This window comes from Xiphophorus couchianus, chromosome 19 (genome assembly GCF_001444195.1).
Source record: "Xiphophorus couchianus chromosome 19, X_couchianus-1.0, whole genome shotgun sequence".
In the NCBI taxonomy this organism is placed as follows: domain Eukaryota; kingdom Metazoa; phylum Chordata; class Actinopteri; order Cyprinodontiformes; family Poeciliidae; genus Xiphophorus; species Xiphophorus couchianus.
In genome coordinates this window covers 2051932-2622235 of record NC_040246.1, presented here as the reverse complement: position 1 = coordinate 2622235, position 570304 = coordinate 2051932, and the positions used below count along the sequence as shown (strand labels likewise).

Sequence of the window (570304 nt, the reverse complement as noted above, 5' to 3'; positions counted from 1 at the left end):
GGAAACACATGGGAGGCAGCAACAGACTCGGGTTTTCTCTGACATCTGTTGTCTAATTATACTCCTATTACTAAAAGCTGCCACAAAATCTCTCTCCAAATTCACTGCCACCTTATTAAGTTTATATGTGCAGAACATTTCAGCAGCATAGCAGGTCAAAGTGCTTTACATCATAAAAACATCATATAGTAAAAAGAATTTTGTAAAACAACCAATACATGTTACATTTTTGTCAGGTGCTATCATCAAATTCATTAAATTACAGATTATATTGCAAAATATCATTTTTGCTAAAATACCATGCAAAATAATTCATCGCCCTTTAAACTTTTTGTCACATTATGCGACTTTAATATGAAGTGTAACGTTTGTAAAACATGCACAGTATTAACAAAAATCTTTTCTCTTTTTTTTTTTTGGACTGGCTCAGCTGCTCTGATCAGATGAAATAAAATTTGATCTTTACTTCACATACAAACCCCCAATATATGACAGAAACTAACCGAAATGTTTTCTTCCACAGGGACAGGAAGGCTGGTTTAAAAATGTTACAGAGCGCAAAAGCGTTGAGAAAAGGGGCTGGACTTTAAAACAACAATATTTATGTGTTTGAATTTCCCAGTCAAAGTCCAAGTTCGACCTAAATGAGAACTGATGTTTACAGATTCCCAATCACACACGGTAAAAACAGCTCACCAACCGTCTCCGAGAAAAACGGGTTAAAGTTACAGTAGGTGTAAAGAAACAGACCCAAGACGCCTTGCAGCTGCGATTACAGGAAAAGGTGGAGCTGCAAACCGTCAGCTCAGGGGAAGATGGATGCTAATTGGGTTTTTTGTATTAAATCATATTTTATTTTTCTTTCTATTTCACTGTAATGTCCCATTTTGTGTCGGCCGGTTGCATAAAATCCTGTAAAATACATACAAAAAAAAATCTAATGGTTTTAATATTTCTGCAAGGCAGTATAGATAATAATTATAAATCATTATGTAGTTTGATAAACATCATTATGCATCAAAAAAACATTTTTTCACCATGTAACTAACATACATTTTAAATAGTTACCAGCTGGAGTCACTGAGCTCTCATTACATTACTGCTGTCTGTCACATCTGCATAAAATTAATACAGTTTATACAGTTTATATAGTTATATAGTTAAGAGTTTAATCAATCCCAAGACTACACAACAGATTGAAATTTTAATAGGACCACTTAAACTAACGCTGAGGAATTTTGAATTAAATTTCCCTTTGGGATCAATAAAGTGTTTTTGAATTTGAACCTTGCTGTAGCTTCATAAATGAGACATTTCGCATGTCGAACATGGAGCAAACTAAATAAATCATGTAAATTTGGTTAAACTAATGCCGATTTGTTAAAAACACGTCACTGATAATAAAAATTTTTTTTTTTTAAAACAGCATTTAGAGTCTTATGAAACATAGGCGTGGTTTAAATAAATTCACTTACTAACAGCTCAGAAATATTACATTTGTTTCATAAATCTATTTTTAATGAAGTTGCATGAAAAATGTTTTAGCCGTGGCAACAAGCATGTGATACATTCCCTCCTAATGGGTTAACATGATATATAAACAGCAAATCCATCAGTTTGAGCATCAACCAGGTGACACATTATAATAAAAATACAGGACCAATCTTTAAAGATACCATTAAATCTCACTTTTGTAGCTGTTAATGAAGATGTTTAGAACGGCACTTTAACTGGACAGATGTGGCAACTACTGTTGACGTTTGCATGTGTAAAATAATCAGATCAGCTTTCAGGAAGAAAAAAAAAACAGGAAATAAAGTGAACTGTTGTCCCATGTATTCTGGTTTTATATTTTTCTCTGCTTCCTACACGACATGAACAGCGTCGTGGGCGCCCTCTGCTGGACAGCCTGCAACACTGCCGTCAATCAGAGCAACAAATCTCTGAACTTGAACAGATTTTAGGTGAAGCTTATTTGATTTAGACATGAACAAACTCACAAGAAGGAAATTCAATTCATCAGAGTGAGATGCATAATAATAATAAAGTATCTGCAAGCATTTAAAATTACATATTTTATGTAATTGTTTACCAACTAAAGCTCTGCTGCTTTCTATCACGTGTTTTTATTTCTGCGGTATTCAACCTTTAAGTCCAAACTAAAAATAGTCTAATCTGGTCAGGAATCAATATATTACAATGCTAACTGCTCAACAGTCTAGGGCCAAAAGTGCTTTTTGTTAGCTTCAACATTATTCTTAGATGTTTCGTACACTTTAATTGTACAGATCTACGAAAACACAAATTTTGGCAAAATATTTTAAAACTTAAGACATTTTTCCCTTGTTATGGGGGAAAAATCTGCCAGTGTTTTTCTAAAAAATCATTATTAAGGAATTATTCACTTAAATTAAGCTTCTATATCTTGCTGATAAATTCCTTGTAGATTAATTGTGTCTTATTTCAAGTGTATTGATATCTGCATTAGAATAAAGGGGGGAAATACTTGGTGAGTTTTTGTTTCTTAAGTTTGCATCCCTGTAACGTAATTTCTTGTCTTAAAGTTCTCGATGACCAGGAAACACTCACTGAATCTGTCAGAGTGACAGCTTTTATTTAGATGAAAACTTGCTATAATTGATGCCTTGGAAATTCTTTGGTACTCTACTCCTGACAGATACCTTTTTGCCAATTCTGGAAGCAAAGGCAGCAAATCCTACCTGCCCTTTGACCTCTCTGGGAAAAAAAGTACTCTTTTGAAATACGTGGAGGGAGTTTAACATCGTATAGCCAAATGTAGCAGTCTGGATTCTGGACAAGCCTATGTTACCAGAGCAGCCCTCCCATGCCACTCCCCCACTCGGCTCCTTCAGACTAGCCAGAAGCAATTAGCAAACACTTGCTTCCTTGCTGGAACTGAGAATCAGCTGAGCTCATTAGAGGAGTTATTTCTCAATGAAATGCTGGTATAAATGCTGTTAAAGGGTTAATAGAGGAGCCATGACTTCCTGAAGGCGGAGCTTCAGAAAGAGAGGGAGCTTCTTAAAGAGACAGATGCCCAATTTCTTTGAAGTCATATTTGTTCAGCAAACTGAAGCGTCACAATAGACCACAGATCCACATCACACAGAGCTACAAGGTGAATGCCTCGGGATTCTCCTCCCTGTAGCTCATAACAGCAGCTCCACACAATGATCAGGCAGCAAAACATCCACGTCTCGTTTTCCATCTTTCTCCTGTGGACATCAGGTGATTAAAAAGATAAGTAGATTAAAAATAAAGTATGTTTTGATCAACATTTTTGCGAGATGTTTCTGTTCTGTTCAACCCAGGTTGTGTCGGTGGGAGCGATGTTTCCCAAACCCCGATGGTGTGGAAGTCTGTGGGTCAAGATGCAACGATGGAGTGCAGCCATACCAAGGGTGCTGCCTATTACCAGATGTACTGGTACCGGCAGCTGCCTGGAGAAACAATGAAACTCGTCGTGTTCACGTCGACGGCTTCAAAAGACCATGACTTTGGGGATTTCAGTAAAGAGAAATTCTCAGCGTCCAAGACTGAACCTGAGAGAGGATCGTTCACAGTGAAGAACCTGGAGGCAGAAGACAAAGGCTTGTACTTCTGCGCTGTGAGTCAACACAGTGATGAAACCACATGGGAGAGATGAACAAAAACCTCCCAGCACTTCTCACCTCAGCTGCAACCACACAGCCTCGGCGACACACTCCCGTATCCGACGGTTCACATCTCTAGTGATGAACTCGCATCTCACTCCGAGTTTAACTCACCGTAAAGGAGTCATCTGGTTTTTGTTTTTTACTCATACTGTCTCTGTCTAACTGGAAATGTCTGCTAAATGTCTGATGTTTCTTTTGTTATTATTATTATTACTCCTATAGACTCACTCAGTGAACAAAGTGAATTTGGTAAGAAATCCAGAAAAACAAGAGCTTCGATGTTGAATTGTTTTTTGAAGTGCTGAAATTTACATAATCACTAAATGGATATAAATACGGAAATAGGAGGTTATGGGATTATCAATGAAGAGTTGATTTTATATTTAGACAATATTATTAAAAACAAACAAAACACATCAAAGTCAAGTCTGATTCTGAACGTATCAAACATGCAAATACACAATTTCAAGTATTAATAATAATAATACTTCTTTCATAGGATCTTACTCTGTTTGATCTGAACACACTTCAAGTCTCTATACTTACTTTAAACATAATTGGGTAAACATTAACACACGGGATAAAAATAAACTAACTTGGAGGTCATCTGTTTGGAGAAGTAAAAATGAGTCAAACAATGGAGCCTTATGCTTATATTATGTTAAATGGGCAGTATTATGTATTTTCTATCCACATGCTACCATTTTATAGCACTATCAAGTAACTATGTTACCTTAATTTATTATAAAAATGCCATTATATAAAACATGACAAAAAAATATTATCTTGCCAATTAACGCTTTGAAATTGGGCCTCTGTCTCTTTAAGAAGCTCCTGTTCTTTCTGAAACTCCGCCTTCATCACACCATCCAATCACAACCTGTAAAATCTGTTGAGAATGTCAGTCCCTGTAGAGACAAACAGGAAGCAGTAGACACCATGACGAGAAACCTCAGCAGCATCGCTCTGCTGCTGCTGTAGGTTGGACTCCAAACGTTTTATCGATAAGTATATTTCCACATCCATCTTTCTTAATTTTATTTTTTTATTTTTTCCTTTCAACACAGATTGTTCTTTGACCAATGATGTCCAGCAGGATCCACCAGCAATATTAGGAACTCTTCAGGGTCCTGCAACAATCACCTGCAGCCACTCAGTCAGCACATTTAACGTGATTCTGTGGTACCAGAAGCCGACCGGCGGCTCCGCTCTCCAGTTAGTCGGTCATACTTTGTATGAAAATCCAACAGTGGAGCCTGAATTCAATGGTCGCTTCAGTATAAAAGGAGACGGCTCAAAGAAATCTGAGCTCCGTGTGGAGAAGCTGCAGCCTGAAGACAGCAGCATATATTACTGTGCAGCTAGTAGCACAGTGACTCAGTTCATGTTTCCCCCTCTACAAAAAGTCGGCGTGATGCAACCTTCTCCGTTACAGAGGGAACCATCGTTCACCTGCTGATAATAACATGATAATCAACAAAACCACAGGGGAGGAGGGGCTGATCACAATATGAGACTTGGAATATTATTTTGTCCGCTAGGGGGTGGTGTTTTCTCAAAGATACTGCTGTGAGGAATTTTTTTAAATTTTGGTTACAGTTTAATAAAAAAATTTTAACTCATCACCAAAGTATGCTATTTCTTTTACATAATAGATATTTGGGCTGAGTGTATGGTTAGAAAGTAGTATGGTTGAGAAAAATGACCAAAAATCATTAGAAAAATTAATTGTTACACTTCTTTCAATAATAGCTGTACGTTAAAAATATTTTATAGTTGAAATGACTTGTTAAGCATATTACTACAGAAACTTGGTGTCCAGGAAGGATTCATTTGAATAATTTCAGCTTCTTAAACATTTAGCTGTTTGTATTAATCTGTTGAGGCTACTTGTGAACAATAAAAAGGTTCTCTCTAGCCAGAACTTTTTATATCTCACAAGAATTGTAGGCAAATCAAACAAAGGTTGTTGAAAACCCACACAATGTAAAAGTTCGACGTAGAAGAACTTCAAACCTGGAGCTTTTTGCAGTCCTGAGAAATTGCTCTGTTCTCACAGAAAGTATAAAGTTCTTTATTCCGTTTATTTTAGTTGTGTGCTGATAAAAATCAAGTACATGTTAATCTGTGTGATTAACAATCTGTGTTGTTAATCTGTGTCATAAATAACATCAATTCAGTAAAGGCTAAGAACTTTAATACTGTTTAGGTTGAGAATGTCTGTCTTAGAAAAACAGTGCAGGTTTGGAAACAGCGTTAGCTAGTTTAGCGAGAGCGCTAATGCTAAAGTCAAACAAGCTAGCTAGCTGAGTTTCATACCAGACCGGGAAAGGTTCACATGCCACCTTGTTAAACAGATTTAAAAACTGTATTACTATTTCTGTCACATTTTGTTTCTGAATAAGTTAGTATTTATGTTCCCTTTAAACAGGGAACATAAAGTAGGTGAATTCATTAGCTAAACATTTCTCTCTGGCTATGCCGGTGTTCTGTCAGATCAGCACACGCTGTCAGATTGTCATACGCTTAGTACGAACGGACGGCTATATCTATCAGACAAGCATACACTGTCATTACCATATGATTTTATTTAATCGGCAACATAGAATCATGACGTAGATCGTCATACTCTTTGCTATTAACAGCTGTATGACATCCTGACTTAGCGGTTAAGAAGGTTAATGAGTTTTACATGGGCGTGTGTTGTAATTGACTGCAGGTGCAGCTAGATCCTGCTTTAAATACACTTTGAAACCACGACAATGCATGTATATCTATCTAGTTATCATTGAAAACAATTTAATGACTTATTTTCGTCACAACTTGTCGCGTATGCTGAACTGACAGTTCTTCTGACGGTCAGACTTCTTAATGCATGTTTGCTATTCTGATCTGACAGCGTATAATAATCTGATGGGACACCGGCTTCCTTCCACAGTTCAGAAACGTTACTTGGTTACTCTAAATTGCCCTGAGGTACGAGTCTGGGTGCTGAGTGTCTTTGAGACGATGGATCCATGGAGATGACCACCAGAAGCTGGTGACCCAGCAAGGACAAGCAGGCACAAACAATGGACGGCTGGATTTAAGCAAGATGATTTTAAGAACAAGAATTTCACCTTTTTTGAGTAAAATTTAAAATAAAAATTGGTTGAAATGTAACACATTTTGTAGTATTTTTATATCGTAAATGTTTATAAATCAAATATATGCAAACTACTACAAACAGTGTAGATAACAGTTCAGTTTGGTAATTTTTGCTTTGCTCTATTCAAATGATTTAATATAGGCATTAATAATGATCTACAAAACAGCATAAAAATGACTTGGACATTATCTTAGGAAAGTGACAATTTGAAATGATGTGTCTGTTCGATTATGACCAAATAATATGCGGTATATTTTTTGTAGTTTGGTGCAGGGTTTCCCCCAGTGTATTATAAGCCTGGCATCCCACCAGGCTTAGCATTGTCTTGTTAAAAAGTTTGCATTTTTTCAGACTTTCCTGTTGGTGTTCAGGTATTAATCTCCCAATCTTTCAAACACATAATCATCAAGTGATATTTTCAAATTTCTTGTCAACATTTTTTAACTCAAAAACACGACGGGCCGCTGGATGAATGACTGGGCCATAGCGCCCAACCACCAGGCTTAGCAAGTTTTCTGGGGGAAACCTGGTTGGTATTTGTTTTTTTCTCGTTTTCTGTGGAATCCAATTCTGAATCTGGTAAGTTCAAGATTATTATGAATGTGAAAATGCAAAATCAGAGCAGTTTGACTTTTGGAAAGAGGAGGAGGCATGGAGGCTCCTCCCATTTTAGTTTAGTTCTGCGATTACAACAACACTTCAGGCCAAACTGGCCCCAACCAGAACCAGCAATGTTCCTCCTCTGCTGCATAAGCCTGCAGGCCGTACTGGTTTCAGGTAAACTGCTGATTTTGAGGATGAATTTTGATTTTGTTTTTCTTAAAAAAAAAAAAATAAGAATAAAATTTTTTTTTATTTGAACTCGCGCTTCCTAGTCATTTCTTGTTTTTCGTCCACAGGTTCCTCTCTGAGCGAGAAAATCGTCCAAGTTCCCGACCGCGCTTTCAGAGGCCGTGGCGACCCACTCGCCATCAGCTGTTCCCACAGCATTCAGAGCTACGATCAAATCCTCTGGTACAGACGGACGGACGACCGCGAGCTGCAGCTGCTGGGATACACGTACGGAACCGCTTCATTCCCAGAGAAGGAGCTGAACGTGACAATAGACGGGGACGCCAACAAAGACAAAACGTGCACCATAACCATTACAGGACTCAGCCCAGGCAGCAGCGCGGTTTACTTCTGTGCCGCCCGCTACCACAGTGCTGCATATCTCTGCTCCTCAGTGCATAAACCTCCTCACACTCCCACGCAGCTGTTTTACCTCCTTTGATGAGGCGAGGCCACGCGTCATGACTAATGTGATAATATTCAGGTCTAGTCTAACCACGCCCACCTAGCAGATTAAAATATTTTTTTTTTGCTATAGCCTCAATGGAAAAGACGCGGAGCAACTTGCTGGGCTGCTGAGAACGTCGCAGAATAATAATCAACAGAATGAGAGCCAAACTCTTGATAATCGCTTTCAACGCCGTGCTGTTTTCAGGTGATCACAGCTTTCAGTGCAGAGGTACACTGTTGATGTTTTAGTTGAACATCTTGACTGTAATTTGAGGCTTCTTTTTTTTCTTCTCTCTTTCTACAGGTGCTTCTCTCGGCGATCAGGTCCGCCAGACTCCCTTCGACATTCTGGCGAAGCGAGGAGAAGCAGCCAGCATCAGCTGCTCTCACAGTATCCAGAACTACAACGTAATCCTCTGGTACAAGAGACTAGAGGACACACAGCTGCAGCTGCTGGGGTATCGGTTTTTGGGCGAAAGCTTTATAGAAACTGGAGTGGATGTGGAGATGCAAGGGAGTGCTGACAGAGACCAGACCTGCACTTTGATGATCAAGGAGCTGATTGAGAGCAGCAGTGGAGTTTACTTCTGTGCTGCCAGCTACCACAGTGCTGCACAGCCACGGCACTTCAGTACAAAAACCTCACCCGGCAAACCGTCCTGCAAATTAGTGAAATTTCCATGGATGGGTTTTAATTTATACTGTATGTAGGTTCAGTGGTGCACAACTATCTGGGTCGCGATACAGAACATTTATGAGTAAAAGGTTTACTTTGCTGCTCAGTTCGTGTTTGACAGATGTCCACCAGGATCGACTCGGTTTCGATCAAGCTCCTGTTCTCCTCTCTAAAAAAGGGGAGGAGCTTCTGTGAAGTGACGCGCTATTTATCCTCCCAGAAATATTCAGCACATCTTTGTTGGACCACAGAAAATTTCAAATTACAACGATGTTGCAAATTCTCGTCATACTTCTACTCTCTCCACTGAGGATTCAAGGTAAATTAAGAAGTACTGAATTGATTTTGTTAGAATTTAGTCTTTCAATAAAGAAATTTAGTGTAAATTAACTTGATTTTATTTTAAATAAAAGATTTTCTTTCCTTCTTTTCAGTTTACTGCCAGGATGTCATCCAGGATCCCGTCATCAGTTGGAAGCTGAAGACCGAATCAGCTGAGATGAAATGCAGCCACAAAAAAGACATTTCTCATACCCAGATGTACTGGTACCGACAGTGACCGGGGGAGACCATGACCCTCGTTGTGTACACGGTGTACGGTGGGCAGCCAGACTACGGAGAGAACCTGCAGAGCAAATACTCAGCAGTCAAAGACACCATAGAGACCGGAGCTCTGACTGTGAAGGACCTGCAGCCTGATGACAGCGGCGTTTATTTCTGTGCCGTCAGCAAACACAGTGATGTGAGGAAACACAACAGCTGAACAAAAACCGACTGCCAATAAAACAGAGTAAATCAGAAACCCACCTCTGCACTCGTAAAAGTCTCCACTAGGGGGAGCTGGGAATCAAAAAATGATTTGTGATTCAACGTCTCTAAAGTTTGATCACAGTTTCCCGGGAACCGCAGGAGCGTCGACCCCAGCTGGAGGTTGAATTGAGCTTCAAGTAGAAACAGAAACCAGTGGTGAAAAAGGCTGGGATGATTTCTCCAGTTATTCAGTAGGTTTTACAAAATATATAACATGATCTGATTGCTTTTACTTCAAACAGAAAAGCAACTGTTCGTCCTACTGCTGCTCAGATGATGATTATTAAGATGCACAATAGCTTATGGTTTTGCAAATTTGCTCTTTAAAGAGCAAATGGACAAACAATTTATAGCCTTTTAGCAGCTGGTTAATCTGCTCTGCTAGCCAGCCTGCTGCTTTACTGTGGTTGATGCACGTACGGGTGTTGACCAGTTAGTCTTACTCAGTGCTGCACATTTAGCAGATTTTCTTTATTGGTGATTGTGGCGCCCCCTAGTGGAAGACCACCCAGGGCAGGGAGCCATGTTACCCACTAAGCCCAATGATTTACACAGGAAGTCAGAAATGTTTTCATCTTCAGTTTTAGTCGGACACAAACACACTGTGATCCATCGCTGTAGGAAACCTTAATTTAAAAATTTTATTTCTATTTTATTTTTAAACAAATTTCTTAATAAATTATTTAAAACATTTTATTTTCCTTTCGGAATAATAAAGTGTTTTTGAATTTAATGAAATTAATAGGGATCGATGCAATAAACACTAAGTGATATGATGCAAAAATTTTATGGCTTTAAAAAAATGTACATATAAAAATCTGAAAAGTGTGGCTTGCATTTGTAATCAGGTAATGAATTAAGGGAACGCTACTTGCTGCAAAAACAGTGACAAGCTTCACACATATAGAGACTTCACTTGTTTTCACTTTACAAATCAGCTCCAAGGTTGTTCACATCTCAGCTCATTTTAGGTCAGGACTTTGACTAGGTCATACTAACACTTGAACATGTTTTGATCCAAATCGTCTCATTGTGGCTCAGTAGCTACATCTGAGGTTGGAAGGTGAACCTTTGCTTTAGTTTCAAGTCTTTTGACGTCTCTAGGCTGTTTTCTTCCAGGAAAGTCACCAGCTGTTCACACAGACAAAAGAAGGCATGATGCAGCCACTGCCATGTTTTACCATGGGGACGGTTTGATCAGGGTGATGCTGTGGTTAGTTTTCTGCCATCCATGTACTTGCAATCTAAAAAGTTCAGTTAGGGTCTCACCTGACCAGATTATTTTCATTTATATTTAATTTTGTCCCCCACATGGTTTTTGGTGAACTTTAAGTTGAATGTCCAGTGGCTTTTTTTCCATCCTTCAGTATTACTTTCTGTTGTTCCGTCATAAAGTCACAATTTCAAACATTGAAATTTGCCATTGTAATGTGACAAAATGTGGAAAAAATAAATAAATAAAGGCTAAATATGAACTTTTTGAACAGAAAGCAGCTGAGCCTCAAGTGAATCTTTGACTTCAGCCGTCTGCGTTGAGGGTTTGTGTTTCTTCGTCACTTCCCTTTCCTCTGCAGGGTTCAGTTAAATCCTCGTCACTATCAGCAGCAATTTCACTTTCATCGCTGGTTAGATTCCAGCTGCCAAACACCTAAACGCTGTCTGTCTGCCTTATGGTGGATTGTTAGCTAATGCTTAACTTAGAGGTAAAATGAATCCTATCTTCATCCTTTCTTACCTTGCAGGTAAACAAAAATTATTACAATGTAGATAAGTTAACATTTTATGCCTTTTTACAATCAATGTCTAAGCATTGTCTCTAACTTTAGGTGTCAGTCTGTGTGTTGAGGTCAATCAGTCTCCCTCCGATCTCATCACACACCCCGGTGCTAAAGTTCAGATTTTCTGCACCTATGATAAAACCGACTACAGGGTGACGCTCTGGTATCAGCGCCCGGCCGGAGACTCGGCCATGAACCTGCTGGGGTATCTGAGCTACAAAGACGCCACCATGGAAGAGACGTATAAGAAGGACTTCAACATCTCCGGAGATCTGAGTGTGAACACGTTGAAAAACGCCTCTCTTACAATCAGTGCTGCAGAGAAGCACAGTGCTTTCTACTTCTGTGCAGCAAGTAAAGCACAACGACAAAAACGCACCTCTGAACGTTACAAAAACTGTTCAATGGCTTTATCATCCGTGGTTTCCAGTCTTCCGTGCAGCCTGCTTGTGGTCGACTTGTGCATGAGGGTGTTTTCTAAGGCAACTTTTTTTTTTTTCAGCATTTGGTCCTATTTAAATAATCAGGAAGACAACCAGGCAGAGGTCCTTCAGTGATTTTCATTTACAAAGTTTTATGAAAGCTTCCGTCCTAGAAACAAAGGCACGTCTTCATCATCTCACTCTATAAATGCAGTAAAAATAAAAAATAGAATATTCATAATAAAGAAGTGGATGAATTTACAAAATCTTGGGATTGTGTGCCTATTACTCAGTCTCACTACCCTGGAAAGCTATACAAAAAAAAAAAAAACATACATCCCAAAAAAATCATTGAGTGCAATTACAGCACTCAACAGCAGAGGGATTTCTATGACTTGTTTTTGATTTTTATCTTGTGCATATCTCTATTGAATGTCTTAGAACCCTGTCACAGACAAACATCTGTTAATTTTGTTATCACAGAAGCAAAATTTTCCATCTCTGTCAGTCTAGACACTAGTAAATTGGAAATCTAGACAGCTATCTAGCTAATTATCTCTAGACCTAGATAGATATTTAGCTAGGTAGCTAATTATCTTAGCTAGATAATAGCTAGCTAGTTAATAATCTATCTAGCCAGATAATAAGTTTGCTAGTTAATTATCTATCTACTTAGATAATTAGTTAGCTAATTATCTAGTTAGCTAATACTGGATAGTTAGCTAACTAATTATCTATCTATTTTACCATCTATAATTCTCTAACTATCTAGCTAATTATCAATCTAGACAGACTGTTAGCCTAGCTAGCTAGTATGTCTGTACATCTGTCAAAATTTATTTTTTAAAATTAAATACTTTTATCAATTAATTTATTCATAAGTTATTTTATAAAGAACTTATAAAAGAACTTTTATAAAGAACTTATAAGTGCTTGATGGCCTTCAATTCTCTGGATTTTCTGGAAGCAGAAACTGTAGAATTTGGAAATAGCATGTTTAATAATCATTGCTCATTATTATTATAAATATGAATACATGAAGTACATATTAAGTCAATAAGTATCTAGTTTTTTATTTTATTTTAAGGCTTTTTGCAGGTCATTGGATGAAAAGATTCATCAGCAAAGAAACCGACAGGCCACATTATCTTCCACCATTTATGAAGCTTAATGAACCAAAAAAGGCTCAAATGACCTCATGGTTATATTTCTTTGCTGCTGATAGGAGGGAGTGAACATCAAGAAGCAGCTTTCAGCCAGCTGCTCGTCTTTTACCACGTGACTGACATCACTTCCTCATTCGTCTGCTTGTTTTTTTTTTTGAGTTCACCACACTCATCGCCTTCATCATTATCACTCTAACAAAACGCCATCAAAGTAACAAAATGATTGCCATTTTAATTTTCTGTTGCCTTACAGGTAATGTCAATTACTTGTTCAGCTACATGTATTTAATTAGCTGTTCTAACAGTTTTCTCTTTTTTTCTGGTTTTCGCAGGTTTTTCTCTGGGGATCGACATCCACCAGTTTCCCTCGAATATCGTCAGCAACACCAGTGAAGATGTTCAACTTTTCTGCTCACACAACCAGTCATCGTACAGAGTCGTACTCTGGTACCAGAAGACTCCTGGAGACCAGGCTCTGAACCTCATCGGATATGGATACGGACAGATCAGCAACGACAGCGTGGAGGAAAAGTTCAGGAAACATTTTAGGTTAGGTGGAGATTTAGCGGCAGCCAAGAAGAACCTCTCTCTTTCCATCGCCGGTCTGAAAGCCGAACACACGGCGACGTACTTCTGTGCTGCAAGGGAAGCACACTGCGCCAAACATCCAGCAGCCCTGAACAAAAACCTCCAACCTACGGCCTCATGTTATCTCCTCTCTGAATCTAGACGGAGCCCAGCAGCCATCACTGTCAAGACGACTAGCTCAGCACATTTCAGCAACAACGCAGTTCAAAGGGCTTTATACCATACATTCAATTATGAAACGAGCAATAAACCTTAAATTTTGACAAATGCAATCATCCAAATCATCGCACCAACACACATCAAATGTATTGATCAACGTTTCACTTAACGATAATCAAAGGCAGCGCTAAGTAGGTGGGTTTTTAGCCTTTACTTAAAGGAACTCAGTATTTCGGCTGTTTTCCGGGTTTCTAAAGGTTTGTTCCAGATTCCAGGTGCATAAAAGCTGAACGCTGCTTCTCCATGTTTGGTTCTGGTTCTGGGAACGCAGAGCAGAGCAGAACCAGAAGATTTGAGAGGTCTGGAAGGTTGATACACAGCAGCAGGTCTTTAATGTACTTTAGTGTCAGGAGGTTCAGTGACTTATAAACTAACACAAGTGTCTTAAAGTCTACAGGGAGCCAGTGGAAGGCCAGTAGAAGTGGGCCGATGCGTTCTGCGTCACCTGCAGCTGTCTGATCAAAATGTTTCAAAGCTTTATATTCCCTGTGTTAAAAAAAACAACAAAAGCATGCGAGTTTAGCACATGAGACTTCAAGTAATTGGAGATTTTGTGAAGGAATATTTCACATCCTGTAGACAGGTGGTCATGTGACTTCCTGGTTTGTTTCTCATAATCAGCGTCGTTTCATCGCCTCCTCCATTCAGCTGCAGCCAGATCGTTGCCGACATGTTTGTGACCGTCTTTTATCTGTCACTTTTGACGCACTCAGGTAGATTTCTGAAAAATGTGCAAGCGGCCAGAATTGCTCAGATCCAAACATTTATTTTGCCTACGAGTTTGTTTACGTTGGTTTGTCTGTGAGTAGAACAATCTGAAACTTTACTCTTCACATCCTGCAGGTTTCTCTATTGTAATTCTTCAGTCTCAACATCAAATCTCTTCCCCCGGAGACAGCGTGACGTTTGAGTGCAGGTTGGGAACAGGCCAAGGCATGGGCAGCCAAACCATGCTCTGGTACCGGCAGAGGAGCCACGGGGCCCAAATGGAGTTCATCCTCAAAGAATACGAAGAAACTGTTGGACGTTACCGGTCTCAGATCGATCCGTCGCAAAATCTGTTCTCTCTTCAAATCCCAAAGTTGTTTCCGAATGACAGCAGCACCTACTATTGTGCCGCTAGTCACAGTGATGCATGCAGATCAGACAGTCATACAAATAACGAGACCATCTGTGGTGTGCAGGCAGGAAGGAGCCGTGGCTTGTCTGACTATCAGAGAAAGTGACAAAAATGGTGAAAATGGCTAATTTTACATGAATGGAACTGCAGTTCCACATGGACTTTAGATATTTATATAAACAGGAAGAAGGCTTTTTGCTGTTGCAAATGAATATGTGCGTTTGGGTGATACATTCTTATTATGAGTGCAGGAATAGAAAAAAAATCAGTGTGATTCTCACGACAGTGTTGTAGTCAAGACCATCGAACCCGAGACCAAGTCAAGACCCAGACCAGCACTACATGACAATAAAATATGAAATCTGATCAAAATTAATTCTCAAATTGATCTGAAAGATCCACATTCCCATAAAAACAGCCAAATATTAAGCACAGTAAATTTAACCAATATCATTATCAACTCAAACTCTTCTATGTTCTGCTTTGCTTCCACCTCAATTAAACAGTGCCGTTTGACAGCCAATAGGAATACAGAGACCTGTTGAGGAAAGCTGTTACCGTGGAAACGGATTTAAATAATAAATTATTCAGCTCCCATCAGTCTCCTACAGTCTGGTAGTATTGATGGGACTTTATGGCTCTTTGAAAGAAATCTACAAGGTTCTGTTCACTTCAACAGATCCAGTTCTGAAAATATACATTTCTGACAGAACAAGCTCTTTTAATTCCAAAGAGAGATTTTAAAATGTTTTTGTGGTAGAAGTTCACAAAAACAAGTTAAATTATCTGTAATTAAAGCAAAAAAAAACCTGTATATGTTCTTGCCGATAAAAATTATGTACCTATGGGCCTCCTGTCATGACCAGTTTTGCTTTTGTCCCCAAGGTTATTGGGATAAAATATTGTTCTTCTCAAACCATTTTCAAGTAACACGATGGTAATTGTATAATAACGCAAGAAAACATTCCCAAAACTTAATATACTTTAAATTCTAACGAACATTTAACACCAATGCAGTGTTTTTACAGTGTTGTGTGTATTGATCTGCAACATAGCAGCAAAATAAAAAAGGAAAATGTAACAAATAGTAGAAAAAAGTGAACCCGAGTTAAATATAACAATTAAGGCAACGTGAGACTACTAGCACAAATTGGCTGGACCTCTGTTCAATTAAGTCTGTGGGTATTTTTTATTCTTTATTTTATGTTAAATGTTTTAATTTGTAGAAATCAATTTTTAATTTGACATTAAAGACATATTCTAGGTTTCCGGTGACGTCAACCTCCGAGATGGCAGCTTGAGCCGACTGCTCCTCCGGTAAATCTTAATTTAACCCCCATTAATTGCCAAATATAACGAAAATTGAGTAAAATGGAGTCTTTAAGGGGGTCTAGAACGGGGAAAAGGGACGGGAATAAGAAAACCACGAATGAAGAATTGGTACAAGAAAGAAAGACGGCAGGTAGCTCACCAACACATCAGCGCCTCGGCGAAGCTAATGCTAATCAGCTTTCCACTGACTCGACTGCACTAGCGCAAATCCTGGGGGAGTTACGGGATTTCCGAAAAGACATGAAACAACAGCTTGATGATATTAAGTCAGAACTCACCAACGTACACCAAAAAATTAAGGAGACGGAGGACCGGGTTGATGCAGTGGAGGAGCCGGCACAGAACATGGAACAGATATTGAGCAAGATGGCCGAACTGATAAACCAACAACAAGAAAACTGCTTGACCAAGAAGGGAGATCACGAAGAGAAAACATCCGGATATATAACGTGCCAGAGGGTGCGGAAGGATCATCGATGAGAGATTTTGTGGATAAATTGCTTAAGGACACGCTGGAGATCGCACCAGACATGGAACTAGACATTGAGAGGGCACACCGAGCGCTGGCTCCGCCACCCGCTGGGGACAGAAACAACAGGCCGCGATCCATTGTGGTTAAATTTCTCCGCAGCAGAACCAAGGAAGAGATTTTACGAAAAGCATGGGGGAAGAAAGGCGTGCTTCTACACGGCAAACCGATATATTTTGATCATGATTATCCTCCCACGGTGCTGCAGAAACGCAGAGAATACTCGGAAGCTAAACGGGTCCTTAAGCAGAGAAAGATTCGCTTCCAATCTCCTTTCCCCGCTAAACTACGAGTGTTTTATGAGGGGGAAACACGGCTTTACCAGACAGCGGCAGAGGCGACGAAAGACATGAAGGAGCGTGGTTTGCCTGTCCCCCTGATCAAGCCAAAGGAGAGCCTGGCCAAACAACTCTCCCGTACCGCTTGGAAGAAGATTGGCTCGAAACAACAATCGCCAGGAGAGGAGCGAGAGATGAACATCAGAGAAAGACTGAGTGAGTTCAGAAGAGAAACCAGTTCTCTTCGAGAGGAGCTCTGAAGAGATACAATAATGATTGGTAAGCTAAATAACTACTGAGTAATCAATAGGATATAAAGTAAAAGGACAATGTATCTCAGTTAGTTGGATTGCTCTGTAGTATGGACATTATCGCGGTGATATCGGATATATTCCCTAGCCCCAACCTAGACGAAAAAATAAAAAATGTACAGAGGAGGAATGTGCACAAAATGGACAAAGACAGCTTAAGCGGAGTTGGGGGCCCTCCCCTCTTTTCCAAGGGAGGACTTCCCCCAGGGCTAGACGGTTTTCCTAGCCAAGTTCAGGGTCTTTTGTTCAGGACCCCAACCTTGGAATCTCAAGTTTATTTTTTTTTCTTTATGGTTAAGTTACAGTTTACATTTGCTCGGAGAGTGGATTTGTTAAGATTTGCTATCAGATATCTAAAAATGATTAAAAAGACAGACAGACATGGCTAACAATAAGATAAATATAATTACTTTTAATGTTAATGGTCTACTCAACCCAATTAAACGAAGTAAAATCCTATCAAAAATGAAGAAGGAACATGCTCACATAGTGTACTTACAAGAAACCCACCTAAACAAAAGTGAACATGAAAAACTAAGAAGAATGAGTTTCAACCAATTGTTCTTTTCTTCATACAAATCAGGACATAGGAGGGGCGTAGCTACCCTTATCTCAAACAAGATACATTTTGAAAAATTATACGAACTGACAGACAAGGAAGGCAGGTTTGTGCTTGTGAGGGGCAATGTAGAGGGAAACCCTATTACATTATTTAACATATATGCTCCTCCGGGGAGCGATATTGATTTTTTTAAGAAAATAACTAACATATTAGTAAAAGAAACACAAGGTGTCCTGATTTGTGGAGGGGACTTAAACATTCGTTTGCAACCTAAGATGGATTCTTCCAGGGAGAAAACCTACCAGAAAGAACAACAATATAAAACAATAAATATACTTTTTAAGGAAGTTGGCCTGATAGACATATGGAGAGACTTTCACCCCAGTAAAAAGGACTATACACACTATTCAGCCACTCATTCAGTATACACAAGAATTGATTATTTTCTGACATTTACAAAAGACAGGGACAAGATGGACAGATGTGAGATTGGAACAATAGATGTGAGTGACCACTCACCTGTATATTTAACAGTGTACCTTGGCTTACAAAAAAGAAATAATATATGGAAACTAAATTCAAGTTTGCTTAATAACCAGTGGTTCAAGCAGGAAATACGGAAGGAAATTAGTTCTTTTTTAGATCTCAATGACAATGGCGAAGTATCTCCTCCGATATTATGGGACACGCTTAAAGCGGTTCTGAGGGGGAAAATTATAGCAATGTCATCTCACTTGAAAAAATTAAGAAATAAAAGATCAGAGGAATTGCATAAAAAATTGGAAGATCTGGAACAAAAACACAAACAAAAATATACACCAGATATACTGGAAGATTTAAAGAGAATTAGAAATGAAATTAATGATATGGCAACACAGGAAACTATGAAAAACCTCATGTTTCTTAAACAAAGACACTATGAAGGCGGATCAAAATCTATGAGGGTACTAGCATGGAAACTAAAAAAGAAAACTGCAGAAAATACAATCCATAGAATTAGAAACCCTAAATCAAAATTGTTAAAGAACAAATTGAATGACATCCAGGAAGCTTTTGAAATATTTTACAAAACCTTATACTCAAAAATCTCTGGAGGAACTATAGAACAAATTGATGAATATTTGAACTCACTAGAACTACCTTATATGAACGAAGAACAGAATAGAAAAATGACATCAGACATTACAGAAAAAGAATTAAAAAACGCAATAAGTAGATTAAAACCGTGTAAATCGCCTGGGTCAGATGGATACACAGCAGAATTTTATAAGGAATTTCAGAAAGAGTTGATTCCAATCCTCCTCCCTTCATTAAATTGGATTCTGAAAAAAGCTCAAACACCACTGAGCTGGAAGGAGGCAATAATCTCAGTAATACATAAAGAAGGTAAAGATAAACTGGATTGCGGATCATACCGACCAATATCTGTTTTAAATATTGATTATCGACTTTTTACTTCTATAATGGCCAGACGACTGGAAGAATTTCTCCCTTCCCTAATACATAACGATCAAACTGGTTTCATACGACAACGTCAAACACAGGATAATATAAGAAGGACACTACATATTATAGATCACATACAAAAAAGTAAACTTGAAGCTATTGTTATCAGTATAGATGCGGAAAAAGCATTCGATTCAGTTGACTGGAATTTTCTCTTCAGGGTTTTACATAAATTTGGACTACATAATACAATAATAAAAACAATACAGGCGCTATATAATAATCCCACAGCGAGAATTAAAGTTAATGGACATTTATCAGACAGAATTACTTTAGAAAGAGGGTCTAGACAAGGGTGTGCGTGGTCACCGTTACTTTTTGCACTATATTTAGAACCACTAGCCCAATCGATAAGACAAAATAAGGATATTAAAGGAATAATTATGAAAGGGATAGAACATAAATTGGCTTGTTATGCAGACGATATATTAATTTATGTGGAACAACCAACTCACTCTCTCCCAGTTTTGCTGAAATTATTCAAACAATTCGGTCAATTATCAGGGTACAAAATTAATATTAACAAAACTCAGATGCTGGCCTATAACTATACTCCACCGCAGGAAATCCAAAACAGGTACCCCTTAATTTGGCACACTGACCATCTTAAATATCTAGGCATCACTATACCAAAGGACCTCGAAAAACTATTTGAATATAATTATGTTCCCATGCAAAAAAGAATTAAAGAGGATATCACAAAATGGAATCTCACTCCTTTTCTAAGTTTTAGCTCAAGAATTGATTCAATTAAGATGAACATATTACCAAGACTGTTATATTTATTCCAAACTTTACCAATTGAAATAAATCAAAAAAATTTTAATGAATGGGACAAACTAATATCAAGATACATTTGGCAAGGTAAAAGACCTAGAATTGGATATAAGGTCTTACAACTGGAAAAGAAAATGGGAGGTTGGGGGTTACCTTCCCTCAAAGATTATTATTTAGCAGCACAAGCAAGAACACTGATATACTGGTGCGACCCAACATATAATGCTCAATGGAAAACAATTGAAACAAAGGCGACACCCATTCCTGTACAGGCAATTCTGGCTGATGCAAATTTACAAAGTTTTATAAATAATATAGACAACCAGTGGATGAAAACAACCCTTAGAGTGTGGAAAACTATTGTTAAAAAAAATGCACTAGAGAACGACCTGGCAATAATAAAATGGATTGCATATGACTCAGACTTTCCACCAAACAAACTGGACACCAGGTTTAAGGACTGGACATCCAAGGGAATCACTGCTCTGTGCACAATAATGAACAACAATATCTTAAGTGATTTTGAAACACTCAAGGGAAAATATTCATTGAACAAACAGGACTTTTATCGATATTTACAAATAAGAAATTTTGTTAACTCAAAAATTAGGCCAATTACCGACAAGAATATAAACCTAATGGAAATATTTATAAATGCCTATAAATCAAAAATTAAAGGGAAAATAATTTCACTTATCTATAAAAACCTAATAGATCTCAAAAGCAATTCAACCCTACATATCAAAGCAAGATGGGAAAAAGAGGGCAATTTAACAATAACGGAGGAGGAATGGACAATAATGTGGAGATACCAATGGACATATAATAAATCTCTACAATGGCAAGAATTTGGATGGAAAAATCTGATAAGATTCTTTACCACACCTGCTCAGAAACGCCACTATGATGGAAATCCTCCTGCATGTTGGAGAAAATGTAGAAATCAAAACGCAAACCATTATCATGTCTTCTGGGACTGCCCAATCATAAAAGATTACTGGAAAGAGATAAATAATGCCTTACAAGACATTTTCAAGCAGAACATTCCTTTTGAGATCAAGCTTATGTATTTTGGCATAATTCCTCAAGAAGCTTCAAAAAGAAATAAATATTTAATGACTATTTTATTAATAGCAAGTAAGAAAAACATTACAAGAAAATGGTTATCACAAGACAAACCAATTTTAGACGACTGGATTGACATAACATTTAACATATATAAAATGGAAAAAATAACAGCCTCTCTCAATCACAGGACTGAACAATTCGGTCAGCGGTGGCAGATTTGGGTAGACTATGTAAAACTTAAAAGATCTGATTTCACTTTTTAGAGACCAAACTAAATTAAATCCCCTTGACAATCCACTCTCCTATGACAACCATACTTCATAATTATTTTATATTATGTTTTTCATTTGGTTTTTTTTTTTGTTGTTGTTTTTTTTGTTTTTTTTTGTTTGTTTTTTTTTTCAGATTTGCTCTTTACATTTCTGACTTGATTCTTTTCTCTCTTTTTGGTCTCTTCTTCCACACTCTTTATTTCTTGCTTTATAATCTTTCTCAAGGAAGTGAGGTTGCATTTATGTTTTGTCTGTTATTATGCAATGGTCTACATGTCTACCTTATTACAAATGTTAATGGTAATCCTGTGATGTAGAGACCTAAGTTTCTGTAAGTGATACTTTCTTGAGAATCAATAAAGTTAAAATTAAAAAAAAAAAAAAAAAAGACATATTCTAGTATTTTTGTAAAAAATAAATAAAAATATAAGATTTAATGATTATTGATTTGTAAAAGCAATAAAGAGGGGGTGGACACGTTTTTATTGGCACTGCACAACTTTCATTTTGCTAACTTTTTAATAGAACCTCACTTCAAAAATCTCAGTACTGTCTCTTTAAGACGGCGACTAGCAGCTACAGAGAGAAACTCATTCAGATCTGTAAGAAGAGAGGAGGAGGGTCAGATCATCTTCTGTTACCTTTTCATTTCACAAGTTAAAGCAGCAAAATTATTCCAGAAATGAACTTGGTTTTGATTGCAGTTTTATTCTTGCCTGGTAAGAAAATCACTCCAGGAGAAAGGAACCGCATTTTCTTTTTTTAATTTAAAAACATTTTATCGTGTTTTTTACTTTGCTTTCTAGATTTCTCCATTTCCGCTGTGAACTTCCAGCAGCTCCCATCTGTGTTCGTCAGAGACGGCGATCAGAGCGTGACCCTGCGGTGCGATCAGGACAATAATCAGCATTACTACATGTTCTGGTACAGACACCCGGCAGGCAGTGGGAAAATGGAGCTGGTCGCATATTCTGCAGGTCAAGACACCACGTCTGTTGAAGCTCCTTTCAGCAAGACTAAATACACCATGACCCGTCCAGAAGTGCTCAGAACCTCCCTGCAGATCCACTCTCCTGAGGCTGCAGACTCTGCTGTGTACTACTGCGCTTCCAGTCTAGCACAGTGCTTCAGGCTGCCTCAGCCGCCTAACAACAACCTCAGGAGGAGGAAACAATGAGACCAGGGAGGGAAAACACTGAAAAACGTCAACATAACAGAGTGACATGAGGTATATTTTGAAGAATATTGGCCTGAAACAAAGCAAACTTTTAGAAACTCATAGGATTGTGTATGGGTGTTGCACTCTTTTGTGGTGAGACGGTTAACGTCCTCAGTTTTCATCAAATCTTGCTGTCCTTTGTGTCACTGGTATGAAACCGGCGCCGAAAGTGATGTGAACGAAAATACCTTTATGAACGAACATTAATTTGTGGTGTTGAGTGTTTGTATCCTTATACTGGATCTCTGAATTTACATCTGTGGTTAATATTCACACAAGACTGCTGCGTGGAAACTGCCTGTAGGGAAAAGTTTCACATTTAAACAGTACAGGTGTAACGCTGTAGTTGTCACGCCCGGCCACTAGATGACACTGTGACTGTAGCGTGTCATCGAAGGCTTTGCTTCCGCCTCATTATAAACAGTAACCCGTCTCCGTCTCCCATGAACAAAGTGCTCATCTAACACATATATACCCCATCAGAAATTGTGCTAAAATTAGCTGGTTAATTAGCACAAAACTATCTGCCATAATGTATGCGTAGAATAAACCCTACAGCCGTGTGTGAGTGTGCGCCTTCACACCTCCACTCCGATGTTCCTCCTCCTCACATCTGGAACGCCAAGAAGGCCAAAAAGATGTGAAATTTTTCATACGCAAAGAACATTACTAACTAGAAAGCAATTGCAATGGAAGTTTTCATCCAATCAGCATATTCCTTAGATGAAAAAGAACCAATCACAGCCAACAAGTCAGAATATTCCAGGAAATAAGAGTAATTACAAAATTATACGACAGGGAGGTCCCAAGTGGGTAGCAAATTTGCGATTAATTATAGATTTTCTTTTCATACCAAATCTTCTTAAAACATATTTATTTAGGTACAAGAGAAAGTGTTTTTGTTTAATTACCAAAGGTGAAAAAAATTAAAACAGCAACTGTCCAAGACCCTGTTCATATTTGTTACATCAGCAATGATTTACAGATTCATTTTCTACAAAAAAAAATACTACTTTATTAAAATATTGTCTATTTAGATTATTAAATTTATTTAGATTGTCTGTTTATTCATTAATCCATAATAACTCTTGACTCCTCTCAATTTGACATTTTTGGCCCTAATAGGAAAAACTTTGGACACCACTGCAGCAGGATTGAAGAAAACACAAGAAAACATATTACTTCACTTTTGTAGCCTAATAGTATGTAGATGAGTTTTCAAAAAACGGAGTTTCAGGTAATTTATCTACATGTCTTGAGCTGGTATGTGATGTGATCCTTCACCACAAACCCTTCCCAGTCAGCTCATGTTCCTGCACTTTTGAAAAGTTCACTACGTCACTGGGATCACAGAATGAAAACTCCTTCTGTCTCATTTACTCAAAGCCACAGACTGATCAGAGTGCAGTTTTCCCACTCTGTAATAAGATCCTGAATCACTCCTCATGTCTGCCTCTCGTCTCCAAGTTCGGATTTTCCCTTAATCCTATATTCCCATTGAGATTAGGAAATTTAAGTTAAAATTCTCATCTTATACTGACCTCTACTGGCCATGTGGGAAAAATACAAGTGAATCAATTCACAAAACTCAACTGTAACCTCCAACTATCATACAAAGGAGTTAGATTTTCAACATCTACAGAAAAATGGATTCTATCATGATAAATAAAGTTAAATATGCAAAATGTATTCAGATTTTTGTCCTCAGTCTTTAGCAATTCTGGACGTCTTGTTTATTTAACACACTCTGAAAAGTTCAAATAAAATGATGGCAACAAAGTAACAGTTAATATTACTGAACAGATTTTAAGAAATTCAACATTCAGTAAAAACACAACTCAGATGGGAGAATCTGTTGCTATGGCAACTGTCCACTCCACAAATAAGGCCTTTACAGAAGAATGGCAATAAAATAAAATAAAAACACATATAAAGTTTTGTATCCATTTTGCCACAAGTTATTTATTAGAGAGGACAAATATAAGAAGGACATACTTTGGTCTTAAAAGACCAAAACTTCACTTCAAATGATTCATACAAAACGTTACATGTGGCACCGAACAACATTCTGTGACGAATGATAGAGGCTTCACAGAATCAGTTATAAATAATGGTGATACTTAACCAAATGCAAGTGAAGCATACTTTGGAAAAGGAACCAAACTCGTAGTTTCAGGTAAATGGAACTTCTCACGTGTTCAGTTCACTGGATCAGTAGTTCACTCCGACAGGAACGGGGAACTTGAGGTGAAGTTTATGAATTCAGTCCTGGTAGGAAACGTTGTGGAGGTTGCAAAAGTTATACCTTCCAGTACAGGAAGAACCCCAAAAAGGTTTATGTTGCATATTCTCATGTCTGAATGGCCCAGTCAAAGTTCGGAGGCTAATCCAACTGGGAATTCTGACTGAGTTTGAGCTATTTTGGAAAGAAGGACAGACAAACTTTCTGTAGACATACAACGCTGTTAAAGGTTCATATAGAAAAACTAATTTCAACTTTGAAAAAGTTTTATTCGGACTCTGAAAACATCGTCTCTGTTTCATTGTCATCGTTCCAATTTTATCTTTTGATAATACAACAACCTTAAACTCAATACACACATCAGTGGATGTTCTCTCTCTGCTGACTGATTGGCTGCAGAGTCGTGACCAGCTGACGTGTCACTTCCTGTTTATACCTCCAAATAAACAAAAGCAGCCAGCAGCTTCCTGTCCTCTGCTCTGTCTTCTTTTCTTAGCCGCCCCAGAAATAGCAGCAGGCAGCCTGGAGCTGCTCCAGCGTCAAGTCGGCCCGACCTCCACAGCTGCTCCCAGAGACTCACAGATGGAGGCTGAGATACGGAGAGGCTGGCTGGGGGGAGGCGGGGAGAGACGGAGGCAGCAGGTTTTTGTGTGATGCTTTTCCACCGTGGGGACAGGGGGCCACGGTAATACAATCCTATAGAGCCGCCGTACAAAAACCTCCTCCCATTGACATCCATCATGTGGACGGCTGAGCGGAGCTCAGAGAGCAGCAGCAGGAAGCAGGTGGAGGTGGGCCGGGTGGAGGCTCAGCCAGGCTTTAAAAAACACTTTAATATGTAGAAAATCAACCAGAAACAGCTTTAATTAACAGATGTTTGAGTTTAAACATGGAGACATTGGATCATTTGTTCCTCAGGGTCAGAATCACAACTTCTTTAAACGTTGTGAAGCTCATCCTGCAGGTTTTACCTTCCTGATGATCTGGGTTATTACAGCCAGGCTGAAGGAGAAGATTCTGGAAAGTTTGGAGACTTTTTGGTCCAGGAGAGATTCAGTGTGACACTGGAAACGAAGCTTACTTTGGAAAAGGAACCAAACTCACAGTTTTAGGTAAGTTAGATTCTCACATGTTCAGTTCACTGAATCAGGTTAAACTAAATTCAAAGCTCTTGGAGGAAAATAAAGAAAACGTCTTTAGAGTTTAAAAGTTCAGACGTATTAACCTGAAGTTGAAGCACTGTGACCTACACTGAACCTGCTTACTTTGGCCAAGGAACCAAACTCACAGTTTTAGGTAAATATTTCACTTTATTACAGCGTTTTAATGAGTAATACTTTGATTAGGACCTCTGTACAGACAGACGTGTCTTTGCAAAGTTAATTCTGGGAGAAAAACAAGTTCGTGTTCAGTATCACTGCACTGTGACAATGCTGAAGCTTACTTTGGCCAAGGAACCAAACTCACAGTTTTAGGTAAGTTTAACTTCTCACATGTTCATCTGATCAGATTTAAACTAAAGTAATTCTTGAATTGAAGTAAAATTTGGTGACATGAAACGTTTTGGCTTATTGAACTGAAGTCAAATCACTGTGAACTACGGAGATCCTGCTTACTTTGGAAAAGGAACCAAACTCACAGTTTTAGGTAAATATTTCGCTTCAATACTGAAACCTGATAGATTACACTTAATCAAGCCTTGAGCTTGACGTTGTGTTAAAGTCATTTTAACATAAATATTACGGTTAAAGAGGTATTTGTTCAGTATTGCTGCACTGTGACAACCTCAACGAAGCTTACTTTGGAAAAGGAACAAAACTAACAGTTTTAGGTGAGTACAGTTTGCAAAAGCAAACCAAATTTTAAGCCGTAAAGGTGCTTGAATAAGCAGCAAATAAGCAGGTGTTTCTAGTCAAAGTCCAGCTCAGTACGTTTTGATATGAAGCCGAAGCGCTGTGATGACAGAGAAGCTTATTTTGGCCAGGGAACAAAGTTGACTGTTCTGGGTGAGTAAAAGTCTCAACAAAGTAAATTTGAGAGCCAAACTGATGCATTTTAGATCTGGCTAAAATCTGCAACCTTTTAACTATTTCTGAGGAAAATCGACCAATAATAGGACAAGGATTTGAAATGTAAAGCTGCATGTTGTGGTGTTTTACACATTGAATCTGTTCACTGTGTCACTGGTGCTTCTGAAGCTTACTTCGGAGGAGGAACAAAGTTAACAGTTTTAGGTAAGAAATATGAAAATATAAATGTTATTCAGACACATCTTTAAAAAACCTTTAAAAATAAGAGCAAATAAAGAAAGATTCCCAGTGAAAGTTGAGCTGCTCGCTGCCTGAGCTCCGTACTTTTTGCTCTGAACTTTAACCGCTGTGCCAACTATGAAGCTTACTTCGGCCAGGGAACAAAACTGACTGTTTTAGGTGAGTAAAACTTTGAAATTTGATCCATATGAAAGCAGCCAAAGCAGTTTTACTAAGCCGAAAATGTTTAGCTTCGTTTTAAATTAAATACAATTTTTTTAAAAATCATCACGTTTGCGTCGTGGCGAATACGAAGAGCGGCTTATGATGGACAAACAGCAAAAAAATAATGTGAAATGTAATGTGGCAAAGACAGAAGAAGCTGAGGTTGTTTTGGGCACTGATGGCGCTCACTGTGACTCTGGTAGTGGAGCTGAAGCTTACTTCGGAGCGGGAACAAAGTTAACGGTTTTAGGTAAGAAATCCACTTGAAAACAGCAAGAAATACAAACAGATCAGACTTTAACCAATTAACCAAAACTGTATGAGAAAGAAGCTCATTTCATGACACAAAAAGGGACATTTCTGTGTATTTGTGAGGTTTTGTATGTAAGGTTTGCTGGTTTCAAAAGGAAAAATGTACTTAGTGTAAATTTAGATGACAGGAGAGCAGAGGAAAGCAGGCTGTCTGGCTGTTTTGAGCAGTGATCCTGCTCACTGTGGTCAGTACGTCTGAAGCTTACTTTGGTGGAGGAACCAAACTGACTGTTTTAGGTAAGAAACTGTTTCAAAATCTAAATTATTAACTAAAATGACATGGTTTACAGCTGGACTGGTGATAAAAGATCCCAAAAAAATAGTATAAAAGTTGTTAGAATGCTTACGCCAGGTCAAATAACTTTGCCAAAAGTGTTGGCAAAAATTCAAAAAAAACCATTGAGATCGTGACTGAAAAAGTCTTAAACGTCACAGGAAAATAAATGAAGTTGGGAAGGTTTCGCAGTTAGCTAAGCAGCGGAGAGTTTGTGTTGCAGTCCAGAGTCTCTGTGCTCCTTCGGCAGCGAAGCTTACTTTGGAGCTGGAACGAAACTCACCGTTTTAGGTAAGAAACTCCAAAAATATTCACAATAAATCAACCTAGAAGATCAGATGTAATGGAAAATTGATTTGGATGTTATACATATATACTGTATGTATATATATATATATATATATATATATATATATATATATATATATATATATATAGCATTTAATCTTTAGCTCTAGTGCAGATGTAAAAATAAAAACAGAATAAAAACTAACAGGAGAAGTTAAAAGAATTAGTTTTTGGTTTAGTTTTGCTACACAGGTTGTTTAGTTTGTGTGTAAACGAAGTTGAAAACAGCAGCAGCTTTTCCTGCAGCTGTTTCTCAGTGTGAACGACTTCAATCCTTCTTACTTTGGAGCTGGAACTAAACTCACCGTTTTAGGTAAGACTGCAAAATGGGAAAGATTTGTCAATTTTGGAGTGGGTTTTTTTTTCCCAAAGCGGTCAAATAGTCAGCAGTTTATCCACTTCACCAATAATGCCCTAAAATAAAAGGCAGCCTCTAGCTTTCAATAGTGGCAGCTTTTTCTGCAGCCGTCTATCAGTGTGAACCAGTACGACCCCGCTTACTTTGGCAGAGGCACCAGACTCACCGTTTTGGGTAAGAAAACATGTAAAACTCAGGTTGTTTGGAATAAAATTAACACCCAGTGTTAACAGGAATGAAAAGAAAAGGCCCAGACGAAAGCCAAGTTTGATTCTTGACAGGAAGTATTTAATTAATCATCTGGAAAAAGTGCAGAACTCAAACCTAATCATGTGGAGTTCAGTTGTCTCCATAGTGAGTTTGTGTGCCAGAATGTTTCAGGTTTAGAGAAATAAGGCCAGTAAATGAGGTCGTTGGCTCTCAGCAGCTTTTCCTGCAGCTGTTTGTCAGTGTGAACAGCTACGATCCTGCTTACTTTGGCAAAGGCACCAAACTCACAGTCCTAGGTAAGAAAACAAGGACTCTTGAGAATTATTTTACCACAAAATTCACTTTGAAGAAAACTACTAGTTAGAAAACAAGCTGTAGCGCAGAGGTTTGTAGAGTTTCTGCTTGCAGGTTTTTAAATACATCTTCTCAAAGAGGTCATAGACTTACATTTAGGGACTTTTAAAATAATTGATTCAGTAATTTTTATCTTGCTGCTCTGCATGGGTTCAGTTGTGGTTAAAAACAGTAAAAGTTAGCATTTAGCTCGTCGAGTTCGGCAGCTTTTCCTGCAGCTGTTTCTCAGTGTGACGAACTACGAACCTGCTTACTTTGGCAGAGGCACCAAACTCACAGTTTTAGGTAAGAAAAAGAAAATCAACAATTTATTTCTTTATAAAATGTACTTTTTAAAAAATGCAAGGTTTACTGCTTTGAGGTGAAGTAATTTCTTAGAATGAAGATCAGCTCATATCCGATCTGGGGAACTGAAGTTGGTTGAGAACTTTAAAGATTTGGAAGCTGAGAAACAAAAAAACATTTGTTTTCAACTTTTAGTGACTATAATCTGCATAGCAGATAACTATAACCCATTAAAATCGAGTTATTGTGTTGTTGAAACATTAAGCTACAGAGAACTGCAGACCTGAGTCAGGTTTTGTTGTTGCGACTGAGCGTTGTGCTCGAGCTCAAACCCTGCTGAGTTTGGAGAAGGAACCAAGCTGACAGTCCTGGGTAAGAGCATCTAAAATATTTATATATATAAATAAAATTAAGTTGATGGTAACCACAGATTTACTGTGCCGACTGTGTAAAATAATAATGTTGTAATTCTGGGATTTGTCTAGTGAAGAATGTAGAGGTAGCTAACCTGCTTACTTTTATCTCCGCACATCCAAACATTCTCACTTTTTAACTTTACACTAAAAAAAACAATTCCTTACCAAGTAGTTTTGGTCGAGTCTCTAGTGCAAATGTTTGTTTTGTCTTAGTTCAGGTGCACTATCTTAAGAGTAAGTTGTCAGTAAGACAGAAGAGCTTGTTTTACGTTGATATTGATGGAAAAACTGCTTGATTCACCAGCAAGCAATTTCACTTATACCAAGAAATTTCTGCCCATGTTCAAAGTTAAATAATCTGCCAATGAAACTAGCAATTTTTCATCAATATTAAGGAGTTTTTAACTTTCAACAAGCTTCTGAAAAGTTTCTTGTAAGCTAGATTTGTCTTGTCTGAAGTGTGCTAAGATGTTTGCACTAGAAACTCGACCAAACACACTTGGTAAGATTTTGTGTTCCTAAAATATATTTCATGTTTACTTTCAAGATTTCGAATAGACATAAACATCAAAAGTCAAAGTAAAATTCAGGCACTAGATTAGCAAGACCGACCAAAACGTTCAGAAGTAACGTCACGTTTCAGACCAGAACGCCAGAATGTAAAAACCAAGATGAGTTTAGAATGTTTTTATTTGGGTTTGCTGCTTTTTAATTGATGTTATATTTAGCAGGATCATTGCTGAATAAATGTAACTACTAGAAAAGACTGTCTTTGTTTTCAGCTTCTGTGTAAAAGTCTATTTATGTCGTACTGCTGGCGAATCAGGTTGATTTAAACCAGTGAAGAAAAACCTGATAATTAAAGTGAAACATGTTCGGTTCAGTCGCGCTTTGTGCAATAATCACATAAAGAAATGACGCATCAAACTCATTTTAATTTCAGCCGCCATCAAGTCCACAAAGGGCCGGTTTTAGCAGAACGTATTAATAAAACCTGTTAAAATGTCCAAATATTACAGCTTTCTCTCCATTCAAGAAGTATTTCTTCAAATTAATTAAACATCTTTTCACATCGATGTAATTTGGGACTATGCTAATAAACACTGATCTGACTTGAGTGATGAAATTATATTTAAGCACACAACCTGTCTTCAAGTTGGACTTATGAAGCCATCTGCGGTTTTAGGGGCCACACAAAAACAACTTTTGGTCTGCAGGCCTTGAGCTTGACACGTGTCCACCAATGAACTATAATCTTGGTTTTTTTTTGTTGGTCCAAACGTTTTGCAACTTTTCACACTTGTTCTAAACACACCAGGCCAGAGGAGATGGTCGAAATTGATCAGGAACAAGAACTTCTTTGTGGGACTCCCTCGTTGGGTCTATGATCAGTACAGGTTTTGCACGTTATAAACTATATTCTTGAAGGTTTGTTAGCAATTAAAATCGATAACACCAAAGAAATACATATACGTCCATACATTCACATGTCCAGATTCGGGTGACGGAGTTTTGACTGAATGAATTGTTTCATCTCTTTCAGATAAAACGCCAGTCACTCCCCCGACTGTGAAAGTTCTCCCACCTTCAGAAAAAGAATGCAAAGACAAAAAAGGGAAGAAGAAGAAGACCCTGGTCTGTGTGGCCTCTGGTTTCTACCCAGACCATGTCAGCGTGTCCTGGAAGCGCAACAATCTGGAAATAATTGATGGTGTGTCGACCGACGCCGCCGCCACCAAGAAGGATGGAGATTATTACAAAATCACCAGCCGGCTGATGGTCCCCATCAGGGATTGGCTTAAACCGAACATTGAATTTAAGTGCATCGTCAGCTTCTTTAATGGGACCGCTAACATCGAAAGAGATTATATTATAATAAGTATGTTATTATAGTTATTTGCCATGTACTTAGCAAAGAACTATCCTAAACTGCTCCTTGTAGCTATACTCCTAATGATGTCCCTTGTCTTTATTCCTCCAGCAAACGCTGCAGATAATCCAGGCATGACTCGAGGTAAACTGCAACACTTTCACTCTTAGAAGCACAGAAAACATAGCTGGCAGAAAGTCGACGGCTTTGAGAAAGTCTTCTTTTTCCTTACGCTGTAAACACTTGAACTCCCTACAGAGAACTACATAAAGATCAGCCAGAACGCCAAACTGTCCTACAGCCTCCTGATCGTGAAGAGCTGCCTCTACGCCGCCTTGGTCTGCCTTCTGGTCTGGAAGCTTCAGGTCGGTCCACAAACGTCCATGTTGGTTCTGATTAACTATCCTGTGAGTGAGACGAAGAGCTTCTGATGCTGAGGGAGGATTTTTTATTTTGTTTTTATGTCTTTTTCAGGGAAAACGTGGAAAGCAGACCAAGTGAGAGCAGAGCTGACGCTGTGAATCTTCCTCCTTGTACATAATAATCTTGATCTGTTGTTAATCTGAACAGACAAAATAATCTTTGGCGATTTCATGTTATTTTTACAGAATTGATAAAACTCAAAATCTCACCAGATTCTGGGTCCAGTTTCTACTGCAAATATCTTACAACACTTGAAGTAAGACAGAAGTAACTTAAAAATAACTTTTCAGCAAGATATGAGTTTGTTTTAAATCAATTATCCTTTACTGATTATTATTTAACTTGGAAGAAAACTTTTTCTCCATGTTATAAGTGACATAATCTGTCAGTGAACTAGAATCTTTTCATCAATACTAAGACTTAAAACAAGCTTCTATTTCTTAAAAGCTCCTTTTAAGTTAGTTTTGTCTTATTTCAGGTGTCCTAAGATATTTGCACTAGAAACCAGATCAAAAAGTAACATTTTGACTTTGTATTTTTGCAGTTTACTATTGTATTTTTTCAGATACTTTCTAAATAAATGTGCTTGTTTTTCTTCATGTGATCTAAAATAAAAGTGTTTTAAATTATGCCTGACGTCAGGGCTGTTCTTTTTTTCCGCACTTTGTTTGGGAAATGATTAAAAACGTCTTCATCTGTCCGCCAAACTTGTTTTTTATATACATTAAAACCACAAAATTACACGCATGAGTGTTTTTAATCAGACGTGAAAGCAGAAAATCTGACTGAAAATGAAAACTTCATACTGACAGTAACCGTCGCTTTACTCCTCCATCACTTTTTCCAGCGATGGCGTCAGATATTTTTAGTTGCCTTCTAAAAAGCCAGCTCACTTTCTTTCCACGTCTACATGAAACATCTCAGTTTCAGATCGAGACTCTCCGTTTCGCCAAGCTGCAGTTCAAGCATTTTTAGCAGGAGAGGAAGAGCGAGGAGAACAGGAAGTCGACGTTGAGCAGAGAAGCAGGTCAGAGCCGCTGCGGGGGAGCAGAGCGCGGCAGGATGCGGTCGCATGGCGGCCTGCAGCGCCGTCTCTCTGCTGAGAAACGACCTTCAACCTTTGCCGCCGCATCCGGCTCTGCGATCGCACCTGCATCCGTGCAAAAACACCTCCGCATACACACACACACACACACACACACAGCTGGTAAACGCTCAGTTTCTGTGTCAACCGAAGCTAAAACCTGTACGTGTCTAAATGACAAACAGCAGCTGTTTACTGTGACCTGGAGCTGAGAGAGTTTGTTTTGTTTTATTTTGTTTTATGTAGAAAAATGCGATGGGTGTCGACTTGTTGCGGAGATCAAATTAAACGAGTTTAGTCGTGTGAAAAAATAAAATTTTTCCTGTTTTCTGTTTCTCTGTCACACACTGCAAAAAATAAACCTAAATCTTGACCAAGTATTTGTTTTATTTTTTTTACCTTGCTTCCAGCGCAAATATCTTGGTTCACTTGAAATAAGACAAAACTAACTTACAAGTCACTTGTTTCAAGTTGGTGATTCTTTAATATTGATGAAAAAAAAGTAGTAGTTCAGATTGGCAGATTATTTCACTTATAACAAGAGAAACTGTTTTAAGTGAAGTACTTTTTCATTCCTATTAAGAAATTATTGACTTAAAACAAGTTTCTATGTGTTGCTGAAAAGATATTAGCAAGTTAGTTTGGTCTTATTTCAAGTTTAAAGTTATTTGCACTAGAAACTTGACAAAAATACGATTGTTTTTTTTCACCACACCTACATTGTTTCAGATCATCATATTCAATATGAAATGTTTTAACTCACCTGGCTCTATGTGGAATTATAAAAGCTCCTGGTAAGTCATCAATCAACTGATTAAGCACATTTTTGATTCAATTCGATCAAAATACCAAAGTCTGATTTCTACCAGACATGCAGAATAAAGAAATCATTTAAACAAAAATTATTTTGGTAGGCTCAGCAACCTTAAAAAGATTCAAAGGGGGAAAATAATAATAATAATAAAAATATAATAAAAACAATAGGTCCGTGTGGAAAAGGTCACGGAACAACCAGCAGTGGTCACCCAATCACAGTGACTCCCAGAGCGCGTCAACAGGTCGCCCAGGAGGTCACAGCCGTGCCCAGCTGACCCCCAGTATGAGGTCAGGCAACCAGACTGGCCAACAGGAAACGTTTAAGACCTCCGAAACGTTTGCGAAAACGTCTTAAAACTTTTAAACACAGTGCATCTCGTTACATTTCTAAAAAAAAATTAGGTGTGACAAAAAAAACAAAAAAAAGAGGAAAACTGTCAGGAATCAAATGCTTTTTCATATCCGAGTGTTTAGATTGTTTCCATGTAAACTACAAAACAACAGACGGGTTCCCTGCGTAATTGACCCCCGACAGTAAATTATTTGTGTCACTTCATAGCATTTCACATTAATTTGAATGTCTACAAAATACTCTCAGCCTCCTTCAGCCGTTTTTGTTTAAAATGTGTCAGGAAAAAACCAGGAAACATCTGTGCAGCAACAGAAACACGACACACCTGGGAATACAGAGCACAGGCCTTCACACCACAAGCTTTACGCCAGTTTAAATATTGATTCTATGGCTTAGTTTTAACTGTATAGAACAAGATTACTTTCATTTCTTGATTTATTTAAAACCTCATGTGCAACAACCAGTAACAGCTGTAATGATCCATCACTTTCTCAGGAAGAGACGTCGGCAGTAACCTCGGCTAAATACAGCGGGATTTTAGAGAAACCCGCGACCCGTATCCTGCTGTTACATAGAAAAAATACAAATAAAAAAAACATTTTTAGACACTTTTTGCAGGGTTTGTTTTTATCAAGACTGACTTGCAAGACTTTATGTCTCAAACCTAACATGATTTAAATAAATCAGAATTCTTTAATTCATTAAAATATTGTGTTTCTATATTCAAACGTCAACCTGGATAAGACAAAAAAATATATACACAAAAACTTGAAGTTATATTCAATTTAATAAATATAACAAAATAAATAACAAAGCAGCAGGACATTTGTTATGCTAACACAGTGGCATTATCCGGCTGAAACACGGCGTGCTAAAACATAATTTAACGAAGCTTGTAGGCAGATAATTTGCCTTTTAAGTTGGTTAAAAGTTAACTAAGTCAACTAAAGCAATGCCTCACACCGAGGATGCATGTGGTGACGGTAGAGAGGAAAAACGTCCAGCAGAACCAGAAGCTGGCTCAGTCTGAGAGGCCGTCTGCCACTACAACCCGGGGGATGAGAAAGGACAGAGCAGAGCTACAAAAATTAAACAGAAGAAGAAGAACTTTCTACATCGGAGAATAGAGAGTTAGTTGCAGTAGAAGACAAACAGTTTCACTCGGCTAAAGGCTGAACGGGGTAAAAAAAAATTAAACAGTCAGCTGCAACAAAAAGGAGGGTTTTTTTCTCCAGAAGAAAAACATGGAGTTACTTGCAGCACCAGCTCAGCTGTCGCCCCCTGCAGGACGAACGTCTCACCATGTGAGGTTTCCTTGAACAGTTTCACATTTTCTCTAAGTGGAGTGAGACGTAAAAACAGGTTGTAAAGAAACCACGGGGAGAACACGACAAACTTCAGTTTGAGAAGGTTATATTCTACAAAAAAATAAATAAAATCAATCAGATAGCAGACCAGACAGTGGAAAGTGTACCTCTGTGACCTCTGACCTACAGCAGATCTCTCCGACGGCTTGCAGAAGAAATAAGGCGCTGTGTTTCGTGAACAGCGCCTTATTTCGGAAAAATAAGGAAAAAATAAAATAAAAAAATTAATCGGTTCTCGCTTTTCAATTCAAATAATTGATGAACACATACAAATTTTGTTTTTATTAATGATAACTGTAGTAGATGATAATGATGAGTAAAGATAAAGTAGATGCCAAAAATAAAAAAATGTTTCAGTTTGTATATAGATATGTTCATAAGGTTTATTATAGTGATATGAACTAAAAGCCTTAGCTGAATCACTTCCTCCTGCCTTTTAAATATTAGCCAAAGCCTCGGCAGCCATCTTTTTTTCACATCACAACAATTTTCAACCATGAACTTCAGATTCCAACATGTTAGCTGATTAAAATAAATAAATAATCCACAGGTCACATGACCCCAGCAACCACAAACAGCTCAAAAAACCTCAAGACAAAAAGATTTTCAACACAGCAGAATCCTTCTCCTCACAGCGACTCTCAGCAGAGAATCAAAACAAACCAGCAGAGCAAAAGCCAAGCGCTTTGGCCTTCAACAGCGTTAGCAAGAAAACCGCAACAGCTCTTACTTTCAGACGTCTTCAGGTTCCGCAATGGCAACAGTTGCTTGACTAACCTACCTTTGATGGGTCTCCAGGCTGCTTGAAGGGATCCTCAGCTTGATTGAGCTGTTCGCCTCAGTGTCCATCTCAATCTGCTGGTGGTTCCAGACGCCATTTTTCTCCCCGTCAGAGATCTTAGGGACACCAGCAGCCAGACGACCCGACGCTGAGAGGCCATGGTCGGCCGTTCCTTGTCTGCTGCTCTGCTTACACACAAAAATGGCTCCAATAATTTCATCGGGGGGGGGGGACAAACAACTTAAATAAGGTTTCCGAAAATTAACTTACCGAAAATCAAACGCAGCGATTTCAAAACATGGCGCTCCAGCGGCCTACCGGCTCATTTTAGGCCTTGATAGTCAGCAGGTGTGTTACGGCGCCAAATTACAAGACCTTGTCAACACGAAGTGTTCGCGTGTCTCCGCAGAAGTTTTTAGTCTTTTAGGCTTGACGTCCACGTAGATTCGGTGTCTTGGAAGACCAGAAATTATGAACCGGGTTCCAGAGGTATAATACATATCAGAACGTCAGTTTCATGTTTCCGAAGTCAGGCAACATACCAGCCGGTCTCTGTCCCGCATGGTGCATGCGCAAAAGGCTCATTAACAAACATGGCGCTGTTCGGCAGGGTTGCCAGATCTGACAGTTTATAGTCCAATTAGTAAAAATCTCAACCTCTAATAAAGCCCATGTTAATAGTTATATATGTATAAAATATAAACTGTTCACTGTTTCTCTAAATTATTTAACACCATGCTAGGGATAAACTAGCTTGTTCTTAGAAAAATGTACTTTTTCAAAATTTAGAAAATATCTATTTTCGTCTGTCCTACATTTTTAAATGGCATATAAAGTGCTGCTGCAGTATGTCCTGGCTTTTATGGAGAGTGAAGAGTGCCAAATAACAATAAATAACTTATTCAGTATTTTTAAATGTGTCCGTTTTTTAAAACTCCTGACTTCCCATAGTTTCTGGGTCTTTTAATCCATCTTTAAATAATATCAGTTTATTCACGAATTGCTTATTAAGAAGTACAATAAAGCTTTCTCAAATATGTTTTTCTTTATTTTTAGATTTATTTATTTATGCAAAGATAAGTCAACAGAGCTCAATTAAATGTTTGGCTTAGATTTAATTTCAGTGCAAATCATTCTGTTGTTCTGTGTCTGCTGCAAAAAGCTGGACCAGAACTTTATTTCCCTGTCAGGAGTTCTGCAGATCATCGCCGAATTCAGATGTTGTAAAATGCAGCCGTTTTGTGTTTGATGGATCCAGGCTGATCCACAGTAGATAATCAGCAGCTACTGGACCTTCAGAACCAGAACCAGAATGCACCTCAAACAACATTAGCTTCTGGTCAGGGACCTCCTTTTGAAGCCTGCAGATGATGCTGTAAAGTATGTGAAAAAAAAAAAAACAATTCCAACTCTTTTTAAACTTTTTTATTCCCTATTCAATGTGTTTTGCATAAATGCTGCCTCATACCATCTGAGTTTAGTACTCAGGGCTTTTAGCAGCTGGTTTCTCCACAGAAGGACTGCTGGACTTTTCCCGTCAGTCGTTTCCTTGTCAGGAACTTCGCAATTTCTCTCTGCCTACCATTTGCACCAATAAAGAAAAACAGGATATCAAGAGTATGAATGCTTTGCTTAGCATTTCACACTAATGAAAATTTTTCAGTAGTGTGAAAATTTTTCTTTTACACACTAATTAAAAAGAAACTTGCTGAAAACAACTTACATACTGTACATGTTGCACACAAAAGAAACATAAACCCCAGCATGACCCGTTGAGTTGGGAGGCTTATTTGTCAGAGAGAGCGCCCCCATGTGGTGAAAACAGGAACGTCAACTCAAGCTACACAGAGGTTAGCAAAATAGTTTTATTTACATAAAAATATACAATAAAAACGCCACAGACAAATAAGGAATGGTGAATTTGTACACATTTTGATTTTTTTTTAAAAAAAAGGAAAGGCAGTCAAAATAATGAAGCGAACAATAAAATTACATTATATTAGGTTATTAGATTCTCTAAAAAACAGAGAAAGCATAAGTCCAGTGAGTAGATAGCTTATTTTCAGTGCCTCCTCATCATATTATGGGATGTTTCATGTTAAGGTTTCATGTTGCTTAATGCAGAAGGCAATCTGAGCAAAGTGCTGACCGTAGAATTCCTCGTTCATCGGGTCTTTTCTAAAATAAAAATAATTCTGCGCAGTCTGGTCCCTATTCTTAATTCCATTTGGCAAATGCAGAAGTTCAAAGGCGAAAGGTCAGCGTATCAAAAGACATGCCGGCCAGTCCTGCCGTTCTTTGGCGCGTGCCTGGCACAGCTGGCGCAGCAGAAGCCGGAATAGTACTGATGGTCGCACAGGCGGGCGTAGACTATGAGTTTACAGTTGGCGAGTTCAGGCTGGTCCACACAGCCTGGCGGCACATCAACACCTGAAACAGCACATTCAGAAAGATTATCCTATTATTCAGAACATTATTGGGTTTAAACAGGTTGATTCTAACCAATAGATTGAAATTATAATTTTGGCAACAGCCAAATTACATGGATTTTTTTTTTTTTAAAGCCCCGCAAGAACAGTTTTCATTTTAATACATAATTCTTTCATTTGTCCTTTGAGAAACTTTCAACTGATGCTCACTTTACACAATGTTTAAAACAGGTGAAAAGTAAATTGCATCAGCATTATTATTATTATTTATTTACTTATTTCTAATGAAATTTTAAAAACATCCAAATTTAACAATAATAATAATAATGACAACAATAATAACAATAAAACGTATTTAAAAAAAAGAATTGGGGAACTTCGCTCTGAACTGCCAATAAACAGTGGAGTGCCTCAAGGCTGTGTGCCGAGTCCTCTGCTCTAATCTCTGTTCACTTATGTATGCCTTTCTTCTTATCGTTCCCAGGTGATAGTCAAATACATAACATTGCAGTGGCTGTGCTTAGGGTGGATGATGAGACAGCATCCACGGATGAGGTTCAACACTTTATGTCAAACACAATAACTTGCAACTTGAAAAGCCAAAAGACTAATGAGATTTTTGCTGACAAAAGGAGAAACCAGTTCACTATTCTCATCAATACGTCTTAAATGAGCTTTGTGTCAGTTGTTAAACTGCTTTGAGGATTTGCATTGCATGGAGTCTGTATTGGTATTTCAGTTAGTCTATTTTGGTTGAAAGGGCACATTTACTATATTAAACTATGCACACGTTCTTAAAATACTTTGTTTTTAAATATTTTTGTTTTATTCTTACCTACCATAATCATCTTTTTTTTAATCTACATAGTTTTTTTACTTACTTTGTGATTGACAACAAAATCAGCATCTATTGGAATATAATCTCAAACAGATTACAGAATATATTAATAGAGTCATTTATTCTCACCTTGTGAGTCTTTTATCACCCTGACTTCAGCTGTGGCGCTCACAGAATAAATGCCTGTGTAGGCATTACAGGTGTAGGTTCCCTCATCAGAGGTCTTCACGTTATTGATTATCAGGCTGCCGTCAGACGATACCAGGATGTTGCGGCCGTCTGGACGCACCAGCACTCCGTTCCTGTCAACACAGGCAGAAGCTCAGTGAGACTTCGTTAGCTCCTGTGCAAACTTCCCCCGCAGCTTTCAGTGCTTTCCGATGCTTGAACTGCTAATTGAACAGGAAAAGAACAGGCCCAAGCAAACACCTGGTTTTATCGACCTGAACAGGAGAAAAAGTCATTGGTAGATCTATTGAAGGACATTAAAAGGATATTTAAAAGTATATATTTAAAAAATTGTTCATTGATTTTAAACTTCTTTAAATAATTTTATATTTCCTAAATTTTATTGTTTTTATGTTCACTCAAATTCATTTTGAATGCCCTTTTACGGTAAGATCCATTGAGAGATGCTGCCAGAGTCCAGGCTTGAATCTGATAGTGAATTTGTGCAGGTAGCTAATTATTAGGGTAATGGCCAAGAGGCATTTCAACCTGAGAAACCCTGATCGAGGCCCTGTTTTAACAAACTCAAAGGAAAAGAACAGAACAAAGGTTCCAACTAACTCTATCTGTTAGGGAGTTTCTTTTCAGTGAATTATCAAGTTCAGCCTGGATGAGTATGATAGATTTTTGAAAAATTCAGTCTAGAGCCTGAAGAATCTGAGAAATTGCCCTTTAATATAATGGAATTTAAAGTTTCAATACCAACTTTCAAAACCAAAATGGCTGCCTAACACTGTGCACCGAGCAACCGAAAACCTGGAACGCCCCCCATGACATGACGCCCTGGGCAGTGAGCCGCACGCTCAAAAATTGCTACTGCTTAGAAATGATCAACAAATATCAACTGTCTATATATCAGTTAAAACATTCGATTGCAGCAATACCGTTGGTAATTTGTCCACTGAGGTTCCTTTTGATTATTCTTGAACACTGATTGCATAAAAAAAATCTTTAAAATAAGCTTTACTAATAATCAGGTCCACGTAGAAACTCAACTTTTCAGCAGAACAACGGCGACTTTTACCTGGACCAGCCGATGTTGACGTTGTCTCCGGAGACGACGCAGGGCAGCAGAGCTGTGCTGCCTTCAGACACCTGAATGTTGTTGGGAGCTGTGGTAATCTTCAAGTCGGCTAAAAATAATAATTATATAAAAAGAAAAATTTAAAAATAGAACTTTTTAGGTCAACTTTACAAACAAAAAAAATGTCCTAAAAAGTTAGAGAATGTTTGGAGTATCAAATGACATCTACTGCCCCCTGGTGGTGCATGTTTGAAATCCAAACCACACATATTTAGTGCTTGCGTATCATCAGGACGATCAGAACTGCGTGTGAATGAGGTGGAAAAAGGTGTTTGAACATTTGTACCCTGGACCCTGAGTTGCAGTTGCCTCTGCTCCAGCTGCTGCTGGCTGGCAGCTGTACATGTGTAGACCCCGGAGTCGTCAGACCTCAGAGGTCTGATCGTCAACGTGCCTTCAGCATGCTGGGTAGTCCTGAAACGACACCAATCAGTCAGAAAATCTGTTTACTGTCAACTTGTTGAAGCTGGTGAGATTGATAAAAAGAAATTGGATTTGCTGCTTGACTAAGAATTCCAAACAGAAATAAAAGAAACGCATTTAATCCGTCAGCGCAGGCAACAAAGTTGTAATTTTTTTCATATAAACAAAAATACATTTAGCTTTTAACTCACTATATTTAGAGTGCAATTTTTTAGATGCTATACAAATAGGAAATTGCTTTTAAAGTAACAACTGTGGAGTTAATCAAAGAACTTGCAAGAACGCTACAGTTTAAAAATGACCAGATATCGGATCTACACGACATGCCTGGAGTCACTGAGTGTTTTTCCATCTTTGGTCCACTGAATACTGACAGACTGCAGAGCTGCAGCTGGGACGATGGTGCAGGGGAGTCTGACGGCTTGACCTGTTCGCATTTCTATTGTCGATGGGCTTGACTGATCGATGCTGAACCTGAGAAACGGCACGGAAACAAATCTCTTGACATTCACACACCAAATGTGCAACTGGAGAGATATTAGAAGTACAGCAGAACGCTGAGGAACACTGATTATGTGTTTGGATGTTCTCACCTGGGGATCGGGCTGTCTTTAGGCAGGAACGTCGGGAAAGGCTGAGGCGGGGCATCTGTGTAAAGCACACATTTTGACAATGAATGAGCACTTGAATAAACTCGCATTTGAATATCGTCAAGTTCCTACAGAATTGGGCCAAAAGTGATTTTCGCAAAAGAGTCACTGAGCCTAAATAACTTGAGTCCAGTCAGACAGAATGGAGAGCGTTTGAAAAAGATCTACAATACATTCTTACTTTTATAAAGGCCTGGACTTTGACTGGGCAATTCTAAAACCTGTAATCTATAATCCAAATGCTCCATTGCAATTCTGGATTTATATTAAGGGTCGTTTTCAGTAGAAGATGAACCTCCACCAAACTTTTTTAAATTACGAGAATAAGGGTGCTGTGGTTGTGTAGGAGAAAAGCACAACCCCCATATGGAGGTCTTAGTCCTCGACTTCGCCTCAGGACCTTTGCCACATGTTTTACCCCGTCTCTCATTACCTCTTTCCTGTCCAACCATTCATAAATAAAGGCCGGCAGAGCCAATAAAACCTTTAAAAAAAAATTGGAGAATAAAGCCATAATATAACTAAAAAATAAAGTCGCAATGTTACCAGAAAAAGTTGTAAAATTACTAGAAAAAAAGTTGTTTTATTGAGAGCAAAACTTCGACCAACCCAACTAGTCGTTTTTTTTCATTGTTTGCACAATAGTGTCAAAGTCCTTCTATTGATACAAATTTAATGATGATGTGTTAAAATATTAAGTATGTCCTGTTTGTAAAACCGATGCCAAAGTAAAACTTCACAAGGTGCTCAGTATTTCTCATTTAAATTTTAGTTATTATAAAATTGATATTTCATTCAGCTAATATTACGACTTTATTCTTGTATTATTATGGCTTTTTCTTGTATTGTTACAACTTAATATAGTACCTTGTTCTCATAATAAAAATTTTTTTGTTCTTAGCCTGGCTCTAATACTCTGTCATGGCTTTGTGTCAAATTCTTGATTTGTTTTCGTTTGTTTTGTTTTTGTTTTTTTTGTGAATACCTGAGACAGACAGGTAAATGTAGCGGTGATCTCTCTCCCGTTCTCGAGTGACGAAGCACAAGAACCAGCCAGAGTCTGACGTCACAAGAGGACCGACCAACAGGGAGCCACTGGGCTGCTGGTGATGTCTGAGGAGGTCAGAAACAATGCATGACACAGAGGAATGAGACATAAACGGATCCATTTAATCTGTGCTGGGGCTAACCTTTGAGCCGACAGAGAGATCCCATCTCTTCTCCACTCCACGACGACGGTCGACGAAGGCGGAGGGCTGACTCTGCAGGGCAGCACCACCGTCTGGCCGACTAAGGCCTCCACTTTGTCTGGGTCGCTCTTATCAATGCTAACACCTGCCAGGGTCAAACTGAGGGAACATGAGGAGATACGAGGAAAGGCGACAGAAAGGACGAGAAGAAATGAAGGAAGCAGAGAGAGGGTAGAGGAAAAGAGAACAAAATTCACTTTATGCTCTACTGTTGGTGGACAAAGCAAGCATAAAGAGAGCCCCCGGCCTGGCTTTTTAGGTGTGTCAGGGAACAAAAAAGGCAAGGAAATGGACGGAAAAAAGATGCTCATAAAGGAGCCACGCGACATGACAATCTCCACGACATGAACTGCGCTCCAACAATCTAAGACAACAGATATGAACACGTTAAAGCCAACAATTATGACACCCCACATGGACACAAACACAAAAATCTTTCTAAAACTCCCAAATGCCCCCAAACACGACACCAAGACACGCACATACGATGACAGTATCACAATTAAAGCTTTATTAGTTTGATTTTTGTCCAAACAAACAGAGCCCAGAGGTGCTAACAAGTGACACAGTGAGTTAGCAGAAACAGAAAAACACCAACATTAAATCAGACAAACAGCAAAGAATCAACAAAGACTTGAACACCTGAACAGTCCATTTAGACATAGAGTCAAAGAAAGTTTTGTCCCCCAATATTTTTGGGGGCTACAGCAAGAAATAAGGCGCCGCTGTGTAAGCAGAAAAAAAAAACAGCAGGTGGAGCTAGAAGCAGCTGGAAAGAGCGAGTACTGATTATATTAGCGTCACAAACACATAAAAAGGAAAGTGGTATAAAACAATGTACAAAACAGGATTTACAGGGGTATATTATGCATAAAGTGGAGGTACAGTTGATTTATATACTGATTTTATTGCTATATAACAGGAGAGTACCTGTACAATACTGTATCCCTCTGAATATAGATCACAATGTCATCTGCAAACAACATAATCTGTGGGAACGTCTGCCTCAGTTCACTGAGTTAGTGGATTTAATACCAGGCAGAAACAGGCCAGTTCGTCATTATTTTAACAAAAATATCTGTTGTGTTTCTGAGATGTTTAGATAACTGGAATTAAAGGGATAGTAAGGATTTTTTATATTACTTCCTGTGAAGAGGCTTTCTAATCAAACACTTACCTGTAGTAGAAAGATGTCACAAAAAGGGACAAAATCAATAGAAAGATGGAAGACTAACAGCTAACCAATATTTCAGTTGATCTTAGCTGTTTAGTATTTAGTTCTTGCTTCTTCCACAACCAACCAATGTCTTGTTTTGCTATCCTTAAGTTATTAATCGACCTGATAACTTGGGGTAGTTTAGCTTTAACATAAAAATCTAAATTAACAAGACTCATTTCAAAGTGTGGGCATTTACTATTTGCTAAGATAACATCGCATCTTATGGGTATGAAGAATTTTTATTTTGCCTTTGAATGACCAAAATCAGCTCAAACGGGGGTCAGTCTAGCAACCCATTAGACTTCCATTGTTCTGTGACTTTCTTTACGTATCTTTAAACTCCACAAATTTAAAAAAATAAAATCAGTCTACTACTGGTAAAATAACTAAGACCATTAATATCTCTACTGCAAAAAATCCACACCAACCCTTTATCCGTATAAGATGAGACATGAGAAAGAAGTAGGACGTAGAATTACCATTTTAATTTAGGTATTTGCCTCAAATCTGGAGGGTAGAAAGCTAAAACGTTGCGTACTATTTAAATTTTTCTTGTGTGTTTTATGTTTACTTCAAAAGTAACTTCTGAATTTCACTTAAAATAACTAACGCTCTAAATTATTATTACTACTTTCATATAATTTAGTTTTTCTCTTTGTATTTGGCCTTTATTTGGGATCAAGAATACATTTCAAGGATACGTAGACCTTTACATGCATAAAACACAAACTTCCTCATTCTAATCCAGAACGACACACGACTTTGGAAACTTTCTTCCAATCTCCTTCCGTTTACTCCTTGGCTTTATAGCACCAAGTGAATTGGAGCTCCTTCAGCAGCGTCTAGAAGGCTGTCGACCGGCTTTGTGAAGCCGGTGGCGATGGTGGGATTGGAGTGCGGGTTTCTTACCTGGCAGCTGGCCCGGTCATCTGAGCCCGCGCTCCAGTCGAAGGCCGGCGCGGCCTCAGATACACCCGAGCTCTGTGGGCGTGTCTGGCTGCGCTAGTGCCGTGTCTGCCGGAGTCGCTGGGCGAGCCGCCCTGCGCCGTGAAAGTGCGGCCCATGTCGGGTGACTGGGCGTCGGGCGACCCTCTGGGCGCGACCGGCTGAGGCCGCTGCTGGCTGGGTGCCGACACCTGACACGCCCGCTGGCACTCCGCCCGGCTCATGAAGTTGTTGCTGTTGCCGTGGCAACCGCCGTACCAGAAGTGGGCGCACTTGGAGGTGACGACGTCAAAGTGGTACCGTGCCACCCAGCTGCTGCAGGAGCCGGCGGCACGAGGCAGGGAGCAGATGGACTGCTCGACTGCAACAACAAAAGTTTTCCTTTACAGCCCACAAATAACAGTTATTAATCAATAACTATACATATCGCGATTGATGCAGTAGATAATGTGTTTGAAATCAATAATTTCACTGAAATTGGATCCAGAATCGCACTACATTCTGGAAAATGTAGGCAGAGGGAACCTCTCACGGCTAGCTGAGCAAGGTTGGTAACTCAGCCTTGTTTGATTACCTAGCAACAACATGTTGAGTAACTTTGCAGCAGCAAGTTAAGGTTTCACCTCATAACTGCTTAAAAATAATCAACTGTGGTGTGGAGTGAAAACTGTGGAAAAAACAGGAAAGGACACGCCCCCAGCTTAGCAGTATTTCAAAGTACGGCGTTTCTAAGGCGGAGCTACGTCCACCCAGGCGTTTTGTACAGCTCAGTGGTTGCCTCGGGAGATAAAAGGATTTCTCAAACATGCATGAAAGAATCAAGGAAACGCTCCAGGTATGTTTTTGCTGGGGGAATTTACTTAATACTCCCCCTTTAAGAAAACTGGGGCCAATTTCTCGGTGCAGCCCTAATCCTGACAGTAACTTTGTGGAATTGCATTGTGGAAATCAAGATTATAAAGTTAAGCTTAAAAAAAAAGAAAGAATGGGAGAAAGAAAAAAATAGCTTATCTTCTCAGACTGTAACTTGCTCTTTTCTCCATCTTTTACAGAGATTGCTGCCGAAAAGTCGCCAAACGTCCTCAGCTTTATTGATGACTACAATAAACCTTTTTAATGTTTTCTTCTGGGTCCTAATGCAAAACATCACAACTGTTCTACAACAAACCTCTGAGGCCTTCACAGAACATCTATAATTACTGTGATTATAAGTTACAAATTTATTATAATTTACTGACTGGTGACTTGGTTGCACTGCCTTTTATTTAGTGGTATCCGAGTAAGGGGGGCTAAATACAATTATGGATTTTTATTTGTAGGATCATGTGTTGATTCATGCATGGCTTTCTGTTCGTCTATCATACAATTTCTACTAAATACATTCTACGAGAATAACTCTTCATCTTCTTACTGTGGTTGGGTGGGTTGGGGCAGCCCTCGCCATTAGGGCCCCCTGCTGGTGTCTTGCGATCATAGCAGCACCCGTAAGTGGTGGTGCGGCACTCTACAGCGTTCTCAGTTGGTAGAGAAGAAACCTGAGGATACAAGATACATTTTTTTAAATGTATTTTAAGAACAAACGATGGGGTTTTTAAGCTAACAAATAAAACAGTTTTTGCTTACCGTAGGCGCAGGGGCCACATACTCTAAGCAACCCTCTCTGTTGGGGCCCTGAGCAGCTCTCACACCATCCTGGCAGCAGCCGTAACTGAAACACAAAACAGGAAACGAGCACAAACAATTGAGCAAGAAGCACTGAATGTTCATATCAAAAATAACGAAAAATGTGCAGAAAAACAGATTTGTGCCAGTTGTGGTACATTTGTTTTTGCCATGCATTGTGTGGTTGGTGTGGTAACGGAGTCACAAAAGTAACACCCACAGAATGAGTCTAAAAACGGACTCCGTTCACGTTGTGAGCTAAACCACGGTGGGTTGAGGGCGCATACCTTGTCTGGTAGCAGGACGACGGGGCAGGAGTGGGAGTTGGAGTCTGCGGGCAGCCCTGGCTCTGGGGGCCCCTGGCTGAGGTCCGTCCGTCTGGGCAGCAGCCATAGATGGACTGGCTACAGTGGAGGGCTGGGGAGAAATCGTGAGGGTCCCGCACCGTGTTCCTCTGGGTGGGGTCTCTGGTCTCTGGCCTGCGGGCTGAGACCAGACCAAAGAATGTCTTCGTTGTAAAAGCAAACAAGACGCCACACAGTTCACCGTGTTTACACCGTGAAAACCGACAATGCTTGTGACAACCCAGCGATCGGTTCCAGTGATCAGAAACAAGGTGAAAGGCACAAATAAAAACAAACGCTTCAAATTCCCCGAGTGTTGGGGCAGCGCATGCCGTCGAAGAAAACATTCCAGAACCACTACGGTCAGGAACGGCACAGTTCACCGCTTCTGAAATATTTTAATCAGGCCAACAACGCTCACAGAGTCCCGAAAACATGCCAATCAGGCCTGGATAATTAGAGCCGGGGAGAGGACGGACGGATGGGGGACGCCAGAAGCACGGGGGGGGGACAGTTGGGGACAGTCACCATAGCAACACAAAAGGATTAGATGAAGAGGCAGTGGGGCTGAAATTTAAAACATCCCTCATTTGTCTGTCACTCTAAATCAAGATGGAAAATGTTGACTTTAAAGGTAGAAAAGGATTGATTTTTTTTTTTTTTTTTTTACAGTTTTCTGTTTGGTTCAAAGAGTTTATTCATGAGAGCACAACAGATATCCCAGAGAAGACTCTTAGAAGAAGAAGAAGAAGAAGAATTGTCACCTGTTGAAATATCTGGCACGTAGGGCTGGAAGCTAGTCTGAGCGCGGTCGTGTCCTCGCGGGTTCTGGATGCTGGGGACGACTGGAAACAACAACAAGAGAAAAATCATTCAGGGTAATTGTGGTGTGGCCCTTTTTTATTAGAGAACACAAGCTTTAGTAACCCTGAGGGAGCAATGATTACGCAAACTGAAATGATTTAATAGGTAGGGCGAGATTTTAGTCAGTGAGTGTCAGCATAAAAGGTCCCATCATTGACACTTAGACTCAGACATATCTTAGTGGTTTATCATCACCAACATGTCCATTATGTCTGGCCTACATCTAATAAACAATGACGATTGGTCATAAGAGAACTGGTCATAATGAGGCACAGTGGCAAGTCTAAAAAACCTCATCATGGCAAATTCGCAGTCACCAAAACAACACCATGTCCATTTAAAAATCAGCCCTCCCCATGAAGTACTGCCCACAGCTGGGAAGCAGCGCGCACGTCCCCAGATTGCTCATAGACCTGGATCGCCGGAGTTGTTCGAACACGAATTAATTTGTATGTTTTACAGACTGGAGTTTAAAAAGCAGTTAGACCAAAGTGCTGACATTATGTTTAGAGAGGAGGAGGAGGGAGGAAGAGGAAAGAAAAAAAACATGTTTTCCTATTACAAAGCTGATAAATGGTTTCGACTAAACAGCCTTGCCTTTCACTCTAATGCGCATACCTTTCAATGCGTGCCCATTAACGTACTGCGCTTCCAGAGTAAACCGAGATTATAAAAATACTACTGGGGATTCACCTTGCACAGTAAGGCACAGAAACCTCTTAAATTAAAGGAAATTCTGAGGATTGGGAGGGACATCTACCTAATGTAGATGTGGTAGTCATGGTGATAACATTGAAACAGTTTCTTCCCCACAGCCGTCAGAGCCATTACTCCCTGCCGCCCCCCCCCTCCCACACATATCATAACCTCGCAGTCACACATATATATCCCCCACCCCCACACAGCCATATTGTTCTGCATTTTGCACTGTCACATCATCTGTACTTTGCCATAATTGGACCTGCTGCTACTTCTTTGGATGGTTGAGTGCCTTTAGTTAATTTAGTTGTATATATTGTTATTATTATTATTATTATTATTGTGTGCTTGCTTATTTTTACTGTATATATTTGACCTTTTGCACGGGAGCTGCAATGGAAATTTCGTTGAATTCTGTTCAATGACAATAAATGCTATCTAATCTAAATAGAATGAAAAGGAAAACAGGAACAGGAAGTGAAATGGATATTAACGACATAAAAAGCAGCGTTTTAACATGCATTTGACAGCATGTGACAGAATATGAGGTGTTTTGGTATAAAAGTCCAATACAGACGTTTTGGAGGCGCTTACCCTGTGGACTGAAGCATGGCTGGGTGTTGCAGCGCTCCATTGTGGAGGGTTTGGGTTGAGCGTTGCACTGGTCCACATGATAGAGGTTCCTCTCCTGGTCCGAGCAGATCACCTGGCGCTCTCGTGAGCCAGAACCGCAGCTTCTGGAGCACTGCAGGAAAACAAACGCAGATTGTAATTAGCGAAAAGTATTCGGACCCCTTTCACATTTTCACATTTAAACACAAAGATTCTTTTTGTTTTCCACAAATGTGGTGCACTTTTGTCTCCAGTCAAAATTTGATTTTAAGTGACAGACCAATCAATTTTAGGATAAAATAGTGATGTGGAATTAAAGTGACGCATTCTTATTAAAGGTTGAAAAAACAATGCAAAAATGTTGCATCTATGCCGTTTGTATTTAACCCCCTTTACATTGGATGTGTTTCCTTTGCAAATTAGAGCAAAAGTGTCAATATTCCACTACTGTTGGGAAAAAGTACACTATTTCCCAATTGCGGTGTTCCCTTTAAATAAGAAACACAACTAAAATCAGACTTGAATACGTTTGTTCACATGATAATTCACTAAAAAGCATGTCGAGCCATCAATCTCTAGCTACTTCCTGCCATCTTCTTCTTCGTGGTTTGTGCCAGTAGTAACATCCAGCTGAAGATCAAGTGACTCCTGTGATGTGAAAAAAGTGATTCGATTGCAGTTTTACAGAATAAACCAATTTTGATACTGCGGGGGGAAAAAAAACCACTAAACCTTTGATCAAGAAAACAAGAATTTTTTTTATATTGGAATCTTTCCATTAAGCAAATTCCTTTTTGAAATGCCAAATTGGCATTTGGTAACTTTACAAGACAGTTAAATTTCAGACGACCAATATCTATGAGAACGTGTGCATCCGACTCACCAGCCCCCAGGCTCCCACATGCCAATGGATCTGTTTGGGACAAGCGGGCATCTCACACGGCTGGACGGAAGGTGGGCGGAGCAAAGTCCTGCAGGATGCTTCTTCTAACATGGTGCCACCTGATCCCACACAGGTGACGTCTCTGGTCTGATCGCCTGACCCGCAGCTCACTGAGCACTGCAAAGCAACACATCGGTCATCTATATTTTAAAAAATGTTGCGGACAAAAGTACTTATTTAAAAATGTCAATTTCTAAAGGTCTGTCCTGCTGTTTGGTCCCCCTTTACTCACCGAGCTCCATCCGGTCACACGGTACTCTGCGCATTTGTGCATGTTGCAGGTCCGCAGAGAGGGAGGTGCGTCAACGTAGGCGGCACAAACGACGTCCTCCACCACCTGGGGGCCAGACGCATCGTGCAGTATGCACTGCACGGAGCGCAGCTGAGAGCCCCCACCGCAGGTCACAGAGCAGGCGTTCCACTCCCCAGTTCTCCAGCTGGGAAAGCCGTCGCAAAGATGGACAAAAGTTAGCCTCGTCACTCCTCATGTGTAGCTACTAAAACACTGAAGATCTACTGCTAAAAGGGATTTAATTAAAGCTATTACAGTAATATGAGATTGATTGTAAAATGGACTTTCTCATGCAAAACTAATCTATAATCTATCTATCTATAAGCAGTGCGTATACAAGCATGATTTACAGCACTAAGAGCCTCCTCCTGGCTCTGATTGGCCGTTTCTGACCTGGAGCGGTGCATTTCTGCAGATGGCAGTAGGGAAACAGGGAGGACGCAGAGGAAATCGATTTTTTCACAGATTACCTATCTCATGTTCTACTATCAGGAAATAGTGACTGCTTTAACAAATCTGCATAAATGTTTAGCTAATGTTTAGCTTTAAGTCCAAACATTAGCCGCTAGGGCTGTCACAATAATCAATAAGTCAATTAATCGAATGATAAATTAAACCAAACTCAATTATTTCCATTGGCATAATTTATTGTTCATCTCTTCTTTTCTGTCTTTCTACTAAAATCTGGATGATTAAAGTCTTCAGCTTGGTGCTTTGGTGTTTACTAGCCCTTTTTTGAAGGACATGTTTGTTTACAAAGACTTCAAAATCCATTTTCTTTATTTTGGATATTCAAACATCTTCCAGTTGCAGTATTAAATGTTGTTAAAGTTTACTGGTCTTTTAGAATGTGTTTTTGCATGGTTATTTTTGCCATTACCATTATATCACCTAAAAACAATCTCTAAACAACAATATTATCGTTTATTGAAGTAACTTCAAGAACAATTTATCGTCCAGCAAAATTTGTTGTCGCATGATAAAGGTCTATTAGCCACTTTGACCAATGCAACATACCTAAACCCAGTATGTTGCGTTAACTCAACTTAGGGTTGGATTAATCCATATTTGATCCAGGAATTGGTTAGCGAATTGACAAAAATTGCTCTGTTCTACGTAGACAAAACAGCAACACTTTAAGACAAACTATGAGCTAAGAACAGTTCACAATACATTGCTACGTTAATGGACAAGGACAGAAAGCTGCGTGATTTATTGTAGCAATCAGTCCAGCTCAGAAATCAGGTGTGGAGGCTGCAGGCCGGGGGGTTAACAAGGTCAGAGGAGTCAGATCTCCATTGTATGTTCCACAGGGTAAGCAGATCCAATGTGAAAGAGGATCTCTGAGCAGGACAGATGCCACGTAACTTTGTTCTTACTCTACATGCAGGAATAGGCGTTTGCTCTACATGCAAACAGGAGCGAAGAGAGAGATCATGGGATTCTGAATGGATAGTTCAGAGATTTATGATTCTGCTTTGGCGAATTCAGCACATTTTATAGATCTGAAGCCAAATATTAACCAAAGTATCTCAAATTGACAAAGAAAATGTAGACTAACTAATAAGACTGCCAAAAAGGAGATGTTTCATCTAGAGGTGGGTGATGTGGGCTACGAAGTTTTATCACAATATTTTGTGATAACGATAAAAGTGATGATAAGAAATATTTCTAAGATCTGTTTTAGTTAACTGTATGGCTCCGACCAGTGTTGTAGTACTCGAAAACGGTCTTGGTCTCGAGACCGGTCTTAAGACCATTTTTTGATAGTCTCGGTCTTGTCTCGGACTCGACCACATTTGGTCTCGGTCTTGTCTCGGTCTCGGACATTGAGGACTCGGTATTTTATTTCAAGACCGGTCAAGACCACAACTGTGAAAATAACGCTAAATCATCAGTATCAATTTCTTTAAGATCCTTCTTTTTATTGGATGCACTCCTGATTCAAATCCAAGCAATAACCCGTCTCATTGGTAAATGCATGTTGTTGTTTTTTTAACTGCTGTCGCCCCACCCCCTTTCACCTTGAGCGCGGACTGCAGCACTTCGATTGAAAGTTACAAGTGGTTGTCTGAGAAGGGGATAAGATGTCGGCCAAATCATCGGTTATAAAATTTGGCTATTTAAATCACAAACAATACAATGTAAAGCAACATTGAGAAAAAAGCATACAGCGCAATGTAAGTTCTGCAGTGCTTCACTATCAGAGACGGTGGGGACTACGTCCAACTTTTATCGACACCTTGAAAGAAAGCACAAAGAAAGGTAAGCTGTGTGTAAAAGTGATATTAGGAAAGCTAGCAAGTTAACGTAAGCAATTTCCTCGGTATCAAAATTATTCTACCCGGCCATCACACAGTTCTTATTTCAATATTAGCTACACATATTAAGTTAGCTAAAGTTATATATGTGTGCTTTATCTTTTAGGGTGAATGTTCTCCTTTCTTATCCGCTATTTGCCACCTAGCTTGATGCACAAGTTGTCACCTAGTAGTGTTTGTGAAAACATGTCGGACATTACTGATTTAATTTAAAGAAGTGTTGATTCGTGTTGTGCATGGACAACGCTGTTTCAATTACAGCTTTCCTGAACATGTCTCCGTATTTCTGTCGGCTTCATGAGTGGATTGCAGCACATAGGTGGAAGCAGAGCAAAAATAAAAGTCTGAATGGATAATCGTAATATATTTTGGTTCTTGTTCAATACTTCTCATGAAGGAGAAGACTGATGTGGAAGTCTCTACCTATGTTTAATAACCATAATAAGGTGACGTACGTAACCATGACAGAACAATGGTTCGTAATGGTTCTGTCAATAAGTCACCATGACAGAACAATGGTTCGTAATGGTTCTGTCAATAAGTCACCATGACAGAACAATGGTTCGTAATGGTTCTGTCAATAAGTCACCATGACAGAACAATGGTTCGTAATGGTTCTGTCAATAAGTCACCATGACAGAACGTAATGGTTCGTAATGGTTCTGTCAATAAGTCACCATGACAGAACAATGGTTCGTAATGGTTCTGTCAATAAGTCACCATGACAGAACGTAATGGTTCGTAATGGTTCTGTCAATAAGTCACCATGACAGAACGTAATGGTTCGTAATGGTTCTGTCAATAAGTCACCATGACAGAACGTAATGGTTCGTAATGGTTCTGTCAATAAGTAACCATGACAGAACGTAATGGTTCGTAATGGTTACGTTCTGTAACGTAACCATGACAGAACGTAATGGTTCTGTCAATAAGTAACCATGACAGAACCTAATGGTTCGTAATGGTTACGTTCTGTAACGTAACCATGACAGAACGTAATGGTTCTGTCAATAAGTAACCATGACAGAACCTAATGGTTCGTAATGGTTACGTTCTGTAACGTAACCATGACAGAACGTAATGGTTCTGTCAGCATGTGCTGGCTTGTGCTGGTGGGTAACCCCAATGTCTCCAAAGCCATCATATATAATTTATTAATGTGCCAAACCTGATATGCTTAACCTTAAATAAGTTGTATTTTCTTGCATTGGTCCTACAATTAACATTATTAAGGGAAGTAAGCAAATGCAGTTAACCTTGAGAGACTGAGTCGACTGGACATATAATAACATCCTGTTCCTAAGTTAGATTTTTTCTTTCTCATGAAAAACAATTATGAGACAGTGAATGAATTCATTCACTGTCTCATAATTATGAACTAAGGTCAATGTAAGTTACATTGACCTTAGGAGCTGGATATAGCTCCTGACATTGAAGATAAGACGTGGAGGTGATGCTCTGTTGTTTGGCTGTGGGAACTAGTCTATAGATATAAGCAGAGAGTGAAGAGACTAATATGCCTCACCTTATGAAAAATTAATAAATTAGTTGCTTTGTATGGATATAGGCAAATTACTTTTAGAAACCACATTGTTATGTTGCCATTTACAATTTCAGGTCAATAAGTAACTTTTTACCAGTTCACTCTCTATGGTTCATACCATATCAGTCATTTAACTTACTTGTTTATCCATTTCAAAAATGTGATGGCCAAAATACCATTGATTTGCATTTTGTTTATCTACATGCGTTTCTAGTAACATTACATTACACATATTTGACATGTATTTGTAAAGTTCCTACTTATTTTTAAGGTTGTTTTCTTATGTAATTGATGTTCATATGATCAGATAAACTGATTTCTATGTCCTATTTATTAGGTTCCTGGAATACAAGGCAGGGCAACAGAGTGATGTCACACAGCCAACAATATCGTTATTTACACAGAAAGTGCAGCTCTACAGCCCACAATCGCCAAGGCAGCAAGCCATCAGTGAAGCCATTGTTCAAGATTTGATCATTGGATGTTGTCTGCCCCTCTCCCTCGTGGAAAATGGACACTTTAAACACTTTCTTGAAGTCCTGGACAGTAAATACACACCAATCTCTAGAAAAACAGTTTCTGAGAGACGAATTCCAGAATTGGTCAGAAAAGTCAAGGAAACTGTCTTGGAGAAACTGAAGACCCAGTCGTCTGTGTCATTAACAACTGACCTTTGGTCTGATCGCAGGCTACGCTCCTTTCTTGGGGTGACTGCCCATGTGTGCTACAAATCTAAAGATTGCTATGCACTTGAATCCTACCTGCTGGACTGTAGGCGTTTTACAGGGAGGCATACTGGAGAGCACATTGCGTCTGCCTTTGAGGAGATCACTGAGGAATATGGTATTCGTGACAAAATTAGCTATATCATAACAGACAATGCACCCAATATGAAATGTGCTTTCAAAGTACACATGCCCCAGCAGCAATCTGATGACAGTGAGAGTGAAGAGGATAATTTAGATGACGAGCACTTGTGGGAGGACATTAATTCAGAGGAAGACATTGACTTACCATGGTCATCTGGTGAACGTCTTTCCTGCTTTGCACACTCTCTCCAGTTAGTTGTGCATGATGGTATGAAGGAGGTCAAGACCATTTCTCGCACCATAGCAAAAACGTCAAAGTTCGCAACCCTTTTACATAGCAGCTCACAATTTAAAGATAAGTTTGAGGCTGCATTTGGCACCAATAAAAGTGTTCCAGCTGCAAATACAACTCGTTGGAACAGTACATTTAAACAAGTACAGGCCCTTACAACTCTAGAACACAAATCACTCAGTGAAATGTGCAACAAAGACTATGAGGATGTCGTGTTCAGTGCGCGGGAGTGGAACCAGCTAAAGGAGCTATGTATAGTTCTTTCTCCATTTGCTGAAGCAACAGAGCTGACCCAAGGGGAAAGATCAGTGACTATTAGTATGGTGGTTCCAACTGTACTGGACTTGAACACACACCTCCTCAAGATGGAGGAGACCCGAATGCAGTGCCGGCCGTTGGTCAGAGCCCTCCAGCAGTCTCTGGTGAAAAGATTTTCTGGAATCTTTACAAAAACAAACATGGCCAAAGACAGTGGAAGAGAGGAACCTTTTAACCATGATGTGTACTTCTTTGCTGCCATGCTGGATCCACAGTTTGGCTTAAGCTGGGTGGATTTAGATGTTACCAACGGAGGTAATGCAGCATCGGTGAAGAAGTTCAGAGATGAACTTAAGAAGACACTGACAGGTTGGTATGCATTTTTCTTTGCTGAAAAAAAAGTCTTATTTGCAAAATTATAAATCTTAAAATGTCTTAAATTCGTAGCACATAAAGCCTTAAATCATAAAGTGGAATTTATAGTCTTCTTTTCATCAGTTTACTTTTGTCATAAACATTATTTTGTACACTCAAAGTTCTTGAAAACTAACACAGTCATTGTGTTTGTGTTTTTCAGACACATTGATCTTTGGGGTGGAGAACATGGAGAGTACAGATGACAAGTGCTCAGAAGCCATGAATGTGGATCCAACCAGTCATTCGCCACCAGCCAAATGCCCTCGACTTCTGTCACGCTACAAGGCACATAAGAAGCACAGCTCCTCTGTCCAGAATTCAAGTATTGCAACACAATTAAACAGATACTTTAATGATATAAGAGACTGTGACAGTGACAATGCTCTTGCCTTCTGGGGAGAAAACCAGTCCAAATATCCTCAACTGCACAATTTGGCTTTGAAAGTGCTATCCGTCCCTGCCTCCTCTGCACCAGTGGAAAGGGTTTTTAGTCGAGGAGGCATTGTAATGAGACCCCATCGTGCACGTTTAGGTGCAAAAATGCTGCAGTCTCTAATCTTTCTGAAGTGCAATGAAACCTTACTTTAAACTAATTTTATGTATCACCTACTTTATTTCAACCACTGTTCAACTACATGGTTATCCTTGTTCTCGAGTTTTGCCATTGACGTTTTCTAAAGCTTTGGCGTATTATGAAACTGCTTCCAGTTGTATAATTTTATTTTTGAAACGCATGCAGTTGGGCCTCTAAATGTCAGATTTCTTTATTATGTATGTTATGTATAAGTTGCTACATCCATTCAACAGCAGAGTTAAAGATGCAGTATGTAACTTTGTTAAAACAAAAAAATATCTTTGTAAAAGTTATATAGTTTTTTTTATATATTTATGTCACTATGTTGTGTCAGTATGTTATGAGACCGACAAGCTGTGAAAATATTGAGCTCCTCTGCCTTTTCTCCATGTTCCCAGTGCTAACTGGAGAAATACACTGCTTGGTCAAAAACAAACCATCTGATCCAGCAAAAGGGTCTTAGAACTGATAAAAGTCAGTCATGTTTTTGTGCACGTATTTCAATGGGGTTTGTATTTCTGCAGATGGCAGTAGTCGCTCAGGGAGGAAGTGAAGGAGATCAATCTTTTTTTCAACAAATTATCTGTCTCATAACATATTGTCACAACTTAGTGATAGATATAGATTTATTTAAGAAAAGTTATATAATGTAGCTATAATCTGTATACGAGAGAGAAATGATTGGCATTTTTTCAGTTTTACATATTTGCACATGGTTTTGAAATAGCACATTTAAAAACAACATAAATGTATGTACTGTTCATGAAAGGCAGAGAAAATACTATTTTGATCGACTTTGATTGTTTGAAATTCTGTGATTACAACATAGAAGTACTAAATAAAGATGTTTATGTTTATTCCAGTTCTCTGTGTAAAATATCTAGGTGTTTTTACGTGAATGTGGGTCTTTTAGATCAATTTTAGTGATTTTGATCATGTTTCACATTTTATTGTCACATACTGGCGCTGGTCTTGGTCTTGACTCGGTCTCGACTTCCCTCGGTCTTGGTCTTGACTTGGTATCGGACCCTAAAAGTCTTGGTCTTGTCTTGGTCTCGGGTTAGGTGGTCTTGAACACAACACTGGCTCCGACTGTGTGTTACAGCAATCATAACCCCACCAAAAAACATTTATAAAGTGCTTTATTGGGACAGCAGTCGCGTAAAAAAATTGTGTGATTTGAATCACTAATCTAATTTATTGGTGTTTATTTATACTTTTATTTAACAAACAGTGGAGATAATAGTAAACCTATCAAACCAGACAGGAAGAACAGTTTTGTGGAGCTTTAGACTTCATTAATTGGAGTTTATCATGACAACCATAAATCAAAACTGTCATCATGATAAGAAATTTACCATGATAAATGGTAATACAATGCGATAATTGCCCACCTCTAGTTTCATCTCCCTCTTGTATTTGCAGTCAATTTGAACGTCGCTACGACAACCGACCCCGAGTTACCTGAGCACCCTGGGTCTGATGGAGGATCTCCACAACTGTGGTGGATACAGGTATGCCATCCTTTCAGACAGCCGTAATAATAATAATGAAAAAATTAAAACAGTCAAAAAGCTGTCTTGGAGATGATTAGTTGAAATCTGGATGACGATTCATCTGGGATCCGCTGCCAGAAATGTGCCCGACATATTTTCAGTCAACTAACCTTTGGGTCTGTGGGCACGGATGGGGGTTGCAGGTGCGGTTTGATTGTGGCCTTGGCAGAGAAGCACAGAGGTAGTCGGGATAGGCTTCGTTGTCGATCGAGCAGAAGACCAAGCGGGACTGATAGCCTGATGGAGAACCAGAGGAATGAATTGTTTCTTTTCAGAGTATTTGAGCTTGGGAATCAATCCAAGTTGTGCCTCTGGTCTGACCTGATCCACACTCTTTGCTGCAAGAAGACCATGATCCAGAGCTCCAGTAGTAGCCCTGCCTGGAACGGCCATTTGGAAGGTAATACTCGTACTCGATGCCGTGGTTAGTCTCCTGGCTGATCAGCTGAGAAGGTCGAGTAGCACATAAATAAGGATCAGACAACCAATCACTAAAGACTATTGGCGACGACAAAATTCCTGGAAGAGGAAATAAAAAAAATTAAAATCACCTCAACAACAAGTGGTTCAGTGGTAGGACCGCGGCCGATGATGGTTTCGGGTACGTTTTCGCCCTCAGCGCCTCTTTGGTAGTAGAGCATGGTCCCGGCAATGGGTGTCGCCCTGGAAAACTCAATTACCCAGTGGCCATTGAGGTAGTACTCGCCACGCAGGTTCTTGATGGCTGATCACGCAGAGCAAGAAAGGTTTGAGTTAGAGCTGAAAAGATTAATCACATTAATCATGACTAATCAATTCTTGAAATAATTGTCAACTAATTTAGTAATCGATTAATCGCTAACTGGAGTATTCAGAATCAAAAACAAACCACTAAATACCAAATAACCAAATAATCAACATAATGAGAGCATTATTTAAGCCAAAACGGTGCAAAAATATATATACATTTTATATTTAAGATAAAAACACCTTTGTCTATAAATATATAAATATTTTAGCCAAAGCTCCTCAAGTGGCTTAGATTTAGCTTCACCTGATTTAGCTTTACTAAAAGAATGCTATTAATGTTGCAATTTAGGCAATAAAATATTAATTTTCTTAATTGGAAACGGAAATGAATTTGTTTATTTGCATCTCTTATTATATTTATAATATGAAGCAAAAAGGCTAAAGGCGTTAAATTTTAAAAATATGTAGAATGTGTCATTTTTTTTATCTGATTAATTGATTAATTGTCAGAATAATCAATAGATTTATCAATTACTAAAATAATCGTTATTTGCAGGCCTTGTTTGAATGAATTTCAGAGTGCCATAAAACCGTTTGAAGTATTTCCTATGACTGCCTTTTCTCTTGTTTTCCAAAAAGTCGGCACGGACTCACCGAGGTAGTTCCGCGTGGCCGTCGTCTCTCTGATGCTGATGGTCGTGGCTCCGACAGGGATGATGAACATCTGGTTGTAGCCTGGGACGAAAACACAAGCTGAGGATTCAGATGCAAACGCATCGGGGAGAATTTACCGTGAAGATGTTCTCAGAGACAAATTCACTTTTTCCTCACATCCCAGTTGGTACAGGCACTGAAATGACTAATTGAATTAATAGCGATTAATCGATTACGGAAATGACTGCCAACTAACTTAGGAATCGAACAGTTTTAACGGGAGAATACAGACTCAGAAAAAAGAAAATTTGATGAAAGAACAACACAGTCAGAGAAGCAGTTGAGACAAAACTGTACAACAAATACCTCTGGTTGACTGAGTTCACAAAACTGTGGGGAAGAAACAAAGTAATCTGAGTTCTTTGACCTTCAGCTTATTCATCCCTGACCTCTTCCTCACTTTATTCTTCTGTCCTCCTCACTCTTTGGCCATAGCCTCTCATAAACCCTAAATAAAACATAACAAAAGGACACACACATGCACACGCACGCAGTTGCCTCCGGCTACTGCCTCCTAAACAAGCAGGGTTCACAGATAAGGGACTAGGCTTTAGCTTAAGTATTTATCATGACATAAATAGAAAACAATATCCAATTGAAATAGACTGTAATTTTTCGTCTGCCTTCAACCTCACTTGCGCTCTGTCTTGAAGCAGGAGTCTATCATTTCCTCTGCATTTTTCTCTTCTATATCGTACAGACAGGGCTAAGTTTAATAGCAGCCTGGCTCTGGGTGACTGGACTGTGAGACCGCTAAACTGCACTTACTTACGCTAGCAAATCTACAAAAACAATATTTAGGCTTTGCATGAGCCCTGCAGGGTTAATGAATGCGCGCTGGCCTTCCACCCAGGGGAACTCTCGAGGCACAGAGGAACCAGATTCTGTCGGGGGATGTACCTCGAAATGACAGCTGCCTGAAACAAACCACCAAGCTAGTTCTCCGTACCTTTAAACAAACACAGCAGGAGAGGCAGCAGCTAGTCATCAGCTGGCCTCGCTTCAATTAATGTGGAAGTGAGGTATTTCTTTCAAGTAGGTGAGACCCAAACACCAGGTGGAAATATTTGCGGACAGGGCAGCTATTCGCCGTACAATCAACAAGTCTTGTTTTTTTTAGGCATTGGGGCAAATAGGCAGAAAGTTTGTGTTAATTGCATGTTTTACATGGAGAAGAAGATTTGGCAAATCAGGACAAGCTCCGATTAGGTGCTAAAACAATCAGACTGGCTTTTGAGCAACAAAGTCCCCCAAATTTAGATTTTCACTAAGTGTTTGATGCAAGAAGCAAAGTAGGCGTGTGTTCGTGTAAGAAATCCCAACATCGTACCAGCTGGCAGGTTGCGAGCGTTGAAGGTGTTCTTGACAAGGTGGCAGGACTGGCCGCTGCCCCCACACTGCAGGCAGGGGTCTTCCTGCTGGGAAGACTCCAGCATGTTGTCACAGCCCAGGCGCTGAAAAACGGGGGAAAAAAACACCAACTTACACGGACGTCGCAACCTTAGCCTGATTCAACTTTGCCCAAAGTTGCCAAAGATGAGGTAACTGAGTGATCAAAAAATGGATTCCGACAATTTGACCCACATCTTTGAACATGCGGCAAGTGTGCAAACACTATTGAAGATGGCCAGTCACATGCGTTCCTGGGCTTTAATGAGGAGCAAAGTGACAGAGACATTCATTAGCAGTTTGGGTTTTTTCTCCTTCACAGTTTTATTTCCATGTCCAGTGCGCACACTGGCCCCGATGGGTCCCATCTGGCCTCCATTTAAACGTTTTTATGAATGGGGCCATTACATCGAGTGAACCCCGTGACTTCATTATTTTTTTATCTTTGCCTCTAAATTTGAATTGCAATTAAATGTTATTTTATTTTGTCACTTTTCATGAATTTACATTTTGAAATAAAAGTAAAGGTCTGAGTTAATGTAAATGTTAATTGTAAATTGTATTTTGCACTGCTCACTGAAGAAAAACAATTTACCAAAAAAGCCATCCCTAGACATCAGAAATAATACTTTCTGTATTTCCTTGATTCACACAGGGGGCGCTGTTATGGATTATGTTATAAAAATAAGGAGCAAATAAAGGGAAGAAACTCTTGATCCCTCTACAAGCCTAATACCTCAAAAATCTTCCCAAATCCAATCAAGGTGAGCTAAGTGAGTGTGACAGAACTAATTATGAGAAGGATGGTGACACTGAAATTTTGCATGAATTAATTGACATTCTTTTGTTGTTTCTCGTTTTGCAGGGACCCGTTTGGTCTCAGGTTGAGTTTTTCCTGATGGGGGCTTTTGGTGCGATGAAGCTGATGAGGGTTGCTAAACCGGAGGTTTGATTCTACGAGCAACAGGTGAGAACAGGACAAAGTTTTTTCCGCCCCGCTGCTCGGCTCCTCTGAGTGAGTCGCCTCTCGTCAATAAAGCGACGGTCTCAGTGAGGATTTCAGAGCAGTTAGGAAGCAGTGAGATCTGATCCCGCTGTGACTAATTTACTGAAAACATCACGGAGGAGCAACTATGATGCTATTAGACAGTTTGATGTTTCTTTGATTTTCTAGTCAAACCTCTAAACCGCGGCAGGATTTTATACGTACTAGTGAATTATTTAATTATTATTATTTAAGAATCATACAGTTACCTTTTTTTCCCCCGTTAACAAGTTAAAACTATAGAGAGTAATGTTTTTTTTTTTTTAAAGTGTGAAACTTGAGCTTCCTGCATAGTTTGGAGAAGGCAGCACATCACTGTTATCGGCTAAAATGCCCCTCTGGCTGAAGCCATTAATCACAAATGAGCTACAGACGTGAACATGACCTCTGCTGAGAGACCTCCTCTAAACTGCTGAAAAATGTGGCTCTCATCAGGTGGGCTGATGAGAGCCCACCTTGTTTGTTTCTTAGAAACAAACCAAAAAAACAAGAAAGAGAGCAAAATTCTGAATGATAAGAGATTTTCATTTGGCTTTACAAGTTTAAATCTGAAAGTTTAACATCTTATGTTTCCCCACCAGCAGCAGCAGCATACTTGGTAAAGTTTTGTGTTTAATTGATCAAAAAAATGTATCTCAGAATATTTTCACATTTTGTCTCATTAAACCCCAGTCTTTAATGTATTTATGGAGCTTATGTGATACATGGATACTGTCACTTTTGCCTCCGCTGCAAAAAAAAAAAGATAGAATAAATAAATATGTACTAAACTAAATATTTAATTTTGAAAGATAAAGAAATGAAACTAAAATATATTTCCATTTTTATATTCGAAAACAAAATGAATCCCTGTCATATTTAAAGAAAAAGTTTAAAGCCAAAAAAAATTAATTACTTTAAAACCCCTTTACCATTTTATTACAGATATTTACTGCATAAATGTAGGAAAAGATTAACCAGTTATTTATTTAACCTGCTATAAAATTAATATAGAAATAATTTTTCCATGTGTGATGGCATTTAGTTTGTATTATTGTGTGTGTATTTTATCATGCTAGTTTCATGCTCTTGGGGTCCCTCTGGTGGTGTGGGGGTCCTAAGCAGCTGCTTAACTCGTGATGCTTTGGGCCAGCTGTGGATATGCGTTTGTAATTTCTAAAATTGAAAGGGGTTTGCATAATTTTGAAAAGCTCTCAGTTGATTAAAATGTTCGCAGAAGTTTTATAGCAATGTTTGTTTGTTTGTTTTTTAGATAACATTTAATACTGGGAAGAAAAGATTGATATCCAGATGTAACAAAGTTCCCGTCTTCCTCTTTGATTTGCTCATCTGTTTGATCTGTACAGGAAGCTACCTTACAGACTCCGCCCACACAAATATCCCTCCGTCCCGGGTGGCACGGGGTACCGTCAGCGACGGAGCTGCGGTGGCGGTAGTAAAAGTTTTCCCCTCTCGGCATGCAGTTCAGCTCGCAGGGATTCTCAGCTGTTAAAAAAAAAAGAAAGGAAGAAATAGACAGAACTTAGTTTCACATTACAACTGAGAAATTCAGTCCAGCTTCATCTAATATCTGTGGTTTTCATTTCAATATAATGTCCCAAACAGAGTAACGCTGACCTCCGTAGTATGGGAGCCACTTGTAGCGTTTTCCCTGGAAGTCAGTCCCATCAAACTGGGAACACTGTTCCTCCCGAAAGTCTCTGGATCCCTCTGGACAATCCTGATTGGAATAACAAAGAGGAACAGAGAGGCTGAAGGTTAATTATCCAGAAATAATTACTGCTTCAAATAACATTATATCTATATTTAATTTTTTATCAGTCCTCCTGTCGGTTTTCTTTGTTCACCTGGATGTTGCAGATGCGATAAGATTTGTCTGGTCCCACACAGTTGTGTCCACCATCTGTCCTGTGAGAATAGGAAGTGAAAAAAGAAAGACCATCAGACACTTTGAAAATGGTTTGCTTAATAATAAGGACGCACCGGTTTACTTTTTTCACTTCTGATACCGATGCAGATATCTGAAGCCTAGTATCGGCCGGTACCGATACGATACAGAAGACTAGCGCTGAATTGACTTAAAACTGCTCTTCTTTTAAACACAAACATAAATGCACTGAAGTGTAAATTTATTTATGACTCTGCACCAGTACACCACATTTAAAAACACCAGTGGCTTCACAAGCTTGACCATGTTTGTTTTTTTGGGTTGTTTTTTTAAACATGGCAAGTCATTCACACTCACAGTTATTATGCACAGTGCCTTGGAAAAACATTCATATCAAAAATATTCAAAAGTTTTTTGTTTTTTTTATTTCAAAGAAGGACTTTATCATCCCAGAAAAAAAAATTCTAATTCAAAACTTGTAAGATCAGAACAACAAGATGTTTTTCTGTTTCAATCTGTGGTGTGAAACTATGGAAGAGTTTGACTGTAGAATTAAAAAATGTCCAAACAAACAATTTAAACAACACTAATTACTAGAAATTATCTTGATATATTTCATTATTGATATTATATCATTATTAGCATCAATGTTATCATTATTATTTGTATTAATACCACTGGAGTACACTATTTGTACGCTATAATGCTCAATAAACATGGAAATAGAGAAAATGTTTCTCTATATCACACACACACCGCAGTGTTTGATCACTGAGGTGTAGAGGGGAGTAACGAATCCTGGAAACTGAGTTTCTGAGGTTGTTTTACAGACATTTTAAAAAAGCAGACAGGGGGCTAAAAGTTCAAATCTCAAGTTGAGAGACAAAACAAAACAGAGGCGATCTTTGAATCAGCCAAAGAACATAAAGTTCAGAGGTTCTCACAAGATAACTACCAACTTAATACAAGTCCATTTTTCCATCTTAGCTTGCCAAATTTTGGTAGCACCCTCTTATTTATCACAGCGAGGCAAATGGGTTAATGACCAGCTGCAGAAGCCATATAAAAGCAGAGTTCAAGCAGTCTGAAAGTGCAGAAATAGATACTTTCAGCTCTAAATATCATCTGCAAGGCCTCCATTCCCGCTGCGCAGCGAGCGCATGATTAGGCCACCTTTTTCTTTTTTTTTTTTTTTTTTAAAAGTTCTTGCCCTCAGGCTGGCAAGAGCAAGGCACGCTCCTGTCAGCAGGCCAGATCTAAGACTACGACACGTCGAAACAACCATACCGAACAACCTTTCAGTGAGGAATGCAAAATCCGACTCGCGCAGCTCAAAACGGGGCCTTTCACTCTGACATGATAGACGACTGAAATAATGGAGGAAAAGTTTTGTTTTCACAGACGAGCCTGAAATGAACGTATGGCGAAACGGGAGTTGTTGTTAAAGCACATAATGATTCAGCGTATCAAATCACTGTGTTTAAAGGAGTGATTCAGGCCAACCCAGAAGACAAGATATGGCAAAGTTCAATTGGGATGCGAGCAGATGGGCAGGGCACCTTGTTTTGTGTGATCACTGAGGTATAGAGGGGAGTCACTCACTTAACAGACTGTCTGACTCACTGACTGGCTGCACGGACATGTTGGGAAGCAGTAAAATTGTTGGTTTTATCAAAAACTTCCCACACGAACGGATTGCTCAGTTACTGAGGCGCATCAACGCTCTTGCTATCTCATTGGCGGGCCCCAACACGGCGGCAGGCCGGCACTAAGTACAATGTAATCCGGATTTATTTATGTTTGAAAAATTTGCATGAATAACATCTGAGCAGTGCGACGTGAGTCTGCGCTCCAACGCTTTGGGGAGCCAGAGTTCAGTGGTTCGACAATTACATCTAAAGATCGACATTTTCCTCCATTGTTCTCTGCAAAACAGATCAGACTGGATGGAGAGAGCATCAGCGAACATTTATCTCCAAGCCTTTACACGGTTTCTCAGTAGGGTACAGTTCTGAACTTTGACTGGGTCTTTCTAACAGAGATATACTGCGATCTAAACCATTCGGTTCAAGCTCTGGTTGCATGTTGGTCTCTGTAATGGGCCTTTTGGCGGCTTCTCTGACTAATGCCAGTTGTCTCCTACTCTTTTCATGATGTGATGATTGATTGTACAATGTTGAAACCTGGGGGTGTTGTTTTGTAACCTAACCCTGCTTTAAACATTACAAGTTCTGTGATGTTTGTTGTTTAAAAAACAGAACAGATGTAATTTATACTGAGCTAAAATTATTGAAAATTAAGCTGTATATATTATAGTTAGACGATGTCTAAGAGCAGTTGGTAGCGAAGGATTTTATCAAGGTATCAGAGTAGAGGATTTAATACAAATCGACAATATTTCACTTTCATTAGGTTTTAAAATGATGTGCTACTTTCTGTTGGTGTATCAAGTCAAATTTCAATCGAATCCATTAAGGTCTGTGGTTGTAATGTGACAAAACATGAAAAAATTCAATGGCTATAAATACTTTTGCAAGGTACTGTATTTATTGTTTATTGCTATTATGCCGAGTATCAGTCTTTTTAAATAAGCAGAAAGTAAGCCAAGTTTCACTCTCAGTTTCAAGCATCAAGCATCCCGATGTGAGTGAATCTTTATTAGTGTGGACAACATAGCATAGCGGATCATGTTAGTACTGCAATGTTTGAGTCACAGTTATATGGAGCAACAAAGTAAACAGCCCTGCAAGAGGGAGGCGTCACCTGTGGAAAAATCTGCCAGTGGAACTAGAACTTTTTTTCACCCATATTAAGAAATTTATTACTTAAAACACGTTCCTGTACTTTCCTGAGAAATGACTTAAGTTAGTTAATTATATCTTATTTCAAGCATGCTAAGATATTTGCACTGAAAACTATATATATATAAAAAAAAACCTGGTAAGATTTTGTGTTTTTGTAGGGTGAATTGCTGAGAAGAAAGCACATTCTTGATCTTGTGAATACAGATGTCTTCAGGGATTACATGAGGCACCAGCAATAACAAACTGTGAAAACGACGCTCTGGCAGCAACACCCATCATGAATTAATATACCAAACTGCATCCCGATGCAGTGAGAAAGAGGAGAAGCAGCTTGACAAACAAATAAAAACAAGACCTAAAATTATCAAAATGACACCTTAAAGGCCTAAAAGAACCCATTCAGGAGAAAACTTGTGCAAGTCAAAAGTGCATATTGACGCCAAACTGATCCTTTTCAGGAGCCAACGCCCAACTCAGGACAAGCATCTCTGCTGAGTTCATATATCACTCTCTTCCCATCGTAATACTGTCTGCTTTAGTACTCAGGGGAAAACAGCAATGTGGGCATCTCAATGCAGCCAAACTGGACTTTAGAAACAAGATTTTTTTTAAAAAAGAAAAAAAAGAGGACCTACCTCTGGGTGACGCAGCGTCTTGTTCTCATGGTAACACCGCCGCCGCAGCTACGACTGCACTCACCGTAAGGACCCCAGGAGTCCCAGTAATCCACACTGGGCAGCTGGATGCATTCAAAAACAAGGATTTATTCCAACCAATTCTAGATGAAAACTTTTCTGCAGCTTATTTTTATTTATTTTATTTTATTTTTTGCATTTAATTACATAACAGACTTTTGGCTTACTAAAATTCCACAGAAAATATCTTTAATAAAATCCTATTTGTTCTTGAAAATGCATTTATTGCTATTGAACTCTTTGATCGTTACAGCGCCCTACAAAATAAATCATACAGTAGCTGTCAAAGCTGTCAACCATAAACTTTGTTGTATTTTATGGAGAGTTTAAGTGAGAAACCAACTAATTTCTAAGCATTGCATAGCAGAGAAATGGAAGAAAAACAATGCGTGGCTCCTTACCAGTTATATGACGGGAGCCACATTTCACATCAACATCAATATGAATTCAAAGTAAAATGATCACATATTAATCCCACACCGTTTTTATTTGTTAAAATGAGATCGATTCTTTTCCTTCCACCTGGCAGTTATGGCTTTGCATTGATCGTAAATCAATCGCATGATAAATTAAACGAGCTTGATCATTTCCATTCTAATGACTAATATTTTTTAAAGGTTTAGTTTTGTTCACAGGGACACCATAAGAAATGTTATTTAATGTTTTCTGTTATGTGTTTTTTTTTAATTTCCTTTTTATCAACTGTTTTTTGGTTGTTGCGTTTTATTTTGGGTAATATGTAAAATGTCTTCCTTTTCCTCTGGTAAGTGTTCTTTGCAAAATTAAAGTTTACTAGTTTCTGAGAAAGCAAACCTACGTCACTCTGCCATTATCGTTATATTACAGACAGTCTCAAATCAACAATATTAACATTTATCGGAATAATTTCTGGAACAATTTATTGTGACAGGCCTAGTTGGTTCATCACATGAAATACTAAAAACATCCACTGGTTTTTTAAAGCTATGGGACAAAATGTGTCAAAATTCAGAGGTAGGGACATCACATTAGAAGATTTCTACATGTAACCAGTGAAAGGGGGAGTCTTGGTTTTGGACACATTGCTACTTTGGATCCAAACCTCCTCTGTCTTTACTGAGACTTTATTTACAACAGAACCACTTTACCATGAATGCTGGAGCCAGAAGCAGCTGCAGGATTATCAGAGGAAGTAGCATCTTCGCTGAACCCTGTCAAAAAAACAAAAGAAGAAGAGAAAGAAAAAAAAACACAAAGGATATAAAGTTACTTAGTCTGGAAAGTCCACCAGAGCAACTAAAGCATCCCAGACATTGATGTAACACACGAGTCTCTGGCCGACACGTTCAGAATGAAGCCAGAGAGAAGAGACTGCATGAGGTCCTTGACTGAAACAGCTTTGGTTTTGTTGCCCTGCAGCGTTTCCCAAACCCTTTCCAACTTGTGTAAATCAGTTTGTGCAGCGGCGCCATCGGAGCTTTGATCATCAAACTGGATGAGAAGCTGCACTTTTGACGAGTGAACATCTAAATCTAATCAACTCTATGGTTACTACGCCGTGTTTATCCATCCATTTTGGATGGATACATTTTTTTGGATTCGCATAAAAAAATAATCTTAGACGTTCCGTCTGTTTTGCATCCGGAAAGGTTTCAAAACAATCTGATAAAAACTAAATAAGAGGATTTCAAAAGGACATGGTGGTAAAATAAATCAATTTGGGTCAAAATATTTGGAACATGTCATTTTTAGAAAAGGGGTGATGATGCTGCAAATGTCTCTTATTTTGGTTACAATTAGTCATTTTAGCTTTTGTTTAGTTTGTAGTCGACGTTATCCTACACCAAGGTGAAACATTAAATCAGACATGAATGTATACAAAGTTTCATTAAATTCATAAATACTTTATTAAGTCTAGAGGGAAACCGAATGTTGCAACTCACATTATCCATGGTTTTTCAAAGAGTTGATGAAGAGGTTGATGACTGTGAGCAGGAAGGATCTCCTGTAGCAGTCTGTACTACAGCGGTGTGAAACCAGGCCTCTGACTGAAAATACTTTGTTCTCCATCTTATTGTGTAAGAAGTAATCAACAGAACAGAACCAGGTTTCTTTGTGAGCTTCTACGTCCCTGATGCTCTAATGCTGCCACGCCAAAAGATGATGATGGCAAAAGAAACTGAAATCAAGCATCACTAACTACTTTTCTAAGTCATCTCAAAATTTGTAGTATTTGATCTCCTTCCACTCATGTTTTGTCTCGTTTTGGTGATTCCGTGCGGGTTTGATTTTGCTATCATCAGCAAAAAACGAATTTAGCCAACATCGACATTGTGTCACTGTTTCTATTACAGCGTTAAGAGCTCATTACAGCAGTCCACATTTTGAATTGAGACACTTCGAAACGGTTTAACAAAGCCACGTCTACACTCTCATTTATTCTTTCTTACGCTATTGCCAAGCGGATTAAATGAATGAAACATATTTTTCTTCGTTGCAACAGGAGGGACTGTTTGTTTATCCGTGGCTAAACAGAGAGTTTCCTGCCTCTCCTGAGGTGAGGAATGAGGGTCAGCTGGGGCTGCTGAACCCCACCCGACCTGCGCGTCGCCACCACCAAACGCCCCCGCTGAGAGGACAGTTACCCCCCTTTTGTTAAGGATGGCTGATCCTGAGTCACTCTGAACTGTGTTAGGTACAGTTTAAAAAGTCAAAAGTCTAAAAAACTGACATGTAAGCAGCTGCGTATTTATCTATTGAGTGTTTGCCTATGATCAAAACCAAAGTGAAAATTTACAGGGCGAGCCATTACGCCCTCCACAGGTGGGACCACTACCCCGGTACCTCTCTCCAATCAGTCAATGTGTTGCCATTTGCTTCATAGAAAGACTTCAACAATAAACTAACATGACGGAACCGGGCCAGAGTGGGTCTGAACACATCTGCATCCTCACTGTGACACGGTGAGAAAGGTCACACAAAACAATCAGTCCCTGAAATTTGCAGGAAGCCTGGAAACCAGGAGTTTCAGTTTGAATGAAGACTCCTGAAAAAAAATCCCTTGGAGGCACCGATCGGCTAGACTGATGAATCACTGAAATTTCCTGTAAGGTTCATGTGTCATCAATGCACTAGGTCATAGAGCCCTCAGGTCACTACCTGCTCGCTTCTATCAAACTAAATTGCCTATTATCCTGCTCTAAGTCAGCAGGACAAGCAGTGTCTTGTGCCCGGTGTACCAGGTGAGAAGTCTGAAGCTAGCCAGAACTTAATAAGGAGTTTTTATTAACAGATTTGCTGGGTGTTTATTATTATTATTATTAGGCTACATATTTATATCCTTTAAACCCCTGAACTGTCATGATGACACCGGGGTCCTCGTTGACTTGTGTGTTTTTTGGGGGGTGACAGTTAAGGGGTCCCACTTCGCAAACAACAACAACAACAAATGCTAATTAAATGACGTGTATAAAGATTTTTGGATTATAAAAAAGTATATATTCACTCACCCTGTTCAGTGTTATTTATTTTTAAAGGAAGATTTCCTCTTGTGTGGACGCGGCTCAGCTGACAGCGGAGGACTGGCTCGAAGCGTCCGAAAGAGAGCCGCCGTGTCCGGGGATAAGTGGGCTATGTCTGCCCGGAAAGCCTTTGTCTCTTCCCTCCTCTGTGTCCCAGCAGGAAGCCAACAGGTAGTGGAGAAAGTGGCGCAAGTTGAAGCTCTTTGCGGGGCGTCTGCTCCGCGCCTTTTAACCCGCAGCTCTCGCAGCCCAATTACAGCCCCTCCTGGCAGACGCGGGGAAGTTTCACGCCCACCGTGTAATTTTAGACTCCACAAATAACAGTTAGCGCGAGCTTTCGTTTTGTGTTTGGCTCTCCATAGGTATGCCACAGACGTAAAGGGAGCGGGGTGTTTGTACAGTGAATAGGAGTTATGTAATAGCAGGGCAATCATGCAACGCAACGTGGGTCTAATGTTAAGGCTCCGTTACAGTTTCAGCCGCAAATGAGTCCCAAATGTTACCTTGGCAACCCGGAACCGTCTTTACGGTCATGTTTTATTTTTAAGAATAGGCGCCATTAATAAGCCCCTAGAGACAAAAGTGGGTCACATCTTATATATATATATATATATATATATTGTTATATATATATATATATTGTTATATATAACAAAAAGTTGTTTAATGTTACAGCTATACCTCCAAAAATGTAGCGATATTTAAAATGTACCTTTAATACATTTTACAAAATAAAAATGTTCGCATGCGACAGACTGGCGACCTGTCCAGGGTGAACCCGCCTCTCGCCCGGAATGTTAGCTGGAGATGGGCACCAGCAGCCCTCCTGACCCCACTAGGGACAAGGGTGTACAGAAAATGGATGGATGGATGTAAAATGTTCGCATTACTACCCCAAGTGTTACTACCCCAACACATATGCAAAATAAATAATTATTGTGCATGTGTTAAAACTGTCTCTATGTCGTGACAGCATAGTATGAGACAGATGATCTGTAAAAATAAAAACTCAAGCTTCTCTGCCTTCTCACAACTCAGTCAGAAACAACCAATCAAAGCCAGGAGGAGAGTGTTGGCGCTGCCAATCATGCTTGTGTACACCTTGTTCACATCCTCCCCTTTCCTCTCTACACTACATTTTCTTCCAGGTAACGAAGCTTGCCACAATACTGAGGCCAGTTAGCACGATGACGGCGGATAAACCGTTTTTCTGCTAAGTTGTTTCTCAGCCATAATTAGCACATTGAGCAGCGTGTACACAAGCCTGATTGACAGCACCAAGTCTCTCCTCCTGGCTCTTGTAGGTCGTTTTTGAGCAGGTGTCACGACATGGTGACTCTTTTTACAAATAAGTAAAAAAAAAACAAATACGCTACATACTGCAGCTTCAAGTGAAAGCTGTTCCATTAATTTCCTATCAAATGTAATCTGACTCCTTCAGTGCGCATCATAACACCATTTGTGTTTATGGCCTTGAACTGATTACCGGACAGTGAATTGTCACCTAGGGTGCAGAATTCACGAGTTTGTCAATTAAGGCAAGATGTACAGATCCTGGAAAAACACAGCACACATCACACTGCCACCAGTAGCACTTTGAGATTTTGCAGCCTCATCGGTTTTGTTTAATTAACTGCGATAAAAATGGAAAAACAGAAGAAATCTGGAAGGGGGCAAACATTTTTCGGGGAGGCGGGTTGCTACCAATATTGACTGGTTTACAGGCTGCGACCTTCTGATTACATTAGTTCAGATTTTTGTTGGGAGCTAAAAAGGGAACCAATAAATAATCAAAGCAAAGACATGTTTCTCCATCTAGCGCTTTTTCAAACATTACTTAAAACGACTCATCAAAGGCAATACACAACCCAGTGGTTCTTATAATAGATATTTTCAGGGCCATCTGAAAAAACATGTCAGGACTACATGTAAACAAGAACAAAGTTTTTATTTTGGAGCTTTTAAAGGGAAACCACATCAGCAACGCCGTCTTTATATATCTGCCAAAATATTTCTTTAGAAGAATGTCTTCTTTCATTTTAGTCGTGAGGCTTTTTTCTCCCCCCTTCAACACCTCAATCATCTAAAATTATCTGTTGAGGAAACATAATTTAAAGCAACTACATATTGAGTTTGACATGTATTTATCTTTCACCCAATTTTTTTTTTGTATGTAATACGTTCATGCTGGGAACACTTTTAGAAGTAAATATTTAAGAAATTGGTGAAGCAGTGGCGAGCCGCCGGGGCCCTGCTGAGACTCTGCAGACGTCGGTGAACCAAATGGAAACTGTCGAATTAAAACCTCTCATTCACAAGTTAGCTGCAATTCTCACAACATGAGATTTTTGTTTTACTTCAGTTCTCACCCCTTTTCGATTCAGCTGAGCGACTCGTAGTGACGGGCAGAATCATGGACACGATCAGCCTCGATTGGGTGGAAGCTCACGAATCGCTGCTTTTTTTAAATGACGCGTCTCAAGAGTTCTGACGTTAATATTGGGGTATCATTTCGTGATTATTGAAACAAAGTATCAAAGGAAAAGAAGTCAAGTTCAAAAGTCAGAGCAAGTGATTAATACTGAGAAATGTGAGGTGCATCATGCTTGTGTACTCACCGCCTATTGACTCAATACTTTATAGAACCAACTTTTATTTTAGTTACAACTTCAGGTCTTTTGGAGAATACTGGTTTTGGACATCTAATGACTGGATAGGTTTGCTAATTCTTCTATGTGAAATAAATCAAGCGGAGTCAAATTGAGCGTTTGTCAATTTTCAATTCTTCTTTGGGCAATCTTAACACACGAATACCCTTTTAAAAGTAAACCTTTTAAAAGTCGATCTTGCTGAATTTGGTGTGACTTTCTGGCTGAAAAGTGAACCAGAAATCTCCCAGAATTTCCATGGGTGTAGCTCCTACTCCTCGCCCTACTGGCTGCCTCTCTGAATAACGCCCTCCTTATTTGGAATCTTGAGTGAATTGGCATGAGTGCAGGATTAATTCAATTGCACAGATGCGTCTGATTATTCCATAGCACAGTCAGTGTGACTGCTAAAGGTTTACCAATAAAAATACAGCAGAACCACCTTCACATCACGGTGATGGAGCAACCAAGCTTGATGCTTCAGATCTGCTTTGTTATTCGTGGATCTGACGCATTTCCCCATATGAGACTAGAACCTATTTCATGCATTTGTAGGCGAAGATCAAAACGACAAAAACCGTACGTCCAAAAAGATACGTGGTAATTACTTTTCGACTTTATTGCACATATATGAGAATTCATTTTAAGATCGCATCAGCAGAATGTTGCACAAACGATTCGCATGAAATCCTGTCTGCAGCTTTTGTTTTGCACGTGGCTTCCGCTTCAGCAAAGTGTGGTTGACTCGCGGTCTCAAACCTCGAGATGCTTGAGGGTAAGGACGGATAATAACGTATTTTTAGCGCTCAGATCTGCAGAAGACCAAAAATAGATGACCACCCACTTAAAAAAAAACAACTAACAAATCCAAGTTGGCATTTACTAAGATCTTTACAAGGTTTTGCATCATGTGCTCCAGGAATAGTGTTTTTATTACCAAAGCCTAATGAGTACAACGCTTTGGACGTTGAAAAAAAACAACATTTTTTTTAACCAGAGTTTACACTTTCCACAACCAGACCTTCTGCTTTGATTTCAGGTCATTAAGTCTAGCCATAGCTTTAAAAAGAGCTCTAAGCCACAAGATTTAGGTTCAAATTACTAAGCTTTACATCCATCCTTACACCGAGTCAAAGAAAACCCTCTACATGTTAAAGAAAACAGCTGCGCTCAGTTTAGCTTCCTTGGCCACCCAGGTTTTTGAAACCTTGTGCAACACGAGGTTTTTCCCGTCCTCCGTCTCTAGTTGTTTTCCGTTGTCTGTCTTCATGAAGCCAAGTTCATATTCCCTGCCAGTGAAGCCTCCATCGGAGCACGCCGGCCCTCAAAGCTGCCGGCTGAGCTTCTGCGCCTGCCGCTCCTTGGCGTTAAAGGCGTACTTTGTGTCCTGCAGCTGTTCTATGATCTCCTTGGCCTCCTTCATCTCCACGGTGAGCTGGTTGTACTTCTCGATCAGCTCCTGGTTCTCCCGCCGGAGCTCCACCACCAGCTGACTCAGCTCCTCGCTCTGCTTCCCACAGCGGAGCTTCAGCTGCTCCATCTCCGACAGAGTCTCCTCCATGCGCTTCACCAGGCTCTCCAGCTTTTCCTTAGACATCTTGTTGAATTTTTTTTTTAATTTATTCTTTTCGGAAAGGCATTCCCCCGGGGGTGTTCTGAGGTGTCTGAGCTCAACGCTCGTCTGCAGTGATCGGTAAAACCTGATCCTCGCTGCAGGTTGGCTGCAGGCCTCACATGGAACAGACGTCCCTCCCTGCTTGGTAATCCCCTTAGCAGAGTTATCCCTGGAAACCCGTAACGCGCATAATACCCGTAACACCCATGTCGCTTCTCCTACAGCGACAGCATCCCGTGCATAAGTCCACTCCATGGAGGATGAAAGTGATGGGCAGATTACCTCAGTTCACTCAAGTCTCAAACAAGCTTAAAGGCCTACAAAGAAATGTGACGTCGGCTGAAAAGTCTTTCCTTCTCCCATTGTGTTCATCAGTTTCACTTCTTTCACATGCAGCAAAATGAAGTGTTGGGTATTAGGATTTTAGACGATGGACCAACACTTAAGGTAGTGGATAATTGTGAAATGAAAAGAAAATTTAAGTCTGCAAACCTACTGAGACTTGGCCATGCGCCTAAACTGACATCAGCCATCAAAGAAGCAGCTTATGGATCTGTGGTACCTCTGGAGGAGCAACAAAAATCCACAGCTCAAGTGGGAAAATATGGCTTTTATGGAAGAGGTGCAAAAGCAAAGACATTGCTGCAAGAAAGCGATAATAAAATCTGTTTATAGTTTGGGATAGCTTATAGGAGAAGTCAGCAAACTCTGCTAGAATGAGACCGAAATGAGACCATACAAAAAACTGTGTGTGTGTGTGGAAAACCTTGCAATGCCACCATTGTCATGAGCTCCCCATCTCTGGTGTATCACATAATCCAAACAGAACACATTGTGTTTGGATTCTGTTGTTCTGTAGGGACAGGGAAGATGGTCTTAGTTGAGGGGGATGATAGGTGCACATAAATATGGGGTAATCCTGGAAGAGAGAGACTGGGGTGAAGGTTTACCTTTCAGCAGGATAACAACTGTAAGAATACAACAAGAGCTACATACAGCCATCCATTATCATCCGCTTAATCTGGGGTCAGATCACGAAGGAAGCAGCCCAAAACAGAAAAGCCCAAACGTCCCTCTCTTGGGCCAGCTCTTATGGAGAAATCCCAGCGTTCCCCGTCCAGCCGAGAAACATACTCCCTACAGCGTGTGTCCTGGGGTTTCTTCTTGATTTCCTCCCTGTGGGACGTACTCAAAACCCCTCAGCAGGGACGCCTCCAGGCTCAGGCATCCTAGCTAGATGCCTGAGCCTCCTCACCTGGTTCTTCTCAATGTGTAGAAGCAGCGACTCTGAGTCCCTCCCGGATGACCGAACGTTTCACCCTATTTCAAAGGGAGAGCCCAGAAACCCTTTGGAGGAAACTCACTTATGTCCTCAGACTCTTTCCTGTTTCAAGATAGATCAACCGGAAAATCGAATTTGTGAACAAGACGCAGAGACACTTGAACTCCTCCACTTGGGGCAGGACCATGTCGCTGACCCAGAGGAGGCACTCCACTCTTTTAGCTGTACCAGAGCTGCAATAGCATGGTTTAGAACTGACATGATTCAAGTGTTTGAATGGTCCAGTCAAAGTTCGTGTTTACAGTTGATGATTATATACACAAAAGTTCAATTTGACTGAGCAGAAGCTACTTTGCAGTGATGGAAAAGACTGAGTAATAATTACAGTGGCTTTATGTTCACACCTGTAGAGATAGAGCAAAGTCTTGACAGGGTTTTCCTTAGCCATTTATTAAGAATGAAAACGTACAAAATATGCTTAACATCTGCTAAAAGTGAAAGAAGTGGGAGATTTTGCTGCAATGCTTTCAAGGCAATCTAGCGACCCTATCTGAACCAGGAGCCTAGAAATTAACCGTGTAGCTTCAGAGTTGACATTCCACACAGAGGCATCGCTGAGGACTTGTTAGGCAAGTCACAATATGAGCCGAAACATTCTGGGTAAGCCGCCCTAAGCTGCCAGTGTGCGGGCCAATGCGGCTAAACAGTTCCTATGGAGACAACAACGGTGGTTAGCACTACAGGCAGAAGGCCAACTGCTCCCATCAGCCGACTGGCACCAGGAGATGGTGAGTGAGGAATGCTGGTGTGAGAAATTACCAAGGAATTTTCACAATTTTCCACATCGTTTGCTTAGCATCAGTTCCAAGTGTCACTTCGTTTTGTAACTGTGTAATATGACAATGAAACTAGCCTATAGGCTGCTGAGTCGTGTCACAGCCTGACCTCCGGTCTGCATGCTAAAGGAGAACAAGGAATGAATACCTGAAATAAATGATAGCTGGATAAAAATTACTCACCAACCACTGGATTAGGTACATCCTGCTAGTACAAGGTTGGACGCTGTTTTGTCTTGGGTGACGGTGGCGAGAATGGAAGAAGTTTGTCTTGTAAATGGTGGTTTGCAGGTCATTGTGCGCTTCGGCAACCTGCACCACCTGCCTTGCCTGCTGGTGGTGTTCACAGGGTCCAGTGTCGCCGTGGATGGTAGCCGTGGCTACTATCCAGCAGCTTGCCACCAGAAGATTGTGAATGTGTGCGTGAATGGACTACATAAAGCGCTACACAAGTACAGGCCTTAAGATCCCTCCTTTGATGAATCGTGCGCCTAAAAAAGTACAAACTGCAACACGGTACCTAGGTCAGTGGATCGTTTAAAAGCCAGCATCAGTCCATGATCAGGACCCCATGTTGGTCACAAACCATTTGAAGTAGAATCAGAAACTTCTGGTTTATTGTTGGTGGGTCAGAGATGTTGTTAAACTTGACCAACTTTGTTTTCTTCTCTTTAAAATCAAGATTTGGTGCAATCCACTCCCCGATTTGCTCACCAAGAGAACGAGGCACTGGGTGGAAGCCGGGTTGGGTGATCAGGAGTTAGTGGCATGTCAATTGGCATCGTTTATCGTTGACATGAAAAACAAAATTACTGTTTACTTTATTTTCATTAATAAATATATATACATGAGAAAATATAATTAAATGCAGTTACTCTCTGCAGTTTAGTGATTTAAAAAAATAAAAATAAATCTGACATCTTTATGTAAGTGGGGCCCTGAAGAGTCCTGTTTTAAAATGGGTATGTTTATTAACAGATATATTTGCAGTAACAGCCATACAGTTAACTAAAAAAAAATACTTCTTATTGTCACTTATTATAACAAATACCATAAAATATTGTTTAAAATGTTTAAGTCTAGATTACCTATCTATAAGATGATTTGGTGTACGTCAGCATGTGGTGAGTATATTTTAGCCACTTTTTCTGTCTTAAAAGCCGTTTTAATGAGATTCCAGACACTATTGTCCTTCCACCACACGGTTCAACATGGCATCTTAGTATCTAGTCAGTTGTGTTACGCGCAGCAAAACTCTACAAGTGTTAAAAAGAAAACACTTCATGTTTCACTGTTTATTAAAAAAAAGAACAAAATCGGAATTGGAACAATCTCGCATAACACACAAAAGCCTGTGAAGGAAACTAAAGCAAGTTTCCCTATAAACAAAAACAGGGAGTAAAAGCCGTCTCACAGCAAATATTACTCTTTTGTTCCCTCAGGGGTTCTTCAAAAGCACAAAACCCGAGTGCAACAAAGAAGCAATCAGTGCAGCTGGTCCTCCTTCATATTCAATGTTAGTTCATTATTCAAAGTTTTTTTTATTTTTTTTTTTATTTAAACCAGACTACGTATTTTAGGTTTGATTTTTTTGTCTGTGGCCGAAACACCTTACGACGCATGAGAGAATTGTGAATGGTTTTCCAAAAAATACCAGATTCTGTCATTTAGTAGCACCAAAGGCTGCGGACATTACACAATTTTAGATGTCTAAACACTTACCCCGATAAAAAAAAGAAAACCCAAAACAAAGCAAAGAGCAATTTCTTTTCAGCACAATTAAGGAGAAAATGTATCCCGGCGGCATCCGTGTGATGCAGTAAAGTTCAGTGTTTGATGTGAGCACAGTTCCAAACAGCACCAGGCGAGCGTCATGAGGGCAGCAGTAGCCTAAAGGTTTAGAGTTTGTGACCGGATGATCACAGGTTACAATCCCTGGACAGATTTCGGGGAGGAAGGCAAAACAAAACATAGCACATGTCTGTCACACAATTATAACGACAACTACTGAAATGCCCTCGAGCAAGGCACTGAACTCTCAGAGTGCTCCAGCGGAATCGCTCGGTGGCTTGCGTGGGAAAACTCGGATCACCCTCCCCCCGCCCGCGCTTTCGTCGTCGGAAACGGAGACTCTTGTCCGATGAGGCGTTCGCCTTTGTGGGCGTAAAAATCAGTCAAGTTTGAATCTTGTTCCTTAAGTAAAGCAAAACGATAATGACGCAATTAATATTTCACTCTTTAACAGCAGCGAGCGAAGCGCGCTCCGACGTCTCGTACACGTTCAAACTACACGTCACTATCTACTGGCCGGCGGTGCTGTCCGTCCGTCCGTCCGTTGTTTTTGATGAAAGGCGCAGTAAAGGTTTGGAGCTGAAATGGACCAGAGAGGTTTTTGCTATAATCTTAAAGAGAATACTCCCTCTTCTTGAAGCAGCTACTGTGTAGGTGTCCCTGAGGAAGGCACCTGCTGTAAAGCCCCTTGATGAAGGAGATGGAAACTAAAGAGCCTCCTGAGATCTCTATTTGCTGGCCAAGCTGAAGATTACCTGTCATCTCGATGAAAAAATGTCTCTTTAAAAAAAAAAAAAAGGGTCGTAAAACCTTTAAGAGCAGCCGTCGTCGTGTTCCAGCATCGTGAGGAGGTGTTGGTATGAGGGACGGCTGCGTCGTTCTTTGTTCTCCCGGGCCGCAGAGGGGAAGGTGAAGGCGGTGGGGAAGGGGGGCGAGCGCTGTCGTGCTGTGCGGGTGAGGGTCGTCTCGGGGTCGCGTGGTCCTGCTAAACGTAAAACTGGTGCAGCGCCAGCTCGTCCATGAACGGCCGCACCAGGTTATCCGTGGCGAAGTAGAAGACGAGGCCGAAGAAGATGGAGATGGGCAGAGCGGGGAGAGCTTTCCGGAAGATGGCGAGCAGGAGAAGAGTCAGACATAAACCCTGCAGGGGGGGAGGGGAGAGGGTGTGTGGGGTGAAGAGACGAACATAACACACTCTGTGATTATGATCCAAACAAACTCATCTCTGCAACCAAACAGATCCTTTTTTTTTTAAGTCTTTTTTTTTTAAAAAGTCAAGCGGTTTGCATAAATTGAGGACAGATATGGCGCTGAAAGAGAAAGAGCAGACTGCGGTGGCGTGCGCTTGACGTGAAAATAAGCGGCTGAGCACTCACGATGAGGATGGCTACGAAGCAGGCCAGCGTGGTGTTCCAGTCGCCGCTGGCCGTGGCCGAGGCCTTCCCCACCAGCATGCTGTAGAAGATGAAGTCCCCGAGCCCCAGCTTGACGCCCCCTGAGAACACAGGAGGAGGTCGCCACATTTTTTAGGGTGTAGTCGACTATAAACGCTTCCAAGTTCAGCCAGAAAACAACCCCCCCCCCTGCTTTTCACAGCTGTAATTATTGTGGGGAAAAAAAAAAAGTAAAAATAAAGAGCCCCATATTTACAGAAGATTTAAGTTAGAAAGAGCACGGGGTGTCCAGATGGATAAAGAACATAAAAACTAGCAATTGCCATAAATGATCACTTCCTAATCTGTTTCGACTGAAAGGAGGAGTGACTGCGGCACGGCGAGAGAGAGAGGACGCGTAAAGAAACATTCCAAAAATGTTTTTATATGTTTGCCGAGAAGGAAACGGAGGCGACAAAGCAGAAAAGAATCTGCCATTTAATGGGCTAAAGATTACAAAGCTCATGTTCATGTTAAAACTGGGAAGGGAAGCCAACGAACTCATAATGTACCATTATGGCTGTTTATGAATACAAGTGTAGCCGTGTTTGAACACTTTCCTTTTTGGGGCCTGATGGTCTCGCCTCTGTCAAACTCTTTGAACGACCATCTGTGTGATTTGGGCTTCAGAAATAAACCTGCCTTGTTTTGCACCGTCATTATACAGGAGATGGTAAGCACTTGAATAATCGATTATTCTGGCGATTAATTGATCAATTGTCCTGACGATTAATCGAATAAAATTGTTTAACTTTTTTTTTTTATTCTGCAGATTTTTCATTTAACCACTTCACCCTTTTTTATACAATATTAGAAATGCAATATGCAAACAAACAAACAACTGAATTCATTTTTAAATAAGAAAATGTACATTTTACTGCCTAAAAAGCAACGACATAGCGTCCCTTTAGTAAATCTGGACTGGGTGAAGCTAAAACTTTACCACTTAGAGAAATTTTGGTTATAACATATTCACATGCAAAGGTGTTTTTTCTCCTAAATTCAAAACGTATGTATTTTTTTTGGTGTAATTAATTCTCAGAATATGTTGTTTTATTTCACTAAATGACCTTTTCTTGCGGCTACGTACTCCAGTTAAGAATGAATCAATTATTAAATTAGTTGACGATTATTTCAATAATTACAATTAAGCTGATTAATTTGCTATTTGCTTCCACATTTAAAAAAGTAATCCCAAGTTATTTAAAGACACAGTGAACAAAAGGTTTCCCTCTATGCTGTCAATCTATTAGTGTTTTGTTCCAAATCCCCAAATTTCTTTACCTTTTATGTTGTCATCATTTATCAAGTTTGATTAATTTTCCAGCTATCTGCACAAAAGTGAATTTATCATTTTAAACGAAGAGGCACGGAAAAAGTCAGGTGTCACTTTTTTGAGCTCCGTTTCTTTTAAAGAAACAGACAAAAACATGGAAATGTTAGTTCCATCTTTAAACAAAGTTAAAAACAGGTAAACATAGCGCTATCTACATTAAGAAGTCATTCCTAGTCCGCTGTCGTTCTAGTGATGGAGTGATATTTTAATGATTTAGGCTTATTTAGGGCAAAGAGACAGTTCACACTGAACAGAAAGTTTCCCTTTTGCGCTGATGACATCTAACGTTTTATTTCTAATCCCTCGGTTTTATTAAATTACTATTCACTGGAAATGGACTTGAGCGCAACCAGTGGGAACCCCAGCAAAGGTGTTGCTTTATCATTTAGGGGATCATGGCAAATTTCCATTACAAATGTACACAAGAGTTTGTCGATATCCTGTTGACGTTGGTAAAACACAATTTCGTAATTGTGGTGTTTGCAATAAATAAGAAACGCAATTAAAATCACACGTGAATAAGTTTGTTCACATGATAAGTGGTTAAGAAACATGCCGCGCCGTCGTCCTCCGACCACTTCCTGTCGTCTTTCCTTCCAGTGCTAACATCTGGTTATTGATCACCATGTGAAAAGAGAGTTTCTATTGCAATTTTGCGAAACGCGCTAATTTCAACACAGCCGAAAAACCACCTCATCCTTGCATGGAAACATTTGATCAAAAAACACTTTCTGCTTATTTTTTTTAATTGCCATGTTTCCATGAAGAAACACTCCAATTTGTGCAATTATACGATTATTGGAAACGTAGCTGCAGTTAATAAAGACACAGTGGCGAAAACACCCCCACGTGAACCCATGTAAATATTTAGTTTTCTGGCCAGTTTTATATCCAATACCACTAATTAAAAGGCACTCGGTCAGGTTTTTAATATAATAATATATATATATTTTTTTATCCTGGTAAAATGAAGATTAAATAAAAATAAAAAGATTGAATTTCAAGCACTCACTCTCCTCATCGTCTTCTTCCACAGGCGGACGCGAAGACGGCATCTGTTGGATCTCCCGTCTGGTCTCCTCGGTGGACTGGAGCTGCCCCAGCCGGTGCTCCTGCTGGCTGACCCAGGAGGAGGTGAAGCCGCCGTCGTCCTGCGAGGGACTCGACGGCGCCGGAGACTCTACGGCTGCTGACGAACAACCATGAGTTTCGAATATTAAAGATTGCCTGGGACTGAATCCCTACTCCCTTATCTGAATCCCTACTCACAGTCTTGAGTCTGTTGTTGAGGTGGAGACGCTTCTGCGGAGTTCCTCTTTGGCCTGTCGGTGTCGGCCATATTGACGAGCCACACCATTGTAGCTGGAGAAGAAGGAAATGAGAAAAAAAAAGAAAGAAATTAAACACAAAATCTAAAAGAAGCTTCCATTTCGGCGGTGTGGTTAAGGTTCATTTCACTATTTTATTTGGCGCCTGGATGAACTTACATCAGATAAAATATATAATACTTAATAAAACTGAATTATGTGAAACGCAGACTCTTTAAGTCACAGTTTGGAATCAATTATTGGTTAATTTCAGGACATTTTAATAAGTCATGAGTAATAAAATTAGTGAAACGTGAGAATTGCAATGCAGTTCTAAATACACACAAAAGTACATTTACACCAAAAAAACAGTGAGGTAGCCGTTTCCTAATATTTGATTTATTTTTAGCAATTAAAAATCAGTATGATAAATGACAGAAATAACAGGTTGTGATATGCTAAGCTAAAAATACAGGTTATGGCCTAAATATATTCACTGCAGAAAAAACATTTCATTTTCCAACAAACCCTGATTTTTATCTTTAACTAATGGATTCAGATGCTACGTTTGGAATCTCACATTTCATTCCCCATTACATTCTCCATATTTATTCAGATCAGCAATCAAATCAAACACGCGCTTTTCTAGACTCTTCAAAATTATGAACAAGCTAATAAATCTTAGCCATAATATTGTCTCTACTGTGTGATACCTAAAAAAAAAAAAAACAGACTGAAGATCTTATCTTATCCGACTTACAAGAATAGATGAGAGCTGGAAAAATGGGTTCGTTTCTCTCCTGAGCCGTCTCTACAAGAATCCTCAGCGGTCCTTTGGGGCAGAGCACAGCCAGCAGGTCTGTGATCGGAGAGACGATGAAAATCAGGAACATCATGTCTATGAGGCGTCATCGACAGCTACAAATAAGAAACCGCAGATTTTCTGGCTCCTGCAGTCCTAAATCTTCTCCTTTAAATGGCTTCTTTTATGGGTGCACAGATAAATCAGCCACTGATAAATTGGCCCAGTTTCCCTTAATTTTGGGACGTTGGCCGTTACTTACATGAGAAACTGATCGACCGGCTGATTTTTTTTTGACGATATTTGTGGTTTCTTTCTAGTACTGGCATCAGCCAGTACATGTATGTGTTTGCCAATATGTTGGCACGCTGAGTGATTCTTTTTTGTTTAAATTTAGATTTGAGTATCACTGTCATTTTAATCATGTGTATCTCGAGAAAGAAAAAGAAAAAAAAAGATTACATCGGCTTCAAGAATCGGCCAAAAAGAAAGGAAAAAATAATTTGTCAGCATATATCAGGGGTCGGTCAGATTGATGTCACAGTAGTCAGTATCTACCGTAGAAAGCCTGTATGGCTGTAGCAATAACCGCTCTACTGCCAACTTAGTGACTGTATGTAGCAACCAAAAAATATTATTGGCCAAAATCAGAATTGAAAGATGGGATTTTTTAAAGTTCGGTGATCACTGAAATCACTGATGCAGGAGTGACCTGGTTAACTAGTCTAGCTAGCTAGATAATACTTTGCTGATCCCCGAAGGGGAGAAATTAGTTTGTCTCAGCATGGCACACAATAATAAAAAATGTTATAGTTAACTTGGTAAAAGTTGTTGTGTCAAACCCGCTAAAATCGTTTTGTGTTTTTTTCAGATTGTCTCTACGATTGGGCGAATGGGTCGTGCTCCAAAGCACTTGCAGCCGATTCTGTAAATTTTTAACTGGATGTTGGAAAACAAACCAAAACACTGGTGGTTGTAGTGTGACAACATATGCTAAACCTGGGACCCGTTTTCCCACTCCACATGCTTTGTGTTGACAATACGTTGTTATTCATGTGCGGATACAATTTTTTCCCCTCTTCTACCCTCGAGCTGTTGTTTTTTTTCTCGTCTAACAAAAGGGCAGCGTCTCCCACGATGGCGGCCGCCTCAGGCACCCGTCTACCCACGTCTTATGTTGTTTGTTTGTCTTTGGACAAGCCGTACCGGCATGAATTTCGTTGTGCTTCTGTGCAATGACAATAAATCCGTGTCTGATTCTGCTGGGGGGTTTTTGTTTTCCTTTTTGTTACCACAAAGGAAAAACAGTGTAACCTGTGCCCCGACATGTCATATGTTTATGAGGTTGAAATAAAAACCACATGTCTGGCAGCCGCTGTATGAACTTTAAATGTTGGTAAAAGGGAAAAAAAAAACTAACAAAAACAAAAAACCCTGAGTTTTTGGAGGGTTAGGAAATGGACGAGAAGATTTACCGTAAACGGATATGACTGCCAGGATGAGCCAGGCGGTCCACTCGGGCAGGTATTTGATGAAAACCAGCGCCATCAAGGCGCTAATCATGATGAGGTAGGCCTGCTGGAGCCGCAGAGGTCCTTTCCAGTGAATGCAGATCATGCCGACCACGCCGAAGTTCCACACTACTATCGCCAGGGTGAAGTAGTCCATGGCTACGTTGTAGGTTTTGAAAACCTCCCTAACGGAAAGTTGACGAACGTCAGGAAGTGGCAGACTCCTCCGCACGCACGGAAACCCATTGGTACGTTCGGAAAAATGAATTTAAATGTACGTTAGCGAGACTTACTGGAGGTAGATGAAGGAGAAGAAGAAGAGCAAAAGGAGGGAGGAGAGAAACAGCCAGCCTTGGATCACCTGAGAAAGGAAACATGAGACTGGTTAGCATGTAGCATGGCTAGAGCAGCTTGGTTAATCTGTGTGTTTGTTCCAGTGTTGTCACTGAAGGAACAGGAAGTTTTAATTAGGATTTCTTCTTTTTTTTTCCAATTTAATCAAACATCTGTGAAAGTTTTCACACAAATATGCTTTACTGCAGCTTCACGCAAAATTTTCTTAAAATAAGTATTATATTTCTTTCTAAAATAAGAAAAAGCGCAAAGATGGGTGTGGCTACGCACACTGAAGACTATGGTTGACAAAATATAAAAATAAGTTTAGGGAACCAGTTTAGTTGGGTACCATTATCTTGACCGACCTTCCTTTTGCAATATAAAATGTAAAATGGTAACAAAAGCAAATGTAACCTGAATTAGAAAGGGAAAAAAAATCTCCATATTTATTCACTATATCACTGAAGATTAATGTACCTTGTAGCAGCGATATTTGTACAGCAACACCAGCACCAGAGTCATGACGATAATCACAGTGATCATGATGGTGGCGTTCAGGATGGAGTTGACGGCTCGCTGTGCTACGGTGTCCGTCTCTTCAGGGAATGGCGTGTAGATCCTGGAGACGATGTTGGAAACAAAAGTATCTCAAAAATTGTGTAGGTATATGTGTGTATATACATATAGAAATATATAGATCTGATCACAAAAACAGTCGGAAGCATTTCATGACCTCCAATAGTCATCATAGCACAAATGTCCTCTCTCATCACCAGATCAACCACTTTTCATATTTAGCAAATATGAAACACGCCCTCTGTTTCCCCCTGTTTTTTTCTAAATAAGTCACATTTTTTCCATTGAGTGTATTTTATTTGTTGTACACGATTCAACCGGTAAAATAACGTTTTTTTTCCCATGTTGTAAATCAGAGGTCTCAAACTCCAGTCCTCGAGGACCCCAGAGCTACAGTTTTTAGATGCGCCACAGGTACAAAACGCCAGAATGAAATGGCTTAACTACCTCCTCCTTGTGTAGATCAGTTCTCCAGATCCTTGCTAATGACCTAATTATTCTATTCAGTTGTGGTGCAGCAGAGGCACATCTAAAAGTTGCAGGACTGCGGCCCTCGAGGACTGGAGTTTGAGACCCCTTTTGTAAATTAAAGCTAAATTGTCGTTTATTTAAAAATAATAATAATAACTGGAGAGAAAAAAAAGCAGCAGGACGGAATCATAACTGAGCTCAACTTGCCCCAAAGCTATCTTTCGACTTTAAAAAAGTGTTTCACTTTTCCCTTCAGGTTGTCGCCTCATGCAGTAGCTCATATATGGCACAACTGATACATTAAAAAAATATCTAAAAATATATGTTATGTTCTAAACACAGCTCTCATAAAGCTTATGATAGACCAAATTCACTTTCAAGTGTGAAAACATATTTTTAAGAGATAAAAGTTTAACCACTGTGCCAATGGAGTTCTTACATCCACAAACTTTAGAAAAAGATTCCTTCCTCTTACATATTTGATCAATGTTTTTACTGTTTCCTAGAAACAACGGGTTGGTCCACATGACCTGTTATTCTGTCAATTGCTGACAGAATTTAAAGAAAAAGAAACACACAATGCCTCCACCTAGTGGTAGTTCTGTTTTACTACACGCCAAGACAACCAGAGGTGTGAGTGGTTTTAAATGAGGTCAGAGTCCACAGTGACGCCCCCGTTCAGCGCCTGATAAGGCTCATAAAGCACTCACAGCCTCTGGCCGTCGTTCTTGGTGTAGAAGCTGACGGACTTTATGGTCGCCACCACCACCACCATGCACAGCGTCACGGGAACAAAGAGCATGATGACGTGCTTGGCCCCGTATTTCAAGGTCATCTCCTCGTCCTCCTCCTCTTCGTTCTCCACCACTTGAGCGGGATGGGCGGCCGGGGGCTGGCCGTTCGGCTCGGGTCCGGAGCCATCGCCCCCTCCCTCATCGCCAGAGCCTCCCCTGGACCTGGCTCTCGTCGCCGGGGCCTCCTGGGGTTGCTGGACGGCCTCTGGGCTCGTGTTCGCCTGCTGTTGGTCCTTCAGGCAAAAAAGCAGAAGGAGCCTCGTTATGATTCGTATGCAAGACTTGGAAGGATACAACATGTCACATTTCCATAATCAATCTGGCCAGTTGGATGAACTCCCACTCTCTTAATGAAGTTCTTAAAGAGTTGGGAAGTTTGTTCCTTTGCATTTTTGTGTTGGGGAGATTCTACCTCTTTGAGCTTTTCTTTAGTTTCCTTGTAATGACCAGCAGATTCAGTCATCGGCTGAGCACAGACGTTTAAAGATTCTTTCATCGAAAGCAGATTCGGAACAGCATGGTTGCTGCTGGAGTTGAACACAGAGCAGAGGAGGAAGGTGCAAACATCAACACTGCACCCGGTTCTGCTCCGGTTACCGAGCGACTGAAGCAGGAAGCTGTACTCACTCCAGCTGCAGATGTCAATACAAGACTTTTTGTCAAGTAATCAGTGAGTGAAAAACTCTGTTATTCCTTTTACAGGTGAAGAAAATGTATGAAGCAACTTAAAACATCCAACTTATCGTCAAAGTACACAGAGGTTTTCTAAAACTGATCTTACTAGGGATGCACCGATAAGCCGATTTATTTAACTTTGGGAGATACTTACATGTGAAACTGATCTTATCTGCCTCCGCAAAAGTCGTAAATCACATTACATCTGCACATGCGCAGTTAACAATAGCCCCCCCGCTTTTGCCAACTTAGCAACTTTTCTCTTCTTTTTCTCTTCATTTAGTTTAGTGACTTTTCACATAGAAAAACATTTGCTATTGGCCAAAATTGGAATCGGTGCACCCCAAGTTTCTAGAGCTTAGACTTGTATTAGTGTGATTCCAGAGGAAGGTTGATGGGAGTTTTTTCACGTGCATTACCTTCTCCACTGCTGCACACTGCCTTACAGCCGGCTGAAAGTAAACTACAAAAATGTCGGCTCACTTCCAAGGAGGACAAAAATGGCTGTTTGGAAATATTTCCAGTCATGAAAAAATGATGAGGTTGAAGCTGAAGGAGCGCCACCTGTCTTTTTTTTAATGGAAACGCTGTTTCACAGTTAATATCAAGTGTTTGTCACGTTGATATTAACACATATGTTAAAAATTTGACTATTTAAGTAGAAAACCAGCTAATACTTTGTGTTATTTTGTAAAAAGCAGAACATCAGTAAGGTGTACAAGACAGTACACAACTAGTGGGTGTTTGGCAAAATCTAAAATAAATGATGAAGTTCATGAAGCAAAATGTTATAAATAACAGAAATATTCTCTGGACACATTAAAAGTTGCTGTATATTAATAAAGTTTGCCGTTTTTCTCTTTGTCCGTTATAACGTTTTTCCCATCACTCTGTCAGGTTTACAATCTCAGTTCCTGAAATTAATATCAGGTGTGGGCCATCTGGGGGTTTAACGACCTGACCTGCATTTTTACACATCGTTGTTCCTAATCCTGTCACGATGAATCAGTTCACCACAGGATAAATCAAAACCACTTTTGCATTTGTTTGACTCTTTCTACTAAAGACTGGATGACGACAATTTTCACTCTGGTGCTTTGGTCCCAACTAGCCCCTTTTTGAAGGACAATTTTGTGTACAGAAACTTCATAACTCATTTTATTTGTTGTTTTGTTTATTTATTTTGTCCATTTAAATGTCTTCCAGTCCCAGTCTTAAATAGTCATTAGCGTATAAGGTTCGTTGATCTTTCAGAATGTGTTCTTGCGTTATTATGCCTTTCCCATTGTATTACTTTGAAAATGGCCTCAAAACAACAATATTGTCTTTTGTCGCAGCAACTTCTGGGACAATTCATCGACCAGCCAAACTTTTTATTGTGACAGGAGCAGTTCTTCCCGAGTTAAACGTGTTGCAACGTCGGTGGCAGCAAGCAGAGACAGAGCTCGCTGCTTCGGGCTCGGCTGTTGAGCAACAGTCGGGGGAAATTATAGTCCGAGAAGGATGAAGACTAAACTGTGAATGTAAGCAGAATTAGACGTACATTACTTCACCTTTTAGGGAAAACCGGAGGGACGCTGACTTCTCACTCGGGTGTGAGAACAGCCACAACATATAAACCGCTGACTTCAGCGCTAAATTTATAGCATTTCAGTACCGAACAGGGCGCAGCAGTGGTGCTAAAAAGTGATGTCAGACTTGCTGTAAAGCCCCTTAAGGATGTGTTCTGTCAGCAAAAGAAAAAAAACCAACCTAACATCTAAATTCAGATAAAATAAGTGCTTGAGATTCAAGTGCCAGACTGTGAGGCAAGTTGATACTTGTAGTCTGGGGGAGCATGAAGCACTTCGACCAGACACGATCAGAGCGCGGCGGGAGGCGTTGCCAGAAATCAGGTGATAACGGTGAGAGCTACGTGAACCGTGTTCTGTGCGCCGTTGTTTCTCAGGCCTGGGAATGAGGCCAAGGACGCACGATGCAGAGTCAACTGGTGTTAAATTAAACAGCGTTTAGCAGCAACTCCAACAGGTGTTGGGTGACATTTCCACAGTGAATCAGAAATCTGACCAGAAATTATTACTAAAAATGACACGGTATGCAAAAAATAGTCATACTGTGTATAATAAGTATTATAGTAATAGTGTAATACTGTCAGGTGATGTTTTACAGTGCGACATCTAGAGTGAATAATGTTCTGCCCAGGATATACAAGCCTTTGACTCCGTCCTTCAGCTGTGAAGTAAACACCTGTATTTACAGTAACAGCAGATTAGTAAACCAGAGCGGCTGAAAGAAGTTTTTTATGTTACAACCACAAATTTTCATGTTTCTTAGCAGCATTCAATGTGACAGACACAGCAGTGCATGAATGGAAGTTCAAAGATAAGAAAAATGTGATATTTCCTTCCGAATTTAAAATGTGGTGTGTGTCAATATCCAGCTCTCTTTAAAACCCCTACATAAAATCTAATACAACCAACTGATTTTAGATGTTAACTAATTAATAAATAGATTTAATTATACTCTGATGTGCTCTTAGTACAAATACAGTGAGACAACTTTGACTTAAACACCAAAAATAAGCAGAAAACCCTCGAACGCACCATTCCTACAGTAAAGCAGAGTGGCGACGACGACGTCCTCTGGGGATGCTTTAATTCAGCAATGAGAGAAAAGCTGGTCATAAAAAAAAATTGCTAACCACAGACTGAATCAGCCAGTTCCCATGAAGAATAACCAAACAAACAATTTCTAGATGTGAAAATCTGACTGGAATAAGCCCTAAAAGGTGGATTTACTATTTAATTAAATTTATATGCAACTTGTGTAAAAATTCTGGACAACCTTCTGTTGGTCCAGGACACAAATACAGTTTTTGGGATGGGAATGTGAAAAAATGTAAAAAAGCTAAAGCTTTGTGAATACTTTTGAACAGCACCATATTGCTTCATAAACTCAACGAAGTCTAGAACTTAGATGTAAAGCATATACAGTTGCGATCCAAAAAGGCCAAACAACAACCAAACTTTACTGACGTTACAGGAACTTCTCCACTCTGCATGACATCAAACTGACCCAGCGCTTTGATGCGGAAAATGTTTAAACCAAAAAAAAAAAAAAAAATTGTTGTGTAATTATTACCCCACACTTTCCAGAAACAGACACACAGAAAGAGAGAGAGAGAGTCGTCTAACTGCTGTGACCGAGGCTTCATACTGACCATATTGTTTTCAACATCCTCTGCGTTGTTCGCCATGTTGGCTCAGCCGACACTTGCGCTCACATGCAAACAATCCGCTTTCACCTTGATGCAAGAGAAGAAGTAGAAGAAGAAGAAACAGTCATGATTAGACCACCAGAAACAAATAAAGAGAACAATCTTCACTGAAACCATTTGAAATGACCTCAAACTGGGTGATTAGGAACAAAATGGCACAACCAGTGGCGGTTTCCGATATCTGCAATGTGGGAGGCGGCCCAGGGCGGCTTCTCCTCAAGGGCGGCCACATTAATAAAGAGTTGTGCAGTTAAATCGGTGGCCTACTTCTGGATTGAAAACTAATTATTTTAACACAGGGTAGGACTTTTTAAAACATTTGAGAAAATTTCATTTATGTTTCTTGAAGTGTAATAATGTACACTGTCGTATTAAAAGATCATTTCTTAGAGGTTTCTTAACAGTTGCGTGTTGAAATTTGTGTTTTGGTGAAAATGAAACTGCAGTACACAGAATTTCAGAAATGTTTGACTAACGGTGCAGCTTATTTTAATTGCATTTTCTACCGAATTTATTTTTTGCATCATTGTGTGCTTGTAACTGCGTGGCTCACAGTATGTATGCTTCTTATTAGGTGTGTTTATAGCACTATCCTAGGTTGTTCCACATTATTTCAAATAAAATAATAAAAGAAACTAAGTGTGCCTGCAATGGCACATGATGATCTTAAGGTTGGGTCAAGGCTCCAAACAGGCTAGGACCTCCTCTGAATACAACAATAATGTAAGAAGTCCACAAGTGGAGACAGTTATTGTGACAAGACTTCCTTCCAGTATTGGGTCACAACATTTGTGAGGATGTGTCATGCACAACAGAGACTATGAGACTCTGCACACGGCTTCGTATTAGAAGAAAAACCTCAATGTCACGCATATGTTTGTAACCAAGCACATACTGGCAGTCCAGGGTAAAACTAACACTATGAAGAGAAACAAAGACATGAAGTCATATTTTACTCATTGAAAGTTTGTTGAAACTCTGAACAACCTCAAAAGAGCAAAGCATATAGTGAAAAGCTTCAGCAGCATTTATTTAAAAGGGATTTTAGAGATAGAGAGATTTTAGTGAATGTGCCACCAATTATGTAAAAAAATATCTATTCACTTACCTCAAATTAAAGGTTTAAATTTAAGGAATTTTGTTACTTTACAATCAAACACTATGCTGATGTGATTTAAGGGGTTTTATTTTCAGGCTTCTTGCTATTTCTTTAATACGATATTTGTCTGCATTTGTGTTATTGAAGTGTCTGAAATCCGGAAATCCTATCCTGCCAAACAAGATCTAAACTCCTCAATAAACTTTTGAAGATTAGGACACATCAGTATATTAAGAATGCCAATATGATTTCCAGTAGTGGCAACAGTGCTGATTAATAATCCCCTAGAAAATGCCCGCCATTAATATTTGCCGAGATGCTACGGAGCAATAACGACTTCCTCATGCTAGATGATAAGCAGGAAACCGTAAGCTTGAGATAAAAGCTGTAAACCCTGTTTTAATGCTCACATGGGCATTTTACCATTAGGTAAACGCTACATTGGCTAGTCAATGTTAGCCAGTGTTGTCTTTACGGCACAGCGGAGCTAAAGCGGCTAACACTGGGTAAACCCCACAGCTCAAATTAAATGCGGTTCTTTAATAATACTCCATGAAAACCCGCACTTACCTACAGCGAATGTTGTGTACTTTATTTAAAAATTGTGTTTAGCGGGATTAAAACCCGGACAATCACTCCTCCTCCTTTTTGTTGTTCCTGCCTTCCTCCCAGAACATCCGTCCGCTTCCTGCTCGAGTCGATTCGGCTCCCATCGAGCTGCAGGGGCGGAGCTCCGCAGGCAGGCGGAAACAGCTCCAGTGGAAGGCGGAAACAGCTCCAGTGGAAGGCGGAAGCAGCTCCACCAATACTTCACAATAACAGGCCCTATTATTCACGAGCCTCAACCTATAAATATACATACCCAACAGTAGGATTACATGAACTAAGTCCTAAATATTTTATTCTAGACGTTCAATGTAAAGTAGTATAGGTGTCAATTAAAATTTGAGATGTTATTAATTTTGAGTGACAACCAATTGTGTAAAGTACTGTAGACCAACAGGCACAAGAAAATGGGTCTCATCAATTGATTCCTCAATTGTTTTTACAGAATTCAGATGCATCTACTTCAATTTAAAACCCTTAAAACATCTACAACAGGATGTATTTGGTGTCTTATTTTAAATTGAGCTTTTTTTTTTTTTACCTTTAGAGAAATGGATCACTTGATAAATTTAATGAGAGTACTGTTGAGGATAGCTGTTTCTAAATGTGCCACTGCTAAGCAAGATCCTTGTTCATTCATAGTTGAGTAAAATAGATTTTAAGACCTGATTAATGAATTAATTATCACATGTATGTCATAATTTTAGAAAAAATTTGAAATTTTTAAATTTATAAGAGTATTCTTGATTAAGTGAATGAAAGGTTGAGGTGTGTGGCTTTACATATTTTTGTCATATTGTGGTTCAGTGCTTTTAAGGTTATATTTATTAAAGAAGTTGAGTACTCTAAAACTTTTCCCGTTAACATCTACAAGGTCTTTCACAAAAACAATGCCTTTACTACACCAATCCTTCTTGGATAAGGACTTTTTGTTGCAAATGATCACTGAGTGATTCCATAAAGCAGAAGCACGTGGAGAAAAATTATGGGTAAATATCGAGTATGCAATGATCTGTTTGTGTACATAACATATCAACAGCAGGATGAACTTTTTCAGAGGTGAAAGATGAGTATTTCCGCCCACCGGTGGAGCTGCTTCCGCCTTCCGCCGGAGCTCCACTATATTCTCCTCTCTTTCATTCTGTTTCCTGTCAGTTAATTGTACTTCCGGTGACAGAGGTCAGCTCGCTCGAACGTAACAGGTATCCCTGAAAATCTACGAAAGCCACCAAAAACATGGTACGTTTGAATGTTAGGTTTAGTTGCGGAAATTACGTTTTACACCTTCCAATGAAAACCAAAGCCTGCGCGTTATGTCAAATTAATTATGGCGACTTAAACGAAAACTTACGGTAAAGACAGTAGCTAACGTTAGCGTGAAATATCTGAGACACACTTAAATGCGGCAACAACAAAGCTCACCGATAAAACGACCAATTATTTTGGTGCAAGTTCAGCTTTAACAACATATTTCGGTGGTTATTCGTTGTTTAGTCATTTTTAACCGTAAATGACGGAGTGTAGCATTTTCCATTTTCATTTTCCTCATAGCAAACTGTCTGTAAATGTTCATTTGAAAACGTGAAAGTTACAGTGTGGGAGTCAAAGTCAGTCATTTCGGGTGTGAAAAATATACATCGTGTCCGCCACAGCAGAACTTAAGATTGCCATAACCACCTAATGATAAACGTGTACCTCGTTTTGGTATCATAAATGTTATTTAATTGTCTTAACAGCCCAAAGCTGTGCAATTCAATGATCATTAACTGTTTAACTGATAATAACCATATACGGGTTGGTTTGTGAGATAACGCTTTTGTAGGTTTTATGGAGTTTCAGACAAATCATTTTCATTCACACCGTTTAACTATATAGCACTTTGTAAGCTTTATGGAATGTGAACTTTATTTTTATTAACATAATATTGTTGGAGCTGAGAAACAAAGCACTGTTGTATATTCAAGGCCTGCTGTCGAAAGGTCTCATTTACTGTCACGTCTGAAACAACGCGCGCACACATAATTCATATATTTAAAGTAGCTTTTATTTACTGGAAAACAAGTGTGCTTTGAATGAGACGATTGCTTTTAGTTGCATGTAACGGTGTCACTATGAATTTCAGTCTCACACCATCCTGCTGGTGCAGCCCACGAAGAGGCCAGAGGGTCGGACATATGCTGATTATGAATCGGTCAATGAATGTATGGAAGGTAAGCGGAAGCAGAACGCTACAAAAACAATTTGCCCATTTGCAAAGTCACAGAAGCTTTCAAAATCTCTCTCTCTTTTTTTGTATTTTCATTTGCCAAACCAAAACCTGAACACTCTTAACGCGTCAAGAAATTTCTTGCCAGGGGACATTGAGCAAAGTGACTCAGTACGCAACACGTTGCGCTCTATTGAAGTTCATGAACCAAAAAAGCAATTGAACTATTTTCTCTTTCCTGAACACCAACACTATTATAACAAAATGACAAGGTCAATATCGAAGCATTAATATAAACACTTTTTCATGGAGTGAAATATTGTTGGTCCATCCACAACCGGCAGTACATTTTCATTCATTTTCCAGTCAGAATCTGTGATCGAAAGATTGAGAAGACATTTCTACAAATGTCTCGTTCACATTGAACTGGCATTATGTGTCTGTTCTTACCACAACAGTGTGATCTATTGCATTTTTTGCATCCTGCAGGCGTTTGTAAGATGTATGAGGAGCATTTAAAGAGAATGAACCCCAACAGTCCGTCCATCACATACGACATCAGCCAGCTGTTTGACTTCATCGATGACCTTGCCGACCTCAGCTGTTTGGTGTAAGTCGATGTAAAATAATCCTTCCTGATTGTTAATCTTTAAAAAAAAAAAAAAAGTAAATTTCACACTAACAAAGCTTTTACATTTTGGATGCTACCTTTAAGTGTTATTATTAGACTATAAATCAACACAAAACTAGTAAGTAAAATATTACGCCACACATTCACTGGAAGAGCTACAAATGGCCAACGGGGCACACTTTTACATCCCCGATGTAGAGACGATGTATGAACATTCCCTGATATTTACACAAGAATTTAGGGAAGTAAACTGGACTTTTGTTTAAGACTGAAAAATTGACAAATATTTCAAGTGCTGCAAAAAGAGTCAAACATATCGATCGACTCGTGCTGTGAATGAGGCTGCAGAAATGGAGAGGTGGATACTCTGGTGGTGATTATAACAGAGCTTTGATATGAAAGAGGTTTATGTGTTCTCCACTGGAACCATTTCAGTTGTTTAGTTTAAAAGTAAAAAAAAAAAAAAAAAAAAAAAACAAAGAAACATTCACAAAGTCAGAAAAATTTAATTTAAGTGGACCTACCTCCGCCTTCGAGGACATAGCTCCTCCTCAGAGTCACAGTGTCCAAGCTTCTGCCCCACAAAGCAGCCCTCCCTTTCAACTCCCCCAATCAGCTCCTTCAGACTAGCCAGCAGCAATTAGCAAACACCTGGAGGAACTGAGCACCTGCAAAGCTCATTGTACAAGCTACTTCTCAGTGCAAAAAAAAGTTGATAAAAGTTCAATAGGGGAGCCATGTTGTGATGACTTCCTGAAGGCAGAGCTTCAGAAAGAGCAGGCGTTTCTTAAAGAGACAGAGTACCAATTTTTAGACGTTAAATTACATAGTTGAATTTCTTTTATATTTGATATTTACAGCGTTTTTTATCACAACAGAAAGTAGCATCGTAACTTGATATTGAAAACTAAAGGTCTCTCCTAACATGCCTTTTTTTTGTTAATTGAGTTTGTATTTTCATAGTTTAGCAGCTTCGTAGAGACATAGAGCTGTCCACCTATCAAATGTAACCATTTGAGCAACTTTTAAAGCTCCTATTCTAAAAATTAGGAAAGGGTCATCCTCTGGGGCACAAGAAGACTTTGGTCAATATCAAAGCAGTTGTATGTTTTCAAAATGAACGGCGGCGTCTTGTTGTAAGGAGTCAGGTGCAAACAGACCTAAACCTGTCGTTCCGTCTTAGGTATCGTGCCGACACGCAGACGTACCAACCGTACAACAAGGACTGGATCAAAGAGAAGATCTACGTGCTGCTTCGTCGCCAAGCCCAGCAGGCGGCCAAGTGAAGACCATGAGAAAATGTGGGGCGTGGGGTAGGGAGGGGCATATAAAGGTTGTGTTTTTGGAGTTCTTTTCACATGGGGAGTGTATTTTATATATCCTTGTTTGACTTATTAATAAAGATTCCTATTAAACACTAGTTCTTATGTTGCTTAATAATCTGCATACAAACAATACACAGCACTTCGAACATGACCCGTTTGGTGGTGGCAGCATCATGCTGCGGTGGGATGCTTCTTTTTTTTTCAACAGAGCGAGGGAAACCGCTTAGAGCTGACTGGAACATGGACGGAGCAAAAATAAAGGGCAAAATGCAGCAACAGGATTAGATCAAATTGAAAGTTTTAATTTAATCGGGCTAAATACAAATGCATGCCGCACCTTTCAGATTTTTATTTGAAAAGTTTTAAACCAGACATTCTTTTTCTTCTACCTGGTTCGTAATTATTACAAGCTAATATAATGAAGTTTGTGGTTGGCAAGTGACAAGATGTGATAAAACGTTGCAAATACTTTTGTAAGGTACTTTATTTGGCGAGTGATTTTAGGAGAATAACTTAGAAGAAATAAAGTTAAAAAATTGTATTAATAAAAAAATCAATAAAAAAAACAATGGAAGAGACCTGTTAAGCACGTGTTTAAAAAACATGAACCAGTTTAAGTAACAGGCATGGATTATTTTAGGGCTGTAATTAACTTTTACTCAAATTCCACTTGGCTTTTTCCAGATGTGTGTTCGAGTACGGAAGTTTGGATTTTCAGCCCATTTGGTGGTCCCTCTCGGTGCATTTTTCAACTCGATACTTAAAATGGTTCAAGCTATCAAATATATTTTTTACACATTCTTAACAGCCTTTCCCATTGTTTCTATCGATTTGTATTAATCTCATTTTAGCTATTGTGAGGCAGTTTCCTGAAAACACTCGTAACCCAGGAGGAAAAAATATACTGGTTCGTTCTTAAGCGTGCTAAAAATCTAATATATTTTAGAAATGATAGTAAAATATATTGTAGGAGGGCTATTTTGGAAATTGACTTCGTACTAAATAAACTTTAGATTAATTCGAAATTCACCTTAATTAACTTTCCCACAAATTCCGCGTCTGTCGGAGTGTGGCGGTATGCGTGTGTAAGTTTCACGTCGTGAGAGGATTAAAGAAAAAGACAAAATAAATGAATAAAACGAACTTAAAACAGACCCGCGAGCCTCGTGAAGAAACGCGCCGGCACCGGGCGAAGCGCGCGCGTCCGCCTAACGAGGCGCAGGAGACGGCCACGCTTCCTCCTGCGCTCGCGCTACCGAAAGCTGGATCCTCTCCTCCTCTCGCGCGTGTGCTTTTTTTTTTTTCTTTTTGTCCCCCTACCTTTGTGTTGTGATCGCAGTCTGTTTTCTCACACCCACTCCGGCGCCCCTACCACACCCCTCCTCCTCCTCCTCCTCCCTCCTTCATCCCACCACCTCCTCCTCCACCCCCCTCTCCTCCTTTTAGCATCTGAAAAGACCGCTGAGTGAGAATCGATGGCGCAGAGGCCCGCTTGACAGGACAATAAACCACAAAGAAGGGGTGAGGGTGTTTTTTTTTCTCCTTCCTCTCTCTTGGTTATTCTTTTAATAGCGGAATTTACTCCAGCGACCCGACGAGAAGCGAATCGCTCGGGGCTGACTGCGAGAGGAGATATTTAACACAAGGCATCTTTTGTTACCGCGATATGATTTACAGCAGGCGTCAGCTGCCGTGGACTCACACTGAGAAAATATGTGTATCTTAAATAATAATAATGATAATAATAATAATGGTGATGATGTGAAGGGGAGGGAGATTGGAAGAAACGGCGGGCTCGGCGTCTCGCATCGTCTCGGACATCAATTTAACATGAACCCACATCACCTTACGTAACCTACATCAGCGGCTCCGGGTCCTGGTTATGGCCAGAGAATAGCGGGGCTCTTGCCGCTTCAGGTTTCGGATGATGGGGGTCGGTGCGCCTGGATTTCACTGGGCGATGCGGAACCTGGAGGGGTGTTAATGCGGCTGTCTGCTTGTAAACAAACGCGATCGGCGGAGTCGGAGAGGGAGAAGACCTTGAAATCGGGCGCAAGGCAGTGAGTAATGTTAGATCAGGATGGCGCTGTGCAGAGATGTTCCACATTGCTGCTCCTTTTACGACCCTGCTCCCGCCCCCAACCCCCTCCACAACCATGAGGAGAGGACAAGTCACATCCAAGGCGCAGGGGGAGCCGTCTATTTACAGCTGAGCCGCTCTGATCTGCCACAACAATAGCTTCTGTTTTCTCCTCCTCCACTCCCTCCCGATCAGCCTCGGGCGTAATCAATAATCAGAAATATGACGCTTATTGTGGCTATAGATTTGGAGCCAGAAAACTGATGAATCACGCATCGATCGTAATGTCTGCCTCTCTCCTGAGAGGAAGGTGTGTTGTTTGTGGTAACCCGGAGTGACCTGGCAGCATGCGGCGTGTGCTGTGTTGTCTGTGCCCTCCTCACATGCAGCCTCCCGCAGCGATGCCCCAGCAGAGAGAGGTCTCGGCTCCGTCCCTCCTCCGCCGCCTCGGCCTGGTACCCGCCCGCCCCCAGGCGCCGAAGAGCGGCCACAGCTTCCCATGAAGCCACCACCGGAACTCAGCTCGACCGCTCTGCATGGGGCCTCTCACATGTAAAGTATGTTTGGCCAATCCTTTTCCCACATGCAGATTTTGTTGTTGTTGTTGGGATAATTAATTGTTTTTTGTTTTTTTTCATCACTTAATTCCAAACCTGTGATTCAGAAAAGTATTCAGGAATCAAAATATGTTTATTCCTACATTTTCTTGCTGATTTTCCTCCCGGCAACCCCGTTGTTTTCCCTTTAAAGCGTACACGATCGCAGTTTGAAATTTGAAATGGTAACCAATTCACTTTAATGCACCAGTTCGGAGTAAACAACCATCCTGCTCTACAAAAAGCCGAAGGAGGCGACTGTTGATGTTAATTCAATAATCCAATAATAATTGGAAGACGGACTGAACGGCTCCTCCGCTTCCATTGCTAAAACTTCAAGCAGACTTCAATTCTCAAACGGCGCAGAAAATCGACGTCATCGTTCTTCTGTTCGCTCATTGGCTCGGTACCGGAGATAATTCAACCGAAGGGGAGAAAGCCCGGACCGTGGCGTAAGCGACATTTTTTTTCTTTTCAAACGGAGTTGCACAGGAAGGCGAACCAGCACAACACAAGTAGTGCATATTTGCACTTTTTCCTTTTTTAACCAATGAAAATTTGATTTCGATGTTGGTTGAACGTTATAAATGACATAAAATGATAAACGTTCAAAGGAGAGGTTAGAAGTATTACTCCTTCTATCTTCCCATGTATTACTAATAGTATTATTAGTAAGATAATATTGATGCAAAAATACTACAATCAGAACAAAGTATATGTCAAGACAATTTCTCCTATTAATGTTTACTATTTCATTATACAGTGTTTTAAATTGTTTAATGTTTTAATGTAAAATCTTGAACGTGTGAAGTTATGTCACACTGGAGGATTCAACGGAGAGCATTTGTAAACAGCAGCTTGCAGCAATTTTTCAATTGGATTTATGGCCGGAGTTTGACTGGGCCGTTCTAACACGTGGCCATGCTCTGATCCAAACCATTCCATTGCTCTGGGTGTATGTTCTTAGTTGTTTTCTTGCTGGAAGGCAAGACTTTAAGGAACTATCCAGTCTATTGCTTATCCGTGTTAGCTTTCCTTCCTGTGTTAGGCTCCATCCATCCATGTGCTTTGATTGTTCCCGGTGAGGAAAATGATCCATGTTAGCACAGAGAAAGCACCTGCTGGAGGCCGTCATTTATCAGACATTTTTGGAACAATGTGACGTGCTAGAAACTGCAGGTCTTCTGGAGAAAACGTATCCCCACGTTATGATGCTGCCAACTTAAAAGACTCATGAAAAGCTGTAAACTAGACTTTTTACAGGTTGCCGCTCCTCCATAAATGCCAAATCTGTCAATCGCACGACTTTTGTCAACTATTCTTCCACCTGAATTGGATCTGCTCAACTGCTTTAAACTTTTCCGATACTTCCTCCCTGATGCCCTCTGCTTTGGTCCCTGATCTTCCTGATGCTCCTTGTTTACGGAACAGCTGGATTATTCCACATTAATGGACTTACTGACATATAGCGGACTTAACCTCAGAATTGAAATGGTCGCAGTCGGAACAAAGAGGGCTAAAAACAAATGTATTCAGGTCTGGGTGTGGCTATAGTGAAGGTAAATCAGAAAAAAGGGGATAAATGACAGTTAAATCATTGTTTTTTTCAAGGGCGGCAATTACACATGTAGGTTTGGATAGCTGTTTTCCCTTTAAAAATGAAATAATTATCTAAAAAATGTTTTTGTATTTCCTCAGATTTTCTTTTTCTCACTTAGTTGTTGTTTTGATAATGATGATGATGATTTGAAACATTAATCTTTTACGAAAAACAAAACTCGACAGCGCAGACGTCTTGTTTTGTCCTGCATCTTATTTTCCCCCCGGTGAGACTTTGCCTCATGTGTTGCCATAAAAAAAGGAAGCAATTCCAAGCTGGGGATGTTCTGTGCCTGTAGGAAATGGGTTTGTGACGTCAGCCATGTTCAATTTACAATTACGCAAGAAACGGCAGGCGGGGCGCTTTAAAGAGACAAGTGTGTAATCATCAGGTGATGTGGATGGGACAGCAGCATCAGTCTGGATCAAATGCATTTTATCCCGGTATCAGAAGAATTATTCGGACAAATATCAGGGGAACTTTAAGAACAATATTGTAACGAAATGAAGTGCTGGTATTAATAATTCTTCATCTCTCTCTCAGCTGACATGGAGGATGAAGATGGGACTTGTCTACTTGATGTTTTGTGGTAAGTTTCTAATTTGTTCCTACATCCTGTAGCTAGCAAGCAAGCCAGCGCTCTTTCATTTCTTCTTTGCCTTTCAAAGCAAACAAAGGGGGAAAAAAGCATGAATAGAACCACAACATTTCCAACAAAATATCCTGCAAAACACGACAAAATGCGTAAAAAAAAAAAAGAAGGGGCGACTTACTGACTCCTGTACTTAACGTTTACATGCAGATCATGAATCATGACTGTAATGTGAAAAACGAGACAAACATGCTAAGGAGAGCTTCGTGCTCGAGCCCGCTCTCTGAAAATGTATGAAAACAAATATCAGCATAGGTTTCATCAGTTTCGGTGCTTTTGTTCTCCTCCTCTTGTTGCAGTGACCCCCAAGCCTTGAATGACTTCCTTCATGGAACCAGTGAGGTAAGAAGTGATTTACAGAGACCCAAACACTGCTTAAATCCTACAACCACAGCCTTCAAACTCTTCTAGGATTTTGTGTGGATTTTGCCACAGAAAGTGGATAGAAGACTCCCAAACTTTCTCTCAACATTAAATCTGAAAAGTGCGGTGTGCACTGGTATTTAGCTGCAGCAATCACGCTAATGAAGAGTCAGATTTGGGTGGTGTTTGTGTGAGGGCAGATGGTTAACGGAGAGTCAGAAAGTAAAGCTGAATCATTTTTCCCCCAACAATCAAGGCGACCAAAACTGAAATTGACTCGTTTTTTTGTCTCACCAGCTGCAGACTGAAGACCTGCTCATTAGCTCCTCCTCTGGGGAGCCCTCCCTCTTCACAGATGCCCCGGTGAGTGTCTGGATGTGCAGCCAGCAGCGACACAACAACCAGCATCAACCCCCAGGAGATCGATGGTTTTCTCTCCATTTTGTGACTGCTATTGAATGCTGACTAATCACACAATAACCCTCTTTCTGTTCGTGTCTCTTCCTCCAGAGTCCCGTCTCTCTGCTGGGAGACAGCAGGGACTGCACGGACACGCCTCCACCTGGCTGTGTGGACCTGTCCTTCTTGGAGGAGGCTCTGCTGTCCTCTCCGGAGGGCGCAGAGGACCCGGAAGCCGTGCAGCCACCTGCCGAGGCTGGATGTGAGGCGAAGGAGGAGGAGGAAGTGGGGGAGGCGGAGGTGGCTTGTGATATCCTCCAGCAGAGTCTGCAGGAGGCTGAAATCACCGAGCAGACCATGGCCCTGGAAGCAGGACTGGCGCAAGCAGGAGACGTTTTGTCCCTCTATCCCCCCACTCCTCTTCTCTCTCCACCTGCTGTGCCGTTCATACCCAAGTCTGTCACATTGCCCGTCGCCCCGACGTTGCCCAGAGACACCCAAGCCGCGGTGGAGCCTCCTCAGCCCTCCCTGCTGGCAGTGGGACCGGGCTGCCCATCACTAAAACCGGCCACCCCGGCTCAGCTGATGGGACTCCTGCCTGGGAATGTGTTTCCTGCTCCGTCTCCAGACAGTTCCTTCTCCCTGAGTCCCGCTCAAGGCTCCAGCATGATCATCCACAAGGCAGTGCCTGGTGTCCCCACTCAGCCCCTCATCAACCCGACTCTCAGAGCCACAGCGGCGCCGGGCATCGTCCTGCAGCGTGCCCCGCTCCCCATCCAGCCCAAGCTGCCCATCAGCATCCAGCCCAGGCTGGTGCAAATCAGCCCCAAGCCCTCGGGGCAGAAAGCGACCTCTGGTCTCACGTTCGTCCCGGCGACTGCCTCGTCCAACATCTTACTGTCCCAAGCTCCCGGCCAAAAGACCGTAGCTCCACAGCCGCAGCCGGCGCAGCAGCTCTCCAAGCCGGTCAGCCTGCAGCTGGTCAACCAGGGCGGCTCATTCGTGCTCCAGCCTCAGGGACTCTTCCAAGGCCAGAACCAGTTTCTTCTTCCGGGCCAGTGTCCTGTCACAATCTCCCAGCCTGCCAGAGCAGTGCAGCCTCTCCTTACCCCCAGTCATCAAGGCCCTTCCGTTCACGGCATGGCTGCCTCCACTGGGCAGCTTGTGGATGGCTCTCAGATTCTAACCGTACCCCGAAGACAGCTGAACTTCAGCCCAGTCTTCACCACTCCTACAGGGCAGCTAGCTCTCCGCCAGGCCACTGTGCTTTCAGGATCTCTGCAGCTGCAGCCGGCCCCCGCCACCGTCTTCCAGATGCCAGCACAGCTGGCTGGAGCTTACGCCGCAGGAGGGCAGGGGCAACAAGCCACCCTGGTCCACAGTCCTGCTCTTGGGAACCACATCACCCTGATCAACAGTTCAGGGGTGCTTCCCCAGGATCTCACTTCCATCTCGATTGTCAACGGCCCCTCGGTTGTTCAGGGACTGCCGTTCGCTGCTCAGGCTGCGGCTCCACAGGCGGGAGTGACAGATGGGCAGCTGAGCCTTCAGCGGGCCTCTGTGGTGCTGCTGCCTGAGAGGCCTGTTCAGGAGGAGAGGAGCGGCTCAGAGGAGGCTTTCCACCAGCTACAAAAGGTGAGCTCTTAGCATCTTAGCACTCTGAAGATAAACATGACGACTATGCATAGTGTTTCACTATGGTTACCCAGGCCTGTTCCAATCCAATATTGATATCGGAAATTAGTCCGATATCGGCTAAAAAAACGAGTGTCAGAATATATCAGCCTGCATCTAAAGCACGCTGTTAGAAACACTCCACTCGAGCAATTGGTCCTCATGCATCGTCTTTTCTATGTTTGTATTCCGCATGCAGACCCAGTGGTTAACAATAAATAGCTCAGCTGTTCTCATGCCTGTTACTGTTGACTTTTGTTCTCTGAGTAAATATCACATGGTTAGGCATTCTCTGACATTCCACACTACAAAATAATGTATGATTCATGGTGAGATCATATTGGGTCCGTATCGATATCGGCCAATTCTCAAAGCTGCAATATCCGTATCGTATCGGAAGTGAAAAAGTTGCACCCCCAATATGGCATACTTTATTCTTCATTTGAACTGAAGAGAATTGGGTCCTAATTTTGGTGCGTCTTTCCCGCAGCCCTTTGGACACGTGGTCCAGCACGTCTCAGTGCAGCCCGGCTCTGCGGGGCTCCAGTCCTCTCCTCCTCTCCCTCCTCCTCCTGCTCTTCCTCAGGTGGTTGCGGTCTTACAGCCCCCACCTGAGCCTCCTCATGTCCCTGAAGCAGCTGTGGAGACGCCCAAGCTCCTGATGCCCTCAGCAGACCTCAGCCAAGTCGTGGAAGAGGTCGCCCACTCGATGAGTCAAAGCCAGGACTTTATGCAACACATGCCACAGGTCAGTGCGTGCGATGTCTTCTGTAGATTTTGTTTTGTGGGGGGGATTCTGGGTGACAGACCAGCTGAAAGCAGCGCAGGAAGTACATGAAGAAAAGGAAGCTCCTAAGAACAGGATTCATTTTTCCACAGTAAAATTCAAGCAGTTTCCAGTGCCACACTGGAGATAAGAACAGTACAAATGAATTAAAAAATACTGTTTCAAATCACTATTATATCACGTCGTTGTCATATAACATGTATAACATGTAACATGTCATATAACATACAATCATTACTGTCGTTAATAATGTCTTGCAATGTTATTTTACATTCTGCAGCTCCAGGGACAGGCTAAATTACAATGCAGCAAAACTTTATGTTTTGAAATGTCTCTCTCTTAGACAGTGACATTACAACAACACTGGACTCCAAATGTTAAAACTCTGCAAGGAAAATTTTAGAAAATTTTGACATCTCAAGATTTTACTTGAGAATCTTAGAAATTCTCCCCCCAAAAAATAAATTCTCAAACGTTGGAAATGTTTGACTTTTGAAACAAGTTTTTACAGGCAATCTTCAACTTTTCAAGCTTAGAAATTTCCTTTCTTTTTTTTTTTATCTCAAAATCTCAGACACAATATAAAAAGAAAGTTACAAAAAATCTCTAAAAATGGGGGCGTGCTGTGGTGGCGCAGGGGGTTAGCACGCCCCACGCTTGGAGGCCTTAGTCCTCGACGCGGACGTCGCGGGTTCGACTCCCGGTCCCGACGACCTTTGCCGCATGTCTTCCCCCCTCTCCTCACCCTCCTTCCTGTCTGCCTACTGTACCAAAAAAATACGAGCCACTAGCGCCGCAAAAAGCTCTTCGGAGAAAAAAAAAAATCTCTAAAAATGTTCCCAAGTTTTCTGGAGTTTAGTCATTTTTAGCACTTGCATTTCAAAAAGCGTGCAAATTAAATATTAAGCGCTTTCAATGACTTCATAGAGAAATCAAGAAATGTTTAAACCTTTAAAACACTTCAATGAAATTCAAGGATTTCAAGCACCTGAACGAACCCCGTCAAACACTTGAAGTGTAAGCATTCTGTGTTTTGTCAACACGTTTTATATTAGACGAGCAAAATATGCGTCATTAAATTAGAAAAATGAAAATATGATTTAAAACTGCAATTGTGTTGTGTATAATAAGCTAAATTAGAAGGAATAGCTTTGTTCAGAGTATTAGTGTCTTATATCACACATTTGGCTTAAATCCTGGTCTGGTTTTCTCAGCAGGAAGCGCTTAGTTCTCCCATCCCATCTGAATTATTGGTCAGAGATCTGCCAGTGGTTCCGATTGAACCCCTCACATCCCCGGCTGGCAGCGACGGAGCCAGTCCACCCCGGAGCGGAGCCGCGTCTGAACCGGACGCTCACGTGATCTCCGGCCGGCACTGTGAGGTCTCCCCGCATCCCTCGGAACCGGAAGACGCGACGATGATCTGCTCCCCGTCTCTGGTTCAGGACGCCGCGAGACCAGCTCCGGCGAGGTTCTCCCCTCCTGTTGGGCCTCAGACGTCGGCCTCCCAGGCCCACATGGAGGCTCCAGTCCAGTACCACGTCCCGCAGAGCTTGTTTGCGGAGACCCAGGCGAATGTCCAGAGTGTCTCCCAGCCCCCGTCTTCGAGCTGCACTCCCACCCGCCGCAGCCCGTCCCCTCTGCATGTCAGCGTCCCGGTGCCTCAGCAGCAGACTGCGCCCGCTCCTCTCTCCAACGAGGGAGACGACTCTGCTGTCCAACAGCACACACAAAACAGTGAGTTCAACCGCAGCTTTTTTCTATTAAAAAGAGAAAAAAAAAGCGTACTCAGACATAGTATCGTCAGGGCCGGCCCAAAACATTTTGGGGCCCTGAGTAGATTTTCATTTGGGGTCCCCCAAACCAGATGCTTTCCTAAGCTACTCTGTGTGAAGACTTAACTATCATATTAACATAATTTGTAATTAGCTTACATCATACCAGTGTTATTATGGCTGTTGATTTGTCATCTTTGTCATCATGTCATTTACCAGAGCCCACAGCTGCCTTGGAGAGTAAGAGCTACACTCTCAATGTACATCCACCCTCTCCTGCAGATCGACTTCAGGGGCCTCCCAACCAATGTGGCTCCGTCCAGCACAGCGGCAAAAAGGTGCAACACTTAATATGACAACCATACAGCAAAGTCTCAATCCTTCCACATTCAATACAAGCTTGAGTCCAAGTTGTCTTTTTTTCTTTTAACTGAAAACTTGTTTATCAGCTGGCAGATAATCTGGAACTGCAGCGAGAGGAGAGGCTCACACCAGCAACGCGCAGACACAGGTAAGAATTCCCACAAAACGTCGTTCAAAAGTGAGCGTAGTTTTCGTTTGTTCACAAACCAGCTGCCAGATGAACCTTTTCGGCGTCACCGTGGACGGTCACGCTGAGATCTCGTCGTTTTCTCCAGATTCCAGCAGCAGCTCTGTTTGGACCACGGAGCCGTGCAGAACCCGTTCACCCGGCCGGCGTTCGCCACTCTGAAAGACGCCGTTAGACGCCTGCTGCCGTACCACACCTGCGCCGGTCACCTGCCCACTCAAGACGACTTCAGCTTAGGTTCACAAGCATTGATTTGTAAAGTCTGAAAAGACCAAGAAGTAACCATTTGTTGTTTCTTTAGTCACTATTTTGAGAGGTTTTCTCCATTTTTTAAAATATTTTTTGCTTTCAGTAAAAATACTGAGCAGTCCACGTTCACCTGGAAATGACATATTTCTCTTTCAACAGTGGATCAGGAGTTTGACTCTGTATCTGGTTTCCTGCTAAAACGCACCAAGGACATGGTCAACAAATACAGGCAGCTATTGGTTAAGGAAACCCAGGTGAGCCGTAGCACGGTAACGTTGCACCACCTCAGAACATCTAGAGCCTTTATTTGTGCTCACAAGACGCTGTAACTCCAGTAAACGGGGGTTCTGCGAAGCTCACCACACTATCCAGATTTTTATTTGTAAACAGTTTCCCCTCCCACTTCCGTACCTCCACGACTGATGACATGACATGCGAACTGCGGTTTCCACAGCAGGAGAGTCCGTCGGCAGAGATGGTGATGCTGGAGCGTCTCTTCCTCCAGGCCGAGAGGTACACGCTGGCGGAGGAGAGACGGCGGGCTCGCAAAGATCCAGGTCAGTGTTTCCACAAGCGGTCCGCGGGTGAGAGGCTAGTAATAATGCAAGGGATGTTCTTAATGAGCAAAAAGGATACAGTATCCAGCTGGTATGAGAACATTAAAAATTCCTAGACAATCAGAGTGGCGCCTCAGGGCACTGCACTTGACCTCCATGTTTTGCTCCAGTCGAGCTCCCAGGTGTGAATGAGTAATTAAGACGTGTCAGTGGGGAGGCTGAGGAGGGCATCATGATGACGTTAACATGAAGTTAAGGAGAAATTAAAGGTGTTTTTATGGTAATCAAGAAGCAGAAAGCGTGAAGGGGGCTCTTGGAAGCTGTTAAATGCCAGGCCTGGCTGATGCTAGGCTCTGAAGTTATTGTTAATCTAAACCTAACATCTCATGTAGAATTGGAACTACTGGACGACATTCCCACGTGTTACGTCCTATTCATCACAGCAGAGTGATGAATGAAGTTCAAGAGTTCAGCAAGACTCAGGCATTGGGCGAGATGCAGGTGACACTCTAGACAGGACGCCCTTCCGTCACAGGGCAGGAAGAGCAAGCACACACGCATATATCTAAAGGCAATTTAGCCTTTAGATATGCGTGTGCAGAGACCTGTGGAGGGACGGGGGCTCAAAGTTTAAAAAAAGGTCACATTGAACAAGATCTTAAAACTCCGCACAACAACATAGCAACAACCCAAATTAATCAAGAGTCTAATTGGATCCTACTATATCATTGTCATCATGCGGGGAAATGCAAAGCAAATCTAGTCTATATTTTCCCCAACAGATATAAAGTTTCTGTTTCTGCTGCTGACAGTCCTGGAGGGCTGAGCTGATCTGAGACTGTAGCTGTTAAACAGACCAGAGGAGAGAAGGTCAAAGGTTATGAAGTTATGAAAAAAATTGCTGCCATTTTACTAATTAAGCCCTAATAATATCTATTTAACCTCTAGAACAACCTGGCTGCAGACTGATTTATAGATCCAAAAACTCAAAAGGGTTTTAACTCTATATAATAGTTTGATGTTAAACCTCTAGATCTAGAATTATAAGACTGAGATATTAAGGCAAAGAAAACTCAGTAGCTGCTGGTAGGGGCCATTCAGGGGCTTCCAGACATTCAGGGGCCTCCAGACACTCAGGGGCCCCTAGAAATGGTTTAATTGTAACATAGACCATTGATCCGGGGCTTTGAGGTGACTTGCAGTGACAGTTGCAGTACTGTGTCTTATTATATTTAGCTAAATATTATTGCTGAGGGGCACAAGCAGGCCTTCTGACATACAAATAAAAAGAAATAGAAAAACATTTTTTTGGAAAAAAAAACTCAAAAAGGGCACTCAGGGCATCAAGGATAAAAGTGGTAGGAGATTAAGCCCCCCTTCCTCCCCTATGCACATGCCTGCAATTTAGAGTAATATAACATTCACCTAAGACTCATATTTACTGGACTGTGGGAAGAATCCAGAGCACCTGGTGAACCCATGCATTCATGGTGGGAACAAGCAAACTTTATGCAGAAAGATACCAGGTCGGTATTCGAAGCTTGATGCAAATGTGCCAACTACTACACCGCCATGCAGCCTGGGTTTCAGAACATGTCCTCTTCTAATAAAATGAAACTAAAAAGATGGGTCAGAGTCAAAGACCTGGAAAAAGTGTCTGGTAGAAATGTGGTCAAGACAAGCTAAACATGCATAAGCTAAAATTAGCTAAAATGCTAATGTTAGCCTAAATGCTGCCAGTGGCATCTGGGGTATAACTAGCACGTTGTCTTACATTGGCTTCCTCCATTCAGTGTGCTAAATGTGGCTAATAAACAAAATAGCTAAAAAGCTTATTTTAGGGAAAAGGCTACTGCTAAGGTGGGCTGTGCACTGCCCCCCAGTAGTGGGGGATATTACACTGCTAATGTTTGTGCTAATGTACTACCTTCTGACTTTTACTCTTGCAAAAGTATAAATCAGATGCTAACTTTGTGGCACTTTCTTACCAGAAAACACACTCATCTCTTAGCAACAGATTAACAACAAATATTTGTTGTTATTAAAAAAACAAGATTTCTTCTGCGCTTTTGAAATACTACTTATCTTACACTACTTACTACTTAACAAGAATTATGCAGTTGGTGAATTTTGCAGAAAAGTGAAAAAAAAATATATATATATTTATATATATACCGTATTTTCCGCACTAGAAGGCGCACCACATTATAAGGTGCACCTTCAATGAATGGCCTATTTTAAACCTTTTTCATATATAAGGTGCACCGCATTATAAGGCGCATAGAATAGACGCTACAGTAGAGGCTGGGGTTACGTTATGCATCCATTAGATGGAGCTGCGCTAAAGGGAATGTCAACAAAACAGTCAGATAGGTCAGTCAAACTTTATTAATAGATTACAAACCAGCGTTCTGAAAACTCTGTTCGTTCCCAAAATGAACAAACATCTGTTTTATTATTTTCCCCAAGGTAAAGTCAGTGACGTGGTATTTTTGTGACACAGTTTATCTTTTAACAGCAGCAAGGTATAACATATAGTGGAGGGGAACTTTTCCTCGATTCAATAAACACGTAAAAAACAGTCTGATACTGTTACGGTAAATCAAACGTTAGTGCAATCACAATATATATCCACTTCCGCACCATTGATTGGTTCATGTTAAATTCTCTGGCTGCTGCTCTATTCACGTGTTCTACTGCGTGACTTGAGCTTAAACTCTGCGTCGTAAGCTTGTCTCTTAATAGGAGCCATTTTGGAGTCTTTACACAAAACCCAGTGTGCACCGCGCGCTTCTTCTTCTACGAGGGAAAATGAAGTCGGCGGCTGCTTACCGTAGTTGTGAGACCTGTTGTGGCTCAATATTGGTCCATATATAAGGACCACCGGATTATAAGGCGCACTGTCGGCTTTTGAGAAAATTGAAGGTTTTTAGGTGCGCCTTATAGTGCGGAAAATACGGTATATAGTCATTGGTGGTATATTACAAAACATGTACTTGTCTGTAAATCTCCTTGTGGAAGCTCATTAGCGAGGTAATCCCTAGACTAGCTTACTCTGCTACAATATTTAAGTGAACCGAAATTCATATTTTGCATACACCTGACTAACGATCACTCGTTGAAAGAAGTTGACTAACTGGTGACAAATTAAACAGGCAACTCTGAAGAACGGATAGATCCAGCTAAATGTTAAGTGACTGACAGTGAGAAGGTGGAGGACTTGACTTTCCACTGCATGTTGTACAAACAAACAAACAAACAAAAAAAATAAACATCTGAATATTTGCACTGGAAAATATTTCTCCCTCTTACTTTCTCACTCTGTACATAGAAGGACAGGTGTTAGCATTGAATTTGCAAAGTAGCAAAAACGTTATTGGTTGCATTTGAATGCAGAAAGAATCTTAAACTCGGGTACAATAAAGCATGTTGACGGTTTGGTCTTGAGAAAGAATCGCGAATCCAGCAAGTCCAAGACAAGATCAAGACTTTGCGCATGTGGTCTTAAGACCGCTCTTGTGACCAAAGCCAATGTTGAGGACTGCGACACTACCATCTGCGAAAGTACCCAAAACTAGCTGATCACATTGTTCAATCACTCCCTTTTTCTTCCTTCCAGAAACGTTTATGACATCTTTGGTGACGTCAGCGTCTTCCCCTCACAGTGCCCAGTCCTCTGGCTTCTCTCACGCACACTCTTCTAGCAGCCCTTCCTCCCCGCCAGCCTGGGCACGACTGACTGAAAGACCCCCAGGACTGAAGACCTACCGCTCCAGCTCACGCGGAGCTCTAAGACTCACTATCAAGCAGGAGTCAGGCTCTCGCAAAGTGATCCACAACTCAGCCTGCGATCCGGGACTCAAGAGGGACCACACAGGGCAGCTGACAAACGGCGGCGGAGGTGTCAATGAACGTCACCCCCAGGCAACCAACGGAGCTCCTCGGCATTCCCAGTACGGAGACGAAATGTCCGACGGCGCTCTTGGCTGTAACGCCGCAGAACAGGTCCCACAGACGGTGCCCGACTCCGAAGCAAAGCCTCCGATTCCCCTTCCGATGACGGAACCGGAGGACGTTTGCTTCGAGATTGCCACCAGAGACATCGGCGCTCCAAAGCTGAAATGCTACAAGGTGGATGTGTCCCCTCAGCAGGAGCAGCACTTCAGCCCCACGTCCCTGCCTTTCCAAGAGGACAACATCCTCAGCGAACATCTACAGAGTGCCATAGACAGCATACTGGAGCTCCAGCGCCTGCAGGGCCCCTCGGTGGCCCCGGGCAGGGCGGCGCCAGGCCCTTCACTGGACCAGCCAGTCACCAGCATCCTGGGGGGACACCTGTGAGGTAACCCTACAGGGGTCAGTACAAAAATGTTGACGGCGATGTTGCTTGAACTGATTGTGTGAAGGAAGAAAACAAAGAATAGGCACTATAAAGAAATGCATACCAGACAACAGCACTATCTATAGTCGGATAGATGTTAGATACTTCATTTTTGATGTATGTTTGTGGAAAAAAAAAAGTCTATTTGAATAGGAGCTATATTGTTTCAGTGGTAGTTAAGTCCTTCAGAGGTTTACGACACTGGTGTAACCTTCATCAGCATATAGTATATAAGTAATAGTGAGGATAATAAAACATGGAGTAGACTGAGATTATTCAATAGTTTTTTATAAGATTTCTTTCAAAATTGTGAAGCTTTTTTTTTCTTTTTCTTTTTTTGCATAGTGCCAACCTTCCAGGGTATTTATTTTGATACTTTGTGCCAATTGCGTTTTGCATTGAGAAATGCAGTGAGTGTGTGAGGTGTGCGTGCGTTCTCGTTTGAATTAGTTTGCGTGGATTCGGAAGAGTGCATGTGTGTGTGTGTAAAAGCATCGGCTCGTGCGTCGGGATGGAACACACACACGCATAAATAAATAAATAAATAAAAATGCCGCGTGCGCCGTCATCCTGGCTTAATGAATGAAACTCCAAAGATTTTGTGACTTGTTACATCCTGAATACACCAGCAAACGTCCACGTCGTGTCTCTTCCCGCAAGCTGGAGTCTGTCCTCGTTAAAATAAAAAATAAAAAAGAAACAAACAGAACCCGGTGGGGCACGGAAACACATTAGGCAGTCGTGTTTTGTTGCTATTTTTTTGAAAGTTTGGGCCATTACTGGAGTCGAACTGTGAAATACTGCTAATTTTGCATCTGCATTCGGAGGCTAGAACAGTTTCCCCTACTGTATGTATGAACATGCAAGCAATAATAAGTTAGGGTTGTTGGGAGCCGCGATGGTGCAGGAGGAGGAAGGAGCCTGTTTAATAACTGGGCCCAGGTAAAAATGCAGAAATGAGAGATGCTTTATCGTCATGAGGGCCTTTGCTGTTTAGAAAATATTTCTAATATGTCTCAAGGGCTTAAGGTTGACTTACTGGCATCAATGACCATAAGAAATGTTCGGTTTTGGAAAGAAATACACCAAAACTAAGAAGAAAATCTAGAATTCGAGCCTCTCCGCATCATCAGCCTTTGACCAAAAACACAACGAATCATCTGCTTCACTTAAAAGTTTCTTTAAGCTTTTTTTTTTTTTTTGTATCTTTGCAGCTTCTTATGTTATTGTGACAATCTAATCAGCCCTTGTGAAAATGTGAATTCTGTTGCATCCGATCTTCGCAAACTCTTCATAAAATTTGAGAAAAACGTTCGCTGTAGGTTAATCTGTAGCTTGAAGGTCAACGATTGAACTGTAAAAACAGGAACGCGTCTGTCTTACTTATAAAACGGACCGAAAACACGCTGCAGAAATTTGGATGTTATGTATGGAGTCATTTTTGTGTCTTTATTTTGCAGTTAAAAAATATAAAAATATTCATATCATTAGAATGTACATTCAAATATTCGGCTATTTGACTTACAGAGATTCTTGGTTCTGACAATGTGTAAAAAGATGGCTCTACATGTTGTTTTCCCCTTTTCAATGGTAATGAGATCTTGCATCACAGATCTAAAAAAAAAAAAAAATTTTGTCTAAATAAGAAGCACAACTTGTAGCTTTATGTTGATTTCCGTTCACTTTAAAAGCTGCAACAGAAATCTCACAAGGACTGCATGCCATTAACCTTACAACTTATAACTGCAACGATGTATTAATCTTATCAGCATCCGGAACAAGTATTGCTCTTTTGTATTAAGTTAAAGCAATTGAAATGTGAAATTTTACTCAAGTGTGTCCTCTTCCCCATTTGTATTTTAGATGTATTATTTATGTCCCGTTTTGCTCTGCAACTTGTTTGCAATATAACTACACAAAACTAACTCCATGCAATTAGGGGTTAAGACAACTTGACTGAAAATTTGAATTAATACAGTGTGGTCAGTATAACATTCCTCGTGTGAAACGTAACCACAAATAAGACAGGGTGTGTTTCTCAAGCTGTTGTAACATCTTGGTGTTAGAAAAAGAAAATGTGGGGCTAAATGGCTTTTTTACCATTGTTTTCTTGAATTGTCTGAGTCTTTTTTTGTGTGCGTGTTTAAATAGTCTTCTGTCACATTGAACAAAAAGTTTTAATATGCAGTAATTTAGTGCTGAAACTAAATGTACTAGTGTTGGTGGACACTTTAAAAGAGCGTCACAAAACACGTCTGTATGCTAACACCGAAGTTAGCGGCTAGCGGCAGTCAGCTAGCTTGGTTGGAGAATTTGCAATCACTTACCTGCTGGCTTAAGCTTTAAATTCGTTCTCTAAAATTTACAGTGACTTAAAAACGTAATTATATCCCTTGAATATTTTTTCAAATTGCAGGTTGTGACGTTACAACCTGGAATTTCATTGTATTTACTTGGTAGCTGAGGCGAACCACGTTTTACAGCCTGTTCGAATATCATTTCGCCATGTCCCATTACGGGTCCCTTTTCAGGACAAAATTAAGCTAAAAAAAACAAACAGAAGTACAGATGTTCTGGATCTTATAGTGTCTCAACCTACATTGGTTTCAGCAAAAATGCAGTAAAGATGTCACGACAGATTGCACTCTGTCACTGCTACACTTCTTTAAGGGGAATTCCTGTTTTGTTTTTGTTTTTTGGGGTAAAATATTTCCCAAAGTTCTCCGTTATAATTCAAGGCCTCTCCACCATTGACGGAATCCCCTTGGAGGAAGCAGCCTCATGTGCCATTGTTCTTGTCGCAGTGTCAAACGCTGCCCTTTAGATGTGTAGTCCGTCTGGATCATCGGATAAAAGGATTCTGCATGTTGAGCCATTTTATTTATTTGTAAATGTGCTTTATTCAGCATTTCTGACTGAACTGTGAAACCAAGGGAGCTCATAACTATACGCTTAACTTCAGAGAAGAAAAAGAAAAGAAAAGAAAAAAAAAAAACATTCGACTAGCAGATTGTTCTGATGCCAAAATCAAGAGGCCTTAATTCAGCAGAACTAGATTGTAAAAATAAAAGAAATGTTGAAGAAAAAAAAAAAAGGTTCAACTAAAGACTCCTTTGACCTGAAACGAGTCGTTCATATAAGAAATGTTAAAACCACTTTTGTACTCATTTTTACAAACTATTTATTAAACTGTGATTTTGTAAGAAATAAGTCCGTCTTCTCTTCTTCTACTGTTTTATTCTTTTGTGTGTGTGTAAAATGGAAAACGAACAGAAAAAGACCAGTTTATTACAAACATTTATTTCTTCACTTTTGGGGGGGGGGGGGGGGGGGGGAGCCCCCAGCTTTGACACTTTACGCAACAAAGTTATGAGTGATTTAAACTTTTTTTTCCTCACAATTCATAATCCTCTTAAGACAGGGAGGTTAAAGTTCGCCCGGTTAAGTCGAGAGAGCAAAAGAGTTGGCACCCGTTTGTTTACTGTGCGGTTTGACTTCTGGATGAAACGACGTCGTATTGATACGGCTGAAGCAAAAAAACAAAAAAAAAAAACGATGAAGGGTCGCATCCTGGCGAGTCTCCGATCGGTCGGGGTGGGGTTAAGAGGCGCACTAAAACATGAGCCTTGAAGACGCCCCGACCGTCGGAAACCCGGTGGCAGGATGGAAACATAAAGGACCAACCAACAGATGCCAGCTTTGATCTGTTCAAAAACATTCAAACCCAAACGCATCTCGAAACCAAACTCCCGGTACAGACAGATAAAGAAATGTAAAGCGATTCATTTGATTTCGAGGCGTTTTAAGGAATCTTCTATTGACCTAAAACAGACAATAGACTAAAAGGAAAAAATCCCATAACCAGCTGGATCATTATGCTGCTCGCCTGCATGGAGGGGAAATAACAGGAGAGGGAAAGTAAGAGCAGGCGGCAGCTTTTATCTAAAAATCAGATCATGATTGTTTGTTTTTTTCAATCTAATAACTTCTGTTCATAAATAAATAGAATAATTTTTAAAAAAAGACATCCACCACGACGCAGAAAGATTAGTGTTTTTTCAAATTGCTGGGTTACGTCACCACAGGTTTTTTTTTTTTTTTTGGAACGTCCCTCTGAGGAGGTCGTGGCGCTCCGGGGTCAGTTGAGTTTGATGGGCAGGTCCTCTCCGAACTTGCGGAGGAACTTGCTGTGGTTGTGGTCCACGGACCAGAGAGGGGGCAGGTGGCGAGGCTGCATGGTGGTCAGGAAGTGACGCCTCCAGCGACTCTCCAGCTCCATGAGGCCCCGCAGGCCCCGCTGGGCGTGGGCGCGCACCACCTTAAGGCCGTGAGGAACGTAGGCCTCGTTCAGGATCCTTCAGGAGGAAGAGAGGGGAGCGCAGAGAGAGACTGAGAGACTGATGACAGTGAGAGGAAGGAGTTCATTTAATTAAACGGCTAAATTAAAGACAGTTTATCTCTAAATGTTTTTGTTCCATAGCTTGAACAATTCCATGCTTGCCATAAAAAAATATATATATATATATATATATATATACATATAAAAAAGAACTGGTAAGCTTTATTTTGAACATCCCCGTCACTTGAAGCTTACATGCTACCATAGTAATGATTCACAAATGTAAAACGCAAGTCCCTTATTTTGAAACTGTTAGTTTAATTTCTTCTTTTGTTTTTAGCAACAGTCGAACCAGAAGAAAAAAAAAATTAAAAATCGGAATCAAGGTCAGGGTTTCTAAAGATTGATGATCGGCTAGAAAATGGCTAGAAGCGCCGCTTTTTGAGATTAAGCTTTTTGACTTTGAAAGTCCAAGTTGAAAACTTTTTCCCCCCGTTGCCGTTTTGTTCTCTGTACATGCAGTGATTGCCACGGCGACTCCCACCAAAATTTCTTCCACAAACACAAACTCCTACAAGATGCGGGTGAAGTTTGAAAGCAATGGCTGGTTTTAGACGCTGCATTCAAAACTTGAGTTTTTACTTTTGCTCTTGTCAAATTTAACTGCAAATTGATGTTCAACTTCAAAGTCCAATTTGACGGTACATTTAACAAATTGAATTTGATTACGGTAATTTGATTTTCAACTTCAAAATTACAGCATCACTGCTGGAAGCTTCACAATAGTAATCAATAATTTCTTTTCTTGTAATATTTCTCTTTTCTTGTCATCAACTTATTTTATTATCGTTCTGTGCAGCACTTTAGTGCAGTTCTGAGCCCGTTTTTAAACTGCTATATAACTAAATTTGACATTGATAATGATCCGGCACATGAAGGTCAACATAAATCACGGCGTCGTCTGCGTACGATGTGATCCACGGGAACTTGTGGCTTAAAAAGCACGCCGAAAATCAACGCTTGTTTACTTGAACTCTGATCCCTGAGACGTTGACAAACGGAGGACTCACCTGGTCTCCAGGGCGGCGGCCTCCTGCAGCGCCTCGTTGGTCAGCTCCTGCTCCTCGTCCATGTCCATGTAGTTCCTGATGAGCAGCTGCAGCTCGTCCCGCCGCTGCTCCGGCAGCCCGTCCTTGGCGCTGAGCAGCGCCCGGGCCGCCGAGCGCACCCGCCGGCGGTCCGAGTCCTCCAGCAGCCGGACGCCCTCCTCGCAGCCCTGAGGGGCGGCGAACTCGGTGGCCAGCTGCTGCTTCAGGGAGCCGTCGTGCACGTTGGAGGCGGCGTGGCAGCCGGTGCAGAGCAGCAGGATGTCGTGGGAGTTGTGGTCCTTCATCTCCGTGGGGAAATGTCGCCGGTACTCGTGCGGTACGATGTTTTTCCTGATGTTGTTTTTTTTTTTGGGAGAGAGAGAGAGAAAGAGAGAGTGAGGGGTGGAGATTAAGATAAATTTCAAATATGAAGCGAGTGCTGCTCGGGACCGAGTCACACCTGATGTAGGAGTCTGCTTTCCCACAGACGACACAGAGGTTTTCCTTTGCGGTCAGGTAGTAGTCCTGCTGGGAGTCGGGGCGTCCCGACGGCTCGAAGAGCAGCCGCACGATGAAGGGGTCTTCACTCTGCAGCTCTGTGTTACAAACAGCAAGGTTTTACTCAATAACTCATTTATTGTGAATATTAGCCTGTACTAGGGCCAGTCGATGTGGCTTAAAAATAAAATCTGATTATTATTTTTTTTGATACCAGAACCGATTTTAATGCCCCCCCCTCTAGCTTTCTATTCTAAAAAAGAAACTACAAAGCACAGAAATAAAAGCCGCTTTTTGAAAATATTTTCTAAATGCATTCTGAATTGAATGAGTATTAGGGTAAGGATAGGAGAATTTTTGTTTATATGAGAATATAGTCATAATATTAGCAAAATAAAGATGCAATTTTTACCAGAAGAAAGTCTTAAAATTACCCCCAAAAAAGTCATTTTAATAAGAAAAAAAAAAACTTCTATCAAGATCTAGATTTGTTCAAAAATAGTAGTTTGCACAATTATTTCCAAGTTCTGCAGCTGCTAATGCTGTGATCCAAAAATGAAGTATTTCCTTATCTGTAAAACATCACAAGATGCTCAACATTTTATTATTTATTTTTTCTGTAGGTATTTTTATTTAATTTTTACTTAATTCTCCCAACATCACAACTTCATTCTGGTAAAGCTTTACTTTCACATTATCTCAACTTTACTGCCATAAAAATATTTTTTCTTGCATTGCTGCGACTGTATTCTTGTAATAATACGGAATTAAAAAGTTGAAATGACTCTAATATTCCATTATAAAGCCAAAAGAAATAGAAGCTGTGCATCATGCTTGTGAAACAAGATGGCGGCCCTGGGTGAGCCGACATCACTCTGAATTATGTCGAGAGAGAAAAAAAAACAACCCAAATTTAAATCTTTAAAAACAAAAAGTGATTATATAAATAAAATAAAAAATGTGAGTCATGTCCAGCCTGCATTACCTCCGATTCCTTTGTCCAGGTACCACAGGGCTTTCTTTTTGTCGCACGTACAGAGAGGCTGGCCATCAGGCGCGTACAGAAAGCAGTTATCGTAGAGCGGAGACTTCCTGTAACGAGCCGAGGCGACAAATTTAAACCTCTTTTCTCGACAGACGGGAAACCAAATCACACTCGTCTTCGTCTGACCTGGCGGAGTAGCCGACGCCCAGCGGTTTCCTCCGGTTGTTCTTCCGAGGGTCTGGGACTTGCTGGTCTCCAGACTCCGGGCTGTCGTTCACCGCCGGCTTCCGCGTCCTCCGTCTCCGCTCGCGTTCGGGGGCGCCGTCGTCTCCGTCCCCGCGGCCTCGGAAGGGGACGTCCACCAGACCCTGGCAGCGGGACACCAGCTCCGCGTAGGAGCTCCCGCTGGAAAGGGCGGGACCGGTTTCGGTCTGGAGGCCGAGGAGACGGAGGAAGAGCGCCACAGAAATCTGAGCGTCTCTGGCGGCGTACGTCGTCTGGAAGAGGCAGCGAGGGGAGCGTTCAGGGAAGAGGGTAGATGTGTTTCTCCATTACGAATGTGCGCGAAACGTAGAAATACTCTGACAATGTCCCAAAAAAAAAAAAAAGTTCGCAATGTGTTTCCATTAAATAAGAAATGCGAGTAAAAGAATACACGTGAATGGGATTGTTCACGTGATAAGTCATTAAAAAAAAATCATGGCGGCGATGGCAGAAACACACGAGATATATTGATATTTCAGGACTCGAGCTCATCTGTCAGCCATCAGAGGAGAAGTTGGCGTCTTATTGAAGCGCTGGAGCGACAAACCTTGTATACTTGGGAGCGGCTACTTACACATGCTGCAGTTTTGGGAAATTACAGTCGGAGATTTAGAAGAGCTCTTGATTCAACACGTTTGAATGACAAACTCAGCTTGTGATGAACAGCGAGACCTCTGGTGGAGCCAGAAGTACACGGTGCAACCAGACAAGCGACCACAAATAAGCTTGTTGTTGCTGGGTACAAAATGGCACATTGCAAAAAAAGTAGTTCCGTTGCATTTTTGTAAAATACACCAATTTCGATATGGCTGAAGAAACACCTCATCCTAACGCAAAAACCTTTTACCACAAAACCTTGGTTTTTCAAAATGGCCTCGTTTCCATTAGGCGACTTTATTTTCCCAGTTCCAATCTGCACAATTTCATGATCAACAGGAACGCAACCGGTGACTAATACACTCCCTTTAAAAACAGTAAATCAATTTTACAATGTCTGCTCTGTCACATATGGTTTTATGTGATCGCTTCCAGTATAAATAACAGCCAGATTTACAGTAAAAAACAAAGAACAGAAAACCCCAATGGGAGCATCTCTTAACTTACTGCTGGATATAAAGTCCAAAACTCTGGTGGACTCATTTCATTAGATACACTGAAATTAGAGGCTTCGTACCTGCTCTGGAGTTAACTGATCCGCTTCCCAGTCGCTGCAGCGCAACTCCAGAGACTTATCCAGAGGCACATTTAACAGATCTACAGCCAAGGACTTGAGACTGAGGCCGTTACTGACAGAGGATCGCCTGGAAGAGGGAATCATGACATAAAGACAAATCCACAAGTATTCATAACGACTGGACTTTGCTTAAAAACAAACCTTTCCCTTAAGGCAAGGTGGCGCAGGTCGACGGTGGTGGCCAGGGACAGGCCGTAGTCGCGCGTCAGACGCTTCCCGTCGTCATAGCAACCCACTCCAACCTTCAGAACGTGCGGATCTCTGAGAACTTCCACGAAGCTGAGCGGGAACGGCTGCTGGCCGCCGCGGAACGTCAGCAGCCTCACCAGAACGCACCGGCCCGAGTAGGTGGCCATCTGCAGCAGAGACACCGCCGACGATCTGCCTTTCATCGACACCTGCGGGATAAAAGAAAAGGGGCGGAGTCAGATCAGAGAAGCCCACCTGAAACAAGGAATTCATGAAAAAGAAAAAAATCCAATCAGCGTCAATCTGCTTTCTTTCTACTTCGACACAATTATCTGTGCTTTGAAGGGGATTTTTTACTTTTTACACTCAAGTAAAAATCATGCAAAACATATTTCTTACGCTTTGGGCCTTTACCCATTCACAGTCGAGCCCCAGAACCGGGAACACCGACAGCTCCTTCTGCATCAGCGGCCACATCTCCTGCCAGTCCTCCTCGGAGCTCACCGTCACCGGTCTCACCGCCAGCAGCTGCTCGCAGGTCGGAATCCGGACAGCAAGGGGCGCATTTTCGGTCTGACACTCCGCCGTTTTAAACTCGTCGTGAGCCAGGCGCGGCAGCTGGGTTTGTCGACTCTCCGTATGCGCCGGAGCATTTTCAACGGGATGCAGAGGGACCGTCGGTTCCACCGCCTGCTGGACAGAAGACGGCTTCTTCCGCTTCGTTCGATACACCTGCCACACCAGCAGCCCGCCTAAGGCCGCCCCCACAACGGTTGTTATGACGGTGGTTAAAGGCCCTCGAGGAGACATGTTGACTTTCCCTGATTTTTTACAGACTGAAAAGTACAAGCCTTCAAGAAAGAATCAGTTTTGTTTAGTAAGCAGGTCTATTAGCAAACATCCACCAGATTGTAATGTCTTACCCTCCCTTATCAATGAGTTCCCATTTAGTCCTTGTTTCCGTTCTCTCAGTTGACTGGGTGCATCTCTGCAGAAAGAAAACAATGTCCTCCTTTCACAAATTGCCCTTCACATTACAGCCTTACACACAGACGGTCAAAAACAGACGTTAAAACTCTGCACAGAGCGACCGGATCAGAGTCAGCAACATTATGTGGAAATAAAAAACCTTTTCCCCGAATGTGTGGTAACAAGCAGGACATCAACAGGTCTTTACTGTTTAACATCTCAGAAACACTCAAAACTCAAACCAAAAATCTGTCCCAAAGGAAGGCAGCAAAATGTATCGCAAGTTTATCGTAACCGCAAAGAACAGCTTGGTCTGCAATAAGTGGTAGCTCATGAAATACCACATGATGCAGTGAGGCTCTCTATGACTGCAATATGTGGTGACAGGTGTTTCTTTTAATGGCAGCATAAATAGTTTTAGAAGGTAAAGAGGTCAAATGATTGAGATACTGCACTAAATCTGCGTTTGAGATGGTCACAACTGATTTTATAACTCCAGAATTTACGTAGACCACCTTTTATTTGGTGTCTTTATGCTTTGAACTCAAAGCAAAAATGAAATTGACGATATTTTTTAAAAATAAAACCAAAAGTCGTATCGTTATCGCAGAATTCACCGATTTTATTGCACCTCAATATCGCGCAGTCCTAGTCTTAACAAGTACCATCCTACACGCTGCCGCAGTGCCGTTAAAGAACCAGATAACGATCCAATTTTTGAGCAGCTGGTGTATAAAATGTACATTGAATGGAAGATTGCCAAACATGTTCTGTCTTATTTTATTACTTCAGCTGCACAGGATATTGATAATTTAGTTTAGTCACTTGATAGTTTTCAAGTGTACAGAAATAAACGTGACCAAATCAAATTCCTTACTATCCCAGCCTGCTTGGAAAACCTGTCCAAGCGCTAGCAATGTCTGAAAACATGTTCTTTAATTTGATTATTTGGTCCAGTCCAGTAGTGTGTTTTTTAAGATGGGTCTAATCTAATATGGACTAAAAGCTAAAAAAAAACCCAAAAACGTACTGAAATAGCCCTTTGTAATGTATCAAATTAAATCAAGCCTTTGTCAATGGAAAAAAACATACATACACAAAAATTTTTTTCGCTGTTTAGATAAGATTTAAACAGATTAAGTCCAAAACTCCATCGAATGTAGTCTAAATGTACTGATAAAAAACGCCACAAGTTACAATATATAAAACATTGTTATAAAGAATAGTTAGCAATGTTGAACATTTCATTATGTTAGACCAGTGTTTCCCAACCCTGGTCCTCAAGCCACGCTGCCCTGCATGTTTTAGGTGTTTCCTTGCTTCAGTCCAGCTGATTTCAATTGATGACTGATTAACAGGCGTTTGTTGAACTGCAATCAGTTGAATGAGGCACATTAAAGCAGGGAAACCTCTAAAACATGTAGGACAGTGAGCCTGGAGGACCAGGGTTGGGAAACACTGAGTTAGACCATTCTAAGCCTTTAGAGTTTCAGTGGAGCTCATCAAAAGTCGTTCAGTGCCTAACTTCAGTGAAATAGCCCTTTACTCCAGCGCTGAATCGGATGCTAGCACCTAGAAAACAAGCTACCTCCTAGCAACCGCTCTATATGCTGAAGAGCTGCGCTGTCAACACAGACTCATTTCTCTGCCTGAAGCGCGCACCTGTTAAATGTAAGAAAAAAAACTAGTTTATTTTGACTGTTTACCGTTTTCCCTTCAAGTCAACATACGTTAACCTAGTTAGCATAACAGCTAACTAGTAAACTAGCTTCAACCTTAGCAGCTCGCGACATTTTGCCTGACAGCTGCGGCGCGAGCGTTGCTTTACAACAGGCCAGCTGAGATAATCTACTGATAGACAGCCTTACCTTTATGTTTCTGGTCAGCAGGACGCCCCTTCCACATGCATGTAAAGTTGTTTGCTGCGCTGATCCATTTCTTCTGCGCTGCATTTATAACTGCGGTGCTGCAACGGGGAGCAGCGCAGCAGCTACCGCCACCTGCTGGATGGATGAACGACTAAACGAAACAACCGCCGCCAGGTCTGCATCTTAGAGCCACTTTAAAATAAAATTAACGTGTTATATCTTACAGCAAGCACTGATTTTTATGCCTCAAGTATAAAACGAAGTAAAAATCAACAAATTTTTATTAGAACCATTAAGATATATTGCATAAAAAAATTAAATGTGAACAGTCTCATTAGCTGTAACATATTACAGCACATTATCAGGGCAGGGTTTGAAAATGTATGGAAGATGAGTAGCACCACTGGGAAAAAAAGACTAACTAGAGAATAGAGTTTTTTTCCCCTGATAACTTCAAAATTAAAATCGTTCAAAATGTTCATGTCAAAGGAGGCTATTACCTCTAATCATAGAGCTAGCGAGTGTTGCTCTACAACAAGCCAGCAGAGATAATCAACTGATAGACAGCCTTACCTTCATATTTCTAGTCAGCAGAACTCCCCTTCCGCATGCAAATGGAAGCATACAGGTAAAAATATTTAAAAATCTGTGGCAATGGTTGTACAAAAACTAAACACCAGACATCACCCTGAACACGGTGAAATGTTCCAAAATAAAATTAAGAAACAGACTCCAGAAGAGCAAAATGGTAGAACCTGCCCCAAAAAACAAAAACAGTGGAAACTGAAAGTCACAGCAACATATTCACACTTTTCAAACTTTTATTAGTAAAAAAACAAAACAAAAAACTTGTATCCTGTTTCTCCACTCTGTGTTGGTCATCATGTAGCAAAATGTAAAAAAAAAAAAAAAAGAAATTAAAAGAAAAATAATAATCATTTGCAGAAATACTTTTATCCAGGCATTGAATGAGAACAAATCAGGAACACAGACTGCTTTTTCTTCTATCACCATAAATTTATTCAACCCCATTAGCTTCAGGTTTTTTCTCCAAAGAGCTGGAATAAAGAAATGAAATACTTACAAAATGGAAAAGTAGATCAGAGAATTGATCGTATTCGCAGGTTTGATTAAAGAAAAAAAGGAGAAAAATCAAATAGAGCGGATGGGGAAAAGAAATCTTCTTCTCCTCCCAGTGGGTTCTGCTGCCCGTCAGAGCTAACAGTATGCTAACGGAAACCGGGCCGGATCAGCTACCACAGCACCATGTTTGACCAGCCCATGTTAATCAAGCTCACAAATGATCCGGTTTAGTGCATGTGCAGAAAAAAAATAATAAAACAAACAAAAAAAATCAACTATATTAAAAAAATCCCCCGGGAGGAGGTGGTAAAACCAGATTGTTAAATAATAATATAAAACAAGATTGGTGCTACAAAAAAAAGTACTAATTTGTCCTAAATCGTTAAAAATTAAGGACAAGTAAGAGACCATATAGGCACCACCACCATGGCCGAGTTCAAGCTGATTGTTGCTGCAAAGATACCCTATTTCACGGTGAGATATTGTTTTTTTTTCCCCATTCAGTTAGACGATGCAACAAACAGCATCAAGATTTTTTGTTAAAAATTAGGGGGAAAAAATGTACACTCAAAAAAGCAGCTATCCCTCCACAAAAAAAATCTCTTTACATCACATTAAAAATTTGCACTGCTGTGAGCTCTGTGTACAGTATAGATTCTTTAGATATATATATATATATATATATTTATGTATAATATACATGATCTTTTCTTGTGTACATGAACATTGTAACTATCCCGTGCCTTTGGCAAGATTACTTACAACTTTTCTGTTAGATTCCAAAGCTATTTCAAATATACTTGATGCATAAAAATAAAGATTTTGGCATTGTCTGGCTCTCGTCTTCTCATCTGGAAGTTGAGTTCTCTCAGTGCTGCGTCCCTCGCCCGCCAGCAGAGGGCCTCGGTGAGCGAAGCTAGCTGGCAAAAGGGAGTGGCTCTCCACAGGGTAATGATAACCTTGCGCTCCACAAGCACAAACAAAACAATACAAAGGAAATGCCTGAGGAGCCGTGAATGTCTTCACAACAACCTGTTTTGTTTTACTTTTTTTTTTTTTTCCCCTTGACGCTGCACGGGGTTTGTTTTGCTTTTTCGCTCCGACCACCCCTGCAGTGGGTGTCCAATAAAACGCCAGCAGGAAAGGGCGGGGCGACCCCGTCGAGTCCGCCCCCAGCCACCCGGTGCTTTCTGATGGCACTGCGATCACAGTTGGATCTCAAAAGTCTTGTGCAGCTCGGTGGAGAAGGGGTTTGTGGGGGACGGGGTGGTGCGCTGGTGCGGGCGGTTCTCCAGCGCCGCCCACTGGGCTTCGAACGCGTCTTCTTGCTGTGCCGGTGCAGGCTGGCCATACTGGGAAGACGAGGCCGCCCAGCCTTCGGGGCCGTTGAAGGCGGCCCTGCCGTTTGGGGGCTGGATGTGAACCTCGGTGGGCGCCGGGGGTTTGACGTACGGTGAGACGTTATTGAAGACCTGAGCGTCACCAGTCTGTGGCATGGTGGCGGTGGCCGGGATGGGAAACGGCTGCGGTTGGGTGGTGGAGCCGAACACGTTGGCCACCATCTGCGAGGGAGTTATGCCAAACACGGGAACACTGGACTGGGGGAACGGCAGACCGTTGGACACCGGGTAAGAGGCCGCCGCTGGGGGGTGGAAAGCAGTTTGGCGGGGGGGCACCATGGGGACGGAAGGGGCCAGGGAAGGCATAAAGGGCACTGCGGGAACGACGGGGACTGGAGCCATGGGCATATGCTCCGGGGCAGCGAATGGCTGTGGGGGAGGCGTGCCTCCCGCTGCGAGTGGTTTAGACTGCGGCGCGCGGACTGATTTGGTGACTTCTTCCAACCAGCGGTCGGCTTCTGATGGCGTGCGTTTGTGGGCGGACATGGCTGGAGAGGCAGTGGGAGGGGCAACCATCGCTGGTGTCGCTGATGTCCAGTCTCCTCCTGATGTAAGAAAGAAAAAACAAAGACACAAAAATGATGCTAGCAGATCAACAATGGCCTGCAATAGAGCTTGACCACATGCTGTCTTTCCCAATTTTGTCACTAGACAATTTCTTTTATTTAAAGAGGAAATATAATGTATTTTTCAAGCACAATCAATTAACTGTTTCCTTCAGTCGTTATAAAAACGCTTTATATATCAAATATGACTTAAAACAAAATTAACTTCAGAATGTAACACCTTAAAAATGGGCCTCTGTCTCTTTAAAAACTCCTGCTCTTTCTGAAACTCCGCCTTCAGGAAGTCATCACAACATGGTTCCTCTATTAACCCTTTAACAAAGTTTTTACCAGTGTTGCACTGAGAAGTAGCTCCTATAATGAGCTCCGCAGGTGAACAGTTCCACCAGGTAATTGCTGCTGGCTAGTCTGAAGGAGCTGAGTGTTGGAGTTGAAAGGTTGCTCTGAGAGATGGAAGAACTGAAACTGGGAAGCTGCAGCTCTGAGGAGGACCTGCTTGTAGGTCCCGCCAAGTATTTTGCATAGCTGTATGGTTGCCACGGGAGATTAAAGGATTTCTCTAACATGCATGAAAGAATCAAGGCAACACTTCAGATATGTTTTTGATGAGGGGATAAATACATACATAATGTACATAATACTGCCCCTTTAATAAAACAACACAAATTAGTGCAAAAATGTGAAGAAGGAAAAAATGATACTAGGTTTTTGAAACTGTGTTCTCTTCCTGCATTTGCCTTCATCCATATTTACATCCACCAAATAAAGTGCTTTCCACAAAAACCAAGAAAAGTTTCGCTCTGGTTTTGAACTCAGTCTTCTATAAACATATTCTGAAGGCACTTTGATGTTATTTTTAAGTAACTGAGCTGATGGAGAATAACCCAGCTGGTTTTTGTCCTGATCCAAACTTCTTACCAGTTGGTGGCAATAATAATAGACCATGCCGCAGTAAAACTCCAGAAAAAGAAAAAGGCAATTGGTTGCACTGGAATTTATTTATGGGTATTAAATTACAGGGGTCTGAATACCATATTTTCTAAAATATTTTTAAATTTTTCAAAACCATGCACAATTTTCCAGCCATTTCACAATTATGCATGTGGTTTACTTAAAATCCCCCAAACCTATTTATGTTTGAGGAAAATGTAAAAGAATTTAAGAAGTGAAAGACGCTGGAAATGTTTTTAGTGCAGAAGCTTCTTTTCTCACTAAATATCCTGATATTGGTGGTTAAGCTGTGCTCTACATAACAATCCTATTCAGTAGCTGTGTTTCCATCCAACTGTCATGCGAATATTCAGTAAATGTTTAAAATTTGGCAAAAAAGAAAAACAAAAAGTTTTTTAAAATATTTTTTTTAGAGTCTTCCACCACCACCAGAGGATGGGAGAGCTCCATCCCTCCAATCCCAGCTTGGAGTGCCTCCAGGCGGTCATTCCAGGCTGACGCCAGACTTCCCAGTTGGAGGTTTGGACTTGACAAAATGTAACGGCCTGTTACTGGCTTTCACAGCTGTTGACTGCAAGACGTGTTTATGATGTTTTTGTGTTTTCATGATGTAAAGCACTTTAAACTGCCCTGTTGCTGAAGTGTTCTACAAAAATAAACTTGATCGATTTAGAAATTTTTTTCACGTTTCATGCCTCTGGTAAGGCACAGACTGGCCGGTGAATGAGATGATTGGCTGTGTCAAGCGAGTGAAACTAAGAAACAGGGCACTTTTTAAAATTATTATTTTTTACAAATCAAAAGTGTGACGAAACATCCATGATAGACGTGGACTTCACTCTCCGAGTGAACAGAAATCTCAGTCTCCCCTGCAGAGCCGCTTACCTGGGAGGACTGGAGCAGCGGGCCCCGCTGGGTTTGCGGCCCAGGGGTTAGTCTCTCGCGTAGGCAGAGCGGGGTGCAGGACGGCGGGGATGGAGGCGGCAGCAGCGGCAGTGGCAGCAATGGAGAAGGCAGGCAGGGTGCCATTCACTAAAGCCAATAAGAGACAAAAGCTGACGCAAGCTCTGAAAGATGGAGGCGATCTTTCCTTAGACCTGCAAAGCTGCCATGCTGTTAATAGGTAGCTTGAGGTGCTAATTGCTTCTTTAACACAAGTGTTAGAAACTTTAAAGCGAACAAACAGAGAGGCAGGCATTAAAATATAAAGGTAGATGCAAAATAGAGTGTAGAAGTGTGGAACAAATTAAATTTGTTTATAATCTGATATCAAAGCAAAATGTCTATATCTGACATAATTTGAACTAATCGCACTGAAAAGGGAGTGTGTGGCCAGAGTGTGTGTCACAGAGCAGATAGGAACAGGTTTTACCTGGTGCCACAGGGGACTGAGGAGAGGATGCCGGTTTGGGCATCGGAGCAGAAGAGAACGGGTCCTCAGGGGGCCCGCTGAACGCCGTGGCGATCTGTGTGCACAGCGAACTGATGCTGTCGTTTTCTCCTTCCACCTCAGGGACTGCAGGGACAAGGATGCAGAGAGTTCAAATACATGCACAGAATTCATCCCAGTACACAAGAGTGTCACATTTGTCTAGATGTGAATTGTGCTTTTCACACATTGTTGATTTTTAAGGAGTTATCTGCTTATAAAAAACTGGAAAAATACTGTATTTTTGTCCTTTCTTAAATATAAAAACAATCCATAAAAGGGTTTAATGCTGTGCAATGAATTTTGACACCTGACCTATTATAGACTGATCAACTGTCTCCCTTTTCTTAAAAAAAAAAAAAACGTTTTATCTATTATTCAAATGTAAATCAGAAGCCACATACATAATTCTTTGTAGTTTAGCGAGTCCTTCTTAATTGATTAACAGGAATTAACGAGGCATCCAGGAAGTTATTCATCAAAATCTCCAGGAGTTCATGATGCCGTTTTTTACCTTTTCCTCATACCTCCCTGTAAATAGGATAGTTGCTATGGAAACTTGGTGACCTCAATATGGCGCGCTTTTTTACTTTACTAACATTTCCCCCACTGCGTGCCTGATGGCAAAGATGAAATTTAATTATTGCCCTCACTGGAGTTAAGGTCAAATTTTCATATTAAAGTAGCTTGTTGTAGGAATTCTCCTGACACAGTCTGACCCATAGCTGCCTTACTTCAAGGGAATGTTTTCATGTCTTTCCCATTTTGAAGAGCTGCTACTAAAACCTCAGAGAGACCAGAAGTCTTAGGCTACAAATTAAATTCCCAACCACTAATAAACCTAATCAGCCAGTGTATTCCAGCCATTTCAGGACTTTCAAAGGTTTTAAAGTATCTTTGCTCCATAGCGAATCCTTTTACCCAACACTAGAGGGAAACAATGCACAGACTTTATAATACTCAGATTTCTTTCCGAAGGTTTTTCAGTAATGTGTTTAAATCATCACCTGTGTTTTTAATAGGGAAGTCAGATTTTCGCTGCATGGTGGAGGGCAGCTCGTTCATGCGCAGCGATAGCTGTCGTTTGAAGGGGGAGGTCTTCTGGCTGAGGGCCGGAAAGCCCCTGAAGGAGCCCTGGCGGGCGAGGGCCTCGGCCGGCGCGTGTCTGCGGGGTATCACCTGAGGCCCCAGCGCGCCTACGGAGAGAGGCGGAGAGGACGAGGGGGACGGGGAGCTTCCTGACTGGAGCACCGAGGAGTTTGTCACGCTGTTGGCAGAGTTCCCGACAACATTCACGTCTGTCTCTGCTGGTAAAGAGAAGGAGACAATGAGGTAACAACCTGCTGAAGAGCTGAGACTTTTACATATGGTGCAGCTAGGAGGCAAGTTTCTGGAAAGTTATTAGTTTCAAGAGACTGCTATTGAAATCAACTTTATGTTTGTGGGAATGTCTTGAAATCCAGAAGATTTGGAAGGATGTTATTAGGTGTCTATCTGAATTGTTTAGATAGGGACCTTTAATAGGACCTTTAAAGTCCCATTAAAGGTTAAAATCTGTGTTCTAGGAATATACCCAGTGGAATTTAAACAATCACAGACTAAAACTAAATTGATAGATTACGGACTTCTTCAAGCCAGAAGATCTATTGCATTAAGCTGGAGGAGCATGGACGACCCCTCCCTGGGACTCTGGAAGAAAGAAATTGCAAATCCGCTCAGACTGGAAAGACTGACATACATTGCCAAGGGTAAACAGCGAGACTTTGAGAACCTCTGGGAGCCACATATGAGGATCATAGAGACTAAGGTGGAGCTTATTAATGGGTGTCTTGGATGGATGTCTTGACTACAGTTTCCATTTACATAGTCTTGTTATTTTTCTGTCTTAATCTAAAGGGTTTTGTATATTTTTTTAACTAAACAAATGCAGGTTTGAATGGTGAGTGCGTGAGTGAATGTAAATGTGTATGAGTACATGTTTACAATGTTAAGTTTGTTGTTTGTAAGTTTGTTGTGTCCTAAAAGAGAATATTCAATAAAATATATAGAAAAAAAACTTTATGAATCCATCTATTTTCTATATCTGCTCAACCCCTGCTGAGGTGAGAAAGAAATAAAACAAAGCAACAAAAGAAGGAAAGAAAAGATAGATAAGAAAATAAAAAGAAAGACACAAAAAGACAGAAAAAAAAGAAGAGAGAAAAAGATAGAAATAAAGATGGAAGAAAGTAGTGGCATAATGACAAAAGAAAGACCAAAAGAAAAAAGAATAGAAAGGAAAAGACAAAAAGAGACAGATACAGGAAGATAAAGACAGAAAACTACAAACACAGCTCTCGTACCAACTACTTAGAGATTCATAACGAGTTCTAAAGTCTAACTCTCCAACCATTAAAGTACGCACCTTTCTTAGCATCCTGCAATTGTCTCATGACTTCTTCCCTCTCTGCAGCCTCCGTTGCTGTGGTAACACGAAATGAGCCTTCCCGAGTAAAAGTGGTTCTGTTAGCATCAAAGGTTGCCGTGACGCCGCACTCCTTCTCCCGCTTCTGTTTTCGCTCCAGACAAGCGGCAAACGCACAGCCCACAGCGTGGCTGAGCCGCTCTCCCTGACGACACAAAGGATGAAGATTCTCACCGCAGCGCCGCAAAAAGTCAAAAACACTGAAGGCGACAGCTCAAACTCGTCCTCAGAGAAGTTTGAGCAGGTCTTCCTATAAAGTGCCATGAGCATAGAATCAGCGGTAACTGAGCTAGTTCTTACTGAGTCTTTAATGGCCATGAAACAGTGGCAGATCCAGCGTCGCGTGGTGCCGTCCCTGCAGATGTAAGAGAACGCCCTCTCAAAGTTCCTGTCAGGAGCGCAGAACGAAACCTTCTCTATCGTCTGATCCAGGATCAGGTCCTGCGGAAAGCAGTTTCTATCGTTAGCATGGTCAAAGCTGAGAGCTGGGAAATAGAATGATATCAAAACGTGAGCTCAGTTTTATTCATGTTGGTCTTTAAATCAGTGTTTTCTCATCAACTAGATGAAACAATTTCTTGTTCCAAAACAAAATTCAAAAATGTATTGGCAAAAATATGCATCTTATATTAAACATGCATGTTAATACTTGACATGTTTGAAAGATCAACTTTCTCTGAAAAACCAAGTTGGACCAGCAAAGTCGGCAGCTGTTAAAATTCTGATTTATGGGCGTGCCGAGTTGGCGTAGTGGTTAGCGTGACCCATATTTGGAGGCCTTCAGTCCTGTCGCGGGTTCAACTCCCGGACCCGACGACATTTGCCGCATGTCTTCCCCCCTCTCCTGTCAGCCCACTGTCATATAAGGGACACTAGAGCCCACAAAAGACCCCCTGGAGGGGTAAAAAAAAAAAAAAAAAAATTCTGATTTACTGATTTAATAATGTATTATAGATTTACTCTATAATACATTATTTATACATTGAATATAGTTTATTTTTATCTTTTTATTCTTTCATTCACATTTTCCCTCAAATATATAGTTATAAATATATATAAATAATATATATAAGTTTTGGGGGTCAGACAGCTGACCCCAAAAACTGAGATTTTTTTTTAATGTCATTACCAGATACTTCCAGCAGATGTCAGTATGACTTCTTATTTAATTCCATATAAACAAGTCATTAGTACCACATAAATGTGCACAGGGTACATAATGACAAAGAATTGCATCTTGTAGGTCATTTGAGCCTTTTTACCGTAGATTTTTAAAATTATAATTAATATATAAGGTCAGTATACTCAATATTTACAGCTTAAACATACACATAGAATATTTTCACATTTTGTTACTTTACCACTTACAAGGAAGTTTTGTTTACAAACAAATGTGAAAATTAGGAAAAAGGCAAAAGTCATAAAATACATTTTCTTTCCACATTGAGTTACATATTTCAAGACTTTATCTCTTGCAGTGTTGATGATTATGGCTTACAGGTAAGGAAAACACTAAATTCAGTGTTTCAGAAAATGTAAACATTACATAATACCAACTAAGCTGACCAGTCTAGGCTAAAATCTGGTTCTGTAAGCTACTGATCCAGATTGAGTAATGACTTTATACAAGATGACCAGCTTAAAAAATATTGAACTTTTTCACAGCATTTAAATGTCAGATATTCCTATATTTTACCAAAGTTTTACGTGACAAACCAAAACACGGTAGAATACAATTAATAGGGTTTTTGAAAGTTTCACCAAATCAAATTTAATACTTTTTAAGACCAATATTAATGAAATTTAAGACCTGCATCTTGACAGAAAGGTACAAAAGATAATATACAAATTGACAATAAACTTGCACTTACCCATGAGAGATGTAAAAAAAAATAGCTAGCTAGCTATCAAGGGTATTTTAGCAGCTAATTACTGGTAACCTGGCGGTTACCAGGTAACCGCCAGGTTACCAACCGCCTTGAGTCACAGAACGCAATGAATATGTTTCAAACTTTAGCCCGACAGAAAAAGTCCAATGAAAAAAAAAAGTTACATAGAATATAAGAAATTAAATGGCTACCACAAAATGTAGCCCTATGATTAATGTATTTAAGGCCAACTACCACTTTTTTAAAAATGAATTTAAGACAATGCAAGGCCTTAATTTTCCATACTTGAATTTCAGACTTGATTTAAGTGAAATCATATATGGCCTTTAAGCATTTTGCTCAATTTCTTGAAAATTGAGGATTTGCATTCAGTCCCTCAGAGTCAGTGAAATCCAGAAAAACGTTCCACTGCAATTACAGCTGCAGAATCTTTGGAGGGTTTGTCTCTAGGAGGTTTTGTACTTTAACGTTCTCAAATGTTTACAGATTCTTCATTATATGGAAGAAGAACATTGAGATTTCTGACTGGATTTAAGTCTAGAGTTGCTTCTCCAGGCTTCTCCTACCGGGTTTTCTATTGGCTTACCTTTGTTTTGTCATCAACAACACGAAGACCATCAGCTGACACCCACAACACAGCTCGCACTGCCTTCTTCCCAGCCTGCAAACACACACACACACACACACACACACACACACACACACACACACACACACACACACACACACACAAAGCAATGCGTTACAAAACAAGAGCTTCTCCAACATCCCACAGGATTACTTTATTTTTATACATTCCTCTGCACCTATTCATGAAAAATATTAGGACAAACACACACGCACACAAACAGAGCACACCTGTGAATAAAAGAGATAGCAACTAGTAAAAAAAGCAACAAAAAAAAATGTCAAGAAGTGTTTTCAAAGATCTGTGCCACGCAGGAGGAGATAAATTTGATCAAGAAACCAAAGAGGGATTGGTGTGAGATTCTGTGGATTGATGCAGCAGGTAGTGATGACCCCTATTGGTTAGAATAGCAACAATGAAAAGGGAAATATCCGCTGTTCCATTGCTGCTTCATGGAAGAAGGACTGAAGGAAGAGAAGCCTGTTAATACCAAAAACACAAACACATGGGTGACTTAAAGATACCCTGCCCCAGCCTAAACCACCCCACCTGCTCAGACACATGCATCGTTGTGTTTGTCCAGACTCACTAACCACCCCTCATTTCCCCCATGTGTCCATGTGCTTCTTCCAGCCATCAGGTGTGATCAAACAGTGAAGTGCAAAAAAAAATGATAAAGCCAGTGAGAAGGAAAGGAGAAAAAACACTTAGAGTCACAAAGCAATAACTTACTTTCACAAAGAATCCTTTGAAGAATTTCTTGTCCTGGAAGTGGATGTGGCAAACAAAAAAAAACCCAAAAAAAAGAGGGCGGAGGGTGGGTGAAAGGGTTGGAGGAGATGGGGTCGGGGGGAGAACAAGGAATGAAAATGTTACCCAAGTCATCTAAGAATTGACTAGAGCCAACAGGATGGGGTTTGATTCGAAGCTTGTTTGGTTTGGTGAAGTTGAAGCTGAGGTTATGAGTGAGGTGAGTGATGCTTTTATTCAGTTAGCGCCGCATGAATTCACTTCAAAGTTATCTATGGATGGATTGATGGGGGGGAAGAGGGACACTTTGTTGGAGTTAGTAGAACCGTAAAGGAAAATCCCGAAAAGAGTTAATGCTCACCGCAGAACCCTTCTGACAGCAGGAAGTGACACCGCTTAGTACAGAAACAGATATCTTGCTGGCAGTTTTTTAAAGCATATTATCACTTAAGAACTCAAATATAACAACAGTAATAAAAGTATTTGCATATTCATTTGTATTGGTATGAGAGAAGACGTACTCTTTGGGTGAGAGCGGTTGCTTTAAAACACAGTTTTACTATTCTGAAAACAAAGACATCGACGTTGGGATTCAACGATGAATTAACAGACCAATAAATCTGCCCCAATTTCCCTAATTTTGTGAGATTGGCGACCGGCTGACACATGTCAAACCAATAGGTGCCCCACTCTTGCCAACTTAGACACTTGACTGCAATATTTAGCAACTTAACCAGAGAAAAAGAAGAATAATTGGTGTCAGCCAAAACAGGTCAGGGTTTTTAAATGTTGGTGATTGGCCAAAAATCTGCAATTAATGTACCAATAATTGATGTTGTTGGACTTACAGAAACAGTTTTCTCTGTACGTTCCCTTGAGAATGTAGAGCCTTCCGCATCACTGTGGTTTCCAGAAGGCTGAATTTATAACAGATAGACACTAAACAGGATCAAACGGAGCTATTTTCTGTAATTATCTGCTGAAAGTCTTGCTCTCTCTTCTAGCCTGAATAACCCGCCGACATGTCACATAAATACAGTTTACAGTTAAATTGCTTCAGACATTTTTGTGCTTATCTGATTTTATTTTTAAATGTCTTACTTAAAATGGGGGGAAAAGGGCAAACTTTAATGTAGATACAACTTCCACATTGAAAAGACTCATTATTTTAAAAAGAATATAGTTACAGAGTGTAGATTTTAAACTTAACGTAGCATGTTATATTAGAAATTTGGTATATTTAGCTTTACTAAATATACACAGAAATGTATGCGTTTCCTAAAGTTCTGGTTTCCAAAGTTGGGGTAAAGACCCCTGATGGGTGTTTATTAATGATCATCAATGGGCTCTTGAGGTTCCCCACAAAATCAAAGTATATCTAAACGATTCTAAAACCGCATTTAAGCGAAAGATCTTGCAACACAGATCAAAAACAAAACATTGTCAAATAATTCTGGTCAGAGCCTGTCAAGATGGAAAAACTTATTCCTGTCAGCAGCCCATGTAGTCCATCTCTACCTCTTAGTCTTTCGGGAAAGGATAACCTCAAGTCCCATTTTATTCTTTCTCGTCTGATGTTCAGACAGAGATCCGATCCGTCCGCGGTTGCTCAGCAGACAGAAACAGACTGCTGCAGACGGAAGACTGACCTCTGGCTCAAGCCTGTGACTGTTCGCTGAGTCAGGCGGTTCGAGTTCAAACTGCAGCAACCACTTTAAACAAGAAAAAAAACACAAAAGAAAAACCCCAACCAGACCAGACCATGTCTTAATCCCTTCTCTGCGTTCACATGCTTGCTGCGAGTTGTTCTCCGTCCCATAAACACTGAAAAGGAGTGCCGTTCGGCTCCTGTTACACGGCCGCGGTGCAGACGCCTCACGTTAACGCATGATTAAGCATGTCAACCAGAAATGGACGTTCATTTGGTTGTGAGTTGAGTTCTTGCTAGTGCATGTGGTGTTTCTGTGGGAGCCACAAAGACGAGCAGTGATTGTATTAGTAGGATACGGTTAGGGGAACAGAGTCTAGAATAAAGAGAGCGCTACAACTCGAGAAAAGGAGGAAGTTGGATCTGGAGGCATTTCTCTGCAATTTAAACCTGCTTGAAAAGGACAGAAAGTATAACACACGGAAAAAGGTCATTCAGCATTCATAAATTCATAAAAAGCAAAAACATTTCTGAGCGGAAGAGGTAAGAGGCTTTGAAGAAGGTCAAAATGAAGTCAATAGTGTCTGAAAAAATGAGATGACCCAGACAGGAAAGCCACTTTGTAGACATCAATGTACAAAACCACCTGGTGAGCAGGTGTGGGCTGTTTACTTTACCGATAAAGTGAAGCAAAGTTTTAGGAAGCTACAGTTTCAAAACAGTACAAATCTGTTATACAACTGCTTGCGGAAAGTAAGGCAGTGTGGCCCCTCTCACACCTGCGGCTGCACACTGTTGGTCAGCTGGCTGCACTTTTTAACAGTCTACAAGAAAGAGAAATCCATCCAATACACATCAATGATATGAATCACCATGATGTTTAAACAGAGCAGTTTAAACCAATGTCAAACCGCAGTAGGTCAACTCTGACAGGTACACAGAAGGTTGGCTACAGAAGCAGCGTAATTAAAAGCTAATATCAGGCCTAGTCCACGTCTGGGAAAACAAATAATTTTTTTTTTTTTTTTTTTTGCATTTTGGTCTTTCATCCACACAAAAAACGATTATTTATAAAAACTCTGACCAAAGTGGAGATTTGAGAAAACTCCGTAATTCCATTTGCATGTGTACATGGCAAAATGCAGATTTAGGCTCCAGTGAATTACATTCTGTGACAAATAACGCGCCAATATATCCACACACTTGATACAATTCCCAATCGACAACATTTTGTGTTTTAATAACTTTATATCCTAAGACAATATTTAAGAAGTAGTTCAAAATATATATCTGTCCACACAAATGAACCTCCGGGCGCCATGTTTAATTCTTAACAGAAAGTTGTTGTTGTTTTGAAACAATCTGATTGGCTGACAGGTTTTAGCTCTGAGCTACACTGCCCCCTATGTGTTTGGCATGTCCAAAACAACGCTTAAGGGCGTATTTATGTAGGTTCATGTGGATGAAAACTTTTCTCAAACCGATCCTGTTGTCTCAATGTTACTTTTAAAACTGTGGAAGAGACACAGATTTTTATAAGCCACAGCTAAGTGTGTACAAGGTTTGCTAAAGAGTAGAATGGCAAAATTATTTTTCATTTCCACAAAATCAATTGCCATAAAATTCAATTTATTAGATATTTTTTCACAATGAAAAATAACAAATGCATTTTATTTGTAATGTTACAACTGTGGCAATCAATGCTTATTATGTTGACAGCAGTAGAAATAATTGCTACGTTTCAGTTTTGAATGTTTTATGGAAGGTTATCATCCCAGATCGGGTCTAAAGCTGAGTGGGAGAAATTCTCCCATCTAAAGAGTCACAAACTCTGTCAGGACACGCAGAACCGCTGCACACCTGTTGTGCAAGATCTTTGTGAAACCATTTTACGCTTTACAACATTTTCCTCAAGCATTAGGAAAAAAACATACAAGACAGAGTGTTCCTGACCACAGGACATGTTTTAACATCAGAGCAGATGAGGACTCTGCTTTCATTCCTCTTCAAATTTAGCGTTCAATTCAGAAACGGCGGACATCTTTTCAGCCTTACACACCGACTTTTCATTAAAAACGCACAGACCTCGATTTACTGACTGAATGAATAGAAAGACTCTTTCGCTATGTTGGCATCTTCAAGGTGTACAAGCAGCACACGCAGACAAAAAGGAAGAGAAACGAAATCCATGTCACTGTGAGCTGAGTAACTGATGAAACTCACAGCCCCAGTCGGCAAACAAAAGGAAGTGATGTCATAATGACAGCACAAGAGGGCAGCTTGGAGGTTGATGGTGCCGCAGTGCAGCCTCCACCTCCCCCTCCTCCTCCCCTCTGAGTCACGGATCACAGAGCTGTGAGAAAACTCCTTATTACGCTCCCGAAGGCTGCTGACGACACCGCCGAGCTGACAGCTCCCCGGCCGACTCCGTTCAACATTCGGGCACATCCGCTCCAGCTTCGCCTTCTACTTATTCATGCGTGCTTCGGTTCACCGCTACTGCTCTTCCTCACTGGCAGCAGTGAAGCTGCCAGAATGAAGGCGATCCTGCGGCTCGCCTTGGCCTGCTTCAAGCTGCAAGTTTAGGACCGAGCACGGCTCACCCACAGAAAAGGCTGGTTTAGAAACCAGCTTCCTATGATCTTAACCACAAATCAGACACATTTTTGACACTTTGGGGTCCCCTTGAGTATTTTCTGCTTGGTCCCTAGGATTTTAGTTGTTTTTTTAAATTATTATTATTATTTTGTTTGATAGCTCTATTTATTCTTGCCTGCTTTTGTTTTTCCTCTCTTGATGGCTGAGGGGTGACGTGGACTGGAGGAGAGGATTGACACCCTGTTTCTCGTGCATGTGGGGTATTTTGTTGTAGTTTATTTTTTTTGTTGTTTGTTTGTTTTTATGTGTGTATGTGTGTGGCGGCACAGGTTTCTTCTTTGTTCTTTGCATTGTAACAAATCTAAAATGAATGAAAATAACAATAAAAAAAAAGAAACCAGCTTCCTGTCCAACATTAATGTTAGTTCAGAGGAAACGGAGCGACTGCGTTTGTCGCCTGGCAACCGTCAGTTTATTAAAGACTTAGTGAAGACGAAGAAGGCTTTGCTAATTGTATTTGTTCAAGGCTGGCTTTGGTCTGACAGCCGCGCTTTAACAATACCGTCTGGCATAAGGAGTCGGAGTGAGGATGACCCATCTAAAAGTGATTTAAAAATATCTATGTGAGGTTAAGAGCAAAGTGACCCGCTTTAACTCAGACAAATATTCTTTCTGTAGTCGTGCTAAAAACACAACTCCTGTTTTTTGGTTTATGCTTAACTTTAAGCAGCTACTCAGATCTGACCACAAAAGGAATAAAAATAAAATAAAAAAAGAAATAAATCAGGTGTAGCTGAAATTGATCCATTGTAATTTTGATGAGCGAACAAACAGGCTCATCAGATTTAAGTCAGGAGTTTTCCAGGTTCGTTCCTAAACAGTAATAGTACTTCCTGTCAGCAATAACATGTTGGTAAAATTAAATGACTACTGTAAACCTACATTTGTTGGAGGGATGTAGGAATAATTTTAGGCATGATTGTATTTAATGATTGGTGACTGTATACTTATAATAATATGAATCTAATTTAGAGCTTTTTTTTCTTTCAAATATTATTATACAAATGGAACCTTTAGAGGAAAAAAAAAAGATAATTTATGGTGTACTTCCATATTTGGAGAAATGCCCCAAAAAGTTGGTGAGCTATAAATTAGTCTTGTAAAAAAAAAAAAAAAAGCAACAAAGAAATTCTGCAACTCTTAGTGGTGTGTTTATTTGTGCCAATAACCAGCACAGAGGAGACACACAGGATGTGAACAAACGTAGTGGGCAAGTAGAAAATATCTCATACAGCAGTGAAAATGGAGAAGTTGCTGTTCCATATTTGAAATAATGTTAAGGGTAAAAGAAAACTCTACTTCTAAAAAAAAAGACTGCAAACAGTTAATCAATGTAATAAAATAACTTGCAAGCAAACGTTGGTAAGATAATTATAATTTTCCTGTGGTGCTACACAGATCGCCCAGACTATTGTAACTCACAGACTTATGATCATATTTGAGTTACATTGATATTCTATGTAATTATTTAAACTCATTCTGGTGACATTATGTTGCTTTTTTTTTTGTAAATAATAAAAACCACCAAGTTATTTAGTGGGAGTTGAGAACATTACATGGAGTATTCGGCCTCATATCTGAGTTAAAACTGATATTTTATGTGATTATATAAACTCACTAAATGGTCATATCTGTATTATTTGTAAAACCAAAAACAAAAGAAACCAATAATAACAACAAAAAAACATCAAATTATTTGGCAAGGCTTTAAAATATTTAAGGGGTTTTAGCCCCCCTAAAATAGATCTAGCGACGCCACTGATGTCGAGTTTGAGGCGCTGACTAAAAGGGGAAACTTTAGTTTAAGGAGAATGGTGCTTAAATATTAATAAAGGTCGCTTTTACATGCATGTTTAACTAGCATCTATTTCATTTGAATAGACTAAGAATGTTTGGTGTTTGGCAGTTTGCTGAATGAACATGCTCTTCAGCGTAATTACACTAGCAAAAGAGTCAAGGATCAAGTAAGTCTTCAGCAATTTGAGTAGAAAATGCAGCAGGACTCAAAGACTCTTCATGCAGCTGCAGGATAAATTAAGTCTGTACTGATGGAGAGCAAACTGGATGACAGGTATACATTATCTGAAGTGAGCTCAATCTAAAGCCGAAACTTTGACGGCACATTTGGCGAACAATTTTTTCCCGGCCGGTGCTTAAACTCAGACACAATCCATTAATGCGTCTAGGTGGGACCCGACGGGAGACGGCGAGCTCCGCCAAACCTGCCGACTCAGGTTTGGCCCTGACTTCAGAGAATCAGTCTCATCCACCGGCTGGGAGTTTATGACCTGGGTGGAGCTCTGGCAAACAACTGACGACATGCAAAAGAAATTGCTTCCCTCTTCCCCCTCCTCTCTGGAATTTGTTCCCTTTTTTTGCGCAACTCTGCCGGATCCTACGGGAGCAGGAAGTACACGCCGACCTCGCTGCTCCGGCCGAGGCCGAGCGTATCGAGAGGCCGAGGGGAGGAGGAGGAGCGCTTAAGGGTCGGCCGGCAAGGGTGGAGAAGTTGATTCAACCTCTTAAGAATAGGGGGAAAAACTAAGCAAGATAAAACAATGGAAGAACAAACACACTGATAAGAGAGAGAGAGACAGAGAAAGAGAGAGAGCTGCCATAAAAGGTTGAAATAGTTTGAGGAGAGAGTAAAAGAGAGAAGGTGGAATATCTGGTATTTAGTAGCCACATTCCTGGAGGTACAGAGAGGTCGTGTTGTAATACCTACCGTCTTAAGCCGCTTCACCGCGTCCTCGCAGATGTGCATGCCTCTCGATTCCTCCACTTCCACATGTCCCAAGTACTGCAGAAAGAGATGGAAAGAGGCTCACTCGGACTGTAACAACCTTTTCTATTAGTGACGAACATTCATTTTTATATTCCACCCTTGTGCTGCTGATTAAAAAATAAGAAATCCAACAACCCACCACTTTGAGGCTTGATCGCTCCTTCACTTGATCTCTAATTTATTACATTTAGAAATTGACTAACCTCTAAAGTTTCTTGAGAAAAGTGAACGAAGTGATGCACCAGTCAACTTGACTTTTGTGGCCAATTTTCCCACCTGATTGTTCGGTAGACTCCTTACTATTGAGGACCACCATTGCAACATTTGTAACCTTTTCCGCTGCTGTGGTTCGCGTTCACAGCGCATTGCGTCAAACAAACCAAACTAATTGAAAAACACGTTTCCCTCTTCGCCTGTGGTGGCGCCTCACCAAGAACTACTGAAGGAAACGACAGCAAAACAAAACTAATATCAACTTCCTTCTTCATGAAATGTGAACAAAAATGGAGTGTTGTCAGCTTTTAGCAGTTGTAGGATTTCTCTTTGTCTTTGGTAAAAGACCAGTTAGCGCTAGGCTTATCAGTTTTTATTCCACCCTCGATTTTTTTGCGATTGCGGATTCACGCCTCCCCAAACTTTCCAGGCAAACGGACTAGAGTCCGATTGAAGCGGACTACACAGGGCTGGTGTGAATGTTTTGGCAGGTCAGATTTCGCTTCAAGAAAATGAAGGATTGCAAAAGCAGAATTGAGAAATTATTTTCCCACTTATGAGCAGTCAATTACTTATGTTTTTAGATTATTGGAGGAAACGGCTTTTATAAACGGATTTACTATTATTCTAAAAATAAATAAAAAGAAACATACTTGACGATTACAACTGTGTTTAGCAATAACCACAGTTAATCCATATTGCATTGCCAAACAGCAGTCTCAGGTGTATTTCCAAGAAAACTTAATACCATAAGTCTGACATCAGAGTGGGCAGTAAGACCAAACCAGATTGTGAAAAGATTAGACCGTTTTGTTGATGTGTTAAAGCAGATTGACTGAGGCGTTGTCTATTAGTCATTCTATGCTCTCGCTCAGATGCATTGGTGCCATCATTTTCAGCTTTTTCTTTCAGATTCATAAACTAGTGTACATAAGGGAGGCAGTAAATGGTAAAAATATGATTATTTCAGAAATCTTATTTGGGTCAAATGTTCCCCAAGATAATGAAATTTCCAAATAATCAATGTTTAGATATGTTCAAATTAGGAATGCAAGTTATCAATTAATGAGTTAAATTAAAGCTGATTGATCTTATTGATAGACTGTAACGATTAATTGATAAGCAGCCATTTTTACTCTTGCATCAAGTGGACCGATCATCATTTCATAATATAAAGGGCTACATTTTTCATAATACGTTAAATAAAATACAAAAATGTTAACGTTATTTTGTGTTTGCTGTATTAAATACTGACTGAATAAACAAAAATTGTTGAACCATATTTGTAAAACATAATAAAAGAGGAACAAAATCAACCGTGCTTATTGGCAACATGTCTTTGTCAATTGTGTTATAATTTTTCTGCGTTGCCCTTTCCATTTCTGCCGTCACACCATCCTCGCATTCACAGTCACTTTTCAATGAGAAGTTGACGTTGCTCCGTCATGCGGCTCAGCTGAATGAGAGCTATTAAGTTGAAACTAAATTTAAGAAACTAGTCGAGTGTTTACATTTCAAAGCAGAACCACATAAAGAGCATTTTGCATCCCACACCGGAATCTGTTTGGACTGTTTCCCTTTCCTGTTCTGGGATGCCCCCGCCATCTTTGTTTCTCAATTAATTGGCTCTGCTTAAGGATGACCAGGGATGCCCTCTGCTGCATGGCGGCCAAACTACAACACTAAAAGAAGATCTCTAAGCGAATGTTCTTAGTTAATTACCACCTACTTTAAGCTAATAAACTATTAATTGACAATGAATTGTAAGTCAATTAATTGTTTGCATTCCTAGTTAAAATTTTCAGACCAAGTCCACAGTTTTCTCACAACTCTCTACTTAATTATAGATTTTGATCTTGACTAGATAGAACTTCTTACCTTCCAAAATTGTTTCCATTGTACCAAAAATGGTCTCAAGTATTTTTCTTAATATAGGGATTGTTTCTTAATATAGGGACAAGAGTTGTGTTCATTGATGTTTATTTTTGATTGGCTAGTTGACCAAACTGAAAAAAAATCAGAGTCCGATTTCTCCGAAATCTCAAAAACGGAGTGAAAATCTATTGCAACAAACTTTTTTTTTTAGTAATTCTGGACTGTGTGACCACAGAAGCTCATTAAAAAACCCCCACAAGAGTAATGCTTGCAAACCTTTCCAAAGGATTTTGGTCATCCTATAATCCTTCAGGCATGATGTGGCAAGTCATAAAGCTATATTTCACTCCCAGACTCATGATACCCAAGAGGGTTGCTTCAAATATAATAAACCCATCTCTAGTGACACTGAAGCTTTCGCACATGAGCTGAGTTTTACACAGAATTGAAAGTAACACAGTATTTGTGCATTCACACACACTAAAACGTAAAAGGCCCCTTCTAATTGCATGCATTGGAGACAAGTGTGCAAAAACAACGCCATGAGATGAAGACTAAGCAGGAGAGCCTTTGTGTTTCTGTCAACAGTATATGCATATGTATTCACAAATCTGGGTTAAAGTGCAACTGAACACAGAACAAATATTGCCTCTAGCCTGAATATCTCTCCTTCTCTCTCCCTCCTTCCTCCTGGACTCCAAACAGCATCATTATGTGTCTCTCCACTCACAACCCTGACCTCTTCAGAAGCTATTGTACGTGCTGGGCAAGAGAGGAAGTCCTTACCCTTTCCTTACACACACACACACACACACACACACACACACTCATACACACACAAAGCAAGTGTCGCTGCCCCATGCCTGTCACCCCACCCTCTGGCTCTGCTATTTTAAGAATGTGACGTAACAGCTGTGAGTCACCCTGTCAAGCGTATTAGAACACGCGTGTGCCTTTATACATGCATTGGATCTACGCGGATGCAGACTACAAACGTAGGATGTTGGGACAATGCTGATGCGAGGAGGTGGCCGTGGGTAGCCGGGACCATGAAAGCACTGTAGTGTCTCCAAACTTGGATCAGCCGGGAGATGAGAGAGGAGAGGATATGAGAAAACACAGAGACGGCTCAAGGAGTCGCAGTAAATGCTACGCCGTATATTAGGGTTTTTAAAAATATTAAATGGCATAAACAGAATTTTCTCGGGCTTTCTTTTAATTTAAAGGGGCAGCATTGTGTATTTTAAAGCCACAGTTATTTGATATAGCACAATCAAGAAACTATGTAATCTTCACTTGTTATAAAAATGCTGTATTCATCAAATATGACTAAAAACACATTTTGACTTCCTAATTTAAAGCCTTGAAATTAGGCCTCTGTCTCTTTAAGAAGCTTCTGCTCTTTCTGAACTCCGACTTTAGGAAATCATCACAGCATGGCTCCTCTATTAACTCTATAACAAGGTTTTTAACAGTGTTGCACTAGTAGATGAGCTCAGCAAATGCACAGTACCATCAGGTGTTTGCTAATTGCTGCTGGCTAGTCTGAAGGGGTGGGAGAAAGCTGCTCTGTGAGGCGGAAGCTTGGAAATTCGACGAGGAGCTTTGTCCTCGAAGGCAACACTAGGTCCACCAAGGCGCTTTGCACAGCTGAATGGTTGCCTTGGGGATGCATGAAAGAATCAAAGCAACATTTCAGGTATGTTTTTGATGAGGAAATATTATAACAGAATGTAAAGCTCAAAAAAGTTACATTTACATAATTCTACACTTTCAAGATTTTTTAAGAACGTTATCTTCTGTTGCGGAAGAAATGTACAAAACACAACAAATTGGCAATATATTTGCACTTTCCCATGATGGACATAAAAACGCTAGCAAGCTAGCGAGGGTACATTACTAGCTAGTTACTAGCAGCCTCAACTGCCTCGAGTCACAGAATGCAATGAAGCAGAAAAGCCCAAAGGAAAAACAAAAATTGAGACTAAATTTGGAATTTAAAGACCTGTAATTAATGTCTTTAAATCCAACATGCATTTTATCAAGTGAATCTGAGACATGCTTGAATTTAAAACTTTTTAAGGATGCGTGGACACTCTGGTTTTACATGTTTCACAGAGCGCTGCTGCAAATTACTCCGCCAATTTGATTTTACCATAATTCCACCAACACCTTAAAAAGGACCATAAAGAATGGACCACAGTGCCTTATAGAAGTACTCATACTTGAACTTTTTCACATTTTGTCTTATTAAAATCACGAGCTTTACACAACTTTCAGGGATTTTATGAAACAGACCCACTCGAAAGAAGTTCAAATTTGTTAAAAATAAAGCTAAACATACTTTTAACCTTTTTACTAATACAGTTATTAAAAAGGTGGAATGAATTTGTCTCCGTAATCCTTTACCCCTAAATAAAATTACATGCAGTCATCCATCCTCTCCTGCTCTCAGTGTGCTACACAACATTGGTGATAGTTGCACCAATGTTGGTGATAATTTCACAGCAACAACTTGCACACAACTCGCCTCGTTCTGAGGCACCTAGAGAGGGAGTCTGGAAACAGGAAGGGGAGGAGGGACACAGAGGAGCAGCATGGTAGGTTGCATTGTCCCGTAATGAGAGGAAGAGCAGAGGAAAGGAAATGTTCTTGTTTAATCTTTTCTATTTATGTAAGCGTCTCAACTAAACCAGAAAACTGCACTGTATAATGTCTGTTCAAGATTGTTAATAACTGAAAACAATCCACAAATTAAACAAGGATTGGATGTTGAGATGCATTCTACGACGCAGAACTTGTGATAATGTTGCAATTATTTTTTGTTTTCTGTTGGATTTAAAACTATTACCTTTATCAAAGGACTTGCAAACATTTTCTGTGTCCAGTTAAGTAAAACTGCAAATATCGGCCTGGAGAAGCGTGATTGGTGCATCACTAATTGCTCATGGATAAATCCTGCCTTATGTACTTTGTGGGAAAGAATGAATCCTTGATTTTAAAGCTGAAAATATACGTAGAATCTTGTGGCTGCTGAAGCCAGATTTAATTACCACAATTTTGCTGAACCTCAAAAAAAAAAAAAAAAAAAAAAAAAAAGGAACCGACTCAGCATGTCTGATTTAAACAATCTAAATGCAAATTTGCGGTTACACAAATCTCTACATTGTCTTACTGTAACCTTAAAGCCTTAGATTTCATCATTAATTCAACCCTGCAGTAAAACGGGGAGATCTCCATCAAATAAAGAACTACAAATGTCAGTTTTGTGTGAGGAAAAAAACAAAAACTTCCTTCTCACAAAACCCAGGTCTTCAGTTCTCCCTTTTCTTGGGATGAGGTGACCATTCGGCCCCATGTGATGAGAGGAAGCGTACCGTTGCACTTCTGTTTGCAAAAGTGGAAGACTGTGTTGCCAAAATAAGACCAACTCTCCACTTCATCAATTGCAGAAGAGCAGGTCAGAGTGCTGCTACATGGACTATCCCCTTTTTCGCACAGACCGGCCTTCCGCTGTTGCCAATATTGATCAAATGTAATTTTTATATCGTAGTGTACCTTCATTCAAGTTATGATAGAAAGCTGTAAAGATCAGGAAGCATTGTGTTCATCTTTAACAGAGCTGATTTAACAGATTAAAGTTGCGCTCACGTCCTCCGAGAGCTTTTGATTAATCGCAGCGGAGTCCGATACCGAGGAGAAGTTCTGAGGTTCGGTTCTTTCACAGTTTAAGGTCAGCCAAGTTGTGTTTGTAAAATAAGTGATTTCAGGCATGTTTGTACTCCGGCTACAAAACGGGGTAGTAGTCACCTTGACTGCGAAGCTGCATCTGCCGCTGCGGACCGCCTCCTCATCCGTCTGCCACTGGTGAGGCCGGCTCGACTCCGGCACATAGATGTCTTTCTTGCGCCGGAAGCTCTGCCGTAGCTTATTCATCGCGGCGCTCCCTGTGAAGGGCAGAAAGGGAATTCATTTAAAGAAGCTGGCTTTTTAGGGGCACAATTCGATTCAGAAACCAATCCATCTATTAAAAGTGGTCTACAGATTATGTGACTGACAAGAGCAAAAGTCCATAAACAAACAGAACATTTATTTAGAATAATTCAATAAGGTTCCATATTCTTTATACTGAAACAAAAACAGGTTTGTGTGTAAAATTCTATAAAATATCAGACGCATGTGAAATACATGACAAGTTCCAGGAATATTTATATAATAAGATTAAATAAATGGTTATATGCCATGTTTTAGGTAATGTAAAACATATTTGTTTAACACAGTTCAAAATCTAAACTATTTGAACCAAATTATTGAACACAGCCTTTGATATAACTTTTCTGACTTAAAAAAAAACAAATAACTGTCTTTTCATAGCAAATAGTTGAGGTAAGCTGCAGTTTGCATACTTTTTTTTACAAAGTGAAGCCTGTTTAAAACAATTTGTCTTGGTTATTCAAACTGGGGGTGGAGGGGAAAGATCTCTAGCAAGAAAAGAACAAAAATACTTCAGGTTCAAACTCAGTATTTCAGATCTTAAGTTTCAGTTCTTATCAAATAGGAGAAGAAAATATATTTTCAAAGTCATGTTTTTATTTACCGAGATCTCTGACTATCAAAGTAATCGAGAAAAAACGATAAGAATTCAGACAACTAAAATTAATCATGCATCAGCTGCAGCCCTGTTTACTCTTTACTTCAGCAGATACAGAAAATATGATTCAAGAAGCAGTTTAAAAAAATAGTTTAAATATAAGTCAATAGGTCAACACATTTATTTGGAAGATAATACACCTACAGAGAAGAGCAGAGCACATTTACTACCTGAACACAGTTTGTGAGCTCACATCCTGGTTTCACTTTGACCTTTGTTAGTTCTCCTGCTCAACAATGGAGTGTAAAAAAAAATTAATGCATCCTTAATTTTGTTCTACTTCATAATTACATGAATAAATAAACAAAATAAGGAATGTTCTCTGAGAATAACTTCATGATCTTCAATAAGATTCAAACAAGGAAATAAATGGGGGGAAAAAAACTAGCACATTTAATTAAAGTGGCAGTACTGCCATGTGGAGTTCTTCTCTTCTTTGAGCACGGATTAAGTTACACAAGAAAAGCAGAGCCCCAATTAAAAGTTGTTGATCCAAATTAGAAGTGAGAGGTCCGTCCATCAAGCCTGGCTCAAATCTCCCAGATCAACGAGAAAACTGGGGGGACCAAAAGTCACTCGGCAGTGAAATCCCCCTTCCAACACACGAGTACAGCAAACTGCTGGACTAATGAGTTGTACCCGCTGACTTCTGAACTGATGAGGATCTGTCGGGATTTAAGGTCTGTAATCCAGGAGAGCCGACCGTCCACGAGCACACACCAGCAAGAATAAGCAGCAGAATTACACCTGCACCCACACACACTCGGGTTGACTGCTTGCATAATGAAATGTGTCCTGCAGTGACTGGGAGCAGACAGTGAGCTTCAGGTTGAGGTTTTCTTCTTATCTGTCCATGCCAGGCTCCAGTTCTGCAGGCAGGACACAAACAAAGCTTTCCGGGTTCGATCACGCCAAAGCACACCTCAACGCCATAAAACCTCTTGTTGTGACAGGAAGAGAGTAGTTGTGACAGAGAACGCAGAGTCAGAGTTGCTCTGTAAGTGAGTCACACGCATGATTCACGTACAACTTGAGTCAAATGCAACGCAGTTAATTCATTTGAAATGTGTAATCTAAGATTTTGTGATAACACCCAGGAGGCATTGGGAGGAAGGGGGGAAAAAACTATTAACTACTATGAGTTAAAGTAGTAAGTGTACTACTGAAGCGCTCCTAATTTTATAAAAGCATATTTGTTTCATAAATATTGTTTTCTGACTATCAAGGTTACTTTTTGTCCTGTGAAGCAAAAATTTTGATTTTGTGAAATTATTCTAGTTGAAACTTTTTCTGAACATCTAGTCGCATCTAGCGCCGATATTATGTGTTTCCTAATCTAATTGTATCATTTTAGAACACAATCAATTAGTTATGTCACTTTTAGTTGTTAGAAAGAAATGTTGTTTATATTAAACATGACTTAAAAGAAATTTGACTTCGCAATTTAATGCCTTCAAATTGGGCCTCTGTCTCTTTAAGAAGTTCCCGCTCTTTCCAACGCTTTGCCTTCAGCATGTCATCACATCAAGATTCCTCTACTAAGTTTGTTGGAGCACTGGACTGAGAAATATTTCACACAATGAGATCAGCAGATGTGCAGTTCCACCAGGTGTTTGCTAATTGCTGATGGCTAGTCTGAAGGGGGTTCAAGGAGTTCTCAAACATGCATAAGAAAAACAAAAAAAGAAATCAAACCCACACTCCACATGTGTATTTAATGAGAATAACATTATAACAAGATGTAAAGCTCATAAAAGTTTATTTTTCTTCTTTAAAAACAGTAAAAAAAAATTAACTATGTGGTTCCTCAAGGCTCCCTTCTTGGACCACTTAGAAACCAAACAATACAGCAGATAGATAAGGGATGAGGTTGTGGAGAAGTTAAAAGCAATGTTTGGATATTTTTTTAAAAAACAACACAATTTCAAACATCTGAGAGGGCTGTTCAATCCATCATCACAAAACGGAGAGAATTTGGCACAACTGCAACCGACCAAAATATGGCCAACCGTCTAAAACGACACACAAGGTAACCTATGGTAACTATAGGAACTGCAAAAATTAATAGATTTGTCTATTAGCAGTTCATTCCACAACTTTGGCCTTTAGAAAGGATTTATAAGAGGTCATTTTAGAAAAACAAAAACAGAAATGGTGTGAAATGTGGTGTCAGTAGTTCACAGAGTGGGGAAGCTTTTCTTCTGCCAGGACAGAGAAGTTGACTTAGGGCAGCTAATATAAATGCACAACACGTTTTCTAATTTTAATTTGGAAAAACAAAAACAAAAAAGAGGTCAACTATATATTCCAATTTTTTCACCATAGTATGTATACTTTGTGTTGGTATAACAAACAAAATCCCCCCAAAGTACATAAAAATTTGAAGTGGCAACATGACAAAAGCGAAAATGTTCTAAGCATGAACCCGAAACTTAGGCAGGAAAATGGACACCAAAGCAGGTGCTTAGAAGGAAAAATGGAGTGAAAGTACAGCTCCAAGTGTCATACAAACACTTAACCTTCAATGAGCATATTGGAAAAGTGGTAGTCTGCAGACGGGTATTGCGTTTGAAAACAAGACGACACACAAGGGGGATAAATATTGCTCCATGGCTCACTCCTGCTCTCCTCTATTAAACTCATTTATTTAGGTCATATCATGTTTGGGCTCACTGCAGTGCCTGTGACAGACTGCATGATTCCACACTGCGGACTGGAGGAAAACAGATCTGTCTGCGTTGAGTCTCTGGCTCAACAAAATTAATGCATCTGTTACCATGAAGACACGAAAACACTCGGAGTCATCTGAAAACCAAATGAAATTGTTAGGTTGGGGTTCTTTTTCCTGTTTTATTTTGTTTTCTTTTCCTCTTCTGTCCTGGGTTTTTTCTGGGAAGCTGCGTTTCCTTTAACAGCCATCAGATGTCACCAGTGAGCGGAGCCCCTGGAGAAGTGTGGCGGCCAACCTGTAGACGCACCTGTGTCTAATTTTCAAGAGCTGCGGAGGTGCTTCATAAGGACAGCCTAGCTGACACTCCAGTGCCTGAGTGTTTGCCTTCACTGGTAGACGTTTTTCTTAGGAAGAAGCCTTCTATGATCGCTCCCTGTGTTCTGATCGCTCCTTGTGTTCTCCCCGTCAGATTTCCTTGTGATCGCCCTGTGACTCCTGGATGTGGACAAGCGCTCCCCCCTGGATTTCCTTGTGTTCCTCACGACGCCATTGGTATTACCAATCGGTTGCCTTCCTCCGTGCACTTACCTCCCTGGTCCCTCCCCGTGGATCCTCTGTGCCTCGCCACCGACTGAGCCTGCCAGCGTTTCATGTTCCGGGAGCTAACTGTCGAAGCCCCGCTCGGAAGTCAGCCCACTCTGCTCTCCAGCTGCAAGGCTTACCTGCTCGCTCTCCGACGGTAACTCACTTCTCCAGCCGCCACCATTGACAATACTAACCTCCGCATTCAAGTAAGCGTCCTACGAAAGATTCTCAGAATTATTCCATTTGACCCATCCCGTGTCTCACTCCGCTTTTTCTCATATACAGTCTGACGACCAGTTTCCTCCAGTCCCAGGTTCCAGAACTATTTCCCCTGACCCCTCTTCCTTTCACCAAAATAAATATTATTGTTGTTTCATATCGCTTCTCTTGGTGTGTTCTTGCATGTGGGTAACCCGGCTATCACCCATCATGACAGAAATATTACGCAGAGCAAGCTCTGGGAAATTATGTTCTGACTGATTGTTGCTTTAACTCAGTTATAAAGATACAAAACTTGGGTTAGCTATAAGCAGTGGCCTCAATGCTAAACCATGAATATTTCCCTAATCGACTGTTCAGTAATTGGCAGGTGAAATATCGAAAATGTGATTTTTCCACCCTCGTATTGATTAAAAATATTAAAATGAAGTACTTCCAGCATACAACGAATTAACCAGCAGTATGTACTTTGAAACACTTTGTTTGATCAAATAAGGCTTAGAAATATATGCTTTGACTCACAGATATTTTCTTGTAAATCTTTCATTTTCTGATGGATTAAAAATTAATGTCTCGTTCAAAGAATACAGGAGTCCCAGTCCGATTTCTGTCAAAAAATGAGTATTATATCAGTCCTCATCTAAAATCTCTGATATAAGCATGTCTATAGAAGCATTCCGCTCCAGGATGTGGTCCAGTCCAGGTTTTCCATCCAGCAGCGCTTGTATCCCACATGCTGACCCATTGGTTAATAATAAATGGGTCAGTTGTTTTCATACTTATTGTTGACTATTTCTCTCTGTTAGAGTAATCCAACAGAGTAAAGCCTTTTCTAACATTCCACACTACAAAATAAGTAATAGAAATATGCCTGATTCTGGCCGAGATGGTATCGGCTCTATATTGGTATCAGCCAATATTAATACAATACAAAAGAGAAATCAACCAGACAGTCAAAGAAAGACTAAAACACATGGAAAAAACCCCAAACATATTTGCTTATTAATTCCCCAGAATTGTGATGTGGTAAAACAGAGCTACTGACCTAACTCATCTTCCAGATTTCTTAGCACCTTACTGCCAGTTTCCATCCTACACACACACACACACACATACACACTCCTAAGGATCCTGTCTGCAAAAGAGATAAAAGATAGGGAGGGAATCTGGGTGAAAACAGGCTGTTTGTTCATGTGCGTGGGAAAAGACCGCATTCTTTTGCAAAGTATGGATCTGCGAAGAACGCTGGTGCTTGACCTAGCCTATGCAAATAAGAAACTAGAACTCAACATGCGTTTGCATACACCTTGCGATATCAGAATGCTACGTGTCTGGAAAGGGCAAAATCCGACTCGGGCTGCAGAGTTTTATGACTTGCTACTCTTAATCCAACTCGACGATCCTACTGTTCCATGAAAGAGGTCAAGAGGGTAAGGGCACAAAGTGAGCACTGAGCCGTAAAGGATCCACATTCGCCAGTGATCTGAGCCAGAAGCTTCTGACACACAGCGAGGAGCGAAACGCAACAAAGGGCTTCAATTCAAGCCTCTGATAATGAACCTTTCATACTGCACTAGTGCTCAATGTTTTACACACAAACGCAGCTCAAGAGTGAATCCTATGATTGAGAATTATAAACTTGAAAAGTATTTAAAGTCTATATTTAAATGTTGAGTCAGCATTTCTTCTTCCAGTGAGTCCAGATAGTAAACACGTAATTAACAAAGAAACAGAAAACTAGGGCTACTGCTAATGACTATTTCAGTAATTAATTAATCTGTCAATTAATGAGTTTTAAAAAACTGGCACATTCTGCAGATTTTTCTTTTATTTTATATAATGCTACATGTAAAGAAATGCATAAAAACAAATAATTTAGAACATTTTTGAATAACAAAATAAGCATTTTTTTGCTTAAAATGTATTCAAAAATTCCTTCAGTGTGCACTTTAACAATTGTAGCAAAGGATGCATCTGCAGCTACAACAATATTTCTGACAACATGTGAAAGGCTCAGCACTTAATTCAATTACTATATTAGTTGACGATTATTTAAATGATCAATTAATCGCAACTAATCACGATTAATTGTTTCAGTACAATATTAATCAATTCTAAAACTGACTTTAGGGTGACATAAATGATATGAAACCCTAAATATACCAAATCTAAAAACATATGAGAATAAGACTGGTCTCAGAGATTTTGAGATTAATCTCACACATTTTCTATAATAATAATAAAATAAATAAATACATGGAAATTTCTGAGTTCTTTTTTTTTTAAAGGTAGGTGGAGCTCAGAACTTTCCTTGGTTTTTCTTTAGAAAAAAAAAAGAGATTATTCAGAAATTTCATGAGTTTTTGGGCGGATATGTAGTTCTTTTTTCCCCTCTCCCCGATCTACAACGGCCCCAATAGGGTGTCGTTCTATTGAGTGATTCTTTTTCTTCACTTGAAAAAAACATGAGCTTTTTAGAGGATGTAACCATAACAACACAGTATATAAATACACAGGCTAGGGGAGGAAAGTCAAAAAATTAAAAAAATCTGTTCTACAATAATTACAAAGGGAGTTGAATAGCTTTGCATTACTATTTTTCTACTAAATATTATACACAGGCATATACAGTTTTGGTCCATAGTGCTTAGCAACGACTGAATCTGACATCTGTGTCAACACTAAAGAGTCGGGGATTCAACTGTGAAAACAAACCAGGAGGTCAACAAGGTGCAACATATGTTCACAATCTAATGTCAAACAATGGCATTGTGTAATAAATCAGCATTACTGTGTCACTCTGTCAGGTGGTGACTTACCCCACCTTTATCGTTACTCCAGGGATTTTCCAGTATGACGTACAGTTTTATGGTTAAAAGCTGTTGCATTCTATCAGGATTTTATATGAAAGACTGACAGAAAATAGTGTTTTTGTTAAATGAATAGAAAACCAAAAGCACAAGCCACAAAGAAGTGGAGTATAGTGTGTGTTAGTGCTGCACAATAGCAGGTGTGAATCATGTTTGGCACATTTGGCTCCTTGATTACCTAAATAACTAAAAGAAAAGCAACATGGTGTATGAAAATGGGAAAGCAGGCGAGAGCTTAAAAGAAAAACAAAATGGCAGGAAAATCAGCACAATACAAATATAAAGAGAAGAGAAATGAGGCAAGATGTAGTTAATAAATGCAGATTACAAAAATGGAAACTGATGAATGAAACCACCAAGAGCTAGAAAAGTAGTTATGTTTAGTTTTTTTTCACCTACTGTGATCTGTTATTAAATACACAAACCAAAAACGTACCATACCACACAAAAACTGTGTAGTTTCTGTTATCACTACACAGAAACAGCACTGAAACAACCATTGATGCGTCCTCCACGGACCATTTGCAGCTTGAAGTGGAGAAATACAAGAAATCAGCTCGTCTTGTGTGTTAAGTAGCATTTCTGAGAAGTGTCGTGGCGTTGCAAAAGATACAAACCACAAGGAGAACTCAACAGACACTAAAGCGATCAGCAAGTGCAGCGAAATAAAAACGGCTTCAACAGAATATAGAGAGGTTGGTCAACTATAACATGATGCGCAATCGACTTCTCTCTCAAAGAAAAACAGTTCAAATGTGTCAAGTTTATGAATAAGTTTGTATGCAGCAGTTTTTCCGATAGCTGGTCCAGAAAATACATCAGCTCTTCTACTTAAATTACGCTCTACTTTCTGCTGGTCTGTCATTTGCGTACATCAAATTTGTCGGTGAAATTATGAGTAAAACTTGAAAAAGTTGGAGATTTATGAAGATTTTCGTAAGACAAAATGCTTTTTTATTTTTAACTGTCCTAAATTGTTTTGTTCCCAACAATAGACCAAACACTGACAATAGGTCTGTCATGATAAATTTGCCAGACAATAAATTGTCCCAGAAATGACTGGGATAAATGATAATATTGTTATTTTGAGACCATTTTCAAGCAACATATTGCATGTAAGTTCACCCTCTCAAACGCTAATGAACTTTAATTTTCTGCAGAAAACTCCACATTGGAATTTTAAATCACTTTAAATATCCAAAATAAAACACAACCAAACCCAACAAACAAAATGGATTATGAAGTCTCTAAACAAAATTGCCCTTCAAAAATATTCATCACAAGATCAATCATTTAATTGCTTATTATAAAATGAATTGCTTAAACGTGTCTGTTTAAAATTGTGTTTTCAGTCTCATTGTGACCATTGTAAATTTGGGACAATCGGTTGGAGTTTGTTTCCCAAAATAAATGATCTCAAGCATCAAAAGTCACATTTTAAAACTTGAAAAGTAAAATACAACAAAGGGCTAATAGAAAGGTTAAAAGGCACCGGGCTGGAGTCAAGCGGTCGTGTGGGGAGGTAAAGGCAGGGATCGGTACCCTGCTGGATCTGTCAGAGCTCCAGTACGCTGGTGCTGTGAGAACCCTTGGCTTCTCCACATTTACCACTAATGAGAACAATTACATAAGAACCATTTATACCCACTCTGTAATCATGGGAACATACACAACTCCAGAGTAAACGGGAGAAGGTGGAAAGTCCTAAGTCTCACCTTGTGCAATGCTTTTTGAAACCAGAAAATTATTACCATACTTAAAAAGAGAGAGAGAAACACAGAGAAAGAGAACTAACAGAATATACAAATAAAATAGCTGGAGTAAGACTGTTGTCGACTCCCGTTCGTCTGTGATGTGCCAGGAAGGAAGGAGCGAAGGAGGGAGGGCTGTGGTGCAGTAGGCTGCAGATGTAATAGTATTTGAATAATCTCTCCAGGAAAACTGATTAATCCCCGCAGAAGGATCACAGGGATGAGTAAAGCAGTTGGGCTTCAAAGTAAGGAGGGAGTAAGAGGCTAAAAGTGGGAGTGAGCGTGAGAGAAAGAGGGGCAGTTCAAGACAAAACATTCCAACAATCTCCTTTTGCCACTTGTCCCACCGCTTTTGCCAGCCGATACCGTTTATCCCATTTTGGAAATTCAGGAAATTTTGTTCTGTGTGTGTGTTTATAGCCTAAAGATCAACAGTAATATTGTACATCCTCAAATCATAGGGTAGACTGACCCTGGATGTTGCCGGTACTGTGGAGCTCCAATTTGTCTGGACGCCCTGTGTGATTTGAGTTTTGTAATGTAGAAGAAGGAAGAGCTGGAGGTGGGTAAGGGGGATATGTTGAATGTCGGCTTCACAAAGCTAACAAGGGACACATAAGGGAAAGGGTAATGAGAATCCCACCATTTGGGACCAAAAACTAATAAAGCATCTCATATCACAGTGTGTTCCAGCTGTGGATGGGTGAAAAAAAGGTGACAACCCGCATGGACAGCAGCTTAATTTGACAGGAGCAGTAAGTTATTCCTTGCTATAAACATGGCTTGTGCCTGTTGCGCTAAAAATGCATCAAACCAAAACTGATCAACGGATGTCTCCTCTGGGAAGTGTCCTCAGAAGGGGTGGAAAATGGAACAAAACCAAGACGGAGAACTTGGCGCCGGGTTGTGGAGCGGTGCTCAGCAGTCACATTCCCAAAACAAAATCTGTTTATTGTGACATGAAATAACTAGGTCTGTCACAATAATACATTTTGCAGGACGATAAATTTCCCCACCAGTTTTTGGGTTAAATGATAATATTGTCGTTTTGAAACCATTTTGAAGTAATATAATGATAATGGCAAGATCGAATATCAATAAACTTCAAACTCTAATGAACATTTATCAGTGGAACTGCAAGTCAATTTAAATAACCAAAATAAATAAACAAAACAATAAATAAAATGAATTATGAAATCTCTGTAAACAAAATTGTCCTTCAAGAACAGGGTCTAGCTCAGACCAAAGCGTCAGACTGCTTTTGACATCCAGCTTTTGGTAAAAAGAGGGAAAGGAAAAAAAAAGAAAAAGCATAAAATCATGCAAATGGAAATTCCTGAATTTGTTTTAATTAATCCTGCGATAATAATAATAATTGCTTTATTGCTTACTGCGACAGGCATAGAAATAAAACTTAGTTTCCGATGACCATCTCAAAACACTAGTAAGATGGTTTACCCTCAAGTTTCAGTCATGTTTCAGGAGTTTTACGAAACAAAAGCTAATGAATAAGAGCAGCTAAGTACATACCATTCCAGTTACTCATGTTAATGCTGTTTACAGCAACCCTAATGTGTGATTAAGACCCTAATAAAGTTGCCATGTGATTCAGAACTTGAATTAAAAAGGTTAAAAAGTCTGGACCGACCCAAAAGAGCTCTAATTTAAAATGTTAGAATCAAACTGGTCAAACCTGAATTATCCAGCACTAAACAGCTATTCTTAGCAGGGGATTTTTTTGACCTGACAAACATATTTAGTAACAGAGGATGCACCCACACGAAGCAGAAGTTGATTAAAAATAACCATTGACTAATCAGCTACTTTGAAAAATATTCACAAATTAGTCAGCAAGCAAAATCATTAGCTGCAGATCTAGAAAGAACAATGTGGTTTTGGTTCGATAAGTCTATGGTGACAAAACATGACGAATTAGGGAAGCAGATACACAAAAACGACACTGCTCTATACTGACTTATAAATAGTCCAGTATTGAGATTCTGGGTACAGACATGAGTGATCCAATGGCTCACTCAATTAGCAAAGTCACTCCTCAAAATGAAATGTTCTGGGTGGCATCAAACCACAAAATTAATTACAGTCATACACATCGACACTCGGGGGAAGACCGACCTAAATTGAGGCCATTCAATACCCCAGAGATGACATGATGTCTTCATGAGAAGTAAACGGATATTACTGTGAAACAAAAGCATTTGCTGCTAAAGCTAGACTTCAAATATTTGGGTCGTTTTTTGGGGGTTTTTTTTAACACAGTGAGATCCCCAATATTGAAATAATCTGAATAAAATCAAAAAGTGCCACATTTGTTCTGACAGTGTAGAAAGAAATGGCAATAGCGGCATGACTAGATGCCAAAATAACTGAACGCTTGCTCAGGAATAGATCTGCCATGCAGGCACTGTGCCAGTTAAATTAATTCTTCCTTTGCATCTTATTGAATGTTTATACAACGAATATTTGAAAATGCATTCTAATATGTGGGCGCGAGCAAAGACATCTTTTTAGGCATTTGAAGACATTTCTACAAACATAATGCATTTATGCTAATGCATGTAAGGAGATCATGCGGTGTCGGTGTTATGCAATTCAAAGCCATTTTTAAAGCCTAAATATCTTCGCATTCTGGAACCTTCTTCATTCAATTTACCAACAGTCCAATAAGCAGTGGGGAATTTGTCTGATTTTTGCAACTGTACATGTTAAGTTCTGTTTTTGTATCGTCTTAGATACTCATTTCATGCAACAAAATGCTAATTATTTATTTTAGATTGATTTCCCGATTTTGTTTTAAGATTCTGTCTTTCATAGCTGAGGTGTACTCAAGTGGGAAACATGAAGGATTCCCAGTTTAAATGCTTATTTTCCCCGCTGTAAACTAATCAGTAGAAAAATGCTAAATTATAACATCTCACCATTTATTGCAGACTGTGAGGAAATAATTGGAAGTCATCAGCAGCCGATCACTGAGCTCCAGGCTCAGCACACTCGCGCTCTGCTTTGATGATCAGCACACTTTTCGCCGCACTCTGCAAAGCAGACTGAATCACTTCTGTCAGGTACAGAGTGCATCTGCAGGCTGGTTCAACCGGCTCAATGCTAACGGAAACAATCGCACCCTCTGAAGGCCAGATAAACACGTGAGGGAAAAGATGTTAGTATTATTAATTGTAAAATGTAGATATGGGTTGATTATGGTACATCAAGATGTTAGGGCTGAGGCGACTGCGATTAATCAATTATTGAAATAATCATCAAGTAATTTAGTAATGAATTAATTGGTAACTACATTGCGGCTCAAAAAAGGCCATTTGCTGAAATAAAATAAAAAGTCAGGCAAGCAATTAAGCCAAAGCTGAACAAAAAATATATTTTGTATTTTAGATTAAAAAACAACCTTCTTTGCCTTTGAGTATGTTCTACACAGAACTCTTCAAGTGCCATAGTTTGATTTTCACCTGATTCAAATTCTGTAAAATTCACCTATTAAGGAGTTTTTGTGATCCAGTTATTAATTGGTTTATTGAAATTGTCAGATTAGCACTACACTTTACTGATGTTAAGTGCAGCAGGAAAAAATAAATACTTAAAAGTTTATTTATTTAGCTGCAGATGCATCCTTTGCTATCTTACGACATATTAGGCAATAAAATGTTTATTTTCTTATTTAGACAAATGTACTGAATTGTTTATTTGCATTTTTGGCATATTTTTAATGTAGAAAATAAGTTTAAGTGGTTAAATGAAAAATCTGCAGAAAGTGCTATTTTATTTATCCGATTATTGGACTAATCATCAGAATAATCGATTAAATAATCATAGTGTGTCTGCAGGTTTCAGCAGACACCCTCAGCAGTTCAACGCTACGCTATTTGAGCAACTCAAAAATAAAACTTTATACAATCTTTCTACAACGGTTATCAATTGAATTTAATATCTGTATTTCAAATGATATATACAAACTTCATCCAGTCAACCGGCGATATGCATTTACCCATGACAAACGCAAAAAGTTAGCGAGCTAGCTAGCAAGGGTATTAGCATTGCGTAACAGAATGCAATGAAGATGTCTGTGTGACTCCAGCTGATGGAAAGAGAATACGTAGAAAATACAATTAAGCTGTCCTGCCAAGACAAAGTTTAAGACCAGTGATCATTGTATTTAAGGCCAACTTACTTTTCTGAATTGAAATTAAGTCATTATAAGGCCTTAATTTTAGATACGTGGATTTATTTAATTTAAAACAGTCGTTTTAAAACTGCTGTTGATAAACTACAAGCAGCATGTCTTATACAGTTGACTCCAGGTTGTACCCAATCAGCTAATCGAATCTTGTTTAATTTGTATCGCTCTATGTAGAACAGAATGACGAAAGGTGTAAAACTTCTGCACAATTTATCCATTTGGACCAAGTTTATTCAATATTTTGGCTTAAGATGACGTATCAGAATCACCTCAAATAGACAGTGCTTTTAATTAAATGTAATAATTTCCTATTCTTCGTTCTAATACCTATCGTACTGACCCAGGCCGGGTAGAACATCTATTCTTTGAACCAGGCCAAGCTAAATCCTCAACTACAAGAGAGCAAGTGATAAGGCCACAGTGTAGATGGATGGAATGCTACAGAGGAAGGAAATGGAGGGAATAGGAGTGTTAGCCACTGTTTGACCTGCTGACAAGCTCCCTGTCCACCACTAAATAATTACAGGGTGAGCCTGTTCTCTGCCCTCAGAATGACACAGTGACCCTTATTTCCTAAGCTAAAGACTGGCAGAAAAACGAATAAAACATATGGACCAGATCTTACAGTTGCACATTAATGTTTTGTTCCATCCATACTGTCTCTCTCTAGGTGTGGTAATTATGTCCAGACAACGAGCAACTTGACCAGCTAGCACACCATTTAACTCTTCACTTAAAGTTAGCAGCAGAGGCCACATTTAAGCATCCAGGGTAGAATCCTCACAAATCATTTGTCACTGAATCGTCTCCCGACAGGCGTACCCCGGTTATGATTCACAGACTAAAATCAATCACGATCTGTGATGCTTCCCCACACAGGATGTCAACAAGTGACCTTCAAGATTTCTAATCCTTGTTTTCACCCAATAGATCCAAAGAATCTTGCCAGAGGAGACCTCAAATGGAGAGGAGTTTTAATCACTAGAAGAAGGTGTAAACACCGCCGTTGTGCCGTTCGGAGAAGTAGGGGACTAAAAGCAACGGTTAGCCAGGAGCAGTTTGATGTAGTGCTCCCAGCGTCCGACTCCATCAATTCTCCTTTCTATTTATTGGAAGCTGCTGCTGGAAATACAATAGGGACTAACTCATGTGGCAGCCGTGGGAAAATATCTTCATGGAGCCAAAAGGTAATTGTGTGATCCATGCCTCAGTGCCGTACCCAACCAGATGGATCTTCCTTTCTTTGCTGGTTGAATGGAAACAGATATCCTTTTCTTTAATCCTTTCTATTAGCCGTGTTCCCATTGACCGTATAAGGGCACAAATTGGAATTACAAACATAAATGTTAGTAATGGAAACATGACAATTTCGATAATAACTCACGTTTCACAGTAACAATTTTTTGCGCTGGGTGTGAGGTGCTTTTTCAGACGTATTAACACTGCTGTATTTTGTAAAACTGAAATGGAAATACTTTTTACGCATCACAAGTCATGCGATCAACAACCTGATGTTGATGTTGTTAATGTGGGATGTTTTTTAATGACTTATCGAGTAAATTAGGAAAATATCAACAAAGTTTGCAATAGAGACGCAGTTATGATAGGAAGCAGAAGATCTTGGGGAAAAAAAGAACCTTGTGAAAGTGAAGTCAGTATCACACAGCGGAGCAAAGGGAACGGTGGCTCGCCTTCTAGCCCTCCTGGGAGTGGATAAAAACAGTTTTTCATATGTGTATTGGCTGATTGCCAATTTCCCAAAATTAAGGAAATCTGGGTTGATTTCAATTGATTTAAAAACTATTGCACATTTAGTAGCTATATTTATCACCATTATTTAATTAGAGGAAGTCATTTTGAATCCAAAAGGAAATAAAGATACTCCATGGTGACCCTTAACTATGCATAAAAGCAAATGACCGTAACCTTTATCTGATGTTCAAAGTGCACATTATTGGTGGATGAGTTTACAGACAGAAATAGGAAGATATTTATTGATCTAATAACTGAAGAGAAAAAAGAAACAAAATTGACATGCCAATGAAAAAAAAATCAGTACCAATCAAGGGATCTTGAAAATGTTTTTGCTTTAATGGCACTATGACCACCTTGCAACTGGACAATACCTGGACTGGAAACACTGACAGCATTGTTTTCTCCCAAATGTAAAACTTTTTTTTAATTTTTATGGTAATTTAAAAAGAATGTGAGTGAAAAAGCATCTCACAAAGACCATATTTTCATTTTCCTCTCCAAATGAGTTGTATTTCCCATATAAATTAAAGCAGCAGCATTAGCAAGCAGAGGAAGCACCAGACACAAGCTTTCTAAAAACAGCCAAGAAAGAGAGAGACTCGGAAAAAACCAGGCTGAATTGTGCACACAGAGTATTTCCTCTGTACACAGCAGTGACCTGAAGAAACACCGCCAACGTTACATATTCACCAGGTGCTGTTAATGCGTGATCCATTACTCCTACATATTGCTACGAGAGTACAGGCTTAAAGATATTTATACAAGTTTCAGAGGAAGCATTTGTGGCCTAAGATGTTAAATAAACTAATCCAGTCCAATCAGTAGCAAACAAAAACATGGAAAATACCCCATCTGGGTCAAAACAGCTGATGCAAGCTGACACCGCACGTGAGGAGGCGGGGACTCTAGTATTATCAGAACTTTGGTCAAAGTCATAAATGTCAACATTCCCTTACAAGCCAATCCTTAAAACAAGCTAAACTGCTGCCATGCTCAAATACAGTGAGCAATTGAACACAAACATGCGTATTCTATATCAACTTCATAATGCCAAGCCTTCCCTTACAAACACTTAGACATCAAGTTAATGTGACGTTATTTCATTACTTTCTTTTGTCATATTATGTGGTTTGACATTTTTGCTCGCATTTAATAACATGAAGCTACTTCCTACTGCTTCTGCACTGCAACAACTCAAGTTATTGACAATCTTTTCTGACCTGTGAATGCACTATGTCTAAGTGCTAGGTGGTTATTGACAACACTCTTTCGTGTGGAAGTTATTACTGTAGAAACACGCAAAGTTAGCCATTTTTAATAGTAGTGAGGTGTTAAAGGAATTCACAATTACCTGTAACAAAAACTTTTATTTGAGAAATATTTAATTCTGTTGTAAGAACAACAAAGCAAAAATACTGTCGGCGGTTTAGTTGTTATAAATTTAAGTAAAGTATTGTCTCAAGGATGTCGCCATGTTGTTCACACTGCAATACATTCTAGGTCGATGGCATAAGCTAGGTGCCATCATAAGTAACAGTCAGCCGTTTCAATTTCACCTGGACGTCATTGAAATAAAGTTCTAGTTTCTAAGTCAAGCTGTTTATGAAAAGCCTTGGCATGAAAACATTTTCTCAAATTTTACAAAGACTCTTAGATGCTTCATTGTCACTTGAAACATCCATTGAGCTTGTCGCAATAAATCAGTTCATTTTATGATGATTTAAAATAAGCTCAATAACTTCCTTTCTGATTAATATTTTTCGAAGGGCTATTTTGATTACAGAAACTTCATAATCCATTTTATTTATAGTTTCAGTTGCATGTGTTTTCTTACTTCTATTTTATTTATCGTTTCATTTTATTCCTGTTTATTTTTGGATATTTAAAATATCTTCCAGTACAAGTGTAATGTGTTTTTACAAAACTAAAGTTTATTCATCTTTAAGAGGACAAAATTGTATTATTATTCCATTCTCAATATGTTACTTAAAAACAGTCTCTAAAACGTTAGGGTTTATTGCAATCATTTCTGGGACAATTAATCATCCGCTGAAATTTGTGATTGTGACGGTCTAACATTCAGTCATTTATCTTCCATGTTCTTTTGGTTTTGCGTTAGTTGCTGCTAATAATGTTAGCTCCAGCTGACACAGTACACAGTAAATTGCGAGTCAATCAGGTTTGTTTCAGCAAATAACTTGTGTACAATGGCACATGAAAACTTTGAGGTAGTTTGCCTCAAACCAAATGTTTTGTGGGCTGCTATTCAGACTCAAGGCCTGTTTTGTTCATAGGCTAATGTCTGCTATAACCTACCCGTGTCATCGGCTCGGATAACATTGCACAGGTGGAAAAAATAACAATCGCAGAAGAAGAAAAATATAAGAGACTGAATTTTTGAAGTAGTTGAGTTTTTATGTATTGCAAACTTTCTAAGTTGAGAGGAAAATTACAACATATTTGTTGGTAAAATACAAATAAATATATTTGTATTCAGAAATACAAAGTTAGACATTTGGGTTCCATCCCAAAATGTCTAACTTTGACAGTGAAATGCCTCCTTAACCATGAAAACTAAGTACACCCCTGCCAAGCCAGTAATTCACAAAAAACATAAACTGCACAGGATGATCAGCGATAACACAACATGATTAAAGCAATCTGTGGTAAATTTTACACAGATGTTGCGTTGCGCTTTAGCGATCCTTCATCAAAGCCCTCACGGTTACCTTCCAGCAACCGACAGCAGCCCCGTCGTTTCTGACTTAAAGACTGCTGGGTGGGTAACACCGCAGAGACCAGTTTGTTTGAAACATCAATCATTACCGCTGACAGTCAGGCAACCATAAACCCCCTGCATCTGAATGTAACGGTCACATAACGAGCGTCCAGATTGTTAAACAACTCATCGAAGCTACAGAGAAACAGTGGAGGCACAGATAAAATAAGGTACCATAATGAATAACAGATTCCTCAGCCAAAATAAAACTGTTTGAATTTGAGTTGAAACTAAGCTCTTGGTAGATTCATTTTCAAACTAATTTCCTATGAAAATGAGTCTATTGAAAATGCATTTAAATGCACTTCTCCTGGAAGTGCATTTAAATGCACTTCCTGGAGAGGGTTTGGAAAGGTTAGCCCTATTGTTTAAAGTGAAATGAATTGCCCATCGACTGCAGATAAAAGATCATAAAGACGTGTTCATTTGGGCATCAAAGCAAAACTACAAAGAAAAAGAAATGATTCAGTGACTAGAGACTTATTAATGCATTCCCCAAATGATTCCCTGAACCAAACCGAGGGGAATTTCACTGCACAGATATGACTGGTCGATCTTGCCTGTGATGGTTTCAACTAAAAAGCAGAATTGCTGTGGCTGTGACTTCTACAAAAGCTATTAAAAATGTAGCGTTTATGTGGTTCCTCTGACCAGGCAGCATAATTTATTTCATTATAATAATTTACATCGCATTTGCAAAGCAGAGGGGGAAAAGGAAGAAAAAAAGAACAGGTCATTACATTTTCTTTTTTTATTATTATTGATCGAGATAAACATTTGCATTCTGGATTTGTTTCCACGTGTTAATTTGTGTGTCAAGAAAGATAATTTGAGCTGATTGGCTGAGCATACGTCAGGCGCTGGAAGCATCGCAGTGAGGAATGGTGTCAGTGTGCAGGTTCATGGTCTTCACGTTGTGAAAAAGGCCTGTCACTCTTCAGTGACTTCCCCATCACCATCTAGAGATTGCTGGGGAGGGAGGGATGTATCCTTCAAAACTCTGCTGGGAACCTTTTTTCCCCATGCATTTTGACTTGTTTTAATAAATCAGATAAACATCCTAATGTTGAAATGAGATTCAGATAAGTTTGTGCACACACAGATGCAGAGGAGGAAAAGACACAACACACACAAAGTGAAGCATGAAAGAAGAAAGGGAATCAATACAGATTTAAAAGAATTTGATAGTCAGTGAATCTAGAGAGCAGAAGGAAAAATGTGAGTCCTGGTTCATTCTCAATCATTGCTTTTTAACACTTAATTAACATATTTTCCCGGACTATAAGTTGCTCCGGAGTATTGGTCAACTTTATTTTAGAAATTGTCAAACGAGAGGTTGACCTCGTCCATGTTGATGGAAGGTTCCGGTGACACGTTGTGTTTAGTCTGCTGGCGGTTTCTGACACACCGATGTCCGAGCTTCATCAGCTTTGTCAGGAATGCTTCTGCTCCGCTGGTGTTCTGACAATCTTTGCTACTTCATCAAATTTTTCCACCGTAGCCGATGAAGTGTGCAGTGAAGCGGAGACGCCTGCAGTAAGTCCAGGAGGATAAAGAGGCAGCACCAATAATGCCCACCTGCAAAGACATATATTCACCTCCTTGGTAAGTACCAGGAAGAAGAGACATAACTGTGCTGTTCAAAAGCCTGACAGCGATATTTAGGCACTCAACAGTGGAGTCATTCCTCCAGTTCTGGCCATCTTCCTTCAGCCCAGGTTTAGCTTTCCTCGTGGCTTGAGATGGTAAATATTTAATCCTTGGTTCATGTCGGCCAGTATGAATTAACATTTAACGAATCAGTTTCAACTAAAATGCTCTCATCCAGCATTTAGCTCAATCCACTTTCTCATTAACCATGACCAGCTGTACTATGCCCACACCATGCTTCTGCCACCATCATGTTTCACTGGAAGGACGGTGTTAGCGTTAGTTTTTCTGCCACACAGTTTTGCCAAAAACCAAAGTGAGATGTTCAACGCTTGGGGTATTGCTGCAGAACCTAACCATGCTTTAAACAATGCCACTACTTTATCCATAACCTTAGTTTCCTCTGATGTTCTAGAGCTGCACAAAATATCAGATTGCAATCGTCGCTGCAATTTCAGTGCTTGCATGACGGTAATTTCAGCCAGGATATTTTAAGTATTTTGAATTCAAATTTTGTTTGGCAAAAACATATTAGGCCAGTTGAATGGATTCTGACTACCTTTACCTAATCATGGGCAGAAAAATGTGTTTTCTTTTCCTTCTGCTTTGCAGCTATTTATGATGTGTTGGTCTTTGGCACCAAATTCCAATAAAACATGTCAATGTTTTTGTTTGAAATGTATAAAACACAAGTATTCACACTTATGTAAAGCACTGCATTATTGTATAAAGACAAATTACAACTACAAAATTGGGGGAAGGAAAAAGATAAATGCCACATAGAAACAACTGCATCAGAGTGCTGATAGTGACGGAGTTTTTTGTCTAAACAGCAACACCGTACCACGGGTTAGTGGCACTCACCTTGTGTGTGTGCATGTGTGTGTTTGTGTATCAGTGCCAGATTTAGTCTAGCAGCATGAGTGACTAGAGGACGGAGTGGAACAGGAACTTCCTGCTGAGCGAACAGACATGCAGTTGGCACATTGGCTGTCCGACAAGACTGCGACTCACAGAAACGCACGCGTGCTCCAAGTATATGCGTCAAGGCCAAATACCTTTCTGCTCCATGCACCTGCCCTCTAACCTGGCTGAGAAAGTACAATTAAAATCCCACAGTAACCTTTCATCACAGGCAGCTTAAAATATAAGCTGCCCGTCATGGTCCGCTGAAAAGAAGGAAGGAAGAGATAGCCACAAAAGCAGCAGGAATCCCCACAATAAAAAGCAGGTTACATTGATGTCAAGAAGCCAACTGAAAAGGGTCGAATGTAAAATTCAGCACAGCTGTTGAGCTGCACACATCAGGGATTCTTTGCACATACCTGAGTCTAGCTCCCTCTGTGCTCTGGCTGGGATATTTGTCAAGACATGGCTGCTGAATACCAAGATGCACAGTGGACTGAGCAAAATTGTCAAGTTATTTACCCAGTAGATTTCTCTGGTAAAGCTAAAGCAAGTGTGAAACAAAGAGGACGCTTTCAGAAACTGATGGTGATGAGCCTTACTCAGCGGGGTTCGCATACTTTTCCCACAGCAAAATTCAAACACTTTTCAAGCATTTTCCAGGTATGTTTTCAACCACACTTTGAAACTAAAAACAATACAAATAAACTTAAAAAGACAGTTTCAATTCACAAATTGTGTCAAGGTAAATGATCTTCCTGCTCCAATTAAATCCTTAAAGCACAATATACAATGAAAGTTACAAAAAAGAATCTCTAACAAATATTCTCGCCAAGTTTTCTGGCTTTTAGCAAATAGAATTCCCAAAATTATTTCTAAATGACCTGAAAAACAGAGAAGTTAAGTCTGATTTAACTTCAGACAGTGTATTACGTGTATGAAAATATCTGGCTTTGAACTGTGAAAAACGCTTTCCAAATTTAGTCCTTTAATCCAACAAACGCTAGACTGCATTTTATTCTAAAACTGCACAGTTTGAATATCAGGCACTTTCAAGGACTTGACACAAGCACTTCCCAAACCTTTAAAACAACTAATTGAAATTCAAGGATTTTCAAGAATTTCAAGCACCCAAATGAACCCTGTATCTTGTATTACCCAGAAAACTCAAGCTACTTGCTGAAGAAAGTGTGTTAGCGCCACTCCAACAGTCAAACGTAGCAAACACTGGTCATGGAAGAAAACAATGTACTGTAGCTATCCCAATAAAAGAAAACATTGATTTGTATTTAACTCAGAGACAAAATACATCATTATATATGCAGTTTGTTGATGCTATCATAGACGTAAACACTGATGCATTTAATGATCAGTGTTTGGCCTGCACATACAGTACCAGTGAATGCACCATATCTAGGTTGCACTGACAACAAATCTCTTTGATGTGGCTGCTGTTAACTCGGTGAGGAAGACTCAGCTAGTTTCAGTGTTGGTACGCCGTTGTGAAATGAATTGAGCAAGACAGAAGCCGTAAGAAGCTTCTAGAAATCAAGCTGGCTTCTAGAGACGCATGTTGGCTGCCACAACATGTTAAGAATTCAAATAAAGCTAAACACGTTACAGCTGAGATGACAAGGTTAAAAAATGAGAAAGGTATGGTCTGCTAAATCTACAGATGAGTGATAGTTATAAATAGAAATGCTAGCCGATTTAATTTTGCAAATCATGCTAAATGCTAATATGAGACGCTAAAGACAATTTAAAATGTCGCTTTGTTTTGACATACTAAAGTTCTGGTTAAGTGCAGAGCTGGATAATATCAACTGCTCTCTTTCATAAATTATTTGTTACCCCATAAACAAAAAAACATTTTCTTTTGTTGCGTTTCATTTGGATAAATAGCGTTTTATTTGGATAAATATCGCTGTCTTATAACCTAATGCTTTTTTTGTTTTTGTATTTTTTTAGTTGATGCAGAAAAAAAAAAGAAAACTTTGAAACTTAGTGCCGTTTTTCTGAAACATCGTTTTATTTTAAACTTTTTAAAATATTGTTGAAATTTTACATTCATGCCAAAATATGAAAAAGATATACTTGTTCCAGACAAAGACAAAGAGCAAAGTCCTGACTAATAAAAACACCTAAAAAGCACATGACTGAGGTGGACAAGTTGAATAAAACCTTTGCCAAGTCACATGGCTGCTGGGCTCTCTCCAAGGCTCTAGTGCTTAAGCCTAACTGAAACAAGACTTGACATTTTTACTGTTCTTAAACTCCATGTGTCTTTTTGCTGGCTAATGACAGTTTTTTTTTGTTAAAAAAAAAAAAAGAGGCATAATTATCCTGGCAAGCATCAACCCTTTGTCCAGATACAGTACGCGCAGCCAGGCAAGTAAGTGGGTCAGCTGAACAGGTAAATAGGCAACGTCTGCAGAGCATCAGAAAATGGAAAATTACCAGGGCCCCACAATCAGCTGGACACCTTTGATCAGTTGGGGTCCAGGCACCAATTACTGCGGGATAATCTGCGGCCTTCAGAGCCCTGACGAGCTGCAGGCACCGCAGGCACAATGGGTCAGCAACCACCGGGCGAAGGCCCAGTCAACATGTCGGCGGAGCCAAAAGCCGATGGTGGGCCTGTCTGAAATGCGGCACAAAGGCGGCCGAGCCGACAAGCCGGCACAGCGGCGGCATTGTCCCCCTCCTGTCGACTCAGCACAGTGGCCATCTCTCGAGCCAGACGTCCCCTCTCTGCAGGCCGCAAGCTGTTGAGGAACGGTGCGAGGCTGTGCCGTGTGTGAACTTGCTGCTCGACATGTCTCGGATTGTAACAACACAAGCAGACACCTGTCGCCAAACGACTAAACTAGTTGCTTATTGATGCAAACAGAAAACCTTTTTTTATATCCTTCCTAATATCTTATGAAAAGTCAAATTCACTTTTCTTGATTTGCTTTATGTTCAGAGAGGAATCTAAACTGAAGCAGACATACCCCATTTCATCTACTCTCATCTTGGCGTTTGTCCAAATGCAAAAGGAGCAGCAGTGATTCATAAACAACAACAACAAAAAAAACGCCCCTCTTACTCAAGGCAGAACATGATATTTAGCTCATTAATAATTGACTCTTTCTGGCAGAGGGAAACTTTCATCATCGATTGGGCAAAGCTTCAGCGCCAGTTGCCGTGCAGGTCCTCCCTCCACCGTAACCCGGAGTGCTCCATCTCACCACTGCAAATCTACAGTCGTAGTCAGAAAATGACTTCATTAAAACCTTCAAACTTGATATTCTCGTCGTTGGGTCTCCTTGCCTACTCATGACCCGGTTATCTAACAGATAAACTGCAGCCAAAGGAATACGAATCAGACTCGTGTCAGTTATGCAACGAGCGCCGGTAAATGTTGGCCCACGAGAGCGAGAAGGAGCTTCCCTGGAAACCACAAGTGGGATAAAGAATTCATTTTTAAAAGGCAGAGGAGTCTGTAGAGATACAAATGCACTGCAAAATATTAATTCTGTTTGAAACTCACAATGTGAGGGGCTGCTGGAACAGTGAACTTATTGGACGCCGACATTAAACCTGATGCGACACCAAGAATAGTAATAAAAATATGTACTTTTAAATGTTAATTCTTATTCCTCTCACCTATATCTGCAGAAATCAGTCTAAAGCGACACCTCAACACCTTGTTACAATACCACAAAAAACCTGAGAGTTTATTGTTGAAATTTAGAGTGTTTTCACATCTGATAATCCAATAAACTTGTTTGGACTGCTCAAACAAACTAAACTAATTGAAAAACCTGTTCCCTTCCTCTCCTGTGGTGGCACTGCACCATGAACGACTGAAGGAAACGACACGAAAACCTCTCAACACAAAAGAGCAACTTCCTACTTCACAAAATGTAAACAAAAATGGAGTAGCGTCAGGTTTTGGTGGTTGTAGGATTTCTCTTTTGTTGTTGGTAAATGACCACGAGCCACTTTTCCCACTAGTGCTAAACTGATGCCTTTGTTTTGGTTGCATTTACCCAGAATGCCCTGCACCATAACCCAATTCCAGCTTTTGGAGCGGTCTCTGGTCCGCTAGGCATTCACATACACGTTGTTTTTTTTGCTTTTTGGTTCACATCAAAAGCTTTGCCAAGTGTTTCCATTCACAATAAAATTGCGCAAAACTGAAATTACAAAAATAAATTCACTTAATAGAAACAAGCCAATTTAAAAAAACATTTTAAACTAATTTTTTTTTTGATGAAACGTTTTTGCGCCAGAGGAGATGTTTTTTTTAGCTGTATTGAAATTTGCGTATTTTGCAAAACTGCAATGGATACACTTTTTTTCCCCGCATCACATGAGTCGTGATCAACAACCTGGATGGTACTACTGGTGGAAAAGACGAAGAAGACAACAGGAAGTGGTAGAAGGATGGCGGCGCGGCATGTTTTTCAATGGCTGACTACATGAACAAAATTATTCAAGTGATTTTAATTGCATTTCTTATTTAATGGGAACACCGCAATTGAGAAATTGAGTTTTTTTGGCATTAGAACCAGACTTTCTAGTCAAAGTTTGATAAAAGCAGAATAAGCATCGCTGGTGTGAAGGCACCCTTAATGTAATAATCCAACACAAAAAAGCTCAACCACAGCAGGACTGGATGAGGTGCATCTGAACTGTGTTTTCTTGCTACAGATTCTCACTTAGATTTCCATCATGAGGCTCTGCACATTTTCTCCCTTATTCAGCTCCATGAATCTTCCCATTAACATTGACTAGCCTCCCTGTTCCCAAACATGATGCCACCATGTCCCACTGCGAGCATGATCTGTTCAGCCTCACATAGTTTTTTGCATGCTTTTGCACGTGATATGTTTGTCACAAGCAAGATCGTCTTCTTCCTCATGTTTGCAACAAACTTTTTCCCCTCAAAAATTTTCCCCTCACACTTCTTGACTATGCACAACTTAACAGAGGTCTATCAAATGAAATCCAAATAAAACGCATTGAAACTGCACCTCGAAAAAACACATTGAGATCAAAGATTACATTTATAAAATTGTGGATTCATTACACATTAAAAACAATAAGTGTGTTTGCACCACAAATCAATAAAACATCATAACTTTGTTATTTCTGTAATTACCTTTAAGTCACCATCGTGTCTTTTTACTTCGATTTTGGACACTGCGAACTGAACGTACTGATGTGTCACTTGTTCCTTATATTTCTTTGTTGTTGTTCATCTCTAAACTGTCTAGACACCTCTGTGGTGGAAACTGGTGCCAAGGTAACCATGACATTTGTCTAGCATGACGACAGCAGGTGGCCTCAAGATACGACACATCACACGTAGCCGAACAGGAAGTAGCTGGAATGCAGACGCACACACTGTGTTGGGGAACGGTACCGCTGCCGCTCATGCTCTGGACAGAGATTCTGTCATAACATGTCTGTGCATGACAATTACTTTCACAGCAAGCAATTACACCCACCTCACTACTGCCAACACTAAGTGAAAAAATGTAAATAGCAGAATGCAGAAATTTCCTTATTTTTTATTGGCCATATATTACACCTTCTCATCCATTATGTACAAGTCAAGGTGCATCTCAATATTTTATATATTACAGAGGTGTCTATTTTCTGTAACTCAAATCACAAATAAGATGTTATAAGAGATATTAAAAATATAATTTTAAATACATTTTTGTAAGCCTACTTACAAAAAGTATGTTTATGTACCGACTATGCTCTATTGGTCAGGGTCTAGCAAAATAACACATTTTGCTATAAAATTGTCCCAGAAGTTATTGGGATAAACAATAATATTGTTATTTTGAGACCATTTTCAAGTAATATGATGATAATGGCATAATAATGTAAGAACACCCTCTTGAAATGTAAGAACAATCAATAAACTTTCATTTCTAAAGAGTATTTAACACTGGAATTTAAGACATTTTAAATATCCAAAATAAATACAAACAGAAACAATAAATAAAATGAATTTTGAGGTTTATGTAAACAAAATTGTCATTCACAAAAAGGAGGCTAGCTGATACCAAAGCACCAGACTGAAGACTTTTATCGTCCAGGTTTTGGTAGAAAAACAGAGAAAAAAAAAAGAAAGGGGGGGGGGGCAATGAATTATGCAATTATTGAGCTTGTTTTAACTTATTATGCAATTAATATATTTATTAATGTATTGATTTATTGAGACAGGCCTAGGTCAGGGTTCCTTCTGCAGGAATTACTGCATCCATGTGGCGTAGCATGGAGGCAATCAGCTGAGGTTCAAAGGCAACAGCAGCCTTCAGTTCTTCTGCATTGTTGCTTATGGTGTCTCATCTCTTGACAATACCTCATATATTCTATATAGCATTTAGGTCAAGCCAACGGATTACCAGAAGAAACAGAGTACTTCTGGTACAAAATGAAAGCTTTTAAGTACAATGTTCTTCAAAAAAAAGCCAAACATATATATATCTATATCTATATATAGATATACAGTATATAAAAATTAATTAATTTCCCAAAAGAGTGGATTTTATGATGCAAATCTACATTTAAAAAAATTAAATGGAACAAAAATTATATTAGTGGGCGATATGGACTTGAGGTCCATGTCGCCATAAAGCTATAAGCTGAAAGTTTTATCACATTATTTTGTGATAATACTGTAATAATAAAACTTAAGGAAATGTATGCCTGTGAGTCACAGCAATTATAGTCCCACAAATACAAACACTGCTCTTGAAAAACATTCATATTTGTTACACGCTTCTTTAGGGCATCAGACACACTAAGAAGTGTGCTTTGTATCACTAAACTGCACACGGTAACTGTATTCTCAAATTTATTGATGCTTTCATTAAACAAACATGCTTAAACATCATTAAAAGAATTTTAATGTGACAGCAATAAATCAAAATTCTTATGAGAAATTTATCACAATAAATGATAAGCAATACAATGAATGACCAGTCTTAAATGATAGATGGCTTTTCTTTCTTTTTTTTTGCAAATACAAACACATGGTAACTTAAAAGTGTGGAATGCTCTTGTATTCAGCCCTTTACTCTAAGATTGCAGGGGGGGAAAATCCAGTGCAACCAAGGGGTGGGCATTTTTCCTACGATTATGTTATGGTGATAAATTCCTTATAAGAATTTTGATTTATTGTTAGTTTAGATTTACCATTTTCACCACTATTTGCTCAAAGATATTATCAATAAATTTGAAAGTATGATTAAATGCAGTTCATGCAGGCAGTTTTGTAATACAAATCACTCTTCTTTATGTGGCTGGTGTCCTAAAGAAGCGTATTATAAATGTGCATGTTTTCCAAAAGCAGCATTTGTGTACTGACACTTTTGCTGTGTTATGCAGCCATACAGTTATCTTAAAAAGTAGTAATAAATATTTCTCATCACCACTTTTTATTGTTATCACAATATTACCACAAAATATTGTGACAAAACGTTAAGTCCTTAGTGCAACCAATTGTCTTCTGCAGTCACCCAACTAGTGAATAAAGTCCAGCTGTGTGTATGTTTTTCTGTTTAAACAAAATCTGCAGAATATATATATATATATATGTTAGGCCTGCCACGATAAACGATAAATCAATTAATCGTACGATAAATTAAAACTATCAACCTCATTTTAATTATCGTCTCTTCTGGCCTTTTTCTCTTTCTGTTGATGACACTGAATAAAAAAAGGCTCAACTCCGGTGCTCTCCACTGACCCTCCCTTCCTCATTTTCTTAGTGTAAAGCCCAGTGCAGGCTACACGATCTTAGAGCTGTCGGCCGATTGTCGGCCCATTTTCAAAACCTGAGACCACACATGAGCCGACAGAAATCCTAGGTATAACGGTTCGATTGGGTTCGGTCCTGCCGTGTGGTGTCCAACAATGGGCACGAAATAATGGCTACAAGTCCAGTGAACTAATTTTAAAACCCGACATTAATCAATGCTTTACTACAATCTACCTGCAATGCATGTGGCTAGTGTCAGCGTAAAGTCCTGACTGAATGAAAATCATTATAACCTATTTATGTCACGTTAACAAAGAACAGCTGAAAAGTTACCGGTTTTATCAACTGCGGTAGCAATTTCGCTCCAACTCCTCCCCTTGTCATTTCTATATTCTTTGCACAAAATGTTGAATAAACATTAATGTTGTTTCCACATATCATCTCCAAAGTCCGCTGGACTTCAGGTTGCGCGTGTCAGCTGTTTGGGATTCCCCTCCGTAATTTCCCCTCAGAAAACATGGAGGAGAATCCACGCTTTCTGACTGGCTGACTGTCACATTCAACAGATTGCGTTAACGCTGGGCCACGACGATCTACCGTAGTAAGCGACAATATTAGAACGGTTCTAAGATTGTAATAAGGGGAATATACAGACTTCATAATCTGCACTTTTTTGGTTAAATGCAGTATTTATTTCCACTTTGGCTTTATGTTGTTTAGGTTTTATTTGAGTACATTTTTTGTTCATGGAGACTGAGAAAACATTAGATTTTGTTTTTGGTTTTGTTTATTTTGTTTATCAGTTCCAGTGTTAAGTGTTCTTTTGAAAATAAAGTTTATCTAGCTTGCATGCGTTATTACGTCAGTTCCATTAAATCAGTGTAAAAAGGTCTTCAAACAATATTATTGTTTATCGCAATAATTTTTGAGACAATTAATCGCTCAGCAAAATTTGTTATTGTGACAGACCTAATACATATAAATAAATTTGAATATGTGGAAACGTTTGGAACAGCAAAACTCCTAATATTTAGTTATATTTTTGTCACAGAAAAGTTGTTTCACATTCACACAGATGTTCGTGTGTGGTGAGCGGCCACCTGAGCCGCAACTTTAAAAGAAACATCTACGGTCCCGACTCCAACTGGAAGCTGGGCACAAAGTTCCCACCCTAGGAGATCCAACCAGTGGCCATTTCATCCTGGGTCGGCCATAATTAAGGCAGAGATCAGAGAGCTGAATAAAGCATGAGCTGTTCCAGTCCGGGAGGCTCGGGTATCACATTATATAGGGGCCTTCAAAGACAAAAGGAGTCCCTGAGCATTACAGTGTAACCAGGGAGGAGTCGCACTGGCACAAACCTGAAAGGCAACTCCTCGTATACAGTGATAACCCCCCTCCACCCCCGGCTCGCTCTAGCTAATACAGAGATGATACAGGTAGGGCAAAAGGAGAAGATACAGCCCCTTTGGTGCCAATTAAAAGCTAAAATTATTATCCCAAACGGCACACTCAAAGAAACTGAAATCATAGGAGTAAAACAATCAGGCAGCTGAAGTTGTACATCTGATTAACAGGAAAATGATTGCATAGACTTTATGCTTGTATGCAATTGTGCAATTAAGATAAAGATCTGAAAGTTATTTAACAGGAGAGAGGGGGAGAATAAAGTGGGGGAAAAAAGGTACAGCTAGCTACCTTTGGCCATTGATGCAGTCCAAAGTATTACCACACATGATATATGACATAATCGTTGGTGTACTGATCTGCCTTCTCATAATCTCTATGGTTGACAGTAATAATAACGTTGTAAAGAGAGAACCCATCATTTAGCTTCTGTTTTACGACATCTTCCTTTACCAGTCCTAATGCTGAAAATCATCCAAGGCAATCATAACTCACGCTTATTTAGATTTATTCGCAGTTTGCCCAAAAAATAGATCTACTTTATGGAGACCGATTTTTGGGGGGAGACGGGGGGGAATAAATAATCTTTCATCTGTGACAGGACACAACAGTACTCATCACCAAAACGCATTAAAGCTGCTCCAGAACCTATTTTCAGACACTTCTTTTGAAATGGGGTCAGCTGCACATTTGAGATTGCGGCTCTGAAAGCTGCCCTCTGGTAGAAACTTACCAGAGAGTGTCTCTGCTGGACGTGGTCCCAGGCCAGCTAAGACCGAGGAGACGCACACACCTCGCATGTGTGGACGGGACGGAGGCTTTGTAGAGGATGCAGAGATTTTAAAGCGCTAGTTGGTCTTTTGAAGGAAGTAGTTATTTGGGTTTTTTAAAGTTTTTCTAAGTGCTACAAATTTTATAAGTTGCTCTTGAGTAATCTTTTCTTTGCTTAAATAATTCAGAGGGTTTTATTTGTGCTTTGTTTTAGACCTACTTAAAATAAAATTTAAAGTAAGTTTAGGACTAAAAAGTTTGAATTTATTGAACGTGACACGAGAATAAATAAAGGGGTGGATCAAAGTATTAACTTAATTTTAAACTTTTCAGCAGTAGCATCATCTGATAAATTACTACTCATGTTAACATAACATGCAAAAGAGCCCTGAAAAAATATTCACACCCTTCAAATGTGTATACTATACATGCATATAAATAATGCAGAATCACGAAATGGAAAAAAATAGTTTTTGTTTTCAGCCACTTCAACTTTTTGTCAACAGAGTTCATCTGTGTCTATTCTGAGTTTGGTTTAAATTACAGATGCACAATATATTGACGCTGCAAAGGACTGCTTAGAAGAGCCAATATTTGGTAGAATGGACTGTTCCAGATTCTGTGCATGCAAAACACATGCAACTTCCACTGTTGTCTGAAATCTAAATCATAACACTTTTTTTGGTAGAAAGAGAGAAAGAAACAATAACTCATACAAATGGAGATTATTGAGCTTGTATTCATTCATTACGCGATTGGTTTATTGGGACAGGTCTGGTTGTAACACAAGACAATCTAAAGAGATCCAGATACTTTTAAAAAGCTTCCTACTATTTACATTTTTGTCTGAAGCAAAAATTCACCAGGAAAAGAATGTGAATGTTCTTTATTCAGGTTATGATGAGCATAGAAGAGGCAAAGAGAATTTAAGAAAAAGCACTATTCTGGTGTCCTGCTTATGATAATTTTAGCTAACACGGAGCCGAACGCCGAAGCTAAGCTGACGCCGACAGTGATTTCAACACATGCAGCCAGAGGCTCGACAATCTGGCCAGCTACCGGGGAACATAGAGCCAGAGAAGCCTTCTGACTGTGTCATCACTACACAGGTTTATCTACCTGTATTGCGTCACTTCTCGTAGTTCACATGCGTAACTCGCTGCCAAGAAGAAGCTTCTCTTTTGATGATGAGTTTTCTCCCGCAGAGTGAAACAAAGCTGCGGACAGAGAGACTTCTCCTTCTCCCTCTAACAGCTGACATACTTAGACAGTGGGTTTAGTGGCAGGCAGCCAAGCTCAACTCCCTCATTCTTTGGGATGAGCTAAGCCGTGAGCTACTTTCAAGATGTTTGAAAACTACCAGCACTCTTTACCTCCTAGCCTCAGCAGGAATAAACTAGTTTACTGATGGGGGATGCACTAAGGCTGGGCGATCGGGTGGGCAAATAAAACACCCAATTATTTTTAAACTGAATTCGATTTCAAAAATCTTCTCACTTTTTTTCCTCATTTAAATTTTTTTTTACAAATGACTGAAGATATTGTGAAAAAAGCTGGTTATCTCAATAATTCCTTCTGTGAGCTGATCTAAATTTAAAGCAAAAACATAAACAGAAGCCAGAAAACAAGCTTTTCAAGCAACATGGTGGTTCTTTTTAGAGTTAAAACCCAAAAAGTGCATAAGTGGAAAAAGAAATCTGACTCTCCTAAAATTGTATATTCAAAAAAAAAAAAAAGTAAAATTAATCATTAAAACTGATCTATCGCCCAGGCTTATGATGCGCCGTTTAAACCGTCAGAGATCAGACATGATCTGACACTAAATTATTTTTTTTCTAATTGTATGACAGATTGAAACAAACTCAATCATTTCCATTTGCTTGATTTGTTGTTTTTCTCTTTTCTTTCCCTTCTTTCTAACAAAAACAGGATGATAAAACTCTTCAGTCTGGTGCTTCGGTCTCCACTAGCAACTTTTTTTGAAGGACAATTTTACATACAGAGACTTCATAATTCATTTTATTTATCGTTTCTGTGTAAATGTCATCCAGTTCCAGTGTGAAATATTCACTAGAATTTAAAGTTTATTGATCTTTGAGAATGTGTTCTTGTACTGTTATGCTGTTATCTTTATATTACATGAAAACGGCCTCAAGCACAACAATATTATCGTTTATCGCAATAACTTCTGGGAGAATTTATCGTCCTGCAAAATTTGTTACAGTGACAGGCCTATCTATATTCACTTCATTCATTACCTGCAATATTATAAAGATATGCAACAGTTTTATTCAGTTTGGTTGTTGTTTTTTTTAAATTTTGACAAATCTATATTTTAATTTTCTATAGAAATTCTATTTTTTTTTCTATTCCTGCAATTCTATTATTAAAACAGTTGAACTTTGATTGAATCCAGAGATTTTTAAAAATGGGAACTGAGATCCTTATATGCGGTTTAAACCCTCAGGACCGTATCAGATATCGGCAACAGAATATCTGATCGGTGCGTTTCTATGATCAACAAGCAACAATATAATAATTTCACTGCCACAAAACTGCCTGGCATGACATTTAAAGACTAAAAACTAAGAGAACGCCAGCTGGGTTCATTTAGTAAACAAGACGTTTAAAGCAGTATGGCTGTCTTCCTGTGTTTACCTTGATCAAGTGAGCCGACAGAAAGTAATATGACCACCGATGCTCATCTGATCACCGATACTAGAGTGAAAATCTCACCCACTTGTTCTGAGGAAACCACAATACGAGCAAGACGTCCCACAAAAACAAGATATCATGCACAATATACTCAGACGCATTATCACACTTTACAAAAATATATATATTCCGCGTGTTAAGACTGTGAATCACGACTTAAAGCAGGCTGCCTGCCTGCCCGGTGGGTTAGCAAGTGTCGTTTTCAAAAACGTACGTTTCGATGAGAAGGAGCCAGACTGCAACACCTCGTCTCTGCAAACTTCGCAGCGCATAAATCCCCAGTTTTTCTACGGCGGTCAACATTTGGGACGACGGCGTTACACAAGCGAGCCGTGTGACAGTGTGTGAAAACAAGTCGTGACAGCTCATGTGCTGAGTGACTGCATATTTTAGTCGGAGATGCAGCCATTAGTTGCACTGACAGACCCCCCTCCTCCTCTCAAAGTTATTCAGGTAACTTGAGTGTCGTTGGCTAATTACCAGAATGAGGATGGAACCAACCGAAAAACCTGCCGCCTTCACCGGTCACTTTCAGGCGGAACGGGATGTTTTCAACACGTTTGAAGAGCAGTGGAAATATTTTCAGCTTCTTTTTCCCCCCCATTCTGTCAAACACTCGAGTGAGCAAGGGAAGTAAATGCCTTGAAAATGGGAGCTAACGTAGCTGCGTGTGCCGCATTCAGAGAGGCTAGTGGTGCTTAGCTAGGCGAGCTAACACAAGCTTCACCGGGCATGGTAGTCCCAGCAGGACTCTGCGTGTTTGACTTTAACTCACCTGTGACCACCTCTGCGACCCACAAGCTGTCCCCCCTGAAGCCGTCACCTATGAACTGCGAGCCGTGCCGAGTCAAAAATAATTCAAATTCCACAAAAAGTCTCGGAGAAGCCCTCGCAGTCCAATCGCTTCAGCCACCGCCGCTGAATGGGTGCTACGCAGAGACTCAACCAAACCTCCTCCTTAGCAACGGCCCTCCTCCGCGTGACCTCATTGGGCCGCTCGCGCAGCTCCGAGGTGATCGAAAGTTGACGGTACTGTAGGCAGGGTCACACTCTCGGTGGTGCAATGAGGATGGAGACACTGGAAAACTACTGTTTATAGACAGAAGTACCGGTACTTCTGGTGACCAATGCGTCCTCCTGACGGTGTCATCCGTTTGTGTGGCTGATTTGGTTCTTCCTGCACAAAGTCGGGGCGTGGACCGGGCTTTGAAATACAAAATGTTGAGTTTAACGAAAAACACAATCACACATTCAGCCATTGCTGTTTTATATAATAGTTTTAAAATTATCTTTCATAAAACCAAGGCATTTCTGATATTTATCTTTTGAGACAAGAATGTCTCAAAAGACAATACAGCAACATAAACTTTCCACTTTGGAAATAGAAGTTTTTATTTAACATGGCATGTTAGAAATATAATTATTGCCCCTTAAAAACGGACCATTGAAAGTCGGACGGTATAGCACCTAGTAGTAGGTAAAGTAGTATAAACATAGCAAAAAAATAAGTGCAGCTTCTTAAAGTCGTCATAGCAACAGCTAAATCCACTTATATGTTTGGGAATTCACAACCTTAAACCTGACAATCCCATTGTCATGCTGATAAGGCGTTTCCATATTTCATGCCTGTAGGTGAGGGTTCAAACGCAAACACGAAATTTTCTGGGAGTTATACTGGAACCATGTTGTTTGTCTAGATGAGGCAAAAATGTAACTTTACAGCAACAAGCCCTCCATGTGGCTAGGAAGAACATGCTGAATAAACCCCACTTCATTCCCCATTTTGAGTGTGATAAAAGATCTGTGATGGTATTGCTTTGTTTCTCAATCAAACACCCGGAGAACCTTGTTACAGTGCACGGCATTTCTTTTCTTTTTTTTTTTCTTCAGCCCCCCCCCTTTAAAAATCACACTGGCTCTCCCGGTCAACTGAAAATGGATCTTTGTTGCGTCTTCCAGCAAGATAAAGATCAAAGCGCATAGTTATGAGAGCAGAAACCAAACAACAAAGTTAAGCGAAACTGTCTATAGATTTCCAAGACTTCCAAGAAGTTGTGTCAAAGCACAAAGCTGACAAAGAGCACCGGAATAATCACCAGAACTGAACATCCAACCAACCGGAGTAATCAAAGAGTAATCAGCATTCCTCTGTCAGAGAGATGACAAAAAAAAAAAAAACTGTTACCATGGTGCCTCCATTCTTTCCATGAGGAGATGCAAGATCCGCCTGGAAGGTCAACGCTTGCTAATATACACCACCAATCAGAGCTTTATGGTATAGTGCCAAGATAGGCATTACGAACATTTGAATTCTGAAAAAAAAGCAGCACCTGGAGAAACACAGTCATCTACTGTAATAAAACTTAAGCAGAACATTGAAACAGCCAACTTGAACGTACACCCCTCATAACCCTGACTGAATCTGAAAGAATCTGAAAATGAGAATGGTAGAAAATACCCCAAAACAGGCACGTTTGTTCAGTACGGTGTGCAGCAAAACCTGTGAATACATTTTTGTTTTTGCTTTTAGTTTTAGAGAAAAAAAAAGCGACACAACCTTTTAGACTTTTTTTTTTTACATAAGTCTAAAATATTATAAATTTATGATAGGAAAAAAATAATGTAGTCCATTTTTGAGGACTACAACATGACCAAATATGGAAAACAGCCAAATATGTGATTACTAATCACTGTGATTATACTTTCCAGATGTACTGTAAATGTTTATGCAACGCCTCTTTTTTTTTTATTAGATCTTGATTCATATTTCACAAATAGCATTAGTTTAAGGCCCTAAATAGACCAATCATTACTCATTGATGACATATGACATTGGTACATTCCTATGCTGCAATGCAGGCTAATCGAAGCAGAAGAAAATGCGACATGACATTTATCTACCGGATATAAATTGTGAGTTTATTCGCAAAACTTCAGGAACCGTCCCCTCAAGTCTTCCAAATTCCAGACAGAGGATTTAAATTATTTTTTTTTTTTAATTTACTTTATATTTTTTTCTTGTTCCTAATTTCTCAAGCGGTTTGAAACTCTCCCCATTTTCCCCACATGCATTGTCCTCATCTCCTACCCCAGTGTGCGTGAAACCCCTCCAGCCTGATGCTGATGATGGTGACACATTGGCCCCTCGAAAAGGCCACAAGTTTATCAGCATTCCTCACATAGTTTTGAAGTCTACAAAGCTGCAGTGTAGCATATTTGGCGGCTGCAAAGGTTACAAAGTGAACAAAGGACACACACACACACACACACACACACACACACACACACACACACAGAGACACACAAACCAAGGCAACAAAGTTGTCAAGCCTGTTATGTTGACTGTCGATGCAAATGTGTGTCGAAATACCTCAACGGCAAATCCTACTCCTCATTCTGAAAAACCTACATTGTCTCTTATTTTTATTGCCTTATTATTGTATTAATCTCAATAAAATATATACATTTTGGTTTGTATAAAAAAGTACACCGCAAAAAATCCATCCACCAAGCTTTCAAAGTGTTAACATAGTGTGTGTGTGTGTCTGAGAGAGACAGAGAGAGAGAGGCGCCGTGCCATTTCTTTTATTTATTAGGATATTCCGCCCTCTTGTGGTCAACAATGGTAAGTTCAACAACAAGGTGTAAGTTTACTGTAAAAATAAGCCTAACGATTCAGCAAGAAATCACTGAGAAAAAACCATCAAAGTTTGTTTTTATGAGTGAACATAATATACATATAAAAAAAAGGTTCATGGATACTCTAACTAGACAGATGCCACAATCTGGGATACCACCGTTCAGTGGTAACAGATGAGCCACAACAAATTTAATCCAGAATGGTTTCTCAACTGAATATAGCTATAGAAAGAATCCTGGAAAGGTCCAACTTAAAAATAAAATAAAAATCCTTTAATTAGTTTTCTTGTCGGTGTTTCATTATTACTTTGTTTACATCTGTTATAATGGGTTTTCTGACTGGAAGTGATGTCATCGTTCTGTAGCGGTTCTGACTTGAATCGCTGGAGGGAGATTACGGTGATGGGACGGAGGACTTCCAACCTCAAAGACTTGGAGCTTATCACCGCTACTCTGATGAAAATAACAAAAACAAAACTTGTTTCTCACAATTACAACTTAATGAGATAACGAGGTATTATTAGAGTCAACCATCCTGTTCTTCTGCTTTAAATGTGCCAATAACCCGTAAGTCTATGATAACATATTTAGAGTTTATTCAGATTCGGATCCTTGTAGCTGTTGCTCAACGAAAGAAGCTGCTGTGTTTTTCTCCACCAAAGACGATTAATTGCTTTTGTAGACTTCTTTAATGTCCAGAGGCTTAATTTGACATAATTCTTCCAAAGCTAACTCAAGATAACATCTCATAACTGTGAGATGATACCTCACAGTTATGAGAACCAAGGCTTTTTTTTTTTTTGCGGCGGTAAGGACATAAAATTGTCAAAATACTGGAAGTTCGGTCAATAATTTTCATTTTGTTTTCTGTAAAGTTGATAACGATGTTTCCATTGATTATCGAAGAGAGTAAATCATTTTTGATCTGTCATTTGTTCATACATAAAATGTAGAGAAGATTTGACCTAGGTTTTTAAATGGAAATGTGTCAGAGGTGATTAATTGCCTCCAGGGGAAATTTTCAGTGAGTCTCGGCCTCACTCTTGCTCGCTTTTTTTTCCGTTATAATGGAAGCACACGTCACTTTAATGAAATATGCTAAATAAACAAATAAATCATCTGGTATTGGCTCCCCTAAAAACAGACACGTTTTGTCTTGGGAGCTGGAAAACGTCCCATGGATTCAGTCTGACCTTGGCGCCATAACTCATCCAGACAGCAGATCGCGGTACAGCGGTTATTAAGAGTGCAATCAAATTCATAAACTCAGCCATTCGTCATTTTAACGAGCCGCCCGCTTCACCAGCAGTTTCATCTTCACAATTCCACTTGTATTTATTTATTAACAATGGTCGTTTCGTCAGGACACGTATCCAGGACTTCAGCCATCTTGTCTCCAGGAACTGCGCTCGAACTGGTCTGGGACTCGCTTCAGCTAGTTTCTTATAGCACCAGGAATTAGACGGTGACAGAGTAGATTCCTTACCAAGTCAGCAGGTCACCGCAGCTGAAATAATGTGTATAAAGCGCCATGGGACCCCACCCTCAACTCCCTCTGTGTCTCAATTCTTCTGAATATCGATGGCAGGAGCTTTGAAATTACAAACAGGAGATGAATGAGTGAGGCAGCCATTGCTCCTGGTAGAACCAAAAAAATGGAAACATAACTCCATTAATTATCTGAGAAGCTCTGATATTTAACAACTGAGTAAAAAGAAAAAAAAAAAAAAAGTAGATTAACCCCCAAACTCAATAAAAGCACAAAAAAAATTGTTTTAGGATCTTGAGAAAAATAAACTATTGGCTAATTTGGAACAAACTAGCTAATTGTTGAGGCTAATTAGCCTTGTTCAGACTAGCTAAGTAAACACAAAGCTAGTCTTTGTCTTTACGTCCTTATCGAGTGTTACCTTGAAAAAGTCTTTGCTCCTCTCCATGTTTTTTTTTTTTTAGAAAGTTTTCACCAATTAAAATGGTTTGGAGGGTTTCTCTGTATCAAGCCCACTCTACTATAGCACCCCTGAATAAAATCTAATCAATTGCCTTCAGAAGTTAACTTTGTGTGACTTGATCTCAGTAGAAATCTACCAAGACATGGTCGCCCAAACTGTCAGGAAAGGAGAGAATTAATTGGAAAAATAAACAGGGGGAAGGAGGGGGTCAAAGGTGACTCTGGAGGAGCTGCATTGATCCACAGCTCCTCCTACTAGTCAGGAGCACCTCAAATATTCTTTTTTTAAATTTTAGAATAGCCGTGCCTCATTTGGTGTGTTTCACTTTCTGAAATGACTGGGAAGAAATATTGCACTTTTGTGCAATATTTTTGTTTTTTGAATTGTACTGGTATAACAGGACACTGCAAATATTAGACAAAAACAGAAATTTCCGGCTTATGTGTGGAAGAAAACTGAAGACGGCAGCAGCACAGTGAAACATGGCGGTGGCAGTATTGTGCTGCGGGGATGCCGGTCTTGAACAGAGACATGGAAGAAAGAGAGAATATGTTACACATACTTGCAAAAAAAAAAAAAAGAAAAATACAGCACACAATTGTGATTTTGTTTTTTTTTTAATATTAACAGTATAATTATGCAGCAAAGGAACTTATTTTACAAACGGCTCCAATGCTACTGTCTCTTTAGCCACGTTTTAATTTTAAAAGCACATATAGATTACTTTACACAAAAAAAACAATAACCTGTTTCAGATATTTACAGATTTTTTTTTTTAATAGAGAGAACCAAAAGGGGAAAGAAATAATAAAAATAAAACATTCTTTGGGTGTGACCGTGCAAAACAATAAATAATGTCCTGACAGTGCTTTGCTAATCAGCGATAAAAAGCTCCCATTTTTCTTCCTTGTTTTCTTTTTCTTTTTTATTTTATTTTTTTAGAGCCTATACAGCTAAAACTGCCCCGCTTTACGAAAGCAGCGACTATGATCGAAGGTGCAGCTCGGCGCGCTTGCTACAGTAACGGCTTGCACTCGTCAAATCGCTTCCAACGAAAGCAGATCGTAGAAACTTAAACGAAGAAGTGAAATGTGCAACGTTTTCAGTGGAAATATAAGAATACATAGATCTGCAGCCTCCCGGAAAGGACGGAGAGCACTGTACACACAAGACCTCTGGTGGTTTTTTCTTTTTTCCCCTCAACAAGGCTTTAAAAATGAGCAGCCAGAGGTTGACATCAGAAAAGTTAAGTTTTTTTCTCCTTCTTTTTTTTCTTTTTACTTCTTCCGTCCCTCAGCAACTCCAGATCTTCCTCATTCAGACGAGAACTTGCGGCTCCCACGACTGTCCGGCCACCTGGGGGCGACACTGTGCGATGACCAGGGGTCCGCTGGTGCTCTGGCTGTCCAGGCAGAGGCCGCTCACCACGTGCTGAAGAGCCGGGCCTTTTGGCTTCCACTTCTGCAAAGACGAGAGAAAAAACAAAACAAAAACAAACCAAAAAAAAAAAAAAGATGCTGTTTCAGTCTGCACACACACCCTGGCGAGCTTTTCCGGTTTGTGTTCCATGGTGTGTGTGTGTGTGGGCGTGTGTGTGTGTGTGTAAGCACAGAAGGTTCATGTTAGTAGTGAGTAATGTAGCCTGACTCAGACTTGGATTAGAGTAATCGCGTGAATTACTGACTAACAGTTTGCGGAGTGGAAAAGTCACAGAGCATCCAGCTGTGCCGCCCAGCAGCAGCAGGAAGGGGACAGTTTGTTTTGGATGGCATCTGTGGATACTAATTGTCATTTTGGGAAGTAGTGGGATTTATTTGTTTCGCCCCTCTTCTCACTATTCCATTCATAGTGTGCCTAAAATATACAAGCAGGCTTAATTATAGATACCACGATCAATATCTGGCTAAATGTTCCCGAGCAAACCGTTTTTAGGGGCCATCAATAAGCTTTTGGGATAATTCTGGCTGCATTTTTCTTAGCAGAATTGAACAAACTCATTTAAATTTGTTGGTTAACTGGTACAGGCTCAGCTCTTAAGCATTATTCTAAGGTTTTCAACAAGCTTAAAATCTGAATTGTTCCAAAAGGTTAATGTTAGCCTGCATATTTTATTCCAAAAACTAGTGTTTGTGTGTGTTTGGGATCAAACTGTGTCCTTGTTTCAGCCATGTTTTTATTTTTATGGAGGCAGTGGCGACCCAACTGGGTGGGCCTAGGGGGGCCATGGCCAACCCTGGAAAAATTGTTGGCCACCCCAATCAATATGTACCGTATTTTCCGCACTATAAGGCGCACCTAAAAACCTTCAATTTTCTCAAAAGCCGACAGTGCGCCTTATAATCCAGTGCGCCTTATATATGGACCAATATTGAGCCACAACAGGTCTCACAACTACGGTAAGCAGCCGCCGACTTCATTTTCCCCCGTAGAAGAAGAAACGGAGGAAAGCAGCCGCTGATGCAGCCAGCGGTGCACGCTGGGTTTTGTGTAAAGACCCCAAAATGGCTCCTATTAAGAGACACGCTGACGACGCAGAGTTTAAGCTCAAAGCGATCAGTGACGCAGTAGAACACGGGAATAGAGCAGCAGCCAGAGAATTTAACATGAACCAATCAATGGTGCGGAAGTGGAGGAAGCAACAGCTGCTTATTCATTTTGGGAACGAACAGAGTTTTCAGAACGCTGGTTTGTAATCTATTAATAAAGTTTGACTGACCTTTCTGACTATTTTGTTGACATTCCCTTTATCACAGCTCCATCTAATGGATGCATAACGTAACCCCAGCCTCTACTGTAGCCTCTATTCTATGCGCCTTATAATGCGGCGCACCTTATATATGAAAAAAAGTTTTAATATAGGCCATTCATTGAAGGTGCGCCTTATAATGTGGTGCGCCTTATAGTGCGGAAAATACGGTATGTGTAAAACCCAATAAATAACAATTCTGGATATTTAAAATGTCTTCCAGTTCCAGTGTTAATCGTTCATTAGAATTTAAAGTTTATTGATCTTTAAGAAGGCGTTCTTCCATTATTATGCCATTAGCCATGATGTTAACTTGAAAATGGTCTCAAAACAACATTATTGTTCATTATAATAACTTCTGGGACAATTTATTATCCAGCTAAATTAGTTACAGTGACAAGCCTACATACAAATTTATATAAATCTTCTTCACTGATTTGGTAAAAGAATTTGAAGATAGTCGGTATTCTAAATTATTCCACCCACTTTGTGTAATACACCAGTAATTTCAACGGTCTACTTTAGCTTGATGCTGCCACGGTGCCTGACAGCAATCCACAGTGGGCCGTTATTGACTGTTTATTGCTTTAGTGGCCACTCTTGTGTCAGTGGGTAGAGTAGAAGTCAAAGTGTCATGCAATCCGAACGGTCAGGGTTCAATTCCTGCTTCCTCCTGTTAAATGTGGACCTGAAACTTCCCGTTGGTCTGCGTATCGGTGTATGAACGTGACTGGGTGAATGTGGTACAAATCGTACCTAATTGTAACCAGAAAAGAATGATATAAACTCATTTCATTTAACAACGTGTATTCAGCAGCAACAGTGCATGCTGAGAGCCACATAGTGTGCAGACGTGCCAGCAGGGTTATTAAGACTTTTCCCACTGGTGATTCCCCCCCCAATCAACATTTGTTTCTCAACATGGGCTGTATTTTTTTAAAGGTGTGAAATAATTCAATAAAAGATGTATTTATTTTAAGGTTTTTACTCGTCTTTACAAGGGACTCAAAGCCATTGTTTCACCACTACCAGACCTTTTTTTGATAACACTCACAGTAGCTCCAACCAATGCACTAAAAATGACTCCTGAGTGATTACTTTCCTTCGACTCCACACGATTCAGTTTTTCACAAATCTGTTTTCCCCCCTTAAAGCTTCGGCACGTAAAGCGGCGAAGCAGGTTGGACGGGGAAAAATGAGCCAGAAGCTGCAGACAGTGAGACAGTTTGTTCCTCATGAACCACAGACCACAAAGGACGCTGCGTCTGCCTCCTTTTTTTAGCTCAATCGATAAGTGGATAGAGGCGCTGAACTGGAGGCACGAGAGTGTTAAGTACAGATTTATGGAGTCACATGGAGGACGTCTGCAGCCGAGCAAGGGGTTAATCTTAAAATCCCAGAGAAAGTGTCTCCGTGGATGGGTGTCGGTCAGAGTAAATATGCAGTGCTGCAGGAGCGGGTGCGTGGGGGGGTGGGTGACCCGTTTGGAGGAGCGGGCATGTTTGGACAGCAGAACCAGAGACGGAAATGAACTTTAACTGGGACACTGCTGTGACTGCTGGTGACATGATGGAACATGCAGTGCAGGTCTGGGGAAGCTGCATGTAGGATAATGTGTTATGTAATAGAGGTGAGCAATACTGGGAAATTTGGTATCGACCCAATACAGAGTAAAGACACAGCTAATATTGCCGATACCAAAACCAATACTAATATATATTTTTTAAAGTCTATAATTGAATAATTTGATGATTTGACTTCAGTTAGTTACAACTGATATGAGTAGGGCTGAAACGATTAATCGTATTAATCATGACTAATCTTGCTTAACACAATTAGTCATATTAGCCACGATGACGTGAATTAATCGTGAATAGGTTTTATTTAAATCATCACTGACTAATTTAGTCATTGGTTGACCGTTAACCAGAGCGCATAGTCCAAAAAAAGGCAATATTCCGACAAACAACTTAACTCAAAGCTACGTTTGAGATTCATCTCAGAAATGTTCTAAAAAAACAACAAAAAAACCAGTAAGACCATTTCTGAGCCTTAAAGAGCAAAAAAACTTTAAGAAAAAAAACCCAGAAATTCATTTTGCTTCTACTTTACGACTGCGCTCTCCTTAAAGCTAGTCTGTCAAAAATCCTCAAAAAAAAAAAAAATAGAAAAAGATTCAAGTTTTGGTTTAACATGACAAAATGTGAAAAAGTTCAAGGGTTATGAATACTTTATCAAGTTACTTTGTTTACTTCATTGGTCGGTGTTAGGAGGGTTAACAGACAAAAGCATATTCCTAAGAAATGGGTCAGATGCAGGGGAGGAGTAGTGAAAAATCTGAAAGGAAAAACTTGAACTGACCTTCAGACAGCCCAGAAATCTATTGACGAAAACCACTTTAAAAGATTACAAGAGAATGTGGCTTCTTGGAAGCAAAACGCAGAGAGACGAGGAGGGAGGGGACGGCATCTACTGACTTTTACACAGCACTGGATTTAATTATAATAATTTCATTTATGCACAGCCTTTAATTTTGCAAAGCAGAAAGAAACAATATTTTCTGAAAACCACCCAGAATGGACCGGTATTTAAAAAAAAACCAACCAAAAAACAACAGAAAGTGGCTACAAACTATGAACAGCAAGAAAGAAAAGCCATAAACGTTCCAGACCGTTTTCCAGGAGAGAGATTACGAAAAGCCCGAGTAATGCCGGTGATGGATGACATGTCCGCTGGCGCGCAGAAAAAAGATCAGCGCAGTCGAGAGGAGAATTCTCCCTCCCCCCTTTCTTTTTCTTTCTTTCCAGGGAATAAGAGACAAAGATGCCAAATGTCTCCATCAGCATTGAGTGGTTGATTGCTGATGGGGAAATGTTCCCAAAAAACTCTGAAAGGATCGAGACGGGCCAAGGAAGAAGACCTGGAGGGAGTCCGAAGACGTCCACACACACACACACACGGTTAGGTTGTCCATCGATCACAAACAGAGCAAACTCTCTGTCCGTGTAGGAAGTTCGCATTCAACATTTAAAAAAAAAAAAAAGAAAGAAAATGAGAACAAGGAATGAGCAAGGAGGGGCTGGACTTTTCAAGAGCTCTTGTTCCTCTGCCGCATTTATAAAATCACTCTGCCAGGATCTGAATTAGCAAACTAAGGTCACTGGGTCCAACACGGGTCCTTTGGCAGCTCAGCGTCTGATGTCAAACTACCTCTTTTCTAAAATCCCTTCATGATTTAACTCACTGGTGACTACAAAATAGTCAAAAAATTCTCTTTTTCTTTTTGTTTAGTTGATCCATTTGGCAAAAAATATCTGTTGAACAATTGATTTCTGTACCATTGGGTGGACTTGGTGTTCTTGTTAGTCATGAACGGTTTTGGCAACTGGGTTTAAATTTTGTTCTGGCTTCCTTTGTGACGGCCTATATGTATTGTAATGGAGCAATTCAACACCTGTGAAAGTTGATCACCACTTTCCCGTGGTTTGCACTGTATAACAGAACATTCTGTTAAATAAAAGCCAATTCTCATCTACTTGTTTGTAGTCGTCTTACACAAGCAGTGTGACTTTTGGATAAAAAAAAGATTGATGAGTTGAGCTATTTAAGTTGAGTCAATGCAAAAAAGTTGTTCTTACAAGGTCATTTTTAAGAAACAGCGTGGCCCACTTCGCGTCATTAGACATGTACCATATCGAAGTAATTCTTTGATTTTACACGCTTTCCAGTAACCGGACCTGGGTTATCATTGCTAATTCACGACTTAACAACGTAGGTCTTTGAAATAGTCATTTTAACACAGCTGCTGTGTTTAGCAGATTATCTTTGACCCAATATTGGCAGTTTTGTTTTCTGAACGACTTCACTTTCTGAAACCATTTCACAAAAAATACCTTTGGTATCAATAAAAACCTGTTTCTGGGAGGTGCATGCATGTTGGAATGTAGGATAAAGTGATTAATTGCCACATGTAGTACTTAGATCCTTAACTAAAACGTGTTTCTTTGCCTTACCTGTCTGGGCTCTTTGGAGTTACAGAGTTCCATCTTGACCTTTGACCCTGCTGTGAAGGCAGAAATAGCCAGGCACAGGTCCTGCTGCCGAATCAGCGGCTCCACCAGCTCCCACTTCTGCAAAACCCAGAAACCAGTTGAGGATGTGGACACCAGGCAATGTCAGCTTGAGTTCAGAGGGGAATATATATTTTTCTCACTAACGGCTCGTTTAAAGTAAAACATTACAAGTTCCAATAATAATTGAAGTTTTAAAGAAAAATAATTTCCCACTGTACTGTAGAGACTTTCTATGAAGTTAAAGCTGCTGTCACAGTTTCCTATCCTTCCATGTATATTGGCATATATAAACATAGCATGTTGTGTGCATCTAAATGTTAAGAAATTAGCTCAAGTTCTGTTACATCATTAACGATCAACTAAACATCTGAGAATGAAAGTTGAATGCTTTTAAAAGTTTTCAAATGATTAGCTAAATTCATCACAGGTTCAGCAGCCGTCAGCTGGAGCCACTCTAAGCATTCAGCATGCAGAAGTGAGTAATTCTTCATCAGCGCAGACAGAGCAGTTGCATGGAGTAGCATGAGACTGTTGTGACTTTTCAATTGCCCTTGTCTCACTTCCACAGCAGGGGTGCCTATGTGTGGAATATGTGGTATATCAGCGTTTAAAAGTTTATGTCACGAAATTTTCCATATGGCTAGACGATATGACAGAAAAATGTATCAGGATATATTTATTGATATCAATAATTAGTGATTCGGTTTTTTGTTTCAAATATCTGAAATATTATTTTAAATATCTGAAATATTATTTCATCCACAGTTTATACTCCCCACCTTTGCTTTTGTATTTTCAAGCAATTATGAGGCACAGTGGCAAAACCTGAAACAGCTGCTGCGCATGTTACTCAACAGGTTGTTGCTTGGTAACCAAAGAGTTACGTGGCAACAACTAACATCAGTGAGTTAGCCTCAACTAACTCACTAAAGTGAATTAGTAGATGCCACCATGAGCCAGCCGTGAGAGGTTGAACAGCTGCAACCTGTATTCTGCCTCCATCCCCCAGAATGCCGTGTGGTTCTGGACCGGAGTTCAGTGAAATTAATAAATATTCTATCATCCACATAATCCAATGATATTGATCACATGTCTATTGTTATTGACTTGTGGTAAATAACATGTGTTGCCCTACATATTTTCCATAACCTGCATGATAGCAGAGATTAGCTGCTGGTAAAGCTGTGTATGCTACAGTGTCACATGTATAGGATCGAATCTTTTATTGTGAAGGAACCGTGAGGACGTTTCTTGGTCCAGAGCTTTCGTCAGTGGTCTGTGGAAGGTTGATTTAGCCGACTCACTCCCAAAGCTGACCTATGACAAATATGAAGTGTCAGAAATGTCCTGGAAATATTGACTCTGACCACAGCAGGTTCCTTCAATCAATCAGCTGAACTGAACCGACATGAATACGGTTCAGTGCTGCTACTCTCCTTTTTCTTCCCCCCTGACAAAACAGCAGTTTTGTTTCTCTCAGGCAAATTAAACTGAATTGAAATGAAATTGTTTCGCCATATTTTGACCTGAAAATGTATAAAAAAAATAATCTAAATGAAAATAATTTCACTGGAACCATATGTTATATTTTAAACAGGCAGTATTATGTATTTTCCAGACACAGTGCCATTTTATTGCACAAAAAAGTAACTATTTTTGCTCCAGTTGTTATAAAAATGCTGTACATATCAAACATGACTTCAAAGAAATTTGACTTTGTAATTTAACATGTCGAAACTGGGTTGCTGTCTCCTAAAGGCTCTTTCTGAAACTCTGCCTTTAGGAAGTCATCACAACATGGCTTCTCTATTAACCCTTTAACAGCGTTTTTACCAGTGTTGAACTGAGAAGTATCAAGAGCTCAACAGGTGTGCAGTTCCACCAGGTGTTTGCTAATTGCTGCTGGCTAGTCTGAAAGAGCTGAGTTGGTGAGTTGCGTGGGAGAGCTGATTTGTAAGGCGGAAGCTAATAAAATTCAGCTCTGAGGAGGAGCTACGTCCTCGAAGGGGGAGCTAGGTCCACCCAGGCGTTTTGCACAGTTGAATGGTTGCCGTTGGAGATTAAAGTATTTCTCAAACATGCATGAAAGAACCACGGCAACACTCCAGGTCTGTTTTTGATGAGGGAACAGAAGTCAATTATACTATCCCATTGAAGCTGAAACTAAAACTACAAAGTACTTTTAGAAAGCATCCCTGGTCTCCTGACCTGCGACTGCGGCCTGTTGGTTCCGGCGCCGCGGCACTCCGCCAGTCCGAGGCCGTCCCTCCCACGGGTCTCCAGACACATGCCAGCTTGTTTCAGCACACTGGACACGGCTTCCTGCTCAGGGACCCTGCGGGAACCGGAGACGGCGAGGAGGGAGGCTGATGAAACGATCTTATTACAAACAATAAAGAGCAGATTGACTCCGGTGATGGATAGCTGTACAGAGTAATTGCTTCGCTCCACAAGTACTGTGTCTTGTTACAGCCAGCTCTTCTGGACATATACGGTTACTCTGTAAGAGTCCAGTTATTTGGAGCACATGCAGTGGGGAAGAGGTCAACAGCATAAGCTCCTGAGATCCCGACATGAATCAATTCAAAAGTTCCCATCTGAAATTGGTTACATCTGGGTGACTGATTTTGAGCTTGGTGGGTTGCTAACCTCTTTGGAGTTATACGATTACTTTTTCCAGGCTAATTCAATTATTTTGAATATACCAGGCAGTAAAAATAAAGGCTCAGAAATAAAGTTATGTCAAGGGAAATTCAGCTATGTCTGTATTGGTTTTTTCTCCAAAAATTAAATAAAGGGTTGATTTGACTCACTCCATCTCTTAGGCTTCAGCGACAATCTGAAAAAAACTTCGAAAGGATTTCAAAGCCTAGATATAAATGCCAGACACACTTTTCAGATTAGAATTTTTAAAAAATATCTTATGTTTTTCAAAATTAAGTATGTTTATTCTTGGATACACCATAAAATCCCAACAAAATACATTGAAATTTGTAGTTCTAATGTGACAAAAAGTGAATGTGTTTGCAAGGAAGTGTAAATGTTGATTCATAACCGCAAAAAGGAAACCATTTATATTCATGTGGAGGCAGAACTGCTCAAAACTGTCATAAATATGATATACAGCTCTGGAGAAAATTAAGAGACCATTTAAAATGATCGGTTTCTGTCATTTTACTTTTTATAGGTACAGTACAGACCAAACGTTTGGACACACCTTCTAATTCTATGGGTTTTCTTTATTTTCATGACTATTTATAAGGCAAGAAATCCCACTTATTAACCTGACAGGGCAGGTTGACCTATGAAGTGAAAACCATTTCAGGTGACGACCTCTTGAAGCTCATCAAGAAAATGCAGAGTGTGTGCAAAGCAGTAATCACAGCAAAAGGTTGCTACTTTGAAGAAACTAGAATATAAGGGGTATTTTCAGTTGTTTTACACTTTTTTGTTTAGTGCATATTTCCACATGTTATTCATAGTTTTGATGCCTTCAGTGTGAATCTACAATGTCAATAGTCATGAAAATAAAGGAAACTCATTGAATTAAAAGGTGTGTCCAAACTTTTGGTCTGTACTGTACATGTTTGAGTAAAATGAAGATCGTTCTTTTATTCTATGAACTTCTGACAACATGTCTCCGAAATTCCAAGCAAAGATTTAATATTTATTTGCATAGAATGAGAAATGGTCTAAATACGAAAAAAGATGCAGTGCTTTCAGATCTCAAATAATGCAAAGAAAACAGGTTCATATTCATTTAGAAACATTTAGACATTTAGAAATGTTTTAACGCAGGAAGAGTTCAGAAATCATGATTTGGTGGAATAACCACGAGGTTTTCAATGGGGTTCAGTGCAGTGGGCTCTTCATTTTTTTTCCAGAGCTGTGGTGCATGTTTGTTGACATTAGCTGGAGTTCTTAATATATTTTAAAGAAATATCTAAAAGTAAAAGCAAAAAACACTGAGAAGAAACGTAACATCTTAAATAAATCAGGAAAGCCTCTCCCTTCCTCTTTTGTTTCACGTCTCTCAGTAGAGAAAAACCTAAGATTGTGAGTCCCATGTGGGTTTTTCCTCATAGCTCAGAAAACGCCTTAAAAAAAATAACAGAATTTACTCTTACTTAGCTCACAGACTTTCAACTCTGATTTTATTTTCCACCTACAAAACCAAATGCAGACGAGACGACACGAAATCTTTCCTTTACTAAACCATCCCACCTCAGCTCGGGGTAGACGTTCTCCATGTACCAACGGAAAGGTTTGCAGTTCAGTTTCCGGCGCAGCGTCAAGCGGTCTGCAATGCTTCAAGATGAAAAACAAAACAAAAACAGAGAGAGAGAGAAAAGAAACAAGGAAAATCATGGACAATGACAGGGATACATAATGGAAAGCATTAGAAAACAGAAAAATGCAAATCAACCACCAAGACGACTTAACATTATCAAACGTTTACGCTCAAATATGGAGAAACCGATTTTCGTCAGTCTGTCTTTAGAAACAGCTGAGGTTGGTAAAAGTACTCTGAAAAATGTTCGTATACACATACATACATATAAATAGTAAATAATTGCTCATCACACATCAGATTTAGGTCAGTCCTTTCAAAAAGCGTGACTGTTAGCATTTTTTTTTTAAAGTGTAGCTCGCCTGACTAAAATGAGTCCGACTTGTGTGAAACATTACCAGTCCTATTTTTGGGCGGCTGTCTTCACGCTGTGCCATACACACACACACACACACACCCACGCAGACACACTGAGGGGGAAAAATTCCAAGAGACAAACCTGCCAAAGGCTTTGCCCTGAGCAGATGGCCGTGCAGAGTAGTAGTACTGTTTATACTCGTCCATCCACACCTCGGCGGCCCGTCGGGTGTTCCTGCGTCGGCACAGACACAACACCTGCTTAGATGCCATGATTAGAGTGCTGCTGGGATTCCTGCAGTCAGCTTTAATGACAGTGTAGGACAGGGGAGCCTCCGGACATAGAAAATAAATAAATAAACCCCCCCGGCTCCATCAGAGAGAAAATCTTGCTGTACGAACAATGTTAGATTTGTGGGTATTTTAGCAACTTAGAACAAGTGATTTAATTTGGAAAAAGCTTCCAGAACAAACATTTTTGTGGTCGATTTCCAACATGTGGATTTGGGATTCAGAGATGATCTATGTTTCATGCCTACATTAACTCTAAATGGTGAAAAAATAAGAATCATCCATGTAGACTTGACTGTTGATGTCATCTGCTCCATTTCACTTTGAGAATTTAGATTTTTAGTTTATATGAGCGACAGATGAGAAATTAGCAGGAAGAACAGAAGTAGAAATGCACCAATCAGAGTCAGGTGGCCATTTTCTGACATATGTCAAATTTTGCCAAAACCAATTTTAGATTATTAAAGTTTCTGGTTTAAAGAGTTAATATTATATTTATATGGATGATATATGTAAAAACAAAATGCAAAATACATTTTCTAGTGTTCCTGCTGTGACCGGCCAATAATTATTTAGGATAGGAGTGGAAGTGACATCGTATTATGTATGATAGGTCAGCAAATGCATAAGGGTTTTGTATATTTAAAACAGTTTTCCTGATTATATTTATTTATTTACGAGTTTCTTATTTTATTTTATTATTTCATTTAATAACAAAAAAAACCAGTTTGCTGTTTAAAATGTGAAGTCTGTAGAATTTTTTAAAATTGTTTTTATCACAGTTAGCATAGCTAGCATGACCAAAACAAGAAACACAACTCTATGTGTGTATTCCCTGGGGGTAAGAAAAATCTAATTTTAGTAAATATAAGACAAAGCTTTCTGTCAACTCAATTTTGGTGTTCACTCTTTTAACCGGTTGTTTTTTAATTGGCGATTAGCATTGTTAGCATGACTAGCATCACACAAACAGAGCTCTCTGTGTGTTTACTCCAGAAATGATTGTCCATTGCTCTTAGTCGATATTCCATCTAACCTTTTTGTTTTCATTTTAGCCTCTTTGTGAATGCTTAAAGTTTTGCTCTCTCTTGTAGATTGAATAAACCGCAGACGCATCTCGACACGTTTTAGAAAACAATTTTGTTTTTAAAAGTTTTTGACATCACTAAGATTTCTTTGGCTTTATTTTTAAATACTTCACTGACACAATATAATCAAAGTTTGAGTCTATTTCACTCTGTAAAAATGTCAACACCATAAAGAAGCTGTTAGCTGTCAGCTTGATCCACTAGCGGTTATGTATGCTGCTTTTACTGAACACAAAAAGATTGGATTTTTTGATTTTCAACTGGCTAGTGAAGGTTCAGGATTTGCCCAAATGAAAATTGATTGACTGCATTGCACAGAACAACACTACACAAAACTACATAAGCACTCCGAGTCAAATAAAACCAATAATTAGACACAAAACATTCAAAGATCAAAACATTCTCATCTTACTTAGTTATCCTTTTAAAGACCAGTTTTCTTTTAAAAGACTTACTGTCTTTCCCTCTTTGCCTTCAATTGCTAACAACTCCCCCCCCAGCACATTCAAGATGAGGAATAAACAGGTTTTACAGCTCATTCATCATGAAAACACATGTAAAATGTGTCAAAAGTATTCAAATGTGTCAGCTGACGTGTTTATTCACATCTAACTCCATGTGTCGTGTAATACTATGGGAGAGAATCACAGAATTAAGCGTGTTGGCGGTTCTCAAACGATGCTGCAGGTAAACAGCCAGCCCACTCACTCACTTGATGTAGGTAAGAGCGTTGCCCTCTGGGAAGTCGTACGGGTGGCGTTTCCTGAACACGTGACCCACGCGGCTACAGGGAAGGATCTCCAGACTTCCTCCGCACATCCAGACTCGGAACGACAGCTCTGCGCGAGGACGGGCACGGTTTTATCAATCTGATTTATTTTAAACCAACAACCAAAAGACTGCGTCATCATAAAATCCCTCTGGCTGAATTCCCCCAGCTGGGGCTCATGGAGAGCAGACGCAAAACAGATTTTTACCGTTGTGAAGTTTATCGCAGTTGATACTTTTCTCTTTTCCTAGTTCCACGGATGGTGGGCTATAAATGTGCGCAGCTTCCAAATGAGTCCAGACTGAAAGGTATTTTCACTTTTTTCTTTCTTTCATCATTTCATGCGTTATAGGCATGCTTCATTACAATTTATCGTCCAGCAACATTAGTTATTGTGGCAGCCTATATGTAGAAATAAACCTAACAGAAACCTGACCTTTCTGCAGACATGTCACTGAGTTGTAATCTGTTCTACTTAAAATAATGACTGTGCAACAAACTACTGATTTATATGCATAGCAATACATGTCAACGTAATGCTTTTGAAGTAATGATTTTTTCTGCTACTTTAAATGTAGCATCCTATTCCTGCCTATAATATCTCAGTGTATATTGGTAGGTCTGTCGCAATAAGTCATAAATCAATTAATTGCATTATAATAAAATGACTTCATAAATTTATATTTGGGTGATTTAGCATTTTTCTCTTTTCTACCAAAACCTGGATGGTAAAAATCTTCTGTCTGGTGCTTTGGTCTCAACTATTTCTTTGAATGCACAAGATCAATGAAAAAGATCCACTAAAATTAAAGTCAGCTTACTGGAAAGACTCCCATTAAAAAACAAACAAACCCAAAAACAAACAACGGCAGAAGAAATGCTCACCAAAGTTCTCCCCGCCCCAGATGTCCATATGAGTGTCGTACTGGCCCAGATGGTTGAACCAGCTCTTGTCCATGACGAAGATCCCACCGGCAATGACAGGAGTCCTGTGGAGACGGAAGGACAAGGAAAAGTTTCCACCTTTATTAATGTTAACAAAGAGCTTTAGGAATGTACATTTAATCGCTACCAAAACAAAACTTCACAAAAATATTAACGATACTTGCGTCTTCACAGCATTTTATTGAGATTTTTTTATGAAAGAGGCCAAGAGAACGTAGTGCCAAGCTTTAATGCAAATAGAAAACCATTTACAGGTTTTATGTGAATCTGAAAAGGACGGCCTCAGCCCTCCTGAGTCAACACTTTATAGAACCTCATTTAGCTGCAGTGAAAGCTGCAGGTGTGAAGGTCCATAAAACAAGAAACGCAATTAATATCACAGGTGAATAAGTTAGTTCACGCAATAGATCATAAAAAAAAAAAAAAAAACACACGCTCCAACTACTTCCTGTTGTCTTCTTCTTCGTGGGTTGCACCAGCGGCAACCTCCGGTTATTGATCATGTGTTGCAAAAGAATATTTCTTGGGGTTTGCAGTCTTTCAGTTTTAGTGTTTGTGGATTGAACACCGTTTGGTGAAATCCTCAACGCGTGGGATGACGTTTTAAAACGTGACTTTAAAACTAACTTGAAAACAAAACATCCTCTCTCATGAAAAACAAAACACATTGGCGTATTTTGTTGAAAGTCTGTTGCAGAACTGAATTTTTGGCCAGACATGACTGCCAAAATGATTCAGACACACAGTCATGGATTAAAACAAGCTTACACTCCATTATACGGTTGTTTAAAACATGTTTGTTTTCCTTACCAGGATTTTAATTGAGATAAGTTGAACATTAAATGGCACATTACACTGGGCTGTTTACATCATTTACAAATCATATCATCACCTTCTTAAAATAACATTTTTTTGCCAAAAGAGATTTTGTCAAAAATACAAACAAACACATAAAAACCCCCAACAATCACCACCTCTTTCTTTCTAAAAAATGTTTTAGGCAAAAAAAAAAACAAACAAACAAACAAAAAAAACACTTAAAAAAGTGTATTATCGTAATTTTTTGTATTTAAATTACAATAAAGAACCCACAATGCAGCCCTTCTAGTAGCAACACCTTGAAGTGGCCGCTCTCTGCAGGATCTTACTAGTCTGCTGCATCATCGTGGAGGATTTGGGATTTTGGCCCACACCTGGACACGCTGCTGCTTTCGTTCTCTACGCTAGGTTTGTTAGCATTTGACTGCTTCAAAAAAGAAAGAAAGAAAACAAAAAGAAACTCGCCCTAATCATCAGCGTCTTCCTGGGTGTGAGAAATTAAACGACTGCTGCCAAACTGCCGCTGACCAAACACGGGGCTGTTAAAGCATCACCTCTTTCCACAAACGGTCTGCTTCACTCAGGCTTGTTCCAATCAAATTTACATGTTAAACGACCCTCAGACTCTCAGATGTATGTTTGGGTTTTTAGTGGGAATTTTTAATTTTTGTATTTTTTTAATATATATATACTTTGCTGAGCGTTGCACAGTGTGACTTCATAGCAACTGGGGTAGGAATTACTGGAAAAATCGGCAGGCGCCTGGAATAGTTTTCCACTGTAGAATATATCATTTTTTTCTCTCACTGTGAAAGGAGCGACTCAAAATGGCTTTAGCAAACTGAAGCACGGTGACATTTTCTTCACGAACATAATTGCTGAGGTCTTCCCTTCCTGCTAGTGCGTTAACTCCCTGCTGAACGCTCCAGAGCAGCAGCCTGCTAAATTTGACTGGCAGCAGCAGCAGCTTGACACGAGTTAACCCTTAAAAAAAAAAAAAAAGCTTCTCAGCTTCTGACAAACTGGCTGCGCCCTTCAACTTTGATCAAGTTTAAAATAAACAAGTTGTTTATCAAAGGCGGATTCAATGCAGCGTTTGATTTGTGTCAAGAGTCAGACATTAGATCTGGGAATGTTGTCACACTCACGTTAAATGGATTCTGATTGAAAATCGTAAAACCAGTCAATTATTAGCCAATTATTTATTTTTTTCTTTTTGACGCAAACTACTATGACCAATCCAAAGTAATAATGAATTTCTCTCTGTTTTATACTTTTAGTGCTGAAACATGTTTTTGTTTTGTCATTTCCATTAAATAGAGATTTAATAATTAACCTGCTGATTACTGCAACTTTTTTTTTTTAAAGGTTTTGTTGGCTCTAGTGGCCTTTATTTGAAAGTAGTTCGACAGGAACTAGGGTAATGAGAGAAGGGGAAGACATGCGGCAAATGTTGCCAGGCTGGGAATCGAACCTGTGACCACTGCCACGAGGACTAAGGCCTCAATATGTGGGTCGTGCTTTGCCCCTGTGCCACCACAGCACCCCTTTAGTGAAATTTTAATAAGAATTTCCTGCTTGACCAGAGGAGGATAAAATGACTGAAGGGGCATTTAATCATAAATCTAACACAATCACAGTTACTTGATTGTGAACATAGCACAATCAAGTAACTACTTTCAGTTGTTATAAAAATATCTATATCAAATATGACTGAAAAATGTTTTACTTTGGAATTTATTGCCTTAAAATTGGGCCTCTGTCTCTTTAAAAACTCCTGCTCTTTTAGAAACTCAATTTTCAGGAAGTCATCACAACATGGCTCCTCTATTAACCCTTTGACGACGTTTTAACCAGCACTGCACTGAGAAGTAGCTCCTATAATGAGCTCAGGTAGATGTGCACTTCCACCAGGTGTTTGCTGATAGCTGGTGGCTAGTCTGAAGGAGCTGCATGAGGGAGCAGCTTGTAAACTGCAGCTCTGAGGAGGAGCTGCGTCTCGAAGGCGAGGTTCGGTGCACCCAGGCGTTTTTTGCCCAGCTGAATGGTCGCCGTGGAGATTCAAGAATTTCTCAAAGATGTATGAAATAATCCAAGCTTCACTTCAGACAGATGAGAGGATAACATTAAAACATGATGTAAAGCTCAAAAAAGTTGATTTTATATAACACCGCCCCTGTAATGTGAGGTTTTTCTGCGTTACATTTAAAGACCAAAATGAGCAAGCTTAAATAATAATAATAAAAAAAGTTCTGATATTTAAAAACCTAAAGTTTAAAAACGTAAATCCTTTTAAATGATGGCATGTGTGCATAGCGCATCTCAGGGTTTGAATCAGTTAAAAACGTAGAGGCAGACATCAGAGACGGCGGTACCTTATGGGCTGCGTCGGGTCGCTTCTCGCCATTTTCTGCTCGATGGGAATCTGCTCCCATTTGAAGTGGAGACTCCAATCGAATCCTGACATGAAAGAGACAGCATGAATGGAGTGGGAGGTAAAGAATAAACAAGTTAGGGATAAAAATAATCAGTGTTTTAGCTACTGCATCCAGGTCAACCAATTATAACAACTGAAGCAAATTGGTCTAACCTGATAAATTGTGTTTTTACATCCATGTCTATCAAAGCCAAATGTTTATGCACCAAATCTGGTAAGAACCTAGAAAGTTTGGAAGTGTGTTTTCTGGGTGTATTTAACAATTCTTCCAGTAGAGTATTTGTAAGGTCAGACACTGATGTTGGACGAGACGGCTTGGCTTGGGGTCTAATGTATCCCAAAAGAGCTCTTATCAGGATTGTGGTTAGCATACCAACATTACTCACTCTTAACCATGTTGACCTTGTTTTGGGCCAATTCCAGACTAGAGCATCTAACTGTCCATAATGTCTTTCTGGATTTTAAACAAGTGGTCACGGGAGAGACTGGAACACCTGATTTCTGCAACTTAGAGGGCTGATTCAATCATTTTGGTAATATGGCATAAATAGGGTAAAAGACGTGCTGCCGTCTCGTGTGTGTGTTGCCTTGCTTTGGGTTCTGACCTCCTCTAAGGTCAGCAGATGCAGCCAAGTAAGCAAAGTTATCCAAGCTGATCACGTCGATAATGGGGCTGACCACTCGCGTATGATCCTGGAAGAAACAGCAGAAATAATACAGAGAGGTCCTGAGATGACTCAGAAATCAGAGAGATGTTACTTTTGAAAGCAAAACACGAACGTCACATTCTCAAAGCTTTCCTTTTCCAACTTATGAGGCAACAATCTGTACCAGGAGGACAGCAGGAATGGATTAGGTCAAGTTTTGTTTTTTTTACTGGTTTTCACAGCAATTTGTTAACAAAACTGAAGCTTTTTTTATTATTATTATTAGCAGAGTCACATCTGTGAAGCGTTAAACCACCTCCCGCTGCAAAGGCAACCCGATCCCCAAAGTAAATAAGCCAGATGAGGGAACCGTTGGCTCCCGCTGGTTCTGCGAGTCTTTGCGAAAGCGACGCGCACACGCTGTTGTTTGTGCAGACGTCGGCCATGTCGGTGTGTTTGACTGAACAGTCCGCTCCGAACAAACAGATGCTCTCAATTTGAGCTGTCCGCCTCGTTCTGTTACAAGCAACCCGGTGCATGAAGTGGACTACTTGGTAGTAAGGAGTGCTGATGTTTTTTTCTTTTGCTGAAACCACCTGTAGTTAGAATAAGGATCGGTTGAGTCTTTCTCAATTACAAGACCAAACAATTCATTTTATGGCGGCAAAGTTTGGTAGGTTATGTGAAACTCAGTAGACCCGACTTTAATTTTACAGGCCGCGCTTGTTAAAACCACCCTGATTGTCCACTCTCTTATAATAGAAGCTTTTAGTAGTGTTCTCAATCAATTAAAAAAATTTAATCAGATTATTAATCACACTCTAGCAGTGTTATGCCTAACTTTGTAACCTTGAAATATAAACATGCATGCGGATGTGGTTCGTGTGGGAATGGTGCCCGCCTCCTGCTGCACTCCTACCAATTAAAAGTTAAGCAATTATCAGATTTTTTTTTCATTTCGAGTCTGTAGTAATATTAACACATTAAAATGTTCAGATTAATTGCGTTTACAGCTGTAATTTTTAGTTTGTGTATTTTTATTTGTTTCTTTGCTTCTTAGTATTTATTTTTTTATGCTTCTTTTCTTTTATTTGATCCTTTTTTGTATACTTAAGGCTGTAAGAAAAGGCACGGGTCAAAACTTAACTTTTCTTCTCAAGTATTGATATGACACTGTGACTATATGTTTTGTGAAATTTGCTTCCTATAAAAATAAATAATATTAAAAATGATATTAAAATATACAACAGTATTTCCTTGTCAAATTGATCTCTGTCTCTTGAAGTAAATTAGTCTAAGCCAGGGGTGTCCAAACTTTTTGCAAAGAGGGCCAGATTTGATCAAGTGAAGATGCCCGGGGGCCAATAGTTTGTTCGGACATTTTTTAACTACAAAAGTTTCATGCAAATACACACCGTTATAAAACAATTTTCATTGTCACAATTATCTTTATTTTTCAAATGACAAAATAACCAAATATAAGCCACTCAGGCAGATGAGAATAACTCTAAAAACCCAAATTCTGCCTTTCATTCATATCTGGAGAGTCAGATAACATTGAACAAACTGTATGAAATACCTTAAATTTACATGAGTTTAAAAATATCTTTGCCTCAAGAACATTTTAAACAGGAGTTATAAGTAATGCAAAGTTGTCTGTTATTATTAAATCTTAAAACAAGTGAATTTTGCTCTTGTCATTTACAATATCTTTCAGAAAGTAATAGTTTGTATCACATCTACAGGTTCATAACATCAACAGTAATAACCAAATCTTACTCAAGAGTTTAATAAAATTAAGTGCCATAAATGTTATTTTGGCTTTTCACTGCTGATAGTGACAGACGTTGCCGTTCAAAACACTCAATTTCATGTCCTCAACTCTCAGTGCCACACTGTTACTGCCAAGCAAACATTCGCAAATTCTTGCTTCTTCTCAGGACAAAATGTTCTCCACCATTTTCATAACACAGTCTTTGATAAATGTATCTTCAGTAAAAGGTTTGCCATGTTTAGCTATTAACATTAACTTCGTATCTTGCTTTTTTGGTATTTTCTTTTGACTCACAGGCCCGCGTGAAGAATCGCTGTTGTGATGCCAGTGCAGCTTGAAGCTGCTTCACTTTTTCAGCACGGTCACTTCCTGTTAGCTTGTTGTATGTGTTAGCATGTTTACTCTGGTAGTGTCTCTTTACGTTGAAATCCTTAAACAAGGCAACCGTCTCATTACAAATTAGACAAGCACAATTGCCTTGATTTTCAGTGAAGAAGTATTATAATTCCCATCTCTCTTGAAAGCGGCGGCCCTCACTGTAAACTTGTTTTCTTTGCAGTGGCAGAAATGAACGGAGAGCGGTTCGCTGCACGGAGGCAGAGACTGATAGTATTAAAGTGGTGCTGCCACCATTTGGTGAAAGGAGGAATTACAGTTTCAAGTTTTATGATTTATTTATTCTGTTTGACAGTGGAGGCGGGCCATAAATAATACATTATAAAACCGAAGCTGCGGGCCGTATGAAATCTGACCGCGGGCCGTGATTGGCCCTCGGGCCGGACTTTGGACATGCCTGGTCTAAGCTGTAATTTGTGAAAGTTGAGTGATTCAAGCTTGAAACTCCGATCTTTTTTTATGTTTGAGACTTTTATTTTGAAGTTAAAGAGGAAGCAGTTCCACAGTTGTTTTTGCTGTGTTGACAGAATCGAACAAAGGGCGTGTCAAAAATCTTCAGTGGCTGAATTCATCGAAGACTGATTACGTCACAGCAATTCAACGAAGGTATCGCTAGCGCTGCGACAGACTGGCGACCTGTCCAGGGTGTACCCCGCCTCCCGCCTGGAACGTAGCTGGAGATGGGCACCAGCAACCCTCCCGACCCCATTAGGGACAAGGGTGAACAGACAATGGATGGATGGATGGGTGGGTATCGCTAGCGATGCTAGGCTTTTGTTAGCATAGCTTTCAAGCTCCATTTTTGCCAGCTTGTGTTTAGCTCTGTCACAGTTGCTAGGCGACAGGACGGATGACGAGGTAAGGGAGGGGAAAAGAGATCTGAAAGCTACCAACAGGGCTGTAGCTGGATATTTTCTGTACGAAGACGTGAACTGTCGCTACCCTAATAAGTCCACACAAAACCATAGCCCTGTTTGTGAACAGATTTTATAATTACAACAGGACATTTGAAGTGTAAATATTACAATTCTTCCTCTTTATTATCAAATTCCGTCTAATAATGTCCTTGCTAGTTTTGTTTTTAAGCAAAAATGCAAATATCTGGACTTGTTTTACAAGTTGTCCCCAAACCGGGTTCAGAAAACCGTTGTATGGAAGATAAGTGGATCAAAAATGAAATTATATAAGCTGTGTAATTTATCAGAACTGTTTTTAATCTTTGCAAAACACACGGTCAAAGAAACCCATTAATGAAAACTATTCTACCTGCAAATTTACTACTAAGCCTCAAAATGATTCTTTACCGCCTTAAGTCTCTTCATCTTTCGGAAAGCAGCGCAAACTTCAGAGACCGCCACAATTTCATAACTCAAGTGGGCAATTATTAATTCCTGGCATTTAATTAAATTAAAGCCGTTTGAGTCATTGCGGTGAATTATTAATCAGCAGTGGTCACCATGTGGAGACAAACAGCTTCTTTTGGCTCCCACTCTGAGCCCGAAGCTGTAATTTCAGGGGAACAAACGGCTTCAGGACCAGATGGAGTCAATATGAGGATGTAGTGAATTATCACTGAGCTCTCATGAATGCCAAGCTGAGAGGCCGTAACGAAGCTGAATGAGTCAGAGCAGCTCAGAGCACAAGTCGAGCTCGCCGAAAGCAAACGATGTAAACGCACCCATGCTGTGACTTAAAACAAAAGGAGCGTTGTTTTTAAAAGCGCTTCTACGACACACGAAGGTTTGCAATAAGTGGATGTGTTAGGTTGAGAATTTCTCTAAAGTGACATATTTCAGCTGGTGTAGAAAACAGTCTTATAAGTTGCTTAGAGATGATGAAAAACATGGACTCCTTTGCGTTACCTTACAATAAATATCGTGTTGCCTCGCAATAAAACTGGCAAATACACACTGGTCTATTTTGTCTACAGCCACAGTGAAAACAAATGTCAATTTAAAATTGCACATATGTTCAACTATACAGAGTCTCAGTGAAAACGTGTTTGTGCGAGGCTCTCTGGTACTGGTTGAAAACGGATCCATGCTTGTTCATGTTTGTTTGTGTAAGGCGGAGATGGGACGGCACATGAAAACGGCCCTTCATTAGCACGAAAAAGACACAACCAAAGCACCACCATATTTCTTTGTGAAATATGGTGGTAAATAATCGAAATAGTTCTGATGATATTTTTTTTTCTTTCCTCCATTCAGAAATTTTCCGTTTATGCCTTAGAGAAGGGATGGAAAGCCCATGTTTGACCTGTTTGGCATTTTGCACGTATGTTTCTGGTGCATTTGTATCCTCAAGAAAAAGAGAAAAAAAAAATTCAGATAACTCACAATTGAGACATTAACACACATGTAAACACCGTAGAAAGAACTTACATTGCAGCAGAAACCCTTTCAGTATTGAAGATGACGCAAGAACCGACTGGTAAATACATTAATGAGAAGAAATGCAAAATCTATTGTGAGGTAGCGCCAAGTATTGCGTAAGGACGCACTACTTTTGTGAGGTAAATATCTCTTAAGGAGCTCTGGAAAAATGACACATTTTGGCACAAAGAAGGGAGAATAAATATAGTTTTTTGAATTTCTTTGTCATTGTATTGTAAAAAGTAATTGTTTTTTATTGCCTTATGAGATGGATATGAGAAGCAATCTCCCCTGACCATATATGGAGATGTAATAACCCATGGACAGAGAGAAAAGAATCGAAGGAAATATTAAATTAGCTAGCTCATACGCAAGCGATGATGTTCTCACTCCACGGTTACAGCGCTCTCCATCAAGACGACGAAATGACTTCCTCTTCTGAGCGTAGAAGAGGAAGTCAGTTCTCTGTGCTGCAGCTTCGCGCTCCTCAGAAACAGGGACGACTCGCAGACAAAATGTCCTTGAGGGGTCACATTTAAATTTACAGAGAAAATAAAAAGCAACTACTAATGAAAAGTGGCTGGCCTTGCATTTCAATGTATAATCCGGGTATTCTACTTTGGATGCGACGGTTGTGTCCCTGGTGGGCATAACTTAATTTGCAGGATGCACTGAATTGGAAGAATCTGTCGGCTGCATAAACAAAGGCTGGTTTTGATCACAAAATTTGCCGGCGAGCTGCCAGGAGCAAGAGTAAACACCGACTGAGCGCAGTGCAACACGGCACAAACAGTAAGCAGACGCTGGCAAAACCTGCAGGTTTTTGCTTCCAGATTTCTAACATTTAGCTTCTTTTTCTCATGTGTTAGCTTCCAAAAGGGAACGTTCAAGCTGCATTAGCAAGTCTGTGATATGCATCAGTTTACTGCACCTGGGGGGTTTTCACTTCTGATTCTCTGGTGGACTGTGTTCGACTGGGGACCAAAGTTGCAACATTTGTTACATTTTCAGCTGGTGGGATTTACTTTCTCGCTGCACCTTGTCAAACGAACGGTGAAAAACCTGTTTCCCTCCTCACCTCTGGAGGCGCTATACCAAAAACTACTGAAGGAAACGACACAAAAACCTCGGAACAAGATATAAGCACAACTTTCTTCTTTAAAAAATGTAAACAGAAATGTAATCAGATTGAAGCGGTTGTAGGATTTCTCATGCTGGCATTAGACTTGGGTTTATTTATGTTGCATTTACCCAGAATGCCCTGTGCTGTAGTCCGCTTCCTGCTTTTGGAGAGTTCTCCCGTCCGCTTACATCCAACCGCACCAGAACTGACTTTATCTGAACCGAGCGCTAGGCTTGTAGGCGGACCTGAGTTCGCTTTTTTGGTCCGCATCAGCGTTCATACCTCCCCTAACGAACCGGACTTTCTTTGAAAACAAACTAGAGTTTGACTAAAGCGGACTAAACATGACTGGTGTGAATACACCTATAGTAAATAAATAGGTAGCAGCGGAAAAATATGGTATGAATTAAAACTTTGTGAAACAAATTGAGATCTATGCCCCAGATCAGCCCGTTACATTTTGACCGTTAAAATCTATCCTGAAAAGCAGCTAAAGTACGACTGACGGTGAATTCATCCCGCGTGTAAAGAACGTCTAACAGAAGCGAATGAATCTGGTTTTGTACCTCCTTGACTCTCTGGATCATCGGCTGCAGCCAGTCGGCGTTGACCTCACAGTGGCTGTCCAAGAAGGTCAGAATGGTGGCAGAGGCTGTGTTGGCTCCTCTCACTCGCGATCGGATCAAGCCTGCCGGAAAACACATGACGCAGACACTTAAAGGTTAAAAACTCTAGAGCAGGTTACTAATAATTAACACAGAGGAAAACATGGCGAGCAAACATGAACACACACACACACACAGGGCTGTCACAATACCAAATTTTGCCGGACGATAAAGTGTCCCAGAAATGATTGAGATAAATGATAATATCGTCATTGTGAGAGCATCTTCGAGTAATAGTAATGGTATAATAATGCAAGTCTCTCAAAGATCAACAAACTCTAACAGACATTTAGCACTGGAAGTTGAAGACATTTTAAATATCCAAACTACATAAACAAAACAACAGAAACAAACAAACTAAATGAATTTTGAAGTCTTTGTAAACAGACTGTCGGTCAAAAAGGAGCTAGTCGAGACAAACGCACCAGGCTGAAGATTTTTTATCATCCAACCTTTTTAAGAAAGAGAGAGGGCCAAGAGAAAAAACAATCATCCCAATGATGATTGAGTTATTAAGCTAGCAAAGCTAATTTATTTATTCTTTAAACTTTTAAATCTTTTCTGTAATGAATCAAAAAGAAGTTGGAAATGTTAGCAGCCTTTTAGGGGTTTCAGAGCTCAGGTTTCTGTGTGTGTGACCTAGGACACACACACACAGGAACCCTTGTTTATAGCCAGCAATGCTAGCTGCTACTAATTAATGTCAATAGCTACCGTAAGTAGCCATGATCCTCTAGGAATTGAGGTTTCACATGTGGCGTCTCGAGAAGCAAATGCAAACGTGCTAACGCCTGGTTTTATCGTGTCATTACTGATCTCCAAAGCAACTCGACTGCTTCACTTAAGCCGTCTCATTAGCTTAGCATGTTAGATGAATCATTTAGCACAAATGAGCCAGAGTGGCACACTGTTAAGGGCTATTATTTTGTTCCTTACGAACTGAAAGCGAAAACATTCCCATCCAGTCCCATGTGAATGCTACACCAGCTTGCATTTGTAGAACGCTTCTTATGAATTTAGCAGCATTTTTGAAGATTTCATAGCCCAAAATAAAACTGAAGCAAACGTAAGAAAGGCTAAATATACAAACCAGAAGGAGCTGACATCACCTCTGCTCCAAATATCCATGATTAATATGCACTCGAGGCATGAAGGGTAGAACAAAATGGATTTGGAGCAGTAATTATGATCATTAACAGCAGGTCAGAGAAAAATAAGAAACTGGTACTTGGCTGTACGAATCAGTATCTCTTGGCTCGCAAATGAAGTTGAGCCAAACTAATTAATCATGTTGTTGTCAGCGAATTTGTCACAAAGCCTGCAACTTTGCTTGTTAATTAGACGAGTGTCTTCAGAGGATCTCCATGGGTCAGCTTTGAGATGTTTGGTATAAATTCCCTATTACGAAAAAAAGAAATAAAACCATTAATTCTTTCCATCTTTTCACTTTCTCTCCAGTGTGAACTAATTGTTGCAGGAATGGATCTTATGTTTAGTTGATCAAAAATGGATGCCTAGTTAAGGAATGTCCAGATGGCTTCACACTAAAGAAGCTGACAGGAACTCAGTTCCTCCCTCTGGTCAAAATGTTTTTTTCAGAAATCCCACAGAGAATATTTTATGAGTGACACTAGAGCATAGGGAAAGTATCTGCATGACAAAATACGGAATAAGCAAAACCCTCACCTAGCTACAAACTGTTCTTTCAATCCTCCGGATGGCACTTTGTTTGCCAAGTGCACAAAGTTTGACCTTTCTCTCTTTCCATACGTCCTCCACTCAAGCTGCCCGGCAGCTTTGGGTTGCCAGGAATGATAATAATAAATGATTTTTCTCCTTTTTCTCAGTAAACAGTTTTTGCGAACTACTGAACTCCAAATCAACCATCTCCACCACATCTTATAAAAAAAAAAAAAAACCCTCATGTCGGTTCCTATTAAACCTAATTGACTTTCTGGGGAAAAAAATAAAAATGAAAACATTTCTGTGATATTTACGCATTACATAAGCTGGCACAGGCTCTGAAGATCAAACAGCCTTTAGGCATGAAAGCGATTAACTGGATTAGCCCGAGCTAAATACCAGAATGTCTCCCCTTTTTTCCACACTGGTGAAATAAATGAATTGTTAACAAGATGTCATTTAAGCTGGCGGGGGGAAGTGTATTTCAAAAGATGTCATGTTAAAAACAAGACATTAATAAAGCTGCATCTTCAATTATGGTAATTTATTTTAACGTGCAATTCCCTGCAGAACACTAAACTTAGGTTTTGTAAAAAGGTTGTAAATAGTTGATATCTTATCAATAAGAAAACTCTCTTGGCCTCTACTTTTAGAGTAAATCCAGATTAGATTAGTCCCGGATGATAGAACTAACAGGAAGTGTGAGAGAGGCCAAGACCTGCGTGACCTTTGTGACCCTTTAAACCGCATGTCATGTTTACATTGACTGGTTATTTACAGTAAAGAGAATGATTATTTACATGGGAGGCTGGAGGCGGTGCGCCACTAATCATCTTCCCTGTGTACTGAAACATAAGGTAGTTACTCTACACAGAAACACTTTACATCAAACTCGGGGCCCGCGGGCCAAATCCGGACCACCAAAACTTTTTATGTGGCCCCGAGAGACGCATAAATAAAACCTTCAAGATCAACTGTATGCTTAAATATTATTTCATCAATCAAATCAAAGCCGTTTTTATCTGTTTAGTGGTGAATTATGTTAATAGGTCGCTCTGGCTTTTTTTTTCCCATTGGAGAAATTTCCACTAAATCAACAGTTCATTGCAAATTTTTAAGCAAGAATAGTCAAAAATGTCAGGTTCAAGTGACTGCTAACTCCCACCTGCAGGTGGCAGTACTTCTTTCTCAACCTTACTTGTCAATTTGTAGTCCATGATCGGTTCGGCAAGTAGCTAAAAGACACTTTTGCCATCATAGACAGGCACAAATATTACAAGATTTCTGGCAAATATTTCTAAATTTGTGCTACTTTGGGGGGAAAAAAAAGAAAAAGAAAAAAAAAATCGCAAAAACAATTGTGAAATCCTGGAAGAACTGATCAATGTGAAAATTTGTTCAATATTATTCAATTTTAAGACATACTTATTGAATGCAGATACAGCTGCTTATTAATATCTTTACAGTTCTTTTTAAAAAGGATTTTACATGCATTATACATTCAGGCACAACCGGCCCTTTAAGAACATTCGTGATCTTCATATGGCTCAAAATGAAAATGAGCTCGACACCCCCGCTTTACATGCTCCAAGCTTCCTGTGTGTCTCACACGTGAAGTTCACTAGTGATCCTTTTGTAAGCTCATAAAATCTTGGAACTCGTCGAATAAATGTATATTGTTCTCAGCGCTTACGCAGTTTTCCTGCATTATCAAGTTAAGAGAAAGACATACAAAGCAGAATATTTATAGAGTAAAAAGAAAATTATTTAACTATTCCTAATGACACATATAGTTTTATTTTTTCTATCATTTAAGCAAAAGAAAACACAAGATTCTGAAAGAGAGCTTAGCTCAGCATGGCTCGCACCAGGTTGGCAGATTTGTTTTTACTGAAACTAATGAGGGTTTTACAAAATAATGAGTCCCATCTTGGTCCAGTGGTGCAGAGTTAAAACTGCTGCTTAACCAGATTCTCTGCCCCGTGGAGTTATTGGTGCTTTTAGATTTTATCAGGCAGTCAGACATGAACAAGGACATGACTGCGCAGTGAAACTTTCTGGGCTACAAGCAAAATGCTCTCTGAACATTCCCATAATGAGAGATGGCGGTGGCGGTATCATGCTGTGGGGATAACTTTTCTGCAGCAGAGACAGGGAAGCTGGTTAGGGCGATATGGACTTAAAGTTTTATCACAATATTTTGTGGTGCTGTTATGATAACGATAAAAGTGACGATAAGAACTATTGATTACCACTTTTTTAGGTAACTGTATGGCTGCGAATGCATCACACAGCATTTATAGCGCCATAAACACAAATACTGCTTGAAAAACATTTGTAAACATGTGCTGCTTTGGGTCACCAGTCACACAAAGAAGTGTAATTTGTATTATTAAAATGAAAATCGTAACTTCATTTAATCGTATTTTTTAATTTGCCGACGCTTTCTTTGAACAAAAAGTGGAAAAAATAGTAAAGTTAACGACCCCGACAGTTTGTGGGTTTTTAAACACAATTAACTGGAATTAAATCGAAATTATTATCATGATAAAATAAAATGTATTACAATAAATTTTAAACGATACAATAAATGCCGAGCCGTAGTCAGAGTTGAGGGGAAGATGAATGTAGCTAAACAGGGCCTTACTGGAGGAAACCTCTGCTTACCACCACTAAAACACGCAGCAAGAGCTACGTTAGCGTGAGTTAAATCATGCTAGAGCAGCCTTAACAGTTTAAGAGCTGAAATGGAAACAAAATCAAAGCATTTTTTAGCTCTAACACCAAAAATGAAACTCATTTTGTGCTCACCAGCTGGTTTGTAACTCATTGAGAAAAGCCTGTCTTGTTGTGTTAGCGCTCGCTAACCTCCAGCACAGCATTAAATGAGAGAAACTCAATGATGCCTGAAGCTGTGAAGCTATTTAAAGCTCAAATCAATTCACTGACAGATGAAGTGACCATGTTTTTTTGTTTTTTTTCTTCTGCTGTTGTGGTAAAAATAAATAAATAAAGAAGAAAAAAAGTGAAAACAGTAATCTGCCTTCAACATTTTTATCGGAGAAAAGCTGTGAAAGATTTAGCTCGACGCTTTAGCTCTCTGCCCCGGATTTTTAAAGCTGGCGGAATAGGAAATCTTTAAGATAAGCTTGATCTGGTCGACTGTGACCGCCGGTCGGACGGTGCTGGCCTGAATCCGACGGGCTTCTGCTTCGTCAGCATGTGCTTCATAAGCCGAAACAAACGCTTAGTTTGCCGTGAGCGGCAGCGCAGGCAGAAAAACAGAAACTTCCCTTCTGGCTCCCAACTCCAGTGGTTTTAACGTTTAACCTCAACTAATTCATCCGAGTGATTTCCATAATGTAGCAGGACACGTAAGAGGAGACCTGGAACCTCTCAGTACTGTACATCTGACACCAAAAGCCAGGTTGCTTTTCACTTATTTAAACAGAAAGTAGGCTGTACAACAACATGATGTCACTACTGGTAGCTTCAGCCTCAACATGGGAAACATACAAAGAACGCTATTGTCTTTTTATTTTGTTCCTTTTAACAAAAGGGTTGATTACGTCTAAAATTAAAAGGTACTCATCCTGTCATGGACAGTTTGGTTAATGTGGTTTCAGCCTCAGGAAATAATTCAGGTTTTCCATGTGACCAGCAGTCATATGTGCCCTGCTGTCATAGATCAACAGAAACATTTTCCACACTGCTGATGAAAAACAAGGAACTTTAAAGCTCCTCTGCATTTCTTTGGCGTGGAGTGCTTTATTGAGGAAACGCCATCAGCACCATTTATTTGTGAGTCAGTGAACAATTTTATGAGCTGTTTTTTTTTTTAGAACTTACTTTATTTCTCTTTTTGAGTGTGTTTATTTTACCAATTGTTTTATAACTAGGTACTATTCCTTAGTCCATAATAAAGACAGTTTTTTTTTGGTAGTTATTTAATCCTTAGGGGTGTGCCAATCAAATATCAATATCCGATATTGGTCTGATATCAACCGAAAGACGAGTATGATGGTCTGATTTAAGCAAAGCAATAGAAGCATTCCAGCGTTCCGCTCCAGGATTTAATCCGACCCAGTGTTTCTATACAGCAGCGCTTTATTTCAAGCGTGCTACGATATTTGCACTAGAAACTAGACAGAATTTATTTGGTAATATTTTGTGTTTTTGCAGTGTACATTCCCCACTGGACCCTTTCGCAGAGTTTAGAGTCTCGTCCCAGTCTTCCCACTCACCCTCTCTCCTGCTGTTCCTCAGGCAGCGCACTTTGGGGATCTGGGAGAGCAGCTGGCAGTCCTCAGCTGGAGGAGGAGAGCAGAGGAGATGACATGTTATGTTTGGAGGCCAAACAGACACACACACACACACACAGAGAAAAACACATCTCTCTTTATTGCCTCTGTCAGTCACTCGGACCCACAAGCACAGCACACAAAGCCACGCGACCAGCAAAGCATCCATTCTTGGTGAAAATTCGATGCCCAGAAAGACATGAACGTGTGCACAAACAAAAGTGTTTCGTTCTGCTGCATCATTCACCTCGCTGTGCTGTTTTCCATAAACAAATTCAACTCGTCTCTGACCGGCCAGAAGCCGCCGCCGATGACCTTTTTGTTTGCTGCGGGACGAGTGGCTTTGCAAACACGGGCGCCGACGCACACTCCTGCCCTTTGGAGGATTAGTATCAGGAGCAGAGAGTGAGTGTGATCTCACTGAGGGATTGTGGGTAGATCTAGCAGCCCCCTCCCCCTCCCATCTCAGCCTTATGGTCGCAGACTGAAGCTCGACAACTTGTAATCCTCTTTGATTAAAACAACGTCTCTCGTACAAACATGTTTGTTTGTATTTACGGGACACGGTCGTGTCGCAGGGGACGGGAGTGTATGTGAGAGATTGAGCGTGGGACAGCAGGTGTGTGTGTGTGTGTGTGTGTGTGTAAACATGTCTATATGGGGGACTAATCACTCAGGGAAGATGAGAGGAAAGTCGTGGGTTACACCCACAGAGCAGATGTTGAATTTCAGACAGATTAAGTGTGTGTGGGCGTGAGTGTGTGTGAGCGTCCATTTTTGAGTGCTTGCGTCTGTTTCAGCATACAAATTATACCTTTCCACACATTGCCATGTTGCAACTGCATTCCACATTTTTGATGATTTCACGCTAAAAATGGTGCAGGATAGTGGAATGTAAAGAAATAAATGTGTGTTTTTAAAGGTTTTCGGAATTAAAATCTATTACGAGCCGGACAAAAATACAATTTTCTGCGGAAACGAGACAAAATCAGGTTGTTAGGTAACACCTATCAACCTGTAACTATCACATGTAATTAAAGACAGATATGTTTTTCCTAAATTAATTAGATATTCTGAGGGGCCTCACATTAAAATCCAACATGGAGGTCAATGTAGGAATATCTACGATTTATTAGCACTTCTTATGGTTTATTTCTAATCAGATTAGTCACATTCACAGTGATAGCAGTTAGCACGTACAACATTTAGCAAAGCCAATTCTTTCTGGCGACGTTCCTCAAGGTTCTGTCATAAATATCCTTCCTCAGGTATCATCCACAAATTGTTATAGATTTATAATTATTTTACCTCAAACCAAGTTAACATGAGGTCTTCCTCACCTGGGTAAAAATCATTTCTTGTCAAATTCAACAACTCTCTCAACTTTGATCTAAGTATCTAATAGTCGTAGAGTTTTATATTCTAGCTTGATCTGTAAATTATTATTTTTACTAAGTAACCTTTGAGCAATCTATTCCTGTCCCAGTGAAACTGGACACAATTGAGCTTGTCTGCACGCAGAGTAAAGATCAGCGTCCTTCACTGAGGACAAAGTGCATATAGTTAAGGCGAGCCTTGATGGGATTACCCTGAGCCGGGACAGGCCGTAATGCTACTGCTGACTGTTTTCGTGCTCCGCCACCTTCACCGCCTGTCTGACTGCCAGGTCCCATCTATTGACCAACAAGCTCACACTCTCACTGCCAGAGCTGAAAACCTCAGATGCTCTCTGGTGACCGAGGGGCTCGCTAACCCCCTGACGCCTGTATGGAGGTCACATGGAAAGCATTTGATTTTTATGGTATAAAAGATGCATACCTCGACTTTCAATATGAGACAGTTAATTAGAATTACTGTGTGTCTTTTGACGGGGCCAACAGGTCACTATGCATTTTCACGTGCATCTTAAAGGTTGAGTTAAAATTAATTCAAACGGTATATAAGGCAATAAGAAACACTTTACTAGATTAGATTCGATCCCAAGTTAATAACAGCGCCAGTATCACAGATGCCGATAATTTGTATTTAAGTTTGAAAAACGATCATCTGAGAGCAAATCAAAGCAAAACATTGTTTGAGGCAGAGTTGAGAAAATACAATATGAACATAAAGAAAAATTCCAACACAAAACTGAACTCAAGTATGAATCTTACCACTCTAGTATCGATGCGATACCGATACAGACTTGGTATCGATGTTATCAATATTTTTGAATCGATCCGCAAACCTCGGATATAAAGGAAATGTATGCAAACTACTTAAGAAAGTAATATGAAAATGATCAAAAACATTCTGTCTGTTTTTGCATTAGACAAGTTGAAGTGAGAAAGAAAAGATTATTAGATCATAAAAGTTTAAGGGATACAGTGCAAAGACCGCTCAATCGGAAAAAACAAACAAACATTGGTTTAATTTTGAGACGATCATTGATTGATCTTTGGTAGTTATTGAGGCTGATTGTGATCATTTCTGTAGTTTATTGCAGCTTAATCCTGATACGGCCACAACTGCTTTAACTCTAAAACTTTCAGTGAGCTTGCCCATCTTTCCAGTTAAAGCCGTTATTAAAAAAAAGAAAGAAAAAAAGGAGCGCCTCAAAGAGGCTCACTGGCTTAAAGTCTGACCGGGGCAAAACTAAAAACCTCAAACTGTAACCAAGGACTACAGGAAAGCGTTTCATGTGATACCCAACACTGGGAATTGTAATTAAAAACAGGGAGGGGGCTTAAAGTTTGGAAGTCTTTTGGCCGGTTCGGAGAGTAATGCGCGTTCATGACGGGCGCAGGTAGGCCGGCGGGCCCACGGGGAGAATAAATCGCGGCATTAGGGAGCTTAAAGTGCTCCTGCTGCTACATCCGCTGAGACACCACTGTTTAGATGTCTGGCCAGCTCTGGCACTTTCAAGAGTGTCCTTCTGTGGGTCTGAGCACACTGGGAATTTAGGTCAACGTGCGGTTCCCAGAGACACAAGATGCATGTGGTGGAAATTACAGAAAGCACAGCAGACGGTGTGAAGCATGAGCTCATGTAATTCATCTACCTAATGCCGTCAAAGGGGAATAATTGCTAAAACGTGGTTTTCCTTTATTTCCACAGCTTGTGGAGCTACTGAACGCAAAACAAAAGAAGACTTGTCACCCTCTAAATGCAAATGCTACTTATTCTTTTTACAGCACGTCTCATATGTAGATGCTAGAGCTGTTTGTTTATTTCACCAACAGTTGCTGCGTATCCACTGGACATATAATTGCAGAAAATAAATTTGCTTAATGGAAACAGGCCAATTTAGAAAAAAAAAAAAAATTCTAAAAAATATAGGAAAAAATGTAACCCTAATAACTCGGCTTCGGAAAACATGAAGCTGAAATACCATCATCATTTTCTGATAAAAAGTTTTGACACCAACTTCTTCGCATCACTGGAGTCACGTGATCAACAACCTGACGTTGCCGCTGGCGCAAACCACGAAGAAGAAGACGACTCGAAGCAGTGGGAGGAGGATGGTGGGTTTAAATGACACAAAACGACAAACTAAATGAAGAATTACTGAAACCCATCATGTAATAGCTCAGCAGTGCACTGTTATTGTAAAACTATTGATTATTGCTGCTTTAAATAGATGCAACGTAAAAATAGAATAAATGGTTGCGTTGCCAAAATCACTGTAGTAACTAGAGATATTGACAAAACAAAATCTAGTGACAGTGTGCATGATCCATAAGGGCATATCTATGCAGTCTAATTCTATGCAGCTCTGATGTCATGCTTTGTTATTTATATTACATAACATTTAGATTTCCTAGTTGCACTTTCTGAAACATTTGAAAGGTTTGTTGCAGTTTATCGTCACACGTTTGACCGCTGCAGTCAACCTATTGTTTTTGTCAGTTTCGTTTCCTTTATTACTTATTTTACATTAGCTGTTCTACTCCTGATCGCACCAACTGAACAAACGAAAGCTGTTCCAACATGTTTGACCAAGACTGTGAAGCTGCTGGTGTATTTCAGTGGTCCAGAGTTACAAGAAGAATGTGTAATTCCGCACATTTATTTCTGGGTTTTAAAAAAAGGAATAATTTAGGTGAATTCAGCTCTGGTTTTGTGTATCGGATCGGTATCGGCCGATACTAAGCCTCAGATATCAGTATCGGAAGTGACAAAATGGAGCAGTGCATCCCTAGTAGTAGCAACAACAACAACAACAACAACAAAAAAGACAAAGCTTACGGTCAGTGCTAAAGTCATCTATGAGGATTATTTCCTGAATGAGAGACGTGGGGCTTCGCATCAGGACACTGAAACAGAACACAAAGAAACGTGAGGTCAAAGTGAAAGCACCAGGCTCGTGTCGATGGACCAGTCCTACACAGCAGGGGGGCCATTTGCGTTCGGCCTCGTTACCTTTTGATGGTGCGAAGCAGAGTGGAGCGAGCTTCATTGTGGAACGTGATGATGATGCTTGTGGAGGGCAGCTCGGCGTCGTAGGTCAAAGACGCGCATCTACAGCGGTAAAATGAAAAGAAGAGATTAGATCCGTGCGCTCAGTCCATCCGATTGGCTTCCCAAGCAGCCACAAAGCAGACGCATATTGAGCAGAGCAGAGTGTGATTAGCAGAAGTGGCCTCATCGTTGCCATTAGTGACATGAAAATATCCAGTTGCCCGGCAACAATCACACAGGTTTGGGACCATTCAAGTTCAAGTCAGAAGACACGAAGCTGAAATATTAACTTTTTCAAAACCTTTGCAGCAAAATAAGCATCTTTTTACTCTTTGTGATAAATATGTTATCCATTACATATGGAGCATGATCTTTATTAATTAACTGGAAGCTCAATTAGCACCTTTGAAATGTGTCTAAATGTTTATGCGCTCTTTCGTATCAATTGTGTTTTAATTTAGGGTCGAAAGGGGAAGTTATGGGCCGGCGAGGAGTGAGAGTCATGCCTGAAGGGTCACAAAACCTGAATAAACAATTTTATGAAGGTACGAGTTTTATTCTTTTCAGAAAATCATCAGAATGTGCAAACATTTTCACCAATCAACACTTTTGGACCTGAGAATTAGTACTGTACTAAACCAATAAAAAACTAAAACAATTTCTTCAGCACAGAATAGCTTAAGCTTGCTTCCCTTGTATAGCCTCATAAGAATCAGATTTTATTTTATTTTTATTTTTTAGACGTTGAATTTAATTTATAACACTGAATTTTTATCTTGCGCCATTCTGTATCTGTACTTTAAATTTCCCTTTTGGCTTCAAAATTTCACCTGCAAAAATTTCACTAGATGGAGCGGAGCAGCTGTCAGCCAATCAGATTTCGCTGTAAGGATTTGAGTTTTTCTGTGTGCTTATTTAGGATTCTGCGTCAGTTGAGTCTCGGTGTTGTCCCGTCTACACTTGATTGATCCCAGCTGTGTCTAGTTCCCTTGATTACCCCCTGTGTATTTATGTTTCTTGTTCTCCATCAGGTCCTTGTCTAAGTTGTCTCCTGTCTGCTGGCGGTTGATTACTGTTTACCAGCTGCTACCAGAGACTAGCTCCTAGCTTTTGCTCCTCTGTGCTGCCTGGATTTTTGTCCTTTTTTTCATCATTAAACCATCATCACCACTCAACTACCTGGACTGAGACGGGCTGGACTTTCCTCACGGCTGCTCGTGAACTTTTACAGGGCGATGATCGAGAGCATCCTCTGCCTCAACATGACTGTGTGGTATGGTAGCTGCACAGCATTGGAGAGGAAACAACTGACGCGGGTGGTGAGAACAGCACAAGGCATTGTGGGATGCCCCCTCCCAGACCTGGACTCCATTTACACAGGCCGGGTCAAGAAGAGAGCTGGATCCATAGCGATGGATTCCAGCCACCCGGGCCACAGACTGTTTGTGCCGCTGCCATCAGGCAAGCGGTACAGGAATATACGGACTACAACAAATAGACTGAGAAACAGTTTCTTCCCCACAGCCGTCAGAGCCATTACTCCCTGCCGCCCCCCCCTCCCACACATATCATAACCTCGCAGTCACACATACATATCCCCCACCCCCACACAGCCACACTGTTCTGCACTTTGCACTGTCACATTATCTGTACTTGGACCTGCTGCTACTTCTTTGGTGTGGTTGAGTGCCTTTAGTTAATTTAGTTGTATATATTGTTGTTATTATTATTGTGTGTTTGCTTATTTTTACTGTATATATTTGACCTTTTGCACAGGAGCTGCAATGGAAATTTCGTTGAATTCTGTTCAATGACAATAAATGCTATCTAATCTAATCTAGTGACCCATATTTGGAGGCCTTGAGTCCTTGACGCGGCCGTCGCGGGTTCGACTCCCGGACCCGACGACATTTGCCACATGTCTTCCCCCCTCTCCTTCCCCGTTTCCTGTCAGCCTGCTGTCATATTAGGGACACTGGAGCCCACAAAAGACCCCCTGGAGGGGTACAAAAAAAAAAAAAAAAAAGATGACAATCTAAAAATTTCCTATAATTTTTGTAAACAATCTCTTCCTTAAAATGTCAAGACGCCCCAAAAACATCCTGTTTATTCACAGCGAGGGCTGACATTTCACCCAACGGAACCATTTGCTCAGAAATGACTCAAATCGATTCCTGCGACTCTCCACTAAGCCGTAATTGTTGCAATTCTTAGCGGGATTACGGCGGACGACTTTTATTTGGTCATTAAAAATCCAGGGGGCGGGGGGAACCTGGAACGGGACGAGACACCCAACTCAAACTTGACACGGGAAAAAGCGATAAACACGCCCGGCAGAAATCGAGTGCAAATTGTTCACAGAACAGAAAGAATGTCTGAGAAATTAGATGTGCTGCCAGAAAAACGAAGAAAACTCCCAGGCCCATTTAGTCCTGAAAAAACAACCACAAAGATCCGGCGCGTTGCTCAAAGGCACACATCAGTCTGAATGTCTTGGAATAAGTGAGTCATTAATTTGAGCTACCGTGGGTCCAGTTTCTCCCGTCAGGCTCGCCGTAAACAGCTCATAGGAGCGATTAACCAATCAGAAAGCTTTCCTTACACCTTCCTTAGCTAAAGGGTAGATGTTTGGATTTAGCCAGCCGTCAGGCTAACGTCAGTAAGCTGCTATCATAGGCCTCTAACACTTGGCTTGCACTGCCTTGCAAAAGTATCCAAAAGTTTTTTACTTTTCCCAGCCTCGTCACTTTATAAATGTTCTTCAGCGCATCTAGCTGAACATCAAGAGAGTGCATAATGATGAAGTAGAAGGACAATGACATAGTTTTTACAAATACAAATTTGAAATGTGTGGCGTGCTCCCCATAGTGCATCTAGCTATCCATACTCATTCATGTCATTGAATAACTCTAACCCTAAACAGTTTCAGTCGCTAAACGATTTTAATCAAAGTTTTCACGTAAAAAAAAGAAAAAAAAAAGCTTAAACTGAAGAATGTTGAAATAAGGAGTTAGATCATGAAGAAACGCCTGGCTGTTCAGCAGGGCTGAGACGATTAGTTGGATTAATGCTCTGTGAGGCGGAGGCTCAGAGGAGGAGCTTCGTCTTCGGAGGCGGGGCTAGGTCCACCCAGGCGTTTTGCACAGTCAAATGGTTGCCATGGGAGATTAACATGCATGAAAGAATGAAGGCAACACTCCACGTTTGTTTTTGATGATGGAATAACATTATAACATGATGTAAAGCTTTAGAAAAGATGATTTTTAAATGATATTGTCCCTTTAATAAAACATAAAATCGCCTGTATTGTTGGGATTTAAATTTTTTTTTTAAAATAATTTTCTTCGTAATAATTTTTTGTATTTTTCTCCACCATTTGTTCAATAAATTTGCATCAATAAATTCAAAAACATGATTAAATACACTTACTGTGTGCGTCTTAGTGACATAAATGACACGTCTTTATGTGACGTCTTAAAGAAGTGCATTATAATTTAACAACGGGAACATTTTCTTAGAGCAGCGTCTGTGTTTGCGGTGCTATGATTCACACAGCAGACACAGTCACCTAAAGAAAAAAAAAGGAATCGCTCTTATCGTCACTTTCGCTCTCATCACTGCTGCACCACAAATGATGGTGATCAAAACTTCAGCCGCTCCGACACTCACCTGTAGTGTCTCGTGTCTCGGATGGCTCGCTCGCTGCCCAGACGGTCGCTCTCCTGCAGATTAAAGGCATGCTCCCTGTACGGATCGTCCCCCGGTTTGAGCTGCTTGGTGGCCAGGTAAGCCTTCTCGTCGAATCCGCCCAGCAGCTGGTTCTGCTGCTCGCCTCTGGGGGGCTGAGTCACCTGCACAGGATGTAAAACGGAGTCCATGAGCAGACAGACGATGGAGAGCGGAGGCAGTACTCCTGTAGCTGTTCCTAGTTTGCTACAGGCGCAAGCCACAGTGTATTTTATTGGGATTATGTGTGATAAACCAGCACACATTGGTGTAAAACTGTGAAGAGGAGGGACACACATCTAAAGTTTTCAGAAATAAAAATCTGAAAAGTGCGGCACGCATTTGTTCAGTTCAACCCACTGCCTTCAGAAGTTACTTAATCAGGAACTGGAGTCCATCGGTGTAGTGACTGAACTAAGGCTGTAAATGTAAACACATGCGACTCATCTGAAAAGTGTAATGTGTTAATATAACATAATTCAAATCATTTTGACCTAAAAGCCTCTCTCAACCGGAGGGTTACCTCCTTCACAGCATGCCATGAACTGGACACATGAAGAGCGACAGCAGACGGCGACAAAAGGTTCAACGCTTTTCAACTTTCTTGTGTTGCTAGGCCGCGCGTCTCTGTGTATGAGCTCCAAAACTCACACGCACGAATCACGCCGGCGGCTTGGCAGGATGAGGACGAGCGACTGTTGCCTCCTCGTACTGGTTCCACAGGAAATGGACGGAGAGGGAGCGGCGTCGCCTCCCGTGTGTCTCGCCTTTAACACGGTCTTGTACTGCGGTCAACAACACTATGCTTAACAACAATATGTTAAGCATAGTGATTAATCACATCGCTAGGATGACAGTAATCTGATTACATTTTTAAATCAATTAACAGCAGTAGTATAAATACAACTCAAGTATGAAACCTGAATCAGAGAAGCAACCTAGAGAATCTGGAAGAGCTGCAGAGATCCATAGCTCAGGCGGCTCAATATTTAATCGATAGTATCGATTAATCACGTTTTCTGTTCCAAAGATTTAAATAATTGTTAACACTGGGATGTTTCCCGCTCTTGATTTTAAATAGTTCAGAGTGCTTTCATCGCGCCCAGTGTCTACCTTCTTGTTTAACAGCTTCTATTTATTTGGACTTTGAATCCAGATCAATTTAAAAAGAAAAAAGTGATTGAAATAAAACCAACTTTTGAAAATTTTCTGTCATTTGAAATTTCTTTGTAAGAAAAGAAATGAAAAAATAAATAAATTAACGATTAAAATCGGAACTTGGATTTGGTGTGAAAATTCTGGAAGGAAACTTTTTTTCACCAAGCCGGCCCGAGTACCTGACTGGTGTTAATGGTTGCCGTGAGCTCCAGTTCTCTGTGTTTCTGAAAACTGGGAGCAGCTGAGCCACAGGAAGCAGCCTCATCAGACGCAGCCGATCAAAACTGCGTTCATGACCCTGCATTTTGTTCTGTTTTTGATGGATAAAAAAACCAAAAAAAACTGTGAAAAACAAAAACTTCAATGAGAATAAAACACTGGACCGGAAACAGAATAACAGATTTTCAGTCACTGTCTCTGCTCTTCCTGAAGTTTATTTTGAAGTCACCCATCCTGGAGGGTGAATTAAGACAAAAAAAGAAAAAGCGTCAACAGCGCTGTCCCTCAGCATCAGAACTTCTCTCATCAAAACGTGTTTGTCGTTTCTTCTGGGTGACTTTGCTGAAGTTCTCCCAGGAGGCAGCCTCTTGGCAAACTCCTGGCACATTTGCAGCTATGATTATTTATGCGCACTGTCTTCATGCGAGATGCCAACAAATAAATCGATCGGGTTGACTTTTAATTCATTATGAATACCATCATCGGCCAAAAATGTAAATGTTAGCCTCCCATTAGGGCGGCCGTGTCGATTCTAACCAGGCAGAACGATCCGAGCCCCCATCAGATCAGAATACAGTCCATAAATCCTCGGTAATAAATGGATTTTCCCCTCAAGGAGCTTCACCAGCTGACGGATCCTTAAAGGAAGACGAGAGACGCTCTCGTCAAAGAGGTTCAGATGCATGACGGACACGCGGAGGGAACGAGGCTGCTGCTTCGGTTCGGCTGGAGGGGGGTTGGAAAAGCGCCTGAACAGGCTGAGGTGAGACTGACCTCATTTCCAGCCTCCCCAGGGAAGCAGCGTGACCCCAAAAGAGCAAGAAAAATAAAAAAGAACTCAGCTGGAGGAAAGTGAACCGTTGACAGTGACATTATTAGACTTGCAGGTTGCTAGAAATGAATGTTATTTATCTGATCAGCAGAGGTTGTATGAATGTAGACCAACTAGTAGCTGCTGAACACTTATTGTGTGTTCACTGAGGCTGCACCGATTGCCGTATTCTGTGCGATCACCGATATCTAAAAAACCTGACTTGCCGATTCTGATTTTGGCCGATATTGATTTTTTTAAATAACCGCCGCTGGCTGCGTCTCCACTACGGATGTGCACAAATCTCTGTCGACATCCTGCTAATGTCTAAAAAAAACACAATTTCATAATTGTGGCGTTTCCATTAAATAAGAAATTAGGTTAAAATCACACATAAATACATTTGTTCACGTGATAAGTTATCAATGGCAGCGATGGATGTAAACATGGAATATATTCATAATTCAGCCATAGCGCTAGCATCATTCTCCATCAGCCAATCAGAGGAGACGTGAGCGTTCTAGTTAGGCGTTGGCGTGACAAGCCCCGCCTGCATTTTGTGAAAATTGTAGTTGGCGATTTTACAGAAGAGTTATGGATTCAACATGTTGGAATTACAAAACCTTTCATGAACTGTTCGATGCTGTGAGAGCTGTAGTGGAGCTAGCTGCACACTGAAACAAAAACAAACCATCATCCTGCTACCACTTCCAGTCGTCGTCTTCTTCGTGGTTTCCGCCTGTAGTAACATCCGGCTGTTTATCGCGTGTCTCTTGTGGTGCGAAAAAAGTGTTTTGATAACGTCTGAGGAAACACCTGACAAACTATTAACCCAAAAATGTAAGTTGTTTTTTTTTTTTTTTTTCGAAATTAGCCTGTTTCCGTTACGCTAATTTGTCTTCGTAGTTACCATTAGTGGTTACGCAGCTGCTGTCGGGTGTTAGACGGTTACAATACAACTTAAATTTTTCAATCTTATTCTGTTGAAAAACTGTAAACAATACGACTGAAACAATACAAACCTGTTTCAACCGAACATGAGGTAGTGCTCTCAAACATAAATAAATAGTTCAGAGCTTTGTTATCCCAATTAATTAAGCTAAACAAAACAAAAAATCAGCTCCTTCAGTCCTTCATTTTTCACATAAAAATTTTTTTTTCCATCTCTTTGCCACGTTACAGCAACAGGACTTGCGGCAGATTCACATTCACGTACCGGCGGATCAACAATCTCCCAAAATTAAGAAAACCGAGGCCGATGCGTCGGCCGGCTGATCAATCAGAGCACCAATAGTTTTTAACCACTGAACAAATACATACATACTGTAAATCTAACTAACTTTAACAGGAACAGTTGTAATACTGTTTTCCATTTGCCCATTTAACGACTGTAAAAAAGTTTATTTCCCAACTGTGCAGAGGTGATGAGGTGGTACAGTTAACGTCTTAATTCATTACCGTTATTGTAACCAACGGACAGATTAAATGAAATCACCTGCTGACGTCAGCAGGATGAGGTAACATCAAGTAAACTCAGTGGCTTTTATTGCTTTTGGGTCTTGTTGTCTGCAGTGGGATTTATAATCACATCCAATTATTGTTTTATTGCATTAGGGCAGCCAAATGAGGCTGGGCCTGGAATGGTTGTAGAGTTTTATTTGTCTTTTTTGTTTTTTTTGCTGCCAGCCTTTAGGACTTCATGCATTCCAGTCAACATATTTTCAGGACATCCTGTTGAGTGAGAAAGTGAGAAGGACGTCCGTGTGCTGCTTTCCGTACAGCCCACATATATAGAATCGACTCTTCTGGTGAAACTGTAGCTGTTTTCCACTTGTACTGGAAAGTGGGGAAAATCTACGCCGACTGAAATCAGATTTTATTTTTCTCACCGAACCCAACCTGAAGATGTAGCATGGTAGCCATTTACATAAAACAACAAAAAACTGGAGCAAAAAAAAAAAGAAAAAAGATGCACAGATCAGAATTTGTGGTTAATTGCACCTTTCATTTTGCAAATTAAAATCCATCTTTGATGACTATAACATGATAGAAAAGAAATTCTCCAGCCTTTGTGTTGATTTCTCCATCATTTACACTAATACGGTAATTGTTCATATTAGGTGCGTCGAGACTCTGTGTTGCCGTGAAATAGAGGGTTAGTGATGATGTTAAAACAAAGTAATTGTGGATTTTAGCCAATTTTAAATTAAACCCAAAACATTATTCAGTAAAATTTGCAGAAATAAGCTTCGTTTCTCAATCTTCCTATTCCAGCCATTCGTGCCTCGTTGACGTTCCAAAACAAAGTGACGCAACTCCTGAGCATAAATCGTTTGCTGCTGTTGATCAGAAATTTGCCCTGATTTACTAAAGTCCTGTTTTCTATCTTCATCTTCATACCGTCGACAAAGCATTTCGTCAATCTATATATTTAAATCATTGCGTGTCAGGAGGGGCATTTTTGCAGTTAGATATCTTTATTAATTACAGTGATATTTATGGAAATGCTCTAATCTCATATATGACTAAGTTGTAACTTTATATTATTTTTTGAAGGTTTTGTATCCATTTATTTGTGTTCTGATCCACATGAAGACACCCTCAAAGCAGGAAGAGATTGACACACGTGGAAGGTACAGCAACCTCCAAGATGGGTGAGAATAAATGCTAAACTTCCCTAAAGTAGGCGCCAGTGTTCATGTTGGGTTCAAATTTTGTCCTGGTCGTTATAAAGCGATCCAAATCCAGGTGTAGATTGACGCGTGGTCAATGAAACGTCACCACAGGGATGAAACTGACGTCTGCTTGGTATGAAATGTTGTCTAAACAGGTGCAGATAGGCACATGGTCGGTACGAATTGATGCATGGTCCGTTAAAACGTCTCTGAAACGGGAGAGAATCGGCGCACAGCCGATACAGAGCTTCCCCCAAGACAGGTAGCAAAGTGAACCACGGCTGGAAATAACCTACCAAGCTAGGAGCGACCGGAGGCGTTGTCGATAAGAATTTCCCCCTCGGTGGGTACGAACGGATATGTCTTTGGTACAAAAGATTCCCAAAGCAGGTAAGAATTGATGAATGTTGTGGAAGAAGAGGAATTTGCCCAAGGACACAACGGCAGTACGGAACAAACTGATGCACGGCGAGTACAAAATGTCCAAAAAGAGGGTAAAAAATGAAGCATGGAGGGTTGGAGGGTACGAACTGAGTCTGTAAAAGATTTGTACCGACACCAACCGACACCAACCTTGAATTGTCACACGGTTGTTGTAGAACATTCCCAAACTGCATGCCAATTAGCACATGGTGGATAAGGAGCATCGCATGGACACATGGTAAGCAGAAACCGTCGACTATGTGGTTTCCAGCCACGTAGTATCATTTTATAGCACAATCAAGTAATTATGTCACCTTCAGTTGTTATAAAATTGCTGCATGTATCAAACGTGGCTTAAAGGAAACATGACTTTGCGATTAATGCCTTGAAACTGGGCCTCTGTCCCTTTAAGAAGCTTTCTGAAACTCCGCCTCCAGCACGTCATCACACCAACATTCCTCCATCAAACGTTCACAAACGTTGGTTGAAGAGCTGCACTGAGAAGAGGCTCCTATAAGGAGCTCAGCAGATGATCAGATCCGCCAGGCGTTTGCTAATTGCTGCTGGCTAGTCTGAAGGAGCGGAGTGAGGGGGAGTCGAAGGAGAGAGGAGCGATTTGTAATGCGAAAGCTCTGCTTGGAAACTGCAACTGGGCGTGGAAGGAGGAACGTTGTCCCACCAAGTGTTTTACAAAGCTGAATGGTTGCCATGGGAGATTAAAGGATTTCTCAAATATATATGAAAGAATCAAGACAATGTTTTTGATTAGGAAATAACGTTAAGATGTAAAGCTAAAAGTAAGCTGACTTTACATAACACTTCCCCTTTAAGTATTGTTGGTACAAAATGTCCAACAATGTATGATTTGCTGTTTGTTCCTTTAAAAAAAAAAAACAAGCTGGGTGTGAACTGGTTGGTACGAAACATCGTAAAACTGAGTACAAATGGACGCACGACCCGTATGAAACGCACAAAACTTCACTTTGTACTACGTTACAAAATGACCAAAACATGAAGTGGAGTGGTGATGTCACCATCACCCCTCAGGAACAGGTACCAAGAATTGACAAGGCAAATGTTTTTTTTTTTTTTTTTAAAATGGCCGCTTCTTCAGCTGTTCAAATAGAAAGAGAAAATTGTAAAAACGATCACCTGCCAGTCTGTGCATCGATACTCTTTGAACCAGAGCCTGAAGAACCATGTTTCACTACCAAAGCTAATCACAGAAGCAAGTGATGTGAAACATGCATATTCAAACATTTGCTCTCTTTCTTTATCTGCCTTAAGAAACTGGTCTAAAACTGGAGGCAGATGACAGACAAAAGAAGGAAACAGTAGACGTTTTGAGGCTCAGTCTCGTGAATTAAGAATGAGCTTTGTCTGGAAGATGAGCAGCTCTGCTCCTACGGGCCGAGTTCAGACACTCGGAGGATTCCAGATATTCCACAGTCCCTCAGATTATCTCCCTGCGGTGCGTTTAGTTTTCATTCTTCCCACCTATGCCAGATGGGAGGACACTGAAGACATTCAGACTGCATTCTTTATCTTTTAGTTATTTTCAGTTGTATTTTACTAACGTTTGCAGCAATTAGGAGATGATTCTGTTGCAGGTCACTTATAAAACCGAACGGACGCTGTAACATTGCGCTGTTCCCTTACCGCCAACTAGATGCTAATATTCTGCTAAAGCCAGAAAATGTATATCTGAGTTTTATCACAATATTTTGTGATAACAATGACAGAAAAGTAACTATTAATTCCTTTTCTTTAGGCAACTGTATGACTGCAATATCAGCCCCACAAACACCAATACTGCTCTTGAAAAACATTCCCAAATGTGATGATGGGCTTCTGTAGATCACCGGTCACATAAAAAAAAAAAGAAGAAGTGAGATTTGTATTTTCACAATACAAATTGTAACTGCACTTAATCGTATTTTCAAATGTACTGATGCTTTCTTGGAGCAAACGGTGGAGAAACGAGCAAGAATAACGTCAACACGGACAGATTCTGGCTTTTATAAACGCCGTTAACTGCAGTTTATCGTGACAACAATAAATTGAAATTGTCATGATAAGATATTTATCAAGATAAATAATAAACTATATGATAAATGCCCACCCTTAGTTTAGGCTTCTTTTTTTTTTTAAGGGGTTGTCCTTTGATTGATTGATCAGTCCAGGGAATGAACGGCTTTTCGCCTGATGACCACTGGAGATGGGAAGCGGTTCCTGAATCACGCTACAAGGAGGAGCGGGTTCAGACAACGGATGGATGGATTTTTTTTTTTATGGCAGAATTAAACTATGAAACTTCCAAGGAATCCTTCATGATTGGACCGAGGCTGTTCTGTGTTCAAACTACCGCAAATTATTATTGCTTTCAACTTGTGGTGAAAGCAATAACCTTAAATTTGATTCATTTGACCAATACTTATACGCTAACCTGATATTATCCATAAAGGTCTGAAAATCAGCCACTGTCCTGCCAGCCAGGTCACGTCTCCACATGTGAACGGTCGTCACCCCAACGTTGCCGACTTAGCAGATTTGTTGCTGTATTTAGCGATTTTTCAGAAAAACAAATCGGTATTGGCCAAAGTCGGAATCAGCAGGCCAGGCTTTTTAAAACTCAATGATTGGCCAAAAAACAACCCAACCATTTTTAGAGTGCAGCTGAAACACATACAGACTCTGATTCTGTATAAATTGTTCAAAAAAACCTAGAAAAGTCAATTGGTTTTTTTTTGTTGTTGTTGTTCTCCTTAATAAGGTCAGAAAACCACATCATTCCAATTATGCACATTGTGTTGGTCTCTTAGGGAAGGTACGGTCATTTTATTTATATAGCACATTTTCAGGAACAAGGGAGTTCAAAGTGATTTACATGAATTAGAAGGAAATATTTAACAAGACAACTTTACCAAAGGAAAAACTAAATATAAAACTACATATTGGTTCCTCATGTTTATTAAGAATAAGAATAAGTAGTCCATATAAAATAGTGGGTGTTTCTCCAGATTAGTAGACGTTGGTTCTCCATGTTTGGTAAGATTAGTGAGGTATAAAACTAAACGTTGGTTTCAGTCGTTCTGGGTTGAGTTCTAGATTTCTAAATGTTGGTTCTCCATGTTTGATTCTATATAGTAGACGGTACTTTTTTCAAGTTTGTTCTAGATCTGTAAACTAACAGGAGTTTCTCCAGGTCTTACTCTGAAATTAGACGTATAAAATTAAATGTTGGTCTAAAGTAATAACTGCTCCACAGTTTATAAAAGTAGCCAAATGTTGATCTAAGGTTACTGGGATTTGAGGCCATATTACCTCTAATCCCAGTAAAACACACAAAGGTTTGCCTTTTTATTTATTTATTTTTTTGCGATGTGAAAAATGTGCGGAGGATTAATTTCCACTGCAATGCTCTGCATGGCCTTTCTTCCCCTCTCTCGCTCTCTTGAGCATGTTCATTAGCTGCATTCGTCACAGGTAATGATATCACTTTGTGAAAGCTGGCTCCGCTCTCCTCCCCCACTTTCCTCGTCATTTCCCCGACGCCGCGCTTCAGTTTAGAGTAACACGTTGCATGTGAACTTCCTCTGATTAAATTTGCAGCGTTCCCCGTAATCACCGGCCTCGCTGACCCGCACATCTGTTGCCTCGTTGTCAATGCCGGGCACGTCGCAAACGTCCGACCTCAGCTCGCCTTCGGGCCTTCGATGATGTCGCCGCTGCCATATGCCTCATGTGTGTCAGTAAGGTTTAGGTTCCTTAGGTTTTAATCTAATATTCCACATGCGTTCCTGTGCGTCGGCTCGGATGAAGCTGCTGGGTTATGTACAGTAGTTGCATTGAGACGCTGGGCAAGAAGTTGTATTTTTTTTTCCAGTTGGCATGTGACTGTGTAGAAACTTAATGACAGAACTGGGTTAAATGTGCCGTTAACGAAGCCTGAGCCGGGATCAACTACATGTTCCATTATTGTGACACTTATGAAACCTGAAGAGTTTGTGTGAGGGCAAAGCCTCGATGCCCTAGATGCCCTTTGCCCTCACACAAAACTGTTCTGTTTCATGATGTTTTTACCTGCTTTGAGCGTCAAGCAGGTACATTTTGCCGATTCTTTTTTGCAAAATGGCTCAATCAGATCGAATATCGACCATCGACGAAGATCAATTTCCAAGTCTTGCGTTGTACTCAGAGTTGAATTTAGATCCGTGCCGTTCCACCACACAAATATGCATTAATTAAACCCAGGACACGGCAGTTCTGACATTACTTTTACTGTTCTTTTTTAAGGTTTCGCCATCTTTAGCTCCAACCATCTTGATCAGAGGCCTTCCCACAGCCTGATGCTGCCACCACCCTATCTCACCGTGGTGGACGGTGTGTGTTCAGAGTTCTGCTTGTTGGCTAAAATGAAAAAAGTTCAAGTTTGACCTCATGTAACCAAATCACTTCTTCTACATGTTCCTAATGCTGTATTTAAAAAAAAAAAAAGGCCTTAAGAGATCAAATGAAAAATCGGCAGAATGCGCCCATTTTTCTCCGATCAATTGTCAGGATAATCGATCGAATAGCTGATTACTGTAAAAAAAAAAAAAAATGCAGCTAGGGATGGAATATATATATTGCGTCGAAATGCGTTCGACAGAAATGTTCGATGATTTCGCTGAACTTTGATCCAGAACCGCACAGCATTCTGGGCGATGTAGGCAGAGGAAACGCTTTAGCCGCTCAACCTCTCACAGCCGGCTAAGAAAAGTGGGTGGCGTCAAGTAACTCATTCATTCTTTGGTTGCCTAGCAACAACATGATGAGTAACTTGCGCAGGAGCAGTTTCATGTTTCGCCGTCATGCCTCACAAGTCCTGAAAAATAACCTTTTCAAAAACAGCGCAGAGTGAAAACTGTGGGTACAAGAGGAAAGGTCACCAGTTTGGCAGAATTTCAGATATTTAAAACAAAAAATGAATCAATAATTATCGGTGTCGACTGATATGAAACACTTATCGTGACACGTTGCAGCCCTACTTTTGTCCTATAGAATGCGATGAAGTTTTAGGTTGGAGCACGAGAAAACGTGAAAAATGTTTTTCACTTTTGCAAGGTGCTACCGGGACCACCAAGGTGCAGAGAGAGAGAGAGAAGGAGGGAAGCGTCAATTTAAAAATCCACAAACAAAACAAGGAATCAATTATGACAGAGCCACCCAGCAGGCCTCCGCTCTGCTCCAGAGAGCTGGCCAGAGCTGGCAGCAGGCAGCCGTCAGGTCAGATTACCAAAACAAACAGCAGGGACGTCTCATTGTGGTGACAGGCCAACGACCCAACTCACAAAAAAAAAACAGCTATTACAAAAGAGGGAGCTTCACTTTCAGGTCGAAGAACGATCTGATAAGAACTGCCAGAGTACGGCACGAGCCCCGGAAAGTCCGCCGGAGGGACGAGGGGATTGCTTTGTGCATCCTCCGACTCGGCACGGCAACCTCGGCTCTGAAACTCTGATGCAAAAAGCAAACGGGAGTAGACTGGGCAGGGGACACAGAGGAACTCTGTGTCTACGTAAACCAAGCTTGCATTTACAACTCTGAACGGTGGACGAGGTAAACAGGTGGATATTTCATTACACGATTACTCTGAGTTTCTTGCTGCAGCTCCAAATGCATGCTGGTATCTCTTTACGCCGAATGCAGCAGAATGCCTGTTAGACCACACGGTCTAATGTGAGCTGGCAGAACCTCAGAGTCCAGGGTGAGTCTGTGGCTGCAAACAGGAGGCTGCTGAACCGCCTGGACACAAGCATTTCAACACAGAGCTTTTCTAACCTCACAGCGTATGAAAAACTGTCGTTAGCTAGTTGGTCCTTCGTCCACTGGCTAACGAAGACTGTTGTATTGATTTCTACACACCCTGTTTGAATGCCTGCCACTCACCTTTGACCCCCACCTTCAAAAGACCCCAGAACTCACGCTAATGCTGTAGGGCTGAAACGATGAATCGTGATTAATCGATTACTTGAAGAATTGCCGATTAATCGTCAACTGCATTATATAGACTCAAAAAGCAGTAATTAAGGCAAAACTGTACAAAAAATAATACATGAATTTTGCATTAGAAGTGAAAAAATATTTGACTATAAATATGTTCTACACCCAAAATTCCATTCAGCTTCAACTGGTTCAAATTCTGTAAAATAAAAAAATATATATCATATGAAGCACCGTTTGCTGTCTAATTAAAATGTTATTCTCGTATTTTAAAAAAAGTAGTTGAATCGTTTCTTCATTAGTCTAATTTAAAATCTGCAGAATGTGCCAATGTCTACATCTGATTAATCGATTAATTGTCAGAATAATCAATTATTAAAATAAGAGTTTGTTGCATCCCTAAAGTTAGAAGGATTTTTAGTTGTACGCATTCGTTGCTACAAAAAATCAAACTAAAGGAATCCTGTTCTTGCACTGTAGGTCATATGGTGTTTATTTTCTTCTTTAAACATATCAACTGAGTTATTTGTTATTTTGTCGTATATCTAATATTTTATAAATTAAGCTTAAGCGGTTGAAAGAAAAATCTGCAAAATGTGGCAATTTTTCAATCCGATTAATCGTCGGAATGATTGATTAATAAAATATTCATTCGTTCCAGCCCTAATAATGACTCCGATTTTACACAATAACCTCCTGACATCCTGTTCTTGGTTTCTGGATTGTTTTTTTTTTTTAGTGTCCCACAATGATCATTAGTGGGCCCCATCTGTGCGCCCCGCATAAAACTTTCTGGAGGTGTCTGGGGAAAGTTCCCAAGGCGATTTGTTTACCAGCCATTTGCTCGTGACGCATTGGGCTTAGGACCGAGGTTCTACACGGGTTCTCCTGTGTAGCGCTCCGCGGCTGGCGAACAAACGGGAGAGAAACCGCAGAAAGCGCCGCGCAGCCTCTGGAACAAAGACATGTCTGCACTGGAGGAGGACGCCGTTCCCGCTCCACATGCACGTCAGCCGAGCTGAGCATTATTCCTGCTGAGAGCCGCACCATCAGTCCAAGTTTCGCACACACACACACACACACACACACACACACATGCACATCAACATGCAGCACACACTCCCCTGCAGCCCCGTCGCCTCCAGCCACAGCGCCGTTCCTTATCGTTTCATGACAGGCACCCCTCCTCCTTTCCTCCTCTCTGAGCCGCGTTCACTCACAATCAGCGGGATGGTCCTGTCGTCCCGGTGGATCTCCAGCCGGCCGGGGACCAGCTTCTGCCCGTGGCCCCTGCCGCGAGCCTGCGACGCGGACGACGACGGCGTCGACGCGGGCTTGCTGTCCTGCCACAGGTAATAAAACGTGCCGAGGATCCAGGCGACGGTCAGTATGGCGATGGCGTTGGCCCGTATCCTGCGCATGGTGAGCCCATAAGGAGGGCACCGGAGGCGAGCCCGCGGCTGGTTCAGGTCCGCCTGGCGGAAGGTGCAGCCCGCCGCCCCCGCCGGTGATGGGTTGAACCTGCAGAGGAGACGCGCAGCCTCTGCCTCTGTCGCTCCTGTCTGCCGGAGACGCTGCCTCTCTGCTGGGATTTGCGCACCGACTGGAGCGCACGGTCCTAGCGCCGAGCCGCGCACCCCACACGCGCACACACCCTGTATACACGCAACACTGTCGCGCGCGCACTGCCATGGGCTGCAACAATAAAGGGGAGGAAGTCTGCTCCTCTTCTCTTCTTTATCGGAGGAAAAAAACAGTGGAAGCGAAACCGCCTGCTTCACGACGGCGCATTAGGGCCATTGTAGACAGAGAAATGAAAAGAAAGGGAGTAGGGAGCACATTACCGCCCCCAAACTCTGAAAATTATAGATTAATCTCAAAATGTTCAGAAAAACTCAGAAAATTTAATTTTTTGGTAAATTTTCGTCTAAAGATTTTGTTTTTTAATTCCAAGGGTTTTTTTTCTAGTAAATTCTTGAGATTAATCATAAAATGAACCTTTTTCTATTAATCAGGCCACCAGGAGCGATGAATGGTGTAAACCGCCTTGGTTACATTGTGGAGCCAAAACACAAACAGAGTCAATGCACAGATGAGAACAGGCCAATCATCGTTTGAGTCAATGTCCACACAAAAGAATAACTGAGATTAACCTCTGAGATTTTGTTGAAAAAGAAAATGTAAAGACTTCTTAGTTTCAAATGTAAAAAATCAAACTCAGAAACTTTCCAAAGGTAAAAAAAAAATAAATTTACTTTTGAAACTCAGAAAATAATTTTAAAAAACAACATTTTCCTAAAACGTTTCTGAGATTAATCTCAAACTTTCCGAGTTTAGGTGGACGGTCTTGTGTTGGTGCCACGCTCTTTCCGTTTCCAGATGATGGACTGAACGGTGCTCTGGACGTTCACAGCTTGGGAAATCTTTTTGTAGCTTTTTGCTTCACAACTTTCTCTCCGTCCCGTCCGCTGTGCTCCTCATGATGCCATTTGCTCCCCAACACCGTCTCTCCCAGCCTCTGAGGCGTCACGGAGACCACACACTAAACTGGTGGACTCCAGTTAGCCATTAGCAGTCATCAGGCAATTGGTTTGCACTCAGAGAAAAATGGGGCTGAATATTTTACCACACCACACTTTTCAGTTTTTTATTTGCACAAAAATGCTTTGAATCGCGTCTCATTTTAATCGAATGCCACTGTGTGTGTTGGTCTTTCACATTAAATTCAAATGAAATCTATTTATGTTTGTGGTTGTGATGCGACACAATGTGGAAAAAGTCGAAAGTCACTGAAGATCATCAGATCAACCAGAGAACTCAGGAAACAGCGTTTTTGTTGTTGCCGTTTCACAGGTTTTCCTCTGTCTCTGTTTCTGTGATCACATTGCAGATGGAGCCAAATTACTACAATGACTCTGAATTTTAAAATAATAATGAAAAAGGTAAGTCTGACACTCCCAGAACACACACACACACACAGTGGAGAATGGAGGTGGCAGCATAATGCTGGTGACATGCAATTTAGTTGGTTTTTTTGTTTGTTTTTTTCTGTTATTTCACAGATAGCCAATAGAAGATGTTATTTTCTATTTTATTTTGATTTCAAACACCTTTATTCTAAGGTAAATGTATGCTCACGTTCAGGGTGAATGTACTTACCTTTATTTTGTAAAATCTTGCAAAATGGTTAACAAAAAACAAAAATAACGTCCATCATATTCACTTTAATTAGCGCGACACATTTAAAGGGAAATTGTGTTTATTTATCAAGGCCACTGAACTGGGCTTACTGGGCATCTTCACTGATGTAACCAGTAAAAATGCCTTAAAGGCTCAAACTAAAGGCATGTCAGCTGAATTTATTACAGCATCTCACACTGAAAGCCCAACTCTTAGTTGAAGTAAGTTTATTTAGTGAAAACTCACAAGTTGCACAACTATTGTTAGAGCTAGCTAACAACTGAAATATGTCTATCAAAGGACCTGTTTGCATTTTGTCAGCACACAGTGAGCACTAAGGTAGAGGAAGTAAACAAAAAATCTCAGAATCTCAATGTTAGCAAAGCATATCCTCTTAGGATCACTGTGTGTCCATAGCAACCATCAGCTACTATCTCCCAACCATTTGGTTTTGGATGTGATGTGAGCAAAAAAAAAAAAAAAATCCTGTTCTGTTCTACCATCACAAACGTAACCATGTGGAGTTTACTACACTTATGGCTCTTACTCTAAAGCTGTGTGATCTGGTCAGATGAGATCAAGATTAAACTTTTCAGCTTCAGGTGGGATTGGTGTGAAAATTCACCTCATGCATTGTTAAAAGGGTGGGATCATGTAAAAAACAGCCTTTTGAGCTTGACATCATGTTGTAACGTTATTCCCTCATCAAAAACATACCTGGAGTGTTGCTTTGATTCTTTCATGCACGTTTGAGAAATCCTTGAATCTCTCATAGCAACCATTGAGCTGTGGAAAACGCCTGGGTGGACCTAGCCCCGCCTTCAAGGATGAAGCTCCTCCTCTGAGCTGCAGTTTACAAGCTTCCGAGCTTCCACTTGCCCCACTCTCAGCTCCTTCAGACTCTCCAGCAGCAATTAGCAAACGCCTGGTGGAAACTGCACGTCATTGTATAAACATTGACTTTAGTCCAATCCCTGTTTCTTTGCAGCTGAAACCAGGAATGTCGAGGTTTGTCTCCCTCCACGTTGACAGAAGTCTCTGGAAACTCCCCCACTGAAGCATCCTCACACCTCCCCACACACACTCGTCCTGTCATCCCCTTGGCCAGTAAGGAAGCCTCCGTGGCCAGGTCCGGAGGAGAGAAATGAGGCCGCACTGCACAGCGTCCAGAGTTCCCAACAAAGCTGCCAGCGCTGGACGCCTCACTGCAACTGCTGTGCGCTTTTCCTCTTCGCCTTGTCGGCGCGTGTTGAGACTTTCTCCTGCTTTGGGGTGTCACTGTCTTCCCCAAAGACCACAGCAGAGCTGCGAGAGGCGCAGGCCTGTCCATACGGATGAAGACGAATGTCTGCCAGCCTTGGGGCCAGATGTGGCTCTGACCCCCTCACGCTTCTTCCTCTTTGTACGCGCACACAAGACGGATTCGGGGCAGATCTCGTCAGCTGACGGTCTCTCTGTGACAGGACCGAGAATAGATGTTCTCATCGTCGGCGCAGTGAGATTCACCTCCGAGCTACGGAGATAAAAGGTGCCTGAAGCCTGCTAGACTTTTTTTTTCAAATGTTGTTTTTTTTTATCTACAAAGGTTATTTTCATGCCTATGATTAAATGAACAATGACAAGAACATGCTCGTGAGGAACAGAGGGCAGCGCACTGCGAACCGGTTCCCACCCCTTGAGCCTTTCTCTATTTGTCACGCTGCAGAATAAAATGTCAAAGTATTTCATTGGGATTTAATTGGAGAAGCAACCAAGAGATCCATGGCAACTCTGGAGGAGCTGCAACGCCAAATCCAATCAGATTTCTACTTACAATCGTGAATTTTCTTTTCCCATCTGCTCTGGAAATTGATGCACTTCTTTCGAGAAAAATGAACATTGTTCTTTTATTCTATGAAATACTGACAACATGTCTCCGACATTCCAAACAAAAATTTAGTACTTATTTGCAGAAAGTGAGAAATGGTCAAAATAAAGAAACAGATGCAGTGCTTTCAGACCTCAAATAATGCAAAAAAAAACAAGTTCATATTCATTTAGAAACCACAATACTGATGTTTTAACCTGGGAAGAGTTCAGGAATCCATATTTGATGGAATATCCAGGAGGTTTTCAATGGTGCAGTGGGCTCTTCACCTTTTCCAGAGCTGTATACACTTTTATTTTTATGTCTTGATTGAAGATGAATAGTTTACCTTTCTATGCCCTTATGGAAGTCCAGGGCGGTGGCCAACATATTTTAGGAATGGGCCACGCCCCCCTCCCCCGGCCCTCCTCTTGGGGTCGCCACTGATTTGTGATTGTAAAGACATAAAACATGGCTTGTTGAAATATATCACCACCTACAAAAACAGATTAAAATAAACATTAAGTCATTTTTGAACAGGACACAGCTGGGGATTTCATTTCTTCTTTTTTTTTTACAGTCAATGATTTCATTTTACTCCACGTTTCTTTCCCCCTGCTGCCTCTGGATCATGTTTCTTCTTCTTTGCGCCTGTGACGATGAGAACTTGGCCCTCCTGACCCGTGATGCTGTGGCGGTGGGCCCAGCTGTGGGGAAGCTTCTCACACAGTGTTTTTGCTCTTAGCTGGGTTTGGATGAGCTCACACTGTTAACATGTTTCTTGTTGCAGACGGAGAAAGAGGGGGGGGGGGGGAGATAGCGGGATGAGAAACTGCAGCTTTCTCGGTTCTGCCATGACCCCGGGGCGTTATCACGCTTCTTCTGTTGTCTCTACTGGTGAGCAGGTTCACATTTAAAGGTGGGGAGACTTTTTTTTTCTTCATTCTTTCTTTTTTTAAAGACAGACTATTTCAGAGGTTGTAGTTCAAAATAAACTAACGGGTTAACGGTTCTCTTTTTTTTTTTTTCTTGTCATTTTAGTCACTGTTTAATTTTCGCAGAGAGCTGGAAGCTGCTAATTAAAACGCATAATTTAAAACGCACAAGCGGGATAATGAGGAGCAACACGTCCACGGAAGGAAAGGCGCAGATTATATTTAGATTCTGGGCTGCCGGATTAACGGCTCGCGACCAGGATGAGGGCTTTTGTCTTGCTTGTCCCCCAGATAATTTGGTGTTTATTTGAGAAAAAAAATGACATAATTGAAATAAGATTCAGTGGATCTGCCTGTAAATTAAAGGAAAGGTGAAGTTAAAATCTTCCTCTCCCAGCACAGTTTCTCTGGTTTCCCAGCCTGGCTCCTCAAGGCACACCGGCCTGCATGCTTCAGATGTTTCCCTGCTTTAAGCACACCTGATTCCAGCTGATGGCTGATTAACGGGCTTTTGCTGAAGTGCAATCATGTGAATCAGGCGTGTTAAAGCAGGGAAACACCTGAAACATGCTGAGCGCCAGGGTTGAGAAACAGATGCTCTCCGATGCTCCACATTTAGGTCTGAAGACTGAGAGGTTCGTCTGTGTTGATTTAGCGATATGTTATCCTGTTGAAAACCTCATCAGAGGTCACTTAAAATGTCATTTTATTACAAGTTAACGATGCCGTGCTCTCTAACGGTTCTCTGACGCTTCAAGAAACTCCTTTTTCTGAAAGCCTGCCCTCAGGAGGTCGCCACAACGTCTTCAACGAAGTTTCCACCAGCGCTGACCTGAGAAGCAGCTCCTGCAATGAGCTCTGCAGATGCGCCACCAGGCGTTTGCTGATTGCTGCCGGCTAGTCTGAAGGAGCCGAGTGGCGGAAGCTTGTAAACTGCAGCTCAGAGGAGGAGCTTCATCCTTGAAGGCGGGGCTAGGTCCACCCAGGCGTTTTCCACAGCTCAATGGTTGCTATGAGAGATTCAAGGATTTCTCAAACATGCATGAAAGAATCAAAGCAACACTCCAGGTATGTTTTTGATGAGGGAATAACGTTACAACATGATGTCAAGCTCAAAAGGCTGGTTTTTACATGACACCATGCTTTTAACAATGCATGAGGTGAATTTTCACACCAATCCCACCTGAAGCTGAAAAGTTTAATCTTGATCTCATCTGACCAGATCACACAGCTTTAGAGTAAGAGCCATAAGTGTAGTAAACTCCACATGGTTACGTTTGTGATGGTAGAACAGAACAGGATTTTTTTTTTTTTTTTGGCTCACATCACATCCAAAACCAAATGGTTGGGAGATAGTAGCTGATGGTTGCTATGGACACACAGTGATCCTAAGAGGATATGCTTTGCTAACATTGAGATTCTGAGATTTTTTGTTTACTTCCTCTACCTTAGTGCTCACTGTGTGCTGACAAAATGCAAACAGGTCCTTTGATAGACATATTTCAGTTGTTAGCTAGCTCTAACAATAGTTGTGCAACTTGTGAACATGCGATAAATATCTATCTATTACATATATACGTTATTCCTTCTACACCAACACAAAAATGTGCAAACCTCTAGTAGAAAATCTTTGCCCAGAAACACCCAAAAAGAGCATCCAGTCTGCACACAGGGATGTTTAAACGGTTTGCAGATATCTGTGTGTAGGTGGGTGTGTGAGCACTCTGCTGCGTACACTCGAGCAGCGATCATCACAAGACAGAGGCCTTCTGCTTTGACCGTAACCCCCCGACCTCTGTCTTTAAGTGGGTTGCAGGGAAAAGTGTAGCACAGCAACTGCTAGATCGTGCAGAAAGAAGAAATAACAGGATTTTGTTTGTAAAACGTAGCAGAAATCTGAAGCTGTTCACTATTTTTCATGAACTCTGTGCGTTTCCTGGACAACAAGGCGCAGACAAAATGAAAGCAAATCAAATGTACAGTGAGGACGACGCATGTAGAAAGTAATCTTTTGTTCTGTAGATGTCAAAAGTTGGTAGAAGCATATCTCCAAAGACTTGGAGCAGCGAAAGGTGATTCTACAAAGTGTGAAAAACGTGGCACACTTTCAAATTTATACCTGCAGATTTTACTTCCTAAGGCTTCGTACGGATCCGGTTGTTTGGGGAAGAACAACACCCGACATTTCAAATCTCATCGCGATGGTTAGACCATGAAGCAAAGATCCCAGACACACTTCCAGTCGCACATACACTCACCGTCGCAGGACTCCCAGAATACCAGAGTGATGATCGGGGAAAGTTTATCCTACATCTTGCAGGAGCCGATAATCCTCAGCCTTTGATGTGTGCAAGTTTAGTCTAGTACATGTTGTAAGAGTCTGCTGTGCAAGATACTGACTGTGAGGAATTCATCAGAACCTCTGGGCCCAGTGTGAAGGTGATGAGGCAGAGCTTGACTCACATCAGCCCTGCTAACAAAAACAAGATGCTCAAGAGTCAACAACAACAAACAGTAAGCATGTTCTTATCAAGCAACGCTTGGATCCCAGCTGGAAGGGGAAAAATGATCATTTTTACTCTTGTATCCAATAATAACAATAATAATAATAAAGGTTTCCTGTTTTAGGTCAGTTAAGATTATATTTCTATTGCCTAAATGCTAAAATAATGTCTAAGAGGATATATTCTAATTTATTGAATATAATTCTGATAATATTACCTCATTATTTTTGTTTTAGGAGAATAGTTCTGGCCGGAACATATATGGGTGTTTCCGGTACGTCGCTAAATCTGACGCACAAGCGACGGACAACAAAAAGCCGCTTCTGTTCAGGCCCGCCTGGGGGGTTATAACTTGTGCTTCAAAACGTTATCTCATGGGACGCTGGAAAAGACTATTGTTGTGTTCAAGTTACGCTGAAAGGAGTTCGCCTAACAGCGAAGCTGTTCAGGTTTAAAATAGCATCTCAATGCTAAACATGTAGCAGCAGCGCAAACGTGTCCAGCGTTGACGCCAGCCGTTCCTGAAACGCTGAAAGCAGACGGGGTGTAGTAACACTCTGCACCGATCTGATGACTGAATAACATAAATAACAGACTTAAAACAATACAAATATTTGTTGAGCTTATATACGTCTTTTTATTTAATAGTTTTGAATTGAAAATGTTGCTCTTTTGTTGATGTATAGTTTAATAAAAATTAAACTGGATGACTTTTTTTTTAAATCTAGTCCCACCACTCATTATTTTCCTTACTCCTCACAATAAGCACTGATTTCATTGATCGCTCGCATGATTCCTGATGAAATATACCCATTAATTAGCCATCAGCCCAGTCATGCTCAAATATTTTTATTTTTCCTCCATCGTTCTGTCACACAGCGATTTCCCACATGGTGATCATAATGCAATCCATCACCTCCTGTTTCCCTGAAGTGATTCCGAGCAGATGGGCGGAGCTCCAGGATACAGAGCTCCAGTCAGGCGGAAAGTACACAAGGTGTGTGTGGCAGACTGTTGCTTTGTTGCACAAGATAACTGCTGACAGAAAGGCCATCGCATCCTGCTGGAGATGAGCCAACTGGGCCAACCTGGAGCAACAACACGCCTCGCTGCAACAGGAAGCACAGAGATAAGAGAGGACGCATCGCAGGCTCACACAGGAACATGTGAGGCAAATATGAAACACGAAAGGATTTTGAATTAATACATTTTGTTAGGTTTTTTTTTTTTTAATCTCCGCAACAATTTTAATCTTTCTTATTATGCTATCTTTCTTTACAATGTTTAATTCTTACCGTTTTCATTCTTATCTTTTCTGTCTCCATGTTTCTACAACCACGAACATCACTGTATTTTATTGGGATTTTAAATAGAGGAGCATAAAATTGAGTGCAATTGTGAGCCGGGAAGGAAAACGGTTTTAAAAATGTTCTCCAAATCAAGAATTGAAAAGTGCCGTGTACGTTTGTTTTTGGGGTTTTTTTTTTACATCGAAGTGTTAAGGCTGTGGTAGACGAGCCAAAGATAAATGTGGTCAGAGAGGAGCACATTTCCGCAGGATAAAAATTGACACCATTTTCACATATTTACAAGAAAAATGTGGAATTTTTCTGATGCCCAAGAATTCAAGATTTGTGAGAAAATATCCAGATCTCCACCTCCTAAATGTACCTCCTCTATCTCAGAGGACTTCTGCAGTTTCTCGCCAAAAATGTTTGTCTTTATAATCTTCGAAAACAGCTATTTTTGTTCCTGATCACTTTTGGGTGTTTTCACAAATCTTAGACTTTAAAATATCTGAAATATCCTAGTTTTAAAATAAAAAAATGTTTGCCTTTAATCATAGAAAAGCATTTTTTTGTTCTCTTGAGCATTCGCTACTTTTCGACATCAGAGAACATCCAAGTTTTTTCTTGTAAAGCTGTGAAATTAATCTAAAGGTCTCTGCGTTTTTGACAGAAATTTACTCCTCTATGGCTGCATCATTTGTTTTCCTTGATCTAAAATGACCCCAACACTCCAGGTCAGTCAGATTTCATAAAAATAAATTTTGTACAGCAATAACCAAGCCAAGCTAACAAATATGCTTTGAACCGAACCTCTCCGTTGTAGTTCGTAATTCCTAAGTGTACAGACAAACAGTTATTGTAGTTAGTGTGGGGACTCTTGGCAGCCTGTAGGGTTGGTTCACCAACGCCTTGGGCTGGATCTGGTAAGGAACTTGTTAGATGACGGCGCCTACAGCACAAATGGGAAAAGGCAGATCACATACAGATGTTTCCCAGGAGGATAAATAGTATTCAAATATTTGGATGCTTCTAATCTTCCTCTAATTATACCTCAGGGATTTAGACACAGACATCTGCCAACAACTGTACATCACGGCGCTTTGCTGCAGCATGTCTTGGGAGGTCGGCGGGACGAGAGAGGAGCTAACCGGTTCAGCCCATTTACCGTTTAATGGCCCTTACTAGTTTCTGCATGAAACATGAATGTTTTAAGGGTTGTAATAGATTTGTGACCCAAAGGCCTTCAATTTTTACCCTGTGTAGCTTTCTGTTTATTATGATCTGGTCTGACCTGTTGCTGTTTTACCAGAGCGCTGCAGAAACCTAAAGACCAGCTCACATCAGAGCTCATCATGCTGAAGGGTTTGCACTCATATAGAGTTTGACTATAATGGATGAAATATGGCTTGAATTAGAATTACAGGATTAAAGAGTTCAAAATGGCTGGTGAGGTTAAGACCCTTCAACAGCATTTCTGAGCTGCTGTTTAGGTTTTCTAACTGAATTATGGGACTTTCTGAGCCTGACCAACCTACATTTCCACCTCTACCTCATTACTTCCCTCTGCTGTGCCTTAAATAACCACATATCTACAGCGCCAGCATGATGGCAGCCTGCCTACAGAGTAACAGCAGTCAGAACAACAATGGATCTATCTAAAACTATCTGTCTAGATCCATCAATCTAAGCCAAAATAAAATTAGCTATCCAGAACAAGCCATCTGTACAGAACTAGACCCATGTATCTTTCAATCTGGATCTGTCTGTCTAGTTCTATCTTAGTGGCTCAATCTATCTATCTGGATCTATCAGACAGACACCCCATCGTGACCAGGGGTTTTCCTTTTCATTCTGGTGCAGACCATAGAGCAGAAGTTGCCAGGCTTAATGTGGGCAAACTCCCATTGGTTGGGCAGCATCCAGTTGGAAGATCTTTTCCATTTCTACATCGGCCCACTCTTCCAAGACATGACAGCATCTCAGCGCGGTAAAAAAACCCCAAAAAAACAAAGACGGTGTGAGAACTCCACAAACCTGGAGGAGAGGTGAATTATTCAGTGTTTCTTCCAGTCCAGCGGACATTGCTTTTATTTTTGAAAGTCTCCCGAGACCCTCTCGCAATAATGCTGCAACTCCGCTTTAGCTCCAGATAAAACAGCCAAGCACACGGCGCTCGCTCTGGCTGTTCTCAGGCTTCACCGTGCCTCCCTCCCCAGATGAAAGAGTCATTAGGGTCCTCCGGAGAGGCCCAGACGGAGAAAGCGCCGGGGGCGTCTCGTTCGGTTGTGCTGCGTTGCCGAGCAGTCGGACTGTTGTGATTTTGTTGCTTCTGCCGTCTCGCCCGAGTGGAAGAGAGTTAGTTTGTGGGACGCAAGAGCCCCGAGGACGGTGAAGAAATTCCCAGGAAGGAAGAAAAGACGAGGCAGAAATGGCTCTCCTCTTGTCGTGGGGGCATAAGGAAGGATGACATAAAGTAGAGGGGACTGCGAAAGGATTCACACCCACTGAATTTGTCGAGAGCAGAACAAAAGCACAGGCGAAAAGGCCTGGTGCTCAGAGTCCAAAAATCAACTAGGAATCTCCAATAAATTAAGGAATTGTTTCTTTGTGCTTAAGCCTAACATGTTATTATATTTATTATAGCAGAATTTGCTAAAGTTGTGCTACATGAGCAGTTTGTTGCCTTGGTGATTTTATTAAAAGCACAATAGGCCATAACCTCAGTGCATAGAAATAACTAGAAATCTTTTTTTTTTTTTTATAATGCCAACCAGAAGTGGACACACACTCATCCTCCAGATGATTATATTTTTAATTTATGCTTACGATGAATTTGAACCATTTTGTGTGTTTGTTTTTTTTTGGGTTGTTCAAAATGATGGGAAAAAAGCTCAAATATAAAGATGTAGTCACAGTAATGTAGCTGTCGACAGGCTTCTGGCTCAATTCTGTGAATATTTCACTACTTATTAAAAAAAGCTCATTTGTGTTGGTCGGTTCGCAGACCCGACTTCTCAGCACCGGCCACATTTTTTAATAGGGTTGATATCCGACTCATTATAGAAGCTTAATATTTCTATGTTTTATCCACATTTTTATACAGGAGACCATGATCTTGTCGGAACGATGAGCAGTTTCGGTTTTCACCGTCAAAGTGGTGCAACGTGCAAATAAAAAAAGATGATTATCAGAACCAGCTGAGGAACCTAAACAAACGTCTAAATTTGGTCTGGATTGGATAAAAAGAACAAAAGTTGATGGACTAGGTTTAAAAGTGGGGGTTATCGCCATGGGAACAGTGAATTTAAATGAAGAAATGTCAAATATTCTGTCAGAATTATGCCAGGAAAAGTGAAAGGTCACCTTTTCAATTTGTGCGGTTTGAAAAAAATGAGCATAAATTGAAATTTAAGCACTCCGCTCCCATTTTTAAATGTAATTGAAGTTGTATGTTGCAGCTTGATACCGACCCGACAAATAAAACAATTCAAATGCATCACCAGAAGTTGAAAGTATTGATTTTCATGCCAACAAAACATATTTCATGCACACTCCCCTAAAGGGAAAAACAGCCTTTGAACAAAGACGCTGTCGACCCAGCAAAACATCCATTTGCATGCTTTTTATTTTTTAGTAAACCAAACTGTTCTGCTTCCCGCACTGCTCACTGAACAAACAGTAAACAGACACGTTCCAGAACAAAGTCGCCTTCAAAACGCAGACATCCACCATTCCTCTTAAAAGTTTAGTATAATTCCAGTATTGCAAAAACAGAATCAAAAAGAACTAAAGTGCAGGTCGTTCATTAAGAAGAGTCGACACAAGCGTTCAGCTTCCAATTGAAGGCTTGTGATGATAAAAGAAGTTTGGAGTGAATACTGCTACCGTTTGAAAACCGATTAATAACCACTGGTGTTAGTGAAGAAGAGTCTTTTTTTGTTTTTTTTTGTTTTATAGAAACAGTCCAGACCTAAATATGTTGCATTCACTGTAACAGATCACAATTAATGATAAAAAGACGGCTACTGTTCAGATTGCAGAAGCAGGAATAAACGGTAATGCTTTATTTGAAGTATTATGTCATGTCAGTCATAAGACTGATATAACACCGTAATAAACACGATATAACAGCTGTCATGAACATGAAGCAGTCTTCATGAATGTTTATGACTGTTGTCATGAAGCGTCATTTGGTAAATAATGAGACTTTTAATGCAAATTTTACACTTTCAATTGACTTTTAATGTAAGTTTTAATCCAATTTTGTATAAAAATGTAATTATTTACCAAATAAATACCAAGTTGACACTTTTAAAGTACTTTTAATGCAAGTTTGCATTAAAAGTTTCATTATTTACCGAATGGCACTTTATGACAACAGTCATAAATATTCATAAAGACTCCTTCATGTTCATGACAGCTGTTACATCATGTGTATGACAGTGTAATGTCGGTCTTATGCACACCCCTTCAAATAAAGCGTTACCGAATAAACATTTGGATTTTGATTAATGCACCTGTAAGCCACAAAAAAAGACAAATGTTTAAAAATAACAGTGGATGTAGTTGGGTAAGAACTGAGGATTGACCTATGAATAATATTAAATGGACACTATTCAATAGAAAACACTATAGTCTGTTATAGTCACAACAAAACGTTATGAGTGACATTTCATTGTACAATCTTCAGAGTCACAGAAGGCATTTAACAGTACTGCAGCACTCAGTATGGCATATCCAGGCGTGTTTGAGGCCTACGATGAGTTACAGTAGTGGAGGGAACGTGAAAGCAAAACAAAAACAAAATATAAATAATAAACTGTAGTAATCAGAGATGACACGCTTACTTCTGCAATCCCAGCTGTCAATAATCTTCCAGGGCGCTGTGCCTGTAAGGCAGCAAATCCTTTATGTGGTTACAGAGGCACCTGCTTCTGGATTGTCTTGATCTTCCTTTCTTTCTTTCTTTCCTTCTTCCTCTCTGCGTTCCCGTTGAGCGTCTCCCGACGTTTTCCTGTTTCTTCATGTATGCTGAGAGGGGAAAAACTTCAGCACTGCTCCTGTTCTGCTCTGTGGCAGCAGAAGGGCATAATAAACCAACGCCGCAGTCCTTCAAATATGTTTCTAATTCCAACATGGCCGAGCGGCGAAGGCCGCAGCAGGGAGGTGGAGGGTGGGGGGGGTTTATTCGTCAGTGTGAGAAGAGGATTTTACTGCTCAGTGGGACACACGCTGCGATCTCTGCAGCAGAAATAGTGAACCACCACGCCGTTGGGATACCTGGCAAACGCACTGAAAGACAACCAGAGGATTTATTATTATCCTTCCATTCCACGTGACGTACTACGAAGCGTCACTAAAACTGCAAAAACTATGAATGCAACCTGAAAGGAATACTGCTGTGCTTAGTTAAAGTCAGTTCCTCCAGGAAGTTGCGACTATTAGAACTATTAAAGGGAACGTATTATGCACAACTCATTGTTTTCTACTTCCAATTTTCACGAGTGAGTGTAAACAGGCCTTAAAACAGCTCATTCTAAAAGGAGCAGATTAAAATCTCACTAAGAATTATTTTGTGCAAAAAAAAAAAAGAAATGTAATGAGCATGTTTCGTATAGACTAGTTCAAGGAAGCACAATAGGTCACATTTAATTCAAATTCACTCATCCTTCGCAATTTTTCTACAGACTTTAAATTTTCACTGGTCATTGCAATTTTTCCGCAAATCTGACCAACGTCCTCCAACATGGCCGCTTTTAACGCGTTTTCTGGGGAATCCAGGAGGAATTTCATCGATTGATGAAACTGTCGCTGTTTTTTAATGATACATGGAATAAGACAACCTTTCTTTCATCTGACACTCCCACACTATCGTCCATTCCAAAAAGTTGCCACAAGATCAGTAATTTTAGGCCGCAACATCAACAAAAAAATACGTCGCAACATCCTGGAGGGAAATCGGAGCCCTCGACCTTTCCCACATTTTCTAATATTACAACCACAAAACTCAATTTAGTGAAAAACTGCCTAATGAAATAATATTTAAGAATGGGTCCCAATTCATGTGTCCCGCTAGAGTCAAGAGGGTCACATGAAAAGCGTTGGAGGGCCGGGTTTGGCCCCCGGGCCTTGAGTTTGAAATGTGTTGTAATGTTTCAAGGCTCATGCAAGGCACTCTATCCCATTTCATCAAATTAGAAAACAGTAAATTTGAAAAAGTACAACTCATAAAACATAGTAATTATTTTCCCCTATTCGTTTCACATTTTGAGTCATCTCTTATATGAGATCATGTTACCTGTTTCCTATCTTCTTCTTACAGACTCTGCAGGTTTTTTCTTCTGTTATGACGCATTTAACCTGCTGGTGGAAGATTCGTTCTTCCTGCACCTGAGAACAGACACAAAATCAGCTTCAACATCTTTTCCCCGAACTAGACATCAGCAAGACAGACAAAAAAAAAAAAGAGAAAAGAACATCCATCCATCCATCAGATCATACTGAGCAACACCGATGTTTCAGCATCATGAAGAATCCCCTGAATGATCTACACCAGAAAGTTTTCAAGTATTGTGTAAATGTCCAATCCCTTTAGGATTTTCTTTAACAGTGTATCAGATTGTGTTCTAAAAAGGCCCCCAGGAATATGCCTGAACAAAATCTCTCCACTTAGGCATCGCACTATCAATCGGATCTACCATAAAGACATTTCCCAGATCTCACCCTGAGGAACTCGGCCTGCAGCAGACTCTTCAACACCTGGTTGCAGCGTTTCATTTGGGCCTTCTCCTCCAGGACGCTCTCCAGGAAGACCTTTATCTCCTGGATCTGAGTGTTTGCTGGGAGCAGATTCATAGCCTGGAGAAACGGCGGCCACAAAAATATGGGTTTAAAAAAAAAACAGAACAGGTCAACGATTCAAAACGTGACATGGAAAAAGAGACGCACTGCAAATCTCACCAAGTATTTTTGGTCGAGTTTCTAGTGCAAATATCTTAATACACTTGAAATGAGACAAAACTAATTACTAGCTAACTTTTCAGCAAGCTAGCTTGTTTTAAGTGAATAATTCCTTAATATTGATGAAAAACTACGAGTTCCACTGGCAGATTATTTCAAATAAAACATGGGAAACATTTTTGTTAAGTGAAATAATCTGCAGCTTGTTTTTCATCAACATTAAGGAATTTATTGACTTTAAAAAAAGCTAGCTTACTGAAAAGTTAGCTAGTAAGCTAGTTTTGTCTAATTTCAAGTGAACCAAGATGTTTACAACTACACCAAAAGAACTTGATAAAATGTGGTGTTTTTGCAGTGCCCAAGTTGTTTCTGAATCCACGGGGTCATGACTTCTTAATGATTTAAAAGACATATTACTTAAAAGACTGAAGAAAATGCTTATCGCTGTAATATAAAGTATTCCGGGAAATTCTGAATAAATTAGCATTGTTGCTGCAGGTACACCTTTTTCTGAAGAATGAGAGAAAAAAAACAACAAGGCTGCAACTCAAGTTTGTTACTCAAGCCTCCATCTTTTATTCATGGCAAAAGTTCCGAACTGAAGTGCAAACTTTAAAAGTGCAAAGTGTACAAGAAGTGATTACCTTGGTGGTGTTGAGCTTGCTGTGGTGCAGCTCCAGGACATGCAGGGCCGCCTGCAGGTTGGCCTGAGGCTCAGTGAGCTCCATCTTAATGGGCCCCAGGCAGTGGGCGTCAGGGGGGGACAGGTACATCCGCAGCAGAGACAGATAAACCTGCGAGGCAGAGTCACAGCACTTCAATCTCCCCTACATTCAAGCTCTATCTTGTTTTAGCTAAATTCAATCAGAATGAACGAGCTACGGAGGCAGACACTGAGGTTTTACTTTTAGATCATTCAAGCAGCAAACGAGATAGAGAAAGTGAGAGGACTTTTAGAAGATAACAGGAAGGCAGAGTCGCTCTGCTTTTTCGTTTTCAGCCTGTGTCTGTGAGAGGATGCTTCATCTGAAAATACTGGACTGGTTTTGTTAGATTTTAGAGACTACTTTCTCTAAAACATGCTGAGTGATGTTATTTCTGCTCCATGTAATAAATACATAACGACCAGGAAGACCAGAAAAAATGTGAACTTTTATTTTTATGAGAAGATATTTTAAAAAGTCAGCTAAAATCAACATCAGCAGGTTAAAACTTCATCAGAAGTTACCCTCAGAATTCATTTTCTGCATCTATATTTATATTCAGTAATTAGTGGGACAAAAAAAAAAAAAAAACACCAAAAAAGTGACTGAAGAAAATGTTTATCACTGTAATATGAAGTATTTAAGCTCTACTTTACTGAAACACCATTTATAAACACAAGTTTCCTTTTTTTCCCCAGCCTGTAGAGAAACTCGTCCATTTTTTGCCTGTAATTAAGATGTTTTTCTTTTTATCTCTGAAAAAAGAAAAGAAAAACGATGCTCCCCAAGTTCTCCTCTTCACACCACGTAGTGCAACGTCATCTGCAAACATTATGACCTGCCTGATTTCTCAACCTCTGAAAGTGGACAGGTCTCAGAGCAGATCCCTGATGTACTTCAAACCCATCTGCGACTCCCACAGCACACCTCACCGCTGTCTTCCTCCTCTCTAATTTCCTTCACTCCCTGACTCACCATCTCTCCTCCAACTTTCCTAACAATTGAACTGAACGCCAACAGCCAAGTTACAAATGTAATTATTTGTGAGCTTTAGTTTATTTACTAGATTTCTCCTGGTTAGAAAGATGTGCTGAAGTTTCTCTGCTGTGATGATGGCTTTTATTGCAGAATGTGATAAAAACAGGAGAAAAAACAAAAGTACTTACATCTTTATTTCCTTCCACTGAACTGTTATAATGCCGGTGGCAGTATCTATATGATAAAAGAAGAGAAAATCATAATCAAGGACTCAAAGCCACAAAAAAATGCTCATGAGTTTTATATAGTCATAACAGTTCAAATGAGTCATCTGCTCTTATAATTTACAGAAAGAAATTCCCTTTAAAATATGACTTTCGGCAACAAAGTGATTCAGAATCAGATAATATTTGCTCATCTTAATTCCAGTGAGCGCTCAGAAGGCTGCTGTTATTTGAGGCGAGGCGTTTGCACAGGTACTCACTCTTCGGCCATGCGGGTGTCGCTCAGAACATGAACGTATATGAAAAGCGCCTGCTCGTGTTTTCCCATGCGACCCAGGAGCAGAGCCCGTTCCTCCAGCAGCCCTTAGAGATGCAAAACAAGGAGAACAAGGTCAGCGAGGCAGCCGAAAACCGCTGGGCTGGAGTGCCACATTTTTCTAAGTTACATCGAGCAGAAGCAATGGGAAACACTTGATACTTTACTACTGTTAAATATGTAATCTTATATTCTCGTTTATAAATATAACTTATGTTTTTATATGTGTAATGCCGTCTCTTATGGCATTATGACTCCCTCTTGCTTGGTAAGGAAATATATACGATAGCGAGAGGGAGAGTGAAAGATACAATAGATATTTGATTAAAAGATGGAGAGAAACAGATGAGATATTCATATAAATGATAAGATCTAAACAAAGACAGTACATACAAGATGCATAAGAATCATTTTCAAGTTTGTTTTTTTTCCACTTCGGAATGTTCTGTCGATTGTGTGGACATGTTTAAGATCTCCAAAGAACAATTGTTAAGCTACAGGTGAACCGACTGCAGTTTTCTGGCCGATCCACGATCTTTAAAAAGTCTAACATGCCAATTCTGATTTTGGCCGACGCAGATTATTTATTTATTTTTGGTGGTATATGAAGCACAAATAGACGATTGTACTGGTGGGGTTCGTCACCAAGGGAAATGTTAAACAGAAAAAAGATAAACTCAAACTTTTTTCCTGTGGTTTTCATCCCTGGAAACAAAGCATCAATACGTAGAATAAATGAAAATGACTCAAGTTAACTGTTAAGGACATCTCAAATAGAAATCTGGTGGATTCTCTTCGCTCAGAGATTAAGCAACTGAAATCAATAAGGTTTTCCAGGTTCTTTAAACATCTTTACAAAGTTATTAACACATTTGTAGAAGCAGCAGAGCTTCAGGAACATTTCCTACCATCAAATGGGAAGTCGCTGATGAGTCTGGCAGGTTCATAGCTGGTGGAAATATCCAGAAAAGACAGCAGCTTGTTCCTGAACTCTCCCAGTTCACCTTGCTCCTGGCCGGCAGGAACGGCAGAAACCCCTACGCAAAACGAAAACAATCTCATTAGCACTGATCATGAGACGATGGATACTCGCTCTCTAAATACACGGCCTTTCCATTTAACAATGCTTAGATGACAGGACAAGTAACTCAACTTTGAATGTCGGTTCGTGTCATCCTACCATTAGAAAGAATGACACCATCTTTGGTTAAAAGTAAAATTCCTCGGATTGCAAAAACATACCCACTTCTGTCCACCCCCCCCTCAAAAAAAAGGAAAACCTTTCAGTGCCGGGAGCTTCTGCTCAACAAACCTTCTGGCAGCGAGTTGAGGTACTGCTTCATCAGGCCTTGGACCCTGCTCAGATACAGCTGAATAAGCACGTTGTGAAACTCGGGGCCCTTCTCGTCCCACACATAAATGATGTGCTCCAAATACGGGACGGCCAGCTCCACGAAGCCTTCCTTCAGGAACTGCAGCACTTTGTCTCTGGGCAAAGTCTCCACCTCGGGCAGATCTTCAGTGAAGATCTAAAGAGGAGGAGACATTTTCAAAACAAGCCAGTAATAAAAAAAACAAAACAAAATATTTACGTAACTTGAATTTCCTATTTGCTACTGTAGCTGGGACACAAAGTGGAGAATAAATAAACATTTTTATGCAATTACTTTTAAAATATGTTTGCTCACCTTCAGGCCATCCTCAGGACAGATTTTAAGCACCCAGGGAGAAAACTCCAAGATTATCCCCAGATTCTCTGATCCTGTGAGTGAGAAAAGTTCACAAGGTGGGGAATTACAAACAGTTGATTTTTGTTCATTTTATTTTTTTAATATGTACAAAAATACTTACAGCATAAAGCATAATGTCAAAAATTTGCTTTACACATTCAAGGAAGTTAAATGTATCAATATTCCTGCTCTTTGTTCGCCTACATAATCTTACTTTTATTACACACAAACAACAAATAAACCTGTATTTAATAGTTACTCCACCAATATTGTATGTATTTAATAATAATTAAAGAGAGAAACATTAATTATTAAAAATTAAGAATTATTAATTTAATAATAATTAAATACATGCGTTATAACATGTGCTTGATTTTAGTGCATTTAATTTTAATTACGGTAGATTAACAATATTTCTGTCTTCAAATCTCACCAATAAGACCAAAACAAAACTAACGGCAATAACAAAAACGCCAACAATAAGTGAATCATATTAGATAATATGTCCAGTAATATTCAGATATTTATATGAGTATTATGTCCAGCAATACGAATATTGCTGAACTAAAAACTAAAATCTATTCAGTTCAAACATTAAAAAAACCCCACATGCCTTGCAAAAATATTTTAAACATTTTGTCTCGTTACAACTGCAAGTAAAGCATTTATTGAGATTTCATCTGATCCGAAATGTACTTTGTGCCCCTTTTACTCTCACAGCCCTAAATAAATGAGCGGAGCAACTGATTGTGCTCTGAAGTCACCTACTTAGTAAGAATCAACTAATAGAAACAATTAGTTTCACCACACAAACCTGGCTTTTATGAAAAGTGTGGCAAGAAACAACCATTGTTTTAAAAAAAGAAAAAGAAAATCGTAAGAATCACACAATCAACATGCGGACCAAAATGAAACTTTTTGACCTGCATGCTGCCTAAAAACAAAATGGAAAAACAAGGTGGTGTGGAAGAAATTCATTTTCACAAAACTTAAATCCACTTGAAAATTCATGTCCACCCTCACACTGAGGTTTCGCTGTTCAAAGAAAAACAGGCTAAAATATCTGGATATAAATGTTATTTTTCTTCCACTTCTTGACATTGCCATACTTCATGTTCATCACATAAAATCCCAATAAAATGCATCCAAGATTGCGGGAGCAACATGAAAAAACACTTGGAAAAGTTCAAGAGGTACAAATCCTTTAAACCAGTCAACTCGGCTGAGTCTCACCCAGTCGTTGGAGGTACTGGACGGTTCGCTCATGACCTTTCAGAGGAGAGTTGGCCTTGGTGGATTGGTCCAGCAGGACCTGCAAGGCTGAAACAGAGCAAACAAAGTGAGAACAACAACATGGCGGCGGGTGACGACACAGCGAGAGGGAACGTGTGATTAGCGGTTTATAGGTCGTGTTTGTCGCACGCCACATGACATAACCCAGCACATCCACAGCATTAGCTGGTGGCTACAAACAGCTGATTTTAATTCAGAGGTAAACTTGAGAAGCGTGACATCACAGGCATAAATCAGGGCAGGCCTACTAGGACCAGCTGCGCCCGCGGCGTCCAGAATGGGCCGAGACCACAAAGAGCAAACCGCTGTGATTTATGGAGGAAAGCTCCTCTGACGTAGCCTCACAGAGCTGACTCCCAAACCCCGAAGGATTCGGCTTTGTTACGAGCAGCCAACCGGTGCCCGGCGATGTTCTCCGTAATGGACCAACTGGGCTTATAATGGCCGCATTGTGCAACTCTGACCAAAGATATTCGAAGAAATGATCGGAGCTGGAGCGAAATGAGATGACAGCTGACAAATATGGAGCAGGGCTGACATTTAAACCAGTAATTTAAAACCAGAGTTTCAAAGAAAAAAAGCAGATGATGAAGCGGATCACTTGTTCAGCTTTCTACTGTCAAGCCGAGGCCTGCGGCAAATAAACAACACAAACAACTCAGACTTTGACAACAGCTATATTTCAGCTGACTCATAGTAACTTTCACATTCGAATAAAACATTTTATTTCCGTAATTAGACAATGACAAAGCAAATGAGGACTGTAAAAAGTCGATGTTTTAAATGCGTAAATCATAAATGGTGATTTCGATCTGCACACTTATCAAAGAGCTGGACTTTAACTAGCCAAAGGAAAACAATAGCGCCGTATTCATTGTCCCATCTTTGTTCTTTCTAGACAGTCATTTGGTTCCTGTTAAAATATTTTATTACTGCAAAAACAAAATATTTTACAAAGTAATTTTGGTCTAGTTTGTTGTGCAAATATCTTAATATACTTAGAATGAGACAAAACTAACTCATAAGTAACTTTTTAGCAAGAAGAAAGAGCTTATTTTAAGTAAATAATTCTTTAATATTGACCAAAAAAAACCCCACTTGTTCTATTGGTGGATTTTTCCACTTACAACATAGGAAAACGTCTTGTTAAGTTAAATAATTAAATAACAATTGTCAAGTTAAATAATCTGCCAATGGAGCTGGAACTTTTTCAACAACTTTTTCATCTTGCTGAAAATTTACTTTTAAGCTAGTTTAGTGTCATTTCAAGTGTATTAACATATTTTCTCTAGAAACTAGACCAAAAATACTTGGTCAAATTTTGTGTTTTTGCAGTGATGGCAATCTGTCAAGCGTTTCAGTATTTTTTCTGACAAATACATGTTCGCTCTCAACCAGAACCAGACTGTTCTGGGATAGACTTGTTAAAGCTGCATTATGTAATTTTCTATAGAAAGTGTTTTTTATGCGTTTGTTGAAACTGTCACCATGTCGTGACAATACGGTATGATTCAGTTAATCTGTGAAAACATTGAGATGATCTGACTTCTCCCAGTGCCAACTAGAAACAACCAATCAGGGCAAGGAGGCGGGGCTTAGCGCTGTCAATCACAATCTTGTGTAAAAAAGATATGTTTGCGTGGGAGAATCTGTTTGCTGGGAAACTATTAGACGTGGACTCTGCAAAGTAGTGGTGAGCAGAAACCCATTGCTGAAAGAAGTTATAAGAAGTCAAATGGCCACAAGAAAGAAATTTGTATCTTTTAATTTTGCAGAGACATACGCTACATGTATCCTATCATTCAACGTATAATATTTTAGGTGACCTCCTAACATCAGCAAAACATCTTAAACAGAGATAAAAATAAAATAAAGGAATACTTTATTTAACAGTGACGTGAAAAATGTAAAAAGTCAAATTTTTGTGACAATCCGACCTGTTAAGGTGTTTCCATCGAGAGCTGCTTACCTTTCTGGTGCAAGCCCTTCTTTTCGTAGAGAATGATGAGCTCGCTGTACTTCTGAGACTTCTTCAGAACGTACTCGCTCTCCTCAATGTGGCAGTGGTTGTTCTCCAGTCGAAGGAGGGGAGAGACGAGGGCCACATTGGTCTGCAAGGAACAGACGAACAAAAAACTTGAGTCCATCACTCCCAGTACAGAACCCCAGCACGACCTCTGCCTCATCAGATATGTAACAGTTAAACAATCAAAACACAAAAAAGTTGTTTTGTTGTCATCTTCAGGATGTATCTTCCAATTTTATAGCGCATCTAAAAGTGAGGTTGTGTTTTGTTGTACATAAGGTTTTCTTATCTGTATGTCAAGACTCCAATAAGTAGTTTTCAGGCAGATTATCAGTGGAAACTGAAATCAGCGTTACTTAGTAATAATAAAATTAGAAGCTGCATCTGCTTTTAAGTGACACGTGAATAAAAAATTGACACTGCACATCACACTGAACACATAACCGTAGTGAAACATGGTGTTGGCAGCATCATGGTGTGGGGGTACATTTGTTTTGAGGGGGCTGCAAACGCGAGACTGGAGTGAACATGCATCTTCTATCAGCAAAGCGACCTTTAACATACAGCCAGAGTTAAAGATTAATGACCCAGTCAAAGTCCAGACCTAAACACAATACAGAATCTGTAGCCAATCTTGAAAACATTACCTCCATTTGATCTGACGGACTTTATGATATTTTACAAAGAATAGAAACAAATCTCTATCAGTGGATATAAAGCTGATCAGGACATCTCCAAAAAAAAAAGATAAAATCAACAGTGATTGATGATTGTTCTATTAATTTGCGACTCAAAGGCGCCGAGTGCAAATGTACGCAACACGTTTTATACTTTTATTTGTTAATATAAATGTACAAACCAGACGCTGAAGTTTGTGGTCATAATGTGACAAAACGTGAAATAATTCTAAAGGGTGCAAAGAGTTTTTCAAAACCCTGTGTAATAAATAAACCAGATGTGAGCGAATAATTAACAAATGTCACTTTGGTCTTACGTGCAGATAACATTTGAGCAACGTGGTGTCGATGATCTGCAGGAGTTTTTTGCGGCTCTTAATAGTCGGCGTTCCCTCCATGAGTGGAGACGTTGTGGACGGGCTGGTGTCATTCAGCTGTTTGACAAGATGGCTGCGTTTCTGTGAGAACCAAACAAACAAAAGAGGTTTTTTTTTTAATTTACCACAATTTATGTTATCCCAATGTTTAAGCATTTCCACACAGACTGAGTATTTTATTTAACGCCTTTTGTCATGAACACACACCTGGGTGAGGTAATCAATAAGAGCCAGATGAGCTTTCTCCAGTTCGGCCCCAGACAAGCTGGGCAGAGGGTTGGGGTAATGCAGCTGTTTGCGGTAGTCTGATGGGAGCAGGTCCGGGTAAAGTCCGATCACATGCGTGGGATCTGCCGGCCACAGAACAAATATGTAAAATGACAAGATTTTAATAAGTATTCTAAAACATGTACAGCACATTAACGCAATGGGGAAAAAAGAAGGCAGCAAGAATCATGTTTTATCAGCCATTTAGAGCGTTTTTTTTTTTTCTCCGGAGAGTTTTTGCGGCGCTAGTGGCTCGTATTTTTTCAACAGTAGGCAGACAGGAAGGAGGGAGAGGAGAGGGGGGAAGACATGCGGTAAAGGTCGTCGGGACCGGGAGTCGAACCCGCGACGTCCGCGTTGAGGACTAAGACCTCCAAACATGGGGCGTGCTAACCCCCTGCGCCACCACAGCACGCCCCGAGCGTTTTTATTTTTTTAGTTACATTTTTACAGAGGAGATGTGACGCTTACATATGAGCTCATAAAATTCTGTTTCAATAAGAAATATGAAACAGTGACGAAATAATTATAAATATGCATCGAGAATTGATTCAGCAAAAGTAAAAACAATCCTTTAAAATTTCCAATCTGTTTGGTCATTTTGAAGGTCAATTTGTGACAGAAAAAAACACACGAATAAATAAATAAAAAATAAAGGGAAAAGACTGAGTACTTAATTGATTCGAGTTTTTGGGAAATTGCCACAACTGAAACTAAATATGTCTTGGTTTCTATTATTTCTTGATATTTTACTGACAATTTTATTATCGTTTTTTTTTATATTATTTTTGTCAAACTTATTTTTATTTCCTATTTTATCATTTAAATATCTATGCTGTTGTAATGATTGTGCCATTTGGTCGGCTGAGGTTGTTGCGTAAATAAAATTGGACAGAACATGAGTACAGCTGCAGTATTGTGCGTAGATTTGACCCGTGTGTGTCCCGTTCGTGCCAGAGAAGTCGTACCTGTACCAAGTTTAGCAAACACCTGCATGGAGTCATCAAACTTCTTCTGGCAAAACAGGTTGAAGGCGTAAAGATTCTGAATGTGATGTATCTGCTGCTTCTTTTCACCATCTGAATCGTCCTTCATTTTCTGAAAAAGAAAAAAAATAACAATATAAAAGGGAAATGTGATCCACCCTAAAGTTTTAGTTATTTTGTTGCGTAAAGAGCACTGACATGCAAGAAGACTACTTTAGGAAACGTTTTTTATAGCTGTGCCTCATCAAAATTGGATTTCTAGTCTAATTTTATATTGCATTTAAGCCACAGGTAGGCTGAATTCTCGGGGGAATAAAACGCGAGCTCTGCAGCTCGTGCTTACCGCCAGCTGAAGAGCGAGCTCGAACTGCTTGTCCTGGAGAAGCTGCTGGATCTGGCTGGCTATCGACACCGGCACAAGGCGCCAGACGAAGTGGTTGCTGGCGACGTACACGATGTTTGGCCTGCGAGGGAAGAGAAAGCATTTTAGATACAAGCACAGGACATCAGCAGCAAAGATGAGAAAAGCCCTCAAAATGAAACTGTTCTCACATTATATAAAGAAGAAACACATTGCAGACCAATGGTTATCAAAATCTACTTTTGACCGTTTTATTTTGTTAGTTTTTGGGGCTGCATGTCCTTTTGTCCTTTTCCCCACCTACCTTTGCAGTTTTTTTTTTTTTTTTTAATATAATTCTTCATTTATGTAATTTGAGCTCTTGATTGTATTTCTAACTGACCATGAAAGAAAAAAAAATTTATACACCCTACAAGACATTATGTACCCTGAAGAATTTAAAGTTGTGTCCCATTTATACTCGGAGGGGGAATTAAATTAGACGACTCCAATAGATAAATCCTACATGCAGAAGTCATATACAAAAATTTTCGGTGTGGTCGAGGGACAGAATAAATGAAAACTCAGAAAGATACAATATCAACAAATTTTTTTTTTTTTTTTTAGAAACTGTACAATCAAACTGCACTGTAGCTGAATAGGGCTGGATTGCTGAATAGTTTTGGGTTTATGTGCATTTCATAGGCGGTAATCGGGTAGGAATCATGTGCAGAAGCAGCCTCAGCTCATCGGAGATCTGCCTGCTCAGTGTTACCAGCATCAGAAGTAAATATGAGGCAACATGTCGCTTCTGCAGCGCTCAGCTCTGGAAGCGAGCGCCTCAAAACCTGAGATGTGCAGAAACTTTTGATTCCTTTTAATCAGGACTGAAAAACATTACTGTTTACCTGGAAGAGCCAAAGTTTACTTAAATACTTGGCATGTTTCTTTCTTTCATGTCATTACATCTTATTTGTTTATGCTTTTCTTGACTTTTTGAGGCATTGTTCCTTTTTGTTTTAGTGCCTTCTTGTTCTTTTTTCTGTATAAATCTTGATATTACTCTGCATTTGAACGGTGATATACAAATAAATTTAACATGCAGGTACAAAACGGGAGTAGCATGGGATGAAATGGTAACACAAACGTCTGGAATGGGGCAACAAATTGGTGAAGAGGGAGAAAAAAAACCCTAAAACAAACCGACTCAGTCCTTTTTGTTTCTAATAATTGCAGCCTCCAAATTGTAATGCTTAAAATGCGGTCGATTTAAAAGCTATTATGAGAAGCTAGCAAAACAAATGTATCTTCCATAGCGGAGAAACACAAATAAAAGTCAGAAGTTTTACTTGAAAAGAGATTGTTACAAAAAGGTCAGTCTTCTATGTCAAAGTAGACAACACCGGGGGTTTTTTCCACTTATTTTTTTCTCGTCTTCGTTTACGGCTGTGAAGTCCGTCTCACCCTGCTGAGGTGATGAAGCGCGGCCTCTGCAGCTCCACATTCTGCACCAGCAGCCGTGGCTCTAAGGTCCGTATCTCCACGTACCGAGGGAGGACCGCAATGATGTAGGGAGGCTGGTGCTCTGCGGAGAAAAAAAAAAAAAAAAAAGAAAACGTTTTTTATATTTATTCGTTTGCGTTAAACCGGTTTTTTTTCCAGCTTAAAAGGAAAGGCAGGGTTATTATGAGAAAGTTTGTGACCAGGACTAAATGAAACAGAATTTAATGGGACACACCGATCCACTTTCTTCACTTCCGATACCGATATCTAAGGTTACATGTTGGCCGATACCGATCCGATACAGAAAAACAGTGCTGGACTGACTCAAAATGTTTATTTTTTTAAACCCAAACCTAAATTTACTAGGTCTACTAAATTATAAAGCAAACTTAGCAGCTTCACAACACAACTTTTATTTGTTCGGTCAGTGCAGTTAGGAGTTTAGCAACTAATGTAAAATAAATAATAAGCTGACAAAAACAATAGCTTGACTACCTTGGTCAAACATGTAAAAATGAACTGCAATAAACTTTTGAAATGGTCAGAAAGTGCAAACAAGAACTCAAAATATAAAAATTATGACGTCGCTAAAAACACAAAGCGTTGAATTGAACTGAGTAGATAATATCAGAATCAGAACTAGAATTTCTTTTAATGTCACAACAAAATTAAAAAATCTAAAAACTCTCGAAGAAACACAGAACAGCTGGGATGTTAAGACTAAATAAAATAAACAAAGATCAGGTTTCAGATGGATTTGCTGTGTTCAGAGCAACAACAGCTTTTGGGTAGAAACTGTTTGTTCTCGACTTTATTGCCCTGAAACGGATGAGCGCATCCCTAGTTGGAACAACAAAAACAAAAGAAAAATCTTTATGGAAATTCATAATCACTAAGGTTAATTCATCTGCAAATCCAGCTAATAGGCAACAGTTTTTGTAGATATGTGGCACATAATTCACCCTGGGAGAAAAAAAAACAACAACAAAAAAAACTCCAGGTTGTTCTTTATAGATCCTGGATAGTCGAGCGGTTGAGGACGGTCCATTTAAACAGATCTGAAACGGTGCCGCTCACGTCCGCCTCTGCCTTCCAGCTCCGCTCTGTTCGCAGTATGAGGATGAGGAAATTGAAAGCTGCATAAAACCAGTGCTTGGAGGCTTCATTTCCTCTTGTTGATTTTCCCTTCTGTATTCCGGTGAGAACAGAAACGCACAACTTCTTAAACAACTACAGAGCTCATCATGGACCCTTGAACTAGTCATGATGTAAACGCTTCATTTTCCGACACATGAAAGTCAAAAAATGGTTGTGACAGATAAAAGACAGCTGGATTACAGCAGAGAGAGAAAACGGTAAAATTTGAGCAAATACTTGACTTGGGTTTAAGTATTACTTGACTATAAAGAACAACTCATCAAACCTGCCATTGGATGAGCTAAAAAATAAAGTTACCTTGTAGGAAATTGCTGAAAAAGTATCAAGTATTATTAAAAATGCAGGGATTTTTAAAATCATTATTATGAGCTGAATAAAGTTTAACAGCAGGAATTTAAGTCTGGGCAAAATGGACTTAAAGTTTTGTCACGGTATTTTGTGTTAATATTGAGATAACAATAAAAGTGATAGAACCATCTATTGCTTCTTTTTTAGGGAAGTGTGACTGCAACTGTGTGCCACAGCAATTATGGTCCCACAAACACAAATACTGCTCACATTTCACATTTCCATTTGTAAAACACTTCTTTAGGACACCTTCTTTAGCTAGCAGTTCTAACTACATGCAGTGTGATTTCAACTAATCCTTGTTTCAAAGAACAATTGTGTTTACACTGACTTCATAATTCATTATATTTGTTCTTTTTGTTTAATTACTTGGGATATTTAAAATGTCTTCTTGTTTCAGTGTAAAATCTTGGTACAAATTTAGAGCCTGTTGACGTTTGAGGATGTGTTCTTGCATTATGATGTCATTACCTTCATGTTACTTGAAACTGGTCTCAAAAACAACAATATTATCGTTTATCGCAATAACCTCTGGGACAATTTATTGTCCAGCAAAACTTGTTATTGTGACAGGCCTCTGCATGGCTTTCAAATATTTTTGCAAATCAAAACCTGAAAAGTGAGGTATACATTTGTATTCACCCACTATTTATTTAGTAGCTGCTGTTTGGTAGTTGCAGTCCATTTATGTATAGCTTTTTTTTTTGTTGTAGTTTTAATTTCTTATTTAACCCACATAGATCTCTTCTCTGAGATCTATGTGGTTGTCGCTTGTGCCTCACTTCGCCTTTTGCTGTCTCTTCTGATTAAAGTCAAACATATGTCAATGCTGGGGAATAACTTCTTACCCATGGCGATAGGGATATCGGTCCAGTTCAGGGCGCACTTCTGGGTGCAAACTCCCTCTTCGTTAAGCACCACGGTGAGGTCGTCCTGCCCAACAGCCACCTTCCCATCAGCCAGCGGGGCAACTAGAGGCTCCAACTGTTTCCCAGTGGGGAAGAGCTCCTTAATGGAGCCACGGCCATCCAGCTGGTTCGCAGCAAACAGAGTCCAAATGTGTGATTAGACCAACAAGCAACTGATTTCATTCAAATATAAACATAACCTATGAAAGATCTTACAAAATTCACCATAAAAAAAAAAAAGATGAGAAAGAAAGACACATGTCAGCTTATCCGTTGCTAAACACCTCAAATACAAACATATTCGGTGAAGTGCTGTGGTTTTTCATATGTCTTTGCTGTGGTTTTTCATATGTCTTGGTTTAGATTAAAGTGTTTTCTAGAGTCTTTAACTCTCCTGAGAACTACTTTCACTTACAAGACAAATTGCGGAGGTGCTTTTCACCCAAACATACCCGAATGAGGTAATAGTCCCGTTTGAAGCCGACACAGATGGAGTTTTCACACCAAGCCATGGATTTAGGAACATCTGGCACACCCAAGTCGCCCTGAGAAATGGAAACAAAAACACAGAGAACGCAGAATGCAGTGAAGTCAAAGGGGGCTGTGTGGAAAATTTAAACTTACATCACACAAACACACCGGCGACTCACGTGGTTTTGATGTAATTTAATTTACCTGCAGCTCATGGAACTCTCTATCTTTCCAGTAATACAGCTGGAGTTTCCTTTTCACTGCCACACACATTCTGAGGCTTTCCTCTCCGGAGCTCGTTTGCTGAAGATAAAAAAAATATATATATATATATACATAATGTTTAATTTGACACTAGAAAAATCAAAAATGATGGTTACTTTATATAAACAGTTCAATTTTTTGGATGGAGAACAGCGGATTAGTTCATTTCAGCAAATTATGAAATGTGTTATAAATGTTACGTGGCTTTTTTTTTTCTCCCTCACATATTTTGTGTCTCACTAATGGTTCTGCTTTCAGATTCCCACTTGGCACAAAAGATTCACGGTTTACTGTGTTCAAACTTCCTTTTCTACACACAACCGAGAACATTTTGACCACTGACATCCATGAACTAATAATCCTTAAGAAAAACTTCAAATTGAAGCAAAAATTAAAACAACCAACAAATAAAAAATCTGTTGTAGTCATTAAAAAAGCACTCAGACTTCAAACTGATTGACACAATGCACTGCATGTTATTGGGTTTTCAAGTCACAGTTACATTCAACTGTCAAATAGAAGAAAAATGATACATGGCTTTCCAAACTTTATACAAATAAAGTTCTGGAAAATGTGGCTCGCATCTGAGTTTAGAGTTAGCTGCTGTAAGTGAACCTCCTTTCCAGTCTCGAATATTTTAGAGCCTCCAAATGGATTTTATTTAGCATTTCTCTGTATTTACCTCCATTCAGCTCTGCTTTGCTTTCATGTCCCTGCCTCTACAGCATGGCGCTGCCACCACCATGTTGACTATGGAGGTGGTGTGTTCAGGTGTGCAATAGTTTCTACACTCTAATTTCTGACAGCACTCCTGAAAAATGTTCAAAACTACGGTAGTTATAATGTTTTATAACCAAACGCTGCTTTGAGCTTTTGCATAACTTCGTCTTTGGCTGATGTGCGTTAATTGATGATCATGATGCTGTTTGTTTAGTAATGTTCTCTAAAAAAAACAAAGAAACAACAAAAACACATAAAATCCCAACAAAACACAGAGAAGTTGTGTTTTTAGTGGCACAAGCACAAAAAAAAAAGAAGTTTAGAAGCAAAGTTTCTGTTATGCAGCTGCTTTTGACAACATTTTATCTCTGACCAGCTACATAATGTGTTACAGTAAACCAACTTGTTGAAAGAAGACAAAATGTGAAGTACTTGGATAATAACAAGAACTAAGCTGCACAAGACTTGGACAAGAGTTTAGATCCTCAAGTCATGAATTTGATTAGCTACATGGCTAATAAGAAATACTCAAGAGGAAACTCAGGAAGAAGGTCAAATATCTTATATTGTCACCCCAAATACTCAAATATAGAGAAAAACGTTTTGCAGACAGGCTTCAGCCTAAGAGATTTTTATCCTGTAATCAAGTTATATTTAGACTATAAAAATGATTTTTGAGGCCAAAGAATTTTTATTCATTATTATCATTAGTTGATAATAGTAGTGGTATTAAAAAGCGACAGACAGAGCTAAAATTTGCGGTTAAGAGTTGAAGCCAGAGAGACTTTAACTGACCTGCAGGTCACATGCAAACAGCGTGGCTCCTTTGGCTTTAGACACCACAGTGATCTGCTGAAAGGTCAGGAGGTCATGGACGTGGATGTTGTTCTCTAGAAGACACGAAGGAGAACAACTTAATCGACTTGTCTTGACTTAAAAAGTGCAAACAGTTTTGTTGCATGTCCAAAAAAAAATGCAAAAAGAAAAACTTTTTTTTTTGGTTGCACTGGTACACCCAACCTTTAATAATAATATAATAATTTTCATGTTTGTGTTGGAAATTAACAATATTACCATTAGATATGTAATGTTGTTGGTGGTAAAGAAACTGTAAAAACATATTGTTGTACCTTAAAGTTGTGGCAGTGAAGCTAAATAAAGAAACGTTAGGTCTGGAACACCGGTTTTAATCTCAAGTATTTAGAGACTATTTTTAAGTCAATAAGCAATTAAATAAGAAAACGGATGAACTACACATTTATGATGAATAAATAGTAGATAAATAGGACGCCAAAACTTACCCAAAAGACTGACGAGAATTTTATACTGAGAGACGACGTATAGCTGGAGAAAGAGAAGAAACACAATAATTATGTTAAAATGCTTTTTAAACTGAACTCAACAAACCACAGATTATTTCAAAAAAAGATTTCCTCACAAACAAAAAACAAACAAAACAACTGACTGGTTCTGGTATTGTTCCCAGTTTTATCCTACCTGTTGAATTTTCTTGGAGAAGTTCTTATTAGACTTTTCCAAAGTCACCTCAAACCGGTTGGTGGCTGAGGAGAAAACAAATTACGCAAATTTTCCACCAACACTTTGAAAAATGTATATCAGAAGTAAACCTCCAACACTCAGTCCGTTTTACCTGCATCCTTCTTGATTCTGTACAGGAGAAGATGCCCTGGTTTTGTTCCAACAAGCAGCCAATCCTCTGCAGGGACAAACACAGGGACGAAGTTTGAAATATAATGAGTTACCTTTTAATACAGAAAGTCAGTCTACAAAAAGTGGATCCATGTTTTTTTTTTTAAGTTATAGAGCAAAAAATAAGACATGTTTTGCTTTTTTTTTTTCATGCAACAGTTGCAGGGTTTAGAGCAGAATGAAATTGGAAGCGGCTTGCAAGACATTTTGAGTGCAACCGTAAGTTGATCTGTGTGACGGAAACAGGATTAGAACAAAGTTAAACTGTTGGTGAAAATATCTTCAAATAAAATGTATATCATAATGCAAAACAACAATATTAAGCATAATAGTTTAATAGGGAAATAACTTTACAACAGCGTTTAAAATCAGCGCCAACTTTTTGATTTTTATTTTGCGCCAAAAATGTTTTGTGTTTCGTCTTTTATTAGCAAGGACAGAAAAAGAGTTTTACAATTGCAGGGTCACATATTATTCTGGAACAATCTTCTTATCCAAAATCAGGCACACAGGGAAAAATTCATTTCCCCCCCTTTTCTTTTTATGAGTGAAAATTATTATTATTTTAAATATTTTCATTTGTTATGTAGTTGCTGTAGTAGTTTAAAACTGTTTTTTTTTTTTTACTTTTCCAACTTTTGCTTTACATCAACAACAAAAAAAGTATATGGCATAATATACATCTTTTTTAATTATAAAGAATGTTATTAGAGGTTATTTATATTTCTGACTCCTTTCCCAGATTTTGTATCCATACTGTGCCATCCATCCCAGCCTTAGAGATGTTAGCTGAGACACTCGGGACAGCAGGACAGCAAACACACAGAGGGACAATAACCCTCTGGAAGAGACTCACCCCAAGCCGCAAGACAGTCGATCTGAAGAGGAAGCTTCTGTAAAATAGGCACTGGCTCATACGCGTCATGCATCTTGAAGCAGTTTCGCTGATTCTATTACACAATGTTTCTGCTGGATAAATTGCCAGACAACAGCTGACGAGTCTGTCAGGGTGATGCAGCTTTTTAAGTCGCCATTAAACGCCGGCCGACCAGTTCCATGCGTCCAGAGTGACCGAAGAAATTGCAGTCTGGTAAATCCTGGTATTCTGGACAAATATGACGACTGAACACTTGGGGTAATAGCCAGCTATCGCCCCAACCACACCATAACAACAGCTGACTGTTAGCGAGCTAGCTTAGAAGTTAGCAAGCAACAGCTAGTGGTGAACATTGTTTTCTTTCACTGGCGGTCTACTGAAAAGCGAGTCGAGGCCGCCATCTTTCTATAAGTCCCAACGTAGCCGTAGGTGACAACATACACTCAATAGTAGACGCAAAAACACTGCGAGTAGCAGCTTTAGTTTTTACTTCCTCTGTTGCTTCTCGCTGCTTCCTCACTGTTGACAGCTGCGCGAGCGTTTGACAGGCACGTGACTGAACTCACGAGGAGCGAATTAAAGGTGCAGCGGCTTTTATTTCCTCCTAAACCACAAACATAACAGCAGGAAAGTTATTCAGAAGGTTCTGCATTACATTCAATTATTGACATTTTAAATCTGATACTTGTAGGAATGAAAAATCTTGTCCTCTTTATACACTGTAAGAAAAACAATGAAGAAAACATATTTTGACCTTAATTAACCCTGCAATTAGAAAACAAAATCATCTAAATGGCGCATGCGGACTCAGGGGTCTCAAGACGTTTCCAGACTTAAATATCTGGATTCTTGGCATGCCCATTTTAAAGTTTAATACAATAGTTAACTGTGAATTTATGACGAATAATTTTACTACTGTAAGTTGGTCCTACAAAAAAAAGAGGAAAAGATTAATGGATTAAAAAGATATTTGGTTGGTTGAACAAGCAACTGGACAATTATGACAAGATCATAATAGTATAGAAGACGTCAGTACGCATGCGTGTTTGGATGGAGAAAAACGGACCAATTAATGGATGGACAAAGAAATTAATGGATGGAGAGACAACCAAACGGACACATATATTCAATAATGGATGTACATTTTAGACCATAGTAAATAAAGTCCGGAAATACAGATATTACTTTACCGTTTCATGAAGTGCAAAAACCCCCCCAAAAAACAAAATCATATTTTCATAGTTGTTTAATACAAAGTTTCTCTGCAGAACATATGCAAAAAAGCTTCACGACAGATTCAAGTCCTTAAAGGCTGTCAAATATTTCCAAACAACTAAAATATTCTTAACAAGACTTAAATCTTTATAAAACCAGAACGCAAGGATTCCAGCATATCTACACATATTTTCATAAATTGAGGAAGAGATAAAACTATATTTGCAGTGTGACAGGAAAAGCCTTAAACGATTCTAACAGCAACTAACTATTCACTCATTTTCTGATTTATTTTTTAAAATTAATGCCTGAATTAGAGTGAGGTGCTAAATTAAGCATTTATCCAATTAGTGAAATTAGCCTCTAACATACATGCAGTAAATCTTGTGTGTCATAAACGTAGGCCCACACCACATCCATATGAGGGGTGAGATTTACTGGCTGCCATATTGAACGCAACACTTGTTTAATGTCAACAGCAACAGAATTTGGCCTTCCATAAAATATATCCGTACATAACTTTACACATGTGAGTAATAAAGGAAATGTAATAATAATAATAATAATAAATTGCAGCTCCTTGAGCTAATCTGGATAAAAATAATCTGAGAAAACATACACTGTTTAAATACACTGCCTGGACAAAGTGTCTGTACCCCTCCAACATAGATGACAGATGATAGATTTCCGAAAGTATGGCATGCATTTGTAGTCTGCCCCCTTTACTCATACATCCCTAAATAAAATCCGACCGTCATCCAAAATCACCTATGCAGTAAATGTAATTAATCTCAATATAATTCCAGTTGTTCTGTGGAGGCCTCAGGGATTAAAACACATAAGTGAGCAAACAGAACGATGGCGACCTAGAGAACATCAGACAGAATGTGTCGGCAGGGTGACGATTAGTCATGAACTCCGCAAGCGTGACCTTTAACGCAAGAAGAAAGCCAGCGTTGAAAGGAAGTCATAAGAGCTTCTGCTTGCAGTTTGCTGTAGGTCTGTGCATGGAAGAGAGGAAACACGTGGAACGAGGTGATCTGGTCAGATGAGACCAAAACTGAACTTTTGAACTCTTTGCAAAATGTTTTTAAATCAGGGGTGTCCAATGTGTGGGCCGGGGGCCATTTGCTGCCCTTGATAACGATTTTCTTCGGCCCCTCACTACAAGTCAAGAGTGGTAAAAGCAATTGATGACCCCAGAAATTTGGAAAATGTTAGTTTTTATTTTAATAACGCAATCGTTTGGAGCCCCTTTTCATGTTTCGGATCTTTAAACATATACAGATTTGAAAACATAAAATGTCATTGTTGAGCAAGTAAAACTAAAAACAGCAGCAGCAAAGGAAATCATTTTGAAGCTAATGGATTTTGTGGCCCTCCTGTAGCTTACATTTGCCGGTTTTGGCCCTCAGGACATAAAGTTTGAACGCCACGAGTTTAAATCAATGCAGAGGACTTGAACGTTTGGGCTGTCCAACCCACCTGACGGAGTGATAGTTTTGTTATTTACCTGTAAGAGACGCACCAGAAAAGACCTGTAGCGTTAGCTGCAGCTAAAGTCACACAGCACTGACTCAGTGGGGTTGAAAACAACCACATGCCATATTTTTCCACGTACAAATTTTTTTTTAAAAAACCTGTTTTGTCTTTTTTTAGTTATGCACCATTTTCTTTGATATACCAATCTAATATTTTCCCCATTATCATGTGATCAATTATGAAACACATTCTGAAAACGATTTCAAATAAGGTTCGGCACATTCTGTTTAAGTGTTAGACTTCAACAACAATACCCTCCTGTTTTCAGCACTGTATGACATTTTCATACGTCAGCATGTTCTGGTCGACCCAACTCCGTTAGTAAGAAGTCGTTGGATGGAACTACTCCCAGAGGATTTTATCATCAGTCATATCCGCCTCAGTTACACACGGTACTAATTCAAATATCACGGGAATAGGTTTCAGAATCTTATTTAACGTGGAAATTATGTGCTTGAGCTTACCCGACAGTGAAGACACTGAGGTGAAACCAATAGAAATGTTCTGCTATACATCGTCTCCTTGTTCTAACACACTATTTACACTTAACACAGCTTAACACAACTTGCGTAAAAAAAAATAAATAAATAAATCAATCAAAGAAAATTTTCTTCCATGTTCTTTTTGGTGATGAAATTTCTATAATCTCATTCATTGCTGCTTCTTTTTCTTCCTGCCTTCCCCTCTACTCCATTTTAGATCGCTCCATCTTAGTTTTCAGGATTTCCTAGAAGAAAAGCACAGAGATTTATGCGCAAGCGTCAGCGTGACTGCGAGATAAAGGGCAAATTAAAGGTCTTTAAATAGTGGAGGTCTTTAAATAGTGCAAACTGTGACTAGGATCATGGGATTGGCACGAGGGGGAAAGAAGAAGACTTTACCTCTTCCTCATCCAGCATAGCAGGGAGAGCTCTGAATGAAGGGGAAAGAAGACGAGAGTGTTAGCATGTTGCTAGTTAAGCGTCCTAGCAATATTTCGCAACTGTTTGAATGCCCATGCACTATCTGTGGGATTCCTGCCAAAATGAAAATATTAAATATTTTGAGGCGACTAAAATGACTTACACATCAGCAACGGAGGTAGGAATGTTCTCTTCTACCCATTTCAGGTCCTCATCCTGACAAAAAAAATAAATCCAACATTTGAAACAAACTAACGCTTGAAGAACACGACTGAAGACATAAAAGTATCAGAAGAACAGAGTCTACCTCTTTATTCAGAAGTTTCTGGGAGCCGTTAGCGTCAGGTTTCGAGCCCCTCATCTTCATTCCTACTGGATGTAAAAATAAGAAAAGCTGAGGTCACACTCAGACAGAAATGATTTACTTTACATTATAACTACAATACTGGATGTATGTTAATGCTATAGACACGTTGCAACGTGACATCACATGCTCAAGGCCTCGCCGATGATGACTACCATTGGTTTTAGCCGTCAAGTTGTCATCACGACGCGCTAAATCTGAAATGTACACGTGATATATATGTATATAAAAGAAAAAGGGACGCAGTGCTTTGCTGCTGACACTATGACAACTACAAAATAAGGTCAAAGGGCATCACATTTCACAGGTCAGTGAAAAGTTTGAATTTCATAAAATAGCAAGAGTGAAGTAGGTCATATATGCTAGCATGACTTTGACAATCTGAACATGTAGATGTGCTGCAGAATTCAGTGTGTTCGATTCATTTTCAAAAATGGCAACCCATCAGTAGAGCAGGTGTTTAAATTAGTGATTAAACTGTTCAAGTCGGGGTGGGGGAGTACTTTCACAGCGACACCATCCTTCTGCGGTTTTCTTTAACACTGGCTGTTTTTATCATCCTGATAAAAACACAAGTACTTCTTACCAAAAGCTTCGTTCATCATCGGCTCCTTGGCTTCATCTTCTTCGTCATCTTCGTCAATAAGAGGGGAATGAGAGAACCTGGGGGTAAAAACACAACCCAGGCTAAATTCAGTTGTCAGCTCAGTAATTACAATTAACTTTCGTTTTGCCCCAGTCTCTCTAACCTCTGGCTGTTAACAGAGGGTCGCAGCAGCGCCATGATGACCAGCAGCATAGTGGAAAACAGGAGGCGCCAGAACGCATCGTCTACCCACAAGTCCCGCCAGCCCTACGAGGGAGAGAGTCGACACAGAACGCAAAGGAAAGTGGGTTCACGTTCTCCTCTCCGCAAACTACACAGAATTTATCCGAGTCGGAAGAAAACAGAAACAGAAACCGACCCGCTGACAGTCGACCAGCCTGAACACCTTGGTGGTCCAGATGATGAATATAATGGAAACTGTGGACACAATTTGAAACATGAGCTTTTCATTTCTTCCATTATTCACAGTTTTAGCCTGTGTAGCTTTCTTTTTATTACCATCCACTCCATGACAGCTGCACTGCTGTAAAAGATGGTGATGGACATAATGGCAGAGGCATGATCTGGTCTGACCTGTTGCTGTTTTACCAGAGCGCTCCAGAAACCTAAAGACCAGCTCACATCAGAGCTCATCATGCTGAAGGGTTTGCACTCATATAGAGTTTGACTATAATGGATGAAATATGGCTTGAATTAGAATTACAGGATTAAAGAGTTCAAAATGGCTGGTGAGGTTAAGACCCTTCAACAGCATTTCTGAGCTGCTGTTTAGGTTTTCTAACTGAATTATGGGACTTTCTGAGCCTGACCAACCTACATTTCCACCTCTACCTCATTACTTCCCTCTGCTGTGCCTTAAATAACCACATATCTACAGCGCCAGCATGATGGCAGCCTGCCTACAGAGTAACAGCAGTCAGAACAACAATGGATCTATCTAAAACTATCTGTATAGATCTATCAATCTAGACCAAAATAAAATTAGCTATCCAGAACAAGCCATCTGTACAGAACTAGACCCATGTATCTTTCAATCTGGATCTGTCTGTCTAGTTCTATCTTAGTGGCTCAATCTATCTATCTGGATCTATCAGACAGACACCCCATCGTGACCAGGGGTTTTCCTTTTCATTCTGGTGCAGACCATAGAGCAGAAGTTGTCAGAACAACAATGGATCTATCTAAAACTATCTGTCTAGATCTATCAATCTAGATCTAGGTGTCCAGATATATAGCTCAAGATCAGTCTATCTATATTTACTCCGACCTAGCTATCTAAATCAAGTTATCTATATGGAGTTAGATCTATCAGTCTGGCTGTATCTGTATTGATTTAGCTAGCAAGCTAGAAAGCTAGCTGGCTTGATGTCAAGCTATATATGTAGATAGCAAGAAAGATAGTTAGAGGGATTTACAGCAAGCTAAGTAGCTAGCCAGGTAGCTTGTTAGCAAGACAGCAAAAAGTCTAGAAAAATCTATTATTTTTCTAAATTCTGTTTTCTTTTTTAAATACTTATCCAGAACTGGGAAATGGTAAAAAAATAAAAATAAATAAAGCCTGTTTTCATACTTTTTAAGGACGTGTAGAGAAACCCGACTTTTTATGATAACTGCTTTCCCTACAATTCCTGTTTGTATGTCAGAAGCAGGAACTTCCTGGAGTTTGTGAAAGATGCTTGGCGTAACTCTTAAAAGAATTATTGGCAGTAAAAAAAAAAAAAAAATCATCTTATTACCGTAGAAAGCTAATTATCATTTGTGCTTTGGGTCATAAACAGACAGCCTAGATTTGGAAGGGAGGGATTTTATTGTGATGGTGAATCTTGCTGATGAGTCATTGTCATATGTTAAGCCACTGGATTGTGAGATATCTCTTTCACAAAATAAAAAAATATATATCAATACAAAATGTTACACCATCAGCTTAATTTCACCAATTTCACTCATCCAGATACATAAAAAGGAGCTAAGGATGGATCATTTTGCTATTAACTCATGGATGTGCTCTGTGAACTCGAGTACAAAGCTAGCTTTTGAGGTTTGTTCACTTGTTCCAGACCGGCTTCAACTCACCGACAACGAAGAAGACGAGCGTGTTGGTAAAGTGCTGATACAAAGACAGCTTGACCACATTTCTGCGGAGCTTCAGGAGGCGAGTGGTTTGTGACAAGCTGATGAAAATGTAGATGCTGATTAAGGAGAACCTTTTGAGTACACATGAAAAGACAATACTTATACAGGGTACGAAATACCGCTGGGAGTCCCTGATTGGACTCGAGCAAGCCCACTTAAGTGAAACAAACAAAAATAAAAAAGGATATCCACCACATGACACACGAGTCGATGAGAGAGAGGCTGAGATTAGCCACCAGGGCGACGGTGCCATAGAAACCCTGGAGGAACGAGATGACAGTAAAGATGATCAACCAGATCAACGGAGCACTTGTCTGAACAGGAGAAAAGTGCTAAATACTTTAGCTTACAGATTAGTCATAGCAAAAGTATTCATGTATTCATAACTTTTTACATTTTCAAACATTCCCTCCACAACTCTTAATGTATTTTAAAAGGATTTTGTGTGACAAAGTAGTGCATAAGTAAATATTAGAAGGAAAGTTTCACAAATAAAAATTTTAAAGGGGGTTTGCATTTATATTGGTATTCATTTCTTCCATCCTCAGAAGAACAAGATTTATCATTAATATTCTCGTTTTTTCTTTAATTAAAAGGAACAGGGTATTCTAATTTAAAAAAACAAATGTAAAAATGTCAAAATTAGCCGAAAACGGCCACTTTTTATCTGTCAGAAATGATCCAGACTGTCCAGTCGAGGTGAACTTTAAAGATCCTCATTATACTTCCTCACTGCGGTTTTGTCGTATTGAACAGGTTACTCTGCCACCTAGAGGTGGAGACCTTGATAAGTTACTCAACATGAGATTAAGTTACTTTTAAATGTTTCTTTAACATTGAAATTTAAACATTAGAAAATGTTTACATTTTTTAACATGTACTGTTTATTGTATTCAGGCTTTATTTATGGTCCTTTATGCACATATAATGGAGGGATTGGATCTTATACTTGTGGTTTTAAATGTAAAGTTTTCTTCATAAAAGAGTAGGACTGGGAATTGAACTCATTAGTTTTGAGTTAAAATATCACTACTCGTTAAAATTTTTTAATCCATTTTTCGGGCCAGAACCTTTGCACTCACGCAGTTCTGGTACAGCACTTTAAATCTGACGCGCAAACAACATTTGCAAACAACATTGACGGACGACAAAGCTGCTTCTCTTAGCAAACTGAGGGTTAACTATTGCCTCAAAATAACGATTTGATGGGAACTGAAAAAGACTGTTGTTGTGTTCAGGTTGTGCTAAACAAACAAAAAAAAAAGGTTAGTGTATCAGCGAATCTATTCAGTAGAAAAAGTAGCATCTGAATGCTAAACAAGCCGCATTGTCAACTCTAATGCTGGCGTCACAGTCCACTTCTCTAAAGAAGGATTTTTTTTCAAAGACGTTTCATGAATGAATGAAAGCTGAATGGGTCTAACAGCTCTTGGCCCCAATCTGATGGTGGAATAACCTAAATAACAGATTGAAAAGAATCAATATCTTTGTTGTTGTGCTCATATTTCTACTTATTTAATAAATAAATACATTTAAAACATTTTAAAAAAGACTTTGAAATGTTGCTCATTTTGTCAATATATAGTTTTTGACTAACTGACTATACACTCCACAATTAATTTTTTTTTATTATCAAGTCCCACCACTGTAAAAGAGTTTATATTACTTTCTATGCTGACTTTTCTGAACAGGTTGTAGTGATTAGATGTGATTGGTCGACACGTTTAACATCAAGCAGAGGCTTAGCTTGCTTCTTTGGTCACTAATGTCTTCATACCTGGATTTTTACTGAGAATAAAATAAATATTGACTATTAATTAGGTGAGTTCTGAAGGTAGTTGATTATACTAAGTTATATTTAGGAGTTTATAACTTAAAAATGTATATATACATTTCATTTTTCGCACTCTGTGGTTGTAAAGTGGCACATTTTGGAAAGGTTCTGGGGATTATGAGTACTGTCACGATGACCTGCTTGTTTAAAAATGTCTCGTATAGAAAGTTTGTTACTTACGCCTGTCACTCTGAGCACTCCGTCCACAGAGGAGAAGAGGAGGTAGAGGAGTCCGACGGCCACCAGTCGGTGCACCGTGGTACCGAGCCGCGGTCTGCACCGCAGGGAGAAACAGGGATTATTAAACCGCAGTTCAAGCGCCGGACTCTTAGATTTTTATCTTTCACAGCAGCTGACACACCTGACTATGCCGTAACCAAGACTGACTATGAGCACCAGGATTCGAGCCAGGGATCTTTTGAGCGCGGAGAGCAGCTCGGCGAAAATCACAGCTCCCAGGACTGTGAAAACAGAAACCAAAATGCAACGAGACGGACTCGGAAAAACAAATACGGCCAGAACCCGAGCAAACATGTCCGACCGTAGTCTCCTTTGTAACGGATGCTCTGGTATTCGGAGTAGAAGACGGCTTTCTCCAGCATGCCGAGGATGATGACGGCGCCGATCCAGAACTGGATCCGCAGCAGATCCCTCCAGTAACAGGCGCACCAGAAGAGCCAGAGCGCCCCGAACAGAACGTACACGATGCACATCACCATGAAGAACTGGGAGAGAAACGCACGCGGCTTCACTTTGAGGCGATTCAAACAGCAACCGAATGAGGTGCAGCGCTAATAAAGAAATAAAAGGTCAGTTATCCTTCAGGAAACAAAGATGCGTACGATCATCAGAGGCCAGTCTGCTGGGGACGAGTAGTCATGTGGTCCTTTCATCTCCACTTTCACTGAGGAGTTAAAAGGAAATCTGTCACTGGTGATATTCGAAAGCTGAATTTTCTAAACAAATAGTTTGACCCTCACTTGTGAAAGCAAAGTTGAGCTGCTCTGCTAAGATGTCTTCTATCTCCAAGCCGCGGACCGCAGGCTGCACCTTCACTATGAACAGGTAGGGGCCGTCCACCCAAGCTTTGGCCACCGCGCTGATTTCCTGGAAAACATCACTTAGCCTCTTCAGTGAAAACGAGCAAAGAACTTTCCAGTCACATCCAGATTTGAGAATTTTGAAACACAAGAGCAAGATTTTAATTTTGAAAAAAAAAAAAAAGTTCAGCTTATTAACGGATGCACCATTTTGAACATTTGGGTCGATGCCGATATCAATATCCGATATTGTGCTGCTACTAAATCGGTATAAAAATACCGATAGTATTTTTATATTCACCAATATATACATTTCCCTACACATTCTGCGCCATATAAAGGTGACGACACAGCCTACATTGCTTCCCATTATCCTTTGCTGCGTCACTATCATTGTCCCTTTACTGAAACACAAACGGCAACAAAATGGAAATAAACATCGGTTGTTAACATCGGCCCAGTGCTACTTATTAGACCAATAAAGACATAAGAAAAAAATGACTAACATCGACCAATACAGACATCGATGCCAATATATCGTGCATCCCCAAGTTTTCAACTACTAAATTTTGGTTTGATATTTGGTTGGGCATTTATCGTATCGCTTGTCATTTATCATTTATTGTGAAAAATTTATTATTATTATGATAAGAATTGTGATGTATTGTTGTCTCGATAAATTTCAACTAGTCACGTTAAAAAAAAAATTGACCTTATTTTTATTTTCTCAACTATTTATGCCACAAGAGGATCAATAAGTATCAGAAAATTTGAAAATATGGTTAAACGAAGTTACTTTGTGCAATTTAGTTAAATGTAATAAAAGTATTCCTCACCGGTTTGTCAGGCCAAGTAAAGGTCTGATTTGATGGGTCACTCTGAAAGACAAAGTTACAGTAAACAAAGCATACCAACGAACCCGAGCAGCCGTGTTAAACGACGTCGGAGCTTTCAAGACGGTGTGGTCGATGAAATCAACCACCCACCTTCGGACTGGACAGTGGCTGATAAGGGTTGAAGTCTGGGAAATAAACCTGCAAAAACAAAACATTTTTCTCAGACGTGTTCAGGTACTGTAGGTGTTACAGTACCTGAACACCTACAGTTCAGGTACTGTAGGCGTTACTGAAAGCGAATACGTTTTGTCATCTTTTACCTTCGGGGTGAAGAGGTAGGAGCAGTTCTCAAAGTACATGTAGCCCTGACTGTAGAAGCCGCTCCAGCCGTCTTTCAACATGTGGTCCATGCCGAACATGTTCATCGCCTTGTTGTCCTCCAAAAAACAAACAAAAACAAAAACACAACTGGATTTCATCTGCGGTTATGATTTCCTAAACAGGCTGACACTTTCAGAAAACATGCTCAGATCCATATATTTACACATTTGCCTATTAATCGCATGTCAAACTGAAATGAGCTCAATAATTTCCATTCTGATGTTCAATATTCTTTGAAGGGAAATCTCTTTTACGCAGACATCATAATCCATTTCCTTTACGGTTTTAGTTGTGTGCTTCTTGTATCAGTTTAATTGATTGTGTTTGGTTGTCGTGTTTTATTTTGGATTAGCGATGCACCGATGTAACAATTTGGACTGACATCGATATCCGATATTAGCATTGCTGTTACTATCTCTCCTGTTTCATCACCAGAGCGAGCAGAAACAATAAAACCGATATTTATTTTCAGCAAGATGAAAATAAATATCGGTCGTTCATATCGGCCCCGTTTTATTCATCAGACCGATCCCAACATGTTAAAAAATGACTAACATAATTCGATAGCGATGTTAGTACCATTATACCGTGCATCTCTATTTTGCATATTGAAAATATCGGCCACTTCCAGTGTGAGAGGGCGAACCTGCATTATTACGCCATTATCAATATATTACTTGAAAATGGTCTCAAAATGACAATGTTATCGTTTATCACAACAATTGCGTCCAGCAAAAATGATCGTGACCTATTTGTGCTGATTTGTGTATCGAAAGCATAATAAAAAAATAACTGCAGGAATGTTATTTAAACCAAGAAAAGCTGCAAATGACATCAAAACAGTTACTGGGTTTGTTGGGAGGAGTGATGGCTATGAAGTCTAGCCGCTACGCCGAGTAGAAAGACCAAACACCAACAAACAGAAGCACAGCTCACTGGCGTGTTGAAGACCTCATTATAGCACACGGACGAGCGCAGGTACCAGCTGATGTTAAAGGCCAGATATTTTTCACATGACCCCACGTCATTCAGAACTGCACAGAGGAGAGCAAACAGGATTATCAGACACATTAGGGAGCAAAAGATGACAGTTTTAAAACAACTTTCACAGATTATGTTATCAAGAGGGAAGCAGGGTGGGGTAAGGTTACACAACGACCCTGAGCGCGCTGTTTTTCTCAGTGGAAAAATGCCCAGGCGCAAAGAAAAGTGGCCATGATGCAAGAGTAAAGCGCGAGTACTTACACCTCATGAAGATGGTGGTGTTGGCGTACAGCGTCTTCCGAAACACAGCATCCTGTGTCTGAAAGCACAACGCAGACAGCGACTGATGAGACTTTATCTGACGCAGCAACTCGTCTTTTCTGGTCCTCAGACCTCTACCAGGAAGCAAGAGACAGTCCGGCGCCGAACCGCCCGTCAGCGTCTGGTTTAGCCGATTATGGATTCCCACCATAAATGCATCATTTTCTAATGTCAATTGTGAAAGTCAAGGGTTTTGTACACAGGATAATTTACAAATATACAGACACAACTTTCCAGATGCTTATTGATGCAAACTGTTCATTTGTGGATCGAAGGAAAGAAAGAAGAAATAAGGAGAGGAATCAAGAAAGAAAGACGTGAGGAAGGATGAAAGGAACAAAGGAAGGAAAGGAGAAAAGGAGGATGAAATTAATTAAGGAACAAAGGGTGCATGGACTGGTGCAAGGAAGGAAGGAAGGAAATAAGCCTTCCTTAATACTTTTGTTTATCATAGTGAAAATAGATTATCTTCATAAAAATATTTTTTTTGTGATAACGCTAAATTATATGTAATACTTGCAAATTCCCAAAACTGACACAAGGGTCGGGATTGTTGCTTTTGCTGTTGGAGTTACTTTTTCCACTGTCGTTTCCATGACAGCGCAACAAATATTAAAAAACAAATATTTGAAATTACTAATTAATACAATTATTGTATTTTTTTAAGAGATGCAGCTGCCACACGTAACGGAACTGGAGTTGGGATGAAGTAGATTTGATGGTTCTTAAATTCTCCTTTGGGACCTTTATTATTATTTACATAAACACAACTAAATATCATGGCAAGATTTTAGTCCATGTAGACCATCCCTGACAATATGGATAACTGGATCAATTTCTTGGTGAATGAGAAAAGATGAATGAACAGATCAGATATGCAATTCAAGTTCTTGGAATTCAAGTTTATCTCTACATCTATTTATTTCACCTATAGCACAACGTTTAGCATCCCTGAATTTAAGAATACCTTAACAGCAGTTATTATTGCTGGCAGGCGTACATCTTTAAAAAATATATTTTTTCATTAAAAGCTGCCTAACAGTCCAGGAGAAAGCCTGCCTTTAGTTTGTTAGACATTTCGGATTCTATCGCAGGAAAACGCCGGGTATTTAAAAAATGACAAGAACATCAGCAGTCATCATTAGCCTGACTGACAGCAGCTGGACCTCTCATCCGGAGGAGAGCGTTGCTAGTGGCTAGTTAGCTTCCTTAGCTGCCAGCTGGTGAACATTTAGCAGGAGCCCGGGCTTCCTCCGTAGAAACGCTCACACCGACGGTAAAACACTGACCGAGTTGATGTTTACGCTCCATACTGAGACCTCCGCCGCCCTTCCGAGGTGGAAACCGAGCGCTAAGGCCACCAAACACAAGCGACGAAACTGGGCATCTAGCATCTTGCAGGAATGCACTGCAGGTAAGGTGGACTCGCATCCGCCTCCAGGTCCGGCTGGCCGATTTTCCCCTGTAACTTACGGAACCGCCACAAGAGGGAGACAGAGGTCACTAAACGATTCGATGTTGGTCCTGTGGTGGATCATCTGTGCCTTTTGTAGCGAGCTGGTTTGATTTGAATAATAACAAACAAGAGATATTCAAACCAAAACATTTTTGGAACAAGTATGGAAATATTATTCTCTGGAGTATGTATGTTAGTTAATATATAATTATGTATTTAAGTAATGATTAAAAACAGAAAAGAAAAGAAATTGGAGACATTAATGCGAATTTGAAACACGCAACCCTCGAATATTTTTTTTTTTCTTTACAAAATAGCGGAACTTAAGAGTTAATGAAATTTAATAGACGCAGAATAGTTTCCGGTGTCATTTTATGTACTTATATTTGTATTAAATCTATATATTTTTCTTACTAAATAAAAAAAATTCCTTGCGTTATTATTATTATGTGTTTTTACTGCCAAGCCTACCACTCACAATATGGCGGAGTCGCCACGCATCCACTGATACGACCTAGGATTTTGTTTTATTTTGAAAATCCTCACGTACGTTTGATTTTTGTTGCGGATATGGCGCACTCACTTCCTTCTTCTACGCGCTCAGCCTTCAGCTGTCAATAGGAGGAACACCTTAACTCAACAAAAAACCAGTCATTGTGGTTCGCTGAAGAAGAAAGGACGACAGGAAACTGTTTCTGTCTGAGTTTGGTTGAAATGAGCGAACCTATCATTAGGTATTTGCATGTTGCTTCATGTTATGTCTGTCCTGCAACTTGACCTTTGGTATATGTTGATGAATAAAACTGAATGGAGAAAGTTTAGACTTGCACATTTAATGCCTTTCTATCAGATGAAAAGTAAATGGCTCTACTAATTCACTAGATTGTAGGGTTTTTTTTTACTTTTTTATTCACCTTTTTTTTAAATAGCTGAATAATGAGTGTAATCTTTTATTTTATAACTGGGTTTCAGTGTTGTCCCTAATGATGAGGGGAAGGAGAAATTCAAAAAAAGTGAGAATGCTGCTTTTTACAGGTATGTTAAATGACACTGTAATGTAATAGAACAATTTTTATGTGATTTTATTTTGATTGAGAAAGATCCATGCGTTTATAAATATCTCTCTGCTTTTGAGGCGACAGATCCAGGGTCCAAACCTGGAATACCGACTTCTTTTGGATTCCCTTGTCCTCACGGAGAAGGGCGCACGTTTTGAGCTTTTGGAAGACGGCACAAAGGTTGGTTTACTGAAACTCAACAGGAAAGAAAAATAGCCATGTTTTTTTTTTTCACATTACATATACTTTATATTGGGAGTAATTTACTCAATTTACAAAACAGAGCCAGGATAAGTCCAGTGATAAACCTGAGGGATAAAACATTTTCATAAAAAGGGTGTCAACATTAAAACTTTTACATTTTCGATTAAAAATACAAAAGCCGATGAGCCCTAGCACAGACTGCGTCCGCATTAGCATCAACGGTCAAGTGGTTGTTGACAATTGTACCAGGATATTTTCAATGTTGTACATGTACTGTGCTGTTTATGTTTAATCATTCGTTAGAAAACATAATCCTCTGGCTGAGGGAAGCCAATGTTTGTCTGATAAGGAAAAGTTATTTTTGTACTTCATAAAAATTTATGGCACTTCCTAACTGAGACTAAAGGCTGCTTTAAAAATAACCCCAAGCTTGTGAAAATATTAAAGTTTAAAACTTCTACAATCACATGAGAAGACTTTGAGATGTTTTTCGTTTGCATCATTTCACATCAGGCGTTAAGGCTGAACAGACAGAGAGCACAAATTTACTCTCTATGCCGAAGATATTTGAATTTTTCAAAGTAAAGGTTGTCACCGACTTTCATCTGTTTCTCATCTGGTCTTGAATTTCTGTGTTTCTGTTAAAGAAATTCAAGAAGGAAGAAAATTCATGGAAGAAATTTTATGAATTTCTTGGTGGAAATTCTTGAAATTTCACTCATTCTTCGTGATGTCATGTAGATATATATTTTTTGATGACTTTTATACAGTTGTACCTCTTAAATATAATTTCTCTCTGCCTCTTTGGTCTTTATCAGAAGATCCTTACCATACAATCCAAATAAACAATTTTCTTCATGCACTTTTTAACATTTTTTATCCACAGACCAGACTGCTTCTTTCTTTGACGCCTTGCAAAAGCGACACCGTACGGATCGTAATAGACGAGATCCGGCCCATTAAAACCCGTTACAGAGTTCCAGATGTGTTGACTGGGGAACCTCCTAGTGAACAGTAAGAGCTACTGAACTTCCAATATCTCCTTGTTCCCATTATGTTCAGCATTTCTGCATACGAGCATCACTGGAAACTCACCTTTTTCTTTTTCTTTCTTTTTTTTGCAGGTTGAGAGTGGAGAGCAAGACTAAGGACTCCGTCACCCTCTCCTGGTCTTCGGGGCAACACCAGGTCCGAATGTGGCACTTCCCTTTCCGGCTGGAGGTTCTGTGTGATCAGGAAGTGATCGTCACCTTCAACTCCAAGGACAAACTGTGGTTTGAAAGCTTGCAGAATAAACCCAGGTGAAGTTGTAAGACAATCTTTTCATTCCAACAAAGATGGTGGTCCAATAATAATTTAAAATGTCTTTTTTGTTGTTGTTTTTGGGGTTTTTTTTACCTGGCGTCATCACTATGTAGTAAGGTGAGGAAATAAGAAAACTCAAACTGCAAATTTAGGCTGCTCTTTATGAAAAACTTCATTTGGCCTCTTGGTTGCTTTCTGCTTCTGTTTCAGCTTGAAGACGACAAGAATTCACTGTGGAGGGAAACTTTTAGGAACTTTGAGGACATCAAAGCAAACGGTTTGCACCTGCTTTGGGTTTTATTTCATTCTTTCTTTTTTGTTTTCTTCTCTATTTGTATTCCAAAACTTTCACTAAGACTTCAATCTTTTCACGGTTGTCGCGCTGCAACCACAAACTTTGATTGTGCTAGTGACCGAAACATAGCAGGGTACTGCAGTTACAGCTGTACATTCACTCAACTACAGTTTTATGTTTTCAGGATTGATGTTTATTTTGTGGTTATTAATGTGATTATTAATAATTAATCACTATTGTACTAATCTACCAAATTAGCTAATTTAAACTCCACTGACGATCTGTCAGAGAGTTGGAGTGAGTGTCGCCTTTATTGTTTTTAACTGAACTGATATACACCAAATTCCACAGCACATCTACATGTCAAGGTTGTCAAAGTCAAGCTAGCGTAGCTGACCTAAAGTAAAGGGAATACAAATGCACTCCCAACTTTGGGGGGGATTTTTATTTTTAAAAACTAAGACCATGTAAGATTTCACTTCTCCTTCAAAGTTACGTTCTACTTTGTGTTGATCTATCATATAAAATCCCCTCAAAGTAATTAAACGTTTGAGGCTAAAACTCAACAAATGTGAAAAAACTTCAAGTCATTGACTTGATTCTTGAGCTTGTAGCCCTTTGGTAACCAACTGCTTGCTTTTGGGGTTTCATCTTTTGTTACGACAACAAATCCTGAACGTTGATTTAGTTATTGAAGTACTGTATTTTTATTTTTATTTTCTCCAGGTTCCAGCAGCCTCGGCGCCGACTTCTGCCTTCACGGGTTCCAGCATGTCTACGGTCTGCCGCAGCACACAGACAGGCTGCGGCTCAGAGACACCAGGTGATCACGTTTCACATCGTCAGTGGTCGTCACTTCAACTGTAACATCAGCAACGTTTTCCTCCCGCAGCGATGGCGAACCTTACCGGTTATACAACCTGGACGTGTTCGCCGCCGACTTGTACTGCCGGCTCGGTTTGTACGGATCTGTGCCGCTGATAGTGGCTCACAAACCAGACAGGACCGTTGGCGTGTTCTGGCTGAATGCGTCAGACACCTTTATAAACATCCAGTACTCCCCTTCCGACCCTCGGGTAAGCTTTTTTTCAGTGAGATGAGAATGTTTTTTTTCTATAATTGCTTATTTTTCAAGGAGGAGAAGCAATATCATACAGCTTTCACGTTCAAGAGTAATTACACACTTACCCTGCTTTGTAGTACTATACACATTTTGTCATGTTATTGCCCCACACGCAGAGTTTGGTAGTAACTAGTTACATTTGATGAGTAACTTTTTGGAAAAACAGATTACATTTAGGAGTATTTTTCCTATAATGCACTTTTTACTTGAGTCATTTTATTATTAAATATTGCTACTCTTACTTGAGTAAAACGTCTGGATTCTCAACCCACTGAGAATAACTTCACTGGATAAAGAATAAACTTGTAGGTGTGTGTCGCTCACCAGAGGGACACACACCTACTGTTTCTGGTAAAGCTTCATACGTTTTATATGGAAAAATGTTTTTTGCCTGATTTTGTTTGGTTTTTTTTGCAAGTTATTTTCATTTTGGTCTTTAAAATACAAACATTTCCACATACATTTTGGTCCATCTGATGATGTAATTTTTAAATATTGAATGCCTGAAGTTTTGATTAGTTACTCTGTTCTTGAGTAGCCTTTTTACCAAATACTTTTTTGCTCTTGCTTGAGCAAGTTCGTGGATGGCTAGTTTTTACCTGAAAGTACATTGAAGTAGTTCTAGTAGTAGTAGTTCTCTAGTAGTTCTACTCTTAAGTACATTTTTTTGGCGACTCTACCCACCTGTGCCCAAATGTAATTAAATTTTATATATGAGACAAAGTAGCCCATAATTATGTTTTTTTGGGGGTTTTTTACGTATATATGTCTGTAATTTCAATAAATCTTTGTTAGTTTTACTAGTGCACATTATAGTTCCAGTTATAATATTTCCTCATTAATTACTGTTTTTTATTTATTTCATTTTGCTCATTTTAGTTAAGTATACCAATCTTTCTGAATGCCATCTGGTTAAAAGTTTAACATTTTCCCCAAAACAAAAAGGCAGTGACTGGTTTTATTAAACTTTTCGCAATCCACAGCAACATTTTGATGTGCAAAATGATTTCCGGCGCCAAACTCTCCGTCTCGCAGGACGGTGAAACACCTCCGGTGAAGAGGAGGCGGCTGCGGCCTCAGACCGACGCCCAGACTGACGTCCACTGGCTCTCGGAGAGCGGGGTGATTGACTGCACGATTCTGCTCGGGCCTGCGCCGCGGCAGCTCTTCAGGCAGTACGCTGAGCTCACAGGTGCGCAAAAGTGGTTGCAAATTTATTGGAACATTTCGCGCTTCTATAAAGGAAAAAAAAAACACTTTCTGTTATCTTGCCATTTAAGGATACCAAGCCATGCCGCCGCTGTTTTCCCTCGGTTACCACCAGTGCCGCTGGAACTACAACGACGAGGCCGACGTGAAGGCCGTGGACGCCGGGTTCGATCGCCACGAGATCCCGTACGACGTCATCTGGCTGGACATCGAGCACACGGACGGGAAGCGCTACTTCACCTGGGACCCCGCTCTGTTTCCCAAACCGGCGGCTCTGCAGCAACATCTGGAGAAGAAGAAGCGGAAGGTCGGTTGCACAAATTCGCACAATTTACTGAATTTTTTTGTTGTTTTGAACCTTTTTTGTGTGTTTTAATTTCAGATGGTTGTGATAAGTGATCCGCATATTAAGGTCGACCCTGATTGGCCGCTCTACCGTGAGGCCAGAGATGGAGGGCATTTTGTTAAGGACAGAGAGGGACAGATCTTTCGGGGCACATGCTGGCCAGGTGATGCCTGACCAGAAACTGCACCAACCTCTGAACACTTTGAAGAAAGGACTTTTTCTGTGCTTTTTCTTCTAACTGCAGATTGTCTTCACCTTTCTCACAGGCGAGTCGTCGTATCTTGACTTCAGTTGTCCTGAAACCCGAGCGTGGTACTCCAGGTGCTACAGCTTCGATAAATACAAGGTGATGATCAAGAGAGAAAGTTTGGCTCATGATCAGGAGAAATACATAAGACTGGCCCTTTAATGGTGGGTGTGTTTAATACCTGCTTAAAGATTGTTTTTTTCAAAGGTACTTGTAATCTGACAAATGAAACAAACCCGGACGTGTATTCTGATTTATTGAATATGACTGCATAGAGGAGGATTGGTGATGCTATGGGCTTCTGATTTTTAGAAAATTCCCTAAGAACGTTGTTGGAGTTCACAGCATCCTGAGTTCTTTACAAGCCAGAAAATAAAAAAATATATATAGATTTTTATTTCTAAATGCATGAATGGGTTTCTCAGCATGTTGATTCAAATATCAAGGCAATTCCACACAGAAATGGGTTCAAAACCTTGAGGTGCATTCATACCAGCCATGTTTAATCCGCTTTAATCAAACTCTGGTTCGTTTGTCTAGAAAGTCCAGTTCGTTTTTGGAGGTGTGAACACGCAATCAAACTCTGATGCGGACCAAAAAAAAAGCAAACTCTGCGCTGCCTAAAGACCCTGGTCTCGGTTTGGTTGAAGTGAACTCTGGCGCGGTTCGAATGCAAGCGGATCAGAGACCGCTCCAAAAGCAGGAAGTGGACTACAGCGCAGGGCATTCTGGGTCAGTAGAGTCCAAATAAATGCGCACTACAGGGAGAAATGGCTGGTGTTTCACCAGAGCAAAAGAGAAATCCTACAACCGCTAAAATCTGATGCTACTCCATTGTCGTTTACATTTTGTGAAGAAGAAAGTTGCGCTCATCTTCTTCGGAAGTTTTCGTGCCGTTTCTTTCAGTGGTTCTTGGCGTAACGCCACCACAGGCGAGGAGGTGAATCGGTTTGAATCGTTTGTCTCAGTGCAGCGAGAAAGCGAAACGCACCAACCGAAAATGTAAAACATTATTGGAGAAGATTTAATGCTATCAACAGGCAAAGCATTACAAGAAAGAAGCAAAAACAAAACAAATAATGCTCACTGACTCGATCACATCCTGTACGTGTTATGAAGGGATCGACGGTGTCGCTGTTTGTGTGGAACGACATGAACGAGCCGTCCGTCTTCAACGGGCCAGAGCAGACGATGCCGAAGGACGCGGTGCACCACGGAGGCTGGGAGCATCGGGAGCTGCACAACCTGTACGGCTTCTACCAGGTCCGCAGGTCTTCTCTCCTAAGCTAAATTCCCATTCACTATTTAAGCTAAATCGTGTCATTGTGCGCTCTTGCAGCACATGGCCACGGCGGACGGTCTGATGTCCCGCTCAGGAGGCTCGGAGAGGCCGTTTGTTCTCACACGCTCCTTCTTTGCTGGGTCACAGAGGCTGGGTGAGGGACTCAAACTTTTTTAGAGTTTGGGTCTGAATTAATCGCATGATCCCAGAACCAGACTGTTTTGCTTTCATGTCGGATGCAGGCGCAATATGGACGGGCGACAACGTAGCCACCTGGGAGTATCTGAAGATTTCACTGCCAATGGTTTTGACCCTGAGCCTGACAGGCATTGCATTTTGTGGAGGCAAGTCTTGGTTTCACTGCTTAAATTGTGGATGTTAACATAAAAAAAAAGAGTTTTCGACAAATCTGAGTGCACATTTTTGCAGCCACTCTGTTACTTCAAAGAAATCTCATTACTTTGCGCATCAGTTGCATTTCTTTTGTGGGTGGACATTTATTGCATCACTTATTATTTATAGTGATAAATTTCTTAGCGTGATAAAAATTTTGATTTCTCAATGTCACTATAAATTTTAATTAATGATCTTTTAAATCCCCCCAAAAACTGTCCGTGTTATCCGGATTGAAAAACTATCATTTTTAAACGCACTAAAACCACAAGACAAATATAATGGTTTTTCTCTGCTGCTCAACAATAAACAAAGCCTAGAATAAGTTTAATTAAACAAATAAAGAAGTCAGTTTTTTTGCAGGAAAGGTAAGTTGAATAATTGTAGAGCTAAAACCTAAAAAGAGAAAGGCATACAGTTGTAAAATTCTTTTGGTCCTGGATGAAAATAACTAAATATTCAACCTATTCAAAGCAATAAGAACAAGAATTGGCTCACTTTTTCTTTAAAAACGTTTGCTATACTAAGCCAGGTTCAGTTAATGAATTAAGAGTAGATTAGATTTCTCTAAAATCAGTTTTTAAGTAGAAGTCAGTTGATAAATACACTTAACATTGCAAGAATATTTTAATTTGTTAGTAATAATTTCACTCTAATTAATGATTAGAGTTTCTTGATTTTTGTTTTTGTTTTTGTGCGTTCCAGCTGATGTCGGTGGGTTTGTTAAGGATCCAGGTCCAGAGTTGTTGGTGCGCTGGTACCAGGCCGGAGCTCTGCAGCCATTCTTCCGCGGCCACTCCGCAAACGACACAAAGCGGCGGGAGCCTTGGCTTTTTGGGGAAGAGGTCACCGCGGCGATACGCACCGCCATCCAACAACGGTATGTACAATAAAAAAATTAATCAAAAATCGTCTGAGCATTTTTTAAAGATGTATTTAATGCTTAAAATTCCACAATTTTCAAGTCCTTTTTTGGACTTTTTTTTTTTTTTTTACTTAAATGTTATTTTTAATATCCTTTAAAGGATTTGGCAAAACATAATCTGAAATTAGTGAAAAATGTATTAAAAGAGGAATTACTTGGTTACTCCTCTGCTTCCAGGTACTGCTTGTTGCCGTTCTGGTATACTCTCTTCCACTTCGCTCACACCTCTGGTCTGCCTCCAGTCAGGTTAGTGATGCTGCCCTCTGCTGTTCACCTACAGAACTACAGCTAAAAACGTGCTATGTTCGGTCTGCGGTCTGCAACCTGCAGCTCTAGAGCCAGAAGTGACTCTAATACAATATGTCGAGTATACAAGATGGTTTTAGTTTTTTCAAGGAGTAACTGCATTTAATCTCCACTTTTTAAGTTTATTTTTTCTCCCCTCCAGGGGGTCTTTTGTGGCTCTAGTGTCCCTTATATGAAAGTAGGCTGACAGGAAAAGGGGGAAGGCATGCGGTAAATGTCGCCGGTCCGGGAATCGAACCTGCGCCACCACAGCACGTCCCATTAAATTTATTTTTGCCATTCAGTTCAAAATGTTGTGCTTTTGTATTTTTTCTTTTTGCACAAATATTAAGTATTCATTCTGTCATTACAATTTTTACGTGTTTTCCATTAATTCAAACGCCCCCAGGAAGTAAAAAAAAAATTTTTTTTAAAGCTGTTCTTTACAAATGACAACAAATTTCCTATAGTAGCTATTTATCAGCAATTATAAGTTGTCTTTTGTCAAATTTCTGTCTCTAAACAAGTATTGTTTATCTGACCTGAGTGCAAATATGGCTCTTTGGGTGACTTTTACCAGGATTAGATTTCTTATTTGTGCTGCACAAAAACTTAAAACAGTCATTCTCTTACAGACCTCTTTGGGTGGAGTTCCCAAGAGATGAGAGCACCTTCACCGAGGACAACCAGTACATGATTGGTGATGAACACTTCTTCGATTCACTTCTCCATATTGATTTATTACACATTTGTTTGTCTGAAGTTAGTTGTTTTTGTCTCACTTAGGGGGAGCCCTGCTCGCCTGTCCTGTGACGGAACCAGGCGCTCAGACAGTCAAAGTCTTACTTCCTGGCTCCGACGAGGTAAAGGCGTTTATAACTGTAACCGCTTATGAATATGGGACACTAAAGATTTCTTTCTGTCGTAGATTTGGTACGACATCAGCTCTGCAAAGATGTACAAAGGAGGAAAGAGTTTGAGTCTTCCTGTCAACTTGGACACTGTAAGCGTTTGCTGTGGTTTACATGGCATACACCGTTTTCTCACTGTTGTCGAATTCAGGAAACAGAATGTACTAGGAGCCCCGAAAGATCAAACCTGGCTCCAATTAAATGTGTTTACAGCTAAGTTTACTTTTGACAGGTTCCAGTGTTTCAGCGGGGCGGCTCGGTGGTCTGCAGGTCAACGGGAAGCGGCACGTGTACGGCCGACTACCAGAAGCTGCCTCTAGATGTCACTGTGGCCCTAAACTCCCAGGTAGCACCTGGAACTCAAACCTGATGTAACAATAGCAGCTTAGACCAAACAGATTTAAAACAGCTATTCCCAAAAACATTAAATATTAGTTAACATACAGTAATTACTCATATTTACTGTACACCAAAATTTTAATGCTACTCTATGATATCAAATTTACTATAGTAGATATCCACATATTTGTCTCAAGAGACTTCTAAAATATGGATAGTGAAACTCTACATGGTTAAAGTTCTTGCTCTTGAATGTCAGAATTTGTTTTAAAACTATCAGACAAATTTTGAAACATCGGTGTGAAAAAGCAACAAATATTTGAGAGACCCCACAAATTAATATCCGCAAATTAAAACTGCAGATTTTTTCTCACCTTTCTGCACCTAAATGGAAATACATTTAGCATTCATCACTACATGTAGCATACAACACCCTCTACAATAACCCTTTGAAAATGTTGAACTAATATAAACATTTAATTTCCCTTTGGGATCAATAAAGTATTTTTGAATTGAGTTTAATTGAATTAGCTTTAGTGCGTGTAGTTACAGTGTGGCTCTTCTGATCTGTGTGTTTTTCAGAACAAAACCAAACTTTAGGATCAATACGATTTGGTGTCCAATTTGTTATATTTCAGAAGTGTCCTCCATAAACAGACAAAATGTGTTTAAATTTTACGAGAGTTTGTTAGTATTCTTGTGCTTCAACATGGAACATTTCTACCTGTATTACTCCTAAATGTTCAGGCCAGTGCAGACGGAGAATTGTACCTCGACGACGGCCACTCCTTCCAGTACCGTGACAAAAAGGCCTTCTCCCTGCGGCGGTTCAGCATGGCGTCGGGCCGTCTGCTCTGTCGGTGAGTCACGCTCCTGAAAGCATAAAAATTCTCAAGTTGAGGTCGGGAAGAACTTCTGCTGCTGACTCAACGCGGACTGGTTTGACGTTTGCTGTTGTGGTTGCTTCTCCCAGTTCGGCCAGTGAAGAGGGGAGGTTTGACTGTGACACCGTCGTTCAGTCTGTTTCCATCATGGGAGTGAAGAGCAAGCCGACCACGGTGAATGTCCACGTCCCAGGTGAGGACGTCCCCGAAATGAGCACATTTAACTCATACCGAGGGAAGAGCTTTTAGTTTTACAGCACATCCGATCATAATGCATGATGAAACCAGCTGGGATCTGGGACATACAGATCAATTAAATAACGATGTCAAAACAAAATAAGGTTCCTTTGTTTTGAACATCGTTAAATTTAATGGCGGCTGTTTCGGCTGCTTTCTGTACAACTCTTCTGCAGCAGAGACAGAGCAAAAACACAGAATCTTACCAAGTATTTCTGGGTTAGTTTCTAGTGCAAATTTCTTAGTTTTGTCTTATTTCAAGTCTACTAACTTGCAAGTAACTTATTAAGTAACAAGTATCAATATTAAGGAAATATCGACTAGTTTTTTCTTATTCAAGGGTACTCAAATATTTGCACTAGAAATTAGACCAAAAACATTTGATCTTTTTCTGAGGCTGGAAACAATGTGAATTTTGAAACTCTACTTGTTACATTCTTGCAAAATTGATCAGCTCTCTAAATCAGTGATCAAGAGTGCTATATTTTTGATCGAAGCCTCCCAGGCAGACCAACTGGAGTCATGTTGAAGTAAAAGTAAATAAATAAATAACTTGCTTACTTTGTGTATCTGCAGTAGCCTTACACCACTAGTGGGGCCTCTGATCCTTCCCATGCCTGCCATTAACTGTGTTTTTATTACAAATGTGGCCAAAACTTTGTCAATATTCCACTAAACAAGACGCATTTCGCAATTGTGGTGTTTCAGTTAAATAAGAAATGCAATGAAACTCACACGTGGATCAGTTTGTTCACGCGATAAGTGATTAAAGAACATGCTTCGCCATCATCCTCCTACCACTTCCTGTCGTCTTCTTTGTGGTTTCCACCAGTAGTAACATCTGGTTGTCGATCACGTGACTCGGGTGATGCTAAAAAAAATGCTTCCAGGAAAGTTTTGCAAAAAACACCAATTTTGATACAGTTTTTAAAAAAAACACCTCATCACAGCTCAAAAACATTTTAGTGAAAGAGGGGAACTTTTTTTTGAAATTGCCGCATTTCCATTAACCAAATTCATTTTCGTAACTCCAATTAGCGCAGTCATACGGTCAATGGAAACACAGCTATTGTTAAGTCAGTTTTGTAAGCTTCTTGCCTTAAAAGTTGCTTTAATTCAAAGCTAAGCAAGCCTTGTTCCGATTTTCTCACCAGGTGCTAAATCCGTCTCTGCTTCCTTTGAGTTCCTGGAAGCCTGCAGCAAGCTCAAACTGAACAACCTGAACGTCAGAGCGACGATGGACTGGGACATACAGATCAACTGATCCTGGAGAAATCCCTGACTGCTTTTCCTTTGGCACTGATTGCGTATTCCCCTAATGGGAATAGTCAGGAATACGAGGGTTGCTAATTTGGTTGGTTGAATGGGGCAATATTTGACTTAATGAATGTGACTGCTTGGACTGATGAACAGTTTTGTCGCTAATGGAGCTGCAGACAAATATCAACGAGGTGTGAGCGATTTTACATTACTGTAATCATTTTAACTCTTTTCATGTTCAGATAGTGAAGTAATTTTTTTATCAAAGTTTTTTCTTTAAACTGCTGATTATTTTTAATCAAATGTTATTTTTGAAGTTCAGAAGCTAAATCTACTCTCTCCTGCAAAAATCCTCATCCTAACTAGAATGTTATCATGTTTAAAATTTCAAACTTGACTAAAATGTAAAGGGGGTTTTGTGAAATATGAACACAAAGTAGCACATAATGCGAAGAGAAAGGTAAATGATATATAGTTTTGAATCATGGTTCAGTCAAAGTCCTGATAGAGCTTATTGAGAATCAGTTGCAGAGTGATGAAAGTGACGGATGAGAAAGAGAGGAAAGAAGAAAATAGGCAAACATGGCAGCTAATATTGAACATTGCAATATTTACTAACAAGATTTTCTGATATTTTCCAGCTCTTAGAATTAGAATAACTTTCTAATAAAAATTTTAAAAAACCATACTTGTAGGATTCACAAAAAGAGGTAAGATCAGTCCAGGTTAATTGTTAACAAGATGGCAGGAAAGCAGCTAAATTTAAGGCATCATCTGCTGAAAATTGTTTTTTTTTTTCATATTGCAATGTCACTTTGTTCCTTATATCCATTTCTTTCCATTTTATGAGTTAAAAGAATAAGAATTAAGACATTAAGCTCATAATTAAAATGTTTTTTCTGATAATTCTGGCTTTAATGTCAGAATTCTAACTTTTTTTCTCACATTTCTGACTTTAATATTCTGAGATAAAAAGTCAGAATTCTTAATTTTTTCAGTGGCCCTAAATGTCTTCCATACAAAAAAGGGAACCATTTCAAGAGAATTAAAAGAAAATTGTACGGTAGCGTACGCTTATTCTGACAAACTGAGGAGATGTCGGACAATAAGCTTCAGCCACACTTGAACTCGTATTGATGAATGACTCCTTAATGTCAGAGTGCCAGTGATCGTTTTAGTAAAATATATCTCATTTGTATTTCAATCCAATCTTCAAGTCGCAGACTTCCTTCCTAGTCGGAACGCAAAATAAAACAATGATATTCCTATGAATCAATCTGCTTTGTGTTATTATTACTATGACGACTTTACCAACATTTCCGTTATGGTCAACATGTGTTATCTGGTATAGTGACGAAACTTTGAAGAGAATATAACACGGGTGTTGCTCCCCGTCACAGCGTCAGCCTGCTCTGGTTGTGCTGAGGCTGCTCAACGCTGAGCTCCATTGAGAAGAGGTTTAAAGGGCTTGAATGCCTTCTGCTGAGGCAGGGCATCCACCAGCCGCTCTTTCCATGCCCTCTGGCCTTTGTGTCACCCAACAATGATGGCAGGGGGAGCGTCGGCCAATGGGAACGCAACAAAACAGCCGTTGGTGTGGTCCGTGAGTTTGTGGCGTTTGTGCGTCCAGGTGAATGGCCGCCCAAAGGTGAACGTTTCTTTCACGCCGTGTGTGACGAAGGGGGTAGGGGGGAAACGTCACGCAGAGCAACAGCCAATCGGAGAGCAGCCGTTTGGATTTATGCCAGGGTCTTTTTGGCTTGTAAGACTTTCGGACAGGTGACCAGGGCCAGTTTTTTTTCCTCCCCCCTCACAAAAAAATTGAAGGTCTGCCGAGTGGAGATGCCATACACGCCGTCTGGCTTTTTCTGCGACCGGTTGATCCGGGAACGAGAAAGGAGAGACGGGGAAGGGTCCCTGAACAAGCCCATCCGGTTCAACGGCCAGGACTACAACACCCTGAGACAGGACTACCTGCAGAGGAAGACTCTGTTTGAGGATGAAGCTTTCCCCGCCACAGTGGAGTCTCTGGGCTTCAAGGAGCTCGGACACAAGTCCAACAAGGTCAAGAACATCGTCTGGAAGAGGCCTAAGGTAGGTAGGGTTGGCAGGCGGAAGGGCAATCTCACAAAGTTGAAAATAAGATGGGGTGGACCTCATTTGGGAGGTAGGACATGATTAAAATTTTTTTTTTTAATACACAAAGAAAAAACAATCAGCAAACTTGCGAGATGATGTTGGGATTTTGTCCAACCTGAGAAGAAACAAGTGAAGCTATCCAGGAAGGGGCTTTATACCTGTTTTTTTGAATGTCTTTCATATTAAACCGTCCGTTATAGTCCATTTTTAACCTGAGGTTAACTTTCTTTTGTGTTTTGTTTTCGCAGGAAATCAGTGAAAACCCTGAGTTCATTGTCGGAGGAGCGAGTAGGACAGACATCTGTCAGGGAGATCTTGGTAAACTCTGTCTCGTTAGATTTTTAAAAACACATTTGGAACATCAGCGGATCACCACTCAGTCTTAAAATCTTGTGCTTCTCCCTATATTTTCAAAAGATGAATTTATTTAATTCTTTAGAGTTGAACTGAAAGGCCGGGAATCTGATTTTATTGCTTTTGCCTTATTGACATTTGACGTTGCCTCGCTGGTTGAAAAATTAAACATTCTATTTTTTTTAGATGGCATAGAAAGCACAGAAATGATAAGGAGCTATTTAAAAAAAAGTTTTTTTAGACATGTTTACATTTTATTCAGGCTGGGCGATAGCGAGCGAGAGCAAGACTTGAAGCAGATAACATGGAGGCTAAACGTTGTGCAACAAAAAAAGTTTGATTTTATCTGTTAAAGCTTTCTAGGTTTGAAAATGGGACAGAAATTTGGAATCACAGAAATAATTTCAAAATTCTCCTGAAACAAAACCAGAGTGAACTTTAATTGATTCTAGCCATGTGAAAATATCTGTTATTTTATTTGTTTATAAGCATTAGTAAAAGCCAATCTGACACCAACTGCTCTTGCTCGGGCAGCAGCTCTTCGCCTCTATAGATGATTAACGACTAGTTTCAGCTGGAAGGACGGTTTTTTTGACAGTTACCGTTTGTTTGGCTGAAACAAAATTACATAAAAACGAGCGACGATTTTTGCAACGGTTTCCAACAACAATCTGTATTCTCAGAAGTAACAACAACAAAAAAGTCGGTTATTTCATATCCCAGGTATCCCCTACGTCCGGCCTCTCTGCCTGCAGCAGCCTCCCCGTTTTGTGCTTACTCTTTTGCAAGGGAATCCAAACCGGCAGCACTTCCCATTGTTGGTCCGTTCACGCAACAAATAAAGGGGACCAAAGGGAACAAAAGTCTTGGCAGACACGGTTAATCATTCCCTGTTGTAAAAGAAAAAAATGCACATTGTTCTCGTGCGACAGTTACAAAAACACAACGATCAGCACTGAACAGAAAACCTTCCCTCCTGCAGGACAAAACTTATCAATATATTCTGGGCTAAATATTGGCATAGGTAGAAGTTGTGGCTCAGAAGCGCTCACGTTGGAACGTTCTTTACCTTCGGGCATTGTTCAACGCTTGTTTTCTCTGTTTAGGTGACTGCTGGTTGTTAGCCGCTATTGCTTGTCTCACCCTGAATGAGAAACTCCTCTATCGAGTTGTTCCCCAGGAGCAAAGCTTCTCTGAGAATTATGCCGGCATCTTTCACTTCCAGGTGCGATCATCCACTTTTCTAGCCACTAAGTACATCTAAAGAAAAAAAAAAATAATTTTCAGATGTTACGTTGAATGTCTATTCTGACAGAACGTTTAGTATTTTGTTATAAATACTAAATGTTCTTTCATTACTTTTGAGCCATAAATATCTTGCATCTTCCTGGGTTTTTCCATGATAGACCAGTAGCAAGTGGTGAATGATTCTGAATCGGACAGACAGTAATACATTGTTTAGATTGTTTTTCTATGATCAATATCTGAAATATTTGACTTGCATTTAGCCTGTTTTACTTTGATCCCATTCAATAAACTCTGGTACAACAGCTGCATTCAGAAGTCTATTTATAAGTGTGTATAATTCCATTTTAGTCAAAACCTAGTTGTTCTTTAGTAAAAGTTTGTTAGAGAAAATTTAACACTTAGAAAAGCCACAGACCAGGAATTTAAAAAGAGTGGTAAGAAAAAAAAACATATGGTGCCCAGCTTTCCAGCAGGACAACAGTCCCAAGCATACACTGTTCTGTGTGTTCAGTGGTCCAGTCAAAGTCTCCAGATCTCAATTCAGATCAGAATCTCCTGCAAGATGTGGAAATTTATGCTTGTGGATGTTCTCCATCTATTTTGACTCATCTTGAACTATTTTATTGAGAAAAATAGACAAGAAGTTAAGTTATTATATGTGCAAAGCCGGGACAGAAAGGCTAAAAGCTGCAATCGCAACGAGACGTGGTTCTACAAGGTTTTGACTCTGATGCATGCCACACTTTTCAGACGCTTGAAAATCGCGTTTCTTTTTTCTTTGTCTTGGTCTGTCAATCCAAATGAAATATAATTAACTTTATAGTTTGTAATGTAACAAAATATAAATGCGTGGGAGCTACAAGTACTTTAGTAAGGTACTGTGATCACAAAGTCCAATAATGAACAAAAGAAGAACCAGTAACGAAGGGATCACCATGCATATCTAGACATTGTCATCTAGCTCATGTTTTTGGATTCTCTATATTTCAGTTCTGGCGTTACGGTGACTGGGTCGACGTCGTCATTGACGACCGCGTCCCGACTTTCAACAACCAGCTGGTCTTCACTAAGTCCGCCGAGAGAAACGAGTTCTGGAGTGCCCTGCTGGAGAAGGCCTACGCAAAGTAAGTCGTAATACCTTAGTATAAAAGAGCAGAGGCATTATGAGGTGCTTTCAGCTGCTGTACTGCGTTGAGCACTTTTCATTATTGCATATAGTCTCCATTTACTGATTTCTTTTGTTTCTATGGATGTGAGTTTGGATGTGTTTTGTTTATAAAGTGGTTACATCTAGTAGTTATCATGCAGTGTGTCAGGAATGTTTTTTTAATTAATTGAAACTATGCTGATGTAAGATTATGAACCTTTATTAACTTAGTCTATGGACATATTTGTATGTTGCCTCTTATGTCAAAGGTATTGGAACAGCCCTGGAAAGGTTCAATGGATAAAGACGGGATTGTCGGGGCTGTGAAAGCTTCTAATTAACTAGATCAATGTTTTTTAATCATGTCTCACCATTAATTGTTACTTTAAACTCTTGGATAAAGTACAGAAGAAGTTACAGGCAGATTTACAGATCTTACAGCAAAGGCTACATGCTGGCTTACCAAATGTTGCTAATGGCTAAATTGCTCAAAAAAGACATTTGGAATGTTATTTTGTTTTAGAAAACCTGAGAGGGGATCTTTGTGGTGTGGTCAGCTTTGTCAGATCTTACTCTTCTCTAACACAAAGGTTTCAGGCGTAACAGGGTTGCTAGTATCTCCAGGAGTTAGGGGTGCACTTCCTTACAAACTCTTCTTACAATCTTCCCACCGTACTGGCTGTCTGGCCCACTAAGGAAGAGTCTGTGGAAGCCAACTTGCTAAGACAACCTCCTGATTGGTGAACCTTGTCTCAGTAAGCTGGAAACATGGAAGGAGAAGTGATGTCCAAGTTGTGGTTATTGTACATCTTGGTTCTTCAGAACAAACTAGTGAAGTGAGGCAGACCATTGCTGAAAATGCTTCAGTTTTAGTAAGCCAATAGGAACTGTGGCTATCATTGAATAAGACGTAAAATTATTTGCAACAACCCTAGAAACGTAAAACTATTTGGAAATGCAATTTACATACCAGATGAAACTTAGCAAGGCAGTGGCCTAACGCAATGCCGTAAGCTGCTCTGATTGGCGTACTCAACGTAAAAGTGAGCAACTGTCAAGCCCTAGTCACACAATTTTGGTTTTTAGTTCAGATTCTTGCCTGGATATTCAGTAATGAGCTCAAAGTCTGAATAAGCATTAGCACTATCAAAGTTCACTCCTACAGAGAAAGAAAGAATGCGAAAACTTGTCTCTGATGGGAACTAATGTTGGGGAGCAAGCAACAACCCTAGAAACCGAAAAAATGTTCTGATTTCTAGATGCTTCGCTACACAAAATTAAGTTGTTTGGTCCAGCGTTCCAACTCAGTCTGGGTAGCACTGAAGAGATGTTGTTAGCAAGGTGAAGCGTGTAAGAGTTTGTGACTAAAGGAGACAATGACCTTTATGTCCGTATGGCATCTGACGTTATTGCTTAAAGGCCTAATTAGAGGGGTGTTCAGCCGGAACTTGAAAGCTCTTGATACCCAGTCCCACATGTGTAGCACCAAGTCAATCGCCCAAAAGGCAACTAGCTTTTTTTGCATTTAGCCTTATTTATTGATCAATGTACGTTGCTCCTTTTAAAATAAACACAATTAAACTGAAAGGAGAAAAAGTGACCGAAGAATCTCTGTCGCCTGTTGCTTTGTCCAGGCTTCACGGCTCTTACGAGGCCCTGAAAGGCGGGAACACCACGGAAGCCATGGAGGATTTCACGGGAGGCGTCACCGAGTTTTACGAGATGAAAGATGCTCCAAAAGAGCTTTATAAGATCATGAAGAAAGCCCTGGAGAGAGGCTCACTCATGGGCTGCTCCATTGATGTGAGAGATTGGTTATCTTACTTTGACTACATAAGATAAGACTTTTATGGAGTATGACACAGGAGTTTTTGTTAGTTAGAAGTGTAGTCTGTGTGTTGCTTATATGTTTTCTCATATTTTCTCTTCCTCTGTTCTTGGTTTCTTCTTGTTCTTTGCTCAATGTTTGGCTTTAGTCTCTGGTTCCTGCTCGCTTTGAGACCCGCACAGTGACGGGACTAGTGAAGGGTCATGCCTACTCCGTGACAGCGGTGGACGAGGTAAAACCGGCGGCTCAACTGGAGCACGTTAACGTGTTTGGTTCCACAGCATGTGATTCACTATTTCCATTTCTCTGCATCACAACAGTGCAAACCCTCTCAGCACAAGGACAACAAAGTTCGTCTGGTGCGTCTCAGGAACCCATGGGGTCAGGTGGAATGGAACGGCCCCTGGAGTGACAAGTGAGGGATTTCTTTTGCTTGTTTAACACTTTCCTTAAAGGTTTTATCCTCTGTCTCAGGTATATGTTGCTTGTTAAGGAACTTACATCTTCTTGTTTATTTCCAACAGCTCCAAAGAGTGGGCGAATCTCTCTAAGGCTGACAAAGACAAACTGCAGCACCAAAGCGCAGAGGATGGAGAGTTCTGGTGAGTGCCGGGTTATTGAACACGCGACTGCCGTTAAGATTTTTAGATTGATTTAAAAATGTTTAAATGTCCAATAAATGAACTGCTGAAGACTAAAAACTAATTCTTGGTTGATAGCACCTTTCAGTTCAATTTTAGCACCCAGTCTTCGTCGCTAAGATAACTTTGCCAATCAGTTATCTGTTGTCCACAGCCATATGCAGATGATCCTACTGTATTTCTGTCAGATTTGATTCTCCAAAACTTGAATTTTTCTACTGGTGCACAGATCTTTTGACAGTGACGGGACTAGTGAAGGGTCACGCCTACCAATGCTTCTTTTATTTAGAAGCATTGGTGTGCGCAGACATTTTTGGGGGGCAGGTACTCAAGTGGGAAAATACAAGGGCACCTTGTGAGTTACATGGGACCACCGGCTGGCTGGTGTGAGATTTATTACAGGCAATCTTGTCGGGCAAAATTACAAAATATTTGGGGAATTGGTAGCGTAGGACTATGGTGACTATTGCACTTTCTGGTGTCCTTCAGGATGTCATTTGAGGACTTCAAGAAGAATTACACTAAGATTGAGATCTGTAATATGACACCCGACGCCCTCGAGGACGACAAGATCCACAAGTGGACGGTTTCTGTGAACGAGGGCCGCTGGGTGAGAGGCTGCTCCGCCGGAGGCTGCAGAAACTATCCAGGTCCAATAAAGCTTTTTATTAATCAAAAATGTCTGTCCAGTTGATTAAAACAAAAACAATAACACAAAAAAACATAAAGAGCTTAACTGAATGGCTTTGCAAATCAGTGCAATATCATAAAAGGTCAAACATGAAGGTTTATTCCATGTAAATGTGAGAACATTTGATCGTTCTACATGTTCTGCAGACACCTTCTGGACCAACCCTCAGTACCGCCTCCGCCTGCTGGAGGAGGACGACGACCCGGATGACAACGAGGTGGTCTGCACCTTCGTGGTGTCCCTGATGCAGAAGAACAGACGAAAAGAGCGAAAGATGGGGGCCAACCTCTTCACCATCGGATTCGCCATTTACGAGGTGACGGATTTTACGCTAGCCTACTTTTGTTTGAATATGAACAGATGGAATTTGATTGTTGGAAATAATAAATGTTCTATTTGTTTCCACTGCTGCTTGTATCGCTCCACAGGTGCCAAAGGAGGTGAGGAAGGTGTCAACAAAACATTCGTCAATTGTATCCTGCATTCGTTTTTATCGATTATCAAAGGGATTATTGTGTAAACCTGATCTTTGTTCAGTATCCGTGCTTTTACCTGTCGCTGCGGCTCATCTTTGCAGATGCATGGAAACAAGCAGCACATGCAGAAGGACTTCTTCTTGGTCAACTCCTCCAAGGCCCGCTCCAGGTCCTACATCAACCTGCGGGAGGTGACGCAGCGCTTCCGCCTGAGCCCCGGCGAGTACGTCATCGTGCCTTCCACGTACGAGCCGCACCAGGAGGGGGAGTTCATCCTGAGAGTCTTCTCCGAAAAGAGGAACACCTCAGAGTGAGTGAGCGACCCTGGGGTTGTGATGTAGTCAAAAGACAAGTCTGTAAAGTACGACGGTGAGTTAGGGTTACTGTAGATAGACAAAAAAAGAGGAATACATTTCCAACAAAACAACAACAAAAAAAAACCCTAGGAAAAACCATGGAAATTTGTGAACTCCAAAAGTCAAAGATTTGTGAGAAAAAAGAAACTCTGAAAGTTTGAGATCATCCTCAGGAATTTCGGATGACTCAGAGTGTCAAAAGTCGAAAATGTTAACTTTTTTATTTTTAAATTAAGATTTCTTTTTTTTGTGTGCAAAATTTCTGAGATCAATCTCAGAATTTCAGAGTTATTTCTGATTAGTCTCAGTATTTCAGAGTATTTTGGGGAAATTAATTAAGTTTTTTTTTCTGTCTACAATGGCCATCACATGCTTAAGAGAGATAAATCTTTATTGTCATTGTCACAAGAACAACGAAATTCACTGTCGTGGTAAAGGACAAACGGAGGGTAAATACTTTTTTTTAGTGGTAAAGGCCGTATACTTTTTGTTATTTCTGATGTTTCTTTACATGTTTCAGAAGAGGACTGGGTATTGCTGGAGGTGTCAGAACTAAAAATGTGTCAGACTTCAAGATTTATTCCCCAAAGTCTTCCTGAAATGTTGCTACAGGCCTTTTTTAATATATTAGGAAATAATACATTAGAGAACATATTAAAATTGGGAATCAAATTATGTGATGTTAGTTTAAAGTGAGAAAATGACTGCAGGTGTTCGGTTTGATGCATTTAGGAACTAGAAAGAAATCAGGGCAGATTCCTGTCTTTGGCTGACTGATTGGTGCATCTCTGGTAAAGTAGCCATGTTTATAGTGAATCATTTAAATTCTGTAAATCTTTCTTAAGTTAAATCCTAAGCCAACCTTCATCAGAGAGGTTTTGAAAATAAATTAAGCATTTCCAGCAGTACCCAGTCCTACTTACTGCATGTCACTCGGCTTTGATTTCTGGCTGCTGCTGCTGCTTTGTGTTGTTGGGTTGTGACCACATGTTTGGGTGGGAAAGAAAAGAAAAAAAAGCCCCAAGAGCAAACGATTTTAACGGCAGTTTGATTTGTAGAACTGGAAGAAATCGGCCCGAGTTCGAAGCTGTTATGGAATCTTTTTTAGGACAAGCGGCTTCCGATATGGGCGTGATCCGGTAAACGTTCAAACGACTTCGTGCTGGAAGATCGAGCCGCTGGCGTGAACCACCGGAGGACGAAGCGGCAAACAGGAGGGATAGATGTGCACAGTTCCTATCAGTAATACTGGTGTAAATCTCTGGTCAAAAGCTGACACGTTAATTTGGAACGTCTCATTCCAACTCTTTTTAGTTTTTAGAAGCAAGAAACAGGTGAACAAGTTTGACTTTACCGCGGATTTTCTATAATCCGTACATGATCAAATCAAACATTCAGACTCAAAAATAATTCTACATAGGCCTGTCACGATAATAAATTTTGCTGAGCGATTAATTGTCTCAAAAATTATTGCGATAAACGATAATATTGTTTGAAGCCCTTTTTACACTGATTTAATGGAAATGACGTAATAATGCATGTGATTTCCTGCCAAAGTTAGATACGCTTTATTTTCAAAAGAATATTTAACACTGGAACTGATAAACTAAATAAACAAAACAACCAAAAACAAAAATAAAATGGATTCTCAGTCTCCATTAACAAAAATGTACTAGAATAATAACTAAACAACATAAAGGGAAAGTGGAAATAAATACTGCATTCAACCAAAAGAGTGCAGATTATGAAGTCTGTATATCATGTTGCCCTTCAGTAATAATTAGATTTAAATAGAGAAAATGGGCACATCGACTATCTGATGCAATAGTTCACACTACATGAGTTTTGCCCTGATTTTCCCCTTATTACAATCTTAGAATGTCGGCCGTTCTAAGATTGTCGCTTGCAATTTCGTAACCGATCATCCTGTAGTGTGTGGTGTGTTACGGTAGATCATCGTGGCCGCTCTGATCTAAATCAGGGGTTTTCCCCGACTGGGAGCTTTAACTCAGCATGGATTCTCCTCCATGTTTTCTGAGGGGAAATTACCGATGGGAATCCCAAACAGCTGACACGGCGCAACCCGAAGTCCAGCGGATATTGGAGATGATATGTGGAAACAACATTAATGTTTATTCAACATTTCATGCAAAGAATATAGAAATGACAAGGGGAGGAGTTGGAGCGAAATTGCTACCGCAGTTGATAAACCCGGTAACTTTTCAGCTGTTCTTCGTTAACGTGACATAAATAGGTTATAATGATTTTCATTCAGTCAGGACTTTACGCTGACACTAGCCACATGCATTGCATGTAGATTGTAGTAAAGCATTGATTAATGCCTGGTTTTAAAATTAGTTCACTGGACTTGTAGCCATTATTTTGTGCCCATTGTTGGACACCACACGGCAGGAACGAACCCAATCGAACCGTTATACCTAGGATTTCTGTCGGCTCATGTGTGGTCTCAGGTTTTGAAAATGGGCCGACAATCGGCTGACAGCTCTAAGATCCTGTCGTGTGCTCTGGGCTTTACACTAAGAAAATGAGGAAGGGAGGGTCAGTGGAGAGCACCGGAGTTGAGCCTTTTTTTATTCAGTGTCATCAACAGAAAGAGAAAAAGGCCGAACGCCGATAATTAAAATGACGTCGATAGTTTTAATTTATCGTGTGATTAATTGATTTATCGTTTATCGCGACAGGCCTAATTCTACACCCCAAAATCTGATTTAGTGTCACCAAACCAGAAGTATGTCCAATGCAAACTTCTGGCATCATTCTGGCCAAAGTTTGGCTAAATTGGTAGAGCTCAAAATCTTTTTTCTTTATTGTTAAACCAGGAACGAAGCTAGAACTTCGGAAAATTTCCAAATCCAATTTGGATGCAGTTTTGTGGTCAAACACATTGTGTGTCAAAATTTTAAGCACCAGACCCAAACTTTCATACTCATATAAAGAAATAGGATAGAACTCAAGAACCTGTATTGACAGATGAGTTTTACTCTGAAGATGAGGCCAAACATGTAGCTATTTGGGCACAATGCTCAGAAGTATGTTTAGAAGCATCTGAGTTTGTTAAAGCTAAGAAAGAAAAGTGCAAAACTGTTAAGCATGGCATCGATTGGCATTTGATGGAAGAAGTTTGTCCAAGTATTTGTTAATTTTGACCCTTAGATTAGGAGATTAGGATAACACTGCAAAAACACAACATTTTACAAAGAATTTTTGGTCAAGACAAAACTAACTTACAAGTAGCTTGTCAGCAACATAAAGGAGCTTGTTTTAAGTCAATAATTCCTGAATATTGATGAAAAAGTACTAGTTCCTCTCTTCACTTATTCAGAGGCTTGCAAAAGTATTCATACCCCTTGAACTTTCCCATATTTTGTCACATTGCAACCAGAGACATAAGTATGTTCCCTTGAATATTAATGTTTAAGTAGAATACAATTGTGAAGCAAAAAGAAAATTATACATGATTCAAAACATTTTTTGCAAATAAAAAACCGAGAAGTGGGACCAATTGCCTTCAGAAGTTGTCTGACGGCTAATGACTGAATAGAGTCAATATGTATGGAAACATTCATGGGGTATGAATACTTTTGCAAGCCACTGTAACAAGACATTTTTTCCAATGTTACAACTAAACAATAAATAATCTGCCACTGTTAACAAATGATTGACTTAAAACAAGCTCTCTATATCTCACTGAAAAGCTACTTTTATTTTATTTTAAGTGTACTAAGCTATTTGCACAAGAAACTAGACCAAAAATACTTTGTAGGATTTTGTGTCCACACACAAAAAAAATGATAATCTAACATGTTTTCCCAATTTGAGTTTTTAAAACTCACTGAAGAAGTTGTAAGTTGTGTAATCATTCCATCTTGGAAAAAGAACTGTTCAAATGAATCATTAAAGGCTTAAAGTGATGAGAGGATGCTACAGGGTCACCTACAGCTGCTGGCTGTAGGAAGCACCAGGTACCAACATGTAGCTTCAGGTCTAGATGAGATGTGGTGACCTGCTGTTTGTCCGTTTTCACCCAGGGAGATAGAGAACAGGATCGAAGCGGACCGTCCAGTGGTAAGTCCGAGTTCGCTTCGCACCGTTTTGGGTTGGAACGACAACATGTTTTTTTGTTGTTGTTTTTTTTTCTTATCGCACCTCATTTTACCCCGGCAGCCGGCTCCGGCCTCGGCGGGGGAAGAGAGCGAGGAGGACCAGCAGTTCCGGACTATTTTTCAGGAGATAGCCGGCGACGTGAGTGCAGACGCGCAGAAACGGGAAGCAGAAACTCGCATGATTTCTTATTAGGATCAGCTATGTTGGCGGCGAAAGTGTATTTGTGCATCAGTCCGACGCTCGTTCTCTCCCTCTCAGGACATGGAGATCACAGCTAATGAACTGAGAAACGTTCTCAACAGGGTGATCACCACGCGTAAGTCCAACATGTTTGACACATCACAACTGCAAAACTCTGTGTGCTATTGGAATTTCACGTGATGCCTCATCAGAAAGTAGGGACTATTTGAAAGAAGAACGCAAAAGAACCTACGTTTGTGCGTTTCTTTTAGAAAATCAAAATCTGAAAAGTGTGGCGTGCTTTTGTGTTCATCGCCTCGAACTGTATTCTGTCGCCTGTATTTTGCAGCTCTCAGAAATATTTATTTGTTCTTGTTTAGCAGAAGAGCTCGAGCTAGTTCAGATTTCATGTGTTTTTTCTGCCAACAGCAGTTTTTTGAGTATCAGATTTAGGTCTGGACTTTGACTAGGCCATGCTAACACATGAATTTTGCTTTCATCTAAACACGGGTATGTAATGTTTTGCCACGTTGTTTTTTTTCAGTAAAATTGTTTTTTTACAGTAAACATGCAACATTTTAATGAAACCCTTAAAGAAAGGGAACGTCTTTATAAATGAGTCCCATCTATAGTTACATTAAAATCTAGATGCAATGCCATGTCACACAGGCTTAGGTTTACTCCTAAAATAGTTGCGATTTTCCAATAGGTTACACTGAAGTTTGTGGTCGTTGTTATAGTGACAAAGTTCAAGAAGTAGCTCTACTTTTGCGAGAAATGTGGCGTCTTTTCAAACATTTCTTTACCCCCCATCTTGTTGTTCCTCCAGATAAGGACCTGAACACGGAGGGCTTCAGCCTGGAGAGCTGCAGGAGCATGATTGCTCTGATGGACGTATCCTTTGTATCGAGCGCATCAGGCAGGCTGTGTTGTGAACAGGAGACGCAACCTGCCGAGACCCTTTGGTCGGGTCGGGTCGGTGATGGACGCTCACGGCGCCTGGGCAACGTCTGGATTTAACCAAAGCTCTACTTAGCCTGGAGGAATTGGCTCCTGTTTGATACAATCAACACAGGGCTGCAACTACCAATTATTTCAGTATTACTGAATATACTGATAGATTACTCTATCAATTGTTCTGACAATTAATCGATTAATCGGGTAAAAATGGTCACATTCTGCAGATTATTTTAATTAACCATTTAAGCCTTTTTTATGTGATATTAGAAATGCACTAAAAATCCAAACAAACTATTTAATTCCTTTATTAAATAAGAAAATAAATGTTTTATTGCCTAAAATACAATAATGTAGCATTCCCTTAGTGGACCCTTGACCATTTGTAGCAAAGGATGCATCTCCAGCTAAAATAATACTTCTGAGATCAACATGTGAAAAGCTCAGGCCTTTCTGCTTGACTTAAAGTCACCGCAGTGTTGATTCATTTTTGGATTAACCGACAAATAACTGGATAGCAGAAGGTGCTAAATAGAAGTTTGTTTCTTTTCTTCTTTTTTTTCATAAAAGTTGAGCCTGGTGAAGCTAAAACTACTTGAGTTTTTTTTTATTATTACCTTAAATTCAAAATTCAAAGCGTATATGTTTTTGTACAGTTTTGGTTTAATTACCATTGTGAATATGTTTTTTCTTTCAACAAATGGCCTTTTTTTAAGTCTGTCTACTCCAGTTAACGATTAATTGATTACTAGTTGGCGAGTATTTCAATTATCGATTAATCACAATTAATTGTTTCAACCCTATTAAGGAAAACTGATAAAATACCATTGTGGGAAGAACAGACTGGAAGGGAACTTGGATTTTAGTGCCTTGCCCATTGGCATGGGATAAAGGGAAGCTGAAATCGAACCCACAACCTTCCGACTGCAAGGAGACTACTATACCTGCTGAACCGCTGTCACCCTATTTTGAGAAAATGTTCCACCACCTTCCCTATTAAATACCTCACATGATGTTCGTCATTCATGGATAGTCAACAGGGTAAAATGAAAAGAGGAAAGACTTGCATTTCAAATTAAAAGCGCGCAATGGTGTGGAGTTTGGTCTTAACTGTGTCCATTCAAGATGGACGGGACAGGTAGACTCAACCTGCAGGAGTTCATACATCTGTGGAATAAGATCAAGCAGTGGCAGGTTTGAAACGTTCCTATGCAGCTCTAATAAATAGCTGAATCAAATGCAATAGCAGTGTTTCGCAGTGTTGGCGTCTAGAAAAATTCAGTTTTTAGCTAGTATTTTTCATTGCAACCAGTTGGGTTGGGGTGATTTTCAGTGGTTCATGCGACAAATTCACCTGTTCTTCCTGTTTTCCAGGGAATCTTCAAACATTATAACGCCGATCAAACCGGCAGCATCAACAGCTACGAGATGAGGAACGCCGTCAACGATGCAGGTAAGAACAGACAGGAAGTAATTTGGGTCGTTGCAAACGATGCACCGGAAAAAAAAAATCAAGTTTAGTTTGCCAAAGTTAAGAGAGGCACAACCTTTTCATATTGTGTCACATTGCTTCAATGTTTTAGTAGAATTTCATGTGATGGTCCAACTAGAAGGGGGGAAAATAAACTGGAATATTTAAACAAGACCTAGAGTTGTCTTTTGAAAAAGGCAAATTCTCATTTTTGTTGGACATCCACTTTAAGAAATGTATTTATTTTCTTAAGTATTTAAAGGAAAACAAAAACCAACGTAACGTCACCTTCCTAAACAACAGCTTAAGTCATTTTTTTTGTCAAAGGAGATTTTTTTTTTTTTTAATCTAAATTATCTTTTGGCAAAAAATGACATAGGCTGTTATTTTATGAAGACGGCAATAACACACTTGCTAACAGAAAATTTATACAGTACGTTGTCTTCTGTAGGGTGTTGATATTTGTGGAAAATTATGTAAAAAAAAGAAAAAACAGTAAGCAGGTTTCAGTTATTCAACACGGGCCAATGGATCTCATTTTATAGTGACAACATGAGCATGATGTCTAATATTTTATGACTCGGGCAGAAACCAGAGGTGACGGAAAACTGCATAATTTGACTCTTAAAGTGCTCCGTTGTTATTGTCGCGTCACATTTTTGTTAAAAAATTTTTTAAAGAACTGATTGTGAGATTCTTCTTCACCTGCAGCCTGAACTCATCCTCTAAATGTTCTTGTCACTGTACAGCCATGTGTCTTATGTCCTGTCCAGGCTTCCGTCTCAACAACCAGCTGTATGACATCATCACTATGCGCTACGCGAACGAGAACATGAACATCGACTTCGACAGCTTCATCAGCTGCCTGGTTCGGCTCGAAGCCATGTTCAGTAAGTCAGGCTCTGATTGGTTGTTCCTGCAGATGGCAGTAGGACCACAGGAGGAAGGCGGAGAAGCTTGATTTTTTTTCTTCTTTTCACCTATTATTTGTCTGATGTCACACAGTCACAACAAAGTGACAGTTTTCACAAATATGTGAAAAAATATGTTGCTTATAAAAAGTTATGTACTGCAGCTTTAACAAATGTTTAACAGCACTTACAGTTGAATGTTTTCCTTCTCAGGGGCCTTCCAAGCATTTGACCAGGATGGAGATGGAACCATCAGACTCAGCGTCCTGGAGGTACGAAGCCATCATCACGCCTGCATACACACAGCCAAATTAAGCATGACACAAATGTAATAACACAGCTCCTAACACATTTATCTGCCTCCGACCACGAGTTTACATGCACAAATCGTCTTCATCATGAGAGACATTTAGGTTTGTCTTAATGGATTTCAATTGTTCCAGCATCCAGCCTCAAATATATACATACACGAGCAGGTTGCAGAGAAACTGCAAACTTTTTCTTGCCATCATTAAGCTTTCAACTGATTGGTTTAGCTGGAGATGTTCAAATCTCAGAACACAATACAACACTATTATGAGTGTTTCACTGCCAAAGAGGAATAATGGAGGACAATCTTCAAATTCTACAACTTTCTATCAAAACAGCAACTAGCTAGTTTAAGCTTGGAGATAGTTGGGTGTTTAAGCAGCAAATGGTTTGGAGTGGACGAAGGTGGCTAACATTATAAGTTTGGAGAACCACTCAGAGCTCCACCATGTTGAAAATGAACAGGCTATGCCAATGGTTATGCCTCATGGGTCAAAATTACAATATTAAAAACACGAGTTGGCTTAAAAAATTATTTTAAAAAAAATGAGAATATATATTGTTTTTTTTACCTGCTCACCAAAAACATTCAATATTTTTTTTTAAAACGGAGTTGTCAGACCTAAAACTACAGAGCGCAGCTGGTGACACGACCGGTGGGGAAAAGTATGAGATATTAAGTCACTACCATGATTTTATTTTCTCCTATGACACCAGACGGGCTCTGTACGGTATAAAACATATAATTGTACATTAAAATATAAACTAGAAATATCCCATAAACGGAATATAGGTCACTCTTTGAAAACGCTTGCTGTATTTAGCTTAGCTTAGCTAGCTTTAGCTCAACGGGGCTAGTTACGCTTAGCTAACTAAGCTAAGCGTAACTTAGCTTAGCTTAGTTAAGCTAAGTTACTAAGCTAAGCGTAACTAGCTTAGCTTAGTAAGCTAGTTACTTACTAGCTTACTCCATTTTTACCATGGAGTAAAAATCCCTGTACGTTGTGTTCCTTCTTACTACGAATCTAGAATGAAAGAACACATTTTTTTCATTCTAAAATTTGTAAAAGTAAAAGAAAGTGTTTCTTTACGTCAGCTGCCTGTGTTTTCTGGCTAAATTTGTCCCATTCTTGACCACAAAAATATCATTCCACAGGCTGAACCTTTAACAGCAACCAGGACATCGGTCAAAAATATCCAGCAATGCCAGAATCTTGCTGGTGACTAAACACAAGACATTTTTAGTGGGAATGTTCATATCATTTTGACAATACATACTCCCCGCCCCCCATAAAATATGTTTTATTGTCATCCAAGATGTTGTGCAACACCCGGGTCCGTTTACCAGCATCTATAACACAGAAATCATATTTTCACATTTTTAATTAACTTAAACTGACATTCTTCTCTATCTGTAGTGCATATATACTTAGGTAAGAAAAAAAATAGAAAAAGTATTCCAGCACTGCAAATTGAACCAAAAAAATGTTTTTTCCCCCCCCCCTCCATCTGAAGTGGCTCCAGTTGACCATGTACGCCTAGACAGGCCCACCTTCTCCCAGGTGAACTCCACTCCACATGAGGACCAGACCTGCCAGCCGTTACCTCAGTATTCATCGTGCCCGACCGCCGTTGGCTTTCATCCACATCCACCTCCAGAAGCTCCAAAGGACGTCTTCACCTCCACCGTTCTGTTTCCTCTGCCCTCGTCCTGCCACCATCACATCGGACTCTTTTTAGTTACATTTTCTTTTTCTTTTTTTTTGGACATCATCACCTGTTGTACTGTTCTTTTTTCTCAGGCAGCCAACACAACCAACCTCTTTTTACTGTCACAATACCTCACAGAGCCCTTCTCATGCATCATGTTTTCTTATACCATTCATCCCTCTGACCTGGGATTAATATTTCTCATATTCAATTTTAATCAAGTGCTTTTTAATCACTTAGTTTTGTCAGTAAAAAATTTTTATGATCCACGTTGCATACAGCTCTCTCCGTGTCAGAGAAACTCAGGCCTCCTCCGATCCACCTCAGCAGGACTTCGCTCCCGCTGACTGTCTTTCAGTTTTTGAGCTCGATTAAAAATCAGAAATATGGATTTGAAACATTATGGCAAAAGGGTTGAACTGCAGCTTTTTGTGATTCATCCCCCCCCCTACTTATAAAGGCTTTGGTCAATTGAGTGTACTACATTTTTAATCATTTTAACCCAATAAATAAATATGTAGTTGTTGGTTTGACTGCTTTCCACCATGTCTGATTTGAAAATATCTTTAAATGAAAACAGACCTTTTTTTTTTATGTTGCACACATTTTTTATTATTAACATCTTAAGATTGCACTTCTTTGAAAAAAAGAAAAGTTCTTCAGAACTTTGATACCAAATGAAAATACTTGAAGAAACACAGGAATGCCAGGTAAGAGGTGAACTGAACACTTATATAAATAGAACATCGTGCTGGTAAAAATGGGTGGAAACTGCTTTTAAAAATGCTGATTTATGCTACCGGTTACTTGGCTATTGGCATGTGAGATGAAACTTTATTCTTTGTTCTTCCGTCCAACACCTCCTCTTAACACCCTTCAGATCCACACTCCATGAGAAAACTACCACCGGTGTGGAAAATAAAGCTCCCGTGCCTTCTGCTCAATGCTGCGATTCAAAACCAAAATAAAAATAAAAAACACAAAAAAAACTCAACCTCACTTCACTCTTGATAAACAAGGTTCACGTAACAGTGCAATTTAACACATTCCTTCAAAAGAAAAACGAGGAGCGACTCCACGCAGATTAAAACGTGCAGTAGGAAACGCCACCGCATTCGTGTCTCGGTTCTCAAATCAGGCGATCGTTGGGACATCTGGGTGAGAAACAAATAATAATAAATAAAAAAAAGTCACTGTAGCAAACAAAAACTTCTTGATCAACTCCAACCACACTCTTAGATACGGCCGAGGGGATTACACAGTAACAACGCACTCAGTCCTGTCGTAAACCTGAGCTTACGGCAACTTAATATAAAGGAAAAAAAGTAACGTCACGTCGCTCCATGTAACACATCACAGCTGCACACTTGTAAAAACATCTCAAACCATGCCGCATTACAGTGAATCTGAGTGATAATTCTAGATTTTTTTGTTAAAGTTGCAAAAAAAAAAATGGAGAAAAAAAAAAAGTGCAACAGATCCCACCGACCTGGACATCGCTGGAGTTTCTTCATCAATAATAATAATTTTTAAAAAAAGTTACTTGTTTCTTTCTCTCGCTTTGGTCAGTGACAGTCGAACAAAAGGACAGGAAGAAGGAGTGTTTCTGAGAATGTATTTTAAAAACAACACAACCCGCCCTTCCTTTTCGCGGCGGAACCTCGGGCTGGATTCCAACGCCGGACATAAAGGATGGAGTCGTCAAACGCTCGTCGGGCTCCGAGGGAGCGCGGTTAGGTGTAGAAGGTCCCGAGAACAAATACCCCGCCCAATATGGGAGGTTAAATGAGGGAGGGGTTAAGAGGAGACGGGAAGAGAGGGAGAGGGGGGCTAATAGTGAAAATACGCTCCCACCACCGGCCCCTTACGGCTCCGCTGCAGCCTCTTCCTCAGCATGTTTCTGCATGTGCACCGTCACCATCTGCGAGAAGAAAAACGTGATGAAAAGCTAAGATGGTCACTCGAAGCTAATTTCGTTGAATCACAAAGCGTCAATCAATGTCGAAGAAAGAAATCAGAACCTAAACGGTGAATCATGATGAATCGAGTTTTGAAATGATCGTCAATTTAGTAATCGTTAACTGGAGTAAACGGACTCAAAACAATATTCAGAGCCATAATTAAGCCAAAAAGATATATACACATTTACAATAAAATCACCTTTGTATGTAAATATGTTCTAGCCAAAACTCCTCAAGTGGCCTAGCTTTAGCTTCCCCCCGGTTCAAATCCACTAGAGATATGCTACTGTATTCCATTTTAGGCTATGAAATTAATATATTTCTTTTTAAAAAGGAATTTAATTATTTATTACTAAAATAATTGTTAGTTTCAGCCTTACAAGGCAACAGTTTTCTCCAGTTTAGCCTAGAAACAATGAAACCTGTTACGGACCGGGCAAGGATGTTACCGTCTCGACTCTGTTGTTGCTAAGATGGTTCTAGATCAATCATAAAATGATAAATGATGATAAAATGAAGATGTCGCTGAAGATTTAAATCTGCATTTATTCAAAAATACTACCGTCCAGATTTTTGTTAGAGCTTGTATCTGACTTAAATTTGTGCAAATGTTAAAAGAAGAACCGAGAAATAGCCCTTTATTCACTTCAGTCAAATGTTTTTCCTGTTTGAGGGGAATGCTCATTTTAAATGCAATTCTAGCAAGAACTAAAAAGTGTCAGAAACCTGCTGTTGGTCTCTCTACCTGCTTGGAGCTGTTGCGTACACTGAAGAACTCTTCACAGTTTTTCCAGCGGCACTTAAAGGTCTGGAAGTTGCCGCTGGTGTGGTTGTTGATCAGGTGCTGCTGGAGATGCTTCATCATCCCGAACACCAGCGGGCAGCCGTGCCACTGTCAACACAGCAGTCATTGACTGTACACCAACCGATTATAACATCCAACTACTCACAGGATGATCAATAAGCTCAGAGAGGAAAGTGAAATATACACATCTTAGTGACGCTTCTAAAAGGTGTCGCCGTATCTTACCCAGCAACGGTGGTTCTGCGTCAGGTTCAGCTTCACGGCCTTCGTGCTGCCGTCATAGCATCCTGTGTAGATCTGAAACAAACCCAGAGATCAAGATATATATAAAACAGCAGTGACTCCAATGCATTCCAATGGGATTTAACATGATAAACCAACATTTGCTCCCCTGCTATATAATCTGCAAGTCAAATAAATAAGTGTCTGTCTATGATGAACGAAGCTAATAATTATTAGGCCACTTCAGAGCATTTGAATTTCATTCTATAATACACAATAAAAGTCATATATATGGTCAGATAAAACACAAAACACAGCAAAACGCTGAATGGCACACTACTGATCCCAGTTTACATGCACTATAGTCTAATGTGGGTTTTATTAGTACTTAATGTGTCTTTATAACAAATGTATGTGTTTTTAACATTGAGGCCTGCTAGACAAGTCTATCTTATCTATCCATCTGTCTACAGATGGATATCTATCTGTCTGTCTATCTATAGCAACCCATGAAAAATATGGTTGGACTCAATATTTCACAAAATCACTTTCATTTCCTCACATATTTTTCAAAACGCTTCAACTGCATGCCACCGTTTTTAGATGGTGATTTGAAAACAGTTTTGGAAATCATAAATCGCTTCCATTTAAAAGTCATGCAGTCATTTCTGTTCCTCTGGCACATGAAATCCCTAAAACAAACATTCAACTCTTACAGGATATGAGACCAAATTTGAAGAATTTCAAGTGGTATGAATACATTTGCAAAGATATCCCAGATTAAAATGAGATACTTTCGTTCCAAATAAGGAATGTTTGTTTTCTCACCACGTTCTTATGGATGGCCATGCACAACACCATGTCACTGTATCCACCATAGACCTGCAGCTGGTCCTGAGTCTGTGGAGACAATCGGTGTTTCCTGTCAGCTGAATGTAGATTTGAAGTAGAGGCAATTCCTTCAGTTCATCAGAGCAATGTTTTAGCGTGGTTTTTAGGGCGTACACACCTGCAGGTCGTAAACTCTGACCACTTTGTCCAGGCAGGCCGTGACCATCACTTTCCCAAGAACGGTCACCACGGTAACAGCATGGCTGTGACCCTTAAATGAGCGCAGAAGCTCCCCTGTCTTTTTTTTTTTTTTTACATAGAGAATAAAAATCAAATATTTAAACTAGCTGATAATCTTTCCATCTGTTCCCCCCCCCAAAAAAAGATCTTAAATGACATAAGAACCATGACATGAACTCACATGGATGTTGTGACCATACACAGAGTGATCACTGGATCCACTAATCACCAGATCATTCACCACCTGAAAGGGGAGACAAGATGGAGGAGGCTGTTAAAACGTTTAGCTGAGCAGCATACTTGTGTTTTTTGTTTTGTTTTTTCCTCTCTTGTGGCGGGTTTCTCCCCGTTGCGGCCCTGAACCCACCTTCATGCAGAGAACACTCTTGGTGTGGCCCTTCAGCGTGCGCAGCAGCAGCCCGTTGTGGGCCGCTCTCACGCTGATCGTGTTGTCGTAGGAGCCGACCAGCAGGATCCTCCGGGCCCCCTCCTGCGACGAGGCCAGACAGCTCACGGCGCGCGGCCCGTGGCACTCGAACACGTCCATCTGCTTGTTTGTCTAAACAGTGAGCAGCAAGACGTGGACCCGGTCAACTCGAGCTGGCCGAGAGGCGTTTCGATCAATTTCACACACAGGCGAGCTTCGGCGGGATGAAAATGCAATCAAGTGGTCAGAGGGAAAACTTGAATGTCTTTTGTTTGACCGGGCAAAACAAGGTGGTGTGTAATTGTAGGGCTGGAACGATTCATTGTATTAATTGTGATTAATCAAATTAATTATGACTAATCGGTAAGTACTGCATTAATCGATCGTAATTAGTTGGATTAATTGTGATTAATCAATTATGAAAAGTAACACTAAGTAATTGATTAATCGTAGATTTCTTGATTATACAGACTCAGGAAAGGCTATTTGCTGAAGAAAAAGATATTATATTTGGTTATAATTTAACCAAAACCATGGAAAAAGATATATAAGTTTTGCATTTAAGATAAAAACACCTTTGTCTGTAAATATGTTTTGGCAAAAACTCCTCAAAGGCAAAGTTTTAGCTTCACCAGGTTCGGATTTACTAAAGGAATGCTGCTATTCCATTTTAGGCAATACAATGTTTATTTTCTTAATTAATAAGGAATTGAACTGTTTCATTGCATTTTTAAATGTATTTCTATGGTGAAAGTGGTTAAATGAAAAATCTGTAGAATGTACCAACTTTTTAATTAATCATCAAAATAATTGAGAGTAATTGATTACTAAAATAATTGTTAGTTGCAGCTTTACATAACTGTGAAGTGGTGACTTTAATTTTCTTTCCCCCCCCCCAAACAAATCTGAAATATCAGCATTAGATGGAAGCAGATCAGAACCAATAGAGAGATTCAAGGAGTTAAATACATGTGACACTTTGTCTTCCTCACCTTAAGGTTAAAGGTCACCACGGTACCGTTTGCCAGACCGGCATATAAAGTCTTCCACCGGCTGTGAAGGCAGAGGACTCGGTCGGACAAAGCGAACTGTTGCTCGAATTCTCGCGTCTGTAGAAAACATTGAGAATCAGGGAAACATCAGCCTCTAAGTGCGGCTCCAAACGAGAAAGTCAGATGAGAGCAGATTTGACCTTGAGACTGTAGCAGCGGATGGTCTGGTCACTGGAACCGGAGTAGAGGCGACGGTGCAGGGATGGAGCCGCGGACACCAGCAGGCAGGTCACTTTGGAGCCGTGACCCTCAAACACACCTACGCATTTATGGCTCTGCAACAACAGAACTCCATTCAACTCCTGGGACTCCAGAAAGAGATGATGGGAAGTGTATGAGTGAACGGTCACCCACCACCAGGTCGAAGGCCTGGATGGTTCGGTCCCCAGAGCAAGTGTACAGCAGCCCGTTGTGGATCTGGAGGGCATTCACCGCCTCCTTGTGGCCGGAGAACGTTCCTTCAGTCAGGACCTCGTCCTCCCCGTGGTCAGAGAATGCGTCTAAAAATACAAATATGATACAAAAATACATACGTGACACAGGCTGGGGGGTGATCTTATTTCACCTCTTTGCCTTTTCATACCTTTGCAGTTTTGGTTGCTTCACGACAAACTTTTTATGTTAAAAAAAAATTGAGTCGTCGACTTTTTTAATGGTTGTTTATAAGTTTGTATCACTGGGGGTATTGTTTTAAATTTTATTTAAAACTTAATTATTTATTTAATTAATTTATTTTATAATTATTTAATTGGTTTTTATTTTCCATGATGTAGAGGTACGTATGTTATACTTCCTATTTTGGTGGCGATTCGATACAGCACCAGCATCTCTTGCTACTTTAGCATTGATCCGATATTGGCATTATCAATATTTTGGATTGATGGGCCTTCTGTACTATGATGTGCTCAAAGACTGACGTAAAGAAATGAGGTGACACAACACCGACGTCCCCTCATTTAATATCTCATGAGGAGAACAAAAGAAATGTCAACAGGGTGTAATAACATTTTCTTTTAAATTGTGTTCAAATAAATCAAATAATTGTTGAGATTTGAGCATTTTAATAAAATAACCATTAATAACCATAAATCATACAAGTATTTAAATGCAAAGACTTATTTAAGGTGTTGATTCCTTTGCAGGTACAATACAGAAGCAGTAAGAGACAAATTGGTAGCAATTATGAACTGGTGAAGGAACAAAGTGACCCAGAGCTTTTGAGCAAAACAATCGACGCGTAAACAGTTGGACAAGCTGCAACCTAACTCAGTTTCTCACACAGTAACTGAAAATGACGCTGAATTATGAATTATTTCCAACAAATAAATGTCTCAAAATGTATGACGACGTACCTGATGAGGTCCTGGGCAGCGTGATGGGAAAAGGCAAATCACTGTGGAGACAAAAGGTTCTCGCATCAGACTCACTGCTGAGGCAGAGAGGAAAAAATCCCCTGGTCTCCAAGATATACTTTGAAAACGTCATTTTTAAAAATGTATTTTCAATTTCCAAGTATTTCTTGTCATTTCTACAAGTATTTATTTTGCTAAACTTTTTTTTTTTTTACTTTTCTAATCAAATAAATAAAACTAAAGTTGATATTTGTACAAAAGAAGAAAATATAAACTGCATGCATATGAGAACGACTGTTCCTACATTGAATATTTTTGTGGTTTTCTTGAGATGAGCAGAAATGATTCTGAGCTGATCAGCAACTGATCGTAGCTTGGTGATGATGAGAAATTCATCTCTATGCAAAACTATTAGGAGCAAGGATGCTTGCTGTCTGCCTCCAGACATTTCATATTTTTATTTACGTTACATCTTTACAGACAGATACAGCTCAAATTCAAATGTGAAACTAAATGGCATAAAATCAGCCTTGTTCCTGTTGACATAAATTTCCAAAATTTGATATAGCATAGGCTTCAATATTGTTTTTTAATCTTAATCTTGACGTAATTACAACACTAAATTTAATATTGTGGGGTTTTTTTAGATTTTCTTGTTTTTTTAATATTTTCAAGTATTGAGCACTGGTCCATTTTTAATCCTATTTTTATATTTATATGTTTATATCAAGTATCCTGACTCGCTTCAATGTAGCCACATCTACCTAATGGTATAAATAAAGTTGATTAATTGTTCGATTACCAACACGACAAAATCTGACTCTGCAATCTTAAACCAACTGTACTAACTTTGCTGCTGCTTTATGAGTCGTAGATGTTCAGCCTTTGAAATAATTTAGTAGAAAACTCTGGAAAAGTGTAAATAAATGGATGTTTTCCAGTATGGCCCACCTCTCAGAGGATTTGCACAGATCGATGTCACTGGTGGAGGAAACCTCGTTGCACGCCAGGCTGCGTGGCTCAGATTTACATTGGTCTGGGAGCAGAGGTGGAGGGGGCGGAGCTTGGACGAACGCATCCTTCTGAGGCTGCTGATCTGCCGCGGCGACCTCAAAGTTCTCTGCGGGAAAATTCCACTCCGCGTTTTCGGTTTTTACGGCCAAACACGGCGCGCCGAGCGTTTCCCTGCTCCCCTCGTCCGTCGGCAGGCTGGAGGTGCTGACCTGGGAGCCGCCGCTCGGCCTCCTGCGCTGCCGCAGCCACCGGGGCCTGGACGCCTCTTCGTCCATCTCTGTGTCGCTGCTCTGGAGCTGCTCCGCTCCCTGAGCCTTGTTCAACACCTTCCTCTTCTTCAGCTTCCTCACGCGCTTTCCGCTCCTCAGCTCAGACGGAGAGGCCAGTAGGTTAAATGCCGCCGCGGGTTGCGCCGGCTGGACGTCGGCGCCATCGGGGAGCTTCGCCGAGGTTTTCCATGGAGCCTCCGAAGGCCTTTGAGATTTTTCGATCGGTGCTGGTAACTTCCCTTTTCTGTCTGGAGGTTCAAGGTTTCTGTCAAGAGATAACCCCGAGCTGCAGGCAGCACCTGCAGAGTTCCACATGTAAACAGATTAGATTTCATTAAAATAACCATCTAGCCTCTGATCGCTAACTGGTCTTACCCAACGGGTTTGTGTTGTCCAGGGTGGTGCTGTGAGCGCAGTTGGTTATGTTGTGATCAGGGTCCGGTTCGGAGGTGACGCAGACCGGAGACTGGGGCTCCTCCTTGATGACGACGTCCAAAGGAAGGCTGGAGGAAGGAGGGGAGGCGCACTCTGCGGCACGATTCGGACTGGAAACGACGGTGGAAGGAACTGGGGGATATTTGATGCAGGAGGACGATTCAAGCGGCTCCGCTCCAAAAGAATCCAAGTGTTTTTCTTTCGGGTTGGCCTCAGGCGCCTCCTCAATAGTACCTAAAGAGACAAAACGGAAAACGCAATCCATTGTTTCCTACACATGCAGCGCCTTGAGCAAGTAGCCCAGGTTTCACCAACTTAAATTTAAGGCTTTTTAGGATTGTTATGACAGAAATTTAAGGCCTACATTTCCACAGAAATGTTCAAACGTCGTCCAGCACACTGGCAATAAATTTGCACTCACTCATGACAGACGCAAAATAGCTAGCTAGCAAGGATATGTTAAGCAGTGGGTCACCATCTTGAGTCACATGCAGTGAAGATGTCTGAGTTGCTGGCTACAGCAAGCAGCTGTAGCACAGCAGAGAGAAAAAGGGAAGTTGTGAGCGGTGCATGTACATAAGGATGATTGACAGCACTAAGACCCTCCTCTTGGCTCTGATTGGTTGTTTGTGATTGATCTGTGTATTTATGCTGATGGCAGTGGGACCACAGAGATGAGCTCGATTTTTTTCATTTTATTTGTCTCATATTACACTGACAGGATATTGTGGCAGTTTTAACAAATATGTAAAAACAACACTTTTTTTCATGAAAGTTATCTACTGAAGCTTTAAAACACAGCTTCACCTGTAAACTGTCTGCTGTGTTTGTTGGACTTATTAATTCTGCTTCTTCACAAATGTTCTCATAAACCTCTGAGGGCCTTTACACAGAGACAAACTTTTTTTTTGTAATTATTAATTTACTAATTAAATCACTTCTGTACTGGACTTTACAAACAATGTAACACAGCAAAACAAAAAAAGTTAAAGTTATATGAATACTTTTGCAAGGCACCACAGCCTGTGATGCCTGTTCAGTTCACTTTCAAAATACTATAAACAAATAATTCTAATTTTCAATGGTGTAATTATAATAACGTTACTTTTAATTGCATATTTTTTACCTTGCATGCCTTTAAGCAAATCTATCCGTTTGTTTCTCAGTGAGCTCATCTCCACAGTAATCTGAAGGGGAAGACAAACACATGGCCAAGTTAGGGATATACAAACTCATAACTACGCATTACTAATACACTAAATAACTTAAAAAGTTGAAACAAATATAATAAAACTACCATGATACAAACAGAAGAACTGAATGTTACTTGCGTAACAGGGCATTACCTGCTGTTTAACCACCAGGAGTCGCTGCACCTCCACGAAGGCCGCCTCCAGCGCCGCGCGGGCCTGGATCAGGTTGGTGTCCACATTCTGCAAGGACTGACTCAGCTCCTCCTCCCGCAGAGACACTGCAAGCAGCTGGTCGATCTGCAAGCGCTCTGCACCAAACACAGACAAACACCTCGGTGTCGGTCACACTTCAGTGTGTGCGCGAAAGAGTTTGATGATCGAAGATGGAAGACAAACCTCGTTTTGATTTGACTTTTCTTCTTTTACTGTCGTGCTCCAAACAAGACAATCCTGTTTGGGTAGAGCCCTGAATGAGACGGGGGAGGGGGGAAACAAAAAGTGAGACGTGTTGTGTTTGGAGGTGGGAAAATGCAACATTTAGGATGAGAAGCTGCTTCACAAACCCACCCCGGCCGCACGCCGCCGCTTCCCCGTCCCGTCGTACTGCTCCGCCCCGGAGCTGCTGTCCCCCAGCGTCAAATCAACTCGCTGGAGAACCTTCGCCGTTGTGCAGTGTAGATTGTCCGTCTGGTTCTTCACTTCCTCTTCCGGCTGACGCTCCTGCGTTTCTGAAGCGGAAGGAAGTGTAGACCCGGACTCCTCCTTCTCCACCGTCTCCTCTGATTTCGAGGATCCGAACACTGACGAATGAGGCGCCGCAGGTGTGAGACTGCTTTCTGACAAGGAGCGTTTGCGAGATTTGCTCTCGGAAGTGATTTCCATCAACGACTCCCACTGGAAACCCTCAATGAGGGGTAGGCCGTCCTCCTCCTGGCTTTGGGACTCCTGCTCATATGGCACCATCTCAATCCCAAACCTATTGAAGCACAAACTAAACATGTTAATTTAAATTAACAAAAAAAACCCCGAAAACTTAAATTCTGAGAAGCGACGTTCACCTTGGCATGCCTTTCCCGTTGTCCTGCTTCTTTCGGACCTCCTGATAAACCTGCTCCCAGTTCACAGAGCGGCGGGCGCTCGCCGAGTTGATGAGTTGCCTCACGGTCGGCTTGAGGCTAGAATCCTTTTCCGTGTCGCTTCGCTTCGACTCGCTTAGGGTTCTCACGCGCCTGGCGATGTTCAGGTTTGGCTCGTGACCGGCTGCTTTGCTCTTGGAGTTCATGTGCTTGGTGAGGTCCCGCTTTAGGACAGGGGGGAGGTCGAGTTTGGACAAAGCGGTTGCGTCCGACCCCGAGGTGGCGTGCGCCTCACCGGTTCTGCCAGCGTCGCTCTCCGAGCTCTGCCCGGCCTCGGAAACCTGCATGGCCTCGGCCTGTACCGCCGTGGGGCTTTGCGTCTCCGCTCTGTTCCTGTTCTCCTCGTCCCTTTTGGCTGCAGAAGCAGACTCTACTCCTTCTGTGGTAGAGGTGCTCACGTGAAGAGACTGGACAAACGTGCCGTCTTCTGCAGAAGCCGACGGAGCTTTTTCTTGCCTGAACGCAGCGGGCGATGTCGCTTTACCAGAACTTTCACTCGCACTTCTCTCTTTTAAAGGTTCCCCCTGGTTCTGTTGCTCCCCAAGGTGGTGTGTTCTCTCCAAAGAGCCTTTTCTTTCAAAACCAATCTGCCTGACTGAGCGAAAAGACTCCGGGGAGCACTTCTCCTGCCTCGATGTGAGGTACCCATCAGGCACCTTGGTCCCACTTTGCTTCCCACCTGGTTTTGATTGACTGGAGGCCTTGCTGTGTTGAGAGGCACCTTTAGCCCCAGAAACTGAGGAACTTTTCTGATCTACTTGCAGTGGTGGTTTATTTGCCTGCTCACCAGAAAACCCAGACGCACCGTTTTGGTCGCCATCTCTCTGAGAACCGTTACCTTTAATGCCGCTACAGCTTCCGTCACTGACATGCTGGGTTTGGGTTGTGGGTTTTATCGGATGACTCCCGTCCTTTTCCACGTTTTGCAGACTTGAGTCCACAGGTGCGCGCTCACATTGGGGCTGTCTCTGAGGCTTCGAAGCCATTTGGTGCTTCTCTGACGTATTTTGGTGGGTCTCTACGTGTGATCCGGACGCAACGGGGTACGGTGACCAGCGACAGCTTTTGTCTAGCTTTGGATTGCTGCCGAGTGTTTTAGAGTTTTTACTGTGGTAGTCTGAATCGGCCAGTGATGCCTCTCCATGTTGAAGCCTGGCATCCCGCTGAGCATTTCTGACATTTCCTTTACCTTCAAAGTGGGTAAAAGTCTGGCCTAAAAAATTTGCTGCGTTGGTACATACAGGATTACACCCCATGAAACTGTGCGGCCTAGCATTTGGGGCATACCTGGCGATGTTGTTGTGACCATAGAGCCCATTACTGCTGCCTCCATTGCTGAGCCAAGGCAGTCGACTTTGCTGACCGCCATTGCCCCATGTCCTGTTGCTATTCACAGGATATGAATTATTATTGGAAAACTCTACAGTTGCCCATTTCTGTAAACGGGGGGGTTCCTGAGCGTGCCACGTGGCACTCCTCCACTGTTGGTTTTGATGCCAGTGTCTCGCCTCCTCTCTGCTGTCATCATAATAGCTGCTCCTGTGCCAAGACCTGTGGTGACCGGGTCCACCGAAGCCCTGCGGAGGAGCCTGCCACATACGCTCCAGGCGGTAACGTTCCTTAAGTTGGTTTAGCCTCTGCTGAAACTCTTCCTTCCTCTTCCGTTCTTCTTCTTCTTTCGCCAGCCTAGCAGCTGCAGCCTCCTTCTCTTTTCTAAAAAATAAAAAAAATGAAGAAATGGACAAATCTTCAGCTTGGTTTGAACTGTGAACGGTGACCAGCCCGTTGGAAACACGAAAATCTAAACATTTTTTTATTTTGCTCAGTAAACCCACTACACAAGCAGTTCAATGACATGAATACTTTTGCGAGGCACAGAGATGTTGAATTTATTATTTTTATTCTTCTTATTATTGGTCATATCAGCTACATTTTGCATTCTCCTAATAGCTCCAGTTAAACATTTCTCAAATTCTTCATCCAAGACAGAGATCAGGACAATGTGTGTAAAAATAGCACTGGAGCAGCGGTCTGAACCAACTTTTATCTAAACTTTAGGTTGTGGGGAAGCTTTTTACCATCAAAATTAACATTTTTTTCCAGACCATCAAAAGACTAAAAATGTGGTGTGTGTTAATATGTCCAGAAGGCATTAGGTTCGAGCCTGGATCGGTTTGAACTCTGTATTTGCGGTCGTGCCTTTTCTTTTTTAGCCTGCAGGCCTGACATATGACTCAGTGGCTCAGTGTGAAGCTGTGGCTAAAACAGGCCTGGAGGCACCGCACAGCAGAATATGACTATACATGGCATATGTTGACAAACTACAGCTTGTTGACTCGCGTCTGTTTACATCTTAGTTATGTCGCAAAACCTGAGAAACAAAGTTTGTGTTTAGAAGTCATTGTGTCTGGGGTGTTTTCACCTAATTAAGCAGTCTAAACTGGTTTTCCCTTAAATAATGCTGTTTCGCTGGCACACGTATAGCATATTAGTTAACATTTATTTTAAGCAATGAGTCTAATTTTACCGTAGATTGGACAGTCGGCTCACCTGATCTGTTCTTTTCTCTTTTCGATCAAGTCCACCAGCGTCTGGTCGAAGTATTCCTCGTCGTGGTCGTTTCCGGCCCGCTGTTTGTCCGCCGCCTCCACATTTTGTTTGTGCGTGGTGCTGGAGATGTGGCCGGCGTAATCGGTCAGGCTCACCACCTTCACCTTACACACTCTGCACTCGTGTCCACAGTCCCTGGGGAGGGAAGGCGACAGTGGGGCTTCAATCGTTCCCACAGGCATGGCTCTGATCCGGTCTGGTTACAGATTGCTATTTCCACCTGAAGAGCCCGCAGCTGCACACCCTGGCTCTACTTTCTCTAACTTTGAAGTCTTAATAAACTCAGGAGAGGAGATTACTCGACAATCCTTCATATAAATTATCCGATTCGTCTCTCGCAGATCAGGAGGTAGCTAACTTAGAATTTTCTATAGGTAGAGTCTTAATCATCCTGATCTTAGTGTTCCCCTATTCTCAGCAGGCCGTAGGTGGCGGAGCAGCCGGGCCGGACCGAGGCAGCGCGCTAGTCTAAGATGTTCGGGTCCGGCCACGCGGCACAGCGCTGGGACGCGTAGGTGGAAGAGAGGCCGGCGCCCTCAGCTCAGTGCGCCTTCATGATGGTGTCCGCTGCGCTCTGGTGCTTTATGGAAGGCACCGTCTCTATTTGACCTCTCTCTGCGCTCCGAATGCCAGAGCCCAGAGCCCCTCCCGGATGACGGCATGTGTTAGGGCCTGGAGATCCTGACCACCAATCGCCATGCGGAGCCTGTGAAACCGAAGCCGAGTGCAGCTGCTCACAGCCTCCGTTTTAAACCTCTCCCAGGGATGCCATCCTGTAATGCTACGGGGCCAGTTGCTTTCCTGGCTCGTTCTCAATTTCTTCTGCAAATCTCTGTCATGGGGCGCTACCACTTTGAGGCGTCTCGTGCAGCACGGAGATAGAGTTACGCATTTCTGACACAATATTTCTACTTCGGCTCACGATTGCCACATTTCAGCAAGTTGATTGTAAGTGTGTCAGGTCAGGACAATGTTATCAAAACACACCGACACATTTCAACAATAACTATTAATGTATATCTTTATTCTGTGACAGAATATTAATGTCATTGTAGATGAAAAAAAAAAAAAAAAAAGAGTAAATTTTCACCAGAAAAAATCTTTAGATTTTGAGATTAATTTTGGAAATGTTCTTAAAAAAAACTTGGATATTTCTGACTTTGGAAAGTTGATATTTGCAAGAAAAATCTCAGAAATAGTAAATTTCTGAGTTTCAAAAGTTGAACATTGTCGCCCTTTTGTCTGCATCTACAATGGCCCTAACATACGGAGCCCCACAGGGGACACGGAGGATTTTTTTTTTTCTTTTGCGTTCCCTCGCAATATTGTACTGATCAGTTCATGTGGCACAACTGCATATTGTACGCCTTTCTTACAGTGGCTGCCGTACTTTCTGCTTTAATATAAGGTTATGTAAGACTTTTTCATGTATGTTAACATCTCGTTTAATATCTGACGTTCTATATCCTGTTCTTTAGGATAGAAATGCACCACAAAATCTATAAACCTGGCTTGACTCAGCACTGATAGCGTACGTCACCTTTCACTCAAACTGGACGATTTGCAAGGTGGCATTTATACGGACCCTCCTTAAAGAATCATTTCCGGAGAATACGACACCGATGTACACATAAAGCATAAACGCCACACCGCTTGTTCAGCTCACAAAGCGAACTGTCAAAAGCGTGACAACGGCCTTGCCCCAACACTTGCACTTCTCCCTACGTTCCTCTAAGAAGTGTGTACTCAGTCAAAGTACACATCGGGGTTCAAGTATCCAAGATACAAACGCAAAATTGGAGATACAGTACAGGTTATGTCATGGATGTAACATCCAAAATGGCGGCACTTGGTTTCTCTTTTGGCATTTGTACTACAAACAAAACTATAACAAGCAAGCGATTTTAAATGTACAAAATAGGTGTGTCTGCATTCCAAAGTCATTGTAGGAGATATTTGGCTGCTTTGCTGTGACTTGTTGAATACAGAGCAAGTTCAGTCATACATACACGTACAGTAGAAACAAGAATTATTTTAGTACTTTACATTTGAAAACTGATTCTTCCACAACGCACACAGCTTGCTCGGTGAACATTGCCATATTTCCGCCTTTTAATTCAAAATGTCACATTCAGCCATGAATCTTGCTTAATACACTTCGCAGGACTCAGCCGCAGTGTGGATCAAGGAGAATTGGGACACACTCGAAAACCTTCAGCAGGAACTCGCATTTGAAGGACACGAGCGTGGAAGTGTGAGTTTTGGGGACGGGGCCCTCAGCAGCCTAAAAGCTACACCTGAACACACAACTCTTTGAAAGCTTAATATTGACACTAAATCTAAGCAGCAGGCCACATTCTTTCGGTCATCTAGTCACAAGATGGCCCTTGACTTCTGGCGGTCACGCCTGTTGTTCCGGACAGATTGTGTCTAAATATACGCGCCGCGGCTCAAACAGCTGCCAGCACCTACCGACATGTGCTCATGAGCACACGTGCAAACAGCTTTCAACGACTCCTTAAGACTGAACTTAAACTTTATCACAGTTTCGACAGGAAGTGAGCTCACCGGCCCTTAAGCTTCTCCAGCTCCCGGTGGTGAAGCATGCTCCTCATGTGCTCGTCCATCTCCTGCACATGAAACAATGAGACGCCGTTGATTTAGAAATCTCAAGTTGTTCTCATAAGATTTAAATATTTTTTTAGTAAAGGCGTTAACTTTAATTTTATATGAATCTATTGAGAGAATACAAAAAAAAGAGCGCAGGACTGCATGAAAATGTCTCTTTTTTTTGTTTGTTTTACAGAAGAAAGGCTTTCCGTAATCTGTACACGAGGAGACACTCATATTTTGCGTGTTTTCTAACTTATAAAAGGTCACGGAAGGGTCGTAGCACTGACACAGTCATGCAGTAAATCACATGTCGGGGTAATTACCTGCTTGGAAGCGCAGACGGTTTCACACAGGATGCACTGTCTGTGTCTCGTCATCTTGAATGCAGGTGAATTTCAGCCCATCACTGTCCAAAGGGAGAAACCGATTCAAATTTGAGAAGCTTAAATAAAAGAGGTGAACTGATTGCAGTTTTCTGGCCGATCACAGACCTTTAAAAAGACGATATTGACTGGAAGATTTTTTTTTTTTTATGACTGACACTGCTTAGTGTTATAAAGTAGAGGTGAAGAAATAAAATTTAAAAAATCGCAATTTCTTGTCCTCGGAATTCAGAGTCAATTTAAAACGCTCAAAAATCTGTTTCAGTCTGCTTTTTGGTTTTTTTTGTAAAATTATATTTTGAATAATTCTTAATTTTATTAATATATTTTAAATATTAAACACTCATTATTAAATATTTTCATTTAATAAGAAACAGGCAGCCACCCTAACCCTGTACTGGTAGTTTAAGTTACAGAATTTTATGTGCAAACTTTGTTTTTATTTAAATAAAAATGTATGTAATTTGATACAGTGGGGAACCTTGTAGAGTCGTTTTAAATAAATGTTCCATTTGTTTACAGTCTTTTCCTCTCGTCACTCACATAACATAAAAACATAATCCCTAGATGGTTTAAATAGAAAAATCGTTTCAGAATCGAATCGTTACCCTGAAAATCGGAATCAAATCGCTAAGCACTGAAAGACTCGCATCTCTATTAAAAGGTGACCAAACACTTCCAATGTTCCAATTTTATTTTATAGGACTGAACAATCCCCGTGAAACAATACAAACTTAAATATGAAAGAAAAGTTTAGAGCCAAACTATGAGATTAATTAAAACAAACCAAAAAAAAAAAAGTTTTTTTAGCCTTTTGTCACATTTTTACATTGCTCTCTGGCAGGACCACGGCTGATTTTTAGACCTTTCAATCAATCAATCAATCAAATTTTATTTGTATAGCACATTTCAGCAGCAAGGCATTTCAAAGTGCTTTATATCATTACAAACACAGAATCACAATGCAATATAGAATCAATCATTAAGTCAAGTTCCATCAATAAATTTGTAATTGATTACATTTCAAATACAATTCTAAACAGGTGGGTTTTTAGTTGAGATTTAAAAGAAGTCAGTGTTTCAGCTGTTTTACAGTTTTCTAGAAGTTTGTTCCAAATTTGTGGTGCATAGATGCTGAAAGCTGCTTCTCCTCGTTTGGTTCTGGTTCTGGGGATGCAGAGCAGAACCAGAACCAGAAGACCTGAGAGTTCTGGAAGGTTGATACAACAACAGCAGATCTTTAATGTATTGTGGTGCTAAGCCGTTCAGTGATTTGTAAACTAACAACAGTATTTTAAAGTCTATTCTTTGAGCTACAGGGAGCCAGTGGAGGGACTTTAAAACTGGTGTTATGTGCTCTATCTTCCTGGTTTTAGTGAGAACGCGAGCAGCAGCATTCTGGATCAGCTGCAGCTGTTTGATTGATTTGTTGGACAGACCTGTGAAGACGCTGTTGCAATAATCAATACGACTGAAGATGAACCTTTGTGGAGGCACATAAGATCAGTTTTACATGTACGTACCAGTGGATTGCTGATCTCCCAAAATGAAGGAAATCTGGACCAATAAATAGATCAGTGCACTGCTAATTAACAACATATATCATATAAAGCAAAGTGACCATATTAACTTCGAACCGTGTTCTTTTACAGAGTTGCTCCACACAATCTGATGTTTTTTCTGCAAGCTGAAGCCTCAGATTCTTCAAATGGGTGAGGTAAGACAACACCGGTCTATTTAATGCCTCAACATCACCGCCACAATCCAAATAGAAGCAGAGTTCAGCCCGAGGCCCGGTTTCATTCCAGGGTGCTGATAGAACAACTTTGTTGCCAGATGGCAAAGAGGGTCACGTCTGGACTCGTCTGCCACTTCCAAACGGGGCGAGGATTTAAAACCGGCCCGGAGATAAAGGTGACACCAAACATGAGCTTTCAAAACAAAAGCCTAAACTTTAATGAGTTCCACTGTGACAGTTTAGTGTAACATTTGAAATCTGTCAATTTGAGAAGATATAACTCTATTTAACTTTGTCGCATCTCACCTTTCAATTAAAAACAAATAATTGTAATAACTGAAACTCATAATTAAGTACCTATACAAAATAAATAATACATTTCTAAACAAAGCAAAGCTTAGTGATAGCTAAAAATGTTTCGACAACTTTTAATAAATAAAACATTTTTAAAAAAAAGCCAAACACCGGTTATATTTTATAGTTTACCAACGTTTTAAAAAGCAACCGTTTCAAAACTGCAACAACGACCCACCATACTCAATATATGCACTTTGGCTTCAAGGAGAATAAAATATAATTGAATTAAATTGTCGCTCTACTTTTTTGCATTTAGCAATATCCTACAAAAGCAAAACTCTAAGAAGTCAACACTTAAACTGCGTATTACAATTTAATTAATATACCCTAAATATCACCACAGCACACAAACAAGCAGCTAACAACAAAGAGAGGAGATAGCTAACTACCAGTTAGTTGCACACAGAGTTATATTACATTAGCTTTACAACATTTTATGTATTCATTTAGGAAATGTAACCAGTGCTTAAGTAAAACATTTATCTGACTGTTATTACCTTTGTTTCCAAAGGAAATGGACTGATTTGGGTAGAGGGTCGCAGAGGGTATGAACTAGCTAGCAAAGCTACTTAGCTTAGCTTCTAAGAATGTGAAAAGGACCCAGGAAATTTCTAAAATACACTCCACGGCTCCAGGTGTAGCTAATTATAAATTGTGTATCTGCCTGCAACATGTAAAGGGATTAATACTCAGCAGAGCAGTAAGTTGTTTTTTTTTAAAAGTTCCCTTCTGAGCTAAAGCTAAAGCTAGCAAGCTGGAAACAACTTGTTTAACGAACCCCACCAGTTTCACCACTGCTCCACCTTGATACCTTGTTATATTATCGTGACAAAAGCACAGCTACATTAACTTTTTATAACCGCAGTAAGTAATGAAATATGGCTGTCGTTTACCTTTATAAGCTCCAAAGGTGTGCAATAGTGTGTTTACTGCAGAAGCTAACGACAACATCCTCCTTTGAACCACATCATGTGATGCGTTCAAGAGCAGTCTGTGTAGGAGCAACGAACACCATCAAAAATTACGACTTCAAAACAAGCTAGTAGGTCAGCACTTACTTTACATCACTTCAATTCGATTTATTTTATCTGCATTTTTGTGTAGCTGCCATCTACGTTTGCGTATAAAACAGCTTTTTAATTATTTTTTTTTACGTATTTAAATAAACATTGATATATCAGTGTTAAATCACATTTGGAGACAATATTTTGGGCAGAAAATCCAATTTATTTTCAGAAAAATGGAACTATATGAATACTAAAAACTAACAAATTCATAATTTACGTAAATTCTAACAATGACCACATTGGTACTTTTTCATCAACACAAAAAGTGGAAAAAGAAAACAAAAAATTGAATGAAAATAGAACATTTAAAAATAAAAAATAGAAACAAACACTAAGTTCATTTTTTGATAATCCCTTTTGAGATAATCTAGGAAATGTTTCAGACATTTTATTTGAAAGAACATAAAAGAGAATCACTACACTACTCCCTTCTCGAATTATCTAGTGTCCAAAACTGTTTCTCAGTTTCACTGAAAAAAAAAATATACAAAAAAACGTTTAAAGAATCTCATTTCTCAGCAACATTACTGAGTATGTGCAAAGTTGTGTTCCCAGGAATGTTTAGAAATGCAACAAAATATTTCACTTTTATAAAGGAAATACAGCCCAGGAGAATTGGTGGATCTAAAATGCTAAAATGTAGCTAGCTCTGTGTGTACAAACTTTACATTCCAATCCTTAGTGTAAATTATTCTCCAATTATCAAAAATATATGTAAATAATTGTTAAAAAAAAGCAGCATGTGTGATAAAAAAAATCATTCATTTGAACGTTTCTCTTCATGCCAGCATGTGCGAGCAGAGTTTTCCTGCGTTGAGTTTTAGTTTATCGGGTTTAGCTCCCTTGCTTTATGCTTCAGGTGCCTCTTGCGCATCTTAATAATCCACTTTATGGTGAGCTTAGCAAAATTTGCAGCCTTGAAGAGAGCCATGAAGACGACACAGAGGATGCCGATGGAGCTCCAGGGATTCGCAGTCACGATCTGCACAGAAAGAAGCACTGCTGACTTGAACACCATCAGACTCACGTGTGCGGGCTATTCTGGCGAGGGTGATAATATCTCTGGGAAAACTTACCAGCCTGATTTCCTGAATGTAAGGATCTCGCCACTCAAAGACAACAAAGAAGAGCTGAACCGTCTGTTCTGATTCGGGCCTCTTGTCGTTGAATTTCACCACTCCCGACTAGAAGAAGAACAAACAAAAATCATGAAAACGCAGCCTCCGACAAAGACGTCTTGTTGTGTGTGAGCTGGAGTACCTCTTGCCGAAACTCCACTGCTTCGCTGCGTCTGCCGGACGTTTTCAGGAGAGACATTTTGACCCAGGTTCTGAATCCTCCAGAGAAGGTCCACATGGAGTAATTCCGCTCGCAGTCACTCATGAACGCTGACTTGTTCGCACTTGAGGTGCCAGGAAAGAGAGGTGACATGAGCTGCCGGATTCAGACTTGTTCAGCTTCAGACGCCTTGAAAAAGTATTTAAACATTTTCACGTTTCATTGTAACTACAAACTTTACTGTATTTCGTTGTCTGAACTTTGAAGAACTTCCTTTCGGTGGAAGACTTTCAGGATAAAAACTACGCGTAAGGTGACAAATATTTGTGGCAAAAATAGCTGAAATTTTCTAGGAAGATCTTTAGTGGATCTACTCTAGCCAGGCGACAGGCTGGGTGGTTCCCTGGATGTTATTGTGAACAACTTTACGGTGAGGATTGGCGCCTCATTTCCAAAGTCCTTTCTCTTTTATTGCTTTAAGAAAAGACTTTATTGAACATATCACAAAACAGAAGACACTACAAATGTTATAAATTCTTTGAATAATTAAAGATACGAAGCTTTTTGCGTATTCGTTTTTGTTAAAAAGTTACCACTATCCTCTTGGCTGCTTCTTAGTCCTTCCTTAGCCTTTTGGTTTTTGTGTGTTAGCTAGTGTGACATAATGTGAGAAGATTCAAAGGGTATGAATACTTTTCGAGGCTGTGCAGCTCTTTGATCACACGTTTCAGAAGATAAAGATGTACTCCCAACAACCTAAAGGTTTAACTAACTTTTAAGTCAATTTTTACCTAACACGATCACTTCCCTGCAATATCCAGCTGACATTTTATTATCTGTGCCTGTTCTTTCACAGAGGTACAAACATTTCGACGTCAATGCAGTGATAAGGGGCAGTTTGTGAGACGCACTGTTCAGCCAAAGGTTTACTTTGTGGTGATAAAATGTGCAAGAATTAAAGCAGTCGGATCTTGTTTCAGAGACGTTTACATTTTTCTACCTGACATACAAAAGCTTAAGCTAACCGATTGAAGAAAAAGCTGATTGCTTCAAGTTCAACATTGTATTGCAATACAATGAACAGATGGCCTGAAAACGAGCCACCATCGGCAAACACTTGATTATCTCCCACGGCAAACAAAGCAGGATCAATACTTTAGGATTCGCGCTTACCTTTCAATCAAGTCACTGAACTTCGCAAAGAGCATGTATGAAATGGCACTGAAGTCCTCCCGGGTTTCATTCTGGCTGAACTGCACGAAGATCAGCTCTTTGTTTTTCACATCCGACGGGCCACGGACCACCACGGCCCGTTTCTGGGAAAGGCAGGAGAGAGGATGTATGGCTGTAAATCAGCGGCTGCGGTTCGCATAAAAAGAATTCAAACCACTTAAAGGGACAGAATTATGTGTTTTCATAGCACAGTCAAGTCATTTTGCTACCTTCAGTTTTTATAAAAAATGCTGCATATTTCAAATATGACTTAAAAGAAATGTGAATCTAATGCCTTGAAACAGGGCCTCTGTCTCTTTAAGAAGCTGCTGTTCTTTCTGAAACTCCGCCTTCAGGAAGTCATCACAACATGGCTCCTCTTTTAACCCTGCAACAGTGTTTTTACCAGCACCTCTCTGAGTTCAGTAGATATGAATTTCCACCAGGCATCTGCTAATTGGTGCTGACTAGTTTGGAGGAGCTGAGTGGGGGAGGTGGAAACTCAGAAGGGTGAAAACTGCAGCTCCTTGAAGGCGGGGCTAGGTCCACCCAGGCGTTTTGAACAGCTGAATAGTTGTCATGGAGACTAAGGGATTTCTCAAACATGCATGAAAGAATCAAAGCAACACTCCAGGTATGTGTTTGATGAGGGAACATTATAACATGACGTAAATCTAATTCTGCCCCTTTAAATGTTTTTCCACATTTTTTCTTATTAAAGCCACAAACTTCAAAGTATTTTGGGGGGATTTTATTTGACAGTCCCTCAAAAAAAGTATTGCATCATCATCGAAGATTTGAAAATTCATGTTAAAAGTTTCAAGGGGTATGAATAAATTTTCGGGTCACATACGTTCGACAGAATCATTGCGTTCACACCATACCTGTTTGTGCTCTGTGAACGGCCCAAAGTAAGTCACCTCGGTGATCTCACAGTCCCTTTCCTGAGGCGTACCAGGGTCCACTAGAGGTGGGATGTTGTCATGGTAGTGATGTTTGCAGCTCAGCAGCTGAGCATCGTCAGGAAACAGAGCGATACCTGCTCAGAGACAGAAAAAAAAAATGCTTTGAATTTTTTACAGTTCAGACACTCAGATAGGACACATACTGCAGCAGCTTTAGAGCGGACCTACTTAATTTCATTTGATCTTTTACTTTCTGTTTGAATTCGTCTTATTTATTTCTTTTTTTCAGACGCTGCGGTTTTTCTTGTTTTGGGTCAGTTGCCTGGCATTGTGCGTTTCAGCACTGATGGTATGTAAAGTGACGCGATGCAATAAAAATGTGTTATATCCATGTTTAACACCTTCCCTTGCTCGTTATCATTTACACCGACTTGATTGCCGGTGGTGCTAAAACGTAGGTGTGAAGTAAAGCCTTGAAGTGCCAAATACTCTCCGTCTCTACTATGTAAACACGTCTCACAAACTGTTCATTTTACCTCGACAAGATTTACCCAAAGAAAAAACACTTTCTCCACAGGTGGGGACATAATTATCAGCCTGGATAATGGTTGTTTCTGTTGTCATATCATAAACACAATTCTCAGAGTATTTTATAAGCATTTTAGGTGATAAATCAACACGAAGCTGAGTATAATTAAGAATAAGCATATACAGTTACAACCGTAAGTGTTATTGGTTGAGTGTCTACACAAATCTGGAGAGTGTTTTATTCATTGTCGTCGTCACAAAGTAGCTCAAGCTCAGACAGTTTGCCAATCAATCTGTGAAGAGCTGCTACCAAATCTTGTCATAGACTCTTAATCAGTCTTAATCTGACCTTAACTTTGAGTGGGCCACTACATTGTGTGACCTAAACCATTCCTTTGTATATCTGGCGTTAGTGTTTAGCATTTGGATGGGTTTTTTTCAGCTTTCTTCAAAAATCACATCATACTCAGCTCCATCTATGTTCTGCTCCACTGAAATCGGCCAGTAAAAATGTTAATCAATTAATTTATTTTGTATTTATTTATCTCTTGGACTTTGCATGTATGTCTCCATTGAAGAGGATGTCTCTATATGCCTTTCAGTGACATGAACATGAGTTTCTGGGAGGACAGATGGGGTGGCCCAGCATTTTTCAAACGGGCCATGGCCCCCTGTGATCCTCCCTTGGCAGCACCACTGATTCTATCACCAATTTGTCCCAGTGCTCCAAAACTACCACGGCTCTCCTAATATTTTTTGTTGTGCTGTTCTCATACAAACCAGGAGGAGAGAAGGAGTCCACTTCCTTGTAGTTGACCGACATGACAGGCTGACTGAGTTTGTCCAGAAAGTCGGAGATGGTCTGGTAGGCCAGGAAAATCGCCACGGCGGTCAGCACCAGGTAGATGAAGATGAGCAGCACGGTGAAGACGTTCTTCACGCAGGTTTTGCTGAATCTCCGCGGTGGACTGGTCCCTCCCATGTCATTCTCTGAAGTAGAATAAGGAAGAGCACGAAGCGACGCTTTGAGACGACCTGCTTCAGAAGGAATATACTCCATGATGCTATAAGTGTGTCTACTTTCCTAACGGAAACAGATTAAACCGAGAAACAGCCGCTTGCCTTGTCCGACGTTGCCGTTGGACTCCTCGGGCACCGTCTCCTCGTCAGCATCGTCGAAAGAGTCTTGAGACAAAGGACCACTGATTTTGTCGTCGTCGTCGTCTTCATTGTTGAACTGTTTATTTACAAGAAACGGGAAAGCGCTCTGATCTTGACGCAGCCTTAAATATGCTGAGTCACTAAACAGTTTATACGAATAACTCTGAAGGCCCGTCTCTAGGTGAAACATCTTCAGCAAGTTTATGACTAACTCCTAATTGTATCTGCAGCTTTATATTGCTGCAGATACCAGACCGGACTTGTTATCTGATGAAATCAGCGGAGGTAAACAGAGATGAATGATTAGGTCTGCCACAGCACAAAAACATGCATGGGCTAATCAGTGTTCATTTTTGATTTATTATTTTCAACCGATTCCTAAAACCTTTTTTTTTTTTTTTTAGGCTAAACATTTAACCAAACAAGCTGGGGCAATGTTTAGTCAACTCAGGGTTGGATTTGTTCATTCAGTTGGACTGTTTTGACCCAGCATGTTTCACAATGTCAAAAATGTACCGATGGATGAGCTTTTTTTTTTTTTTACTGTTACTTTGATGCAGTATTATTTTACCAGTATTAGTTTTGCCACAACTAAATAAGTACTTGATTTCTTTTAAAGTAGTTCTGAAATGTATTTACATTGTGGTTTTATATTTTAGAAATATTTTTAAATTGTTTGCTTTGGTTTATATGTTGTTGGGGGGGTTTTGTTATTCGTGTTACGGACGTAAAGACTATAGAATTTTATTGAACTGAAGCAACACTATATAGTTGGACAAACTTTCTAAACTCCGCCAGTTTGTTACGCTGTTACAGCAGCTTTACTTATTCTCACACCGTTAATGAAGCTAAAGCTAAAACTACAGCAGAAAACATTATAACTGTAAAGTTCATCACGGCGCCGAATGTTTTTGCCCTTTTGAGTTTGAACAAAATCCGTCCAAAATGGCAACAGCTAAACAACGACCTGCTTGCTCTGTAGCGTGGTACTACATGACTTATGAAGCTGCATGCCGCTTTCAGCTCCAGTCGTCGGCAGCACAGTCACATGACTCGACGAGAGTTGTTCGTGGAGTATTTGGTCAAACGTGAAAGGCAAATAAAAGGAAGTTATAACGTTACCTGTTGGTAGGAACTCCTGCTTCCCGTCCCGGGCATTCCTCCGCTCTTCCTCCCCTCTAACTGGAGCTGACGTAAAGTCCTGGAAGCTGTTTCTAATTGTTAACAGGTCTGTCTTTAAGTAACGCAGGCATGTTTAAGGAAGTAAAACTTCCCAACCCTGGCGCGCGCGCGCTCCAGTTCACCGGTGTCCACTCCAACCCAGACCCCCCACTCATCCAGCCCCACTCATCCAGCCCCACTCATCCAGCCCCACGTGAGATACTATCTCATTAGAATGAGATTACAATGAGATTATGATGAGATTATAATGAGATAGTATCTCATTATAATGAGATTATAATGAGATTATAATGAGATTATAATGATATACTATCTCATTACAATGAGATTACAATGAGATTATGATGAGATTATAATGAGATAGTATCTCATTACAATGAGATTATAATGAGATTATAATGAGATTATAATGATATACTATCTCATTACAATGAGATTACAATGAGATTATGATGAGATTATAATGAGATAGTATCTCATTACAATGAGATTATAATGAGATTATAATGAGATAGTATCTCATTACAATGAGATTATAATAAGATTATAATGAGATTATAATGATATACTATCTCATTACAATGAGATTATACTGAGATACTATCTCATTACAATGAGATTATAATGAGATTATACTGAGATACTATCTCATTACAATGAGATTATAATGAAATTATAATGAGATTATAATGATATACTATCTCATTACAATGAGATTACAATGAGATACTATCGCATTATTTTGAGATAGTATTTTGAGATACTATCTCATTATAATGAGATAATTTATTTTTATTTTTTTTAACAGAGTGGCGGAAACGGGCTTCCATAGTTTTTCACTGGGTGTTTGTGTTACTTGTTTAATTGTGATTTTGTGTTAGTTTTTGTCACTTTTTAAAGGGTTTTTTGGGTTCGGGTGTGGCCGTCAGGCGGGCGTCTCAGGACGCCGTGGTGGCTGGTGGTGGGTCTTTCTCCACGCTGACACGGAAGAACGGCATCAAGGTGGGTGCTGGTTTCTCCGTGCAGCGTGGAGGACGTTTGTTTGGCTGTGGGTGAGGTGATTGGGCACGGGAATATAAGGTCGGCAGCACGGATGAATGGAGCGGTGGTGTTGTTCATTGTGTAGTGGAGCAGGCTCAACAGGTGGTGGAGGTGGGCGTTTCCGTGGGGGATTTGTTTTTGCGGGTGTCGCCGCTAACACTACCGACGACTAAAGTAACTTTGTCAAACGTGCCACCGTTCATCAGCGATGATTTTTTTTTTTTTTTTTTTTGATTAAAGAACTGTCAAGGCACGGTAAGGTGGTGTCACCACTTAAGAAAGTTCCGACGGGGTGCAAATCACCTTTGCTGAAACACGTTGTGTCTCGTAGGAGACAAATGTTTATGATTCTAAATCGTAGAGATGAGGAGCTCGATTTGCGGTTTCATGTGAGGGTAGATGATTTTGATTATGTTCTGTTTGCCACGTCTTCTAATATGAGGTGCTTTGGTTGCGGTCAGGAGGGCCACATCATAAAAATGTGTCCTGACAGGGACAGCCCGCTGCTGCTGAGCAGGCGGGGGCCCCACCTGGTGGAACCCGCGGTGGCTGCGGAGGAACCCGCTGCAGACGGTATTGTTGAGGTGTCAGTGGTGGACAGTGGGATGAGTGTGTGTGAGGGAAAGGATAGGTGCACGGGAGTGTGTGTGGTGGTGAGGGTGAAAGTGTAGAGGGAGAGAGAGACGTTGTGCAGGGAGAGCAGGAGGAAGTGAAGGGAGGAGCATTTAGTGTGTGGAGATTAGGGAGGGAAGGGAGAGGTGGAGGTAGGTGGACAGAATGAAAGAAGGAACAGGTCTACAATGAGAATCTGCACACTGGTTCACTCCCCTTGTCCTGTCGCAGGGCAGTTATTGCCCTGCTGCCAAAAAAGGGGAACTTGCAGGACATCAAGAACTGGCTCCCTGTGTCCCTCCTCTGCTCCAAGGCCCTGGGAAGGGCTATGGAGCAGGTCATCCACCGGGGATCAGCCCTATTGCGTCCCCAGCAGGTCCATGGTAGATATATTTATTGCTGTGAAAAAAAAAAAGTAATCTTGCTGTAACAAGGTATAAATCCTTACTTGGTCATTTTTATTTACAGATTTATTTCCTCATTTATTTATTTATTTGTCGTCAGTCTTCCACAAATATCAACCTCTAAAATGTAAAATGATATTCAAAGAGAAACGAGGTACATGTAAGTCAATGTCAAATTTATTATTTATGCGGCACATTTAAACACCTTAAGTTTACTGGTTTTACAGTCAAATAACTGTGTAAGTATAAAAATATAAGCCATAACTACAGCAGCAACAATAATAATAATAATAATAATAATAACCCTTATTTTGCTATATAAAAGCCTCGTTGAGATCTTAAATCTCTTTTTCAAGAGGGACCTGGCAACATAAACGTTTACGTTTACAATAAACATCGACATTCAATCAGAGGAATCCATACGTTTAGTTTTAAAAGAATCAAAAAGATAAAATAGGGCGTTCGGTGGTTAGCGCGACCCGTATTTGGAGGCCTTGAGTCCTCGACGCGGCCGTCGCGGGTTCGACTCCCGGACCCGACGACATTTGCCGCATGTCTTTCTCCTTCCCTGTTTCCTGTCAGCCTACTATCACATAAGGGACACTAGAGCCCACAAAAAGATCCCCTGGAGGGGTAACAAAAAAATAAAATAAAAACTCACATTATGTAGTTGATTGAATACAAACCTTTTCTGACATGAATTGTCACATTTCCGACAGTTCACAAACGCAACACCAAAAGTGTGACGAAGGGGAAGCTGCTGGATGAGTTTCCGCACGAGGTGTCTCCAAACAACGTCCCTGCCATGGCAACGACGCAGGTTTGGGTCCTGTTCGTGCTTCTTTCTGTGAGTTTAGCCGAAGAGGTTAAGTTAAATTACAAACCAGCCACAAAACCTGTGCGACTTTTTACTGAGGAGGAGCTCCAGAGATACGACGGCAGTGAGGTAAACTCCTACCGTAATAACTCCTCGGTTTCTCAATATGTGTTTATGGGCGCTCTGTTCAATCGTGATAAGGAAGGACTTGCTGTCCTTTGTGTTCGCCTGTCTGTTTCAGGAAGGCCAGCCCATTTACATGGCAATAAAAGGTGTTGTGTTTGATGTCTCCAAAGGAAAAGGTATTTTTTTTAAAAATGGAGCAAGCTGAAAGAAAAAGAAACGTCAAAACTTCTAAATAGTTGAACCCAGACCAGTTTTCTGTCAGCCCACATTACAATATTTACTGTCAATAACGTGTCGTTTGTTTGGCTCGTTGCAGAGTTTTATGGTAAAGATGCTTCATATAACGCTCTAGTTGGGAAGGACTCCACCCGAGCCGTGGCCAAGATGTCCCTGAACCCAGCAGACCTGACATCAGACACTGTGAGTAACGCAGAAGGACCGGAGGTGCCACCGTCTTAAGTCTCCAAACCGTTTTCAGGTCGATATGCGTCCACACACAGAAGGATATCCAAGCCTTCTTTTGTTTCGAAAACAAATCTGCATTTTCATCCACTTTCAGTTCACATGAACGCACCACTCCATAATATGGGTTTGAAACAGTTTGTTTTTCACAATGGGGCTTTTCATTTTTCAAGAGTAATGACCACTGAAGCGTAACCAGACTAAAACTCATTACACACACCATCCCGAACTCTGCTTTCACATGATCATATCGGCCCCAAGCATTTTTTTATATCAGACGACAAAAAAAGCTTTAGTAAAATGCAAGCAGTCTTCAAATAGTAATTTCATTGATTACATTCTCGTTTCTCTTCGCGATTCAAAGATGGTTTTATTTCAGCTACACTTAAAGGTTTTAGGCATAATTTTACCATATTTGACTATAAGTGCATGCTTTGACTAGGACACAGAAAAACCTTCATTTTGATGACAGAATTCATGGTTCCATCATTTACATCAAGTGGTCCAGTTTCCAAAGAAGCAAAGCAGCCCCTCACCATCACACTACCACTGCCATGCTTAGCCATCAGTGTGAGGTTTTTTTTCTCTCAAGTGTGCCAATTTTCTACCTGTTGTGTCTTATTAATCCTCAGAATATCAGGCATCTTTTTTGTTGTTGTTGTTAAATGTGTCACGGCAATGAAACAATTTTTCTATTCTATAAATCAGGCAGTAATTTTTCTGGGTGTGGCTAATGAAATTTACTCAAAGGTGATTAATCACAGGTAATTTTATGCAAGCCAAGCAGAGTTATTGTATTTTCACACTGTGTTTTGTATGTTTGAATAATTTTTCCCACTAAATGAATGGAAATATCATCTGAAAACTGAAGTAATGCGTGACAAAAAAAAAAAAGAAGAAGCAAAAACAGAAGAAATCTCAGGGGAAATAATTTCAAAGAAAGTGTTTCTGCTTTTTTTAGGTAAGTCCTTCTTTGCCACGATTTAAATGAAAACTCTCAGATTTGCTTAAAGTTTAGATCGCAGCGATCTCAGCTTTGCTCCGCAGAAATAAATGACGTCAGCTTTATTGTCAAGAAGACAGTTGGTATTGTTCATCGCTTTGGCTTCACAAAGTCCACACAACCAAACTTTCCTGCTGTTGTCACCAGAACAGCATCATCATTCTGTGACTCATCGAATTCATTCAGATTTCTCTGGAGCAAAGACAACCCTCGCGTTTGTCCTCGTCAACAGCGATCAGACGTTACTCGGTGAAGCGGTGAAGGTCGGCGCTCCGTGGAGCCGACATGCAGCGGAAACCAGAAGCTTTTGTACACCTGGTCAAAGGACTCGCACACACCTGACGTTACATCAGGCCAAACCTCTCCTGTTTTAGGCCAGTTAGAATTGCTACAGTTATTTCTATTTGCTAAATGCCACAATAATGAGAGGAAGAACACGTCAGAAATTTGTTTATGAATGTCTTCAAAATGGGTTTTTGATTGAATTGCCTTTTGTGTGACTTGGGTCAAACCTTTTGGGTTTCAGTTCACAAATCTGTGACCAATATGATACCATATGATTTGCTAATCTAACAGAACCATCTGCATCAAGATCATTACAAAGACCAACTAAAATATTATTTGGCCATTTTCTTTCGAAGCTCTTTGAGGCATCAGGCATTGAAATAAATGTTTGAACATTTCAAAACAAATCTATCTTAAACTTGACGATATGGATCAGTATTTACATTTTACATCTGTGTAATTGGATCGTTAATCATTGATCGATATCGATTGATGCGTTGTTACTCCGCTGGTAGAAAGGCATCGTCACAGCATCATGCTGCCACCACCATGCTTCACTGTGTGGTTGATGTTCAGGATGACGTGGGTATCAGAGTAAATACCATCAGTAGACATGCACACCACACTTTTCAGATATTTTTTCTTTATAACAATTGAAATTGATGCATTATATTGATATTCATTCCACTTCCTTTCACAGATAAGCGACACGTTTTATTGGTCTTTCACAAAAATGCAAATGAAATTCGATGAAGTTTGATGTTGAAACGTGATCAAATGTAAAAACAAAACAACAAAAACGTTCAGCTAGTATGAATAGCTTTGCAAAGCACTGTAAAAATGTGTTTGTATTTTTTTATCTCTCCGTGTACAGACAGGACTCACGGAGGAGCAGCTCCAGTCTTTGGACAGCGTGTTTGAAGGAACGTACAAAGCCAAGTATCCCATCGTGGGTTACACCGCAGCACGTCTTCTCAACGCGGACGGAAGCCCCAACAAAGACTTCAGACCAGAAGACCAGCCTCGTTTTCAAACCAGAGATGAATTTTAATGTCATCTCAGGTTTTTGATTTTCTCCTCTGGTCAAGAAGTGTTCTGATCTAAAAGTTTTTATGATTATGTAAGATTTGTTCCCAATTTTCTTACTTGATGTGATCCCTGAGGATTATTTGTCTTCTCTGTTTTGACAAATTTCTTGGGTCGTTTATTTTTACCCTGGTTGTTGCCTTAAAGACAGATTTTATTAGTGCTGCAGAAATCTACCAATATTCTTAGAAAATGTTCATTTAAAAAATGTGAAATAAACAGACTACTTCCTGACTGTCTGTGCACTACAACCGTCTCTGTTTGTATTTGCATCACACTTAAAAAAACATAAAAAAACAACCTGAAACCACCAAAGTCATTTCAGCAGTTATTTGATCACTTTTCTTGCTAGACGTGAAACAGCTCATTTAAATTGGTTCGTATCTTAAACTGCTTTTAAAGGGGAAGTATGACGTGTTTTGCAGCCAGATAGTATTATTTTATAGTGTAGTCAAGTAAATATGTGACCTTCAGTTGTTCTAAAAATGCTGTATATATCAAATATCACTTAAAAGAAACCTGACTTTGCAATTTAACGCCTTGTAACTGGGCTCCTGTCTCTTTAAAGACTCCTGTTCATCCTGAGACTCCACCTTCAGGAAGTCATCACAACATGGCTCCTCTATTAATATCAACAACATTTTTACTGAGAAGTAGCTCACATAATGAGTTCAGCATTATACGATATGCTAATGGCTGCTAGCTAGTCTGAAGGAACTGAGTTGGGGAGTCACGAGGGAGGGCTGCTCTGTGAAGCGGAAGATTAGAAAGGAGGAGCTGCGCCTCCAAGACGGCGCTAGGCCCGCCCAGGCATTTTGCTCAGCTGACTGGTTGCCATGGTGACTAAAGGATTACAGGTATGTTTTTGATGAAAGGATAACATAACATGATGGAAAGGGAAACAAAAAAGTCTGTTTTACGTTACACTGCGCCTTGAAGGTTGGTCCATTGATTTTCAGCATGCTTTAGCTCCGAGCTTAGCGTTAGCTGACTTTATCTATGCGAAACCAGTTTGGCTTGGAGCTTTGAGAGTCTGGAACATCCAACTGCACCCACGTTTTAACTACCTACCTATTAATTTGAGAGACCATAAAACCACTTAAAACCAATCCTCTATCTTAATCGTTCGACTCACTTTGTGCAATGCACCAACACCTCTTGCAGTGAAAGAGCCTTGCAGCATGATGCTACCAGCACACTAGAGACTTTATAATTTTTAATAATGATCGTGTTGATCATGGCCTCTGTTTGTCTCCCTCTGTCCACTGAAGTTCAAGGCTCCCAGGTGACTCAGCCTCACATGACAGAAGCTCACAAACTACAAGGAAAAAGGAACAAAAGCTGAAAACTCCTAAAAATATATATTCACAACTGGACTATTTTCTTTGTTGGGCTAGAAGAATGTTTTTAGGTATTCCTTTGTGTGGGGTACATAAGTGTGTTTTCGAGTAAGATCAGCTTGATGTTTGTGGTTTTGTTGAGATGATTGCGGAAACCTGGTTTTCAGAGGAGAAATAATTTGCGCTGTGCCTTACATTCTTTTATTCAACTAGATCTGAGATGTGCAGAAACAGACGATATACATTGCTCGTAAGTTATCAGAGAAAGCAGGAGTGTTTTCCTTGAGGAATGGGATGTTGGACTGGCCAGAGGAGTCGAACATACCATCCGCCTTAGTGACTCACCACCTTTTCGAGAAAGATCAAGACATCTTGCGGATATCGATGACGTGCGAAGCCATCTGCAAAGACTGCTGGCAGCTGGAATAATAAAGGAGTCACGTAGTCCTTATGCTTCACCCATTGTGATTGCAAGAAAAAAAATGGCTCCATCAGGATGTGTATTGATTACCGCACCCTGAATGCACGAACAATCCCTGATCAATACTCAGTTCCTAGGATTGATGAAGCCTTGGATTGCATGACTGGAAGCCGCTGGCTTTCTGTATTGGATCTTCGAAATGGCTATTACCAGATTGGTATGACTGACCAAGACAAGGAGAAAACAGCTTTTATCTGCCCCCTACTGTTCTTCCAGTTTGAGCGTACGCCCCAAGGCATTACAGGAGCCCCGGCTACCTTTCAACGGTTAATGGAAAAGGCTGTCAGAGACATGAACCTCCTGCAATGTTTAGTATACCTGGATGACCTAATAGTGTTTGGCCGGACACTAGAAGAACACGAGGAACGTCTCCTCAAAGTCTTGGACCGACTCGAGTTTCTTGCCCTCAAGTGGGCTGTTGTCGATAAGTTTCATGATTACTTGTACGGAGCCAAGTTCACCATGAGAACCGACGACAACCCATTGACCTATGTCCTTACTATGGCCAAACTTAGTGCTACAGGTCATAGATGGTTGGCTGCACTGTCCACCTGTGGTTTTGGCATACAGTACAGGCCAGGCAGGGAGAATATTGATGCCGACCTGCTCTCCAGAAATGCAAACGCTGAAGAGGAGGGGTGGAGACCCCCATCTGGAGTGAAAGCCCTATGAAAAACTGTAAGTGTTGCTAGGCTCTCTGCAAACATGCGGTGTGTGGATCAGCTGGGTGTATCTCCATTTGCCATTCCAGATCTGTATGTGTACCCCATCTCTCTTGGTGAGAATCCAGTGCAACAGTTCAGTATGACAGAACTACAAAATGAACAAGACTCAGACGAAGAAATTGGCCCTGTAGCTTCCAGACTGATCATCAGGAGGCCATTCTGCTACAGCGAGAAAAGGAAAAGTTGCAGATAAAGAATGGACTGATGTATAGGAGAAGTTTAAGGCCTACAGGGAAGGAAGTGTTCCAGTTGGTGCTTCCACCAAAACATCGGCTTCAAGTATTAAAGCAGTTGCATGATGACTTTGGGCACCTCGGTATTGAAAAAACAACCGAGTTGGTGCTGGATCGGTTCTATTGGCCAAAAATGGCAAACGACATTGAGCATTATGTCAAGACCTTTGGGGTATGTGTGGCTCACAAGACCTTGCCTCGGAAAACGAGTCCCCTACACCAGATCACAAGTCGAGGCCCATTAGACTTGGTCTGTATAGACTTCCTGTCAATCAAGCCAGATTCTCGTGGGGTGGCCAATGTTCTCATTATTACCGACCATTTTACTCGGTATGCTCAGGCCATACCCACCAGCAACCAAAGAGCTACTACAGTTGCTAAGGTTCTGCTAGAAAAGTTCTTTATGCTGAAGGGGCGTTACCAGGGGTCAAAGTTCACCTACTCACCAGGAAAAAATAAACATTTGTATCTCCTATACAGAAACTCACCGAGTCACCAAACTTTCAGTGATTGATCATCATCGGGTGTACTACAATACCCAATGATCAAATGATGACATTACTTAGGCCACGCCCCCTGAGAACAGGAAGTGTCATGTTTTACTGTGAACGGTCGCTATCTTACCCCTTTGACCTAATCAACATGAAACTGTGTCCAGAGACAGAAGACATGTTGGTGCGCTGTGGACTCCAACCCCGACCGGCTTTGACAGAGCAGGTGGGCGTGGCGGACTGGCGAAGTGACCTGTATCGCCGTTGCCATATGTTTGCCTCTAGATTCCACATGTTTTGACCGAGCTGCACCAAACTTGGCATGAGTGATCCTGGTGGGATGCCTGACGATCGTATATCGTCATAGTTTGACGTCATATAAGCCCCGCCCACTTCCCACAGGAAGTCACCTGTTTTTTCTGCTGTATGTCTTACTTTTACTGTTGTTTTTCATATGGAATTAATGCAGTGCAAACTGACATAAATGATAATATGATGAACTCTGTCAATGCTCGCTGCTGGCTTAACTGTGTGGGCATGGCAAAATGGCAAATATCAGTCCCTCCCCATTTTTATACGATTGTCTTTAAATCACACATGGATGATCCGATTGGCACCAAACTCGATAGGCAAGACCTTTGTTCACCTCTAAAGAGCCCAAAAGTATTGAAATGTAATTTGACTCCACTGCGCTCACTAAGTTAATACAACTACAACAACTGCGAGGGCCGCGTGATGCCGCTGTGCGGCTTTAATTTTGTTTGTATTTCCTTTTAATTCCTGTAAAGCACTTTGTGATGCCTTGTTCTTGAAAATGTGCTATAGAAATAAAATTACCTTTATCTTTATGGGAAAAAAAAATTGGTAATATTTTGTGTTTTTGCAGTGTATCCCGACATCTACTTTCTCAGGAATGTCTGACTTTTGTTTCTCATGATTTACAATAAATTGCTTAAACTTTTCCGTTTTATTTAATTATTTCAGTCTTAGTATCACATTAGCTTAGTTGTCCAGGGGGTTGCAACCCTGAGGGCTGAGGGCCGTTACCATGGCGATCTGGGTCGGGGCTCATGGGGCTACGACGGCCGGAAGGAACGGGCCGCTATATTTTAGCTCAGGATCCATAAGCGCCACATTTAGTGATTGTTGTTGTGATATTTGAGCCACCCCGACAGCGGGACTGTTGGGAATACATAATTCTGTGTTCCTCTGTCTCTTTTAGCTTCTGCAGGCTAATATAAACACAGAGGCTCACACATATGAATGCAGCTTGTTTTAAAAGAAGTGACATTTACAAAACATAACAAATATAGTCATTTGTTACATCTATGGTCACATTAAGATGTAAAATGTCCAAACAACCTGTCTCCATGGAAACAGTACTGTATGCACCATAACAAGTTTCCAGATCTGTTCAAATAAAATAGATTTAACATTTAAGTGAAACTTTGTGGTGCACAGAAGAATAAAGTCTGTAATTAGCCTAATCAGAAGGCTGAATGTTGTTGTTTTTTTTTTTTTTAATACATAGAGAGTTAAATGGTTATGGAGCTGTAATCCTTTGAACAATGTTACCATGGAAACCATAAGAGCATCTGCCAAATGTAAATATTATGACAAAGATCATCTGAAGAGGTGGCTCAAAGAAATTGTAAGTAAAGGCTTATTTCTTTATCACATATATTTGTAATAATTCATACTGATGTTTAATAATTCACTTTGCAAAATGTAGAATCATGTCATTACTAAAACTTAAACGTGTGAAGCAGAAATCATCCCTCTGTTTTATGATTCTCATTTATTTCTGTTAAAAGTGCTACAAGTTTACAAAGCATCTGTTTAAATGCATAGTTAGCTTAGCTCATGAAAACTTTCTAAATTAAAAACAGAAATGAAAACTTTTCAGAGAAATTAGGGAATGTATTTAATCCTGGCTGAGAATAAAGCAGGAAGTTAAGACCGTTTTAAAATCATAATGTGTGAAATCAGGTTGTCTCTAATAAATATCTGGTTTCAGCTATATCTGAAACTGCTGCCACTGCTGCACAAATATCCTAAATTCAATTTGACATGTTATGAATGTTTGTTTTAGGCAGGACTGAAATGGAGAAACTTTACCTGGAAGAGAAGGCATCACTGGAAGAGGTTAGTTATTAAAACTTGAGGGAACTAAGTGCTACTTTTATGTTTTTAATAGTCTTTCTGCATTTACTTTGAATGTTCTCTCTGTGCATGAATGGGATTTCTCTGGGTACTCTGGCTTCATGCCACACCTCAAAAACATGACATTTATTTTCATTTGGGTTTTCTGAATTGCTATAAGTATGAGTGTGTGTGTGTGTGTGTGTGTGTGTGTGGGGGGGGGGGCATGTGTGTGCGTGTGTGTGTGTGTGTGTGTGTGTGTGTTTGTGTGTGTGTGCGTGTGCATGGTTGTTGGTCCTGTATGTCTCTTTGTTGCCCGGTGACCTGACCTAACGAAACCCAAATCTTTATGTTATCTTACAAAAGAGATCTGAAACCTTTACAGTCCAAAGAACCATTTTGCCTTCAGTCCAGATAAAAAACAACACTTTTTTAGAGCCATAAATGTTTCCTGACATTTCATCTTGATAAACATCTAATTATAGAAAATCTGTTGTCATTGCTCATTTCATTTCTTTTTTGGAATTTAAACAACTTAATAATATAATCCTGAGTTGTTTGGTTGGGTTTTGTTTATTTCTGTGTTTCTTAGTTCCTCTTCGTTTATTTGGATAAGCTGCTTTTTGTTTTACTCTGCTTTGGTGTTTCTTAAATTATTCTCATTTCAGTATTTTATGTGTCTTATTTTGGTTAGATCAGTCTTGTTTCTGTAATTCAGTCCTTTCTTAGTTATTCTAGTTCATTATGTCTTGTTGGTTCAGTTCTCCTTTATGTTCGATTCATTTAGTCCCCAGGTCCCCCTCAGTTTTCTCTCTCCCCTCACACCAGCTACCTGTTAGTCTTTAGCCGGGTCCTTTGTGTCAGCATTCAGCCTCCCAGTACTTAAAGTTACTCCTTGCTGGTTCCTCCTGTCACTTCTCCTCATCCTCCCCAGCTCCTCATCACTGGTTTGATATTTTCATTATTCACTGCACGTTTCTGCTGTTTTGCATTTGGGTTCTCAATTAATCTGCCAACAAATCATCATGACACATACATCTTACATAAATTTATGGGATGTTGCTGAGATCAGTAAACCTCCCCTAGATTCATATGTGAAGGATTAAACCAGCACAAAAAGAGTCAGCGAGGAAAAATAAATCATATTTATTGAATACAAAGATATATATTTGAGATCACAGCAAATCTCCCAAAGTGATCAGAGATTTTAGCCCTAACAACGATTTTAATCAAGAGACTACCCGCCCAAATCATCATGCAATAACCTTTCCAAGAACCTGTTCAGCTCTTCCCTCTTCAGCTGCAGGTGCAAAGTCTGTTTTCCTGAGCTGATGCACAAACTAACCCACTGCTTGGAGGAACTAACCTTCCACCTGGATTCGCAGACATCCCTGTCCTCACAAGTAGTTATTTATCATAAAACACCTGAATAATATATTAACTTCTAAAAAGGTTAAATGTAAAAATTAAAACCTGAATCTGCCTTCAAATAATCATTCATATCAGTGAAGATATTTGTGGAGAATTGAGTAAAATTATAGGATAGTTTACAATGACAAGAAAAACTGATTAAAAAATACATAACTGGAACTTTTCTTGTTCTGCTGTTGTGGAAATTCAATGCAATTGTTCTGTTGTATACTACTGACGACTATGAGCCGACTGTGGCTCTGTGGGTAGAGTAGTTGTTTTGTGATCAGAAGGTTGTAGGTTCAATTCCAGCTTCCTCCTGTCACATGTTGATGTACCCCTGGGCAAGGCACTTACCCCTTACTCATGTATGGGTGGATGTTACTTCAGTGTAAAGTGCTTTGAATTGTCAAAATGATTGGGAAAAGCACTATATAAGTTCAGTCATTTACCATTTTATTAAAATGTACTTTTGTCATTATGTCTAGATTAAAAGACCATCAGTTGGTTTTTCTGCATTTTTAACTAAATTATTAGGAGCCATTAAAAATGTCCAAAGAGCCACTTGTGGGGCCACAGGTTCCAGACCTCTAGTCTAACTGAGAGAAAGGCAAATTTATACTTTTGCACTTGATTAAACTAAATGGGGAGACGTGTTAGGATGCTTTTAATCTCTGCAAAGCAATAAAGCTGTTGACTATCAAAATGTTTGTGTATTGTATTTACTGTTGGTTATAATTACTGTACTTCCCTTCGTAGAACCAAACCTGCACAAACCCAGGCGGACATGAAGATAAAGCCTCAGTTGGTCTCAGCGATGGACAGCAGGTTCAGCCCACCCAGAGGCTGGAGAAAAAACACCGTTGTGACAAGTGTCTGAAACATTTCAGATTGAAGACGTATCTGAAAATTCACCAACGCATTCACACTGGAGAGAAGCGCTATCTCTGTGACCAGTGTGGAAACACTTTCATTCAGAAGGGTAATTTTAACAAACATCAGCGAATCCACACTGGTGAAAAGCCTTACAGCTGCAGTCAGTGTGAGAAGACATTCAGAGATCTGTCAGCACTGAAGAAACATCAGCACATCCACACTGGTGAAAAGCCTTACAGCTGCGATCAGTGTGAGAAGAGATTCAGACATCTGTCAGCACTGAAGGAACATCAGCGAATCCACACTGGTGAAAAGCCTTACAGCTGCAGTCAGTGTGAGAAGACATTCAGACATCAGTCAGCACTGAAGAGACATCAGCGAATCCACACTGATGAAAAGCCTTACAGCTGCAGTCAGTGTGAGAAGACATTCAGAGATCTGTCAGCACTGAAGAAACATAAGCGGATCCACACTGATGAAAAGCCTTATAGCTGCAGTCAGTGTGAGAAGAGATACAAAAGTTCCCACAATCTGAAGCGTCATCAGCGAATCCACACTGGAGAAAAAGACTGATCCACATAAGACAGCAGCAACATCTGGAATGTGAGGGAACTTATTTCTCTCCTCCTGGCTTCTATCACTACAGCAACAACAGTCGGTGCTGTCAGTAACATTTATATCAATAATAATAACAAGCATGCAAATAAATTGTCTTGTCGTCCTTTTGTTGTAGCAAAAACAAAGATTTTTCTATTTTTGCCTTGTTTTCCACTTGTGTTCTTCCTTAGAGTAATTAAGTAAAGTTTATTTATAAAGTGTCTGTCACAGACATAAAATCACAATAGAAATCAGCCTTAAAACAACAGAAAACATAAAACCAACATAAGAAACACAGTAAAATCAAGAGATAAAAGCCTGGGAAAATACAAATGTTTTAGTTGCTTTTTAAAAACCTCCAGAGTCAAAAAAACGGAGCTGCAAGTGTAAACTGTTCCTCAGCCACCGACTGAAAGACCCCCGTTAGTTTTTAACCGTGTTCGTGGAACAACCAAAACATTCAGAGTTTGAGAACGAAGACCATGAGCAGCAGAATATTTAATTAAAAGCTGACAAAGGTAATCAGGAGCCTGGTCTTGTAATGTTCTGTATGTCAGCAGAAGTACTTTAAAACAAATCTTAAAATCACCTGGAAGCCAGTGGAGTGAAAATGGAACAGGAGAGATATGGCAGAATTTACTGGACATGGTGAGACGTCTGGCTGCTGCGTTCTGTATTGATTGCAAAGGTGAAATTGAGGATTTATCCAGGCTGTTAAAAAGGACATTACAGTTTTCCAGAGGAGATGACATAAAAGCAGGAATGATTTTCTCCAGGTCAACTCTGGAGAGCATTTGTCTAATTTTAGAAATGTTTCTGAAATGAAAGAAATAAGAACAGGAAACAGCCTTAATGTGAGTCAAAGCCATTTGATTCATCATAATCATCCAAACAGGAACCCAAACTGGAAATGCATATTATATTAATACATGACTGTGCTGCATAAACTCCTGTACCTAAGTGGCCCATAAAGGATCAATTTGACCTGGAAGAAATGAAGGAAACAAGATGTGGAAATGATATTCATGACGGCTTGTGTTCACAGCAGGAATGTGTGTATTTTATCAGCTGTCATCTGATTTATGGGTTGTTTAAACCACCGATTTAATTTATATCAAAGGATATTTTAGCTGATCAAACCACACACAAGAAAATCACTAATAAACTTCTAAATCTTATTTTCTAGCCTGCATTTAGTGCTTAGTGAAATTTAAACATATCCTTCAAAATTTTGGAAGAAATATAACCTGATTGGAATCAGATTTATTTTACAAATGGAATTTATGACACTGAATTTTTATCTTGTGCAACTTTGTGAATGTTTTTTTTATTTTTTATTCTTACACTTTAAATTCACTGCATAAAATTCACCTGCAGAAATTTGCGTTCAGAAATTAGCCTGAAAACATGAAATAAAATTTTAAAAATTACATTTTTCAAGAAACATTTGCAGGTGAATTTTTTTTGTGCATTTAGAGTAAAAAATATATATTGATAATTGCACAGAATAGAATCAGGTTTGTAATTTCAATGTGTAAAAAATTAGATTATATTTCTTCCATATAAAACCTAACAGCTAAATTATGACATTATTGAAGCTGTACAATCATCCAAGTAGCAGTTTCCAAATGTCTCCTTTTTGTCCCCTGGGGCAACCGCGTTCCCGCGGGCACCGTGTTGGTGACCCCTGTTTTTGATCAATAAAGTATTTTTGAATTGAATTTTGAATTTGAAGACAGTGGAAGGTTTTTTATTTACGGCCTGCTGCTTCTTCAGTTGCTGTGAACCAGAGTGACAAACAGGAGGAGTGAGCAGAGAGAGACGGCGCCAGTCAGGACGGCTTTCACCAGCAACACCGTCCAGCTGCCCGGCATGAAGACATGAGACGGACATTACAGGCAAAATAATCTATTACAATAAGAGTTTGGCTGAAATATTTTTGCAACGACTGAGAAATATGAAAAAAAAACACCCGAAAAAAACAAAACATAAAATGATTAAGTCTGGTTCTTTGTTGACCGCTACACAGTGGTCAACAAAGAACCAAGACAGAAGCTACAAACCTTTAAGTCACCATGCCGAGTTATGAAACAAACAGAAAAGCCATAAAGCCATGCAGTACATGAATCTTTTTGATTTTAGTCTTTTTTTTCCCAGTTTTCCTAAACGATAAACCTAACAGTCAACATTTGATGATGATGATGTATTTGTTTCCCAACCATCTGAAACGCTGACATTTTCATACGTCCACTTCACATTTTAAGTGCTGCTTTGCTTTTATCTGTTACATACAATTCCAGTAAAATGCAAAAAAAAAAAAAAGGTTTGTAACAAGACACAATGTGAAAATGACTGAATGCTTTTGCAAAAGCTCTGCAACCAGAACGATTGGTTTGGGTGAATTTAGGGACCACCAAGAAATAACGCAACGTTTTCTCCTCTTGCATATTTATTAAAATCCTTTGTTTTTACATAGTGTTGCATACAATCTCTTAAGAGTACAGCGGAAGGAAAGTTTAACGTGGAGAACAAAACCAACACAGTATAACCACTCTGTATTCACGTTAAAACTCACTGCAGCTCTCGGCCATCAGCCCAAGAAACCAACAAGAAAAGCGAGCAAATGCCTTCAGTTCGTAGCATTGTGTGTGCAAAACAGGGAGAGTCGGGTCCCAGGGCCCATTTTCCAGCAGCTTCCTTACGTTGCAGGCCACAGAAAAATCTAGAAATTTCCGGTTGCCTTCTATCTTCCGTCAGGGCTACCGTGCATTTCCGGTGTGTAAGTTAGAAGAACAATCATGACCCACAGATGCAGCACCGCCTGAAGAAAAAACACAACAAAACAAAAACTGATTAAACACTTTGAATGTATTGTCAGACGATAAACTATCCCATGTGGTAAAAACCAACAATGTTGTTGTTTTGAGACCATTTTCAACTAATAACACGAATAGGCGATATGTCCAGGGTCAGCAGCCCTCATGACCCCACTATAGGGATAATTCATGATAATTAATGGATGGATAAATGTGCTCTTAATGTAATGTACATTTGTCTCCAAAATATTGATCTGATTCATGTTTTATTACTTTTGTTTGAGATAGATTGGGTGTAAGGATAGATAAATACATCTCCATAATGTTTCCTTATTGTTGCTTATTCTAGATTGTTTGTTACTAATATCATTTTAAATAAAGATTTAATAAAGATTTGAAAATAACAAAGTGACTTACCACGTGACAGACATACCACGTGACATATCACGTTTTGTAGCCATTTCTTTACTATTTAATTTGTATTTTTAATGTTGAAAGTCTTCTTGGGTGTTTTAAAAGGCGTTGGCAAATAAAACACGTTATTATTATTATAATTATTATAACACAATCGGTACAGGAAATAGTGTCACTAGCGCCCCCTTCATTTCCGGAATGAAATAGTCCCATTTCCATATAAGGTATGAGACTGACAGTGGTCCGTCCCCGCCCCATTCTGTTTGCTGCAGCGAGGTGTACTTGGGTGTACTTGCCCTCACCTGGTAGACATCATGTTTTCCTTCCGGTTCACACCTCGCTGTTTGCTGGCGCTGCACGCCAGCCGCGTACTAATGCGCTCTTGAATGATGCGCTTAACGACGCACTAATCGCTGATCGATCCTTCTTGTGGTAAGAAGCTTCTCACACCATTAATGTCTGTTAGCCTAGCCTTAGCTAAAAGAAAGTTGGTTTCACAATGGGAAAAAAACGATTCATCAAATTGTGCATATTTTTCAAATGAAGCAAAAAGAACTGAATAACTTTTGATTCGTTGTTGTTAATTTTGCCGTAGAAAACCCCCAACAAAGCTCCTATTTGCTGTTTGTCCATGGACAAACTCCTCAACAGTCACCTGGCAAAAAACTGGGAAGGAGGCTCTGTGGGAGGAGAGCAAAGCGCTTACTGGCGAGTGAAAGCATCTGAATTTATTACGTCTCTATATGGCGATTAACATAAATGTACAATCCTTAAAAAAAAAAATTCAAAAAATTTTTTGTATTCCATTCATCCATTTCTATCTAAGGGGAACACACTCACACCTAGGGACAATTTGGAGTGACCAATTTCTTACCTTGTTGTCATGTTTTTGGAATGTGGGAGGAAACCCGGAGGAAACCCACGCATGCACAGGGAGAACATGCAAACTCCTGCAGTAGTTCTGGGAAGTGAACCCACAACCTTCCGACTGCAAGGCAACAACCTTACGGACTGAGCCACTGTGCAGCCCGCTATAGAATGGCGCTACTATTAATATATCTCTTAGCATTTTTACGTCACCGCCGTTCTCGACTGACTACGTAAGAGAAGCATCCGGGGTCTTTTGTCGCACGTCACACTTCCGTTGAAAACAACACCACGTGCGTTGCCCATGAACGCAGTAGCTGTCACTTCCAGCGGGATTAAAAGCGGCATTTATTTAACGTAGAAATGCAGACTGGTTGAAGCTAGTTTGAACCAAAAAAGTCAAGCTTCGGAGAAGGTAGGGGTTGAGTTTGTAGCGGCTATTTTGCTTGCCAAACGGAACCACCGGTCAAGGAAACCGGTGTCGCTTGAATTAGCTCATGTCCTCAAATCTCCAAACACGTTCGACGTTCACCTTTGAAGGGTTTTGTGAAAATAGCTCATGCTAGCAAACGCTTTGCACCTCGTTATGCTCCTGAAGTAATTTGTGAAATGCAATTAAATAACATTACATTGTAAGAAAGTGAGACTTGGAAGCTAACGTTAACTTGAGGCAGCAAACGCTGACTGCAAACCCGGCCGCTTCATCTGCTCAGTGACGTGAGCAGTGAGCTCACTGCTCACGTCACTGAGCAGTGGTGTTGGTGGTGGCTCACACCGTCGCTAACGTATTCCGTCACACACTTTATTTCTCTTTTCTTTTCTCTTCCATTCACTGAAATTGGTGAGAAATGATTTGTGTTGTGCACAATCCACAATCTGTTTTGTTGTTTTCTTCTCCTCTGACTCCCCGTGTGAATTTTCTCACGGCGCCTCAGAGTCTCAACCGAGTTTGAGAGAAACGGGAGACTTGAGGGCTCAAGGTGAGCTTATACCTGCTGCCCCCCAACACACACACACACACACACACACACACACACACACCGCTTCCCATGTAGCGTCAGGCCCGCGCTGCTTTGCCCTGAGTGTGTAGGAGTTGCAGCAGTGTGTTGTTGCAGCTTTGTTGCTGCGGTTGCATGGCTGTGTGACGTGCCGCTCTGCTAACGCTGCATGCTAGCTGAAGATTCAAAGTCTGCTTTAATTCTGCTGAAATGTCTCCGGTTTCTGTTGAGATTCTCCAAAAATATTCCTTTACATGATCTATGAAAAACCCAGAAAGCGGTGGAGGCTTTTAGTAAAAACTATTTTAAAATGTCACATTTTGGTAATTTAAAAGAAAAACGGATATGAAAAGTAGAAATGTTTTTTGTTTGGTTTTTTTGCTTGTTTCTTCTCTGGTTTGTAAAGCCAGAGAAGAAGAAACGACCAGAATTTCTTTGTGTTATTTACTAAATAAATAGATTTAAATGTTAAGCCAATAATTACTGGGGTTTCAAATCAAAATGACACAAAAGACAAAATAGATTTATTTCAAATAAAACTAATATACATTAGAATACTGAAGTTACAGAAAGATTTTATACTGTTATGTAAAATACATGTTTTGAAGGAATCCCTTTGATCTTATAAATTAGTAAGAAGACGTGGAGCTTCTGCTACATGAGGAAACATGGAAAGAGCTAATCAGGAATAAAAATAGATTTAAAAAGTTTGACTGCTTTAAAGTCAGTCAATATTTTTTTAATTGATTATTGAGAAATGTTAAGTAGTTTAGTTACTTTGAAATTCTTACATTATCTTTTGAGATGTTGTTGTCATTTCCTATCAGAAATATGTTTTTAATTTCCAATTGTCAGGTATGAAGATGTTTATGTTAGTGATGGGTAAATGAGGCGTCATGTATCGTTTTGACCCAAAGCAAAACTGTATTGATACCGCGTCAATACTGTGTCACTGAATACTGACACCTGCTGGACATTAAAAATCCCTACAGGCAACGCAGTTCACAGACTGATTTGATGACCTAGTCTATACAGTCATGGCCAAAAGTATTGAGAATGACACAAATATTATATTTTCACATGATCTGCTGCCTTCTGGGTTTCATGTGTGTATGTCAGATGTTGTCATCACATACAGAAATACAATTGCAATCATATTATGAGTAACAAAAGCTTTTAATGACAGTTAGAATGAGTTAATGCAGCAAGTCAATATTTGCAGTGTTGACCCCTCTTCTTCAGGACCTCTGCAATTCTCCCTGGCATGCTCTCAATCAATTTCTGGACCAAATCCTGACTGATAGCAGTCCATTCTTGCACAGTCAATGCTTGCATTTTATCAGAATTCCTAGGTTTTTGTTTGTCCATCCGTCTCTTGATGATTGACCACAAGTTTTCAATGGGATTAAGATCAGGGGAGTTTCCAGGCCATGGACCCAAAATCTCTATGTTTTGTTCCCTGAGCCAGTTAGATATCACCTTTGCTTTGTGGCAAGGTGCTCCATCATGCTGGAAAAGGCGTTGTTCATCACCAAACTGCTCTTGAACGGTTGGGAGAAGTTGCTCTCGGAGGACATTCTGGTACCATTCTTTATTCATGGCTGTGTTTTTAGGTAAGACTGTGAGAGAGCCGACTCCCTTGGCTGAGAAGCAACCCCACACATGAATGGTTTCAGGATGCTTTACAGTTGGCATGAGACAAGACTGGTGGTAGCGCTCACCTCGTCTTCTCCGAACAAGCTGTTTTCCAGATGTCCCAAACAATCGGAAAGGGGATTCATCAGAGAAAATGACTTTACCCCAGTCCTCAGCAGTCCACTCCCTGTACCTTTTGCAGAATATCAGTCTGTCCCTGATGTTTTTCCTGGAGAGAAGTGGCTTCTTTGCTGCCCTCCTTGAGACCAGGCCTTGCTCCAAGAGTCTCCGCCTCACAGTGCGTGCAGATGCACTCACACCTGCCTGCTGCCATTCCTGAGCAAGCTCTGCACTGCTGGTAGCCCGATCCCGCAGCTGAAACACTTTTAAGAGACGGTCCTGGCGCTTGCTGGTCTTTCTTGGGCGCCTGGGAGCCTTTTTGGCAACAATGGAACCTCTCTCCTTGAAGTTCTTGATGATGCAATAGATTGTTGACTGAGGTGCAATATTTCTAGCTGCGATTCTCTTTCCTGTTAGGCCATTTTTGTGCAGTGCAATGATGACTGCATGTGTTTCTTTCGAGGTAACCATGGTTCACAGAAGAGAAACAATGATGCCAAGCACCAGCCTCTTTTTAAAGTGTCCAGTGGTGTCATTCTTACTTAATCATGACAGATTGATCTCCAGCCCTGTCCTCATCACCACCCACACCTGTGTTAATGGAGCAATCACTGAAACGATGTTAGCTGGTCCTTTTAAGGCAGGGCTGCAATGAAGTTGAAATGTGTTTTGGGGGATAAAGTTCATTTTCTAGGCAAATATTGACTTTGCAATTAATTGCTGTCATGCTGATCACTCTTTATAACATTCTGGAGTATATGCAAATTGCCGTTATAAAAACTGAAGCAGTAGACTTTGTAAATATTAACATTTGAATCATTCTCAAAACATTTGGCCATGACTGTACAATAAGATTTAAGTCATTTAATTTCATCGTGTATTATATATTGTATAATGTCACATCTTCAGTTAAAATCAAAATATATTTGATATTCTTCGATACAGTCAATAAGTAATGTGAACATGAACCAAGTGATGAAAATGAAAGCGATCGTGTTTGGAATGAGGATGCTTGTGGACTGGGGTTTTTTTGTTGTTGTTTTTTCCCACAAATTTTTATTAAAAAACCAAAAAAAAGTTTTTAAAAATTTTTGAAATTTAGTCTGTTCCGTTTTTTTGGCACAACTTCTCCTGCTGTAGAAAAAATGAAGTAAACAAAACATTTATATGAAATAATTGATAAAAAGCAGCTGAGTAATTTGTAGACTGGCTGTATACCTGAGTTTATCCAGGTGTATCTGTGACTTCATTCTGATGCCCTATGCCTCAGCATTGAGGAGGTGAATTTATTTATATAAAACAGATTTTAGTGACACTGTATATTGTTCACATAACTTACATTTTTTCTTTTATATTTTGTACGCAGATCTTTATGGATGTGTTTTGCTGGAAATGTCTTTTTTGTATTTATTTATAGCGGGATTGTCTTTATTTCCCTTTTTTCTGCCTAAAGATTTTTATTTATGGAGGGTAATTTAAGAATAAAATTATGAAATGTATCATTTCAAAGGAGAAACATATGCAAAATTTCTTTTATTTTGTTTTTTCTCTCTCCAAAGAGTTTTTGCGGCGCTAATGGCTCGTATTTTTTTGACAGTAGGCAGACAGGAAGGAGGGTGGAAGACATGCGACGAAGGTCGTCCAGTTTTCAGGAAGAAGACTCACTTTGCTTGGCTGGATGGTAAGGACCTTTGACTTTTTTCACCTAAAACATGTGAAATTAGATTTCAACTACATGAAATCGATTTTTCATTAAACGGTGAGATCAACTGGGGAAAATTTTCAAAAACATTCAAGGCAGAAAACCGGATTCCTTTTGCAGTTGTAACGTGTTTTTCCTGCCACCGGTAATATAAAGACTGTGGGCTTCACCGGCAATGGAAGACGAGGAGAGTACCCTGGTTACTACTGTGATGGCCGACCTGGACACTGCACTGACTGTCAATACTGAATGCAAGGAGAATATTAGTTGCTTTCCACAGTCTTTCACACATTTCAGTTGTCACACATTGTTCGTTTTTTTTTGTGACATGCCATTTTAAATCATTTCTGCTAAAGAATATTTGCCTTTTGACTTGTGCAGTCATCCTTTTTAATAATGTGTTCTTTCAATATTATTTACATTTTTGAATGTTTCCTTTTGTTGTAGCTCAGTTGATTTACATTATTCAGTTTTCATAGAAATGGTGGCGTTTCCACACAAAGTTACATTGTGGCTGTAATTTGTTGGAGAGAGTAGAACCAATAAAGTAGTTGTAAATATATTGTAACAGCGTTGTTTAACAATAGGATAACCTTGTTTTAAAAATTTGAAATGCAAGCAAAGCTAATAACTTGCAATATTTTATTTGTGTAAATACAATGTTTCCTATACTTTTAGAACAATGACTGGAATCAATACAAATTTTCTTTACAAACCTGACATACAGCCAAGTTGTTTATGTTTTAACAGAATCAACCGTTGGGTTTTTTTGTAATAAAGTAAGCACATACAGAAACATATTGTTCAGTTACAAAGTCATAATACAAACATAAGATTAAAGGTATCCTGACTTTATGAAGAGAGATGAGCCCGGCGCCGCTAGGCTGGGATGGAGACACATGATCAGGTGATTGGCTGAGCAGGTGAGATGAAGACATTTATAGTTAGAATTTACACATTGGTTTAATTTATGTAACCAGTGACTTTATTCAAAAAGGTTTTCATATAGAAAAAAGATCATTTTCTCTGGCAGTTACCAGCGCAGCGTCTACTGCCGGGGTCCGAGCCCCAAAGATTATTTCTTGTCAAATAAACTTTCTAAAACCTACTTTCTGTGTGAGTCTTTCCAGGTTGAAGCTACATTTAAAGTTTTAAATTAATCCCTTTGGGTTTTGCAACAATTGGATATTTAAGGTCTTTATTTTATGAATCGATTGCAATTGGTAGAATTGATATGGAATTTCTAAATGGAATAGTGGGACACCAATCAGTTTACTGGTTGAACTGGAGTCCTTATAGCAAAAGTTTCCAATGAGACATTATGGTAAACAATGATAATAGTTGAGCCAGGTCACCTGCAACCAAAAATATTCTAGTTTTCAGAATGGCACTTGTTAGAAGTTCAGAAGTCCTTTGTTTTGTTTGTAAATTATATTCATAATGTGAATAATAAGAAAAATATTTGGCAAATAAGCAACAAAAGTGCGCTGTGATTGGACGTACTAAGTTGGCCAAAATTGTTGACTAAATGTTTTACAGACCAAACCTCTTTTCCATCAAGTTCTTATTTTATAAGCCAAAGGCTATTATAGTTTAGATTGTAACATATTTATTTTAAGAGGACCATTCACAACATCAAAATATATTATTTGAGCTTCATTTGTTTATATCTGTTTTCTTAATCTGCGATGGACAGGCGATATGTCCAGGGTCAGCAGCCCTCATGACCCAACTATAGGGATAATTCATGATAATTAATGGATGGATAAATGTGCTCTTAATGTAATGTACATTTGTCTCCAAAATATTGATTTGATTCATGTTTTATTACTTTTGTTTGAGATAGATTGGGTGTAAGGATAGATAAATACATCTCCATAATGTTTCCTTATTGTTGCTTATTCTAGATTGTTTGTTACTAATATAATTTTAAATAAAGATTTGAAAATAAAAAAGTGACTTACCACGTGACAGACATACCACGTGACATATCACGTTTTGGCAAATCAAAAATACGTTATTATTAGTATAATTATTATAACAAGGTCGGTACAGGAAATAGTGTCACTAGCGCCCCCTTCATTTCCGGAATGAAATAGTCACATTTCCATATAAGGTGTGAGACTGACAGTGGTCCGTCCCCGCCCCTTTCTGTTTGCTGCAGCGGCTGCAGCGAGGTGTACTTGGGTGTACTTGCCCTCAGCTGGTAGACATCATGTTTTCCTTCCGGTTCACACCTCGCTGTTTGCTGGCGCTGCACGCCAGCCGCTTACTAATGCGCTCTTGAATGATGCGCTTAACGACGCACTAATCGCTGATCGATCCTTCTTGTGGTAAGAAGCTTCTCACACCCTAAGTGTCTGTTAGCCTAGCCTTAGCTAAAAAAAAGTTGGTTTCACAATGGGAAAAAAACGATTCATCAAATTGTGCATATTTTTCAAATCAAGCAAAAAGAACTGAATAACTTTTGATTCGTTGTTATTAATTTTGCCGTAGAAAACCCCCCAACAAAGCTCCTATTTGCTGTTTGTCCATGGACAAACTCCTCAACAGTCACCTGGCAAAAAACTGGGAAGGAGGCTCTGTGGGAGGAGAGCAAAGCGCTTACTGGCGAGTCAAAGCATCTGAATTTATTACGTCTCTATATGGCGATTAACATAAATCATTAAAAAAAGTTTTATTTTCCATTCATCCATTTCTGTCTAAGGGGAACACACTCACACCTAGGGACAATTTGGAGTGACCAATGAACTCTTACCTTGTTGTCATGTTTTTGGAATGTGGGAGGAAACCGGAGTACCCGGAGGAAACCCACGCATGCACAGGGAGAACATGCAAACTCCTGCAGTAGTTCTGGGAAGCGAACCCACAACCTTGTGACTGCAAGGCAACAACCTTACGGACTGAGCCACTGTGCAGCCCGCTATAGAATGGCGCTACTATTAATATATCTCTTAGCATTTTGACGTCACCGCCGTTCTCGACTGACTACGTTAGCAACCGGGTTCCCATGGGCACCGTGTTGGTGACCCCTGTTTTGGATCAATAAAGTATTTTTGAATTGAATTTTGAATTTTTCTTCCAAACCATGCTTTACGACAGAGAGAAGTTTTCCCCATTTGAAGGTCCGAAACTGACATAGTTAATAATGAAAGCAGAAATATTATGTCACATCAGTCGTGTAAGTTTTAAAAATGTCATTGTGAACTTAGACTGGTTGGCCAGTAGGTGGCAGCATACGGAGTGATGAACAAGACAACGCGATACTTGCTTTACCTGCATTATTTGTAGTCCGATTTCTCTGACGCACCAGTGCGTGCGTTCGTCAATGAATGTCATGGAAACGACGTTAGCGTCCTCAAGCCTATAAATGACGCTGACCTTCTGAGTTCTTTCCCCTTTGCGACGGGACTTTTGAGAGAGACGCCTGAAGGAGCCTTTACAGCCTCGGAAGGTTTGAGCTTGTTGAAAAGTCTGCTGTGCAAAACTTGTTAAAGAAGCGCTTGCTGAAATACGCACTTGCTGAAGAAGCCCGTGGATAAGAAACCTGCGAAAGACGGTTCCTGGCCAGGAGAAGCACCAACAGGGTGACCAGCTGGAAGGTTAAAATTGCTCTTTTATTTTTTAATAAACGAAAGCAAGTTATTACTAAGACATTAGTGACTTGTTTAGTTTATTTTGTGTGTGTGTGTGTTTTAAAGAAATACTGACTGCTGTAGAAAAAAAAGTCTAGTAGCATTCTTTGCTAGCATAGATCGTTCTTAACTAATGAGGCTTTTTCTGAACTGAATTTCGCTGGAAATGTCAGGAATGTTAAACTGTGGTGTAGTGATTTAATAAATATATGTATTTTACTTAATTATAGTCAAATCAGTTAAATTAATGTTAAATTTCTGGAAAATTAGCATGGGTTTTGACCGTTATTTTTTGAAAAATGCCATTATAAACACTCAGTTTCCATGGATACGCTAAGTGAAATACGTTAAATATTTAACATTAGGTTTTGACCGTTATTTTTTGAAAAATGGCATGATAAACACTCAGTTTCCATGGATACGCTAAGTGAAATACGTTAAATATTTAACATTATTTTTAAAACACATTCAAAAAAATAGTATTTACCTTTATAATAGTCTATACTTTAATTGTTTAATTTCATTATTTTTTCAAGAAACGGACATGTTGATCTGTTTTTTATTATTGTTATTATTTTTAGCATAGCCAGGAAACATGAATTGATTTGAAAAAACAAAAATGATGATATTTAATCTAAGAGTATCAGGTTTGATGACTTTGGTGTCCAATTCTTTGAAATTTTGATGACTTCTTTAAAGCATATAGCTTTAATAGGTCTCTTGCATTTGTGGGGTGAAACAAATTTGTGAGTTAATTTAAATTGTTTTGTGACTTATGTGTGAGCTTATTGACATTTATGGATAAATGTCTGGGATATGAACACTAGTGTTTGAGAAAAAATGTTATGCTGGTTTGAAAAAAAAAACAAACAATAAGATTTCTGTCCAATTCTTGGCCTTTACTTTTGTTTTTTTGAAAAATTCCCTAACAAACATACTTGGTTTCCATGGTAATCACATCAGACTAGCGGTTTATTAGGACACTCGAAGACGCTTTGCATAAAATTTCCATTCATGCACACGTTCACACACTGATGATATTAAGCTAATGGATTGTAGCCACAGATGTTATATCGTGCCAGCAATAAACTCCAGCTAAAGGTGGGAGAAGTGTCTTGCTCAAGGACACAACGACAGAGGCGGACCATTGCAGGGCAAACTCCTACCACTGTTGCCCCAGTAATAAGCATTATAAGTGTGTGTTTGTGTTTGTTAATGATAGAACATTAGTAGGCAATGAATCGTGTATAGACAATAAGACTTTGAGGCATCATGCACACATAAGGGATGCAGATTATTATTTTAATGATTTTGTCTGGCTTATCTCCAGACAAAATATAATGGCCATTTTAACACTGGATATGGATTTCTTAACCAAATAAACAGTTTTATTTTTGTAGGAGGGAGCCCCTGGAAACGGAGGAAAGGCCACTTATGTCGGCCTGTTTATTTAGATCCCCAGTCTTTAAACTTAATTAATTTTACAGGTTTACATTTCTGCTGTTGGCTATATGTGGGAGTATGAAGGTAGTACTGATGGGGTGTCAGACTTGCTGTCTTTGTGATTGTGAAAAATTGTGGAGCTCAAAGGAATTTAGTTTGATTAACTAGAATTAACATTTTGGTAATTTACAAATGCAATTGGAAACATATATTTCTAAACTTTGATACTTTTAAAGTATTAAAGTTGTGTAAGCAGTGATTTAAGTGTAATAATTATGAATGGATCACATATCTCATCCCTGGCTATTGTTAAGAATGATCAAATGTACCTGAGCATCAAAGATTTGTGAGGATGGGTTGTTATATAAAGGTAAACTGAGTAACTTGTTGCAGTCTTATTTCATTCACACTTATGGCACAGTCTAAGATTACAGGTGTTTCAGTAGCTATTGAGACATTCTAAACACAGTGTATAGCTCTTTAATTTATGTTTCCAAATGTTTAATAGTTTATGGTTAGGGATGAATTGCCAATAAGTCTAAATTTGATTTGTTGTCTTTAATGATTGATTGGTACCAAGATGAAGCTGCAAGTTCGTTTGTCTGAGTGGCGATGCTCCATACATGTTTGATCATTGAGTTTTAGAGTGTGTTCTGGTTTTTATGTAAAATTGTATTTTTTGCTGTTTTTTTGTGACTAAAGATAAGCTATATTTGTTTTATCTCTTAATTCCCGTCTTTATTGTATAATCAAATACAATGGCATAGCAATAATATTGTTAATTAAATATATTCAAGAAAAACAAACACATTCACAAACCTGGGTTATTGTATTGTTGGTATTTTAGTTCCCTCAAAACATTGCTTTGGACTTTTGTGAAGGTCTAGATTCTGAATTATAGCTTTTTTTGCTTTGTTTTTTCCTTTGCAGCTCAGACCATGGCGCTTCCAGCAGATGGATCCCCAAAGTTGGAGGGACTTCCAGACAATGGTAAGGAACACGGTAAGGTGTGGTCAAATGAAACCGACATGGTTTCTGAAGACTACGGAGAGGGGTTGAGGTGTAGTTCACCTCCGCAGTCTGTGGACTGTGCTACCAGCTCCAGTGGTAGCAGTGCTATCAGCTATAGCGGTAGCTCTACTACCACATCCAGTGAAGATGAGGTAGGTAATGCCTGTACTATCAGCTCCAGTGGTAGCTCTACTACTAGCTCCAGTGGTAGCTCTACTACTAGCTCCAGTGGTAGCTCTACTACTAGCTCCAGCGGTAGCTCTACTACCAGCTCCAGTGAAGACGAGGCTAATAATGAAGACCAGGATGACTTTTATTCCAGACTTCGGATTGTCCAGGTCCTTGCACCAAACATTAAATTCCTGTGGGGCATAGGAGTGCTTGAACAGTCATTGAAACTTCTCAATTCGAAGCTTGATCAGCTGAACTCCGCTGTGGACCGTGGCAGTGCTGCGTCGCTGCGCTCTGAGATTCTTGAGATTCTTCCCCCAAATTTCAAATACATAAAAGACATTGGGGTAGCTGAGAAGCCTGAAGAAGACACGGCTCCTTCTACTTCACTTGAATTCACGTCTGGACTTGACAAACAGGAAGAGCCCATTTTGCGTCCAGAGAACTCCAGACCTATTGGCACCTCGCAACACCATCAGGTAGGTTTGGAAGAGGATGGGGCTTCTTTGACTTCTGGCCGCACCAGGAGCATTACACAGAAGGTGGATGCTGCGAAGGAGGACAACCCACCATTAAAGCTTAGTTCTGGTACAGCGCTTCCTTCCAGCTTTGACAAACCGGAAAAGCCCATTTTGCGTCCAGAGGACTCCATTCGTATCAGTGCCTCGCCACAACCTCTGGCAGGTTGGAGAAATTTAGTGACTTTTTGCCGCGCCATTAGAATTCCAAAGAAGGTGGTTGATGCGAAGGAGGATGACACACCATCCAAGCCTAGCGATCGGGTAGGTTCGAAAGAGGACGTGACTCATGCGACATCTGTGACTGGCATAAACGGAAAGAGGACAAAGGACAATGATGCTGAAGAGCAGCCCCCAGGAAAGAGGACCAGGGACACTGTTGCTAAAGAGGAGCCCCCAGCCAAGAGGAGTAAGGACACTCTTGCTGAAAAGGAGCTCCCTGCCAAGAAGACCAGGGACAGTGTTACTGAAGTGAAACTCCCAGCCAAGAGGACCAGGAATAGTGATGATGCTAGACAGGAGCCCTCTGCCAAGAAGACCAGGGAGAATCAAACTGAAGATGTGCTCCCCTCCAAGAGGACCAGGGACAGTGTTGCTGAAGAGGAGCCCCCAGCCAAGAGGACTAGAGACACTGTTGCTGAAGAGGAGCTCCCAGCCAAGACGGCACAGTAGTATAATGAAGATCCCATTTGGGACGAGGTCCTTCAAAGTATCGGCAGAAGGATGGCATGGAGATATGGTAAAGAATGGGAGGACGAGCCCATTCCGTCAACCCCTCTGTTCATTCCATACCGAAAGACAGACCATGAAGATCCTATTCTGTTATCTCCTATCCTCAGTCCCTCACCAAGGACAGCGTGTGGGGATCCTGGTTTGTCATCCCCCGTCCTCAGTCCCTCGTATAGAATGGCGGATAAACTTCCTGTTTTGTTATCCCCTATCCTCAGTCCCTCACCAAGGACAGCGTGTGAGGATCCTGGTCTGTCATCCCCTGTCCTCAGTCCCTCACCAAGGACGTCGTGTGGGGATCCCGGTCTGTCATCCCATGTCCTCAGTCCCTCGTATAGAATGCCACGTAAACGTCCTGTTTTGTTATCCCCTATCCTCAGTCCCTCACCAAGGACGTCGTGTGGGGATCCCGGTCTGTCATCCCCCGTCCTCAGTCCCTCGTATAGAATGCCACGTAAACGTCCTGTTTTGTCATCCCCTGTCCTCAGTCCCTCATGAGGGACGATGCAAGAGGATCTTTTTCTCTCATCCCCTGACGTCAGTCCCTCACCATCGACGCACTGTGAAGATCCCGTTTTGTCACCCCGCGTTTTCAGTCCTTCACCATCAACACACCGTGAAAATCCAACTTTGTCATCCCCTGACTTCCGTTTCCGGATGGAGACTGAAAAGGACATAGAAGAGGAACCGACACCTTCAACATCTGGTGGAACTACAGCAAGAGCGAGTTCCAGACACGTGTGGTTTAGACCTCGCTACGTTTCAAGTGACTCTGATTAGATTGGGATCCGTAAAAACTGAGGACTTATGTGGGAAGTCACATTAGGACATATCATCATTTCTCTGTTTTTTTTTTTGTTTTGTTTTATTAAAGCCAATGGATTTCTAGCAAGCCTGTGGAAGCCTTAGGTAGCGCCTTGCACCGGGGCTTTTCTTTATCCCGCTGCTAGATGTAGCATTTTGGATGTTGAGGATTCTGGCAGGACTCGGGAAGCCTTAGGTAGCGCCTTGCACCGGAGTTTTCTTCGTCTTTGTGTCTTCCTCTCATCTTCCCCATGTTTCAGGGTGAAATAGCGGTTCTTCCCCACGCGGTGCTCTCCGCTATAGTAAATTATTCTATTCTGTTCCTCCGCTAATCCACTCTCCAAGGTTTTAATCTTTCAGGTTTTAGCTGCTCATCGCTGGATCCTTTCGTCGTCGTCCATGTGGTTCCTGTCCTTCTGGACCCCTTGTTTTTCACACTGCTTGTAAGTTTTTCCACATTCACATGATACTGCTTGCCTCCTGCTGGTGGTGGGGACCATCAGCTTTACTAAATAAAAATAGAAGTAGAAGTTATTAGTAATTTACAAAGTGCTCAACCACATAGAGTTAAAATTTACATTAAGTAAGGAATGCTTGCCTGACAATACGTTGTATCAGAAACCAAATTAAAGCATCAGGACAATAAGAAATTAGAAGACAAAGGAGAACATAGACATAATTTATGATTGAAGGATTTAATTATGAGCTTTTATTCAGAGAGACACTAGAGAACAGGATCAGAGGAAAGGAAATGGAGAGCATGTGGAGTAAAGTTTTATGTAGATAAACTATTAATCTCATGAAACAAATAGTTTATATGGCCAATAGCATGTTCATGTGTTACAACACAGAAAAATCACAAAAGAAGAATAGACATTAAAAAAATACCCGACCCAAGTTCAGACTTCTCAGATTTCTGATTCTCTGATCATCCCAGGTTGGATCTCCTCCGCCTGTAATCCTCCACCTTCAGCACCACCAGTCAGGTGGAGGAAGATAAGAGAACCCAGTTGACAAAAAAAGTAAGAAAACTTATTTTCATTTTAAATATGGATGAAATTGAGCTCAAATTTCAAAATTGTTCTTCTTTCTGTCCACATATATTCTATTTGTTAACCCTGTTGTCTTTTCTCTGGATTTCATTTCTACATCAACTCATGTCACATGACATGAGTTGACCAACAATTAAAGCAGAAGACCAGCGCCGCCTGTAATCCTCCACCTTCAACACCACCAGTCAGGTGGAGGAAGATAAGAGAACCCAGTTGACAAAAAAAGTAAGAACATTTACTTTTACACAACAAAAAATGTTCAACACACAGAACGTCGAGGTTAATATTCAAATCTATTTCCTGCTGTACTTTCTCCTCACTGACATTTTTGTTTTGTGTGTGTGTTTTTTTACTGAGTCCTTTCATAACAGCAGAGCTTTGTGTTGATGGAAGGAGGATCAGGAATACAGCAGAGGACCTGCTGATCTACTGGTTCTAGTAGATTTTATAAATGGTGAGGTCATGATTATGACTTGATCAGAAGGTCTGATTCAGTCATCTGTTAGATTCAGATTATGCAGATCAATAATGTCTGATCGTCCCAGGTTGGATCTCCTCCGCCTGGAATCCTCCGCCTTCAGCACCACCAGTCAGGTGGAGGAAGATAAGAGAACCCAGTTGAAATAAAAAGTAAGAACATTTCTATGTACACAGCATAACTAATCATTTCAAATATAGTTGCAGAGAGCTGAGCTGAAAGTTAGAAGCTGTCTGCTGTTCATGCATATTTTCCTCCTTAACTTTATCTTCTCTCTTTATTTCATTTCTCTGTGAACTCATGTGATGACTGGAGTTGACCAACAATTAAATCAGAAGAAGACCTGCTCCACCTGCTGATCTACTGGTTGTAACAGCTTGTGGGAAAGGTGAGGACATGATGATGACTTTGATCAGAAAGTCTCTTCCAATAATCCGTGATTTAGACAGAGATTAAGGAATGTGTGTCTGATCATGTGATGATTCGCCAGCATCACTGGACCAATCAGGCGAGAGAAGACAGAGAGGACTGAGGACTAAAACAAAAATACTCTGCCTGCCAAAAAAGGCAGACGATCCAGTGGCCCCAGGTTTACACACCATCTGCTGGTACTAAATACATTTTTTACAACCTTAACTTTTCAGCCATTCTATAGTTGAGATTATTTTCTTAATTATTCAAGAATTGAAACCTTGGTTTTCCTTCCTGTTAGATCATATAAGCAAAAAAATAAACAAATTTTAACGTGCAAAAAGTTTATTTACAGTGAGCAACGCTAAAACACTTTTATACATACAGTGCAGTAAACAATTCTCATTCAATTCCCCCCCGTTGTGACAGGTTTGAGGCAGACCGACCGCTGGGGAGATGGACCTCACCTGGCACCATTACTCTGGATGTAACAGGTAGGTGAGCAGAAACTGAAGCTACTGAGACATCTCAGAAAAGTTTCAGCATTTAATGACGTGCGTTGGACTCGGCGTTTCTCAAATTTGTTCTTCTGTTTCCTCAGCTCGACTCTCCTGTCAATCAAAACATCAATGACTCGAGAAGCGGACAGCGAGGTTTCTGGTGCCTGGCTGGAGACGAGATTCTGATTATTCAAGAGCCAAAACAAAACGTCAGAATAAATAGTTAGAAGGCAGATTTGTTTTCTATTTGTCGTTGTTTTCATTATTAATGCTCCATAACACAAAATTCATCAGTGCTGTAACTCTTGAGTTGAATAAAATGTTCTTCTTTCAATCAGTTATTTCTGGAGTCTTTTTATTTGAACCATAATCATTTTTGGAAACGTTACATATTAAAGGAACGCCCACATTTTTAATAGAACTTCATAACTGATCAAAGCACAAACTGGAGAACAGGTTTAAAAGAAATGTTTTTTTAGTGTGAATTCATTTGTAGTTATATAAATACACAATTCACATCTTAAAAACAAACACAAGCCAGTCACACTGAAGAAGTTTCCTGATGTTGACCTTCGACCCTTAGCTTCAACTGATTCACTGAAAGGTTGGGTAGAAATGTTACCCAGAGAACGCTCTTTTTCCTCATGGACTCATAACCAATGAAACAAACTGGAAGAACTGGAAGCTGAACCAGTTGGTGGATCAAGTCGGTCCACTCCAAGTAGCCAACACCGATGGCCTTTGAAGCTTCACAGCTCTGACTCTGACTTATGAAAACCTTTCCTCCAGTTTGAGTCGAGACTGTGGAAGGTTGTTTTTTTTTTACGGCCTGCTGCTTCTTCAGTTGCTGTGAACCAGAGTGACAAACAGGAGGAGTGAGCAGAGAGAGACGGCGCCAGTCAGGACGGCTTTCACCAGCAACACCGTCCAGCTGCCCGGCATGAAGACATGAGACGGACATTACAGGCAAAATAATCTATTACAATAAGAGTTTGGCTGAAATATTTTTGCAACGACTGAGAAATATGAAAAAAAAACACCCGAAAAAAACAAAACATAAAATGATTAAGTCTGGTTCTTTGTTGACCGCTACACAGTGGTCAACAAAGAACCAAGACAGAAGCTACAAACCTTTAAGTCACCATGCCGAGTTATGAAACAAACAGAAAAGCCATAAAGCCATGCAGTACATGAATCTTTTTGATTTTAGTCTTTTTTTCCCAGTTTTCCAAAACGATAAACCTAACAGTTAACATTTGATGATGATGATGTATTTGTTTCCCAACCATCTGAAACGCTGACATTTTCATACGTCCACTTCACATTTTAAGTGCTGCTTTGCTTTTATCTGTTACATACAATTCCAGTAAAATGCAAAAAAAAAAAAAAGATTTGTAACAAGACAAAATGTGAAAATGACTGAATGCTTTTGCAAAAGCTCTGCAACCAGAACGATTGGTTTGGGTGAATTTAGGGACCACCAAGAAATAACGCAACGTTTTCTCCTCTTGCATATTTATTAAAATCCTTTGTTTTTACATAGTGTTGCATACAATCTCTTAAGAGTACAGCGGAAGGAAAGTTTAACGTGGAGAACAAAACCAACACAGTATAACCACTCTGTATTCACGTTAAAACTCACTGCAGCTCTCGGCCATCAGCCCAAGAAACCAACAAGAAAAGCGAGCAAATGCCTTCAGTTCGTAGCATTGTGTGTGCAAAACAGGGAGAGTCGGGTCCCAGGGCCCATTTTCCAGCAGCTTCCTTACGTTGCAGGCCACAGAAAAATCTAGAAATTTCCGGTTGCCTTCTATCTTCCGTCAGGGCTGCCGTGCATTTCCGGTGTGTAAGTTAGAAGAACAATCATGACCCACAGATGCAGCACCGCCTGAAGAAAAAACACAACAAAACAAAAACTGATTAAACACTTTGAATGTATTGTCAGACGATAAACTATCCCATGTGGTAAAAACCAACAATGTTGTTGTTTTGAGACCATTTTCAACTAATAACACGAATAGGCGATATGTCCAGGGTCAGCAGCCCTCATGACCCCACTATAGGGATAATTCATGATAATTAATGGATGGATAAATGTGCTCTTAATGTAATGTACATTTGTCTCCAAAATATTGATCTGATTCATGTTTTATTACTTTTGTTTGAGATAGATTGGGTGTAAGGATAGATAAATACATCTCCATAATGTTTCCTTATTGTTGCTTATTCTAGATTGTTTGTTACTAATATCATTTTAAATAAAGATTTAATAAAGATTTGAAAATAACAAAGTGACTTACCACGTGACAGACATACCACGTGACATATCACGTTTTGTAGCCATTTCTTTACTATTTAATTTGTATTTTTAATGTTGAAAGTCTTCTTGGGTGTTTTAAAAGGCGTTGGCAAATAAAACACGTTATTATTATTATAATTATTATAACACAATCGGTACAGGAAATAGTGTCACTAGCGCCCCCTTCATTTCCGGAATGAAATAGTCCCATTTCCATATAAGGTATGAGACTGACAGTGGTCCGTCCCCGCCCCATTCTGTTTGCTGCAGCGAGGTGTACTTGGGTGTACTTGCCCTCAGCTGGTAGACATCATGTTTTCCTTCCGGTTCACACCTCGCTGTTCGCTGGCGCTGCACGCCAGCCGCTTACTAATGCGCTCTTGAATGATGCGCTTAACGACGCACTAATCGCTGATCGATCCTTCTTGTGGTAAGAAGCTTCTCACACCATTAATGTCTGTTAGCCTAGCCTTAGCTAAAAGAAAGTTGGTTTCACAATGGGAAAAAAACGATTCATCAAATTGTGCATATTTTTCAAATGAAGCAAAAAGAACTGAATAACTTTTGATTCGTTGTTGTTAATTTTGCCGTAGAAAACCCCCAACAAAGCTCCTATTTGCTGTTTGTCCATGGACAAACTCCTCAACAGTCACCTGGCAAAAAAGTGGGAAGGAGGCTCTGTGGGAGGAGAGCAAAGCGCTTACTGGCGAGTCAAAGCATCTGAATTTATTACGTCTCTATATGGCGATTAACATAAATGTACAATCCTTAAAAAAAAAAATTCAAAAAATTTTTTGTATTCCATTCATCCATTTCTATCTAAGGGGAACACACTCACACCTAGGGACAATTTGGAGTGACCAATTTCTTACCTTGTTGTCATGTTTTTGGAATGTGGGAGGAAACCCGGAGGAAACCCACGCATGCACAGGGAGAACATGCAAACTCCTGCAGTAGTTCTGGGAAGTGAACCCACAACCTTCCGACTGCAAGGCAACAACCTTACGGACTGAGCCACTGTGCAGCCCGCTATAGAATGGCGCTACTATTAATATATTTCTTAGCATTTTTACGTCACCGCCGTTCTCGACTGACTACGTAAGAGAAGCATCCGGGGTCTTTTGTTGCACGTCACACTTCCGTTGAAAACAACACCACGTGCGTTGCCCATGAACGCAGTAGCTGTCACTTCCAGCGGGATTAAAAGCGGCATTTATTTAACGTAGAAATGCAGACTGGTTGAAGCTAGTTTGAACCAAAAAAGTCAAGCTTCGGAGAAGGTAGGGGTTGAGTTTGTAGCGGCTATTTTGCTGGCCAAACGGAACCACCGGTCAAGGAAACCGGTGTCGCTTGAATTAGCTCATGTCCTCAAATCTCCAAACACGTTCGACGTTCACCTTTGAAGGGTTTTGTGAAAATAGCTCATGCTAGCAAACGCTTTGCACCTCGTTATGCTCCTGAAGTAATTTGTGAAATGCAATTAAATAACATTACATTGTAAGAAAGTGAGACTTGGAAGCTAACGTTAACTTGAGGCAGCAAACGCTGACTGCAAACCCGGCCGCTTCATCTGCTCAGTGACGTGAGCAGTGAGCTCACTGCTCACGTCACTGAGCAGTGGTGTTGGTGGTGGCTCACACCGTCGCTAACGTATTCCGTCACACACTTTATTTCTCTTTTCTTTTCTCTTCCATTCACTGAAATTGGTGAGAAATGATTTGTGTTGTGCACAATCCACAATCTGTTTTGTTGTTTTCTTCTCCTCTGACTCCCCGTGTGAATTTTCTCACGGCGCCTCAGAGTCTCAACCGAGTTTGAGAGAAACGGGAGACTTGAGGGCTCAAGGTGAGCTTATACCTGCTGCCCCCCAACACACACACACACACACACACACACACACACACACACCGCTTCCCATGTAGCGTCAGGCCCGCGCTGCTTTGCCCTGAGTGTGTAGGAGTTGCAGCAGTGTGTTGTTGCAGCTTTGTTGCTGCGGTTGCATGGCTGTGTGACGTGCCGCTCTGCTAACGCTGCATGCTAGCTGAAGATTCAAAGTCTGCTTTAATTCTGCTGAAATGTCTCCGGTTTCTGTTGAGATTCTCCAAAAATATTCCTTTACATGATCTATGAAAAACCCAGAAAGCGGTGGAGGTTTTTAGTAAAAACTATTTTAAAAATGTCACATTTTGGTAATTTAAAAGAAAAACGGATATGAAAAGTAGAAATGTTTTTTTTTTTTTTGCTTGTTTCTTCTCTGGTTTGTAAAGCCAGAGAAGAAGAAACGACCAGAATTTCTTTGTGTTATTTACTAAATAAATAGATTTAAATGTTAAGCCAATAATTACTGGGGTTTCAAATCAAAATGACACAAAAGACAAACAAAATAAATTTATTTCAAATAAAACTAATATACATTAGAATACAGTGTTGTATAAAGTACTGAAATCTCAGAGTCAAGTAAAAGTATTGGTACCTCTGCAAAATATGACTTTGGTAAAAGTCCAAGTCACTGACTGAAATGTTACTTGAGTTAAAGTCTTAAAGTATCTGAAACTTCTTGTACTTAAGTATGGAAATTACTGTAAAAATGGATGTACTCAAGTAATGTAATGAAAAGTACAAGTAAAAAGTAAAACAAGGCAAATGCAGTTTGAATGACTTTTTTTATATTTTGGTAAACTTGTCAAATACACTTAAAATAATGTACACAACCAAGTGCAGGCAAAATTAAACCTGCTAATAAATTTTTCCAGTTTTAAAGAGTAGCACATGTTAATGGTTTTGAACTTGCATGCCTTTCCTATATTCGTTAAATTTAGTCTAAATTGCTATCGCTATGGCTTCTGTCCCCCCTTGAACAGAGGAGTCTAGGTAGCCTGCTACAGTCAACATTAGGCCTAAGCTAAATACACCATGTATGGAACTGAAACAATGCCAAACAAAGTTCATTTATACAGGTAACGTTATGCTCAAGATTTCACAATACAGTAGTGCCTAGTGACCAAGCTATAGTTACTGAAACAGGAGGATTATAACCATTTCATAAGACGTTACCTCGATGTGTTTCTTCAAGTTGGACGGGGAGTTTTTGTAAGATAGGATTTCCACATCTTCGGGCAGGAATAACATAAACTGCATGCGCTACGACGAAATCTTTAACACCCACGAAAGAGTATATTGTGTTTAAATAAGGCCATGGGCTCTCATCACCAGCTGGTGGTTCCCCTGGAGCCGTGTCCGACGTAGTTGCAGTCGTTGTGGTCTCCGTCTCCTCCTCCATGTGGCTGCTGCTGATTGCGAGACTTGCTTTGTGTTTAATGGGAGAAGCGAAACAGGTGTATCCTATTGGAGGTGATGAACAAGCCCAGGCAAGTAGGCTACAGACTTTGTTCGGTAGCCTGCTTGCTACTTGCTAATCAGTAGGTGGGATCAAAACACTTGCGTTTCTCTCTCTTGCTTTTTTGTAACGAGTAACTAACAATTTGTTTTTGTATTCCTTGTATTTCATTTCCCTAGGTTTAGTTGGAAATTTGACAAAATCTCCATCCATCCATCCATTTTCTTACACCCTCGTCCCTACTGGGGTCGGGAGCTGCTGGTGCGTTTGTCCAGCTAACGTTCCAGGCGAGAGGCGGGTTCACCCTGGACAGGTCGCCAGAACCCACGCATGCACAGGGAGAACGTGCAAACTCCATGCAGAAAGACCCCGGGCCGGGAATCGAACTTTTCCTCTTGCTGCAAGGCAACAGTTCTACCAACTGCGCCACTATGCAGCCCACAAAATCTTTATATAACTTATTTTGCTTCTTGCAGGATTTTAACAATCTTGTGATCATCCAAGGTTTTACATTTATATTTTTATTTTTGTAAGATGCTAAAATTGGGCAATTCTTGTCATATAATGATTTATAAATCTATAAGAATGTTTCATATGCCACATTCACATCCTTCACATAAACCCCACTCCGGTTTGACATGCTTGATGTCATGTTAGAAATAAAGCATGTTATGTCTAAAATGAGGTTAGACATAACATGCAGTAAACTTTTAACAATAAAGTTAAAAGTTTTTTTTACTTCACTGTGACGAACCATAAATAAAGGCAAATGATCACTTATTAGGATCCCACTGCACATAACCTTTCCCATTTTGTTGTCATTTAACAAAGTCACAGACAATGTTATTACTTGAAAGTGACTTATAAACAATTTCAAATATTCACTAATATTGTCAACATTGGTATGAAGACTTCAACAATTAAAAATGAATAAGTGAAAAAAATATCAGAGTCCACAACTGTTTATCTGTATAATATTTGCAATTGTTAGTTCCATGTAATACATTACTGTCTGGATCAATGTTATTTCCATTATCATATGTTTTTAGTTTGGTACCGTCATTTTTCAAACTTGATTCAGTCTAATTGTACTGACAAGACAGAAAGCCAGAACGAGGTCTTCTCATGTTTTGTTATGTTTTGTTCTCAAGGAGAACACGCGGCGTCACGAGGAAAAACCTGAGAACAGGGAAGCAACAAGAGCGATTATTACAAAGAGTTCTTCTCGGATAAAGCTCAGAGATTACACTCAGGAGGGCTCAGAGTACCATTACTGGCTAACACTCAGGCGAAGACGTGCAGACCGTCCGCTCCTCTTAAGCCTCAGGATGATTGGATAATGAAACACAGGTGCGCATGAACCACCTGTGCCGCCCTTCCAGGAAAACAGCCTCTGGTGCCATCTGGTGGATGAAGGGAGGAGCCACAGACCGACAGGGAGAACAGAAAAAACCCACAAAGGGGAACAAAAACCCAAAAGTCTTGTCTAATTACCAAGACAGAATGAACCGTAAACAACGAAAGAAAAATGAAAGTTATTACGTTGAGACATAATGAGATTTGGTTAAGTAAAAAACAAGCTTTAATTTAAAAAAATGATCAAACGTTACAAGTTGAACAAATGGAACAAGTTGCAGTTCGAGTTCTGCTCCCTAAATGGTTGTGTAATCGGTTTCATTTGGTTTATGTGACTGGTGACGGTCTCATGTTTTATGGTTAGGTAAGCAGCAGAAGTGTAAATAAATAAGAGATAGAGGAAAAATACAGAATCACTTTATCCATAACTTGCCAAAAATGATCAAATGTTACATGTCATCTTAATGAAACGGATACAGAGCGACGTTCACCGTCCAGCGCTGGGATTCACTCAGCTCACCTTAGAGGTGAAGCAAAGATTGTAGTTCTGCTTTTATGTTCTCATTTTGGACCCTTTCTCAGAGGTGCTGATCTGCTTAATCAGCTTTTGTTATGTGTGACATAGAAGACTGTTGCCATTCCTACATGTTGTGGTTATGAAAGCGTGCAGCATGTGAGCAGATAAGAGAGGTAGGGGAAAGATACAGAATCATTTTATCCATAACACTGGTATATAAAGCCACATGTTCCCACTGAGTTAGCCTAAAAACGACATACAAACTCTAAAATGGCTCAATAAAATAAGTAGCCTAACGGTGTTGTGCTGCACCATTTTCCTTTCAGTACAACACCCAGATCCGTTTACCAGTTCCGAAACCCGACCAAAACTACCGAGTCATTACCTTCAGAAATAATTAGAATTGGTTAAGTATAAAGCAGGCTTTAATGCCAAAAATGATCAAATGTTACAAGAGGAATGGTTCTCATGAAGGAGAAAACGACAGAAGGCATGGTTTCATTTCCATCTGGTAGATGGAAATGAAAAGATAATTGAGACAAATTATTGTGGCCATCTCTGCATCCCATCTTTGTTTTGTCCAAGTGGGTTCGTTAAGGTACATTGACAGAAATACACATCAATTTTTTTATCTTATTGACGTATGGTACCAAACATTTGAGTCAGATGGCCGCTGAATACCAAGATGATGCAATGAAATAAAAAATAGTAAGGCTTTGCTGTACAATATTGTCAAAACTAAGATTCAAATGCTCTGTTTTTATTTTGATGCAATAAGATCCTCGGGGAACAGAAGGATCAAAACACAGAAAACACAATTAAAAGTGTGCATTGCTAACATAATGCAAGGTAGCAATATTGCAATGGGATCATATCAATATTTCAGTGCAATATTAATATCAATGCAATATTTCAGAGTTGAGGTCTACTGGTCCAAGTTATTAGCATTTGCGGCTTCGCTTACGTTTCAGTTCCAGCTATTGCAGCAGGGATGGTCTTCCGTAACCTACGTCGATATATTAAAAGCTCAATCTTTTTTTGTAGAGGCTGTTCTTGCTTTGATTAGCAGAGATTGCTGATATCAGTTCCATGAGTTTTAGTACTGCAGAGAGCATATACCGTGTGCATAAACAATTCATCAAACTATTTACTTTATATAGAAAAGTCTATGTTTATGTACACTTTGATCATTTCCAAGAGTCCCCCAAAAAATCAATATAATCAAAAATGTGCATAGGAATGAACCAAACATGCCTTTGAAAGTTTGTGGGAGCAAGAAAACAAAACTCAAATAATGCCAGAATGCAGAAGTTGTTTCAGAATAGAGTTTAAAAAACTGTATGAAGCAGAGCTAAAAATCATCAGTATTTAATAAATTGTACACAGCACACATTAGGTAAATGCAAACCATTTCACATTTGAAGACTAAAAATAATTTATTGTTTCTTTAAGATAAATGTTCTTGATTTTTTTTTCTTTTTTACATGATTGTATAAAAGTTCCCTTCTTATGGAGAAAACATTCCACTAGATTGATAGTCCCAAAAAAAAAAAGGTATAAAAGCTCAGTTTTGAACCAATCAACACTTGGTTTAGTTTGTACAGACATTCATTTTACGTTCACACTCACTCCAACCTGTGTGTGAGCAGAAACAAAAATAAAGGCACCGTGTGAAGATTTCTGTTTTCCTCTCCTATCCCAGGTTGATGCTCCCAGCGAACCTGGTGATCAGCAGAATGATGGCGAAGCCGGTGAGCAGCCCGGCATTCTGGATCAGAAAGAAAACGATCTTGCTTGAAGTTTTTTGCTGCTCCTTTGCTATACTGTCCATTTCTGGAAACTGCAATGGAGGAGAAACATGAATTACACTTATGATATTAGGCAAAACGGTCAGTTGAAACCAAAAAGAAAGAAAAACAGAAAACAAAAATGATACATACTTCTTTTTTTTTCTTTTCCTCACTCTGAAGTCACGGCAACTCAAACTTCTCTCGTTTTGGGTCAGTTGGAATCGACCAAAATTATTTCTGTCACATGACACAATAACAAGAGAGAGAATCTCCAGCAAACTATGGCGAGAAGCTTGTGGAAAGATTTAACCCAAGTCGTAAAGTTCGAAGACAACGCCAACAAATACTGGAAAAAACATATTTGTGTAAATTTCTGATTTAGAAGACATTAAGAAAAAAAAGAATCTGACATATTCTCTCATTATTGTGGCACTGAGCAAATAGAAATAATGTTGGTAATTCTGACTGAGCCAAAACAAGAGAAGTTTGGTCTGACTTAACTTCAGACTGAGGGGGGAAAAAAGTATTTGTGTCTTTTTATTAGGTAATGGTTCAACTGTAGAGCAACTTGTTAGGAGTCAAAGTTTCAGCCTTATCAAATGTTTTTCCATTTATCAACGAGCTTCCTGAAAAGTTACGGTGTGGAATGTAAAGTAGAAGCTCCTTCACCTTTTTACCTCAAGTCAAAACGTCTTTCTTAGGTCTCTTTTCCACAACATGTGAGTGATTAATATTTATGAATCTGAAATCAAACCAAATATGTCTCATTTTGCGAACAATTTCCAGAGATATCTTTTTACCTTCTTTTTTTAAATTCAGCTTTTTCTGTCAAAATTAAACAGATTTTTGCATTGGAGGTCATTGTAGGTCTACAATTTAGCCACTTGGGGGCGACATTACAAGCTTGAACCATTAGGTTTGCTGTGTTTAACTTCATGAGACATTTATTTCTAAGGAATGCCAAGTCTGGTTAATTATTTTTCTGTCTAATGTTGACTATATTTTCTATTTAATATGACACTGGTCTCCACTGACCACCAGAGGTGAAACTGCTATGTCTTTAGCTTGCATATGCTGCACTGGTGACCCCAGCAAGTGTATCTGGGCCGAACCGATGAGCAGGGTTGTGTTGCAAGAGCTTTCCCAGCTGAAACAGCTGGCAGAGTAACGCTAAAGAAAGCAATCAGTTAAAAAACAAAATGCTCAGACGACACAAGTTTCAGTCTCGTAAGTAGGAGTCAGTCGGTTGAAGTGCCAGACAACGTCAAACAGACACGGTCAGATGGACAGCTCACCATGTCTGCTAGTGCAATATACAGGAACATTCCTCCCGCGATGGCAAAGATAGGATTCGGGGCAAAGCTGTTTCCAAGCAGGATGCCGAACACGAGGCCGACATAACAGGACATTGCCGACAGCAGGTTGAAGAAAACGGCCTGCGGGACGCTCATTCCAGCATTCAGCAGGATAACAAAGTCGCCTGCAGAGAAGGAAACACTAATTTAAAACCAGCTGCATCAAAAAAAAAAAAGAAAAGGCTAAAGGAACAACTCTGCTTCGTCTGACCTCTATTGAGCTATTGGCTAAATTCTACTGTAAAGAATTGAGGATGGTGTTCTACCTTGCAAATGTATTCACAACCCGTGAACTCTCTAACATTTTGTCACCAGTGATCTCGATTTACACAAAGCAGTGACAGATGATAGAAATCTGAAATCAGGTGACTGCATTCCTCCTTTCCGAGTCGATACTTTGTGGCGTCACTTTTTGTCGCACCTAGATCTACAACTCTTCTTGGGTATGTCTCTTCTAGCCTTACACATATAGGGAGAGAACATTTTTCCAGCTCAAATCAAGTCAAATTGGATGGAGAACATCTGTGGACACTGTTTTTCCAAGTCTGTTCTGGATTTCAGCTGTGAAATTCTAGCACAGAAACCTTATTTTTATCAAAGTTGCTCCATTGTGGTTCTGGGGTGAAGAGTCGTTGACCTAGTAAGAGGTGAATGGGGTTTAACAATACGTGTTTTCTGATCCCCTGTGACCAGTTTTTCTATTCTTGCTGAAGAAAGCACCCCTACAGCCTGATGGTGCCTTCACATTGCACATTGAACATGGGATGCGGAGGGTGATGTGTGGTGTCAGACTTCTGCCAGACATAGGTCACTGAGTTCAGTACAGAAAGTTCCGTCTTAGGGTGCATTCACACCAGAACTGTTTATTCTGCTTTAATCAAACTCCAGTTTCTGATGTGGACCAGAAAAGCAAACTGTGATCTGCCTACAAACCTAGTAGGTTCCTGTTGGCTTGAAGTGAACTCTGGCACAGTTGGAATGCATATGTGAACACCAAGCGGACCGGAGACCGCTCCAAAAGCAGGAAGCGCACTACAGCAGCAGGGCATTCTGGGTAAATACAACCAAAGACAAACTTGCAAGCGGGAAAAAATGGCTTGCTGTATTTTACCGACGACAAAACAGAAATCTTACAAGCGCTAAAAATTTGACACCACTCTATTTTTGTTTAGCTTTCTTACAGAAAGAAGTTGCACTCGGTGTCTTCTTCAGAGGATTTTGTGTCGTTTCCCTCAGTGGTTCTTGGTGCATCAGCAGAACAGGCGACGGGGGTAAACATGTATTTTTAGAGGGTTTGGTTTGTTTGTTTGTTGTGTGAAAAGCGAACCGCAGCAGCTGAAAATGTAACAAATGTTTTCATTTTGGTCCCTAATCAAACAGACTCTACCGGACTATCAAGTATGGACTCCATCATTTTTCACTCATTGACTTGTTGCCTGGACCTCTTAGCTGCCTCTCTTGCAGGGCCCGTCAGGTCGACTGAGCAACCGCGTGCGTTTTCAGACGATGGACTGAAGAGTCGCCAGTTGGGTTTGAGTGTGGGCGCGCTGGATTTTGTTTTGACGCAGTAGAGTAACGTGCGGTGAAACCAAAGGCATCGCACACTTTGCCACGTGACCTATCACAGTCAGTCTCTCTCACCCAGCTCATGGGGAAACTCCTCACAAACGATGGCGGTGGACGTGCTGAACCCCGTCAGAACGGACACGGTGAACGACGCGCCGATGACCAGGCCGTCGATGAAGTTGTGCACGGCGTCGCTCAGAGATATCATCCAGGCCACCGTCTTGATGCTGGCGATGCGCTTCCCGCGCAGCCAGTGACACGTCACTTCCGACACCTGGGCGTCCTGGAACAGCGACACGCGGGTTGAAAGGCCATGCAGCCAGCGCTCGTGTTTGGTCATGTCAAAGCAAACATATGGAATCAATGACAAAGCTCAAACGCTAAAGTCCACTTCAATCAGAAGATAAAGAAACAGTCAAAGAATGACTTCCACGGGACCCGGTTCACTGCCCACTGCTGTTCCTCTAACTTGTTAGAGAGAGAGAGAAAAAAAGATTGATTACTTGAATTGTCCTTACTGATTATTCTGCACTTAACAGTTTGCAGCAGATCTCTTTAATTAGAAAAATAATGGCTCGAGTGTTGCTAGCAGGAAGTCGGAGAATGCACAGAGACAAACAGATTTCTTGGCACTTGCTTGGAATCCCTCTAAGGAGACAAAAAGAAGCTTATGCTAGCTATGGACCAACAAGGGCTCTTTGTGTAAAAGTCAGACAATGGGTTCCCCTTTACCATGAAGGGGGATCGGATTCCTCACAGCTTAGTTTTTCTCCTTGATCATTTTCTCTCGTGTTTGTTTAGCTTTTGGATACCTTTCAAACCAGAAGCAATGTGATAATAGACAAGTCGCTGTAATTTATTAACCTTATTAATCTCTGACCTGCACATCTCAGTGGTAAAAGCTTCATACATTTCTCCCTCTTAGACGTGGGCCGGTTACTGACACCAGGTACACCAAGGTTTCAAAGTGTACGTTTCAAATCAGCCAAAAGTTTTCCATCTTGTCGATCCGACTGCTTAAAGTCGTTGGCTTTTGGAGATGAGTGTAGCGTGGCGTCACCCCTCCCCCACTTGTTTTTGAACTTGCTGGTCCCATAAACACAGCGCTAAATCTTCTAGAAAGCCTTCCAGGAACGCTGAAGACATCAGCCATGATGAGGAAACAAAGGAGTCGCATCAACCAGTCTTTTTAAAGGTAACAAGTTGGGCTGAAACGATTAATCGGATTATTGGAATAATTGTCAAGTAATTTAGTAGTCAATTAATCGCTAGCTTAAAAAAAAAAACAAAAGACAAAAATGCTGAAAGAGCAACATACTCAGAGTGGTAAGCCAAAATTGTACTCTATATATATATATATATATATATATAGCATTATGTACCTTCACTCAGTTCAAATGATCCCTAATAGACGCCTTTTGCTATCCAATTATTAGTTGGGGGGAAAAAAAGATCAACAGATGAGCTCTACACTGCATTGATGCGGAGTCAAGGAGAAAGCACTGAGCTTTTCACATGGTGGCGTTTTAAGTATCGTTTTAGCTGCAGATGTATTTTTTTTTTTGCATCTTTTATGAATTTCTACGGTTGTATAAAAAGACTGAAGTGGTTAAATGAAAAATCTGCAGAATGTGGCACATTTTTAATCCGATTAATCATCAGAATAATCCATTAATCGTCAGGATAATCCATTAATCGTCAGGATAATCCATTAATCGTCAGAACAAATCGAGAGATTCATTGATTTCTACTATAATCTCTAGCTGTTGCCCTAGTAACAAGCCACAAGTGGGATGTTGTTTGAGCAGCTTACGGCAGACTGAGTAACAGTAATAATATTCCCCATTCAATCCCTAAACATTTATCCATCCTGTTCACCTACGGAACAGTTTTATCACTGCTTTTCAGTAAAAATGCCACGCGTCGCAGACGGGACCTGTTGGGGCTCGACAGCCGGACCGCTCTTATCCGTAGAAACGGTGGCGATGTTGGTCAACACCACAGAGTCGCTTTTCACCCGAGCGTCTCCGTTCTGGACGCTGTTTTCCTGAGGCGGGTCCACGGGAGTGAAGTGGCTGTGGCCGTGCTGGAAACACAGACGAAAAGCATCGAATGAGTTCATTAAAGGATCGGCGTTGAAAACAAAGAGGAAGCAGAACATTGATGTTTTTGTATAGGGAAACTAAAATAAAAGAAGTACAAAAAAAATTGTGTCCAAGTGTCACTGCAGTTCCTCCTGCTCCGTCTTTAGTGTTTAATTGGGTCGCACAAACAACCTAATCCCAGTGATTAAATCCTCTCAGGTGAGATAGTGGAACATCTTCAGCAGCAGTTTCCTATCAAGCACATGGTACCTGCAGATAACAGTTCAGGAAAGCTAACAAATTTTATAATCTTATCCCCGGAGGGAGCTGCTCATAAGATAATGTGCAACTGAGCAGGAGGCTGTTGTTCTCTAGGTTAATCTGACATGAACAGAAAGACTTTGTCAGGGGTAAAGTCCAGACAACTTCACATCTGAGGATCACACTGGCATCAAAGGAATGAAAAAATATTGATTACAAGGTTGAGGACAAGCCAGTCAATGCAGGTTAATCTGGCAGAGTTCACTGGTCTCGATTGGCAGCCTTTAAAACTAATCAACTGGTGAGAATTTTTCTGGAGAAGGAAAGTTACAAAAGCGTCCAAAAAGACAAAAAACACATTTTAACAGTAAAAAATGACTAATGTAAAATGACATTATGCTTTTACGTGGCAACCAACAAAAGAAGTTTATATCAGAAAAGCAGTCATAGCAAGACCATAAAAACGGAAAACAAATTATATTAAAGTTCAATAATTCAGGCTTGTTTAGAGCTATGAAAGATTAACATCATTGGCTTTACTGGATTGAAACACTGACGTTTTATTTTAAATTTGCCAGCAAATTTTCCCCTTTACTGTACCCTATGCTCACATAATGCCATTGTAGTTCAGTGTTTAATGGAGTTGCTCTCATTGAAATGATTGACCATTTCTGTTTTTGTGCCGTAAACGTAAAAGTTCCCAACCGTGAGACAGTAGATGCCGTCTATCATCATTTTCTGTTCCGGCCAAATTCAGTTTTTTCCCCCTCAAACATTTCTTTTTTTCCACCTTTCTCCTTTAGATACTAAACTCAAACCTTAAAATTACACATTTAGTCAATTATCAGTTTGCATAAGGAAAAGATGAGTCTGATATTTAAGCCAAATCTGTCTTGTCTAGCTAGCTCCCCCCCAAAAAATCCAAAATCTAAGATGATGTAGCAAATCCAATGAGCAATAAGCTAGTTAGCATGATGCTGCATTTGCTATGTTTATGTCCTTTATACACCATAATGTCCATAGTGTGGACACTCCAATGGGAATTTGTATTACTGAAAAACTGTTGCCTGAAAGGAAGCTACTTTACTAAGTGAGGAATACTAGCATTAGCTATGGTAAAATGCTAGCATGTGCTAAATGCACAATTTTTTAAAAAAAGGGTTTGGGGAAAATTAGCTTCAAATTAATTATCAACTTTGAATAGAAGCATATAGGATGCAAAGATAAATGTATTATTATCAGTGGCTTAAATGTAATTATTATAGTTTTGAGCTTGCTTAACATTAGTTAGTTTTATTTACATCCAAAATAAAACTAACATTTGATAGAAAACTGAAAGAAACATACAAAGTTTTTATACAAATTTAAATCTTCAGCAAAATATGCTATTATTTCTATATTGTAACACTAAATAATTATAGAAATGAAATGAAGGACTATAAACTGTCAGCTTGTTTAGGAACAGAGTATCACTTATAAAAGAGAGAGAACAAATTCACTTTCTACACAGCTTACCTCGAGGCCAATCCCGAGAAACATTTTCAGTATTTTTTCCACAAAAAATAAAAGGTAAAATCCTCCAAATATGCCAACTGCCTTTGCCACGTAGTCATCTGCTTTAGGATCAAAACCCAGAGCCTGTGACGGAAAAACAAAACAGAGCTTTTCAGTGGTTGAGAAACCAGGTGTTCTCGACTTGACCATTTGTTATTCGGCTCTGTTACAAAAGCAGCAAAAATGTACTTAGATTTTGAATTTCTTGACCCGATAAAAAAAAAAGGCACCTCCAAATCTTTACTGACCTCTGGTATGAGCTGAAGCACAGCATTGGAAAAGAGAGTCCCGATGGCGAGGCCTATAAAGTAAGTCAACACTTGAGGGAAATAAGGCTTCTTGGTGAAGGGGATCAGCAGCAGACCAAGAAGGGACGCCAGGTTGATGATGGTAACAGCCAGAAATCCATAACCCCACACTGTCACGTTGAACAAACATTGGAATTTAGCCAACAATTATTGAATTTATTTGATAAAACAGCAGCTAATAACAGGGAGGTTTAATGAAGGACAGCAAAGTTGCTCTATTTGATCTTTTTCAGCAATTGACATTGGTTTTTTTGGTCTTGTTTATTTTATTTATTTATAATTATTTATAAAAAATATATTTTTTTACATATTTGTTAAAACTGTCATTAGGTTGTGTGACAGTATGGTATAGAAATAATCAGTAAAAAATCTATTTCCTCTGCTTTCTCCCAGTGCTATCTAGAAACAACCAATCAGAGGCAGGAGAATCTTAGCGCTGTCAATCACAATCTCGTGTGGCTGCTCATCCTTCCTCCCCCTCGCTCTGTGCTCTGCTGTAGCTAGCCATAACCATAAGTTGTTTCTCCACCATTAGCACATTTAGTAGTGAATGAATGAGGTTGATTGACAGCACTAAGACCCTCCTACTGGTTCTGATTGGTTGTTTTTGGCCAGAATGGAGCATTACTTTAACCAGTAATAGTAGTTCAGGGATGAGGGGGAGGAGATTGATTGTTTTCACAGATTATCTGTCTTATAACAAACTATCACGACATGATGACAGCTTTAACAAATATGGAGAAAACATATATTTTTATTAAAGTTATATACTGCAGCTTGAATAAAATGCAACTACATAGCATTTTTTGAGAAGTCTGGATTGCTTCATGTATATTTTGCATGTTGCCTATGAATGATGCTCATGGGGAGAGGCATTTCAGTAATCTAAAACTAATAGAAAAGATTTAAGCAACCTGCTTGTATACTGTATGTGAACTGTTGCATGTACAATTCATGAGCAGTAAATATTGTGGTAGTTATCAGTATTGAACCAAAGAAACAAGGCAGTTGCAAGCCTTTAAAATTACAAGAAATTGTAACAGCAGGTGTGCGGGGGGAAGGGGCATGAATAAAAACTTTTTGTCATGGGGCCCAAGATTCCTGGTGGCACCCCTGGTCACGACCGGATTTATTAAGAAGAACCCGACTTCTTAATAAGTCCAGCTGGACTTATTAAGAAATCCAACCGGTGTTGAAATGCAGCAACTCACCAGAGTAGTCGACGGAGGGCACAGTTATCGGGTTGACGTAGGGGCAGGAGGGCAGCAGCACCTGGGTCAACACGGCGGGACAGATCCGCCCCAGGTGTTCCACGGTCAGCTCAGTGACGTTACTGAAGCCAAAATGGGACAGAATCTGCTCCGCTGAGGGACACTGAGGGCCACACAGATGATATTAGACTTTATTTCCTCCATGCTTCTGGCTTTTTGCTGTGTGGAGAGTTTCTCTTTCCACCTGAATGCTCTGATTAGCACTATATTGCACCATAAAGTTTTAATGTTATTACACACAGTCATGGATAGAGTTTAAAAATAGTCTCTGTTAAAGATGTGCAGGTTTCATAAACATTTTTCTTTTATAACTTTGGCTGTGTTGATTAAAAAACATATTAAAAAAGTTAAGTTGTGTATTTTGGGTTGTTTTCATTTTTCACCATCTTCAAAATCATAGGTTTGCACATATTTCTTTAGTATTTAGTAGAATACCTCGCTCAGAGACGCCGTTTAAGTTCTGCCCATAAGTTTACTATGGAACTGAGATCAGCGATTTATGATGGTCAATATTTCAATATAATGTTCTTTCCTTATTGTGCTCTCTATTTGTTTAAGCTCAAGAATTTATTCAGCTCCTTAATGATAATAATAATAATTAAAGGGGCAGTATTGTGTGTTTTCCAGGCACATAGCACCATTTTATAGCAAATAACTGCTACCTTTATTTGGTATAAAAATGCTGTACATATTAAATATGACATAAAAGAAATTTTACTTTGTAACTTAACACCTTGAAATTGGGCCCCTGTCTCTTTAAGAAACTCCTGCTCTTTTTGAAACTCCGCCTTCAGGAAGTCATCACAACATGGCTTCTCTCTCTATTAACCCTTTAACAAGTTTTTTTTTTTACCCCACCAGGGGGTCTTTTGTGGGCTCTAGTGTCCCTTATATGACAGTGGGCTGACAGGAAACGGGGAAGGAGAGGAGAGAAGACATGCGGCAAATGTCGTCGGGTCCGAGAGTCGAACCCGCGACGGCCGCATTGAGGACTCAAGGCCTCCAAATATGGGTTGCGTTATCCACTACACCACCACGGCACGCCCTTAACATTTTTACCAGCGTTGCACTAAGAAGTAGCTCCTCTAATGAGCTCAGCCGATGCAAAGTTCCACCAGGTGTTTGCTAATTGCTGCTGGCTAGTCTGAAGGAGCCGAGTGGTGGAGACATGGAGACGGGCTGCTAAGTGAGGCAAAAGCTTGGAAACTTTGAAACTGCAGGGGAGCTGAGTCTCGAGAGCAGAGCTAAGTCATCCAGGTATTTTTGCGCAGCTGCAAAGCTGCCACAGGAAATCTCCAGGATTTCTCAAACATCCTAATCTCTTATTAATCTGTTCAGCAAATAAAGTAAAGTTTTGGTGAACTTATATGGACAATGTGCTTTCAAAAACCTCCAATCCCTAAAACGGCATAATGTAAATGGTGAACTCTGTAGATGTATTGTGTATTTATCATGCATATAAAGTATGCGTGATACTTTATATGCGTGATATCATTAGTATGCTGGAGTTTCTGAATGAATTTGGACTAATGCGTTGAAGTACAATTTCTCTATCTTTCACTGAATATATATTATGTTCAAAGAACCAACTTGGATCACAATCTAAAGGGCAGCCCGAGGGTTAAAGATGACTTTCTCCAGCAGTACATACATCAATGGTGAATAATGAAAACAATTCCATACTTGTAAAATAAATGAAATGATCCCTGACAACCATAAGTAAATTTATTTCTACAAATAAAAAAATAAAATGAATGAAAAAAAAAGACTCAAAACTGTTCATAAAAATGAAGGAATACACACCTCTTTGCTTTCCAGCGGATTTCCTTCACTTATTGACTCAGACCTCCTGGCTGAGATCAACAGCAGCATATCTTCAAGCTTCGCTGTGGTAATTGATTTATTCTCACCGTAAAAGTGTAAAATATTCTCCAGAAATCCCTGTCCATTCCGCCCAGCCACCTCAGCGCCGTGCGTGACCGCACTCAGAGCCAGCGCGCACGCGGCGAGCCATTTCACGTCAAACATCTCCACTTTTTGTTGGCTTGTTTTTCCAGAGGGCAGGTTTTCTCCCGAGAATAAAAACCCACTACAACAGCCGCCGCGAGAGCATTTAAATCAGCCGGGTAAAAAAAAAAAAATCACGACGTCCGTGGAGTTTGAGCCATCTGGTTTTGCTGAGGTTTCCCCCCCACACAACCCCACTCCTTCTCTCGTGATGACTTTATTTCGCTCCTCGTGCGGTTTGAGCAGCTCGGTAGGATGAGTCGCTGCTCCCTGAGGTGGATGAGGTTCAAAGTTCAACCCGGGGGGGCCGAGCCAACGAGGTCGCGCGCGCGCGCACGGTCTTTTCCACGCTTTATTTAAATCCCCATTCAATCAACAACAACGAGCTCACAACCAAACAGTGAGGGAAGTAGAGTACATGGTATTCAACAGACTGTCGGAAAATGTGTGACGTGACGAAGTTGGCGCGTGGGATGTAGGAGTTGCTGTAAGTCTTTAGTTGATTCTGTCTTTGTGTGTAGACAGCGACATATAAACATAGTTAACGTAAAGAAAACTTTAAGTGGTGTCGCCCTCTTGTGGCAACACATCGTTAACTAACTAACTCTCTATATAAGGAGTGTTCAAAAGTGAGGCTCAGGGGCCATTTGTGGCCTCCTGACAGATTTTTTGCATCCCGGGATTGGAAATGAAGAGTCACTCAAACTTGGCCCTGCCAGCGCAGAATATTGATACAAACATCTTTTTTGTAATTAAGGGCAAAATTATTACCAATTTTTACAATGGGAAATGTAAGAAAGTATTTGTTGTTTTCTTTCATAGTAAGTAGGGTCAAATCTGTCCAATTACTTAGAGTTAAAAGCAGATATTGGGCAAATTTGGCTAAATCTGAACAGATTTTTATTGTGAAAACATCAGGAAAAAGTAACAACACTAGTTGTGTTTCCATTGACCATATAATTTGACAATAAATTTGCTTAATGGAAACACAATTTCGAAAAAACTAGTTTACTAACAAGTTTTGTCGCTAGGACGAGGTGGTTTTAGGCGAAATTGGTTTATGTCGCAAAACCGCAATGGAAACACGAGGCTCCTGATCAACAACCGGGTGTTGCCGCAAACCCCGTAAGAAGAAGAAGAAAACAGGAAGCAGCAAGACGATGATGGCGCAGCGACTTCTCACGAGGACAAATATTATTCACATGTGATTTTCTTTGCATTTCTTACACAATTGCAAAATTGGGTCGTTTTTTTTTTTTTTACATTGGCGGAAATATCGACAAAGTTTTGGACAGCTACTTTTACAATCTTTAAATTTAATTGTTAAATGTCTGTGGTACAAAACATTCCCAGTGGGAGGAATCAAGAGTCTGATATGACAAAAAATGTGCAAAATCAAGCAAAAAAAAAAAAAAAATGCAAGTCATTCTGCATTACGGCACCTTTGACAAATTCTGGGAGTATGAATGCTTCATGTACTGTAAAAACTCACATCCCTGAGATACTCAGCTTCTCACCACATGCAGAGCCTCACCCTGTTCCAAAAGTAGCAAATACTAATAATCCTATCTTTGTTGTTTCAGTAGGCTTAGGAAACAAAAAAAAGAAGATAAAAACATCACATTCAAAAGTCCCACAAGTGTGAAACATCTTAGAGCAGCAAAGGCTCTAAACTGGAGGCTCTCGCTTATCTACAAAACATCCACTTCAACCGGCGGGTCTCAGATCAGTAAACGTCCGTTAAAGTTGTGACGGTGAGCGATCCGGACAGTTCTCCCACACTGGTGGCTCGCCAGGCTTCAAACCTGACGGTTGCGTTTCTTGTAACCATCAGGAAGCCGTTGGAGCTGAAGCGACCGGGGACGTTTCCCACGTCCAGCCAGACGAAAGGAGCCACGGCGGCGGAGTGGAGGGTAACCGCGAAGCCCGACTCGTCCTCCTGAACCTTCACCTGGCGGAGGAAGAAAAAAATAAAACAAAAAAATAAATAAATCAACTAACACTTGATTCAAAAAGTTAAAGGTAAGCAGTCATTCATATGTGCGGTAGATATGACCACGAGTAGAGAAGACCCGGTTGTTTTCCCGTTAGGTACCTTCAGTGCTCAAAACCGAACACAAACAGTTTAGAAGCATCTAGAAAGGAAACCAACTTCCATAGATTGGTGGCGGCTATTTAATCAGGAGAGTACGGCGTCGCAGCTAACAGGAAGGTAAACTTCTACTGTAAAGTTGCTGCGTTTCATCATTTTGAGGAGACCAAATGTTGGTCGAGGAATGTGCTCAAGTAGGAAGTGTTGGGAAACGTTCAGAAATCTCAGTTAATGGAAGAGTCAACACTCTACAGGAAAACATACAGGGGAATGCTATTAGCAATGCCAATCATGATAATAGTGCTAACCATAGCAATTCTTAATAAAAGTTTTAAATTGTTAACTAATTACTTTTTCATTTAAATTTTTTTAAAAAGAGTTTAACTGCAGAGCTGTGTAACATCTCTCTGCATTATGTCAGCGCCGATATACTCGAATGCTCCTGAATGTTACGATCATTCAGTGAATGATTTATCTGTCTAACAAGTAAATATAAATCACAGTAAGTAAGATGGACACAGCGTTTATTCATTTCGTAATAACTATTGCGATGCTTAGATTGTTAGCACAGACAGTCTGAGGGATTTGTCTGGATCATCAAAATTTCAATGATACAGAGGTGAAGTTTTGAAACCTTGGCTTGTTTCTGATGAAGTCTTTGTGTTTACTTTACAATAAAAATGGAGTTAGGTCCGTTAAGTTTTCACCTTATCCAGATGGCATGGAAAAAAACACATTTCTTTGCTTCTTAAAGATGTTAAAGAGAAAAAGGAAACAGCTAAAACTGGCAGATAAAGAGGTTTACAAAAAATAAATACATTTTAAAAAAATCACAAAACATTGTGGATTTTATCATCTATTATGTGTCTAAAGTGAATTTAGGATATCTAATTACAGTAATGTTGGGTCTCTGCAGCCCCACGGCGTCTTTGGGTGAGCAGAGGAAGTGGCGGTTGGTTGGGCCGTGCTGCGCGCCGCCTTCATCTTGTAGGTGGAAGGTGAGAAGGCAGGTGAGGCGGGTGCAGTGACCGCACCCGGCCAGCAGGGCGGCAACAGACTGTTTGTAAATGACGGCAGCGCCGCCTCCGGACACCAGCAGCGGGTTTGATGTCAACGTGCAAACAGAGTCCAGGTCAGCCCAGGAGTACACTGTGACCTGACACACACACACACGCACACACACACACGAAGAAAACCCCACTGTTTCTGCTGATATGTGACTGACAAAAAGAAAGAAAAAATCAAGACTCTAAAAGCAGTAATAAATTAAATTAATAAAAAAATAAAATAAAAATAAATGTGGAAATATTCTGAAAAATACACATCTTAATAAATTACTAGGCATTATGATCCTATTAGATGCCAGATAAATACATAAATAGAGTTTTTTTCTACTTCTGTACCTTTTTTAAAAAAAAAAATCTATATATGTCTTTTTTTTTTATTCGAGGTATCCTCAATCTTTTTGTCGAACTAGATTCAAAATGGCGTCGTATCCTTCTGAACCGTAAACAGATCCAGTCTGGAAGAGCCTAGAGATTCTCGCCCATAACTGAGCCAATAAACTCATAAGAAAACGGAGATAATAATAAACTCCTGATCAAACCAAAATAAACATTAAAGATGATGTTTGCTCGAGTCACACACTAAATTTCCAGGCTATTAACAATGAGTTTAAATCACAGGCTGCGAAAGCGCTTACAAACTGTCGCCATGGTGAGAAGAAACGGACATATGAACTTTAAGAAGCTACGAAAGAGTCCGGTATAAAATGTCCAAAACTGAAATTTTGTGTTATATCTTTGTTTTTACATTAAGGTTCAGAAATGTATTTAATCAAATGATAAATAAGATTCATGCTCTCTTTAATCTGCAGATAAACTGGACATTTCATTTCCTTTAACTGAAACCAAAGGTTTAACTCAACTAGAGGGATTTTTATTTATCTTCCTAATGAGAAAGTATGTATAAAATAGGTCAAAAGTCAAAGCCTCCTTGTCTCCCCTCTTCACAGTTATGTGCCACTGATTCTGTTTGGACTCGGTGACAGATTTCAAAGGTGTACAAGTCGAAGCTAACCACAGCTCTGAGCTCCAGGTCACGACTCAGATCAGAGACGGCGTAGACCAACAGCGTGTCGTCGTCTTCGAAACCCACAGGAAGGACGGCGGCGAAGAAGTTCTGAGCAAAGTGGTGCAACATTTTCCACTTCCCACCGAACTCTGCACAAAGAGAAAGCAAAAGGCGCAACGCAGCCTTGTAACTTCAACCAGTCTCCTTGTAGCCATTAAAATAACAGTCAGAGAAATGTTGGTCAAAGAATGTAAACAGAGTTGCAAAAGAATTTTCAAAAAGGCCTTCCAGGTACCAGTTCACGCACCGATTGATGACCAGGACGGCGCCTGCCAGATGTCGTTGAGCTGCCAGTAGAGGGCGCCCATTGTGTGACCTTTGCCCTCAATTATTTCACTTCGACTCCTCCGGTAGAACTCTGTCTGCGTCTTCACACACTCGGCCTGCATGACCTGCGCAACCATCAAGACACAACTGAGATGACTGAAATCCCATTTTTATTATCGAAATAAAATCACAATATATTTCAATTAAACTTAAGGTAATTACTTATTTTTGGTGGGTTTTTTTTAAAAAAAAGCTTCATTTTGTTATACGTTTACCATTTAAATTCTGACAAACATTTAGTAGGAAACTAAGATTTTTTTTAAATTATGTACTGATTGTTTGTAGCATAGTTGGTTCGTCAGGGTTCTGCGTTTATTTATTTGTCATAACCAAAAATAACTTTCATAAACACAATAAAAACAACACTGAATGATACTTAAAAAGCGTTCACGACTTTTACCAATTTAAGAAGTACATTACATATTTATATATATCTAAACATAACATGTTTACAGAGTAGCAGATTGTTTTAGGAAAATACTTTGTTAAAGAAATAATCTTATCAAAAAATGAGACATTAGACATTAAAAGGTTAATGACAGATTGGTCTTTTATATGGACATTTCCCTTGTATAACTACTTCAGCAACAGCCCCATGAGTCTGAATGTGAGGCAATAAAAACAAGACAAAAAAAATTGTAAAAAACATGAAAATATGTTTCTAAACTCTAATTTCCGTGCAACATTGAACGCGTAGGACATGAGGTGTGTTAAGAGGTTTACCTGAGTGATGTACAGAGTGTCCGTAAATCTCTTCAGGGGAAATGTGGAGTTGGGCAGGATGAAGTGAAGAGCGGCCTGCTGCAACATCTGGCGGTTCCCGTCGTCGTGATGCTGACGGTGGGAAGAGAAATTGCTGCTGTAGCTCCAGTCTTCTTGCACGGAAACCTGAAAACACGGCAGCAGGAAAAAAAAATTAAAACTGTGAAGGTGTGGAAGACCAGGTCGGATTTTATTCCTCATAATTCAAAGATGCAAAATCTTTGCAGTTCACCCTGAAGCTTATTTTTAAATAAGCTTCATTTTGTTATATGTTTACCATTTAAAGTTTGACAAAAATTTATCAGAAAGCTGAGATTTTTTTGCCAATACTAAAAACTAGTATTTTTGGTCTAGTTTTTAGTGCAAATATATTAATAGTACAAATAAAACAAAACAAACTTACAAGTATTTTTTTCTGTAAGACACAAAAGTTTGTTTTAAATCAATAACTACCGTACTTAATATTTATTTAAAAAGTTCTAGTTTCACTGGCAGAAGTGCAAAAATGTCTTGTTATAAATGCCAGTGGAACTAGTACATTTTGAAATCAATATTAAATAATTATCGACTTAAAAAAACTCTTAGATTTTGTTGAGAAGTTACTTGTAATGCACTTTTGTTTGACCAGAACCTAGATGAAAAATAGGATTTTGTGTTTTTTATAACTTTTTACCCACCAACAAGTGACATTTAAATATCTGATCATTTCTATGCCTCCTTCCTCATCCTGTGGTCAGATTTATATCTTTAACTTTGTATCTTAAATTCAGGTGGAATTAGAAAACATTTTGCCCCGTTACAACCCGTCCAACGTATGTTAGTTAGATACGATGTGGAAAACCACAACAAAGTAGCACACAGTGTTGCAGAGGACAAACACTGATACATACATTTCAAATCTTTTTACAAATGATATGAAAAGTGTGGCCTGCATTTGTATTTAGTCCCCTATACTCTTTTATCCCTAAATAAAACAGGAATTTTTATGGTTAACTATTAACGATTTCTTTGTTTCGATTAAAGGTCAAATTTATGGAGGGCACGACTGAAAGAAACAAAAAGCCTGACAAAATTTTGAAAACAAGTATATATATTTTCTTTCCAATCCACAAATATGTGCTGCTTTGCCATGGCCTAGCAAAAATACTCAAAAAAAACCAAAACATAAATTTTCTGAAACCGTAAGAGAAAACACTTGTGTTGAATTACCGGCTGCAGAGTGGAGAAAGACGGCCAGGACTGGAAGCCGTATTCGGAGGCAAAGCGCGTCCGGGGGAACGTCTTCCAGTCCCAGCAGTCCAGGACGTAGCTGTAGAAGTGAACGTCTCCGTAGCGGGGGTCATATGGGTTCGCCGCCACCCAGCCCTCCTGCTCCGATTCAGCCCCGTTGGTCGGACTGGAGACGAGAAACGGACGACTCGGGTCCTCCTGGAGCGGATATGTGTTGTTAAATATAATTTAAAATTTTTTTTTTAAATCACACCAATCAGTCAAACGTTTATCCCAGTGTACTATAAGCCTGGTGGGCCACCACCAGTGTAAAGAGTTGTTCAAAATGAGTTAATTTTAAGAAGACAGAGCTCTTTTTTATTTTTAATTTACCAGTCTGTTACTGGGTTTTATCAGTATGTTCTGGCACAGCCGTCCCTTTAAGAACATTCATGATCTTGATATGGCCTTAAATAAAACGCCTCAAACTCTGACCTGCTGGACGATCTGCCGGATGTTGTTCACATAAAGAGTCACGTAGTCGTTCACGTAGGTCGGCTTTAGGGAAGCTGGGATGTTGAACCAGTTCGTCGCCAAGGCAGCTTCGTTTTCGTTGTTCCCGCTCCAAATAATAATGGAAGGGTGCGACTTCAGGCGCTGCACCTGAAAAACCAAAAACAGTGAGCACCACCAGCCCACAGCGTGGATGTTTCTCTGATCAGCTTTGCGTTTCAACGTGCATACATTCCTGTTTACAGACGGGAAACAAACGGAAAGCGGATCGTGTCGCCGTGTTCCCTCACCTGCTGGACCACCTCTTCTCTCACCGTCTGAACGAAGTCGTCCTCGGTGGGATACATGGCACAGGCGAACATGAAGTCCTGCCAGACCTAAGCACACGTGGATTAATGCTTCCAGAGCCCGTCTGTTCGGCGGGTTCACACAGTGCAAAATCTGCTCTCAATTCCAAAAAAATTAAAAATGGCTGCTAGTCGTCCATTTGTTTACGTCTAAACGAAGCCGCCGTGTTCTCTGGGAGTTATTGGGGGTTATTATGTGTAAGGCAGACACCAAAAGTAAAAGAAACAAAGGCTTAAAGACTTTATGTATATATATAAATGCATATAATTATATAACGTAAATTTATATAAATTTATAATTTATTTAGATTTAAATATTTATAAATTTGTGCAGTTTATATATAAACCCATTTTTATAGTAGATGGGTTTCTTGACACACAGTACTGTCCCTTTAAGAATTGTTTTGGGGACTGGTGGAGTTTATTTGACAGTAATCAGACAGGAAGTGGGCGGGGGATTTTAGGTCAAATAGGTAAAATCTGATTAAACCCACATTATGTAATATTAACACGCTACTTTATGTACATTTAAAACTTAAGACGTGTTTTAAAACAGCTACCAGACACATAATTATAGACATTAGACCCATTTCTGATCTTCAGTTATGCGCTTCCTGCTTCTGACGTTGAACACTGCAGTTTCTGAACGTTATCTTCGTAACACTGACTGGATGTGATGAATCTGTGCAGTCGGTAGACGTTACCATGACGCCCAGCTCATCGCAGATGTCATAGAACAGGTCCTGTTCATACACGCCTCCTCCCCAGACCCGCAGCGCGTTCATGTTGGCGTCGACAGCCGACTGCAGCAGGTTTCTCAAGCTGCAGGGCAATCGGAGGGAGATCTTAGGAAGAATGTGGCGCAAAAACAGGAGTTTATTTAAGCAGCACTCTGAAAAGGAGCGACCGACCTCGCAGGTGTCACTTGGTCCTGGAAGGAGTGAACTGGGATCCAGTTGGATCCTTTGAGAAAAACGGGTCGGTCGTTGACGCGGAAATAGAAGCTCAAGCCCGGGGATCCGACGACGGGCTCCTGGATGAGTTCCACAGTGCGAAAAAACACCTGCAACAGAGATTCAGCTTATAATTGAAGACATTACATTTTTTTATTATTTTAAGTTAAATTCTGCAGGTCTAATAGCTTCCAGCAGCTGAATTTCTGTACATTCTAACATAACATGTGGTGAGAAATTTATTTAAGTTAAGATTTTGAAGCCTGAAGGGTGTGTGTGAGGTGAGGGTAGGCGGTAGAAACTTCAAAGCTTATATTTTGAGATATTTATTGCGATAATAAAAAAGGATTTAAAACTTCTTTACAGTCTTATTTTAGGCAAATGTATGGACGAGACTGCATTTTAATGCAATCATAGCCCATAAAACACAACCACTGCTCATAAAAACACTAAACAGGCTTTGCTAGGACACTACTTACAAAAAGAAGTGGTTTTTTTTACTAAACTGCACATAGTAACAGTATTTAATCAGATTTATGGATTTATTGATACTTTCAGGGAACAAACAGAGGAGAAAATGAAATAACCATTTTCAAACACCCTAAATTGGAATTTATCATTGTAACAATAAATCCACACTCCTGTAATCATACGAAAATTTTCACCATGGTAAGATGATAGTTTGATCGTAAATGTCAGCCTGTTGCACTGCAAGTAAAACGTCTGAAACTAGAGGAAGAGCCTGACCTTGGACTCTTTGTGCAGGATCAGAAACGTCCCCAGAAAAGCCCTGACAGTGAGCAGGTAAGCGGGCTGATCGCCGAGTCCACTGGGCCACCAGAGCTTCACCTCTCTGATCTGGACAAAACAATAATAATTTTTAAAAAACAACAACAACAACAAAAAAACAGGTAAAGACACATAAATAAAGAGATTAGACCCGTTTTTGACATCACAAACCTTGACAACATTACATCAATACGTCCCTCCTGTTTTTTGTGATTCTACTGTTGTGGACATTCACTCAAAAATTTTAAAAATCCCCGCATTTGTGCTTTAATGCATAATTGTGACTTTATTGCAAAACCAATCAAAAACTTCAGGTTTAAGCGATGCCAACTCCCACCTGCAGGTGGCTGTGTTTCTTACCCCTACTACATCGCTGCCTCAGCCTGACTTGAAGTCAAGTTACAATCCATGTAGATGCAATACTTACATAAGTGCAAGAATTGCAAAATTTCTCGCAAATATTTATAAATTAGTGCCATAAAAAAATGAAAAATAACAAGAAATTGTGAAATTCTGGAGAGATTAATCAATGTTATTTCATTTCAAGAATGACTCATGCAGCCACAACTTTTTCTTTATATTTAAAGCTTGTTAATGGGTTTTATCAGTGCATTCTGGTACTTTGAAAACAGTTTCACCTCTCTGTTCTGGACAAAACAAGAACAAAAAACCCCTAAAGAGGATTTAAAAAATATGTATATATGATAAGAAAAGGGATTATTTAAATCTAAAAACTTCTAAACCTTCAACAGAGCTGTAGAGGGCACCTGGTTGATGTTTAAGGTGAAGTTGTAGTTGAACTTTCCCTGGAGGAACGTCGTCGGGGCAGCTCGTTTTGAGTTCAGCTCGGATACGGAGATTTCTACTTTGCCGTGGAACGACTGAGCTGCGTCAACCAGAAGCTCCACCTGCAGCCTCCACTGAGACGAGCTGCGATCTGGACCAGCAGAACAAAGAAGCAAGCCGCTCCGTTTACTGTCCCCTGAGATTCCTTTAAGGTTCAGCGCGTTTCTTCTTTTTGATTCGTAGTTCTGAGCAAGAAAAGGGAGTCGGTGATGAATATCAGCTGGAACTTACTGTACAGAGGAAGAGAGGAAAGCTGGATAAGCTGCAGGATGTCGAACGCCTCCAGTCGGACTCCTTTCCAAAGGCCCATGGTGGGAAAGGAAGGGCCCCAGTCCCAGCTGAAGGAGCTCTGCTCCTGCATTAAAAAAAAGACATCAGCTTTGAAGATCAGCTTTAAAATAGTGACGTTTTCACGTGAGAACTGCAAACTTTAAGGGAAATTTTTAGGATCTTTTTTGTGTGTGTGTGTGTGTGTGTGGGTGTGTGGGTGTGTGTGTGTGTGTGTGTGTGTGTGTGTGCGATAAACCAACGGACAGCGATGCATCAACTTGTGGATTGACAAAGTTTAAATAAATGAAACGACACAGTGGAGCAACTTGAACAGAGCATGAATACGATGAAATACGGTGGTGGCAGCATCATGCTGTGGGGATGTTTGCACATAGGACAGGAAAGCTGGTAAAAGTCGATTTGAAACTGTTTTCGCACGACGAGCAAAAACATACAATAGAATGATTAAAACAACAAATCGGGGCTGAAACAATTAATCGTGACCAATCGATGATTGAGATGATTGTCAAGTAATTTAGTAATCGATTAATCATCAACTGGAGTTTTCAGGGAGAAGAAAATGGACATTTTTCTGAAATAACAGAGCAATAACTAAGCTAGAACTGTGCAAATATATTTTGGATTTGATAGAAAAAAACGTAACTTATGAGTGAAGTCGCACAGTTTTAGTTTCACCTGGTACAAAAAACTGTACCAACCAACTACACATTACATCTACGCCGTGCTAATGTTGTTTGAAGTACTTTTTTTTTTTAGCTTCAGCTTCATCCTTTGAGCAAAATGTAAAGGTCACTGCATTTCATGCAATAGTGTTTATACTCTTATTTTAAAAAGGAATGGAATTATTTGTATATTTATATTTTTTCAATGAATTTTTTATCTTGTATAACTAACTTTTTATCCGAGTCATCGTCAGAATAGTTGATTACTTAAATAATCAACGATGCATGTGTGAGATTGATCCGGTCAGAAGTCCAGACCCACATCGGATGGAGAATCTGTGCAGCGGCTCGATTCGATCAGACAGAAAGGAAGGAAAACAAAGTATTTTTGTCTCCAGACAAAATTTTGTAGAAACAATCTGCTGAGTTTTCCATCCATCCATCCATCCATTTTCTGTTCACCCTTGTCCCTAATGGGGTCGGGAGGGTTGCTGGTGCCCATCTCCAGCTACGTTCCGGGCGAGAGGCGGGGTACACCCTGGACAGGTCGCCAGTCTGTCGCAGGGCAACACAGAGACACACAGGACAAACAACCATGCACACACACACTCACACCTAGGGAGAATTTAGAGAAACCAATTGACCTGACAGTCATGTTTTTGGACTGTGGGAGGAAGCCGGAGTACCCGGAGAGAACCCACGCATGCACAGGGAGAACATGCAAACTCCATGCAGAAAGACCCCGGCCGGGAATCGAACCCAGGACCTTCTTGCTGCAAGGCAACAGTGCTACCAACTGCGCCACTGTGCAGCCCCCTGCTGAGTTTTACGAGTCGTTTTGTATTCAAGGCCAAAGCATATTTCCTTCTTACTTTTCGAATGAAATTGACGTGACATTCGCCTTTCTGGACGTCTGGCGGACATTCGGGAGGAACGGCGTAGGAAGAGTGAGCTCTCCGCCGCTCTGCGGCGTACAGGACCGGAGAAAGGAAAGCCACTTCCAGAACGTTCTCGCCGTCTTTCAGCAGATCTCTGACGGAGAAGTCCTGCCCTCCACACAAACAAGAGAGAGAGTTTTAAAGAAACGGCACACCGGTACAAGTCAACACCGGATGCCCTTTTGAGCCGAACTCACATATCTGCGAAACATGTTGTCCGTCTTCCCCAGGACGATCCCGTTAAGAGAGATGGACGCGACTGTGTCCACGCCGTCGAAGATGAGCAGCGCCTTCTGTTTGAACCTGATGTAGCGAAGAGTAAAGAAACGGGTCATAAAATTTGACCAACAATATTACAAACAGGAACACTGACCGTATCTGAGGAGACGCAGTAAATGTGGTCGTATACGTCCAGTTGTCGAGGGCGATCCATCGGTACGAAACATCGTTAAACCTGAAATATGGGTCCTAGAATTAAGAAACAAAACATGATTTAATTTGAAATCGCCAATTAAAAAACAATTTAACGACTTAAACAAGATTTTTCTCTGCAACTCACACAAACGCTGAAAATGTGTGAGCAACAGCACACAGTAAGCTTTACTGGAGCATTTGTTATCGTCTCTCTGTGACATATAGTGACATATAGTCTCATCAAGGCAACAAAAAGTCATGGATTACTAATTAGAAATTTCTATTAAGTCTGATCATGTCGTATCTCTGTTTGGCTTTCTAACCAAACGGCCAGACAGAGGTTTAAAGAGGAGCAGCAAAAGCAAATGACATGGATTAGCAGTGCTTTGCCAACTCACCACCTCCCAGAACATGTTACAGTGGAATATCATCTTTACTGCCCAGATAATGAGTTGTTAGCATGTCAAGACATTCTAGAGATTATCATACAGTCAAAGCCCTCTTCAGATTTACCAATATTCCCAGTGGCTCTTTGAAGATACTTGGCTGACACCAGTTATACTTGACTTACCTCTGAGATTGGTAAAGTATTTTTAAATGAATTGGATTTATATCGACTTAAATTAAAACCCATTTTTCACATTTATTTAAACTGATTGTCAACGAGATCCCAATAACTCTTCGACATAATTTAAAAATAATGAATTTCCTAATATGGGAAAGTACTGCAAACACCGCCTCTAAAGCTTAGGGACTATTCTGCATTCTAACAGGAAACACCAGCAACGATTTTTATTCCTGCGAAACTTTGCTAATTTAGCAAAAATGTGCACGGATGTCGCTCCGCCGGAGACCTGACAGCTTTACAGTTTACTCGGAGTTGACGGTACATAAAAATACAATTTTCCTTCCTACCTGGATGTACTGCTGCCGCCGCAGGGCGGAGTGAACGCAGCCAGGTACCTCCGCAGGCAGAAGCAGCGACCCGTTGGAGTTTGACAGCCTCCATTTTCCGTTCAGACTCAGCTCCAGTCGCTGCTCCTCTGCTGAAAAGAGAGCCGGAAGAACTCCGACAGCTAGCCACAGCAAACCCCAGCTCAAAGGAGTCCGAACCTGCGCCATGGAGGCATAGTTTACACCGCCACGACTGGTTGGCTTGTGATAGACGAAGAGCGCTTCCGTGTTCGTCACGTGACAAAACCTGTGACGGTCAGCTGATGGCGGAGGGATATTAGTGGCGCGAAAACAAGCATTTTGTTTTAAGCACTTAAAAAGGCCGTCACATTGGTATTGTTTTGTTTTAATACCAATGTCGCACTTTTTTTTTAAACTAACATTTTGCCAATAAGAAAAACACTACGTAGGTTGAGTGAAACTGGTGCAAAACCAATTTTATAATCCCCACAGCAACAATTACATTTGCCATTTAAAATTAGAAACAGGAGGCGGAAATAATTGTAAGCAAGGACTTTAAAAATGAGCCATTTCAGTTAAATTTCGTTTGCCGCAGGACATTTTTCTCAGTGGGCGGGGCTAAAAGCTTGGCAGACTATTGTACAGATCAACCAATCAGAAGCCAGTATTTTCAGACAAGTCATGGTGACCAATTGAAAGGCAAAAACTGTCTACAAAAGGCGTGTTTCAAGGCTACATTTTTTCAGCTTAATATATTAATCAGTTTTTCCAACCCAATGAAATGGGTACTTTCAGCACTAGATGCAAAAATATGCTTCCATTCCAAATTTCTTTGAGTATTTTCTATGTAATCAGTCAAAGACTGATCACAATGTATTCAACCCTATTTGTAATCAAACCACTTTATTGCAGTTAGTTCCAGATTTTTACCCACAGCGTCAAACTGAGCAAAGATTAAATTTTTTTGTCGTTTCTCATTGATGAAAAACAGCATCAAAAGAATATAGTTTGGAGAAACTTTATTGAAGGGGAAACTAAAAAGAAACAGAGCTATGAGTTGATCATCAACCCTTTAGCTTTGCATCAACATTTCAGGGCTACAAGAAGACAGTGTTTGAGTGGGCATAAAAATGAAGAGAAAAGAAAAATGCTCATCTACTGGCTTCTAAATAACAGAAAAAAAAGAAATGAAAAGCATTTGTGAAGAACCAATCCCCTCCCCCCCAACTGTTCAACCTTACAATTCACTTAATTTGCAGAAACATCAGATATAATAGCCTACCTTTATTAACATGCATAAAATACAACATTGAACTTCTTATATTTGTTTCCTTAACATTGATATATGCTGCTCTGCTTCTCTGTACACACTTTGACAGTGGAATAAGATACACTTATCAGATAGATTCCTACACTATTGATCAGAGAAACATACTGACGTCACCTCAGTTCATGAGATGCAACCAGTTTCCTCGCGCTCAAAATTCTGCTATCTGATAAAATGCAGAATTATACCAATTAGGGAAGAAACGTTTTCAAGAAACTGCCAGCTCAAAGAGAAATGCAGCGATCAGAGACAAAAATCCAGCCGGATGACGAATTGGAGAGGGCATCGTGGGATTGATTTTTCAGCAGGTTTCAGGGGAACAGCTGCGTCCGAGTTTTGAAGTGTGGAAATGATTACAATGTGTCGAGCGCTCTCGCTCTGGTGTTAGGAGCTATGATTTCGTTGGTTTTTTTTTTCCTTCTGTTCAACTCAAAAAGGAGTCACAATTTGACAGAAACTGGCATGACCTACAGAGAAAACACTATCTTCTTATGAGCGTGCAGGTGGGGGGGGGAAGAAAATAAAAAAAAAACAAAAATAAAAAAAGAGGGGAGGTCAAATGCATTGATTAACCAAAAATACAGTGAAAAAGAAAAAAAAAAACTGAATCCCGTAATTTTAAGTTTGAACCAGCAACGATTTCCACCTGCTCTTCAAACGATGTCATCACATTGCGTACTTCTGTGTCCATTCTTTCGCCATTTTTATGTATCTGTGAGGAGAAAGACAGTCGTTAATTATTAATACCAAATATTTCAGGTTCAGCGGTGAGGTTGTCGTGTAGCTTTAGACTTCTTTAAACACATGCACCTTCAGGTCAAAAACATGTCCTACATTATTCACTCAAACGTCAGGGACTGTCTCCATTTACATAAATGGGGGAGTTTAGAGAGAAATTATGTTCATGCTCAAGTTAGTAATCTTTCACATGCACACATACCCTGTTCCAATTTGTTAAAACACAAATCCTTGTGATGGAAGACAATTTTAGTACACTTTTCATCCATATATGGAAAAGGATGTTGGTATTTTTTTTGTATGTTTCACAGATAAACAGAGATGCACCAACGATTCAGCTGCCGCCTGTCTGGAAACTCAAAAATTGGACCCTTTTTCCTGATCATTGAATGCACCCTAAGCAATTGCTACCAGGCAACACTGATACGCAAGACACTTTAGTTTGGGTGACATTAAATAAAGAAGACAGTTTTCTGCTATCAGATTTATCCTTCTTAATGTCCAACATGTCTGAGTTACAACATGCTGGATGCCTTTTGGAAATCTTAATACGAAAATAATATATATACACACTGCTTTTGGCTGTGTCAGTCATTATTAGTAGATGCCAAAGTCCGTTCACAGATGTTGGTTAATCTCTTGTCTTTGCTTCCAAATGAGTTTCAAACCAACTGCATTCAGACAGGAAGGCTAACTGTGCTAATCCATAAACTAAAAGCTATAAACAAGTTTCAATGCCTTTCTTGTATTACAGATGAGATCAAAATAATAAAAAAAATCAGCCAATATTAGTATCAGCAAAACCTGGCCAAAAAAAATCTGATTTGTGCATCTTTGGGCTGGACAATATGGCTGAAAAACGTATCATGACGCAAGCGTTTCATATCAGTTGATTATTATTGATCAGGTTTTTTTGTTCCAAATGCATGAAATGGTGGCATAACATTTCCTCTTTTAGCCAGTTTTCACTCCATGATGTTTTTTTTTTTAAAAAAGTGGTTCTGAGAGGAAACTTAAACTACTACTGCTGCACAAATTACTCAGCATGTCGTTGCTAGGTAACAAAAGAGTGAGTTAGTTGACACCAATCACCAATGGCTAAAGTCTTTCCTCTGATCTGGATCTGCCGTTCAGGATCGGAGTTTAGTGAAATTATTGAATATTTCATCAGACGTATTATCTATTGAGATTGACCATGTATCCATAGCAATATATAAATTATTTTATTGTCCAGCACCAGTGCATCTCTACCAAAAGAAAAGAAAAATCTGAATTTCATTTTGCACAGAATGATCTTGTGTCTCAGTGTCAAAATAAAAACAGGTAAAGTTTTTAAGCATAAATCAAAACGTTGAGATCAATAAATGGGTTCCTGTAAATCTTATGAAACAATTTGACTAATCAAATTTTCCCCTTTTATAAACACAGACACAAGCCTCTGGTTAGGCCAGTGAGGTCAGAGCATGGCAGCACATCCAGTCTCATAGCAGCAGCCAAGATGCAGCTCCAGCCCTTCACCTTACCCTAAAGCATGGCATATTTTGTTGTCCACTCCTGAGCTAGTTTATTGTACCTAACAAAGTGAAACCAGATTACATAACAGATCCCAGCCATTTTAAAGATATAACTATATATATAGAGAGAGATATAAAAAGTCAAATATAGTTTCTAACACACCATAAATATATATAGTTGAAATGACTGTTAACCAGATACACAACTGGCTCATTTTCATGTTTATTCAACATGGGTACTTACTTCTGACTATCTGTTTTGTAGATTCGTGCAATCTCTGGCACTAGTGGGTCGTCGGGGTTTGGGTCACATAGGAGTGAGCAAATGGAGAGAAGAACTGAAAGAAAAAGAAAAACTTTACAAATAAGCCATTCTAGACATTAAATGTCATTTTCTATATTTTTGACTTAAATGCTGCCATTAGGGCCTCGCTTTTGTCAGACTGCCCCAGGGCAGCTGTGGCTGCTGTCCAGTAGCTTGCCACCATCAGTGTGTGAGTGAATGACTAATGTGAAATGTTTTAGGGTCCTCTGGTGTTGATAAAGTACAAAGCCATTCAGCATTTCTGTCAGTGTCTTTTGTATCTAGCATTGTCATTTAACCTGACCACATAAGACAATTTATTTTGACAAGATTAAGACTTAATACATGTGTGTGTATATATAAAAAAGAACTAAACCCAAATCTCACCACTTGAGTCACATGAATATTCATACCTTTAGAAATAGTAAGTGCTGGAGACCACTGTGATCTGAGAATATCCAGACAGATACTGCCGTTACTGTTAATATTTGGGTGGTAAATTCTTGTTGTGAATGCAACCTGAAGGGAAAGAGGGGGAAAAAACAAACAAAACAAAAAAAACAGAACATATACGTTAGATAAGGCAAAGCTGTACACGTTAGGTACATATTTTAAATTCCTTCTTCCAGAGCGGTGACTGCCTGCTTCTGGAATGACAGGTAGTGCGTCACAAGTTTCCAAACAAACAAATGGGTTCCAAAAACCAGTTTGATTTACAAGAGCTGTTTATGATGGGTTGATTAAGAAGATAAGAGGGACAGTAACTTTACCCCCCACCCCCAAAAAATATTTATATATTTTCACTGTGACCATGTGTTCTAGCGTTGTTGTTTTATTGAGTGTGTCGGCTTACCTTGGGTGGTTTGAAGGGGTAGTCTGTTGGAAAATGAATTGTCAAGAAGAAAACTCCTCCCTGATATGGACTGTCGCTCTGAAACATGGACACAGTTTTTGCTTTAGAAAGGATTCAACACTTCCTGAACGCAGCTCTCTAACATTTTCAAGTCAAATTTTGACCTTTATCTTACGGACGCATTGAAAGGCAGCCAAGAACGCCATTCCGGTTTATGTTGGTGCGCAACTATTATGTCATAAAATACTTACTGGTCCCATGATTGTGGCCTGCCAGTGAAACACTGCGGAGAACAGAAAGCAAAACTTTAGAAAATGGTGAAAGGTCACAGGTATGTGATCTGACGGGAAGTAATCAGCCAGATATTTCTCATAGCTTCCCGGCAGCAAATGTTTTGTGTTCCCTCTCGCTGGGCAACTCTGTAAAATATATTTTATACATAGGAGACTAGAATTTGCACATTTTGTTTTCACCCACCAATTCAAATGATGATTTTTTCCCCCTCCATTTTTAAATTTGACATAGGACAATTTGGGCATTTTAGTCAATTACTACATGTTCCCAAAGCCATGTTTTCTGATCCACTTTGATTTGGAGTTTTTTCCCCTCCATTTTCTTTCAAATTCAAAACAAAAATCAAAAGAACCTACAGCACTTAAAAATAAATAAATAAAAAATAAACAATACAGCAGAGGAGCAGCAACAACAAAGATCAAAACTTAAACTGGCAGGTCAGGATAAGCCAGATCTGTACATCTTTACAAATTATATTACATTAGTAAATTAATAGGTTCTTTTGAAAAACAATGTGGCTGAAATGAAAGGTAAAAAAATATAAAAGAAACTTACTGTCATCACCCACTGGGCCAGCTGAGCACTGTGCTGGAGGGTCACGAGCCAGGTCATTAAGTTCCTATAATAATAATAAAAAAAATTAGTTAAAACAACTAATTAGCTGACAGTGATGGGTCAATATTATTTAAAAGCAGTGTAAGGAATTGAGCTTTTAAAATCCCGAGTGTCAAAATTTCCCTTCCCCAACATCCACTGACACTGTTGACCCCCTTTCTATTCTCCAGTTGCATCTGTGGACCACCTACCATCATCTTACACCCTAAACTGGAAAATTCACCCTATGTACGTGCTGTAAAAGCTACCCTGTTATTTATGGGTATACAGCTATTTTAGAGTGAGGTGGAAGCATTGCCCCACCCCGGCCTTCAGACACCATTTCACAAACAAGTTGAGGGATTTCCTTGAAGGAATATTCTAGAGTGAAGAAATTAAGCCGACCTGTCAACACTTTTAGTGCGAGTGTCCATTTAACAGCTCGACGTAAATGTAAATATAGGTAAATGAGTAGGAGCAAACTCCCAGGAAATCCGTAATTTTAGCCGACGTAGAGTACAAAGACGGATTCAGAAAGTAAAAGAGAAAAAAAAAAGGGAAAAGAAAAGAAAATGAGTCATGGAGTCCCGACTGGAAATGTTGGCAACTGCCGTAGTTCAGCACGAGCTCTGGGCGACCGGAGGGCCCGAAACCGCGCGTTGTGTGTGAAGGTATGAAGAACCGTGACAACTATGCGACATCTTGTTGTCAACCCGTCTCGATGAACAAAGTTAGCCTGTAACTGAAACTGCTAACAATAGCCAACGAGCCGCCTGGTGTTTAGCGAATAAACCTTAACCGACGTACGTCAGTGCTTAGCCGGCAAGAAGGAAGTTTATAAGAAACAACGCAAACTAAACTCGAAATTCATCAAAGTGGCGTACGTGAAGGAATTGTGAAGTTGACGCTTCCTCGAACACGCAGCACCGCCTGGTTTCACAGGATACGGCTGCATTGTGGGTGGCTAGCCCGGCTAACGCGACTAGCTAACATTTTAACGACGGCGTCTTACCTTGTGAATCCTTTTCAGAGCCATCCTTTCTCGGTGTTCTCGTCTTTTGAGCGAAGGTTTTGCGGTCCAGCTACTGAACGTCAGCTGTAATCTGCCAGGGCGATTCGTTCAGTTGGAGTAACTGACGCTGGGTCAACTCGGCGGCCTTTCTTCTTCGGCTAGCGCAGTTAGCTGGCTAGCTAGCGTGCTAAAACTACGTATGCGCGGAGTTCAAACACCAGATGTTACGCTCTCTTCTGATAAACTGTTCGTTTTCGCACAGCGGCAGTTACTTATACAAGACTCTTGGTGTCCACGTTTGAAACTAAATAAGTGCCTGTGTCGATCAAAAAAAAAAAAAAGAATCGTTAAGACGACTGCGCTCCTCTCGTTTTGGTTTCGGTCGACGCTGTTAGGTAACTAGCGGCTGTCTACATATAAGTGAAGCTTTATGACGACGGAAGGCGGTCCTAACCGCGCGTGACGCAGCGGATATGATGGCAAATTGGGCGCAAGCCTACAGTAAGACCAAACGAGTCAGACGAGTCGTGAAATCTGATCCTTTATAAACACACCAAAAAAATATTAATTTGACATGTGATGCTTCGTGTTTGGGTTTTGTGAGTCGCTATTTGTAAGAAAAAAGAAAAGCACAAAAGTTGTAGTAAAAGTGTTTGACTATAGCAGAAGGACAACGTTTCAATCAGTTGCAGTGATTAGGGTCTAAAAAGTCCAACACATATTTTTATTTAAGGAAAAAAATATTCGTCATGTCACATTCTCCTTTCAACCACTGTTTAGTAACTATCACATAAAACCCCTCATTAAAATTCATTGCTCCTGGAGGTTGAGACATAAAACTAATGACTGTTTCATGCATCTGTTGAGTTTCACTTTTTGAATTAAATACTGTTATAATTTTTAATCACATTTTAATTTATTGAGATGTACTTGTTCTAAATAGTTCACATTTTAGAAAAAAAAAAGTCTGTCAAAGTGAGTTTGTAAACTGAAGTGCAGTTTATGTTTAGACTAACTCAAAAATAGATCAATTAACACTCAGTGATAAAAGTGGAATGAATAGTAAAGACAAAATATTATTTCAAGATGATTTTTTTTATAGCTCATTATAGTTATTCTAATGATTTCCTGCTTTACAATTGTATGGTAAGTCTGCACAAATAGGTCCAATACTCGTATTTTTTGCTAGTGTGAAGAACATTCCATACAAGAGATATTTAAGTCGTTTTATATAATTGATTCACATAGAGAAGGCAGATGTGTTTGATGATCAAGTCCAATAAGGAAAATTGGATTTCAAACCCATCAAGGCACAGATGGAGCGCAGTCGGCCGCCGTCGCCTGGGAATCTGTGGTACCCGAGGACGGCGCCTTGAGGATCACATTTGAATGCGTGCTGAAACCGTGACGACTGTTCACGGAGTCGGCAGAGTTTTTATTACATGATTCGAGAGATGTTTGGGCGCCAACAGGACTCGCGCCACCTGAGACGAGTTTCTGATTTTCATCACTAACGTTTCCCTCGTGTGAATGAAGGCTGTGGCTCGATTTAGATGTCCTGTCATGATTGGGATGGAACGCAAAACCGTGGAGTCCTGTTAACTCGGAGGCCGTTTGGGTCTCGCTCATGGCTCCAAGGTCTGTCCGCGGAGATGAGTCTGTGCCGTTCACCTCAAACGGGCTGCAACAGTTCTCAGAAGTTCTTCCCAGTCGGTTCTGGGAACTAAACCTAACGTCCAGTTCACTGTCGGACCCAAACGCGAGATCTCGGACAACTACGCTTTCAGGCTCAGACGGCCGGTCTTCGCTCTCGCTCTCCTTCTCCGGCTGTTGCTGGGCGAGACCCGAGTTTCCCTCGTTGCTCGGCTTTTCCAGGTCCTGCTCTCCTTCTTGTGCGACCAGCTCCGGCCCCAGGTCCCCCTGGGGGGCCGGGCCGTCGTCCCCTGGAGCTGGGCTCTGATCCTCCGGTGTCGGTCGGACCGTCTGGTGGCACATGGGACACGTTTCCTGCACGTACAGCCACTTGCGGAGACAGTTGCCGTGGAAAAAATGCCCGCAGTATGTGATGACGGCAGAGCTCATTTCCTGTAGAGAAAGACGAATCCGGTTTTAAAAGAAATTTAAAAATACTTTATTGATTTCCAAAGGGAAATTAAATGTTGCAACTTATATTCATTCGAATTCTTCAGAGTTGGTGTAGATGGTGGCACCTGTAGCAGTCTGCAATTTGAAGTAGCTTCTGACTAAAGACTCTGTTTTTCCAAAACAGGGTGTTCCATAATTTTATTTTTATTTATTTTTTATTTTACAACATGTGAGCCAGCTTGCTCTCATGAACTGTCAATAAAATTTCTCTAATAATTTTGTTGCCATCATTGAACACACTTTAAGTAATCAAATTCATTGCCTCTTTGCTAATTTACAGTAGAGTAAACTCGCACTCTATTTTATATTTTGAATAAAGATGCAAATCTTTCAGTGTCTGGCAATTCGACTCAGATTTTTAGGGTCACGATTTAATTCAGAAACTATTTGATTCAAAAAGAATTTTTAATTCAAGAACCAGTTTTTCTATTCAAACAGTCTAGAAATTTTGTTTAAATTCTATGACAAGAGGAAAAGACGCGGTAAACAAACAAAACATTTATTATTTAAAGCAATTCTGTAACGTTCCATCAATTTATATTTAAACAAAAACCTGTTTTTGCTAACCTAACGGTTGTTAGGCTAGCTTAGCCGCCTGGCTTTTTCTTAAAAATCAAAGAATTATTCAAAATATATACAGAAAGACATGCAGTACATTCGCAAATACGAGCGTCAAAAACGAACAGCTTGAACTCATTTTAAAATAAATTTTTTGAGTATTTTTTTTTTTTTCGATTCAGAATTCCCAGAACTAGGAATTGCTCTAATCTTAAATGAGCTTTTTTTTTTCTCATCTTTTCCCCGATTCATATTATACATTTAGATTTCCATCTGTATTTAAAGTGTTGGAAATAAACACAACAACAGCGTGAACTAAAGAAGGTGGAGTCAAGCTGGAAAAACAGGAAGAGCACGTCTCAAAAGCCCCACACAGCGTGACGCATTTCGTACTACTGTCGTTCGTTTACTGAGCGGACCTGAAGCCACAACGGACCAGAACGTTTGCACTGCGCTCCTGTAGACACAATTTATAGACGTTTTAAATACTTTGTCCGCTTGGGATTTTTTTTTTTTTTTTTTTTAAACATTGCTTTTGCCCAGTCCAACCAGTGCAGCTGTTTTGTGAAAACTTAAGTGACCAATTTTAACTCAGTTTAAAATCTCCAAAATTGCATTAAACTGGTAAATAGATTAAAAAAATGAATCAGTACTGAACGAGTATATTAGTTTTGGAGATAAACTAAGAAATTGACTGCTGACTTAACTGGTTATGAGTTGGTCAGAAAATAATAAATCTGATATAGATTTTTACACTCAGTAAATCAATTGTACCTAAATTACATAGTGTTAGAACAATATGCAAGGTCTCCCCCAGAAAACCTGCTAAGCCCAGTGGTTGGTTGCTGGGGCAGTCATTCATCCAGCGGCCCGTCGTGTTGTTGAGTTAAATATCTTTTGAAGGAACCGCAGCATTTCTATGCAAACGACTGTGGTGTATGGAATGGTAATAGCTAAGAAAGGAATAATAAGATTGTGGAAAACTGACAAGGTTCCTCAGTTTAAAATGTGGTTAACTGATTTTACTGAGATTCTTCACTTGGAGAAATTGCGGTATGATGCTGTGGGCTCCACTAATAAGTTCTGTAGTATCTGGCAGCTGGTTTTGGACCATCTTTCTCATTGTAAGACTGACCCCAACGCTCGCTCAGCCTCTTAGTGTGCCTGACTTGTTTTTATTTTACTTTATTTTTAGTTATTGTACGTTTTTATTTTTATTGTTGTACTGGTAAGAGTATATTTTTCTTATACAGCAATTTTGTTAAATATATATATGCTTTATACTCTTGTGTATGATTTATGTATGCTGTATTTTGAGAACTTAATAAATATTTATATGTATATACTGTATATTACAACAATGTTTGAAGTTGACAGGAAATGTGAAAATATCACTTGATAATTATGTTTTATTAGAAGATTTAACAGATGAACACCATACACTATAAAGTCTTAAAAAATGGAAACATTTTTTAAAAAATTTAAATAAATAAGCAATGCTAAGTCTGGTGGGGGAACAAGTAAAGCCTGGAGGCCCGCCAGGCTTATAATACACTGTGTCATTGTTGTATCTTGCTTGTAATGTTTCAATAATTATTTGTAAAGCACCTTGGGATAACACTGTGCTTTTAAAAGCACTATAAGTACTTTGGAAATCTCTGACTGGGCCAGAATTTAGAAATCATGTGTAGGCATCAGAATTGTATTTATATTTTTTTCAATGGATGAATGTTTTCTCAAGCACAATATCTCATACATTACTACAGAAGTCCTTTATCAGGTGACTTTTCTGTAGATAACACAACTGCTGGGAAGCAATAAGATTGCATTACATGATGAGCATGCTCTTATTTTTCCAGTGAAAATTTCAGTCTTTTAGAGACGACATGGTAAGCCAGTTTGTTATGTGAGAAATCACTGCAGAGAGATTCAGAGAAAACTGTGTTTCTTGTATTTGTTGGTGTCTTATGATGGTTTTACGCTCTTCAGAATGGCCATAAAATCATACCATCGGTAGGGTTTCTGCAAGTTTCACCAACTCAAAATTTAAGACTTTTTAAGACCATTTAAGATCTACAGTGCAGACCAAAAGTTTGGACACACCTTTTAGTTCAATGAGTTTCCTTTATTTTCATGACTATTGACATTGTAGATTCACACTGAAGGCATCAAAACTATGAATAACATGTGGAAATATGCACTAAACAAAAAAGTGTAAAACAACAGAAAATATCCCTTATATTCTAGTTTCTTCAAAGTAGCAACCTTTTGCTGTGATTACTGCTTTGCACACACTCTGCATTTTCTTGATGAGCTTCAAGAGGTCGTCACCTGAAATGGTTTTCACTTCATAGGTCAACCTGCCCTGTCAGGTTAATAAGTGGGATTTCTTGCCTTATAAATTGTCATGAAAATAAAAAAAACCCATTGAATTAGAAGGTGTGTCCAAACTTTTGGTCTGTACTGTATGTCATGACAGAAATGTACAAAAGAAATGCACTTTTCTTTTTTTCAGGGGACTAAGTGCAAATTTCCTGTGGTCTTTTGGTTAGCTAGCTATTTTGTGATTTTTATTTTTTTGTGAATGTTGTCCAGCCAACTGCATGTAAGTTTATACTCATAAAGCTAGCAATTTTTAGCAACTTGTTACTGACAGCCCTAACCGCCTCGAGATACAGATTTGATGATATAACTCAAACTTTTGCCTGATACGAAAGCCCCAAAAGAGAAAAAAAACCTACATAACCAAGACAAAATGTAAGACCTGAGATCAATGTATTTAAGGCCAACTTACAGTTTCTTTAATGAATTTAAGACCTTTTAAGTTTTTTCTTTCAAAGCCAAAAACAAATTAAATACACAAGAAAGAACATGTTTCGCTGCACCAACTACTGATGCCTCCAATTTACTTTTTTATCGCTCCGCTATCACAAGCTATGATCATTAAAATAAGGCTCCACGGCTAACTGACATCACAGCATATTACAGTACATGTTATTATTTTTATCGACACTGCAGCGATCACCCCTTGTGGAACGAGCGACACACCTGGAAGCAGATGGAGCAGACGTCGTTGTGCTGGTCCAGCTGCTCCGTCGTGGCTCTGGGCAGAGAGTTGATCTTTTTCGCCGCTTCCCGCCGGAGCAGGAAGCTCTTCCAGCCGGACTGGGCTCGGAGCCACACGTTGAAGTACGAGTGGATGATGATGACGGAGGCGCCCATCCAGCTCCACTCGCCGAACAGCGACTCCCAGGTGCCGTAGGCCACCACGCACAGCGCCACCAGGAACTCCAGCACCCTGCTGATGGCGTTCACCCAGTAGATGACCTCGTCCAGGCTCTCGATCGGGTCGCTGCGGAACAGCTCCACCATGAAGAGGCAGTAGATCAGCATGGTGCCTGTGACCTGGGCAAGAATCGTCGTCGTCATTGTTTATTGGGAACTATTAATACACGGGAGAGTCAGCGTTTTTTTACTCCTTTGTTTTTTTTTTCATTTTAAATATTTGATGTACTTCCAAAGTCTGCAGAAAGGAGAAGCATGCATCAGATGTGTGAATGTTTGTGTGTGTAAAAGTGTGTATTTTCTCATTAGCAACAGACGGCAGTCAAACAAGAATGCGCTTATAAATATTGGTACCACAACCCAATCTAGGAAGGGCTTTTAGTACTGTCTATCCAAATCCCATTCCACTCGGTTTATTCCAGGTTCACAAGGGTTTAAGAAGAGTCAGAGTCTGGCATTTCAAGCATTTTTTAAATTAAATATTACTCTTATAACTCAAAGTGGCACAGTTGTTTATTTTCTGGGTTCTGACTTAGTCAGAAAACCAAAAGTCAGTGCTGTTGTTTGTCAACTTAAATGTTCTTAAGCAAGAAAATGCGTTCTTTAACCAACTATCTTTTTTCACTGTTCTGTCAGTTTAACCAGACGCTGGTATCTGAGAGTCAGATTCATAATTAAATCAATCGTTAAAAGTCCCTTGCTACGTTTAGCCATGATAACAAACTGCACATTTTTCTCCCAGTGTCTGAGCCAAATGTAGGTGAGAGTATTTTAGTGCAGCTGCTGTCTGATTAGCTTGAAGTGACTCATGGCGTAACAGCAAGTGTCTTTAAAATACCACTTTGATCATTTTATCAAATTATCAAAGTGCATGGAACTGAATATAACTACTGAGCTAGACAACTGTGAGCTGTAACCATGAACCCAAAAACGGCAAAATATGGAGATACGTCCAGCAGGGGTTCAAGTTACTGATGTTGGGCTGCTGCCAAACAAAACAAAACAAACAAGACAAGAAGGAAACATTAACCTATCCATGGACTAACAGAGTTTGCATCCAGCCTCCATGCCAACTGTATCTTAGTAAGTAAAATTTGTGCAGGAATGTCAAATCATGTAACTTTAAAAGAAAATACATGGCGCAAAAATTAAAGAAAATGTTATTATCCTACCCTACAGAGGTACCATGTTTCAAGAAATTTCATCCTAATAAAATAATAATAATAATACACATGATTTAAAGCAACGTGTCTCAATTATTTTTATATGACATGACAACAAACAGACCTGGAGGGAGGTTAGCATGCAGCTGGAAACCAGTATGAGGAGCCAGAAGTCCATGTGGAAAAACTGGGAGATTTTATAAGCCATGAACACCGGGAAAACCAGCAGAAGCAGACACATGCTGAGGCCACGGAAGTGCTTCCACAAACTTCTAAAACCAAATAACAACAGCAGAAAGGGAAAAAAATTATATATATATATATATATTTTACAACTTTTTCTCAGCTCTGACTCGCTTGCGAAGACGTGAAATTCGCTGAGCGGTTGGTACCTGTTGCGTGACGCGCCCAGGGCGAGAATGATGGGATCTGTTATTTCTATCATGGACTGCAGGGTTGAAGTCAGCACAATGAAGAGGATGATGCTGAGGAGGAAGGTGCGCTGCAGCGCCTGCATGTCCAGCAGGCCTGTCTGCAGGGCGAGCAGCAGCAGAGTGACTCCCTCTGTCACGCCTCTGGCGAAACGAGCACAAGGAGAAGTTAAGGAAATATTTTTGGTTTAATTTAATTTAATTTATTTTTAATTGACAAACAAATTTTGTGAAGAAATCTTCATAGGTGGACAGAGTTTTGCACAAGACGTTCTGGAACAAAGGTCCAAATTAAATGAGGTCGCGGGGCGTTTTGTAAGTGATTGACATTTGACCTGAGGTTAGTCAAAAAATAATAAAATAAAAAACGTCAGCAAACAATTTTTCCTCACTGTTTGAAGATAAATCAGATCAAACTTTTCTGGTTTTAGCCTTGTTAGACATACCAAAATTATTTCTGTTTGGTAAATGCCAAAAAACTTGGCGAGAAGTAGATTTATCTTTTTCAGAGTTTTTTTTTTTTTTGCAGATTTCCTCAAATTCAAAAGCTTATGTACATTTGGTGGCTATACGGGACAGAAACCCAAAGGGTTTGACACAAGTCATACATTGTAAAAAACAATTATCCCTAATATTGACCAAATGTATGTAAACTTTTCAATTCAAAGAAAGTTACAAAAAAAAAAAAAAGGTCTCACCAGGTTTTCTGGCATCTAGCAAATACAAATAATTTTGGTAATTCTAACTAAACTAAAACAAGAAAACTTTGTTAAAATTCAACTTTAGGCAGCGAGAAGAAAAAAAACCCGTGATTCCACTGCAGGTAACAGAGCCAACATGTTGGGATGTTTTCCATGCTGTCTGATCTGACTGTTCAATGTTTACTGCCCTTTACTGGCAAAGGACACAATTTGTTCCCCAATGTGATTTATGTTATTTGTTTTATGTTTATTTGCATATTGAGTTAAAGAATTCGGTCTGATGACTCTGGATGGATTTTAATAACAGCCTAATCAGTCCCACCAGTTTTTCACAATTCCACAACTGAAAAAATTGTCACCCAAAATCAAGAAATTCGCAGATTTTTATCACAGCATTGCATAACTGCGGGTGTATTGCAGATTTACCAGCAAAAATTGGAAAAAACATTGCGTTTACCGACTGCTAGCTCCCACCTGCAGGTGGCAGTATTTCTTAATTCTACTGTACTGCTGTCTCAGCCTTATTTTTTTCTTCAATATGTAGATTTTTTTCAAAGGGGTTTAATAAGGAAAACATATGGCAAAGTTCCCTGCAAATACTTCTGAAGTAGCAACACAAAGTTAGTGAGATCTACTGCAAAAAAAAAAAAAAAATTACAAAAACAATCACAAGTTCCTGTGTCTGTAACTGAATCGGGTCTTAAAACGCCTGGTGAAATAAACGCTACCACTTGACACACGGTCCAGCGTTCGTGACGTTTCAAATAATTCAAACCGTCGCTTGATGTGAACAGAAAGCGACAACAATCAGGAAGTCGGTGGACAGCGTCTCACCTGTGCATGACGTTCTCGTTCTGCACCGCAGCGTAACCTCCCAGGTAAAACTTGCACAGGTTGAGAAGTCCCAGAGCCAGATAGGACACCACGAAGGTGAGGCCCAACAGAGAGTACGGCGTGGCGCAACATTCTGACACGCTGCGTGGTTCAGCAAACACACAACAAAATGACTATAAATTCAGGAGAAAATACACACACAAAAAAAAGAGAGTAGCGTAAATGCAAAAATCCAAGAATAAACGTACCTGGTGAGCAAAAAGAACATGATTCCCTGATAAGTCGCGAAGGCGCTGGAGGACATGACGTCCGAGCCCAGCTGGACGGCTAACAGAACGAACCAGAAGACACTGAAGAGGGCAGGAACAGCGAACTGATTCCACAGAGAGATCCCCAACGCCAGGAGTCTGTACAGCTCCATCACCTAGGAGACAGGAGGCCCCCGGGTGATGACGGGGCCGAGCTTGAAAAGATACCTGGAAAGCTTTCAAGTAGCTGTTTCCATTGGAAACGTGCCCAAAACTTTGTCGATATTCTTCTAATGTCAAGAAAAATAAATACATTTTACAGTTGTGGTGTTTCCATTAAATAAGAAATGGATAAAAATCACGTGTCATGTCATAAGTTGTTAAAAAACATGACACTTCGGCTGCTTCCTGTTTTCTTTTTGCTGGTAGTCTCTGCCGGCTGCAACGTCTGGCTGTGGATCATGTGACTCGCATGACGTGAAAAAAGTGTTTTCACTGCAGTTTCGCAAAATAAACCAATTTTGATCAACCCAAAAAATAAAAAATAAAACTTGATAGCGAAAAACAATTTTTTTTGTTGGAATTGACATGTTTCCATGGCGTCAATTTATTTTCGTCTTGTCAAACTGTGTAATTATTTAGTCAATGGAAAACCATACCTCTGTTTGTTAGTCAGTAATGCTTGTCTTGTATGAACTAAGTGGTGAATTAATACATAAAAAAATGTTATAAAACAAAAGAAAAAGTCTGAAAGAACAACCGGTGTTTTAGTTTGGGAAGGTATTGCATATAAAAAGACGGAAAATAAGCATTCGGGCCGAGGTTTTTGCGTCTCTACGGCTTCGGGGAAGGAATACCTCCAGGTGAAGCAGCTCTGAGTAGGCGGCCCTCGCCAGGCGATATGGCACAAACAGGTTGGCGAGGAGAAACAGGCCGATCCCTGCCACCGTCAGGCCCACGGAGAAAGTGTTGACGGTCAGCAGAGCGGCATTAGGGACGGCGAAGAGTCGGGCCAGCAGGGGGAGCATGTGAGTGGAGAATAGCCACACCTTTCTGGTCTTCATCAGGAAGGCACAGAGCGTGCTGAGGATGATCTGACCTGTAGTTTGGAGAAATAGAAAGATCAAACTACTTATTTTGGTTTATGTTGTTCTTGTTTTTTTAAGTAGCTGTAGTAAAATCGTTTCCCCCTCGGTTCTTCCGTCTTAACATTTTAACTACTGGGGAAAATCTGCTCCAATCGCCCTTTTCAGACAAACGCATGAACTCCCTGTTAAAGAAATAAAAATAAAAACAAAATTACGTTTATCATAAGACCTGAAGGACATAAAAAAAAAAAAGTTTTGCGCCTAGCGATTATTTTATTAATCAATCATTCTGACGATTAAACGGGGGAAGAAAAAAAATCAACACATTCTGCAGATATTTAATTTAACCATTTAAGTCTTTTATATATAATATATTTTTACATAACATTGGAGATTTCCTAGATTCATTACACACAAAAACAAGAGTAAGTTGAAAACAGGGTTGTGCCTAGCGATTATTTTATTAATCAATCATTCTGACGATTAATCGGGAAAAAATTGCTACACTCTGCAGATATTTCATTTAACCGCCTAAGTCTTTTTATATATATTAGAAATTGAATAAAAACTTTTTTTTTCAAATTAATAACATAGCCTTCCTGTGGAGTTTTCTTGTTCATTTGTAGTGAAGGATGCATATGCAGCTAAAGAAATTGCATCTAACATCAAGGTGTGAAAACCTCAGGCCTTTCTGCTGGACTTGTCAATATAGTGTATTGCTAATCTGTTGACTATTGTCTGATGATGATATTCTTTCAGCAACAATTAATCAGTTACTAAATTAGTTGACGATGATTTCAATAATCAATTCTTCCCGATTAATCCGATTAATCGCTTCAGCCCCAGTTGACAAAGAAGAACTAGAAAATTTCTGAAGAAATTTAGCCGGGGCCTGCCAAGGCGTGCCCGTCGGTTTGGGCCCGGCGTTGTCATGCTACAAATTAGCATCGATGCTAAAGAACGCTGCAATGTAATCAATGGCATGTGGAGAATCACAAGAACGTTAAGTAAGGTGGACGTGCACCGTTCAGTATGATTTAAAATTTTCTCAAGGCTTTTATTTTGGAAGTTTTGTTAAACTTCATTTCAAAGGGCCAAACTAATCCCATGTGTAATAGTCATTGGGTTAAATCAGTTATATAATGCTGAAAACGCAAGTAGTTGATGTAAAAATATTAAAGGCTTTTATTTTGGAATTTTTGTTAAACTTCATTTCAAAGGGCCAACCTAATCCCATGAATAACAGTCATTGGATAAAATCAGTTATATAGTGCTCAAAACAGCAATAATGTCATGTAAAAATTCTCAAGGCTTTTATTTTGAAATTTTCAGTATGCTTCATTTCAAAGGGCCAAACTAATACCATGTGTAACAGTGCTTTGGATGAAAAAGTCAAATAAAGCCAAAAAGAGCAATTACATGATGTAAAAATATTCAAAGCTTTTATTTTGAAATTTTTGTTAAACTTCATTTCAAAGGGCCAAACTAATCCCATGTATAACAGTCATTGGGTTAAATCAGTTATATAATGCTCAACAGAGCAATTATCTGATTTAAAAATATTCAAGGCTTTTATTTTGAAATTATTATTATGCTTCATTTTAAAGTTCCAAACTAATCCCATGTGTAACAGTTACTGAGTTAAATCAGTTATATACAGCCCATAGCAGCAAGTAGTTCTAAAGGCCAGTTCAGTCCTGATCTGTTTCAACTGAGGGTTCCACTATAGATAGAACTACAGTGATGCGTATTTGTAGTCCTAACCACCAGCCAATAGCCTCTTGAGTTCCGTTGCTATGGTAAATAAGTTTCTCACCAAGGTGTGAACTGTTAGTGAAAGAGCCTGAGACAGCCTAGAAAATCCTGTCGCATGACTTTGCTCTGAAGCACCGTGACAGAAAACCGTACGATCTAGATAAATTTTGAAAACATTTTACCGGAGCAGACATGTGTATCAATGTGAGGACCGATTTTGATACCAATCGTGCGATATTTGTGGGCGTGACGGCGATTTCAAAATTATTTTGGGGTCAAAAAATCTCTTCATTTCTCACTCTAGCAGAGGGGCACTCAGACAGAGAGACACTCTAATTTTAGGAAAAATGAGAAACTTTGGGTCGCTTAGAGGCAAATTGTGGACAAACCGTAACTGGTATCGACGAGCCGTCTTCACTTTCGAAGAGATCACAGACGTATCTACAAAATGAAATTTGAATGGCATTTCTACGTGAATTCGTGACGACACAGAAAATCCTCAAAAATAGGGTATTTCTAGGATTTTTCCCATTGACTTATAATGGGGGTTTTTTCGTAGTTTTTTGCGAATTATGTCACCACGTTAAGCCCAAATCCCACCAAAAATAATAGCAACAATGGCGTGAATTTTCTGCACGTTTTGATACCTCATTTGTAGGTGTGCACGCAGCGGTATGAACCGCATTAACGGTTACGGAAGAAAAATAAAGAATTATAATAATATTAAAGAAACCTTTCTTGGGAGAATAGCAATAGGTTCCTGCCATTGCTTTGCATGGCAGGCCCCAATTAAGGAACAGAACGTGGCTCCTGCTGCGGTAAAAAGCAACAGGAGTCTGTGTGAGAAAATACTTTTTTGAAGGAATTAACTGCGGTTAGTAACAGCAGCTTTTATTAGCAGTTCTTCATATTGTCTTGGAAATTTTTAATTTCTAACATAAATATTTTAAAAGCAGTCATATTTAAAAAAAAAACGGGTCTTACTACAAAAATAAAACGTTTTAGCACTCCTACCGCTGGGCGTAGGAGGTTTTATGGGGGAAAAGCCTAACCAACCGAAACAAAAGGAAGCATGTAGAAACATTTACAGTCAACTTGGCTCAAATACTCACTAGTCATGGCGGAGACAAATCTATTAAAGGCCAAAGAATTGAGATAGACCGCTCCTTCATATCCTTCATATCCCAGCTGCACCTCTTCTCGAACATAATCCCTGGAAAAGAAACAGGAAACAAAGAGATGAAGAAATAGCACGATCCTATTACAGGATATCCCACTGGTGTTAACTAAAAGCTTAGCTAGCAAACGAGTGAAGCAGAGAAATTAAGATAATACATAGCCACAATTAGCTAAACACAATTTTGGCTAACTCAGAGTATGACCTTATTCACTTTAGGGAGAATACTTTATCTACAGTCTGAAGAGGTTTATGGTGAAAAACTGTACAAATAAACTTTTTTGGTAATGAGAGTGGTTCCTGATATCCTGACGTTTTAGAGAAAGTAGGATGTAAAAACTCACTTGGAAATCTGATGCCCCATGTACAGAAGGAGGGCAACGAGGATATGAAGGTAGAGCGTAACAATGTGTCTCAGCGGCAGGATTAACACCACCAAGTTTGTCAGGTGAGCTGGAGGACAAAGACAGGCACAGAAGTCAAGTTTCAATAGATCCACTAAAACCGAGGAGAGAGAAGCTGAAACCTTCAGGTACAGCACCTCCAAAACAAAGAAAAGGACCCACATCCCCAACACCTCAAAATATTTTGCTACGTTACAACCTCAAACGTCACAGCTTGCTAGGATTGTATGCAGACACGTAACGCGTAAATGTGAAACGGAAGGAAATATGTGGTTTGCCATTTTATTTTCACAGTTAAATTTGCATTCAGTCCCTTTTATTGTGACATTTTTATCAGGATAAACTTTTCCTGTTTTAGGTGAGCTAAGATTACTAAAATTATTTTTATCTGCTAAGAGCTTCGGTAACGGGATAGGCAACTTTTTAAATCGTTTTCCGTTTAGTTTTCATGTATTTCCTGAGTATTTGGTCAGATTTATTTAAATTGTTTTTATTCGTCACAAAAGCAAAAATATGTATATACTTTATGTACAGTTTTTTCTTAATTGCTGTTCTGAATATGTTGTTCTTTCGGCAAGCGGCCTCTTTTCAGGTCTGCATACTCCAGTTAACCATTAATCCGTTACTAAATTAGTTGGCAATTATTTCAACAATCGATTAATCACGATTAATCGTTTCAGCCCTAGTCATGTCTGGGTCTAAATGACTGACTTCCAGCACACATGTTGAAAAAAGATGCTCTACAGATGAGCTCAGAATCAAACATTTTGGCCAACGGGCATTCATGCGAGAGCGTACCGCCTCCACGGAGAAACACGGCGGTGGCAGCATGATGCCACAGGGACGCTTTCGTTCTGCACGGACAGCACAATTTGCTAAAACTGATAGATAAAGCAGTACTTGCCAAGATAGAACATGTTCCAGATGACATATTTGTATTTGAAGAGCATGTCCTCGTTTTTAGCCTTGAGGTTTTCAGTCAGACCCTCGACGTCACATTTATACAGCAGGTCCAGAACCAGAATGCTGGGCACCCTGAGGGCAATGTTGGCCACTTCATCCAGCCGAGGCATTTTGGCTGCAACCAAGTCTTTGGTCACACTGGAGCCCGTTTGTCACATGCTTGTTTGGGGAGGGGAGAGGCTCAGGTTTCCCTCTGCTTCAATACTTTTTCCGTGTCTTATCATCTAAAAACAAATAACAAAACAAACAGAATTTAAGTTGGAAGAGGAAGGACCCACAGCCTACAACTCTGCGTTTTAACCCCCCCAAAACAAAGGCAGAGTCTTGCTTTATTATTTAAAGTTGAACAGTATGAGAGGCTAAGGTAGGTGATAAAGCGGATGTTTGTGGTAAAGCAGCTAAAAGTAGCGGTGGTTCGCTTACTTCTCACAGTGGCAGACATCCCAGCCGAGCAGCCATTTGCTAGCCAAAGCTAACTCCAGCGGGTCAGCCCTCGCAGCGACCATATTTTCACGGCCGTGCCCGGCTGTTCGTCCCCTAACGTCGGCCTCTCACGCACCGTAGCTACACCTGTCACTGGAACCGATAAATAAGGCGGTAAGACCCGCGCGACATGAGGACGAGTAAAGTGACTTCATATGCGGTGTTATGATTCGGCGCGCCTGCGTGGCCACTTCGACGTGTACACGTCAGAAGAAGAAAAGAGCCAATCAGGTTGAGGTATTTTACGTTTCAAAGTAAAACTGTGTGCTTTGGGCAAAGAGCTGTGTCGAGAAGAATGACATGAATGCCCAGTTTTTACCGTCGTTTTTGTTCAAATTTAAGGTGTAAAATGGTTGTATAATGTCAGACATTGTAAAAAAATAAAATAAAAATAATAATAATAATAAAAAAAGAAACGAATGTTCACGCTACACGTAATAACCAATATCATTAAAATGTAGATGTAATAACATGCAGGTTTTGAAAGTTTTTCTTTAAACGGGGTTGCTGGTATCACTGTATATACATTTCTTGACGTATGTAAACATATGTATAAGGAAAGGGCAAAACAAAATATTTCTGCTTTTTAATTTTAATTATGTTAGTTTTGGTCCTCCCTAAAATGGACCAGAACTCATTGTGGAGTCCATCTTTGTCGTGATGGACTAGACAATGGACGGAAAATTGCATTGCATTTCCACAACAGAATGTCAGTAAAAGTACAAGGAAGCATATGCTTTATTTATTATTATTATTATTATTATTACCATTTTTCTTGTTAATATTTTGAAGAAGAAAACATATCTATTCTCTTTTCCTAGAGGTTTTATGTTTTCTTTTCTTTTAAAACCTTGAAACTGAATTAAATTATGGTTCTTTACTTAATAATGAACATCTGCAGGGGGTGTAAATACCTTTGTGGCACAGTGTAGCTTTTCAGACTTTATGCCTCCGTGGTTATTTTTCAAATCACTCTTTACTGACACTTAAAAAAATAAAATAAAAATCTATGCCATTGCCTGCCTGATTGCTTTGAGTCATGAAATGTGGTTTTGACTGTTTTCACTGTGTGCTCTAACAGAAGATCATCCTGTTGATATGCAACTTTTTTTTTTTACTGATCAGCTCAAGACACCGAGCCCCGGCACATACAATGCAGCTGCTCTGCATCATGTCACACAGGAGGTGCCTAAGAAAAAGAACTGGTGCATTTCCTGATCAGTTTATAAGCTGTGTGTTTTATATCTAAAGAGGAAGGAAGCTTTTCTTCATACAACACAGGTCATTAAACATCTAAACTCTGATCAGGTGGAAAAAACCCTTTCTGATCCTTGAATAATAATAATAATAATAATAATAATAATAATAATATCAGCTTTTATATACTCCCTAGAGTCTGTCCAAGAGACAACAGTTGTTACGGTAACATAATCTGTGTGCATTTTACTGCGTTCTGTTCACACATGATGCGTAATGGATACGGACATTGCATCCAGAGTTAGAGGTAGAAGAGGTGGAAACTTTAGGAGATAAAACGTGAACGTGTCCATGGAAAATGTCTAAATCTAAACGTGTTCAGGTGAGATGACATGAACAGACATGATCAGTTTTAACACGGACACAGATCAGCTTCTTCTCAGACTCTGACAGAGTGGCTCTAACACACACACAAAAAACACAAATCAGTGATGATTGCTAACAAAATATGTAACAGATCTGCTGGCGTAAACTGATGTCAAATGTCAGCCGCCACATGGAAATCGATGCGCTGTAACTGTTTCCTGTCTTCCTGAAACACAGGATGCACCTGCTCAGCAAAAATACTCACTTTTAGCATTTAAATGTGAATTACTTTCTAGACAACCTTTTCAAAGCAATTAGGCTAATCAGTTAGCTTTAGTGGAAAAATGAAAGCTAACCAAAGGGATTAAAGCTAAATAAAGGGATGATTTTTGCAATATAGTTTATGGAATATATGTTATATATCCACAGCTTCTTCTAACTCAAAGATTCAGGAATCATTCCATAAATAAATAAAAAGTAAACACAGACAGGGATGTTTTGTTAGCACATGTGCAAAATGTTTTCGGCACACAAACCAACATCAGTTCCACAAGGCTCTGATCTCGGACAAATTCTTTTGTCAATTTTTATTTTATGTTTTTTTAGAAAAGTCAATTCATATTTATTGTTGAAATGACTGTTTTTGCCATTCACAACTCCTCAAACCTTAATCGCAGCTGCTACGTCTAATCAGTTAGTACATTTACAGACGTGCCTTGGAGGCCTTGTTGACCATTACAAACGTTTTGTTACTTAAACTCTCAGCCCTCCATACTCGCTTCATTTTGGTTTTTGCTTGTTGAAGCATTTTAGGTGGAAATTGTTTTTGAGATAACTACATACTTAACCAAAGTGGGTCATTATAGGCCACTAAGGCGCACACTTCATGCAAAAAAAAAAAAACGCTCATAAGTCATTTCTGAGTTTGACATTTTTCCTGGGAACCGAGCTGGAATTTTAGGTGGGAGGGAGGAAAGGAGAGAGAGAGAGAGAGAGAAGGAGGCAAAGAGAAGGAGGTGGGACTCAAAGAGGAGGGTTGGAGGTCTGGGTCCATCAGGGTATTAACTACCCAGGATTTTCTCTCCTCCATCACAACTCTACAGGAGGAAGGGGAAAAAAAAGAAAAGAAAGAAAAACAAAAACCCGAGTAAAAATGGAAAAGTCATTGTGCGTTTTGGCTTCTTTGCTCTCTCTCGCTGGTTTTATACGGGGAGCTGAATGGACGGCAGAGAGTTTTTCTCTCTTACCGAACCATACGACCCCTCAGTCAGCGAAGTGGACCGAGGCTCCGACTGCGGCGGAGCGGAGCGGAGACCGAGCGACTCCGGCGGCAGGAACAGAGCCGCTCCGCTCCACGGCGAGTCCTGCGGTCAGTGAACGCAACGCCAGGGCAGACGAGCAGGGAGAAGAGGGGAGAAGAGGGGATCCCAAAGCGAAAGATGATAAGAAAGCAAAACTGGGTAAGGCTGAAAATCAAACAAGCAAAGAAAAAATCATTTCGGGAAGCTGTGTGCGAACGTTACTCAAGTTCAATTAAACCCACAGTTAATTAACTGATGCATTCAGGGACATTTCAGGCGTCAGTTTATCACTTTGTGTTTTAAATTGTGAAATAAATAAGTCTGAATTTTTTTTTTGTTCTTCTGCTAATCTCGTTCAACCCTCCACTTCACTGGAGGAGCAAATCTGACTTTACATGACCTCACACACGTTACGTACAGTGCCCAGTAAAAATATAAATAAATAAATAATAAATAAATAAAACAGTAAACTAGGAACAAAATGTTTCGCATTCTGCCTCGCTTCAACCGCAAGCTTTGACGTATTTTGCTTAGATTTTGACACAGGCCAACAGAAAGAGGCGTTTCATTGTGGAGTGGGAAGAAAATAACTGGTGACTTTGAGTGGTTTTTTTTTATTATTATTTTTTTTTAAACAAAAACAGAAGCGTAAAAAGGCGTCGAGTTGGTCGGTGCTTTGTAGGACGAGGTCAAACTGGGTGGGGAGCGTCTTTGAATCAATCTCATCCATCTTTTTTTTTTTTTTTTTACAATTCTGACTGGCTTTCCTATCGCTGTTGAAGAAAAGAGCCCGCAGCATGACGCTCCCACCACCGTGCTTCCCAGTTAGGACAGTTTGTTGAAACGCACCAAAACAGTTATTGAAGATTATACTGTATTTCAAAGGACACCGGAGGTATCAGCTCATTGAAATGGCACGTTTATGTCGCTGTGAGGGTTTTAAACAGACCAGCCAGAGAGACGTTGAACGGATTCCAAAGAAAAATATTCTTAATTTATTACAAAAAGTCCAAAAAAATAGTTCAAAAATGATGAATTGGGCCCAAAACTGAGGTCAACATAACAAACTACAACTCAGGTAGTGACACAAAGAACTCAAGCACAAAACTGAGCTAACAAACAAGACATGAGGGGAACTTAAATAGTGGCTGATCAGAACCCTGCTAACACACAGGGAGGGGTAATTAAACACACAAGGACTTAAACAAATACTGGTCAACCCATCACTAAATCTTTAAATTAAATAAACATTAGAACTGAACTAACTTCGAAAGAGAAGAAACATTAAAGAAATGGTCAAATTAAACTAAAAAAGACCAAACGTCCCCTTTTCCTGGCAAACAAATGGAAGGATCCACTGAGGAGGTTTGCCAGTCACAAAAGGACAGCAATCAGCTGGAGCTCTTCTGTGTGGCTCCGGCAGCAGCTCCAGAGGAAACTGGTAACTCAAAAGAAGAAGAAATTAATTTGTTGCATTTAACAAAAAATATAGAAAGAACTGACAGATAAAGATAACAAAATGTGTGCACTGCAAATAGTTAACTGAAGAGTCAGCCTAATGGAAATCATTTTAAAGAGAAAAATCTAAACTATTCACTAATCAATATATGACCCAATGTTAGGGATGAACAGAAAATGATTACCATTCAGATCTCTGTGTGACAGTAGGGGCCGCTGTCACAGTTGCTAAAAACCTCTATTTGACAAACAGTCATCATAAGAACTTTTTTTTATATATATATAAATTCCCGATGACATTTAAGGTGTACTGCAGAAGATGAGGATTGGACAAAAAAAAAAAGACTGCTTGTCACAGGAATCTGAGAGAAAGAAAATCCAGGATTTGTGCAGAAAAAGTCAAAATTCTGAGATTAAAGTCAGAAATCTGAGAAAAAAAGTCTTTTTCAGTGGTCCTAATCCTTTGCCATAAGAGTGTCTTAAAGTATATTTTAGAAGCATTTTTGATTAACCGCAGCATTTCTCATGGTTAAGAATCCATAAACCTCTCTGCACGTTGCTCTTGCTAAACATTTCTTCTTTTTTTTTTTTTACTTCGGCCTTCGGCTCGTCTCAGGTTACATCCAGACCCTCTGGCACTTGGTTTTATCTGCGTCCTCCTCCGGCCCGACCCGGCCTTTCTGGAGGAGTTGAGGGCCTCAAACGTTCCACAGAGCTGATTAGCAGTATTTAATCATAACAACCCGCTCAAAACCTCATTTCTGCGTCATCCATCTTGTGTTTCGCTGCATCCGTCAACAAACCAGGAGGCGAGCGCCCAACCCTCAAGTCGTCACAGTTTCCCACCGCGGCCGAGGAACTGCGTCTGGAGACGTCATGTTTTACGTCTTTGTGACTTGTTGTTTTGCTCGCAGACTGCCCTCCGCTCGGCCTGGAGTCGCTGAGAGTTGACGACAGCCAGATGCGAGCCTCGTCCCAGGAGAGGACGGGTCTGGGTCCCCACAGAGGGAGGCTGAACATCCAGGTCAGCCTTCGGCAGAGCTCACTGAGACGACACAGAAAACTCACAGCTTGAGACCTTGAAAAAGGGAGAAAGTCGGTAAAATGATCGCCTGTCGTAGTTTTTGGCGATACAGCAGCATGTAACGGCGAAAAACGTTTTAACTCTTTGGAATAAGACTAAAGATGAATCACGTTCTTATTCCGCAAGAAAGTTGTCTGACTTCAAAAACCCTTTCAATACGTTGGAAAATGATTTTAAATGTCAAGGTTTTCATGAACTGCAAACGGAAAATCACCATAACTAACAGAAGTAAAGTCTTTTGAACGTCCATCTGTGTGGAATGAATCTATTTTGTGATCAGGGACTTTATCACAAAATAGATTCATTCCACACAGATGGACGTTCAAAAGACTTTACTTCTGTTAGTTATGGTGATTTTCCGTTTGCAGTTCATGAAAACCTTGACATTTAAAATTAGAATATCACATCAGACCAATAAAATAAAAATAAAAAATGATTACAGAAATGTGGGCTTACTGAAAGGTATATGTAATACCCAATTTTAGCATGCTACTTTCAAAAGATACTTTTAATCTGACAAACTTAAAGCGCATCTTCCAATTTATGAAACAGATCCCGATTAAAGTTTGCTACGTGATATACGTTTGCAAGCAAGACGTTATACGCTGCGTTTGATAAGTGAATATACAGTATTTCAGATTATTATATAAAAAGAAACAAACTCAAATCTGAACCCGCAGCCTCAGTCCCAGACTCCAGCCGTCTGCAGCCTCTCGCAGGTTTTCTTCTAGGTTTCACTGCGACGTGCTCCTGGATATGAAAAAGTTTATTACAAATTGCTTCGAGTTTATATCAAACACAGTGGACACAGGCAAAAAGGAAGAAGAAGGGGGAAAGGTGAGGGAAAAGACTTAAAGGGAGCGAAGGAGAAAGACGGAGAAAGAAGCATGGAGAGAAGAACGCCCTAAAAGTCTGCAGAAAGAGAGAAAAGAAAACCCAAAAACAAACAAAGAGCCCGCGCATAAATAACAGTAACAGTTGTAGCGTCACTGGAAAGATTCGAAGCGACTTTAAAAAGCTGCACTCTAGTTTTATTACAGGTAATTTAATAAGTTTTGTTCAAGTGATACATAATTCTGATTTCAAAGTTATTCAAATCAGGAAAAGAAAACCTACTAAAATTAGCTGCAACAAAATACATTTTTTAAAAAAGTTGGCTCATTTATTTCTCAGTGTACACGCACTGAGAGAAGAGAATGGAGCTCCAGCTTTAAAAATAAAGAAAAAAAGATTTGATTTCCTACATAAAATAGAATTGATTTCTTTTATTAACCTTTGTTTAACATGGCAATTTAATAAACTCAATATAATCACTTGGGTGAACTTAATTTAATTACCTGTAACTCACTTGATTTTTTAAAAAGTTGTTTAATTTTTTCGGTACAAGTTAATACAGGACGTATTTAGTGTCAGCCGCAGCTCAACAGAAAGTGTATCTGACAAGCAGCTGAATCTAAAGGCCAGTTCGCATGTCGCCACAGCATAATGCTGCCACCGCCATGCTTCTCTGCAACACACAGTCACCTCCGGAGTCACCCTGGACCGCTTCTCTTCTTGTCCGGCTTGTCAGCGGACGGCCAAATGCGTGCCGCACTTTTCAGAATTTGAATCAGAATCAGTGCTGGAAGCCTTTTGTCAGTTCCCGTCACGCTCACTTTGTCTCGCTCTCTTCCAAACATCTGAAAGAGTCTGAATGTTTTTGCACAGCAGGGAACTTTTGTTTTCATAACAGGTTCTCGGCTTTTAAACAGTTCGCCTGCGCAGGAGGTCTGCGAGAAATTAGGTTCAACACAGCGCTTACATTTACTGCACACTCCTCCGCTCGCCATCTGAAAGCAGTTAAGCTGTAAGCAGGCCAACTTATGCAACACCGAGAAACTCCCATGCAATGTTTCCCACCGATGGGTTTTTGCAGCTGACAAAAAGAAAATAAAGAAGAATGATTTTCTTCCTCTTCCTTCTTCCTTTTTTTTTTTCTGTTGCAGTCGGGGATCGAAGACGGAGATCAGTACGACGGCGCCTGGTGCGCCGCGTTCAAGGACCAGCACCAGTGGCTGGAAGTGGACGCCATTCGCCTCACCCTGTTTACCGGCGTCATCCTGCAGGGCAGGAACTCTATCTGGAGGTCAGGTACTATCACAGTTTTCTATGAATGACGCACACACACAAGTAAAAATAAATATACTTGGTCACAATCAGTTCATTGTGGAAATCAGATTTAATTTTTTCGTTGCGTCAACGACTGAATGTGTTGCGTTTGGTTGGTGTTGCAGTTGGGATTGGGTCGAGAGCTACAAGGTTCAGCTGAGTAACGACACTGTGGAGTGGCAGACCTGCATGAACGGAACAGAAGAGGCGGTAAGACCTGTCGTTTGATCTTAAGAGACTTTTGAAGCTGCCTAACATGTTCATTTTTACCAAAAATAAAGTGCTTTGAATTGGAGGCTTCTTCAAATTCTTATTCAAACAAACACAGACTGATACAGGAGATCTTTTCTGCCTACAGCCATTACTATTTACAATAACTCTTTAATTATAAAAAAAAAAAAATGCATTCAGCTTCCCTTTGTTATCAACAAACTATTTTTGAATTTGAATTCAACAACTATCTCACCAGTAGCTTCAAGTATGGGGGTCTGACCTCCACTCCTTTCCAAATATTCTGGGGCCACGTTTGTTTAATCTTAATTTAAATGTACCATGTGAAAAATGTCAGTTTTATGCTGATGATATTGTTCTTCGCTGTCACATAATGATGCGTTTAATCCAAAACTGTCAACTTTTAAAGTTTTACAGACCAATTTTCATCGTCTTCATATTATTTTAAAAGCAGATAAATCTTTTAACAGAAGTTTCACATAACTTAGAAGTTGATGTAAAAAATAATGTTCGTCTTGGCCACAAAATGATTCAGCAGCAACAACATGTCACCAAATACAGCTTAGAGCAGTTCATCGATGTAGCAGCCATGTAGCCTGACGTAAAAACATTTTGCTAGACGATGTCAAACATTGAGAAGTTTTTTATTTATTTATTTTTTTTACCCCTCCAGGGGTCTTTTGTGGGCTCTAGTGTCCCTTATTTGACAGTGGGCTGACAGGAAACGGGGAAGGAGAGGGGGGAAGACATGCGGCAAATATCGTCGGGTCCGGGAGTCGAATCCGCGACGGCCGCGTCGAGGACTCAAGGCCTCCAAATATGGGTCGCGCTAACCGCTACACCACCACGGCACGCCCCCAAACATTGAGAAGTTTTAATTATTGTTATCAAACCTTATCAAACACGGCGTATTGAAGCCAAAAATACCTCAGAAATATACAGAGCCAAGCAGGAGAATCATGGGGCCCGAAGCGGCTGCTTAGTTTGCTTATGCCTTGGGCCGGCCCCGGGTTAATGAATAAATAATGCAGTAGGAAACAAAAACCAGCTGTGAAGAAGTAGACAGACTTAAACAAACTCAAGGAAAAATTCACCCGTTACATAATGACAAAATCAGACGTGAAACCCAAATTAAGCTGAAGCCCAAAGTCATCCAGGGTTTGTTCTGAGTCTGCAACCTCAAGCGTTTTTGTTTTTCCTTCAACACCACATGTCCATCTACGGGGAAAAAAATTGGATTTCTTTCCAGGAAAAAGTAGGAGAAAAAGGAGGGGTAAAAAAAAGTCTACTCTGCTTTCTGTTCCATTCCAAGACAACTCTCGATGCCGAGGAGGTCATGTTTTCAGACGGTTTGTCTTTGAAATATGTCAAGAATTTAAGAAAATAAAAGCATGGCTCTGATCCGTAGTTTTCTTTACTGTTTGCAGAAGGATTTACTTTACAGAAAAAACATAAACTGAGGGTCAAACTAAACAAAATATGTTGTATGCTTACTTCAAAAGAATGCTAAACTACATCTGATTAGACCGTAGATTGTGGAAATAAGCAAGTACTTAACAAGTTATTTCTTTAAATAAGGCTGTAGGTTATTCATCACCTTTCAAATACAAAGAAAATTCTTGTGTTTTGTTTGCGATCACTGCCGCTTTCTTTTATTGTTAATATATATTTTTACAGTAAAAGCTTTTGGACGGAAATGCAGGTGGCCATTATAATCATGCCTGACAAGAAAGTCACTCCCATTGAATACTTTAGCAGTTTTAGTTTCCTAAATCGTCAAACCAACAGTGGCATGGTAAAATATTGAACAAATTCATATTTGATTGCATTGCTGTCACAAACTTTAAGGTATTTTATTGGGATTTCATGTTAATATGTGGTGGGTCCCTATTGGATTCAGCCCCCTTCATACCTAGACCCAACTTTTGCTACAAGTACAAGCATAAGACCTTTGAGGTATGAAACTAAAATTATTTTACTATCCTTACCTCTTTCTGAAATCCCGATAAAAAGGCATTGTGTACGATTGCTCCCTGAATCGTACAGATATTCAAAGGGAACCAGAACCCGGAGGCTCCTGTTCTCGGGCTCCTTCCCGTCCCCACTGTGGCCCGTTTCATCCGCATCAACCCTCAGACCTGGTACTCCAACGGGACCGTCTGCCTCAGGGCCGAGATACTCGGCTGCCGTGTCCACGGTACGCACACATTTACCGGGTCTGAACCACAGAGTGTGTCACCGCTAGTGAGTCGTTGCCACGCATCCTTGACTTTCAAAACAGGACACTGACTATCCCTGAGGCGAGTCCAGGTCAGCAAAACGAAGTTACTGTTCATTGGTCTTTCCCCATAGATCCAACAGATCCGTACCCCGACCAGCAGGAAAGAGGCTCGAGGGATAATCTGGACTTCAAACACCATGACTACAAAGAGATGAGAAAGGTAAAGCCAGACGATGAGTAACCTCAACTCCCATAAAGCTGAAGCAGAAGGTTTTAGTCAGACTGTTGGCAGATTGGCTCCAGATTTAACCCCTCCGAAGGCTTTCTACTTCAGCATATCTTTCCGACGCTGCAGCTCATGAAGTCCGTGACTGAGGAGTGTCCGGACATCACCCGCATCTACACCATCGGCAAGAGCTACACGGGCCTCAAACTCTACGTCATGGAGATATCGGATAACCCTGGGAAACATGAACTCGGTAAGAACTGCTAAAGAGATGAGATGAATCCTCGATTTTAGATACCAGGTGTTTGAACGTAGGGACGCATCGACCCACTTTTTTCACTTCCGATACCGATATCCATATTGATATTGATATCTGAGGGTTAGTATTGGCCGATACCGATCCGATACATAAAAACAGTGCTAAATTGACTTAAAATGTTTTTATTTTTATTTTTTAAACACAGACATAAATATACTGAATTACAGTTTTATTCAATATGTCTACACACTTCAATACACCAATAGCTTCACTAGCTTAGTCAAACATTTAAAAACAACACAATTTAATTTGTTCATCATGAATATAACAGACAATGTAAAATAAATAAGAAACTGATAAAAAATAAAAATAAAAACAGAAATCATTCAGAGCACAAAGCGCAGCGAATTAAACTGAACAGATGTGACCTGATGGATCAATACCTGATCTAGAATTTATTTTAACATCAGGATCGATACAGATATTGATATCGGACTGGCGCATCTCTCATTGTAAACGGTCAAAAATCAATCAATTTATCAATCTGATCCTCCAACATATTTCAATATAAGTCAAAGATTACCCAAGTAAATACAAAATTCGGTTTCAAACGAAAACCCAAACAAACTTGATTCTTGAAACAGAAACCTTATGTAACGTCTTCTAAACTCATTTAGATTAAACATTAGATTGTAAAATCTCCAGTGTGTTCCCACAATTTTTCATCTGAGAAATATTTTTGGCAAATTTAGCTCTAAACCGAAAACACTTTCCCAAAAACTGTGGTTAATCAAGGTTCATTCATGATTTTATAGGAAAGGTCTCCTCAGGTTATTGAGATTTTAGCAGCTCGGAGGCCCAGTTGGACATCCTGCAGTGTTTACACAGCCTGGTTCCTTCAGCAGAGCGACCTGGTGAGGCCTAGACTCTAGAGAGGGCCTCGCTTGTGTAAACTAACTTTTTGATTTCCTTGTTATATTGTCTTCAGACATTCAAACTTGTGCTTTAATGCTAGCTCTGGTTTCTCCATGTGTGCCAAAAAGCACAAATAAATCAAATGCGGTGCGGCATGTTCTGCTTTGTTCTTAGAAAAATACATTTCTTAAATCCTTCTGTTCTTCTTTTTTCATTCTACGCGTTCATTCTACAGCTGTTGTTAATAAAAGTGGTTTTGTGGCTGAGTGTGACTCCAATGCAAACCACAAGGAAGGGATGAAAACTTGTAGTTTCTGAGAACTTTGCAGATACTGCAGTTGTAAAAAAAAAAAAATGTAAGTGCGGATTCAAACATCAAATTTAGCATAGCATGCTCACACCTCAGTTTGTATGTTTTCCACATTTCCCATAAGCAGCTTGAATTTCAGGGCGACGGCCATTTTTCAAAACCAATTATTGCCATGAAATGTATCAACTTAAAGCGATAAAAGTCAGAAACTGGAGTTGATTACTTTGCTGTTTGTGAGTCTCAAATCGGTCATCAGCTGGATGGAGATTAAGATGTCTGGTTCACGTTAGCTTCTGCTAATTTTTGTTATGCGTTTAACGTTAGCGTAGCTTCTTGTTTAGCTAATTGTAGGTTAGTGAAGCTAACGTTTTGGTTAGCTGTGCCCACTGCCGATTTTAGTACAAATTGATGTGATTCCTATGGTTCAAACTATGCAGCTATTATTATTTTAACTGGTAATTTTATTGCAAAAATTCATTTTTCATGACAACTATGGTGGCCATCTTGAAAAATCAAAACATTATCAATAAATATGATTCCATTGGTCCAATTATGCACAATCTGACACACCCACACACCCCCACACTCCCACAAATCAATCTGAGATCAATATTGCCATATTTGGAGCACAAATAAATCTTTCTTGATGACCCTGGTGGCTGTTTTGAAAAATGGCTGCCATCTTGAATTTTTCAGTGGCTAATCTGTTTCTGAAAACAAGTTTGTTTCTTCAAATTCAATTAAATTTAAGCTCCAAAGGCAGATTAAACGATGCCTCCTGGTGGCGTCGTGCTGCGCTGCATTTTATTTAGGGGCATCAGAGCGCCTGCAAACAACTGCGTGTCACAAGTTTTAGATTTTATCCCACAGAATATTATTTTCTTTCCACTTCACAATATCACACCACCTTACATCGCTCCATTAAATAAAATCTCCGGTAACATAAAAGACACAGCAGATGTGAAATCTTTGAGGGATCTTGAATACTTGGATTTTTTGGGGGATTTTTTTCCATTCAGGAACGTCCCGCTGGTGATGTAGGCAGTCAGAGCTTGACAGTGGTCCAGTTCAAAAGTGTTTCTCAAAACTCTAAAAATGTAATCTGAGTGAGGAATCTGCTCCTTTCCCCCCCCTGGACTATGAAGAAAAATAAGAGCCAGAGTTTAAATAAACTCCTTTGCCCCTCTGACGACCCATTATAATTACTCTCTAAACTGTGCTCTTGGCAGGTGAGCCAGAGTTTCGCTACGTGGCGGGGATGCATGGAAACGAGGCCCTGGGTCGAGAGCTCGTCCTAAACCTCATGCAGTATTTATGCAAAGAGTACAAAAAGGGCAACCAGCGCGTCATACGGCTGGTCACAGAGACGCGGATCCACCTGCTGCCCTCCATGAACCCCGACGGACATGAAGTAGCTTACAAGAAGGTGGGTGCTGCTGGACGCCGTTCATACAGAGCCGTCAGAAAGTCTTCAAAACTATTCTTATTGTTTTCCTTGAAGAAAACAATAAGAATAGTTTTCTTTAAAGGGGCAGTGTTTTGCAAGAATCAACGTTTTTGAGCTTTACGTCATATTATGAAGTTATTGTGTCATCAAAAACATACCTGGAGCGTTGCTTTGATTCTTTCATGCTTGTTTGGAGATTGTTTTTTTGAATCACTCCTGGAAACCATTCAACTGTGCAAAATGCCCGGGTGGACTTGGCGCCACCTTCGAGGACGTCCCCACTCTGCTCCTTCAGACTAGCCAGCAGCAATTAGCAAACCACCTGGTGGAAACTGAGCATCTCATTACACGAGGTGAAACGCTGGTAAAAATGTTAAAGGGTTAATAGAGGAGCCATGTTGTGATGACTTCTCTGACTTCTTTCTGACAGCGAAGTTTCAGAAAGAGCAAGAGTTTCTTAAAGAGACAGAAGCCCAACTTCAATGTGCTAAATTACAAAGTCAAACTCCTTTTAGGTCTTAAAAAAAAAAGACAAATAAAAGAAGAAGAAAACTACCCTAAAATGGATTTTAGGTCTGTAATGTCACAGAGTTATGGCAAAGGGGCATCTCACAGTTGCGTTGTACATCATTGTATTTGAATGTGTTCGTTGACATTCCTGACGCCGTGTCTGACGGGCCGATCTGATTGGCTGCAGGGCTCAGAACTGGCCGGCTGGGCCGAAGGGCGGTACAGTTACGAAGGAATCGACATGAATCATAACTTTCCGGACCTCAACAACATCATGTGGGATGCCCAGGAGACTGCAGCTGATCCATCTAAAGTGTCCAACCACTACATCCCCATCCCAGAGTACTACACGCAGGAAGACGCCATGGTAAGGAGGAGTAACTGGGCTTATTTTTCCCCCACAGGAGGCAAAATTAACAAGTCTAAATGTCAAATATTCTGAATTTTTTGTAGCTCTGAACACCAAATGTTGGATTCTTTAAATGAGTTTCCCAGGCTAGGAATCTTCAGAGCTCTGAACGTTTGCATAAAAATGTTACTAGAGAGAGAAACGCAGGCAAAAGATGAAGAAGTATATCCTTAAAATCTGGATTTAGCGGCACGCGATACTTGGATTGGAAAACATTTCCAAAGCCAAGAGCCAGAAGTTTTCCTGAGAATAACCCTGCTCAGTCAGTTTCCCTGTTTACGGAAATTAACAGCTCAATCTTTTCCAAGTAAAAGAAACCGGAAAACCTGAAAATGACTCCTAATGTTGTCATTTCGAGCAGAAAGAATTAGTGGTTTCCATGTAAGATCAGCAGTTTCTTTCCAAACATTGCTTTGCACTAGTATTTCCACCCTCTTTTTTTCTAATCTTATTGCATTTCATCACAACCTTGTGTGATTTTATGACAGACCATCAAAAAGTAGCACATTACATTGAAGTGAAACACAAAGGATGCACTCTTTCCCCCTTTTTCAATAAGTAAAAGTGTAAAACTTGTCGCCTGCATTGGGTTCAGCCCCCAATACTTTATCATTCTGGTATTTTTCTCACTGATATGATAGAAAGTAAAAATTTGTTCTTTTTCTTTATCAGCCTCAATTAGCTTGAGAATGCTAATACCTTCTTCCGCCTCTGCCCAGGTTGCGCCAGAGACCCGCGCCGTCATCAGCTGGATGCAGGATATTCCCTTCGTGCTCAGCGCAAACCTCCACGGCGGGGAGCTGGTCGTCACGTATCCCTTCGACTGCACCCGCGACTGGGCCCCCCAGGAGAACACCCCCACGGCGGACGACGCCTTCTTCCGCTGGCTGGCCACCGTGTACGCCTCCACGCACCTGGTGCTGGCCAACCCGGACCGCCGCATCTGCCACTACGAAGACTTCCAGATGCACAACAACATCATCAACGGCGGAGCCTGGCACACGGTCCCAGGCAGTGAGTCACCGGAGTTATAAAGAAAAAAACTAACAAAAAAAAGTGCTGAGTAGGGAAGTTAAGAGGTTTGTCTGGTTTTAGTTTAGTGTAACAGACAAAGGGAGGGAAAACACTGTTCACTAAAGGAGTTTTGAATTTGTTGAAAGCTCCAGTCTTTTCTCACCATTAATTCAGGAGTAAAACAGATTCTCTTTTGCGTGATGCAGAATAATAATAAAAAAATTGAATACGACAAAGTAATGCCACTGTAGATTTTTCAAAAAAGAGAGTACATTACCGCTAAAACACTTGGAAATTTCCAAGTTTGAAAAGTTGAAAATTTGCTAGTAAAAAAAAACCCCTCCTAAATTTAGAGATTAGTCTCAAAGATTTTATGGAATTTCTGAGATTAGAAACTAGAAAATCTGAGAATCTAGATTTTTTTTTTCCCTGAGTTTCGAAAGTCCCAAATTTTTTCTAGAAAATTTCTTGGTTTTTTTCTAACAAATTTTCCCCCTTTTGGAGCTCAGAAATGTTGTTGTTTATATATAAATATAAATATACACAACGGCCCTAATACATTTTTTTTTCTTATCATCTGACATTAAATTGGTTTAATCTTTTCCTGTTTTAGGCCAGGTAGGATTATCAAAATGATTTCCATTTCCTAAATCCAAAAGTTACGAGAGAGACTTTTTTTTTTTAATCAACATATTTCAGGACTTTCTGCATTAGTTGGACGTTAGTACATTTCCTTATTATTCCATGCGTGGCACTGAGAGCAAGCCTTAAGAATTACCTTCAGTCATGTTCAGATCGACCGTGATGTGAAATCTGGCCTCTTGATGGAAAATACAGTCACTTCCTGTTTGGTGGCGAAGGATTAATAAATATGACTACGCCATTTGAGATTATGGTCTATTTAGACTCGGCTTGGCATATTTTTACTTTGTGTCTTTTCTGCAGGCATGAATGACTTCAGCTACCTGCACACCAACTGCTTGGAGGTGACCGTGGAGCTGTCCTGCGATAAGTTCCCTCATGCCAGTGAGCTTCCTGTGGAGTGGGAGAACAATAAGGAGTCTCTTCTGGTTTACATGGAGCAGGTCAGTCTCCACAACTCTTTCAGATGTGTTTTTTTTATTATTATCTCTATAAATATCAACATTATTATTATTAATTTTTTTTTTTACAAAGTTTTACATTTTTTCTTTATTTTAAAACTTAGCCCCTTAACGGTCACCCTGACAACGATTACATGTTAGTGGATCGATCCTTAAGGAAACCCATGTCTTCATGACGGTTTTAAAAATAGAAATAAAATCATGGTTCTTTAATGTCAAATTTACTTATGCAGCACTTTAAAGACAGGTTCAAAACGGCACCAAAGTGCCGCACAAAAACTATAACAAAATAAGTTGATGAAAAGAAAAGGAGAAATAAAAATAACAACAAAATTCCTAGTAGTTTGCATTTTGTTCGACTGTTCAAATGTTTGGCAGCTTGTTGGTGGTCACAAAGAGTGTGACATGAAGGAGTGTGTGTGTGTGTGTGTGTGTGTGTGTGTGTGTGTGTGTGTGTGTGTGAGAGCTTCTTACTGGAGCTGCAGCACATCATCAGCCTCAACGCCAGGTTTCCTCCCTCACTCAGGTTCACAGAGGAATTAAAGGCGTCATCAGAGACAAGAGCACCAAACAAGGAATAGAAAACGCTGTGGTCAAGGTGGAAGACCACGACCACGACATCAGATCAGGTCAGTCCTGCAGTTTTCATTCAACCTGCCGGTTAGCTTCCCTTCTATCAGGGCAAATGAAAATGTGACAGGAAATGTACTTTTTTTTTTTTTTTTTTGGTTGTTCTCTCTAGTTCTTGTTCAGTTTGAGTCGAGCTCAGGAAAATTATTTGTTGGATTTCAAGATGTGTTTTTTAGCTTCACAAAGTGGAAACTTGGAATGTCTCCCTCCCGCCACGAGAAATTCATTTTCTGAGAATCTTGTATTTCTACCCAAACAAAGCTTTTTATGTAAGTTCCATTCACTGGCAGCGACAGGACTGAGTGTTGAAGGTGTCATCCAGTAGCTGCATTTCCATTACAAAACGTTGTCAATATTCCGCTAATGAGGAAAAAAAACCCCACAGTTTCGCAGTTGCCGTATTTCCATTACATAAGAAATGCGATTAAAAATCAACCGTGAATAGGTTTGTTCATGCAATAAGTTGTTACAAAACATGGCGTGCCATCATGGCTCTATCACTTTGGTGTCCTCTTCGTCCGGTCTGTCAGTGGTAACTTCCGGTTGTTGATCACGTGATTTGCGTGATGCTTATAAAGCGTTTCCATCGCAGTTTTGCGAAATACTCTAATCTTGATACGGACGAAAAGCCATCTAATCCTAGCGAAAAAACTTTTTTATCGAAAAATTTGTAGTTGTTTTTTTCTAAATTGCTGCGTTTCCATTAAGCAAAATTATATTCAAAATTCATTTTTGCACTTCTTTTTTTTTTTTTTTTACAGGCAATGGAAACAACCACTGTCACGACATAATGATATTTAACAAATATGTTTTTAAAAAATATATAAAACACTCACACAAAAACCTATAAATATATATATATATTATAAAAGTTACATTCCGCAGCTTTCTACTCAAATTATCTGACACCAATCGCAAAATTGGCGACATTTTGGAACATCTAGCAGTAAAGCGAGCTCTACAATTGCAACGTTATCCTCGGCTACGCAGAAAAATCCCACCATCTCTCCTGCTAGACAGTGAAATGTTCCCGTTTTCGCTGTTGAACCACCAGACATTCCCACCAACCTCTATGTTTTCGTCCAACCTCGTACAGCCGCCGACGGGGACTACTGGCGCCTGCTGAACCCCGGCGAGTACAAGGTGGTCGTTTGGGCCGAGGGATACTTTCCGTCCATGCGTAGCTGCCGCGTCGGCTTGGAGCCTCATCCGACGATCTGCGACTTCGCCCTCACCAAAACGCCCATACAGAGGCTGAAGGAGCTCCGGGCCAAAGGGGAGAAGATCCCGAGGGACCTCCAGCTGCGGCTCCGCGCTCTCCGGATGAGGAAGCTCCGTGCCAGCACCAAGGCCATCAACCGCCGCAGAGAGAGCCAGGCGAGGCGAGCGCGCTCCTCATGAGGGCCGGAGAGGACGAAGGGCCGAGGAAGACTCTGAAATGACATGGATTATTGGCTAAAAAAAAAAAAAAAAGTGAAATGTAACTGATTTTAATGAAAAATTGTCTTCTACTGCAGGATCAGCTGTGCCGAGAAAAGAAAAAGAATACACATCCTTTTACAGTGCCTTGCAAAATCACTTAAAGCTTTTTCACATTGCGCTACAGTCTCAACTTTCATGCATTTTACTGGGAAATTTATGTGATGAACCAACGCAGAGCTGTTATTGTTAGTGACTGCGAATTAGTTACGGAAGAGTAAAATATGTGCGCAGAAGCAGAAGCGTCATTTCTCGGGATTTGTGTTACAGCAGTTTTAGTTTGTGGGGGGTAACGCAGCCAAATGTGAAAAAACGTTTTAGGGGCGTCAAAACCTGAGCATGGCGCTATTTATAGAACATCCAACATACTGGATAATTAGGGGGGGAAATCAGAGAGTTTCTCCTGTTGTTCTTTTTTTTTTTTTCTTCTTGTATACCAAGTAGAATGTGAATCTCTGTCAGCTGGTCTGATATATGTCACATCGTCTTTCTGCATTGGGGGCCTCAAACGCCCAAATAAATGTGATAATTCATGTTGCAAAATGTCAAAAGTTTATAGTGAAGGACAGAGAAATAAAGTGTCAGTTGAATGTTAATGAAATGCAGAGTGTTCAATCCTACTTTAAAGAAAAAAAACAAGTTTATTGAGACGATGCAGGTCTGCCTCAAAAACCTTCAGTTTCTAACTCAAAAAAAGAAAAAAGAACGAAAAAAGAACGCTTCAGCTACGTCCACGGAACGGTCGCGCCCCCTGGTGTTCACAGTCGCAACAACATGTACAGCTTTTTCAATACTGTACATCACCACAGGTGTACTTGATTGACCAGATAATTCTCGACATTTAACCCCATACTATAGATGGCCTGAAGGCTGTTGTCATAGCAACGTGGGCTTCCATTAACCTCAGCGGAGCCACAAGTTGATGGCCTCCACGCCACGTTGCACTGACACAGTAATTCATGGAAATGTAATAAAATTGTAATTTACTGAGAGAATTAATTTTGGGGTTTTTACTGAGCGTAAGCAATAATCATATAAATGAGAAAATATAACAACCTGAAATATCATTACTCGGCTTTTTTTGTGTATTTTTGAGGTTCAAAATGAGCAAACATTGTGCAAAAACACCAAATTGATTCGCTTTTCTACAGACTCGCTTCATAACAAAAATGTGCTTTCTACAGATATAGGTAGTAAGTTATCCTACTCCGTGTGTAAAGGGGTAAATTTAACAAGGTGGGCCAGTAAAAACAACAAAAACAAAAACACTGTGCTAAAGCAAAGCAAACCCATCCTTAACACATTTGGACTTTATGTAACAGACTAACGTAAAAGGAATTGTAAAAAATAAAATAAAAGGGAAAAAAAAAGATACTTCTCTTTTCTTTTTAGATATCCTGTTGGTTTCACCAGAGTTAACTGGGGCCTCCTGTTTAATGCTCTCCTTTTGAATTAAGTGGAAGGTCATATCTTGGTAGGTTAATCTGTTGGCAAGGCAACCGTTAGTTGTGCACTCCATAAATCTGGCCTTTATGGAAGGGTAGCAAGAATACAAATGACCACCACACTTTTCAGATTTGACCTAACCAAAAACAACAAAAAAAGTTCAAATTCCTGGCAGTCAGTAGTGGTAAAGTAACTCACCTTTTGTTCTTTCTAGTTCCTGGAGTACTTGCTGTATAGGCAATAATAATGCAACTTAAAGCATGTCACCATGTTTTATTTTCATCTGCCCATCCTTTATCACTTAATGGTGCACACATGAAAAAAAAAAAAAGGTAATAGTGTGAACATTTGTGAAACTCGTGGCTAGATACAAGTTCAAATCCAAAACAACAATCAAAAATAACACACAAAACATGATGAATCCAGTTGTTTTTTCCCTGTCTTTCTGCATAAATACACGGAGTGAAAATAGATAAGACACTTCAAAGAGCTCGTGGGTGAGCCTGAAGTAAAAAGCAGCGGAGGAAACACAGAAATCCCGTCACACTCCGCTCCGCCGAGACGCCATGAATGTGGCCGCGAAATGTTTACGTCTGACTGACCCGAAGGCGAACTGCAGGTCACGACGCGTATCAGAGCGTCCTGGCGTGACGCTGACGGGAGAAAACGTGGAGATCAGAAGTGAAATCTAATTTGTGTCGTTTTTAAATCTTTACCTCAAAGCCAAATTCAGGTCAAAACGGCTTCAGTCGCATTTTCCCTCCCAACTCTGACGTTATAATAATTATTAGACACAGATTTTTAATCCGTTGTTACTTTCACCAACTAGTTGTAGTCACACATTCTTCTACTTTAGTTTTAAAATCTGAATTAAATGGGAGTGCAACAGTGGCCAGAGAAAAGTACATCTACATAAAAAATTTTTTAAAAAAGTCAATCTAAATAGAAGCTTTTCTTAAATCTTTCCTAGCAGAAGTTCTCTTCGAGGTCTCGGCTCAGTTTCATCCATCAAGAATCACATTTCGGCAGCCGACAGCTCAGCATAGAGCAGAAATAATAAAGGAGAATCACCAGAAAGGCTGATGTGCATAGCAGGAGATTTACCGTTAGCCAACTTCTTGTGTCCTGGAATCATTCAGTGCGGATACGAGAGTTTTACTAACAAAATGGCTGCAGTGTGGGGCTGTTCCCAACAGGTGGACATTAATGAACACTTGAAGCTAATTCAATCCGACAGTTCACTTTATTCAAGTTCTAATATGAACCACCAGAGAATGATAGTTCAGGTATCAGGTTGTGATATTTACCCACCATGTTTTACCCCTGATGGGTGTAAAAACCTTTACATGTTTTAGGGAGGTAAAACAAGTCAACCCTTTGTTGCAGCTGCCTTTCTTAGCGAAGGTTTGAAGAAAAGCCAACCTTTAACTGAAATGCACTCAATTTCAATTGATTGCTGGCACCTCCACCAATAGCATAGAATTAATGTAACTTTAGCTTTTTTAAAAAATTTTATTCATTCATTTTCATTTTTCCTGTTGGCTTGGGGTATAAATACGATGTAAGACAGAAGCCCATTTCTTTTAACCGCTAGCTGGTAGGCTAATATTTCTAGATCAACATTTATCTTGCCCACACGCTCAGCGAGTAGTAGGAAATATTTCTTGACAGGGTATTTTTTTCTATAATTTTCACAAGATTTTTCATTGGAAATATGTAATTTGGTTTAAGGCTTTTAGTAAATGTTTGTAAGCATCTGTTGTGCTCTTTTAAACTCCTTGAATAGTTGTTGATAAAGGCGGTTAACTTCTAGGAACATTGTAACTCATGTGAAGTAGCCTACAAGTTTTAGGCAAAATTCTGTTTGCTGGTAAAAATGAAAAATAGTTCTTAACCCTCCTGCAATAGTAAGAGATGGAGTCAATGGGGCCCCGCCAGCTTTTTACCCTCTGCGTGGTCCAGCCTGGTCACGCTGACCTTGCGTGCGCTTTTCCGATTTTTTATTTTATTTTTTTGTATGTGCAAGCGTGTGGTTCCGGGAACCGACAGTGATGGGGAGAACCCTTGTCAGACTTGACATCTGCCTTGCTCCTATAGAGCGTAGCGCTAAGACCACAGGAGGGTAAAACTATGTATCTGTGAGTTGCAATGAGGCAGAAATATTCGCCGCCTTTTTACAAGTGCTCAATTTTCCAGGTGACCAGACATTTCCATCTAAAGACTTAAGATAAAAGCATCAACTTTGGGGAAGGTAAAGAGGTGATTACAGAGTAACAACTCTAAAGTGATTATCAAATCAAACGCTGTGCAACAATTAGTGCCAACATTAATGCACCAAGTAAAACTCTTAAAAACAACAGAGGATCTGGACAGTGGAACGAGAGAAGATGTTGGGAACAAAACAAGCAGCAGGCAGGTAAAGGAGGGCAGGTCCTTGAAGTTCAGATTGTATGAGCACAGAAGCAGCACCTGTGGCGAAGGCATGAGTGAAGCAACAGAGAGCGGCACCAGGCGCAGCGCAGGAAGTCGAGCTAACGTGACACACAGCGTACACGAAAGTCCGTTCCGTCTCCCGGGTTTACCAATACTTGACTTTATGCGCCGTTAGTGTTGTCCTCCTGAGACGGCGACGTCTGGATGTGCCAAGTCTCAAAAAGAAGAAGAAAAAAATGTACTATTGAAGAGGCCAAAAGCAACTCTGTAGCTAAAGGAGCCACAAACGACCAACAGTTTGCCGTTGCCTGATATCAAGTTGCATCAAGAATCGCATTGAATTTCTGCTCAGAAAGTTTCGTCTGCAAAAACAAAATGCAATTTCCTTCTATTTCAATTTTGAGCTTGCTTTTCTATGTCATGTCTTGAAATTCAGGGCTCAAAGTGTCCATCCTCTGCTGCAACCTGGCAATTAGCCCAGAGCTTCAGTCTGTCATTTCTTCACGCCAGTTAATGGCCGTCAGTTTGACGGCTAGCACCTAAACGAACTTGACCCGTTTAACAGCTGCAGACCTGGGTTGTAGTTAGGCTACGTTCTTAAGCTAGCTGTAGAGATGCATCGAGGAATCTGTTGGACGAGTCTTTTTGCCTAATGGTGGACGCGTTAAAATCCAACCTTTTTTGGGTCAGTGAATGCACCACATGGAATTGCTACCTGATTGCACAAAATACTCTTCGGGGTGTACGCTATTACTGAGTGAAGACTGAAAGTTAGCTAGTTTCAGAATCAGTGAGGCGCTTAAAATTAAGATACAGGAAGCAAAGAGGTGTAAGAAAGGAAAGCAAGTACAATATATGTCTGAGGTTCATAGAGGCTGCAGGAAAGCAAGAGAGAGCAAGAGTTTCACAGACAACAGGAAGGCTGAACAGAATACAGCATTTGTTTAGTAATGCAAATCACTTCTATAAAATGCTAAAGATCATTTAAATGTGAACTCTAGAATTTTGGTTTAGTAAACGAACAGTAGCTGTAATTTATGGTTATACTATTTCAAAACACAGTTTCTGCTCCTAATATAAATAAATAATAGCAGCTTAAGGGAAGTAAACAAGGAAGAAACATATTCTGAATTCTGTTCTTGTATTTTCTTATACAATATATTAGTTTTCAAACAGAAACTGGAATAGACCAAAGTCGGAATCGGCAGGTTAAAGCTGTACAAATAGCAGGGATTAGAAATTGGCAATAGAACTCAGATCGGTGCATCTCTGGTTAGCTTCAGCCAATCCTCTGCACAAATGTGCAAAAAGTAACCATCTGTAAAACACTTCCATGATGCATTTCCACCCCTTTATATGCAGAGGTTTAGACTGGTGCGCGTTTCCCCAGGTCTGCAGTGATCGGGTTTAAAAAAAACAAACTTTTTTTCTAAACAACGCCGGATGCTAGAACTTGGGCTGGTAAAGCGCCACGCGTCCGCTCAGGCACCCCGAGGCCAGCTGGCAGTGCGTCGGGGAGAACTTGGTGGTGAGCACCACGTCGCTGTGCGAGTAGATGGAGCGGATCTCCCGGAGGCAGCTGGTCTGAACGGGCAGGCTGTCGGCCAGCTCGCTGCAGCGCTCGTCGAAGGCCAGCAGGCGGACGCCGTATCCGTAAGGGGAGCAGATGAGCCGTCCGTCGGGGCTGAAGCACAGCTCCTTGATGTAGCCCCGGCCCACGTTGGCCTCCTCGATGTAGTGGGTGAGGCGCAGGGAGCAGCGGGGAGACACCAGCGGCCGCGTGGGCGCCCCCTCCTGGAACTCGTACACACAGGTCCACTGGAGAAAAAGAACAAAGGAAAAAGTGTGAGGTATCTAGACAATAAAGTTTATGCCAAATGAGCTATACCACTCTATTTAGATTTTTAGAGAATTATGAAATCAAGCTGTAGTTGCAGTGATATAAAAACAGATGGCACATCCTAATTGCTGTGGCTTAAAAACACAGCATCTTGAAAAAGTACTGATGCCAATTAAATTTTTTTTCATATTTTGTCATGTTAGAACCATAAAGCTGAGCATTTTATGTGATAAGTCAACATATTCTTGTGAAGCATTGTGAATTGGAAAGAATTTTTCCAAACATTAAGACGTAAAAAGTAGAAACTGTCCATGTTCGTGGGCTGAGGAGCGATCAGAAACGGCAGAGATCAGATTCGAGGTGAGGCAGGCAATTCTCTTGCCTCATGGCAGGGGGCGTTCATGATCCCAGACATTATGACTCCACAACTGCAGAGTAAGACACAGCAACAGCGAGCTAGCCATACAGTAAAGTCAAGTGCAGCGATATATTTATAGTTTTTCTCCTCTTACCACATCAATCACTTATTAATAATCGCAAAATAAACATTAAGCCTAAAACCATGTTACTGCAACAGACTGTTCTGCTCTTTGTGTGGGAAATATCTGAGTGTTTTTTTTGTGGCGTTGTCAGTTGCTATAGCAACAAGTCTGCGCGTAGCTGCGATGATACAGAGACCAAGAAAGAAGTGGTTTTGAGTTGTACTTTAACGGTTTTTCCCTTTTCTGTGGAGCCCAGCACGAAATTAATAATATCTACTGTACATGTCCAAGTTTGATTGAGCTAACAGAATTATTCTACGGTTGCAGCGCGGCTATGGATAACATGTAAAATAATTGTCCTTTTGCCCTTCAGCGTTGTCCGCATGCGCAAAATTTCCTTATGTAAACAACAACATGCAGGGGGTCTATATTTGTAAATATGATTATGATTAAGTCAGAGCCTCACCAGCTATGAACCTCACCGCACGTCACTGATCTCTACCAGCTTTGCACATAGACAGATGTTTTATAACTTACCCTGCTTTACATTTTACTCAGCTTCAGCCCTAACCTGGCTGCGGTGTTGTTTGGTCTTCATGATGCCATGTGTTCCATAATTTGCCCGAATAAAGCCCTCTGAGGCTTTCAGGGACCAGCGGGATTTTATAGTGAGGTTATATTAAACTCAATGGACTAAATCACAAATGATTTAGTTCATTTAGGTGACTGCTGAAGGTCAGAAATACTTTTACGAGGCAGTAGATCTGGATTTGCGACGGCGTGAAAGGTTCCTCACCTCCTGGTCGTCCATGTTGCTGGAGCAGCGGATGAGCGTGGCCCAGCCTTTGGGATGCAGCTGCAGGGATGTGATGCAGTTCCCTCTGTCCTTTTCCCCGGGGATTTCAGGAGTTAAAACCTCCAGGCTGTTCCGTGGGGACAGACCTGAGGAGAGAGGAAGTTTGATCACAGTCCTGGAAGCTGGAGTGACGCTAGGCTATCAGTATCCAGCTAAGATCATCCCTGACCTTCTCTGTGAGGATGAAGCTTGGAGTCGTGTCCCTGACGGCTCGACACGGTCGACCTGGACGCTGATGTGCCTCCGTCTGTGAAAATAAACAACAGAAAATAAAAACACATAAACTTTATCGTTTTGTTTTTAAATACTGTTCCTTTAAATTCACTTGTTTAAGAATCACGGATTAAGAATCACTGGGAAAATGGTGTCTGCAGGTTTCACCAACTCAAATTTAAGACTTTTTAAGACCATTATGTGTAACAATAAAGTCCCACAAAATAAACCCAGAAAATATTTTTAACCAATTTATTTACCCCACAAAAGCTTGAAGACATTTTAAGGCCTTAATTTTAGATATACATTTTAAGAACACTATGAATGAAATTTAAGACCTGTATCATGTCAGAAGTACACAAATACTAATAATAATTGCAAAAATTGGCATTAAAAAGTAATCTGGCTTTTAGCAACTAGTTACCAGCAGTTGCAACAGTCGAGTTACAGTGAAAATGTCTGTGCGCAATAGACATTGCGCTTTTTCTGCGAGAAAAAGGAAAACATACTTGTTACTAACTTATTTTTTTCCCCTCAATGAATTTGGGATGTTTTAAGAGCTTCATTTTAGATATACAAATTTAAGACTTTTAAAGACCATTGTGAGTGAAATTTAAGACCTGTATCATGACAGAAATGTACAAACAAAAACGGCAAACGCAGTGAACAGGTCTTTGATCGCCTCAAAGTTTTGCGAAACAATAAACTCCCATGAGAAAAAGCAAACATATTTAACCCTTTAATGCATGAATTATGATCCTTTGTGTCCAGATTTTTTTCAAATTTTTTTTGTTTTTCTTAAAACATAAAAAAAGATAGGAAAAAACGTTTTGTAAAACATATATATATGTATAATTTTTTAGGTGATCAATTGTAATTTTTTTCAAATACAAAGTTGTTATTTAAAAAATGCATCAGTAGTATTGTTCTTTAGGGGTTATCTGATGTCACAATATTTCTTTACACCTGCAAGAGTCGTCTACAGCAGAAGGAGGTACCGGGTCGGTTGGCATGTTTTTTTTTGTCTGTCGGCCATATTGGATTTAACAGAAATAATTTCTTGCATTTGCAGCTGATGGCCAGAAGTTGATAGTGTATTTTATGATGCATTAGTGTCCACTTTGGTGGTAGAAAATGGATTTTAGATAGCTGTTCACTGTAGTGACCACTGTACATAAAAGGGTTAAGGCAGAATTCTTTGTTCTTTTAAATTTAACACATTTTAAGGCCTTAATTTCAGATTCGTAATTTTGAGACATTTTAAAGCCTTCATTTTAGATACACGCATTTCAGACTTTTTAAGGATGCGGGGACACTTTGTGGAGATGCTTAAATTTGCTTCCACTTTTCATTTCATTTTTAATTGACAGCTGGGTTCTGACCTGAGCTGAGGGGGGTCCGTCGGGCTCGCAGCATGCGGTAGCTGCCCACTTCCAGGGACTGGGTGAGGTCCAGGTCGTGAAGGATGAGTAGGTACCCTGAGGAAGTCGAGATGAGCATCTTGGAACAGTCGGGAGTCAGACGCATCCTCATCAGGTAGCGAGTGTGGAAGAACTTCTTGTGCGGGCAGCCATCTTCCGTAAACCTGCCAGGGAGAACGTTTACTACGTTTAACAATACGGTAATATCTCTAATAAGTAGGAATTTAATTTTATGTAGGGCATTTGGCAATAATCAAACACATGCAGTCTAAATTAAAACAAAAGAGGTAAATGAAAGAGGAACTGGCCTGAGGAGTGAGTCAATAGCATAAATTTCAGATATTTACAGGATCCTTTTCTGCGAAAGAGCTTTTTTATACATCGCTAAACTAACTTAAACTTCCTCTTACTACTTAACAGAGGTGATAAAGGGAAAGACATTGATTTCACAAGGCTTTCAGAGGCATAAATATTTCAAAATTAAATAAATTACAACTTCCTTGTAGAACCCCAGCAACCAAATAAGGTAAAACCTTGCAGTACTAAAACCGACCACATGGAACGTGAAGCACTTCACTGGAAAACAGCTATAATGCTGTAGCTTAGAGATGATTACTCTCTCTTTTTTTTTTTTTTAATTGCCGTGCACACCATGCAAAAATCTTTATAACCCGTAAACTTTGAAAGAGAGCAAATTGTGCCAATAAAACTACAAAACTGATAGATCTATAGATACGTTTCATCCAAACTGACTGAGCTTGGTGACGCAAATAAATCAATATAAATAAATAAAAATAAGATTTCTTTTTTTTCAATTTTATTAAGTTGTAAAACTTAAAGTGGAAAGTATAGGATTGAGTAGATATTTTGCTGGATATTTAGTTATTTATTTATTTTAAAAAGGTTCAAAATCGATGCATACCGCTGCAGAGGTCCTGCATAATGCAAAGCCAACCAACCTGTTGGTGTCCCATGTGATGACGTTGCCGTCAAAGCCGGATGTGACCAGGAGGCGGGTGTTGGTGTCGTACTCGATGTTCTTCACCCAGCTGGCGTGGCCGTGCAGCGAGCAGACCTTGGAGTTCAGCTTACGAAGGTCCCATAATGCAATGGTGGTGTCGTCGGAGCAGGTGGCAAACAGGCGATTGTCCAAAAACCTGGAGGGAGACGAGACGGTTTCAGCCGACCTTTGGCCTTTGAGCCGCGTTTATTCATTCATTCACATATAGGACACATTTAAAAACAACTGCAGATGCACTAATGTGCTGGACAGGTAGAATAATAGAGTAAAAGTAACCAAGTAGCTTTTTACATACAAACTATATTATAGGAGGGGAAGAAAAGGGTGACGCTTTTTTCCCCCACAGTTACATAATATTGAAAATATGAAGAATTAAGTATAGCTATAAATATCAAATAGTTTTATCATATATTGTGATAACGATAAAAGGGTTAAAAAAAAATTTTTTTTTTAAAGGTAACTGTATGGCTGTGACTGTATGACAGCATTCATAGCCACACAAACATAAATATTGCTCTTGAAAATCATTTAGGGTAAGGGTTAGTAATTTATAATACATTTCTGTACGACACCATTCACATAAAGAAGTGCGACTCGTGTCACTAAACAGCACACAGTAACTGAATTTAATCATATGTTGATATTTTCATTGAACAAACTGTAGAGGAACAAGGAATCCAGACAATTTGGACAGTTTTGGAGGTTTAATACGTCATTAATTGTATTATAGTGACACTATAATACAATTATTATATTGAATTTATAGTGATAACAATAAATCTAAATTCTTATCATCAACAGAAATTTATCCCGATAAATGGCAAACGATACAATAAATGCCTGGAATTGAGTCAAAATTTGATCTCATGAATAAAAAGTTAAAATGACGTGGAACAAACTTGAAATGTCAAAAATATTCTGACTAATGTTGAAACAACATCTTGGAAGCAAAACTGCTGTTTCTTCCCAAGCAGGAACAAAAATCCGTCCACCGTCACAAGTGACCCGTTGTGATACAGATCAACTTTAAGAAACCCTAAATGTCTGATATTATATGTGAGAAGTGCACCTTATGTTGTTGACGCAATCCTCATGGGCCTCTGTGAGGGTCTTGATGTGCCTGGATGAAATGGGGTCAAACAGGAGGACCTCTGTCTGCTCACAGGCCACAGTCAGCACAGACCTGAGCAGGGAGCACACAAACTAGAGTTACTGGCCGCCACAAGACAGGGACGAGGTTTAACTGTGTCGTCATCCACGTTATTCTACATTTAGGAAAGAGGGGGAACAGTGCAACAGTAAAACAAAAACGTTATTATTCTAATAATAGTAGAAAGATACAATGAAATGCTCCAAGTTATGTCGTTCAGGTGTCTCTCAATAAATTTCAAGTACAGAGCAGCACAATATATCACAACACAAACGTGTTAAAATATAGAAAACTTACTTTCTTTCAGTATAAGAAAGTAGAACTGCAGAATAATTGCACACAGAATGATACATATCAACTATATATTCCTGTTAATTTTGACTATTATAGCTTACAGGCAGAGAAAGTTGCTAATTTCTTTACATTCTAATTGTATAAGACCGATTACAAATAATTCTGATATTGCAATTTTTAGCTAAAAAAAGTTAAGTGGAAGGGAAAAAGTGCTCGGTGTACAGTTTCCACAATTAGTTGTGATTTGCAACTGTCTGCTGAGTTTTACCAAGTCTGGAGTCACTTCAGCATCTAAATAAATACTTAACTCCTTTCTGCTTCACTTATCAGTTCAGAGTAGGCCGATTTGTTGACTATTTTTGACAATTCCATAGCAAAGGATGCTTAATATTAGACTTTGACAGAATTTAAAGCAAAGAAAGCTAATACTATGCTACGTGATGAGTTCTATTAGAAAATATTTACATTCAAATAGGATTTTTCATTTAAAATCCAATATATACATTTTTTGTACAGTAGTAGCTTAATTACTGCTCTGAGTATGTTGGGGGCGTGGGGGGGGGGGGGGGGGGGGTCCAGCAAATGCCATTTCAGGAGTGTGTCTACACCAGTTAACGATTAGCCAACAACTAAATTAGCTGACAATTATTTCAATAATCGATTTATCACGGTTAATCATTTCACCCCAAATTGAATTTTAGGTTAGCATTAGCTGCAAGCCATAACGGTGAAAATGAACAGAAGTAAACCACTCTGTGTGCAAATAATCTATATTCGAGTTTGACTCTTGACTTTGATCGTAGTCGAACTTACTGAGACGCACCTGCGTTATGTGCAGCCAGCCGAGGCCAACAGTGTGCAGGAAGGACTTACCGCTGTCACATGAGCACACAAACAAACGTGACCCAGACAAGACAGCTTGACCCGGTTTGGCTGCAGGATTTAGGTCCTGCATCTGGTGTCTAGTCAAGGAGGCTTGACTGTCCTCATTAGCTGTGACTGCTGTGGGGAGCTTCCTAAAGACATGCAGCACTACATCACGCATGTGACGTTAACTTTAGATCAAACTTCCAAGGACGAAGGGTTGAAATTGTGAAGCACAGAGTTGTTGCATGTGTCAATGCAATCAGTGAAACCTGTGAGGTCCACGACCACGTCCTGAAGCATCTCAGTACTTACCCGTCCGGTGAGTACTCCAAATTGAATACAGCTCCGTGGGTCTGAGAGCTCAGATTGACCGACTCCACAGCCGGGTTCATAGAGCAGTACAAGCTGGTCATTGTCCTGAAGTTATCCCTGGCTGGGTCTACAAACAGCCCCCGTCTGATAGTCCTGCTCTGCAGCCAGGAAAACAGGCTGTTCCCCTTGTAGCCTTCGCTGCCGGAGCTCCCGCCGCTCCCCGCCTGCGGAGCGGCGCCCGGTGAGATGCGGCGCTCTTCATCCTCCAGGCGGGGAGGAGAAGAGCCAGCGCTACCCTGAGGCTGGTCCTCGCTGCTGCTCCCCGGCGGCGAAGCGCAGACCCTCTGCGGGGCGTCTCCTTCCACCTCCGACTGTGTCGGTCTTCCAACTGGGTCTTCTTTTTTGCCGGTGCTGCCGGGCCTATCCTGCGACTCGTCGGCGTCCTCGCTGTCGCTCTGGTGTTCGGAGCTCATTGTGGCGGCTTCAGCCCGTGTCTCCGGTGGGGTCAGCGTCTAGCTCGACCGTAGGAAACAGACAGGATACAATCAGCTACCGAGCTTGAATTTACGTCGAGTTCGTTACACGCTTAAGGTGCCATGACGGAGGACTGTAGTAGCAGAGGTGCGGTGGGGGAAATCTATTTTGCTGCCAGATTTGGCAGCGCCTCTACGCCGCCCATCAAGACAACCGGGATTAGCTTCCATCTGACCGGAAACAGGAGCTGACCCTTCAAAATAAAGGCGCGACATGGATTTTATTTCCGCGGTTCTTTTGTACAGGGTTCGCCATTGGGACAGACGTTTTGTTTTTATTTTCTTGTGTTTTGTGATAAAAGCAAATGAACAAACAAACAATAAATAAATGAATAACGAGAAAGAAACGTATAAACTGACACTGCTTTATTAACTGAAGTGTATAACTGTGTGTTTCGTTTACTCAGAAACAGATAAGCCACCTACAAGCGCCAAAGCTTTCAAAAGACACCGCCATAAAGTTTAATCAAAAACGTTTTTGTACTGTTTAAAGTTTAAAGTGAATCCCTTCTATACCAAAAAGAGTGAGCCAACCTTCCTCTGACTGCTTGACAGCTGGCTGAAGTAAGGGGCTACACTTGCTCCGTGGATAAATTGGGTTTAATGTCATTCAAATATAAACGTTCGGACTTCAGAAACGACCACACAAGTAATTAGTTTCTTTGTATTTAGCAAGCGAACACCACATTTTTATTTGTGTATCACTAAATAGGAACCCACATACGATTCGTAGCATGTGTGCCACAATTTGAGAACCTTAAATTCAGATTAAAGACAAAAACCTCAAATAATGTCACTGGGACTCTTTTCAACTCATAACTTTCCTTAAAAGGTTTTATGGAACATCTTTCGTTGTTAAAAATGTAACACCAGAACCAGTGACGTGCGGTCAGGGGAGGCAGGTGAGGCAGTGCCTCACCAGCCATCATGGAAAGAAAGAAAATATATAATCATAAAGTAATTTAAATTGTTATATTCATCCGGTGGTTTGTACTAAAAAATATTTATTTTTCATGTAGCTTCACCAATTTCGATTTTTATTTGTTCAAAATCGCTGAATTTTCTTATTTTCCCATTCAAATGCTTGGAAGCGATGCCGGTGAGGCAGCAGCGAGCTCTGCCTCACCTTGGATTGCGCAACCCCTGGCTCTGCGCTGGCTGCTAAGCGGAGAGAGCATGTAGCTGTACGGCGTCAATAAAATGGTTTAAACAAATTTAATATGTGAACTTATTTCCAATAATTTAGCTTATGTATATAATGTACAGTGCTTTTTGTCACCAACTGTGTTTGTGTAACGTGTTTCGTGTAATGAGCGATTATAAACGGCAGAGAACAGGTTCGAGGTGAGGCAGGCAGTTCTCTTGCCTCATGGCAGGGGGCGCTCAAGATCCCAGACGTTCGTCTTGTTCACTCCTCAACTGCCGAGTAAGTGACAGCGAGCTAGGCTAAACGATTCGGGAAGCAAGTCAAGTGCAGCGATAGATTATAATAGAGATAGTGATTTTTTTCCTCTCGCTTATCCCGACTTTCGACATGGATGACTACATTACAACACTAAAAAAGTTTTCTCAAGTGGACTTTCAATCGAAGCAGGTAAGACAGTAATAACATTTATTTTGTTTTGTTTTTTAAGGAAATGTGTGTTTTGTGAGCTACAGTTTGTATGTGTAAGGATGCAGAAGTGAAACATAACCTGTAAACTGCTGTCAATCTATGCATCTATTTGCAAATCTGATTCTGATGACGTCAGTGCCTCACCAGCTATGAACCTCACCGCACGTCACTGAAACCGTGTTGAAAACAAAGAACAGCACTGCAAGAAACACTTTTGCCTTACCTGTATTTGTTGGGAAACACATTAACGCTAAAATAATTAAAAATATATATATTAGCTTGTCATTTTATATATCTTCAACGGATTCCTCATCTGTTTCAGAGTTTCGGAAATAAATTGGGTAAAAATGTGACTTTCTGAGTTGTAAATTGAAGAGCTCGTGCGGATGTTTGCGTACTTCTTCGGCAAGTTTCAACGTTTTTGTTCCGACCAAAACAAATAGCAGAAGAAAGTGACGTAGTTCCGCTTCCTCGTCCTGCTGTACCTATTGAACTCGTTGCTGCCATCTGACGAACAGATACTGTCACTACAATGTCTCTTGATAAGCGAGCTGAACAGAAAGAAAGAAAGGATTTCTTTCTGTATATATATATATATATATATATAGTTTCTGATTAGGAGGTCAAATGTGCACGGACCCGACCTAAAACGTCCTTTCTTTCTTTCTGTTCAGCTCGCTTATCAAGATACATTGCAGTGACAGTTATAGGCCATCAAATATTATTAAATTTCTTCAGTTTCTTGGGTTTTTATGCATTTATTTCATATGCTTCTCTTCATGTGTTCAACACTTATTTTCTATGTTCTTCAAGTTGAATTATTTATTTCGTTTTTTACATTTTTGCAGTGCACATAAGCTTTTACTGAGTGCTTTGGGGTGTTTTTAAATTCTTTAAATGCTCAAACAGCAGGCAGCCGTTATTACGTCCTTTCAACGTCCTGGAGCAGATCGTCAGGTAAGCCTCCCCCAACCGCGCGGCCCCAAACTAAGTTTGCTTATTTTTCTGATCAGGTGTGAATGAATCGATACATTTTTGTTTTGGATCTTCCGTTTGTTTACTCGCAGCTGGACATTTCAGCCAACAGAAATGTATGAAGTAATGTGGAAAAAAAAGAGTAGATCTCAAGAGAACCTGGAAACTGTGTTTTGAGATGCCAGCAAACACAATTGGAACTGTAAATTTGCAATCCGTGGTGGTGCTTTTAAATATGAGAGATATGGCTTTCTGCCCAGAGCGGCTCCACCACAAGCTGTAGGCATTTAAATAAAAAAGAAAACAAAAAAAGCTGCAGGCATCATTCTTGGCCCCATGGCTCTCAGGACCTCTACCTCTACACAGTAAAAACATAAAATCTTCCCAAGTGTTTTAGGTTTAATTTTAATACTAATATCTTAATAGAATAGAATAGAAGTACTTTATTCATCCCAGCAGGGAAATTACTTCGCAGTTACAGCATAGAGACAAGACACAATAACAACGTCCAGGTGTTGAGTCTGGAGTTTGGCTGTGTCAGAGCCGATGACGTCACAGGCCACCGCTGCATCAGCTGATGGGGGAATGTAAACAGCGGTCAAAATGGCGGACATAAACTCCCTCGGTAAATAACACGGCCGCATTCCCACAGCCAGAAGTTCAATGTCCGGGCTACAATCTGTTCCTTCAGGTTAACATGGCCGGGATTACACCACCTCTCACTCACATAAAGTGCAATCCCACCGCCCCTCTTCTTCCGACTCTTGGAAAAGTCCCTGTCCCCCGCACCAAGGAAAATCCAGGAACCTCCGGAATAAGCGAGTGCAGCCAGGTTTCCGTGAAGCAAAGATACTGCACTCCCAGTACTCCTTCTGGGTCCTAACCAGCGCCGTTAGTTCCTCTGTCCTATTTCCCAAAGACCTCACCACTAGCCTGCGCCGTCTCCTCTTCTCCCTCCGTTTAACTCCAGACCCGCAGCCCCGTCGTCTCCTCCGTAACTCCTCCGGAACCACAGGCCCGTCTCCGGGCAGCAGCAGAGGCCCACACGGCGCAATCAGCCGTTCATGCGAGCAAACAATGCCGCTACTCCGCTCGGCGAGGTTCTCCGCAACCACGAGTATAAAAAGTAGCAGAAGAACGCGGAGAACATCGACAGAACCACATCCAGCCATTGTGGAAAGCCCAACTGATGATCCATGGGTTCTTCAAGCACGGATCATTAATCGGTTACAGCAAATATACACAGACAAACACACACGACGGGAGCTGCGTCTGCAGGCAGCCAGCTGTGCCGGCGCCATCTTGACGAACATCACCGAATACACGAATCAGACAAATACACTTGAAATAAGAAAAACTAGCTCATAGGTAACTTTTCAGCAAGATTTATGAGTTTCTTTTAAGTCAATAATTCCTCAAAATTGATAAAAAAAAGTGCTTGTTCCATTGGCAGATTATTGTACTGACAGCAAAAACATATTTCCCAAATTATAAGTGAAATAATCTGCCAGTGGAACTACTTTTCCGTCAAAATTAAGAGACTATCAACTCAAAACAAGCCTCTGTTTCTTTACGAAAAGTGTCTTGGAAGTTCATTTTATCTTATTTCAAGATATTTGCACTAGAAACTGGACCAGAATCACCTGGTAAGATTTGTTGTTTTCGCAGTTAACAGAGGAGGGTTTGTTGGTCGCTCTGTAATCACAAACCTTTTTTTTTTTTTTAGTTCTGACTAGAAACTTCCTGTGGGATTGAGTTTAAAAACTGTGTGATGGAGGATTTTGTGTTTTTACAGTGAATTTCCATGCCCACCAGAATGCTTATTTGATGTTTGCCACAAGCAACAAAGGGGAACACAGCTTACATATGGAAGACAGTTCAGGCCAGAGGAAGCTTCATAGCCACTAATCTGTTTATATCTATCAATCACCAAGGTGCGCCTTCTTTTTTCTTTTCTTTTTTTGCATGGTCTGTCACTGCTCCTACATTTTCTTTCAGCAGTAATTTTTTTCTTGGAAGCAGCTCAAAATTGTGTAATCCACACCTGACTAGACTTTATATTCAAATACCTCCTGACATGCTGGAACAGTTTATACATTGTGTGGGCATCCAGCTCTGCCCGGAGGCGCTTTACATAGATGTGCGACATAATTACAGTTTGTGTTGCTTTGACCCTTTTCTGTGTGTGCATGCCTCGACACCGTGCCCTGTGTGTGTGTGTGTGTGTGTGTGTGTGTGTGTGTGTGTGTGTTCTTGGCCCCCCTTTTGGGTAATTATGCGTAAAGCTCTGCTAACTTTAGCTGCGGTGCAGAAACCACACAAATAAGTTTGGAATAACAATAAAATATCATTAGTTTTATTTCATTACTTTTGCTTTCTGCTAATTGAACTACTAATAAGTCTGGTTGGAAACGTAACTGGAGTAAAAAAAACAAATAAACAAACAAACAAACAAACAAAAAAAAAACGCCGCAAGACGTTGTGTGCGTTCTTTTGAGCGCGCGCGCGCTCTCACGAGGCCGGCCGAGCCGCCTATATAAACGGGCAGCCGATGGTAAAGGAGTCTCATGGAGTCAGACGGTTGCGATGACGAGCAAGCAGAGGGATGCTCTCCGACCGAGCGGTGCCGTTTGCGCGCTTTTACGCACGGCGGCAGCGGCGGCGCGTGCCTCCCCAAAGCGGGCACGCGGCGCACCAGATGCCATCTTCATCAACATCATCCTCATCCTCGCCATCCTCATCTCAGTGATGTTGCCTGCCACTATCCAGCCAGCATCGGCTCACCCTCAGTGCCTGGACTTCGAGCCGCCGTTCAAGCCGCAGTGGCACCTGGAGTTCTGCTCCCAGTACGAGCAGTTCGGCTGCTGCGACCAGCGGACGGACAACGCGATCGCGGAGAGATACTGGGACGTGATCGAGCAGCTGGAGACGGCGGGCTACGACTTGTGTGAGGACGTGCTGAAGGAAATCATGTGCCAGGTGAGCCTGCTGCATACCGCCTCCACAGCCGGGGCCATTTCGCTTTCACACGACGCTGTGATGGGAGTCGGGTTTAATATGCTGGCGGAATTTCACAGCGTGACCTCGAAGGTGAAGATGAAAAACAATAATTGTTGACGTCGTTACATAACGCATAAGCTGGCGAGTCAGGAGGATGAACCTCAAAAATATCTGAAAATGCAACATGAGCGTGAAATTGTGACACGAGGTTGCGCACTCATCACTGTATTGAAGTGATGTTTGGCTTTTAAAGATGCATTGAAGTTGTTGTTTTTTTTTTTTTTGTAGAACGTACGAAAAAATTCAGTGATTGTTAAAAGCAAGTTTGAAATTTCAAATTCAAAACAGAGTCAAAATGAAACAAGCATATACAGATCCTTTGATGTTTGCTCTGCAAAAGCACAAAATCTTACCAGGTATTTTTGGTTTAGTTTCCAGTGCAAATATCCTAATGCTCTCTAAATAAGAAAAAAACTAACTTACAATTAACTCTTCAGCAAGAAATATGAGCTTTTTTTAAGTCAATAATTCCTTAAAAGTTATTAAAAATTCTAGTTCCATTGGTAGATTATTTTACTTATTAACACGACATTTTTGCCCATTTTATAAGTGAAATAATTTTCCAATGGAAGCAGAACTTTATCATCCACATTAAGCAATTATTTGCTTAAATATCTTGCTGAAAACTTACTTCAGATATTTATACTAGACAAAAAAAACAAACTCTTAAGATTTGCAGTGTGGATTAGCTAGTTGCACGTAAACAGCTGGTTTTTGTAGATTTTAAATCCTGCAAGATTTCTGGCTGTATTTTCAACCTTTCTGCTTGACAGAACTGATAGAGCTCCTCTAAACTGGCTGGCTTTCTGGTACAGAATAGGCTTTTATCTATAGTCCATAAATTTTGAACAGCGTTTATGTCGGGCAGGGTGTTCCAGAATTTTTATGTTTTTATCCATTCCAAAGAAGAAGAAGAAGAAGAAGAAAAAAAAGCAGCACATGTTTGGGATTATCGTCTGTCTGGAAACCTCCAACTGGCTCAAAGTCCCACCCTTCGGACCCAAACCTTCACAGTCAAGATTACGGAGAATTTGTTGTGATGTTTTAAGAACAAATCCAGCATTAACTGGACCGCCGTCCACAGTGAAGCGAGTTTAATCGAGAACGTCCTGACCGCCAAAGAAGTGCCCACTCTGTAATTGTCACCTTCAGGCGCAACTGAAACCCACAGCCTGCCTGTGTGGATGAGACAAAAGTTGTCAGTAGGAAAGCTTTGTAGTCAGATCAACGGAGATTACGCTACTGTGCCACAATGAGTGAATCAGTCAGGAGGAAGTTTTCAAACCTGAAAACACTGTCAGACATGGTGGGGGCAGCATCATGCTGAGGGTGCTCTGGTGCTGGTGGTCCTGATGCAGAGCTGGCCCAAGGCAATGCGAGATAAGTGACTGCTTAGGCCACAGGTGTCAAACTCCAGTCCTGGAGGGCCGCTGTCCTGCAGTTTTTAGATGTGCCACAGGTACAAAACACTGGAATGAAATGGCTTAATGACCTCCTCCTTGTGTAGATCAGTTCTCCAGAGCCTTAATGACCTAATTATTCTATTCAGGTGGTGCAGCAGAGGCACATCTAAAAGTTGCAGGACAGCGGCCCTCCTGGACTGGAGTTTGACACCCCTGGCTTAGGCCCTCCACACCACTAGGGGACCTACAAGAGTAATAAAGTTATATATATATATCTATATGTAAATTTTGAATAATATTGAATAACAAAAATTAAATGCTATTACATATGGAAAAATGATTTTTATATTATTTTTTAGCTAGTTTTCATTTACTTTTTCATGTAAATTTAGCGTTTATGAGCTGATATTACTTTAAAATAGTTAACATGACGCGGCACACTCTACATTTCAAAATCCAAATATTTTATTTTTAGTTTGCTTCTTCCGTATGGTTAAAATCAAAAGCTATAATAATGATATAATAGCTATAATAACAGTGATACGATGTTACAAATGACGCTAACGATAGCAGGTGTGTTACACACCAGCTACTGCTAGTGTGCAGTAGCTGGTCACTAAATATATCTATAAAGCACTTTTCACAGATAATTGCATCACAAATGGCTTTACAGAGTCTAAAGTACAAGAGAGGAATGACATCAACGTACATTGAAACTGGTTTTGGTATCAATGAGCAGCGCTGGATTTTTCCGAGTTAGGAATGACGTCACACCTGAGGTGAGGAGTTTCTTAAAGAGACAGAGGCCCGATTTCAAGACGTTAAATTACAAAGTCAAATTTCTCTTAAGTCATATTTGATATATAAAGCATTTTTAGAACTGAAGGTAACAATTACTTGACTGTTCTATAAAACTGCACTATGTGCCTGGGAAATACATGACACAGCCCCTTTAAGAACTCTAAATTAACACATCATCCACACTGATAATTAGTTTATTTAGAGCTGTAATTAACTCTTTGGAGACGTTTATGTTTTGCTTATTTGACCTCAACCCCGAATAAAAGCATAAAGAGATTCTTTTGATATTTTCAATGCATCGGGTTGTGCGATTCGTTCGACATATTTTGTTGTCGTTGTCGTCGTCATCTCGTCATTGCCTAAACATCTTCCGATGAATCACCCAGGAGTGCTCTCCTTACGCTGCCCACCTGTACGACGCGGAAGACCCCTACACTCCGGTCAGAGACCTGCCGGGACTCTGCTTTGGCTACTGCTCCGAGTTCCACAGCAAGTGTCGCCACGTTGTCCGATATCTGACCGACAACCAGCTGCTGCTGGACACGTCCGGACGGGACATGGCCACCTTCTGCAGCCTCATCAACCTCTCCGACCAAGACTACTGCTACCCCAGGGTCCTGAAGAGCACCGACCTCAACAGAAACCTGGGGCAGGTGGTGGAGGACCCCAGGGGGTGTCTCCAGGTGTGCCTGACCGAGGTGGCCAACAGCCTGAGGAATCCGGTGCTGATGCTGCACAGCGGCGACGACACGCACAGGATGTTCATCGCCGAACAGCTGGGCTTTGTTTGGGTGTACCTGCGCGACGGCAGCCGGCTGGAGCAGCCCTTCCTGGACATGAGCGGAGCGGTGCTGACCACTCCCTGGCTGGGGGACGAGAGGGGCTTCCTGGGCATGGCCTTCCACCCCAAGTACCGCCGCAACGGCCGCTTTTTCATCTACTACTCCATCCAGTTCGACGGCAAGGTGGACAGAATCCGAATCAGCGAGATGAAAGTGTCCGACGGCGACATGAACGTCGCCGATCCTTACTCTGAGAGGTAAGGCGATAAAGTTCGGCCTCTGATGCGACTCCGATATATATTTGAGCAATTCATCAATTGACGGCACGATCAATTGATGAATTGGATGAAAAGGAGATCGATGGTTTCCATTCCGATGATTAATAATATCACCGGAATATTGAGACATCATAATACATTTGGTTTAGGTTGTAAGTAGGCCTGTTACGATAACAAACTGAGCTGGACGATAAATTGTCCCAATAATTATTGGATAACATTCTTGTTGAGAATGTTGTTGTTTCAAGACCATTTTCAAGTAATATATTGATAAGTTCACGACAATGCAAGTTTCAGAGTGAACAAGTACACTTTCATTTTGCACAGAGCACTTCACACGAACTGGAAGATATTTTAAGAATTAATAAAATGGAAACAAAAAAACACTTACAACCTAGACCAAATGTAATACTACGTCTCTGTAAACGAAATTGCCCTTCAAAAAATATCGATCATCAGAATGGAAATGATCCAGCTCTTTTTAATTCATCATTTGATTATTTGACTAATTGGGCATTGCGACAGGCTTAGTTTAAGTGGTTTTTATTTATAGTTCTTTGCTTGGTGTGTTTTGTTTTGCCTCTTTACAAAATTAAAGTTTATTGGCCTTTGACAGAGACAGCTTGCGTTATCATGCCGTTATCAATACAATACTTTGAAAAGGTTTCAAAGCAACAATGTTATCGTTTATCGCAACAATTATTGAGCCAATTTAACCCCCAGCAAAATTTGTTATTGTGTATAACGGCATACAATATAACCGTATGTTGTAAAAGCTCCAAAAGCTCGCACTGATGATTTATTGTTGACGTCCCGTTGAGGCAGGGGCAAATTTCTCTGGGGCAGATTCCCCTGAAACTCTAACAAAGGCCAAAGAAATCTTAGATGTCGTTAACTAATATTTAAACATGAAAATAATTTAAAAAATTTTTTTGCAGTTATTTGGATGATGCAACTTTTAAACGCCTCAGGCCTCTGTCAGGAAATAGAGCATTAGAGTTAAGTTACGCCCCAGATATGACAGAAGCGGGAGTAAATCTTGGATGAAAGCTCGCCTGCGGGTCGTATTTCATGAAGAAATATTTCTCCGTTACTACCTAGGCTGGCGTGCGGGGTTAATTCGCTGCAGAGTCTGTTTTACAGCTGACATCTGAAATCACACGTAGCTACTTGGACTTACAGTCTTTTCTATATGAAAGTAAGACTTATTATAATCAGAAGCGCTTCAATAACTAGTTTTGCTCTCTTTTCAGCTAAAGGTGTTTTGATGAGATGCAATGTCCACTCCTGACAGACGTTTTCAGCAGTTTGTAAAAAAAAAAGTATTCTCCCTTTAACCTTTTTTTCGCATTTTGCCATGTAATAGACCAATAAAGGTGCATAACAATGCACAGCAAAGTTAAGGCGACGGAAAATGACACTGGTATATTGAAAAATATTTTAATAATCCGACAGGATTTAGAGGCGAAACAATCAGAGCTGTTGTCTGAGCAAACGCCTGGTGGAACCGAGCATCTGCTGAGCTCATTATGTGAGCTACTTCTCAGAGCAACGCTGGTAAAAAAAAAATAAAATAAAAAAAAAAGTTTTAAAACTGTTGTTAAAAAGGTTAATAAAGGAGCCGTGTTGTTCAGGGTTTCAGAAAGAGCAGGAGTTTCTTAAAGAGACAGAGGCCCAATTTCAAGCTGTTAAATTACAAAGTCAAATTTCTTTTAAGTCACATTTAATATATTCACCAATTTTAGAACAACTGAAGGTAACAGTTACATAACTGTGCTATAAAATGGCGCCTGGAAAATAGATAATAATGCTCGTTTAAGAAGAACACAATTTGTAGTCTCCAGCAGTGGTTTTCTGCTCACTAACGATCACGAGCTAGAGGCATAAACATGAACTTTGTTAGCATCCTTTTCTCATTCGCAGAGTTATTTTAGAAATCGAGGAGCCGGCTGCAAATCACAACGGCGGTCAGCTGCTGTTTGGTCAAGACGGCTGCCTGTACGTCTTCACGGGAGACGGTGGGAAAGCCGGGGATCCGTTTGGGAAGTACGGCAACGCACAGAACAAGTGAGAGCCGCCGGGTTGCTTCACGCTCGGGAGAACATACAAACACACAGCACCTGCAGTCAATTCAGCGTTGTTCATTTAGCACAAGTTCACAACAAACGTAATCACAAGGTCACAGCTCCATTTCATATCCAATCACGTGGAAAAAGTCTATTGTGAAGTTTTTATTAAAACAAACGATGTAAGATACAGATAAATACCAAATCCCTTAACAGACCAAGCTGGAGACCTGGAAGATCTGCCTGTTTTTATCAACCCAGGTTTATACTGCAGTGTGAAGGTGTTGAAACAGACCAATCAGTTTCTTTGGAGTTTTGTCAACTCTGGCTCCAGGGCTTCGGATCAATAGTTTGGGACTAGATGTATTCTCTTTCGTTCGAAGTACTCAGAGGAAATTGTTAAAATGAACTAACACGCGGCTCGTACAATACACTTTAATAGTTCTTCTTGTTCATAAGTGAGTTCACTGCTTTCCAGATTTTAAAAAATAAATCTTCGGGCCTATGATGGAGGATGTACCGTATCCTGTCCAGTTGCAGGGTATCAGTCAAAGTTGAGACCCAGTGTCTTAAAAGTTGGGATTTTCTTCTGTTTCCAGAACAGCAGGATTCGACTCTGTGCACACAATGTGTTATTATGTCTTTGTTACCGTCTCAAGTTGTTCTGACGTACCTGGAATAACCAACAGTGCATCCTGTCTGATTTTGATGGGCTTTTGAGAAGAATGAAAATAATGCTTGTGATAATGCATCAAACCTGCCACCTGTCTTAGATCTGCACACATGTCCCTTATTAATCCTACGAGATCTGTAATTTTTATAATTTTAGATATGAATGTGGAATTTATATCCAGCAATTTCGGGAACTGACAGTCTGACGAATAAGGAGCGTAGTTTTTATAGAAAGCTTTACAGAGATATGTGGTCTGAAAGAGCAATAAAATGTCCTCTTCTGTTGTGACAAAAACTGATGAAAACCTCGAGTCAGTTTCACTGAGCATGTCAAATCCCAACAGTATCTATTTATTTTTACTGTCTCAAGTTGTTCTTATATGCCTGGAATATGTAATCACAAGCATTATTTTCATTCTTCAGATCAGTGAGGATCTGTAAATCAGGGCAGATCCTCACTGATGTTGGAGAACTTTAGTGAACAAACAGAGTCATAAAGACTGAGGAAGAGTCATAAAGACTGAGGAAGAGTCATAAAGACTGAGGAAGACGCTAGAGAGGTCATGGCCAACTATCCCAAAATGAAGTAGAAGGATGACCTCATTAGGGGGAACCAACCAATCGGTGTCCTCAGATGGAAGAGCTGCGACAGACCAACCATTAGCCACAATTTGTAACAATAAAACCAATACAAACGATGAAAATTAGATGTGCATTGGGTAAGATCAGCATTGATCATTCTCTCAGTTTAAATATGTCTTATGGGGCCATAGAAGTAAAACTCACACCGGATGTTGGCAATCTTTGGTTCCTTTCTGTGAACTGTGATCTTCGGTCATTTCTATTTTTCAATTGGATGTGAGTTTGGTGTCAGACGAGGCCGTTCTGGCAGCCGGAGTTTCTCTGAAACCAATCAAGAGATTCCTTGATGTTTGACACACTGCTGGCCAGCACAGACATACACACTATATTCATCTTCAGCTTCTTATCTGGAATGTTCTTATGCATTTCTCCGTTCATCTGTCATTGATTTATGGAAAGTCCTCCAGAATCATAAGCACTGCACAATTCCTGAGCCGTAAATATGAATAAATTCAACATTAAACATACTGGAAGTTGAAAGTGTTGCATCATTTTCAGCCTCATTTTTAGCATTTCCATTCGGCAGCAGGTTAAATTGATAAAAGTAATGCAGTATTTTAACTTCACAGTAGAGAAAATCATATAGTTTTATTAGGCAGGTGTAGGGAAAAAATATCGGTATTGACATCGGTTGTCGGCCAAATGAGTTTTAGTACATCGGCATATCGGATATCGACTAAAAATTAAATATTGTGCGTCCCTCCATTTTTTAATCTGGTTACTCAGGAGTTCTTTGTTGGGCAAAGTGCTGCGCATCAATGTGGATGGAAGTGACCCGCTCGGGAAACCGTACCGGATCCCACCTGACAATCCGTTCTCCAGAGACCTGGACGCTCGGCCGGAGGTGTTCGCATACGGCGTACGGAACATGTGGCGATGCTCCGTGGACCGCGGCAACCCGGTGAGCGGCTACGGCCGCGGCCGGATCTTCTGCGGAGACGTCGGTCAGAACCGCTACGAGGAAGTCGACATCATCGTCAAAGGGGGAAACTACGGGTGGAGGGCGAAGGAGGGCTTCGAGTGCTACGACATCAAGCTGTGCCAAAACGCCTCTCTGAGTAAGTAACTCCTTCCTGTTCCCTTTAACAGTGGAAACTAGGAGCCATTTTCTGACACTTTCGCCACCTGCTGTTTCTGGCGGAAGAGTTTTCCCATCCGCTAGATTTTTAGTAAAGTCTGACGTGCGTTTCTCTGCCACAACAGATGACATCCTCCCCATCTTTGCATATAGCCATCATGTCGGGAAGTCTGTGACGGGGGGGTATGTGTACAGAGGATGTGAATCACCAAATCTGAACGGCCTGTACATTTTTGGAGACTTCATGACTGGGTAAGATTGCCTTAATCTGTGCCAAATCCAGACTAAAAATAACGGTTTTCTGCTCCTTAAGAGAAGGAATAAAGACTCAAAATACACTTCTGAGTAAAAACTGTGACTTTTCTTTTTACTTCCGGTTCCTTTTGTTCATTTAGTCGGCTCCTGGCATTAGAGGAAAACAAAGCAGCTGGGACCTGGAAAGAGAAGAGCATATGCATGGGTAGTACAACAACCTGCTCCTTTCCTGGACTCATCAATCATCACCACAAATTCATCATCTCCTTCGCTGAAGATGAAGCAGGTTGGCTTTGCTCAGTTCCTCATTATGAGTTCCAACGCTTCTTCCTCCTTTTGACGATTTGTTTGTGATTTCCTGTCAGGGGAGCTGTACTTTCTGGCCACCTCGTACCCCAGTGCCACGTCCCCGAGTGGAACGGTGTTTAAATTCATGGACCCGTCCAGGTACAGCATCACGCACAGACCTTTTTTAGATTATTATTCATTACACACCGCGCTACAGAATACTACGGCGGAGTGTTAAGGACATTGTAGATAAAAAAACAGATGAGAAAATTTCCACCAAGTTTAATCTCCAAAAATGTCTTGAAAAATCAAGTTTTAAAAGTCAAAGATTTTCTAGAAAAAATAAATAAATTCTGAGGCTAATCTTGGAAATTGTCTTGAAAAAATCTCAGAAAGTTTTTTGAATTTGAAAAGTCAAAAGATAGCCGAAAAATTTCAAAACTTGAATTTTTTTGACTTTTGAAACAAATGTAAGTTTTTTTTTGTTGCAAATTTGCAATTTGGCTGTTAAAAGTTTAATTAAATGTTCAATATTTAAAGTGGTATTAATGCTTTAGTAATACACTCTACATAAGTTACTCAAACAATGTTTCTTTTACCGTATCAACGATACTCAGTGCCATTGGAGGACATTTTGCAAGATTTGTGACTTCGTAGCAAAAGACAAAAAGTGCAATAAAAAACTTCAGACATGACACCGAGCTCATTAGCTGAAGTCTAACTTTCTTGCTTTGTAGGAACTTTTTATAAAGAACAAATCAAGTAGAGGTTATACAACTCAAAGTTCAGAGAAGTTATGCAATCATCCATGGAAACTGATCACAATGGCTCCTTTGCTGCTCCCCTTCTGGCTTGTGTGACACAGAGCTCTTTGAGGCTTCAATTTCAATCTGGAAAAACAGTCAATCAGGTTCCAACACACCAAGCTGACAGATGCGCTTTGCAGGATGGAGTCTTTTTTCCTCTTTCAATGTCTGCTGTAAATAACCGATTGGATCTGTTTTCTTCAGATGTTGTAGCGCCGATAAGTAGCCATGTGTTCCTCTCAAGCGTTTTGGCTGAAAGGAATAACTAAAGTGTGCAAATAGCCAAAGAAAGCCGGTTTGTTAATCGGCTGCCGGTTTCCCCAACACAATGAAACGGCTCAGGTTCACAAACACACAGTTTGTCATTTTATTCCTCCTAAACTGTTACATAAAGCACAGAGGGGTTTCTTTATGACATATACTGGCATATAATCACGTATTTTCTCAGAAATGTATGTTTTTTTTAAAATTATTTTTTACTCTCCACTTGTGGTTCCTGGTTTTGATTTGGGGTGTCATATGTAACACTGAGATATTGCTATCCTTGATTTACATTAAGATCAATTCTTTAGGTCAAATGTTGAACATAGAGTAATTAGCTTTACGTTGCATTAATGACTTAGCAGGTAAAAGACTAATGGTGTCGTACGGTAAAATAAAAATCCCATCAGTTAACAGACTGATTAATTTCTTGGTATCATAAATACATATTTTGTTTTCTCCAGTCAGTTAAAAGCTCAAAAACTCAACTTTGCCGCTCAGTCCTCATGTAAATCCAACAGTGTGATTAAATCTTGTAGGGATTAAATCTTGTACAGACATGAAATGTCCATTTAAGTAAAATAATATTTCATTTATGTGATCCGTCTATCTCTCCAGTAGCATTACTCTGCCTCGATGACTGAATTAAACACTGTAAACTAAAACAAACATGCAGGATTCCACACTGTCATGCTGCAAACAAAATTAGTGTACATGTCTACTTTAAGTAATCAACACAAGTATTCTTACTTCATGTGCTTTATGTGCAAAATTCAAGTCTAGAAATGCAGGCGTTCTTGCATCAGTTTATGAAAAGGACAGGCGAGAAGGGGTCGTCTTTCCTCTGGAGGCCTCTTTCGCTCTGATGACTGAGTCTTTTCATGTAAATGTCCCAACTTGAAGTCAATAAAAAAAAAAAACAAAAAAAAAAAAACATCTGGACAGTATTGGACTTGGGGGGAAAAGCAGGTAACTTCCAGTTGTGATGTTTCAGGAATGTGGAGCTCCATTAAAATACTCCATGAAGTTTATCAAAGCAAGAAAAAGCAAACAATTTTCTCTGAGGGGTGCAAAGAAAATAAAGTGTGGGAAAAATCATAATCAGTCATCGGAACTAAATATTTTAAATATTAAATATAAATATATATGTATTTGGCTTGCTCCTGCAGTCTCTGGTGTAAACTCTTTATGCAGGCTTGAGTGCAGCCGTTCAGTTGGAGTTCTGCACAGGAGCCTTTAGGATTTCTCCTCCGTTTCTCCCAAACTAATAACTCTGGGAAAGTTTTAACCACATTGTCCCTGAATCAGTCCCAGAGCGGCACTCTGCACAGCACAGGCGCGCCTCGTCATTTCAAACATGTGGTGCAGAAAAGGAAAACGACACTGTGAATGAAGTGCAACACCTTCCTCCTTATAGGGCTAAACGCATCGTCACAAAAAAAAAAAGTGTAAACTTATACTTCCTACATGGATAATAAAAAAACAAACTCAAGAAGAAAATCTGCTATTTGCAGACCGTGTCAGCCACTGGATAAATACATTTATACACGAGGATGGTAAGAAAGCAGCATATTTTAATGAATAACGCTTGATTCTTGAAATGATAATGGTGTCAGTTGAATGCGAGACTGTTCAGAAGTCACTGGAGAGATTGGTGTAGAAATAAAAAGCTGTTATTTATTTTGGACGAGTGGTCTGTAAAGACAGTGGTGGTGGTGTTTGCAGGAATGGTGCATGAAAAAAAAGCTAATTTTTTTATTATAATTTTTTTTTAAATCGCTCGCCCCTTTCTACTGTCACCCTGGGCAACTGCCTATATAACCCATATTAAAAACTGCTACAGCTTAAAGTACACAATTGACAAGAACAGTATTCCTCACATGAACAAACGTATTCACATGTGATTTTAACTCTTTTGAAATTGTTTTTTTTCTTCATCAGTGGGGTATTTTCAGCGTTTTGTGAACATTTGTAAAGCAAACGCAGCCACTGACACCTGCTCCTACATCACATGGCCGACCTCCTCGCTGCCTCCCCCCAAAAAGCATAAAACAGCAAAAAGATGGAAATAAACATCGGCAATCACTTCACATTTCACACCGTTAAAATTGGACCGACATGGTTTTTCAATTATCCAGCAGTCCTGAATGTTTATACTCTCGCGCCCTCATCAGTTTCGGATCGTTTTGCTTTAGCACGTTATTAAACTAGTGAGCTTTACTTTCATTCGTACTATGTGACAGAGTTTAACAAAATTGTATTTCTTAAAGCTCAACACAAGACAAAAGACAGTGTATGCCAGCACATATGGCCACTACCGACAATAAGAAGCTCTGGTTAAACACAGTTGTTCTGCAGTGCAGACTGCAGTAACCATTTCCAGAGCGCAGACAGTCTAATAACCCATGTGCGGGGTGAGTGAGACCATTTATAATCCCAGTAGATCTGCTCTGGCAACGTAAATAATGTCGTTGTTGAACAGATGGGAGCAAGGTCCTGCTGGTTTTCTCGACTCTTTAAAGCGCCTTCTGTTCAGCGGTAGAGCAGCTACCAAATCAGACTGAGATGTCGCAGGTCAGCGTGCTTAGAGTGGACTTCCTGTATGGAAGTCGTGAAGACGGACATTTTGATGTTTTCAGCCTTTGGAGAAAATGGAGCCGCTGTTGCGGCGTTCACATTCTCCTGAAGGCAACAGTGATCTCTCGTCAGGTTGTTGTTGCCACACAGGCCTCGAGTCGGTTCACTTCCTCTCTGTTTGCGTCACCATCTAATTACTGGAGAGGTGCACTGCTGTTATGTTTTATGATGTAATTCAGCTCATAATTGGCGCAGCAGTCAAAGGTCAACAAAGCCAACAGTAGCTGTGTTTCCGTTACAAAAGTGTGCAAAACTTTGTCAATATTCCACTAATGCAAAAAAAAAAAAAAAAGTTGCAATTGTTATGTTCACATTAAATAAGAAACAATTAAAATCACATGAATAAGTTTGTTCGCGTGATAAGAAATAAAAAACATATCTCAAGCTACTTCCTGTTTTCTTCTTTGTGGTTTTTGCCAGCAGTAGCATCCGGTTGTTGATCATGTGACTCGTAATGTGAAAAAAGGGTTTCTATTGCAGTTTCGATACGGCGTCATCCTAGCGGCAAAACGTTTTTGGGGGGCATGTGGAGGTAAAGTTTTTTTGGAATTGCCGCGTTTCCATTAAGGGATTTTATTTCTTGAGTCAAATTGCGCAACTACGTGGTCAATGGAGGAAACAGCTATTGAGGGTCTTAAAATACAGCCCTGCGGAACCCCAGTGATCATGATGGCGTGTTGAAGGTGGTTTTTCCCCAAAACGTACCGAATGGGGTTTGCCTTACAGCCAGCTACACAAAGATATGCTGATGCTAAGTGACCTCAGGTTCTTTTAATAGGTCTTGTGGGATCATCGTACTGAAAGTAGAACTAAAGCCAATAAAAAGCGACCTTGGAACATTTATTTTCCAGATAAGCCAGAGTCAGGAAACACAGATGTTTCTAAGATCAGCACAATCGCAGACTTCTCTGATAAAGACAAAAAAAAAAAAAAAAAATGATAGAAATAAGGTTTGGATACAAGGGTTTAACCTTATTTTTCACAAACTTTTATTTAGTGCTTGCTGTGTTTGAGATTATTCAGGTTCAAATGATTGTTCCACAGAAACACACCGAGGAACGGGCGAAGGAATTTGTCCTGATCTCAAAACTACTGGTACGCTGCCGACAGTGAGCAATTTAAGCACACACACTACCTAAATAACACATAGTATACATCTATAGATGGAGGGAGCAATTACAGAGGTTGTGTGCTTTGCTCCAGGGAACATCTGTCGGGTCTCAGAATAGAGTGAGGTTACTAATCCTGCACTTCCTGCCAGTCGAAGAACAAACGAGCATTTTTAAGCCGAGTTGTGTTTTTTATGGCTTAGTTTAACAACCTAAAAGAAAAAAAATTCAAATGTAGTTTTTTTTATGTTGTAAATAGTAGTTATACTTCTAAAAGACAACTTAATGAGTTTAACTTGTCAACTTTTGCAGGAGAGCTCCTCCAGGGAAATGCAAGCAGAAACCTCTGCCTGTGAAGGTGAAAGGGAAAAAGTTTCCATTCGTCCCCAGTGAACGTAAGTCAAAACGCTCATCAGCACTGAGTGTCATCAGCTTTCTAATGAGGTGTGAGGCTGCGCTTTCTGAGAAGTTCAACCAAGAGGGAGCTTATAGAGGGCAAAAAGGTCACGTCGAACAATTTAGCCCTGAGGGGACGCCACATGAGAGACGAGCGCTTACAGGTAAACGCAGCAGCCGGTTGAACTCTGATGATACGGCCTCAAAACGAGAGTCAAAGCAATGCAATGTTGAGCCCTCAATTACAAACAACATGATCCGAGTCATGAAAATAAAAAAGAACACTGTGGTTTACCGTATCAAAAACGGCACTTTAAAATCAGCATGAAGTGAGTAAAAATGTTGCTTTTAAAAAGAAAAGACTCCACGACCAGCTGGGACATGCACATATTATGGAACATGCACATATTTTAGTAAATTACATCTTTCTGTAATTAGATCATCAGTAACACCCAATTACAAGACATATATATGAAAAGCTGAAGTAAAAGTAACTATGTGGGTGTAAAAGGTCAGCTCTAAGTAGTTCCTGTCTTGCAGGAGATGACAGCCTTTGCATTTTTATTTCGTTTAAATACAGATGAGTTTGTCCCGAAGGCTAAAACTGACAGCCCCAGTTTGAGAGGAGCCAAGACCATGTACTTTCTTAAAACAAATCCAATCTGAAAAACATAACAGCAGTCGATCCAAGAGTCATTTGAGCCGTTCTCAGCTTTGCTTTTGGTGGTCATTTACACTAAATCTGGTGATTTTTCGCACCAGAAACGAAGCTAGGAAGCGGTGCGCCGTCGATAATCTTCCTGTGTGAAACAGAGTAAACATTTAAATAATCAAAACCTGATATAAAAGTAAAGCAATGAAAATACAAAACAACAAAACTTTAATCTGAACACTTGATTCGATTTCATTCCGATTTTTAGGGTCACAATTGGATTCAGAAACCAATTTTTCTATTCAAATGGTCTAGGGATTGTTTAAATTATGTGACTGAGAGGAGAAAAAGACAAAATGTGAACAAACTGTTGTGAGTTTCCATAAATTAAATATCAAATTCAATCAGTTTCTATTTGAAAAAAAAAAATAAAATAAAACAAGTTTGTGGATAAAATTTTATAATTACCAGAATTAGGTTAGCTTAGCTTTTTCTTAAGTAAAAAAAATTAAAAATATTAAAGAGTTATTCAAAATATAATTATACAAAAAATTAAGCACACTGAAATACATTTTTGAGCAGCATCCTTATACTGTGCTTGTCTTTAGAACGCCATACTCTCTCTGTTTCATTCCCTTTTTACACCAGAGACGCACAGCCACATTTAGTACATTATAAGACTATTAAAAGCCCGTTTTACATCAAACACGTTTAAAAAGGGAAATGCCAAACATTCCCCCTTTTTAAACCCGATTTCGGTGGCCAAATGCTCCATTTTTACAAGTTACAAAATATTTGGCTGCAGAGTTGTTAAAGTACAAGTACTTACTGCTGGCATGTGTGCCGTTCCAGAGACTGTGCTGAAGGCAAACGAGAAACCGACCAGACCACCACTAAGAAAATACAAACCGGCCACCAAACTGCCGGCGGTGAGCGGTCGGTACAGATCCACCACGACCGCAGCCAGCACCACAACCAAAGCCGCTGCCGCCAAGCCGGACAGGAAAATGCCGCCCAAGCCGGTCGGCAGGAACAAGAACAAATCGTGGCAGAAAGAGAAGAAGCTCAAGGAGAAAGACATGAACAAGAACGCCATGGGCAGGAAGCCGAAACCACCAACGAAGAAGACGGCTGCGAAGACGCCAGGCAAAGCCAAGGCGAAGCCAAAGACGACCCAGACCGCCACAGACGGTTTAAAGGGTAGGAAGCTGTCAGAGAGCCTGGGGGAAAACAAGATCACCTCGAAGAGGAGTCTCCCACAGATGACAACGGGACTGAACGCAACAACATCTGACAGGGAGCGTCTCGTCTTCAACAATGCAACCAAGACAAACGTCAAAAGCAAAGTACAAAAGACGTTGCCTTGGGTAAGAAGCAAGCACATAAAAAGTGCAGAAACACTGTAGAAAAAAAAGAGAAAAAGTTAACATGTCGCTGCTTTGTACATTTCAGCTTTTTGTTGTAAAGAATATGCTCATTTGCTTCTCTGCCATCGGTCAGAAAGACACATAATCAGCAGATTTCAGCTTCTAAACTGACAAGACCTTCGACCTTTTCCTCAGACTGCATAGAGTTTATGCTAAGCTAATGATTTAGGTGTTCAGTAACTTGTGCTCAAATGTGTACAGATGCAGATGATGTCCGTCTACTAACTGGATAACAACTGTACAAACAGAATCTACATTTTACATGTCAGATTTTTTTTAAAAAATCTTAAAAGTTAAGTACCTTTTGCTATTCAGTTATTAATCGGTTAATCCAAAAATTATTACCGATTCACATGTAGATGTGTGCTTTTAGCTGCAGATTCATCCTTTGCCACACATGAGCAAGCGTATGCTAAATAAAATCCTATGTTATTGCATTTTAGGCAATAAAATGTTTTTTTATTTAAAAAAAAAAGGAGAAGAAACTTAATTGTTTATTTGCATTTTTTAGTGAATTTCTAATAGAAAAAGGCTTAAGCTCTTAATGCTCGATTGTCAAATCAATCCATTGAATAATCGATTATTAAAATAATCCTTAATTGAAGCCCTACTTCAGTGTTTTCATGGAATGGTTTGTGTTACATTTCAACAAAACGACACCAAAAAGAAGCAGTAACATATATATACAGTACAGACCAAAAGTTTGGACACACCTTCTAATTCAATGGGTTTTCTTTATTTTCATGACAATTTATAAGGCAAGAAATCCCACTTATTAACCTGACAGGGCAGGTTGACCTATGAAGTGAAAACCATTTCAGGTGACGACCTCTTGAAGCTCATCAAGAAAATGCAGAGTGTGTGCAAAGCAGTAATCACAGCAAAATGTTGCTACTTTGAAGAAACTAGAATATAAGGGATATTTTCTGTTGTTTTACACTTTTTTGTTTAGTGCATATTTCCACATGTGTTATTCATAGTTTTGATGCCTTCAGTGTGAATCTACAATGTCAATAGTCATGAAAATAAAGGAAACTCATTGAATTAAAAGGTGTGTCCAAACTTTTGGTCTGTACTGTATATATATATTAAGATCTGTTTTCTTCCTTCCAGAAATATCAACATCCAACAGAAGAAAATATATATAAGTCATCTTTTTGCAAAAGTTCTACACCAGATTTCCTACAGTAGATATGAACATTGATCGGTTGTCGGCTCCAAACGAGCTTCATTTATCCAGACGCTGGACTGCGAAGGCTGCAGACATCTCACAAGCATTAAACTTAAGAAACCCAATAAAATACATAAGAATTTGGCTTTAGCATGACAATACTTTTGCAAGGTCACCGCATCTTCTCCAAGAATCCACACCAATCCTTCTGAATGTTCAGCCAGTCCCTTGACGCGGCAGCAGGCCGCTGTCGTACGCAGCTATGCGTGTAATTTTGCCGCCTCCTTTATGTTTTATTTTTAGCCGTTATAGAGCCGTCGGTTTCTGCTGCCCGTCCGTATCTGGTGCATATCAAAAAGTCTAAAATAGCAACTGGCACGCACAGAACCCTGCAATAACTACACTGAGCTGAGCATTTTTAGATCGGGGCTGATTTCACAGGCCACACAGGGGGTTAAAAATAAACATTCAAAGTGTCCGTACATGTCCGCAGTCGTCTGTAATTAGACACCGCAGCACCGATCGTCAGCGAAGCCGCGGTGACTGTGGCTTCGCGTAACGACTGCAGTAAATTAAAAACCATCTGACTTCCACGTGCGGCGCTGCACTCTGGGGTCGCATAAATCTCAAACTGGAGTTTGTGCTTCTAAAAAGGAGAAGCTGAAGTGACATTTTTTTATTTACCCCTCCAGGGGGTCTTTTGTGAGCTCTAGTGTCCCTTATATGACAGTAGGCTGACAGGAAACGGGGAAGGAGAGGAGGGAAGACATGCGGCAAATGTTGTGGGGTCCGGGAGTCGAACCCGCGACGGCCGCATCGAGGACTGAAGACCTCCAAATACGGGTCGCGCTAACACTACGCCACCACGGCACGCCCTGAAGTGACATTTTTAACTCTATTTCCCCCCTAACGCCCCTCTCCACCAATGCTAGAAACAGAGATGGCAACAGAGTGCCTGACAAAAGTATTTGTCAGGTACAAACATTTGAAACGTTTCACATTTTTTTCACAAACAACAAACTCCAGGGTATCAAATTGGGATTTTATGCGATGCTTTTTTTGTTTTTTTTTCCCACACATAAATCTTTTGATGACTTTAGAATGCTGCACTATATTTTTATTTAGAGGGATCAGGGTAAAGAGGGCTCAATACAAATGCACATGTGAGATTTTTTCATATACGTTCTGTTGGTCGATTGCATCCAATTATATATTTTTTTATTTTCCCCCAATTCATAGTCGTCCCACCTCTCGCATGATTGAAAATAATGATCAAATTTGACTTTATATCCTTTCATTTTTTTTCCAAAATGGCTGTCACTTACCGTATTTATTAATTGAGTTGCTCTATTAATAAAGCAGCTCAATTAGCATCGTCCAAGTTCATGCTAGGGCTAATAAAAATTAGATGTGGAGAACAATATTGTGTGTGAAACATCTTTATTTGGCTGTACTTTGTCCAGAATTTTGCCTTTTTATTGTAAAATATTTCAAAGAGAACAGGCGATCCAACTTACAACATTTTTCAGTGCAGGATTAATTCTTAAAAAGCATCAATTAAGCATCTTTTTTTGAAAATAACTGTCCCTGCATATATATGTGTGTGTCTCCTTAAATTATAATTTAATTTAGAAATTAGAATATAACCTCAGTTATTTTGTCACACTAATCTTCCTTTTATTAATCAAATCAGACAGCGTGGTCAAGTGTTGTTAGCTGTGGCAAGGTGCACAAGTGGCAAAAAAAAAAAAATCATCCTAAAGCATTTTTTGTTCACAACCCGTCTGGTTATCCTGGCTGCTTGTGTACCCATTTCTACCTGTACACATTTTCCTTCCACTTAACTTTTCACTAATAAGCTTGGATTGAGCACAACAAGCGTCTACACTGGTCCTGTTTGAGTAAATGACTGCTAGAAAGCCGCCAGTTTCGTGCTCTTCCCATTATTTTGCAGGCCTGCGCTAAAGATGCATCAGGTTGCTCTCATTTCCAGCGATGCTCTCATGTGAGACGCTGCGCTGCAGCTGTGAGAGTCAAACAAATCACCCCTGATCAAAGTCAGACCTCTCACTTTCTACGCTTTGGGTGGGTTCTTTCCCTTGCTGATGCGAACCCACCTAAAGAGTATTTCTGATCTTGACTCAGTTATGTAAGTGATGAACTGGGTCACGAAGCGAAGCAGCAACACAGACCAGACAGTCTGAGGCTATAGCAACACGTGGAGCTGATTATTCCTACCGTCCACAGAAGCAGAAGCTTTAATTATCCAAACAAGGCAGCGGAAGTTACGAGTTATAATTGTACGACAACTATTTTTACTCCCCTCCAATGTTAGACTTTTACGGAGCCCCTAGATCAGGGGTCTCAAACTCAATTTACCCGGGGGCCGCTGGAGGTAGAGTCTGGGTGAGGCTGGGCCGCATTCACACACACGGTCTTCTCAGCCGAACCTTTCCGATTGCCTGTTACCATATTTGGCCGTAGTCAGGCGCTGTAACAGCCGTAATTGTGTAGTGTCTCTTTAAGATACTCTAGTATTGCTAATGATGTCAGAAGTATGCGCCACGGCTTCTCTGTAGAGAGCGTGGGAGAAACGTGCTAGGCGGACATGTTAGCTCCCTAACTTTTTAGTAATGTTACGGGTTGTTTGGACGCTGCTCAATTTTCATGTCTGATAATATAGCAGCCGTTCAACCAGGCTTTGTAAGGTTGGTGAAGAGAGTTTATTAAAGGACAACACTGTGAAATTCCCAGTACCAGTGTGGTTGGGAGTTTTTGACCATCCTGACGAATCTGTCGCCTCCTCTCCTCCCTTAAACACAACCCAAGCGTTACAGCGCCTAACCTTAATTACATTACACTGATCAGTAACTTCCGGGTCTAGACTGGATGCTGAAGCACGTGAAGCGGGAGCGGCCGCGGAAATTACGCATGTATGGCATGCAAATAATGACAAATAGAAAATGCAAATAGGCCCGGCCGATGTCCCGCCCCTGAGAGCAATATACTCCACCGTGATTGGTAAGTTCGTTCAGCTCCGCACACAACACTGAAAAGTGCCAATTATATCAAACTCGCGGGCCGCACTAACATTAAACTTTCATATTAAGGCGGGGGCCACAAACTATCGTCCCGAGGACCGCAGTTGGCCCGCAGGCTGCGAGTTTGAGACCCCTGCCCTATATAGATAGATAGATAGATTATCACACACACATATACAGTATGTATATGTGTATAAAAGGGGGGTATATACATATATTCTGTATATGTGTGTGTGTATATATACAGTATATACATATATACACTGCTCAAAAAAATGAAGGGAACACTTAAACAACACAATATAACTCCAAGTAAATCAAACTTCTGTGAAATCAAACTGTCCACTTAGGAAGCAACACTGATTGACAATCAACTTCACCTGCTGTTGTGCAAATGGAATAGACAACAGGTGGAAATTATTGGCAATTAGCAAGACACACTCAATAAAGGAGTGGTTCTGCAGTTGGGACCACAGACCACTTCTCAGTACTATGCTGTCTGGCTGATGTTTTGGTCAGTTTTGAATGTTGGTGGTGCTTTCACACTCGTGGTAGCATGAGACGGACTCCACAACCCACACAAGTGGCTCAGGTAGTGCAGCTCATCCAGGATGGCACATCAATGCGAGCTGTGGCAAGAAGGTTTGCTGTGTCTGTCAGCGTAGTGTCCAGAGGCTGGAGGCGCTACCAGGAGACAGGCCAGTACACCATGAGACGTGGAGGAGGCCATAGGAGGGCAACAACCCAGCAGCAGGACCGCTACCTCCGCCTTTGTGCAAGAAGGAACAGGAGGAGCACTGCCAGAGCCCTGCAAAATGACCTCCAGCAGGCCACAAATGTGCATGTGTCTGCACAAACGGTTAGAAACCGACTCCATGAGGATGGTATGAGGGCCCGACGTCCACAGATGGGGGTTGTGCTCACAACCCAACACCGTGCAGGATGCTTGGCATTTGCCAGAGAACACCAGGATTGGCAAATTCGCCACTGGCGCCTTGTGCTCTTCACAGATGAAAGCAGGTTCACACTGAGCACATGTGACAGACGTGACAGAGTCTGGAGACGCCGTGGAGAGCGGTCTGCTGCCTGCAACATCCTTCAGCATGACCGGTTTGGCAGTGGGTCAGTAATGGTGTGGGGTGGCATTTCTTTGGAGGGCCGCACAGCCCTCCATGTGCTCACCAGAGGTACATGGAGTGTACAAAGTGTTGTCAAGAGCAGAAGTTCTTATGCCTTTGAATTTAGTGCCATGATTGCCATCGGGTAAAAACTGTTTTTTAGGCGATTTGTCCTGGTTTTTATTGCTCTGTATCTCTTGCCTGATGGCAGCAGCTGGAAGAGACCATGGCCAGGGTGTGAAGAGTCATTTAAAATGTCCAAAACTTTCTTGTGGAGCCTGGAAGTGTAAATCTGTTCCATAGTGGGGAGGGGGCAGCCTATGGTTCTCTCTGCTGCCCTAACAACCCTCTGGAGCGCCTTCTTGTCCACGGATATGCTACTGCCGTACCAGACACACAGACTGTACGTGAGCACACTCTCTATGGAGCAGTGGTAGAAGGCCTGCAGCAGGTCTGAGGGGAGACGGTTCTTCTTGAGTATTCTCAGAAAGTACAGTCTCTGCTGTGCCTTCTTCAACAGCTCCTTGGTGTTGGTGCTCCAGGTTAGCTTGTCCTCCAACTCCATGCCCAGAAACCTGAACACTGGGACCCTCTCCACACAGGTCCCACTGATGGTGAGAGGCTGGATGTCCGTTTTGTTCTTCCTTAAGTCGATCACCAGCTCCTTTGTTTTGGAGGTGTTGAGGAGCAGGTTATTGACTTGGCACCACTCTGACAGCCGCTTCACCTCATCCCTGTACTCCAGCTCCCCCTTCCCGCCTGAGATGAGACCAACAACAGTCGTGTCATCTGCAAACTTTATGATCTTGTTGCTGAGGTGGTTGGAGACACAGTCATGAGTGTAGAGGGTGTAGAGAAGTGGGCTGAGCACGCAACCCTGTGGCGATCCGGTGTTCAGGCTCAGAGCAGTGGAGGTGTGGGGGCTCAGTCTGACCCTCTGGGAGCGACCTGTTAGGAAGTCCAGGATCCAACTGGAGGTGGCTGATGGGAGCCCAAGGTTTGCTAGCTTGGACACCAGACGTTGGGGAAGTATAGTATTAAATGCTGAGCTGAAGTCCACGAAGAGCATTCTGACGTAGCTCCCCTGCTTCTCTAAGTGGGTCAGGGCAGCATGAAGTGCTGTATCAACAGCACTTCATGCAATCCTTTCTCAAAAGCCTAGAGACCAGACCCTCTGTACGAAGGAAGCAAAGCTATATCAGGATAAAGTATCATCAAAGTTTATCAATAAATAGACGTAATGTGCAAGTGATAGGAATGCTCTTTATTCACATTTCAGTTGGGATTGGGATTCAGATGCAGCACAAGGAGTCCAGTCTGCTAATATCAAAACACTTCTCCGGCTGGATGTGACGTTGCTGCGTTTAGCGGATGATCTTGTAGACCTCTTCGCCAACATGTAGGACGCCTGTCTTCTTGACGGTGTGCAGCTGCCCGAACAGCGGAGCCTTTTTGTAGATGTGCTTCTCTGATGGCTTACACAGTCGATAGCTGTGGAAAGAATTTCTCGTCAGGCTACGCTGCACTGTAAAAAGACCGTTTTAAGGTTTTATAAACATTTTCTCTCGATAAAAAAACCAAAACAAGGAGTGAGCATGGGGGGGTGAAATGGGGCTTTATGCCCCTGGTAGGGTTACCCAAGACAGACAGGTCCTAGGTGAGGGACCAGACAAAGCGGAGCCTGAAGACCCCTTATGATGGATAAGAACTTTGGATTTGGTGTTCCCTCGCCCCGACGCAGGTCACCGAGGCCCCACTCTGGAGGTGGGGCACGATAGCGAGCGCCTGGTGACTGGACTTTTACCGATGGAGCCCGGCCGGGCTCATCCTGAAGAGTAGACATGGGTGCCCCCTCCCATGGGCCCACTACCTGTGAGAGGGGCCAAAGGGGTCGGGTGCAGTTTGTGATGGGTGGTGGCTGAGGGTGGGGGCCCTGGCGGTCCGATCCTCGGTTGCAGAAGATGGCTCTTGGGATGTGGAATGTCACCTCTCTGGTGGGGAAGGAGCCGGAGCTAGTGTGTGAGGTTGAGATGTTCCGACTAGAAATAGTCGGCCTCACCTCGACGCATGGCTCTGGTTCTGGAACCAGTCTCCTTGAGAGGGGCTGGACATACTTCCACTCTGGAGTTGCCCACGGTGAGAGGCGTCAGGCAGGAGTGGGCATACTTGTTGCCCGCCATCTCGGCACCTGTACATTGGGGTTTACCCCGGTGAACAAGAGGGTAGCCTCCCTCTGCCTACAGGTGGGGGGACGGGTTCTGACTGTTGTTTGTGCTTACGGGCCAAACGACAGTTCAGATTACCCACCCTTCTTGGAGTCCTTGGAGGGGGTACTGGAGAGTGCCCCTCCTGGGGACTTCAACGGTCACGTGGGCAATGACAGTGAGACCTGGAGGAGTGTGGTTGGGAGGAACAGCCCACCCCGATCTGAACTCGAGTGGTGTCCTGCCCCAAGTGGAGGAGTTTAAGTATCTCGGGATCTTGTTCACGAATGAGAGAGAAAAGGAGCGGGAGATCGACAGGCGGATTGGCGCAGCGTCTGCCGTCAAGCGGGCGCTGTACCGGTCCGTCGTGGTGAAGAGAGAGCTGAGCCCAAAAGCAAAGCTCTCCATTTACCGGTCGATCTACGTTCCCACCCTCATCTATGAGCTTTGGGTCATGACTGAAAGTACGAGATCATGGATACAAGCGGCCGAAATGGGTTTTCTCCGTAGGGTGTCTGGGCTCTCCCTTAGAGACAGGGTGAGAAGGTCGGTCATCTGGGAAGGACTCAGAGTAAAGCTGCTGCTCCTTCACTTCGAGAGGAGCCAGTTGAGGTGGCTTGGGCATCTGGTCAGGATGCCTCCTGGACGCCTCCCTGGATTATTCTTGAAATCCACGAGCAGAATATTTTATTCTACAGATTTATTGTATTTCAAACACCATACGTTCAACACATAACGTGTATTTTACGGTGGCACTGAGGTGCAAACCACTTCAACAAATTAAAAAACACAACAACATTAACGAGGCACTACAACATTAACAAAATGGAAAAGGTATGTCCAGGTTGGAGATCTGAGAAATCGCTGATTGGACAATAGGCATGAATACATATATACTGAGACCTACTTACATCACCGCCGTCTTGAAAGTGGCGGTGGAGAGAACGTGCTGCGTGGACTAGTTTCAACGGCGTTTCAGTACAAAGTGGACCCACTGCCTTTACCTTTCACAGGTAAGAATTAAAGATAATAACGTAAATTTACGAGCACAATTTCTTGACTTTGTGGCCAGTATTGTGCATTTCTGTGGTGAAACAAACTTCTAAACAACCGAGAAATATTTCCGTTGTAACTAAATTGGCCCTGTTAAGTACTCTATTTTCTTACCGTAGCTAACTTTTTTTTAAAAGTGTGTTGTTTTTCTAAAGAGGCCATGAGAAACCTGTAATGGGGTGTTTATTGTTGCCATGGTAACCTAGAAGGTCGCAAGACAAGTCGCTGTTGTCTGTGGCCAAACATGGTTACTTTAAGGTACGTCAGTTGTCTGTAAGATTTTTCTTATAATTTATGTAGATTAAAATAATTTGTTTGATATAACAGTGAACCTGAAGTGGACTGAAAGTACATTAATCCAGAGAGCAGAGCGGAGAGCGGTGGATTTCATCAGGACAGGTCCATAAGGATCAGAGCTGCAGCTGTTTTTCTTCAGACTTCTGTTTCACAGTTCAGAAGTCTGAAGTATTTAGCTGCTTAGTCAATGACCCAACATGATGAAGATATGTTGTTTTTTTTCCTGAATGTGAATGAATCAGGGATTATTTTCTATTACACTATTAGATCATTTTTGTCATTCGCTTTAACCTGTGGTTAACCAGATGTCTCAGAAGGCCCAGTCCCTGAACTGGTCCCAGCTTGACCAGCAGACTGAACCCCTGCCTGTGCTCTGTGTTGCCAGTATAATATAAATACATTTTAATGTACTGTGCACTTTTTTTTCTTTCACTTTTTGTGTATTTTAAGTGAAATATCTCAATTTTAAGTATCAGGGTATTACGACAGTTTATGTAAAGAAATTAAACATAATTTAATCTGTTAAGATTTCGTTCATACGGCTGTCTATAGCACAGTGGACATATTACACTGTAATAAATATTTTTGAAAGTAAAAATATGTAGCGAAAGTTTGACAACTATTATCAAAGTTTGTCTTTACAATAAAATGCCTAAAAATTTAAATGAAGTTATGTTTTTTTTATTTATATCTTGAAATAGCAAATGCACATTGAATTATGGAATTGTGTTAATATGTTCATGAATACAGCACTGTAAATGTGTGTGTGTGTGTGTGCTCATCAATAAAAACAATTTATCAGAATCAACTGTATCAAATGTAATTATTGCGCCCCAAAACAATTAAATAATCACATCAAAAAGTTCAAAACGTTGTCCTTTGTTTTTTTTTTTTTTTTCATTCCTATACAGGGGCGCAACTGCATACTTTCTGATGGGTATGAAACATGTCATGGCCCCCCCAACCCCACCCCAACGACATAAACTTGTACAACTCATTTTTTATTAAAGTATCAATAATAATAAATGTACATATATGTGAATAAACTGCTGCCTACAGGGCAATTTAAAAAGAATGAAACAAAAAACAGGACAATATTTCATCATTTAATAAATAAGTGCGACAAAGAGCCTCTTCTGTTAGCCTGTGTCTAGAACCGCCTCTGGGCTGCAGGTCTGAGGCTTTTTGTTAGCATGTTTTCTATCATTCTTACAGTTTGATAAGAAGCCTGATCCAAACTGGCAACCCACATTAATAAAATGGTGAAATAATATTGACCACAAAACACTGTATTTATAAAAGATATCAACATTCTTCCTACAAACGTTTTTAATGTTCTTTTCACAATATTTATTTATTTACTATTACTGTATTTTCCGCACTATAAGGCGCACCTAAAAACCTTCAATTTTCTCAAAAGCCGACAGTGCGCCTTATAATCCAGTGCGCCTTATATATGGACCAATATTGAGCCACAGCAGGTCTCACAACTACGGTAAGCAGACGCCGACTTCATTTTCCCCGTAGAAGAAGAAGCGCGCGGTGCACACTGGGTTTTGTGTAAAGACCCCAAAATGGCTCCTATTAAGAGACACGCTTACGACGCAGAGTTTAAGCTCAAAGCGATCAGTGACGCCGTAGAACACGTGAATAGAGCAGCAGCCAGAGAATTTAACATGAACCAATCAATGGTGCGGAAGTGGATATATATTGTGATTGCACTAACGTTTGATTTACCGTAACAGTATCAGACTGTTTTTTACGTGTCTATTGAATCGAGGAAAAGTTCCCCTCCACTATATGTTATACCTTGCTGCTGTTAAAAGATAAACTGTGTCACGAAAATACCACGTCACTTACTTTACCTCGGGGAAAATAATAAAATAGATGTTCATTCATTTTGGGAATGAACGGAGTTTTCAGAACGCTGGTTTGTAATCTATTAATAAAGTTTGACTGACCTATCTGACTGTTTTGTTGACATTCCCTTTATCGCAGCTCCATCTAATGGATGCATAACGTAACCCCAGCCTCTACTGTAGCGTCTATTCTATGCACCTTATAATGCGGTGCTCCTTATATATGGAAAAAGTTTTAAAATAGGCAATTCATTGAAGGTGCACCTTATAATGTGGTGCACCTTATATATGAAAAAGGTTTAAAATAGGCAATTCATTGAAGGTGCACCTTATAATGCGGTGCACCTTATATATGAAAAAGGTTTAAAATAGGCCATTCATTGAAGGTGCACCTTATAATGTGGTGCACCTTATAGTGCGGAAAATACGGTAACCTATTTGTATGATTTGTTCTTTAAATTACCATCTATATTATTTTTTGGTCTCAGGAAATGACTGAGGGATGAAGAGACTGATGTTTGGTTCTTTAGGTTCTGCGGTTCCTCTCCTGACCCATTCTGTCTGAAGTCAAACCCACTGGGCGCCACTGAATATCGCCGACACATTTTTTTAAAGCCCCTATTAAACTTCACTGTGATTGTTTAGCCTGTGTCTTCCCACTACCGTCTGTATTTTTGCCAGAGGTTTTATTTCTAAGGACAGTGTTTTATCAGGTGGACATTTTGAAAAGACACTGGTTGATAGCAGCTCACCGCGGCAGCGTAGTGTCCGTCTCTAGGTAACCGTAACGACAGCGACAGTTTGTATGGGTTTACGGGGGAGAGGGTCCTATTTAGGTCCCGCAACGACAATTTAGCTGCCCTTAATATTTCCCGTGTTTTGGTCATTATTATTACACTTATTGTTGAGATGTGTGTGATAGGTGTACTCTAGAGTAGCTTTCGGCAGGGAAAATCATATTAATGTCAGCGGACTGGGGAAAAAAACTATGTGGAAGGATCTAGAGCCACCTTGTGGCAAAGCTGCAGATTGCAACCAACTTTCCTTAATCTCCAAGTGTTGAACAGAAAAAACCCACTAAACTAAAACTGTGTAACTGTTTCCTTTGGTTATTCCTGGCAACTCTCCTAGTGTGCAGCTATTAATAGCCTGTTGTTAGGAAACAAAACAAAAACAAAAGAATTAGCGCCTGTAAGAGCGAGCTGAATGTCAGCTGGCAGAGCTGTGATTAAAGCAAATCGATCACAGTGTGATTTTTAAAAAAGGAGCAGTATTGCAATGCTGCAAGGGTCAGCTTCTAATAAAAGCTGTTCTTGAAAACTCTCTTTGTAAATTATCACTAAAATCCCAGTTCATGTCCCACCCTTCAACATAAGGAGAGTGGGATTAAATCCCATACTGCCACCACTCACAAGCTGTCAAGTGTTTAATCCTCAGAGCACAATCCAAACCACAAAACACATCACTTTCTGTCCAGTCACCTTTTCAGAGTTTCCAGCGGCTCCTTCCTGCTCATCACACCCGTCTCTGGGTCAACTGTGGTCAAAATGCACCTGGAAACAATAGAGAAACAAAAACATAAAAACTGATTGCAGGTGAGTTTGTCTCCATTTTCATCAAACTGTTGCTCGTTTGTCCCGGGATGCTCGTTTGCAGCTGGCTCTGTCGGCAAACAAGGAGGTTCTGTGCGCGAAGCGTCCAACCGCGTTACCTTCCACATGACATTACACGCTGCAGCCTCACGCTGCCGATCTGGATCTCTTCCCAAGAATCCTGAAAAAGCAAAGCAGTTGGAGATAAATTTAGTCCCTGCTGTTCGCCTTGAAAAGGGCGAGCTATTAGTCAGGAACAGACGAGTGAGAATTTATCCAGGCAGCAGGAGCTAAAATAACAAATACTCGTAGAGCAGAGACTTTAAATCTGTTTTGTTTTGCTTTTTTAAGATGTTTTCTAGTTTTGTTTTGAGTTTTTTTTGTTCAACTGACCAACACACCTCATCGAATGGCTCACAGTCGCCTATCACAATGCTCGGGCGGAAGCGCTCCGTGGTGACCTCCTGATCCAGTTTGCTGCTGAGATCCTGAACAGATGCCTCAGACAGCAGCATGATGGGCCCATAATCTGGGTACGCCACCTGCTGGATGAAAGGTTTGAAAACCCAATAACTAATCAATTATGCCCAGGAGATGAGCAGACTCAGGGTGCATTCACACCAGCGCCGTTTAGGCAAACTCGGGTTTGTTCATCTGGAAAGTCCGGTTCGCTTGGGGTAGGTGTGAATGCGCAATCGAACTCCAACGCAGGGACGCAGTGATCCAACTTTTTTTTCCACTTCTGATACCGATATTTGAGATATAGCATCGGCCGATACCGATCCGATACAGAAAAGCAGTGCTGAGTTGACGTAAAATGCTTCTTTTTTTGTTAAGCACAGACATAAATGTACTGAATTACAAATTTACTTGATAACTCTGCACCAGTACAGCACACTGAAATACACCAAGAGCTTCACAAGCTCAGTCAAACATGTAAAATAAAAAAAAATAAAAAAACTAATCTGTTCAGTCAGTGAAATTTTTAGTACAACAGCCAATGTAAAATGAATAAAGAAATAAACAGAAGAAAAAAAATTACTTGTTTCAAATGGTATTAATATCGGATCGGTGCATCTCTACTCTGACGAGGACCAAAAAAAAAAAAAAACTAAACCTCTGTCTCGGCTCGGTTATAGTGAACTCTGGTGCGGTTCAAATGCATATGTGAATACCAAATGGACCGGAGACCGTGCCAAAAGCAAGGAAGTGGACTGAGGCGCTGGGCATTCTGGCTAAATACAACCAAAACAAATGCAAGAGTCAAGCGCTGGCGGGAGAAATTAATCCTACAGCCTCTAAAATCGGAAGCCTCTCCATTTCTGTTTACATTTTGTGAAGACGGGAGTTGAGGTCAGCGTCTTCTTCACAGATTTTTGTGTCGTTTCCTTCAGTAGTTTGTGATGCGGCGCCTCCGAAGGCAAGGGGATGAACAGCTTTTGGATCATTTGAAACGGCGAACCGCAAACGTAGCAAATGCCGCCAATTTAGTCCCCAATCGAACTGGGTATACTGGTGTAAGAACCCGCTGCAATATCTGGGAATTGAACTCAGCAGCAGCGTTTAATGGCTACCTCAAACTGGGGGTAAAGAGGCTCGCTCTCAGCCGGCCTCCTTGGCTTCATGTGAGGCTCATAATGCACCAAACGAAACGTTTTCTCGCCTCCGAGGAAAGTGGTGAGCCAATGGGACGCCTTGTCGCCGCAGTTCCTGCCCTGAATGTCCTTGCTAAACACTCTGCAAAGCAAGAAAAAGATTTTAAAATCAATACATCATAAAGACATAAAGTGAAAAGGAGCACAGTCTGAAACCTGCTTTAATACACAATGAGTTTTGCAAAGGAAAATATGGAGATTGTTTCATGATTTGACCTCAGGGTTTTAGCAAACACGGAAGGATTTGTTTTGACTCGCCGTCTGAAGCAGCCAATCAGACGCCAGGGCCTGCCATAGTCCCGCCCACTGAGTTTGATGGTTGACGGTTCAATTTAATTCATGATGTGCTTTAGCTCCAGAACAAAAAACAATTTATTACATCTAGTTTTTAAAATGAAATCAATACATTAAATAGCAGCAAATAATTGATTCTATATCCAACAAATTATTTCTGTCTTTATTCACAGAAATAATTGTTCTTTTTTTTTTTTTAAGTGATACATTTAAATAATTATTTCATGTTATTTGTTCATTTATTGTAATGTGGCACTCTTTATGGTCCAAAGTAAAAAAAATGTAATATAATAATAATACTAATACTACTACTAATAATAAAAATAATAATAATAAATATAATTGTTGTTATTCTGGGAATGACTGGAAAGAAAGAGAAAAATCCTCCTCTGGAGGATTGGAGACGTGTTTTTTGTTTTGTTTTTTCCAAGAATTTGAAGCAGGTGAATCTGAAACTGACACTTGAAGAGCTCTGGGTTAGATATATTTGCAGAAAAAAGATGTTTTTTTTAATCTTGTATGCAAAATGTATGTACTTTTAGCACAATCGGGCTAATTACTGCTCTGTCTCTGTTGTTCTTTCAACAAATGACCAGTAGTGATTATTTGAATATTTGATTAAACCAATTAATTGTTTCAGCCCTAAGTTCCTTTAGTTCTTTTAAAATGATTAAAAACAATATATATATATATATATATATATATATATTCCCCCAAAGTGAGAAAACTGTTCTTTAGGATTTTGGTGGGTTTTTTCCCATCTTTTTTTTTTTTTTTTAATTTGCAGGTAAACCATGGAGGACATGAAACCTGCAGTTGAGGATGAGATTCTCAGGCTGCTTCACTGGGAACTTCAGCTCCTCCATGTCTGGTCCATTCAAAGTAGCGTAGCCGCCCTGGCAGGACAGGGACACCAGGACCAGACGGGGCTCCTGTCTGGCCGTCACCATGTTGCCTTCCTCCGTCACCACCAGCCAGTGTCTGCAAACACACACACACACACACACACACACACACACACACACACACACAGGTGGACCATTCACAGCTGCAACATTCAGCATGTCTGGATCAACTCCAAAACTCGGGCGATGAAAAGCTCCGCACTCTGAAGTTACACTAGATTAGATCAGGGATTTTAAACAGATCTGGGACAAACGTCCAGAAAACTACAAAACAGCCGAAACATTGACGAGGAAAAAAAAAAAATCCACCCGTTCAGATTTGCAGTTGATTAAAGTGGAGCATCCACCAAACTACTTGATTGATGATTTTGATTACCTTCCGAAAACAATAACCATCATGAATGTTTTCTTCTTGGCCTATCACATATTTTGGAAAGAATTGTGGTCATTTTTTTTTTGGCAAAGAAATCTTTGAAATGTGACGTCATGGCAGTTTGACAAAAATGAAATATTTATTGCCTTTCATAACTGATGACTGGGTGATGTTTTTATGATGTAAAGCACGTTGAAGTGCCTTGTTGCTGATGAACTTGACTGCAAAAAGTTTGGATTATTTTATTTCAACTATGCGGAGTTAAGGCTCTGACCTGTAGAGGAGTTCAAAGTTCAAGCCGCACAGTAACGACCAACACCTCTTCTCAGGCCCAACTGATCTGCGGACTGCAAACAGACCAGTTGATCTGCACAAACACGTGTTCCGTGTTTATTTTTGAGCTGTTGCTCCTTTTTTTTTTTCCCACCCAGCATTGCTGTAATCGCGGGCTTGTGTTGCGTGTTTGTGTTTCTGCACAACTCGAACCGCTTTCTCCTGAGTGTCCGACAGGAACCGTGACGGCTGACATTAATGACAGATTAAGATAAAATAAAATAAAATAAAAAATAAAAACCTGCCGGGTCCAGCCACACTCACCGATCCTCCAACTCTCCAGCCTTCAGCCCCATTTTCTGGCATTCTGCGACGCTCACAGGCACCGCTTTGCCCGACTTGAGAGGGTGAATGAGGATCTGCGACACGACGCCCACGCGAACGGCTTTTTCTGGCTTTCGCATGTATTTATATCCGAGTCCAAATCCCAGCAGTGCGACTCCGGCTGCGCCGACCAGAAGAGCCGCTTTCTTATTCTGGGCCAACGCGTTCGCAGCCAGCTCCTTCAGATCCATTTTGGACTCGCTCTCTCGCAGACTTTTCTCTCGACGTTGAACTTTTTTTTAAAGAGACAGCGGCGTTCGCCGTGCGACGTTCAATGACACTCTCACGGCGTGGTTAATTAGGCTCGCTCTCCTTGTGTCATAAAAGGCCAATTAAGACAATTTGACTTTCTCACACTGTCTTTATAAAAGTAACGCACACACACGCACACACTCACTGTTCCCAGTTCAGTTCCAACTGAACATTAAAGGGATAGTTCAAGATTTTAAATATAAAACCAACTGTTTTGATTTCGTTATAATGTTATTTCCTCATAAAAAAAAATACATGGAGTGTTGCTTTGATTATTTCATGCATGCTTGAAAAAAAAATCCTATAATCTACATGACAACCATTCAGCTGTTCACACCGCCTTCAAGGACGAAGCACCTCCTCACAGAGCAGCCCTCCCTCATGTCTCCCCCACTCGGCTCCTTCAGACTAGCCAGCAGCAATTAGCAAACACCTGGTGGACCTGAGCGTCTGCCGAGCTCATCATACCAGCTGCTTCTCAGCGCAGCGCTGGTAAAAATGTTGTTAAAGGGTTAATAAAGGAGCCATGGCAAGATGACTTCCTGAAGGCGGAGTTTCAGAAAGAGCAGGAGTTTCTTAAAGAGACAGAGGCCCAATTCCAAGGCGTTAGATCACAAATTAAAATTTATTTTACGTCATGTTTGATGTAAAGCATTTTTATAGCCACTAAAGGTAGCACTAGACTGTGCTACAAAATGACACCATGTGCCTAGAAATACATAACACTGCCCCTTTAAATCAACAGCCGCTACCAACCTCCCTGCAGAAGCTCACATCAAAAAGTCCTGAACGTTCCCTTTCATAAATGACACAAACTTTGGACCCGCTCAGGGCTTTTTATATCTCCTTTCTTTAAAACCCGTTGCCAAGTGATGTAATGCTGTTGCTGACCTTCTCAGTGGACCTATTTTTGTCTTTGACATAGATAGCCAGGTCTGTGGCCAAAGTAGAAAACAGCAGATGCTGTAGCGATAGGGGGTCAATACAGGGATTTGTCCAGTCGACACTCCTTCTGTTGCTTCTCCGTGGTCCACGTCTAATGGCTCCAGGCAGATACACAGGCACGGGACCGGCCCGCACAGCCTGCTTGGGAAGGTTGGAGTGCAGAGCGAATTTTGACAATGACAAAAAAAAACACTAATTACCCTCTTACGGCCGCTGACAATTTGATGGGATAATTCTGCTCTTAGTGGATTAGCGGACCAGTCTCAGAATCTGCTCTGTGAGTTTAGCTCTGTTTAGTGATGTTTTCTTTCTTTACAGAATGATTAACAGCAGTGGTTCTTTGCCTTGAGGTCACTAAAAAAAAGAAAAACACCCCTCCGCCCCCAAAAAACGACAACTTAAACAAAACACCGCAACTCTGAAGAACGGCGGTGGCAGCATCATGCTGTGGGGATGCTTTTCTTCAACAGGAACGCTGGTCAGTGACTGTCAGTACACACATCGAAGTACACTAGAAAGAGGCTGCGAGAACCACAATGAAATGGTTCGGAGGAAAAAACGTTCTCGTGATAGAACGGCCTAGTCAAAGGTTGTATCGAAAAGCAGTTGGGAATCTGCGGTAAGACTTTAAAACTCGAGCCTGTGGGTGTTTTCCATCCGATCTGACTGAGCGTTTAGCTTTTTTAAGAAAAAATATTTAGAAAAAAAATATGTATTTGGATCTGCAAAAAAAAATGTTTTTAAATCGAAAATGTCTGACCTGAAGTTACAAAATGTGAAACTGTTTAAAACTTGTGCTAGCTGCTTTTGATCCATATATCGGTGTATCAATAAGCCTGTCACAATAAGTAGTCAATCAGATAATGACATGATAAATGAAAATGAGATCGATAATTTCCATTTTGATGATTAATATATTTTGAATGAATTTATTGTCTACAGAGACGTCATAATCTGATCTAATTTGACTTATGGTTTCGGTTGTGTGTGGTTTTTATTTTGCATATTTAAAATATCCTCAACATGAATTAATGTGTTAAGCAACACATTCATTAAGTGTTCCTCACAAAATTAATGCTTGTTGGTCTTGAATAGAGATAATTTGCACTATTATGCCATAAACAACACATTACTTGAAATAGTCTCAAAAAACAATGTTATCGCTTATTGCGAAAATTACTGGGACAATTTATCGTCCAGCAAAATCTTTTATTATTCCATCTATTTACCACATCCGCATTATGTCTTTGCACTGTTGCACCTCTGGATGCTGTTTCAAGACTTTAACATCAAAATATATCATACAGTTCCCATTAAGACAGTGGATGCAGCCGCTCGCTGTGTTCTGGAACAGAAGGGAACAGCGAAATGAGTAAATTCACGCTGAGCTCATCTTTCTCACTCCTAAGAGAAGTGCAACATTAAGTTAAGCTGTGAAATGTGTTTATTGCCAGTCATCTATTTATATTGCTGCCTATTTTTATTTCTCACTAAGGTTTGCACAGATCTTATCCTTACATTTCAATACACAAGTCTTATCTAAACGGTAGATAAACTCAATTTGTACAGCACTTTTGTAGTTTGTAGTGCTTGTATAGGAAATTTTAGATCCAGGCCGATATAATCCGATACTTTTGGCTGGTATCAGACCAAGTTCTGATTTCTGATATCGATATCAGATCGGGACATCCCTAATCACAATTTGGATGAGCTTTCCCATCGTTCCCAAACAAAGTGGAATATCTGAGAAGATGAATTCTGGTCCATTTAAAGCAGCCAGTAAGTAATTCTGAGCAAAAAACGGTTCACTTTTATACTATGTGATGATATCATGGTTCAGATAAATAAAGATGATGGTCCCACCAAAGGGAGGCTAAAGTATTGGGTCTGTTGATCTATGTCAGATAGAAAAATCACATAAGAAAACCCAACAAGTGACTTTTAGTGAATATAATCAGTACTGCATGGAAAGTCTACTTTCCTGCACTTATTTTAACATGTTATAATTTTTTAAATAAAATTCTACATATATTAAATCAATCAAAGCTGTTGTTTAAATGTTGACTGTATGCCTCTGGCTGCACTGGTCTTCCATTAAAAGCGCTTCCTGTCAGTGTTTGGGCTGCACTCTCTTGGGCAACATGGAAAGGAGTTGGTTGCAACACATAAAGAAACGCTGCCACACTTTGACTCGTGACTGTAGGTTGTCCAGATCTGGAGTTCAGTCAACATTCCCATGGGGAAACCATCTGGACAATAACAGTCATTTCTATACATTCAGCAGGATTTTCTTCCTCAGCACATATTGATAAAAGGGGGCAATCTGGAAAATGCCCAAAGTGCACAAGTATGACTTACAGTCATGGTAAAGAGCAAGTACATTATCTTGTAGCTCAAGCATCGAGTTAATTCCTCAACAACGATAAGCTCATGCAGAAGACCGTTCCTCGGGATATTGCTGATAAATTAGGTTATAAAAACTCTTCAGTCAAACAGCGTCTCTAAGTTTTCCAACCAGTTTCCACGTCTTGTCTGTTTTGCCGAGCCATACGTGTTTCTCCTCATACATGAGCTGTGTTTCTATTACAAATGTCCGCGAAACTTTGTCTACATGCAACTAATGTCAAATAAGAAACCATTGAATAAGAAACGCAATTAAAATCACACGTGAATGAGTATGTTCACGCGATAGGTCATTTTAAAAACGCCACGCTCTCATCCTCCTACCACTTCCTGTTGTTCTTCCTCTTCGTGGTTTTTGCTAGCGGCAGCAGCTGGTTGTAGATCATGTGACATTGTGTGACGTGAAAAGTGTTTACATTGTAGTTTTGCTAAATTAACCAATTTCGACATGGCCAAAAACAACCACGTCATCTTTTATTGACAAACAAGAATTTTTTTATTTTTTTTAATTGCCATGTTTCCACTGTGTGAATTTATTTCTGAAATGTTAAATTGCTCAGTTTAAGGTAAATGGAAATGCAGCCTTTTTTTAAATTCAGGACATCACTTGTGAATCTCACACCAATCCATGCCAAGTCAGACTATTATTTATTTGAAGTTCTATTGATTTAATTCTACAAACTGGCCAGGACCAGGTAATTATCTCTGTAAATTATGTTTGAAAATCAGTAAAAACTGATATGTGTGCTTTCTTTTTGCCATGGCTGTAAGAGACTCCCTTCTACAAAATGTAATTATGAACATGCTTGCATCTTATATTACATCAGAATTTATCAAGCCATAAAAAACATCAACAACAACAAAAAAAAAAGCCTCAAAACCAGTCATTTTATTGGCAAAATATTCATGTTTTACTGTTGACAGATTTAAGGCCCATAAGTATTCTGCAAGAACATAGAACTTTGTTCTCTCTCCTAAAGCCGCAAGAACATTTTTGTTGCCTGTTGTCAAAGAAACATGAGGAAGCGGGCGAGACCTCTTTGGGGTTCTGCACTTTACTTCAGGCCTGTAAAATGTATGATTAATATTCCTGAAATATCGCTTCAGTCATTGCCCAAGTAGTATTTTTTTTTTTACCTGTGCATATAATTAACAACAGGTTATTGTTTTGTTGGTGAAAGAATCAAAAGCATAAGTTTCTTTTCTTTAATAATCATATGTAAATGTGTATGTCAGTCCAGCACAACAGGTTGATGCTGCTACATGATTTCATCCTCTGAAGAGACATCAGATCATTTATTTGCATGTAATACCTGCACCGGTTTAGTCTGCTAGACTCCCAGATTTCAACAAAGCAAACAGTAAAACACGTTAAATGACTAAAAATAAAGAAAATACATTAAATAAATACATTTTTTTTAAAAATCCAAGCACAGATATGTGATGAAATTGTGTTTTAAGAAGCCGGCGAAAATATATAGATATTGCAGGTCATTTAGAGTTTCTAACATTTTCTACAAACCCAGAGAAAACTGATAGAAAAGCGTCAATGTTGGTAAAAACGTGACACAACAGATTAAACTTGTCAACTTTTTCAAGGCAGTTTTACTTTTTTATGTATAATATTTGCTATTGAGATGAACGTTGTTGGATTCCAAAGCTAAAACATAACCTACCAAGATGTTAGGAGATATTTTGACTATTTGCCCCCCATTCCCAAAGATGAAACAAATTACTGAAATTGAAAGGTGAGAGGGTTAATTTATAGTAAAAATGATTTCTTGCCTGTGGTCCTTTATTTTTACTAGTTTAGTCGATGTATCTGCATATCTCATATACGCTCTAAGAATGTTTTAATCAAATTTTAAAAGCGGAACACACTTTCACATCGGTTCATGCCTTCATTCGTTTGTACCGCCGTTTTGTGTCCAAGCGCCTTTCTTTGTGTCTAAAACAAGTCATCTTGAGCACTTTCTGTATCAGTTTGTTTATGTTTCACAGTTATACATTTTCATTAACAGAGATGTTTAGAAAAATGTTTTCATCTCAGGTATATTTTAATTCTACCTGAAATATTTTTTGACAACTTTGTACTACACTCTACTTCCACTGTTTTGGTTTTGATCCTCGTTTGGGTCAGTCTAAAGTAATTCTATGCAACCTCCTGCCAGTAGATATTTACTGGAGTCACATATCAACCTCTTATGAGCAGATTAAATAAACCGCTATGTAAAACATTGGTTGCCACAGCAACAATAAAATGCCCCTGGGTGGGTGCAAACCGACAATGACCAGGATGAACAATACCAAGGCGTGTGACTCCATTTTGCACCCATGAAAGTTGGGTGTGAAAGGATCAAAACTGCAAAAGTACAAAAAAGCAGCGGGGCGAATGCACCGCCCCACAAAAATGCACAACACATATATTCTCGTTATGTATAAGCAAACTAAAAGCCAAAACAGAGTAGCGCAATACAGGAAATTAAGTGCCTCCTTTCTGGTACTAGAAAAGAGAACGTAGCTGCCGTTACTAAATGAAATGCTAAAGATTACCTGATGAAGAGCAAATCTGACCAGCTCGATAACAGCAGCAGATCTGGCAATGCGCTGGTTCTTCTAACGGCAAATTTATAAAGTTAAAACTGAATTTATCCCAAGATTTCTGGAACAATTAAAAAGCTGAGACCAAATCAAAGATGCTTAGTTTATAACCCCCAGTCATCTGCTGAAGTAATAATGAAAACAGTGACAAAAGAGGATGTACTTTCTCTTTAACGTGACTACAGCTTGTCCTCTTGATTGATTTTGTCAGCTGCTTATTTGTAAAGTCACAGAATACAATGATAAGCTAATCGAAATAATTCGTCTTCGGGGGTTAAAATTCAGTTGTTCCTCCTCGAAATGAAGCGAATGCGACTCTGCATCATGCCACCCACGGACAAACCACCAAATTGTACCCAGGAATACGTGAGACGTTAGCTGAAAGAGAATTTCTTTCTTATCCATCAATCATCCCGATTCCGTCTATTCAAGCAAAGCTGTCTGTGACTGACAACCAACTAATTACACATTGTACCAACATGGTAACCCCCCTCCCATCTGCCCCAGCAGACTGCTCCCCCCCCCCCAAAAAAAACAAACAAAAAAGCCCACAATTGAATTTACTGTTTGCTCCTGATGTGATCTGCACATCTCTGTGCACATTGTGTGTAATGTGGGTTGTGTTTGGGCAGGTCTTTTATCCTCTGTGTTCTGTTGCCATCAATGAAAATGTTAAAAGGAAATGCCTAAGAGATTTTCTTGACTGAAAAACAAAGTATACGCAGTATACTGCCAAACATAGTAGCACATAGAGCTGCATAACATTAGGAAAACATAACATTGTCAGTTATTGTTGGATATTGTGGTGAAATTAACGTTTGGGGTTAAGCCATATTTTAGAATCTTAGAATTTGTACAGCTTAAATCATTTAAAGTCTATTTCAGCTGTCGACACACAACACAAAGTCCATTTAAGTGGAAACTATTGGAAAGCAGTGTTATTGCCTGGATTATACAGTAGCTACCAAATATTGCCCTCGTTGATATTGCATTAGAAAATTGCAATAATATGCTAAGCAGTTGGAAATAATTAGCATAATAACCAAAAATGGCTAACCTATGACAATTAGCTAACAGAATAATCCTCAATCCAATGTTCAAGGTTCATTATATCTGTAGCAGAACGATGTCTTATCAGCATAGGCTTGTAGAGAAGCGAGTAAAGTAGTTTGAGTGGTGAAAGTGAACTAGTAAGAGCCGATTGATGAGTTGCAGCTGATAAGGCAGATTGATACAGCTAGCAGCCTCCATGTTGTAGCATTGTAACACAGATGTAGTTTGAGAAAACAGCAACAAAATTAATATCAATCATCCCTAGTGAAATTGCACAAATTATATATTGACGAGCATAAGCATTGTATCAAATTGATAATAATCGTTTCAGTTTGAATTGTTCAAAAGAGCTAAAACTGGCTAAAATTAGGATGGGACTGACTAGCTGTTAGCTTTCTACCAATTATTCTTCAACAAGCGCAGCAAGCATTTTACTACAGATACTATTGTTTATGATAACTTAAAAGAATCTTTGAATTTTTTAAAATATCCTTGACACATCAGAATGAGTGTATTTATGGTTTCTGTTGGCAAGAAATCAAATAGAAGTATCCTTAGATACTCATTTGTGTTTTATGTTTGGGGGGTTTTTTTTAAGCCATTTTAAAATGCTTGATAAATTTCTTCCGATTGACAGACAGTTCTATATTAAATATTTCTTCCATTATTCAGTACATAAATGTTACAAATATACCAGATAATTACTGAACCGCAATGGATTTCTTTTTGTTTCCAGCTCCTGCTTTGGGGATTTTCTTGCAACACAGGAAGAACATCAAACATCTTAATACTACAGTTGAGCTACCAGTCAACCAGATAAATGAAAGAAAATGAACCAAGACACCATAACCTGCAGTAAATAGAGTCCACCAAGCTCATTAAGACAAATTGAAGATGAATGTGATCAAACTCAACACGTGGTACTTCGTTTACTTTCAGGGTAAAACAAATGCAAACTAAAGGATATTTCAGTGTGTTATTGTCAGTGGTCACATTGTTTTTAGACTTTTCCGCCTGACAAATTACGTAAGTTTGTGACTAGCACCAGAGCACTGACAGTCAGGGTAACGGGGGCAGCTACAGATGTGACTCATATGAAGTTGGTCTACTGTTCCAGACTTGGTGAAGTTCTGATGGGTCACAAATGCTGTGAGAAATTCTCACAAACTGTATTGTCTTCGAAGTAAGGGCGTATGACATGAAGTCTGGTGTTCATCAAATGCCACAACATTTCGCATCAAAGCCCGTCCAGCACAAACCCTAGCTAGTGGCCTTGTCAGGTCAAATAAGTGCCAGTGATTATTCTGGACCCTTGCTATGAAAGTTTGTGATTTAAGTCTGACACCAGCAGAAAAGAAAGCCGTTCTTGAGTTGCCCTATGGAGTAGGTACAATCCACGATTATTTTGAAGAAGCCTATAGAAATTTTAATATAGAGATAAAATGCAAAGGTTTACGCATCTGGCTAACTGTTAGCCGCTAATGGTGCTAATGGAAAGCTAACTGAGTTGCTTTCCATTAAGCAAAAAGGGTTTTTTTATAGTACCTTTAACAAAGCAGGGTGACATTTGCTTAACTCTTGTTCGCATCAGGGTCACCTTAGACCGACATAAGCATTAAATATATATAATTGTCAAACCTTGACTGGAATGTTGTACTCTGATAACACAGAGAGAGAGAGAAAAAAGTGGCTTATGAAACCTTTGCTATATCTGTGGAACAAAAATGGAGATTCTTTATAACAACAATATTGCTAAAATCTTGTCTCATACACTCGCCTTGTCCTGTGAGCTGGATATATTGACACACCTCTAAACTTAGAAGATGAAGGAACAGAATGAATAAAGGAAACATTTAGGAAGTAATGCCGCGCTCGTTAATGAAAACGCAAAATCCTTATTTGCTGCATTGAAAACAAGATTCAGTTCTTGTTTCTCTTAATTTCACCGTCACCTCACTTTGTTGATTTCACCGGCCAAGCATCCGATAGGCACAACATGCACCACGTTGTGTTCATGTGCCGTGACCCACGTGACTCCAAACTGGTTGAACCTAACTCCTTTGAGCACACACACACACACAAAGTCTCAAAATGAAACCCTTTGTTGGCTGTTCTGTCTGCATTACATATTTGATCAAGACTTTGCTGTGTGCATACTCCTTTTCTTTCTTTTTTTTTGTGCATTATACTCTTGGAATACCAGGATTGTAGCACCACGTACATCTAGTTGCAGTTAAGTGTTGTCATCAGTTGCTGTGAAAGGCTAAACGGAGCTGCGTCTTTTAAACAGATTGAATGGAGACAGAATGTGTAGGCCTGTTGTTATGGAGCTTATGCTGGTGCATTGACGTGAACTGCACACACAGCCTGTCGATCCAGGATCCATGTAGTGAGGACAGTTACTGTTCTGCTGCAAGTAGGCATCCGAGAAAGTCATCTCCTGAGGGATCATGGTGGGTATGGAGCCCTGCAGCTTCTCTTTGCTTCTGTACCACAAGCAGGAGCATATTGTTTGGAAATGCAACACCTCGGTGTAAGCACCTTTTAAATCTTTAGCCTTTGTGGCATTGTTGGCTACGACGGTGGACGAGGTTGAGGTCGAGAGCGGTAGAAGACGAGCCACCTCCCCTCGGGGCTTGCCCACGGTCATCAAGGCCTTCTGCTTGGCGTCCCGCCGCTCGTCCTCGGTGTTCATGGTCAGGAAGCGAAGCACGACAAGATTCAGGAACGCCCCGATCACCGTCAGGCCCATGAGGATGTAGACGAAGCAGAAAGCCACGTAGCGCGGGTCGTTCTGCAGCGCGTCGTCCCTCTGCAGGGCCACGTAATCTCCAAAACCGATGGTGGTGAGCGTGATGAAGCAGTAGTAGAAGGCGTGCAGGAAACTCCATCCCTCGCAGTGGGAGAACGCCACGGCGCCCACACACAGAGTGCTCAAGCAAGAGAAGAAGCCGACCGTCACCATGTTCGCCATGGAGACCTCGGTCTGACGCATTCCCAGGCACTTTTTGGCTTGATGCAGCAGGTATCTGACAAACGTGTTGATGCGCTCTCCCAGGCTCTGGAACATTACAAGGGTGAGCGGGATCCCAAGCAGGGCATAGAACATGCAGAACACCTTCCCTGAGTCGGTGCTGGGCGCTGCATGGCCGTAACCTAAGAGGGAAGTACAGCACATATTTGTAACAGCGTGCAGGACGGCAAACATACGGGTCTTACAAACTGACCTCGGATCTTTTTCATTGGTCATTTTAAAGTAACACCAGTCAGATAATAAATATCCTCAGCAAACAAAACACTCATAAACCAAGACTCTTAGTACTGTAGTATAAGTTCAGTGCTAGTCTTTATGTTAGACTATCAACAATGGAAAATTTTCAGACCCGTCGAGCACCCTTTATTTATTTATTTTTTTTAATCAGTTACCAACAATTCTACCAACTTTTCCTGTTGTTACTGGAGTTTTTGGGGGACTTGTGAAAGCACGTATTGTTTTACTCTTCTCAGTGAGCGGCAGATGCTACGGTCGGAAATTCTCCAGTCCAAGATCACCTCAGGTACCGCTCAGTCCATACGCAGGGTCCGTCTCTTCGCAGCGGGAGCCAAAAACACTTCCTACCTGTCCAGGCCAAATCACCTCTGGCTCCTCCCCTTCCAGTCAGGGCCAGAAGAAAATGTAAATATAAAATCAATCACTGCATTTATATTGTCTATTTTTGTTTGTATTTCAGTTTGTAGACAAAAAGGTTGTTTAAATGATCGTTTTACTTTTACTTCTTGTAGGTTCCCAAGTGGAGTTCAGGCTTATAAACCAAACTATAGAAACCACAAATCTAAAAGTAAGAAATATGTTTTTATAAATTACCAGAAAAATATATGTATATAGTAATAATTTGCAGTCGTAAGAGTACCGCAACCTGATTAATCTCTTTTACATCACCTATTATTGCCTTCAGAGTCTGTAATTGGTTGATAATTTCAGTTAGCAACTTTTACAACATGAAATAGCTACTTTCCTTTCTTGTTTTAGCTAGTTTAAGCTCTTTATGTTTTTATCTACCATCAATTATATAATTTTAAAATTGTGAAAGACTTGTTAAGTGTTAAGAATATTTACAGCCTAGCTATGCAGACTATGTGCAGCTACAGTAAGAGATGCTAACTCAGCTAATGGTGCTAATCACTACATTTTAAAAGTTGTTAAAAACTGCTTGAGAATGAACACCATCACATGTTCCCGACTCCATTTCACTAAAATGAGTTATTTGTTGTGACTTTGGTCTAAGGATGCCTCCGCTCGTGAGTAATTAATGAGCTTCAGCAGCAAAACAGCTAGCAAGATGTTGCTAAACCATTTTATTGATGGATAATTTTAGACCATTTCACACTCAGAAGGAGCTTTTTTTTTAACAGCTAATGGTACATTTTTGGGTCAGTTTAATATTTAATTAAACAAATACAAATATAGAATCCGTCTTTTTAAAATAACTTGAGCAACCTCACGTACCGAGGTTACCAAAGTCATGCCTGAAATATCGAGCAACAACTTTATTAGATTTTTTTTTTTAAGTACATATACCATCTGGTATACCATCAGGCTATGACCTGAAATATTTACAAAACAGACGATTTGTTTCTATTTTTATACATTTCTTAAGAGTTTAGTGAAATTTCACACGTTTTGATCCAAATACAACAGAATTAAAGTACCTTTTCTCTGAAGAAGTTTCTGAATAAGTCAAAAAAAAACTAATGTAAAACAAACAATAAAGTGATAAATATCCTTTTAGTGAGATGCTAAAGAAAGTGCAGAGGTGAGAAGACTTTTCTATATGAGTCACTTGTAAACACCTACAAAATGTATTTGCTGTTCAATCTACATTTTTGATGAGTCTGTATCACAACAACATGTATGGTGTAGGCAGTGATGACATAGTTATGTTGAAAAAGTAACTTTAATCGGATTACTGATTACTCCTTGAAAAAGTAACTCAGTTAGATTACTGACTACTTGATTCGGAAAATAACTAAGTTACATTAAAAGTAACTTTTGTAGTTACTTTCAGCAGCTGCTAACAGCAACGCTGTGAAAATTACATTGATCTTTGCCAACACTTAATTGTAAGCTATTTTATAATGGTAACATCAACAATGTGTCTCCAATTATAAAGTTAAACTGAAGGGGAGATTTTTTTAATGGTTACAGTACAAAAAAAAAAAAAACGTTAGTAATGTTGTGTGTGTTTTTGTGTGGTCCAGTATTGTCTGGAAAACTCTAAGAAGGATTTTAGCCCCCAGCCCCCGGCCTCCAGGTTGTGCGTTACGGCCCTGCGTTTGGTGTCAGAGCGCAGCGCTCCTCCTGCGGCTCCACAATTCAGATGGCTGCTGTACAGATTTGTGACACTTATCTTAATATTAATAATTATATTGGCGTTTAGTTGCACAACTTTACGGACTCGTTCATTCGTGGCTGTTTTCACGTTTATTGCGCTGTTCATATTAGTCTCGATGTTTCCAATGTTCTGGATAGCTCGACGTAATTGACAGGTGATATATTAACTTGACATTTACAAAGACACAGCGGGACGGATCATCCAGGAAATGATGGGCAGGGAGAGCCTGACTAAAACTAACTGGAGGTCAGACACATTCTGGGGTTTATGTCTGCTTATGTCCAAGCCCAAATGAGCAACTTCACGTTCAAAAAAGCGCCAAAAAAGCGCAACTCATTAAATTTGCTAGCGACTTTAAAAAAAACACAAAAAAAACCCACAGCCGCTTATAATAATTGGACTTGGCGACAGAAACTCAAAATAGTTCCTGTTTTTCCACCAACAAAATGCGCATCTCTCTCTTCCCTCCATTGTTTACGTTTCTGTCGCTGCTGATACTGTCGCATAGAAACGGCGGTGACTCGACAAGAAATAAAATGAAATTCCAAAAGAAAACAGTAACGCAAAATGATTTTGATAAGTAACTGCAGTCTGACTACTGGATATGAAATAGCAACGCGTTAGATTAGTCGTTACTGAAAAAAGTGGTCCGACGTCAGTAACGCGTTACCTAGTAACGACATCACTGGGTATAGGTAGCATCATTACAGCTCTTATAATCAATATGCTAAGTTAATTTGGTAGGACGTGGATTAATTTAATCTTTTCTGTATAAAGTAGAGCAATTTTATCATGTTAAATTTTTTATTAGCATTTTCTGAAGACACTAGAACGCTTCTGGACTTTTAGAGGAAGTAATCAGAGAGAACCCAAAATACACAGTGAAATATGAATGCAAATCCAACAGTGTTAAAGGTTAAGCCTCAGATATCGGTGAACTAAAACAACTCTGGAAAAAGTGAGTGGACAGAAAATTAAATATTAAAGACTCATTACCAGTTATCCAGTTACGCTGGATGGCTGATGCTCCCCCTGGTGGCATAACCAGTATAGGTTTACTTTTTTACACTAGGCCAAGTCGACATGGAAATTATCTTGTAATCCTGGCCTGATATTAAAAGTTATTTGATTTGCGGAGCCAAATAATATTTCAGTCATGAAACAAACTTTACTCTTGAGGCAAAGAAAGCATGGCTTTGTTTGACGAACACAAACAAGTAAATACAATATTGTTGGTGAGCTTCCTGTATGTTACCAACAGGTATTCTTGGACCCGCAAGTAATTTAAAATGTAAACTCTACAACCAGATTCATTGCAGAGCTGTGTAACGTCCACTGCTCTCTCTCACAGAAAATGCGTAGCACTAACTCAGGTTATCATAGGAATAACTAACACACACCTGGACATTGTTTTATTAAAATTGAACTGAACTTGTTAAGAGAGCTCAATTTTAGTCATATCAAAGCTTCAAAAAAAAAAAAAAAATTGATGATTGGAAATTGGCCTCAAAATCTCGGATTGGTGCATCTCTAAAATTACGCCAAATTAAGTTAACGGAGTAACTTTTATAGTGTGGTGGGAAGAAATAGTATAATAGAAAACACCCCCCTTAAAAAATGTGGTGAAATGAAAAAACAAAATATGTAGTGAACACATTCATTTGGCATATCTAATTTATTTACATCCGAAGTCTTGATTTATTTTGTTATATTGAATAATCCACCGTTATTCCTGTATTAACTTTATTCCTCTAACTGAAGGCAAATATTACTTTCTTTAATTATTATAATCCTTAGTTTTCTACGTAAAGTCACTTGGTTTTAGTTCTCAAACTCTAAACCTCAGTCAGAAAAGGCGCTGAAGAGCAAAACTTCACCTTTCTGACCTCCGAAAACATCAAAGAAGGTTTGGATCTGGGAAGTCGCCGTCTTACCTGGCGCGCGACGCGAGAAATCCACGAAACATTTCTCTAACAAACAAACCACGACAACACGAAACACGTCTGGAGGGACAACCCGACAGGCTCGCGTCACCTGTGCTCACCTATGGTCGTGATCACAGTGATGGCGAAGTAAAAGGAGCCCGCGAACTTCCACTGGACTCCGGCTTTGTGAGGCTTGAGCTGCAACACGACGAGCTCGAGCTCCTCGAAGTTCGCTTTGGTCAAGTTAAATTTGCGCATGAGTTCGTACTTCCTGGCGTCCAGCCTCCTCTTGTGACTTTTCTCCTGCTTGGACTCCAGGGTCTCGAAGACGGCCGCCCCGACCACCAGGTAGGTGAGGATGCTGACGATGAGGGCGAGCGTCCTGGCGTTTTGTCGCTTCATGGTAGCGAGATGAAAGGGGGACAAGTCGGCCGCGCGCGGCAGCTGAGGCGCTCTGCGACCTTCTCTTGACGCACTCCGGATCCAACAGAGGAGACTTTTGGAGATAGAGCCGCGCCACCCCCACATCACAGTTGGGTTGCTACTGTAGGCTATTTGCACTATTTGTCACCGTCTTATATTTAGATACGGTAGAAAAAGAAGAAAGGAAAAAACAAAAAAGAAACGCGCAGGGCAATCCCACAGACTTTTTTGGAGTGGCAGCTCTATCTAAACGCTTAGCTTTCACAAACAAAGCGCCTCAGCATTTGGCGAGAAGTTTGTCACATTAGTAGATAGGATCTTCTGTAATGTTAAAAAAAAAAAAAAGAAGCAACCAGTGTCTATTTAAACATCCTGTTTCCTGTTGCTGCACAGGTCGTCTAGCAACCTGATGATGGCCATCCTTCCCCTATGTAAACACTGAGGAGAGTTCACACTCATGGGTCCTCTTCGACTCAGTCACTCGCCTACTAATTGTAATTCCCCCCCCCCTCCCCTCCACCATCTTTGGGAGAGTACCCATGTTAACCTGAACAGCAGTTGTTTACTGTTTCATTGTACATATAATGAATCTATGGCAGTAAAAGGTGGGCCTGCACTCTGAAAACTGCTGGGCAAAAAAAACATAAACCATGTTTGGGTAAACCAACCCCACGACGGACAGGTTTTCAAAAGCTGCTTTCTTGCATGTATGTAGGGATTGGTGTGTAGAAAACTACTCCAGTTTTCAGAAACCAGGGAACTTTTCAGTGATCATTGTTACCCCCCTATGTTTCGACTGTATTTGTCAGGGTAAAAACCAAATGATCAGGGTAGAAGTTTAACCCAAAAAAGACAGTAGGTGAGAAGTGGATGTTTTCTCTTTTACCAGGAACTTTTGGTTAAAATTTTGTGGAGGGAAAGAGTTTAGCATTTTGAATTGCTTGTAATAATATCAGTATAAACTCATTTGGCTGGGACCACAAACGTACACAAAAATCATGGTTCAGTATTCCGGTTTTAAAGTCTCGGTGTGTTTTCAGTTCCTTTCAATCGAGAGAAACAAACAGAAAGTGGCCGCTGTAAAACCAACTGGATGGGTAGATGGATGTACAACAATAAAACCCCTTGAAATGGTTCATATCGTTTCCTAAGATTTTTTTTTTTAATAGGACTTTGCAGACATTTAAAATATTTTTATTAACTTTAGTTATTTTTTTGGAAGATAGACAATCCAATGTACCAGAGTTACTTTAATGCACCTTAAAAGTTCAGCTGTTGGAAAAGTGTGTTGTCATTCCGTTATGCAGCATTTAGGACGGACTGGACGCTGATTGGAGCTGGATTTAGCTCATTTCTCTCCAGTAACAGTGATGTTTACATCCACGTCTTTCAAGTGAATAATTCAATTAAATGTAGTGCAAGTTAAAGACCTTTGTGCTGGTGAAAAATGCAAAAACTGATATAAAGTTCTGGTTCAGCATGATACACAATCACACTGAACAGAACGCGCTGCACAATTTTCCTATCCTTAGAGCTCGTCTCTCCACATACTGCCACCTGTTGGGCAGACAGTGCAAGTGCATATGAAACTTAACTCAAATCCTGATGGTCAGCCAGAAATGATAAATAAATAAATAAATAATAAGGGCATTAAAATACAACTAGAGACTAATAGGACTGGAATATTGTGACGTGCTGATATCTTGGGACAAATTCACAATAAATCTATATTTTAACATATCTTCTTACTGTTGTTTATACATAATATAATGAAAGACAGTAATATATATTTCAAGGACTGAAATATGTATTTACTTTGTGTACTATCACACTATATATGATAATAGTGGGATATAGTGAACAACTTTTTTGGTGGGAAAAAATGACTACAAAAGAAAATATGGATAACAGAAAAATATAAACAGAATAAAGTGGAATATATATATATATATATATATATATATATATATATATATATATACCAGGCCTTTTATTCTTTTCTTTAAGTCCAAATAGTTCGAAGGCATAACAACTTGAGTAATAGTGATAATTACGATCTTAATAGATTTAGAGGAAGCAGTCTGGTTTAATTGGATTGTTTTTTTCTTTTTATTATTTGAAACGGACTTATTTTGATTTCTGAATTACAAGTACAAATAAAGTACACACAACACATTTCAGTTGAGAGTCAGAAATCCAGTAGCACTAGTTAATTATTAGCAATTAACGGTTGTTTACATATTTAATGAATATGTTGTGTTCATTAAATAAATCTAAACCGAGTCGCATGTTTTAGGGAAACTAAACGGCAAATGCAAACTTCGCAACTTATGATTAACATAATATGTGTCGTAACTATCAAGCTCGAAAAAATTTCTCTTTATTGTTTATTTGCATGTTCAGTCAATGGGGATTAGGTGATCCGTTTGTTGCGTGATGTGTAAGCACAAAAGGAATAAAATGGCCGTACACGCCAGCTATAGCTAATGGCTAATGACCAGTGCTACATTGAAAGGTTATTTGACTATTTTTAAGGGAACTTATGCTGCATTTGTTCATCTTTAGTTTAACATTTAAAATGCTCTGAATAACCAAACCTGAACGTAATATTTCTAAACTGGACAGAAATTCTCTATTTCTTTTGTAAAAACACAAAGTAGAATATTTTAAATGGTTTTTGGGCATCGGGACCTCAGATTAAAACTAGCATTACAAGCACAATGGTTAATCGTAGACTTAATTATTCTACACTGATTACACTTTTTAAAAACTCTTGTGAGTTGTGACACTTTTGCTCACAAAAAAATATCCCTATGCCATAAAGAATGGATTTTTCTTTTTGGGAGTGTGTGTGTCATGGGGGCCATGAAAGCCTCGCCCAGGGCGCCGTTCTTGCCAGAACCACCACTGGGTGCAATCACTACGTTATGTAATACGCTGAGCAGATCATTCCCGAGGTATTCTGGAGCGGTCTTCTCTACAAAGCCTCAAACTCGTCCACCCTCTGCTTGGTGTTGCCCAGGCGGATCTGACGGAGGGTCTTGTACTTGTCTCGTCCGGCGCGGACGTTCTCAGCGTGGAGCAGGTCGTTCTGGGTGTTCTTGGAGTCGTGTCTAGATTGCTCCAGATCTGAGCTCAGGTCCTGCGATAAGAGTCGGGTACGGTGATTAAATCATGGGAAAACACTTCCTGGATCCATTTTTGTCTCATTTGTACAATAGATGGGTAAAGATTTTGTTTCATCTTGCGAGCTACTAAAAAAGTTCCTCAAAGATTTCCAAATAACAATCTTTTTTCAGTATTGTGAAAAAAAGAGATTAGCTTAGCTAAGAAGTTAGCTTAGTTTACATCTTGGCTTGTCTTCGCTTACAACTTAGCTTACAGTTTGTAACTTAGCTCGCTTTAGTTTACAACTTCACTCACAACTTAGCTTGTCTTAGCTTACAACTTAGCTTGTCTTAGCTTACAACTTAGCTTACAACTAAGCTTGTCTTAGCTTACAACTTAGCTTGTCTTAGCTTACAACTTAGCTTGTCTTAGCTTACAACTTAGCTTGTCTTAGCTTACAACTTAGCTTACAACTAAGCTTGTCTTAGCTTACAACTTAGCTTGTCTTAGCTTACAACTTAGCTTATAACTAAGCTTGTCTTAGCTTACAACTTAGCTTACAACTTAGCTTACAACTTAGCTTGTCTTAGCTTACAACTTAGTTTACAATTTTCAACTTAGCTTATCTTATCTTACAACATAACTCACATCTTAGCTCATCTTACTTTGGAACTTAGCTGACGTCTTACTACATAGCTTATCTTACTACTTAGCTTATCTTACTACTTAGCTTATCAGGCAGCTTAAATCTGCGTGATGAGCTTAAAGCTGTGTAGAAGTAAAATGTTTGTTTTCTCTTGTTTTTGTTTGTTTCTTTTGTCGGGAAATCTTCAGATTTGAAAACACAATAGTGCTGCAAACTAAGAGATGAGGGTGCAAGTCGCAATATCCATCTATCTACCATTGACATTTGAAGGTGGGTCAATTTTTAAACCTACATGGTTGCACCTTTCAAACAGCTTCCTCTGCAGCGCTTACAAAACTGCACCCATTGGAAACAACCGTGCACACTCACACCTCCAGAGAGTTTCAAATCACCATTTAACCCAACATGCGTATTTCTGGACTGTGGGAGGAAGCCAGAGGACCTGGCAAAAAAAAAAAAAAAAAAAAGCCCACGCAGACACAGTGGGAACATTCGATCTGCACTTAGAAACACGGTCATGCTGTGAGGCAACAGTGCACACCTCTTCATCACTGGGTTGGTTTACTGCAGCTCCCAGTGAAAAGTGTGGTGCATCGATCCGATTTCAACCTTAAGATTACTGAAACAGTGATGACGATTTTGTACTCTTAGGATTAAACTAATTGGACGGGAGTTCGTCTGGGTGCGCGAACGACAAAGATCGCGCCTCGCGATGTGGAACGAATTCAACTGGAGGAAGAGCGGTTTCCTTGACCTCGGTCGTGTCCTCGGAACCCGAGCTCACCATCAGCTGCTTCCTGAGGCGCTCGTTCTTCTCCGCCTCGGTGAGTCGCTCCTCCTCCAGGAGGTCCTCGCTGATGTCCTGCGAGTGCAGCTCGGTACTGTAGGTGCTGTTCTCCTCACTGTGCTCGTGGTCACTCTCGCTGTCCGAGGAGGAGGAGGAAGAGGAGGAGGAGGGGGAGGGGGAAGGGGAGCCACCGGGAGGGGCCGAGTTGGACGGGGTCCTCACACTTTGCAGCTCTTCCTTCGTCCTCAACAGGCTCTGCTCCACTTCCTCAGCCTGCAGGAACCATCAGAGGGAAACCACGTCAGCGGAGGACAGCGGAGACGTGACACGCAAACCCAAGTTACGGCTCAACGGATCTGGGAAGCAAAGCTTTGCTTTTATAGGATTAAAAACGTTAGAAAAACAAAATCTGACTATTATTTTCTGTGCATATAGTGAAGGGGGAGGAATCAAGTGTTTGTTGTTTTGTTTTTTTACCAAGTATTTCTTGTCCAGTTTTATTGCAGATATCTCAGTACACTTGAAATAAGACAAAGATAACTTACAAGAAACTTTTCAGCATAAAAGGAGTTTGTTTTAAGTAAATACTTATTTAATATTGATTAAAAAGTAGCAGTTCCACTGGCAGATTATTTCACTTATAACATGGGGGGAAAATCTCTTGCTACAAGCAACAAAACCTGCCAGTGGCATTTGTATTTTTTAAAGTCAATATTAAAGAATTATGGACCTAAAAGTAGCCCCTGTATCTTGCTGAAAGGTTATTAGTAAGTTATTTGTGTCTTATATCAAGTGTAATGAGATATCTGAACAAAAACACTGGGTACAATTTTGTGTTTTTGCACAAAAACAAACAATTTTTTTTTTTTTTTTTATGTCTTGATCTAGAAAAAAAATCTCAACAACAAGAATGGAATATGGAAAAAAGTAATGGAATTAAAAGTAATTCAAATTAAATGCCACTAGTGACAGAAAAGGCTTTAAATGAAAATGAAAGCAAACTAAAAAGGCTAATAATAGACAAATATTTTGGGTTGGACATAACATTTTTTTTTAAATTATTTTAAAAGGTTTTAATTTATCAATGAAGCTCTTTGCTTCATGCCAAACCCACCTGGTGTGTTACTAGTACAGTTCAACTCAGAAACATTGTATTTATTTCTAAGAACAATTATATGTTGTTATAAGTCGTATTAATTCAAAACTTTTCAGAGTTTTTGTAGAACATCCCAGTAGTTTTAGGATACAAGGAATTCAGTAGTGATGGAAGGACAAAAAAAGTTTTTTTTTCTCTCATTTTATAGGTTTTATAGTTATTTTTCTGTCCTAAAAAAAACAACCATTTCTAATTGTTGTCACGGAGACTCTGGGACACCGCTCTTTCCTATGGTTGCTAAACAATTTTGCTCTGACTCTAGATATGGAAAAATGAAAAAATGTAGACAAAAATATAGAAAAATAAATTATTTGCCTTACAAAAATAAGATCTTCTCTTGTCTTTCCCACTTTAATGTGGAAGTATTTGATTTTTTTTGCACACTTTTACTAATATATGTCAAAGGTTTCGTAACTAATTACAGAAATTTTGGGAGATTTTTTATTTTTTTTATCTGTTTTACTAGAGGCAAAGAATGGAGATCCCCCCCCCCCCCGATCTCTCACAGATACCAGAGGGAGGAAAGTGTTTTATTGGGACCTTTTTTTTCCGCCTGATCTCCTGGCCGTCTTGCCTTGACCGCCGGTCAGAGTGCTCACCTTCATGTGCCATGTCTCAGCTTCCTCCTCCTTGGCTCTCTTGGCCTCCTCCAGCTCAGTGATCTTGGCCGTGTACTCGGCCAGCTCCGCAGCCTGAACCGGGAACAGCGCGAAGCGACTTCAATCAGGCAATTTAAAATACATTTAAAAAAAACACACACACACACACACACCAAAAGAAGTAAAATAATACAACACTTTTGTTGGTGTGGAGCTTCACCCTAAATCCTCAGGTTGGACTTTAGCTGAAGCTGAAGCACCTGACGTGCGTTCGTACTTCCATCGGGATTGGTTCACTTATGCGCTGCACACTCACCAGCTGCTCCTGGCTCTTCATCTGCTCCTCGGCTTGCCTGGCCAGCTCCTCCTTGGCAATTATGGCCTCCATCCTCTCAGCCTCCAGCCGGGCCGCCTCCTGCTCCACCCTCCTCCTCTCCTCCTCCAGCCTCATGGCCCGGTCCAGCTGCTCCTGAAGATCTGCGGGGCCAGGCAGGCACACGGAAAAATCTATTAGGCACCGCACAGCGGTGAGGCGCTTCGGGAAGCTCTTCTTTTTTCTTCTTCTTCTTCTTCTTCTAAATATGTGTTTCTGTTTCTGTTTTGATGTGGATTTCAATGTCTCATATTAGATTATGTGAATATCCCCTTAAAGAAGAGCTGACGATCTGAGTCTGTCAAACGGAGGGACAGCAGAGGGCAGTAAAATCATTTTTGAGTGAAAAAATGATTTCACTCAAAAATCATTTTTTGATTTCAGTCACAAAATGATTGATTTTTTTTTGTAGTTAGTGTCCTTAGGCTGACTGAGGTTTTGTTTTTTTGTTTTTTTTGGTGTCTTTTCTCCTTGGGAACATTTTCTGAGCCCGGTTCGTATTTAGACAGCTTGCGTGTGACGTGGTGCGCCCCACCTCGCTCCGCTCTCTTAGTAGTCTCTTCAAACTCGTAGAGCTTCATCATCAGCTCCTGCTTTTCTCTCTCCATCTGCTGCTTCTCCCTCTCAATGTTTTCTCTCTTCTTCTTCTCGCTTTCCAGCTGATCCCTGCAGGAAACACACACACACACACACACACACACACACAGAGAAGCAAAGCAAAAAAGAAAACGTCAAGATCACACACATTAATTACCTGCATCCTATACAGCGCCTTATAAAAATATTCATATTCGCTTTACCTTTTTCATAACTTATATATATATAACTATATTGTAAAAAAAAAAAAAAGTCTCTAATTTATGGTAAAATTTTTGTTTAGAGTATTTACATAGGTGGTGGTATTTTACCGTAATTATTTTTTTTTTACAGTGTAAACTAGCAACAGGAAAACTCATTGTTCATATTTGATCATGTTTCTTTGTTATCCCACTTCACACTTATGCACTAATTGTGTCGGTCCGTCACATTAGATTCCAGTTATAATACATTCAGACTTGTGGCCGTAACTTACGGAGGACTGATCCTGCCATAATTTAAGGATAAATGCAGAAATGAATAAATGACTCCTTAATATAATCACAAGGTCAAAAATGCAGCATGGCAGATAAATTGGTGGACAACAAAATAATAAAAAGGAGAGATTTTGTATAATAATTGATTCGTTAATTAGGTATAAATATTTCTATTAACACTTTTAAGCTTTGTAATTTTTGTCTACTTTATGCACACTTTTTTTCTTGGGTGTTGTACTTTTCTCTTGTTTATTTATTACGAGCTCCTTTTTTTCCCCATATTTATCACCAACCGAACATATATATGTTTTTCCCATAAAAGTAAATTTGTGTTCCAGTGACTTCCCTGCAGTTTTATTTCTTAAACTGATATCATTTTCTCCCTTTATAATATTTCAGTTTTACTTGTTTTTTTCTTAACCAAAGAGATTTCCCTGAGACAATTTATTTTCTTTCTTTTCCCTCCTTGTTTTTATTTCTTGCTCACGTATTGAGAAAAAAAGAAATTATAAAATAAAATAAAAAAACAAAGCGTACAAAATCGAGCTCTGCGCCTACGTCCTCCAGGCTAGACTTCGGCTGCTACGCAGGAATTCGAGGAGGTGACTCTGTTCCGAAGAGCGCCCTGCTTCTGTTTTGCCATTTTCGGCTGCATCTCTTATTTTGTCGCTTTTAACGGCACGCGGATTTACTTGTCAAGCCGCTTTTTTTTGGCTCTATAATTACTTTAACGAGGCACTTATACATTTCTCCATTTATTCTTAATTGTGGCAGGATTGGTCCTCCGTAAGCAATCTGGTCAAATGTGAAAGAGTGTCTCTTGTCTACCTCTCCATTTTCTTCTGGAGCCTGTCCTGTTTGGCCTGAGCCTTCATCTGCTGAACCTCGATGTTGTCGGCCACGCGGCGGCGGGCGTACAGGCGATGGTTGCCCTTAGCCAGCTGCATGATGCCCTTGTGGATGCGAGGTTGCGTCCCGTGAAACATGATGTGCTTCCAAAGGAATGAAAAAGCAAACGTTATACAAGTCTAGAAAGTTTTCTTCCTTCCTACCTCCCATCCCCCCATCTAATGTTGCATGTAAAGATGTATTTAATTACTTGGTGAAATACTCACTGGAGATTTTTTGTCCATGGGCTTGATGACAAATTTCTTGTTGTCAAAAGAAACGTTTCCAATTTCATTCCAGGGGAATCCGATTTTAGGGGTGAGCCTGGAATATGTTTAAAAATAATAAATAAAATAATAATAATTATATTTTAAGTACATGTTGTAGTTAGGCAGAGAAATAGGTCAATGTACTCTTACAGTCAGCATCCACAGAGGTCAGTGTGGTGAGTAAAAAACATGAGGGTGAGAAAGGAAAAGGTCAGAGACAGAGGTTTGACCTCCGGGTTGTTGCCCTCACCGCACCAAAATGTTGGCTGAACACCAACATTTTATGGTGCGCAGCATAAAGTTCTGAACACCATAAAATTGCGCACAATCTGATATTATGATACAACTTTTCAAGGTTTCCCCCAGAAAACTTGCTAAGGCCGGTGGTTGGGTGCGAGGGCGGTCACTCATCCAGCGGCCCGTCGTGTTTCTGAGTTAAAAAATACAAGTCTAAAAAGTTGACAGGAAATGTTATCACTTCATAATTATGTGCTATTGGAAGATTAATACCTGAACACTAACTACAAAGTCTTAAAAAAATTCAAACATTTAAAAAAAGACTTTAAAAAATAAGGTGGGGGCACAAATAAAGCCTGGTGGCCCGCCAGGCTTATAATATAACCATGAGCTTTTGAACTGAACAATGACAATACAAATAAAAAAAAGCTGAATTAAGCAGTAAAAAAAAAAAAAAAAAGATATCAATAAAGATTTTTGCAATAAAGTCCTAAACTGTGAGTTTTACCTGTCATCCTTTGGATAGATGTTGATCCCTAGCGCGTCCACGCCCAGCCACAGCTCTGTGCCCTTCTTGTTTCTGATCTCAAAGTAGCTAACGCCGTACATCTCCAGATCCTGGGCGATCTTCAGGTACTCGATGATCGCGTCTTCCCTGTTTGGAGTCACAGAAGCGTTCGCTCACAGACATTTTTGCTGCAAGACGTTAAATACTGACACGTTTTCCCACTGAAGAACAAAAAGGACGATCTAAACTGGAAATAATCCCCGATTTTCCTCGTCTCTCCCTGAGCTTCCACCAAGAGCGACGGCATGTTGCGTCCAGCCAAGCAGCTCGATACAGAATGCATGAACAGAGTTTGAATGCTTGACACCGACTACACTGACGGTTGTCATTTAGTACTATGTTGTATATGCTAATATTAAATAAGAAAAGTAGAGTCCAAGGGCTCAAACTCAGATTTTGTACAGTTTATTTCATACTTTTAGTAACTGTTTATGCATGAATATTAAAATAGTGTGGGGTGTGGGTTTAATTGTGAGAGAACTAAGCACATTACGTGGAATATCCTCCAAAATTTGATAAAGTATGTGTCGTTTTTTGATACTGTGTGTCTATTGGGATGAAGGGTGTAGAACTCACAGTTTAGCTGCATCAGGACTCTACGACTTACTTTAGCTGCCACATTACAATTAAATTGGATTTATTTTTACAAATTTAAGGATAAACTCTTCTCTTAGCGGGGAAAGTTCAATGGCAGTGTTATTTTAAGCTAAAAGACAGATTAGTTCAATCAGAAAGTAGGCCAAGAAGCCATCAGTTGGAGCCACTTCACTCATGCAGCATACTGAGGTGAGCGCATGTTTGCATACAGAGCGCCTGCATGGAGCAACAGGAGTAACATTTACGGCTACATATTAGAAGAACCCTTAATTGTCCACTTTTAAAACTCTTCTTAAAACACATTTTTATTCTTTGACTTTTAACATAAAACTTTGCTCTTATTTCCATTTTAGCGTTTCATTCATTTTATTGTTGTCCTTTTATTTTGACCGTTCAATATTTTGAAGGTTCATTGATTTCATCTGCAAAGAACTTTGTTAAGTGTGTTGTTGTTTTAAGGTGATTTATAAATATGTAGTAGTAGTAGTAGTAATGTTATTACTGGTTCATTTCTGTCATTTGTATTTAAGGAATAGTATCAAATTTAGCCTAACTGAATATTTAGCTCCAAGTTTAAAAACCAGTACAATCTGCTAGCCGATTAGCTCAGTCACATTTGTTAGCAAAGCAAGCTAACAACACTGTACCTTTAAACAATGTAGCAACAAGCACATACACAGGATTTGCGTAGTTCTCTGTGTGAGAAACAAATTGGCAGAGTTGAAACCATTTTTTTTCCCTCTTGTGTATGACAATGTTTTACATGAAGGCAGCCATATTGGATTTTGGTTGGGAGTTTTGGAGAAACATGACTATCCCAGCCTGCATTTCTATTTCTGGAAACATTCAAGTTAAAATTCATAAAAAATGTGTAATTTGAAATTTCAATTTCTTCAAAGTCATGCAGTTCATGTTAGATTTCTTTTTCTCTCTTTTTTTTTTGACTCAACAAAATAGTTCAGCAAACTGAAAGAAACAACAACTTTGTTTCCCTTACATAACTCTCTAGATGCAAACAAATTATCTAAAACACTGACCTATAAAACCTTTCAGTTTCAGGGAGCAAAGTGTTGTCAGATTCTAAAAAATCTTAAAACGGACATGTTTTCTTTATCCGAAAATATAGCTTGAAATTTGCACCATTTTATGACCTTACATGTTAATTGTAACCGCCACATATAAATCGGAACATTAAGGTAAATTTACCCGACTGACTTGCAGTCCAGTAAATTTACTGTCACACAAGAAAAATGTGTGCGTGTTAAGCAAATCGAAGTGCATGGAAGGTGAGAATGTTTGACATTTTATTTTAAATATGTTTTTTTTTGGTTTGCTTTTTGCTTTGTTTTGACACATAAACGTCACTCGGTCTTTACTCACTTCAGCATGGCTTTGTGCTCCTCGTGCCAGGCCTGGATTCTGTCTTCCCACTGCTCCTTTGACAGCTTGTGTTGATCCAGCACTCTAAGAGACGAGACAAGCTGTCAGAGAGTCGCACGGCTCAAAGCGGGATCACTCCGCGTGCGCACACAGAGCTACGTTAAACACACAGAGCTACGTTAAACACACAGAGCTACGTTAAACACACAGAGCTACCTTAAAAACACACTGCAGGTATCATTAAGGAATCCAAAACTGCACAGAAATCTAACATGATGCAATGTTGTAATATAAACGGCTTTCTTGTTTTACTGTAAACACTGTCATGTAACGCATAAAAAGGCGTTTCTGCACTGCAGAAACGCAAAGTTTTACCAAGTGTTTTTGGTCTACATAGTTTCTAGTGAAAGTATCTTAGTGCACTTGCAATACTATGCTGTACTAATGCTCAAGTTTTAAGTATCAGTGGAGCCAAAAAAAAAAAAAAATACAAGTTAAAAGTGACGAGAGTAAAGGTTGGCTGAAAAGAAAAATGATCACTTACTTTAATAGGACCCTGAAATTCTGCAGCTTGTTATGACACACAGTGTCATAAAGCAATAAACATGTTGAGATAATTTTCACTTTTTTTTTTTACTCCAAACTGAGGAACGTGAGTTTGGAGGAACCCAACACATCGATAGATAAAGGTCCTATTTCAAGCTCATCTGATAGTATTTGTTTGTTTTGTTTTTTTAAAATTGTTTATATGACATGAATACTTAGGAGATATTAACTTTTACGTTACTGAATAGTGTTGTGGGACTGTCCTCTGACTAAATATCTGGAATAAATATGACACGCTGCATGTAAATGTATTTATTTGTTGTTGACTTGCCATCCAAAAGTCTTTTTCTAGTTGTCAACGACACAAAAAAAGAAAAAAAGGGAGGAAGTTTAAGATGTAAGACCCAATCCTTAAGTCTGAACCTGCATTTAGTTAAACATAGACATATTTGGGTGCTGCAAAGCACGACCCACGTATTGAGACCTTAGTCCTTGTGGCGGTGGTCGTAGGTTCGATTCCCGTCTTCCCCCTCTCTCATTACCCTCTTTCCTGTCAAACTACTTTCAAATAAAGGCCACTAGTGCCAAAAAAAACCCAAAACAAAAAAACATAGACATATTTGGTATCAATGGAAACGTTAGACGGTTGGCTAGATGATTAAAAAGCATTTGAGCTGAGCAGGAAGCATTTGAGTTTATGCCCAAAGTCTGCAGGACAGACGTCAGTAACCAGGAACTTTTATCGAAATGACATTTTATGGAGCTCAGGTAGTGCCAAAAACACAAATATTTTGTGTTTTGGTGTTATTTTTTCTTTTTCTTTTTTCAGTATATGCGCCTACATTTTTTAATCTTTCTTTGTGTTTTGACACCAGATTTCCAAAATATAAACTTCAACTGGAGTCAAATACGACAAATTTCGTACTATGTTATTAAGTTGGGATAAAGAATAAATGTGAGTATATAAAACTGAAGTCAAAAGCAATCAATTTTGGACATGTAAAAATTAAGTCTAGTAAGTAAAAACATAAGAAATCTCCATTTTTTGTAGGTGGTGTCAACCTGTGCCAAAGTTATTTTCTGTGAATTTGCTTTAGTTTACTTCAGGTTTATATACTGTATTATTATTTTTTTTAAAAATCCAAATTATTTTATGTTATCCTCATTTTCTCTGAAACTACACCAGCTGCTGTGATTCTTACACTTTTGACAGTCTCCCGAATGTTAGCTTTATTTTGAAACAAAGATGATTGAAGTAGCTAAGTTAGTTTTGGGTGTGTTATTTTAAATGCATAAGGAACCGTGGATCTCTGAACAGAGGCCTTGCAGCTTGAGCTCACCTCTTCGGGAGCAGACGCTCTGAGGAGAGGTATTCCCGCCGGTGCACCGACTTGTCGTACTCGCCGTACTTCGCCTGCACGGCGTAGGAGGCCAGCAGCACAGCGGTCTCCGGGGGACAGTAGATCTCATCGGACAGGATGTGCTCCTTCACCTGCAGGAAGAAGAGCTTCCTGGTGACGTCCTGGATCAGCTCCTCGTCCACGTCCTCGGGGTAATACTGGACCCGGAATCTGAACTGCAGGGGAGTCTCGTTCTTTACGTTCTGTTCCGTCACCTGCACGGACAGCAAGGGCATGGAGGTTAAAATGTGCAAAAGAAATGGGGGGGGACGCTCGTGAATGAAATAAAAAAAGAAGCATTAAGTAGACGTTGGTTAAAATACAGCTGGACACAGACAAGGAATTCACTTCAATCCGTCAAAGTATGTGCTTGTTGTTAAAGTTATCCACCTATTCCTCAAAAACGACACCTAATCACACTGAGAAAAGCTAGATTTGTTAGTTTATTTAGAACATGTTTGGAAATGAAATATAAATTAAATATAATCAACAAGTATTTCAGAACACCTCAATCTTAAGGCATTAAACCCTCACACAGTACCTGAAAGACAAAACTGTTAGCTAACAGCCAGACTTTTCTGTTAGATCAATCAAACTCTGATTATCGTATTTTCCGCACTATGAGGCGCACCACATTATAAGACGCACCTTCAATGAATGGCCTATTTTAAACCTTTCTTCATATATAAGGCGCACCGCATTATAAGGCACATAGAATAGACGCTACAGTAGAGGCTGGGGTTACGTTATGCATCCATTAGATGGAACTGCGATAAAGGGAATGTCAACAAAACAGTCAGATAGGTCAGTCAAACTGTATTAATAGATTACAAACCAGCGTTCTGACAACTCTGTTCATTCCCAAAATGAATGAACAGCTGTTGCTTCCTCCACTTCCGCACCATTGATTCATTCATGTTAAATTCTCTCGCTGCTGCTCTATTCCCGTGTTCTACTGCGTGACTGATCGCCTTGAGCTTAAACTCTGCGTGTCTCTTAATGGGAGCCATTTTGGGGTCTTTACACAAAACCCAGTGTGCACCACGCGCTTCTTCTTTTACGGGGGAAAATGAAGTCGGCGGCTGCTTACCGTAGCTGCGAGACCTTTTTTTTAAATTATTATTATTATTATTTATTAAACAAACAGTATACAAAGACTCGTTGAGGTATAAGAACATTGCGTAGTTGTGAGACCTGCTGTGGCTCAATATTGGTCCATATATAAGGCACACCGGATTATAAGGCGCACTGTCGGCTTTTGAGAAAATTGAAGGTTTTTAGGTGCGCCTTTTAGTGCGGAAAATACGGTAAATATAATTTGCCACCCAATGAACATGTTTCTATTTATTTTTGCTATTTTGATAGACCCGACCAAACAAAGCACGAGCCTCCACTCAGATATCCATCTGATGACGTCACAGAAGTGATGACGGCTCAGTTCGTTTTGATATCATCAACATTTTTTTAAAGCAAATTACTCCTTCAGAGTTGATTGCTTGCATTCTGTAATGTCGGCTCGTCTTCAGTCCTGCGCCTCTTTAGATGTCACCGCTCCAAAGCGCAACGCAAGTTTTATTTGTTTATTGTTGAGTGTGTTTGTTTTTTAAAAAACGCGCCATTGAGTCCTCATGTGCGGAAGCAGAGAGCGGACGTTTTCCGGATACACTTTTTCCACCGATGGTTTTCACGCGATAACGAATTAATCTCCAGAAAACCACGTGGCGTTGTTTAGCACAAACAACAGCAACAATCATCTCGTGATTAACTCGTTGTCTCGAGAAAACCGTCGGGAAAGCGCACATGCTGAAATTGACTATCTTAGTCAGATAAAGAGTTTCAAAAAATTAGTGGAAAGTGTAACTTAAATCATTTTTTGATGCACAAAAATATCACTGATGTTCTTTATAGCTGATAATATACACATATTTTTAAATAAAGTCATAAAATAAGAGTCAACTTTAAATATATGGCATTGAAACAAAGTAATTTAGTGTGTTGCAGCAAAGAATGCAAACATCACCTCGTGTATTCTCATGCGCTCTCTTATTTTAAACGAACAAAAGAAAAAAAAAATCGTAAAAAAAAAAACAAAAAAAAGCTCAAACTGGCCGATACTGCAGCACTAAAAAATCTGACAGAACAAAACCCACTTTCTTGTCTTCTACCAGCCACGAGGCAAGTCCTCTGTTGTCCACAAACTGGAGGCCGAAGTACCAAATCTCACGGAGGCCGATCGTCCTGGCAACCTGAAAACAGAAGAAGAAGAAACGTGAGGACTTTTCTCTACTGTCCATAAAACAGGCACATAAAACAGGCACATTAAATGTAAAAAGCGGCAACTGAAACATTGCAATCTTTCTCAGTGTTTCTAATTTATTCGTTCTTTGAAACTAATAATCAAACTCCAACCATCGGTTCATTTTGCCTCTCTCGACTTAAGAAAAGCATCCCCACAGCCCCACGCTGCCACCATAATGCTAACACACAAAATCCTGCCAAGTTTTTGTCCAAACTGTAGAGCAAATATCTCTGTACACTTGAAATAAGACTAACCCAACTTAAAAGGAACTTGGACACAGATACAGGAGACTGTTTTAAGTCAGTAATTCTCAAATATTGTTTTAAACAGAAAAAGTACTAGCTCCACTGGCAGATTATTTCACTTATAACAAGACACTGAAATAATCTGCCTGTGGAATCAGTAGTTTTTGTATCTACATTAAAAGAACTGTTGATGTAAAAAGAAAATAAAAAGCTAATTTATCTTGCTGAAAAGCTACTTTTAAGTTATTTTGGTCTTCAAGTGCGTTAAAATATTTGCACCAGAAACTATTCAGAATTTCTTAGTAAGATTTTGTGTTCTTGCACACTGGGTGGGGGTGGACCTTGTCAGTTTTCCACCACAGTTGTACTATCAAAAGTTCAATTTTAATCTCATTGACCATTTCTTGCTAGTTCAGCTTCATGTCGTGATGCTGACTGGAGTTTTTTTGTTGTTTTTTTTTCTCTGAAGAGTTTTTGCGGCGCTAGTGGCTCGTATTTTTTTTTACACTGTAGGCACACAGGAAGGAGGGTGAAGACATGCGGCAAAGGTCGTCAGGACCGGGAATCGAACCCGCGACGTCCGCATCGAGAACTAAGGCCTCCAAACGTGGGGCGTGCTAACCCCCTGCACCACCACAGCACGCCCTGTAACTGGAGTTTTTATGGCCTTTCTGTCCACAGTGGATTTCTTCGTATCACATTTCTATAAAGAGAGAACCGATTTCAGTCTCTCTGTAGATCCTCCAGAATAATGATCGCCTTGGTTACCTCTGTGATTAATGCCCTGTTTGTTGTCTCGTCCGCTGAGTTCACTGGTCATTATAATGCCATGTATTCACACTTCTGTTACTATCAGTATGATTTGGTTTAGCTTTGAGGTAGGCTTTGTTTTTGCTTCACGCACATAAAAAATAATCTTTCGGTCCTCCCCAGAACCTCTTGTGATGGACAGAAAACGTTGTCGTTGTTAGATGTGTGCTTTGCCGACTGCGGCATACAGACCTGTTCAAGCAGCTGCCTCCCCTTAGTGTTGCCGTTAAAGGAAAACTCCAGCTCTGCGTCCATTGTAGTGACGCGAACATTGACCTGCGGTGGAAAAAGGGCAACTTACTGATTACATTCACGCTGAAAAAATGTTTCTAAATAAAAACCTCCTGTTTGGACGGGCATAACCGGCTTTCTTTCCAATTGTTTCTTTGTTTTCATTCTTTAAATCAGAAATGTTTCTAACTCTGCATAAATTCTGTGCTTGGCTGCGTTCACATCCACAACTGGAGGACATAAATAACGGACTGATTTGCTGAAAGCACACCCTTAACGTGGATCTGTCAACCGGATTATCCATAGACCATAATTGTTCACTATCTCATTAGACTTTAGACCAGCCGCGCGAACACGAGGTTGAACATCATTGTACTTGCTTCTTGCACAAAGGCGTTGCAAGATCAGCCCGTGTTGCAGCACACAGCATTGACACCAAGTTTGCATAAAAATTGATTTCCACAAATTGGAGAGAGAGAAAAAACAAAGCTTTAGTTTTAATTCATTTCAACTGGATTTGAAAAAAAAACACACAGTGGGGTTTGTAGCAGACACGGAGCAGTTTTATGAAGTTACACCAGAACACACCCTGACTGTCATAAAGATAAACATACTAAAGGTTGGGCAGGAACCAATGGAACATCCAATTATGGAACCATCACTAGCTTTTTTTAATTGTTTCCACCTTACGTGATCACATGTATGAGATAACATCTTTATCTGGTGTCTTCATAATGCTTTTGACATTCCAGCAAACACGAGCCGGGATTTTAAAATCCTGCACTTTGACAGTTATCAGACAAACCTTGCAGAAAAACAAACAAAAAAAACACATTTGTGTTTACATGGACACGTATGTTGCAGGAGCCACATATGATGGCAAAAAGCACAAGTGAATATGCATATAGCACAATAGCATTATACCATTGGAAAAAAAATATATGCCTAAGAAAATCCTCACAGGATCATTTCTACACATAAAATATTTGAATTATGAAGTTTTGTTCAATTTCCATAGCAACAGCTGCGCTTCCCTTACAAATGGACGCAAATCTTTGTCTGTTTTGCTACTGTCGAAAAAAACAGAATTTAGCGTTTCCATTACGCATTAAATTAAAATCACGCGTAAATACGCTTGTTCGGGCGATAAGACATTAAAAATCATGGCGGGGTGTGAGCGACAGATGGAAACACTTCCATGAGATATATGCGTAATTCAGCCATGGCACTGGCGCTCATCATCCATCAGCCATCAGAGGAAACGTCGGTGTCGCTGGAGTGACTCGTCCCTGATACGAGGGAGCGGCTACAAATGCTCGCTTTTGGGGAAATTGTAGTTGGCGATTTTACAGAACAGCTACGGATTCAACAAGTTAAAATGACACAGGTTTTTGTGAACAACGTGATGCCGTTAGAGGTCAGGTGGAGCCAGCTGCACATTGTTAGAAGAAGAAAAACACAAGCCGTCATCCTACTACTTCCTGCCGTCTTCTTCGTCGTCGGCGGAGACGACTACTGTTGATCACGTGACTCGAGTGATTAGCAAAAATGTTTCCATTGCAGTTTTGCAAAATCCATCTGTTTCGACACAGCCGGAAAGCCACTTGGTCCTACCTCAAAGGCTTGGTATGGAAAAACGTGAGTTATTTTCGAAATTGGCATGTTTCTATTAATCAAACTTATTTATGTCATTTCAATTTGCACCATTTTATGGTTATTGGAATGTTGCAACATATTTTAAATGAAAAATGTTGCAACATTTCTATTATATACAATATTACCCAAGTAGTATTACACAAGTGAACATAATTATATTTTGTAGTACCGCGAAGTTGTGGGAATATCCTCTGAATTTGGAAACTTTTCTGACAATAATTAAAAAAACTATACATCACGGTATGTCAAGAATTGTGTGCGCCTTTCTCAATATGCAATTCAAAATCTTTATTATTGCAGTGACCAGCTTTTCTTTTTGGCATGTTCCCACATCTGTTCTCAGTTGGCTCTTTGCACGTCAGTTTCCGTGTTCGGGGATAAGCGGCTCGGTTGTTTCCGGTCTATTGAAAATAGCATTTTACACTAGACTAGGCGTGACTAAAGTAACAATTAATGATGTACATGGACCCGAAGCGCCAACAAGTAAGCTGGAGAAAGGTTTTAAGATGTTCGCCTCGTTATACATTTATGGATACGAAGGTGAGTTTTACTTTCTTTAAACTTTGTGGCTAACATTAGCTTTAGCTTTTGCTAGTAGGCAATATTCTCGGACATTTTTCTTGTAAAAATGTGCTACTTAAGTATCTATACATTTTCATTCGTTCTAACGAACAATGTTTTTACCTTATTTTGTATTTATTTTTAAGTATATTATACGTGTTTATTGTCGTTAGTGACAGAGACCAAGTAACGGGGATTTTACGGTTCAGGCTTTTTGCTTCTGTAGCCTGAGGAACAACGAGCCCATAGCTTAACAGTAGAGCAGCTCAGGTGTCGGAGTTCTAGTTCAGCTGACTGTTCAAGTTCAGAGTTGTTGCTTTTAGAAAAATATGGCCGTGTTCCTTAAGGTCTCCGTGTTATTTCGCTTTATTAGTTTTGCATGTTTCTTGTGAAGCAGGTCGGTGTTTACAGCAGTGTGTACAGGCGGATCAGTAGCTCGGCTGTCTGGCTCTGGTCTGCTCTCTGGTTCCCATAAACTCTTTCAGGCTGAATACAGAAGTGATTCCATGGAAATAACACAGGACGGCTCCTTTATTTACCATTCGTCTCTCCCCGGTAGTTTTAGGCTCAAGAAGCTGATCAGGAGTGAAGTGAAGGCTGCAAACTTTGCTGTGCGGCGTTAGCTTTAACTGGTAGCGACGAATATTTACAAGCCACCGTCTTCTTAATTCAGGGCCGCTTGGAAATCCATGAAAACTTAAAAGCCCATTATATTAGGAAGACAGCAATGTTCATAGTATTGCTTTATTTGCTTCTGAAATACGACTTTGTCTTTTCTAGCTGCCATGGTAACGCAAAGCGGAAGAAAGAGAGCCGCATTTCGCTCATGCGGATGTGACATCAGCATCAGTACGTACAAAGAGCCACTTTGCAAAAAAAAGCATTTTTGCTCCACATGTAAAGGCTCATTGATTACTTACTCAAATCAAGCCAGAAGACAAGTAATGAAATATGTTTTCAGCATTTTGTAGACCAAGACATTAAACATGAAAGTCTTCATCAAGGCTGTCTCCTTGCAGTGTCAATAAAAATACATAGGTGCTGTTGTAAAGTGCGGCTTGACTCGTCTTATCAGCCTCACGCTGAACACTTGAGTAACTTTACTTGAAGACTTTGAGACTCATAAATCGCTAAATTCTGTTTTAGTTTGATCGATCATTTCTGACACATTTTGACTAAATTGAAACCACACAGTCAAGATTTGCTGGTGAATGTCATTCTGTTCTTTTTTTGTTTTGCTTGTCTTGTTTTTTTTATTATTTTCCTCATTGGTGGAAACAAAGACACAATCAACAGTCTTACAGTCAGCCCTACATCAATCCAAAGAAGAAAATTGGAAGAGTACACTTTTGGCAGTTCCTTATTTAGTTGAAATAAAAATGTTTATACATTTTCTGGCATATTTCTTCCTGCTTAATAAAAATGTCCATCTTGTCCAGATTCAAAGAAAAAGTGCATCTTTTTTTCCATTCTGGAACTGACCAAAGTCCACACCTTTGTGTTGTACCATCCATTTTTCATTATTGTTTTTTTGCCTGATGCCAGAAGAATGTGGCAAATGTCATTATTGACTTGAAGAAAACCCTTAAAGAGACTCATTTCACGAGTTTTTTTTTTTTTATCTCACTACGTGCATGACCATATATCCCACAGACGAATTCACTGAGTTCAAGTAACACTTGGAAGGTAATCCAGTGTCAGGAATGTGTGCAGCATGGGTCAAACTCTACATTTGGTTAATGAGTAAGTGACAAGAAGGATCACTGGCTCTTGGTAAAACTTACAACAGAAAGAAGCGAAGACGATAACACCAACGTAACAAAGTCAGGGGCAATTCCACAATTCCAACTTGTTTTTGTTCTTCCACTGGTCACCATAAATGAATTATTGAAGCATTACAAGCAGGGTTTAGTCTACAGAACCTCACCGTGCTGTTTTCAAACCAGGAAGAAGACATGCGGCTATAGCAATAAGTAAAAATGTATCTTAAAACAGCAGGAATCCTACCAGTTTGGGCATCTTGGCTTTGGTCTGTGGCTCCTATCAGAGGAAAGTGTATCCCAGGCTGACCAAGGCTGCAGTGGCCAAGTCCCAGCAGAACCTCCACCTGATAAAGAGAGCCTCTCGCTGGCAAATACCCAGGGGCAAGACTCGTGTCCTTTGAACTCAGGAGATAGCTCGCGGAGACGTGGGAGGACCGACTTTGACACCAAACCGACAGATTTATCTCCGGTGTGACAGAAAGGGTGGGGGTTGGGGGACCTGCACAACTCCACCCAAAGGAGATCACCTGTTTCAGCGTCTAAAACCTCCATGTGACCTTTGATCGGAGAGCGCCGGGCTACAAAACCACCGGCCGTGCTATTTCTGTAGCTTGTTTGGAGATGACATGAGTCATGAAGGAAGTGCATCGGCATAACGGCAGGAACGAGATTTGTTATGCGGAGGGTTTGTGGCGTTGTTGGTCCACGTATTGCTCACGTTGAGAGAAAGATCCTTCGTATGACTGTGTTTCACCAAACTGCTAACCTAAGCTGTTATTAAAACTATTATTTCTTTCTAAAAAGTTCAAAGCTGCGGTATGTAACTGAAAAATATGTGGGGTTTTTTACGTATTTGTTGAAACTGTCACCATGTCGTGATAGTATAATATGAGACGGATGATCTGTGGGGAAAAAATCGATCTCCTCCACTTCCTCCTAGAGCTATGATTGACGTCTGAACAAATGCACCACTCCCGGTCAAAAGCAACCAGTCAGAGTCAGGAGGAGAGTCTTAGCGCTGTCAGTCACCCTGGTGAACGTTAAATGTGCTAATAGCATAGAAACAGCGCGCCGTTACTAGAAAAACGTTTATCCCGTCGTCAGCGGTAGCTATGCTAACTAGCCTTAGCATTCACAACCAGTTCTGCTAGCAGGGAGAAGCTGTATCATAGGAGAGAGCAATGTGGGGGAGCGGAGTGGTGCATGATTGACAACGCTAATGTAACCTTTCTGCATTGTGCTGGTTTTATTGAATGATCAGAGCCGTGACATGGGATTTCTGTAAGATGAAGGGTTTCTCGATTCATTCCGACGAGAACAACAAACAAAAAACAACCGTGTTATGCTGCCCGCTCCAAGTCCTACACAAGACAAAAGTACATAACAGAAATAAAGTCAATTCCTGCTATTTTGGATCATAGGTTCACTTAAATATTTACATTACAGAATAGATTCATATATAACAATGGTGATAACAAAAATGAACTTAATAGATCTATAAATAACGTGGATGTATTTAGATGAAAAGTAAACAGCACACACTTCTCCCGCAGGACAACATGACAAAAGGGGCGGGTCTAAGGAGCGCAAACAATTTAAAGACAATACCACAGAAGAAGAAATAAAATGGAGGTTCTTCCTATCTTAAAGTAACAGGGTAAAAACAATGAGAGCTTTTAAAGGTCTTTCAGTCAGGTAAGGAATAAGACAAATAACCACAAAAAAGACATTTTGTGTAATTATAAAAAAAAGAGAAATAAAACCAGGTTACACCAAGACCCGCCTCCTGGCTCTGATTGGTTGTTTCTAGTTAGCACTGGGAGAAGGCAGAGGAGCTCATTTTTTCACAGATTATCTGTCTCATACCTTATTGTCACGACATAGTGACAGTTTTAACAAATATATTTAAGAATACATTTTTAATAAAAGCTACATACCGAAGCTTTAAGAAAGTTGTAGCTTAATATGGCTAATCTTGTTATTTTTGTGCTTTTAAACTTATTAGCCATATTTAATACTGTGGATCATAATGTTTTGGTATCAAGTTTAGAACAAGTACAACCCGGGCCAGATTTAAAATGATAGTATCTCACAAATATTTAGTTTTTTTTTTTTTTTTGCTTTCTCCATATTTGATCCATTGCTATTTACCTGCGGTATATTTTGACTTAATGTTATTTTTAGATCATCTGCCACCCATCTAGTTTACAAACCTAATCAATAACTTAGAATATTATTGAAAAGTACAAAAGTGTGAAAACATTATGAAACACATTATGGAGATTAATTACACGCAAAGCGGTGTTTTCCAGCCTTTAATTCTGTTAATTGTGATGATTTTCCACTTACAGTTAATGAAAACATAACATTTAAAATTAGAATACTACATCAAACCAATAAAAGGAAAAACATCTTATAGCGCAGAATGTAGGTTTAATGAAAAGTGTGCTTAATACAATCCTAAAGGTTGTTATTTTCAAAAGGTTCTTTTTAATCTGCTAAATGCAAAAGCACCAGAAAGCATATTATCATTTATTGAATAAGACTATATGTGATGATCTCCAAACACCTTTAACAGGATTCCAGCTCCTATGAAGCTTAAAGGAAATTGCCTGCGCTGTAAACAACCATCCCTCACTGCAGAGAGACAAGCGCTGAGCTGAACTTGATTCGGTTTTTGGAAGCGAGGCCAACGCAGACTGAACAAAGTCAAATTCTACAAACACTTCACAACTTCTCCTTGTGTTTGCTGACGGGGAATCCAAGTCAATGGGAGAGATCCCAGACTGTCCTGTGAGACGAGATTTGAATCGAGCGGAGTTGCACTAGGAAGGCGATAGCCAGGCTAAGTTTATGTAAGTTATCCCAAGAAATCTGGCGTGAAAGAAAAGACAACCCGACCGACTCCTGGAGAAAATGAGAAACATTTATTTCTTTTTAAGAAATCTTTTAAAGATAGCATGATCTGACTGAATTACCTGAGGATATCACTCTTGTTAACATGGTTCCAGGATGGTAAGGCTTCCAGATTTATAAGGATGCTAATTAAAGAAGTCTTATACAACCTCTTTGTTTAAATCAGTTCAATTTGGGCTTATTTTATCCCCGGCTCTCTCTCTGCTCTCTCTGGCTCGAGCCTTCAGCTGCTGAACCTCGGCGCTCTCAGGCTCTTGGCGGCGCGTGTGCAACAAGTGGTTGCCCGTGACAAACTCCAGGACGCGCTTATTTGTGTCCCGACTTTGTCCAGCGTACAACTTCAAAGTCTGCAAAAATAAAAAATCCTCATGAAGCACTGCTCAACTTACAAGGGGAAGTGAAAACCCGGTTAGTCCGTTAACTACGACGGCATATTAGGACCTCTGAAACTTTGAGACTAATTAAAGAAATTTTCCCCCCAAAAAAGCAAGATTTCGGAGTAGGTTGAAAAGAAAAGAAACCCAGACATTTTTAGATTAATCTCAGAACATTTTCAGAAACAAAAACAGAAATTTTGAGACTATTCTCAGAAATTTTGTCAAAAATAAAATCTTTTGAAACGCAGAAAATTAGATAGAACCACTTCAGAAATTTTTGGGGGTGGAGGGGGGGAAACTTGGAGATTTCTGAAAGGACATTTGGACATATCTTTCTAAATTTTCTGGAGTTTCAAAAGCTTTTTTGAGACAATAATCTTAAAATATCTACGTTCTTTTGCCAGAAAATGTTTTGACTTTTGAAATGTGGAAATTTCTTTGTTTTTACTAGAAAATGTCTGAGGCTAATCTCAAAATTCCTCCATTTTTTTAATGGAAATTTACTCCTTTTTTTTTTTTTACCCTAATATGCTGTCACAGTTAACACATTATACAGATTATAGAAACCGCTATCTACTTACAGGGGCTCTCCTTTCCATCGTTTTGATGGTAAGAATCTTACCCTTGTAATCTACGTTTCTCACGTCAGCCCACAGAAATCGACTCGAAGGGGTCAGTCTAGAAAAATACATATTTTTAAGATAACTGAGTGAAAAAGCTAATACATTGTGAGAACAACAACATTTGGGGATGTTGAATCCTTGCCATAGTGAAATGAAGAGGATCGTGTCAATGGCCTTTTGGAACAACTACCAGTGTGGTCAAATGTGCAACTCAAACGGAAAGGGCAAGCGAGGTCAATGACTGACGTTTCAATGCTGGTTTGTTGACCTCACGTCCACAACTGCATGTAAACATGTCTGAATGCTATTAATATGTCCAGTTAGGGGTGTTACAATTATAATGTAGCTTTTGCACAGCAGAACCTAAAGATATAAACCAGCTAAATATCTTACTTGTTGTCTTTTGGGTAGATTTTAACACCAACCTCATCCACTCCCAGCCACAGTTCTGATTCCTTCTTGTCTTTCATCTTGAAGTAACACCAAACATGTCCAGCGTTTGCTCGATCTTTAGGTACTCGATCACAGCTTCTTTCCTGTTTTAGTTAGAGACATATTTATATTTTACTCTATGTAAAAAAAATAATAATAAAAGAAGGGATTACAGATGATTATGTTCTTGAATGACAGAAGAGAATGACTCAATTCAATTTGTTGGGCTTCCTTAGAAAACTTTTGAAACTAATTTGAATAATAAACTGAGCTAATGCGCTGTTTGATAACTAGGATCAATAGGAATGTATAAGTGATTGAGCTGAAATGATTTTTCTTGTGTGTTTTGAGACATTTGTTGTGAATTGGCGCTATATAAGTAAACTGAATTGAACTGAAATTGAGTTGAGGTATTGAAAAATATTGCTAATTTTGTCACAAATTTTCTGAAAACCAACTTGAACCCAACACATAGCTTAGCAATTTTGACAATGAACCAATTAGAATGATGAGATAGGCAAATATTTTTTCAATTATTCCCTCAAACTTTCTGAGACCCTCTGGTGGGCCCCCACTGATCAAAATGATTCAAAAGTACCTGCAGGTGTTTCCTTGTTACTTCAGATGTCAAACTATTTATCAAGTCTGCTAATGTTTCAGTGAATTTACAGGCATGGCGCACAGTAGGTAGTTACTCACTGGTAGCTCTGCTCATACATTTCTGCTCATAAGTCCAAGATCTTCAATCAATCAATCAAATTTTATTTGTATAGCACATTTCAGCAGCAAGGCATTTCAAAGTGCTTTACATCATATCAAACACAGAAACACAAAGCAACACAGAATCAATAATCAAAACACAGCATTAAGTCAAGTTCCATCAATAAATTTGTAATTGATTACATTTCAAATACAATTCTAAACAGGTGGGTTTTTAGTTGAGATTTAAAAGAAGTCAGCGTTTCAGCTGTTTTACAGTTTTCTAGAAGTTTGTTCCAAATTTGTGGTGCATAGATGCTGAAAGCTGCTTCTCCTCGTTTGGTTCTGGTTCTGGGGATGCAGAGCAGAACCAGAACCAGAAGACCTGAGAGGTCTGGAAGGTTGATACAATAAAAGCAGATCTTTAATGTATTGTGGTACTAAACCGTTCAGTGATTTATAAACTAACAGTATTTTAAAGTCTATTCTTTGAGCTACAGGGAGCCAGTGGAGGGACTTTAAAACTGGTGTTATGTGCTCTATCTTCCTGGTTTTAGTGAGAACGCGAGCAGCAGCATTCTGGATCAGCTGCAGCTGTTTAATTGATTTGTTGGACAGACCTGTGAAGACGCTGTTGCAATAATCAATACGACTGAAGATGAACGCATCGATGAGTTTCTCTAGATCTGGCTGAGACATTAGTCCTTTAATCCTGGAAATGTTCTTCAGGTGATAGAAGGCCGACTTTGTAACTGTCTTTATGTGGCTCTGGAGGTTCAGGTCAGAGTCCATCACTACTCCCAGGTTTCGGGCCTGATCGCTGGTTTTTAGTTGTAATAACTGAAGCTGTGCGTTGACTCTAGATCTATAACTCTAGATCTATAACTCTAGATCGTTCCTCTTTAGGTCCAAAAATAATAACTTCAGTTTTGTTTCTGTTCAGCTGGAGAAAGTTTTGGCACATCCACACATTTATCTGTTCTAAGCATCTGTTCAGTGATTGGATGGGGTCAAAGGTCACCTGGTGACATCGTAATGTAGAGCTGTGTGTCATCTGCATAGTTATGGTAGCTAATATTATTTCCTGTTATAACCTGAGCTAGTGGGAGCATATAAACATTGAATAAGAGGGGTCCTAGGATTGAACCTTGGGGTACCCCACATGTGACCTTTGACCTCTTTGATGAGAAGTTTCCAATTGAAACAAAGAAATCCCTGTTCTTTATGTAGGATTCAAACCAGTTAAGTACTGGACCGGAGAGTCCGACCCAACTCTCCAGTCGATTCAGTAACATGTCAAGGTCAACAGTGTCAAAAGCTGCACTGAGGTCCAACAGAACCACCACTGTGGTTAACACTGTGGATCATTGAACACTTTTATGAGGGCGGTCTCTGTGCTGTGGTGACATCGGAAACCAGACTGGAAGGAGTCAAAGCGGTTGGTTATAGTTAGGAAGCTATTTAATTGTTTAAACTGCTTTTTCAATAACTTTGCTGATGAATGGCAGGTTGGAGGTCAGAGATCGGCCTGTAATTCTGCATTAGTGATTTGTCCAGATTGTTCTTTTTTTATCAGTGGTTTGATTACTGCTGTTAAAACCTGGGGGAAACGCCTTCTTGGCAGCATCTGGAGGGCAGGAGATATTTTCTGAGAGAATGTCCTCCTTCACCTGCAGGAAGAAGAGCCTCCTGGTGACGTCTTGGATCAGCTCCCTCTGTATCCTCTGGGTAAAACCGAACTCTGAGCTTTAACTGCAGGGGACTCTGATTCTTTACATCCCGAGCCAACACCTGCGCAGAAGATTAAAAACACAGATTAAAGATTTAAGCATGCACTGGCAAACGAGGAAATGAGATATAATAATAATAATAATAATAATAATAATTAAAGCCACACAGCGGCGTCATGCGGCCCTCGCAGCCAATCGCCGCTATTGGCCATGGCAGGGGTTCCTGCACCGCCGCCCGCCAGCCACCGCAGAAGCTGTCATGCATTTTCCACGCTCGTCCACCAGGCGATACACATGAATGCGTTCGGCAGCGCTCCCCGACGACTCACAAAAAATCTGGTGCAGATTGGTCGATGCAGCGAGGAGATGTGATGGAAAAATTACAATAAGGTCACATCTGCCAGTCATGTTATATGAATGATTGTGAACTCTCACCAAAAGAACTATTTGGGTTACATGTAGAAGGTTGGAAGTTACTGCGTCAGAACCAGACTGTCTCGCCCCTTGTTGTTAATTCCTTATCTTTGGTATAAAACTCATGTGTTGTCTCTGCCTGAGGGAGCTTTTCATCCAGACTTGCTTCATTATTGATTGTCCTACAAGCTTTCTGTATTGTGCACAATATATGAATAAACCTGATTGAGTGATTTCACCTGAACAGTGCTTGGAAATAGTATTTTTTTCCATGACATATATTAACTTAGGGGGAGCAGTGGAGTCAAATTACATTTCAATACTGTTGGGCTCTTTGGAGGTGAATAAAGGTCTTACGTATCGAGTTTGGTGCCAATCGGATTATCCATGTGTGATTTAAATCGTATGAACATGGCGAGGGACTGATATTTGCCATTTTGCCATGCCCACACAGTTAAGCCAGCAGCGAGCATTGACAAAGTTCATCATATTATCATTTATGTCAGTTTGCACTGCATTAAATCCATATAAAAAACAACAGTAAAAGTAAGACATACAGCAGAAAAAACAGGTGACTTAATATCGGAAGTGGGCGGGGCTTAGATGACGTCAGACTATATGATGATATAGGATCGTCAGGCATCCCACCAGGATCACTCATGCCAAGTTTGGTGCAGCTCGGTCAAAACATGTGGAATCTAGAGCCAAACGTATGGCAACAGCAATACAGGTCACTTTGCCAGTCCGCCACGCCCACCTGCTCCATCGAAGCCGGTCGGGGTTGGAATCCACAACACACCAACATGTCTTCTTTGCGTTTCATGTCGATTAGGTCAAAGGGGTAAGATAGCGACCGTTCACAGTAAAACATGACACTTCCTGTTCTCAGGGGGCGTGGCCTACGTGATGTCATCATTTGACCACTGGGTATTGTAGGACACCTGATGATGATCAATCACTGAACATTTGGTGACTCTGTGAGTTTTTGTGTAGGAGATATAACAGTTTCATGTTTCCTGGCGAGTAGGTGAACTTTGACCCCTGGTAACGCCCCTTCAAAAACTCACCTTTTTGATAATTTTTAATCAGCCATGCCTTATGATAAGACTGACCGAGTTTGAAGTCGAACAATCGAAATCCCTAGGAGGAGATCGATCAAATGCAAAGGCTGTAAACGTCAAAAATGGGGTCAAAATCGGAACTTCAATCCAAAATTGCCGACTTCCTGCATTATTTGCGAAAATAATCTATTTTCACAATTTTCAGATGCTTATTCTCATTTTGTGTGATACACTGCAAAAACACAAAGTCTTGTCTTTACATGTACATGTTGCTGTAACTGAGCACAGTCACTACATGTGCTACCGTAGACCAGTATTAATACTGCTGCTGCTCAATCCTAATCCTGCTAAATCTTTCTGGTTCCACATCAGGGTTCTTTGTCCCGCTGAGGGGGACTTCCCTGATGCGGCTCGGATCAGATCGGTTCATTTACTCATATGAACTGCCTGAATGTGAAGCCTGCAGCTGTTCTGGGCGTCCAGGAGAAGCAGAACATGGCGGCGGAGCTCAGCTCACCTGCAGCCAATCCAAGGTAACGCCTATAACGCAGCAAATTGAAAAGCAGAAATCAAAGATTCTGATTGTCATGGAGCCACGACGCAAAGTTTTATTTAATATTTCGAGTCTCGTATAACTTGAGGGACATTAAAGGTATTAAAGCTTCAACAGGTGCAAAGATAAGAAAACAGATCTGGGATTACTCAGCCGCAAAAGATATTTCAAGAGTTTTCTTAAAATAATCCTTGGTGAAGCTGATTTTCTTGGTGGGACTGTTTGGATCTTTCTTTGTGTTGTGACTCTACTGCTTTAATAACGAAACGCAGTGAATTCAGAGTAAATTCTGCTCATTTGGGTGAAAACTGAATGCTAAAGCAGGTTAGTAATTAGACCTGTCTCAATAACAAACTTTACTAGACGATAAATTGTCCCAGAAGTTATTGTGATAAACAATAATATTGTTGTTTTGAGACCATTTTTAAAGTAATATAATGGTAATGGCAATAAAATGTGAGGATTTGGGTTGGGCTGAACGGTACAGGCTCCGTTAGAGCCGCTGAAGTACAAACAAAGAACCCTCCAGTAAGTAAATACTTAAAGTAAAAGACATGCTACACACTTTATTAACTTTCACTGCTCAATAGGAAGAAACACATTAACAATAAATATCAGTTTGATATTTCATTACTTTGGCTGAATCATGAGGCTTTAAATCAAAACTAGCTAAACTGGCTACAGTGCTTTCATAGACTTAGCTTTTTTTCTGTCGAAGGTATCCAATATTTCAATTACATTCAGCTCTCTAACTCTTACTTTAATAAGAACAGTTTGAAACTGGAGGGGCTGAGCGTTACCACTAGCTCAGTATGGGAGCCGAGGACCGAGCAAAACAATAAATAAAGTTTGCCTTTATTTCTCATCATCTTCAACGTAGAGCCTTTAAAACTGCAAAATAAAATCTAAATATTTTCTAGAAAACTCTGGTGCTGAACAGTAAGTTGAAGTTATGATACTCCCATATATTCAGTTTCTACATGTTTGGGTTCTCAGCCATCCAGAACAACCTCCGACCCGCCCCACAAAAAAAGTTTACAGCAACTGAAGTTATAATTTAAATAACACATAACTTGTATTAAGCAAAAAATCAACATTTATGAGGAATTTTATTAAGTGGAGTCACTCATTAAAACTTGTTTTTATTCAGATCGGTGACCCTGAACCAAACTGATATCTAAATAACATTTGAATCTTAGTTTGAGTTCAGTGCATCTCAACACGTTGAGAAAAACATATTTGTTATGCATTGCTACTTACATTTAGGTCCTATGGCTTGAACACAAAAATATTTTTTCAACCATATTTTACGTGACATTAAACTTTATCTTTGCGCTTGATAAATTTTCCTGTTTATGGTCCCCCCCCCCAATAATGAGATGGGATTTATGCCCTAGCTTCAACTTCCACACTTTTGTCCATGTTGACCAACTTTTCCCTGTCTGAAGTAACCATTGGCTCAACTTCTTAGACTGTTTTTAAAAACTAAAAAGCACCAAAATAATTTAAATTGACGAGAACCTGTGAACATCCGTTAATAGAATATTTAATGAGGGCAGCCTAATATTTTTACTACCTTTGCTGTTGAAGCCAAAGAATGTCAAAATAGTTGTTTTTTTGTTATTTATTCAGCTTTAATACGCTGGCAGCAAAACTCTGCAGGTGTTTAGAAATGACTCAAAAACATTTTAGGACTTTGCTTCAGCAACACTTGTAAAACTTGCAGTGTTGTGTTTTTTTCTTCAAAAAACAATCAGGTTCAATCGTGGATCATGATATTGTGAGTTTTGTTCGGTTTTATCAAACAATTTTGCTGGAAGTTGTTGCTTGAAGTTCAGGTTGACATGCAGGACTGCTTCATTCTGTAGTAATACTCCTCAGACAACAGAGGGCGCCACAGCATCGGTTATAAAATGGCTTCACTATAAACAGGTTTGAACAATAATATAGATTCCGGTTTGTTTAGGGTTTTTCACTGAAACACTTCTGGATTTCAAGACTGATCAAAATAGCACAAAAAAGAAATGTTATTTTGGACATGTTTATTTTTGAGGATGTACCATGTATTGTCCAAGTACCATTTGGACAACATCTGATATACAAACTTCAAGTGGCTGTAACTCTTCAGTGCTTCAACATAAAGTCATCAATGAGGCTCTAATGAAAGATAATGACCAGATTAATCCTCTGGTAGACACAACATTACTGATAGTGGAAATTACTTATAATTATATAAATAAAATAGCATTAAGGTTTGCCATTTGTTAAAGGTAGGTACCCATATTTTCCTGATCTGGTTTCCTTTTTTTTATTATTTTTAAATCGGGTGGCAGTAATATTATATTATGATTGACTGTACGACATACAGTTCCCAGAATTGTCCCACCGTTGGTTCTCAAACTGAATCACATCATTTTATTATTATTATTATTATTATTATTATTATTATTATTTTAATTCATTTGTAAAAAATTGTTTTTGTCTCACTTCATATTTTTGGGTTACTTACCAGGCTTATTTGTTGGTTTAATTTTTGTTTGGCTTTTAATTGCCTTGGTAATTCGGCCAGTTGGCCAACTGGGTCAAATTATATTATATTACATTATATTATATTATGATGGAATTTTTATTTATTATTAATTTCATTTGGCAATTAACGCTTAACCATTTTACTTGACATCCTGTTCATCCCGGCTGTACGTCCTGCTGTTGGTCCTCCACTCCAGTATCCCATCATGCATCGCTTCAGACCTCCGCGTCCACGTCAAATCTGTCGGCAGAGCAGAGCTGATAATGGCTGCAGTTGAGGTGGCACTTTTAGGTCTTCAGACCGCTAAAAGACTCCCCCACTTATGACTGAAACTTTCCGCAGACAACAGCGACTCCAGCAGAAACCGAAATATAAACGTAATGGCTGCGTTATTCTACTATAATGTCTCGTAACTCGCGTGTCCTCCCGGATTCCTTCAGGCGACCGAGCAGCTGTTGTTAGCCGGGTTTAGTGCTTGCTAAGTGAGCGTCTGTCAGCAGTGAAGTCGCCGCGTTTCACAGCCAAACAAGTGGATTTTAACACCGGCGTAAATGTCAAGCAGAGTTTATAGTTTAGCTTACGTGTACGCACCGTCCTCGGCGTAGTTCAGCTCAAACCGTGGCTAGCTGTCCGCCGTCCCTCGGACTGGTTTTGTTGGTGTTTGGTCCTCAGGATGTCTTCCTGGCTGGGTGAACTGGGCTCCGGCCTCGGCCAGTCTCTGGGACAGGTCGGGGGCAGCCTGTCGTCGTTCACCGGGCAGATATCAAACTTTACCAAAGACATGCTACTCGAAGGAGTGGAAGAAGTCGGAGGTAAGCTACAGTCCATGCTTTAGCTCTACCTCTGTGTTGTCCACATTACCATGTAGCACACCTGCAGCATTTAACAACACTGGTACTGTGAATTATCCTCTTTCATGCATCAAAATTCAGTTTAGATGTGTTCAAATATTTCCCAGTATTTATGTGTCTTTATATGTTTGAGCACTGTATTAGTACCTAAATATACAATGATTCTTAAACTTAATTTTGCTGCATTTTGAATAGTATGAGTAGTCCAGGTAACAGAATCTATTCCTCAATAAAAAGCAGGGTTCCCCCCAGAATATTATAAGCCTGCCGGGCCACCAGGCTTTACTTATGCCCCCACCAGGCTTAGCATTGCTTATACAAGTCTTTTTTAAAATATTTGCATTTTTTTAAGACTTTATAGTTGGTGTTCAAGCATTAATCTTCAAATACCGCATAATTATCAAGTGATATTTTCAAATTTCCTGTGAACTTGAGACATTTTTTAACTAAAAAAACACAACGAACCGCTGGGTGAATGACTGACCTAGAGCCCAGTTTTCTGGGAGAAACCCTGACCATACTTAACAATAGACACGATGTTTTCCACATCTGTTCACTCTCACCCAGAGAAAAAAAACATGGCTACTTGCCTCCTTGACATGTTACTTCTGCAACCTAATCAAGGATAAATTCACCGAAGACAATCAATGACTAGAAACTACCCACTGAATAAATGTCAAAGTAATGCTTGAATTATTAAAGAATGTTCAGTGTCAAGAGTTTGCTACCTCGAAATATTAGATCTATATTTTCTATATGTTACCTTTTTTTATTTTATTTTACTATAAATGTGTCCAGGCTGTATAAAGTAGTAGATTATCTGCATAACGTTTCATGTTGATTGATCAATGAGTGTCAGAAAAGGGGCTCCCATTTTTAATATAATCATATTCAAAAAAATGACATTATTGAAAATGTAATTTATTTCAGTGAGTCATAGTGAAGCACGTTGTATAGATAAAGTTCACACAGACTGATGTTTTAAGCCTCTACTTGTGTTAATTACGAGGATTTTTTGCTCATTGCTAATGAAAACGTGATGATTAAGATTAGAATATTACATTAAATCAATGGAAAAAACCTTTTTTTAAAAATACAGAAATGTGGGTTTAATAAAATAAATAAATTTAATCCAACTGAAATGGAGGAATTGTAAGATTATCCTCATTCATGCATCAAAGCACTCAATCGTAACCTTTTTCTGATTTTTAGGAAACTTGGAACAAAATACTTGGAGGAATTTTTGGAATATCACATTTAAAAAAAATAGAGAAAAATTATTTTTTTTGTGAAGGAAATCAAAGAAAAGAAAAAAGACCCAAAATCAATCCCTGATTTATTGATTAGTGCATCACCACTGAGAAGTTAGATGGAATTAGGATTTTTGGGTCATTCATTTTGTGAAATCTGTAGTTTTTTTTTGTGGTTTTTTTTCTACTCTGACAACTTCTCATTTAAAGTAATCTTCTATAATCCTTTAATAGCTTACTGAAACGAAATGTGGTTTTGTGGCTCCAATAAATAAGCCAGTCAGTTGTTTCTGTTAGATCAGCAATCTGTTTTCAATCCATTGCATACAAGATTCGTCTGACTCCAGCTGGAAGTCAGAGGAATGTTAATGATGAACGTTTTGAAATGTTAAGTCTCGAGTCTAAAGAAGTAGGAATTGACCAAAAAAATTTTTTAAAAAGTGCTTGGTTGATACAATATTATTATATGAATTGGTGAACTGACCTGAGGCCAGTAAAACAAGACAAACCAAATGTTTGGGATTCCAGCAAAGGATGAAGTTGCTGTCCTGGTTGCAACACAAACCTCGTTTCTCATGCGCCGTCGACCCAGACGAGGGTTTTAACAGGAAATGGTTAAAATTACGAAGGAAACATCAACTTAGTTTAGATGATACTTTCTTTTGAAGTCTTGCAAGCTCCATGTTAATTAGATTTAATTAATCATATGTTGGACATATAATCAATAAAACATGAAATTATATTTTATATTTGACAGATTCTTGTTCTTGTAGGTTGAGAGCTTTTTACAATCTCTTTATTTTTGGAGCACTTTATATTTACTTTGTCTAAGTGAAGACCTCACATCTTAGATGTTGTTTTTTTTTTTTTTTAGATCAAACGGAGGCATTTCTTTATCAATTATATAACCAAAGGTTGGCTAAGCTGAAACATGTTTCAGCAGAAACTAGTTTCTAATCTGACTGTAGAGTTGAAACATGGATTCCTCCTAACTTCTATTTGAGGTCCAGTTATGTTTAATTAAATGTATCTGCTAAATTGGAAGCTAACCACTTAAAAGGTGATGCCATTAGTCTGTTAAAGAACAAAATATGTGGGAGAATTTCAATTTTACTTCCTACTTGTGCACCGTTTTATTCATGTGGCAGAAAAGTGTAAATAAGCAAACTCGGCCTATTTGACTAATTCAAACTGGACGTTTTGTTTTATCAGCGAACTGATAAAACATCGACTGAGGAAGAACTTTGGCCGCAGATCTCCAGCTCACCGCCGCAGGCAAAAACCTAAAGTGTCTGTTCTTATCACTGTCGGGCGGAGATGTACACTCACCTAAACACGTCTACTATTTGTAACCTTGGCTTGGACCTTATGGTACACAAAACCGTGTACCGTAAGCACGGTACATTGCTGTAAGGTGGGAGGAAAATGTTGCTGCGCAGGAAGAGTTGCTCTCTCGAAATCTGAAAGTTGTGGGTTCGATTCCAGCTTTCTCCTGCCAGGCGTCGACATGCGACCAGGCGAAATGTGGCTTTAATGTAAAACACTTTCATTGATCAGTATAGCTATTTAGGCGCTATATAAATTCAATTAAAAAAAAATAAGACGTCCTTCTTTCAGATTTTTATAAATAAATTTGAGCACCCTTTCTTCAACTTGGTCAAATATAATACTGTAACGGGAATCTTGATCTGATCGAAGGTGGATAAAAATAAACGTATGGTAAAGTAATTCAAGTTTGAAATGTTATTTATAGCGTATGGATTGGTTTCCTCTGCTGATTAGATGCAATAATCAGGGATCCTTCAAAAGGCATCTTAAACATTGTGCATGAAGACTGAACTATATTAATTAACCACGTTACTGTCAGTCAAATTCAACATACTTTAATATTACGATCGTTTTTCACACGATTGAACTAAACACATTAAACTTAATGTTCTTTGGATATCTTTTTTTCACTTCTCCTCTCCCTCTACGTCGAACGTCGTCTTTAGTTTTTCTTCACTCCTGAAAGCAGCGCAGCGCACAGCAGCCAGTCAGGCCGGAGCCGGTGGGGTTGGCTTTTCAAAACAAAGCAAATTTTAACATTTTATTATATTTTGATTTATTTCAAACTCTGATTACGGTTAATATAAGTGCAAAAATATTGACTTTGTGTATGTATCTCATGTTGTTTTAACATATATATATATATAAACAAAATGTAATTCTGAAGGTGTGGCGGCTTTTATTTTGCTTTTGTGTTGTACAACAGAGTCTTTATCACTCTACTTTTACTTAACATGTACTGCACTGACATAATGTTCTATGGAGATGCAAATTGACTGGTTGTGTCTGTTCTAATGTTTTTCTTCATGCTGTCTTTCCATGTAACCACAGATGCTGCCACAGAATTACACGTGTCCAATTCCAAGTTGGCTGAGGTGGAGGCTGCGTTTTCCACTCAAAAATCAGAGGTTAGATTTGCCTATTTTAAAAAAAAAAAATCTTTACCACCTAAGAACAGTTTGACTTGTTACAGTAGGTGATTTTTTACAGGGTTTTGTCTCGGTAAGAAATGCTGATAAATGCTTTAGTTGAGATCAAATGGGTCCTGCGTAAATCAAAGTGAGTCACACCAAACAAATAACACAGTAGCCGCTGTTGTTTATGTGAAAGGCTACATGCTGGTTATTGGACTGAATGTGGCAGTACTGAAGCTTTTATCAGGTGATTGTATTTCAAAGATAGATGACAGATAAAATGGCCAACATTTTCTATCAACTATTACTACTTTCTGTCAGCTCCACATTCACTGTCCGGCTGTTGAAAACACTGAGGTGAGCCAACAGGGCCGTAATCTATACCTAAAAATAGCCGCCAACACGTGTAGCTCAGGAAAAGCTGCTTTTTTTTTTTTTTTTAAAGGCAGTCGCTGGAATACAAAGAGGACAATTGTTTTGTGACATTTTATTAGTAGTTGAAACAGCATCTCACTGGTGGCACAAGAAAACACTTGTTGATAAACTACTGGGGATAAAAAGAAAAATTGTACAGCACACAAATCTGGTGGTGTGAGTCCAACGCTGATTTCCGGGTTTTCATTTGAACTGGGGATGCACAATATTATCGCCATGGCATCGGCAGATATTAGCTGTAAAATTTAATATCAGTCATTCCTTCAAAATAACTTACAGATATTAAAGGCGTTGTTTTCATTAGACAAACCAGTGACCATGATGCCTGCAGCTCAGCACCAAGTCAAATTTGAACCGTTTGAGTGTTATTGTCTTAGAGAGAGCAGAGGTCATAAATAAATTTGACATTAGACATAATGCAAGTTGAAAGTGTTACATCATTTTCAGCCCCCTTTTTATCATTTGCGTTTGGTAGAAGGCTAAATCGACAAAGACTCTGCAGTATCTTCATTCCACGGCAGAGAAAGTGATATAGTTTCATAAAGGTGTAGGTATGGGAAAAAAATTTACCATATATCGGTATTCATATTGGTTATGGGCAAAACTGAAGTGAATTTTTATTTCTTTTTTAAACAAGAAGTAGTTACGCAATTTTTATTCGATTGTTTCTTTTCCTACTATCCAAGATGTTACATTAACAACCTTTCAAACCCTCTAAGTTGCATTTGACTAAACATCATATTTGCACCTTGATGCATGCGAATTTGTGCATTTACTTGTGTTTTAAAAAATATTTGTAGTTGTTTGCTGTAGGTTCCCATCAGTAAATGCTGTAATTAACGCCACATTATTAGAACATCGATGTCCAAAATGGCTGAATGTAAAAGAAATTATTCTATTCTGTTCTGCCTTGTGTCCTCCTATTTGCCCGTTCTCCTGTTTGTACGTTTAGTTCTTGGATATCTTTACACATGTAAGCGACAATATGTGTCCTCTCTCTGTGTTGCAGCATGAAAGGCTGAAAAAACGTCACGCAGAACTGGAGGAGAAGCTGGAGGCCTCAGAGATCCAGATTAAACAACAGTCTGCAGAATACAGAACCCTCCTGCAGCAGAAAGATGTGCGTGCAAAAATGTTAAAATTGTGAATGTTTTGGGACAACTCTCCATAGATGGGGAAAGTCTAAATTCCCGTCCGTCTCCCAGGTGGAGATCAGCCACCTAAAAGCTCGACAAAGCGGCCTCCAGGAAGAAGTCCAGAAGCTGCAGCGGTCGGCGCAGTCGGTCGCCTCCTCTCCAGCGGTGCTGCCGGTGACCACCGCCTCCCTGACCGCCACCTCCTCCTCTCCTTCCATCTTCCTGACGCGCCCCGCAGGGCCTCATCACGACTTCCATAGCGACGAAATGGACATCAGCGACGTCCTTTGGTCGCAGCAGGAAATCAACAAGCTGTCCACAGAAGTGATGCGTCTAGAGGCGGACGTGGCGCACTGGAGGAGAATGTCTCAGGTAAAACAAAACAATCACGCCAAAACTTGGAGTATCCAAGTGCCGGATTATGTCTAAATCCTTGTAAGTTAAAGATGAGCCACTGAAATCACAGTTCAGAATATTTGTCGCAGGTAGTGTGATCCAGGTGAGACTTTTGGAATTTAGCAATGAACCTTATAATTTAAAAAAAGTGTTAAATTTATGTATCTAAAATTTAGCTGAGCTTAAATACAGAGACTTTTGATTTTTATTATGTTTACATCAAACTCTGTTTCAGGCATCAACAACCCCAGGAACTGGTAATGGTGACCAGGGGGAGATTCTCAAACTACAAAGAACTATTAAGGTACCTTCTGTAGTTTCGATTAAATCTTTATAAAATTAACCTACATTTTAAACACTCTGGGTCTGCAGCAGTGCCATTTTCTGTAGTTTTACTACAGGGGTGTTGAAAGTTCGACTTGTGGCCATTTGCAGCTCCTGGACTGATTTATTTATTTATTTTATTTTATTTTATTTTTTTGCAGCCCATGACTGCAATTCAAAAATAATACAAATTTCCCCCCCTAACTCGGGTAGTTAATACAGATGGTAGCTTTTTGTCTTTAATAAGATCTAAATTGTTACAGTCAAATTAAAATCTTACAACAGCTACAACACAAAGCACTCAATTATTTTGTGTCCTATCCAGCAGGCTGTGATGCTTTCATCAGCTCATTAAACTTGGCTTTATGCTTCCCCCCCCCCCCAAAAAAAAGCCTTAATCTTGTTTTTATTGATTAATATTGACAAAAGATGTTCTATTATTTTCAGTAGAGACATTCCAAAATTTGCAAAGTGGACATCTTTAAATGAGGCAAACCTGCAAAACCTTTTTCACGTTTTGGATCCTCAATAATTCAGACCTCCCTTTCTGACAAAACGTTAAATTAAAGTATTGCAGTTTAGTTTATTGCTTAGTAGGTAAAAAAACCATGCAATATTTTATTTTCCCTTTTTTTTCCCCCATATTTTTCCAATTGTTCTTTTGGCCTTCCGGTCCTTTCGACTTGAAGATCTTTCCCCACGTGACACAAAGTTTGGACACCCCTGTACTACTACTATTTATGATGATTATCAGGAGACGCAGTAATGACACTGTAGATTTTTAACTTTGTTGGAACAGGAGTTACGGGACGAAATGAGTCGAGAGGTGGATGAACACCAGCATGAGCTGGCAGCTTTGCAGGATGCCCAGCGGCAAAAGCTGGCGGAGGTCACGCGCCGCCACAGAGAGGAGCTCGCAGAGTACGAGGAGAGGATAGAGGAGCTGGAGGAGCAGAATCGCAGTGGTGAGATTATTTTACTTCAGCCAAAAGCAGCAGCATGGGAGTTATTATGTCAGAGAAAACTAATAAGATATCTCCTCTAACCGACTCTCTCCAGGGGACGGTCAGGTCAGCTCTCCGTCGGATTCCTCCAAACTGCCTGAGCTCCAGGGAAACGTCCAGACTCTGCAGGAAGCAGCGGAGCGGCGCGAGAAGCAGCTGGCCGAGCTGTCTGCCAGTCTGGAGGACGCGCGGAGGAACCAGGCCTCCCTGCAGCTGGAGAGGGACGACGCCCTGGAGGAGAACGCGGGGCTGCTGCAGAACTACTCGCGCCTGCAGGCCTCCGTGGCTGAACTGCAGACACGAGTCCAGGAGCAGGAGGGGAAGGCTCTGCAAAAAACCCAGTTTGAGCATGAGATTCAGACGCTTAGAAATAACTTAGCAGGTGGGTTTAATATATGCTGACTAATGCAGCATGAAATTATCCGTTACAGTAACTTTTCTCTAAGCATTTCTTTTAATGTGAATGTGTTGTAATAACTAGGGCTGCACCGATTGCAGTTTTTTGGCCGATCACCGATTACCAATCTTTTAAAATGCCTTACCTGTCGATTCCGATTTTGGCCGAAACTATTTTCTTTGTCTGAAATGTCGCTAGGTATAGTAAGAAAGTCACTGAGTTGGTAACAGTGGGATGACTGTTAACTGCAAATGTGCAGACATGACCTGGTGGGCCGGTCTGTCAGTCAAACTTCTCTCACAGCAGAGCAGAAGAGGTCAATAGTTGACCAAAATTAAAGAAATTGGCACCGATAAATCAGCTGGCTGATGGATTGGTGCACCCCTAGTAATACCATAAAAAGTAGCAACTTCAAAAATAGTATCTTTATTTGTTGAAATTTTATTATTTTTATAGCTGCAGAAAAAGAAATAGAGAGACTCAAGGACTTTTCTGAGGCAAGTATGAACACAAGCTATAAGTTATAAACATAACTCAACGTGTTACATTTTTGTATATTTACTGCTTGTAAACGATCTCAAATTTGAACTTTCAGGCAGAGCCGAGAGAAGAGGTTGAGCATGCAGACATCTTGGAACTGAACACCATTATAGGAATGTTGAGGCAAGAAAAGGAAGTCCTAGAACAAGAAAAGGTTGGTTTATTTTATTCAAACGTAATGTTCTCTTTTTAACATTATTATCTGTTGAGACTTTCTTAAGAAAACATGAAGTTTAAATTTTTTTTTTTTCTGATGTTCTTTTTGGCACTTTGTAGTTTGACAAAAGTTAAATACTGTATTAGCTTACAAGTATACATATGTATTTTTATTTAGTAGTTACAGTAGAAGCCAGATGTTTACATGCACTCCATTAGAACGTAAATGCACACAGATACTTTACACATGGCCTGAAATTAAAATGTTTGGCTGTAATAACAATCATCACGTTTGGAGAAAAAAGGAGGAAACTTGCAAAACTGAGAACAGCAACATTCCAAATTCCAAAATGGATCATAATCGTACCACCAAATTAGGTGTAAAATGGCTTACGGTTTACAAAGTCAATGTATTGGAATCAACGTCATAAACTATTGATCACAGGGGTCAAAGTTTGTTTTTTTATTATTATTAAAGGAACCAAATTTCCATCTATTTTGAAGAATACCCAGAACTTTTGACCCAAGTCATACAGTTTCACATGTCATCAAACCAAATGTTAATAAATTTATGTTAACCTCTGAATTTGATGGAAGTAATTAAAAAAAATTTGACTCACTATTCTGACATTTGTCAAATAAAAAATAGTTTTTGAACTTCAACAGACCTAAAACGACAACAACAAAAATGTCAGGGGGAAAAATGTTTTTGCCTTGTAATAAACGTATGTCAATATTTGGCTTCAGCGGTTTTGAACTTGCACACTCCAAACGTATAAATGTTAGTCACTGGATGTGGTTAAAGTCAGTCTAAACGTCTGTGAACTACTGGAGCGTTGAAGTAAAAGACATTTCCTGATTGTTGTCTCTCTTCACAGCTTGAGCTGCAACACAGACTGACGGTAGCAGGGGAGCAAACGGTTTGCAAAAATGCGTCGCTGATGGAGTCTGGTGAGGCGGAGTCCCTGGAGGATCTGAAGGCGGAGCTTGAGAGGAGAGAGAAAGTCCTGAGAGCCACCGAGGAGGAGCGGGACACCCTCATGTCGGAGCTGGAGGAGTTGGACCGGCAGAACCAGGAAGCAACACAGGTCTGCTTGGCCTCTGCTTGATCCCCATGATGTAGCTATTTAACTTTATTTTTGGGTTGAATTCGTGAAAAAATGCTAGTTGGCACCAGAGGGCTGAGGCTGTATGGAGCCATATGCAGTGTGAGAAGCACAAATTTCCTGTCACAAGCCACAAGATTTTTTTTAAACTTCTTAAGTAAAGTAATAAGAAATAATGGAGTTTTTCTTCTTAATTATTTTAGCATTTGATCACCGCAAAGGAGCAGCTCTCTGGCCAGTTGAAGGAAGCTGAGGCGGAGCTGATCAGAATGACCGCAGAGCTCAGCGCCTCCAAGGACCAGAAAGGAGCGCTGGAACGAGAGCTGGAGACCCAGAAAGAGAAAACGAGCCAAAGCGCGTTCACCCTCAATGACCTCCACATGGCCAAACAGCAGCTGGAACAGAGGGTGAAGGAACTGAAAGACGCGTTGGGACGTGCGAACGAGCAGAGTCGGGAAGCGAGGCGAGAAACGGCCGAGCTGAAGAAGACCTTGCAGAAGCGAGAGGAGCAGCTAGCCGCTACTAAAGCAGAGACGGCTCATGGAGGAGAGAGTCGGACGGAGGAGGAGCTGGCGGGGAAGGAGAGGGAGCTGTCGGACCTCAGGAGAGAAATGGACCAAATGAGGAGCTCCTATGAAAAGGGGATGTCTGAAGAGTATGAGGTAAAGATGGCGAACCGGAGGTTGAAGGACGAGCATGAGAATGCTTTGAGGAAGTTAGAGGAGCTAGGCAAGCAGCTGAAAGAAAACCAGGCCGCTCTAAACAGGACAACAAGGGAGAAAGACACTCGTATCGAAGCGCTCAAGCTGGAGAAGAACCAACTCGAACTGGAGCTGTCGCAGGCTGAGAGAGCGCTGTCAGAGCAGGTGAAACAGTACCAGCAGACCATCGAGGAGCTGACCCGAGCCAGATCCATGGACGCCTCGGCTTTGCAAACCGAGCACGAGTCGGCCATCAAGCTAAACCAGGAGAAAGACCTGGAGATCGCCAAGCTGAGGCGAGACGTGGAGCAGCTGGCGGCAGACCACAGAGACACCAACGAGATGCTCTCAATCACCGTCGCGGGGCAGAAGCAGCTGACTGACTTGCTGCAAGAGAAGGATGTCTTTGTGGAAACTTTGAAGCAGAACGCGGAGGATATACAGAGAGAGATGGAGAACAGGGTGTCAGCCATGACCAAAGAGGTAGACGTCCTCAAACAAGCGGTGGACGAAAAGGATAAGCAGCTGGGAGGGATGAAGGAGGAGAGCAGCCATCTGAAAGAGGAGATCGATCGGCTGAGGGATCAGCAGAGCAGACCACAACCACTGGCTGAACCCAAGACTCTGGACATCATCACCGAGCTGGAGACGGAGATCGCCCAGCTGAAGTCATCCAGGAACGCACTGGAAGACGAAGTCCGGTCGCTGAAGAGAACCTCGGAGGAGCAGCAGGCGTCTCTGCAGGCTCAGCGGAGCGAGCTGGAACAGGCCGCGGTTCGCCACCAGCAGACGACGCTCGACTACGACAGACTCATTCAAGCCAAAGACGAGGAGATAACCCGCCTCCAGCAGAGCGTGGACCAGGGTCACCTCCCGGCATTCCAGGGAGACGTCATCCTCCAGGAGGACAAGACGTGGTCTCTCAATCAGGACAACGGCAACGAGAAGCACGACCTGTCCAAGGCCGAGATAGAGAAACTGGTCCGCGGCATCGAGGAGAAAGAGACCGAGATCGTCCAGCTGAACGAGAAAAACCTCTCGCTCACCAGGCAGCTGGAACAGCTGGCGTTCTCTCGCGACGAAGTGGGCAAACTCTCCCAAATGATCCGGCAGAAAGATCTGGAGATCCAAGCGCTCCATGCCCGGGTCTCGTCAGGTCAGGACGTCCTCTACCTCCAGCAGCAGCTGCAGGCGTTCGCCGTGGAGCGCGAGCAGATGTTGGCCGTGCTCAACGACAAGACGAGGGAGAACGGGCAGCTGCGCTCTGACTACCACCGCCTGGTGGACGTCGTGGCCGCGAAGGAAGCCGCCCTGGTGAGGCTGCAGCAGGAGAACCAGCGGCTCTCCAACGTGAGCGACCCCTCAGGGAGCCAGGAGATGTTCAAGGAGACCATCCAAAACCTGTCCCGCATCATCAGAGAGAAGGACATCGAGATCGACGCTTTGACTCAGAAGTGCCAGACCTTGGTGACCGTCTTGCAGTCGATGGGAGGCGAGGCCGGCACTGCGTCCGGCGGCGTCAGCAGCAACCAGTTCGAGGAGCTTCTTCAGGAGAGGGACACGCTGAAGCAGCAGGTGAAGAAGATGGAGGAGTGGAAGCAGCAGGTGATCACCACGGTCAAGAACATGCAGCACGAGTCGGCGCAGCTGCACGAGGAGCTGATCAAGCTGCAGGGCCAGGTGTCTGCCGACAGCGACTGCAGCTCCAAGCTGTCCGTCGACTACGCCCGACTGATCCAGAGCTACGAGCAGAAGGAGAAGAGGCTGGGAGGTTTGAGTTTGGAGCTGGCGCAAGTCCAGCAGACCATCAGTCAGCTCAGCAGCACCAAGGATGTGCTGCTGGGGAAACTGGATAGCGTTGCGCAGACTCCCGAGGCCGCAGCGCCGACCGCCCAAACAAGAGCTCTCAATCTTACAGCCGAGCCCCAAACCCAACAGACCACCGAAGTTCTGCAAGCGCAGCTGGCTGAGAAAGAAAACCTAATCAGGACCCTTCAGGAGAACAACCACCGGCTCTCCGACGCAGCGTCCGCCTCAGAGAGCGAGCAGAGGAGTCAGGCTGAGGATGTCCGCCAGGTCCGGGACAGACTGGAGTCCCTGCAGAGGTCGGTGAGGGAGAAAGACCTGCTCATAAAGACCAAAGGAGACCAGCTGAGCCAAGTGAGCGAGGCGCTGCGCAACCGCGAGAACGACAACGAGGTATTGAAGCAGGCCGTGACCAACCTGAAGGAGCGGGCGCTCATCTTGGAGTTGGACGCAAGGAAGCTGAAGGAGGAGAATGAGCAGGTGGCGGCTCGCTCTCGGGAGAAGGAGTCGGAGTTCAGGGCTCTGCAGGAAACAAACATGCAGGTTTCGCTTCTGCTCAGAGAGAAGGAGTTTGAGCTGAGCTCGATAAGCGAGAAGGCCGCCACGGTGGAGCGGATGCTCAAAGACAAAGAGCTGGTCAGTTTGAATCATGGTCTACAGTCTTTTTAAACAAATAATAGAGTAAATATTCCCATGAGCATTGTAACTTTTTTTTGCTCCTGTTGATTTGTGTCGCAGGGTAAATCCGGTGAACTGAATCAGCTTCTGAACGAACTGAAGTCCATGCAGGAGAAAGCGGTGATGTTCCAGCAGGAGAGGGACCGGATGATGATGGCGCTGAAGCAGAAGCAAATGGAGACCACAGCGCTACAGTCTGAGGTAGGAGGACGACCATCATTAGCTGCGTTTCCAATAAAAATGTGCACATAACTTTTTTGATATTCAGCTAATATCGGAAAAACACAGTTTTGCAATTGCTGTGTTTCCTATGACAGTATAGAAAAATAAAATAATTAATTTCAATTTAATTTAAATGAATTAAGAAAAAAAAAAGTCAATCATTTTAAAAAATGTAATTAAATAACTTTTACAAATTAAATAAAATAATAATTAAAAAATTAAATTATGAGAAAAAAAGTCATAATATTACAACTTTATCCTCATATAACTTTATTTTGGTAATATTACGACTTGTACTTGGAACAGAAGCGACGTCACACTGTTCCAAGTGTGTGTGAGAGTGAGAGAGCAGTCATGGAAAGCAGATTGTTACGAAATACGTTCAAAGATATTTTATAAAGAAACAAATGAGGCAAACAGTTATGCTAAGAGGCTGTTTAACTTGAGAGTGTTTTGTGTTTGCAGCTGCAGCACACGAGGGATAAAGAGCAGCGGCTCAACCTGGAGCTGGAGAGGCTGCGCAGCCACCTGCTGGAGATCGAAGACTCCTACACCAGGGAAGCCCTCGCTGCGGAGGACCGGGAGACGGAGCTGCGCAGGCGGGTGGCGCTGCTGGATGACAAAGTGGCCACGTCGTCGAATGCCGTGGAAAACGCCAGGTTTGTGTAAACTTAAAAACTGCCTTCACCACACACATACAGTACATCATACGTTTAAGTATTTTATCGCATCACTTAAATGTGAAAAAGTGTATTTCCACATGCGGTGCAGTACTAGCTCCTTTTCCCGTCTTTTCCTTGAAACGTTTTGCTGTAATGATTTATTCCCTCCAAGCTCGCTCTGAGCCAAAAGATTTTATTTTTTTAATTCGGCGAGTTTCCTGCTCTTCTTTCCAGCCAACAGGCCAGCATGCAGGTGGAGTCTCTCCAGGAACAGCTGAGCAATGTGGTGAAGCAGAGGGACGACGCACTTTTACAACTCAGAACCTCTCAGGAACAAGTCAGGCAGTATGCAGTGTCGCTCTCAAACCTGCAGATGGTGCTAGAGCAATTCCAGCAAGGCAAGTTGGCAGAAAGAGAAATCGTTTTGCCAGCAGCTTCTTAGCAGCTCTTCTTTGTAATAAATCTATATTTTATTTGTTGTGGTACTGTTCCTATTTATTGTTTTAGTTATTTGTCTCTTTGCGTTTTAGAGGAGAAAGCCATGTACTCAGCAGAGCTGGAGAAGCACAAAAAGGAGAAGGACGAGTGGAAGAGAAAAGCTCTCCTGCTTGAAGACCAAGCATCTGCGCTGCAGGTAAGTCAGCGAACAGAGAACACGCGTGTTCTCGTAATGTCTTGATCCGGCTAGGTGAGCGTTGCAGTGAAATGATCCCGATTACTGATTTTTATTCCTCTCAGCTGAATTTGGACGAAGTCAACGCTGCTCTAGATTCGGCGTCTCGCCTCACAGATCAGATCGATCAGAAAGAGGAGCAAATCGAAGAGCTAAAGAAGCAAGGTGAGATGAGTTTGAGTTTCTTCACTACGTTTAATGTTTGTTTTTTTCCCCAACAGATTGTAAATTAGCAATTAAAAGGTCTAAAGATAATTTTTTCCTGCACCAGTTTTGTACCCTTGCTTGCTGTATGTAGATAGGGGTGCTGTGGTGGCCCAAAACACAACCCACACATTGAGGCTTTAGTCCTCATGCCGCTGGTCGCAGGTTCAGCCTGGCGACTTTTGCCGCATGTCTTCCACCCTTTCATTCCCCTCTTTCCTGTCGACCTACCTTCAAATAAAGTCCACTAGAGCCAACAAAACCTTAAAAAAAATGTTTGCAGATAAATCATACCAATTCTTGAATCTCACATTTAATTTATTTGAATATTATTCTTCGAATTTAACCATTTTCCAGTTAATTGTAGCTTTGAACCCATAGGTAACCTCTGAGTTAACCAAAATAAATGAGCAGCCTCCTGATTATTCAGGTTTTTACTTAGAATTACTTAACCACATCTCCTCACTGTAGACTATGAATACATTAAAAGTTAATTACTGAAATTACCGGCTTTCAAAGAGGCCTCAAAACGTCTCCAGGACAAGCGTAGATTCACGTGAAAATATCAGGGACGAGCGTCCAAATCTGAAAGTATGAGTTGGCAAATAAACTAAGTAAAACTTAAAACTGAGCTCAGATTATGAAACAAAATATAAAATGCAGTTGGATGCCCTTATCAGAGCCTGACTGGCAGACTAATGTATTTTTCTGTCACTTTTATCAAGTAAACCATTACATCACAGCAAATTCTCAGACTGTTTTTGTTGCCTGGTCTCAGACCTTACAGTCTGTATTTGTTCTGTCTTGGAGCAAGCCTTTTATCTTTACTTTCTAATTCTATGTATATATATATAGTCTAAGTGTGGCTTATCTGGAAAACATAACTCTAGATCAAGGATTGCGCTAGAATTATTTTGTTATTCGTCATTTTGACTGAAGGCGTCGTAGAAATTCCATCATATTTTCTTTTTACCCGTCATTTTCTAAAACAATAATAATGACAAATTGAACGGTATTTAATTTTAATTCAGTTTAATTAATATTCAACGAGCTGAACAGAGAATCCACATTATATCATCACACAACAACCAGGTACTTTGTGGACAAAAACCACTGACTGTGCTCCCAGGAAATATTTATAGACAATTAAATTAAACGATTGCACTTAAATTATGAACGAATCACCTGCTGTGGCCCAAATGCACCGCTTTACACCTCCAGCTAGTCTGCATGGATGTCTCAAATGTCCCCAATGTTTTGATGTTGATCTGGAAGTTGAATCATCGCTCTGCTGCCACACTGGAGACTGGAATTACAAACGCCACCTCGGCCAAAACCTTTAAATCAGGGAACATTTCTCTATTGAAAGTGATCAGAAGTCGGCAAAACTCTTGAGAACAAAGGGCTTTGAGAAATCTGACACTATAGCAAATTACATAAGAAAATCTGACTTTCCATTGGTAACCTAGAGGTTAGATGTACAGAGTTAGTTAGTTTGCTAGCATGCATGTGCCAAGTAGGGAAACAAAGCAACATTAATATGTTTTTTTTAGTTATTATTTTATTTTAGTTTAAAGAAAGCAAGTTTTTTTTTGTTTCTCGTGAAATGACGCCTCTCTGGTTTTGTGTTTCAGTGAATGTGAGGCAGGAGATGCTGGAGGAGGCACAAAAGAAACTCATGAACCTTCTCAACAGCACAGAAGGAAAGATCGACAAGTAAGTTGGGTTTTCGTCCTATGTCTGCTATTGATACAACCAGTTATATGTTGACATACCTTTGGTCAAAAGTATCCGACAAAATTCTTGTTTTTAATTTGTTAGTTTATTTTTATTTAAAACCTAACTTAAAGACCTAGCAGGTCCTTTCGTACATCTTTGTCCACAGAAATGCATCACATAATTGTACAAACTTGAATATAAATTAAAATGATGAATAGAATACAATATTATGAAAAGGCTGTAAAACTGAGGCCACAGTGTTTTATGATGTAGTCGTAAAATATTTTAAAAACATGACATACAATCAGACATTTGTCCCACTTTTGATGACGGTATCTTTTTTTTCGGCTGATTCAGATTTCTCTTCAAAAACCATAAAATAAAAACAGAAGAACAGGTACATAAGCAGTTAAAGCAGTTAGCATTGCAAAACTATTTGGGTGTGTATCAAACTTTTTAAATGCTGCCAGCGTTTTCCCTAGTCTATCGTGCTCCAGGACTGACAGAAGTAGAAAACTCTCACGGAGAAATTTTCCCGTAATCACATCAGCCTTTCTTGTATCTACTCAGTGAACTGTCATGTTTTGACATGCCGTAGAAAGTACATCTTGTTTTTATATGTCTTTTTCCATCTCTCTATGACTTCATTGTTAAACACCTTGACGATACTGAAAATTGCTCATTTTGATGGGGTCAGTAATGGCGTCCGTACTGAAGAGTGTTGCCAACTCTACTTGGTAACTCTTTCCTATCAATCCCGCGTTGTGTTTGTGTTGCTGTGTCTGCAGGGTTCTGATGCGCAACCTGTTTTTGGGCTACTTTCACACGCCTAAAACGAAGCGGGCCGATGTGCTGAGGCTCATGGGAAGCGTGTTGGGACTGAGCAGAGAACAAGTCGATCAGGTCAGAGGGCGACCTTTACTCATTTGAACCCGGTGGACAGGACAGCTGGTCTTTCACATTTCAACTGTGGAGCAACATTTAGAAAATCTTAAGAATAACTACAGTATATAAAGGCACTACACCTTCCTAAAATAATGATCCAAGTCATTTTTTGCCAAATGGGATCACATTTTTTGGCAAAAAAAATATTTTAGAAAAGTGACAATAACCAAGTTCAAGATTAAAAAGATTTTTTATTTATTTTTTTATTTATATCTTAAGTGGGGGTTTATTTCATATGTTTTGTTTTTACAGGAAGTTGAAAATAGGAGGCATTATTACACATTTAAGTTTTAGTTTCTGGAGCTGTTTTAAAAAAAAAAAAAACAGACAAATGTAGATATACAGTATATATATAATAATGCCACAAGTCAGCAGCATTGTGAATAGTAAGTGGTTAATGCTTACAATAAATACATGATCAAATCTTGGACTGATTTAAAGCCAGATCAATTGTTTTAAGCGATTTGGAATTACATTTTTCATGATAAAATACAGAATAATTTAACACCTAGTTTAAAATTGATTATTTTAAAACCTTATATTGTAGGAAATGTAGAAATAACTGCATAACTTGCATCCATATATATGTCATAAAATATATTATTTTGCTCTACTTTAAATCAAAATTTCTCTCATTTCATCATCAGATCCATCAAATCATATTTTTTGGCAATAATTTAAAAAGTGAAACTTGTCTTTCTAGACATTTGCAGAATGTTTTACGTTTTTGTATTTCTTTCCATTTGGGAGTCCGACTGAGAAATTGTTATTATAATTTATTCCTGCCTGTCTGGTTTACATCTACAGCCATACAACTTCTGTTAGCTTTTGGAAAACAACCCAGAAAAAAGGAACAAGCTAAACTTTGTGCAACTAGAACACTACCGTGATTATTTATCTAATTTAATAAAGCCGTTAGAAGCGGAGAGTTGTGGCTTTAATTAAAATCTAATCCCCTTCATATGAAAGCCTCCTAACTCTGATGTCAGACCTGTTTAGTTTTAGACATCTAGAACAAAAATATAAAATGAAACCTACATAACAGGGATCCCAAATTCCTCTTCTGGGTTAATTTTACTGTTTACATACAGACCACACCAGCAGATAATCCACTTAGTTTAATTTGTTATCTTGCTCTTTAGAGCCTGGTTAGTCGGCTGAAAAAGACACTGCCCAGCCATTTTATTTTAACTCCGTCATCCCCAGAAAATTCTCAGAGCTCAGACCTGAAAGGGAAAGCATCGTCTTTTCCAGATCGTCTTGGCTGGTTTCTGTGCGGGAATCCGTCCAGCGATTCCAGAGAGCGTTACCCAACACCGTTTAAAAGGAAACGCGGGGCAAGAGAGATTTCTGTTTCTTAGAATAAAACATTTTTTATTACCTTTAAGGTCCCTGAAAGTTTTTTTCATTTTCCCCCCTTCGTTCCCTCATCTCCTGGTAAAACTATTTAGAGTTTCCACTTTACAGAAGCCAAGAGTCTAGTCAAACCAGCAGACTTTAAAGAATCAGTGTCAGTGGTGCTGCAGTTCTTTTTCATGCGTCTATTAATTGTCAGGCATTGATCCATGCAGCCCAATCTTGCTAAGGAAATGTGTAGACTGTAGTTAATAATAATAATTTAAAAAAAGATGAGCGTTGATGACACTTGAGAGATTGAATTTTTCCAGATGAATTTATTTTGTACTTCCTAATCTTCTGTCTTTGTAGATGTTGGAGGACGATGCCCGCCATGGTGTTGGCGGATGGGTATCGAGCTGGCTCGGAGGCAGAGGAGCTCAGAGTGTGCCGAATACGCCACAGAGGCCCACCAGTGGCCCGGGGCTGAACTCGGTGAGTTCAGAACGGCCTGGGAGCCACAAACACACCGTGCCTACGCCACGCAGAACGGCAGGAAGCCGGAGAGTCACATAAAAACCACTGGCTCTCTGTAATTTCTTTAGAATTCATTTAGCAATGAATGGAAACATGAAGCTCGAGTTAAATTTAACTTCAAAACTATTACGAAGAGAAAATGGACAGATGAAAAATGAACTGTGTGGGTCAGATTTTCATGTAGCTTTTTGTTCTGCATATCATTCGCTAGAAACAGAGTTGTCCTGATCCTGTTTCTAGCGAACAGGATCTTGCTGGAAACAGAAGAAAAAGAAACTTACTGAAGAACAAATCTACGAAATATAAAATTGCACCTTCCTGTGTCTTCAGTATGATCAATTATTTTAGTAATTATGCTGATGATTAATCGAATGAATATGCAGCTAAAAAAATACTTCTAACATCAACATTTGAAAATTTCAACTCTTTCTGTTTGACTCAACATCAATACATTGAACGGCTAATATGTTGACTAGTTAATTGGAGAGCAAAAGGTGCCAAATAGAGTTTTTTTCTGTGTCTTTTTCAGAATTTGAACCAGGTGAAGCTGTTTAGTCTGTAAATTCCAGCTAACAATTAATCGACTACTAAACCAGTTTTAATAATCGATACATCACGATCAATCTGATTAATCGTTCCAGCCCTAGTCCTGATGAAGTTCTTTATTTCGCTCTGTGGAATATTTTCGATTTAATTGAATCTGTAAACTCACTCATTCGTTCATTGAAACACCGATCCTGCCTGCTCCGTCGCCGCCGCAGTCTTTCTCCGAGATGTTTGTGAAGTTCTTGGAGATGGAGTCGACCCCGTCGCTCCCAGCGCCGAGGCTCCCGGTCCACGACATCAGGCCTCTGAGCGCACCGCCTCCTGGGAGAACCGGTGGCTCTTCTTCAGGCTCCGCGGGTAAATTCACATTCCTGCAAAGCAAAACAAAACACAGTTCAATCAAATGCTCCCAAAATGAACCCGTTTCCATCACAGGAGCTGCGGCTGGCATCAGGAGACCCGGTGAATCCAATCCGTTCCTGGCTCCTCGTTCTGCTGCGGTGCCGCTGGTGGCCGGTTCTGGCCCCGCCGGCTCGGGAGGTCACCTGCTGATGAAGCCCATCACTGACTCTCTGCCCACCTTCACCCCTGTGCCTGTCTCAGCCGAGGCCAGCGCTGGAGCCGTGCTCAAAGACTTGCTAAAGCAGTGACCGGGGCGGCCCCCGGCTACAAATGCCACACAGATGTCTTAATTTATCCAATATGAGTTCGGCACTAAAAAACTTGACGTTATTGGTGCGCCTCTGCTCCCTCTTGCTGCTGTTTTCTTACATTGAGCAGCAATAAAACGCTGAAGTTTAAGATAAAGTCTGGGAAAACTTGGAAAGCAGGAATATTTTTTTTTTCCCTCTATGCAAAAGACGATTTAGACTCAACATTATTTTCAGGTTCAGACCCACAAATTTGCATCTCACGCCAAAAGGAATGAATGAAATTACGTTTCATGTGTGAAACAGAGTAAATCCCAGCAGTTCTGAGCAAAAGTGACCTTAGAAACTCAGTGTAGGCGTACAAAGCGTGAGGCTGAGGCTCTGTTTGCAAGAGGAAACATGCCCGCCGGGTTTCATCCCCTCCATTTGCATTTAACTGCTTGTATTTTCTTGTCCTGTTAGTATTACTTCAACAATTCAACAAGTTTTCCTCTGATCGTGGACGAAAACTAAAATCTCTGGCAGCAGCACACTACATGGAGATTTATGCGAGTCAGTACATCTGCTGAAACCATAAGGATTTTTTATTTATTTTTTTCCCCTGGTTGAAAGGCTTAGTGTTTTCCAGACAGCCAGACTGTGATATGCAATAGGCATAATTATGGCTGCTGACTGTGGTTTATCAGAGCGTTTAGACTGCTCTTTATGTTCACATACAGCACTATTATACAGTTACATATATGTAAATGGGTAATGTAGGTTTCTTTATTTTATTTTCTTTAGTTGTAGGCACAGAGGATGCTTTGGAAGTCAAGTGCCTGCATTTTTTGAAAATTTGATAGTTGTATAATCAGAAGTGTAAATGGTTAATATAAATATATATTTACAAACTAAAACAAAAAGAAGGGGGGGGAAAAAGACCCCGCACATTTTTGAAGTTTTGTGTAATCGGATCAGCGTGCGACTGCGCCGCTCCACATTTTTGTACAGGCATCAATCAGCCACTGCAGAAGAAATGTTACAGGAGGAGTCCAGGTGTGTTGATGAAATGTAAAAACTGTAAATCCTGACTTGAAAGAATTTTTTTATCTTTTTTTCTTGGATGTAAAAAAATCTGAAACGGAGAGAAAATGATTCAGATGACCTTGGATTGTCTTGGGCTAAGATCAGTACCCGTGACTTAATTAGGATCTGGCGTTAAAATAAAGGAGCCACTGGTGACCCGGCTGTAGATGAGCTTTTTCTTGCAAACTGTTTCATAGAAAGGATTGACCTTTAACCTTAGAGTTGCAACAGGGTCTTCCAATGGCTACTTTCAGTAGTGTGATGAGTTCTCTGCAGTCAAACGACCTACAGCCACCACATGTGAACCTAACGGAGCATCTTTGGGATGTGGTGGAACAGGAGATCCTACACAGTCACAGAAGACTCCAGTCACTCCAGCATGTAAACAACTTAATAATAATATTAAATTGATCATTTATAAAATTTACCTTTTTAAAACCTTGATACTAGAAACCAATAGGGGTGTCAAGATACAACGTTGTCACTCCTGATACAATACCAATATTGCCTCTTTGTGCATTGGCTGATACTGATGTTGACGCAATACGATATCAGCACAAATAATGCATACTTCGCCGTCCTTCATATTACTTATTTTGTAGTGTGGAATGTTAGAAAAGGCTTGATTGGTTGATATTAGTCAGAGAACAACAGTGAACTCCAATAGGCCTGAGAACAGCTGACCTATTTATTATTAACCAAGGGGTCTGCATGTGGGATACAGGTGCTGTTGGATAGAAACCCTGGAGCGGACCACTTGCTGCAGCGGAGTGCTTCTATCCGCGTGTTTATATCGGAGACTTTAGTTGCAGGCCGATGTAATCAAATCTTTTTCTTTTTTTTAACTGATACCAGATCAATTTCCGACATCAGTATCAGATTCTGACACTAGCGTTGTGCAATATGGACTTGGTTTTATCACAATATTTCAT

The 570304-nt window shown here is 40.1% G+C and overlaps 28 protein-coding genes, 6 long non-coding RNA genes and 2 gene segments (V, D, J or C); 19 read left to right on the top strand and 17 right to left on the bottom strand.

Moving 5' to 3' along the window:
• Positions 1 to 3087: 3087 nt before the first annotated feature.
• LOC114134415 (T cell receptor beta variable 24-1-like) lies at positions 3088 to 3667 on the top strand. The segment is given in 2 exon segments: positions 3088 to 3249; positions 3333 to 3667. Coding segments are annotated over 2 exon segments (393 nt in total).
• Positions 3668 to 7543: 3876 nt separating this feature from the next.
• LOC114134625 (T cell receptor alpha variable 36/delta variable 7-like) lies at positions 7544 to 8238 on the top strand. The segment is given in 2 exon segments: positions 7544 to 7602; positions 7725 to 8238. Coding segments are annotated over 2 exon segments (420 nt in total).
• A 4641-nt stretch (positions 8239 to 12879) lies between these two features.
• LOC114134647 (uncharacterized) lies at positions 12880 to 15592 on the top strand. Its single transcript, XR_003593433.1, has 3 exons — positions 12880 to 13211; positions 13291 to 14478; positions 14609 to 15592. It is a non-coding gene; the product is annotated as an uncharacterized LOC114134647 (long non-coding RNA).
• A 6595-nt stretch (positions 15593 to 22187) lies between these two features.
• On the top strand, positions 22188 to 32487 carry LOC114134413 (uncharacterized). Its single transcript, XM_028001040.1, has 8 exons — positions 22188 to 22239; positions 22327 to 22689; positions 25478 to 25623; positions 27516 to 27705; positions 31556 to 31891; positions 31994 to 32026; positions 32141 to 32247; positions 32357 to 32487. Exons 1-8 carry the CDS (start codon positions 22203 to 22205, stop codon positions 32381 to 32383), a joined length of 1239 nt encoding a protein of 412 aa, XP_027856841.1. The 5' UTR covers positions 22188 to 22202; the 3' UTR covers positions 32384 to 32487.
• Positions 32488 to 38707: 6220 nt separating this feature from the next.
• paplna (papilin a, proteoglycan-like sulfated glycoprotein) lies at positions 38708 to 72057 on the bottom strand. Its single transcript, XM_028001293.1, has 27 exons — positions 71710 to 72057; positions 69349 to 69411; positions 68162 to 68265; positions 64682 to 64742; positions 64452 to 64554; positions 64189 to 64319; positions 61731 to 61854; positions 60341 to 60421; positions 59509 to 59681; positions 59279 to 59402; positions 59068 to 59194; positions 51128 to 51332; positions 50836 to 51012; positions 49935 to 50085; positions 48542 to 48622; positions 47721 to 47919; positions 47395 to 47479; positions 47183 to 47306; positions 45736 to 46132; positions 43548 to 43706; positions 43343 to 43470; positions 42301 to 42355; positions 42035 to 42181; positions 41571 to 41698; positions 41225 to 41333; positions 40102 to 40274; positions 38708 to 39135 (listed from the first exon to the last, which is right to left on the bottom strand). Exons 2-27 carry the CDS (start codon positions 69397 to 69399, stop codon positions 38972 to 38974), a joined length of 3561 nt encoding a protein of 1186 aa, XP_027857094.1. The 5' UTR covers positions 69400 to 69411; positions 71710 to 72057; the 3' UTR covers positions 38708 to 38971.
• LOC114134610 (uncharacterized) lies at positions 52892 to 58082 on the top strand. Its single transcript, XM_028001346.1, has 3 exons — positions 52892 to 53452; positions 55389 to 56779; positions 56988 to 58082. The coding sequence occupies exons 2-3, from the start codon at positions 55942 to 55944 to the stop codon at positions 57413 to 57415; spliced, it is 1266 nt and encodes a 421-aa protein (XP_027857147.1). The 5' UTR covers positions 52892 to 53452; positions 55389 to 55941; the 3' UTR covers positions 57416 to 58082.
• Positions 72058 to 79382: 7325 nt separating the features above from the next.
• psen1 (presenilin 1) lies at positions 79383 to 94232 on the bottom strand. Of its 3 annotated transcripts, none has more exons than XM_028001341.1 (11): positions 94081 to 94232; positions 92355 to 92438; positions 88376 to 88692; positions 87096 to 87237; positions 86576 to 86643; positions 86247 to 86467; positions 84730 to 84828; positions 83932 to 84024; positions 83675 to 83851; positions 81270 to 81388; positions 79383 to 81034 (listed from the first exon to the last, which is right to left on the bottom strand). In XM_028001341.1, the coding sequence occupies exons 2-11, from the start codon at positions 92388 to 92390 to the stop codon at positions 80879 to 80881; spliced, it is 1428 nt and encodes a 475-aa protein (XP_027857142.1). In that variant the 5' UTR covers positions 92391 to 92438; positions 94081 to 94232; the 3' UTR covers positions 79383 to 80878. The 3 variants fall into 3 exon arrangements, with proteins under 3 accessions (XP_027857142.1, XP_027857143.1, XP_027857144.1); XM_028001342.1 differs by having other exon boundaries at positions 83675 to 83848; XM_028001343.1 differs by having other exon boundaries at positions 88376 to 88683.
• Positions 94233 to 95188: 956 nt separating this feature from the next.
• LOC114134635 (enhancer of rudimentary homolog) lies at positions 95189 to 98373 on the top strand. Its single transcript, XM_028001362.1, has 4 exons — positions 95189 to 95355; positions 96239 to 96326; positions 96812 to 96932; positions 98137 to 98373. The coding sequence occupies exons 1-4, from the start codon at positions 95353 to 95355 to the stop codon at positions 98237 to 98239; spliced, it is 315 nt and encodes a 104-aa protein (XP_027857163.1). The 5' UTR covers positions 95189 to 95352; the 3' UTR covers positions 98240 to 98373.
• A 1082-nt stretch (positions 98374 to 99455) lies between these two features.
• On the top strand, positions 99456 to 117471 carry LOC114134589 (BRD4-interacting chromatin-remodeling complex-associated protein). Of its 4 annotated transcripts, none has more exons than XM_028001291.1 (14): positions 99456 to 99799; positions 100748 to 100915; positions 103098 to 103143; positions 103506 to 103548; positions 103867 to 103932; positions 104080 to 105603; positions 106133 to 106390; positions 107647 to 108166; positions 108424 to 108542; positions 108654 to 108715; positions 108843 to 108991; positions 109163 to 109257; positions 109458 to 109560; positions 113180 to 117471. In XM_028001291.1, exons 3-14 carry the CDS (start codon positions 103103 to 103105, stop codon positions 113899 to 113901), a joined length of 3702 nt encoding a protein of 1233 aa, XP_027857092.1. In that variant the 5' UTR covers positions 99456 to 99799; positions 100748 to 100915; positions 103098 to 103102; the 3' UTR covers positions 113902 to 117471. The 4 variants fall into 4 exon arrangements, with proteins under 4 accessions (XP_027857092.1, XP_027857093.1, XP_027857090.1 ...); XM_028001292.1 differs by having other exon boundaries at positions 107644 to 108166; positions 109461 to 109560; XM_028001289.1 differs by having other exon boundaries at positions 99457 to 99799; positions 107644 to 108166.
• On the bottom strand, positions 117269 to 125521 carry exd2 (exonuclease 3'-5' domain containing 2). Of its 2 annotated transcripts, none has more exons than XM_028001317.1 (10): positions 125376 to 125521; positions 123462 to 123526; positions 122938 to 123389; positions 122491 to 122747; positions 122290 to 122416; positions 121038 to 121348; positions 120852 to 120958; positions 119829 to 119964; positions 119351 to 119719; positions 117269 to 118296 (listed from the first exon to the last, which is right to left on the bottom strand). In XM_028001317.1, exons 3-10 carry the CDS (start codon positions 123346 to 123348, stop codon positions 118080 to 118082), a joined length of 1935 nt encoding a protein of 644 aa, XP_027857118.1. In that variant the 5' UTR covers positions 123349 to 123389; positions 123462 to 123526; positions 125376 to 125521; the 3' UTR covers positions 117269 to 118079. The 2 variants fall into 2 exon arrangements, with proteins under 2 accessions (XP_027857118.1, XP_027857119.1); XM_028001318.1 differs by having other exon boundaries at positions 122953 to 123389; positions 125376 to 125520.
• Positions 125522 to 126178: 657 nt separating this feature from the next.
• Positions 126179 to 183371, bottom strand: numb (NUMB endocytic adaptor protein). 7 transcript variants are annotated; one of them, XM_028001311.1, is made up of 12 exons: positions 169857 to 169861; positions 168798 to 168803; positions 149525 to 149668; positions 143567 to 143641; positions 136518 to 136550; positions 135744 to 135818; positions 133569 to 133709; positions 133209 to 133413; positions 131812 to 132111; positions 130748 to 130891; positions 130261 to 130407; positions 126179 to 128403 (listed from the first exon to the last, which is right to left on the bottom strand). In XM_028001311.1, the coding sequence occupies exons 3-12, from the start codon at positions 149648 to 149650 to the stop codon at positions 127664 to 127666; spliced, it is 1986 nt and encodes a 661-aa protein (XP_027857112.1). In that variant the 5' UTR covers positions 149651 to 149668; positions 168798 to 168803; positions 169857 to 169861; the 3' UTR covers positions 126179 to 127663. The 7 variants fall into 7 exon arrangements, with proteins under 7 accessions (XP_027857112.1, XP_027857111.1, XP_027857113.1 ...); XM_028001310.1 differs by lacking the exons at positions 168798 to 168803; positions 169857 to 169861 and adding an exon at positions 183195 to 183370 and having other exon boundaries at positions 149525 to 149661; XM_028001312.1 differs by lacking the exons at positions 168798 to 168803; positions 169857 to 169861 and adding an exon at positions 183195 to 183370 and having other exon boundaries at positions 131812 to 132108; positions 149525 to 149661.
• LOC114134642 (uncharacterized) lies at positions 153190 to 153997 on the top strand. 2 transcript variants are annotated; one of them, XR_003593427.1, is made up of 3 exons: positions 153190 to 153428; positions 153506 to 153827; positions 153907 to 153997. It is a non-coding gene; the product is annotated as an uncharacterized LOC114134642 (long non-coding RNA). The 2 variants fall into 2 exon arrangements; XR_003593426.1 differs by having other exon boundaries at positions 153506 to 153997.
• A 5240-nt stretch (positions 183372 to 188611) lies between the features above and the next one.
• Positions 188612 to 239935, bottom strand: galnt16 (UDP-N-acetyl-alpha-D-galactosamine:polypeptide N-acetylgalactosaminyltransferase 16). The gene is made up of 15 exons (XM_028001319.1): positions 239448 to 239935; positions 226900 to 227081; positions 223192 to 223290; positions 223018 to 223085; positions 218734 to 218799; positions 212708 to 212829; positions 206432 to 206519; positions 205765 to 205849; positions 202511 to 202614; positions 201569 to 201695; positions 199620 to 199712; positions 199054 to 199137; positions 197038 to 197164; positions 194770 to 194886; positions 188612 to 189471 (listed from the first exon to the last, which is right to left on the bottom strand). Exons 1-15 carry the CDS (start codon positions 239646 to 239648, stop codon positions 189328 to 189330), a joined length of 1707 nt encoding a protein of 568 aa, XP_027857120.1. The 5' UTR covers positions 239649 to 239935; the 3' UTR covers positions 188612 to 189327.
• On the top strand, positions 239447 to 245301 carry LOC114134646 (uncharacterized). Its single transcript, XR_003593432.1, has 3 exons — positions 239447 to 239579; positions 241118 to 241169; positions 242183 to 245301. It is a non-coding gene; the product is annotated as an uncharacterized LOC114134646 (long non-coding RNA).
• Positions 245302 to 251588: 6287 nt separating this feature from the next.
• Positions 251589 to 273375, bottom strand: vps39 (VPS39 subunit of HOPS complex). Its single transcript, XM_028001298.1, has 24 exons — positions 272798 to 273375; positions 271883 to 271948; positions 271729 to 271793; positions 271533 to 271575; positions 271027 to 271121; positions 269452 to 269550; positions 269229 to 269321; positions 268717 to 268900; positions 266324 to 266444; positions 264863 to 264983; positions 264502 to 264631; positions 263474 to 263616; positions 263207 to 263347; positions 262156 to 262297; positions 260127 to 260213; positions 258852 to 258925; positions 258476 to 258692; positions 258072 to 258200; positions 257108 to 257210; positions 256812 to 256857; positions 255586 to 255735; positions 254705 to 254839; positions 254280 to 254371; positions 251589 to 253273 (listed from the first exon to the last, which is right to left on the bottom strand). The coding sequence occupies exons 1-24, from the start codon at positions 272868 to 272870 to the stop codon at positions 253192 to 253194; spliced, it is 2631 nt and encodes an 876-aa protein (XP_027857099.1). The 5' UTR covers positions 272871 to 273375; the 3' UTR covers positions 251589 to 253191.
• Positions 273376 to 274046: 671 nt separating this feature from the next.
• LOC114134603 (transmembrane protein 87A) lies at positions 274047 to 286529 on the bottom strand. Of its 4 annotated transcripts, none has more exons than XM_028001322.1 (20): positions 286267 to 286529; positions 284918 to 284975; positions 284609 to 284706; positions 283612 to 283728; positions 283442 to 283489; positions 283292 to 283333; positions 282396 to 282522; positions 282258 to 282319; positions 281957 to 282140; positions 281777 to 281876; positions 281596 to 281689; positions 279770 to 279841; positions 279522 to 279630; positions 277807 to 277865; positions 277591 to 277694; positions 277428 to 277504; positions 276785 to 276846; positions 276641 to 276693; positions 276457 to 276487; positions 274047 to 276302 (listed from the first exon to the last, which is right to left on the bottom strand). In XM_028001322.1, the coding sequence occupies exons 1-20, from the start codon at positions 286369 to 286371 to the stop codon at positions 276261 to 276263; spliced, it is 1644 nt and encodes a 547-aa protein (XP_027857123.1). In that variant the 5' UTR covers positions 286372 to 286529; the 3' UTR covers positions 274047 to 276260. The 4 variants fall into 4 exon arrangements, with proteins under 4 accessions (XP_027857123.1, XP_027857121.1, XP_027857125.1 ...); XM_028001320.1 differs by having other exon boundaries at positions 276785 to 276849; positions 286267 to 286528; XM_028001324.1 differs by lacking the exons at positions 284918 to 284975; positions 286267 to 286529 and having other exon boundaries at positions 276785 to 276849; positions 284520 to 284648.
• Positions 286530 to 287017: 488 nt separating this feature from the next.
• On the top strand, positions 287018 to 300012 carry ganc (glucosidase, alpha; neutral C). Its single transcript, XM_028001294.1, has 25 exons — positions 287018 to 287167; positions 287406 to 287468; positions 287569 to 287671; positions 288582 to 288709; positions 288820 to 288996; positions 289114 to 289117; positions 289211 to 289277; positions 290022 to 290118; positions 290188 to 290371; positions 291454 to 291610; positions 291699 to 291934; positions 292010 to 292136; positions 292240 to 292319; positions 293340 to 293483; positions 293560 to 293656; positions 293745 to 293846; positions 294601 to 294775; positions 294998 to 295066; positions 295741 to 295805; positions 295892 to 295968; positions 296034 to 296108; positions 296249 to 296362; positions 297103 to 297215; positions 297329 to 297432; positions 298631 to 300012. The coding sequence occupies exons 1-25, from the start codon at positions 287148 to 287150 to the stop codon at positions 298738 to 298740; spliced, it is 2688 nt and encodes an 895-aa protein (XP_027857095.1). The 5' UTR covers positions 287018 to 287147; the 3' UTR covers positions 298741 to 300012.
• Positions 300013 to 300402: 390 nt separating this feature from the next.
• On the top strand, positions 300403 to 318268 carry capn3a (calpain 3a, (p94)). Of its 2 annotated transcripts, XM_028001309.1 has the most exons (21): positions 300404 to 300830; positions 301124 to 301193; positions 302336 to 302454; positions 303468 to 303601; positions 305259 to 305427; positions 305601 to 305684; positions 305773 to 305867; positions 305977 to 306054; positions 306583 to 306743; positions 306931 to 307100; positions 307213 to 307224; positions 307362 to 307570; positions 311666 to 311702; positions 311802 to 311879; positions 312000 to 312057; positions 312751 to 312815; positions 314004 to 314072; positions 314253 to 314331; positions 315123 to 315239; positions 315474 to 315532; positions 317085 to 318268. In XM_028001309.1, exons 1-21 carry the CDS (start codon positions 300579 to 300581, stop codon positions 317109 to 317111), a joined length of 2142 nt encoding a protein of 713 aa, XP_027857110.1. In that variant the 5' UTR covers positions 300404 to 300578; the 3' UTR covers positions 317112 to 318268. The 2 variants fall into 2 exon arrangements, with proteins under 2 accessions (XP_027857109.1, XP_027857110.1); XM_028001308.1 differs by having other exon boundaries at positions 300403 to 300830; positions 311666 to 311879.
• Positions 318269 to 318681: 413 nt separating this feature from the next.
• On the bottom strand, positions 318682 to 336928 carry znf106a (zinc finger protein 106a). 2 transcript variants are annotated; one of them, XM_028001288.1, is made up of 22 exons: positions 336811 to 336928; positions 333763 to 333845; positions 333395 to 333456; positions 330767 to 330961; positions 328139 to 329929; positions 327648 to 328056; positions 327477 to 327546; positions 327234 to 327388; positions 327014 to 327074; positions 325828 to 326121; positions 325121 to 325751; positions 324170 to 324210; positions 323172 to 323317; positions 322958 to 323092; positions 322758 to 322874; positions 321706 to 321897; positions 321520 to 321582; positions 321277 to 321396; positions 321096 to 321167; positions 320271 to 320342; positions 319986 to 320132; positions 318682 to 319200 (listed from the first exon to the last, which is right to left on the bottom strand). In XM_028001288.1, the coding sequence occupies exons 2-22, from the start codon at positions 333814 to 333816 to the stop codon at positions 319144 to 319146; spliced, it is 4884 nt and encodes a 1627-aa protein (XP_027857089.1). In that variant the 5' UTR covers positions 333817 to 333845; positions 336811 to 336928; the 3' UTR covers positions 318682 to 319143. The 2 variants fall into 2 exon arrangements, 1 of the variants encoding a protein (XP_027857089.1); XR_003593416.1 differs by having other exon boundaries at positions 318712 to 319200; positions 319986 to 320154.
• A 392-nt stretch (positions 336929 to 337320) lies between these two features.
• Positions 337321 to 343411, bottom strand: pacc1 (proton activated chloride channel 1). The gene is made up of 8 exons (XM_028001347.1): positions 343191 to 343411; positions 342030 to 342144; positions 341688 to 341897; positions 340359 to 340513; positions 339436 to 339578; positions 338245 to 338386; positions 338061 to 338168; positions 337321 to 337966 (listed from the first exon to the last, which is right to left on the bottom strand). The coding sequence occupies exons 1-8, from the start codon at positions 343224 to 343226 to the stop codon at positions 337805 to 337807; spliced, it is 1071 nt and encodes a 356-aa protein (XP_027857148.1). The 5' UTR covers positions 343227 to 343411; the 3' UTR covers positions 337321 to 337804.
• Positions 343412 to 344119: 708 nt separating this feature from the next.
• On the top strand, positions 344120 to 349325 carry nenf (neudesin neurotrophic factor). 3 transcript variants are annotated; one of them, XM_028001356.1, is made up of 5 exons: positions 344120 to 344252; positions 346027 to 346253; positions 346366 to 346426; positions 346567 to 346670; positions 348875 to 349325. In XM_028001356.1, exons 2-5 carry the CDS (start codon positions 346113 to 346115, stop codon positions 349049 to 349051), a joined length of 483 nt encoding a protein of 160 aa, XP_027857157.1. In that variant the 5' UTR covers positions 344120 to 344252; positions 346027 to 346112; the 3' UTR covers positions 349052 to 349325. The 3 variants fall into 3 exon arrangements, with proteins under 3 accessions (XP_027857157.1, XP_027857156.1, XP_027857158.1); XM_028001355.1 differs by lacking the exon at positions 344120 to 344252 and having other exon boundaries at positions 345973 to 346253; XM_028001357.1 differs by lacking the exon at positions 344120 to 344252 and having other exon boundaries at positions 346366 to 346396.
• A 4380-nt stretch (positions 349326 to 353705) lies between these two features.
• On the top strand, positions 353706 to 357492 carry LOC114134613 (zinc finger protein 454-like). Of its 2 annotated transcripts, none has more exons than XM_028001350.1 (3): positions 353706 to 354007; positions 354453 to 354501; positions 356668 to 357492. In XM_028001350.1, exons 2-3 carry the CDS (start codon positions 354460 to 354462, stop codon positions 357355 to 357357), a joined length of 732 nt encoding a protein of 243 aa, XP_027857151.1. In that variant the 5' UTR covers positions 353706 to 354007; positions 354453 to 354459; the 3' UTR covers positions 357358 to 357492. The 2 variants fall into 2 exon arrangements, with proteins under 2 accessions (XP_027857151.1, XP_027857150.1); XM_028001349.1 differs by having other exon boundaries at positions 353706 to 354011.
• A 3827-nt stretch (positions 357493 to 361319) lies between these two features.
• LOC114134645 (uncharacterized) lies at positions 361320 to 381017 on the top strand. Its single transcript, XR_003593431.1, has 2 exons — positions 361320 to 362458; positions 380785 to 381017. It is a non-coding gene; the product is annotated as an uncharacterized LOC114134645 (long non-coding RNA).
• On the top strand, positions 375623 to 377019 carry LOC114134639 (uncharacterized). 2 transcript variants are annotated; one of them, XR_003593422.1, is made up of 5 exons: positions 375623 to 375750; positions 375842 to 376162; positions 376265 to 376382; positions 376615 to 376683; positions 376787 to 377019. It is a non-coding gene; the product is annotated as an uncharacterized LOC114134639 (long non-coding RNA). The 2 variants fall into 2 exon arrangements; XR_003593421.1 differs by having other exon boundaries at positions 375624 to 375750; positions 376615 to 376679.
• Positions 381018 to 385505: 4488 nt separating the features above from the next.
• On the bottom strand, positions 385506 to 397342 carry slc39a8 (solute carrier family 39 member 8). Its single transcript, XM_028001345.1, has 8 exons — positions 396187 to 397342; positions 394324 to 394486; positions 393053 to 393222; positions 392766 to 392888; positions 390842 to 390991; positions 388981 to 389188; positions 387280 to 387464; positions 385506 to 386034 (listed from the first exon to the last, which is right to left on the bottom strand). Exons 1-8 carry the CDS (start codon positions 396409 to 396411, stop codon positions 385888 to 385890), a joined length of 1371 nt encoding a protein of 456 aa, XP_027857146.1. The 5' UTR covers positions 396412 to 397342; the 3' UTR covers positions 385506 to 385887.
• Positions 397343 to 397686: 344 nt separating this feature from the next.
• On the bottom strand, positions 397687 to 409864 carry manba (mannosidase, beta A, lysosomal). 2 transcript variants are annotated; one of them, XM_028001296.1, is made up of 18 exons: positions 409582 to 409864; positions 408626 to 408720; positions 408450 to 408555; positions 408187 to 408360; positions 406593 to 406716; positions 406283 to 406452; positions 405474 to 405584; positions 404685 to 404836; positions 404478 to 404595; positions 403717 to 403803; positions 403409 to 403576; positions 402914 to 403132; positions 401666 to 401830; positions 400863 to 401007; positions 400562 to 400704; positions 399378 to 399638; positions 398110 to 398341; positions 397687 to 398079 (listed from the first exon to the last, which is right to left on the bottom strand). In XM_028001296.1, exons 1-17 carry the CDS (start codon positions 409786 to 409788, stop codon positions 398117 to 398119), a joined length of 2670 nt encoding a protein of 889 aa, XP_027857097.1. In that variant the 5' UTR covers positions 409789 to 409864; the 3' UTR covers positions 397687 to 398079; positions 398110 to 398116. The 2 variants fall into 2 exon arrangements, with proteins under 2 accessions (XP_027857097.1, XP_027857096.1); XM_028001295.1 differs by having other exon boundaries at positions 397687 to 398341.
• A 719-nt stretch (positions 409865 to 410583) lies between these two features.
• LOC114134621 (ubiquitin-conjugating enzyme E2 D2-like) lies at positions 410584 to 416615 on the bottom strand. 2 transcript variants are annotated; one of them, XM_028001358.1, is made up of 8 exons: positions 416218 to 416615; positions 415167 to 415230; positions 414569 to 414600; positions 414318 to 414395; positions 413878 to 413983; positions 413405 to 413498; positions 413170 to 413219; positions 410584 to 411620 (listed from the first exon to the last, which is right to left on the bottom strand). In XM_028001358.1, exons 1-7 carry the CDS (start codon positions 416239 to 416241, stop codon positions 413171 to 413173), a joined length of 447 nt encoding a protein of 148 aa, XP_027857159.1. In that variant the 5' UTR covers positions 416242 to 416615; the 3' UTR covers positions 410584 to 411620; position 413170. The 2 variants fall into 2 exon arrangements, with proteins under 2 accessions (XP_027857159.1, XP_027857160.1); XM_028001359.1 differs by lacking the exon at positions 413170 to 413219 and having other exon boundaries at positions 416218 to 416612.
• Positions 416616 to 416927: 312 nt separating this feature from the next.
• LOC114134597 (RING finger protein 145) lies at positions 416928 to 431663 on the bottom strand. Of its 3 annotated transcripts, none has more exons than XM_028001306.1 (11): positions 431393 to 431663; positions 430911 to 431193; positions 429947 to 430055; positions 429538 to 429638; positions 426440 to 426681; positions 425583 to 425758; positions 425335 to 425475; positions 423761 to 423943; positions 423493 to 423637; positions 421969 to 422325; positions 416928 to 418302 (listed from the first exon to the last, which is right to left on the bottom strand). In XM_028001306.1, the coding sequence occupies exons 2-11, from the start codon at positions 431077 to 431079 to the stop codon at positions 417523 to 417525; spliced, it is 2403 nt and encodes an 800-aa protein (XP_027857107.1). In that variant the 5' UTR covers positions 431080 to 431193; positions 431393 to 431663; the 3' UTR covers positions 416928 to 417522. The 3 variants fall into 3 exon arrangements, with proteins under 3 accessions (XP_027857107.1, XP_027857105.1, XP_027857106.1); XM_028001304.1 differs by having other exon boundaries at positions 423493 to 423640; positions 431393 to 431662; XM_028001305.1 differs by having other exon boundaries at positions 423493 to 423640; positions 430911 to 431190; positions 431393 to 431662.
• Positions 431664 to 434056: 2393 nt separating this feature from the next.
• cpxm1a (carboxypeptidase X (M14 family), member 1a) lies at positions 434057 to 450356 on the top strand. 3 transcript variants are annotated; one of them, XM_027999863.1, is made up of 13 exons: positions 434058 to 434475; positions 436689 to 436798; positions 438844 to 438983; positions 439132 to 439216; positions 441284 to 441434; positions 441590 to 441678; positions 441814 to 441937; positions 444398 to 444594; positions 445313 to 445492; positions 446254 to 446548; positions 447494 to 447633; positions 448178 to 448280; positions 449378 to 450356. In XM_027999863.1, the coding sequence occupies exons 1-13, from the start codon at positions 434169 to 434171 to the stop codon at positions 449680 to 449682; spliced, it is 2226 nt and encodes a 741-aa protein (XP_027855664.1). In that variant the 5' UTR covers positions 434058 to 434168; the 3' UTR covers positions 449683 to 450356. The 3 variants fall into 3 exon arrangements, with proteins under 3 accessions (XP_027855665.1, XP_027855664.1, XP_027855666.1); XM_027999864.1 differs by lacking the exon at positions 436689 to 436798 and having other exon boundaries at positions 434057 to 434475; positions 438844 to 438988; XM_027999865.1 differs by lacking the exon at positions 436689 to 436798 and having other exon boundaries at positions 434319 to 434475.
• Positions 450357 to 451643: 1287 nt separating this feature from the next.
• wdr32 (WD repeat domain 32) lies at positions 451644 to 464657 on the bottom strand. The gene is made up of 8 exons (XM_027999866.1): positions 464467 to 464657; positions 462096 to 462607; positions 460542 to 460655; positions 459411 to 459608; positions 458413 to 458615; positions 456987 to 457064; positions 456758 to 456903; positions 451644 to 455457 (listed from the first exon to the last, which is right to left on the bottom strand). Exons 2-8 carry the CDS (start codon positions 462566 to 462568, stop codon positions 455086 to 455088), a joined length of 1584 nt encoding a protein of 527 aa, XP_027855667.1. The 5' UTR covers positions 462569 to 462607; positions 464467 to 464657; the 3' UTR covers positions 451644 to 455085.
• A 3038-nt stretch (positions 464658 to 467695) lies between these two features.
• On the top strand, positions 467696 to 484104 carry hhipl2 (HHIP-like 2). The gene is made up of 9 exons (XM_027999862.1): positions 467696 to 468197; positions 470869 to 471521; positions 473466 to 473609; positions 475649 to 475980; positions 476126 to 476252; positions 476396 to 476541; positions 476621 to 476702; positions 481669 to 481751; positions 483257 to 484104. Exons 1-9 carry the CDS (start codon positions 467805 to 467807, stop codon positions 483808 to 483810), a joined length of 2514 nt encoding a protein of 837 aa, XP_027855663.1. The 5' UTR covers positions 467696 to 467804; the 3' UTR covers positions 483811 to 484104.
• A 6300-nt stretch (positions 484105 to 490404) lies between these two features.
• On the bottom strand, positions 490405 to 500297 carry marc1 (mitochondrial amidoxime reducing component 1). 2 transcript variants are annotated; one of them, XM_028001227.1, is made up of 7 exons: positions 499991 to 500297; positions 498926 to 499096; positions 497741 to 497903; positions 496568 to 496708; positions 496286 to 496347; positions 496056 to 496127; positions 490405 to 490652 (listed from the first exon to the last, which is right to left on the bottom strand). In XM_028001227.1, exons 1-7 carry the CDS (start codon positions 500239 to 500241, stop codon positions 490526 to 490528), a joined length of 987 nt encoding a protein of 328 aa, XP_027857028.1. In that variant the 5' UTR covers positions 500242 to 500297; the 3' UTR covers positions 490405 to 490525. The 2 variants fall into 2 exon arrangements, with proteins under 2 accessions (XP_027857028.1, XP_027857027.1); XM_028001226.1 differs by having other exon boundaries at positions 496568 to 496711; positions 499991 to 500296.
• LOC114134548 (uncharacterized) lies at positions 491786 to 493386 on the top strand. Its single transcript, XR_003593404.1, has 2 exons — positions 491786 to 492676; positions 492746 to 493386. It is a non-coding gene; the product is annotated as an uncharacterized LOC114134548 (long non-coding RNA).
• Positions 500298 to 504519: 4222 nt separating the features above from the next.
• kcnk3b (potassium channel, subfamily K, member 3b) lies at positions 504520 to 517004 on the bottom strand. Its single transcript, XM_028001119.1, has 2 exons — positions 514742 to 517004; positions 504520 to 510460 (listed from the first exon to the last, which is right to left on the bottom strand). Exons 1-2 carry the CDS (start codon positions 515148 to 515150, stop codon positions 509568 to 509570), a joined length of 1302 nt encoding a protein of 433 aa, XP_027856920.1. The 5' UTR covers positions 515151 to 517004; the 3' UTR covers positions 504520 to 509567.
• Positions 517005 to 517107: 103 nt separating this feature from the next.
• On the bottom strand, positions 517108 to 536724 carry ezra (ezrin a). The gene is made up of 13 exons (XM_028001118.1): positions 536482 to 536724; positions 532219 to 532302; positions 530823 to 530918; positions 528613 to 528887; positions 526727 to 526810; positions 524690 to 524836; positions 523903 to 523999; positions 523616 to 523779; positions 522250 to 522380; positions 521658 to 521818; positions 521342 to 521434; positions 519584 to 519859; positions 517108 to 518187 (listed from the first exon to the last, which is right to left on the bottom strand). Exons 1-13 carry the CDS (start codon positions 536491 to 536493, stop codon positions 518023 to 518025), a joined length of 1785 nt encoding a protein of 594 aa, XP_027856919.1. The 5' UTR covers positions 536494 to 536724; the 3' UTR covers positions 517108 to 518022.
• Positions 536725 to 547787: 11063 nt separating this feature from the next.
• Positions 547788 to 569533, top strand: trip11 (thyroid hormone receptor interactor 11). The gene is made up of 21 exons (XM_028000778.1): positions 547788 to 548384; positions 552053 to 552129; positions 553580 to 553690; positions 553776 to 554078; positions 554338 to 554406; positions 555226 to 555391; positions 555486 to 555812; positions 556284 to 556324; positions 556423 to 556521; positions 557402 to 557611; positions 557833 to 560772; positions 560875 to 561015; positions 561502 to 561695; positions 561933 to 562096; positions 562229 to 562332; positions 562437 to 562536; positions 564210 to 564291; positions 565083 to 565197; positions 566947 to 567069; positions 567873 to 568014; positions 568093 to 569533. Exons 1-21 carry the CDS (start codon positions 548246 to 548248, stop codon positions 568305 to 568307), a joined length of 5862 nt encoding a protein of 1953 aa, XP_027856579.1. The 5' UTR covers positions 547788 to 548245; the 3' UTR covers positions 568308 to 569533.
• Positions 569534 to 570304: the final 771 nt, after the last annotated feature.

Bases quoted from the DNA above. Each gene is read 5' to 3' on its own strand.
- wdr32 (XM_027999866.1), bottom strand. From the start codon at position 462,568: ATGAGCTCCGAACACCAGAGCGACAGCGAGGACGCCGACGAGTCGCAG. The intron at 459,609-460,541 runs GTGCACTTCTCA...GTCTCCCTCCAG, and splicing joins GATTGCGTCAACAACATAAG to GTTTTTGGACAATCGCCTGT. The intron at 456,904-456,986 runs GTCAGGGATGAT...CTCTCTCCTCAG, and splicing joins GCTTCATCCTCACAGAGAAG to GTCTGTCCCCACGGAACAGC.
- exd2 (XM_028001317.1), bottom strand. From the start codon at position 123,348: ATGTCTCCTCGAGGGCCTTTAACCACCGTCATAACAACCGTTGTGGGG. The intron at 119,720-119,828 runs GTGTGACTCGGT...AAACAACATCAG, and splicing joins AAAGCAGACTCCTACATCAG to GAAAAACATCGTACCGCACG. The intron at 118,297-119,350 runs GTGAGTCCTCCG...TTCCTCCTGAAG, and splicing joins GCCGCCGCCCTGGAGACCAG to GATCCTGAACGAGGCCTACG.
- trip11 (XM_028000778.1), top strand. From the start codon at position 548,246: ATGTCTTCCTGGCTGGGTGAACTGGGCTCCGGCCTCGGCCAGTCTCTG. The intron at 560,773-560,874 runs GTCAGTTTGAAT...TTTGTGTCGCAG, and splicing joins TGCTCAAAGACAAAGAGCTG to GGTAAATCCGGTGAACTGAA. The intron at 562,537-564,209 runs GTGAGATGAGTT...TTTGTGTTTCAG, and splicing joins CGAAGAGCTAAAGAAGCAAG to TGAATGTGAGGCAGGAGATG.
- cpxm1a (XM_027999863.1), top strand. From the start codon at position 434,169: ATGGAAAAGTCATTGTGCGTTTTGGCTTCTTTGCTCTCTCTCGCTGGT. The intron at 434,476-436,688 runs GTAAGGCTGAAA...TTTTGCTCGCAG, and splicing joins TGATAAGAAAGCAAAACTGG to ACTGCCCTCCGCTCGGCCTG. The intron at 441,938-444,397 runs GTAAGAACTGCT...TGCTCTTGGCAG, and splicing joins CCCTGGGAAACATGAACTCG to GTGAGCCAGAGTTTCGCTAC.
- manba (XM_028001295.1), bottom strand. From the start codon at position 409,788: ATGGCGCAGGTTCGGACTCCTTTGAGCTGGGGTTTGCTGTGGCTAGCT. The intron at 408,721-409,581 runs GTAGGAAGGAAA...TCTTAATTCTAG, and splicing joins GGCGGCAGCAGTACATCCAG to GACCCATATTTCAGGTTTAA. The intron at 399,639-400,561 runs GTTAGCTTCGAC...TGTGTGTGTCAG, and splicing joins ACCTGGAGCTCAGAGCTGTG to GTCACAGTGTACTCCTGGGC.
- LOC114134621 (XM_028001358.1), bottom strand. From the start codon at position 416,241: ATGGCTCTGAAAAGGATTCACAAG. The intron at 414,601-415,166 runs GTAAGTTTCTTT...TGTTCTCCGCAG, and splicing joins TGGCCCAGTGGGTGATGACA to TGTTTCACTGGCAGGCCACA. The intron at 413,499-413,877 runs GTATGAATATTC...TTTTTCTTTCAG, and splicing joins AGCACTTACTATTTCTAAAG to TTCTTCTCTCCATTTGCTCA.
- ezra (XM_028001118.1), bottom strand. The intron at 528,888-530,822 runs GTGGGTTTTGTT...CTGTCCGTGCAG, and splicing joins GGCTGGTAGAAGACAAGAAA to GTGACGGAACAGAACGTAAA. The intron at 524,000-524,689 runs GTAAAACTCACA...AACATATTCCAG, and splicing joins ATCTATCCAAAGGATGACAG to GCTCACCCCTAAAATCGGAT.
- vps39 (XM_028001298.1), bottom strand. From the start codon at position 272,870: ATGCATGACGCGTATGAGCCAGTGCCTATTTTACAGAAGCTTCCTCTT. The intron at 258,926-260,126 runs GTGAGACTCAGC...TCTCACTCACAG, and splicing joins CCAGTACCTCCAACGACTGG to GATCAGAGAATCTGGGGATA. The intron at 258,201-258,475 runs GTTTGTTGAGCA...CGTTTTGCGTAG, and splicing joins CCTCAACTCGCTGCCAGAAG to GGGTTTCTGCCGTTCCTGCC.
- nenf (XM_028001356.1), top strand. From the start codon at position 346,113: ATGGCAACGACGCAGGTTTGGGTCCTGTTCGTGCTTCTTTCTGTGAGT. The intron at 346,254-346,365 runs GTAAACTCCTAC...TGTCTGTTTCAG, and splicing joins AGAGATACGACGGCAGTGAG to GAAGGCCAGCCCATTTACAT. The intron at 346,427-346,566 runs GTATTTTTTTTA...GGCTCGTTGCAG, and splicing joins TGATGTCTCCAAAGGAAAAG to AGTTTTATGGTAAAGATGCT.
- numb (XM_028001310.1), bottom strand. From the start codon at position 149,650: ATGAATAAGCTACGGCAGAGCTTCCGGCGCAAGAAAGACATCTATGTG. The intron at 136,551-143,566 runs GTAGGTATTACA...ATCCACTTCCAG, and splicing joins CGGTGAAGCGGCTTAAGACG to GACAAGAAATTCTTCAAAGG. The intron at 133,710-135,743 runs GTAAGCCAATAG...TGCTTTCCGCAG, and splicing joins TTGTTGATGACAAAACAAAG to GACCTGATCCTGGATCAGAC.
- slc39a8 (XM_028001345.1), bottom strand. From the start codon at position 396,411: ATGTTTGACGTGAAATGGCTCGCCGCGTGCGCGCTGGCTCTGAGTGCG. The intron at 392,889-393,052 runs GTCAGTAAAGAT...TTTCCGTCACAG, and splicing joins TGCTTCAGCTCATACCAGAG to GCTCTGGGTTTTGATCCTAA. The intron at 389,189-390,841 runs GTCCCGTCTGCG...TCGCTGTTCCAG, and splicing joins CGGCTGTCGAGCCCCAACAG to GACGCCCAGGTGTCGGAAGT.
- hhipl2 (XM_027999862.1), top strand. From the start codon at position 467,805: ATGACGAGCAAGCAGAGGGATGCTCTCCGACCGAGCGGTGCCGTTTGC. The intron at 476,253-476,395 runs GTAAGATTGCCT...TTGTTCATTTAG, and splicing joins TTTGGAGACTTCATGACTGG to TCGGCTCCTGGCATTAGAGG. The intron at 476,542-476,620 runs GTTGGCTTTGCT...ATTTCCTGTCAG, and splicing joins CTTCGCTGAAGATGAAGCAG to GGGAGCTGTACTTTCTGGCC.
- LOC114134610 (XM_028001346.1), top strand. From the start codon at position 55,942: ATGAAATGTGCTTTCAAAGTACACATGCCCCAGCAGCAATCTGATGAC. The intron at 56,780-56,987 runs GTTGGTATGCAT...TGTGTTTTTCAG, and splicing joins ACTTAAGAAGACACTGACAG to ACACATTGATCTTTGGGGTG.
- LOC114134597 (XM_028001304.1), bottom strand. From the start codon at position 431,079: ATGCCTCGGCTGGATGAAGTGGCCAACATTGCCCTCAGGGTGCCCAGC. The intron at 429,639-429,946 runs GTGAGTTTTTAC...TTTCTTTTCCAG, and splicing joins ATGGGGCATCAGATTTCCAA to GGATTATGTTCGAGAAGAGG. The intron at 423,641-423,760 runs GTACCAACCGCT...ATTTGGTTTTAG, and splicing joins CTGGGCGCGTCACGCAACAG to AAGTTTGTGGAAGCACTTCC.
- paplna (XM_028001293.1), bottom strand. From the start codon at position 69,399: ATGCTACTTCCTCTGATAATCCTGCAGCTGCTTCTGGCTCCAGCATTC. The intron at 61,855-64,188 runs GTAGCTTCCTGT...CCCGTTTTTCAG, and splicing joins GTGTGGGCGGAGTCTGTAAG to CGCCTGGGCTGTGACAACAT. The intron at 41,334-41,570 runs GTACAAATGTTC...TATTATTTTTAG, and splicing joins ACTGCAACTCAGGGTCCAGG to CCGACTTGAAGATTACCACA.
- LOC114134635 (XM_028001362.1), top strand. The intron at 96,327-96,811 runs GTAAGCGGAAGC...TGCATCCTGCAG, and splicing joins GGTCAATGAATGTATGGAAG to GCGTTTGTAAGATGTATGAG. The intron at 96,933-98,136 runs GTAAGTCGATGT...GTTCCGTCTTAG, and splicing joins GCCGACCTCAGCTGTTTGGT to GTATCGTGCCGACACGCAGA.
- LOC114134603 (XM_028001320.1), bottom strand. From the start codon at position 286,371: ATGCTAGATGCCCAGTTTCGTCGCTTGTGTTTGGTGGCCTTAGCGCTC. The intron at 277,695-277,806 runs GTCGGTTTCTGT...TCTCCCTCGTAG, and splicing joins GGCTGGTCGACTGTCAGCGG to GGCTGGCGGGACTTGTGGGT. The intron at 276,488-276,640 runs GTAAGTCATTTT...CCCTTCATTCAG, and splicing joins CCTACCTCCGTTGCTGATGT to AGCTCTCCCTGCTATGCTGG.
- capn3a (XM_028001308.1), top strand. From the start codon at position 300,579: ATGCCATACACGCCGTCTGGCTTTTTCTGCGACCGGTTGATCCGGGAA. The intron at 305,868-305,976 runs GTGAGGGATTTC...TATTTCCAACAG, and splicing joins AACGGCCCCTGGAGTGACAA to CTCCAAAGAGTGGGCGAATC. The intron at 312,058-312,750 runs GTAAGTCCAACA...TTGTTCCTCCAG, and splicing joins CAACAGGGTGATCACCACGC to ATAAGGACCTGAACACGGAG.
- marc1 (XM_028001226.1), bottom strand. From the start codon at position 500,241: ATGGATCTGAAGGAGCTGGCTGCGAACGCGTTGGCCCAGAATAAGAAA. The intron at 497,904-498,925 runs GTTTCATGTCCT...CTTGCTTTGCAG, and splicing joins AATCTCATCCTCAACTGCAG to AGTGTTTAGCAAGGACATTC. The intron at 496,712-497,740 runs GTAGCCATTAAA...CCTTTCATCCAG, and splicing joins CTCTTTACCCCCAGTTTGAG to CAGGTGGCGTACCCAGATTA.
- galnt16 (XM_028001319.1), bottom strand. From the start codon at position 239,648: ATGCGCAGGATACGGGCCAACGCCATCGCCATACTGACCGTCGCCTGG. The intron at 197,165-199,053 runs GTGGGATGGTTT...CGGTTCCCGCAG, and splicing joins AACGTCTACCCCGAGCTGAG to GGTCCCTGAGCAGGAAGCCG. The intron at 189,472-194,769 runs GTAAGGCAAAGA...TCGTCTTTGCAG, and splicing joins ACTCCAAAGAGCCCAGACAG to AAGTGGAAGCCAAAAGGCCC.
- LOC114134589 (XM_028001289.1), top strand. From the start codon at position 103,103: ATGGAGGATGAAGATGGGACTTGTCTACTTGATGTTTTGTG. The intron at 103,144-103,505 runs GTAAGTTTCTAA...CTCTTGTTGCAG, and splicing joins TGTCTACTTGATGTTTTGTG to TGACCCCCAAGCCTTGAATG. The intron at 103,933-104,079 runs GTGAGTGTCTGG...CTCTTCCTCCAG, and splicing joins CCCTCTTCACAGATGCCCCG to AGTCCCGTCTCTCTGCTGGG.
- ganc (XM_028001294.1), top strand. From the start codon at position 287,148: ATGAGCGAACCTATCATTAG. The intron at 296,363-297,102 runs GTAGCACCTGGA...CTAAATGTTCAG, and splicing joins CTGTGGCCCTAAACTCCCAG to GCCAGTGCAGACGGAGAATT. The intron at 297,216-297,328 runs GTGAGTCACGCT...TGCTTCTCCCAG, and splicing joins TCGGGCCGTCTGCTCTGTCG to TTCGGCCAGTGAAGAGGGGA.
- LOC114134413 (XM_028001040.1), top strand. From the start codon at position 22,203: ATGAACTTGGTTTTGATTGCAGTTTTATTCTTGCCTG. The intron at 22,240-22,326 runs GTAAGAAAATCA...TTTGCTTTCTAG, and splicing joins TGCAGTTTTATTCTTGCCTG to ATTTCTCCATTTCCGCTGTG. The intron at 32,027-32,140 runs GTAAACTGCAAC...AACTCCCTACAG, and splicing joins TAATCCAGGCATGACTCGAG to AGAACTACATAAAGATCAGC.
- psen1 (XM_028001341.1), bottom strand. From the start codon at position 92,390: ATGGCGAACAACGCAGAGGATGTTGAAAACAATATG. The intron at 86,468-86,575 runs GTAAGTCTCGCT...ACTTTCCGTTAG, and splicing joins TTCTCCTTCATCTACCTCCA to GGAGGTTTTCAAAACCTACA. The intron at 83,852-83,931 runs GTGAGTAGGGAT...GTTGTTCGTCAG, and splicing joins TCAACAACAGACTCAAGACT to CAGCCGTAGAGTCTCCGGCG.
- LOC114134613 (XM_028001350.1), top strand. From the start codon at position 354,460: ATGGAGAAACTTTACCTGGAAGAGAAGGCATCACTGGAAGAG. The intron at 354,502-356,667 runs GTTAGTTATTAA...TTCCCTTCGTAG, and splicing joins AGAAGGCATCACTGGAAGAG to AACCAAACCTGCACAAACCC.
- pacc1 (XM_028001347.1), bottom strand. From the start codon at position 343,226: ATGCCCGGGACGGGAAGCAGGAGTTCCTACCAACAG. The intron at 340,514-341,687 runs GTTTGTATGAGA...GTCTCTGAGCAG, and splicing joins GGACTCCTTCTCTCCTCCTG to GTATCGCTCTGTTTCCTGAC. The intron at 338,387-339,435 runs GTAAGCGCGAAT...TGGCACCTCAAG, and splicing joins TTCAGTGACTTGATTGAAAG to TGCGAACAAGTCAGCGTTCA.
- znf106a (XM_028001288.1), bottom strand. From the start codon at position 333,816: ATGACGAGACACAGACAGTGCATCCTGTGTGAAACCGTCTGCGCTTCC. The intron at 329,930-330,766 runs GTGAGCCGACTG...TTTATTTTTTAG, and splicing joins AAGAGAAAAGAACAGATCAG to AAAAGAGAAGGAGGCTGCAG. The intron at 327,075-327,233 runs GTAATGCCCTGT...CTTCCCCTTCAG, and splicing joins TCCTGGTGGTTAAACAGCAG to ATTACTGTGGAGATGAGCTC.
- kcnk3b (XM_028001119.1), bottom strand. From the start codon at position 515,150: ATGTGGGGGTGGCGCGGCTCTATCTCCAAAAGTCTCCTCTGTTGGATC. The intron at 510,461-514,741 runs GTGAGCACAGGT...CTTCCCTCTTAG, and splicing joins CACTGTGATCACGACCATAG to GTTACGGCCATGCAGCGCCC.